Genomic DNA, 405,832 nt, shown 5'->3' on the forward strand with positions numbered 1-405,832 from the left:
TTCAGAGATTTCCAAGTTGCCTATTCTTGGTTTGCCCCTGAAGGAAGACCCTCGTGTGGGGCCATCCAGTTGGGATTTCCTGATTTTGCTGCCCACAGGGATATTCTTGCTGTTGCTGGAGGAACATTTAGAGAAGTGGTGGATCTCATGAAACTTTCCTTTATTTAAGTCTACTGGGAGGAGGCTGATAGCCTCCTCCCACAGTGTTCAACCTTATTTCTCTCGCAGTTGGCAGCAACTTCCTGTCACACATTGGGGGGGGGGGGGGGGGGGAATGCCATCTAGCTTATAGTCTATCAACAGGTGTAGGTTTAAGACATCCTGTGATTATCCTACATGTCTCATTCAGTACTATATTCACCTGCGTCATGTGGCCGATTTACGCCAGATTTATTCCAGATGCATGATTGCAATGGGAACCGGGCAAAACAGCTGCATGGAGAGGACCGGAGAACAAAAAGCTAAGCATCTTATCAGGACCACTTTCCCCTGTAAAAGTGTCCTCTTTCCTTATCAGCGTGCGCTGATAACACAGTGAGATCTGGCCCTCTATTTGTTACACTTTAAAACCAAAATACTGGAAATGCCTTCTCTCTGGCATAGTGTAAGTGTTTCCTGTCTGACTCTTCCATTAAACACGATGTTTGGGGATTGCAAATGCATGTTGATTTTAGATTTTAAATCTTTCTACAAAAATAGAAAACGGTGTTAGTGTGAGACAGGGAGTGAGATAGAGGCTGGACTTTTACAACCTCCCATTTCCTATTTAAAATGTGGGGAATATTCACATTAGAAATAGGAGGCTCGTATGTGTTGCAGTTTCTCTCATATCGGCTCAGACTGTGCCTTATCTGGAATTCTGAAATCTGAAATACTCTCAAATCTGAAAGTGTCCACATAAGCAGCTGAGATAGCAATTCCTTTGCTTTCTGTTGGTTCAATGTAATTTTCATGGGCAAAATCATTACATATATTGTCCATAACATTTGCATGTAAGTTGGAATAGATACTTTTTTAAAGTGTAACTCCAGCCAAAAATAAGTATTTCTTAGCTTTGGATAACACAGGGAAGGGTGAACAGCCCTGTGGATGTTTGTTTTGCTCTCTGTGCCCCATTCAGAAAATTTCACCTAATTTTTTGTCTCTGTAATAATTAGATTTTGAAAAACTGGCTTGTTGTGGAAGCAAGGATTGGTGAGAAAGCTTCCCCATAAGAACTCTGTTGGAGAATATAAAAGTCAGTTGCTGAGTGCGTTAACTCAAAAATGCAAAGCATGAAGTTGATTGGTTGGGATGTGCCCAGGATGCTAGCTGAGCCTGGGAGTTTTGACCACAGTTACATGTTTAGGTTTTCTGTGCAGGTGCTTGTCAAGACAAATTAGTGTGTATTTTCTGCTTCTGAACTGCTGGAAGAAGGTCCCTCACATGGACAGCTAAAGACCATTACAATCTCTCTGAAAGAACATTGTGTGAGTCAATACAACTGTTCACATGACTGCATATATGTTGCTCTGCATAACAAAGAGTAAACACCTTATTCTTTACTGATAATCTATGTGGCATATCTTTTCTCTTGCAAGACAGTGTGTGGATTGGTAAAGATGTGAACTATGCATGATTTTCATTCCACCACAAACTCTTCTGGGAGTGGATTTCCCTTCCTATGAGTAGATTTATCTCGCTTCCTGTTGTCTCACCCCTGTTCTTAATTATGAGTCACTTGTAAGTTGGATGCTTGAAACTCGGAGACTGCCCTTACAGGTATCACAAAATCCAGGAAAAGTGAAATCCAAAATACTTCTGGCGTCGACATTTTGGATAAAAGATACTCAACCTGTATTTGTTAAAGTAAAATAAACCCCTATAAATGGAAATGACATAGGTATGTATCATAAACAGAAACGACATAGGCCTAAGGTTTCCTTCAAAAATGTCATTAATTCCCACTTCTTCTGAAAGTATAGGCTACAGTTCTTCCTTGATTTTATACAACCAGAGTTTGGAAATGTTACTTTTTTGTACTACATTTCTCAGACCTCTCTTGCTCGTACAGTCTCTACTGGAGTTGTAGCACAGAAGAGTAATTTTCCAAGCCCAAATCCTGTGTTATCTCAACAACTGCCTTTTATTATGGCATTCAGTTTTCAGGGGTTAGAGATGCATGATGTGGACTGTCTTCTCTAAGAACCTCCATGTGCATACAAACATACGAGAAAAAGGTTTACAAAAGTGGGACTAAAAGGCCATTGTTAGGGGAGGCACAGAATATAGAAGCAACTCCCAGAACTCCAGACTCTGAAACCACCTCTTTTGTTGACTGATAATCAGATTTACTTTACTGTCTGAAAACATTTATTTTCAAAGAGTTCAGAGTGTGGATTGGCTTTACAGAACATAACTAAATATGGATCAGGTTGGGGTTAATTAAAAAAAAGAAGGACAATGAAAATAAACAGAATGCTTGAGAAGGACAAATGGTATTGCAAATACACAAACAGCAGTTTACACAGAAACTGCAAAGTGGATGAATCAAGGTAATGAGTTGTAGATTTTTCTGGGTGGGGAGTGGGAATGGTCTTCTTTCACAATCAAGATCATTGTTCACTTCCCAGAGTTGTATTGGTGATTCTAGACATCTACTTTGTATCCAAAGCACATTTTAGCAATGTAGAATCAATGAAACCATTTTCATTCCTTCATTAAATTAAGCACACTTGCGCTCTCTTTTAGATCCTTCGTCCCAAAAGCTGTTACAGCTAAAATGAATAATTTTATACATAGTGCTTGGAAAAGTTCCTTAATGTTGTGTGCAATGGTAATATGGATCCTTATCAAATATATCCTTCATTCATATTGGCTTTTGGTACTATCCTGATGCGTAACAACTGATTTTGGTTAAAGAGTTTGAAGCTGCTGTATGCATGACAGAGTGAGGCTTTCCACAGCAAGATTAATGGATTGTGTATTATGGTCATCTGGGAGCCCCTGGTGGTGCAGTGGGTTAAACTGCTGAGCTGCTGAACTTGCTGACCGAAAGGCCAGCAGTTTAAATCAGGAGCGGGGTGAGCTCCTGCTGTCAGCCTCAGCTACTGCCAAGCTAGCAGTTTGAAAATGTGAGTAGCTCAATAGGTACCACTCCGATGGGAAGCTAACGGTGCTCCATGCAGTCATGGTGGTCACATGACCTAGGAGGCGTCTACGGACAACGTCGGCTCTTCAGCTTAGAAACAGAGATAAGCACCACCCCCCAGAGTCTGACATGACTTAATGTCAAATGGAATCCTTTAACTTTACTTATAATGGTCATCTACCTATATTTATCATATTACCCAGTGGTTAATTTTGATCATTGCTGTTGAATCTAATTTTCAGAAAAAACTGAACTATGGGTATCTAATTTAATTTGTATATTTCTTGGTGTATATCTCTTTATTAGTGTTTTACATGTGCTGTGTCCTTTCCCCATATTGAAAATAGTTGTTGAAGCATGAAATTGGTCACCATATCTCAGTCTAAACCTAGTCCTTTCACCACCTTGTGCTCCTATGTTAGCTTCAATATTAAGAGGGCACTAGGTGGGAAGGGGGACTTATCTGTACGTACTGAACACAGAACGGGATGGGATGGAAAATTTGGCAACATTTGTTTTTAATGTTTACAATAGTAGCATGATGTATAATATTAACAATACAGCCCTGAATGAATATGTGTGTGTGTGTGTGTGTATATATGTTTAGTTGCATCTCTCTCACCCATACGTAAGTGTCGGAGAAGCCACTGCCTCCTTTCTCCAGCTCTGAGAAGGCCTACCTCACAATGTCTCCATGGCCCAGTGTCTTTGGGCTGCCCTATTTATGGCTCTTTCCTTCCTTCATCTATTTCCCTCATACATCTTCCTACTCTCTCTTTTCTTTCTTCCCTTCTTTCCTCACTGTCTCTTATACACCTTCACCCCTCTTCTTTTGTTCCTTTCTCATTTCTTCTTTTCCTTTCTTCCCACCCTGACTTTGCTCATTTCTTCAGTTCCTTTTTCTCTTCTTCTTTCTCTTTCTTTCCTTTCCCCCTCCACTTGTACCTTTCCCCCCTTTTCCCTCCCTTCCTTTTCTTCCCCATCACTTCCTTCCTTCCTTCCTTTCTCCATTCCCCTTATGCAAATGTTAACTAGCAGTTGCCCCCCCCCCCCAGGGTTGAGAAGGGCGGGGTGCAAATATCTGAAACAAACAAACAAACAAACAAACAAACAAATAAGCTCACCTCCTTTCTTTTCTAGTGACATCACAGAGGACCACTTCATTTAGCAACAGCCTTCATCTAGCCACTGCCAATCCACTTCTGCCTTTCCTTTTCCCTGATTCTGGTTTGGTTCTTTTAGTTCAAACCGCACAATTATTTCAAGTTGGATAAAGCAGTATGAAAAAAAATAGCGGAAATTGTAACGTAGTACTTGGTGCGCAATCAGTCATACAAGCTGTTTTATTTTTGTAGCAATCCAAACTGAAGATTAGGAAGAACTGAGTACTTTGTTTTTTTAAAAAGAATGTGTGCCAAGTTTGGTCCAGATCCATTGAGCCATGTAACCAACCTACACACTTTGACCTTTATTTACATAAATAGATGCTGTTTTTAGCTGATCATCATAAACTCATAATTATTCTCTATCAAGCCACATTTGCTCAGAGTATTAGACTTGTGACATCATTACTAACTGAACAACTATACCCCCCTCCCGAGGTTTCAGACCATGCTGAGAAAGGGATTCCCCCTTCCCTTAAACTCTACTGTACTTACAAACGTGCCATTGACTCTTGTGTTGCACTAATGGATTCCTTTGTAATCCTCTCTTGAGAGGCAAAGCTAATACACATCAAGAACTCTCCACAAGTCCTAGACAACAGCACAACAATTTATCCAAACATTTAAAATTACCTCTCTGCAGGGGAAAACAGCTTTTATAATGGATACAAACTTTGAATACACATCCAAGAGTGAAAACTGGGAGCAGATACTGTTATCATAATTAATCTACAGCTAATGGGTGTTAATGGCATTAGCTGTAGGCTACTTCTTGGCCTTCCTCTTTGTCTCTCCCTTCTCTCTCTAAACCCCTGGGACTTGTTTATAAATGTAGCAGCCTTTCTACCTTTTTCATTGGAGAACAAGACTGCACAACACTGAGAGGAAGGAGAAGAAAACACCTTGCAGTACCATAAGAAGTAACCAGTTGAGGACAAGGACAGCTGCATCATGTATGTGCTGCTTCTTCAGATCCTGTTGATTTCTTGGCTTGGAACCACGGAGCAAACTGATGAAATGCAAAAGAAAAGGAGGAGGAGAAGTCCACATCTACTGCCTCCTGATACACTAGCAAAATATCTTCTGGACTATGAAGGGACTTTGGAAGAGCCCAGTTTGTTTGTGACGCACTTCTTGGCAGAAATGGAGAGAAAGAAAGAAGATGGACTTCAGATCCCTAAATCTATTTTACCTTATATAGGCAGTCATGCGACACCAGATTTGGGAAGCTGGGCTCCCCCAAGTCCGTTCCCCCATCCACAGAATCCCCCTTCCCACCCTCCAAAGAGGAAATCAGAGTCTCTCTTCAGGAAAGATGCCAAGAAGTTTTGGGATATTTTCATGTTGAAAGCCAAGTCAAGGTCTGAAGAGGCTGTCCTTCCCATCAAGACCAATGAAAAGTACCAGGACATCTGCAGCACTCTGCCTTTTTCTCAGGTAAAATTAAATCTCTAAGTTAGTCAGCGTTTCATGGAGGGGTGTCATACAATATGAGAGTGAAGGATTGCAAACATTTACATTGCACTTTCAATCTGCAAAGCAGGTTGTCCTCACAGCAACTCTTACAAACTATCTAAGGCCCTTTCCACACAGCTGTATAAAATCCACATTGTACTGGATTATATGTCCATGTGAACTCAGATAATCCAGTTCAAAGCAGATATTGTGGTTCATCTGCCCTGATATTCTGGGTTATATGGCTGTGTGGAAGGGCCCTGAGTCACTAACATTACAAGTTTTATAAAGGAAAAGATTGGCAAAATGATTTTTTCGTAATCTTAGTAAAGATTCAGGTTGAAAGTTTTAAAAAAGGATACAAGTGCCAGAATTAGAAAACCTGTTGTTTGTAGCATTTGCTGCAAGATTTGCATTTGGCCTGTTAAAGCCTGCATAGCATAGTGATGTGAGCATTGGGGCATGACTTCGGAGTCATGGGGCCCTCCCACACAGCCCTATATCCCAGAATATCAAGGCAGAAAATCCCACATTATCTGAGTGTGGACTTAGATAACCCAGTTCAAAGCAGATATTGGGGGATTTTCTGCCATGATATTCTGGGATATATGGCTGTGTAGAAGGGCCCCTGGTTTTGAATCTCTAACCAGGGCCCTTCCATGCAGCCACATAACCCAGAATATCAAGGCAGAAAACCCCACAATATCTACTTTGAACTAGGTTATTCTGAGTCCACACTGCCATATATAACAGTTCAAAGCAGAAAATGTGGGATTTTATTCAGTTGTGTAGAAGAGGCCTCAGTCATAGGGCCCTTCCACACAGCTCTATCCAGAATATTAAGGCAGAAAATCCCATGTTATCTGAGTGTGGACTCAGATAACCCAGTTCAAAGCAGATATTGCGGGATTTTCTCCCTTGATATTCTGGGATATAGGGCTGTGTGGAAGTGCTCAAAGCAAACACTCCCCCCTCCCCTAACAGAACCAATTTGGTCAGGGAAGCCCTGTGATGGGGCCTTAAGGTAAACAACAAAGGTAGGTCACAAAACATGACCATATGTAAACCAAAAAGTGATACTTTTAACACTTTAAATGCATGATATTCATTTTACATTGATAAAGATTACATAGATCTAAAGTTTTAGAAACTTGAGGATAGAAATATTTGTATATTAACCTGAAAAAATGGTTGACCTTAGTAGTTGAACTTAAGAATTCTTAAGGCTCACCTTGAACCTTTGGGAAGGTAAGCTTATGGTATCAAGATAAAACCTTGAACTTCAGTATGATTATATATGGTGCTTTCTGTCTGAAGGCTAATATAATCATATATTTTGTATTCATATATTGTGCATCTGTCACATTGTGTAAAGTATTGAAACAGATAAGATATGAGCTCCAAATTCCTAATTCAAATCTCTGCTTTGCCACAAATTTAATGTTAGCCAGAGCATACCATTGGATTTCCTCCTACAATTTTTAGTATTTAAATATAGTCACTCTCATCACTGGAGGTGTGTTTTGAGGATTACTTGAGGCCCCTTCCCACAGCTGAATAAAATCCCACATTTTCTGCTTTGAACTGGAATATATGGCAGTATGGACTCAGATAGCCCAGTTCAAAGCAGATATTGTGGGATTTTCTGCCTTGATATTCTGGGTTATATGGCTGTGTGGAAGGGTCCTGAGATTTATTTGAAGCTTTCAGCATCTTTTAAAAGTGTCTTTATACAGATAATGAGTAGTAGTTTAATGTGAAGATCTAATAATAAAACAACAACAACAATACATTTTATTTCTTACCCATCTTTTCTCATGGCTTAAGACAAGGAACAATATAGTCAAAATACATAATCAAAAATCATTCAGTAAAACACATATATTAAAACATATTTCTGTAAATACACATCTTAAAAGTGCACAGAACAAAGATTAAAATACAGTAGACATAGAATGTGAATTTAAAATTCATAGTTAATAACCAATTGGGTAGGCCTAACATACAACAAAAGTAATTGTATTTTAATTGTTTTGTCATGAAGTGCCGTGGCATGTGCTTTAATATCATTGTGTTTTCTTTTAGACCATTGCACATGAGAACTGTGAGAACCTGGTGATACAAAACAACTTGTGCTTTGGAAAATGCAGTTCTTTCCATGTTCCTGGTCTGGAAGATCGCCTTTACACCTTCTGTTCCCACTGCTTGCCGACCAAGTTTTCCATGAAACGCCTGGAGATGAACTGCACAAGGGCGGTGCCCATAGTCAAGGTGGCTATGATTGTAGAAGAATGCAGATGTGAAGTTCAGAGAACAACAAACCCTGAAATGGGTTTTCGACATTCAGATTTATTGGCGAGCATCCATGGACACAACTGAAGCTTTTGAAACTTTCTGGATCTTTAGCAAAATGTCATCACAGCATTTTGATTCTCTCTTACAACATTTACATACACTGTGTGTGTGTAAAAGAGAGTAAGACTGTCCTACCACAGACATTTCAGAAATGCCTTTGAATAGTCTCTGCTGTTTGAAAGGGACTTTCACACTTTATAATTTTCTGGTGTAAACTTCAGTTTTTAGGATTGATCTGCTATTGTATGCAATGGCAGATCAAGGTCTTGTTTTGTTTTTCTAATGAAAATGAAACAAGGCATTTCTATGGCTCTTAGGACATCATGGTGTCAAATACATAAACTGAGCAACAAAGAAATGACCACAGAGAACAGTAATTTCCTACATGGTACCAATAAACATTGTTTTTCATTACCTTCTGAAGTGAAATCTTGGTATGTATTAGTGAGTAAAGTTGTTACCTACCTAAAGTATTTAAAAAATATTGGCTTCAAGTCTTTAATATCTCTTTTTTATGTGCTCTCAAGTTGACTGTTATATGACAATCCTATCTTTTTGTGCAAGATTAATTTAGAGGTGGCTTGCCATTGCCTTCTTCCAAAGCTGAGAGGGTGTGATTTCCTAGGGTAACCAGTGGGTTTCCATGGTTGATCAGTTTTGATATAAAGCAGGGTGGACAACATAAGACCTCACAACTATACCCAGTGCCTATTTTTGCAACCCAGACCCAATCCTGATCTCCCTGTTGTTGTTGTTGTTGTTGTTGTTGTTGTTGTTGTTGTTATATGACTTCAAGTCAACTCTGACTTATGACAACATTATTATCACAGGCTTTTCCTGGCAAGATTTATTCAGAAGTTTACTACTGCCCTCCTCTTAGGTTGAGAGTGTGATTTACCCAAGCTCATCTAGTAGTGTTCTCAACCTGTGGGTCCCCAGGTGTTTTGGTTTACAATGCCCGGAAATCCCAGGCAGTTTACCAACTGTTAGGATTTATGGGAGTTGAAGGGCAAAACAACTGGGGACCCACAGGTTGAGAACCACTGAAGAGGGCCTCCATAGATAAGTGGGGATTCAAACACATTTTTCCTGTAGTATGGTAGTATAGTATTATATAGTTTCTTATCTTCTATGATTGACTATGAAACTTTGGTCCCAGCAGGTTAAATCTTACCTTTCTTTTAAAAAATCCTTAAACATAACATAAGAAGTGGAGCTATCTAGTCCAATGTTCCCATCACATAGAGGCCCAAGGAAAGTCTGCTTTCTCTATCTTGAAATATGCAGCTATTGGTAAACTGTGTCTATTACCTCTTATACTTGAAGTAGCCATCCTATCAAACAGCCATCAATGAACTTATCCTGCACATATTGATACAGTTTGGAGGGAACCCTATTCACCCAGTGCTATTCTTTGGCATACTTCCAGCCTAAGTATAATCAAAATACTGGGTCCATAATTATGTGGTTCCAGATATCCACAGAAGGACTTGGAATGTATCCTTTATAGATATAGAGGTTATACTGTATTTTTTCATCTTCACACCCTCAATTTCTTAACACTGTATTGTCGAAGGTTTCCATGGCTGGAATCACTGGGTTGTTGTAGGTTTTTTGGGCTATATGGCCACATTCTAGAAGCATTCTCTCCTGACGTTTTGCCTGCATCTATGGCAGGCATCCTCAGAGGTTGTGAGGTCTGTTAGAACTAGGCTGGTGAGCCTGTGGTGTTTTGAAAGTCCTTTTGGCTGCAAGAAATTGTGGGATAGTATCTGTGTCTCTGCAGTGTAGAAGGAAAGTCAGGGAGCACAGTAGATGCAGGCAAAACGTCAGGGAGAGAATGCTTCTAGAACATGGCCATATAGCCCCAAAAAACCTACAACAACCCAGTGATTCCAGCCATGGAAGCCTTCAGTAATACATTGAACATCTCTATGGGGAGAAACTGTTCCAAGACACATGGAAATTGGAAAAACTAAGGACCAGGGAAGTCCATCTACTGTGCTCCCTGACTTTCCTTCTATGCTGCAGAGACACAGATACTGTCCCACAATTTCTTGCAGCCAAAAGGACTTTCAAAACACCACAGGCTCACTGGCCTAGTTCCAACAGACCTCACAACTTCTGAGGATGCCTGCCATAGATGCAGGTGAGATGTCAGGAGAGAATGCTTCTGGAACATGGTCATATAGCCCGAAAAACCTGCAACAACCCAGTTTCTTAACACTGTTTTAATAAAGTGCCATACTAGCAAAGTTTAAAAAGAAGGAAAATAAGTTAAATGTTATTTTTTCACTCCAAATACACACATTCTCTCATCATCCAAAATACAGGGTAAAGTGGCTTGTTCTCCTTCCAATCTCTGAATAAAGCAACTTCCTATTACTGAGTGATGCCATCCGGATCAAAGGGAATTCTCCATCCAGAGAAACTGTGGGATTGGGCCCTAAGTGTGAATCTGAACCATTTAGAAAGGACGTGTAAAGAGAAAACAGCAGCTGTAGTAATTGTTAATTAGATTAGTGCCTTAGCTTTTGAGGGTGAGTGTTTAATTAACCCAGCAATGATCAGCTGCATGTAATTAACACTGTATTCTGTTATATCAAGGATGTGTTAATTGGATCTGATTTTCAGAGTCAACCTCTATATTCGGAGCAAGTTGAGCCCAGGTGCTAGCAGAATATTGCTCCAAAAAGGAAGGGAGAGGAAAAATAGAGCCAGAGGATAGGGCTCTTTGACAGACAGCAGGGTCTGGAAGGAAATGATGGGTGGAGGGGCGACAGTGTAGCTAATAAAATACCTATTTATCTTGATTTGTGATAGGGGTTTATTTTAATGTACAGGATTTTTAAGGTTTCCCTAATGACAGTGGTGGTGGAGGGAAAATTAACAATTTCCAGTCACTGATGTGCTGCATCAGGCACAGAGACAGTTAACTTTCAAAGTACTTTAAACACAATTAATTGCCTGCTCCCAGACTACATGTATCCCCTTGTTTCCGAAAATCAGATTAATCACAACTATATGCACAGCTTTATAATACCAGCACAGTCTTTAACAATGAACAAAGCACTGCATGTTCATAACACTGTTTCTAAGGACAGTGGGTGGCAACCAGCTGTAATAATATCTTTTAAATCTGCTGTTCTTCTTAGGAGTCCAAAACCCTTTGAGTGACATTAACATCTGGATTTCATCAACAGATGCTGAAAGATCCATGGCTCACAACGGGAGCGGGCTACTAATATACTACATGCCCTTCTATATTCCCAAGATGTCCACACCTTCTGGACAATTTTAAGATTGATGTCTCCCAGCTATTACGTTTATGTTGGCTCTTACTACATTTAAGCAACAGATAAAAATGAGCCCATTTGCTGGCTATCTAAAATCTAAAATGATTTTGGGGACTTCACGTATGAATCGGCAAAATCATAAACCTGTATACTTAGTAGTAACACCCAGTGTGCTCACTAGGTTTAATCCTATCCCCATTTCCTTGGGAAGTAATTCTCATTGATCTTAATGAGATTCAAATCAGTAACACATAGGACTGTACTGTTAATTTCAAGTGCATTTCATGTAAATATGTGCCTGTTTCCGGTATCCGGACCTAGTAAAAGGAAGAATTGCATGGTTCAGAGGCCAGCATGATGACTGAATTTGAAAAATCTTGGGCACAGGTAACAATCAAGTCAATACATAAGATACGTTTGCATATGCACAATATTTCATGATTTATGATGAGTTCATGATTAGCTTGTGTCACTTCAGACTTCATGTGGAAAACATGGAGCTCATATGAAGATTTTTTTTTAATGTCAGAAGTGACTTGAGTAACTGCAAGTCACTTCTGGTGTGAGAGAATTGGCCATCTGTAGAGACATTGCCCTGGGGATGCCCAGATGTTTCACCAACCTGTGGTAGGCTTCTCTCATGTCCCCACATGGGAAGCTGGAACTGACAGACGGGAGCTTACCCTGTCTCATGGATTCAAACTGTCGACCTTCAAGGCAGCAGTTCAGCTGGCACAAGGGTTTACCCCATTGCGCAACTGTGGCTCCTATGTGAAGAATGTTCCTCCATAAATACATCTCTCTTGGCACAGAAAACTAGCAGGGAAAAGACTAAGCTAGAATGTTTCTCTCTCTGAATTTCTGTTTATCTCAGTGAGCATTCAGTCATGTACCTTCACACCTGTAATTTAATGTGGCATGACTCAGCCACAGGTTTTCCATTTTGGTAGCTGATACTGGTCAAAAGTTGATATGGATATCTGAAGGACCTTAAGAGACCACATGAGATTATCTAAAAGTTTTAGAAGAATGGTTTTTAACTTTGAATTTGTTTTCATGGTTTTCAACTGAGATTTTTTAAAATACTATTTATATTTAACCTTGTTTTAATGTTTGCATATTTGTATATTTTAAACGGTTATGATGATGCTTTTATGTAAGCTACTTTGAGGCCCTTTTGGGGGAGATTTATTTATTTCATATCAAAAGCATTGCATAAATTAGTATAAAACTGATAAAAATAGAAGGCATGCAGGTGGCTAAATATCTTTTGACCAAAAAGGGGCAACAGCAACGGCATTGTCTGTAGCCTCCAACAATTCCTCCTCTGTACATGAAGCAGGGCACAGTGGACAAGCATACAGATGCGGGGTTGTCTGTTCTGCTCCACAGTCACACAAGGTATGGAATTCTTTGGGGGAGATAAAGTGGGGTATAATAATAATAATAATAATAATAATAATTATTATTATTATTATTATTATCATTATTATTAAAATGGTCGTAACCTGTTGTTGCAATCATTCAACCAGTCCTCGTGAAAACCATTATCTCTCTCCCCATTTCTATGCTGGAATCTTTTATAGGAGATACATATGTAAGCACCATAGTTACAGATATACACAGTGACCTGACCTGATCCATTCCTACTTATCACTGTGAACATTGGAAGTCTGTTCCCATTGATCAGGGAGCACCTGACAGTCCTATCTTTTCTGTGAGCAATCCTTCATGCAACAGATAAAAACAGCAATCGATACAATTTCCCTCTTGTGTCAACGACTCCTCATTTGAGGTGGCACATTGGAACATCAGTCAACATCAGCTTCTTGATTGACAGGGGAGCAGGTCCTCCAATGATCTCAGTACCTGCTGGCCAAGAACTAAGGATTGGGGAACTTTCTCGGTCTCCACATATGTCCTAAACTAGGGGCTAAAGAGGGACTATAAATACATAACAGTTACAAGTGTCTTTGTAGCCACCTTAGAAGACTCAGGCTAATATTTGCAAAATGGAAATAACTCCTATTTTTGTAAAGACAATGTTTAGAATGCTGCACTATAGTGATGGATTTGTAACCTAGAGTTATGGAGTCATAACTGTTCTGTGTTCAGATCTGCTATGTATTCATAATTAGAACAGCGCCCTCCCTCCTCTCATTCAGGAAACAGCTGAAAACTTGGATATGGGACCAGGCTTTCGGAAACTCTGGCAGCTAAAAAGAAGGACCATAATGAAAGGCAAATATTGTAGGAACCTATTTTAACCATTGGACCTATGGAACGCGAACACTGACCATGAGATTGCTTATTGTTGTGCTATGGTGCTATATATTAATGTTTTTAATCTGTTAATTATTAATTACTGTTTTTATATTTTTATATTTGTATGTATTTGTATAAGGGCATCGAATTGTGCCGTCTGTGTAAGCCGCCCTGAGTCCCCCCTCGGGGGTGAGAAGGGCGGGGTATAAGTAACAGAAATAAATAAATAAATAAATAAAATAAATAAATAACTACTCCATCAACTCTTTAGGGGAATTGCCATTACATTCACATACTTAGAAATCTAATGATTTCAAAGCAGGTGGCCAATTTTTAAAAACTGGTGACGATTTTATTTTAGGTGGTGACGATGATAGTAATAACAATGATGATTAAAACAACAACAGAATTTCTGCAGTATGTGGTCATTACTGTATAAAAATGTAAAAAGGGAAATCAAATACCTTCTAACAATCTTGTAAACATATAAATAGATTCCAAGACAAAGTAATTGATTTCATTATCTAGCACTCTGTGTCTGGAAGTAATCCTATTTTGTTCAAAGATCTTATCTAAGCATTATTAGGACCTAGCTCAAGACACTCACCCTTAAAGAAATGCATTTTCCCATCTGTATTATAAGCAGGGATGAGAATCATGTGGCCCTCTGCATTGTTGGACTTCAACTCCCGGAAATATTCATTATTGGCTATGTTGGCTAGGGCTGCTGGGACTTGCAGTCCAACAATATCTGGAGAGGCAGGTCATTCTCATCCCTGGTCTGTCTCTCTCTCTCTCTGTTCGTACTACCATCCTTCCATGGATTCCATCATCCACAGCTTGAAAAATTCTGTCCTTGAAATCCCTAAAACAAACCTTGATGTTGCCATTTTATATAAGGCACACCGTTTTCCTATGCCCTTATATATAATGGAACAGATTTGGGTATCCACAAGGAGATGTTTCTGGAACCAAACCCCAGATGATACAAAGAGCCTAGGATGTATGTGTATATTCAAATACATACACATACAAATAAACACAGAGGAAGGGGAGGATGCTAGTTTTATAGATGACAGCTAAATACACTGAAATGACTGGAACCTGTATTAGCAATGCAAAATCCTCCCATGAAGCAGGAAGCTCATAGACAACACAGGGCCGTCCCTTCTCTTGCAGGCTGCCTCCATAAGAGAGCATCAGCTGCTACTGCACATGGCATAATTTTAGCATGCTGATTTAATATTTACAGAGTGCCAATAAAATTTTGATGATGACAGCTGGTGGTTCCTGTGGCAATTTATAAACAACAACATAACACAGACATCAGGGAGCTCGGAGGAAAGGTTCTGCCTGGCTGTACAATATTTAGGGGGCTCCAATACAAGGTTGTTTCTTTTTCAGACAAGAGAGGGTTTTTGTTGTTGTCGTTCTTATTGTTTTGCTTTGTAGGTTTTCAGGGCTCAGTGCCGAATAGACTGTTGGAAGCTGATCTGTGCACTTCAAACAAAGTCTGTAGATGTCAGGTGCTTTCCCCACTTCCATGTCAATAAGGTTAGTGGAGTGGCAATTGAGTCTTGGCTCCATGTTGAGAATCAATAGGATCCTACAACACAATTGCGGGCAGCAGAACAGGTCAGGTAGTGAAGGACAGGGTTTGTAACAAACAACATTGTTTTCCAAGAGAAAGTCAAGGCCAGGAGTCAGAACTCATATGTTTTAAAAACAACTTGTTTTCCAGCAAAGTCGAGTAGGAGAAAATCTTCCCCCAACAGCCATTGATTTCACAATACATTTTGTGGCAGAACCTGTGCGGCAATTTTACAAGTCACTCCCCAAGTTTTACCATTTTAAAATAAACATTCCACCCTTCTCCCTCATTCTGTATGTGTGTGAATGTGTGCAATCCCTTCTGTCTCTCTCTGTGTGTATTTGTGTCTTCAAATTGCTTCCCAATTTAAGGACAACTCTGTTGATTTCATTGGGTTTCCCTGGGCATAATGAGAGATGGTTTGCTATTACCTCCCTCAGAAATATAGCCGACAGCACCTGCTATTGCTTGGCAATTCCCCATCCAAGTACTAACAAGACCTGACTCTGCTCGACTTCCAAGATCTGGTGCCTTCAGGGTAATATATATCCCATCGTTAAAAGAAAAGCATAATTAATTCTGTAGGAAGGATTCATAAGAATTAGCCATGGTATACATTCAAGAGGTAATAGTCAACAAGGTAAGAAACACCCTGGACATATAGCATCTCTTATTACTATTGCTTTGAAAGTCAAGGAAAGGTGCTGAAGAAGCTTTAAGGGTTACTAACGTTTCGATTTTGTGTTAGTAGTTAAATATATGTATAATCGTTTGCTATAATTACTCATGAACTGTTTTTTAAAAAGTAACTAGAGGCAGTCCCTGAGTTAAAAAAACATCCGACTTACAAACAACTCATAGTTAAGAATGGGGGTGAAACAACAGGAAGTGATAGAAATCTATCCATAGGAAGGGAAATTCATTCCTGAAAGAGTTATCATGGGGAAAAGGTTTCTCCACTGAAGATTTACCACCAATCCTTGTTTCCGCATTCAAAATCCAGTTATCACAAGGACAGAGTGAGGTGAAATCTTCTAAATGGGGTGCAGACAGCAAAGCAAACACTACTGGGGTGTTAACCCTTCCCTTTGCTATCCAAAGCTTACACACATGCATACACACACACTATTTTGGCTGGAGTTACACTTAAAAAATGTATCTGTTCTGACTTGCATACAAATTCAACTTAAGAATAAACCTATACAAACTGGAAAAACATATGGAAAGGGGGAATAAAATTCACTCGCACCATGATTATCACCTCCATGATAATTTTTATAAGATAATGTATCGTTGGTATATGACACCAGAACGGCGAGCTAAAATCCAACCTAAGATATTTGTTGGAAATGTGACACAACGGTTGGCTCCTTTAACATATGTGGTGTCTATGCCCACAAACTAAAAAATATTGGACAAAAATACATAAAATAATTGAAAATATATTAAACATCAACATTATTTTAGAGCCTGAAACCTTTCTATTAGGTTTCATTGAGAAACAAATTTCAAAAGAATGTGAAAGAATTTTTCAAGACATTGTATGAGCAGGCAGGATACTATTTCCAAAATATTGGAAATAACTTACAATGCCAACAATGGAAGAATGAAAACTGAAGCTCAGGGAACTTTCCGAAATGGACAAGCTGTCCAGGCAGCTACAGAATCAAGATGCAAATACTTTGAAAAAACGATTGGGAGCTGTTAACCATATACTTGGTAAATCTAAAAATAACAACAATTGGCTTTTAAAATTGAATAAAGTACATTGAGCTGACAAAGGATTCAAGTGGAACAGCAATTGATGGAAAGAATCTTTCAACATTATTGGAGTTGCCTCTACCCATGAACAACAACTTACCTATATTCTTTTCCATTCCTAATTTTTTGTAAATATAAAAATATACTGAAATAAATTATACATATATATATATATATATATATATATATATATATATAAAATTTATTTCAGTATATTTTTATTAAACGTCAGAAGGACTTTTAATATGACTTTCCTTCTGACGTTTAATCCAAATCTAGCCTCCTTTAACCTCAAATCTATAGTCCTGGTCCTTCCCTTTGGGACAGCAGAGAACAGACCTGCCTCCTCCTCTCTTGAGATATGTGAAGAATACAATCTGGTCACCTATCAAGCTTCTCTTCACCAAGTTGAATATGTCCAACTCATTTAACATGGCCTCATAGGATTGGTTTTCCATACTTCTTTATTATCCAAGTTGTCCTACTCTAAACTCTCTCCAACTTGTTTATATCCTTCATAATACAAGATGCCTAGAAATGGATGCAGTTCTTGCTCAACATAGAAACTATGCTTTTATTAATGAAGTTGAAATTACATTCACGTTATTTGCTGTAGCATTATACTGCTGGGTCATATTCAATTTGTGATCAATAATAATCTCAAGGTACTTTTCACATGTAGTACTGGTGAGCCACGTATCCATCCTATACCTGTGCATTTGATTCTTGTGTCCTAAACATAGAATTTAGCATTTGTCTGTTCTGAATTTAATTTTACGAGTTTCTGCCCAATTTTCTAATGTATGTAGGTGCTTTTGAATTCTGTTCCCATCCTCAATGTGCTAGCTGTCCTTCCCAGTTTGTATCAACTGTAGACATGATAAGGACCCTGTTCCATCATAAATCCTTGATAGACATATTGAAGAGGGATGCCCTGGAATAGAACCCTGAGGCACTCCACTCAAGACCTCATTCCAGTCTGAAGCGCAGCCACTAATGATGACTTTTTTTGAGCATGGTATTCCAGCCAAGTATGGATCCATCTGACAATGTTCCCACCTATCCCACATTTAATCAGTTTGCTAATTAAAGCATTATGGAGGATCTTATGAAATGCTTGTTGCAATCCAGATAAATGGCATCCACACCATTCCCAAGTAAACTAGTGATAGGAAAAGGATATAAGAATAGTCTAATAGGATTTGGCACTTCCTGTTAGCTGTTCCTTTACTTTGCATTTTTTCGACTGTCTTTCCTGACTGCTGTCTTAGGGTACGTTGTAGATTGAGCACCGTATGATACCACTTTAACTGCCATGGCTCTCTGCTATGGAATCTGGGGGTTTGTAGTTTGGTGAGGCACGAGCACTGCTTAATAGAGAAGGCTAAAGACCTTGTAAACTACAACTCCTATGATGCCATAGCATTAAGCCATGAATTAAAAAGGTGTCAAACTGCATCAAACTTACAGTATAGATTCACCTCTCTGCTCAGTTCCTCATATATTTATACACCCCCCTTATACGACTAAGAAAAACAATAACATTACATACTACATATTTATGCTGTGTTATTTTATATTACAGCACTCACAACTTAGTCATTAAGTATATCTTTGGTAAATGCATATGACGGTGCCTGGTGATAATGATAATCTCAAAACGGCCCGCTTCATCTCTTTCAGTTTAGCCTCTGTTTGGGCTTCTGCTGCAGGGCAGGAGTCAGGCTAATTCAGGGTGGGCATCGTGCCACCCTGGCAGATGGAGGGGTGCCTCTTCGGAGCCAAGCGATTGTGGATGTGCATCGGTTCTGGGTGCTCAAGGCACAATTCCCAGCTGGGAGCAGTGAAGCTGCTGTCCATTGTGAGCTGCCGATGGCGGTTAGCCATCACTGATGATGGTCTCCAGCCAAAACTTGCTTCAAAATACCCCTTTTAAAAATAGCTATACAAAGAAAATAAAGAGGACTGGGACAATATGCTGACTATTTCTGCTTTTACATTCTGTTGAAGGGGGAAAAAACTTGGAGAAGGTGGAATGAGTTACAGACTTGTTTCATTATTTTGCAATCAAAAGCCCTTTTATTAATATCCTTGCTAGGTTGTGGGTCCATGAATATTTGTATCCCTTGTTTGTCAATTTATATCAACCCAATGGATTTCATAGGGTTTTCTTAGGCAAGGAATACTCAAGAGGTAGTTCTACCAGTTCCTTCCTCTGATATACAGCCGACAGCATGTGGTAACATACTCAATATTATTTAGTCATACATTTGTTGACAGCTCTTAACCACTCTGTAACTTAGGTGATCCCTCGTTGTCCGAGTATAATGGCCTTCCAAGTGTCAACTTGGAAGATGCCTGTCCGTGATTTTTTTTTAATGTGTGGAGGTTGGTGCACAGCCAATGAAGGTCCCACCCATGGCATGGTTAACATGATGGCGGTGACTTCTCAATCTGTTGCAGCTTTCTTCTGCCTTCACAGCCATTGTAACATGTACCGTGTTGTCTTCCGCCTAATCCGCCGTTGAGGTCTTTGGATTAACCACTCTGAACGAGGAACCAAAAGGCCTTTCCCCTTTTCTTTCAGAGCCTTTTAAGGTGATCGAAGTAGCATTATAATTTGCATTATTTTGGTATTAACAGGTCAGGTATGGTGTTATCTCCTCGCATTGTTTTGACCACAATAGATGCACCCTAAGCATCTTTACTCAGATTGCATCTACACTGTAAAAATAATGCCATTTGATATCACTTTAACTGCCATGGCTCAATGAGATGTGATCCTAGGAGTTGTAGTTTGGTGAATCACCAGCACACTTTGACAGAGGAGGCTAAATATCTTATAAAACTCCCAGGATTCCATAACATTGAGCTATGAATACCGAAGCAGATAATACCAGGTTTTCTGGATGGATTAATCATCCCACCAATGAAGGCAATGTTCACCTAGTGTGTACCCTTCCTTCATTGTGAATGTACCCTTCCTTCATTGTGAGTCAATAGTCAACGCAATAGACCCTTGGTATCTGCTGGGATTTGGTTCAAGGGCCCCCTTGGTTACCAAAAATGTGGATACTCAAGCCCCATTATGTACATAGGTATATTATAATGGTGTCCCTTATATAAAATTGCAAAATGAAGGTATGCTTTTTGCAAATATGTATATATGTATATATGCAAAAAGCATACCTTCATTTTACTATATATATATACAGAGAGAGAGAGAGAGAGAGAGAGACCCCCCGTGGTGCAGTGGGTTAAACCACTGAGCTGCTGAACTTGCTGAGTGAAAGGCTGGCAGGGAGCGGGCTGAGCTCCTGCTGTTAGGCCCAGGGAGTGGGGTGAGCTCCTGCTGTTAGGCCCAGCTTCTGCAAACCTAGCAGTTCGAAAACATGCAAATGTGAGTAGATCAATATGTACCACTTCTGCGGGAAGGTAATGGCGCTCCATGCAGTCATGCTGGCCACATGATCTTGGAGGTGTCTACGGACAACGCTGGCTCTTCAGCTTAGAAATGAGATGAGCACCACCCCCCAGAGTTGGAATCGACTAGACTTAATGTCAAGGGGAAACCTTTACCGTAGCATATATGTATATTATATATGAGACATTTCTATATTGCCTTTCTCCAAGGACTCAAGGTGTTTATAATCATAGTTAAAACATAACAATATCAAATAACCCAGTTCTATAGTTGGTCCATATCAGAGGTAAAATTGGTCCATATCAGAGGTAAAATTAATTAAACTGTCCAAAATACCCAGGGAGATAAATGTGATTATAAAGTGCAGGTCCAAGGCTTCTGTCACCATTAGTTAAAAGCTATTCCACACAGGAAAGTTTTCAAGTTTTTCCTGAAGACTCTTATTGCTTCTGGGAAAGCGTTCCAAAATTTTGGTGCTTCACCCAAAAATGTGCGATCTCTAGCAATGTTAAGTGATGGCTGTCCCTGTGCTGAGTAGAAGAGGTTTGCTTTCAAGCTGTTGATGCCTAAATCTTTGGATACAGAAGGCCGACTGTATGGGCATGTGCCTCTGTACAGCAATATTTTGTATTGCTATATGTCACTGAATGTTTGCCTTTCTATTTGTTGTAAGCCGCCCTGAGTCCCCTCCAGCGAGACAGGGCGAGATAGAAATAGCTTTCATTCATTCATTCAATAAGCAAACATTTGCCCAGATTTATTTATTTATTTAATGCATTTCTACCCCACCCTTTTCCCCCTAAAGGGGGACTCAGGGCGGCTTCACACATGCATCATATGATGCTATCAGCATAAGGTAAAGGTAAAGGTAGTCCCCTGACATTAAGTCCAGTCATGTCTGACTCTGGGGTGTGGTGCTCATCTCCATTTCTAAGCCGAAGAGCCAGCGTTGTCCGTAGACACCTCCAAGGTCATGTGGCCGGCATGACTGCATGGAGCGCCGTTACCTTCCCGTCGGAGCGGTACCTATTGCATGTTTTTGAACTGCTAGGTTGGCAGAAGCTAGGGCTGGCAGTGGAAGCTCACGCCGCTCCCCGGAATCGAACCTGCAACCTTTCGATCAACAAGCTCAGCAGCTCAGTGCTTTAACCCACTGCACCACCGGGGGTTCATGCTATCAGCATATAAACAATAAAAAAAATACATTTGAAAAATTAAAAATCATTAAAAACACATTATACAATTCATTAAACGATAAATTAAACATGCCAATTAAAACCAAATCCAAGTCGAGTAAATCCAAAGCAAATATCTTAGGTTTTCTTTCCAGTTGCCGCTGTCCACTAATCGAACGCTTGATCCCAGAGCCAAGTCTTCAATTGTCTTCTAAAGGAGGGAGGTGACCAACCTGATGTCCTTAAGGAGAGAGTTCCACAGACAGGGGGCCACTGCCGAGAAGGCCCTGTCTCTCATCCCCACCAACCACATTTGTGAAAGTGGTGGGATCGAGAGCAGGGCCTCTCCTGACGATCTTAAGCTTCGTGATGGTTCTTTGGAAAGATGGTTCATAACAGGAGATATAGGTTATTAGTTTTCCCCAATGCACTATGTTGTTGGTTTTTTTGTGTCAGGAGGGACTTGAGAAACTGCAAGTTGCTTCTGTGTGAGAGAATTGGCCGTCTGCAAGGACATTGCCCAAAGGACACCTGGATGTTTTTACCATCTTTGTGGGAGGCTTCTCTCATGTCCCTGCATGGGAAGCTGGAGCTGACAGAGGGAGCTCATCTATGCTCTCCCTGGATTCGAACCTGTGACCTGTCAGTCTTCAGTCCTGCCAGCACAAGGGTTTAACCCACTGCACCACTGGGGGCTCCTGATGCACTATGTAATGGGTTGTGCATCCACACTGTTAAGATTAATGCAGTTTGGCACCTCTGTAACTAAGTGCCAGGCCTCAATGCAATGGCATTCAGGGATAGTTTTCCAATCTACCATCTCTGATAAACTACAGCTCCTATGGTTTCATAGCATTGGGTCCTGGCAGTTCCAAAGGGGTGCCAAACTGCATTAATTCTTCAGTGTAGACGCACCCTCTGCTTAATGCCACTGCAGCAACACAACAGAGCCTCCTCCCTCCCCTCCCTCCCTCCAGGAAGAGAGTGCTTCCTCCTCCTCCTCCCCTGGAGTCCAATCTCGGGTTTGGGTTTCCCCGTGACGCGCCTGCGCAGAAGGACTGCGGAAGCGCGAGCCACGCTGAATGGAAGGAGAGAGGGTCGGCAAGGCCTGCCGCCGGTGAGTGAATGGGAAAAGACGGGAAGGGGCGGGGATTCGCCGAGAGGGGGCGCTGCTGCTCGGGCCCCTCCCTCCCTCCTCGTTGCCATGGTGACGGGGCCCAGTCCCACGTTGGGGCGCCTCTGTGGGGATGAAGCGGAGAGAGAGAGAGGTTAAAGGAATGCTGGCTTGGTTTGCCCTCTGCTGCTGTGCCCCCATGAAAGAGCACTGTTTCCCCATTGGCTAGTTGGCTAACCCTACCTTTAGCCTTCTTGGAGTGCATCTACACTGTGGGATTAATGCAGTAACTACCATGGCTCACTATTATGGGAGTTGGAGTTTACTGAGGCACCTGCCTCCTTTGGCAGAGAAGGCTAAAGCACTTGTAAAACCACAACTCCCAGGATTCCACAGCATGGAGACATAGCAGTTAAAGTGGTGTCACACCGCATTTATTCTACACCAGCATGGGCAAAGTTTGGCCCTCCAAGTGTTCCAATCTCGATAAAATAGCGAACGAAGATCCACATAGTTAAGGCGATGGTATTCCGCACTGTAACCTATGAGTGAGAGAGCTGGACCATAAGAATGGCATAAGAAAGGTCAACTCTGCTGGGCCGGTCACATTGGCCCCCGACCACCGTCTCCCAAAGCAGTTGCTCTACTCCGAATTCAAGAACGTAAAACAGAATGTTGGTGGAAAGGAAATTTAAAGATGGGCTCAATCCCAACCTTCAAAACTGAGAACTGGGAAGCCCTGGCCCATGAGCGCTCCAACTGGAGGTCAGCTGTGACCAGCAGTGCTGTAGAATTTGAAGAGGCACGAATGGAGGGCAAAAGGGAGAAACGTGCCAAGAGGAAGGTGCATCAAGCCAACTCTGACAGGGACTGCCTTCCACCTGGAAACCAATGACCTCACTGCAGGAGAAGATGCAGATCAAGAATAGGGCTCCACAGTCACCTACGGACCCGCCGCCAGTACACCGATCTTGGAAGACAATCCTACTCGGACAACGAGGGATTGCCTAAGTAAGAAAGGCTGAGTGAAGGAAGATATACGCTTCTGAAGTGTGGCGTTGGAGGAAAATTGGACCGCGAGAAGATCAAAACAGTCCAGAGGAGAGAAGGATATTAGAGGCAAAGATGAAGTACTTTGGCCACAAAATGAGAAGACAGGAAAGCTTGCAGAAGATAAGGGTGATGGGGAAAATGGAAGGAAAAAGGAAGCGGGGCCAACCAATGCCAAGATGGATGGATTTTATGCTTGAAGTGACTGGCTTAACCTTGAAGTAGCTGGGGGTGGTGATGGCCAAAAGGGAGCTCTAGCATGGGCTGGTCCATGAAGTCACGAAGAGTTGGAAGTGACTGAACGAATAAACAACAACAAAGGTGTTTTGGACTTCAACTCCCACAATTCCTAACAGCCTACTGTTAGGAATTGAGGGTTGAAGTTTGCTCATGCCTGGTCTACACTATAATTCTTCTACGTAGTTTCATATATTATTTAGTGTTCTTTGCCAATCTTCTAGTGCTGGCCAGAGCTTCCAAGTTCAGAAGGGTCCTATTGCCTTCACAATATGTGCCTAGCCTTTGTTTCCCTGGAAATGTCAATCTTAAGAGTATATCTACATTGTAGAATGAATGCAGTTTGGCAGGATATGGAATCATGAGAATTGTGGTTCTATCAGGTCATTTGTCCTGCAGATGAGACCTCATGGCTCACTAAACTACATTTATCAGGATTCCTCAGTCATCGCAGTTAAATGGGGGTTAAACTGCATTAATTCTACAGTGTAGCTGTACCTATGGAGCTTGAGAAGAGATCCAGCTTAATTGACCACACAACTGCTGGGGCGAGCCTCACCCAGCTCTGTAGTCCAGAGCTTTCAAAACATTTCATGTTGGTGTCACACTTTTGATATATGTATCATTTCACGGCACAGTAATTAAGTTTTACTAGAAAACCTGAGGTTGAAAAAGGAGATACAGACACACATTTCGCAACACAGTAATTGAGTTTTAAACCAACCCCTTATAAGATACATGGACTCAGACATACATTGTGATAATGAAATATATGGAGACACAACACACACACACACATATATATCTCTCTCACACACACATATATATGATTTATTTCTTATTTCACATAGACTCAGAGGTTAGTGTAACACACCTACACACTGGAGTCGACACACTAATGTACTGCAACACACAGTTTAGAAAGCTCTGTTCTAGTCCCAGATTGGAGAGGAAAGCTAGGATTTGTCTTGCCCATGGAAAATAGGAAACAGTCTTCTTCTTCACGGCCAGATACTGGGCCTAGAATGTGTGCCAATGGTTTGCCATTTAGACCATTGTTGAGCCACGCTGGTCCTTGGTGCCTCTGCTGGGCAGCCATGGAAGCCATCTCTCTCCTCCCATCTTCACTTAATAGAAGGAGGGCTTCCGAGGAATTCCAATTTCCTTTTCCTGGGGAGGTGTCTGCTTCTTAAAATAGAGCATTGTGTAACCCTTAGGATTGGCATAGTATGGAAATGACTTGGAGGCACACAACAACAAGCTGTGTGAGAGACTGAGGTTTCATCTACCCTGTAGAATGAATGGAGTTTGACACCACTTGAATTACCACGGCTCAATACTTAAATGTAGTCTTAAACCTTCTCATCCAAGAGTTCTGGTTCCTCTCCAAACTACAGTTCCCACAATTTCATAGCATTGATCCATGTCAGTTAAAGTGGAGTCAAATTGCATTCATCCTAAATTGTAGATAAATGGTTCCCAACCTAAAGGCTGCTCCAGGAAAACAAAATAAATAAATAACTGAATGAAATTTAAGAATAAAGTTGAGAATAAATTGCGATATTATCACAAATATCAAAATTTTTGTAAAATACAATTTAATTGCATGGACATTGCGCAATTGTTTTGATATTTCTTTACATTCTCTTACTATCTATCCCCTCTTCCTCCCCATTAAGTTGTAAGACATAGGGTAGGCTGAAGGGGCTCCGCCATAGAAATTGATACAGAAAAGGGCGAGCCAAAAGGATTGGGAACCACTGATGTGGATGCACTTTTCCTGAACCCACAGGTGTCTTGTGAGCCTGCTCTGTTTGGTTCTGTGAGGCTGAGATCTTGCTAGGGCATTTGCAATGGATTCAAATGAGCCTTGGGCACGGTGCCATAGAGGGCTGCCCTGATGCAAATCTAGGCTCCTAGATGCTGTCAAGAAACATCTTCCTAGTGCTACTGCCAATCACCTCTATGCTCCTCCATATGGTTATTGGAAAGCACTTTTGTATTTCTTAGTCACAGCTCCTTGTATTTCCCAAAATGTAATATCTTTCTGTCTCTTAAAATGCAATGGGTCCCATAGCTTCCTTCCAAACATGCTTTGTTCAGCAGGTGAACAAATCTCTAAGAATGTTGAATTAATGGTGGTGGTGTTTTCAAACTGGGGGGGGGGGGGGGTTGTTGCAGCAGTGAAAGGTGGGTGCCTGATTTCAGAATAACTGGAATTTCTGCACAGCAGCCCAAGGAAACCTATAAAGATTACTTGGCCCGAGAAATTCCTTAATTTTGCTGGTTCTTGATTGTATCTACTCTTTAGAATTAATGCAGTTTTACACCATTTTAACTGCCATGACTCATTGTTATGGAATCATAGACATAGTGTTACAAAGTCTGTAGCCTTCTCTTCTAAAGAATGCAGGTGCTCACCAAACTATAAATTCCAGGATTCTATAGCATTGAACCATGACAGTTAAAGTGGTGTCAAACCACATTTATTCTATGGTGTAGATGCACCCTTAGTGCTTCAAAATTGATACATGCAATTCCTTCTAAATTCCAGATATAATTACATGATTGCCCCACATCATCCTCGGATAATCTTGAGTTAATTTTGTCTTTGAAAAGAGACTTCAGATTTTTTCCCTTGATTCATTTTTCTACTTTTTGCCTTTTTCGCGGTTGTCAAGATCCCAATGTTGAACACCAGTGAACTCATCCTGCTGTTTTCTGAAATTGTTAATGTCCCGTAACAGAGTTCTGATAGACCATCTGTGTTTGGTTGCTCCTTTAAAGTTATTAGCTCATAAAAACAAAGTCTATGTTTGAATATGGGCAGTAGCTATATCTGGATTCCCTTTGTAGGATAGAAAATGGAGAGCACGGCTCTGTGGTTTATAACTTTATTTACTCTTTATGTACTGAGAGATAAGGATGAAGACAGTATTTCTAGATTCTCTTCTAATCATGGTAATCAAGTAACATTGGCATCATCCTGCTGATATATGTAGCCAAGGATCTGGTAGCAAAACAATGGGATGTCCTTTCCCTTCTATTATGACATGGATCATGATATCTGATACTAGCTTCTATATTATTTGTCATTCAACACCAGCTGTGCAGATACCTCATTTTTTGTGCAGTGACTTAGATCATGATCAAGCTATTGATCAGTCATAGCAGGGTGTTCTGGCCTCACACAACCTAAAGGATTAGACCAGATCATTACTGTGCAAATACCTTTAACTTATGCTGGGGAGAGTTGCCAGAAACTGAGGGAGATTTTGGTTGTTTTTCCACTAATGTCTTCTAATTCATTCACGTTTTTTTTTACTGAATCTCGATGAAATGTATTTGTCTATGACTGGTGGTGTCCAATCTTACACAGATGAAGTAGTCCACTCCAGTTGCTTGAGTCTGAACATCACATCCCAAAGTGATTTTCAATACTAGGTTCCTGTGCGTGGTAACATAATTTGGGCCAAAGGGATATGTTCCTTTTTTTGTGGAACATAATGTTATTGAGGCATTACAGGTCTATAGAATACCTCTAACCTCTCCTGTCACCGTTTCTGTCACCATCTAAAGATAGAGGCAGCATCCCAAATAAGAGATCTCCACTGACTACAGAGGTTCTTCATCCAATGTTAAAACTTAGACAACCACAATTTGAAACCATATGGAGGCCTTTATATATGGAAAAAGCTCTCCCATTCAGAGATGTATCCTCTACCGTTAGATGGGTAGAGATGTTGCTATCCCATTTAGTCCTCCTCAGTAGTTTCTGCATTGGTTTTGTTACACATTACAGAATCCTCCCACTCTTATCTCCTGCTCAAATTTGTCATGGTATATACATCTGATTGTAGTCTATGTTGTTGTAGTGTGCCTTCAAATTGTTTTTGACTTATGGTGACACTATGGAATTTTCATAGCTAAAAAGGGTCTTACCTTTATCTGAGACAGAGTTTATCTTCCCAAGGTTACCCAGTGGGTTTCCATGATTTATTGGGATTTCAAACCCTGATCATCAGAGTCATAATCCCAGTGCTGAAACCACTAAACCATGCTAACTCTCTAATCATTTCCCTCCAAAGATGACAGAGGCATAGTCATTTGTGTTTAATTTTACTTTTACATTTTCTTATCTTCGTATTTACTCCCCTTCCTTTCTCTCCTTGTGAGCTTATTAAATAAGGGAGAATTTGAAACTACAAGTGGAAACAACAAAGCAGCAAGTGGAGCATGTTGATTTTCTAACTGTAAAGACCTTAAAAATACAAAACATGCTACAGAAGTCTGAGTGAGGATTGAAATGGAGGAGTTTGCAGATTACAGTTATAGGAAGTTATAAATCAGGCATGGGCAAACTTTGGCCCTCCGGGTAGGCTGTTAGGAATTGTGGGAGATGGAAATCCAAAACACCTGAAGGGCCAAAGTTTGCCCATGCTTACTATAAATGCTGACTGCTGTCTATAGGTTAATAATCTAAAACAGCAGGAAAAACTTAATAAGGAAATAAGATCATGATGATGACTCAAAGTGGCTATAAAATTCTTGGCTTTACCCTGTCTGTTATTAATTTTCTCCCAAAGAAAGCAAAGACTCAAAAATTACTCAGTTCCATACAAACAAGAAATGTGAGGAGGTGGTTGAGAAACAGAAGCTCTTGGATATTAATACTGCCTTTAAAGAATATCTCTGTGATTATAATGAAGATCACAAAGGTCAATTCAGCTGCAAAGAGTCCAGTAAGAGGTGTATTATCTGTAGAAGGCTAGAGCTGACATGACATCCCTTTCCCATTATAAGGTGAATTTAGACATATCACCGAAGTGCTTCCCTAAGTTTTGTTTGGGCAAACAATAGAATAAAGGTGTCTGGGCTTATCTCATATAAGACTTACTAACCTTTAAACTCTTTCAACAGATATTTTTATCTTAAAAAAACAGGTGGAGCAACTGGATCTACAAGTTGGATAATAACTTAGTTTCAGGACTTTGTTTTAATTACATTTAAAAATGCCTTCCATCGGTATCATCATGTTGAAATCAGATCACATAAAACCTAAATATTAACAAACGTCTTTTCAAATCATGCTTACATTTATTTTGGATTACTGATAGAAATGTTCTGATAAATTGAGGATTCTATATTTATTGCACGGGTGAAGTAGAGGATATCTTACATTACTTCCTCCATTGGTAGTTTTGTTGCAGGAAGAGATTACCGGGACAAATTTTTGCCTCCTTATGTGAAACGCTAGTGGCTACTATCAGACTGTGACTCGTGTGCTAGTTATTTGAAAAGGAATTGCTATTTACTGTGCAGGGGATTCGTTAATTTGATTTTTATATGGATGCACATGTACATGTATTCATTTGCTGAATTTTATAAGATTTTATAAAATTGTAATAGCATTTAGTTAAATACAATAAAAGTTTGACTGACTAGTTGTCTCTGTGATTTGTAAACTATGCATATGTCTTTACAAGTCTATGTAATAGGTCAGGTTAGAAGAATTGTTGTTGGTTATGGATTTATGTACTTTAGTTTTGAAACTAGCAGAGCTATGCAATATTTGGTACTAACAGTGTTATAGAAGACAAGACTGCCCACTGTACAGATTGGTATGACTCTGTGTTCATTTCCAAGTTAGATTTGTAGAAGTATGTCTAGATGAAGGGTGCATGTAGTCATTGATTAACAGTAACAGCAACCAGTCGTCAAAAGGAAAAAATAACAGCACTGTGAAGAAATTGATTTGAAATTAAGGGGTTTCCTCTCCCTCACTTCTGCAAAGTTTGACAACATTTGGACTGCATTCCATAATCCATTTCCATAATTTCTATGCTGCTTTATTTCACAACTTGTTTGTATGGTGCTTCTTCATGGGATAATTGGCATACGTAAGCACATAATTTATGGCATATAATTTATAGCATAATGTTTATCAGGTTTATGTTGAGTACAATTGAGTTTTTCCCCATATATGTATATGCCAAGATACATGCATAAATACATACACCCACACACATAGTCACAATATCAACTGGGTATGACAGCCCTATAAAACTGGTAGATTCCATCTAAGTAACTAGTAGATATGCTAAAAGCAACAACAGAAGTAAAATGATAATTGTAAGAAGTAAAACTGATCTGCTCCCAATGATAGCCAGTGTCCTAGATACACTAATAACCCCATTGCCTCTTAGCCAGTGGAAGCAACTGTACCTAGATTTTCAGAACCTCGTTGATAAGAAGAAATGTAAAAGCAGTGGTAGTCTGTGAATTAAGGGGAGGAGGTCAATAATAAGAACCCCTTCTCTTGTTCTATGAGCAGCTTGCTTCTGAATTTATGGGAAAAAGAAAATATTAACAGTTTTCTTGATGAGACAGATATACAACACTAATGCCATTTTAATCTAAATAGCAAATATGACACTCTTTTCTTACTGCACTTCCAGCACTTTTTGGAAATATTAGCAAAGTCTATTTCGAAGTTTCCCCTCTGCTTAATTTCAACACACTTGTGCTTGGTGGAGTTTGCACAAATAAAGAAGTTGTAAGACTATTTAAAGCTTGAAGCTACATAGTCGTTACAATTGCAAAAGCTGTTCACGCAACCCTTAGGACTCAAGAAAAAGGAATTTAGGTGGAGTTCACTTACATGGTAGGTGTAGTCGGAAAAGCAAAGATTAGCATGTAGGAATGTGGAGGAGTGGGCATTGCACTGTGACTTAATTGGTTGTGCATAGTCTTAGAAATTAAGGTAGGGAGGAGTCTTTGGAAAGAAACACTTTTCTGCACACATTGTTTATAGCTGCAGTTATGTCAGAAGTATGCTAATATAGATACAGCTTTAGTAGATTGATCAAAATCACATTCCTCCCAGAGTGGAGCAATTTTCTTTGATGGCATGATGGAAATAACCATGGTCATAATTATACTTCTTGTTAAGGTTGTGGCTTGCAATAGCTCTGCAGAACTGATCAAACCATTAATGTTTCATACTGAAATCTGTTGGAATCTAAGGGACCTCTGAGGATCCTCTCAAGAGTTTCTACTTGGCACAGCAGGTGCTCCTGATAAAGTTCTGGTTTGTGCCCACATTTTCACTCTGCTCTAAATATATGTTAGAAGAAGGATCTTATTGCAAAACTCTGTAGTATGGCAGTTAGAGCCATTTAACTAAACAAGATCAGAAATGTTCCTATATTATACCAGCTTAGTATATGTTCTTGTTTTCACCAAAAACCAGATGAAGTCATACTTTCTTCAATAGGAAGGCCTCTGATTAACCTTGAGAAATTCAGAGGAAATCACAGATACTTTGATAATATTTTTTGATGTTGGTCTGCTAGAAAATAAGAGTCCACAGAAAAGCACAGAAAAGGAGCTTGGTTCCTTTACAGATATTGTTCATGCTTTTCGATTTAGGTACTATAGTACAGTACAGTGAAATATTCATCTCTATATGTTTCTCTCTTTTTTTACATCTGTTTTAGATAAGGCTGATGAACTGCTGAGTCTGTGTTGGAATCAGTAACGGATTAGATGAGAGATGATGAACTGATGAATGACCCTGGCAAGATGGAGTTTCTATAGGTGGGTAATTTGTTTTGAGAAATGAAGCTGTATTCCCTTGAAGGATTCCAGACACTTGAAATGCACTCAAATCCTACTTTATCCTTTGAAGTACAAGTACTTGTGATTGGCAGAAACTTGTCCATAATGTAAGAATATCCATGATTGACTTTGCCAATTCATTATGTGAAACTGATTTTGAAGACAGTTCAGAAATAGTAATTAATGTAAAACACAGCAGCCATGGTACTAGGTGTAACTTGAAATTGGAAACTTATTTCACCATTATGTCAAGAACTTTATTATCTCTTAACCCATGAGCACAATTTGAAGTGCTAATGTTCAGCTTTTAAGTCCCTTGTTTCTTTAGATCTGAGCTTCTGAAGTAACACATGATTCCACAGTAATTTGTATGGAGACATCATCTTCAGACCTCAGTGTATGGACATCATCTACAGAGCACAACATCATTTAATAAATTGGAAAGTGGGCTTTCTTAGTTTTGATTCCTCAGTTTGGGAATTATCTTCCAACTGAGGCTTGCTTTGCAGTGATACTGTTTTCATTTCCATATCAGGCAAAGGCCTTCTCAATTTTCCCCAAAGATTTAAACATCAATTGTCATAGATGCTGTTTAAATTCTTCAACATATTCTTGGCTTTGAAACTAAGTTTTTGTTATTATAATATGCAGTGTGTGATCATTTGCAAACCAACCATTGAGTTGAAATTCACTGGCTGGTTCCAATTTGAATGGCACCATTAAATCAGTGAAATGTACATAAAGATTGACTCACCATATTCCCATTGATTGAATGGGAACTTGTTTAGATGTATGGCTCCTTTAGTGTCAACTCCCTTGTGAAATTTATTTATTTATTTAATATATTTATATCCTGCTCTCAAGAAGATTTTTCTTGATTTAGTATTTTTTCACTTTGCTTCATATATGTTGTTTCTCTCCTGTGCAATATGCGACAAATCGCTGTTCGACTGCTATATAGTTTCAAAACATTCATAATCTTGTTATACCAATTCTCATCTAAATTCTTTTCTTCTTTAGGCCCTTCTTTCCCATTCTGTGGTTGATAGCCTGTATTCAGATTTCATATCATGGGACTACGAATTCACTTTGTAGTAGATCCTCAGGGCTGGCTCTGTATGGGTCTTATTATCTTTGTTTGGCTTTTCAACCTGATCGTCATTCCAAATGTTATCCTGTTTCCACGCCATGAAGAAGAAGATATATCAGTGATTGCAATATTCTGTAAGTCGTGTTTGTCATTATTTTTCTAACTTCATCTAGTACTTATGGAAGAACTGTCTCTTTGAATCTTTAATGATTAATTATCTGTTTATTTTTTAATTAAATATGCAGTTTGTTAGGCAAAAGGACGTGTTCTCACACAGTCCCGTGGTTGGGTCTAAATTTAGAAAAGGCTTCTTCTATCTGGGAAAGATCAGAGCACACAGTCAGCCATACCATTTGGTGGACAGTGGAAATCAGAAAGGTGGTTGTCTCGCCCGTTTTGACCAGGGCAACTCTACTGAGCACAGGTCTGGATCCAATCCAGAGTTCTTTTTTCTCATACTTTATAAAAAGAACTATAGTATCCTGTTGGTGGATTATTTCAACAGGTAAGCCATGGTCTCAAGACAGAAGATATAGCAAACACTATAACAGTGAATATCAAGATTCACTGTTATAGTGTTTGTATGAGAAAAGAGGGAAAAATGAATTTTGATTGCAAGACAAGTGGAGTAAGAGAAAGAAGAACATTATATAACACATTTTTTGTTCCTTGGTTATACATGTCATAGCTCAATTGGTTCTCTCATAAAAACATGGAAAAAAATTATTAATCTGCCAACATTTTTATTTTTGCGAGACATCCTGCAGCACATTTTGCTATAGTTTTTCAATGAATATCTCATAGAGTTTCAACCAATTCAACATGGTTTGTGGCAGTTACAAAAACAAAGTTTCTGGAGTATAACAACTGCTTTCAAAGGTTTTTGTTTTTTTTTTGGTTGTGTCAGGAGCGACCTGAGAAACTGCAAGTCGCTTCTGGTGTGAGAGAATTGGCCGTCTGCAAGGACGTTGCCCAGGGGACGCCCGGATGATTTGATGTTTTTATCATCCTTGTGGGAGGCTTCTCGCATGTCCCCGCACGAGGAGCTGGAGCTGATAGAGGGAGCTCATCCGCCTCTCCCCGGATTCGAACCTGTGACCTGTCTGTCTTCAGTGCTGCTGGCACAGGGGTTTAACCCATTGCGCCACCCGGGGGCTTTCAAAGTAAACACCACAAAATTAAACAGGAAATAACACTTTCAAACCAGGAACGGGACATTTCTCAAATTCTGTTACAGAGTGCAAATAGACCTATGAAACTGAGATCTGTAAAAGTGGATTAAAATCAATGTCTGTATCATAGATTGTGATATCTGAATGGGGAGGGATCAAGAAGAGTATATGTAGACTTTTGCCCACAAGCAGCTTCAAATGTAGTTTTAAGACATTTGGAAGATCCTATAAGATTATTCCATTCTGATCCTGAAGTCTTTCGCCCATATTTTCCAACGCTATTCCAGGCATTTACAAACCCCACTGTTCCTGACTAGCATGGCTATAACTATAGTATCTGTGCCATTTGGGCGGTACGTTGGCCATTCATAGATTATATTTCTGTTTTTTCTATCAAAACTTGCTTTGTGTTATCTTTCCCCCTTTTTATTTGCCTCCAAGCAACAATGTTGACATGATGTGATTTGAACATTTCCCTCAGTAATCCCAGAAAGCTTGTTAATGGTACTTCTCTGAATGGAAGTATATCTATTTTACAGGTTTCTACATACTTGCATTCCTCTGCATCGTTTCGTTATTTAGAGCCTCCATAGCAGATCCAGGGAGACTGCCTGAAAGTCCAAAGATACCAATTACAGGTACAAATATGGGTGGCACTATTCATTACTGGATCCCCCCCCCCCCCTTTTCTTCAGAGTGCAGTTTCAAAAATTCATTTTAATTTCAGTCTGAATGGAATCTTTTTTGTGCCCCAGTGCATTATGTATACAGTCAACCCTCTGTATCCACAGATTCTGCATTTACAGATCCCTCTGTAATAGTGGTTCTCACTGTTCCCAAAATATCCTGTGGGTTCCTGGATATTTTGGCCTTCAACTCCCAGAAATGCAAACAGCTGGTAAACTGGCTGGGATTTCTGAGAGTTGTAGGCCAAAACACTGGGGACCCACAGGTTGAAAACCACTGCTCTATACAATGCTTTAATATATATATATTCCACAAAGCATACTTTGATTTTGTCATTTTATATAACTAACACTATTTTACTACATCATTGTATATAATGGGACTTGAACATCCATGGATTTTGGTATCCACAGAGACTCCTGCAATTAAACCCCGGTGGATGACAAGGGCTAACTATGTAGAAGGAGTAGGCAGTTATCAAGTTGATTCTCTTAAATATCAGTGTTTATTATTATAAACCTTCATATTTTTCTCAATTGTGTGTATGAATCAAGTAAGGGGGGCAGTGAATTGCAGTTTTTTCCCTTCTCTTTCATACATTAAATTACAGGTAGCCATGTTGGCTACATGGTAAATTCCAAAATCCATACTGTGACAATACCAAAAAGACACCAGATGTGTGCAGGCTTTCATGACCATCAGATTTCTTTATCAGACAAGCTTGCAAATAATCAAAACCATGAGTATGAAATCCTTGAATGAGGAGGGCCAACTGTACTCTTCTTAGTTCTTATCCTTGGTTGAAGGTGGATATGTGTGATGCATATGTTGAGAAATGGATGACAAAAAGTTACTGGAAAAGATGAGATACTTGAGTAGCATATTTCAGGTGGGAAACAAGAGTGAAGTGTATCATTGGAATTAAGAAACAGTAAAATACAAAGCAGAAAGATGAGATAGTGTATGCTATACATGTAATAGGAAACAACAAAAATTGGAGAGACTCTGGGGACTGTCTGAAATATTTTCTGAAGCTCATTTATTGCTATTGAAAGAGTGGTTGTTGCAAAAACATTTGATAAAGTCATTGATCTCGCATTATTGCCATTTTTTTCATGTCAGGAGCGATTTGAGAAACTGCAGGTCGCTTATGGTGTGAGAGAATTGGCAGTGTGCAAGGACGTTGCCTAGGCGACGCCCAGACATTTTGATGTTTCGCCATCCTTGTGGGGGGCTTCTCTCATGTCATTGCATGGGGAGCCGGAGCTGACAGAGGGAGCTCATCCGCGCTCTCCCCAGATTCGAACCTGTGGCATGTCTTCAGTACTGCTGGCACAAGGGTTTAACCCATTGCGCACCGGGAGCTCCGTTATTGCCATTATAATTTTTTTTCAAATAATTTAATTTTTTCATGCTGAGAGATGTAAATCTTTCATATTGAGTGTGGAAATAAAAACAGCTCTTAAATTGCTAGTGCTTCCTCTTCTTGATATGCCTATGTATTTATTTCCCCCCAGTTCTTGCTTGAAGTTAAGAGCTTTCCCCATAAAGTGTACTTCAGAATGAAACAAATGGACCTTACATCATGGATGCTGCTTTGTTGCATTGATGTTGATCAAAACTGCATATTATTTTGGAGATGATTTCCATATCTTTGCTTTTATGGTGTGGTCCGATGCATTTGTTGCGTGCCTTAAATTACATTGAAAAACTTGCGTTCTGAGCCTTCTGTTAATGATAACTGTCTTATTAAACTCTCTTATTAAAGAGTAACACCTTTGTGACATTGGCTTTATGGGAACAGATTGAAAAGCAGTTTCCCATCTGGCATTATTACTAGTGTAATGATCTCGAATATTGGGTTTCCATATTGCCAATGTGCAAATAATGTCATTCTTCAACAAGACGAGAAACATGGCAACTCTCTGAAGAGGACTTATATATATACTTATACAAACAAATTCAATTAGAAATTATTTATTACAGTATTTAGTTTTCTGTAAATATTCTATTTAATGGAATATTATATATGCCTTGCATATAAAAAGAGGAATTTGGCCATTTAAATGACATTTTGCCTGGTTACATTTCAGTTTCAATGCAACTCAGTGTTCCTATATCCAATCATTTGATTTAAATAAAATTATATTCTCTCTTCATATAAAACATTGAGAGTTGACCCCAAGAGTTCTCTTCCTTTGCATTAACCTCCCATTTTGTTACTCATTTTTTGAAATATTGATTCAGAAAAAGTATTTTCATACAAGGAAAAAGAATTCAAAGTAGCACATCTAGACAGATTTCAGAAAAAAGTTAGGTGTGCTGGAGCCTCAACAATTCTGGAACAGATTGGCTGTTTAATTTCTTTCTTAAAGTGTTATTATCTTTGACTGTGTAGACATGTGTTGTTTACACCCAAAGTTCTCAGGTTAGTTCTCTGGATTTCTCATTACCATTTTTCTTGCCAAAGTTCATCAAATTTTAACCTTCTTTGTTCTCCATAATGCAGTTTTCCAGTTTTCATTTTTAGGATGATATCTTCAACCTTGCCAGACCTTAATAGGCCCCAGCCAGACCCCAAACATACAATTCATTCAATCCGCTCATCACACCTGCAGTATCCACAGCTTGACAACAGCGGAGAATTCATATTTCCCCAACTCTTTGCTGGAATGTGCATGTGTGCATTGGTGGAGCACTTCAGGTATCTCCACAGTGATTTGCATTCTGTGGAGTTGCCTTTGCTGGCCTTCTGAGGCTCAACAGGTGCTTTTCCCTCTCCTCCCCATAGCTTATCCACAAGTCACATCAAAATCCATAATTGGCCCCCAAAATCTGCCCTTACAACTTACACTTGAGGCAAACGTATACATTAATATATATGGTGTATTGTTAAATATGCCATGATGGACAAATAAAAGATAGTGTTGCTTAGTGGATATAATCTCCAGGTCTGGGACTAATATGGCAATCAATTGAAATACATATAATTTTTTCAGAAAAAATACCTGCAAGTCCAAAAAAAATGTATTGCAAAATGCAATAATCATTCTGAAAATATGTTAATTGGTATTTATCTTCTCCTTTTAGAAAGAGACTTTTGGGAATTATGTAATAAATGTAATATGATGAGACCAAAGCGTTCCCATCACTGCAGCCGATGCGGACACTGTGTTAGGAGAATGGATCATCATTGTCCATGGTAAGATGCGTCCAGTTTATTTCTCATAACATCCTGTAATTTAATCACTGTGACTCATTATGCTTTCCTAGTAGTGATATCATTATAATGTTATCACTGTAAAAATCGAGAACAAAATAAGTATTGCTAGGACATATAAAATGTAATGTTTATTCAGGGTTCAAAGCTAAGCTTTAAAATGTAATATTAACATTGGCCTGTATAATGTATTAGAAAGAATCGCCATATCAAAAGTAAAATTATCTCTAATTCTTACTTACCGAAAGATTAGAATATCACGTGGCTTTGTGTTTCAAAAGCATTTTCAAATAGTTTTATTGTCTTTATTTTTTAACTGTAAGTAAAATTACTGTGTTTATTAAGCTGTTAAATATCTGAAATGAAAAAGAATGAATATTCTGTGTTGGTAAATGTCATCTAAATGTATAATAGGGTTAGAGATCATTACAGGGTGAATTTAATTGTATTACACATTGTTGCAAATTCTGCACTTGTGGGAACCAAAATCATTGAATGTTTTTGTCGTATGCAGGAAAATATTCACCTCTATCCTTATGCTGATTCAGTTCATCTAGATTCAGTGATGTGATCATAAGTACTGTAATTTTTTTTCATGTCAGGAGTGACTTTTCTGTCTGGAACGACTTGGAAAACTGCAAGTCACTTCTGGTGTGAGAGAATTGTTCATCTGCAAGGACATTGCCCAGGGGATGCTCGGATGTTTTATGTTTTACCATCCTTGTGGGGGGCTTCTCTCATGTCCCCGCATGAGGAGCTGGGGCTGACAGAGGGAACTCAACCCGCTCTCCCCAGATTCAAACTGCTGACCTGTCAGTTAGCAGTCCTGCTGACACAAGTGTTTCACTCATTGCACCACTGGAGGCTGTACTGTTATAATATACTTCCTTTATTTTAAGAGAAAACCAGCCAGGATCTTGAAACAGAGTTTGAATTTATGATCCTGGCTAGTCTTGTGTATGGTAGCCAGCGTTTTCCAGAGCAAACGAGATGGAATATTATGGGAATTGGGCACTTATAAATTTAATTGCTGCACACCATGAAAAAAAAAAGAATAGTAGGGGTTGTGTGGCTAGACCAAAGCTTGTACGTACTAACTTGAGATACTGAATTGAAAAATCCAATTTAGTATGTAACCCTCTCACTATCTTACATTTCTAATAAAGATGTTGGATGAAGAGCAGTCGGATGTGACTACTTAATCAGTATGTATGAGACAGTTTGTAAGCTGATAAAAATAATGATGCAAACACTGATTATGTAAATACGGAGGTTGTGTAAGAATGGTCCCTAATGTACCAGTTGCTCCACCAGCTTATAAATTGCTCTCCCGTGCACTTTTGAGTTGGTGATTGGGGAAGTAATTGAGTGCTGTGCAATGAATGATTGAAAGATCTGGAAGTCAATTTTACAATTCAGGGAGTGAGCACTACTAGGCTGGCACTACGATAAAATTTTACAGGATTTTGCCCTAAGAGTCATCTTGTTTCTATCTGTAATAAGTCAGTATAATAGAACTGGATGACTTGAGACTCCCAGCAGAAATAGTTGAAGAAAGTGAAGTGCAAGTAGAACTGCTGGATATAATTCCCTCTATCTTGGTGTCTTTAGATACCAAGAGGCAATTTGTAAGTTACCATATATACTCGAGAATAAGCCGTGTTTTTCTGCCCTTTTTTAGGGCTGAAAATACCTCCATTCGGCTTATACTCGAGTGTGGGTGCTGGTCGGCTTATATTAGGGTCGCCTTATACTCGAGTATATAGGTAATCAGAATTGGACAGTTTTATCTTAAATTACAGTTTTAATATTCAAAATTATAAATATTCAAAAACATTTAACCTACTGATGTCTCATCTATTGTAATTTTATTGGTATATATATATATATTTTCCCACCCTTGTCTTATACTTGAGTCAACATGTTTTCCCAGGTTTTTTTGTGGTAAAATTAGGTGCCTCGGCTGATATTTGGGTTGGCTTATACTCGAGTATATACGATATTTAGATGCATTACAATTGATAAAGCATTGACACTGTGTGTTTTACCTTGTCTTCTGCAGGATTAATAACTGTGTTGGTGAAGACAACCACTGGCTGTTTTTGCAGTTGTGCTTCTACACAGAGCTCCTCAGTTCTTATACACTGCTGCTTGATTTTTGCCACTGTTACTACTTTGAACCACTAAAAAGAATTAATTTGGTAAGGGAATTTTCACCTTGAAAGAAATGGATGATTTTTTTTAACCCCATTACAACTCATTTTATGGAACGGTTTTTTGTGTTATCTATCCCTGAATGCTAATACAGAGATGTGACATTTTTCATATGTGTGACGATCTTTCCAGTGAGTTGATAATTCGATATGTGAAGGGAGAAGGAAACAAAATGCTGGTTCTAAAGTTTCTACAAAATCTGATAGCTAAAGGGGCAACAGTCAAATTTGATGCAATTTGATGATCTATGTGCAGAAATAGATGCACAGTTTAAGGGAAGGCATTGCATAGCAGACAATGTTGATTGAAATGAGATCGGTGCAGTTTTCATATATAAAAATAATTTCATATTATTTTACTTATGCTTTGTAACATCCCTTAACTATGGTATATTTGTGTGCAGCTTTGTGTTCCATTTTTTGGAGAAACACAGTGGATAAATAAATAATGAGGCTGTCCTGAAATGCACCTTCACTGCTCAGGACAGCAGCTGATACAATGCAGGTAGAAGCCGAATCAGCAGGCTTCCCATATGCCACAACGTCTTGCTAAATGAGGGTGAATCAGAAGTAAAATTCTTTTTTGGATATTGATTGTTATTGATGTGCATATAAATAAAATGTGTAGGGAGTAGGAGAGACAACATTTCTTAATATTTATTAGAAAATATGAGGCAATTATTAAACAGGAAGATGCTGAGTTGCAACTAATGGTGACCTTGTCTTAGCCGAAGGCAAAAACTAAGCCATTTTGGAGGGATGATTGAAACACCCAGTTTTTTCTACCAACCCTGTCCATCTGAACTGCTTATGAGGCTTGAGAGATCCACTGAACTATAATGGGATTCAGCATAGAGAGCAGCAGTAGACAAGGAAGGAGTTCTTTCAGCTCTTCAGTTTAAATTGGGTATAGCAACTTAAGAAATCTTGCTCTGATAACAAAGCCACAGTTGGATATGATCCATTATGTAGGACAGTGGTTCTCAACCTTCCTAATGCCATGACTCCTTGATATAGTTCCTCATGTTGTGGTGACCATCAACCATAAAATTATTTTTGTTGCTACTCCATAACTGTAATTTTGCCCCTGTTGTGAATCGAAATGTAAATATCTGATATGCAGGATGTATTTACATTCACTGGACCAAATTTGACACAAATACCCAATACACCCAAATTTGAATACTAGTGGGGTTTGGGAAGGGGGTGTTGATTTTGTCATTTGGGAGTTGTGGTTGCAGGGATTTATAGTTCACTTACAATCAAAGAGCATTCCAAGCCCCACCAGCGATGCAATTGAACTAATCTTGGCACACATAACTCCCATGACCAACAGAAAATACTGGAAGGGATTGGTGGGCATTGACCTTGAATTTGGGAGTTGTAGTTCACCTACATCCAGAGAGCACTGTGGAGTCAAACAATGATGGATCTGGTCTGGACCAAACTTGGCATTTAATATGCCCAAATGTGAACACTGATGGAGTTTGGGGGAAATAGTCTTGACATTTGGAAGTTGTAGTTGCTGGGATTTATAGTTCACTTACAATCAAAAAGCATTCTGAACCCCAGCAACAATAGAATTGGGTCAAACTTCCCACACAGAACCCCCATGACCAACAGAAAATGCTGAGTTTTCTGATGGTTTTGGTTGTCCCCTCTGATACCCACTCGTGACCCCCCAGAGATCCCGACCCCCAGGTTGAGAAACACTGATATAGCAGGTCTTACATATGGAGAACCATAAAAATGTTGCAAGGATAAATTTCCCATATTGTCCGAAGCCACACTATTCCCGTATATTGTAATTTTAGGAATCCGCAAGAAATTTTGCTTTACAAAATTAGTACCTTTTCAAGAACTCATATTGTATAATAAAGGACTTGACAAATATGTATGACAATAGTGACATATTGTGACATACAAAATAGAAATCTTAAAGAAAAGAGTTCCTTTTCTCTCTTCCCCCCCTCTTTGTTTTAGAATTTGAAAAAGAATCCAGACTTTCCCCTACCCCTTTGACTTCATTAAATTTGGAAGAGCTAGATAGAATTCCCTTCTACTTTAGTTCTGGTCTACACAATTGTCATTAGTCATTTCTTTTTTAGTATATTTATACTGCACAACTTTTTCTATTCCCATCTTCCCAAGTTGCAAAGTACAGATCTATAGGGATTGTTATTTCATTTTTGCTTTCACATTTTGGCAAGGATTCCTCTTTATTAAATCATACTGGAGACTAGCACATGGTGGTGAAAGTGATCAATATTATTAATATTATTATTATCCCAGTCAAGCAGGCATAAAAAAATAAAACACAGAAAAATTCTGTTTTATTAAACCATACAAAAGTTAAAATATAACTAAACTGTAAGAATAAATAGCAATTTAAAAATGTTTCATTTGCTAAGATCTAGTAAGATTTTTTAAAATGAATGGCTGTTATCCATAATATAAAAAGTAGATTTCTGTTTATACCAGTAATACCTTACTCCTTGCACCTGTTAAAAAGTCCTGAATAGTTTTCAAAGGAGAAATATTTGCCAGTCTTTTGATCCTTCATGGCATAAGTAAATTAAAAGCAGTCATGAATAAGTTAACAGCAGAGAACTATGATTAATCTGAGATTTCATAATTTAATTGAAGAGGTTGCCAACATTAAAAAAAAGCCTTGTTCATATCATTAAGCTGAAGTATGACTGTCCAAATATTTATTTATTTATTTACAATATTTCTATCTTGCCTTTCTCAAACCCAAAAGTAACGCACGGCGGCTTTCAACCCGGCAGCAATTTGATGCCATAACAATCTACAATATACAATTAAACCATTTAAAACAAAAAAAATTATAAAATCCATACAAAACAATTAAAAACAGATAAAAACCAATGACTTCACTGTTAATCTCATTGTCCAAGAACATCATCTGAGCTGTTCCATATTTCAGTCCTGCATAGTTCCGTGTTTGTCTATTGCACTGTTTTTCCCAAGGTTTGTTCAAAAAGCCAAGTTTTTACTTTTTTCTGGAAGGTCAGAAGGGAGGGGGGCGATCTAATATCTCTAGGGAGGGAGTTCCACAGTCGAGGGGCCACCACTAAGAAGACCCTGCCAGATGTGCCTGTGAAAAAGGCGGGACCAAGAGCAGGGCTTTCTCAGATGATCTTAAGTTCCTAGATGGTTTGTAGGGAGAGATACATTTGGACAGGTAAGTTGGGCTGGAACCATTTAAAACTTTATAGGCTTAAGCCAGCACTTTGAATTGTGCCCGGTAGCAAACTGGCAGCCAGTGGAGTTGGCGCATCAGAGGAGTAGTATGCTCCCTGAGCGCTGCTTCAGTTTTCAACCTGGCTGCCGCCTGCTGGACCATTTGAAGCTTCCGAACAGTCTTCAAAGGTAACCCAACATAGAACGCATTGCAGTAGTCTATACGGGATGTAACCAGAGCGTGGACTACCGTGGCCAAGTCAGACTTCCCAAGTTATGGGCGCAACTGGCGTACAAGTTTTCACTGCGTGAATGCTTCCCTGGCCACCATTGTGACCTTGGGTTCCAGGCGATGAGTCCAGGAGAACTCCCAAGCTGTGAATAAGACATTTTGTCTTATTACTGTGTTGTTGAAGGCTTTTATGGCCAGACTCAGTAGTTTGCTGTGAGTTTTCCAGACTGTATGGCCATGTTGCAGAAGCATTCTCTCCTGACATTTCACCCACATCTATGGCAGGCATCCTCAGAGGTTGTAAGGTCTGTTGGAATCTAGGCAAGTGAGGTTTATATATCTGTGGAATGGGTGGGAGAAAGAACTCTTGTTTGTTTGAGGCAAGTATGAATGTTGCAATTGGCCACCCTGATTAGCATTGAATGGCCTTGCGGTTTCAAAGCCTGGCTGCTTCCTGGCTTGGGGAAGCCTTTGTTGGGAGGTGTTAGCTGTTTACATTTTTTTTATTCTGAACTATTTCAGTTGGTTTTAGTATTAGGGAAATTAATTAAAATATATTTATTTATTTTTGAGAAACTAGCATGAGCCAGCATGTTGTGGTGGTTTGAGTATTGTCACAGAGCTCTGTGAGAAAAGGTTTGAATCCCTGCTCAGCTCTGGAAACCCCTGCTCAGCTGTGGAAACTCACTAGGTGACCTTGGGCAAGTCACACCCTCTCAGCTTCAGAGGAAGGCAGAGACACCCACCCAGTGCTTTGAACCCTTCTTACCAAGAAAATCCCGTGATAGGCTCCATCTTTGGGCTGGCATAAGTTGAATTTGACTTCAAGGCGCACAACAACCCAATAAATATAGTGTTGCTTTTTTAGAAGAAGAAATACTATACAATGTTTAAATGTACATGTAATTTTTGAGAAAATATGTGTTTGATTTGGGATCCTGCCAGAGGAGGTTTTCACATATACATATTTATAGTGTGTCTGTCTCGTGAATATACAAGCAATTATTGCGGAACATTTTTAATATGAATGCATAAATAAGTCATCCAGACCCTGCATTTGAGTGATTATTGAGAGACTGAATCATGTGATGGCTTCGTTTTATTTGTTTAGTAGTTACTAGAGGCCGAAATGACAGATTCTGGTATTTGTATAAGTCACTTGCATAAAAAAATTACAGCTTTGGCATACAGGGCTGTTTACATTTGCAAATGATTTGATTCAGATTATTTGAAAGCTTTTTTAAAAAATGATGTTCAAAACTTGTAGCTGAGTGAAGGAAGAAAATTAAATATAATTTGGGAATGCAGCCAGATTCACAGCTTTAGAAACAACATTAGACTACATTTGACTGATTTCTGCTGTGGAGCTGAGGATTTGATGTCCTCCAGAACGGCGTGCCGCCCAATTACTCACTCTTCCTTTTGGCACCGATGGACAGAAACAGCAAGCAAACTCAGTTTAATCTTTCTCTGAAAGTTATGTGCTGTAGCTCAAAAAAAAAGCATATCTTATGACGGAACTGATTATTTATTTTTTGTTCTCGGGCACCTTATTATTCTCGGACACCAGCCTCTTTCTGTTCACGTAAAAGTGCATAAGTACATCTCTTGGCACTGTAGCCCTTAGGATCTCACTTTTGTAATCAAATAAAATTGAATTCATGACTGGAATCACTGGGTTGCAAGTTTTTCAGGCTGTATAGTCATGTTCCAGGAGCATTCTCTCCTGACGTTTCTCCTGCATTTATGGTAGGCATCCTCAGAAGTTGTGAGGTCTGTTGGAAGCTAGGAAAATGGGGTATATATATCTGTGGAATGTCCAGGCAAAAATAAAATTGATTTGTTTGTATAAAACATTTGATTTATAGCTTATTAAAATGGTATGAGCATCTAATGTGCAAAAAAAGTCATTTTAAAATTCCCATTTAAAAATCAACTTTTAACATTTCTCTTCATAACATGTTCACTTTTTGCCAAGATGTATGACTTTTCAATCAACTGTTCATTCTTGAGATCTCTGTTATTTTAATGGAGTATTAAAGTATATTTAGTTTAATAAACTATATTTTAGTCCGTATTTTAATTTAATACACTATATTTAGTTCAATAAACTATATTTTTGAGGTATTAAACTATATGAAGTTAAATAAAATGGATAATTATTCACATGATTAAACAAGAACCAACAGTTGAAGGATAAAAGCTAGATACTGAAAACTAACCCTTGTTAAATAAAAAATTTGCTTGGGAGGCTGCAGACATTAAAGCTGCTTGTCCAGTAGGAGGAGCAGTATTACTGCGAGAGATGACTACAAAGAGCTATTAGGACATGGTTGGTTTTCAATATTGGATGTTGCCAGAAAGCATTACTTATTTTGTATCTGGTGACTCTCTCTATATATAAACATATATATATATATATATATATATATATATATATATATGTGTGTGTGTGTGTGTGTGTGTGTGTGTGTGTGTGTGTGTGTTTACAAAAAGTAATGTACTTTCTGGGAAGCATAAAAACACTGGATATCCAACATACAGCAAGAGAAGCTAATCATGTCTCAGTCTCAACGTAGTCTATATCATGTTAAATTTCGCTTGAACATTAATCCAATAACAACATACAAGGCTGAGCTGGCACATACAAAGCTGTGCTGGTTTTGATCTACAAAGTCCAAAATGGCTTCAATCCAGCCTGTATCTTCAAGGGCCCATCTTTTCCTTTTTACATCTGATGTGGCTCTTTGTGTCCAGTGCCATAACTGAAAGATCAGATGGGTGAGAAGAAGGCCTCCTCAAGAGTTGCTCCCAGGTTGTAAAACTTGCTTCCAAGGAAATCTGAACAGGCTACCTTCCCCCTGCCCATAGTCAGTTGAACTAGAAATTATATATATATAGCATTGCTATACCACTCTTTTCACCCGCAGGGGGAGGGGTTCAGAGTGGTGTACAACATGTCAAACTGGCAAAAATTCAATGCCGAACATACATACAAAAAATGATACGTAACACACCTAAATCAATAACATATAAATATGGATTAAAACCATTCAAAACTATACAAAGACACATTATAACATTAACCTAAACCATATTAAACATTGCACTAGTCCCATGGTTATCATTTAGCTGCTTCAGTAATACTATCTCTCGCTGAACACCTGCTTGCATAGTTAGGGTTTGAATTTTTTTCCTGAACACCAGGAGGGAGGGGGCCGATCCATTCTTACTGGGGAGGGAGTTCCACAGCTGAGGGGTCACCACTGAGAAGGCTTAGTCTTTCGTCCCCGCCAATCGCATCTGTAAGGTGGTGGGACCAAGAGCACACCTCCCCAGCCCATCTTAGTGATCAAACTGGTTCATAAAAAATGTTTTTGCTGTCACTACATGGTGAGATTTTAAATTTGCAAATGCAAGTTGTGCCCGTAGCTGTACATCTTGGATATCAGAGGAATTGGAGGTGAATTTAATTTGTCATTTCTCTATGTGAGGATGTGATTACACACCATAGCTTATATATTTTGTTATTTTAGAAATGCAGAATCACAATGATTTCTTAATGTTAAGTTAAATGGGAAGGAGTGATCTAATATTTCTGAACCCAGCTCTGACAGTAAATTCTAGTGTTACTTAAAAAAAAATGAACACGCTTTTGTAAAGATTAAGATATGGGAATGGTAGCTCATGTATCCATTTCCCAGAGAAAGTGAGTCAAATATATGTTTTCATGTTCATGTGTTCATGTAAACATCTTGAAATACTAACACATTGTGCTGACTTGATAGAAGACAGGAAATATCTCATGTCAGCATTAAGGGAAGAATTACAATATGTTTTTTAACCTACATTTCAGAGAAAAGATTACATGTTCTTTGATAACTTGTTGGTGTTAATGCAGGGTGGAGAAATGATGTGTGCATAGGTATATGTTTACAAATATATTTCGGAGTACATGCCAATATGAAGAGGCACATGCTGGTGCTCACATTCTTGTGTAATTATGTAGAGTTTAGTGTGTTTGTATGTGTATTTTTTGGACTACGGCTCCCAGAGTCTGCTAGCCACACAGTGCGTACTCATGGAAGCTGAAATCCAAAAACCCTTACAAGCTTTGCAATTATGGTTGAGAAGTGACAGTATCTTGTCTCTATTCATGTATGTGTATTCATTTGTGTGTGTTTGTACTGTTCACATTTCAGTTTTTGTGTTTGTCAGCCCTCTTGTGGTACTGATAAAATATGGATGGTGAGGAATGAAAAATTGTTAATATATTGCATCGTTGGGACCCCTGCTGGTGCAGCGGGTTAAACCGCTGAGCTGGTGAACTTGCTGACCGAAAAGTTGTTGGTTTGAATCCAGGAAGTGGGGTGAGCTCCCACTGTTAGGCCCATCTTCTGCCAGCCTAGCAGTTTGAAAACATGCAAATGTGAGTTGATCAATAGGTACTGCTTCTGCAGGAAGGTAATGGTGCTCCATGCAGTCATACCAGCCACGTGACCTTGGAGGTGTCTACGGACAATGCCGGCTCTTTGGCTTAGAAATGGAGGTGAGCACTATGCCCAGAGTCGGACTCAACTAGACTTAATGGCAGGGGAAACCTTTACCTTTACCTAATGCAGCTTTCCATAATCAAATCAGTCAAAATCTAAGCATGAGAAAAATATTCTAAAATTACTAAATGTGAAGGTGCTTTAAGCACCTACAGAAAGTTTAGAGGATAAGCTGGAAGAACAGTTAATTGGTTGCCCAAAAGGTAGATAATACAACCTTGCCGTCATCTTTTCTGGAGGTAGCATGGGCAAGGGATATATTGTGTTCAAAGAGAGACATCCAGCCTCACCCACACAGGCTCTTCTGAAAGGAAGAAGTTTCCAGTTGTTGGACCACCTACTGGTGACAGGCAGACTTTATCCCCTTTCAGTTTCTCCTTTCTCTCTATCCTTTGCTATGAATAGATGGGTACATTTAATTATTTGTAACAATTACTAGTGAATGACTAGTAAACTCTTTTCACAAACATATAGAATGGTGAATCTTGCAGAGAAGTAGGTGATATATAGGAATAATCTCTTTTTTAGAACATAGCCATGGGTAGCTATATCTCACTTTAAATGGCACTGCTTTCGGTAGAATGAGCATTATGAAACATCTTAGCTACTATCTAGAGAGTAGTTTCATAATTAGAAATTTCTTTATAACGTCCAGAGGAACTATAATAAGGAATATATCTCATGTCTAGGTGACATTCAGTAAAATGTTTTATTTAATACCCTATAGCACAATGGTTCTCAACCTGTGAGTCCCCAAGTGTTTTGGCCTACAACTCCCAGAAATCCCAGCTAGTTTACCAGCTGTTAGGATTTCTGGAAGGACAAAACATCTGGGAAGCCACAGGTTGAGAACCATTGCTATAGCAACTTCCCCCAGTTCATATTTCTCACATTTACAGTTTAGCAGCTAAGCATTGTTCCGTTTTTGTTGAACTGCCTATAAGCTGTATAGATTTAGAAGATTTGATTTGAGGGTAAAATGTTCCCTCCAAAACTAGAAAACTTTCTAGTTGTGCTTGCTATGACTAAATATTCCTTCTTGATATTTTGTAATTCAGAAACTTTCTGCTTTTATCTCTCTCCTTACAGCAAACTAAACTTTTTTATATTTCTTTTTATTTATAGAATCTCTTTGTTGTTAGACATGAACTCGCCATGACACGAATATCTGCCTTCATGGGTTTAATAATGCTGGTTGGAATTAGTGGACTTTTTTATACTCAGTTGATTGGTATATTTAATGTAAGTATATGATTCTTTCTTTGACATTGCAGTTTCCTTGCACATTGTTGTTTAGTTGCTTAAAAGTGCTAACTACTGAATAATGAATGAAACTAGAATATTATGAGGCAGGGAAAGATGTATAGAAGTGTAATTGCAAGCCATTGAACTGATGGAAGGTTAGCAAATCAATACTTATGTAAATCCCATTGTTTCAATGGGTCTGCTCTCTTCAGAGTATCAACTGGATTCAGGCCAGAATATTCAAGACAAGGAAAAAAAAAAACAAGCAAATGTGAGAACATGATGAAAATTCAGCGCAATGCCAGACAATGCCCCCCCCCCCTCAAATGAACCTTTGTGAGCATTAAGATCTGTCGGGAAGATCCTTCTCTCGATCCCAACACCATCTCAAGTGCGGTTGGTAGGGACGAGGGAGAGGGCCTTCTCGATGGTGGCCCCCCAGCTTTGGATCACCCTTCCCAGGACGATTAGGCAGGCCCCCACACTGTCCTCCTTCCGTAGGGATTTAAAGATTTGGATGTTTAAACAAGCCTTTGAGAACATCTATTCCCAATGGTCTGCAATCAATGACACAGCACTGCACGTCATCCCATGTCCTTGCACTATTCCATTCCCTTGTTTTGTTTACAGTCTGGCCATGTCTTATGGTAATTTTCACCATAGGTTAATAGGTGTTGTTCTGAGTTTTAAATTGTCGTTTTTATATGCTATATGTTTTACTTTATTGTATTGCACTCTATGTTTATTTTATGCTCTGTTTTAGGTACTTTGTGGCATAGTTAAGCTGCCTCGAGTCCCTTTGGGGAGATGGAGGCGGGGGTACAAGTCCTTAGTATTATTATTATGATGGCAGGAAACATGTGATGGTTGTCCTTGTACTTTTCAGTGACAAACTGAGCAGGTGGAATGCAGTGGAATGGGCTGGTTTGGACATTACATCATTAGATGATGGGGAAAGTATCAGTTTGGGAAGGATATGTTAGCTAGGAAAATGCTATGAATGAAAATTTACATCCTGCTTCAGTGTGATAAACCTGATTTCAATTTGCAGCTGCATTTGCCATTTATAAAACCAAATAAGTTCAGGAAATTGAACCATATCATCTTGTCTAGTTTCATTGTTTTTAATAATGGAAGTAGAACAAAGCTGACACAATTTTTAATGATAATTTTTGAGTTGTACATGTTTTTAGTTTATAATAAATGAGAAGCTTTCAAAGAAAATACATGGAAAAGCTGCTTTGTAAAAAAAAGTAGAAAAGTAGAAAATAGTCAAGCATGAATGAGAAGGATCTGGGAAAGCATCCAGGTAAAGGGGAGGTATATGGAAAAGACTGGAAAAATAAGTAGAAGAGTTTCTGACAATATGAGTATGAAGTTTTTGAGATGAGAAGAGGAAGGTCTGCAGGAAAAAGTTATCTGGAGCTTTAAAAATAGAGTACGCCAATTAAGAAAACATTTATAATGAGGTAATGAGATCATAGTGACAAGGGAATGATCACATCATGAACAAAAACTAAACAAGAAGAGAAGAGAGAGAGAAAAAAACAAAGAGATTATTAATAATATACATTACAGTTATCATAGTGGAACAATATGAGCATCCGACCCACTCTCAAATTAAGAAGGAAATATATTATAGTTACGTTTATCACAAAAATATTTTGAAATAAAGCTGTGTTGACAAATGTGATGTAAAAACGTTCAGACTATCTAACTATGTTGATTCATTAAGCCAAATTAAAAAAACACACACAAAAAAACCAACCCTGTTGGTTTTTGTTAACTGCTATCGACGTATACCAACTTTATTATCTGGCTAATACCAAGCCTGGTATAAGAAGACCATATCTTAAGAAACACCATCTTTCATATAATAATTTGACTCTTTGATCAACTAACTTTTATTTACATTGTCGTATTCATATCTTACCTTTCTATTCCCCTGCTAGATAGACAAAACAAACAAACAAAGGTTTTAGGCCTGAAAAACCATATTGAATGCAAAGGAACAGAGTCATGATTCAAGTTGTCATGTGGCTGTCTTCTGAATTTTTCTGACTCAGCCTGAGAAGTTGGAGGAGACTTAAGTTGGAGGAAACTTAACTGAATTGCGTCGAGTTCTTTTATCTCTTCAATGGAGATCTTGTCAAGGAGCCAATCCAAAGAGCTGGGAGGAAAGGGAGGAAAAGGCAGCGACCTTAGTAATACCTACTGCAAAGCAAACACACTTAATACCTGATTACTTTCTCTCATCTCTCTTTATCTCACAATAAAAAGGACTGAAAAAGGTATAGCTTTCCTATTAAGACAGAACAACAATAAGTCTGTATTGTCAAAGGCTTTTATGGCTGGAATCACTGGGGTGTTGAATGGCTTCCGGGCTGTATGGCTGTGTTCTAGTAGCATTTTCTCCTGAAGTTTCACCTGCATCCATGGCTGACATCTTCAGGGGTTCTCTGGATATGCAGAGTGCTTCTAAGCCCATGGTTTAGAAATGGGGTTGCCAACTGTGAAAGGCCATGGGGCCACATTAGCCCCCTAGGAAATCTTGGTGAGTTGAATTTCCTCCCACTAAATAAAAAAGGAAATATTAAACATTATTTTTTAAAAATAGGCACAAATATCTCTAGGAAATGTTGGGCATTTTCTCCATATTTTGGGTTTCAAAACTGAGCCGTCAAAATGTGGTGGAAACGATTGCAATGAACCCTAGTGAACCTGTTTGAAGCATTTGGAGGCAAAAATATTTTTGAGAAATTTTACAAAATTTGCCTTTGACACCTGGGGACATGCCCCCCACACCCTCTAGGATACATTTGAAGGCATTCTGGAGCAATCTTCCCCCCAACTGTTTCGACCCCTTGGAGTACCTGTCGGTCACAAAAACAGTTCTGGGGGGGGGGATTCACTTGCAGCTCTTGAGTTGTATATTGCTCACCCCTGTTGTAAAAGGTTCTCTCAGTCTTTTTGCTTGTCATCAGAGTGTTGGAAAGACATTATGCTCTTAAAAATTAAAAATCATTTTAAAAATGCTAATTCATATGTTTACAGAACAAACAAACCAGAATCAGAAGCCAACAAAATAAGCAAAATGTAATCAACACAGTTATGAAAACCAAGGAGGGATTGCTTATTACAATAGCAAGACATTTCTTATACATTTTAATAATGGCTTTCTTGATACTATGTCCTCATATACATCCAATAAAACATATAGTTGTATTACTCTGTTCCAGCATATAAACTCAGTTAAAATCAAAATGATAGTACTCTACCCTTTTTTCTCTTAATTGGTTCATGAACATAACCATGGACATCAGGTCCTATACTTACATTAAGAAATCATGCATTTAAAATTGATGTAGTTTTACAGTAAAACTTGTCATTTCTATATTTTCTGTTAACATTGCTTTTGAAAGATAATACTATTATTGGATTCAGGGTTAATATGCGTCTAAATTAAAATTCAGAAATACTAACTGAATTGGCTCATGTTTTACTGCTTTTCAAAACTTTTCACTCTTTACCATCTAGACGGGAACTCCAGATTTTATTAGAGAAAAAGCACCTTGTTTGCTGCTATAATTACTAATTTCAATCTGATGACAGAATTGCATTTTTTTCAGAAGAACCCTAATTTTCACTATTCAAAAACGCATACTACATGGAAGCAGTGTTTGGGTTTAATGCACCATTTATAAAACAATTTAGCAAATCTTTCAAACCAAGAATACAGTCTCCTGCTCTGAATGTGATTCTGGCGATATTCCAGGAGGACCAGTGACTGCCTGTTTCTTTCCTTTGCTTTTTTTGTTGTCAAAATCCCTTGACCTGCATGTGCCAAATCACATGCTGAGGGTACAAGCTGGAACATCCTCCGACTGTCATCTCAGAGTAGTGAGAAACTTGAAATGGGGTCCAGTTGCTTCTGATTTTAAGCAATGATGACTTAAGGATTGTTAATAAAAATATGTATTTCCTAGTAGGATAACTTTCATGACAATTCTTAGTCTAAGCTCATTGGAATGTATTTCCAGTCACCAGTCTTTTCAGAATTATATTTTGAAAGAATATGTCACTGAGACTCTGTTTACTTTATGCATTCTAGCACCATGAACTATTTATTTATTTTATTTATTTACTCTATTTATACCCTGCCTTTCTCTACTCTGAAGGGGACTCAAAGCAGCTTACATAGAGGCAATTATTCAATGCCTTAAAACACATAGAATTCCAAAAAAATAAAATTAAAATAGATTAAAATTAAAACATATTAAACATTTAAAATCATTCAATTCCATATCCAAAGTACGACATCTATAGTCGTAGTCTATCTGAGTGATATGTGGTGATGTGCATCTAGATTTTTAATTATGTAATCTTTTATATAAATTATACAATATGTTTTCCCGTGTTAAAATGAATAAAGCATGTGATGTGCATTATCGTTTCATTCACTGTGATTTTGAATATTGAAATTGCTTCTTAACAGCCTTTGTATGGCTCTTTATTTGGTTGGCCACTTGTCTGGAGCATTTGACCATTTCTCCCTCAGTACAAATGGAAAATCCAGCTTTCCAGTGGCTGCTGGAAGGTAACAGGATAATCACTTAAGCAGTGATCCTCTGATGTCATTGTGGGAGTCCAGTAAAAGCGGATTATCTGTGACCCAGATAAAATAATTAGAAATTACTTGGACACTTACAAATAACTGATCTACTAATCTCATTTCCAAAGTTAAAAAAGGTCTGTCTCTCAACATAACACTACCAGATGTTTTAGCTGAACTGCATCCTTTGAAGAGACTAATCTGAAGCCTAATTTTAAGGATTACCTTTGATTGTTTTTTATCTAAAAATTTAAACAGGATACATTTTCATTTTTCCATATGTTCTTGCAAATGATTAACAAGTTAAAAGATTTTTCAATTTTGTAATCTCAATTCCCAACATATAATTCAGCGGAAAACACAAACATAAAAACAACATTATGCAACGCGTTTCGCTTTTTGTACTGTTTACAATGTAATTTGTGCTGCTCCATCTGCTGAAATATTTCCTGAAACAGTGTCATCATTTTGCTTAATAGGTGTTCAAATGAGTGCATTGACATTAGTAATTTGATTAATGCTACCGGGGTTCCCTGTTAATTATATTTTAAAGCAGCATGCGAACAGCTGAGTGAGTTGATAATGAAACTTTTTTTTTGTTTTAGACTAATAAACAAGTGAGAATGGGGAAACATCTTTATTTATTTGTTTTATTTATATGCTGCCTTTCTCCCCAGGTGGGACCCAAGGCAGCTCACAAAATTTATAATATATGTAAAGGTAAAGGTTTCCCCTGACATTAAGTCAAGTCGTGTCCGACTCTGGGGGTTGGTGCTCATCTCAATTTCTAAGCCGAAGAGCCATTGCTGTCCTAAGACACCTCCAAGATTATGTGGTTGGCATGACTTCATGGAGTGCCGTTACCTTCCTGCCAATGGATATCAATTGATCTATTTACATTTGCATTTTTTTGAACTGCTAGATTGGCAGAAGCTGGGGCTAACAGCGGGAGCTCCCCTTGCTCCCCAGATTCGAACCACCGACCTTTCAGTTAGCAAGTTCAGCAGCTCAGAGGTTTAACCTGCTCCACCACTGGGAGCTCCTTATTATATATCCTTTATTATATTATAAATAATATTATCACATCTTTTATAATATAGTCAGTAAATATTAGGAGATACATAGTCCCAGTTATATGTCTTCAGAAGGAGGTTGTTGAAATAAGACTTTTTCAAACCCTTCTGTTCCTTCCAAGTCGTTGCGTTGCTGGATAATTTATATATTCGTTCATTATTTTATTCACTTGTGTTACTCCTTTCCCCCAGTACTGAAACAGTATTAACATCATCACATATTAAAAACATCATCAGTTCTTTCTTGTGTTTGATGACCACTTTGTAAAGTTGGAGTGTGAACTTACACTTTCTCTGAGCAGGCTGAGAAATGATTTTGTTGCCTACTTATTTTTTATGATAGTGAAATTGATTAAAATAGATGATTTCCTTATCAACTTCTCAAAATGCAGTTAACTTGATGGAGATAAAAGAATCATTTATTTATTTACTCATTCGTTCATTTATTTATTCTCCCGCCATAGGGACTCAAGGTGGCTATCATGCAGATGATAATCTCTTTTATCAATCTCTTGAAGAAATGGAAGTTAGATTAAATGCCATATTAACTATTCCAGGACATTGGATATTTTTGTTCTGTGTTGCTTACTTTACTCACATGGGTTTAGTGGTAAATGGGGAAGCCTTTGCACACAGGAGCTCATCTCAATGTCCACAGAGCATATCTATACTGCAAGTGATCTACTTACAGAGGTTGAGGAGTTATGTTGACTCCTTGCAGGTCTCTGGAAATATGAATCCTATATCTCTTACACTAGGTTTGTGCAGTAATTACAGAATTCTGCGCAGACTATAATTATAATACAGGGTTAGTCAAAATGCATAGGCCAAACATACATACAATTGTATGTATGTTTGGCCTATGCATTTTGACTAACCCTGTACAATTGCAGCACGAGTGCCTTCAGCTGAATCTGTGAGGGCTAAAAAGTTCTGTGCTCTAAATGAGTCCTTTTTCCAACTTCCAAATTCCCAGATTTCCCATTTGTGAGATCCATCCCCAAAACTAGACTCAAGAATGACTCAAGACTGTCATAAACACAGTGGTTTTGCTTCCTCGCCCTGCAAGACCATATGTAGGTCAAAATAATAATAATAATAATAATAATAATAATAATAATAATAATAATAATCTTTATTTATATCCTGCCACCATCTCCCCAGACTGCAGTCAGGAAGTCAGAAGATATTTACTTCTTGGGAGGAGAGCAATGACCAATCTTGATAAAATAGTGAAGAGTAGAAACATCACACTGGCAACAAAGATCCACATAGTTAAAGCAATGTTATTCCCTGTAGTAACCTATGAATGTGAGAGCTGGACCATAAGGAAGGCTGAGCAAAGGAAGATAGACAGACGCTTTTGAACTGTGGTGTTGGAGGAAAATTTTGAGAGTGCCTTGGACCACAAGAAGATCCAACCAGTCCATACTTCAGGAAATAAAGCCAGACTGCTCACTGTAGGGAAAGATATTAGAGGCAAAGATGAAGTACTTTGGCCACCTAATGAGAAGACAGGAAAGCTTAGAGAAGACAATGATGCTTGGGAAAATAGAAGGAAAAAGGAAGAGGGGCCGACCAAGGGCAAGATGGATGGATGGTATCCTTGAAGTGACTGGCTTAACTTTGAAGGAGCTGGGGGTGGTGACAGCCGACAGGGAACTCGGGCTGGTCCATGAGATCACAAATAGTCAGAAGCAACTGAATGAATAAACAACAAACCATCTCCCCAAAGGGACTCGGGGCAACATACAAAAGCACTCCAAAGTGCAACACACATAAAATACGCAGTATAAAAGCATGGAAAACGATGCCCTAAACCCTTCCAAAATATGGCAAAAATAAACTAGAAATAACATGATGTCACTTTTAGTGTGGCCCTTGGGACTGTGGGAATGAAAATAAACAACCCTGGCCCACCTGTAATTTTCCTATCCTTATACAGAGATTGGCTTTAAAATATTGAAAATGTATTATGCATGGCATGTAAATAATTTTAAGGGTGAAATCTCTGAAGAACAGCACCTTTACTTAAAACAAAATTATTTTAAGCTCCTAAAATCATACAGTGCTGATCCCTTGCTCTGTTAAATATATTATTTTTAAATAACAACAGTTCACAACCTGCTATTATGTAAAATGCTTTTCCTGTCAACAAATAAGTATCTTATTATAATTAAGCAAACTATTTTAATATGATTTAATCAGATAATCTATTAAATACTGTCTTGATTAATTTAATAATTAGGGCTTTACTTGTTTTTTCAAACATATTAGAAATGTAATCAAAGACAGTATTAATCCTGATAATTAAGTTTTAGCAGAGGAACAATCAGGATCAGAGTAAGATGTCAGTGTTTCTTCTAAGACAATCCTTGTCTGCACCTGCATATATTAAAATAGACAATAATCATGCTATGTAAATTTGTGTCTATGAGTCTGATACCAAGTTTGACATTTTTATTCACCATTTAGGAATTAAACTCGCTTTTCCGACCTTTCTTTGAAATTAGCTAGTTTGTTACTTTCCTATTAAAATAACTTTTCTACTGTCAGAAAAAAAGTTTACAGGAAATAAAATGTATAGTAACATTTCTATTTGAATCCTAATCTCTACGTTTTATTGAATTCTTTAATTTCTCACTAGGCTAGTTGAAACTGTTTACAACTTCCAAAGTGGAAGTGTTTCAAAGTCTATATTTAAAATGTGTTCTTGGAGAAATTGAAATGGAGCCTATTTAAGCAATGCACAGCCATTTCACATGTCAAGGAAGTTCAAAAACGTATTTGTATTTATTGTTTCTGTATGACATATGACCAGTGTTGTCAACACAGTCTAGAGTTCCTTGTATATATGGAAACTATGACACACATGTCTCAGGAGAGTAAGGACTTTTAGTGTTAGAATAGCACTAAAATAGTATGTATACTTGTTACTCTCTGCATAGTCTAATTGTAGCTCAATGTTGTTTAAATGTATATGAATAATAATAATAATAATAATAATAATAATAATAATAATAATAGCGCTAGAATAGTGTTGAGTTTTCCACAAAGGCCACTACAATGAAAATTGAGATGGTCTCCATCTTCCAATGCAGACACAAAAGATCTAAATTATGTGAAGTAATAGTTCTACTCTATTCAATTCTGGAAAGACCATATTCACATTATTATTAGTGCAACATCTTAAGAAGGCTAACAGACAGAAGCACACTGAGAAAAAAATGGCTAGCATGGTGTGAAGTCCGGAAATCAGATCCTATGTGGAAATATTGAAAGATGTGTAAGTTTAAGTTGGTGAAAAAGATGAAGGATGGACTTGATAATAACCTTTGAACACATGAATTACAGAGACTGGAGCAAATGACCAATCTTGATAAAATAGTGAAGAGTAGAGACATCACACTGGCAACAAAGATCCACATAGTTAAAGCAATGGTATTCCCTGTAGTAACCTATGAATGTGAGAGCTGGACCATAAGGAAGGCTGAGCGAAGGAAGATAGACAGATGCTTTTAAACTGTGGTGTTTTCAAGCCAAGAGAACACTTTGTAGACATTCATCATTTTGCAACACAGTAATTTAGTTTTACTGCTAACCCGGAAGTTAAACTAACCCCTGATAAGACATACAGACACATGCATAACGTATAATAACAAAATGTATAGGAACACAATATATATTATGAAAGCCTTTCATTTATGTATTTTTAAATGTATGATTTATTGCTTATTTCCCATAGACTCAGAGGTTTATCATTATATTCACGCAACACACCTATGTGCTGCAGCCAACACAAACAAATTGCGACACACAGTTTGGAAAGCTCTTTTTAAAAAAGATGGAAGTAGAATCAGTGAAAGCCAGTTCTTGGCTAAATAATAGAAGGAACCTCTTCATGTTAAGCTGTGTTTAGATTGTTAGGATTCTGATATCTCTTACTAAATATACTTAAGTAGAGACTAGAAGGCCATATTTTAGGATTAATGTACTTATTTTATGCAGTATCAAAGCTCTTACTCCAAGGATCATTCCAACAGTATGGTTCAATGTATGTACGAAATGATTTTCAGAAACAGTACTACTTTTACAAATATCGATTGACACAAATATTTGTATCCCCAAATCAAAAGAATGAAACAATAGTGAAAGAAGAATTTGCAGGCATATACCCAGGAAAATTGGTTTGCAGTACAGTTGAAACAATGATTTTGGTTGTAGTGTGAACAACTGATATTCTAAAAATGATCAAAACCATAGTTGCATTAATAAATATGTGTATTATTGCTTTCTTAATTAATAAGAAACACACATATTTCTTATTAATTCAACTAAGTTTGTTGTAGGTTTTTTCGGGCTGTATGGCCATGGTCTAGAGGCATTCTCTCCTGATGTTTCATCTACACTTTGGCAAGCATCCTCAGATGTAGTGAGGTCTGCTGGAACTAGTTCTAACAGACCTCACTACCTCTGAGGATGCTTGCCAAAGTGCAGGCGAAACGTCAGGAGAGAATGCCTCTAGACCATGGTCATACAGCCCGAAAAAACCTACAACAAACCAGTGATTCCAGCCATGAAAGCCTTTGACAATTCAACTAAGGTTTGAAGGAAATGTTCAACCTGTGTAAATGAAACAAAAATTGTTTAAAGAATGCATTTTGATCAGTTTTGATTCAAACAAAAGTAAAGCTTAAAATTAAAATGTCAATTTTAATTTTAAAAGGTTTTTTCAACTTTGAAATTTGTATTTTTAAATAAAACTGTAACAAAAAGAAATGCGGGGACATGAGAGAAGACTTCCACAAGGATGATAAAGCATCAAAACATCCGGGCGTCCGCTGGACAACGTCCCTGCAGATGGCCAGTTCTCTCACATCTGAAGCGACTTGCAGTTTCTCAAGTCGCTCCTGACACACACACACACACACACACACAAACCAAAAACAAATAACTATTTTTCTGAATAAATGTATCTGCATGCCGTGGATTCATCAAATTTTAATTCTTCTAGGATTTTTCTTGAAAACTATTTTATGCTTCTTGATCTTTACAATTTCCAATTGCTGAAAACATTTCTTGACCTCATTTGTCCATGACTGAATGCAGTTTCTAGATAGAATTTGTATTGTAGTATTACTGCATAGACTTAAATCATAAGTGGGAATTGTGCAGCCTTGAAGTCTTGCTGAACTGGAAAGATCTGAAGCCTTAGCAAGTCTAGCCAACACCGAGGAATGCTGGGGATTTAGGTCCAAAGACCTAAATCCAATAACACTACGTAACAACTTTGAAAAACTAAAATTGTTCCTGGTTTGAAAGTGTTATTTCCTGTTTAATTGTGCGGTACTTACTTTGAAAGTACTGTAGTTGTTATACTCCAGAAGTTGCATTTTTGTGACTGCCAAAAAACGATGCTGAATTGGTTGAGACTCTATGAGATATTCATTGAAAAACTATATCAAAATGTGTTGCAGGATATCCCGCAAAAACAAAGTTTTTGCAGTTTAATAAACCAGTTCCATGATTTTTAAATGATAGAACCAATTAGGAAATGACATTTATAACCCAGGAACCAAAATTGTGTTACATAGTGTAATCAGTCTCAACTAAAATTTAAGGAGAATCAACATTAAAGTAAATTCCATTGATGATGATTATGATGATAAATTTTATTTGTCTTTTGTGCTATCTCCCCGGGGGGACTCAGGGCAGATTCCAACATACAAAAAGGCAAACATTCAATGCCTCAGTAAAACAAACCATACCAACATAATAATCCCAAATAAACCCGCATATGAAAACATTGCTTCAGTGGGTTGCTCTAGTTGGCACTAACAACTGGATTTAGGTCTTAATGTGGAACATTGAGACCTTTTAGTAGCATAACATAAAATGGCATGGGATGTTTTCGTGTATTGTTTTGCTGTGTCATGAAGCTCTATCAGTATTTACATATTATTATCATCCAGTGTGACCCCCTTTTAATCTTCCTTTTTGACATCTAGTTATTCCCGGTCTGTCATTTCAGCCATTATTATTTTTTCTGTTATGAAACCTTTCTTATTCATCCTTGTTTAATTTTGTAGCGCATTTTGTATGTGAAACTTTCTTATTATCCTAGTTCACTTTGACATAGTCTGTCCTGTAAAGTGTTTGCAGTACCACCCATTCTGTCGTGTACATCTTCCAATGTTTTTTCAACTAATTTATTGAAATGATTAATTAAAATAAGTAATAACAATAGGCCAGTACTGTTAACAGATTGGTCTTATCATTCTTGCAGTTTATTTATTACCATTCATAGAGAACAGCTGCCCAGCCAACTGTGTATCCATCCCAGTGTCAAATATTTTGGGGGATCAATCAAAAGAGTTACTAATGCTGCTGTTATCAACTGCACATCACCAGAAGCACAGAGGCAAACTTCCTTAGTAAAGTCTTCCATCCTCAAATATTCCAAGTACAGCTAGACAGGATGGATATTCTTCTTTCATTACTGACTCTGCTATTTTTATTACTTACTGAAGATGCTTTTCAGCCATGCCACCTCAAGCTGTGATCTCCTCAGATGTACTGAGTTAAGCAGGGTCATTCTGGGTCAGTATTTAGATACTTGGCTACTAGAGAAAGCTTATACACTGCAGGAAATATTGATAGTTGAGAAAGCAAAACATTTCTTCTGAGCTGGTTTTGAATCAATCAATACTGTTTTAAGTGCTGCTATTCTGTTGGATAATTGAGATGTGATATATATGTCCAGTATAGATTTCCCCCATCTGTGTGCTTTGACAAGAACAATAGAGCCAAGCATCTAGGGCTAGGCCCTACCATTGATCTCAAGAACTACATTTTCTCTCTATTTACTCTAATTGTGTTAATAAATGTTACTTCTTTATTTACACTAATTGTGTTAATACATTTTCCTTCCTAGCATTAAAGATGTTTATGTCATACTGTTTTTATATACTAGATGATCCTGTTCCTGTCAAATTGCTCTGTTTCCATGTTATCTCCTGTACAAGTTATATTTCTATTCACCTTATCGAACTACTTACCTTTTAAATCACTTCGTATGTTGGCCTCTTTCCCCCCTCCAAAATTTTGGGTTGCTGTTGCTTGATGTTTGTTTATTACTGTTATGCTGTTTTGTGTCTTGCTATTGTTTTGCTTTTAATTGTATGTTGCCGGGCTTGGCCCCATGGAAGCTGCCCCGAGTCCCCTTGGGGAGATGGAGGCAGGGTAAAAAAATAAAGTTCTTCTTCTACTACTACTAGATGGCACACAATGGTAAAATTAATTTCCCAGGGAATCAAACATAATTGGCATGAGCAAACAACACTTTATATGTGGCTTTGAGACTTTCTTAACCTCCATGGTTGCTGCATTCTTTGTCATTCAATCTGATGTCATATACTATATTAACTGATCCTGTTAATTTACTCTGTTTCCATGATATTTCCTATGCCGTTATACATTGTTACCCATCTTACTAAACTACTTATCCTTTAACTAGTTCATGTAGTGGTTTTCCTCCCCCCTTCCAAAATTAGTCTGCTGTTATTGTTGTTGCTAGCTATTATTGTTATGTTGTTTTACGCTGTTTTATGCTGTCTTAATTGTTTTGCTTTGTTTTTAATTGTATTCTGCCTTTGGCTTAGGCCCCATGTAAGCCGCCCCGAGTCCCTTTGGGGAGATGGAGGCAGGGTAGAAAAATAAAGTTGTTGTTGTTGTTGTTGTTGTTGTTATTGTTCTTCTTCTTCTTCTTCTTCTTCTTCTTCTTCTTCTTCTTCTTCTTCTTCTTTTTTATACCATGCTTGTTCTGCAGAATCTTCTAGCTGTCAAAAATAGCTTTTTGAAGTGAAAAGCTAATAGAGTTTTGGACATGTATCTGGTATCTATGTTTGGCAACTTAGGATTCTGGTTTTCTTTCCTATGGTTATTAGGGTTTTGTTAATAATTATTGGAATTTTTTGTCTATCTAGTTATGCGTGTATAGGTTTGTATGAAAAAGATAGAGATCTTGGAAAAGTTACTTTTGTCTACATTGTCTATTGTAGATATTGGATTCTGATTGTTGCAGTCCAAAAGTGTAATTCCATCTAATATGTGCACAAAATATAACTGCATTATATGTGTAGGTGACAACTGTGTGTATGCATATATGTGCGTATACAAATATTCTATTTAGTTCAACTATGAAACTGGTCATTTTTCTGCAATCATGATGTATTTTAGAATCATAGAGTTGGAATAGACCCCGTGAACCATCCAGTCCAACCCTTTTCCAAGAAGCAGGAAAATTCAAAGCACCCCCGACAAATGGCTATCCAGCCTCTGTTTAAAAACCTCCAAAGAAGGAGCCTTTAATATAAAACCTCTCTCTCACACACACATGCACATATATGTGGCACTTGTTTCAAAAAGGTATCAAATCCATCTAACAGGAATAAAAAACAGGCTTAGAATAGACATTCTTTTTCTATAAAATGCAGTTTTTCATGCCCTTTAGCAAAGTCATTTGATAAATTTTGATAGTTTTGATCTGTATGTAATATTCTACTTCTATCCAATAATGTGCTTCCACCTATAACTCATTTTCTTTCTTTTCTTTTCTTTTTGGATTTGGTTCCTTTTGGAAACAAACTCCACCTATATACACACAGTGCACCTTTGGTATTCACTGAAGTTTGGCTCCTGGACCTTTCTGAATAGCAAAATCCATGAATGCTCAAGTCCCATTGTATACAATGGCGTAGCTAATTGGTGTCCCTTATAATGAAATGGAAAAATCAAAGTTTTCTTTTAGGATTAAAAGAAATTGAGAAGCCATGGATGGTAGAATCTGTCGGTACGAGGGACCGACTGTGCATGCATACTTTGTGAATATATATCAAAGCATGCATGGCTGTATAATATTTCAAGACATAACACACACACACCCATCCTCCCCACACACAATGCTGGAAAATGCCTAGATTCAGGGTATTTTCAATTTTGTTGGTTGCCACCATTCTTGAAATACAGAAATATAAAGAAAATATCCTAATGTTTGTCCTGCGAGGAATCAGGCCACAAAATCATGGGAATTGTATGGTTTATGAAAAATTTCAATGAGTCTACTATAGACAGAAATAACAAGAAATGATTCCCCTTATATCAGGGATGCGAAGGATGTAGCCCACTGTTGTTGGTATATAAGGTTGGAGGTATTAGGAACAAAATGTATCCCTTTTACTTTTAAATCCCTTGCTTGACTTTCTGCAGTAGTAGGACAATAATGAGACTGCCACATTTATTTCACCATTATAAGTCTTCTTGCTGAGAAACAGATTTCTCTTAATTTATTTTTCACATTGTAAGGTAAATTAGTTCACTTCCGATTTAAAGTTGATTTCAGATTCTTCCATATGTTTGGCAAGAGAACTTGTGTCTATGAGTCATCTGCCAGCACTTTCCCAGTATTTAGCCTTCAAAGAGCAGTGGTTCCTTTCTTCTCATTCCATTAGTCTAGTATAGGGTTCAATTGAGCTTGTTGCGTTGCTGCATTGAATGTCAAATGGGTGTTTTGTGGCCTCATTTCACATTAAAGTAAAATACAAAGACATTACTAAAATCATGGTTAAGGTTGATAATTCCAAATATTTTAAAATCCCAAGACTCTGAAATAATAGATAGATAATAGTAAATTATGTGTTTAATTTTTAAAAAAATTAAGAGTCTGATTTAACTATGAAAATGAATTGACATTGAAATGAATGGGGAAGTGAGTTACGTTTGACATCATTCCTGATTTCCATGTGGCTATTCTTAAGAATGACTAGGATAATTATAGCCATTATAGTAGAATTATAGCCATTTGACACCACTTTAACTGCCATGGCTGAATGCTGTGGAGTCATAGGAGCCCCCCCCCCCCCCCGTAGCGCAATGGGTTAAACCCTAGTGCTGGCAGGACTGCTGACCGACAGATTGGTGGTTCAAATCCGGAGAGCGGGGCAAGCTCCCGTTTCAGCTCTAGCTTCCCATGCGGGAACATGAGAGAAGCCTCCCACAGAATGGTAAAACATGAAACATCTTTGCACCCACTGGGCAGTGTCCTTGCAGACGACCAATTCTCTCACACCAGAAGTGACTTGCAGTTTTTCAAGTCACTCCTGACACACACACACAAAAATGGAGTTGTGGTTTTATAAGGTCTTTAGCCTTCTCAGCCAGAGAATATTGGTGCCTCATCAACCAAACGAATCCGGGGATTCCATAGTACAGTTAAACTGGTGTCAAACCGGTATAATTCTACAGTGTAGATGGGAGATAGGTCTTGATCCAGCCAGTATAATTTTTTTCAGTTTTGGTCAAAATATTTTTGTTTGTTTGTTGTTGTTTTGCAGTGTTCTGAAATTCTTCATTTTTTCCAGGAAATTATGTTACAGTATTGTTATTTTCTTCATAAACTGAATCTGTATATTCTGCCCTTGAGGTTCAGGGAATGCAATACAATAATTGCTAGGCATAAATGAAAATTGTATATTTGTAAATATTGATACCATTTTACCAAATATGTTGTAGAAGTATATTTTGTTCACAATATAAACAGCCCTGTATACAGATACTTTTTTAAAAATTTGATCAGTTGAGCAGGTAAGCCCTGGTGGAATCGATGAGTGCTTTCCTCTTTTCTGCTGGATAATAGGTTGCAGTAAAATGTTTTAAAACGCCTTTAGGGGAATTACTGTCCTTATAGAATATTCTTCTGTTACAATTGGCTCTATATCATAGTCATGTTTGTTCAATATCTTCAATATAATAAGGGCTTTTACTCATTTGTATCAATTTTATGTAAATTCCTCTTCATACATACTTTCACTGGAAAAATAACTTTGCATCTGCCTCATGGTTGGGAACATTTAGCAATTTCTGTTTTCTTTGTAACAGGACACTACAAGTATAGAAAAACTGGCAAACTGTTGTGAAGAAACGTAAGTATTGTTGTTTGGGTTTACTAATAGCTTTATGGGGAGTTGTGGAGTTAAAGGCTAAAGTATGAGAAAGACACTGAAAGTGTTCATGAAGCTTTGCATGCCTTATTGTACAATGAGCCGACTTCTCTTTCATGCAAAATAATTTCAGATTATTCTTTCCTGTCTAAACCCATCAAGCTAGGTTTTCAAAGGGTAGACAAGAAAGATTTTTTGTCTTGTTTTGTTGGCAAACACTGTGTTGACCGTGAGGCTCGTCTTATTTTTAAGACTTCCTTTGGTGGATACAGATGCAGTTTGTGCTTCTTGCGGTTCAGTCTCAGCTGCAAGCCATGGTGAAAGGAAAGCTATGCTTGTGGTGGCTGGGACGCAATTCATCAGAGTCAAGTAATGGATCCCCAGCCAATCTGTATTGTTCTAGTTGACTGAAGTGCACCATGGGAGTGCTGTCTTTCACTAATAATGCTGTCGTCTGTAGATCGAGACCCCGAAAGCCGTGGCAGCAGACCTTCTCAGAAGTTTTTGGCACTCGCTGGAAGATCCTGTGGTTTATTCCTTTCAGGCAAAGGCGACCACTGCGAGTTCCCTACCACTTTGCCAATCACGTCTAAACAGATGGATGGTGGGCACAGATGGGTCCTCCATGCTGGAAGTGCGTTGCAGGTTTTGTGATAATAGAACTATGACAGTCCTCAAGTCAATTAAAATCTACCCACCAATCTTAAACATCACAATGTGCCCCAGGCTTTATTTTAATAATAATGATCTTGATTCTGTTTTGGGATTAATGCACATTTCTCTGTTTACTTTTAAAGTGTACTTACTTTCACATTAGCTTTCTAGAGGAATTACTTTGATATGTGAGGTTAATAACAAACACAGTGATTGATGTACAAACATTACAGTTTTTTTGTCTTGATACTGGATAATACGATGATATGTTTTGATAGAAACTGTCATTTGCTCAGATCAATGGGCTTGAAAAGTGTCCTGCCTGGCTTGAATTTTTTTATTTATTTTTAAATCAACAGTACTCACTGGATTATGTGGAGAGCCCCCTTTTCTTGCTAATTTGGTGTAAATCCCCATTGCCTTCTTTTTGTCATTTATGATGCATGGTAATGATTGAGCTGCTCATCTAAAGGCAAAAGTGGGATTTTAATGGGTTTTTTTTAAAACAACGGTTTTGTATCTAATGCATCCAGTTATAAAATTGTGTTCTTACTGTCTTTGTAATTAAAACAAAAATGAAAACCCTGCTGTTACTGTAAAAGAAGAAATTGTATTATCAAAAGTTCCTTCTTTCTCCTTGCAAATGCAATAATTAGTACTAGGTGGTAAATGTGTATTAGAAACACATACTGGGGCAAACTTAGGCAATGATCCAGCCAAAGTTAAGCACTTCATTTTACTGATATACTTGGACATCTCTTCAAACATTTCTGAAATGGGAACCATGTTAGTCTGTTATGGAAATAATCTGATGGCACCTTAAACATGATGAAATGTATTACAGTGCAAGCTTTCGTGGATTTAAGCTGGCACATGCTAATTTAGGAACATGCCTAATTGAGTTCAGAGGTACTTCGCTTCTGAATATAGATGTATAGGATTGCTAAATGCTTAATTTTTGCAGCATCATGCCTGTTGGTTTTACTAGTTGCTATAATATATCAGGTATAAACATATAAAATATGCTGTTGTTGCTATAATTATACTTCCTGTTTTGTATAGTCACCACTAGAAATATTTAGAATTTAAATTTGAAGTGTTCATAGATTGGTTAATATATAGGGGAGATATTTTTAAAATGCTATTTAAATATGGGTGGTAAAGAGAAATATTGGTTACTGTGCATAAAGTTCTAATTTAATTTGTATTATTACGTTATAAAAAGTGAAATGAAGCATCTATGCCAATATGGCAGGATTTAAGCTGATCTGCAATGGGTAGTATGATATTTACCAAATGTTGGCAAGTTAACTTTCAAAGTGAAGTTTGCTTTCAAAGCATGATGTGATCTATGGCCTAGTTTTGTAAGTAGTTCACACAATCACAGGGTACTAAAAAGATTTTGGTGCATGGACACTGTGGTGTACTCTTAATTGTATTGTTGGCACTGAAGTAGCTATTTGCATTGCTGTGCTGTGCCTTTTGTCTGCTCAGGCCTTGACATAGCCCAGCCTTTCTGAAACTGCTGTTCTCTAGAGGTTGGTCTACAGTTTTGCCATATGTAACCATCATATTTAACCATATAAGGCATGACTGAGGGTGAGTTGCCGTCCTCAACATCAAGACCACAAGAGTGGGGAAGTCTTCCATAATCTCCCCTTTATATATTGTTTAGCTGTTGAGGAAGTTCAGCCTCTACCTTTGCATTCCATCCTTTGGGCCTATTGAGGTTTTGTGTCCATACACATGGAAAACATGTCCTTGGGCCATGAGCCCAGTAGGCATGGGTGGATATTGATTAGTGAACCAAAGCTAGTTACTGTTTATACTCATGTGTAAGTCTAGAAAATTTTGTCAAAAAAATTAACACCCGCCCCCCCCCCCCCAAAAAAAAACTGTTCAGTGTAAGTCCTATCCCTTAACTCTTATCAAAAAGAGAACCACCCCTTTGCTAAGTAGAGGTGGAAGGCAAAAGCTAACTTTAGCTTAGGAAAACCTAAAAGAAGCACCAATACCCTCTACTCCTTTTGCCTTGGTGGGAAATGGCAAAAGAAGTGGCCTTTTACATTTTCCCTCAAAGAATGTCAAAGAGAGTGGAGGGTTCTTCTGGGATGAACTAAGCTCTTGCCATTCACCACTTGCTCAGAGAACGGGGTTGTTCCTTTTTTGGGTAATACTATGCATCAACTTTTATCAAAAAAGGAACCAGATCCTTTTCTGAATAGAATGCTGAAAAGGCCTTTCTGAATATATATTTTATATTTATCATGTCAGAAGCAAACTGGGGGTACAGTTAAAATGTATTTAAAAAACAAAGTTAAAAACTTGACATTATGCTAAATTTCCTTTGACCAGAAGCTGCCCACTTGGAGTGCCTCTGGTGTCGCTATGAGAAGGTCCTCCATTGTCCATTGTGCATGTGGCAGGGCTCAGGTTGCATTGTAGTAGGTGGTCTGTGGTTTGCTCTCCACTCGCATGTTGTGGACTCCACTTTGTAGCCCAGTCTTTTTCTTCGTGGACTCTGTGAATGCACACATGTGGAGTATCCGTGCCTGTGCAGGCTCCAACAGAAAACGTCCAAAGTTTAAATCCAAAATTTTGGCGGTAACCCCGCCCACTCCCCTCTCCACAGCATAAAAGGCACCCTGGCCACAAGATCTGCAGGGTTTCTCATCCGGCCTCAGCCACTGATTGAGGTTCTGGGTTTTAACCTGCCACTTTTGGATTCTTGCTTGCTTAGGTGTTCCTGCGAGTATCTCTGTCGATCTTAGGAAGCTGTTTCTTGATTTAAGGAGTTGGCATGCTGGCTGATATCTGAACAGAGGATGGGCTGGAGATGTCAATGTCTTGGTCCTTTCATTATTGGCTGCTACTTCCCAATGGATGTCAGGGAGTGCAATACCAGCTGAACAGTGTAGTTTCTCCTTTGAATGCCTAGGCAGAAAAAAAGTGAGGAGCAGCTGTCCCCCTGAGATGACACTATTGTTTGCCCTCTCCCACAGATGACCCTTGATTTATTCAGGAGAAATATCAAAATCCATAATTTTGACCTCAACATTTACCCTCAACTTTTACATAATGTTGACTTATACATGAGTGTATACAATAATTCTGAACGCATTGTGTGTGTTAGGGCTTACTTTAAGGGCATTTTCAACTTGATGCTTCCACAATCAAACTATATTATTTGGTTTTGGTTATAAAAGATGTCATCATTTGTATCCTAGCCACCTAAAGTCTGTGTGTTGCTGTGATGTAAATATGGGATACAGTGGCATACAGTGAGACCCATGACAGACATCAGATGTCAACTAGTTCATCCTTCCATGCTGCTGTACCAAAAAGAACCAGTTACTGCATCCTTAACTATATTTGACAGATATAGTTAATGTGCTTATAAAACCTTTGAATTGTTACTGTTAGGAAATAGTAACCTGGAATTAACATCACACAGTTGCACTGCAAATTAGGTCAGTGCTCTGCTTAGACCGATTACTTATTATCCTTAAAAATTGTTTACCATTCTGATTGTATATTAATATGCTTATTATGATACAGGAGTTATTTCATGTTTTACATTTATTCCTACACTTACTGAGATAGAAAGAGTATTTTTATTTTGAAAAGTTCTTATTACCTCATTGATAGAATTGGATTTTGGGGAAACATTAAATAAACAATAGTATTACATGCAGTTTGATTTTAAAAAAGAAGCGAGTGTTTTAGTCTTCCAGAAAGCTATTGGAGTTTTGGAGCCAATCATAGTATTTGATTGAAAGACCTTGGCTCTTGATTACTTTCCCCTAGCATTGCTTATGATTTAGATCCATTAATTTATTTTAACACATTTTAAAATCATTCCAAATAGCTGGTCTATGGGATAATATTCCCTGCTAATATTTATTTTGAAATTCAAATTGAAGAATCAGAAACTGTACTTGAAACTAAATACATATCAATACCACATTGTTACCCTTTTCTCTTTCATCACCTATTGCATCCTATTGATTACCAAATGGTATTAAAACATGGTTTGGAAGGGGGGGGGGGTCCATTGTATAAAACTATGATAATACTGGATGTATCACCAAAATGAGCTCTGTGTTTCTAAAAGTTTGCAAATGTTCCATGAGCTTGAAAGATCCACTTTTCTCTTGTTGTCAAAGTGCCCTCTCTTGGTTGATTTGTATAATGACACTGGCAATCTGCCTTCAAAGAAAAATGCCTTCTAATTTCAGAAAAGAAAACGGTATTTTTGCACCCGTCTTTTGATAGACATGAATATTGATACTTTAGTCGAAAAAAGTGGTTCAGTAGATGGTATGTGAGCAGCGTAGCAGACTTCTGGAACTGGGAATAAAAATGAGTTCCTTTGTATGTAGAAAAAAGGGAACTTGTTCCTCCATTCAGATATGCTTTATCTGGCGTGACTAGTAATACTCCTGTTTGAAAAAGTAACAAGTATAAGAAAGATAGACATTTGTGCCAGTGATATCTCCTAAACCTGGATGTTTGAAAACCTACATATGTGGATACAAATCTGATAAACCACAATTGTGTTAATTCCCAGAATTTTTTTTATGTAAGGAGTGACTTGAGAAACTGCAAGTCACTTCTGATATGAGAGAATTGCCTGTCTGCAAGGATGTTGCCCAGGGAACACCCGGATGTTCTGATGTTTTACCATCCTTGGGGGATGCTTCTCTCATGTCTCCACATAGGGAGCTGGTGCTGACAGAGGGAGCTCATCCATGTTCCCCCTGGATTCGAATCTCCAACTTGTCCATCTTCAGTCCTGCAAGCACAAGGGTTTAACCCAGGGGCGCTCAAACTTTTTAAACAGAGGGCCAGATCACAGTCCCTCAAACTGTTGGAGAGCCGGATTATAATTTGAAAAAAATAATAATTTGAATCCCTGTGCACACTGCACATATCATATTTGTAGTGCAAAAGAACATTTAAAAACAATACAATAATTAAAATGAAGAACAATTTTAATAAATATAAACTTATTAGTATTTCAATAGGAAGTGTGGGGCCTGATTTTGGTTGATGAGATATATTTGTTGTTGTTGTTGTGTGCTTTCAAGTTGTTTAAGACTTAGGATGACCCTGAGCGAGAGCCGGGTAAATGACCTTGGAGGGCCATATCCGGCCCCCGGGCCTTAGTTTGAAGACCCCTGGTTTACCCTATTGGACTTCTCAGATAATGGCTTGTTATCATTTCTGGATATCTTATCATCAAAGGAAAAGTATCAATCAATTATTGTCTGCTCCTAACAACTTTTGAATACACTCAATCAAAGTGATAAGCATTCAGTAAAATTCTAGGTTTTGAAATACCTGTACTTGTATCATAAAGTGTTCATTCCATATTAGAATTCACCCAGATTGTCAGTTTAAAGATTCAGTGACATTACCTCCTGTTCATACTGGAGAGTCTCTTCATAAACCCTCAAACCCCACTTGTAAATCCTAGGAAATGCTTTTGCTGGTGGATCTGAAAGGCAGGATAATAAATGGAGAGATTAGATGGAACTAAATATGTTTTAATATGGCTCGGACAGCTGCTTAATTTTTCTACCCTATTTTGCATCTGTGCTATTTATTTATAATCTTTTAATTTTCAGATGTCTGAATTGAGGTAGTTTAAATTATCTACTGTAAATTATATTATGTTTTGTAATATCTGGTACATGGCATCTAAATAATTAATATATGTGGGAAGCAGGATTATTTAATTAATTAGGAAAAGGCATTTCAATTTTTATGCTCATCATAATACTTTTAAGGTAATTACTTCTGTTGGTGGCTTTATAATGGTATGTCTTGTGATTTAATTCTTCTACTCCTTAGGTGTGTTTAAGAGCACTCTCTGTGAACAGCAACTGTTTTCTATGTATTTTATGCCAGGAATGGGAATAATGTACCTCACCATAGAATCATAGAGTTGAAAAAGATTACAAGGGCCATCCAGTTCAGCTCCCTGCTGCCATGCAGGAAAGCACAATCAAAGCATCCCTGGCAGATGGCCATCTAGTATCTGCTTAAAAATTTCCACAGAAGGGTAAGTGGAATATGTGGAGCAGCATGTTCCACAGCCAAACAGCTCTTACCACCAGGAATTTGTTTCCTAATGTTCAGGTGCAATCTCTTTTCCTGCAATTTGAATCCATTCCTCTGTGTCCTAGTTTCCAGAGAAGCAGAAAACAAGCTTGTCCCCTCCTCAATGTGGGGGCAAATATTCAAACATGACTGTCCTGTCCCTCTCAGCCTTCTTTTCTCCAAGCTAAACATACCCAGCTCCCTCAGCCGTTCATCATAGGGCTTGCATAATAATAATAATAATAATAATAATAATAATAATAATAATAATTATTATTATTATGGATTTCAATGGGGAATGCTGTAAATAAATACTGCAAAATACTGTAAATAAATAATAAATGCCTGTACCGTAATCAAATGTATAAATGCAAAATTAAGAAATGGATATAACTAAATTTGCAAGATGGTGGCACAGTTAGTACAACAACCTTGTACCCATGCAGAAATGTTTCTGGGTAGCTTTACCTTTTGTGTTGATATTTTTACAGATGATAAGTGCATTTAAATATATTTACAACTAGAAAGAGCATCCTAGTCTTAAAGTTTTGGAAGAGCATGTTTCACCCAATGTTTCTATATGCATTCCCACCACATAACAGACATTTACAACTTGACTTTTGCCAAAGAATCAGTTACTTATTTTTAGCAATGTGGACATATAGCCTTTATTATACTGGATTTCTGCTAAATCAATTCTCAGTTATATACTTCATACATCTTGTTGGATTTCAGAGCATGGTTTTAAAACTCTTGACCCCAGCCAAAGATTTGAGGGTGCAAGGTTGTTGTACTTCCTGTGCCACTGCCATTCCAGATGAGCCAGATTTCCTATGCTCAATTTCTACAAACATATCTTGCCTTTAAAAGGCAGCTTGTGTGGCTTTGCTTAGCCTCCATAGGCTAGGATTCAATTTTAGGATTTGACCTGTCTTCCTCATATTTGTTCAAGGATCCCTGTGTTGAACCTTTTGCTGTTTGAGCTGGGCTGTTCAGATAGTCAGACTTCTACTACAGCAAGTGAGTGTGGACCAATGGATTTCAAAGATACAGTCGTTCCAGTGCAAATTTGAGTGATGGATTATCAAAAAATTGTACAGGAACACACAATCATGCTCTTGAGAGAAGTTCTTACCATCAATCACAATCCATTGCTTCATGTCTTAGCTCTGGAGCAGCAGAAGGCAAGTTGGCTCCATCTCCATTATGACATCCTTTCAAATATTTCAAGATAACTATCATATTACTGTTTATCTTTCTCTTCTCCAGACAAAACATATCCAGCTCCCTAAGCCAATCTTCCATGACTTCCAGACTTTTAACCATTTTGGTCACACTCCTCTGGTTCTTTATTATTACTTTGAAAACTTGCCATAGCCAAATATGCCCAAGAGAACCTACTGATTTAAAAGAGGACCCTATTGGAGGGCACTTTGTTTTGAGCCTTTGTAAATTTGGAGTGGTTTTTTGTGTGTCAGCATGTATAAATCTCCTGCCTTAGCTTTCTATTTTTAAAAAGGAATTCAACATGTAAAATACAATGTCTTATTTGCAAGCAGACAAAGGTAGATTACAATGTGCATGTCATAATACTATATTGTTGAATTTTTTAATATGTGATGAAACAAAGCAAGTGTGTGGTATATAACCCAGAAATATGTTGGTTTTTTGAAAGTGTTTATAAATATGCCTTAGAAAGCTACTGCAACAATAGAATTGTTGATATGGTAAATCAGATAAGCTGTTTTGCATTAGCAATATTAATGTAGATTCTGGGTATGAACAGATTTTTGTTTCATAGAAACTACTTGTGAAAGCACTTCGATATGGGAAACATGTCATGTCTAGGTCCAGAAAATAGAAAGTATTTGATGGAAATAATTAATATTTTTGTTTCTACTGATTTATATTGATTTGCTAAATTGATTAAACAGAATAATTAGAAGTGAAAATTATTAAGAAACTTTCACTTTTTGGAGTTTATCACACAAGGCAGGCAAATTGCAATTACAGCAGGACAACAGTATCTTTGTTGTAGACTTATGACGTTGCTTCTTCCTCACTGCTCTCCCTTTGGAAGATTTTTTTTTAATGAAAAGATGCCATTAATGGATTAGTTGCATTTGTAAAAGTAACTCTTTCCAGGCTGTTCCCCACTGACAGAGCAACAGGAAAGAAGTGGGATCATGTGATAAGTCCGGGGCCTTGTGTGATAAACCCTTTACTCAAGAATGAAGTGTGGCAAATCCAGAGCCAATATGCTAGTAATGTTGAAACATTACATCAGAGGTGGGGATCTAGTGGGCTGAATGAGACACTCCAAGGTATTTTTGCAACTTATGGACTCTCACTTGCTGTTCCCCCTACTGATAAAAATTGTAGAGGACAGAAGTGACACACCACAACTGAAACATCAGTTATTATCTTGCAGAACGTAAAAATGTGAAGGGGTTACAAAACTGGAAGTGAATTTCTAGTCAGTTTGGTTGTTCAGGGCTGGGACAATCCATGGCATGTCGTACAAAGAGCTTGCCCACTCCTGCATATATACCATAATAGCTTTGAAATTATATACATCTAGATTATTCTTTGTTGAAGTCCAGGATTCAAATAGTGAAGAGTGATCTTGAATGATATGTGAATTGACCAGTGCTTATGCACTAGAATATTAATGTCCTCTTCATAACTCCCTAAACCTACTTTGAAGAGGTGGCTGGAGCAGATTCGGAGTTGGGAACGGGATTTGGGGAAATAAACTAGTTGTATGTCATCCTGCGATGCCGTAAATCATTCTAGAAATAATACGTTTCTCGAAAGAAGAAAGTACTGATAGAACTAAACCAAACATTGGACATGAAGTCCTGTTTGAATGAAATCAATCAGTTTACTCATTGCCTTAAATGCCACGTGAACGCTATTATTTTTTTACTCAAAAACAAGTTATTAATTGATTCTATTAGATCACATTGGCCTCAGAGGAATTCACCTCCTGATAAATGTGCAAAGGTCTTCTCAGTAATCATAACAGAAATGTTAGGAAATAATTAAGATGTCAAATTAGATTAGATCATATCAGCTAATCACCTCTCAACAAAGGATCCCCCCAGGTAGGAACAAACCACACCTAAAAACTGTCAGGCCATCAAATGCTAATCAAGGTGGCCAGTTGAAACATTCAAACCTAGCTCCAACAGACAAGAGCTCTTTCTTCCACCCTGGACTTTCCACAGATATATAAACCCAGTTTTCCTAGTTTCCAACAGACCTCACAACCTCTGAGGGTGCCTTCTGTAGATGAAGGTGATATGTCAGGAGAGAATGCTTTTCGAACATGGCCACAGAGTCCAAAAAAACTACAACAAGAGTTCTTTCTCCCACCCTGGACATTCCACAGATATATAAACCTCACTTGCCTAATTTCAACAGACCTCACAACCTCTGAGGATGCCTGCCATAGATGTGGGCAAAACGTCAGGAGAGAATGCTTCTGGAACATGGCCATACAGCCCGAAAAACTCACAGCAACCCAGTGATTCCGGCCATGAAAGTTTTCAACAACACATTGAACATTTCTACGAGGAGAAACTATTCCAAGATACACAGAGATTGGAAAGACTAAGGACCAGGAAAGCACATCTGCTGTGCTCCCTAAATTTCCATCTATGCTGCAGGGACACAGATGCTATCCCACAATTTCTTGCAGCTAAAAGGACTTTCCAAACACCACAGGCTCACAGATTTTTCTGGAACATAGCCATACAGCCTGGAAAACTCACAGCAACCCAATGTAGGATATCTCATTTGGGTAACATTCAGCCTAAATGCCATCATAAAGTATATTCCTGAGTGGAACATACAAAATTCCGCATTTTAAAGCCTGTGTAATTGGAGGGTTATCTTTGTTTTCTTTTTCATGTGCTCTACCTAGACTGCTTCCAGATAACACTCCAAAATTGTTTACATTGGCATTATGAAGATGTCTAGTGCTTCTGTTTATCTGTTAAAAGTTATAGGGAAATGATGGGAGATATAATGGAAGTGGTGAATGTATAGATTACACCAAATTAGGGAACAATTACTCTTCTATTATTGTATATTAATATCCCAAAGTAATATAATGTGTCTACCTTATAAACAGTGTTTTTGTATTTTTGTTGGGTGTTTTTCATGTGATGTTTCTGATTTTTTTTCTTTAAAAATAATTTCTTTTTAGTGAATTTGTTTATTTTTATCAAAAGTATTATGTACTGTATTTTTGAAATTTTATTTTTAAATAAATATACATGAATATAAACTGTTATATGTCTACCTTTTTCTTTAAGTATATACTGCATATTTAAAAAGTAGTATTTCACTAATTTTGGAGTATTGCGATTGTTCTGATTTAGGAATCTCGGTTCAAAATGGTTAAACTCTAATTGTAAATAGTAAATATTGCAATTGCCTCTCCACTTTTGTGGTGGTTAGTGACACATACACACAAAATTGAAATAACGGAATATCTCTGGAGATGTTGGGGGGGGGGTACCTACTGTGGTCCCTGGGGGAAGAGGAGGAGGAGCAGGCCCCACGTACTGTGCCCACATCATTTACTCTATGGACCCAGCTACTTTTCTTTCATCCCAACCCTTTGACCAGACAAAGGAGGGATAGAACATGTGAAAATGACCACATATGATACACAGGATACAGAGGAAACCATGTATATACCCACAACATCAACTTACTCTGCAGATCCCCACTCCTTTTCTTATATGCCTCGTGTTTCTTTTACCCCTGATACCTCACTTCTGTTGTCTAGCTGAAACAGACACATTTGGCACACATGAAGAGGAAACGGAGCCAGGGACTGCAGGTAAGTTACATTGCGGGCACATATGGGGCTGCTCCTCCTCCTCCTTTTCCTGTGTGCCCCGTGTGTCTGTTTTAGCCTGGGCAAGCAAGGGAAGTATCAGATGAAACAGACATATGCAATACGTCAAGCTCCCAAACAGCTCCCCACTCATCTCCTGAGGATGGGGCTGCTGTGTGATGTTGACATGGCAGCACCATCCTGGAGAGCCAGGAATGATACATTCATATGGCAACCTGACCTCAGGAGGAAATTGGGGGAAGGAGTGAATCATCACCTGCCATGCAGTGCCCACCTTCAACCCCCCTCCCCAATCTCTTGAGAATAGTTGTCTTTGGGTGCAAGATCATACATAAAACTGCAAATGTGAAACAAGCAAATTTGGAGAGTTTACTGTATTTTATCTCTCATATATATGTATGTATGTATGTATGTATGTATGTATGTATGTAAAGGTTTCTCCAGACATTAAGGCTAGTCGCGTCCAACTCTGGGAGTGGTGTTCATCTCCATTTTTAAGCTGAAGACCAGGTGTTGTCCATAGATGCCTCCAAGGTCATGTGGCCAGCATGACTGCATGGAGCGCCATTATTTTCCCACAGAAGCGGTACCTATCGATCTACTCACATTTGCATGTTTTTGAACTTCTAGGTTGGCAGAAGCTGGGCCTAACAGCAGGAGCTCACCCTTCTCCCCGGTTTCGAACCGCCAAACTTTCAATCATCAAGTTCAGCAGCTCAGCGGTTTAACCCACTGCGCGCACGCATGCACACACACACACACACACATATCCATCCAAATATAGTTGGAGTTGCATCTAACAAATGCTTCCATTTTACAATAAAAATAATCATGATCATGATAGGTCTCATTCTAATTTTTCTTTGTGATTCCCCTTGTGATCTGGGTGCAATGGTGCTCTTTGGAAAGTTAATGTTGTTCATTACTTTTGTTTCCCAAATGCTAGAGTGAGAGATTTGGGGTGCGATTCATCAAGTGTATGATTTTAGATTCCATATAGAATATACATATTATATGCCATGTTACACATGATGACTCTGCTTCCTATAACAAATGCAACTGTCACACGAAGTGTGTAATACACATCAGTAATTTGAGATCCATTTTGGGAGAAAGGCAGAATATTAATTAGTTAATTAAGAAGTTTTGCACATGGAAATCCAACTATTACGAATGTATCTATTTAGCTCTGAATGTCAAAAGCTTAAACCCTAACTTTCACTCTGAATATGTTCCCTATTCTTGTCTGACTGGCTATAATATAGTTTCTGCAAGTATTCTTTGTGAACTTGCCCCTCTTTTCATCCATTGAACAGTATCTGGAGACTGAAAATTCATTTTGAGAAGCTGCCAGGTAGTACAGATGAGCAAATGCTTGCTAACACTGCTGTAGGCTGACCAATTACCCATATGAGCAGCAATTATGTTAGCGTGCAAGGGCAATTGGAAGGAAAATTGGACCCTCTGGATATCCAGCTGAGTAAACAGGCCTGAGGAAGGATAGAGGATATGTTAGTTTGAACAAAATACAGCTAAGTGAAGCTGTAAAAAAAACAACAGACCTGGCCATCTAAGAGACAGTAAACTCTTTGGATATTCATTTATTTTTTCTTTTTAGCTTCCCCCCACCCCCCAAAAAATCACATGTGCTAAAGTACTGATTTGTGTTCCAATGTGACTCTCATACAGATCTGTATGCATACATTTAGAAATTTTAGAGTGCAGCATAGAAAACTGTAGTCCTCCAATACTGTTGAGCTTCGACTTCATCCTTCACTATTGCCCATGCTGGCTAGGGTTGTTGGAAGCTGAAGTGCAACAAGAAGTTGCCTTTTTCTTTCTAGAGTACCATATATGCATGCATAAGTTGACCCCATGTATAAGCTTACAGTAAGCTTTGGTGCCAAAATTACGGATTTTGATATGATTCAAGGTAAGTCAAGTGTTATTCTGCAGAGGGGAAAAGCCCCAGATATTGTTTGTTTGTGTAATTTCAATGAATGTGACCATGACATACACTATAAAAACCCCGTTTCTCTCAGAATAATTTAATCTGAAATATATATACTGACAGATGCTGCAAATAAATTGTCCTGTCACTCTTCACAGGTGAGTGTGGGTGCATCACTGAGCGCTTGACATAGCATAAATGTGTTTATATTGAGGAGTCCATCCTTTAACTAACATTGCCCAGGACTCTTCCAAAAAATAAAAATGTAAAAGATTAAAAATGTTTAGAATTGTGCTATAGGCAATTTATTATTATCTGACACTTGTTTGTGACTACATTTACATCGGCCCACTCCTATACATATATTTTTTCATGCAATACGTATTTTGATCCAATATAGACACTGGCATGAACATGAAACGTGTTTACTGAACAAGATAAGTGAGACAGTGTTATTCTCATCCTACAAATACTATGTTACCTAAGACCGTGATGGTGAACCTATGACACGAGTGTCAGCATTGACACACATAGACATTTTCGATGACACACAGCTGCATGCGGCCGCATACAGAGAAGTATGGGGCCACATGCCAAGAAGGACGTTTCATCCTCAGTTCCTGCATGGCCAGGTGCAGTAGCCAATGATGAAACATTTGCTGTAGTGTAGTGTAGTGTAGACACTCTGTGCCAGAGGTCTGTAGGCCAAAACAACAGATCTCCGTCTCAGGGCATCTTGTTCTGGGACTTCCGGTTAGGCCGTTAGGGGATCTTTGACCTCATTTCCGGCCGGCGGAGCAGGGAGCAGCGGAATGCCATGGGGGATGCATCTCGGGGGCCCTGTGATCTCCATTACCAGCAACCACATAACCACCGCAACCATCGTCCAATCTATTGTTCTGGGGTGTCGTGGATTTCTAGTTGACCATCATTACTGAGATAAGTGAGGGGAGGCTGGGAGAGGCGAGGGCCTGTGCTATGGGTGTCCTTTCCCACCATTACTACACCATTGCAATGAGAGTGACTGGTCTCGCAAAACCCACTTATAGTGCCAAGGCTTATTAAATACGGTTTTCTGTGGGCGAGCTACTGGGTAGCATATGTTCTGTATCAGAAACTAGAGCTGTTGTGGTCTATCCAATGCAATTTCCTGAATCAGTACCCCAAATAACCAAACTGAATCTAAAATTGACCAAAAACGGATTACTAACCCTTTTGGTACTAGTGTTGGAGAGTGGTCCCTGGTCAATAAAAAGGTTGGGAACCACTGAGTTAGATGGACATACCTCTTGCACTGAACTTTTACATGAAATAACTTATTTACATGAGTTTAACCTTTGTTGGATTCACTTGTGAGTTGGATATTTTGAGTTCCCAAGGGAAAATCTGTTAGAAAGTGAGATTACAAAAGAAGCAACTATGTTGTTCCAAAAGAGGAGGTACGATACGAGAAGTCTTGTCATCATACATTCCTTAGTGATGGCTTTATGTTGCTCTCAATGAATTCACCGAAGAAAGGTATAACCAGCAGTGATTTTTTAAAAAATCAAATCAAATCCTCATAAACAAAATAAATAAATAAATGTCTGAGAAAAAAAAAACAGTCTGCACATGGTTTTTTATGCAGGTAAATCAGAGAGATAAATGACTGAGACAATACTTACTGTTTTTGCCACTGCCATACATGAATAAAAAAGGGATCTAGGTCACACATATTATTTTAATACAGTTTCTAAGAAGAACTAATTTGATAGCCTTTCATTTTGAATGTTTAATGATTTACTATGTCCCAGTCATAGCAACTTTTCTGTATTCAATTAATTAATGAGGAAAGGGTATGTAAATATGAAATGTTGCTGCTTTTAATGTAAAATACGTTTTCTTTTAAATATGCACCTGCAATGAATATATAGGGGCTGTGTTAGCACAGGGGTTTAAACTGCTAGCTGCAGGAAATCTGCTGACTGGAGGGTTAGCAGTTTGAAGCCGTGAATCAGGGTGAGCTCCCGACTGTTAGCCTAGCTTCTGTCAACCTAGCAGCTCAAAACCATGCAATGTGAGTAGATCAATAGGTACCACCTCGGTGGGAAGGCAAAAGGGCACCCCATGCAGACATGCCAGCAAAACACAATTGGGGATGTCTACGGACAACAGGCTCCTCGGCACGGACAAAGGGAACAACAGCACCTCCCCGTAGCCGGAGATGAGCATCACCTCCAGACGCCAGAAATGAAAAGGGGAAGGCCTTTACCTTTGTCAATGTGTTGTATGTCGTTGTACACTGTGTAAAAGGCATTGAATGTTTGCCTTATATTCGGGGAGATAAAGTGTGTATTATTATTATTATTATTATTATTATTATTATTATTATTATTATCTGCTTTGTCTCCTAAAATATGGAAGAATTGGACAATTTTGTAATGTGTCAATGAAAAAATGCCATGCTTCTTGCTCTATCCATCTTCCTGTACAGTTTGAGGGAATCAAAATTTCTGTTGAGGAAGCAATGCCCAGGAAGACATCTACTTCAGTCACTGGGCTCCACCTGTATTTGTAAATAAGCTGAATTATTATAAAACATTTGAAATGCCTCCAGTGCTCAGTTCCCAAAGAAAACCAAACTGTGGTCAATGTTATTCTCCTATAAACTTCTTGGAAAATTAGCAAGAATGTAAAAATCCATCTTGCCCTGAGTATGATTTGGAATACTTCCTGTTTTGATAAATTCACAAGTATTATCTCCATGTGTTAGTGCTTGTCTAAGCAAGGCATATTTTGTCACTCTCATCATAGCTCAAGAGGTACCAAATTCAGGATGTGTATATGAATGGTTTACATTCATTCCTATGGGAAAAAATAAAGCACTGTCCTGCAGATGATGAAATACTGTAACGAAAGTGAATATTTCTTGCTCTAAGTTACAGTCTGTCATCCTAAGGATGCCCCCTTTCACAATTACATCAAACTGATTTCTAATATGTATTAACCTGTTTTTTTGGTGTCACATAAATGTATGACAAAAGTCTCTAGCTTAACATGACTAAGACCCAGTTTCCTTCACTTAGCTTTGAATGAGCACTGCAAAATACATGTCATTTAACCATTAAAAATGCTTCCAACTTTATTGGATTTGCACAATTCAATCCAAAAATGCTCAAAGTGGAAGAAAGGTGAAAGAGGATCCTGAAATCTTTGGGGACACAACTTCAGGAGACACAGGCAAGGAATGGTGAAGAGGATCTCCTTTCCCTTTCAACCAGTGAAGAAGTTCTGGATTAGTGGTTCTCAACCTTCCTAATGCCATGACCCCTTAATACAGTTCCTCATGCTGTGGTGACCCCCAACCATAACATTATTTTCGTTGCTTCTTCAGCACTGTTATGAATCATCATGTAGCTATCTGATATGCAGGATGTGTTTTCATTCACTGGAACAAATTTGGCACAAATACCTGATATGCCCAAATTTGAATACTGGTGGAGTGGGGGGGGGGGGGAAGGATTAACATTGACATTTGGGAGTTGTAGTTGCTGGGATTTATAGTTAACCTACAATCAAAGAGCATTCTGAACTCCATCACTAATGGAATTGAACCAATCTTGGCACACACAACTCCCATGTCCAAGAGAAAATACTGGAAGGGTTTGGTTAGCATTGACCTTGAGTTTTGGAGTGGTAATTCGCCTATATCCAAACAGGATTGTGGACTCAAGCAATGATGGATCTGGACCAAACTTGGCACAAATACTCAATATGCCCAAATGTGAACACTGGTGGAGTTTGGGGGGAAATAGACCTTGACATTTGGGAGTTGTAATTGCTGGGATTTATAGTTCACCTACAATCAAAGAGCATTCTGATTTCCCCACCAATAGAATTGGGCCAACTTCCCACACAGAACTCCCATGACCAACAGAAAGTACTGTTTTCTGATGGTCTTTGGCCACGCCTCTGACACCTCCTCATGACATCCCCCCCCCCCGGGGAGGTTCTGGCCCCCAGGTTGAGAAACATTGCTCTGGATGAAAAGGTTCCAATGTAAAGAGAGACTGCTCTTGTTCAAGGGATGCCCATGCTGATTCTACGCAATAATATTTTTCCTGCTTACCATCTGTGCTATCCTTTTTGACTTTATTGAGATCTTCAAGGATTAAAATTTTGTAGCCACAATGCACTGGGTTTTAAAAAAAATAAATCACGGTTAGTGCAAAATCTCTCTTATTACAGGTTTATTGAAACAATAGCAATGCTATGCACAAATAAACAAGCATTTGCACTTGTCCACACATAGTACATGTTGATTGCAAAGGGAAAAAGGGGAAAAGTGACAAGGGGTAAGATAAATGTAGCTTTGATGAGGCGAAAGGCAAAACTTTTATCTAAAGAAGGGGTATTGTATTGCTCCAAACGTGGAAACAATGAAAGCCTTATGCAGCTCACCCCATCCGCTACTCTAATTCTAAAGGTTCAGTAAAAGGAGTAGAGGGGGGAAGCCTTTGTGCAAGAGAAAAGAAAGAACAATTCATAAGCACAAGGAGCGGGAAGCTTTGCTGGTTGACAGGTATTTGCATTTCATTAAAGGAAAGGCAACCTGTTGGAAAGGGGAACCTTAGGGAGATTAAGGTTTACATTTGATGTGAAGTATCCAGGGATATCATAGGAAACTGCCTATCACTTGAAAGTATCGGACAGGTGTGTCCCCCGTATGCACTCACTAGGAAGCGTCCCTGTGTTTGCACAACAGATCATGTTGCATAGCTTAAGTACGCTATTTGAGAAATGAATGAAGAATACTTAGGTTGCTGGAGGATGAGTAGTTCATATATTGTTTGGAAGCTGAAAACATATTTCCGGGAATGCCCCAATTGCACTGGTTTTCTGATTTACTGATGACTGAAAATGTACTACAACTATTAAACAGGGGGAGAGTATACAAATCAGACTACAGGTGTTAAGATATCATTGCTCCCAATGACTGTTGGGCTGTTACAAGAAAAATAATTTTACAGTATCATGACTTCATCAGTGAGTTAGGTCTTCTTGAGGGAGACATAGTTTTAAAAGGGAATTTTCAGAGATGTTCCCGGTGCCCATATGTCCTGATTTACTGCCCTATTGGCCTGTTTCTGCAGAGGACCTTTGTTTACAGAAAATGCTGATGGTTTAAGAAAACGTTGCTGCAGAGAGGAAGTTACTATTCAAGGATAATAGTACATCTGGACAAACTGGCTAGTTAGTGACTAGTTAGAACTCCCAAGTTTCCCAGTTGCTCTGGAGTTATGTTCGCAACAGAATAACACATCAGATTGGTTCATTGGGACAGTTATGGTCAGAGAACAATAGACTATACTTGTGCTATAGTTGTGCCATTGTTAGGGTCCCACGTGTGCTATCATGTCTGTCAAAATCATAAAGAACCAATAAGCATCTGTACAGCTAGCTTAGAGCAATGAAATGATTTGTCTTTGGAAACCAATGAGAATGTGTATTCAATTTACTGCCAAAATGATAAAAGCCCTGCAGCCCAATTGGGGCTTGCGATAAATCCTTTGATTGCACTCCTGTATGCACATTTGTCGTTATTGTTATGGCCACACAATAAATAGGGGTTGCTTTTTTGCAGTTTGAAGATTCAGCTTTCGTGGTGTCCTTCCCTGTCCTCCCTGTTGGAAAGGGGCTACTTGCCTTCGGATTTGGATTTATGGAGTATTTTGGTCTTTTGCCCCTACATTTTAATAATGGGATCCTGTGTTTTAACAGTTTACCCATCAAATAGGATTCTGAGTTGAAGGCACTACTTTACTTGATTCACTATTTTGCAATCACATATTTGTCACTGAATTTGAAAATCAAGCAATGTTTGTTCTTTGGACAGTCTGCTTTCTGTCTTTTCACTGTTATCAGTGCAGAAATCAATAGACTAAAATAAACAAAAACAAACCCAAAGTCTTTGTGGGTGTTGCTCACTGCCGTTACATCAACTTATCCCCTTCAGCTTATTTTATTTATTTATTTGCAGTATTTACATTCTGCCCTTCTCACCCCGCAGGGGACTCAGGGCAGATTACAATGCACATATACATGGCAAACATTCAATGCCATTTACACATACAACATGTATAGACAGACACAAAGGCAATTTAATATTCTAGCTTTTCTGGCTTCATGAAGGTATGTTCGATTCTGGCTATGGGGGGAACTGCCACTTCACTGTCCACTTGTGACACCAAGTCCTTTTGGTGGAGTACTTCCTCGTTCTTCTGTAAGTTGCTGGAAGGTTTTATGGCATCATACATTAGTTAAATCAGCCTCCCCGTATAAAGCGGTACCGAAATTTCCTACTGGACAGATGCAACTGCATAGGTCAACAGCAAGCTAGAGTATTAATGGCTGGGAGCTTAATCCAACCTGGGCTGGCTTTGAACCCATGACCTCTCAGTCAATAGTGATTTAATGCAGCTGGCTACTAACTAGCTGTGCCACAGCCTGGTCCTTTTGAATTGAGTGCTCACAATGGCGAGTTAGGATTCCATCCATTCCCTTCAGATGCTCCAATCTGGCCTTCGGGCCTTTCACTCAGACTATAGCTCTCAGTCTCTCCAGACAACTTCTTTCGTGTCTGCAGCTATGACAGAGTCCTTATACCTGCATGCAGGTATGTCTCTGGTCGTTTGACCCACAAAGCAGCTGAGGGGGAAAAGGAAGAGGCTTGAGGCCATTAGGAATTGCAGGAGTTGAAGTCCAAAACACCTGGAGGGAGTGCCAAAGTTTGCCCATGCCTGCATTAGACCTTGCTTTGAAGCTCCTTTTTTGTGGGGCAAACTGGCAACATTCTTGGAGGCTATTAGAGCTAGTGAAAACTAACTAAACCGCTCCCCAACCACACATCCTTTAAAAAAAAAAAGAACTTACCTCCATTAGCGTGGTGCCAGATCTCTCCTGGCATGTAGGAATGATGCACCAGGAGAAGGGGGGCAGAAGCATTTTTTTTTGCTCCTGGTGTGTCATTCCTACATGCCAGGAGAGCTCCAGCACCACGCTAATGGAGGCTGGGTAAATTATTTTATTTTTAAAAGGGGATTGGAAGGTTTTGGGGAGGGGGTTGGTGTCCTCACCATTTTCCGGGTTAATTTAGTCCGGAAGAATGTGGGACTACTGTCTGGACTGCTCCCTCAAAAGTCCAGAACTGAGCAGTCTAGACAGTAGAAATAGTGGGTTATAAACCCACTAGCATATTAATTCGTGACAAACCAGGGTTTTCCTGGTTTGTAATGAATGGATTCGTTTTTCTGTGGGATGTCATCTGGATGGCCCACTTTAACGTGTGGGAACTCCCGCTTTAAAGGGGCTGTCTGGATGCACCCTAAGATCAAAAATGTTGTGTCCTAGTTGAACAAACTATTTGAAAAATGATGCTATCCTAATAACATTACGGTTCTAATAAAATAATAATTTCTTCTTTATATGACAGCATGGTTGATCATGCCTGTTTCTGATCATCTCCAAATTCTAGCCTACTTAGAACCTTACTAGAAACTCTACATGCATTTCTATGCTAAGTGTTTCTGTTTTACTTATGGAAGTGACATTTCAGTAAGTAGGATGGCATGGCATTTCCCTTGACCCCATGTTATGATGGCCTGTGTTGCTGTGTTGGCGTAATCTGGGGTGGAGGAAGAGGGAATGCAATGCTCTTGGTAGGCTAGAAAGAAGGTCTTTCTATGTTACTTGAAAGAAATGCTAAAAACTACATAATTATTGTCGTGTTCAGAGTGCTTAAAACAAAAAGTAGAACAAAGCAGCATTGATTAATCTGTTTCCCCCTATATTACACTAAATGGAAAATGACCCCATTAAGGGAAAAAATAATGTTCACTGATAAATATTCATCCTTTGCAGTAGAAGGGTCATAAAATCAGTCTTGCATAATGATCAAATGTCTATGTTGTGACAATTTATATGCACTGGTAAATCACTATGCAAAGTCTTTACTGAAATAAATAGAAATTACTTATAAGATTTTTTTTAAAAAATATGTACACATAAAGGAAAATCTTAAAATGTCACTTTTTACACCCACCAAGTTTCCATGGTGGGAATAAGGGAGATGTCATATATCTGAGTAGGAACACCTCTGACCTTAAACACCACACCAGCTTGGTAAAATCAGCAAGCAGTTTATCGTAGAATATATGTAGGCAAGGGCTGAGGCTTAGAAGGGTTAGCCCAATGAAAGCAGACCACCAAATTGGGTGTATGCAAATCATGAGCATCAATCTAGGAACGTGCCTCAGGTCCATAACAAGTCCAGTCCACCAAATACTGCAACCAACAATGATGTTGTGAGTCCAGAATGTCCTAAACTTCATACTCTTCCTCCCCATCTCTCAGAACTGGAGGAGGCAGTGGCCTCCGCCCTTCATCTGGTTATACCCCATTTGCCAGTTGCAGTAGCAACCAATGAAACACAGGATGCATATGCATTCCATGGGGAAGCTGTAGTTTGAAAGTCACTGGATTCAATTGAACCATCACACGATAAGGTCCCACAAAACAAGCATCCAACTTCCAACAGGGTCTTTGCAGGGGAAGATGTTTAGTAGACAACCAAACTTGGTTGCCCACTTGAATCTCTGGTCCCTCCTGTCTATGTTGGTTGGCCATTCATTTGTAATCCTGTTTGATTTAGTCCAACTACCACAAATTATGCAGTTGAGTTTCCTGCATTTGGGGAAACCATAGGGGTCAGCACACCTGGAGTGCAATGGATGATCCTCACTTTTCGTTAAGTTCTTCTCGTACCTCAGACAGCTCCTGAAGCACAATCAGGCACAATCACAGACTGAACAGGCTGACATGCAACTGGAGATAATCTTCTCAGTGGCTGCTCCCAGACTTTGGAAATTGCTCCCTAAGGAAGCCAGGGCCCATCCTTTCTATCTCTCTCTGTCAGCATGTATATGCTAATGGGTTTTTAGAAACAATGACTTGACAAATGAGTTCAGTTGGGACCCACTCAGCTGCCTTGGAGGCAGCAAGGAGTTCCCACTGCCCAGTTGCACCATTTGGTGCTTCCGGGCAGCCACCCTAGGGATCTCCCTGCCCCTTGTTGCAGTTGCTGCCAGCTGTAGCAGTTCCACCTACTTAGTGTGCTGCTTCCAACTAGGAAAAGAAGGAGGGAAACAATTTCCTCAAATCCAACCTCCTAAGTGAGGCTGCAATTTGGCCAACTGCAGGCAAATCATCCATGAAAAGGTAGGTGGGGGTGTCAAAGCTGTCACCAGACACTACACCCGGGGGGCGGGGGAAGGCTGTCATCTTGCATCCCTGGACCACCTGACTCTGGGGATTACAGAAGAGAAGTCAAGACAGTTGCCAACAGTTACGCTAATCCATTGTGCACGCTAATTTTGGCAAGGTAATTTAGCCAAAAAAGGTGAACATTAGATTCTAATAAACACAGTTGATTGTTAATGCTCTGTGGTGCAGTGGTGTTGTATGTTAATTAATTTTAGTATTTTAAATTTTTAATGTTTTGACTGTAGAAATTGTTTGCTTTTAAAATAAAAATAATATTTTTATATTCATTGAAACTTGCATAGTTTTAATCTGCAGTGTTTTAAAATATTTTATTTTCTGCCTTGAATTTTGTTAGTAAAAAAAAAGGAGATATTAAATGATAAAATAATAAATAGTATTGTTTGAGTTAAAAAGGGTGGGTATTTGGTGGGTCATCCATTGCAGTTGTGTGTTGCACCAACTTCCTGCTTGTGCTACAGAAAGCCCATAGTAAAGTGATGATGTGCAAATTCCAGCTTCCATTTAAGGTGACCTGAATCAGGTGATTTCTTCAGAGCAGGTAGAAAGCATCTACTAAAATAGTACCATGACTAGACCATAAAAAATCTCATTCCAAAATACAGTGCTACATTTAATTGCGTTAGTTCAGACATAGTTTATATGATATGGAAAACTGGGAACACGTTTTGAGCACTCACATTAATTTGTTCCTCTTTTTCCTTTTTTGAGCTGCTCAAATTTAATTATATCCCAAGAAGTTTAGGCAAATAATAATTTTTGCTTCATCTGAATCATCGTTCTGCCTTCAAGCCACAATTGATAACTAGATTCAGAATTGTTTCTCAATCCTGATTTTGAGGGAGGGCATGTGCAGACCATGGTCTGAATGTATAGTAGGACTACATGGTATGCAAGGGTTCCATTCTGGATCCTTTGCATAACATGATTTTGTGTAGAATATGGTACCCTTTGTCTGGGAAGAGATTTTGTGGGTTGGATCTTCCTCAACTACCATACTGTTGAAAGCTGAAAATACTGTATTGCCCGCCTGAGTCTGAGTGAAAGTGGGTCTAGCCTAGCAAACCTTTGGTATCATTACCCCAATACCCCCATGCATATGGGATATATTGAGTATGGTGATCAGATCATGATATGAAGCCCCTCAAGCCCCCCCCCCCCCGGCTACATGCCTGACTTGAGACCTCATCACACATGGAAATCCTTGATATGGGAGACAGCGGGGGGGGGGGGGGGGGATAGGGCTTTGGGGCAAATTGTGGGGCAGCGAGATGAATCTGGTATCTAGCACCCTGCATCAACCACACCACCCGCTTGCCCATCGCACTCTGGAAAGTATACCTTTTTAGTGTGTTCCCATGCTGTTGTAATTTGAACACAGTCTCATGTATTCAGATCCCCCCCTCCCCCCACCACACTTTGCCAGCTAGCAAAGTGTCCTGCCGGAAGTAGATGTGTGTCATGTGATGAGATCCGCTGGGCATGTTTTAGGACAGGTAATTTTTGTAATGTGATGAGGTCCTTGAATTTCTGCCACATCACTCTGCCAAGAAAGGAGTTACTGTTTATTTCTTCTGCAGAGAGAAGCACAGCTGGCTTTGTCACTTCTCTCTGCTGACAAAGTCTCCTTACTTTGCTGAGGCCCCTTCTACACTGCTATATAAAATCCAGATTTGCTTTGAACTGGATTATATGCCAATGTTGACTCATATAATCCTTTTCAAATTAGATAACGTGGATCATCTGATTTGATAATCTGGATTACATGGCAGAAAAATACTAATGATAAGGACACCCTAAGGTATATTTTGCTCCTTTCTACAAGTGTTTAATTAATTTTTTAAAAAAGAAAACCCATATGCAATCGAATGCCCTTATTGTTCTTAGGAAAGTGGTGGTTAGGCCCATATGCTAGAACTGTACTGATTTGAAGGTGACAGCCTTGTTTAATCCTTTGCTGTCCCACATTTTAGCTGCTTTTAAAATGTCCCGGTTTCTCTTGCATCCTGCCTCTTCCCTCCTTTGTTCTCAGCATATTTTGTTTTAGCTAACTGAATTAAATTGCCAAAATAGTTTGCACTTATTTAACTAAGAAGGGAACAAAATTTTGATCTCCCCAGGAAAACTACTGCGGCCTCTCCTTGCACTGTGTGTCCTTCCAGCTTACTAAGTTTTGTTACCTTGATTCCTCGCTAATGTTGCGTATCCACAAGTGTCTTGGTTTTCATCTGTAAATTTATATAGGCTCCCCTTGAAAAACCAAATATATCAGATGTGCCTAGTATTCCATTTTTGAGTAAGGTTTTGAAGTCAGTGGTGATTTTTCAAAGCCCAGTATGTGTGAATCTGTTCACATTTGGTTCAGGGCTGGAAGATTAGGCACATCTAATATCTTTTATAAGGGGTTGTTTTAATCTTTGTGTCGCCAACGTGAAAAGTTTGGAAAGCTTTGGTATAGGGATTGTGAAGAATGTTGGGAATTGCAGTACATATCTGGTTGTGGTTGCTAGTGTGTTTTCAGGGCTAATTCAAAATGATAATATTGACATGCTAAACTTTAGAGGTTTGGGTTTTATGTTTTTTAAGGTCTGATGGGTACTAGAGAGATCTTCTTAGTGGTGGTTCCTTCCTATAGAGCAGTGGTTCCCAAACTGTGGTCTGAGGACCACCAGTGGTCCGCAAGAACTAATATGTTCTGTGGCCTCACCATTACTACACTGTTGCCTCAAAACCACATGGCAACGAGAGTGACTGGTCTCGCAAAACCCTTTTATAGTGCCGAAGCAACGGGGATGTTGAGAAGGAAAAGGCTGACTACTCACAAAAAAATATTACTACCACATCAGATCTAGATTATTAAATATTGTTATCTGCAGGGTAGCAGATGGCAACTTCTGGATAGCACATGTTCTGTATCAGAAACTAGAGCTTATGTGGTCTATCCAATACAATTTTCTGAATCAGCACCTCAAATAACCCAACCAAATCTAAAGTTGACAAAAACCTGATTTGTAACCCTTTAGGTACTAATGTTGGCGAGTGATCCCTGGTCAAGTGATCCTTAGTCAAGTGATCCCTGGTCAAGTGGTCCCTAGTTAAAAAAAAGTTGGAAACCACTGCTATAGAGATACAATGGGCTCTCCAGATCTACATGAGTTCAGTTCTGTGAACCCCTGAAGATGCCAAAACAAAAGGATGATTGTGTGCCATACCATTATATGGGAATGACGGGTGCATGTACCTTTCAGAGCCTCTGAACTCACACTGCCATCATTTTATCATCCTCACAGATCTGCAGATATGGAAACCATGAACTCAGAGGGTTCACTATGTATACAATATGTATGTTGTATGCCTTCTTGTCTGGCTTTCCGTGAAAAAGATTTCATTGTATTTGTGTAACATTTTTGTGCATTGTGCTGGTTTTTATTTTCTGTTTCAAATAGCTTGTTTCAACAAAGTTTAAATTTAAGGTACCTTTATCATTTTTGATACTGATTTTTCCTGTTTCACATTCCAAGCCTTCTTGAAACACAGCTAAGAAATATGGCATTTAGCTAAAATAAATAAAGACACGTGGTTCTTCAAAATCCATCCAACAGATTAACAGTCATTTCTGGGAAATAAATTGCCATTGCATATTGAATTATTACCACATGGTAACATACAAGTGACATTTTATCTGAAGGGAACCCTCCCATGAAGAACTCTTCAGTAGTTTATTTTCAGCCATGCCTAAAATAATTGCATTATAGAGTTGTGAAGAAGGCAGTCATGTAATATTTGGAGAAGGGCTATTTTTAAAAAAAAAAATCATTGGAGATGCTGCTTTTAGGTCTAAAAAGGTACAAATAAATCAAGGTAGTGTTTGGATTTCACTGTTTGTATTCAGTTGATAGAAATTTGATATCTTGCCCATCTTTTTTTCAAATTTGCTCAAGACAGTTAAGTAAGAAAACATAATTTAATTTTGAAAATACTAACTTACTGGGTTGCTTTGAGTTTTTCGGGCGATATGGCCATGTTCCAGCAGCATTCTCTCCTGCCATTTCTCCTGCATCTGTGGCTGGCATCTTTAGATGTTCTGTTGGTAGTGAAGAAAGTGGTGTGTGTGTCTGTATGCACACACATACATATATACGTATACAAATCTATATCTGTGGAATGACCAGGATGGGAGAAAGAATCCTTGTCTGTTTAAAGCTGGTGAGAAGGTTTGCAAGCTTGAATTAGCATTTGGATAGACATAAAGTTTGCAAAGTCCTTACGTCGTTGAAGACTTTCATAGCAGGAATCACTGATTTGCTGTTATTTTTCCAGGCAGTATGACCATGTGGCAGAAGCATTCTCTCCTTGACTTTTTGCCCACATCTATGGCAGGCATCCTCAGAGTCTGAGAAGTCAGAGGCTGAGAAGTCTAGGCAAGTGAGGTTTATATATCTGTGGAATGTCCAAGATGGGAGAAAGAACTCTTGTCTGCTTGAGGCAAGTGTGAATGCTGCAACTGGCCACCTTCATAAGCATTTAATGACCTTGTAACTTCAAAGTCTGGCTGGTTGCTGACTGGGGGATTCTTTTGTTGGGAGGTGTTAGCTGGCCCTGTTTGATTCTTGTCTGGAGTTTCCCTGCTTTTTGAGTGTTGCTCTTTATTTACTGTCCTGATTTTAGAGGGTTTTCTTTAATACTGGTAGGCAGACTTTGTTCATTTTCATGGTTTCTTCCTTTCTGTTGAAATTGTCCATATGCTTGTGGATTTCAATGGCTTCTCTGTGTAGTCTGACATGGTAGTTGTTAGAGTGGTCCAGACTCCGCATTTCTGTGTTCTCAAATGCTGTGTCCAGGTTGGTTCATCAGGTTCCCTGTGACAGCTGACTTTTCTGGTTGAAGTAGTCTGCAGTGCCTTTCATGTTCCTTGATTTGTGGTTGGGCAATGCTGCATTTGGTGGTCCCTATGTAGACTTGTCCACACCTCCGTGGTATACAGTAGACTCCTGCAAAGGTGAGAAGATCCCTCTTGTCCTTTGCTGAATGTAGCATTTGCTGGATTTTCTTAGTGGGCCTGTAGATCATTTGTATATTGTGCTTCTTCATCAGCTTCCCTATGTGGCCAGTGGTTCCCTTGATACCCTTATTTCCATGAATACTGAGGATTCTACTTATAAAGATGTATTATAGGCCTGCAAATGACATTGGAATAAGTTGCATTTAATTTATATAAAATTGCATTGTTAGTTTTTCTATGAAAGAGTGCTCAAGAGCTGAGGAGTTGTATCTCTCTCTCTCTCACACACACACACACACATATATGCAAATTTCTGTTGCAAAGATTATTGAAAGCAGTTGCATAGTTGACTAAGTGACTTACTTTTCAAAATTGGAAATGCAAAAACTAGTCTCATATCTTGTCATTCTTCTTGTTGCAAATTGTAACTTTCCAAAACTGTAGGGGGAAACCCTAACTGTAACATAAATATCATTCAAGAAATTATCACTTCAATCCTGTGTATGTTCACTGGGAGATAAGATCTGTGTTTGATGGAACTTATTGCCTGGAGATTATGCATAAGATTGGCGCCTTATGTCCTTTGGCTAGATTTATTATAAGTAGACCATTTTCAGTAATTAAGAACAACATAAATATTAAATCATACTTATTTGGACTGTTCATTCGGTAGCTCATAGTTTGTAATGGGATTTAAACATGCAAAGTATTTAGACATGTATAAGTAATTGGAATGAAATATATGTTTCTAGGGAGAAATAAATGTTTCAAAACAGAAGATTAGGGACTTTTCTGATGTTTTCTACAACAACATTAATATAAAGATACAAATTACTGAATGTAATCACTGAAGAGGGTGACCGAGATCTTGCAGCAGGCACAGCTCTGTCTCTCAAACTGACTCCCAGGGCCCATCCACACAGCCATATAACCCAGAATATCAAGGCAGAAAATCCTACAGTATCTGCTTTGAACTAGGGCCCTTCCACATAGCCCTATATCCTAGAATATTAAGGCAGAAAATCCCACATTATCTGAATGTAGACTCTGGGTGGATCTAGACAGCCCTTTATCCCAAAAGCATCCGTGTTAAAAAAAACCTGGATATTTTGGGAGGGCTGTCCACACTCACCCCAGAAAGCACGTATTTTCTAGGATGGGTTGTCCACACATCCTCTTGGGACTAGCCCAAGAGAATGTAGGGAGGCCCTCCCCCAAGCCCCTCCGCCAGCTCTCCTGGCGTGCCATTTCTACGTGCCGGGAGAACTCATCGGGATTCTAATCGAGGGATCTAGGGGCTTTTTTGGGGGGGGGGGGTATTCCCACAGTTTACTGGGAATGGTGTCTGGACTGTATTCCAGACACCAGAAATAGGGCATTTGTCCTGCTCCTTCCAAGAAGGCGTGGAATAAATGTACTAACAAATTAATTCACTACAAACCAGGTGGTTTTCCCAATGAATTAATGTGGGACTGCCCAGAACATTGTCTGGACAGCCCCCTTTTTATTGCGGGAGTTTCCGCAATAAAGGGGCTGTCTGGACGGGTAACCCAGCTCAAAGCAAATATTGTGGGATTTCTTTGCCTTGATATTCTGGGATATAGGGCTGTGTGGAAGGGCTCTGGGTTATCTGAGGGCGCATTCAGAAAGCCCTTTAAAAGTGGGAGCATCCAAACAACAGCCACATAGTAACGATTTCATGCGACAAAAAGCAGGAAAACCCTGCTTTGTAGCAAAATAATTTCTTAGTGGGTTTGTTCTTGGAAGGTGTAGGGCAACCCCACTATGACCACTGTCTGGACTGCCCTCTCAGAAGTTCTGGATTCTGAGGGAGCTGTCCAGATAGCAGTCTTGCATTTTTTTTCTGGGCTAAATCAGGCTGGAAAACCACGAGGGCACAAACCTCCTCCCCAAACTCCTTTAAAACCCCTTTAAAATAAGAAAATAACTTACAGGGCTGGCATTTCCCTGCTGCTGGCCTTCTCCTGGTGTTTAGGACTGATGCACCACGAGAAAGGGGGGTGGGCAGGAGTGATTCCTAAGCATCTGGAGAGGGCTGGCAGCAGGGAAATGCTGGTCCCGTAAGTTATTTTCTTTGTAAAGGGGTTTTAAAGTAGTTTGGGGAGGAGGTGGGGGCTGTCTCCCTGTTCTCCCAGTAGGTACCAGGAGAATATGTAGACAATGCCCACGGAAAGCGTGTGCTTTTTTGGGCAATGTGAGGGCTACATCTGTCCCAATCCGGGTTTTTTAAACCTGGGTTGGCATGGACTTTTCTGCTTGCTGGAACCACCTTATGCCCACACTGCCATGTAACACAGTTCAAAGCAGATAATGTGGGATTTTATGCAGCTGTGTGGAAGGGGTCCCAAATCCCACCTTAAAATCCAACTGTCTGCACCAAGTAAGAGGGAGGATGGAAGATAATGCGTTGAAACACCTCATCCCAGCACGTAGCAGCAGTTCTGGTAAAACTCATTGCTGGTGGAAGGGAACTGGAAATATCATCTTTCAATGCTCTGCTCACCACTACCATAGAACACTATCCCTTGTTGTGGGTGGCTGAATTTCGGGGGCATTTATGATCACGACAAATGTGAATAGGACATGGTTAGAAGTTCATAAGTCTAACTTACGACAACATAACTAACGGGTTGCCAGCTGATGTCCTAACGATAAGATATACATATGCAATACAGATCTAATTGCTTCTTTTATATTCTCAAACTCAGAGGATATTATTTAAATTAGGACTTGTCTATGTTGAAGAGAAAAAAGAATGCAAAGAACACAAAAGCTCTGTTCTCTATGTTACATAATATTCTTGATGCTACTCACATTTTTATAATGACTTCATTCTAAACTCAGGTCCTAACCTCAGAGATGGGAAAGAATAGAAAAGAGTAAGTGCACTTAGTTAATTGTTAATAAGCCTTTAAAATCAAATTCAATCTCATATATATTGTATTTCTTCAATTGTAAGACACCCCCCCCCCCACTAATTTCAGTGCCACCAACAGGAAATAAATGTGTGTGTTTGTGTACCTGCAATTCTAAAATGCATCCCATTTTTAGAGATGTTTATGGAGAGGGGGAGTGTATTCTGGAATTTAAAAAATAAAGTATTAGAAGAAACATTTATCTTTATGTTAATGTAAAGTATAGTGCCTGCACTAAGGCCTTACGAGAATTATGATTAAAAATTGTATTTATGATTCTACCCGTTTTGAACTTGGTAGAGAAAGTAGCAGTTGTTTGCATTTTTGAAAATTCTGTTTTTTATCCTTCCCAGTGAAATGTTTCTCTTACTGGCCATAGTTCTTTCCCTTATATTCTCATGTCGTCACCTCTCCCTTTCTTGTGTTTATTGATTTCCATATAGATCTCAGCAAAAGTCCTGAGTTAATACTTTGAAATTTCAGTTTCAGGGGACAGATGAGGAGCCTTTGTTTGAGAACATAGGACAGCCATCTGGTTGTCCCCTTCCAATCTGTCCTTATTACTTTTTCATTTAAAACCTTTTAATGTTAGGATTAATCATGTTTTCATACTCTGCTCTGAACTGAAATGAACACAGATTCCTATAGCCATGCTGCTGTTCAACCACCTGATGGTAAAATGATTAGACACGCATGCATGTAATTTTTCTTAAACAGATCTTTCTAGTTCCCTTTAAATGGTGAAATCAAATCCATAACTAGTTGTTTTGTAGTTTTGGATATCAGGTTTATCACTATTGTATTTTACACATTGCTGAAATTAAAAATATCTTAAGATTTTTGTGCAAATAAATCTCAGTGAATATTTACCTCAGCTATAGAGAAACCTAGAATGTTGTTGCATTTGTAAAGTTGAATTTAGTTACTTGGGATATATGTAAACGTGTCTAAATCAAATTACTAGCCCCAGTTAAAGTGAACCAGTTCAGAATGTGCATCAATGTTGATTTACCACCGTGCAATGGGTTAAATCCTTGTGCCAGCTGAACTGCTGACCTGGAGGTCGATGGTTTGAATCCGCGAGATGGGGTGAGCTCCTATCTGTCAGCTCCAGCTTCCCATGTGGGGACAGCAGAGAAGCCTGCCACAGGATCGTAACACATCTTGGCGTCCCGTGGGCAACGTCCTTGCAGACGACAATTCTCTCACACCAGAAGCGACTTGCATTTTCTCAAGTCTCTCCTGACACACACACACACACACACACACACAAAACTATTGAGCAGTTGATTTCTTGTGTATACTATAGTTGAGACTAGAAAGTCAATTTAGATTTTAAAAAGTGTTTTGAAAAGTAGAGGAGAAAATTGTCTGAAGTTATGTTCTTAATGTGATGGTTTTCTCTTCCTTTTTCTCTTTTTGGTCTTAATTTACAAGGATTTCAAGTGTTTCTACATCTTTATGAAGCTCTCCAGATTTTTTTTTGATATAAAGAAATATATAGTTTCAATAATGTAAAACCTTAATTATTTTCAGAAATAGAGTCGGCAAGTGAAAGGATAAACTGCAAACCAAAAGCCTTTAATGCAATTCATCCCACTAGTCATACCCTTGTGTTAACCGTTTGAATTTTGTGGTTTAAACATTGTCATTCTTTAATTTGAGGGCCTAACATTCAAGAGGACTAGGTTTTAGGTAATGGATCAGTTGGGAAATATAAAATCTGCCCGCTCTTTAACACTGCTTCCTATTTAATGAACTTAATTCTGGAATTAAATTCATGCTGAAATTAAGTAAGTTCCTTTAGTTACAAAGGTAATTTTAACCAAATTGCCTTTTTAGTAAGAAAATGTCCAACTTAATTGACAACACAATTGATTTTTATTACTTCCCATCACTGTCTTATCTATACACTGTTTCCTAATGTTGCATTTTGATGTTATATTGTACTTCTCATGTTCTTTCTTGAGGAGATAAATCACTATGTGGAAAACTGTACCTGAACTTTTGATTGATTTTTGCTTATTGAAATTATTTTTTAAATTTCCCTGTATATTATGAAAATCGAGAATCACCATATTTGGCAAAAGTCTTGTTCGCTTATTTAATCACGTATAAGCCTTGGATACTTGATGCTCAAGCGACAGCATCTGTGTTTGGGATAGGACTTGGGGGAAGAACCACGTCTTCGTTCAGCTTTATCTGTGTTCTCATTAGGCGCGCTGATAAATCTTCACTATAGTTCCTCGGTGATTAAATACTACTGACATATTGACAGGAAGAATTTGGCTTTGCTCATCTCTACCATATTCCTTCATTTAGGAACTGTGGTGTATTCCTAGTTGTGCTGTGGTCTGGAGCAATGAGTTTCAACCGTTTGCTCCCAAATAGCTGTTGCAGGGAAACTCACTTTTCTGTATTAAGCATTTTATTTTCATTTCACTGTAATGTCGAGTAAGATTGTATTCAGAACTACTCTTTGTTTTGCTGATTTTGGAAGCAGAATATTTCTGAACTTGCACTCGGATTAAACTTGTCGGTGTATGTAATATGTGTGTGTGGGGAAAAGGAGATATTTATATAGGTTTCCTTCAGTATATTTTTCATCAAACAGCACCTGCTTAGGATGAAGATAATAGGATTGTTGAGGAGCACTTCAGGAGTGCTTGTGATGAGAATTTTGTGTGGGTCCAAAGCAGCCTGGCGAATCCCAACTTTAATAATAGCCCTACCTCCTACCTGTACATGGATTTATTTCGTTCTTGACTGCTGGTTTCCTGTTAAACTGTAATTATAAAGAATTAAACTGTTTCCATATGTCAAGCTTGTTAATAGGGTTTGTAGCCTTTGGCATCCCCATCTGCAGCTGCTACCTGTGTCTTTCGATCTCCCTCTCTCTTTCTTTTTCTCTCTGTGTGACTGCATGTGTGCATCGAGTGACATTTGAACTGTGCTCTGATTCTGTAAATGAACTGTTATTTCTTTGTTTGGGGGAGATATTACCCCCCCCCTTTTCCCCATTTCTTCTGCTTCAAAAGTGAGCAGCGGAGTACGTCAAACAATATACAACAGAAAAGAATGCAAATAAACTTTAGCCTACAGAGTCCAGCAAAGCATTTGCCGCCCACTTGAAAAATGCTTAACTCTTGTACACATGATCCACCAAGAATGCGAGCTCGTTTCCCCAATCCTTTCAGACACATATGCCCCCTAACACACCAACACAAAACCTGATCCTTGTCTTTATATCTGTGAGGTTGGAGTTCTTGCTAATAAAGGAGCCGTTCCCATGATGCAGTGTGATAAGGATTGGCCTACATGTAGCCCAGCAAGCCACTGCTGATGTTTTCTTGATTAGGTGTCTTATCTTCCATTGAGCTGCATCAGATGAAGGTTGCTGACAGCGTAATGGCAGGGAAAGCGTCGGACAGCTCCATAAAATGGCAGCTATGTTATGACATGTCAGCCAGGACTTGGTGGATGGTAAGTTGGCGCAATAACACTTTTTTTCCCTTCCCAAAAGATTTTTTTCTTTTTGAACTCCTCCTTCATTGGTGCAATGCACGTGTTTATAAAGTTCACAACTGCGCACAAACTTTCCAGTGCAAGTTCAGCGACTGCAGAGCTTCTAACATCATAGCATGTTAGATAAGGTTTCTGTTCTATTCAAATTGGAGCCGCAGGCAGCCTTTTTAGAATGACAGCGGAGGCAGGTTGAAGGATTTTGTCTCCTTTGCTTTGATTTAAACAAACAAACAAACTAAAAAAAAACCTTCACAAAATGTCAATTTTACTTTGTGCCCAGGCTGGCTGGGTGTGAGAATGTAGACCTAAAAGCAGTCATGGAAAAAAAAAGAAAACAGTACTGTCATCATGTTCTTAGCTAATTGTTCTTGAGTTGGTCCTAAAACAGAGCAATCTGCCTATTTATTCTGTTTCCTTCGGAATAATTATTTAGAAAGTGCATTGTATCACGTTGCGAGCAGCCTCCTAATCAGTATGCAATTGTCCCCCACGCTTCCCTTAATTTGGAATCCTCCTCCCTTTCAATGAATACAGTAACTAGAGCAACTCCTGATTAATATGCCGCTTGGCATAATTAAATTTACTTAATGAAGCTATGCATATTAAGTCCAATTCTCCTTTGTCTGTGCAAGGAAGGCTTTTTTTCTTTTGGATTCATATTTATACAGCTGCAACGGATGGAAGAAAACAAAACCAAAAAGGGTTAGAGAGAGAGAGAGAGAGAGAGAACTTTTTATAATGTTACTCAAGAGAACGAGGTTGAAAGTTTCTCTGAACCAAATCCTGGAACCAGGAACAAGTGGTTTGGGAAAGAAAAGCGTGTCTCTTCACCAGTGTTTTGATGAAATTTTATTCATATGCTCATTTTGTTGTCGGGACAATAGCCCCTTGTATGGAGTAACCATACTTTGAATGAAGACTTTCTGCTGGCAAACTTTCCATTATGGATATTAATTCCGTTTCTGGGTTGCTTTGTGCGTTCATGTATTTTTATTCCTTTCATGCCTTCCTTGATTGCCTTTGCTTGTTTGTCTGGATAATTATTATGCTTACTGCATGGGCTGGCTTTTTTTCCACAATTAGTACAGTGCAGGGGACAATAGGCACTTTATTCAGGGCCGGTGGGTATGAGAAGCACCAGTGGACGGCACGTCCCAGTGCCTGGACAGACGGCAGCTCCCTGATTCTTAGGGTTTTTCTAAACCATACCACTTTGCGCTTGTTTATTTATTTCTCTCCTCAAAAGGTAGATGTTGCTATGTGCCTTCTGAGGAGGTCACTTATGAAAGGAGTATTTTTTTCAAAGGATGTTTCTTGCATGTTGTTTTGAATTTTTCACCGATGGAAGGAAACTATTTCTACTTGTTGAGCCCTTGTTATGCTGTGTGATTAAATGAATGTAGATACACCAGGAAAGGGAGCAGGTGATTAAAAATGTGTTTTTTTTATTGAGGCCGTGTTTTTTTAATTTGGCATTGCTACTTGGTGAGAACAGATTGTCGTTTAGCACTTTTAATCAGAATTTGGTGCTTGATGTGTGTGCCTGCGCGCTCGTTATTTAAACAGGCGATTGAAGTAACGCAACATTGTGCAGAGGATGGTATTATAAAATGTATGTTGTGACAGATTTAATTAAATTACTGCGTGCTCACGGATCGTTTTGAAAAAGTAATATGCTTGTGTTTTAAGAAAGGTTTCTTTAAGGACAGCTTTCCAGTAAGCTGGTACTCTTGAAAGAAAATCAATACTTTCACTCATGAGTATTTTATTAGGAAGTATAATCTTTAAAAGGCAAGTAATTAATATGTACAACGAATAGTTTGTTATATAAGGATTTTGTATAGAAACGTTGCTGGTTGCTAAATCATGCACCTCTTTTCCTTCTTACTGATATGTACATTTAAGTGATAAACTTTAGCTGAGTTATTTTAGAGGTTTCTATGTTAATTGAAGAATTAGCAGTAACATTTGTGGGAATAGAGGCATTTTATTGAGTCAGTAGCAATACGTAATGTACAATTTTTTTTGGTATGAATGATTTATATAACGAATTTTCAGGAATGTGAATAAATGACAATATTTTCAATGAAGACTTAAAATCCAGCGTTTTTGTTTTTTAAATGCATGCCACAAGTTATTTGTCCTGTGAGTACAGAACAATTGTAAGTAGGATGAAATTGTAAACATACTTTCTCATTTCTACTGACCTTAGTGACTTACTTTTGAAGCAACTTAGAAGTCTGTAATCGTAATTACATTTACTTGTAATTATGTCCTATTAGAATAGCAACATTTACTTGAAAACAATATAATTAGAATAGCGTGCTGGGAGGAGATCTGCTGTTCACTTGTTCAGATGTAATCTAACTCAATACAATGGAGCTACAATGTAAAGAATTTAAGAAATATGATTTATTGACTTTACTTTGTCTAACTTACATATCTGAATGGTCTATCAGTAGACATTTGGTCTAATGAAAAGGATCATAAACATCAACCAGATTTTTAGATGACTATGTAGGATGTTTATAATATTTGTTCCCACCCCTTTATAAAACATTTCTATTAAATTTCAGTTGCTTCAATGGTAATGATTATATGACTTGTTTTTTTTTAAAAAAAAAGATTAGTGTTATAAAATATAAGCATGTTTTCTTCTTTTCCTCCTCTCCCCATCAATCTTACAATAGTTCAGGTTCCTCCTTATTAGCATTCATGAAAACAGTTTATTATCATGTATTATTGACCACTGTATAACAGTATTATTATCATGGTGTGCTAATGAGAATAGATTTACAAAAATAGCGACAGCTATATACTTTCTTCCCATCTTTCTAAACATTGTAAGCCAAAGGGAAATACAATGAATAAGATTTTAATCGCAGCATAAAAAGAAGGAGATGTGGATAAACTATTTAAACCCAACAAAAAGTCTTTACTTTTAAGTGGGCATTGCGGGAAATTATATGTTGAAATCTAGCTATATCAGATAGTTTTCTAATTCTGTTACACACATCTTATATTTATGATCTGCAATCTGTAACATTTTTTATTTTGTTTTACTTTGGGATGAATTACTTTGAATGGCATATATGTCAAACAATTTGAATATTTATGAGACTTTAAAAAAAGAACGGCTTAAAGATATTTTGGATTTTAAGTTCAGAACTATAATTTGATATGTGTAAAATGGGAGCTAACATGAATAAAAATAGGTTACAATTAAAGTTCAAACTTTAAAACACTGAAGCTGAAAGTAAAGTTTGTTCATTTATTTATGAAGTTGTATACTTTAAAATTGATGACTTTGAAATAAGTCCTCTCAATGTTAATTGAAATCTGTAGTAATAAAATATGACCTGATCACCAGCTGAGTTTTGGGGTATTCGTGTTAACACAACCAGATCCTAGTTAGGTGCTACTTTATATTTTATGAAATGAGTGAGCAGTTGAAAAAAAATTAACTATTGCTACATTTTTTAAAAACATTCATAGAGATATTAACAATACTTCAGAATAATTCCATTGCGTCCTGAGCATGAACTCAGCCATGCAGATTTCCAAGTTTAGTTATTTTATTTTCCAACCTCCAATCAGAGCTCCTAATAATAGTTTACTGTGTAATTGGTTTATAAATACACATACTTTGGTGAACATGTGTATACCACCTTCATGAATCAAAAAGACAGGGTCATCATTTAGGGGACTTGATAGCTATGTTATGATTACAATTGTAAGTTGCTATTAGAGCCCCTCCACTTCAACATACAGTTTTTTTTTGTATCAGATGATTTTGTGATGTGCTTTATCAGATGTACAAATATAATTTTATATTCATTGACAAAAATGAATTTGACTCGAAATTCAGAGTGTGTGGTTTCCAAATATTTTAATTTCAAAAGTTTCACTGCCATCTTTAGAATTTTATATTGTAGGAAATCAGCTGGGAGTTACAATTTTTTGCATATTACCTAGAATCACTAGTTGTCCATAATCCAATGGTGGCTGGGAGCGGGGCACAATGGCACATCTCACATTGCGATGATGAGGTGCATCCACAGATTGGACATACATTGTCAGTGACAAAAGTGTAAGTACTCAGTGGACCTACCTCCAAGTAAACATTCCCTAGGATATTACTCAGATTTATTTTGGACCCATATGCATATCTTAGGTTTGTATGTTGATGTGCATAACAACCCCTATCTTCTGGCACATACTTTAAAAAAATCAGTCTTATACTCTAGAGCACTACTCCTAAAACTGTGAGTATTGACCCCAAATGGGGTCCCCTTGGCTCAATGTTGGGGTCATGAAAAATTTGGCAACAGAAAAAGATTTCTGAATTCTATCCATTTACACATATTTGTTTGCCACAATGTGCAGTGTTTACAGTGGACTCTGTAGAAAATGCTTCAGCTGTACTTCATTAAAAAAGGAAATCTACCTGTTTAACAATATTTGCAAATACTGACTTATTAGCAGTAAATGCTTGGTTTTTATATTTATCTTATATACCTGGATCATGTACAAATTTCTCAGGCAGAAAAAGAGCCATGAGTAAAAAAAGTTTTAGAAATACATGAGCTGCCCAATCTTTACTTTGGTTTTGTTTCTTCTTTGTACAGATCAGTGCACATCCTGAACAAATATCGGCTTGGGTTGTTGTAGATTTTTTGGTCTGTATGGCCAAGTTCTAGAAGCATTCTCTCCTGACACAGATGCAGGTGAAATGTCAGGAGAGAATGCTTCTAGAACATGGCCATACAGCCCGAAAAACCTACAACAACCCAGTGATTCTGGCCATGAAAGCCTTTGACAATACATTAAATACCGCTTTTCTTTCCTTTGGGATGCTTTCATAGCTTGCATCTTCCTTGTTTTGCTTTGGTTTAAAAATACTGTAATAACTGTACTATTAAGAGGAAAACTATTAGAAAACTTTGTTAATAAATGGCAACCAATGATTCAACATCTCGATGTAAAATTAAACTAAAATATATATAGAGGATCCTATAAGACTGTAGACAAGGAGGAAGCGGATATTAAGCTAGAACGTAGGATACCTGTATATGTACTATTTAAATAGAAGATTGTGACTCCTTTAAAAAAAATCTGAGAAATGATTATAGAACACTAATAGCTGGAAAGTATTGCACTGTGTGCAACAAACACTTACAAATGTATGTCTATTTGAATAAATAAATCTTTAAAAATTACTAGAAAACTTTTTAAAGTTGGGCATGTTTTCTTCAACAGCATTAAATACTTGTTTTTACCATCTAATATTGCTGATAACTGATGAAATTCCTTGATGGGATCAATTTTGTCATAGAAACCAGGACTTTGCTAGGGGACAACCTTTTTGTTTATTCCCAAGAGGACCCATGTTTGGGCACTTGAATTGTCCTTTCATCAAATTAATTCATTTCTGTTCTGTTTTGTTGGGTCTGTCTCTCTGTATGTCCTGGCTTCTCGTTACAGCCCTGTTCCCATTCTGACTACCCAAACGTTTGTATATTTTGCCTTGACAAAACATATAATCTGAAATTGTGAGGAGAACAGGAACTAGAACTGATCAGTAGGAGAACCTCAGCAGCGCATAAATCATTCAAGATTGTGTGTTTTTTGTCTATCTTTTCCTGTTATTACAAATGCCAATTTCTGATATTGTGACCTTACATTAGAAACAGCTGTGGTGTGGTTTATTAGTTCAAAGAAATTTATGCAAAAACTGTTGGTTTTTCTTCTCTTCCTGACATTTCTCCCATAAACTCTAGAACCCCAATCTGCTTAGATACAAGCCTTAAGGCCTCCGTGAACTCAATAACTTGATCTTTTCTCTTTCAGCCATGTAGCTGCAGTTTAGCTCTTGTGGTCTTCTAGCTTCATTTTAAGAAGTAATGCAGTTTGACACCACTTTAACTGCCATGGCTCAATGCAATGGAATCATGGGAGTTGTCATTTTACAAAGAGTGCTGGTGTCTCAGGTAAAGGTAAAGGTTTCCCCTGACATTAAGTCTAGTTGTGTCTGACTTTGGGGGGTGATGCTCAGCTCAATGTCTAAGTCAAGAGCCGGCATTGTCCATAGACACCTCCAAGGACATGTGGCCAGCATGACTGCATGGAGCACCGTTATCTTCCTGCAGAAGTGGTACCTATTGATCTACTCACATTCGCATGTTTTTTAACTGCTAGGTTGGCAGAAGCTGGGGCTAACAGCGGGAGCTCACCCCACTTCCCGGACTCAAACTGCCAATCTTTCGGTCAACAAGTTTAACCTGCTGTACCACCAGGGAGCTGGTGTCTTACCAAACTACAAATCCCAGGATTCTATAGCATTGATTCATGGTATCAAAACACATTAATTCTATGGTAAAGATCATGTTATGTGATGAACTGGTTTCCTCATATTAAAGTCTGATGTGTTGATGTGTGTGCCCCAAAGAATAATAACAGTTTAACTAGTGGATTTTAAAGTCGAGATATGTGATTTTAATGCTTTTGTATGTGTATGGTATAATATGTTTCGGCATTGAATGTTTGCCGTTTATACGTTGTGCTCCGGCCTGAGTCCCCTTCGGGGTGAGAAGGGCGGAATATAAATGCTTTAAATAAATAAATTTAAATAAAAATTCCTTTGTGTTATGTGTTAAATAAAATCCCTCTGAGAAGTTCAAATGATATGAATTATTAAACTGCTAAGGTGAATTGCTGTCCAGGTTAAGAGATCCCTTTCGTACACGTAATCCTTCATATGTATCTATGTTTAAAACTATGCTTGTTTGTATTTCCATCTGGAGAACTGTTAATATAATGAGCCTCCCTGTTTCAAATGCCTCCCCCATCCTTCTAGAATAAGTTTTCTGAGTGTGCAAAAGGGTTTAAATGGAAGGAGAGTTAGGAAAAATTGCCTTTTCTCCATTATTCTGGTTAAGAGAATACCTTGGGCAGAACAGTGGAATTACTTGCCAGCAGTGGCAGCGTCAGGATCCAAGTCAATGGTAGCTTTCCTTTGTGGTTAACTAGTATTATATCATGTAATTTGAATATTTATACTAGGTTGTTTTTAATGCTTTGTCTTAATGTTTAAATGTTGTTTATGTCTTATGTTTAATGGTTTTAATAATTTTAATTTGTAGTTCTATTGTTAGTGTTTAGTTACTGTAGAGTCTTGCTTATCCAACATAAATGGGCTGGCAGAACGTTGGATAAGTGAAAATGTTGGATAATAAGGAGGGATTAAGGAAAAGCCTATTAAATATAAAATTGTACTATGATTTTACAAATTAAGCACCAAAACATCATGTTTTACAATAAATCGACAGAAAAAAGCAGTTCAATACATGGTAACATTATGTCGGAATTACTGTATTTAAGAATTTAGCACCAAAACATTGCAATGTATTGAAACAGTAGCGGATCTGGGTGGGAGGCTTAATCCATCCTAGGAGAACCTAAAAGATACTTACCAGCCATTTTTTGTTGTGGCATAAATTCTGTCCTTTTTGAATGTCTAAGTTGAAAAGTTGTGGCAGTGGCTGACTTTCTCCTCTGTGGAATGATCTCAACTTAGCCATGTATTATATCAAAATCCCTAATTTTGGCTCCAAAACCTTGACTTATGCATGAAATTGATGTATACACACACAAATATATACAGTGACAGTTTAAGATCTTCATTTTTTTTAAGTTTGTAAGAAATATTTTGTGTATATGAGCAAATCCTGTGGCTAGCTTTGGTTACCAGCAAAATTTCTGCCACAACAACTACAAGTTTGTTCTCTTCCAAAAGAAATGGAATATAGGGTGCCTGTATGCTGTAGGCTTAATACAGTTTGCGAACACTTTGACTACCATGGATCAATGCTATGGAATCGTGGGATTTGTGATTTGGTGAGTCACCAACACTTTTTGGCAGCAAAGGCATGAGACCTGGTAAAACTACAACTAAATACCCCTGGAGAGCCAATCCTCAGTATAAGACACTGGCTCTCAACCTGTGTGTCCTCATGTGTTTTGGTCTACAACTCCCAGAAATCCCAGCCAGTTTACCAGATGTTAGGATTTCTGGGAGTTGAAGGCCAAAACATCTGGGGACCCACAAGTTGATATATTAGCCATATGTGGACAGTTGGGAAGAGGATGTGGCTGGGGAAAACTGGGGACCCTTCTGCTTGAGGATGAAAGTCTTTTCTGTTCTTGAATGGGACTCTCTGAATCCTGGACACTGCCAAAAACACCACAAAATATATAATATTTTGTAATTTGGTGTAATTTGGGTTGCTGTGAGTTTTCTGGGCTGTATGGCCATGTTCCAGAAACGTTCTCTCCTGACATTTCTCTCCTCCCCACATCTATGGCAGTCATCCTCAGAGGTTGTGAGGTCTGTTGGAAATTAGACAAGTGAGGTTTATAGATCTGTGTAATGTCCAGGGTGGGAGAAAGAACTCTTGTCTAGGTTCTTGTGGGTTTTTTCGGGCTATAGGGACATGTTCTAGAGGCATTTCTCCTGACGTTTCGCCTGCATCTATGGCAAGCATCCTCAGAGGTAGTGAGGTCTGTTGGAATTAGGACAATGGGTTTATATATCTGTGGAATGGCTGGGGTGGGGCAAAGAGCTCTTCCCTGCTGGAAGAGCTCTTTGCCCCACCCCAGCCATTCCACATATAAATAAACCCATTGTCCTAATTCCAACAGACCTCACTACCTCTGAGGATGCTTGCCATAGATGCAGGCGAAACGTCAGGAGAAATGCCTCTAGAACATGGCCCTATAGCCCGAAAAAACCCACAAGAACCTAGTGATTCCAGCCACGAAAGCCTTCGACAATACATTGAACTCTTGTCTGTTTGAGGCAAGTGTGAATGTTGCAATTGATCACTTTGATTAGCATCGAATAGCCTTGTAGCTTCAAAGCTTGGCTGCTTCCTGCTTGGGAGAATCCTTTGTAAATAAACACTCAAAAACAGGGGAATTCCAGACAAGAAACAATCAGGGCCAGTTAATCACCTCCCAACAAAGGATTCCTCCAAGGAGGAATCAGTCAAGCTTTGAAGCTGCAAGACTATTCAGTGCTAATCAAGATGATCAATTACAATATTCACACTTGCCTCAAACAGACAAGAGTTCTTTCTCCCACCCTGGACATTACACAGATTTATAAACCCCACTTGCTTAGAAAAGGCAAAGGTTTTCCCTTTACATTAAGTCTAGTCATGTCTGACTCTGGGGGGTGGTGCTTATCTCCATTTCTAAGCCGAAGAGCTGGCGTTGTCCATAGACACCTCCAAGATCCTGTGGCTGACATGACTGCATGGAGCGCTGTTACCTTCCTACCGGAGCATTACCTATTGATCTACTCGCATTTGCATATTTTTGAACTGCTAGGTTGGCAGAAGCTGGGGCTACCAGCAGGAGTTCACCTTACTCTTCAGATTTGAACCACTGACCTTCTGGTCAGCAAGTTCTGTAGCTCAGCGGTTTAACCTGCTGCGCCACTGCGGGCTCCCACTTGTCTAGTTTCCAACAAACCTCACCACCACTGAGGATGCCTGCCATGGATGTGGGTGAAACGTCAGAAGAGAATGTTTCTGGAACATGGCCATACAGCTCGGAAAAGTCACACAATCCAGTGATTCCAGCCATGAAACCCTTTGACAACACATGGTATAATTTCATCATTCATATTCCAGTAATGCATTTTCAGGTATTTTAATAACAATTGAACAACAGAGGTTTAATTTTATCAGTACACTTTGTCAGACTGCAATAAGACAATGAAACCTGCATTTTTAACATTTATGTTAGACGTCTTTTACAAAGTAAATAAACAGATAATATTGTCCTCTTTGACTTCAGTTACTTCTGCAGCAGCTTAGTGGCCTGAACAGATCTGTCTGACATCTGAAGCTAACAATACAAGGGAGATATACATTGCATACAAGTCGTTCTCCAAACAGTGTGTCCATTATGTCTAAATCTGACCTGCTGTGACCTCTCTCCATGCTGCTCAGCATCCTTAACTTGTCTGTCATTGACAAGGGGGTACTTTGCTTGTTTCCTCTTCTAATAGTTCTAAGCATTTGGTTATATTTTATTGTATTGTCAGTAATTTTTCTTTATATAAAGTATCTTTTAACTATATGAAGATCTGAATCAGACAGGTGCAGCACAACCTCTGCGTGCAGTGCAATAGATTTTGCTCTCTTTATACTTACCTGGGAGTAAGCTGTCCTGAACTTGAATTCTTGTAAACCAAGTATAGAATTACACTGCTCATAACAAATTTGGGTTTCTTTCTCATTCTCTGTCAGCAAAGTGTATAAAAATTGACAGTGTGAATCTGCATAGAAAAAAATTGTGTGTTTGATTTTCTTCTTAGGCGATCTCTCGTAGCCCGAGGATGATACAGTCTTGGCAGTAGGTCTGTAGGTGGCTGTGGAGCCTTATTCTTGTTCCACATGTCCTCCCACAGTGAGGACATTGGTTTCCAGGTGGAAGGTCCAGGTCAGGGTTGGCTTGGTGAGTCTTCCTGTTGGCATGTTTCTCTCTTTCGCCTTCCATTCATGCCTCTTCGAATTTTGCAGCACTGCTGGTCACAGCTGACCTCTAATTAGAGCACTCAAGGGCCAGGACTTCCCAGTTCTCGGTGTCTATGCCACAGTTTTTAAGGTTGGCTTTAAGCCCATCTTTAAACCGCTTTTCCTGTCCACCAACATTACATTTCCCATTCTTGAGTTGGGAGTATAGTTTTGCACATTTAAGGGAACTACAAATTGCAAATATAAGCTCTATGTGTGTCATAAATGAAACCAAAAGAAGTTTGTGATACATTGTAACTTTTTGTAAAAAATTGTAAAAATTTGTGATACATTGTAACTTTTTGTTAAAAAATTGGCTTGTGACAGAAGTCTGGCTCAATCGCAAAAATATGTTCATGTGAAACGTGGATCATTTAATAATACTTATTTAGCATTTCCTTTTATGAATCTAATCTTGAAATACAAATTTCCATCAGGACACTGATTCACATTGTTATGTACACAACTGCATAAAATAAAGCTTATATAAGTTGGGTAGCATAACTTGCTCTTCTTTAAGTCAACATTCGTTTTTTAATGTAGGAATTAAAATGTAGAGACGTTTGTTGTTGTGTACCTGGACATTGTTTGTGCCCTGGGGTGAATCTATCAAGGGGTTTTATTGGCAAGATTTCTTCAGGGGTGGTTTGTCCTTGCCTGAGGCTCAGAGAGTGTGACACTACCCAGTGGGTTTCCTTGCCTAAATGAGGATTTGAACCCTCGTTTCGAGTCATAGTCCAACATTTAAACCACTATTAGTTGTTGTTATATATCCCATTGTTTCCTTTCTCTGGAAGTTTTTAAGTAGAGGCTGGGTGGCCATCTTTCGGGGGTGGTTTGATTGTACTTTTACTGTATGGCAGGGGGTTAAACTGAGTGGCCCTTGGGATCTCTTCCAACTCTATGATCCTATGATTCTATCTAACCCAGGCATGGGCAAACTTTGGCCCTCCAGGTGTTTTGGACTTTTAAACTCCCACAATTCCTAACAGCTGGTAAGATGGCTGGGATTTCTGGAGTTGAAGCCCTAAACACCTGGAGGGCCAAAGTTTGCCCATGCCTGATCCAACCCTATACTGTCACCTCTAATTGGCTGTATCTCTCCAGGTGGCCCTCCTTGGAGACAGTCACCTCTTGTGGTATTTAGCATATCATTAACAATCATGGTGGAAGATTATTTATTGTTCTAAACTTTTTTTAAAAAAAACAGTGTGTGTTTATATACTTACTTATATAGAGCATATTTTTAAAAGCTATAGGTTTACATGTTAATTTTATGCAGTCCATTCATTTATATATGTTAAGGATGTAAACGGGAAGGATGATGGCATGTGTTATTTTTTAATGTCTAGAAGACAAATTGAAGTTTCATTGATCTGAGGAACCCAGAATACAGATGTGAGACACGGGCCTTCTGGATGAAGAGAGCTGTGCATAAGGTGGTCGTTTTCACTCTACTGTCACAAATGAGTTGCCAAGTCTTTTTTCCTCTATACAATCTGAAGAGCTATATATAGTGCTACACAAATTATATGGTTAGATTCATTTTTTGCTACCTTAATAAAAATAGCATTGTTATTTGTGAATGTCCATTCTCTCTCTCTTTCTTCTTCAGTTTCTTTATTATTTTTTATTTTGTAATTCTTGGGGGTACCATTTTGTTTTAGGTCTTTTAAACAAGATAATGCAATGAAAATCGTTTCACGTCATAACTTTTCAATTAGCTGCAAAAAAAAAAAAAGGAAAAAGAACCACTGAACAAAAAACACAGTACTTTTTAAAAAGGGGATGAGAGAAAAAGAGAGAGGGGCTCTTTTATTTTGCATTTCAGTGTAGTTAACCTGACCGTAAGTTGCATATAAGATGGTTAAGCCTCATTTCTCTTTCTGTTGAGTTCAGGAGACAGTTTCCTTGAATTGAATTGAAAGTTTCCAGTGATTTGGGTTTGGTGCATTAGCAAAAACTAGACATGTGAGTCTGAAGAAAGAAGAAAATAAATTGCAAAAGGGTAACTCAAGTCTTCTGGGAGTTTCAGAATGATGTCAGAATATAGCCATGTAGGAATTAGTGTATTACTAAAGCAGTGGTTCTTAACCTGTGGGCCGAGGACCAGGCTACCAGTGGGCTGCAAGGACATAAATCTGGTCTGTGAACCTCCTCCCTTTTTATTTATTTTATTTATTTTATTCCTGCTCCTTTCATGCTACCTGCCATTCCTTCCCTGTCACTGACCATGGGTTCTGTATCAGAAACTAGAGCTGATGTGATCTATTCAATCCAATATTCTGAATCAGCACCCCCAAACCAAATCTAAAGTTGACCAAAAACTGATTTGTTACCCTTCTGGTACTAACTCTGGAGAGTGGTCCCTGGTCAAAGTGATCTCTGGCCAAGTGGTCCCTGGTAAAAAAAAAAAAAAAAGGAAAAAAAAGGTTGGGAACGACTGTATTAAAGGTATTTACAACTGTCATCTTAGTTTTTTTTAATGTTATTATTATTTTTATTAAACAATTATACATAACCATAATTACCATGCATTTTGTCCTTTTTCATTCCCTTCTCCTTCCCCAGGGAGGGGTGGTAGTGGGGAGGGAGAAGAGATCCACTGTCATCTTAGTATATCAATATTTAATACAATTTTAACTGTCATATTCAATACTGGGGTTTAACTTTGTTTTTGACGGCGTTTCTTAATACCTAAATTTATGTTATGTTCCTATTTCGATGTTTGTTCATTTTTTGGTGCTGGTCACAGACCGATATATATAGAGAGAGATAGAGAGAGGAGAGAGAGAGAGAGCGAGAGAGAGAGCACATTGTTGAAGGAACATGGGATTGAAAATGCATATATAAATGCACATATAACTTGGATTAAAATATCTGTGAAACACAGCAAATATCTCATTTTCATTGTCCTGGAAAATTAAATTACAGGTAGATGAATGCATATATAATGTCAGAATTCTATCAGTACATAAGTAACTTTTTGGAGCCCCTAGTGGTGCAATGAGTTAAACCCTTAAGCCAGCAGGACTGCTGACCAACAGGTCAGCGGTTCGAATCCAGGGAGAGTGTTCGAATCCAGCTCCAGCTCCTCATGCAGGGACATGAGAGAAACCTCCCACGAAGATGGTAAGACATCAAACATCCGGGCCTCCCTTGGGCAATATCCTTGCAGACAGCCAGTTCTCTCACACCAGTAGCAACTTGCAGTTTCTCAAGTCGCTCCTGACATGAAAAAACAAATAAACTTTTAAACAGATTTGTGACAGTAATGGGGTTTATTACGTGGCATTCCTAAAGCTGCCATTGAAAAAATCAGAAATTATTTCATTTGATCTAAAATGTGCTTTTGTGTCCTAAATTTTATCTCATGGTTTGCTCAATTCCTCAACAGGTGGAAATCCTTTTGTTATGCGGCACTTTAAATTCATGGTACTTCTTTCATCAGAAAAAATGTAATACATTTCTTTCTAGGAGTTGACACATTAATAAGTGCAGGATTTTCTTTCAGTATCTTGTTCAATGTGTGCTACATGATTTGTCAACCTTTTACTGTTTTGTGCTCTATAGATCTGATTTGCAGTTAACTTTTTACTTAGAATCTAGCTGTACCATGGCAAACATAATGGGGAGAGGGGCTTTCTTTTCCTACCAACGCCCTACATTTTACCAGCAATAATGAGCTGTCACAGTGTGAGTTCTGGAGATGAGATTAAGGCATGGAAGAATGAGTAAACCTGTACACAAGAAGAATAATTAAATCAAGCAGAAAATAGTAAAAGGCATGTTCATGGGCCGTGGGTATGAAACCAGGACAGGACTGAATGTGATGGGAGAAATGCATGTGTGCTTTTTTGAAAATTGTTAAATAAATTGTCAAATTTTCACCAAGATCACCAGAGAGTCTTTATATACAGACTGCGCCTAGTTTAAGAGGTATAGGAGATAACATGTAATCCAGTGCAGCTTTGGGCTCTTCTTAGTAAAAGGCTTTTAAATGTAAGTCAAATGTACCATGTATAATCTTGAACTGTGGCATTTCACCTCTGTCAAATGGGAGGAATTCACAAGGGCACAGGTATACCAGCTAACAGGTATAGCCCTAAGCTATGTAATCTGTTCCTGTGTAATAAAAGGAGAAGAGTGACTGGTTCCTTCCCTAAAATATTCACTATTCACTACTATATCCACAATGCAGTTGAAGGGAGAAATTCAAGATTTAGCAGTGGTCCTCAGCGTGATGATTACTGTGTAATGGAACAAATTCAATTACATGAAATATTAGACTCTTCTCTCACTGTCTTAGCCCTCTTCAATCTATTTAGGGAAGTCAAGGAAAAAAAACGAAGCCTCTTAAACAGATGCCTAGCTGCCTCAGTACGGAGAGAAAAACCATCATTTGTCTGTAATCCCTAATGCAAACAGTTGTTCATTAAGAAACAAAACTAATGTAATCTTGATTATTTGCTTGGATTTCTACTCTATCATGTTGTTTTGTACAGCTGGCAGGCTAATGTAATTTTACTAAGAAACCCAAAGCAATCTGGTACTCAGACAACACCATGCAGATTTAGGTAAATTCAGGACCCAGATTAGCATAATACTAACTAATCACGAATATCATTTGCATTAATTAGAGTATTGGGACAAGATTGTTTTTTAAATGGAAGAAAATTGAAAGAAAGATTAAGGGCAAGAGCTTATGAACCCAGTTTTCTGGATACAAGTATGTAACAGATGATTTCTGCCATAATGCCTAATATTTTAATGTTTAAGTATTAATTAAAGTATTGGGGAAAGATTGTTTCTAATTGGAAGGAAACTGAAAGAGAGATTAAGGGCAAAGCTTATGAACTGCTTTTGCTTAAGGCAAGTGTGTAGCAGATGATTTCTCCTATAATGCCAAAGAGCTTAAAATGTGTAAAAGATAGGGTGAATAATACACTAAGGAGTTTAGAAAATGTAAAGTGTAGGGTTTCTCGAGATAAAATTGCCTCTATGTAATTAAATAGGCTACAAGGATAACTAACTCTAGTCAATCCCTACAATATTTTAAATAACAGTTTTCATGGCCCAAACTCCCACCCTCAAACCAGATAAAAACATTATAACTATACTTCTGAAAAGTAAAAATATAAAAATGGTATAGATGATGTCAAAATTGTATTACTTGTTAACTAATGCCTTCGACAGAGATACAAAGCACACTCAGACATTTTCTTGTATTTAATATTGCAATACCACTGGGAAGATGCTCAACCAGTGGCTTCAAAATTTCTACCCAATGGGGATTTTAAAAAGCACACGTTTGCATGGAGCCCCAGTGGTGCAGTGCATTAAACCGCTGAGCTGCTGAACTTGCTAACTGAAAGGTTGCTGATTCAATTGTGGGGAGTGGGGTGAGCTCCTGCTGTTAGCCCCAGCTTCTGCCAACCTAGCAGTTTGAAAACATGCAAATGTGAATAGATAAGGTAATGCTCTGATGGGAAGGTAACGGTGCTTCATACAATCATGCTGGCCACATGACCTTGGAGGTGTCTACGCACAATGCCGGCTCTTCAGCTTAGAAATAGAGCTGAGCACCAACCCCCAGAGTCAGTCACGACTGGACTTAATGTCAAAGGAAAACCTTTACCTTTACCTTACCTTGCATAAATATGTAGGCATTTGCACAAAAACTCCAAAGATTTTGTCCAGAAACACCCTACTCCCCCCAATATACTATTTTCCATAAAAAGTTGATTTTCTCTGTTGTAAAAACCCAATGTTTCTACAAAAACCGAGGTCTTTTATGCAATCGATTTTTTCTTTCAGGCTTTAGTGAAAAGACATTTGTTACAAGTGCACAAGTTTCTTCTTAGGATATAAGCCATAATGAATCTAAAAGTTTGGGAAAATACTACTTCCAGTGATATCCTTAGTGGTCTGAACAGAATATAGCAGCCATGTGATAAAACTTGTAGCTCAGAGAGTAGTTCCATATAAAAGTAGGTGTTTATCAAGAAAGAGAAAGAACTGCTCTAGAACTCAGTCTACACCGGCCAGAAACTGTGAATATCCACACAATGTTCAGGGATGTCCAGCACATTAGCAGAAGTTGGGAGATGTCCTCAGTACTATAGCCAGAAACAAATTTCGGGGTGGGGGTGGGGGTTGAAACTTTTTTTTAGCAAATCATGAAGAGTAGTTCCATAACACAAAATAATTTAAATAGCATGGTTTATCCTATATTTTTATATAGCCTTAATTAAATCATTTTTTAATTTTAGTTACAAAGTTTCAAGTCTTAAAATAATGGAAAATGACTGTTAATTGGTAATTTATAGTTACAAAATAATACTACAACATCTGTTGGCAACACTTGAAAACTGTGTCAATACATTTTGACAAAAATCAGGCTCCATTGATGAACTTTGGTGGACACTCAAAAGTGCAAGTCCAGACAGTCTTTCTTGCCCCATTGTGTTCTTATGTATGTTTTCAAAAGTTCAAGAGTTGAAAACGGCCTACACACACACACTTTAAATTGGCATATCTAAAAATTAAGATCAGTGACGGTTACATTTTTTGGAAACTACATAAAATACCTTTAATCTGGTACCTAATTATTCAAAAATTCATGAGTAAACCGGTTCTTTTTTTTAACCTGAAAATATTGGGGGGGGGGATTTGAACCCCTAAGTTCCCCCTTGACTACAGCCTTGGGTGTCCTGGAAGTTCTCCAGAACTTTGGAGCAGCCCTGCATTTTGGAGTTGGTGTGGACAGCTGAATCTGCTCCAATTTGAACTGGTCTAGCTGTCCACACAAGCCAGTGTAGCCATCTCCCTTTTCCTGTGCTCCCAGAGTTGTTGTTGTTGTTTTGTTTGTTTTTTTTGCTTTACATATCACACCTTTTTTCAATCCCACTCAAAGTTTTCATTGATAGCTGTTTCTGTAAAATCTCAATTCCACTATCATAACAGTTCTTCTTTGTAGTCTCTGATGATCACATGAGTGGGTTATCCTGTTCCTGCGCAGAGCACCATTTGGAATCTTCTAGATCTCAGTTCCTTTTTGTTCACCTCAGCAGCAGAACCACCTAAGAACCCTTTGGAGCATTTTCTTCACGTTAATCCTTTTAGCATTCTGGAACTTCTATTTATACTGGATTTTCATTTTCATTTTAACTTAGCTTTTACTCAGACTCTCTAATTGAGTAGGCTGTTTGACAGTTCTCTTATGTCTTCATTCGATTTGGTTTTTGATTGCCTTCTCAGTTACTTTTATGATGTGTACTGAGTTTACCAATATATTCCTGGTAAGAGAGTAGCACTGGAAGTACCTTTGAGAAAATGACACAAGGCTTGATCCAGGCACTGCGAGGCCTTCACTTTACATGCTGATCATGATTGTGAGGCCAGGCTAAACACTCTCCTGTAAGAGCATTTTCTTGTGCGGCTATCCAGCAGTGGTAAATTACCCCCTCTTCTTCCCCTTTTCCTTGATTGCCCCATCGCCCTGCAGTGAAAACATGGGATGGCAGTGAAAACAGCCAAGGGCAGTTTTGTCTCACACCCAAAATGGGAGATACTCCGAATTCTGGACCAGAATCCGGCTTATCTCCTGACTTCGGTTAACATGGGTTAATGCTTGTCCATGCTACCCCAGGTCAGCTCTATGTTATGTTTAGCCACTGTGAAGCCAATCCATAGCCTTTCCGCATTAAATGATCAGTGTAGATGTTCCATAGGTTTGCAGTCTGGGATACTTATTATCGGCTTCAGGTGATACACCAGCTGCAGCTCTTCCTAGAATTAGAAGACCTATGGCAGTGCACATGCTAGCAACCTCTGCAATGTGCTGAACATTGGGCTGTATGATCTGTAGTGCTATCATTACATTGAGCCAACTCCCGGTTTCATTGGAGATCACTTGGAGAAAGGGGTTGGAAATGTCATTCTGCTACACCCTGGTTGCTAGCAGACCATAACTCCATCACTTTGATGCCACTGCTGTCTGCTAAGATATGTTTGGGGGGTCAGGTCAGGTCAGGTGAAAATGTATAATAATCACATATTTGTAGTTATGGCTCTAAGGTAGAATCTTGGTGATAATATTTTTCATTTTGTTCAGGCAATGATGAAATAAATAAATTCTATCAGCAAAGGAGGACAGTGCACATTCCGTTCAAATACATGCTGTCTCTGGGACTTCTCAGATTCTTCTTAAACATTGGCTGACATCTTGAATTTGGACATGTATCTCCAGCTTTTAGCTATGTTATGTCTTCCAGTGCAGCCCCACATAAACCCACCTTTTCAGAGTGGCAGCCTCCCTCAAGGTTACAATTTCCATATTAGCAAAGAGAAGGTTCAGCAGCAGCTATGCTTTGAGCTATTTTCTTCTATCTGGACACACTTGAATATATATTTTCCAGCACCTCCCAGGGATCCTCTGTTATCCTTATGTCATTGCTGAGCATTCAACTATACTGGAGATATAGCTGGATGCTTTTCTGCCACTCCCTCCCTCAACATGGAAATTGCCATCTGGCGGATGGACATCCACAATGAAAAAATGTGTGGGTTCTTTTTGTCGTTGTGTGATAAGAACATGAATTTGGCTTCCACTGCATTAAAAAAAGTGGAGTTTGATAGTGTACGCTGGACGTATGACACAGTAATTTACTAACAGGATGCCAGCCCGTGGTTTTAAAGAAACTCTATTTGTAACTTGTCCCCTTTGGCCCATATTTCAGCTCTTAGAAGCACACGAATGATATCAGTTTAAATATAAACTGCTAGTGAAATTGCTCACTACTCCAAATTGGTAACTTTTTAAAGCTGGAGCTATTGATAGACAGCATAATTTTTTGTCATGGCATATGCTATACTGCACATAATACATATGCATATCATCTTCCATGGGGTAAAATAAGTCACATATATAATTTTAATAAAGCTTACAGTTTTAAAAAGCATATAGGTGTTCCCTTGACCTAACATGAAACAAAGCTTCCCAAAAGACACAGAACAATGGAAAAATAGGCAAAATCCAACTCAGCAATAGTCTGTGGGGAAAAAACTGACAAAAACTTTTCAAATTACCGGAGTCACTCTTCAAACTTTAACCTCTGTCAGAATTTTTAAAAGCCATTTCTTATTAATTGTATCTCAAAATTGACACATTGTCCTGAAATTCACTTCTGTAATGGTAAGTTTGCAACAATCCCTTTATCTATTTTTACTGCTCTCCCCATTCTCATTACAATTGCAGAAATCCTTTCTGATTCCCATTCCACCCTTGACACTGGCTTATAAATGTGGCTTTTAAATATGAATGTGGCTAGCATGCTCAAGTTTTATAAGCTTTTCACAATAGAAAAGGTGTTTATTTGGTTCAGGAAAAAAGCTAGTCCCTTGTCGCTTCTGTTGGTACATCACCTCTGCAGGAGCCTACCATATTCCATGCAGCCGTTGACAAGTCTACATAGGGACCATCAAACACAGCAATGCCCAAACATGAATCAAGGAACATGAAAGGCAATGACAGTGAATAAAGAACAACACTCAAAAACAGGGGAATTCCAGACAAGAATCAATCAGGGCCAGCGAATCACCTCCCAACAAAGGATTACCCCAGGCAGTAAGAAGCCAGACCTTGAAACTGCTAGGCCATTAAAGGCTAATCAAGATGGTCAATTGAAACATTCACATCTTCCTCAAACAGACAAGAGTCCTTTCTCTCACCCTAGATATTCCACAGATATATAAACCCAATTTTCCTAGTTTCCAACAGACCTCACAGTCTCTGAGGATGCCTGCTATAGATGTGTGTGAAACAACAGAAGAGAATGCTTCTGAAACATGATCATACAGCCAGGAAAACTCACAACAACTCAATAAAAGAAATGTTCTAGGAGCCTGACTACAGTGGCAACATCTAGCAAAGGAGGCCAGAAGTTGCTCTTGGATGTTTATACAACATCCAGGAAGTTTTGCCCTCTAATGGGGGATAAAACTAGCTAACCCGATTTTACCCCACATTAGCAAAAGTTGGAAGCAGACCTGCACTTTAGTATGTGTGTGAACAGTTGAGCCAGTTCTATTTTGGAATTGGTCCTGCTGTTCACATTACCAGTGTTACCATTCTATTTTCCCCACATGGAGGAAAAGGGATTGCACTTATTTTTGTCACTGTTTGTCACTGTAGTGGTCGCCATGGAGTTCTGAAACACCAAAGGTAAGGATATCAGTCTGGTGTGAGTTTGGCCTGACTGGGCAGTGAGGATTTGCTCCCATAGCTGCCACAGTTCAGGAGCAAAGATATACAAACATCTTGGCAAAGACGGGAGCTGGCACAAAATGGCAATGGCTTGTGTAGACAGGCCTTAGGACAGCAGTTCCAAACTGACTGAATTATTGAATGGTCAGTTTGGTCAATGACCTTAAAAAGATCCTTTCAAGATATTAATTTATTGTAAAATTTTAAAATTCTTTCTGGAGATTAAAGGCTGATTTATTCATTCACTCAAAGCAGCTCAGTGGTGATTTGAATTTGAATTATTAATGTATTAAAGTTGGGAGAAGTACTAAGGCTTGTTTCTTGTTTAACTTGACATGCATCTGAGAGGTGCATCCAACAGTCTTTTGTAATACCTTAAGCAAACTACCAGGGATGTCTTAAAGATGCTCAGGAAGTGGGGAATAGGCTGCAGACTCTCGTGAAACTTTGTCCGTTCACAGTTGTTCCTTTGATTAGCATTAACTATATCATTGATTCCCAACCTTTTTTTGACCAGGGACCACTTGACCAGGGACCACTTGACTAGGACCCACTTCACCAGGGACTACTTTGACCAGGGACCACTCTCAAACATAAATACCAAAAGGGTTACAAATCAGTTTTTGGTCAACTTTAGATTCAGTTTTGGGTGCTGATTAAAAAAAAATGGCATTGGGTCGACCACATCAGCCCTAGTTTCTAATACAGAACATATGCCATGGTCAGCAACAGGGAAGGAGGGACAGGCGGCATGAAAGGAGCAGAAATAAAATTTTAAAAAATAAAAAAGAGGAACGAGGCTTGCGGACCACATTTTCATCCTCGCGGACTACTGGTGCTCTGTGGCCTACAGCTTAAGAACCACTGAATTATAACATAGACTTTTTCCCATATAATTTTATTGCAAAATATATGAGGAATGGGGATGGTACAAAAGTGGATATAGAACAGGGGAATTTTTAATATCTTGCATCTTCTTCTTCTTCCATTGTTATCTAATATAAAAAAGTTTTCTACAATATTAAAAAGGAAAAGGGAAAAAAAGAAGAAAAAAGTTTTCCAATGGAAGAATAGTAAAGTAAGTGTATAGTGCTTTATAACAAAAGAGATAGAAAATTTGGTAAACAGAAAATAGAAAGCCCTGGCTAAAGTTTTCTACCCTGTCTCTGCTGTCTTCTTAATAATAAAAAATCTATTCTTTTTGTCATAAAGCTTATCTCTGATAGATTAACTTTCCAGGATCTCCTGGATATCATTGGCAATCTTGTTATACTTGTCACTAATTTCTCTATTTGTTTTCTTTTTTTCTTGTTGTTCCTACATTCTGCACTAATTTTCCCTTAATGCTATACAAAACCCAATATTTTCATTTTCTTTTCTAATTCAAAAGACTGATATTTGAGACCTAGTGAAGTATCTTTGAATCAGATGTACTAATCACAGGACATCTGGACTGACCACAAATAAGTAACTCTGAAACTCCTTAAACTGTATACTATATTTCACAACATCTTCCTCTCTTTTGTAACACGTTCAAGATTCCATGGATCCAATGAGCACCAAGGAGCACGATTGAAAGCCAGCACATACAAAGACATCAATTTGAGAATAGTTCAACATCAGTATTTGTGACAATACAAGTAAGACGAGTTGCAGTTTTCTTAGGCACTTACTATATTGTAGAGGTAGAAATAGCATGGTCTGTCCCAGATCCTCAGAACCCTTCCCACTGAGACTTCCCCACCCCAGGTCTAGTTTTCCATTTTTCACATGGGCCCATCCTTGGATCTGTGGGGTTAGTGTGACTGGGCTGATATGGCTCCCAGCCTCTCCATGAATGCCCACCCAGTTGGCCACTGTTGGTAAATATGAATACTAAATTTTTGGAAGTGTATATGGAAAAAACAATTTGCGCGATTACTCAGCTGTTCAAATGGGAGATTTTTTCCAGCACAGAGATTGTATTATTGGCCATAGTAAATGGTAGCTATTAATACTGTAAGGAAACTCTTTTTAAAATTGCTTTCAGAATGTTAGATATTCACAGCTGCCAGAAATTTGAAACCCACGAATGGCGTATTACATTGTGGTGTCCAGAAGCTTTTTACTCTTCCACAACTGTTGAAGTTACCTTCATTTCCTGTACAAAGCACTGCTCTTAGTACAAGTCTGGAGAAGTTACTTCTCTAATTAATATGAAACATGAACTAACATCAGGTGAGCGGAGTGATAACCTATGGAGACAATGGTACTTCCTCTCCAATTCCAACTCAAGCACAGGTCAGTAGTATTAATGAAATATAAGGGCTTGTTTTACTCTGGAACATTTTCTTAATGCTCTGAAATGCCTTTTGAACTGTACAAATAACTGTATTTTAAAAGAGGTTGTCTTTTGATGTCGTTTAAAGCAGTTGGACCACTAAAGGCAAACAGAATAACATTGGCATAAGGGGAAGTGAGTGAAACCTTACAAAAGTCTTCTATGGACCTATAAATTGAGAACTTAAAAAACTAAAATGATTGGATAACTTTAGAAGTTAAAAAGTAAAAGTAGCCCTAGTTTATTCCCAGATTTAGGAGGCTGATGCTCTTTCAAGGCACAGTGGCCTAGTTCAGTGAAGAAGGGATGCTTCTGATTCGCTTTTGAAGAGCATGCAGCTGGATGGCATACTACACAGCCACTGTTCACCTGGCAGACATCTTGAGTTGCACCTTCTACATGTAGAAGTGCTTTAGTTTATAATCAGGATTGTCATTTCTCAGAAGAGAAGATTTTTTAAATTTCTTTGCTAGCTTCTTGTTCCATTCTATAATAAGCAGGATTTTCTCTTTAGATCTTTGATAAGGGATTGTGTCTCTTTGGTGTTTACAAATTTGGTATTTACATATTTACATACTATTGAGGGATTGGGTGTGGTGAGCTTGAGGTTACTGTGGCTGAAGCACAAGAGACTGAAGGTAATATGCATGTCTCACCAAATAAAAATATGGTCATCATAGAGCAGGATAATAAACCTGGAGGACTATAAAGAAGATATGGAAGTTTATAAAAGGATCTTACTTACAGTAGTGGTTGAATGCTTTGTTTTTGTGCCATCATCATTTCTGGCTCATGGCAACCCCGTTGTGGGGTTTTCTCAGCAAGGTTTGCTCAGAGTTGCTTGTCTTTGCCTTCCGCTGAGGCTGAGAGAGTGAGCTTTGCCCAAGGTTAAATCAAATTCTTACTTTAGCAGATGTCCACCAGATTATTAAGGATTTCTTTCTCTTTCTTATTTCCTGAAGTATACTGCCTTACCCTCAAAATTCCTTGAAATGATTTTACAGCTCTCTGGAGCAGATTTTTACAGCCATAGAGTGCATTTTGTCTTAGTGATGAAAGGACAACTAGTAGAAGTTTAAATTAATGACAACAGGCACAACTTAAACTCTGGAGTGCATTTCTTAATTATAAAACGCATTCAGCCATGCTAGAAGGTTGCTAGTCACACTGATGCATTGTTAAAACTGCCCAAGGAAAAATGTTCAGAAGCAATCAGTCAATGATTTTTAGTTCAGCAGTTCTCAAATTGTACTCTGTAGAGCCCTCGGGGCCCCGTGAAGCACAGTCAGGGGCACGATGGGGCTGCTTTCCCCCCTTCCTAGAAAGCATGCATCCTGTGGAACCCAGCTGATGGGGCCTATGGGGCCTCCACACCGCCACTGCTGGTGCAGACTATGGGGCCTCCATGCCACTGGTGCAGGTTATTGGTCCTGCACACTGCCATCACTTGTCTACCTGCCTGCTTGGGGCCTGGGGATTGCCTGCCTGCCTCCTTCTCCTCTGCAAATGGCCCAGTTGGGCTCTGTAGCGCCACCTCCACTCTCTCTCCATTGCCATTGTTGCCGCCACATCCCTGCCTAGAGCAGCCCAGCAACGTGGAAGAAGGTTGCCGGCAGCCCTGCCCAGTATGCAGTTGCCCACATGTCCTCCATAGGCCTTTCCCTTAAAGCAAAGGCTGGATGGCTCCTGGGATCTTCCACTGAAATACTGTAAAGTTTATGTTGTTTAAAATTGTTCTTCATTTTAAATATTGTATTGTTTTTTCTCTCTCTATAAAACTTCTACAGCCTGGAAAACTCCACCTATAGAACTATAGGCGGATAGAACTATTGGTTCTATCCACTTTATTGACCAGCCTATCCTTTAACTCATTTTGCATATTGGTCCCCTGCTCCCACCAAATGAGATTGGAAGTATCTATGTTGTTGCTTATGATGCTTGTGTTATTGTTTATGACGGTGTTATTCTTATGTTGTTTTAATATTTTACTGTTTGGTTTTAAATTGTATGTTGCCTCGAGTCCCTTCGGGGAGATGGAGGCGGGGTAGAAAAAGGAAATAATAATTCTTATTCTTATTCTTCTCTCTTTCTTTCTCTCTTTCTTTCTTTCTGACTTTCTTTCTTTGCACTACAAACAGGTTATGTACAATGTGCATAGGAAGTTGTTCTTTTTTCCAGTTAGTTCATACAAACATTCTCCATCCATCTGCCACTGGCCCAGCCCATCTGCAATGCGTCCCTTGTGTCCAAAAGTTTCTTGGAGCTCCATGAGAAACTTTTCCTTCAAAAAGGGCTTTAAAAGTTTGAGAACCCCTGCTTTAGGCTATACTCCTGTTTTAAAGGATTCTTCCAGATGGTTTGTAATAGTTTTCCAATTTTTTTCAAGGTTTTAAGGAGACGTTTGGGTAAGAACACTGCCACTTCATATTTGGATAAGCATGACATGTATAGGAATTCAGAAAATGTAATTATGTAGGTGTAACCTGGAAATTGTCTTCTTTCTCTAAGATATTAAATACTAGGACTTCCTTTAAAACCGGGTAATAAAGCCTATTTACTTATCTGCACCTTTGAAAAGGATTAGCAGCTCTCATTCCTTTGATTACCTCTAAGGGATCAATATGAGGACTATCAACTAACCATATGTATATTTTTCTGAAGGTTATCATTTCATAAAACAAATTATTAGTATAACTTTCTCCCTGTGCATATCCAGTTAGTGGTAAACAACTTTATCCTGCCATAGTTCTAGTTACTTAAATCATTATGCCATAATCAAATTGTTAATTTTAATGCATTACAAGTTTTCTTCTTGATTTTGCACATCTTCTTGTTGAAAGTTATGGAATTTTAAAATGCTTTGCTTTCAGCGAATTTTCTCCCAAGCTTCCTCTTTAGATAAAATAAGATGCAATTGGTGAAGTTGCAAAAATACTGTCAGATTCCAGTGCTCACTAATATCTTCTTATAATGGTGTACAGATTAGGTATATGATAGTGCTATGGTATTATGTCTGGGAAGGGCTGTGAAACACCAGAGACAGGATAATCTATCCAAGACACTATCCTGATCCTTCCATTGGTCTGATCCTCTATGATTATTCTTATGATCTAATTCTTACTTTCCAGTTCAACCTATAGTTTTTACCATGACCCAGTTTAGGTCTTTCAGTTTGTTTGCTTGTTTGTTTCTGACTGTTCTCTTATCTTTACTGAGGGTGATCAGAATCCTCCACCCCTTTGTTATTTTATTATCTGAGGCAAAATACAGTGTTTTGTAAACTACATACATTAGTGAAGTCTCATTTAAATTAACTTTTTTTTTATCCCGAAGCATTCAAATTTGTTTCAATAGAATCGTTTGTCATAATGGAGCTAGGGTAGTTTAAACATGACATCTCAAAATTTTTAATATGCACCTCATTCACTAGCAAGATACGTAGATTTTCAGATTTAAGTGCATATACAAGGAAGTAGCCCTCGTTGCACACCGGGGGTTTAACATAGTATAGGGCCAATTTTGTGGTATTGCCCAATTTTACAGGGCCTTCTCCCAAGAGATATTCTTGGGAGAGAATGCCAAGATTATTGACATTCCCGGGCTAGGTTAAGATCCATCTGTTTTTCCAGATTGACTAGTTGCCAGTGCAATCTGGTTGCTGATTGTTTATTGGATTTTCTAGATGTTTATTGTATTTCATTGCCAGTTGTGTTCAGTGTTGTCATCTGTTCTGGAATTTATGTTATGAAGGGCAGGATACAAATAGAACAGAATGTGTGAAATAAAATTAATATTAAACTAAGGATCAATCTTGGTTATGCAATAGAAACTGCATTTGGCTGTTTTGGTGTGAAGAACTTTATGAAAGGAGCGTGTCTTTGTTGGTTTTTTAAAATTTCTCAGCAGTGATGCCCTTCTTGGTAATTTGATCAATAGTACTTGAGGGCCACATTCTACTGCAGCTCATATTTGACTGAATGTTTCCAAAAGTAGTGTTAGTAAACTGTTGGCCAGCTTCATAGCCATTGGCCTGTGCAGTTCTACAGGGCTCGATGTTATTCCTTGTGCTTTTTAATGTCTATGTACAACAAACTGGTGGAGGAGATAATCTGGCTTTGTTATTAGGATTTATTTATTTATTTATTTGTGACATTTATATGCCGCTCTTCTCATCCTGAAGGGGACTCAGAGCGGTTTATAAGTTATATGTACATACAATATATTATATTATTAGCATAGCACAATACTAGTATTATATATTACTATATTGTACTATACCACTATACCATAATAATATTAGTAATATTACATGTAATATGAAATATAAAATTATTTGTGGTTGATTATTCATTCAGTTGCCTCCAACCCTTTGTGACCTCATGGGCCAGCCCATGCCAGAGCTCCCTGTCGGCTGTCACCACCCCCAGCTCCTTCAGAGTCAAACCAGTCACATCAAAGATACCATCCATCCATCTTGCGCTGGGTCGGTCCCTCTTCCTTTTTCCTTCCATTTTCCCAATAAAATTATTATATTGTATTATTATTATTAGTATTACATTATATTACATAAGATGACAGGTAATTTAAAATCCACATCTCTGCCTGCCATAGATGTGGGGAAATGTCAGGAGAGAATATTTCTGGATCATCGCCATAAAACCTGGAAAACTCACAGCAACCTAGTGATTCCAGCCATGAAAGCCTTTGATAATATATTAAAACCCAATTATTAAATTGATTTATTTAATGAATATGGCTGAATGGAAGCACTCTCTGGTTTCTGGTTTCAATCAGAAAACTAAGTAACAGAAGACTAAGACCTGAGTGTACTTTAAAAAAGGGTAGGGGGCAATTTTACCTTCCAACTTTACTTTCCACACTTGTCCATGCCAGTCACATCTGGTTGAGTGGGTTACATAACTTGGAGGTTATGTAATTGGGAACTGCATGTGCTTGCTTGCTTTATTCTTCCCCAATCCCTTTGCTTTTTAATCATGTCCATTTACTTGCTTATTGTGTGGGTTTGCAGATAGCAATTGCTATATTTTACTTGTGTTATAGTGCTTACAAAATGTAAGACATATTAATTTTGAGAAATATTGTCACTTAACTTGTCACTTATCAGTCAATTAATACTTGTTCATAAATAATAATGTTCCCCAAGCAAGCTAAGCAGAAAAGTATTTGCCTTTAAAAATAAAATTATAGTGTCACCCTGGTTAAAAAAAACCCAACCAAATGTTTTACTTTGGTAAGTAAAAAAGAAATAGATTCCAGAGGCATGTAGGACTGCCACGGTTACCATCTCCCTAGAGAAAATGCTATTCATGTCCAAAGCACAAAAGAAATGGCAAGGAACAAAGGTATGATTCACTCTTGCTGCTGTATCCCATGCTCTTAGTTCAGGTATCAGTTGATTTTGTGAGCAAGCCATTCTGTGATAAAATCAGAAGGATTTCTTCTTCTTATTTGCACTAAGGCTTTCTTATCAACATGCTGGACAGGATGTAATTATCTTGTCCTTTGTTCATAGTACAAGAGCACAAGTGTATAGTCATTGTCTGCATGCGTGTGCATGAAGCACAGTTCTCCCCCAAAATGCTGGTGTGAACTAACCTTTGACCTTTTCTTTTAAGAGAGAACTAGATACACCTAATGTTTATGGATTAATGTCTTTGGCCAGCTAGTCTTTAGTTAGAGTAGAGTAGAACTGTCCTAAAATCTTTTCTGTTTAATCTCTTTTGTGTTAGGAAATTCCAGTGTGATTATGATATGTAACTCTGAGGAAGTTCAGTGCATTGTTTCAATCAATTGGTTACATTATTTGTATTATCCCCCTCTCCCTGGAAGCAGGACCCAAAGTGTCTTATACAACAAAAAGAGATACTGCACATGGAAAACTCTGGGCCTTGTACTTCTTGTGGCAGAATCAAAATCCCGCATAGTTCACGTCTTTACCAATCCACACACTGTCTTGCTAGAGAAAAGATATGCCACACAGATGATCAGTAAAGAATAAGCAGTAGTAGTAATTTTATTGATTAGCCCTTGGGCCATATCACAATAAGAAACAGAACAACAAGGCCTGACAAGACCTGATCACACTCCACGTGGAAAGTTAAAATAAGACACTTATAATAATACAGTAAATACATATGATAAGACATGATAAAACTGATAAACTGATCAAGCTGAGTATATACATCATATTTCATTATCACCCCTACAATTTACCCCAATCAGCCCTACATATGTGGTTCTCAGACGTATTGTTTTGCTTAAGTACAGAGCTGTTTTATATGTTATTTTTGGGTCTTGGCCACACATAAAATATGTTGTTCTGATGTGAGAATCCCAATACATTGTCCGTTTGATATATGGACCCAGGTGGAAGTCTCTCACCTTTTGATACAATTTGCAATCAAACAATATGTGTGCTATATCCTCAATTTCAGGTGCCCCACAGATACAACTCCGTTCATTATAAGGGATGCTGTTAAATCTCCGGTATCTAACCATTGTCTCGAGCTGATCAAATCTGGCTCGAGTGAATACCTCCCTGAGATGTTTTGTTATTTGCATTTTTAGGTAGTTAGCAGTTTGAAAGGTACGCTTATATTGACTTAGCCATTTTAGGTTAGCAGTCTTACTGAGGGTGGCTATATCTTTTTGTGCTTCTATATCCAAAATTCTTTGTATAGCACCCTTTCTTACTTGGTCATTTGAGGCGCAGGAGACAGGAAGCCCACAACTTCTTATATAATTTGTCAGTTGTGTAATCCAGGAGGTCGGTAGTTGGGATTTTATCTGTTCTAGTAGGCACAATTTTGGGAGTCTATCAGGCTCCATTACATTGATTTTACACCAGTAATTGTATGCTCTAAGTTTAGACTGTGCATTGATTGTGTAGATTTCCAGTTCTGCTCTCACTGCAGCAGCAGAGGTCCTTTTATCTACTCCCAGTATACTTCTCAAGTGCTGGGATTGTGCTTGTTCTATTACTGAGATGGAACGTAAACCCCATACTTCTGCTGCATATAAAAGCATAGGTATAACCTTAGCTTTATACACTTTAATTATTGGGATTAGGGTACCTGGGTAGCTATGTGTTTTTAGCTTAAGTATTAGATTCAGGCTAGCCTTTGCCCTGAGGACACTCCTTTGGTGATGAGAAGTCCAAGTAAAGAATAAGCTGTTTACTCTTCATTATGCAGAGCAACATATATACAGTCATGTGAACAGTTGCATTTACTCACACAGTGTCATTTGAGATAGATTCAAATAGTCCTTAGGTGTCCATGTGAAAGATCTTCTTCCAGCAGCCCAGAAGCAGAAGATGTAAACTGTCTTGGTAAACTCCCTGCACAGAAAACCTAAACATGTAACTGTTACCAAAACTCCCAGGCTCAGCTAGTTTCTTGGGTGTAGCCCAACCAATCAGCTTCATGCTTTGCATTTTTCAGTCAACATACTAACCAACTGTTTTTTTTTACATGCTCCTGCATTTTTCATCTAGGCTTATGTTTGTGATGTTTCTCAGAGTTGCTATATGGGGTCCTTGGGCTTTGTGGAAACATAGCATTGGAGCTGACTCTTGAGAAGACAAATTGTGCTTTGAATGCTTGAAATCTAGGCCATATTTCTATGTATATATGTATCGAATAGAGTTTTGATTTGTCTGCTTGGTAAAAAAAAATTGTCCAAACTGGGAGAAAGCACTGGTGTTTCCATGTACCCTTGTCCCTAGAATATGGTCCCAGGGTTGAACGTGGACCTTTGGCTGAATTTTTTTTCTCTGGCATGAATTATGTTGCCCTTCCTCAGTCCAATGACCCTAGACAGATAACTCAATCACAAAGCAAGCTGGGCCTCATGGACCAAAGGTAGATTGGAAAGACAACAGACCAAGTATCTCTCACCATGCACCCACCAAGTATCTCTCACCATGCACCATGCTGCCCACCCAGCTGTATGACTTCAGAGAGTAAGTAGTGAGCTGACTGGTATTGTAGATTGCTCAACCAAGCAGCAGTACTTCCATTTGATTGAAGTACGGCAACAGCTAAGCACTATGTTTCTGTAAAATAGAAAAAAAATCAACTCCTAATGTGGCTGGTGCCTAGTATTTATTCATATTCTTCATCAGATCTTCCCTAGCTTCTAATTCTGCTGTATTGCTCACTACAGCTGCTAGTACCATTCTAGGGCATCAGCCCAGGCTGATTTCATTTCTCTCTTTTCTGACCAAGCTGTCACTAATCTGAGTTTTTAATAAATCTAATGCCCTATTTTGCACATCTATTTAATTTAATCACATCTGCCTTGGAATCCTACTTTCCATATTGTTTAGTGGAGTGAGAATGATCCTGATTACAAATCAGATAGATGTTATAAACCCATAGATTTCTGTGATCTGTGTTTTGTCACCTTAAGGTAACAAGCAACAGTGTGTAGAGCAATGGTTGCTAACCTTTGGGCCTCTAGGTGTTTTGGACTTCAGCTCCCACAATTCCTAATAGCTGGTAAACTGGCTGAGATTTCTGGAAGTTGAAGTCTAAAACACCTGGGGGCCCAAAGGTTGGGAACCACTGGTGTAGAGGTATTCAGTTGATTCCCTGTTTTCTTCTCCTCACTCCATAAATGTGTGCAAAACTAGACAAATGGGAAACAATGTATCAAATGATGTGTACTACAAAAATAAAACAATATAAGAAGCAATTGTAAATCTGTCTGCCTGTTTTAGAGGTTTATATCATGCCTTTTGGTGACTTTACTATACATTAATGGAATCTCATCTGCTAGTGATTAACAAGGGAATTTTTTTTGTGTTTATGGTGAAAAGCTCATAACGAATTGTCAACGTGACTGCAGTAAAAACACAAATTAAATGTAGGAGTTATTAAGAAAAGAAACAAGCATGACCTTCTAGAAAAATATGTGCAGTCAGAATATTGTGTACAGTCTTGTTTAGTAGGTCAAGGTTTTTTCCTGACATTAAGTCCAGTCGTGTCCAACTCTGGAGGGTGGTGCTCATCTCCATTTCTAAGCCAAATGAGCCAGTGTTGTACATAGACACCTCCAAGGTCATGTGGCCGGCATGACTGCATGGAGTGCCGTTACATTCCCACCAGAGCGGTACCTATTGATCTACTCACATTTGCATGTTTTCGAACTGCTAGGTTGGCAGAAGCTGGGGCTAACAGCGGGAGATCACCCTGCTCCCCGGATTCGAACCTGCAACCTTTTGATCAGCAAGTTCAGCAGCACAGCGTCTTAACCCACTGCACTGCCGGGGGCTCCTACAGTCTTGTTTACCTGATTGCAAAAATGGCAGAGCTGTCTCTGCTGTAATGGAGAGTGAGGCAGTAACCTCATTTTTTTTCTTACACTATTTCATTGATCATTACTGTGTTTTCACTATCTAGTGTTCTTGAGTTCTAGTGTGTTGTTTATACCTCCAGAAAGATATTATTTGACATAAGCCTTTCCTTGCCAGAAATAAAGCCATTCCAGAGTTGATATTGCCCAGTCACAGGATTCTTCAAAACTATATGGTACATTTTTGTCACATTCCTTTTGTAGCATAACTGAGAAGTAGACTTTGTGAGAGACTAATGATCACATTTCTTTTTTATACTGAATTGTTTTTGGGGGGATTGTTTTCAATCCTAGACGGTTAACATTCCATCCATTCACCCTTTGCAAATGATCCTAGTGGAACAATGTCCTATTCTTTCAGTAACCTGCTGCCTCTACTGAGTCACTTAGATACACACGTATATTTCCGCTGCTGCTGACAGTGTCTATGCCCTTTTCCCATTCAGTTGCATTTCCAGGCTTGCCTCCCCCCTCGCGCCCCATTTAATACAACAAATTGAATTAAACTTATTTACATTTCACTGGAAATAGTTGCTTAAGGGAGGATGTACTTTCTAGCAATAGTGTTGACAAAAAGTTCAGTGTGGTTAGTGTCTTGGGTGCTGTCCAAGTGAGTACTTGTACAGAATCCCATCGGTTGGAATGGAATTCCACTAGCTTCAGTGCTGTATGCAGTCAGCATTTTTCGGACTACAGGCAAACTTCTGTAGGTTTCTTCCTTCTTTCATTTGTTTCCTCACTGTGCTTTTGTAATTCCCAGCTATTGGATTACTTTAAGCGACTCCAATTTGTATGTAAACATGTCAAGGTTCATTTGTGTGTTAACTTCTTTTCTTTGCTCAGAAATAAGACTATTGTATGTTTTAGAATTCTGGGGCCATGTTCGCCTCCCTTTTCTGTACATGTGTGTAGTTAAAGAAAAGTTTCTTGTTTGCATTTGTGATTGTAGTAACATGAGATTGTAAGATCTAGTGGTGATGAGTGCATAAATCCATGAGTATATGAACAGTTTTGTGCTATTTCTATTGACTTTATGCAGTTCTTTTCAATAGTTCAAGTTCACATTATTACTGTCAGTGATCAGTTTTCAATAGAGTCAATACTATATATTTTTTTCTCAATGGAGTGCATTAATACCTTTGTTGCAATTCTTTGCTTACTGAAGTCCCCCCTTTTGGCATAATAGTAGACTCTTGGTTTTTTGCATAATAATAGACTTTCGGTTAACTGGAACTCAAGCAATTCTCAAGCAACCGGCAAAAATAATCAAAAAGGTAATACTTTACATAAAAAAGCTGTTCTTGTAATACAGTAAAACTGTATTACATTAACTCAAGTTTGTCTTTATTTGCTTTTAATTACTGTATTTCAATATTTATATTGTCAATACATAGTTTATGGTATAATTTGGGGTATAGTATTAGTCCTATTTTGAGTACTCTCAAGCAACCAGAAATGGCATCTATCCAGCACCTAACAATGCTCATAGGTACCAGTTAACTGAGAGTCTACTGCAGTTCCTGCTCAATCATTCAAATTCAGAGAATATGCTTGGAGTATGATGGTAGTCTGCATCCTGATCCATGATCTCCTCAGTAATGTTGGATGGAGATCTCTGTACACACAGAATGCAAGTTTCTTACATATATTTTCATGAACACATGTGATGCATCCAACTTCCTACATATTTACTGAATATACTGTTATGTACATATAATAGACGCTCAGTTAAGTGGAACTCAAGCAATGAGAATTCTCAAGCAATTGGCCAAAAATAATAAAAGAAGTAATACTTTAAATAAAAAAGCTGTTCTTATAATATAGTAAAACTATTACATTAACTTAAGTTTGTCTTTATTTGCTTTTACTGTATTACAATATTTATATTGTCAGTACAGAATTTATGGTATAATTTGGGGTATAATATTGGACCTATTTTGAGTAGCAACTCTTAAGCAACTAGAAATGACATCTACATCCATCACTTAACAATGTTCATGGGTACCAGTTAAACTGTAGTTCCTGCTCAATCTTTCAAATTCAGTTAATGTGTTTGGAGTATGAAGGTAGTCTGCATCCTGATCCATGACCTCTTCAGTAATGTTGGATAGAGATCTCTGTACACAGAGAATGCAAGTTACTAACATATGTTCTCATGAGCACATGTGATGCCTCCAACTTCCCACATATTTACTGAATGTACTGTTATGTACATATAATCTTCTCCAAAGTTCAGTTTCCTTAAAAGGAAGGAAAACTGTCATATTTCTTTAATATAGGTTTATTGCCACACACTCAAGTAGTCTGAGCAGGAGATGAGAGTTCACAACATTAACTCTTCTGATACTATTCTGTTCCTCATGACAATCATATTGGAATTTATGTTGTTCTACAGATTGTTGTTATACGATCAATGTATAGCTCTTTGAGTCCGCTTCAGATCCAGTTTTAGCACCCGTTGATTTCTTGTGCACAGTTGTCCTCTTTCCTTGTCTAGTGACAGAAAGAAAGATGCATCTCTGCTTATCATCCATGCAATCCTGGGGCCCATTGAAATACATTGCCAGAATGTAGCTGGCTGTCAACTCTCCTTTGCCTGCTCTTATAAATATTGCCTCATGTTAACTACACAGATAGTTCTGCCTACAGAAAAATTACAGTCAAGAATTACAGAGCTGGAACAGATCAGAACTGTATCAGTTGGGAACTACTGGGATGCAGGGCCCCTCAGAAATTCCTCTGGTCCAAATCCAAATCTCTAACATTGTTTTTAAAAATTAGAATACGTTAAAAAAAAAAACAGAACAAGTTTATAGACAAAAGATGCTCCCCACACATTCAGGTTCTGTTCTCACCATGGCAAAGCCTTGACCCCCAAATACATGCAGAGCATACATAAACAGTCCAAGGTAAAGCCAATAAGTCCACAGAGATGCCAAGCAATCACAGGATCACAGGAACACACAGGAGAGAAATCCAAATGTCCGTTCCAGGATCAAGAGCCAATTATGAGAAATGTCAAGGGTAGTCTGGGGGCCCTTCCACACAACCCTATATCCCAGAATATCAAGGCAGAAAATCCCACGTTATCTGAGTGTGGACTCAGATAACCCAGCTCAAAGCAGATATTGTGGGATTTTCTGCCTTGATATTCTGGGATATAGGGCTGTGTGAAAGGGCCTCTTATCCCTTCCCTTTTACTAACCCAGTGATTTCCATTAAGATTGTTTTCTACTATTTTTCTTATTCGTCAAGTTACTCGCAAAGGGAAAGCAATCATCTTGGAAAACAAGGAAGGCCATTTTCCCCATTTCCACCCAGTTGATGTAGACAGCAGTGGAAGATTCCCAGGATTTCAGTAGTTCACCTAACCACACTTTAAAAACATATTCCAGGATCCATATAGTGGTAGTCCTGTCTCATAACCTTTGTTTACTTGATGGGTGGTACTTTTCTAAAGATTGTGCAAGGATATTTCTAATATTTCCTTGTGCAAGCAGTGCTCTATTCTCCAGGAAATCTGACAAATCTGGCTAGAAACCAGGTTGCCTAGAAATTGGGTAGCAGGAGATACAGCAACTTTTGTGCAAAGCATCATCTGCCCTTTCACAAGTTTCTGGGAAGCATCGTAAACATCAATATCAGAGTATGATACACCCCCTCCTACAATCTAGCTCAGCATGAAAACTGGAAGCTAGGGATTGACAGCCAATATACTCAAGTAGAGAGACACAGCTAGTGCTTGCAGAGCCTGCATGATGGCAGGAGAAAGAAAAATCCAGACTCATCAGTAGCCCCATTCCAGCTACTGTTGGACACCACTGAGATCCAGTATAGATAAAATGGTGAGGGGTTTCATTCTATCAGAATTATATTGAATCTCATATGCAGCTTGAACAGGGAATCAATTATTTGAGTAGCTCTTGCATTGTTGTGATATGTTGGTTGATGGAAATAGTCTAAGGAGGCATATATAGGTGGATAAGGAGAGGCAGGTAATAAATAAAATTATTAGTATTAGTATTATTCCTACTAATATTACATATAGGATAATATTTTCTGTTTCTTCTATTTAATTGGCACCTGAACTATTACAGCCATAGAAATAACAGCAAGAATTCTGTACTACATATGAATTACTAACAAGAAAGTATGTATAGGATTGCATTCTTCCTTATCAGTGGCATTTTTCAGTGTCAGCTAGAGCTAAAGCCTGCATCTTTAAAGAATTAGTCTTGTGGACCCCTTGAAAGAAGCTTTGTGACTCAAAGGTTAAGCAATTCAGTCTATTTTGAGCTGGGTTATAGATGTCAATCAGTTATGACTGCACCAGTATTCCCCATCTCCTTTCTAGAAAATGGTGGTAGAAAAGTTACATTTCAATGGGTTTTGTGAGGATGGGAATTTTTGGTAAACTAATATTACAGGAGCGGAGTTTATGGATACATGTTATCAATCATTACTGTGATGCATTTTATGTGAAAAAAGAATTTAGTGAAAAATTTTAATGGAGTATGCATGCTGTTATAAACATATCGACATGTATGAGCAAAATGGCAGTGTTTATTCCGTGTCTCCTCTTGCACAGCAAACTATTCAGAGTACATGGCACACCATGATCCCTGTGTCACAAGCTGTCAAAACTATATTTACTCAGTGAAAGTTTAACAAGCAAATATCTCTTCATATGTGCTTATTGACTGGCTTAAATTACCATATCTAATTAAATTAATATAATAATAATAATAATAATAAAATTATTTTTATACCCTACCACCATCTCCCCTAGAGGACTCAGGGCGGCTTACAGAGGGACAGGCCCTCATTAAATTACTTTAGGTTTTATTTTTCGTATCAGAAGTCGCTTCTGATGTGACATAATTGGCTGTCTGCAAGGATGTTGTCCAGGGGACACCCAGATGTTTTACCATCCTTTGGGAGGCTTTTCTCATGCCCCCACATGAGAAGCTGGAGCTGACAGATGGGAACTCACCCACTCCCTGGATCTGAACCGCTGACCTTTCGGTCAGCAGTCCTGCCGGCACAAGAGTTTAACTCATTGTGCCACCGGGGGCTCCTAATGACTTCAGGTTACTTTATTTTATATCATAAATAGATGTGATTATAAAACAGTTTGGAAATAATAGGTTAATTCCTTTTCTTCCATATTTGTCCAACTTAGTTGTTTGATTTTATTATGACCTCATCAGACAGGGTACTTTGCGGTGGAATGCACCAGTTTTTCTATTGTTTTATGACAGAGCCCGTCAGCTCCCATCCCATGAAGTAGAACTACTTCCGGTGGGGCTCGGTTGTAAAACTATAGAGGATCGGCACATGCCGTTGTGGCAGTAATACAGGAAACTTCACATGTTCAGTCAATGGGGAAGGCGGGCGGCAGATGCTTCCATGGCCAGAGGCATTAGCCATCCTTCACATTGTTGATAAACAATTGAGCAAGAAGTTGTACTACTTTAATTAGAGGTGCCTCTTCTTTCTCTTCTTCAATGACATTCATGTGAACTGGCACAAAATTTTCATTCAACATATTCTTCAGGTCTTGTCTTCCATAACATTCCAGGCTCTATTTATCTCTCAATAATAGTTTGTGTGACTGCTCTCTTGACCATCATTCAACCCCAAGACTTCGTTGCGCTAAGCGTATTTCAGTCAAGTCCAATAAAGAAGACACTCAGGCAAGAGGAAAAAGAACAGAAAAACGTTACTCTTATCAGCAGAGTTAAAACATAAACTTGCAATGTTACAAACAGTGCAACAAACTTACATAGTCTTTGTAAGGATTGCAGAATAAGGCTTCTTCAAATGAAAGAGCAGTAGAAATGGCTGAGCAAAATGCCTGAGCAAAGGCTCCTCAGAGCAAAAGCTGAACTGTATTCTAAAACAACACAGTTATACAGTGGTCAGCTGTGAACTCACGGCCCACCCACCTCCCTTCTATTGAGGGGGAACAATACTGAGCATTTGTGATGGTGGTGGTGCGGTTGGCCTGAGCCAAAGAGATCTAGTTCTAGAAGTTTCTGAAGGCCATCTATGTAAGGCGCACAGGATCCCATATATGAGATGATTTGTTATAGGTGCTACTGTGTGTGTGTGTGTGTAATGTCCTTTCCTTCACATAATTTGAAATGCATGTTTGCCTTTGCAAATGCATGTTTTCAGCCTTGCAGTGGAGATGAGGCTGATGAAAGCGCCCTCATCTTATGTCAAAAGATTGGTTTTCTCCATTTGTGTGAAAATCAGAGGACAAAAGAAGCCTTAGGTGCCCTCAAGTGGTGATTTTCTAGTATTGCAAAAAGAGAATATTGAAATCAGTAAAACTTAATTTTAAAGGACACTGACAGAAGCAAGTCACATTTGAATCATTTTCCATAATATAAAAGATATTGCACTCCCATGGTTAGTTTTATTCTTGCTAATACTTTCTTTAGTTGCAATTAATGTGTTGTTGTTGTTGTTTATTCGTTCAGTCGTCTCCGACTCTTCGTGACCTCATGGACCAGCCCACGCCAGAGCTCCCTGTCGGCCGTTACCACCCCCAGCTCCCTCAAGGTCAGTCCGGTCACTTCAAGGATGCCATCCATCCATCTTGCCCTTGGTCGGCCCCTCTTCCTTTTGCCTTCCACTTTCCCCAGCATAATTGTCTTCTCTAGGCTTTCCTGTCTCCTCATGATGTGGCCAAAGTACTTCAACTTTGTCTCTAGTATCTTTCCCTCCAGTGAGCAGTCGGGCTTTATTTCCTGGAGGATGGACTGGTTGGATCTTCTCGCAGTCCAAGGCACTCTCAGAACTTTCCTCCAGCACCACAGCTCAAAAGCATCGATCTTCCTTCGCTCAGCCTTCCCTAAGGTCCAGCTCTCACATCCGTAGGTTACTACAGGGAATACCATGGCTTTGACTAGGCGGATCTTTGTTGCCAGTCTGATGTCTCTACTCTTTACTATTTTATCGAGATTGGACATTGCTCTCCTCCCAAGAAGTAAGCGTCTTCTGATTTCCTGGCCACAGTCTGCATCTGCAGTAATCTTTGCACCTAGAAATACAAAGTCTGTCACGGCCTCCACGGTTTCTCCCTCTATTTTCCAGTTGTCAGTCATTCTTGTTGCCATAATCTTGGTTTTTTTGACGTTTAGCTGCAACCCGGCTTTTGCGCTTTCTTCTTTCACCTTGATTAGAAGGCTCCTCAGCTCCTCCTCGCTTTCGGCCATCAGAGTGGTGTCATCTGCATATCTGAGGTTGTTAATGTTTCTTCCAGCAATTTTCACCCCAGCTTTGCATTCATCCAGCCCCGCACATCGCATGATGTGTTCTGCATACAAGTTAAAGAGGTTGGGTGAGAGGATGCAGCCTTGCCGTACGCCTTTCCCAATCTTGAACCAGTCTGTTGTTCCGTGGTCAGTTCTGACTGTTGCTACTTGGTCCTTGTACAGATTCCTCAGGAGAGAGACAAGGTGGCTTGGGATGCCCATCCCACTAAGAACTTGCCACAGTTTATTATGATCCACACAGTCAAAGGCTTTAGAATAGTCAATGAAGCAGAAGTAGATGTTTTTCTGAAACTCCCTGCCTTTCTCCATTATCCAGCGGATATTGGCAATCTGGTCTCTCGTTCCTCTGCCTTTTCTAAACCCAGCTTGAACATCTGGCAACTCTCGCTCCATGTATTGCTGGAGTCTTCCTTGCAGGATCTTGAGCATTACCTTACTGGCATGAGAAATAAGGGCCACTGTACGGAAGTTTGAGCAGTCTTTCGCATTTCCCTTTTTTGGTATTGGGATATAAGTTGATTTTTTCCAGTCTGATGGCCATTCTTGTGTTTTCCATATTTGCTGGCAAATGGCATGCATCACCTTGACAGCATCATCTTTTAAGATTTTAAACAGTTCAGCTGGGATCCCATCGTCTCCTGCTGCCTTGTTGTTAGCAATGCTTCTTAAGGCCCATTCAACCTCACTCCTCAGGATGTCTGGTTCTAATTCATTCACCACACCGTGAAAACTATCTTCAATATTATTATCCTTCCTATACAGATCTTCTGTATAGTCTCGCCACCTTCTCTTGATCTCTTCAGCTTCTGTTAGGTCCCTGCCATCTTTGTTTCTTATCGTACCAATTTTTGCCTGAAATTTACCTCCAATGTTTCTAATTTTCTGGAAGAGGTCTCTTGTCCTTCCTATTCTGTTGTCTTCTTCCACTTCCATGCATTGCTTATTTAAAAATAGTTCCTTATCTCTTCTGGCTAACCTCTGGAATTGCGCATTTAACTGGGCATATCTCCCCTTATCCCTGTTTCCTTTTGCTTTCCTCCTTTCTTGGGCTACTTCCAGTGTCTCAGCAGACAACCATTTTGCCTTCTTGGTTTTCTTTTTCTTTGGGACGTACTTTGTTGCCGTCTCCTGAACAATGTCGCGGACTTCTGTCCATAGTTCTTCTGGGACTCTGTTTACTAAATCTAGTCCTTCAAATCTGTTCTTCACTTCCACTGTATATTCGCTAGGAATGTTAGTGAGATCATATCTAACTGGTCTGTGTATTTTCCCTGATCTCTTTAGTTTTATTCTAAATTGGGCAATAAGAAGTTCGTGATCTGAGCTACAGTCAGCCCCAGGTCTTGTTTTCACCGACTGGATGGATGTCCGCCACCTTTGGCTGCAAAGGATGTAGTCAATCTGATTTCGGTGCTGACCATCTGGTGAAGTCCATGTATAAAGCCGTCTTTTAGGTTGTTGGAAGAGAGTGTTTGTTATACACAGCGAGTTTTCCTGGCAAAATTCTATCAGCCTGCGTCCCGCTTCATTTTGTTCTCCCAGACCATGCTTGCCTGTGATCCCAGTTATCACTTGACTTCCCACCTTGGCATTCCAGTCTCCTGTAATGAAAATAATGTCTCTTTTTGGTGTATTATCCAGTAGGTCCTGCAGATCCTCATAGAACTGATCTACTTCTGCTTCTTCAGCAGCTGTGGTTGGGGCGTATATTTGGATCACTGTAATGTTGAAAGGCTTTCCTTGCACTCGAATTGAGATCATTCTGTCATTTTTTGGGTTGTATCCAAGCACCGCTTTAGCGAATTTCTTATTAATTATGAAGGCTACTCCATTTCTTCGATGTTCCTCTTGTCCGCAATAGTAGATCTGGTGGTCATCTGATGTGAAGTGGCCCATTCCAGTCCATTTCAGTTCGCTGACCCCCAGAATGTCTATCTTTAGTCTTGACATCTCGCCAATAACAACATCCAATTTGCCCTGGCTCATAGATCTTACATTCCAGGTTCCTATGGTGTGTTGATCTTTAGAGCATCGGATTCGTCGTTCGCCTCCAGTACCGTCGGCCGCTAGCCTTCCTTTCGGCTTTGAGCTAGCTGCGTCATCACATCTGGGGCTAGTTGAACTTATCCTCTGCTCCTCCCCAGTAGCATTTTGGCCATCTTCCGACCTGGGAGTCCCATCTTCCAATGGCATACCGACATATCTCTGGTTGTACTGGTCCATTTAGTTTTCTTGGCAAGGATACTGGAGTGGTTTGCCATTGCCTTCCCCAGGGATCACGCTTGGTCTGACCTCTCTGCCACAACCGTCCCGTCTTGGGTGTCCCTTCACGGTTTCGCTCATGACATCATTGAGGTGCTCAAGCTCCAGCGCCCCGACAAGGCGGCGATCCTTTGCTGGAGAATTAATGTGTTACCCAAACACAATTGAGTGACATGGTCTTTTTGACAGATTGTGATATTTGGACAATCTGTTAAATAACAGTTTTTATTGGGTTTAATGGTATTGTAGTTTCAAAGCCTGGCTGATTGCTGCCTGGGGATCCTTTGTTGGGAGGTGTTAGCTGTCCCTGATTGATTCTTGTCTGGAATTCCCTAGTTTTTTGAATGTTGTTCTTTATTTACTGTCCTGATTTTAGAGTTTTTGTAAATATTGGTAGCCAGATTTTGTTCGTTTTCATAGTTTCCCCCTTCCTGCTGAAATTGACCACATGCTTGTGGATTTCACATGGTAGCAATCAGTCAGGTTTTGAAGCTATAGAGCCATTAAATGCTACAATTGCAGCATTCACACTTGTCTCAAGCAGACAAGAGTTCTTTTCTCCCACCTTTGATATTCACTTGCCTAGTTTCCAACAGACCCCACAATCTCTGAGCAGGCCCTCAAGCCCCCCCCCCCTTTCCGGCTACATGCCTGCCTCTGAGGATGCCTGCCAAAGATGTGTGTGAAACGTCAGGAGAGAATGCTTCTGGAACAGGGCCAGACAGCCCAGAAAACTCACAGCAACCCAGTTATTCTGGCTGTGAAAGCCTTCAACAGCAGTTTTAATTTCTTGAGTTTGAATATGTGAATGCAGATAATGGATTTTGCACATATTGTTCCCTCATTCTATGGCATAATCAGTTAGAATATTCCTTTTTCTACTTTGAACAGGGCATTTCTCTTTTACATAGATTCTATTTGAAAGCCTCTACTTAAAAGGCTGTCCAGACCAAGTTTTTTTAAAAAAAAATAGTGAACACATGGCATGCAAGAATGAAGACAGAGGTGCCTTCAAATTGTTTATCAATACACCCTATAACTTGCCAACTTTAGGCACACATGGGTGCACGCACATTTTCAAATCACCTATGGCCACCTCTTGAATTTCATAGGTTTTTATTAGGATTACAGTTTATTTAAATCTGTTACTTCCAACTAAAAGGGAATAATTGAATCAGTGGGAATTTAGTGATTCCGTAGCTTTTCTCTCGTTCAGTGGTTCCCAACCTTTTTTTGACCAGGGACCACTTGACCAGGGACCGCTCTCCAACATTAGTACCAAAAGGGTTACAAATCAGTTTTTAGTCAACTTTAAATTTGGTTTGGTTATTTGGGGTGCTGTTTCAGAAAATTGCATTGGATAGACCACATCAGCTTTAGTTTTTGATACAGAGCATATGCCATCCAGTAGTCGCCATCTATTCACCCACAGAAAATCACATTTAATAAGCCATGGCACTAAAAGAGGGTTTTGCGAGACCAGTCACTTTCGTTGCAACAGTGTAGTAATGGTGAGGCCACGGCCCATATTTTAGTTCTTGCGGACCACTGGTGGTCCACAGACCACAGGTTAGGAACTGCTACTGTAGTTCGAATAGCAAATAGATTTAGAATTATTGATCATAATAGCCCCACAATAGTAAGATCTATTGCATTCTAGTTAAATTATAGTAATCATTTCATCATTTGCAGCATTATATTCTATAATAGATATATATAATATGGCTCATTTTATATAAATGTATGTTATCTTTTGTCCTCTTTTCTGGTAATGGCATTTCTCCCTCTTTGTAGCCTCGCTGTTCTAAAAATGCAAATTTCTTAGTATTATTTCTTTGCTCATTGAGCCTGACAACAATCTAGCCTCTTTCAGAATAGAAAACCACAATCTAACCTGAAGCACCTTTTTGCTAGAAGTCAGATCAGCTGAATTCAGTAAGTCTAACTTCATAATAGGATTGAGGCCTTTTGTCACCTTTTTCGGGTTCAATCTCTCTGCCTTATGAGCTTGCTAAGATACAACAATATTCAAAAAGTGAAGAAAGCTTAATTGACCTGTAAGAAAAAAAAATCTGTAAGTGAATCATAGGACTCTCCAAAATGGTATGAAGGAGTGAGCATACCTTCCTGTTTTTCAGTCTCCTGGATGAATTCCAGTTTGTTTGATTAAACCGTGTGCAGAGTATTATAGTAGTGTGTTGAAGGATGGAAAAATCTGTGAAATTTTTCTTCCTGTAGTAGAAACTTCTATTGTATTTCAGTTCTTTCCAAGAATTGTTCTTGCTCTAAGTTGAGAACCAGAGCACTCAAGCTTTTGTGTTTTATTCTTTGTTAAAGGCATAAGAACAAAAATGAAAAATGTATACAGTAAACTAGTGTTTAATCTAGTGAGGAAGTGGACTGTAATCTATGTCAGATTGTGTTCAAATAAACCAAATAGTCTTCAAGGTGCCACAAAATTCCTTTTTCTTCCTTACTTTTTGTTCTGAAACAGATTTGCATGATTATTTTGTGGTTATTTAGGAATTGTATGATCTCATGTTCACATTAACATTCAAACACTATCTAAATTGTAATGGCGTGTTTACTTTTAAAATGACTTAGAAACATCATTTTAAAATGTTAATTTTACTACTTTGAGAAACTACAAGTTGCTTCTGTTGTGAAAGAATTGGCCATCTGCAAGGGCATTGCCCAGAATACGCCCAGATATTTGATGTTTTACCATTCTGGTGGGAGGCTTCTCTCATGTCATGTTTTTAATTGTTTTATTTGCTATTTTGTATTTTATGATGCGACATTGAATTATTGCCAATTGGAAGCTGCCCTGATGCCCCCTAGGGGTTGAGAAGGGCAGGGTAAAAATGCTTTAAATAAATAAATAAATAAATAAATAAATAGATGCCCCTGCATGGGGAGCTGGAGCTGACAGAGGGAGCTCAACCCACTCTCCCCAGATTCAAATCACTGACATGTCAGTCAGCAATTCTGCCAGCACAAGGGTTTAACCCATTGTGACCCCAGGGGCTCCTACTACTTTCAATGATAAATAGGAAAACACTGTGTCTACATATGGTCTGCAGGTGGTATTTTTTCCTTTTTATGATTTTCAATGATAAATAGGAAAAATATAACCTGAAGACCATATGCAGACTTCATTTTGTGTCTCCTGGGAATTTCCCAAAGCCCCTAAATCTTTTGGAGGCATATTTGAATTTTTAATTTGATAGTCTTTGTTATTTGTCTTTAAAATGTAACATTTCAACACCCCTTTTCACATGTAAAAAATGCCTCCAATTTGATTAATTTTAGCTAAGCTCTTATGACCGCATCGGACATGGGTAAATTCGGTGACATGCGCCAGTTCACCTTTCCTTTTGCCACGGAGCCCCCCGGCTCCCATTCCATGACGCACAGCTACTTCCGTCAGGGCTCCGTGGTAAAAGGGAAGGCAAACAAGAGGCTTCCCATCTTCAGTTGAGATCAATGGGGGAAGTCTTGCAGTTTGCGCTTCCCCCTGCGGGGTGGGGCAATGGATGAGTCGGGCAATGCAGGGCATGGGGTGATGGGTTCCTATGCACCCTGACAGGCACCACTGGTTTTGCCATGATCCGTGGTAATCTTGGTGGCCTGTATGTTAAGGTTGTTAATGTCCCTGTTTTTCTTTTCTGGGGCATAGACGTCATTAAAGGCATACCAATTGACTAATATAACATAAACATCTTGATTGTCAATACACTGTATTGAATTAATGCATTCAGGATTTATTTGCAAGTAAACCAGGTTGTCTTCTATTTGCAGTGACAGACACTCACATTTTTCAATGGCTGAGAAGCACCTAGTGCATTAGATATATTTGGGTTTCCTAACATTTGAGGAAGTCAAGGAACATCAGTGTGCTTTTGTGTTTACAGTGAGCTAACTGAATCTGAACAATTTTTCTGTTTTAGTTTATTTTTAAAAGTGGCATTTATAGATGAATGCGAGCCATGAATTACAATGGGAATGAAACCAAGAGAATAGAAAAGTCCTCTGGTCTTCCTGCGTGCAATTATTGAACTATTTCCACTTTCTTAAGAAGGTCTTACTCTCAATTATTTGCTAGCAAATAAATGAGTATACTAATAATAATACTGGGGTCTTAGTCCTGCTTCCATAATAGGTGGCTCAGAAGAGATCTTTGGTAATTCAGTCTCAATACCATATGTTCTTGTTGACATTAAAGTGCTTAGTTCCAAATGAGTTGGCTTCATTCAGGCATCTTAATTCAAGAGTGGATGATTAGATCTTAAGCTAAAAACCTATTAGGAGGTAAGCAGTTATGCTAGTAAGGAATTAAAGGAACATCATAGTGTGCAGTTGCAGATAAATCCGTTGTATCTAGTTCTGGTAAGTTAAGAAGTGGTGTTTGATTTTCATACAGTTTTTAAAACAACAATGTGAATGTTTGAAGTTGACTACATTCCAAGAAATTATAATTGGATATAACACAAACAGTTTTTTTACTTCTTTTCACATTAAGAACTAAAGCCTATAAGTTACAGGGAGATGAATGTGATCTGCCAAAGTGTTTCCATAGGAAGGAGCGTAAAACCATGTGGTGTGATATGATCACTTTCTTTTCCCCCAGCTAGCGAAGCAAAGCAAAGTATAGGAAAACATGAATACAAAGATGTGATATCATGCATTTATTTTATTATTCATTTTGTACATTTCTATGTGATCCATAATGGAATACAAAGGCATAAGGTCAGTTCAATGAAGCAAAATTAGATCAATCATAATAAAAGAAGCAGTTCAAGAAACAAACACACAAAGACATGAAAGCACGAGAGAACAAAAAATCAAATCCTGTGAAGTCGCTTTACAACCAAATGGGTCCTGGGATCATTCTGGCATTGCTCTATGGATGATTTGAGTATGTCATTATATTCATTTGTCCAAACTTTGAAAATATTTCCTTTTTGCACAAGCTAGCACCTGATGAGCCTTCCTCAGGAGGAAATTCCATACATGGGATACCGTCACCAGAAAGGTCTTCTCCCTGGTTGCACGTGCCCCACATTAAGGAGAAGTTTATGCTCATGATATAAATTAGAAATGTAATCCCTTCTTTTTGCCAAGCTAAACATACCCAGCTCCCTCTCCTTCTAATGCTTAGCTTCCAGACCTTTAATAATAATAATAATAATAATAATAATAATAATAATAATCTTTATTTAAATCCTGTTTTTCTCCCACAAAGGGACCCAAAGCAGCTTCCAACATGTTAACAATACAACCGTTCAATGCTAAGTCTTCCTGCCAAAATGGAACTGTAGAGGAGAGTCTCCTGAACAAGTCAGTACCGGCTGCATACCAGTACTGCCATCTGTTGAGGAGTTACGAAGGTGGAGGCATTACTTTTCATTCAACCCTCGTAAAACATAATAAGCAATCAGTAAAACATAAATAAGCATTTTAAAATGATATACATATGGGCTATATCTTGGAAATGAAACCCAAGGATGGAGAGCAGGAAATATGGGATATATCTTGGAGATGAGACCCAAGGATGGAGAGCAGGAGATATGGGATGTATCTTGGAGATGAGATCAATTGATCATTTTGTTGGCTCCCCTCTGGTCACATTATAGTTTTTCAGAGTTTTTCCTGAACTAAGTTTCCCAGAGCTGGATACAGTATTCCACGTGGGTTTGACCAACCAACCTGGAATAGAGTAGTACTATCAGTTCCCTCAATCTAGAGACTTTACTTCTATTAATACAGATCGCATTGGCTTTTTTAGCTGTCACGTCACACTGCTGCCTCACGTTCAGCTTGTGGTCTACTAAGATCCTTAGTGCTAGGCCCATATTTATTTTATATATATATTCCTCAGTGTTTTAACCTTTGTTCCCTCCCATGAATGCTGGGATTATTTGTAAAGCTTGGTATGCATATTATGTCAGAATATATTTTGTGTATGTGTGCCTGGTAAAGTTAACCCTGGATTTTGACATGACAAATTGTCCTAACTTAGAATTATAAAATCACAGAATTGGAAAAGACCACAAGGGCCATCCAGTCTAACCCATCATGCAGGAAAACACATTCAAAGCACCCTTGGCAGACGGCTATCCAGGTTCTGTTCAAAACTCTCTATAGAAGGAGACTCCACCATGCTCTGAGGCTTTGTGTGTTATAAGAAAAGAATGGATTGGAAGAAATCATGTTCACCTATGATGTCATTAAGAAAATGTCAATGTCAGTCACAGTTCTCCCTCTGTATTAAAGTAACAAAATGGTATTTTATATGAAGTCCATCATGAATACATCTGATTGTTCTGAGTAGGTGGGTGAGAAAATGTCGTGCTAATATAGGAAGACGGAACACATGATCAATATCAGGTTATTCTTTTTTGTTGCTGTTTTCCTTCTACATTTAGTCTTATTATGAAAACAGAGGCCATCCTGTGCCGAGAGAAGAAGACTCCTATGGTTCCATGCTCTTTGAACACAGATTCTCTTGGTGACATGAACTTTGAAAACACATCTGTCCTATTCTAGTAGGAGTGAAGTGAGGCCAATACTTTTATCACTTTAACGTTGAACAGCATATCAGATGTGCTAGGAGACACTCTCCTTAAGTGCAACTTGATGTAACTTCTACATTATTAATAGCTATTCTATTGAAAAGTGCTGCCAAGGCACACCAGGTCTCATGGTACAGAGGAAGTGTTGAAAGCCTATGACTGCTTTTTTTTCCCCCACTTAGTAACAGACCTGGTTCATTCTTATGACTTACAACTGAGCCATGCCTCCCCAGTCTGTCATGCAGCACTATCCTAAGCATGTTTATTTAGAAATGTCATATTTTGAGTTCAGTGACATTTATTCCCAACTCATTTTAGGTGGGATTTTTTTCCCAGCCTTATAGGCCAACTCCACAGGGTCTTTGTGGGCATTTATGCTTGTCCTTTGCAAGGCTTTAGAATAAGGACAGGCACACTGTTTGTAAAGCAAGAGGATCAGCTGGAAGAGGTCTGAACTTGCTCAGTTCGAGCATAATTCCTTCCTCTTCAGAGTTTTTCATATTTGTGAGAGAACCTGGCTGCAGATGGCAGACATCACTAATATAAATGGCAGTTCCCCAAAGGAGTTTGAAGCTTTTCTTTTTACTTAAAGGTGAAAAATGCATGTCTCTAACGAGAAATGTTTTTGAGAGCTGGGCCCCCTAGAAGCATGAGGGAAAGAGAAAGAATGAATTAGTGTATGCATACCTCATGCAAACTGTGTCATTTATATGTACATAAGTCATGTAAGTTGTGTAATTAGAATTAAACCGGTCTCTTATATGTACATAAGATGTTAATTGTGAAACCAGGATGAAACTGGCTAGAGACCTAATTGTAGCTCATCCTTTTCTATGACAACTAATGTCCACATGGATTTTAAAAAAGTAAACAGTAGGTCCAGAGTCTCAAACCAGATTGCTAGGGGAGATAGTCATGGTGGTAGATGCATCATCCTCTCACCCCTGCATTAGTCTTGATTCAAATTATTAACTTGTAAATCATAGGATCAAAATACTGCAGACCGCACATCAGCTTGCATGCCAGATGTGTATGAGTGTGTGAAGTACTCCATCAAAGGACCTGGTGTCACAAGTGAATGGTGAAGTGGCAGCTCCCCCTGTGGCTGGAATCGAGCATACCCTCACGAAGCTGGAAAAAGCTGGAATGTTAATTTGCCTCTGTGTCTATCTATATTTGTTGTATGTATAAATGGCATTGAATGTTTGCCATGTATATGTGCATTGTAATCCATCCTGAGTCCTCTAAAGGGTGAGAAGGGTGGAATATAAATATTGTAAATAAACAAACAAACAAATATTACATATAGTTGGGTGAACATATCACTAATACAAAATGTGGGACAATATAAGGAATGTTTAGTGTATCTAATGATGTTTGCAACATAGTACAATAAGAGCTACATGTGACTGTGAAGTGAAGTCTGATTTTTGTCAATTTAGAGCTACAGAATGAACTCGTGTATCCAAAACTAGTGCAGAAAAACACAGGATGGTTGTTACAGAGATACAGAAAGAGCTGAGATAAGATAGGGACTCATTCAAATCTAAGCATACATTTTTAATGAACAAGGTGACTTGACAAACCCAAGAGTTTGTAACTGGAGGAAGAAAAGGTAGAGAGGACACTAATGCTATGCAATGCAGTAACTCTTCTAGTGCTCAGTCAACATCTGCAGCTAGCATACTGATGGACAGGTGTGGTTAGACAGCTACGACATAAGAGCAATCAACAGCACGTAAAAATCCCACTGATAAAATTATAAAATTATAAAATTCCTAAAATGCAGTAGAATCTGTGGGTAAGCCGGCTATCTGTCTTAACAATAAAAGTGCGGGCAGTACTATCAATGATTCAACATGTTGACTATGGATTACTCAGAATCAAAGGCCTGTCTGAAGAGCCATGTTTTTTAGACTCACCCAGAAGGCCTGAAGAGATGGGGCTAATATAATTTCTCTAGGGAGGGTATTCCAGAGCCTTGGGCCACCACCGAGAAGGCCCTTTCTCTCGTTCCCACCAACCACTCTTGAGATGGTGGTGGGACTTAGAGAAGGCCTTCCTCTGAATATCTTAATTCCTGCACCAGTTTGTAGAAGAAGATGTGGTCTTGAAGATAGGTTGGACCCAAAGCGTATAGGGCTATTAGGAGCAACACACTATATTTTTAACTAATTCAATAAATCAGGGAAGAAATAACCACATAATAAAAATATTTCATATCCTAATTGCATTCCTTGAGAGTTCATCTACACTGTGAAATTTTAATGGTGGGATCTGTAGTATGGTGAGGCAACAACACTCTTTGACAGAGAAGGCTACAGACCTTGTAGAACTACAGCTTCTAGAATTGCCATCATCAGGTGATGAACAGACACTAAAAAGGATGCATAAAAGGACAAAACTTGATATGGGGATGCAAGCATCTGGGCGTGTGGGGTTCTCCCTTGCCCAGCGCTCCAGAACATGGCAGACTCTGAAGTTGGCAAAGAGGTGTGAAGGCCAGAACTGCCAGGCGACCTCTAATAGTTGCAGTAGCCAGAGCAAACTCCCAGAGCTGTACAGACTACTGCAACACAGCCTCTGTGTCTACAGGCAATCGTGCCTTCTGGGAGGTCCAAAAGACTTCTAGAATCTGCTTACTTTGTCAGTAACAAACCTTAACATTTTAATGTTTGTAATTATGTAATGGAGGAAATAGTAATGAACTCCCTTAACACATTTTGACTTTAGTTGGGGAGTGGGGAGGTTTAACAGACTGAAGAGGAGAGAGGAGGGGAAATTCAACTACTGTTTGCAGTCTGTGCCCCCCCCCCCCCCCCCCCGGTCCGCCTTGATAATGTCTTCAGGAAAAGAACTCCCTCCCTCTGAGAGCCTGACTCAATCTAAAACACATGAGAGAGAATTTGTAATGAACACAGTGAGATTTGCTTCGGGCACTTGATTATTATTAAACATTCTAAACAAATGAATTTTTGTACATGATCAAATATTACTGATAAGATTAAACATTTCAATTTAGAGAACTTTGAGACAAATTTAAAGCAATTTTGATCAAGAAACAGTTTTGTGGTTCTCCTGTTCCGTTCTGCATTTGCCTCTACCTTCCTTCTTAACTATTAGTACAATTTAATCAAAATAACAATTTCACAAAATGTATTTGGAAAGCATATAGGATTTTTTTTCTTCATCTCCTTTTCCTTGACCACAGACTTGCATGGTACATTGCCTGTTTTCCAGTACTGAATCTTAACCCTCATAAACCACTTCTCATCATTGTCTACACATACACATACACATACAGATATATACACTTGCCAATTGTCTCCTCTCTTGTCATATCCATGGCCCGTCAGATGATGTTGGGCTCCCAATATCCCTCACCATTTTTCTGTTGGCCAAGAGTGCTGAGTTTTGGTCTAGCACAGTGGTTCTCAACCTGTGAGTCCCCAGATGTTTTGGCCTACAACTCCCAGAAATCCCAGCCAGTTTACCAACTGTTAAGATTTCTAGGAGTTGAAGGCCAAAACATCTGGGGACCCACCAGTTGAGAATCACTGGTCTAGCATTTGGAGGGCTTTATCATTCTTACACTTCATATATAGTCTTTCAAGTCAGTGTCTTAAGTTCTGGATATCTTTAAAATTGGAATGAAATTATTTTCTACATCATCCTAAAATAATCTGTGTTGAACAGTATAATTTCATTTGTTTTCACCCCTTTGACTCAATCTTTCCTTCAAAGCACAGTATTATACAGGTTACTTTGACGCTGAAGACATAGTATACTTAGTTTTGGAGGTATGACTGTACAACTTCAGAAGTGCAACTACAAATATTTCTATATGTTTTGATGTTTCAGATGAACAAAATTGTCTAATCCTTTCCAGCTTTCTTGATCAATCATGGGCCAACTTTTTCTTTGTTGCCCACAAAATAAATTCCACAATCTTCAGATCATTGTAGATGTTCTTCTGACTTATCACAGTTTGAATGAAACTTTCCTAAATACGGCTGATAATAAAACAAACTTGCACAGTATTTGGATAGATATATCAATACAGTTACAAACTTTTCTATGTTCCTACCACGTTTTTCCATTAAGACTTTTTGTGACAAACATAATTTGGGGGTATATTATTGCACATGGATGCTCAATATTTTGCATCCCAGATTTGTTTCACTTCAGAGTGGTCTTTATGAAAACCCAGAAGTGACCCAAAAGTGAAGTCTCACCAGACCTTACAAACAAGACCTGAAACGTGACAGTGTCTGACCTGAAACGTGACAGAAAGCAAGTTGTTCCCTTCTGAAAGGTCAGGTTTTAGGGTGCAGTGGGGCACAGAGGGGTTTGGGACAAAATGACAATTGAAGAGTGGATCAGCTCAGAGCCCCTGGAAATTGTCTACGTCATATGCTCTGTTATGAACATGGAGCAAGGCCCAACATAACCTGATCATTATTTTCTTCCGTGCATTTCCTTTTAATCCTTCATTTATTTATTTACAACATTTCTTCCCCGCAGGCCCGTAGCCAGGATTTCGATTCGGGGGGGGGGGGGGGGTGTGAGTCTGAGCGAAAGAGGGTCTACCCTAGCAAACCTTTTTGTATCGTTACCCCAATACCCCCATGCATATGGGATATATTGACCAGATCATGATATGAATAAACATAACAGTTTAAATAATGCACTAGTACGGCCTTCTCGCAGACCACCATGAGAATTTAAGCCCCCCCCCCCCCCCGGGGTACATGCCTGCTTCTCCACCATTCTCCAACCCGGAGGTGACTCAAGACAGCTTTACAACCAGGAAACTATTTGATGCCTTCAACAATGTGCAACAAAAACTGCATTTAAAACAGAGTTATAAAATACATGCATTAAAACATTTTTAAAAACGTGTAAAAACAATACTTTCACTGTTAGCCTCATTGTCCAAGTCATAGCGGAACAGTCAGAGTAGAAGAGCAAAATATTCTTCCACTGTCATAGTCTGACCATCATCTGGTCAGTCTAAGACTTGCTGTGATCGCTAACCTCTGTAGGGCTGGAGGACCAATTAAGATGGCCGCTGTGACTGTCTGGATGAGGAGGAACAAGCTGAAGATCAATCCCCACAAGACAGAGGTCCTTCTGGTTGAACGTAATCTGGATCAGGGTATAGGGTGGCAACCTGTGCTGGACGGGGTTGCACTCCCCCTGAAATGTCAGGTCCGCAGTCTGGGTGTCCTCCTGGATTCATCACTTATGTTTGAAGCTCAGGCGTTGGCTGGGAGGGCTTTCGCACAATTAAGACTCGTGCACCAGCTGTGACCGTACTTTGTGAAGTCGGATCTGGCCAGGGTGGTCCATGCCTTAGTCATCTCCAGATTGGATTACTGTAATGCACTCTGTGTGGGGCTGCCCTTGAAAATGGCCCAGAAATTCCAATTGGTACAACAGGCAACAGCCAGATTACTAACTGGTGCTTCTTACAGAGAGTGGTCAATCCTCCTGTTTAAGGAGCTCCACTGGCTGCTGTTCATTTTCTGGTCTCAATTCAAGGTGTGGGTTCTTACCTACAAAGCCCTGAACGGTTTGGGACCCTCCTACCTGCATGACTGCATTTCTGTGTACGAACCCACATGATTTCTTCGATCATCTGGAGAGGCCCTGCTCACGCTCCCACCTCCTTCGCAGGTGCGATTGGTGGGGACGAGGGAGAGGGCCTTCTCCGTGGTGGCCCCCTGACTCTGGAACTCACTTCCCAGGGACATCAGACATGCCCCAACACTGGCAGACTTTAGGAGGAGCCTGAAAACATGGTTGTTCCAGTGTGCCTTCCCAGAATAAGGAAAACTCTCAGCAATATACCCTCAAAATGCACTTTACCACTGATTTAGGATTGACTGTGTTCCCTCATTTCTCTCTGAAAATCCTATCCCAGTTATATCCTACCTTGTTCACGTCACCATTATTTTTAATTTTAACCTATTACATTTGGCCCGGCCATTGCTTTTAAATATTTATATGTCACTGTTGATTGTTTATTGCTTATTTTTTGTTCATGTGATTTATATGATTTGTATTTTATTGATAGTTTTATTGATGTTTTGTTTATTGATGTTTTGTTTATTGATGTATTCTGGGCTTGGCCTCATGTAAGCCACACTGAGTCCCTTGGGGAGATGGTAGCGGAGTACAAATAAAGATGATGATGATGATGATGATGATGATGATTATTATTATTATTATTGTCTGAGCAGCTCCAATATTTAATTGCACATAATTCCGTGTTTATCTGTTGCACTCTATTTCCAAAGGCTTGATCAAAAAGCTATGTTTTCACTTTCTTAAAGAAGGTGAGGAGGGCGGGGCTGATCTAATATCTCTAGGGAGGGAGTTCCACAGCTAAAGAACCACCACTGAGAAGGCCCTGTCTCTCGTCCCCGCCAATCACACCTGCAAAGAAGGTGGGACCAAGAGCATTGCCTCCCCAGACAATCTTAAGCTCCTTTTAAGGAAGTGTAACTGGGTAATTCCTTATTTTATGTATTTTATATCAAATATATCATATCAGTCTTGCACCCATGCTTTAAAATTATTCCAGTTCATACTGGAGAATGGACATTTTGTGATGGAATTCAGCATAACATTAAACTTCCAAATATTGTCCCTGTGATATGTTATGACTGATAACCCTCCTTGCACACTATACTTAACTCTGGACTGTAATTGGCTTGGGTGAAATGTGTCTAACTGCACTGGAAAGTCCAGCTGTGAAATTTATACCTTCAGCCGTGATCTCAAGCTATAGCAGTTATCAAAATAGCCTTAATTGCTGGCGTATTGTTTGATATTTGCACATGATTGATGCTACACTAAGGGAAATTGAAGGGTAGAGTTTGTTTTAATAAAATGGTATGGTTTCATTTCATTATTGTTGGCTAATGAGTGCAAATCCATTTTGTTATACCAAGAATTGTCTCTGTTGGAATCTTTGTGAAGTATTTAGCATGTTTCCTGCTATGATTTGACATCTATTCTGCATAATCTCTTATTTTACAAGGGGCTATTTTCTCCCTTGAAACATACATTGAATTCTCATTAGGAGAAGTGACATATTACTATCAAAAGCTTTATAAGGGAAACAGTGATTGCTATGCCACTGAAATTCCTGAGACTCGTGTCACATAATTAAGGGGTGGACTGTTATCTTTGGATAACAGCAAAGTACTTCTCTTTATTAAACTTATCTCTAGTTTTCGATAATGCAGATTTTTTAAACATGCATCCCAAGGAGAACAAGACAGATTAAAATTTGTGGAAACAGAACATTTTGAGCTAGCTGATGAAAGCGTCCCTGAGGTTCAGAGCTTTTATGCTGGAATCTGATAAAGAATAAATGGTAGAAGTGCTTGTTGCAAAGCCTGTTACTCTATTTGTAAATAAAATCTATGGAATATCAAGAGCAGAAAACTAAAGCGCCTGTGATCAAAAGAGAATACAATTCTGTAATGTTATCTCTGGGACAGCCCACTGCTGGAGGAAATGCGTGTTTGTGATAATGCTTTCTGTTGAGCTTCCAATGAAGTTGTTTCTCAAGGACTATATTGTTATCATATCAGAAAGAAGGGAGGCCTGGAACTAAACTTTCCTAGCTTTATATCCTTCTTAATGTCTTAACTGATTTACTTCTTCTGCACCTTTAACAGGAAGCCATGTTTTGGAATGCAACATAGACTTTTTTTTAGATGGCATTGACTTTTGAAAGAGTTTGTGAAGCTGTTTAGTACCTATACTTTGATCACCATGTGTTAGAGCAGTGGTTCTCAGCCTTCCTATTGCTGTGACCTCTTAATACAGTTCCTCATGTTGTGGTGCTCCCCAACCAAACATTATTTTCATTGCTACTTCATAACTGTAATTCTGCTACTGTTATGAACTGTAATGTAAATATCCGATATGCAGGATGCATTTTCAATTACTGGACCAAATTTGGTACAAATACCCAATAGGCCCAATTTTGAATACTGTTGGGGTTGATTTTGTCATTTGGGATTTGTAGTTGCTGGGATTTATAGTTCGCCTACAATCAAAGAGCATTCTGAACTCCACCAAGAATTGAATTGAACCAAACTTGGCACACAGAACTCCCATAGTTAACAGAAAATACTGGAAGGGTTTGGTGGGCATTGACCTTGAGTTTTGGAGTTGTAGTTCACCAACATTCAAAGAGCACTGTAGACTCAAACAATGATGGATCTGGACCAAACTTGGCACGAATACCCAATATTCCCATATGTGAACACTGGTGGAGTTTGGGGAAAAGAGAGTTGTAGCTGCTGGGATTTATAGTTCGCCTATAATTAAAGAGCTTTCCGAACACCACCAACAATAGAATTGGGCCAAACTTCCCACACAGAACTCCCATGACCAATTGAAAATACTGTAAGGGTTTGGTGGGCATTGACCTTAAGTTTTGGAGTTGTAATTCACCTACATCCAGAGAGCACTGTGGACTCAAACAATGATGGATCTGGACCAAACTTGGCACAAATACCCAATATTCCCATATGTGAACACTGATGGAGAGAGAGTAGTAGTTGCTGGGATTTATAGTTCGCCTACAATCAAAGAACATTCTGAACCCTACCAACGATAGAATTGGGCAAACTTCCCACACAGAACCCCCATGGCCAATAGAAAATACTGTGTTTTCTGATGGTCTTTAGTGTCCCCTCTGACACCCCCTCGCAACCTCCCCCAGGGGTCCCGACCCCCACGTTGAGAAACACTGTGTTAGAGCTATAATCTGTTGCAATATGTTGTATTTGCAATATATTTTACCAAAAATTTCAAATAATGAAGCAGCAAGGAAACAATCTTACTTTGTTTGCAGGGTCGTTATAATATTCATCCATCAACTCATTTTGCCATTTTGCTTCCTTGGAGTATTCATTATGTTAAAGCCACCAGCCTTTGGTGCCGTATTGTTGCTTGTTTGGCTTCCTAACTTAATTAGTGCAGATTTTGTATGTGTTTGTGACATAGACAGTTCTGTTTCTTATACATACAAGGAACAGAACCATGCATTCACTTTTTGATAGAAAGAGGCCTTCCTCCATATTTCTATCTTTTTTACAACACACACAAATAATATCTCAGACAGGTCTTTCCTACAGGAACAATAAAAATGTTTCTTGCGCACTTGGGTATCATTGGTTCATTTGCTGAAGGATACATAAACACATATTCTGAAAATAAGTTTTAATGTGCTTCTGATTGTTGCTGGAATGATAGGCGGAGAACACGTTTCTTTCATGCCATGACAAAGCAAATTTTGTATCTATGTGTTGGCCAGTAGGTGGCACCAATTATATAGGTGTCATCATTTAGTTTAGACTTAAAAAAAAAATTGTCCCCTTTCTCAGTTTCTGAATAGCTTGCCGTGATCGTATAGTGGTTAGTACTCTGCGTTGTGGCCGCAGCAACCTCGGTTCGAATCCGAGTCACGGCAGGAAGGAGCTTGTATATTTTAATGCTTAAATGGAAGCACATAGCAACATATTCATTTCAGAAAGGCTTGCTGTTTTAAAACACCTACTGTAGACTCTCAGTTAACTGATAGCCATGGGGATTTATAGATGCCAAATAAATGTAGTTTCTGGTTGTTTGGGAGTGACTATTAAAAATAGGCCTAACTATACCCCATACAATACCATACCAAAAATTCTGTATTGACTGGGTATTAATATCATAATACAGTAATTACAAACAAATAAAGACAAACAACTTCATGTAACATAGTATTATAAAAACTGATTTTACTTTATTATAAAATCATTTAATTTTAATTTGAAGTATAATTTATTTGAATTTTGTTGGTTGCTTGAGAGTTCTGGTTGCTTGAGTTCTGATTAACTGAGAATCTACTGTATTGAGAACGGGTTTAGCATACCAGCACCAGATAAATGTGACTTGAATAATGCTGAATTCTGTGATTGTATTAATTCATGTATTTTATATTATGATACTAATACTTAAGCGCTTTAAACATTTACTTATGGTATGTTACATTATACACTAATCATGGGAATCAAGCTTCCATTCTATTCTATCTGACCAGATAAATGTTACTTGAATAAAGCTGTATTCTGTGATTGTATTAATCCACGTATTTCCTATTGTTGTGATACTAATACTGCAGTGCTTTAAACATTTACTTATGTTCTGTTACATTATACACTAATCATGGGAATCAAGCCTTATCTATCTGACCAGATAAATCGTACATGAATAATGCTGAATTCTGTGATTGTACTAATTCATGTATTTTATATTGTTATTATACTGTGCTTTAAACGTTTACTTATAGTATGTTACATTAAACACTAATCATGGGAATCAAGATTTTATTCTATTCTATTTGATTGTTTCATATAACCCTCCCTAGTCTCACAAATATTAAAAAAATAAGCAATTTTAATTATTATTGAATTGAAAGGTAGGACAGAATTATTTATTGTTATGTTGTATATGGCATTACATTTTGCAGGAGTTTTAAGCCACCTTGAGTCCCCTCCAAGGTGAGAAAGGCGGGGTAAAAATGAAGCAAATCAATAAATAAATAATATTTATGTAAATAAAATAATGCATGTTTTAATCAAAAAACTTATGGGATGGATGGATGACCGGAGTTATAAAAGGGAAAATAAATTATTCAAAAATTTTCATTCAGAAAAGTTTGAAATCTTGGAGAGGAGTTTTGTGTGTCCCTGAGTCCCATAGTGGGACTCAGCTTACAAAATAACAAAATAATGCAGATAAAAAACACATATAAAATATATCAAACATATTGTTAACATATTATTAAACCATTAGTTCTGTTCTGCTAGTTTAAACCATAAAATTAAAATTAAGACAATATAAATAAATAATTAAAAAGAAAAAGGAAACCCAATAAATCTAAGAAAAGCCTGTTGAAATAGAAAACCTGTCAATTGAAAGACAACCCGATGGGAATCATCCAGGAAAAGAGCTCCAAAGCTTGGGAGCAGCCATCATGAAGGCAAACATGTCAGATAAAGTGGCGAGATCAAGAGAAGATCTGTACTTGGAGAAGATATGCACTTGTGTTGTTGGAAACAGTAAAATATGGTTGTTGAGAAAGCGGGGACCCAGTTTTTGTATGGATTTGTAGACCATAGCCAGCACAAAAATAAATGAGATCGTAAGTCATACCCTCCCTTGTTTGGAATGCAGAACTTGCTCAAAATGCTCATTCTGTGTTATTTCCAAAATACATGACTCCCAGGAACTAGCTGGCATGTAGGCTAAAAGGAAAGTGATTCTCTGTAAAGGGTTTCATTTTTGCTTAAGAGAGAAAGTAAAATTTCTCCAATTCTGCCGTGACTCGGATTCGAACCGAGGTTGCTGCGGCCACAACGCAGAGTACTAACCACTATACGATCACGGCAAGCTAGCAGAGAAGTTGTTCTAATTGACTTGATCTGTATCCTCCCTTAGCGGAGCTGGGAGATGATTGCCACCTAGTGTCAGTAAGTTGCAGTAGCACTTCTACACAATAAAGATCAATGCCCGAGGATTTTTTTTTTTAAATCCAGGCTATACAGGCAGTCCCTGAATCATAAACATCCAACTTACATAGTGAAGAACGAGGCTGAGATGACAGGAAGTGGCAGAAATCTACTCCTTGGAAGGGAAATCAACTCCTGAAAGAGTTATCATGGGGAAAATGTATCTCCATGGAAGCTTTCTCACCAATCCTTGTCTCCACAACAAACCAATTTTTTCAAAATCCAATTATGACAGGGACAGAAAGTGAGGTGAGATCTTCTGAACAGGGGCACAGACAGCAAAACAAACACCAGAGGGGTATTAATCCTTCCCTATGCTATCCAAGGTTAGGTAAGGTAAAGGTAAAGGTTGTCCCCTTACATTAAGTCCAGTCGTGTCCAACTCTGGGGGTTGGTGCTCATCTCCATTTCTAAGCCAAAGAGCCGGCGTTGTCCGTAGACACCTCCAAGGTCATGTGGCCGGCATGACTGCATGGAGTATCATTACCTTTCCACCTGAGTGGTACCTATTCATCTACTCACATTTGCATGTTTTCAAACTGCTAGGTTGGCAGAAGCTGGGGCTGGCAGTGGAAGCTCATGCTGCTTTCTGGATTCGAACCTGCGACCTTTCGGTCAACAAGCTCAGCAGCTCAGCGGTTTCACCCACTGCACCACCGGGGGCTCCTTATGCTATCCGAAGCTTTAATATATTATTTATTATTTATTTATTTAGCTCATTTCTATCCCTCTCTTCTCACCCTGCAGGGGACACAGAGTAGTGTACAACATACATCTAGGCAAAAATTCAATGCCTCATTATACAAACCAAATAAAACATAACATAAAATCACTAGAAACAATGGACATATACCTGTAAATACAATTTAAAACCATTAAAATACTAAACATACCAACCCCATACACAAATAATGCATTGCACCAATCCCTTAATTTTATTTATTTACTGTATCTGTATACCGCCCCTCTCAGCCTTCCGGCGACTTGAGGCGGTTTACAAGGCAAAATTCAATGCTATAGAAACACGAGTACAATATAAAAACGTTAACATAATTGAGCTGCTTTATTTCTAACCGTGTCATGATAGGATGTTAGACTGCATTTCTGTCACTCATTAAACTTGCATAGTGGTGTTTCTCAAGTCTCTTGGTCAAGTAGCAGCATCGCAGTCCATCACTATTATAGCAGCATCACAATACACCCTACTAGGCCCTCCTCCTTCCCGTGTCATGATTTTAAGGTCTTCTTTGGCTCTCTTGGATGGTGCTGTGTGTATGTGGCTGGAGTTATATTTTTAAAATGTACCTGTTCCGACTTACATACAAATTCAACTTAAGAACAAACCTACAGAACCTATTTTGTTCGTAACGTGGGGAATGCCTGTAATTACCCTATATCGCAGGTTTTTTAAAAAATGTTTTTGCTTATTGATTCATCTTGACAGTAACTTTTGCTTCTCAGGTACTAAACTATTGTTCCTTAGCTTTTGATCTTTTCATTAACTGATGAAATAGGGGTTCTAGGTAGATGAAATGTTTTGGTTTTTTTTAAAGCCATAGTGTTAAAGATCTGCAAATGGTCAGCTCTAAAATAAAACAGACTTCTAGACTGAAGAATTAAGTGTAAGGTAAACAGTGAAAGCACATTATCTTGGTGCTCCTTTTATGAGAGTTGGAAACTTTCAGTAAAAACATTGAGAAGTGTTTCAGCTTTCCAAATGTCCCCAGGATTCAGAGTGACTTCAGGAACAAGATTGCACTTTTGCAAGTTAAGTGAGGGCAGAGTTATTGGTAAGTACATGCTTCAATTGCCCATAAAAGCAAATCCAAAAGCAATCTCTGCCTAAGGATCTTAGAACACTGATCACTACAGTACAAAAAAAAAAGAGTGTCGTGGGACCTTAAAGATGATTATGATATTAATTGTGGTAAACAAATACATTGTCAAACATCTGGACTATGGACTCTGAACTGCTTTGGGATGATAGATGAATTGCCGTAGATATTAAGCAAAATTGAAAGTAGAAATTTTGTGAAGAAATCAACAGAATTTAATTATATTCGGTCATTGGGCATCAACAGATTTTTCATATCTCTCTGCATTCAGTCCATGCAGACATAAGAAACATTGTTAAAAAGTCACACTCCATTAATTTATACTAAAACACTTATGTTAATTATGCTAGTACTGAAAAGAAGACAATTATTTTCATTCCATTAATATGAACCTGATGTTGAAATGCATATTACATTGCTGCACTAAAGGCTTGCCAAAATGAAGGTGAAAAGTCCATCTGTAATTTTACTTCTTCCCCACCACTTAGTCTCTGTTGCAAGCACGATAGAGAAGGAATCAGCTACATGGGTGAATTCTGAAAAAGCCATTTGCATGCTCAAGGATGACTACTGTGCATTGAGATGATATTCCATCAGTAATGCAAGATTGGAAGAAAAAATCCACAACTTTTATTGATTACAGCTGTAAATATAAATTGGCTCTACATCAGTTCAGATCCAGGTATTGACCAACCCACTTGCTGATTGTTAGGCATTATACTCTGGCCTGCTGTTAGAAACTTTGAGATGGCAAGAAGGATCCACTGGATTGGATGCCCTCCCCCCCCGCTCCCAATGTTTCCTCTACCACCAGAAGGTGCAGGAAAGGCATCCATTCCCGATCTGGGCCAGACCAATAAATACTCTTACAAAATATCTAGGGAAAGCCATAATAATAATAATAATAATAATAATAATAATAATAATAATTATTATTATTATTATTTTATTATTTAATAATATTATTTTATGATTTAATAATAATAAGGATTTAAAGATCGAACTGCAAAGACTCTCGCACAAGCCAGTAAGATGATCCCAGTGGTAATTGGCACACTGAGTGCAGTGCCTAAAGACTTTGGCCTGCACTTAAACACAATTGGTGCTGACAAAATTACCATCTGCCAGCTGCAAAAGGCCACGCTACTCAGATCTCCACGCATTATTCACCGATATATCACATAGTCCTAGACACTTGGGAAGTGTCCGACATGTGATCCAATGCAACAGCCAGCATAGTTATCTTGTTTGCTGTGTACTAATCTTGTAGTGTTTCTAATAATAATAATAATAATAATAATAATAATAATAATAATAATAATAAACAGCTTTACTTGTATTCCTCCCTATCTCCTCAAGGGGACTCTGGGCGGATTCCAACATAACAATGGCAAACATTGAATGCCTACATAAAACACATAATATTAACATAAAATCCTAGAAAAACTCCACATATACAAGTAACATTAAAACCTAACATAAAATTAAGACCTAACATCAGTTAAATCTGACAACAAAAAATTAAACTACAGACAAAATTCTATAAAAACATAAATCTAAACAAAACATCCACATTAGCTAACAAAAGCCAGCAAGGGTTCACAAAACGGTGTGGGTTGGTTATGTAGTGAAATGAGGTGATTGGGCTTCTTCATACAAAGAAGAAGTCTGGGTTTTGTGCTTTTATTCAGATTTAGTTCCAAAAATGCCCCTTTGCTTCCTGGTTCACATAGATCTGCTTCACCACCCAACCTGCACCTCATGGAAATGAGTCATCTCTATTCATTTCACTCAGAGACTTGCTCAGAGAAGCTCTGGCCAAATCACATTCCTTGTAAAGCTGGGAAGGGAAGACCTTCCAGTAATAGATCTGGGGGTGGCCAAACTGAAGCTGATAAACTGGTTTGACCCACTCTTATTACTCAACCACATCCAGTCCTTCAGAACAAATCCAAATCAAATTCAATATACATGTTAGGTGCATTTGAATTATGGCTTTAAAAGTTTTACAATTAATTTAAAAAGTAAATAAATAAAGATGGTCCTCTTGTATGAGAAAAGAGAAGAATGAAAGAGAGGAATGGTAGAGATGCTGTTCAACAGACATGAGGAAATGAGGCAAAGTAGGCAGTGACTTGAAAAATAGGGAACTAAATGATGAAGAAAAAACAGAGATGTTATAAGGAAAGCTCTCAACATTCAGTGGTCCACTACCAGTACTGCCCATAATCCTTTCCCTAACCCTAAGAACTGTGTAATGGATGTTTATGAGAAAGAGTTCATGTGCATGGAGAGCTTTTCAACTGCTGTTCCATCAGGCCCCTTTCTGAAATATAGGAGGGATGTGGTGACATGCAGTTCCAGAAACAGGCAGGTCCTAATCTTCAGGGTTTCACTGAATGCATTATGCATACATGTTTGTGTCCCCCGTCCCCATCCCTAAAGAGTTGAAATGAATAAAACAACACATGGGGTCTAGAGACTGAAAGCATTATTACATACATTTTGTCTTAGCCAAACAAAAGAAAATTGCAGGCAAGGGAGGAAGCCAGGGAATTAACAGGTTTTAATTTGGGCTAGACCAGGCATAGGCAAACTTTTTTTGCCTTGTGGGCTGCATTGCAGGCCTGGCCAGGAGGGCCAGGATGGGAGGGAGGGTGGCCGTTTGCATGCTGGGCAGGACGGGCCCACAAGAGATAGAGCCCAGGACAGGTGGGGCCAGGAGGGGACAGGCCTGGGTCATCCTCAGGTTGTCCTTCCAGCAAAAGGATGAACTGCTTGTCCCATCCTTATGTCAGGAGGAAGGCAGGTCATGCGGTGACTTCCCCAATCCTCCTCCCCCAATCCTCAGGCTCTCCTCTTGGCATTATGCCAGGAGGAGGGTGACAGGCAGCAGCTGAGAGTTCTCCGGAGGGCTCTCAGCCACCACATGCCTTCCTTGAGCTGTCCACCCGGCATAAGGATGGGGCCACTCGCACTGCTCTAGAGGGCTCTCAGCTGCTTGTTGCTTTCCTTCCCCATCTTTTTGGCATGGTGGGCCATTGTGTCCTTACACTAAGAAGACAGGGAACATGAGGGGAGCCTGAGGTAATCACCCAGAGGGCTGCATCCGGCCCCTGGGCCTTAGTTTGCCAATGCCTGGTCTAGACTCTAGAGGCCAGATCCTGAGAGAGAATCTAGTTTCAACATGATATGTGCATACATACACATATACTGTCATTGGCAGCATGTGATAAGTACTAAAAAAGAATTGTTACTAATGAATTTAATACATTGTTTTGAGCTAATCCAGCACTTTTTTCGCAACAGGAGCTAGTTTTGTTTTCTTTTTTAATAAGAGTTTTCAAAAGGTTATCAGCAGTGGCTGCATTTGTTTGGCTTTGGAGGTCTTGGCTTTTCAATACGAATAAAGTGAGCTTTCAATTTTGATTTAGTGGCATTATAAAAGATGATCTAGCCAAAATTTATAAGTAGAGAACAACTATATAAATAAGCTAGTTCTCTTATTTTATACTGCTGTACATCCACATTAAATTGAGAGTAATAAATTGCATCTTGAGCATATGTAATGGAAATCCAGAAAACCCAGTTTTTGTATCCTGTTCAAAAGGCACTTCTGTTGATGATCATACAAGTTGCCAAAGTTCTTTTTCCCCCATTTTGTGGAGCATGTATTTGGGAACAGGGATTTTCTCTGAATGCCAATTTTCATTGAGCTCATTTTTCTGTACATCGGCCTGTTAGGTTAATAAAAAGCCAAATATAAATCGCATGGTTCGTTCATGACCTAGAAACTGTACCTTATAGTTTTGAAAATTAATCCAACTCAAAGTTGGACTAGAGATGGCACATCCCTCAACGACAGGCATGTAGGATCAAAGCAGACAGTCATTATGCCCTGGCTGGAAATCCTGTACTTTATGCATAGATCTGATTCATATCCATAGTTGGCTACGACCACAGCCATCTGCTTTAAATTAATAACAGCTCAATCATCTTGCATCTGAATCCATCATATCTTGAAACATCGCAGGATAAATGAATCAAACAAGTCTTGGCTTTGTTTGACAGTCCATGCAACAGCATCATATATTTTCCACACAGAATTGAAATCATATTTGAAGCCTCTCCCCACCCCCCACCCCATATCTATTCGAATCCCTCTATTTCTATTGGTCTGTACAAAGGTAGCAAGGGATTGGTGAGAAGTTACTGTAAATGAAGGGTTATTCAATACAATAGCAGATATGGACACCTTGTCTGAACTGGCTACTGTAGTGCCTTCCTTCTCTCTTTTGGAATTCAGACAACTTTGTGATGCATCTCTCATCCTCTTTTTAACTCTAATGTGTAGGACATCTCCATCCATCAAGGTGCATGGCTAGCCTCCTGTATTGCATCTGTGGATTCATTGCCTAGAGTTACAGATATGTAACTGCTAATTATTCAGTATTAATACATATTTATAATAGTGACAGCCCCCTGGTGGTGCAGTGGGTTAAACCGCTGAGCTGCTGAACTTGCTGGCCGAAAGGCTGACGGTTCAAATCCGGGGAGCAGGGTGAGCTCCTGCTGTTAACGGCAACTTCTGCCAACCTAGCATTTCAAAAATATGCAAATGTGAGTAGATCAATAGGTACCACTTCTGCTGGAAGGTAGCGATGCTCCATGCAGTCCTGCCGGCCACATGAACTAGGAGGTGTCAGTGAACAACGGCAGCTCTTTGGCTTAGAAAGGGAGATGAGCACCACCCGCAGAGCTGGACATGAGTAGATTTAATGTCAGGGGAAGCCTTTACTATAATAGTGACACTATGCCCACAATTATAAATGCTCCTCAAACTTACCTCAATAGCCAGAAGATGTACTAGCTAAGCAGTGGAAGTGGGCTCAGCTGGCCCTTGGGGTACAAGTAGATGATCTTTCAACCCCATTTTGCCAGCCAGTAAGACTGCAACAATCAAAAGTAGGTTCACATTCCCTCAGACTTTTGGGAGGTCTGGACTATAGTTTGAAAGAAGACATGTTTGAATTCCTATGCACATTGTACATATTTTAGCCAGCATAAACTTACTAGTATTTCAATAAGAAGTGTGAGGCTGCTTTCGATTGATGAGATAATTAGGATTGCTGTTGTTGTGTGCCTTCAAGTTGTTTCAAACTTAGGGTGGCCTTAAGTCTAAAGTTTAGGGAAGGGGGCTGGGTAAATGACCTTGGAGAGCCACATTTGGCCCACGGGCTGTTGTTTGAAGACCTCTGCTCTAGTCTTCTTCTATCATATTCTTGACTTATTTCTGTCACAATCCTATAAATACATACAAAGGAATAATGCCACTGACTTCAGCAGACTTATTTTCTTGCAAGTAAGATTAGGATTAAAGTTTTAGGGCACATCTACAGTGACCAAGTAATGAGGGACGAAAGGCAGAGATGAAAGAAAGGTGTATGTGCACCTGATCACATACAATGTGCAGGAACTGGGTCGAGTTTGACTCCATCCCAATTCCAGGATCCACAGTATCTGTTGCTTTATGGCCATGGAGGATTTAGTTTTTTATTAATTCCTCCTACACGAATGTGGATGTGCAGAGTGTTGGAGTGCCCATCCCTTAATTAGTTTTGCCATATGATGTAGTTTATAACTGTGAGTGCTGATGCACATTACAGGGCCTATTTCGGAGTATCCTGCAATTTTTTGCTTATCCTGGTTTATTTATTTATTTATTTATTATTTACTACATTTATATCCCGGCCTTCTCACCCCAAAAGGGGGACTCAGAGCAGCCTTACAAAAAGGCAGCAATTTGATGCCATGCACATGCATACATACAGTTAAAAATAGACATATACATTTAAACCGAAAATCAGCAGCAATATTAAAACAATTAATTAAAATCATGTCATCCAGTGTCAAATCCAAGGCCATTCCATTAGTCATATAATAATTCCATATATTCAAAGCTTGGTCCCATAACCAGGTTTTTACTTCCTTCCTGAAGGCCAGGAAGGAGGGGGCTGCTCTGATTTGCTCGGGGGGGGGGGGGGTTAAGGCCCTAAAGCACACTCCTGTGCATGTTCAAGTTGTGTGTCATTTGAACACTGCATTTTTGAGATGTCTTCAGTCTACATTAAGTGGTCAGTGTAGATGTACCCTTATTGTCATATATGGTTATGCTTGTTTTTCCAAGAAGCCGTAGCAGTTCCATTCAAAATATCTGGCAGCCACAATTGAAAGAGTACAGTATTTTATGTCAAACAACTTTCAGATTGTGTTACTTTATTAAATAGATAATAGATAGATAGTTTCTGTTAGTGTTGCCTTTTTGCAGACACTTTCTAAAACATTGAAGACATTTGTGTAGGTAACATTATTTTACATTGTGCTAGCCAAAGTGGTGGTGCCTGGATTGGTGCCAGCCCTTGAGCCATTGGCTACCAGTCCCTGGCAAGTTTCCATGGAAGACAAAAACAACTGTGCCCTGTGGAAACAAGTATCATTCTGGTCCCACATTCAAGGGGAAAAACCAATTCCTAGTGCCTCATACCACAAAGTCTGAGAAGTGAGAAAATCACTGCCTTTTGAAATAATGCCCTATCACATATAATGATTCAGTGCTCTTTTTCCATACAAATATCTAGAAATGGAGTCTGCTTTAAATTGTGCAGTGCAATGATGACTGTTACCACATGCATGTGAACCTTTTCTCTGTGCAGATGAGACATGTTTTCACCATACAGTTGTTCAATGAGAGACTTAATTTGATGACAATCACCGAGTTCAAGCAATGATCAATACCCACATACCATTCACTGTATAGTGTGAGTACCTGTGTAGAATAAGTTAAAGTCGGTTCATAGGTTGCTATGGATGCTTCCAAGGGTTATCCGGAAAACAAGGTTACAAAGCACGTAACTCTCGCGGGGAATTTTCTCAAGGGAAGTTGGTATCACTGCCGTGTATTGAGAAGCCATTGGAAGCCAACGAGCAGTACCAGTCGTCAGTAGCTCATTGACTGGCATTGTTGTGAAAGTTAGAGATGAGCGTCTTCATTCCGTTTCCTTCCAAGTTCAAAATTCGCACTGCAATATGCTCCCTAAATGCTAAGGCCATGAATGCCACTGCGATTCATCATGAAATCATTTCAGTTTTTGGAGAGGACATAATGTCAAGATAGCATGTTACAAAATGGGTATGGAATATATTGTGAGACCATGAAGAAACTTCGTAGAGCCATCCAAAACAAACTGTGTGGGATGCTGATGGCAGGAGTCTGTCTCCTTCATGACATTGCATGTCTGCACACTGCTCATGCAACTCAAAAGTTGTTGACTTCATTTGGTTGGGATGTTTTAAGCCACCCCTCTCACAGCCCCGATCTCACATCCAGTGACTATCATCTGTTCACTAAATGGAAAGAATGTCTTGGTGGAAAACACTTTTCTGCCAACGAGGAGGTGAAAATTGAAGTAATGAACAGGCTGAAAAAGGAGGAGGGAAACATCTATGATACAGGCATCAAAAACCTGCCCCACAGATGACAAAATGTATTGAACTGAATGATGATTATGTGGAAAAAATGTAATATCTATGCTACAATCCATGTAAGTTGAATTAAAATATATTCATTATTTGTATTTTTTTTTAAAAACTTGTAACCTTATTTTCTGGAAAACCTTCATATATATTATCTTAGCAAGCAGTCTCACTACTGGTTGTGAAAGAAGAGGGAGCATGGCTTATTTGTGTTGGATTACCACCCTTCTATAAACACATACATTTATTCATTTTAAAATAAATATTTCATTTTAATGCTTCCATCTATACATGCTTACCCGAGAAGAATGCAATCGAGCCAAATGATACTTATTTCTTAGTAAGAAGGTTTTAGATTACACTGTTACTTCATCATGCAAACCATATAGTTTAGTCTTGCTTGGGGGGAGAATTTCTGAAGATAACATTACCATAATAACATGGTATCTTCTGATTTTACTTGTGCTTATTGTTGTTACACCTTTAATGCTCAGTTACTGTTGTGAGATGCTGTGTAATGAGGCACATGCACAGCTTTTCTCTCTGCTTAGGGACCCTCCAGGATGTGATAGATTGGTCTCCAAAATCTTCTTCTTTTCTGCTTTCTCAGAATGACGCTCTCTCCCAGAATCTTCCGTCTTTGTACTGTCAGGAGCAACATGCTGCCTGCCAGCTGTAGCGCATTATTACTCATATACAGCACAACAAAATTCTGCCTATAAAAACTTGACTCTCAGCCAGCTTTGCAGTGATGCTTCCATTACATGATTAAAAACACAAGAAGCGTGAGGGTCACACGGAGAGGATTCCCACATGCAAAGGAGACTTTGTTTTGCTGCCACAAATATTTATTGTAAAGCAGCATGGCCACCCCACGTACCCATGGTTATCTGCTCCTGGCAACTGTTTTTATAAGAATGTGTGGCTGTTACCACTGTGCTCAGTCACAATGTTTATCTCTTGTTATCAAATTCTGTGTTATGCTGTTGCTGGAAAAATACTATTAATTCCATAAACATCTGGAGACAGAAGAGACAGCAAACAGAGAAGGAGGCTTCTTCATAAGGGGCTTAATCAAAAGCCCAATAAAACCAACTGGAAATCTGCCACTGAATTTAGTGATTCTTAGTACAAAACAAGGAGAGCTGTTTGTAACCTACTGAGTTCAAAAGATATTTACGTGAAGCATATTTATTCACGTTATAAAAAGATGAACAAAGTTTGGGTTTGTAAGTCTTGGAGGTCACAGGGAAAACTTCCTAATCTCAGAAAATTTGTTGAATGGCAGTTTTGATTCTGAGGGAACAAAAAGTATTAGCATTATTTTACTGAGACCTCACTTTTAAACAATTATTATTTGATATTATAAGAAAAAAAGGCTTACAACCCAAATGGTCATAGCCAGTTGCTAGACTTTGAACCCTGCCCCATAATCATTAGGTGAATCTACACTGTATGATTAAAGTAGTTTGATACCACCTTGTTTGCCATAAGTAATCCTGTGAGTTTCGGTTTTACAAGGTCTTTATCCTACTCTGCCAAAGATTGCTGGTGCCTCATCAAACTACAACTCCCATGATTCCATAGCCTTGAGCAATGACAGTTAAAGTGTTGTCAAATTGCATTGATTCTGCAGTACAGATTAACCTATTGTCTCAACTGTGACATCACAGAAAGTACACATATATTTTACTGGGAAAAGGAAATGGGCAATCATTGAACATTTAACATCAGCCTGCCTGCTTTGAGTTTAGAAAAAAAATAACACAGAAGAAAATTTGGGGAGACATAGCAAGAGATGGGAGATGAGGATCTTGGAAATCACAGGATTTGGATGTTTACAATAAATTGACAGGATGTGTTGAATGCTACAGGGATATTTGGGAGTAGAAGGCTTAGAGAGAGTTATGGTATCTGGTGTATTTTATCACTTGTACATATTTTTTTCGAATATTTTGATCCATAGTTTGTGTAGAAATAGTTCAAGGCAGCTTGTAAAATACAAAAACTCAGGTAGCTTCCAGACAGCACCAAATCATGGGTTTTCCATGAGAGGCAAAAAAACAAACAAACAAACAAAACAAAACAAAACAAAAACCCAGGACAAGAGAGCAGGTCAGCATGCAAACCTGTTGGTCCCAGGATTTCTGCCTGCAATTACCAGACTTCCTACTTTGTTACAGGATTTCGAAGCCTACAAAATGGCCAACACAGGACATACACTGGAAATTTCAGCATTTCATTTTTTTAAATAAAAAAACCAAACCTTTAGATGCTCAGATGCAAATATGTGCATTGTTCGTACTGGTTTTGTTTCTGGGTCATACATATCTGTTCCACGTCGCTTTTATCCTCAAAAGATGATGAAAGTTGATTAGAGGGAGAAAACTTTGTCTTGGCAATAGAATTTTTTCCTCCACACATTTAATGAAGTTTGTTACACACAAAGTTTGTGGAGTAGGACCACTACTTTCAAAGTCCAGGTCTACACTATTGAACAGGAACGGATACCTTCAAGCCAGGAACAGAACTTCATTATTATTATTATTATTATTATTATTATTATTATTATTATTCAGAGACAGCATGACCATCTGTCCAGACAGGTTTGGTTGTGTACTTGTGCCTGGGAACAATGGGGTGATGTTTCTGGGTTATACATGTCTGTTCCTTATTGTTTTTATCATAAAACATGAGGAAAATTGATTACACGGCAAAACCTTTGTTTGTGTGTCAAATACCGCAAATATTCGCATTTTCCGGCCACAACTGGGATATTCCTGCAACTGAAAATCACACATTTTAGTGCTTTGTAGCTATTACTCCTGTGTTTACGGGGGACGTCATTTGGCCACCCACCATTTTGAACCGGGAGCTCTTGAGATAAAGGATGGGCACTCAGATACATACTAAAAGTGTAAACACAACACAACTACCAAACCAAAAACAGCAATAAAACCAAACAACAACCCTCAGTATGTTGGTTCAGAAAACATCCCCACTCCCCAAATTCAACCAGTTGCTAATAGGAAACCATGAGGAAGGGGGCAGGATGCACGTCCTTTGGAACCAGCCTGTTAAAACCCAAAGTAAAAAGAAGCGGTTGTGTTTGCGAGGTATATTCCAAAGACAAAGCATGGGATATATGCTGCCCAGCATTGTTCCATCCTCCTAATGATGGATGTTAGTGAGCGTGGAGCTCAGTTGTCAGAATGAGCTAGAATATCGCATATTGTTTGCAGATGTTACTATGATCTTAGAGGTTCAGTGGGAATGAACATTTCTCCTTGTATCTATTAGTGAAAGGGAAATTACAGTACATTGTGACGGAAGATAGTGAATTACTTTGTACTTAAGTTTTAACATGTACTTTCTTAAAGGTCCAGCACCAAAGTGTAACATTTGGATTATTACCATATCTGCACTTACATCAAGGCATTTTCTTACTTACTCTGTGACAACAGCAAGGTTTTTAAACATCTTGGATTTCAAGCAACTGGTTTCAATAATAGAAAATTTCTCACTTTTAGAAATAAGCTCGGCTTCCACCTTCCACCTTTCCACATGAAAGATTTTTTCATTATTTGTATTGGAAAAATATCTGTAGAGAATATGTTATTTCACAAAGCCTCATCACTAGTTGGCAGTTCGATACAGGACAATGAATTGCTATGGGGTCACCACATTATAAATCAATCAAGAGCTTCATGTGAAATCATTCAGGAAACCTCAAAAGTGAAGCATGAACATTTATTAATAACAGCTGATTCCTGAGATTAATCTGGAGTGCATAATGATTAGAATCACAAGGTTGGAGTAACTTTAAGTAAATGATGTCGTTTCTATCTGATGATGCTGAACATGGAGAATGATTGTTTTAATTATTATGGCCAAGGGGGAATGAAGCATTTCTTTTTTAATTTTAAAGGAAATTAGGTACATTTTCCATCAAGCTGCATTTTTAATACTACTGCTTTAGCTTAAGGGATAAAGGTAATGTGGGGGGAAAGCAAATATTCGAAAAGTCTCTGATTTCCTACACCAAAGCCATAAAGTAGAATGATACAGTGGTAAGATTCAGACGTAGGGTGTTTCCACTGCCTGACTGTACACACAAAGCCCATTCGACCCCCATCAGTTTATCTAGGATGGCTACCCTACAGATAAGGGGAACGCTATAACTCTGTCCCTTATCCTTACCCACTCCCACAACCCTGGGATGTCCCTCCCAGGGTAGCTATATGTTATCCCGATTGAAATTGGGATAGCATGAAAGCACCCTGAAGCCCCCTATTTACCCCTAAACCTTAGGGAAAGGGGTCCCTACCCGCCATGGAGCCTCCCCTCACATCCTCGAAGTGCGCAAAAATGATGTCTAAGGAGATGGGAGGGATGAGAAGGAAAATCCCTCTGCACCCCCTCTCCTCATGCATCATTTTTTCGCACAACTAGGATATGAGGAGAGGCTCCATGGCAGGCAGGGACCCTTTTTAGGTGGTAAATTGAGGACTGGGTGGAGGGGTTGGATGCCTCCGGCACTTGGGTTCCAGGAATCCAAAGGTGCAGAATGGCTGTAGAGATTGACCCCTGGGAAACGCGTCCCAGGACTCAGCCCTGAAAGACCCAGCACCACATTAGACGATCTTTCATAAAGATCTTGATCTAATGAAGTGTTTAATTAATACAGAATAAACCAGAGAAATCTTGGTTCACTCCGCATTAATTTGCTTTTTACGGAGGCATCATTTGGACGCCTCCAGTAAAATCAAGACATGTCCCGCATTTTGGGTCAGTCTGGATGGGCCCTAAGCTGATGGACCTCCAGGTAGTCACACACTCTGCAAGCTGAATTCAACACACATCACATTCCTTTTGAGCAGAAAAACAGGCAACCCACGTATTCTTTCATCCCACTTTCAACCTAGTAACAGAAATACAAACACAGGTTAGAACTCCAGATAGCAAGCACACATTATTGTTCTTGTGTGCCTTCAAGTCATTTCTGACTTATGGGAACCCTAAAATGAACTTAACATGGTATTTCCTTGACAACAGTTGCTCAAGGTCACCCAGTGGGTTTCTGTGACTTAGAGGAGATTCAAACCCTAGCTCCCAGTTAGCAAAGCACTGCACATATACACACATATGCACACATCTCCTGTGCTCCAACTACTGCCACAGGTAATTTTATAATAAACTGATGTGATGCTTGTTAAGAAGAGAAGGGAAACAGAGATTGTAAGGGATGGGGATGAAAGTATTTTTTTAGCCAAGATGAAGCTTGTATAGGTTGCAAGAAGTACTGGAGAGAAAGGAAGGGAAGACTAGAGAGAAAGAAAAAGAGTCTGCAAGAACAGCTTGAATTTCAAACAGTGACCTTCTTGTGACATGATTGCAAAGTCAGTTTGGCTCTATGCTTCGAGCTGAAATTTCAAAGGCTCTGGCAGAAATGCTCCTTCCTTGCTTTTAAATTAAAAATAAATAAATAAAGACCTCTCTGTTGGCTTTTTAGGCATGGCTACAGAACAGTTTGCCTCTTTGTTGCTGCTTAATTGTACTGCCGCATCATTAGTTCTCACAGAGAGTCACAGTTTTGTAGAGGACACAAATGACACAGAACGTGTAACCTGTCTCTTATTTTTCTGGATATTTATGCCCGTGGTGCTTTTTTGGCTCACATTTGGTTTATTTTTATTTCAAGATGATGCACCCCATTCTCAGCCAAAATGGTACTCACTTTGTCTAACAAAGGTCATTCACCAAGGTAATCAGAGTTGTCTGTTCCATAGCCAGGCCTGAAATCAGATTGAAATGGATCTAAATAATAGGTTTAATCCAGCAACCCCTGGAATTGGGAGGGTACCACAACTTCCAATACCTTGCTCAAAAAGGCAAGGTTGGACACTGGCTAGCAGTTATTTATTATTATTTGTTTTATTTACTTTATTTATACCCCACCTGTCTCACCCCGAAGCGGACTAAAAGAGGCCTTACAAATTATGGCAAAAATTCAATTGTTGCATCGTGCACATAACACAAACGTAGCATATTAAATTATAAAACAATTAAAATATATAAATAGTTAAAACAAATAAAACAAATTAAAACATAGAAAGTACCAAATAATTATTTCCGAGCTTCAAGTTTCCTATGGTCATTATCTGGACTGCATGGTTAAAATCAAATTCCGTGTTACTCTATTCTCCAAACGCTTGTGCACAAAGCCAGGTCTTTAGTTTTTTCTTGAAGACCAGGAGGGATGGGGCAAATCTAATGTCACTGGGGAGGGAGTTTCATAGCCAAGGGGCCACCACTAAGAAGGCCCTGTCTCTCTTCCCTACCAATTGCACTAGCCAAGGGGGTGGGACCTATAGCAGGGCCTCCCCAACAGATCTTAAAGCTGTAGTTGGCTAATAAAGGGAGATATGTTCAGAAAGATAAGTTGGACCTTAACTGTTTAGGGCTTTATAGGTCAAATGTCATCCATTCTGTAGGGGTTTGGGGATGGCTTTTTAAATATAGGTCTCCCAACTGCCTCCTTTAGGCAAGTTGGAATTCTGCCATGTTCGAAGGAGGCATTGACCACTGCTTTCACCCACACTGCCAATCCCCCTCTGACCTGTTTGATCAGCCTGGTAGGGCAAGGATCTAGGTAGCTCTCACCTCTCCAAGGATCCTGTCCACATCTTCAGGCTGCACAGAAAGGTTTCCATCAACACTGAACAAGCAGGAGCCACAGTTACATCCATTGGAACTGTATCAATAATCACATCCAAGTTAGAATTGATCTGAGCGACTTTATCTGCAAAGTGCTGCACAAATTCTTAACAGTGGGCTGGTGAATGGTCAGTATTTTACCCTTGAGGACCAGTATGTAATAGCCATTTGACTACTCAAAACAGCTCCACTGAGTGGTTCTTTGCAGGTGCAATGCTGGCAGCAACAAATGATTTCTCTGCTGCCTTCATTGCCATGTATGTGTTCATACTTCATGGCAATGTTCTTGGTCATTCTAGCCTGTTCTTGGTCATTTGCTTCACGTCTTCCACCAACATTGCTCTAGTATATATATATGACTTATTTTCTTTCTGCCAACTCCTTGGAAAACCAGGGGTTTGGCTCTGTTTAATTTCACGTGTATTATAAATCTTAGAAGTTGATTACTTTCTCTTCAGCCCATGCCTTTTCTTCACAAGGCTCTCTCTGAGGAGGTAGGTTTAGAACTGCTTTGGCAGAGAGTACAACTACATTGTAGAATTAATGTAGTTTGGCACCACTTTAATTGATATGGCTCAATGCTATGGAATCATGGGAGCTACAGTTTCACAAGATCTTTAGCCTTCTCTGCCTCACCAAACTGCAAACCCCATGATTCCATACCATTGAGCCATGGCAGTTAAAATGGTATCAAACTGCAGTTATTCTACAGTGTAGATGTACCCAGAGACTGGTCTGTGCAGCAGCTTTGGAAGTTTTGGAGTCCTGTAGCTAAAGTTTCTCTCTTTCAGCCCAAGTCTGGGAACTGAGGTCTTCTGGCAGGTAGAAGTGGAAAGATGAGAGAATTTTAAGCAATATCTGCAAAATCAATCTAATGCAGCTAAGTACATTTTACTTATTGTAGTCGAATCATAGGTTCCAAAGTGGATGCCAATTTTATTGCAAGATGATATCCCTGGCCTCTAATTGGATACTAGAAGATCCTGAACGAGTAAGCAACTGTTTACGTTTATTGGAATCCAAGTTTAGGAAAACCTTTGTGAAGAATCATAACTGTCTTGGTCAGTAATGGTGTTCCTCCATTTCTGATGTCAGTGCTTTAGCCAGCAAATCAGAAAATTACATAGTAGTTGGAGGCACTTCCTCTGTAACTTGAAAAGCAAAAGGACTGGCCTGTTGAAACCCAAAATGTGCTCATGTTAGGGAGGTATTGTCCAAAGAATATATCTCTCAAGAATCCTGAAGTATGGGATATATGCTGCTGGAGAATTGTGCTTCCCTACTAGTGATGGATACTGGTGAGCTATATCAGTGTGCAGAGTGTAGTTGTCAGAGTAAAATAGAAACACTATGGAAATAATGGGGGTCTTGTGATCCAAAGATGACCTCCCGGCAAGATACGTACAAGGGTGTGTGCGATTACTTCCTGCAGCTTAGAGGGTATGGCTTGATCTCAGTCATCCATGGCCAAGTGGAGATTTGAGCGCTGGTTTCCAGAGTCTTAGGCCCCATCCACACTGCCACATAATCCAGTTTCGGAATCCAAATTATCGGCTTTGAAGTGGATTATATCGCAGTGTATTTTATTTATTTATTTATTTACCATATTTATACCCCACCCTTCTCACCCCAGAAGGGGCTCAGAGCAGCCTTACAACAGGCAGCAATTCGATGCCATACGCACATATATGAAAATAAACAATTACAATTAAAACCCAAACAGTTAATACATAAATTATTAAACATCAATTATAATTATGTCATCCAAATCATAATCCAGGGCTGTTCTATTTGTCAAAAACATTGATTCATAATCACTTATTGCACTGTAGACTCATAGAATCCCATTCATAGCAGATAATCTGAATTCAGAAACTGGATCATATGGCAATGTGTTGTTGTTGTTCATTTGTTCAGTTGTCTCCGACTCTTCGTGACCTCATGGAACAGTCCATGCCAGAGCTCCCTGTCGGCCGTCACCACTCCCAGCTCCTTCAAGGTCAGTCCAGTCACTTCAAGGATGCCATCCATCCATCTTGCCCTTGGTCGGCCCCTCTTCCTTTTACCTTCCACCTTCCCCAGCATAATTGTCTTCTCCAGGCTTTGCTGTCTCCTCATGATGTGGCCAAAGTACTTCAACTTTGTCTCTAGTATCCTTCCCTCCAATGAGCAGTCGGGCTTTATTTCCTGGAGGATGGACTGGTTGGATCTTCTCGCAGTCCAAGGCACTCTCAGGACTTTCCTCCAACACCACAGTTCAAAAGCATCTATCTTCTTTCGCTCAGCCTTCCTTAAGGTCCAGCTCTCACATCCGTAGGTTACTACAGGGAATACCATGGCTTTGACTAGGCGGATCTTTGTTGCGAGTTTGATGTCTCTACTCTTTACGATTTTATCGAGACTGGACATTGCTCTCCTCCCAAGAAGTAAGCGTCTTCTGATTTCCTGGCCACAGTCTGCATCTGCAGTAATCTTTGCACCTAGAAATACAAAGTCTGTCACGGCCTCCACATTTTCTCCCTCTATGGCAATGTAGACCCAGCCTAAGTCCAGCACTCAGATCCCAACACTACACCAGCTCAACCACACTTCACAGCCCAAAATTATTTCCACAATAAGAGACTGAACACGCAATCTTCCAGAGGTCTGATTTCTGTGCGTGTATAAATATTTGGGCCATTTCCAGATGCAATACAGGAAATCATTTTGTAGAGATGCCCTGTTCTTCCAATGTATATTTGTTATTTATTCATACTTTTTATGGCATCCTTCCAGTAAAAACAAGATGGATTGCAACAATAATTAAAACAGGAAGAATAAATAGCACACTAAAAATAGACAAAAATAGCAGAAAGAAGCAATCAGTATAATAAACAAAATTTCATACAACCAGTTTACATTTAACTTCAAAATTGCTGCATTTTATTGAAGAAGTAAATGGGGAAAAGTCATTTCCTTCTTATATCATTTAGCTGTTTCACTGTTTCACCATTTTCCTGAGGCAAATCTCAGTTGGGCAAGTTTGCCATTACTTATTAGCAATCATATTCAAATTGGAGTGGGGCTTCGGTGGGACTTTTATCCCACCATGGAAGCCTGCTGAAGAGCAAGATTATAAGTCATAGGGAGGAGGGACCAGGCTTGTTTTTTGTTTGTTTGTTTGTTTTTTTGCTGCCCTGGAGACTAGGACACAAAACAATTCAAACTACAGGAAAGGAGATTCCACCAGAACATTAAGTAAAACTCCCTAACTGTGAGAGCTGTTCAGCAGTGGAACTCTCTGCCACAAAGTGTGGTGGAGGCTCCTTTTTGGGGGGATTTTAAACAGAGACTGGATGGCCATCTGTTGGGAGTGATTTGAATGTGATTTTCCTGCTTCTTGGTAGCATGTTGGACTGGATGGCCCATAAGGTCTCTTCCAACTCTCTGATTCTATGATTCTATAACTGCCGAAAATAGTGTTTTAGTACACAAGTACAGGTGTCATTACACTGCTGTGTATTTAAAAGCCCAGTATAGTTGCTTTTTTGTTTTGTTTTAAATGATACTGTGGCAGATCTCAGCTATGGATTTCATGCATCCCTGTATGTCAGTGTTTCTCAGCCTTCCCAATGCCATGACCCCTTAATACAGTTCCTCATGTTATGGTGACCCCCAACCATAAAATCATTTTCGTTGCTACTTCATAACTGTAATTTTGCTACTGTTATGAATCTTCATGTAAACATCTGATATGCGGGGTGTATTTTCATTCACTGGACCAAATTTGGCACAAATACCCAATACACCCACATTTTAATACTGGTAGAGTTGGAGTGGGATTGATTTGGTCATTTGGGAGTTGTAGTTGCTGGGATTTATAGTTATTCTACAATCAAAGAGCATTCTGAACTCCACCAATGATGGAATTGAATCAAACTTGGCACACAGGACTCCCATGATCAACAGGAAATACTGGAAAGGTTTGGTGGGCATTGACCTTGAGTTTTGGAGTTGTACTTCACCTACATCAAGACAGCACTGTGGACTCAAGCAAGGATGGATCTGGACCAAACTTGGCATGAATACTCAAAATGCCCAAATGTGAACACTGGTGGAGTTTGGGGAAAATAGATATTTGGGAGTTGTAGTTGCTGGGATTTAAAGTTCACCAACAATCAAATAGCATTCTGAACCCCACCAATGATAAAATTGGGCCAAACTTGCCACACAGAACCCCCATACCAACAGAAAATACTGTGTTTTCTGATGCTCTTTGGTGACCTCTCTGACACCCCCTTGTGACCCTCCCCAGAGGTCCCAGCCCCCAGGTTGAGAAATTGTAAGTCGCTCGGAGCACCTTGGTGGAAAGCAACTAATTAAGAAATAAAGTGAAGTGAAGTGAAAAAATGCTGCTGTATATGAAGGATGAGGAATCAGAAACAATCAACTCTGATATATACATTATTTTTTATGTTCATGTTATCTAAGTGTAAAATTCAGTGTGAACTTACTAGTTGTAGGTATCATGTTTTTTGTCCCCTCTGTGGGAGATTTTGGGAAGAATATTCACCAGTAGATGTCTCTAGCAACCTCCCAGTTTGCTTTAAAATTGTTCTTTGGAAGTGATAAATCTCAGATTTTTCCCAGACAACTGGACACTATATTTTATTTCAAAAGCTAATACATATTTTGTTTTGAAACCATATTTTTCTTTAATGTTGTCATCTGGACAACAGAATGAGGTTTTTGAAGGGCAAATAGTTCACTTAATCTGAAGACAGCAGGAATACATATAAAATTCCGGAATCCATTATTCCATCCACTATATTTTTTAAATGCTGTTTTGCTTAATTATTGTTCAATACTAAAGGATTTTTTTGCTAATTTTAAGTTTGTTTCAACACCAGCCCTAGCTGTTTGTTTGCTTCTTTTCTACCTAAGAGCAAATGTAAAGTATTGGCATGCAGTTATCACTTATTTCGGAGCAAATGCCTTGCCGTGTCTTTCACCTTATCGTAAACATCTGACTGTAGATTTATGACCCTCTCATGAATTTGTCAGCGAGTTGGTTTTTGTGGAGTGCACATGAGAGTATGCCTGTGTGTTTTCTTATTGAAAAAGTATACATTTAAATGCTCCTCAAACACATTTAACTCCCTTTTCATCATGGCTTACTCAAAAAAGAGATTGTATATTTCCTCAAATATGGCGAACATAATAAATGTGGAGGTCTGGAAGTTATTATGACACATTTAAAAGTTAAAAAGTAGTAATGATATATTGCAGGCATTCTTTCACTGAAGTGTGTATTCATGTGCCTTCAAGTCAGCAGTCGACATGGCAACCCCATGAATTTAATGAAATTGGTTTTGCCAGTTCCTTCCTCTGAAATATAGAAGGATACACATTTTGGAAAGGCATGACTTTTTAGAGATCATAATCTTTTGGAAAACCAGAATCTCCATAACCTTTTGGAGAAAAATGGCATTCACAACCATGTGAAAATTATAACCTTTTGTAAAAGTATGATCTTCCAGAGATTAACTAAAAACTCATTTGAGTGAAATCTTATTTTCAGTGGTATATATCCACATGTACTTATGCAAGGCAATTTGGCTTTTCATTTGTTAGACCGATAACCTAGTTGTCTCTGGTCTGTTGACAACAGAGATTATCTCTGTGTTCTAAAATGGAGTTTGTGCTCTAAGCAGTCCCAGACCTGCTCATGTGGTTTGCAGCCCCTCCACAACCTCAAGAAACATAGAGTAAAGGGAAAGCTGAAGAATTCTGGGGTTTGTAGTTTAGGGAGGAGCCTTTAACAGCCTCACTAAACTACAAACCCCAGAATTCTGCAGGAGGCAGGAATTTTTTCTCTAGTGTAATGAAGTGGTGTATAGGAAAGGGCTTGGAAAAGTGGGGGGATCCAAACAATCCACTGAGATTTAAGTTTTCCAGGCTGTATGGGCCATGTTCTAGAAGCATTCTCTCCTGACGTTTCACCTGCATCTATGGCAGGCATCCTCAGAGATTGTGAGGTCTGTTAGACCATTAAAATGCTAAGCAAGTTGGCCAATTGAAACATTCACACCTGCCTCAAACAGACAAGAGTTCTTTCTCCCACCCTGGACTTTCCACAGATATATAAACCCAATTTTCCTAGTTTTCAACAGACTTCACAACTTTTGAGGTTGCCTACCACAGATGCAGGTGAAATGTCAGGAGAGAATGCTTCTGGAACATGGCCATAGAGCCCGGAAAATTCACAGCACCCCAGTGATTACGGCCATGAAAGCCTTTGACAACACATTCCTCTTAATAGTTAGCTTGATGCCATGGCACTGTACATTATGTGGTCTGTTGCTGCACATTCTGCAGTCGTGAATGTTTGCTTTGAATTGTTAGTAACACAACAAGTATGTTTTCCTGGCATATCTTTGTAACACAAGCAACACGTTTGAAGAAGGGATTCTTAAACAGAGAAACCCTTGCAGAATAATCATATATCGAGTCAGTATCCAGAAATGTTTGCAGGACAGAGGACAGAAGTAAGGGTATTGCATAAGGATATTCAGCACGAAAATAGTGGCATCATAATATTGGCCCTGTTTTTATTCGAAAATTGCTGGAGTGTGTGACACTTTTGTAAGCCTACCATCATGCATCTGATTAATGTAAATGATAAAAAATCCCATATATGTCATGTTCATAGCTAGAGGCAACATTGGAGCGGGTGGGGGTGGGCACAAATACAGCCTTTCCTGCCAAACTGATTGGGTGTGTATTTGTAGAATAAATCTTTTTCAAGTACCCTTTTCTTTGTACTAAAAATGGAGTATTGCATTGTATTACCTCACTGTGCTTTATATCCATGTCAGTATCCAATAACAATAAAATTCACAACAATAAATCTAAATAAAATAATAGTCAGTCCTATAATGCACAATAAATAGATCCCAGCTGCACTTTCAAATTTTCAAGAAGGTTGCTAAAAGTACAACGGCAAAGAGTCGGGGCCTGGACTCAAGGACTGCTGTCCTGAATATTATTTCTCAGCATTTCAGATTGATTCCAACAATCTATGCAAATTTTATGCAAATGTGTGTCCTATACTCTATAAAGTACTTCCATGCTCAGTCTGCTTTCTCCTTCCGGCACTGTTGTTACTTCTTGTTGTTGTTACCATCTTAGCATCTCCCACATAAAGTCTTCCTTCATCTCCTATCTGTTGCAGTTCTTTCCTTTACAAATGAGACTCTAAGCAGAGTTTCTCCTCAACAAGGAATGGTGGGGCTTCTCAGGAGGAATACATATTATGAATATGGAACTCCAATCGTGGGTCTAAGAAGTATCCTTTATCTAATAAGATGTGGATGTATTTCCCTTCTAATCAATGAATATAGTTTTAAGTCTAATTGTGTTGCAACAGATGCTTTATACTTCAGGTATGTAGCCAAACATAAGGTAAAACAGTGTGTCTCTGCTCACACTGGGCCAATATCTACAGTCGGAGAATGATTTTCTCAGCTGAAGTTGCTAAAAGGAGGAAAAATCCAAAGAAGAAATGCTAAATGCATTTTATGGAAGAGATAAGCTCCTAATTCTCTCTTCCCCTTTTTGATTGGGAACTGGTATTTCAAGACACAGTAAAAGCACAAGATGCAGTTCTTAACCACTATGAAGCATGAAGAAAAGAACCAGCAACCTAGAAATGTATCCAGATTGGGTGGATAATTTGAATGCTATGTGATTGGTTCCCATCAACCTATCATCATTACCAGCTAAAAGTTCTCAACTAACTAAGTGACATAGGTACCTAGTGGCCTGTATACACAAGCCTGTCTAAGTGTGGATTTCTCTGGTACTTCATCTTTCTTGGTAGTATATTTGGAGATAGAGAAGAACAACAGGAGAGTCTAAGACCAGGCAGCAATGAGACCTTCTACCATTCGGTTTGTCCTGGTGCTGACTGGGAGGTTTTGTTTCTGCTTTCTACCGAAGTAAATGATAAAATGTGTTTGGGTTCTCCTCACAGTTACTGTTCTACAAATGATCCTCTTAGGTGAAGATGCAAAGAGTCAATGATGAATATGGGCTGGTAATGACAAGTACTGGGTGCTACTTACTTACTTACTTAGGCGATCCCTCGTTGGACGAGTAAGATGGTCTTCCATCATGGGTTTCCTTGTGGGTCCGTAGGTGGCTGTGGAGCCCTATTCTTGCTCTGCATCTTCTTCCGCAGTGAGGGCATTGGTTTCCAGGTGGAAGGCGGTCCCGGTCGGGGTTGGCTTGACGCGCCTTCCTCCTGGCACGTTTCTCTCTTTCACCCTCCATTCGTGCCTCCTCGAATTCTGCAGCACTGCTGGTCACAGCTGACCTCCAGCTGGAGCGCTCAAGGGCCAGGGCCTCCCAGTTCTCAGTGTCTATGCCAGAGTTTTTAAGGTTGGCTTTGAGCCCATCTTTAAATCTCTTTTCCTGCCCACCAACATTCCGTTTTCCGTTCTTGAGTTCAGAGTAGAGCAACTGCTTTGGGAGACGGTGGTCAGGCATCCGGACAACGTGGCCGGTCCAGCGGAGTTGATGTTGGAGGACCATCGCTTCAATGCTGGTGGTCTTTGCTTCCTCCAGCACGCTGATGTTTGTCCGCTTGTCTTCCCAGGAGATTTGCAGGATTTTCCGGAGGCAGCGTTGATGGAATCGTTCCAGGAGCTGCATGTGACGTCTGTAGACAGTCCACGTCTCACAGGCATATAGCAGGGTTGGGAGGACAATAGCTTTATAGACAAGCACCTTAGTATCCCTACGGATGTCCCGGTCCTCAAACACTCTCTGCTTCATTCGGGAAAATGCTGCACTTGCAGAGCTCAGGCGATGTTGCATTTCGGCGTCGATGTTGACTTTGGTGGAGAGGTGGCTGCCAAGGTAGCGGAAATGGTCGACATTTTCTAATGTTACACCATTAAGCTGTATCTCTGGCATTGGAGAGGGGACGGCTGGTGACTGCTGGAACAGCACTTTGGTTTTCTCGATGTTCAGTGACAGGCCAAGCTTTGTGTATGCTTCTGCAAAGGTGTTGAGAGTGGCTTGTAGATCTTCTTCTGTGTGTGCACAGATGACATTGTCATCAGCATACTGGAGTTCTATAACAGATGTTGTTGTGACCTTGGTTTTGGCTTTCAGTCTGCTGAGGTTAAATAGCTTGCCGTCTGTCCGATAGATGATTTCCACTCCGGTGGGAAGCTTCCCATCAACAAGGTGAAGTATCATGGCGATGAAGATGGAGAATAAAGTTGGGGCAATAACACATCCCTGTTTGACACTCGATTCCACCTTAAATGGGTCACTTTGGGAGCCATTGCTGTCCAAGACTGTTGCCATCATGTCATCGTGGAGGAGCCGCAGGATGTTCACGAATTTGCTTGGGCACCCGATTTTGTGGAGGATGGTCCAGAGAGCGCTGCGATTCACTGTGTCGAATGCCGTTGCAAGGTCGATGAATGCCATGTACAGAGGTTGATTTTGTTCTCTGCATTTTTCTTGGAGCTGTCTTGCAGTGAAGATCATGTCCACAGTTCCTCTGGAGGGGCGGAAGCCGTTCTGGGATTCTGGGAGGGTGTCTTCTGAGAGGGGCAGAAGGCGGTTTGCAAGGATTCTTGCGAGGATTTTTCCAGCAGAGGTTAGAAGGGAGATACCTCGATAGTTTCCGCAGTCTGTTCTTTCCCCTTTTTTGAAGAGGGTGATGATAGTGGCATCCTTGAAGTCTGCTGGGATTTTCTTGGTCACCCACACTTTTTCTATGAGCTGGTGGAGTTGGTGTGTCAGCTCAGGTCCTCCCTCTTTAAAGATTTCAGCAGGGATCCCATCCGGTCCGCTGGCTTTGTTGTTCTTTTGTTGGCTGATGGCATTGCTGACTTCTTCCAAACTAGGCAGTGCTGCAAGCTCATCCCTGGTTTGTTGTTGCGGGATTTGTGAGAGGACCTCTTCGGCCACACTGGAGCTGCGGTTTAGGAGGCTTTGGTAGTGTTCTTTCCAACGTAGTGCAATTGACTTTTGGTCCTTCAGGAGTTTGGTTCCATCTGATGAGCGTAGAGGCTGTATGCCATGGTTTCTTGGCCCATAGATGACCTTTGTGGCTTTGAAAAATCCTTGAGCATTATGGGTATCTGCCAGGTGTTGGATTTCTTCAGCCTTCTTTGTCCACCAGATGTTCTTGAGTTCTCTTGTCCTTCTTTGGACCTCAGCTTTTGCACTGGCGTAGATCTTTTTCTTAGCAGCACAGTTGATGTCTCTCTGCCATGCTTGGAAGGCTTTCCTTTTCTTGTCGATTAGCTGTTGGATCTCGATGTCATTTTCGTCAAACCAGTCTTGATGTTTCTTGGCTTGGTATCCAATAGTTTCTTCGCAGGCTAGGATGATGGAGGTCTTCAGTTTGTTCCAATGTTCCTCAACATTTTCGGGGTGTACTGTGGGTAGATGGTCCTTGAGTGCTGTTTGGAGATGGGCTCGCCTGGAGGGCTCCTGAAGGGCTTGGGTGTTCATTTTGCGCCTTGTCTTTCTTCCTTGGAGTCTGCGCTTGGGGGCGATCTTGATAGCCATCGTGGATCGGATTAGCCTGTGGTCGGTCCAGCAGTCATCAGCACCTGTCATGGCTCTTGTGAGGAGCACCTCATGGCGGTCTCTGGCACGTGTGATTACATAGTCTAAGAGGTGCCAATGCTTTGACCGGGGGTGCTTCCATGATGTCTTGAACTTGTTTTTCTGGCGGAAGAGCGTGTTGGTGATGACAAGGTTGTGCTCCGCACATTTGGTGAGAAGCAGGATGCCGTTTGAGTTGCTGTTTCCAACCCCGTCTTTTCCTATGGTGCCTGGCCACAGGTCGAAGTCTCGCCCGACTCTTGCATTCAAGTCCCCCAGGAGAATGATTTTGTCCTCCTTAGGTATCCCTGATAGGACGGTGTCCAGCTGACAGTAGAATTTCTCCTTGATGTCTTCATCAGCATCTAGTGTTGGTGCATAGGCACTTATGATGGTTGCCCGTTGGTTTTTGGCAAGATCAATTCGGAGGGTGGAGAGTCGCTCGTTGATGCCAGTGGGTGCTTCGGGCAGATGTTTCATCAGATCATTTCTTATAGCGAAGCCAACTCCGTGCATTCTTTGGTCTTCTTCGGGCAGTCCCTTTCAGAAGAAGGTGTAGCCTCCTTTTTCTTCCTTCAGCTGTCCCTCTCCTGCTCTCCGGGTCTCCTGAAGGGCTGCTATGTCGATGTTAAAGCGTCCCAGCTCCCTTGCGATGATGGCAGTTCTGCGTTCGGGGCGTTCACTGTCACTGTTGTCCATCAGTGTCCGTACGTTCCACGTACCGAAGTTCATTTTTCTTTTTTGGCCGCAGGATGGTGATCCCACTGGACGCGGCAGTCCAGTCAGGGATGAGAGAGGCAGACTATGTTTAGGGCACCTTTTCTAGCCCCCTCCCCGTGTGGGGTGAGCAGAGTGGGTCCTCAATAGGGCTGCTCAGTCGTGGATACAGCTGCCGAACTACTCAACTGCCTCGGACCTTGAGGTAGAACGACTGAGTCCGTACCCACCGCCCATGTGCCAGTCTGTGACTAGGGGCTTCCAGATTTCACAGTCCTGCCCCCGTCGCCACTCGCTGATCGCCATGGGACTTTGGTTGGTTTGTTTTTATTTTCTTTGGAAGACGCCTGTGCGTGGGGTTTTTTAATGTGTGGAGGTGAGTGCACAACTGAACAACACACAGTCTTCACAGATGAGGTTCCACTGGTGATGTAGTTTAACACAATGACCGTGGCTTCTCAGTCTGTTGCAGCCTTCTTCCGCCTTCGCAGCCGTTGTAACATGTGCCATGTTATCCTCCGCCTGCTCCGCTGTTGAGGTCTTTGGGTCTTCGGACTGTGCTTGGTCTGGGACCTCCCCCGCGGCCACTCCTGGGAGTGCAGGACTCCAGTTGTTGTGCCCACAGGTTCATCGGAACACGCAAGCCCCCTCACCACGACAAGGTGACAGTCCATCGAGGGGGTGGGTGCTACTATAGAGTTTAAACAAAGTGCATGTCTAGTAGAGTCATAATTAAGCCACATGGAATGACTAAGATTGTGAGAAAACAAATAATTTTATCATTGGAGGGAAAGTGCATGATAGTTGTACTTTGGCAACTAGAAGCCTCATCATCCTGATTTGCCTGGCATCTGGGAGAAAAAAGAGGGGCAGCGGGGAAAATCTATCAAGCCCCCCCTCCCCCCCCCCCCGGTGACACTTTCCTCCCCCCGGTAACACTTTCCTCATCACATGGGGAAAATGTCACCCTCCTGGCGAGGTACTGCGCTGGCTCCATTGGGGTATTGGGGTGAAAGCATCCAGTGTTGGGAGCGGAGTCTCTGCCAGAAGTCACACAAAGTCATCTGATGTCCACCATGGTATTCTGTCCATTAGACAAGGTGAAACATCCTAGGACACTAAATTCACCCAGTCTAGTGAAGGTGTTAGTGTATTTCTCAGCCATCTGTATTGACCTGCCATGAGATATACTAATAGGCAGATTATGATTACTCTAGGCATGCTGACTGTGTTGCTATGGGCACCTCTGTCTTGCATCCCCTTTTCCTTGAATCAAATGTTGGTACAAGATTGGAGGGAAGTGAGATTCAACTTCCACAAGGAAAAAATTGGTCCTCTGGCCCTGGTTTTGAAGGCATGTTGGCCTTAGATTCCATCCTCACTTTCTGCATTTCCTCCACTTCTTTTTGAAATACTTTATCTTAACAACCTGAAAACATGCTGACAATTCAACCAGGAAGGCATCAACGGAAAACAGGCTCCTTGGCATGGAAAAATGGAACAACTGCACCTTCCCATGGCCAAATCGAGCACAGCCTCCAAATGCCGGAGATGACAAAGAGGGAAGCTTTGCCTCTTTCTATGTACTGTCTGTCTTTGTTAATTATACAATGGCATTGAATGTTTGCCATATATGTATACCGTAATTTGCTCTGAGTCCCCTTGGGGAGAAAGAGCAGAATATCAATCAAGTATATTATATTATTGATGTTAAGGTGACTTGTAGGTCTCTTATTTTTAGGTTGTCAAAAGTCCATGTGAAAGTCATGGCAGTTAACAACAGCGATGTAGCTGCGTTAGGACACCATTGTTCAGTTATATACTAGAAGCAGAATATGTGAAAATCTCTGTGGAGCATTCAACTGAGAAGTGAGGGGAAACCACATAATACACAAGACATTTAAAAAGAAAAGGCATATAAGGTTTTACAAACTATCTTGGTATCACTGTGTAAAAGTTCAGGACTTGACTGCATATCTTACAGAATATAGTTTTCTTTTTTTCTTCATTGACAATAAAATAGTTGAGAGAGGGCCTCAAATTTGGTGCTGTCTTTTTCGGTATGTAATATGCAACTGGATCTAAATTTTGGGCGAGTGCCCAGTTTCAGATGTCTAAAGTCTGTTGAAAGCAATGGAGACTGCATGCTGCCTAGGTTTTTATGTACGCAAATGCAGATTGATTATCTAATGGCAGTACTATGCTTTGATCATGAGCCTCTAAAGGGAGACATTTCAGTGGAAACCCCCTCCCATTCCTAACCCATAATTCCACTCTGTATGTATGTGTGTGCATGCTTGCTACAGATCTTTCACTACTAATGATACTAATAATAGTGAGAAATGAGACTCCTTCCCTCCTGTACCTCTTGCTTATATTCCAGAAGGGAAAATCAATGCTAGATGCACTGGTTTAGATAAACAAAATGTTAAACATTGAAAGCATTGTCTGTATTTTCTTTCTTAATGGGAATGAGAATGATGATCTCCTTTCTTGTTCTCTGGTGCTTCGTAGTAAATTATAATGGACTTTTGGGGCGGGGGTGCAGAATGATTCAGAACATTCTTAGTGAAGATGAGGCACACACTGACTTAAAGAAATGCATTGTTGAGCAAGCAGACTTCTGCACATTGCTCTCACTTCCTCTTGTTCCCCTGTAGCCCCACAGCTCTATAGGTACATGTTCCAGAGGGTCCTTCCACCTTACAGGGTAGATTTTGAGAGAGTTCATAAGGGACTATTGCCTCTCAAATGTTTGCTAATGGAAGCGGTTCCCTCATTGAGATGACTGAACTACCTATTGCCCTGAGTGCATAAATCTGACTTTGCACAAGCACAGATTATTGTTTTGTTTCTAATCTTCCCTGGAGATGCAGAGCTAATAGAAAATTCAGTTATCATGCTATGAATGACCTTCCTAAAAAGTGCTTATGTTTGAAAAAAGGGGCTCAAAGTTTTCTCTTGCGCTAATGCAGAATGTATCTTGATTGTCTTATATGCATAGAAAGCATGTTCTGAGTGAGGACACTTTGTACGCCAGTTATAATTTCTAATCCATTGATTTTTGCAATTTTACTCATTCTGTTTATATCACACCTTTCTCCCAGAAAGGGATCCAAGGCAAGGTATCCTCATTTTTTAATTACTGTTAAAGCAGCAATAGGAAAACTTTTGACACACTTGTGAGGAATACTTTGGCATGCTAAATACTGCAAATGACTCCAATAAAAAGTGATTCTTACATGAATAACTTGCCATAGTTTAGGTTTAAAGCAGTGGTTCCCAGCCTTTTTTTGACCAGGGACCACTTGACCAGGGATCACTTTCCAACATTAGTACCAAAGGGGTTACGAATCAGTTTTTGGTCAACTTTAGATTCAGTTTGGTTATTTTGGGTACTGATTCAGAAAATTTCATTGGATAGGCCACATCAGCTCTAGTTTCTGATACAGAACATATGCCATCCAGTAATCGCTATCTGCTTGTCCACAGAAATCCATATTTAATAAGCTTCAGAACTATAAGAGGGTTTTATGAGACCAGTTGCTCTCATTGCAACAGTATAGTAATGGTGAAGCGACAGACCATATTTTAGTTCTTGTGGACCATTGGTGGTCCACGGATCACAAATCGGGAACTGATTAAATGATGTTGAATATGCTTGTAGCGGGAGTTACTAATCTTATTTAACATGTATCATATTTTTGAATAAACTTACCATGATATTTATAATTTGTGAGTGTTTGATATTTTGAATGACTGGTGCGATCATAACAAAAAGTGCTGTTTTTCAAGAATTAGAAAGATGACTGCAATTCAACAATGGAAAAATGAGACACATGAGTGTCATGTTGGCAAGAGCTAAGACATCATGTAAGGACTAAAGACAGTAGACTAAAATGTATTGGAAGCCAAGAAAGCTGACAGAACTAAATGCACTCTTTCAGTATTACTCTATCTTTAGCTTATTGTAATGGAACTCACAGATACATCTTTTTGTTTTATATTGATTTGATTAATATTTTGAATGCAATCGATATCACAATGAAATGTTTGGATATTGGTATTGAAAGTCCTAAGGGATCAGCGGAGAAGTATTTTCTTGCAAATATTTCTGGCTTTGCTCCTGAAAACACATGTGTGTTCATGCATGGAGTCCAACACTCTTCTCTCCTTTCCCTTTATTAAACCCACCTTTTCCTCAAGTCATGAACAAAAGCAAACATGCAGGTTGAATCTTCTATTTGTTGTAGCTTTTTTGATGCAATCTTATAGTGCACATAAGTTGACTGAAGCGATAAAAGTCTTGGGTGGAGCAGTAAGCAATTGCTTGGCAGGCCTTAGGAGTTTATGCATATGTATGGCACCAGAGTTATGCCGGCATAATATTTCAACATTGCCAGCATGGGGACTAGAACTGAGCAGGGTGAAGAAGAGGGGAGGATGCCACAAGCAGAATGAGGCAGCTGTCTCAGACAGCAGGACTGAAGTGTCAGGGAAGAGCCTGCAAGAAAAAGTGGATGGGGAATGTGTAATTTGTTGCAGAAAAATAACTTCGGCTGACTTTGTTGGAAGAGGAGTGGGATTTGAATGGGATCCTCTATTCTCTTATCCCTAAGTCTTACTCTGGTGATGGTATAACATGATGACACTTGCTTCTCCAAAATATTTATTTATGTACCATATTTGTAAACCACCTTTCTCAGCCCAGAGGCGAATCAAGGCGATTCACAGTTGGCAACAATTTGACGCCTCAACAATTATAAAACAATTAAAACAATAATAAAATACGGTTAAAACATTTAACATAAATACAAAAAAACGTACAAAGCCATAAAACATTGTCATGAGTGTCTCCTTGTCAAAGTCATTATTCAATTGCAGCATCAAGTCGTATAATTATGCTGCATTAGTGAAGGCCTGCTCAAAAAGCCAGGTTTAAACTTTTCTTTGGAAAGTCAGAAGGGAGGGGGCCAATCTTAAATCCCTAGGCAGAATGTTCCACAGTTGAAGGGCCACCACTGAGAAGGCCCTGTCTCTCGTCCCTGCCAAACGCACCTGCAAAGAAAATGGGACCAAGAGCAGGTCCTCCCCAGAAGATTTTAAGGTCCTGGATGGTTCATAAGGAGAGATGCATTCAGGCAGGTAAGCTGGGACGAAACCACATACTTTTCAGCAGGACTTGAATCCTTCCCTTGGGAGCTTTTCTACACATACACACTTTTCCCTCAAGTAAATCATGAAACTGGCTGGATGTTACATTCAATTGTTTGTTGTTGTTGTTGTTGTTATTATGACACAAAAACACAGTATGACACAGCAAAGGAGATATATATGCTGGATTTTGTATCGCCTCCCAAGCGTTTAGGACTGTGTGATGTATTTTTGAATGATGCGTGCAGATCCAAGTAAGGTGGACTTTTGCACCTGACAGATTGCGATTTTGAAGATGTTTATTGTTTTCAAATGCTGGCTGAGATCTTTTGGCATGGCACCCAGTGTGCTGATGACCACCACTTGTACTGGTTTATGCCAGAGCCTTGTCATGGTGGGGGACTTAACTACTCCAAGGATGCTGAGAGCTGTGCTGGTGGTAGTATAACTACCAGCAGGTCCAACCAAGTTAGAGAGGTCTCAGCTGAGGAGTGGAACTAAGAGCACCTAACCCATTAACACCTTGGAGAAACAAACCAAAGTCTATACTGGCATTGTCATTGCCCAGGATGAAAAGGACTATGGTGGATGCTACTGATTCTGGACATTCATTGACAAGTGGAGTACAGAATCAAAATACAAATGAATAGTCTCAGAAGCGGCAGAAATATACAATGCCAGAAAACCACACATTTATATTTATATTTATATATACTCTACTTTATCTCTCCCAAAGGGGACTCAAAGTGGCTTTCTATTGAGTTATGGTTATTTGCAGACTGTGTGTGGTTGTGAAATAAAAAGATTTGAACCTTCTTAGGTAGGGATCTTTGGATTGATAGACACAAGCATGGTTTCTATAATGTGTTTATGTTGACAATGACTCACTTAGTGGCAGTGGATGGCTTTCCTGCCATTGGGGTAGTGGATTTTTCCTCATTTTTGTTCAGTTTTTAAAGGAGTTATCCAAGGCTCTGAACCCTATTCCTCCAAACATCAATACCTTCATAACTTGTTTAAAGTTTGGAGTAAAACCCAAAGCAGATTCACTGATCCAATGATGGTGTGTGGGTGTGGGTGTGTTATCATGAATGATAATACCATGGTTTGCTAGAACAGCGATTCTTCACTTTACTCTATTATTTATTTATTTATTTATTTATTTATTTAAAACATTTATATTCCACCCTTCTCACTCTGAAGGGGAGTCAGGGCAGAGCACAACATACAGACAGCAAACATTCAATGCTGGGAGGAAAATACAGTATAAATATTACAATCATTTATCTCAACATTGAAATCCACATTTTAAACCGTATTAGATATACTTTAAAGAGATGAATTTGCTTTGTTTCTGGAACTGCACAGGCTTCATATTAGGCTTGTGCATGGATTTGGAGTCGTCGGTTCCCTTTGGCCAGTCTAGCTTATTCGGCATGGCCAGATGGCCGTAATGGTAAAGGCTCAGCCATTTTTTTCATCTGTAATGGGACCATGTGGCAGCCGATCATGGCGCCTCCTCCCTTATTTGACACCATGTGGTGCGGAGAGGCTGCCGTGTGCTGCTCGCATGGGGTTTCCCTATGAGCCCTGCCTGTTGGGCCAATCAGAATAGTAGAATGCTGTGACATGTCTCACACACTGCTTTCTTAACCCCGTTGCTCAAACACAGACTCCCTTGAAAGGAAGGTAGGAAAGGGTCCCAGGAGGAGTGCTTCCTTAACCCCATTCTTTAAATCCAGACTTCTTTGAAAGGAAGAAAGAAAAGGGTCCCAGGAAGGATGCTTCCTTAACCCTGTTGTTCAAACCCAGACTCCCTTGAAAGGAAGATGGCAAAGGGTCCCAGAAGGGGTGCTTCCATAACCCTGTTTGTTGCACCTCAGAGTAGATTCACCTTGCTGAAATCACCAAACTGCACACAGCAAGAAGTATTTATAGTTTATTAAAAATAAATGGTAAAAAGTTCTTAAAGGCAAAGTTTAATGTTCCGAAAGATCAATATAACATAGCACTTGAAGCTTAATCCAAAAAGGCACCAGCAAAGCAAAACCCAAGAGAACATGACAAAGTCCTGAAACTGTGAAAACAAGAAAATAATCCAGACAAAGGCAAGCTTCTTAGTTGAACGAAAAGTTGCTTTGACAAAAGGTTGGTCTCAAACACACTGTTTAATATCCTTTGCAAAACATGAAGGTGTTTCTTTGGCCTTTGGCTCCCTCTTGTTAGCTATTCTCTCACTCCTTCGAACTTGGAATTCCAAACGGTCAGCCTGAAGTAAGGTTCCCATTTCGTCAAGGTCAGTCTGTTCATTAGTATCGGCCTGTTTCCCTGCTTGCTCATTAGCAGGCTGAGAACTGTCCTTCTCTGAGTCAATCTGCACCTGCACCTGGCTATTTTCAGATTCAACACTCTTGTTCCTTGCTGTGGGAAACTTCACTTCTTCACAGGGACATTTTGAACCAGACTCTGAACCTGAGTCCCATCATCCTCATCAGAGACACTCTGTGAATCCAGCTAAGCCACAACACTGTTCTTCAGACCCAGACTCCCTTGAAAGGAAAATAGGAAAGGCCCCATGACCTTGGTGGTGTCTATGGACAAGGCTGGCTCTTTGGTTTGGAAATGGAGATGAGCACCCTGCCCCAAGGTCGGACACAATTAGACTTAATGTCAGGGGAAACCTTTTACCTTTACTTTACCTAACCTTTACTTGAACTTCCTCAGAAAGCTACAGAATCTATATAAATACCTACATGTTTGCATATAGAGAGCTTGGAAAACTTATTTTGGACTACAGCTGTCAGAATCCCTAGAGGATTCTGGTAGTTGTAGTCCAAACAAGTAATCTTGCCAAGTTCTCTGTGTCTACATAATGATATATTGCAAGACTGAGTACTATTTTTAAGTTGGGACTGACAATTACACACAATGTTTGCCTTTCAGGGAAAAGTTTATTTCTGGCTCATTTCAAAGGCAGCATAAAAGAACAGGACAGATATAAATGAACATGTACATTATAAATATATTTATAATTGTTTTGAGAATTAGAAGGCAACTGTTGGGATTCTTTTGTTCCAACATATGATACTGCTGCACAGTCGCTCTTCACCATATGATTGGAAATTCAGAGTCAGTTTCATTGGGAGTAGAGGGCTAAAGATTTATGGCTAGTCCAAGCTACAACATTTCTATGCAAATGCATTGGTTGAACAGATATTACTCACCTTTGAAAGAACATGTAGAAGGCAGGAAGTGCTAGTACTGGTGAAACATCGATCCTCATCAGATTCTCAAATCCATTAAAATCTACATGTTTTAAATAAATAAATAAGGTGGCAACGATAGACAGGGCCTTCTCAGTGGTGGCACCTTGGCTGTGGAATGCTCTTCCTTGGGATATTAGATCAGCCCCCTCCCTCTTAACATTTTGCAAAAAAAGTTAAAACCTGGCTTTTTGCGCAAGCATTTGCAAATGCAGTGTAACAAGCAAAGATAGGCCTACAGAATGACTGGATGATGCGACTGGATAATGATTTTAGTAAAGCGACACTGAGGATTCATGTTTTTTATTGGTTTTGTATGGTTTTATATTCTACATGCTAATGTTTTAATTGTATTTATGTTGTTGGGGGATCGAATTGTGCAGACTGTAAACCACCTTGAGTCGCCTTCGGGCTGAGAAAGGCGGTATATAAATACGGTAAATAAATAAATAAATTATTGGTCTGCCCTTCCACATATTTAGTGGATGCCTATCGAGCAAATTGGATTAACTTCAATGTAGGTGGATGTGACATCCATTGGATATTTTGGACAGTTAACTGCCCTCTGGTGGCCATCGTTGCCCATTCCATGTCTAAACCATGCCGATAGCAGAGACAGAGTCATTTTCCACTTTGCTGAACTCAAGCGCATGACTCATAATTTATGAATCTTGTATATGGCAATAATTACAACCATAACAGTAACATTACTAACAGCTAAGGCATCGGTCCAAAGCCCACATCTGAGGAAGTTTCTCTGAAATCATCATCAGCATAAATACTTTTATGACTAGGATGGCTGGAGGCAAAAGAGGACAACGCTTGCTCACCCTTATTACTTCTACAGAAGAGGGAGCAGAAGCCCTTTTCTTTTCTATTTTTTATTTGTATCTGGCCACCCTGAGATATAATTATTTTTGGATTTTTGTTATTATGCTTTCAAGTAAACTGCTTTCACTGCTGTATGAGAACAGTACACCAAAGAAGCCTGTAACGTGATGGATAAAAACCACCTGGAACCATCTAAAAAGTATGATTTTCCTTTAAAACAGACTTCACATTTTGCATTTCTTTTTCCCTCAAAATTGGAGAAGTTGCTCACCCAAACTGCAGTGTTCCTTTCTATCAAATGCATCAATTTGTTAAGGGGGGAGGGTTCTTACAGGACATGCTTATGGGAAAGGTAGCCCATTACACTTGTGCGCCTTCAGGTCATCTGTCAACCTAGAGTCACTATTAATTTAACGTTGTTTTCTTAGACAAATAATACCCAGAAATGGTTTGTTATCTGAAACAACAGCCTATAGCTCCTGGTATTTCTTAGGGCAGTAGTTCTCAACCTGTGGGTCCCCAGATGTTTTGGCTTTCAACTCCCAGAAATCCTAACAGCTGGAAAACTGGCTGGGATTTCTGGGAGTTGTAGGCCAAAACACCTGAGAACCCACACGTTGAGAACCACTGCTTCTCCATCCAAATACGAATTGGGGCCAATCCTGCTTAGCTTATAAGATTGGGTGTCTTTAGGGTATTTATGTTGGGTTTCATCTGTGTCTTGCCCAAGTCGCTTGTGTCATCAAGCTTCCAGACCTCAATGAGTAGCTAGACTAGAGATAGGACTAAGCTGAGGGATTCTTTCCCCCCACTTTATCATGCATGTTTCCCAAAAGGGCTTTGTCTTTACTCCTCCTGCTAGTCACTGTTGCCTCCCCTTTGGATATGTAGGAATGAAATTATGTGAGTTTTATTGCCCTGGTCAAGTGGGGGTTGTATGTCTGTGAAATGTCCAGAGTGGGAGAAAGAACTCTTGTTTGCTTGAGGCAAGTGTAATTGTTGCCATTGGCTACCTTGATTTGCACTGAATGTCCTTGAAGCTTCGAGGTCTGACTGCTTACTGCCTGGCGGAATCCTTTGTTGGGAGGTGAGAGGATCAGAATCATAGAGTTGGAAGAGACCTCATGGGCCATCCAGTCCAACCCCTTACCAAGAAGCAGGAATATTGCATTCAAATCACCCCTGACAGATGGCCATCCAGCCTCTGTTTAAAAGCTTCCAAAGAAGGAGCCTCCACCACACTCCGGGGCAGAGAGTTCCACTGCTGAATGGCTCTCACAGTCAGGAAGTTCTTCTTCATGTTCAGATGGAATCTCCTTTCGTGTAGTTTGAAGCCATTGTTCTTTTGCATCCTAGTCTCCAGGGCAGCAGAAAACAAGCTTGCTCCCTCCTCCCTATGACTTCCTCTCAGATATTTATACATGGCTATCATGTCTCCTCTCAGCCTTCTCTGCTTCTGGAACATGGCCATACAGCCCAGAAAACTCACAGCAATCCAGTTATTCTGGCCATGAAAGCTGACAATGATACATTAAACTGCAAGTTGCTTCTGGTGTGAGAGAATTGGTCATTAACACAGACATTGCCCAGGGGATGCTTGGGCAGCTGCAGCTGACAGAAGTTCAGTCCTCTTTCCCCAGATTCCAACCGCTGACCTGTTGGTGGGAGAAATAACTGTTTGACGGAAGTGGGAATGTTGCAGTGGGCCACCTTGATGAGCACTGAATGGCCTTGCAGCTTCAAGGTCTGGCTGTTTACTGCACCCCTTGGACATTCCACAGATATATAAACCCCATTTTCCTAGTTTCCAACAGACCTCACAACCCCTGAGGATGCCTGTCATAGATGCTGGCGAAATATCAGGAGAGAATGCTTCTTAGCTTCCCTTCTTAGCTTAAGCGTCTGAGGGGGGAAAGGAAAGGACCTGAGGCTCTTAGGAATGGTGGGAGTTAAAGTCCAAAACATCTGGAGGGCCCAAGTTAGCTCAGGCCTGCTCTAAAGTTCCCAGGCTTGCTTAGAGTGAATCATGTTACATTTCCCACCCAAATTGTTAGGAAACTACAGCTGGATCTACACAGCCCTGTATCCCAGGATTATCTGCTTTGAACTGGATTATGTGAGTCTTCACTGCCAGTTAATCTGGGATAAGGAGGACATCTGGGACCTGATCCTGATCCTACAAAACCCTGTACGGTTCCGGTCCAGTGTATCTGTCCGAACGTCTCTCCCTCTACGTCCCACCTCGGAGTCTGAGATCATCTGGGGAAGCCCTGCTATCGACCCCACCACTGTCACAAGTGAGGCTGGTGGGGACGAGGAGCAGGGCTTTCTCAGTGGTGGCCCCTCACCTGTGGAACTCACTCCCGGGGGAAATCAGGGCATCATCATCCCTCCTCGCCTTTAGAAGAAGGGTGAAGACTTGGCTATGGGACCAGGCCTTTGGGCAATTAAATCAGACAACCAGGCGAGTAAGACCAGCAGGATTGATGAAGTGGAATGTAAAACGAGATCTATGAGTAGTGAACGCTGACCATGTAAGAGGAGAATCTGGGTTTGTATTTGGTTTTATTGATTTTATTGATTTTATGGTTATAATGTATATTTGGTGTTAACTGTGTATTGATGTAATTTTGTGTTGATTGTTTTTATGATGCAGGCATCAAATTGTGCCTTGCTTTTGTAAGCCGCCCTGAGTCCCCTTGGGGGTGAGAAGGGCGGGGTAAAAGAACCCCAAATAAATAAATAAATAAATCCTGGGATACAGGGCAATGTGGAGGAGGCCCCAGTCTCCCTTACCTTTGCTTCTGACTAGTTGAAGGGAGATGTTGACAAGCTGGAATGTGTCCAGAGGAGGGTGACTAAAATGATCAAGGGTCTGGAGAACAAGCCCTATGAGGAGTGGCTTAAGAGCTGGGCATGTTTAGAAGAGAAGATTGGGAGGAGACATGATAGCTATGTATAAATATGTGAGGGGAAGTCATAGGGAGGAGGGAGCAAGCTTGTTTTCTGCTGTCCTGTAGACTAGGACGTGGAAAAAATGGCTCCAAACTACAGGAAAGGAGATTCCACCTGAACATTTGGAAGAATTTCCTGACTGTAAGGAGAGCTGTTCAGCAGTGGAACTCTCTGCCCCAGAGTGTGGTGGAGGCTCCTTCTTTGGAGGCTTTTAAGCATCTGTAGGGGTGCTTTGAATGTGATTTTCCTGCGTCTTGGCAGTTGGTTTGGGCTGGATGGCCCACGAGGTCTCTGCTAATTCTAGTTCTTTCCTGATCCGTTACTTTTGGAAACGGGGAGGGTTTGGCATTGGGGGAGAAGCCCCTGGTCCCATTTACATTAAACACTGAATGCTGGTTCAAACCGGTATTGGAGGAAGTCCTTTCCCTGTGAAGATGATGACATATGAAATGTTGGAACCAGGTCGAGGCCAGGATGGCGACACCACAGGCCACAGGTCACTGATGCGCATTAAGGGCCAATGCTTTCGCTGGCGTTGTTTGGCCAGGCCCCCCGCAGTTGTTTAGTTTCGAACTGCTCAGTGTAGATGGGCGCCAGGGTTTTGGAGGAAGGAAGGAAGGAAGCCCTGGAAGAACCCAAATGAGATTGTCGAAGGCTTTCATGGCCGGAATCTCTGGGCTGTTATAGGTTCTTCGGGCTATATGGCCATGTTCTAGAAACATTCTCTCCTGACGTTTCGCCTGCATTTATGGAAAGCATCCTCGGAGGTTGTGAGGTCTGAGGATGCTTACCACTGATGCAAGCGAAACGTGAGGAGAGAATGCTTCCGTAACTTGGCCATATAGCCCGAATAAACCTACAACAACACAACCAGAATGATGTTGTTTGGAGGGGGGGGGGGGGGGCGGTTAGGGAAGCCCTGCTTGCAAACGAAATGCCAGCGTCATAGGAAAGTAATAATCTCAGAAGGAAAGCAGTCATCTCACAACTCTTGTGCCGGCAGGACTGAAGACCGACAGGTCGCAGGTTCGAATCCGGGGAAAGCGCGGATGAGCTTCCTCTGTCAGCTCCAGCTCCCCATGCGGGGACATGAGAGAAGCCTCCCACAAGGATGATAAAACACCCGGGCGTCCCCTGGGCAACGTCCTTGCAGAAGGCCAATTCTCTCACACCAGAAGCGACTTGCAGTTTCTCAAGTCGCTCCTAACACGAAAAAATCTGCACTGTGGGAAACAAATTAACTACTCTTCTTTCATTTGTTTATTCTTTGCTCTTTCCAGTGTATGATATATATACAACATACTCTCAGGAAAAAAAGAATCCCCAGATTTGGATAAGTTGTATTTTAGACCTCTTTCCCTTCTGAGAATGCCTGCCATAGATGTGGGCGAAACGTCAGGAGAGAATGCTTCTGGAACATGGCCATAACAGCCCGGAAAACACAGAACAACCCAGTGATTCCGGCCATGAAAGCCTTCGACAGTCCCCGTTTATTCCTTCCGCTGGTGGAGAGTTCTTCCTTCGTTCTTCCTTCCTTCCTTCCTTCCGAGGAGACCCGCAAGGCTGCCTTGCTTTCAAGGGCGAGAAGGGGCTGCCTGCCCTCCCACTTCGCCGTGGGTTTCCACGAAGGCAGGCGTCCGCATTCCCCGCCCAGGTGCTAAGGGGAGGGAAGCAGCCTCTGCAGAAAGCGCCTGAGGATGGCGCGTTTCTCCCACGGGCCTTGTGTGGGTTGGGGGTCCCCTTGGGCGACTGTGCTTTCCTTCGACGAACCAGGACAAGACAAGACTTTTTTCTCCCACCCTGGACTTTCCACAGATATATACCCCCAATTTTCCTAGTTTCCAACAGACCTCACAACCTCTGAGGATGCCTGCCACAGATGCAGGCGAAACGTCAGGAGAGAATGCTTCAGGAATACGGCCCTACAGCCCGAAAAACCTACAACAAATCGTTTGCGGCTTGTAAAGAAATCGCTCCCCGCTGGCCTTTCTCTCTCCTTGTTTTCTGAGCCCAAACCAAGGCGGGTGTTGTGTCCTGCGTTATGGGCTCAGTCCAAAACCATCTCCTGCGGTTCCAACTGCTTCCCTTGGAAGTTTACGGTGCTCGGGATCCCGGTTGCTCTTTGAGACTTTTTTCGTTCGTTGCGTCAAGCGGAAAGAAAGGGAACGGCGAGGCGTTATCGTTCCCGGAAAGGCTGGATTGACATTTATTTACTATCACACTAGTGGGAAAAAAATCCACTTAAAATCCGGTTTCTGCCTCCTGCAGAATTCTGGAGTTTGTAGTTTAGGGAGGAGCCTTTAACAGCCTCACTACAAACTCCATAATTCTGCAGGAGGCAGAAACCAGATTTTAAGTGGCCTTTTTTCTCTAGTGTGATGAAGTGGATTTATGTGGGGAAAGGCTTGGAAAAGCGATCCAAATGATCAGCTGAGATGTTGTGAGTTTTCCGGGCTGTATGGGCCATGTTCCCGAAGCATTCTCTCCTGACGTTTCGCCCATATCTATGGCAGGCATCCTCAGATGTTGGGAGGTTTGTTAGACTATTAAATGCTAATCAAGGTGGCCAAATGAAACATTCACACCTGCCCCAAGCAAACCACTCTCACAACTATGTCAGACTACACAGCGAAGCCATTGAAATCCACAAGCACGTGGACAATTTCAACAGAAAGGAAGAAACCATGAAAATCAACAAAATCTGGTTACCAGTATTTAAAAAAAATCAAATCATAACAGTAAAGAAAGACAGAGGAGCTCCAGACAAGAAACGATGAGGAACAGCTAATCACCTCTCAACAACGGATGCCCCCCCCCCCCCAGGCAGTAAGAAGCCACGCCTTGAAAACTGCTAGGCCATTCAATGCTAATCAAGGTGGCCAATTGAAACATTCACACTTCCCTCAAGCAGACAAGATTTTTTTCTTCCACCGTGGACATTCCACAGTTATATAAACTGCATTTTCCTAATTTCCAACAGCTTCAAAGTTTGATTGCTTACTGCCTGGAGGAATCCTTTGTTGGGAGGTGAGAGAATGCTTCTGGAGCATGGTCATACAGCCGGGAAAACTCACAGCAACCCAGTGATTCCGGCCTTCGAGGATACATTAAACTGCAAGTTGCTTTTGGTGTGAGAGAATTGGCAGTCTACATGGACGTTGCCCAGAGGAGCTGCAACTGACAGAGGAAGCTCAATCCTCTTTCCCCAGATTCCAACCGATTTGTTAGTGGGAGAAAGAACTATTTGAGGCAAGTGAGAATGTTGATGAGTACTGAGTGGACTTGCAGCTTCAAGGTCTGGCTGTGTACTGCACCCTGGACGTTCCACAGATATATAAACCCCACTTTCCTAGTTTCCAACAGACCTGACATCCTCTGAGAATGCCTGCTATAGATGTGGGCGAAACGTCAGGGGAGAATGCCTCTGGAGCGTGGGCATGCAGCCCGGAAAACTCACAGCAACCCGGGAAATATTTTATTTTTCTTCGACTGACTAAATCAATAGCAAAGAACACATTTCCTAAAAATGCCCGCCTGCCGATGGGAAAGTGGAATAGAAGGAAACGTAAACACAGCCAGGGAGAGAGGTTGGGGCTTTCCGTGCCTTCCCCCTTCTCTCTTTCCTTTCTCTCCTTCTCCTTCTTCCTTTCTCTCATCATCCCTTTCCTAAACCCCGTCGAGGATGGAGAAACTTTTCATTGCCTTCTCATCCAAAATCCATGTTTCCTGGGAGTCAACTTTGCCCTCAAAATGTTATTATAATTATAATTACTATTTTTACGTAAATCGGCTGTTGGGAATTGTGGGAGTTGAAGTCCAAAACACCAGGAGGGCCGAAGTTTGCCCGTGCCTGATTTAAAGCCTCCTATTCAGAACAGCAGAGCAGTCCACTTCTCCCACGCCGGACAAGTGGGGAGAAGGAAGAGAGCAGCGGAAAGCCCTGCTGGTGTCTTGCCTACGAAAAAAGGCCACGGAGCAGAAGCCACGAAAGGCCCAGATCCGGGACTCGTGGGAGCCGGAAGCCGAGACCCAGGGTTAGCATCCCAACCAAAGCCACGAGATTCAGGCATCCGCGGGGTTCAAATCAAAGTTAGAGACTCAGTTCTTGTGGGTTTTTTCGGGCTATATGGCCATGTTCTAGAGGCATTTCTCCTGACGTTTCGCCTGCATCTATGGCAAGCATCCTCAGAGGTTGTGAGGTCTGCCATAGATGCAGGCGAAACGTCAGGAGAAATGCCTCTAGAACATGGCCATATAGCCCGAAAAAACCCACAAGAACTGAGTGATTCCAGCCATGAAAGCCTTCGACAATACATCAAAGCTAGAGACTCACAAGGAAAAAGGCTGAAGGAGAGCCGTATATCTTGCCAAGGGCTTCCTTCCCAAGGCGTGTCACATTGAATCCAGGGGCGCCTCTCTCTTGAAGGACAGATCTTAGCGGATCAATGTATTGTCGAAGGCTTTCGTGACCCTCCGGAATCACTGGGTTACTGTGAATTTTCCAGGCTGCATAGCCACGCTCCAGAAGCATTCTCTCCTGACGTTTCGCCCACATCTATAACAGGCATCCTCAGAGGTTGTGAGGTCTGTTGGAAACTAGGAAAGTGGGGTTTATATATCTGTGGAATGTCCAGGGTGCGGTAAACAGCCAGACCTTGAAGCTGCAAGGCCACTCAGTGCTCATCAACATTCCACTTGCCTCAAACAGTTCTTTCTTCCACTAACAAATCGGTTGGAATCTGGGGAAAGAGGATTGAGCTTCCTCTGTCAGCTGCAGCTCCCCTGGGTAACGTCCACGTAGACGGCCAATTCTCTCACACCAGAAGCAACTTGCAGTTTAATGTATCATCGAAGGCTTTCATGGCTGGCATCACTGGGTTGCTGTGAGTTTTCCCGGCTGTATGGCCATGCTCCAGAAGCATTCTCTCAGCTCCCAACAAAGGATTCCTCCAGGCAGTAAGCAGTCAAACTTGGAAGCTGTTGGAAACTAAGAAAATGCGGTATATATAAATGTGGAGTGTCCAGGGTGGAAGAAAAGATTCTAGTCTGCTTGAGGCAAGTGTGAATATTTCAATTGACCACCCTGATTAGCTTTGAATGGCCTAGTAGTTTTCAAGGTGTGGCTTCTTACTGCCTGGGGCATCACAGCAACTCGGTGAACCCGGCCACGAAAGCCTTTGACAATACATACAACTTTCCTCGGCAGCACCTTTCCTGATTATTGGGTCACTAGCCGATGATGGTATTATTATAATTGTTGTTGCTGGGTTGTTTTTCGGGCTGTATGGCCATCTTCTAGAAGCATTCTCTCCCGACGTTTCGCCTGCATCCCCAGAGTTTGTGAGGTCTGTTGAAACTAGGAAAACTGGGTTTATATATCTGCGAGAATGTCCAGAGGGCGCAGTGAGCAGCCAGACCTTGAAGCTGCAAGGCCATTCAGTGCTAATCAAGGTGGCCAGTTCAGTACTAATCAAGGTGGCCAGTTGCAACTCTCCCACTTGCCTCAGTTCTTTCTCCCACTAAGGGGTCAGCGGTTGGAATATGGGGAAAGAGGATTGAACTTCCTCTGTCAACTGCAGCTCCCCTGGGTCATCCTCTGAGGATGCCTGCCATAGCTGCAGGCGAAACGTCAGGAGAGAATGCTTCTGCGACATGGCTCTACAGCCCGAAAAACCTACAACAACCCAGTGATTCTGGCCATGAACAACGCATTGCTGCTACTTCTGCGAGACGGAATCGGAGCTGGAAAGCTTGTCAGGAGTGTGTGTGTGTGTGTCTCGCCTTAGGACCGAGGAGCTTGCCCCCCCCTCCCACTTTTGAGCCCCCTCCATTGCTCTGCCTGGCTGAGCGTCGGCAAAGTGCCTGGGCCAAGTTGCCCAAGGAACTTTTTCCCAAAGGTGGAGGAGGGGGGACTGGCCTTCCCCTTCTCCCCCTTCGTCACGTGGCGAAGAGGGGTCTGTCCCCCCCCCCCCCACTTACTTCCCACGGCGGGGTCGGGCGAGGAACGTGCCTGTCTGGCGAGTGTCTGGGCCTGGCGGCAGAGTGCAGTGCGGGGCTCCTCTTCCACTCCCGGCCTCTCTTCTACCCCCCCCCCCTATTCAGGCCCCCGCCGTTTTCTCCTTCTCTCCCTTTCCGTGAGGGTGTTGTCCGCCCTTCAGTCAGTTCTGATTCACAACGACCCCCCCCCCTTTCTTTTTAGTGACTTGAGAAACTGCAAATCGCTTCTGGTGTGAAAGAATTGGCCGTCTGCAAGGACGTTCCTCAGGGAACGCCAGGATGTTTGGATGTTTTACCATCCTTGTGGGAGGCTTCTCTCATGTTCCCGCATGGGGAGCTGGCGCTGACAGCGGGAGCTCATCCGCGCTGTCCCCGGATTCGAAATCCTGTGGGCACAAGGGTTTAACTCACTGCGCCTGGAGATCCCCCTCCGGGCATGGTTTCTCTCTCTCACCCACCCACCCCTCAACTTGGCAGGCAGTGGGAGCCAAGGCAGGCAGCCAACTGAGGGGCGCGACCCTCTCCTCCCTCGCCACCCCTACTTTCCGTCGGGCTCCTTTTCGAGGGAGGCCACGTTTCCAGGCTCTAGATGGGGCGCATCCTTCCGCGGGAGGATGGGGAGAGAGAATGGGGGTGGGACGGCGGGACGAACGAGGGGCCCAAGAGGCTGAGCCCACGGCAGCCTCGCCACTCCGGAGCAAAGACTTGGGCCGGCAGAAGGGAGGGTCAGAGCCAGAGGAAGAGGAGGAGGAGGAAAGGGCCATAAGGCTGAGAGTCCAAGCGGGTCCGGAGGTGGTGGTGGAGGAGGAAGAAGAGAAGGAAGAAGAACAAGAGAAGGCGAAGGAAGAAGAAGAGGAGAAGGAAGAAGAGGAGAAGGAAAAAGAGGAGGAGGAGGAGGAAGAGGAGGAGGAAAAGGAAGAAGAAGAGAAGGAAGAAGAGGAGGAGGACTAGGAGAAAAAGGAAGAAGAAGAGAAGGAAGAGGAGGAGGAGAAGGAAGAAGGAGGAGAAGGAAGAAGAGAAGGAGGAGGAAAAAGAAGAGGAGGAGGAGGAGGAAGAGGGGGAGGAAGAGGAGGAGGAGGAGGAACAAGAAGAAGAAGAAGAGGAGGAGGAAGAGGAGAAGGAAAAAGAGAAGGAGGAGGAGGAGGAGGAAAAAGAAGAGGAGGAGGATGAAGAAGAGGAGAACCGTAACAACGACAAGATCAACAGCACGGGGAGGACCATCCCCGTGGCCCGCTGTTGAAGCCCCGTCCCTCTCCATGGGCTTTTGGGAAGGTGTGTGGCTCTGCTCTCTCTCCTTCGAGGCCCCGTCGCGCTGCACCTCGTCCTCGCCGCCCCCAAAGCCTCTCCGATGGAGCCGGCGCCTCCCTCCAGGGTCCCGGGGCCTTCTCTCCAAGCGGCGGGCTCTCCCGGCCACGGCCTCCTTCCCTTTGGTGCGGGCTGGGGTTCCCTCCCTCCCTCCCTGCCTGAGGACAGGTCAGGGCTGCCCTGCGAGCCTCCCCTTCTCTCGAAGCGCTCGCCCCGCAGCGGGTCCCGACCCACTCTCTTTCTCCCCTCGTGGCTGGGCGAAGAGGCGCCGGCCTGCCTGGCCCGCTCTCCTTTCCCTTCCTCGGCAGTCCCTTCTGGGCGCCGACAGGTTCCTGGCAACTGGGAAAGGCCAGTTCCAAGAGGCTGCTCCAGTAACAAAGGGCCCGCCAGTGGAGCCCTTGCCCGGTATTTGGTGAGGAGGCCCTGGGTTTGAGAAACTCTGTGAGCCCAGGCCCATTTCTCGCATTTAGATCTGAACCAGAGGTCCTCCCATCTCCTTTCCTATTCAGCAGGATTTAGGGAGAGGAGAAACACAATGTGGGATCAGGAAAATTATGGCTCTGCTCTCCCTGCCCCCCCCCCCGAAACTGCAAGTCGCTTCTGGTGTGAGATAATTGGCCGTCTGTAAGGAGGTTGCCCAGGGGACGTTGCTAGTGTGCTTTTGATGTTTTACCATTCCTGTGGGAGGTTTCTCTCATGTACCCACATGGGGAGCTGGAGCTGACAGAGGGAGCTCAACCCCTCTCTCCTCATATTCGAACCTCTGACCTGTCAGTCATCATTCCTGCCAGGCACAAGGGGTTAACCCATGGCACCAGGAGGGCTCCTGTGACCGCATAGCTTTGCCTTCTGTGCAGGCAGGCTTTCTCTGCGAATGACTGAGTGTGTCCTCTGCCAGCACCTTGCAGCATTTTGAAGAGACTGCAGGCATGCAGAGGTTGCCAGTTCTGCAGGCTTGCAAATAGCATGCAGCACAAAGAAGGCCGTCTCCTGCGGCTGGGAGAAAGACGATCTGGGTAATTTGCAGATTAGCCAGGAATTGGCACTCCCAAACAATAGCTGCAGTTTCCCCTACACCCCCCCCCCCATTAAATTATATTGATACCAAAAGGTGACCTAGGGTGGATTTGTAAATACCTCAAGCTCAGAATCCTCTCATTCTTTGTTTTGGTACCAGGCTCTGCTTGAATTTCAGGCTGGGACAAAAGTGTACAACCTGCCCAAGCCTCCTGCCTTGCCACCCTCCTGTGGGGTGTGGAGGGCAGGGGTAGAAGGAGATGGGAAGATTAGGCGAACCCAAACAGCTGAGGCGTGGGCATGGCAACAGAGCCATGGGTGCCAGGAGCCCATTCCTTGCACACTTCTGGAAGAACAAACGCTTTTGTGACCACTTCTCCCTTCACATCTGCATCTGCTCCTAAGATGTTGGCATGTCTGGCAGGCTCAGGCAGCAGGTGGCAGGCGGGAAGAGGGAGAAACTTCCAGAGAGCCAGAAAATCGGCCCACAGCCCTTCCCAAACCTTCCACAGAGTCTGTGCCTCCCTCCAACAGCTAGAGACATTTTGGATTTTCAAAAATCAAAACAGAGGGAGATAGCAGGACTATTCTGGAAGCTGTGAGGTCACTCCCATGTTTAGAGGAAACTATGGCCTCTGGTCACCCACTTAAGGTGTTGCTGCGGTCTGGATCAAGAAACCGACTCCTGTCCTGTTACTACAGCATTTGTGCATCTGGCAAGTTGCTCTTTCCTTTGTGGTCTCTGGCACTTGCCTTTTCCTGGATGGGTGGCCTACCTGGAGCCCATCCTGTCTACATCAATCAGAATTTTGTTACAAGAAGCAATGCCTCCTTAGGCCTCGTTCCAGGGCTTTGATAGTCAAGATGACTGTAGATATATTATTTTGGATTGGGCAGTCCTTTGAACAAGTGGAAATGAATAGGTCTTATGCAGTATGCATAACAGAATGTATCCCTTTTCTACTGGCATGGAATACTTACCTTTGTTTAGTGCTGCATGTTGCTAACTTGCTTGTATCAACTAGGGGCCCTTCCACACAGCCATATAACCCAAAATATCAAGGCAGAAAATCTCACAATATCTGAGTGTGGACTCAGATAACCCAGTTCAAAACAGATATTGTGGGATTTTCTGCCTTAATATTCTGGGATATAGGGCTGTGTGTAAGGGCACTCAGATAACCCAGTTCAAAGCAGATATTGTGGGATTTCCTTCCTTGATATTCTGGGTTATATAGCTGTGTGGAAGGGCCCAGAGTCTCTATAACCAGTAATATCATTGTGATGATCAACATATTTAACTAAAGGGTTGCTGGCCCTTTCCTTGTGTTTTTATAAAATTTAAAAAAGGGCCTGCAGGTGATAATGATGGTGTTAAAGGAGAAAGACTGTTAAATATAAAATTGTTGCAATCAATGACTCATGATGAAGCTTTTAAACAGAGGCTGGATGGCCATCTGTCAGGGGTGATTTGAATGCAATATTCCTGCTTCTTGGCAGGGGGTTGGACTGAATGGCCCGTGAGGTCTCTTCCAATTCTTTGATTCTATGATTCTATGATATAAATTGCATTCGCTTTTCTTGTGGTTCAGGGGAATACTACTTGGAATGCACTAGTTTCACCTTCATTTTTGAAACGTGACTCTTCCTAGTTTTTAAGAAGCGTGGAGCTTTATGAAAAAAATCAAAATATGTTTCACATGGAGACATGGAGAGGTAGTAACAGTGTAGTAATTACTGTGTTGTTAAAGGCTTTCATGGCTGGAATCACTGGATTGCTGTGAGTTTTCCAGGCTGTATGGCCATGTTCCAGAAGCATTCTCTCCTGACATTTTGCCTGCATCTATAGCAGGCATTCTCAAAGGTTGTGAGAATATATATTACACAGCCCCTGCAAATGCCTTCTATAGATGTGGGCAAAATGTCAGGAGAGAATGCTTCTGGATAATGGCCATACAAGCCAGAAAACTCACATCAACCCAGTGTAGTAATTCTTAGCTGAATCCGTAAGCAGATACAAATGTCATTAATGTTGCTTTTGTTTAGCTTCCCAAAATTGAGATGATGATAATCAGCCCCATACAAATTGTATAATGGGGAAAACACATTCTAAAATAATGATATCCACTGAAATACAATCTGTGCCTGCTTTTTTCTATCACAACTCTGACTAGCATAGATTTCCTTAGTTTAGGCGTAGCTGACCTTTGCTTAATGGATCTGACCTCTTCTTCTGAGTGACTTGCATTGTGCAAAGTATTTGGTGCTACCAGAGGAAACACATGGCAGTTTCCAGATGACAGTTACTAAGGTATTAGCCAATCTCTCTGTGTAGCAAATTAAGATTGCATCACCATATTTTCACCTGCTAATTTATTTCTTCAAATGTTGCCTTTGGGGCTGAGTTTTGCATACTTTAGGTTAAATGATGAACTTTCTCCCTTTCTTGGAACTCATCAACAGGCAGGCTGCAGATTGTTGTGCAATGGCAATGTGCAAAGTGGATTTGATTTTTCAGATTATTTTAAGTCACATGGTTCCAGAAGCTTATGCCAGCAACTGAAGCAACATTTTTTTATGTAAGAGGGTGCCACAGGATTAGCAGCATGTAGAATCCAGAAAAGTCTCTCCCAAACACAGTGATGCACTGAGTTGTTATCCAGTACTGTCATCAGGTCAGTGTTTTCGATCAAACAATCTGATGGAGGCACTATCTCTCTCTGTGGCAGGAGGAGGACAGAGCAATGCAAATATTAACGGAGATTTCAGGACTTGCAATTATATATGAAGGGGGAAAAGAAGACAATAATATTTTAAATGATTTATCAGGTTTCACTGCCTCTTTCGTTGTTTCATTGGGGCCCTTGGTGGTGCAATGGGTTATAATTCTTGTGCCTGCAGGACTGCTGACCGAAATGCCAGCAGTTTGAATCCAGGGAGCGGAGTGAGCTCCCATCTGTCAGCTCCAGTTTCTCGTGCAGGGCCATGAGAGAAGCCTCCCACAGGATGGCAAAACATCCAGGCATCCCCTGGGCAACGTCCTTGCAGACGGCCAAGTTCTCACACTAGAAGCGAATTGCAGTTTCTCAAGTCTCTCCTGATACATAAAAAATGTTTCATTTTGTAAAACCTTGATATTTTTTAATTCCTTTCTTTCTATCATGCCCCATTATGTGATATTTCTGACCAAATAGCTTATTCAGTTTGATCTATTTCCTCAAATGTGTGATGTCAGCATAGTTGCACTAACAGTAGGTATGTTGCTGGGAGATCCTCTCTACCCACGACAGTATTTATAGTAAATGGTGGTGTAACACATACATAAAATATTTGAAGTTTAAAAAACCATTCCCTAACCTTAAATTCTTTACTACAACATATATTGCATTTTAAAATGAAGTGCCTCCCCCAAACCTAAATCATATTCACAAAAAGAAATCTGGTCATATTCAGGAAGGAAATACCTTTATAGGCTTGTTTATTGGGATTTAACCCCTGTGGGTTTAGCTTGTTACAGGTATATTATCAATTTTATATAAATTGTTTCCTGTGCAAGCTTTTAAGTCATTCATTTAGAATGAGGCCTTGTGATAGTTAGGAAGGAATACTGTAGCTCATTGTAGTTAGTATTAAGATGGGGAAAAGGAGGAAGAAAGAGAGCTAATGTAGCCAGGTATTATGTGGGATTTTAGACATCAAATTAAATATATTGAATGTAACATTAAAATCTGTTGATGTGTTTTATGAAACACTGTTTTCCTTAGTGGTAAAAGATAGGTGTCCTGCTATGCTAAAATTCCCATTCATTATTAACAAGTCAAGTTGTATAGAGACAATATATTAGTAGCATTACTTTCTAAAATATTATTTTGTTTAATGTATTGTCGAAGGCTTGAATGGCTAGAATCACAGGGTTGTTGTGAGTTTTCCGGGCTGTATGGCCATGTTCCAAAAGCATTCTCTCCTGATGTTTCGCCTGCATCTATAGCAGGCATTCTCAGAGGTTGTGAAGATATATATTACACAACATCTGCAGATGCCTGCTATAGATGTGGGCAAAATGTTTGTTTGCTTTTCTTTTTTAGATACTATTACAGAAGCATTATCTTCTGACGTTTCACCTGCATGTATAGATGCAGGTGAAATGTCAGGAGAGAATGCTTCTGGAACATGGCCGCACCATTATTTTGTTTGTTTTTCTCTTTTAGATAATGTTCCAGAAGCATTCTGTCCTGAAGTTTCACCTGTATATATAGATACAGGCAAAATGTCAGGAGAGAATGCTTCTGGAACATGGTCGTACAGCCTGGAAAACTCATAACAACCCATTATTTTGTTTGTTTTCCTCTTTTAGATATTTTTTCAAGTTTTGTAAACAACAATATTTCTACATGTAAAACAGCAAATAAATGATTAAATATCTCTGTCAACTAAGAAAGCACTATTTGTGCCTGTCGGTATTAGTGAATGAATATTACAGTTAAATTAAAAATGGGGAGAATCATTTAATTAACCTACGTACATGGACCAAAGACAGGGGAGGGATTTTAATTTAAGACCATGCATTTTGTGAACAGTGGGTGGGAAAAAACACACACACATTTGGGTTTACCTTTCTTAATGAAAGGGGTTCCTTCTAAACATCTCTGATAACTTTTGCCCCCTTTTCCAATAAAGATCTTCTCTTTATAATAGCCGTAATTGCATAATGAAAGCTCTGACTCTGAGAATGTAATCTACCTATTTTGGTCGAATGCTTCTTGCAGGAAGTGTTCCCCTTATTGAATTGGGGGGAGAGGAGGGATTAAATCTGTTGAAGTGAAAAGAAGTTGTGTGGAAGCATAGCTTAGTGGATTTTAGTGAAATTTAAAGTTTACAAGCGGGGCCTCAATCTTTAGATCAAAGCGGGGGAACGGGGACTAAGCTTTTTGAAGATTTCACAGTATATATCAATAACTTCACTATTGTCCATTATACACATTAGAAGCGGTTCGAGAAGCAGATGTTCTTCGCTTACATCGAACCTCATTTTTTTCATGATGACAACTTGAGGAAAATGTACTGGTCATATTATTTATTGCAGTTTTTGCTTTCTTTGTGTCTTCTCTGGTTTGACTTCAACCAGCTCCACAGTTTTGAAGCTTCTGACACAAAAATGCTATGTGAGCTGTATACATGGTTATTAGAATTAGGGTCATCACACTACTGTAAACAAACAAAACTGTAAAATGATGCACAGAATATGTAAATGAGCTTTCATAGTGATTATGGACTTCCAGTTGAAATGTCTGTTTCAGTGGATACTGTTGAGCTAGTTATCTTGTTGTGGTGAATAAGTAGTAGTTTTAATGCCTGTTGCATTAGCATAGGCTCACTACATATCCTGCTCACTGCTATTTCTCCTGTCTGCTTAAGGACCTCATACGACTATGAGGTTTTCATCTTTTGTCTATTTTTAAAAATAAAAACACCGTTATGCAATAATAATAATAATAATAATAATAATAATAATAATTCCTTATTTGTTTTGTTGTTGTTCATTCATTCAGTCGTTTCCGACTCTTTGTGACCTCATGGACCAGCCCATACCAGAGCCCCTGTTGGCCGTCACCGCCCCCAGCTCCTTATTTGTGCCCCAACATTATCTCCCCAAAGGAACTCAGGGTGGCTCACAGAAGCACTCCAAGTGCCACATGCAGACAACAATACATAAGTATAAATGCAATGACATAAGTATAATTAACAGTGTATAAAAATCTAACTGATACAATTATAAAATATGAAAATTATAAAATTTCTAAAATGCAGTGTATTGGGGATCTGAAAACCTGGATTTTCCAACAAGCATTTGAGAATGACTAGTCCCTGCTTATAAATGCCCAGCTTGCCAGATAGTACTCTGTTCTCTGCACTTCTTCCAATCCCCTGGCTCTATACTACGCTGTTTTGGACTTTCTCACGTCCTGTCCTCTTTATACCCTGATCATGCCCATCTTAGTATTCTGCTTATTGGTTTTTGTTGTGTATTGTTTGAGTGAGTTTTAATGCTGCTGTTTTATGCCGTTATGATTTCTTTAATTGTGTTTTATTTTATTGTTATGCTTTGCTATGTTTTAATTTAATCATTTTTTGTTTTTGTTTTGATTGTTTTGTTTTGATGTTCTCTGAACATTTCTTCCCATGTGTAAGCTGCCCCGAGTCTCCTTGGGGCAGCTTATAAATTGTTGTTGTTGTTGTTGTTGTTATTATTATTATTATTATTATTATTATTTGGGGAGATGGAGTTGGGGTATAAAAATAAAGTTGCTACTACTACTTCTGCTATTATTATTCGGGGAGATGGATGCAGGGTATAAAAATAAAGTTATTATTATTATTATTATTATTATTATTATTATTATTATTTAATGTGTAACAGCCATGGTCTGCAGCTTTTAAACTTTGATTCAGCCACAACAACCATGGATCTCCTCCCATCCCCGTCTGGGGAATCTATAGTTTGCAAAGCCCATAGAACAGACTGCCCTAACAGTCTCTAAACAAAGAACAGCAAGCGTTGCATGGTTCAGATTCATTTTCTACTGCAGTTATTGTTTGTTTATAGAATGAGGGACTTGAAAAATTAGACCCAAACAGTGTTCTCAGAATTTTAAGCTGGCCTTCCCCTTATTTTTAATGGTTTATTGTTCATCTGAATACTAACCAATTTTTAAATATTTAAATATTTGAGCACTATTTTTTAAAAAAAATTTAAACCCCTTTGGGGATTTTTTTTGTTATTAACTGAAATGAAATATTTAAAAATGAAATATCACTTCAGTTAACAGTTATGCTAATAATGTGTTTCCATTGTAGAGATTATTTTTAGCATTAAGAATAATGTTTTATTCAAGGTACTCAGCCAAATATTGGGTGTTTAGTGTATTGAGTGAACCCGAATGAGCAAATACCCGAGAATCGAGGTATTTTAGATTCTTCCTTACACTATAATTCTGCACTTTAAAAGGATGCTAGTCTATTTCACCATTATACAATGGAGCAGATTTGGGCTCAGATGCTTTTAAAGCTGAGATCACATTTTAAAGCTGAGATCACTCCTTGTATTGATAGCTTTACATAGTTGCAGTTTGAGCAGCACACGTGTATTTTTTACCATTATTTTTGAAAGATTTCTCTAAAAGTATAACAAAGGATACTGTAGAATGACCCTAGCGAGGGATTCATTGCCTTTTTCTTTTTAACTCTTTCTTGACTTGCTGCTTTTCTCCTTCTCTTGGATTGACTTTTCCAGGGCTGAATCTGTTTATATCAGTGGCTCCAAACTTTTTATTGACCAGGGACCACTTTGACCAGGGACCACTTTCCAACATTAGTACCAAAAGGGTTATGAATCAGTTTTTGGTCAACTTTAGATTCGGTTTGGTTATTTGGGGTGCTGATTCAGAAAATGGCATTGGATAGACCACATCAGCTCTAGTTTCTGATACAGAACATATACCATCCAGTAGTCTCCATTTACTTGCCCACAGAAAACCATATTTAATAAACCTTGGCACTATATGAGGGTTTTTTGAGACCAGTCGCTCTCGTTGCAATGATGTCGTAATGGTGTAGCCACAGACCATATTTTAGTTCTTGCGGACCACTGGTGGTCCACAGACCACAGGCTGGGAACCACTGGTTTATATAATTCAACTCAAGAAAAAAAAGTTGAGCACCAAGATGTTGGAAAAGCTGTTAAGAATATATGTGATTACTAGAAAGTAGGAAGTATAAAATAACATTATTGGTGTGCTTTTAAAAAGTGGATGCTCCCAAAGTCTTGTCAGAAACAAGACTTTGAAACTTAAGTAACTACATAAATGAAGTGGTAGTGCTCCACAGCTCCAGTTGTTCAGCAGCCTTCATGGCTGCAATTTGTGTACTTCCACCTAATCCTGTATTCCTGGCACATCTGGCATCCTCATTGACTTAACAGGAGGCAACAAGGATGCAGGCTTTCATGGACCGGTCCCGGTGTAACTAATGATGACTTGGTGGCATTTATGTATCAGTTCTTCAATAAATCAGACATGGCATATTGATACACGCATTTGGGTTTTTGTTCCTCTCTTTTAATTCCCTTTTGCTATTTACTCATTTCTGAATAGATATTTATAGGATTGGGCTGCAACTGGAGTTTATATCACAGTGTTATTATGATTATTTCTTCTTCCTCTTCCCAGAACAATATTGGGGAGCCATACATCCCAAACCTTGCATTTCCCCCTTCCTTAGCTCACATTTCTGAGTAGATGTTTATAGTATTGGGCTGTGGCTGAGCTTTCAATCAGTACACCATCATTCGCCTTCCTTTTCCTCCTCCTTTTCCCAAAACTATATGGGTATGCCATTGTGTTTTATGCCTTCCAAACCTTGCATTCTCCCCTCCCTTCCAGCTCATTTTTGAGTAGATATTTATAGGACATAATAACAATAATAATAAACAATGCTGGGGTTCCATTTTATTTTATACATCCAAAAATCTTACTTTTCCCCTCTCCCTTCCTCATCACTAACTTAGCAATTAGATATTTAAAGGACTGGACTGTGACTGAGGTTTCAGACAACTTATTATTATTATTATTACTATTATTAATATAATAATAATAACATCTTTATTAATACCCTACCCTATCTCCTCTAGGGGACTCAGGGTGCTCAGGGTGGTTTAAAATATCTATATTTTATTATTAATATAATTTTATATTTAATAACAAAATATGAGTATGGTATTATATACTCCAAACCTTGCCTCCCCCCCCCCTTCCTTCAAGACTATTTTCTTAGTAGTTATTATAGGGTTGGGGTGCCACTGGGGTTTCAGTCAGTGTATTATTATTATTATTATCATTATTATTTGATACACAACAAGCTTAGTACATAGCAAACAAGTTCACTATACTGGCTTTTGTATTGGATCACACATCAGACACTTCCCAAGTGTCTAGGACTGTGTGATGTATTGGCGAATAATGCGTGCAGATCATCATTACAATTATTATTGTTATCACAAGCCAGTAAATGTGGTTCTAGTGGTGATCGGCACACTGGGTACAGTGCCTAAAGACCTTGGCCTGCACTTAAAATATTATTATTATTATTATTATTATTATTATTATTATCACAAGCCAGTAAAGAGTGATCTTGTTTGCTATGGACTCATCTTGCTGTGTATATAATAATAATAATAATAATAATAATAATAATAATAATAAGGGATTTAAAGATTGAACTGCAAAAACTCTGGCTCAAGCCAGTCAAGGTGGTCCCAGTGGTGATTGGCACACTGGGTGCGGTGCCTAAAGACCTTGGCCTGCACTTAAACACAATCAGCACAGACAAAATTACCATCTGTCAGATCCTACTCGGATCTGCAGACATTATTTGTTGATATATCACACAGTCCTAGACACTTGGGAGATGTCCCACAGTGTGATCCAATACAAAAGCCAGCACAGTGAGCTTGGTTGCTGTGTACTAATCTTGTTGTGTTTCAAATAATAATAATAATAATAATAATAATAGCATAGAGATCTCGTTTGCTGTGACATACTGTGGTTTTGTGTCAGTAAAATAATAATAATAATAATAATAATAATAATAATAATAAACAGCCAGCAGAGTGATCTTGTTTGTGTGGACCCATCTTGTTGTGTTTCAAATAAATAATAATAAAGAAATATAACAATAATCACAGTAATAATAATAATAGTTGTGATTATTGTTATATTTATTCCTTTTCCCAAAACGAGACTGGGGTTCCATGTCATACCCCCAAAGCCTTGCATCCCCTTTTCTTTCTTTCTTCCTCTCCTCCCTCCTTCTCTCCCTCCCTCCCTCCCTGCCTGCCTGCCTCCCACACACTCACTTTTGTCTCACTCCACAGACTACTTTGACATGCGCTGATTTCAGGGTCTTTGACCTGTCTGGAACGGCATACTTTATTGCGGCTGCCCCCTCTGGCTCCCCCGCCGCTCATTGGCTGCTGGGATATGAATATGCAAATCGCTCCCCTTTCTTTCCCCCCCTCCCTTGTGTTCTTTTCGCCTGGTGTTTCATGCAGCCGCCAGGCGGAAGCGAAGAGCCGCGCTTCCCACGGGTTCTTTTCTTTTTTTTTCCGGGGGGGGGGGGAGGGTTGAGGGGGGGGAGGCGAAGGCGGGGCGTGTGATTGGTGGTCGAGGGCAGCCGCCGCCGCCGCCGCTGGCCAATCAGCGCGAGGTGGAAAGAGGCCAAGTCCGCCGCTCGCGCTCGCCCCTCGCCAGCTCATTCTGCAGAGCCAGACGCGCGAGGGAAGGAGGGGGGGAGAGGGAGGGAAAAGGAGGGAAAAGGAGGAGGAGGGACTTTTCCACACACACACTCACTCACTCACTCACTCTTTTTTTTTTACACATACACACACACAGCAGCCCCGGCCGCCCCCCAAAAAAGGGCTCAGCCTCTCCTGGACCACGTTCAAGTCCGCCACCACAACCTACTCTTCAGCCTTGCGACTCAAAGAGGAAGGAAGATTGAAAAAAGAGGGAAAGGAGGAGGAGGAGGAGGAGAAGGCGGGGGCCACCCCTCACTGCCTGTAGACTTCTTTTTGTGTGTGCCTTTGCTGCTTTCCTTCTTCCCTCTTAAGCCAAGATACATGTTTTGTTTTTTCCTCTTTTCTGATTGCCTTAAAAAAACTGAACAAAACAAAAACAACAAAAACAAAAACTGAACAAAATATACTTCTCTTTCCTGCCTTTATTTCTCCACGTAAATAAAGACGAGAGGTTGGGAATCCAAACCAAACCACCAGCCACCCCGCGCGCCCTTGAGAAACATTTTTTTTCCTCTCCTGTGTGTGTTGTGTCCACTGAGAAATGTGAAGCCAACGGTACCCGTGTTGTGTTACAGAATTCAGGATCTCCCATACGTTTAATGCAATACAGTACAATGGTATGTGGCATTGGAAACGATCCAGTTTCTTTTCTTTTTTTTCTTTTCCTCTTTGTTGATTTCCTTATGGGCTGTCCTCTCTCTCCCTCTCTCCCTTCTCCTTTCCTAGATAGAGATTGTGCTTATTTTGACTCTTATCCTTAGGCCCCCCTCCCTCTCCCTCCCTCCCTTTGGGCAATGGGTATCCTATTTTAATTTGCTGGATGAACTATAAGGACGGGTTGTTTATATTTCGCGGCTTCCCTCCTCTTTTTTGGCAGCTTTTGAATGTGGGTCATCCTATTTTTTTTCCTGCCAGGAAACAGTGGATAGGAGTGCGTGTCCAAAAGTGGTGAACTTGGTGCATTTCCTGCTTCCAACTTTCTCCCCTCCCCTTTGGCTGGCAACTATCTGTTAAAGCATTGGAGGAGGTTTCATATGAAGTGTTGGTTAATTTTCAGCTTCTTGTGGCTTCTATTGAGTGCCTTTTCCTTGTTTTTTCCCTCCCTAGAGTCCTAAAATATTTTCGAGTGCATGTAAATATATACTGTTTATTGCCAAGTTTTGAGGAAATGCATGTCTGCATTGATAGCTAATATGTCTCAGGATATAGGTATGGGTTATTTATGTTGTACGTCTGATGTTTCTCAATCTGCACATGGACGGGGGGGGGGGGGGGTTGCTTATTGTTTCTCTCTCCCTGGGCCTTTCCACACAGCCCTATATCTCTGAATATTAAGGCAGAAAACCCCACAATATCTGCTTTGAAATGGGTTATCTGAGAGTCTTCCACATAGCCCTATATCCCAGAATATCAAGGTCGAAAATCCCATATTATCTGAGAGTGTAACCCAGTTCAAAGCAGATATTGTGGGATTTTCTGCCTTGATATTCTGGGATATAGGGCTGTGCGGAAAGGCCCCAAGTCCACACTCAGATAATGTGGGATTTTTTTCTCCTTAATATTCTTGGATATAGGGTTGTGTGGAAGGGCCCCAAGTCCACACTCAGATAATGTGGGATTTTTTCTCCTTAATATTCTGGGATATAGGGTTGTGTGGAAGGGCCCCAAGTCCACACTCAGATAATGTGGGATTTTCTGCCTTGATATTCTGGGATATAGGGCTGTGTGGAAGGGTCCTCTGTCAGCTTGGCAGTGCTTCCCATTTTGTGGGGGAAATTGCATATTTTCTCCCCTCTGTCCCATGTTATGTGTCTCCTCTCCTGGCTTCTCCTCCCTTCGCCTGTGTCTGGGCCACATTTTAATGCACAATATCCCATCCATTAAGTTGTGGTTGAATGCAGAGTGTGTGAAGACTTGGCAGCTCTTGGGTTGGAGGGGGCGGGGAAGCCAGTTCGACTTTGACACAAGATGCCGATGTGGCGTGATCTGAATTATTATTAGAGCTGTGAACATGGCCATCTTTTCCTGCTGTTCCTGGTGCCATTGAACTTGAGAAGGGACAGACAAGATCTCCAAGTCTGGGCCCCCCTCCCCTTGCTCTCAGTACAGTAGCTGGCAGAGAAAAGGCGCCAAAATACACAAGATTAAGTCTAACTTTCTTTGAAGTGATCCTGAGTCTCTGCCCATGTGTAATTTTAACTATGAATCACATGGACCAAAATAATGCTTTGATTTTAAACTTTTTTAAAAAACCAAAAAAATGTTATAAGCTGTCAGCAAAATGCGTCCTGTAGTAACCCGGGAATGATTCTTTAACTAGTTTGAGATTAATACATAAAAGTTTGGCGGGAGGTATGCGGGTGAAAGTGAAGGCTGAGTGAATCTGACCTTTATGCAGCAAGGCTAGAAACTTCTATGTTGTGTAACATAAAACGTTGTGGTTTACAGTTTTATATTGAGGCCTCATGTTTGCATTTTTTGGTCGGAGAAATGGAGAAAGCTTGGTTATTAGAGACACCATCAAACCATATGTGGACAGAGGTCAAGCATACAAATCGGAGAAAGATATGTACATGCACACCACATAGATTTTAGTAGTTTCATGAAGAAAAGTTTGCATTGATTATATGCATACACGTCTTCATTCTCTGACTAGAAAAAGGTTGGTTGGGCAAAGACAAATTTTATTCATAATGACAGTATTATCAACAGAAAAGCAGTTTTAAAATAAATGGGCTTAGCGGGTACATTGAAAGATAAACAGTTGCTGACAGTTCTTTTTTTGAAAAAAATATGGCACTGCTCTCTTAAAAAAGTTTTTCATGAACTTCTTTTTGCTGAGCTTGCAAAAACAAGCATATACGCACACACACATGCGGAGGGAAAGTTCAGACAAAGAAAGTGAGTGTATTGCTTGATTCATTATTTTATTGTTGGGAAGGATTTTCCAGGGATAATTAGCTGCAATATTATTTTAAAATGCATTATCCATTTCTGTTTTGGCATAAATTAAAGCTAGTATTAGTAAATATATTTAGCGTTACTTACTTTCAGAAGCTATTTTTTCACACTGAAAGCTTTTAAAACAATAGCAAAAAGTTTCGAAAGAGATCCTAATTTAAATAAACATTCTAATTTGGAAATAATGTTTTGGCATAATAATATTTGTAAAAGTGGAAAGTAAAAATGTAATATGTTTTAAACCAAAGAGAAGAAAAAAAGTTTTTATAAAAATGGGCTTGCTGGGATTATGGATTAATTTTAGACATAGCCTCTCGGTTTAAGAGTGTTTGTATAACTAGAGTAGACTCGTCTCACACAGTGGATGGTACTTATAATCCTACATTGTCACTCATCTAGACGGCAGTCATTCCCTTTCCGCTTCCAGAACCTTCTCAGAAATACAGTTGCCAAAGCACTTTGGAATGTGTGTGCAAACTTTTTCAGTATCTTACATTAAGGCAGAAAGAATAAGAACTTTTGTTTCTGAGTCCAATAGACTGAAACACTGGACTGTTGTCTATGGAGAATCCTGGAGGGGAGGGTGGCTGGACGAGAGGGGAGAGCTGGCCCGACCTTTTTTGAGTTTCTGGTTTTTGATGAAGCGTACAGTTGAGCTGACTAACCTCCTAAGTTGCACTGATATCAGTGCAGCACTCTCGGTGAGTTTGAGACTGTATATACAAAGGAAATATAGACAGATAGGTATGCGATGCTTTTAACAACTCGGTGCACATGTATGCTGGTAGTAACATATGTCAGAACATAGTTTCTTAACTTACTATTACCCTCTGCAGAAGAAATATATATATGAAGATATGTCTTTACAATATTGAGAATGGGAGTAAATAACCAAAGTGATGTTTTTTTGTTTCTTTATAAACCGACATAAATTTAGTTGTCTGTACAATACCGAGCAGTGTTTTCTTTTATTTGGGATATTCAAATTAATGAGCTTCTTTTACAGTATGTATAAATGACTAATTCTCATGGACAAGTAGAGCAATTCCATTGTGGTTTGTCAATACAAGGCTTTTATTGAATGGTGTCAATTGTCGTATTCATATTATTTTCTATGTTATTTAAGTTAATATAATGTATATGTCAGGTATCTTACTGTTTGTATCCTATCCACAGTAATCAAAATTAAGGATTGTGAGCAGAATGGATAAATGGAAAAATGGAAAGTTTATGGAGAGTTTTGTGTTTGTGTGTGTTTCTGTGGACCAAAATGCAAAAATTACTTGGCTTTGAACCCACCCACCCAATTATAGCACCAGGAAATTTGTGACACCAACATATATGCATTCAAAAATAGACATGTGCTTAAAGATAAGGAACTGTACCCGAACTTGTTGTAATAGTTTTAACTCAAGAGATAAAAGGATATGCCTTAATTAAAAGAGGAATATGAGCATTTTGTATTTTACTCAAGGAGAGTTATTTAATTCCTGTCCTGCCTTTCCTTACTGAAATGTACACATTAAGATGTAATTTGCTCATACACTTTGCCTTCTGTAGAACAATGTTTTCTGACTCAAACTGTATCAAGAGACAATCTACAGTAAGATACCTTCCAGGAGAACATTTGAGCTTGGCGTGTGCATTTTATCTGTTTATCCTTCTGTATACTCTTAAGTAATTCCTGTATTTCATGTCCTCAGGAGAAATCTTCTGGTGGATGTTGTTAGTGTGTGGTTCTTATCCTTGGATTATTAAAGATGGGCATTTATTTAGATGAGTCATGAAACAATTTCCATTCCTCTTTGAAGGGCGCCTTTATGGAATGGGCTTGGTTATTCCTGGCTTTCTGTCTTGTTCCTAGAAAATCTTGCAGTTACAGTAATGGTTGTGAAGCTAGTAGTAGTGTTGGTTTGTTGTGTGTCAGTAAGTGAAAGGCCAAGCCAGGCCAGGCTGGGCTTTGTGTCTCTGGGGCACCTGAGGACACACTGAGAAGCACAATAATGCTGTACTGTAGTGCATAGAATATTTCCCATCACATTTCCAGGCATCATTCAGGCGCAAAGCTGTCTTCTTTGTTTCCCCTTACCGGAAACAAAACTGGTTGCGTATTTTCTCAGCTACCTTTCACTGTGAATAGCTCTGTGATGTGCATATATGTACAAAGAAAAGTTCTTTAAACAACCATGCCTTTTTGCGGATACTAAAACCAACAAAGCCCAACCAGGGTGAGCACCTCAGAGACCAAAAGTGCTCGTGTAGCGCTTATGATAAGCCAGTGCTACCATGTGTGTGTATGTTTATGACCAGTTTATCTATGATGAACACCATTGCTTTTGATCGTGACCATTGATGCTATATCAGATAGTTATAACTTACCTAATTCACCCTAAATGGCTCCTTTTGAAATGGGATTTATTTATTTATTTATTTATTTATTTAACAATGTTCTCTTGATGGTTCATGGTGGGGTGGAGTTAAAAATGCAGTAAGAATAGAATAATGGAATAGACTGGAATATTAAAACAATTCACTCCAGTAAAAGAAAAAAAATGATAAAAAGTCCCAAATGTTGAGGTTTCAGGATGACCTAAAAGAATTGGGAGAATAGCATGTTTTTTGAGCAATGATGAAAAGATACTGGAGTCAGTGCTAGGCAGTTCTCTTTAGGAAAGTTATTCTTTAACTAGAGTGCTGCTTCTGAGAAGGGCCATATACTTGGTACCCCACTTAATAGCAGCACTTTGTGTGGCACCCCCAATGGAAAGGATCAATTAAGTGTGCATAGCAAGAGGCAATTCCATAGGTGCAAAGTCCCAAGCGATGAAAAATCAACATTAGAATGTCAGATTGGGTCTGGACATTGAAGGGGAGCTTATGAAAATGAACAAGTACAGTGCAGCATGGTGTATTATTGTTTATGTTACTCCTGGAAGCCACCACTATGTTGCCTCTCTTGACAGCCTATCTATGTTGTCTTCATGTCATCTTGCTCTGTACTTTCACCCTAGAGTAGACTATTAATAACATGAAGCAGGGGCTTGGAAATTCACAATGTAACATGCATGTGATTCCCTAAACGTTTCAAGATGATAGGCTCAGGTGCCAGTGGATGCCCACTTCCATATTTGAGCCCTTAAACAACAGTGAACTCAATCCAATGTCTTTAGGTCAGAGGTTCTTAAAGTGTGCTCCATTGAGCCCTTAGGGCTCTGTGAAGCATACTGAGGGGCTCTGTGGTTTCCGCTTCCCCCCTCCCCCTGCCTGATTCCTTCCTCTTTCCTGCTTCTCCCCCTTTTCCTGCCTCCCTCACCACTACCCTCCCCCCCCCCCGCTCCCTTGCTCCCTATTTTCCTCCTACCTAATTCCCTCCCACCACCTCCATATTTCCCTCCCCCCACTCAGGGAGTGCTTTGGTTATGCTTTTCCTACATAGCAAAAGGGGTTGGACTGGATGGATCCTGGGGTTGCTTGCATTAGTATTATTATAATTACAAAGGTTGGATGGCCATCTGTTAGGGGTAGTTTGTGCTTTTCCTGCATGGCAAAAGAGGGTTGGACTGGAATACTGTTAAGTTTATGTAGCTTAAAATTGTTCTTTATTTTAAATATTGTATTGCTCTTTCTTTCTTTCTTTCTTTCTTTCTTTCTTTGCACTACAAACAAGATATGTGCAGTGTGCATAGGTATTTGTTCATTTTTTCAATTAGCCCACACAAACACTATCCATCTGACTCTGGCCTGGCCTGTCTGTCAAATTTTAAAACAGAATGCCTCAAAAAGTTTGCCCATGCCTGATATATATATACATATATACACACACATACATTATATGTACTGTAGTATAACAAAATATATTTATTTATTTCCTACTAGCCATTTCCTGCCATGTGTTGCTGTGGCCCAGTCTGTGTATATGTGTTTTGTGTGTATATATGTGTATATGTGTGTGTGTGTGTATATGTGTGCGCATGCGTTGTAATGGATTTTTTTGGCTCTTCTGCTGTGCTTTTCAGTGTTTTTGTGAGTGATTGTCACTCGTTGGCCTGATAGGTGTATTGTGTCCAAATTTGGTGTTAATCCATCCAGTGGTTTTTGAGTTATGTTAATCCCACTAACGAACATTGCATTTTTATTTATATAGATATTTATACCCTGCTTTTCTCACCCCAAAGGGGATTCAGAGTAGCTCACAGTTGGCCACATTAGTGCCGCATTACAAATAAAAAGTATATAAAATACAACCCACAATATATATACATTTATTGGAGCTCCACGAGAAACTTTTACTTCAAAAAGGGCTCTGCAGCTGAAAAAGTTTGAGAACTCCTGCTTTAGATACACCCCCTCCCCATAGTTCCCTAAATCAGGGTCTCCTAAACTTTTCCATTTTGGTCCAAGAAATGCTTATGCGACCCAGGATATATAGTTATGTGAAATAAATATAAAACTCAGTGATTTATCATTTAAGGATAAAAAATAAGTATTTGAAAGACTTCTTAAACAGGCTGGAAGATTTTCCTTTTTATGAAGCAAAGCTGAAGCATCTTCTGCAGAGTCCATTGTAAACACTGCGTATTTGTGTAAATGTCTAAGACAGCCACTAGGTGAAGCTCAGAAAACAGTTGCCAAAACAGTTGCCAGATTTATGGTGATCTCAATATTTAGCTAGGAGACCCCATTTGGAGTCGGGACCCACAGTTTAAGAAACAGTGCCCTAAATCACTTGAAAAATTAGTTTTGGAGAATTTCCCATCCTTCCAGGGCCAGGTGTGTGCGTATATGTGTAAGATTGGAGTAGAAAGAGGGGTTACCCTTTTTCTTGCTCCATTGGAATCCACTGCTCTGCCAGTCCACTATTCGACCCTGCCAAATATATATACCTCAATACTAGGAATTGGTGACACTAATAAAGAACCAATGAAGTGAGCATAACTGTGACAGAACTATTCCAATGTTATTTGAACATTTATTGGTAAAACCAAATGATATTTTGGATTTAATTTATGCTCATAGTGTTCTCACTGCAGCCCCTGGTGGTGGCGCAGCAGGTTAAACCACTGAGCTGCTGAACTTGCTGACCAAAAGGTTGGTGGTTCAAAGCCAGGCAACAGTGTGAGCTCCTGCTGTTAGCCCCAGCTTCTGCCAACCTAGCAGTTCGAAAACATGCAAATGTGAATAGATCAATAGATACCGCTCCAGTGGGAAGGTGACGGCGCTCCATTCAGTCATGTCAACCACATAACCTTGGAGGCATTTACGGACAACACTGGCTCTTTGGCTTAGAAATAGAGATGTTGTAGGTTTTTCGGGCTATATGGCCATGTTCTAGAAGCATTCTCTCCTGATGTTTCACCTGCATCTATGGTAAGCATCCACAGAGGTTGTGAGATGAGCACCACCCCCAGACTCAGACATGACTAGACTTAATGCCGAGGGGGACCCTTAATCTTTTAGTGTTCTCCCATTTCCCTTCAGACTCAACATAATACAATGTTATTGGTATCCACATTAAGAAGATAATTCTAAAGATTTAAAACTATGTTGATAGAGTGTGAACTCAATGTAGGGAGTGTAAAATACATGCATTGCAGGGAGATAAAAACATGCACAACAGATATGTAACATGTTAAAATAGATTTCCGTTCTCAAAGTATCTGCAGTGGTCCTTGAGGCTAGCAGTAAATGACTGTGACATAAAGGGGCAATGTATGCATTTATAACCATTATCACTTCTGTGAAATAATAATATGAATGTGTTCATAAACTAAAGAGGTCACATTTTGTGTCTTATGGCATGTGACTATTATGACTCCTAATGTCCTTGTATCGGGATACACATCTGCATAGATGAAGGTAGTTTCCAATGAACCCTTGTCTTTTAAAAGTTTTATGTGTAAATGTCAACACATAACATGTAGAATTGGGGGGCCGAAGTTATATGATCTTGGTGGTATAAGCAGGGTCTGCAGCAGAGCCTTGTTGGCATTTGATCATATTGAGGCCCTTTCACGAGGGAGGCAAATGAAGAAAGGTTTAGTATCAGTATTTATATAGCACTTCAGGTGTCTTCACATACATTGTCTCAGTTATACTTATAACTTTGTTGTTACTGTTGAGTGCCCTCAAGTCAGTTCTGATTTATGGCAACCCTAAGATGAACCTATCAGATTTGTTAGTTCATATAACTATCCTGTCAAAAATGGGGAAGGAGGTAAAGACTGAGATACTGTAGCTTTCCTAAGAAGAACAGATGTTACTGAGGGACTTCTACAGTCACAGTGTAACAGTACAAGGATTTGATTAAATGCTGCATCAGATATGAAACAATTCTGATTGCTTTGCAGCAGTTATTAAAACTGCATTTGCCTTGCATGCAAGGTAACTGTGCTTTCTTTTGTCATTGCAGTTTGCACCCTGGTTCTGTTAGGTCTTTCTCACTTTCTGCCCATGGCATCTACTGTACAAACAGAACAAATAGTGAAAACGGGCATCTTACACGATAATTTTGCCAAAGTAGGAGGAACCACTTTGAAATCTGAGCACATCAGCATACTCAAACTCTTACCTCACACCCATGAAAATAAAGAACCTAGGTTTTACTGCGCACTCCTATGTATATCTACTTAAAATAAAGTCTTCATTGAGTTCACTTGGATTTAATTGCAGATAAATGTGCAGAGGATTGCACCTTTATAACTGTTTATAAGGGTCTAGATCCAGGGAAGTCTGCTTTGGTCAGACTACACCTGGAATACTGTGCCCAGTTCTGAGCACCACAATTGAAGGAAGATGCTGTCAAGCTGGAATGGGTCCAGAGGAGGGTGACAAAAATGATCAAGGGTCTGGAGAACAAGCCCTATGACGAGGGGCTTAAAGAGCTGGGCATGTTTTGCCTGAAGAAGAGAAGGCTGAGAGGAGACATGATGGCCATGTATAAATATGTGAGGAGGGAGCAAGTTTGTTTTCTGCTGCCCTGGAGACTAGGACATGAAATAATGGCTTCAAATTACAAGAAAGGATATTCCACCTGAACATTAGGAAGAACTTCCTGACTGTGAGAGCTGTTCAGCAGTGGAACTCTCTGCCCCAGGGTGTGGTGGAGGCTCCTTCTTTGGAGGATTTTAAACAGGCTGGATCTGTCGGGGGAACTTTGAATGCAATTTTCCTGCTTCTTGGTTGGACTGGATGGCCCACGAGGTCTCTTCCAACTCTATAATTCTTGTTGTTATTGTATGCCTTCAAACCACTTCTGAATCAGAGAGTATGACTTGCAACATCACTTTCCACATATGAGGGGGGATTCAAACCCTGGTTTCCAGAGTCAAAGTCCACTGTTTAAACCACTGCACCATGTTATCTGTTAAAACAGTTAAGAAGTTTGCACATAGTTAACTTTGGTACAACTCTACCACACAATGCATCAGTTTTGTTATTCTTGCTACTTCATCACACTAGAGAAAAAATCCACTTAAAATCCGGTTTGTGCCTCCTGCAAAATTCCGGGATTTGTAGTTTAGTGAGGCTCCTCCCTTGTGGTTGGCCTTTCTTAATAGGCTGAAAGCAGGTTGTGTGTATGACCCCATCTACACTGACGGTTTAATGCAGTTTCAAACTGCTATTGAAGGAAGTGTTTTTGCTGTGCAGATGATCACATAGGAAATCCTGGAGCTAGTCAGAGGCCCGGGGGGTGATTACACAAACCACAGAGAGCACTGGTGGGGCTTTCCTTCTTACACTTTTTGTGTAAATTTGCCATAGTTTGAAGCCAGCTTCAAACTGCATTATATGGTCAATGCAGATGGGGCCCATATGGTGAAGCTAGGTTGGTGTGTCCTCTTCCTTGCCCTGGGCTGCCTGGGAAGGGTTAATGCGTGGTCGGCCTTGGCTCTGCCTTTGACATTACCTGCTTTGTGGGAGCCGCCCCCCTCCCTTCCCTTCCTCTTCCCCTCCCTCCCTCCTGCTTGTAAATTTATGGGAATTGCAGCTGGTCGACTTGGCAAGCTCCCCTCATTAAGAGCCCCCTTTGAGAGCGGGCTGTGTTTGAGTATTTCCCTAATGAGGACAGGACGGGGTTAAAAAGTGACCATTTCATGGTTGACTTGAACCTGCCTGCTTCTCTTGATGTGTCGCTGTGAAACGCCTGGCGCGGAGATATACCCCCCCCCCCTTGTTGGAAAAAATTAAAAAAGAGGAAAAAGGCCGCCGGTCCCTTCAGGACAGTTTGGAGGGAAGAGGGGGGAGATCCAGGGGACGGTTTACCTGGAGGCCTCCCTCCCGGGTCAAAGTCTTCCCGCCCGCTTTGAGGCATCTGCGGCGCTTGGGAAAGAACGTGCCATGACCTTATTCTGCAGCAAGGCGTTTGGAAATCAACAGCCGGCTGGCAAACTTCAAACTTCGGACTCGTCCCGTTCATCCCCCAAGGGGGGAGCCTTGGTATCCTTGAAGGAGGGCCCCGTTTTGTTGGAGTCCTGCCCACAGTCTGTGTAAAGCAGGCATGGGCCAACCTCTGCCTTCCAGGTGTTTTGGACTTCAACTCCCACCATTCCTGGCCTCAGGCCCCTTCCTTTCCACCCCTCAGCCGCTTAAGCGGCTGAGGGGTGGAAAGGAGGGGGCCTGAGGCCAGGAATGGTGGGAGTTGAAGCCCAAAACACCTGGAAAGGGACGAAGCCCAAAACACCTGGAAGGCAGAGGTTAGCCCTTGCCTGGCGTAAAGACACCCTCCCCTTACACACATTGTTATTTAGTGGCCAAGTTTCATCCTCCTCCTCTTCTGCGACCACTTTAGGGGTGACTTTTCCCCCTTGTGTGGGAATGTTGCGCCCCCCCCCCAATAAAGAAAGAAGCCTTCCCTGCCCACTTCCTTCCAGTCCCCCCTTCTTTCTTTCTTTCTCCCGCCTCGCTACTGTCTTGAACTTGGGCGACGAAAGGACTTGAATGAGAAGGAGGGGGGTGAGGGTTTAAGGGAGTGAAGGCGAGATGGCAATGCTTGCAATATGTGCCGCTTGCTCCAGGACGGGAGTGGGGGGGGGGGGATAATAAAGAGGCAGGACGAGAAGGGAAAGGAGGGGGGGGGGCACTCCGAGAGAGTGTTTGTGTTGAAGAGGGAGGGGGAGACTGGAAGAGAGAGAGAGAGAGAGAGAAGGAATGCGTTTGCAGCAGAGGAGAGGAGAGGAGAGGAGAGGAGGGAGAGGACTGCGCGCGCCGATGGTGTAATTAAATAATAAACTGCAAGTCGGATTTGGAGGGAGGGGGGAGAAAGGGGGGGCGATCAAGGAAAGTGAAACAACTCCCCTCCTTCTCCTCATCCTCACTCTCGCTCACTCTTTTTTTTCCTGAAAGGGAAGGGAATGAAGGAAAAGGGGAGGGAGGAAGAAGAAGGAGATTGATCGTTTTGAATTTGCAAGAGATCATTTTTTTTATTACAGGGGGAGGGGGGCGTTTAAGCGAGAGGGGCTCTGAACATTATCCATAGAGGAAGGGGGTGGATAGGGAGAGGGAGAGGGAGAGAGAGAGAGAGAGAGAGAAACACACACACAGAGACAGAAAGAAACAGAGAGAGAGGAGAAACACACACACACAGAGAAACAGAGAGAGGGAGAGGAGAAACACAGGGAGGGAGGGAAGGAGAGAGAGAGAGAGAGAGAGGCATAGGCTTCTGCTGCTGTGAGGAGAGCCCTTCGGCGGCAGCAGAGAAGAAGTCGAAGTGTTTTTGCCGCCCTGGGGAGGCGCGCGCGCGCTCCCGCTGCCTTCCCTCGCGCACAGCCGCACACTCCCTCTCCCTCCTCCCCCCCTCTCTCTCCCTCCTTTTCCTTTCCTTTCCTTGCAAAAGTTTCGCCTGCCCTCCTCCTCCTCCTCCTCCTCCTCCTCCTCCTCCTCCCTGCCAGGATCCTCCTGCTCTTGCTCTGCTCCGCTCCGCCGCCGCTCCAACCTTGAACTTTTTTTTGGCAACGTGGTTTGACACAGGACCGTGGTGCAGCAGAAGCAGCAACAACCCGCAAGCAGCGGCAATAGCTTCTCCAAATAGAGAGAGAGAAACAGGAGGGGGATTAAAAAAAAAGGCATAGCGAGGAGGGAGGAGGGAAAAAAGAGTCCTGCCGCCCCCTTCTTTTAACTCCCCCCCCCCCATATTCATTCCGAGAGAGAGCGGGAGAGAGCGCGCGCGCCAAAGCGGAGCGCGAGAGGCTTCGGAGTGGGTTTCCCGCGGGAAGAAGCCCTCTCCTTCCTCCTCTCTGGAAGTGCGGGACTGGCTTGAGTGCGCGGGGTTCGGGCTCCAAAATGCCTCGGTAAAGCAGGCAGCGGCCACGACCCGCTTCTTGAGCCTCTTCCCCGCCTCGAAGTGCGCGCCTTCCGAAGCAGCAGCAGCAGCAGCCGCAGAAGAAGGCGTCATGATGTATTCGCCCATCTGCCTCACTCAGGTACTTGGGGGAAGTTGGCTGGTTGGTTGGGCGGGAAGAGTGCGGGACGCTCGCTCCTTGAAGAGGGGAACTTGAGACACACACAGAGAGGCCAAGAACGAGAGCTTGGGATAGCCACCAGAGAGTGGCGAGCCCAATGGCTTTGGGAAACGGGTCCCGCCGTCCTGACGGATCTCTTCCTTTGGCAGTACTGATATGATTTTGGTTTGCTCTACCTTTAGTTTGTGGATCGGTGGGTGCTTTTGTTCTGTGTTGAACTTGCTCCTCCAAAGAGCCTTTATGTTTCCCTCGCTTCCTTCAAGGCTCGCAACTTTCTTGCAACCAACCCCAAGGTCAAAAGCGAAATCTAGTCCTTTCGGCGGCATGTCGGCCTGCGGGCATGCAATTGTAGGAAAAGTCTAGTTTAGATACCTTGCGTGAGAGGCAAACTCGACTTTCCCTACGATTGCATGCCCGCAGAGCAAGTGTGGAGTCCTCTGGGGAAGATTGGCGGAGAGAAAGTTTGAGAAAGGGAAAAAGGAGGAGGAGGAATGTCGTGCTCGGGTGTAGACAATCGAGCAGAGAAGGTGCTTAGCTTTCCATGCCAGGTTATCACAATAGCTTGGGCACGAAGCAGAGATTCATTTGGGGCGATTCTGGTTCAGTCCTTTGCAGCTACATGCTGACTCTCAGGCTTCCCGTTTCACTGCATAGGATTCCAGCTTTCCATCTACATTACTGTGACTAATGTGGAAGAAGGAGAGCTTGGAGTTAATTCATATTTGCGAGATGACCGAAAGTCTTACAATTTCGGAACTCTCCTGCTTCCAAAGGAGCATGGCATTCACAGAATTATGAATGAAGATCTCAAGCACGATAAGACTTCTTCAATGACTGGATACAGTCCTGTCGCTTTTTTGGCTGACACATTTGTATTGTTTATATTTTGTTTGGCATCACAGGGTGATTAACTTAGGGATCTTTTCAGCAAGTAAATAGGAACTTCCCTGGGACAAAACAGGTGGAAAAAAGTATTATCGGATAGTTGAGCCATGGCAACAACCAGTATATCTCTTCATATAGTATTGTGGGCACGGATATGCCATACCTAAAGGTGTTTGACTTTTATTTCTTGCTTGGGTGTTCTGCTCCAAGTGGGATAGGTTGGGTTAGGCTCACCAAAATACTGAAGCTATTTGCTTCCTAGATCTTGCCAATTTAGGCACAGTTTATTTCTCAAAGCGGAATGGTAAATGCAGATTCTTTCTCTCTCTCTACATATATATGAGAGTGTGTATGAAGTTTGAAACATAAACATAAAAAGCTTGCATTCATACCATGGTTCATTACAATTTTTTGGCCTTATACCTTTTGGAATACTAGTTTAAGCACAATTTAATTCTAAAACTATAATTTATACATTCAGATTCTCTCTCTATATATGTATGAAAGTGTACACGAAGTTTGAGACATAAAGATAAAAAGCATACATTCATATCATGGTTCATTACCATTTTTTGGCTTGAATATTTTTGCATATGCTCTTGACATTCCTTAGAAAGTCACTTTTGGTTAAAGCAAAATGATACATATTGTTTAGATGTCATTTATGTAGAGTCCAGTTTCTTGGTGTGTGTGTGTGTGTGTAGAAATACATCCACATCATGGCATTGCTAAGAAACAACTTTTTAATTTTTAAGTGAAGTCCATGGAATGTTTTCCTAAATTACATTTGTGATACGAATTGGCGCAGCATTTGCTCCTTAAGGCTGAGTGGTATATCATTTTTTGCTTGATATGCTGTAATGAAAAACGTAACCAAAAATCATTTTGAAATTCTGCCCTTCTTTCCACATTTACACAGTGGTTGAGATTGACTGTAGTTACAATGATCATGCTATATAAAATATTTGTACTAAGAAGTCTTAGAAAACAAATGATTGAATAAAATCATGCATTCATAAGTATTGAAATATATGATTTTTCCCTTTAAGAAATCCATATGAAAGTAATTTCTAGGCATTGGAATAGTTACTGTATTGTTAAATTGGGATCCCAAGTACACTAATTTGAGGCCACGTTAAGCTATAATAGCAACTGAGTTGTAATTAGTCATTTTCCAGCTATGAAATTGATTTAAATATAATAGGCAATCCACAATAGAATAATGTCCATTCCCATTTCACATGATTCATACAATCCTCGCAGAGCTATTTTGTGTGTTCGTTACAGAGGTTTTTTCATAATCTGCTGTGCAAGTAACAAACTTGAAGGAGTTTCTGCGTTAATTTTGTGTAAAACGAAAAAATGCAATATTGTAACATGTCTCTTTGACTATCATTATGAAGTTAGCTGCTACGTTGATGGAAGTGTCTTCCTAAATTTATTACAAATGAATTGATGGCAAATTGGAAATACTTTCCCATTTCGTTATTCTGGAGATAATTTTTGGCATATTAATACTGAAATTGTATCATTCATGCACATACTCCCCCAATTCAAATTTATAAGTGGTTTCTATGTACTTTCTCTGCAAATTGTTCGTACATATGGCTCCAGCTGTGGCATGTGTTAGAACAGTCAAATACCTTTTAGCTTCATAACATTTTTTGCTGGTCAATGATGCTGGTCATTGACCGTAATAAATGTTTATTTATTTATAACATTTTTTGTGTGCAAAATTCTGTTATGTTTCCCGCCACATGCAAATGCCACATACAACTTTATTTTGCATCTATCAGTACTCGATGCAAAAATTCAGGTTTCCTGAAAGGTCTTTAGAAAGTGTTTTGAGGTGAATTTATTTCATGTTGCATCTCCACTAGAAGAAAGTTTGAGACATTTTGTGTCAAATTATTTTTTTAGCATAAGTTTTAGCAGAGTGAATATAACAGTATCCGGTAATACAACTTTATGATTGAGTTTGGCTTTTCTGATTTATTGTATCTTTACTTTAAAGTATATGTCCCATATTAAAAGTGCGATGACACCACCTTGATGATGACAGGCATGATTTCAAAAACTGTACATGTGGCATATTCTCCTAATTAGTAACCCATTATATAGTTAAATATACCAAATAAGTTGCTTTGCTCGTTCAATAATAGCAAGCACTCTTACCATGGAGTAAGTCCCATTGAATTCAACAGGGTTTATTTCCTGTGGAGTCACTAAAATTGTGCTGGGTGTTATTACTTAAATAATTTAAAGTGGTGTCTTTATGATTTTCATAGTAAAATGCAATATACCGAAGTCTGAAACTTAGTAATACAATAGTACACTTACATGGTTTATATACATCTTGCGCAGTCATTTTTAGGTAGCCCTGGGCAGCGTTCTTGCACCCATGTCCTCCTTTCTTTCAAACTGTTTGGTTTGCCACCCTCTTGCTATATGCATGATCAAAATCAGTTTTTAATGACGATTTTACACAGATTAGGTTCTAAAGGAAAGATTCAAACTGTAGCAGTCAAAAAAAGTTGGCACCAGAGTGTGTTGAGATAGGGAAGTCTTATCCAGGGCTGTGGTTGCTCTGAGCTGTGCTGACTTCCCACACAAAGAGCAGATTGTGGTTTAACTCTTTCCATGGTCTAGACTTTACTTTCTGTCAACTGTGCATAGTGGCAGAAATCTTCAAAAGTCTAGGAGTTTTTGGTTTCTTTAAATTATGATTATTTGTCACTTTGCTCTGTTTCATATTATAGTCATTTTAAATCATGCACTGTCAATCTGCTTGGGTTCATACCCCCCCCCCCCCCGCCCCCCAAGATCTGTCCCATGGAAAGGTATCATTTTGTTTTGATTTCTACCCCGATGGGAAACTATAGCATATACAAAATTTTAATGTTTCTATAGAAGCTTAGAACATTAATTTTCCTTACCTGAATAAGTGCATGCCATCTTATTCACATCTTATTCACAATTGTTCAGTAAACAATATTGGCGCTTGTATAGCTTGCTCTTTATACCAGTTCCTTGGGCTTAATAATCAGCAATGTACACCAGCAACTTAATAATTATACTACCGTTGAAGATATACTAAATGTTTTTTATTTAATTTGCACCTCCACCATAAATATAATTAGTAGGAAAAAAATCTTTGAAATCAGTAAGGCTTACCTTCCAGTTAAATTTGTTTAAATATCAATATCACCATGTTAATTACAAGGCAGTTATACAATATAATAATTTTACTGTCAATATAACATGAGGTTGCACTTTACATTGAATGCATAGTATTAAGGGAAAGATAGAACAAGATCTAGAATAACTAAGATCTAGAATAACTCATAGAAACAGATGGGGGTTGAGAGAGAAACACCATTAATTTGCCAGAGTTTTCTATTAATATATTCTTGCAGTTACTATACTTGTTTAAATTGGTTTACTTACATAGTAGCTGCACATAAAACATAAGTCCCAACAAATGTAATTTTTTTCTATCATATCCATTAACTGGAATAAATACTAAAATGAGGCAGATCTATATAAATCTGGTTAAACTATGTGATTGGAAACTATAAATAGGCTACATGCATTTCAGAAAAGCAGGATTTATCCAGTGATGCAGCATTAATATCACCCTGTACAAAGAATCCAAAGTTTGTGCCAAGTTCTCCTTTTTCACTGTACGCTTCATGATTTGTTATTTACAATAAGTACTATAGAGATTTTGAACACCACAATGGATTCGAGTACAACTGCTGAGAAACAATCATGTTATGTCCATCGTTAAATTCATAACTTTTTAATGTTACAGCGTTAGGAAGAAAAATGCAGTTTGGGAGGAAATTATGCGGCACAAAAAATGCAGAAAGCTTGATTGGAAGCTTCAATCCCTACTGTTTCTTCCTTCTCTTTTAGTTTTAGGTGTCTTATTGCATACTATACTGTAATACATTAAAAACTAATAGATGTTTTATAGTCTACTATATTATGATATAATATAAACTACTATATAGTTTCTCTTAGTGTGTAGTAGGCAAATAGTATCGATTCTGCAGAAATGGCAGTATTTCATTATAGGAATGTTGGGTGATGGATAAGAGAGTGGATCATATTTATTAGCGCGTGTTCTTTTTGTTGCCATCCATCTCTTGCTGAGAGCATACTCCAAAAGCGGGAACTGTGTAGCATTATCTTGTGTTCCTGTATCATAGAGAAAAGAAATGAGTTGTACGAATTAGTTGTAGTCCACTTTTTCCAACATTTCCACTTTAATGTCACAGTGCTGTCCTTTGTAAAAATGGTACTTGGTGCAATTGTTCATAATCACTTCCTGCTTGTAAATGTTAGAAACCTCCAGACACTTTATTTTCTTTTCAACTGATATATTTCTATGGCCATTTGTAGGTTGATGCTATACATATCTCTTCAAAGTGAAATAAAAGAATTGCCTTTGAGGGACGGCTCCTTTTCCTGGGCCTTTTTTGATTGCCAGAACAGAAATAACAGGACCCAGCAATACTAAAAAATTAAACCTACATTTCATTCACCTTTTTTAAAGCGAGAAAAATATGTTACTGTTTCCTTGCGATGGAAGTAATTTTCAGTTTTTGTATTCTTTTCCTTTTTGCTTCTTCCAACAGGATGAGTTTCACCCATTCATTGAGGCACTTCTTCCACATGTCCGTGCAATCGCCTACACTTGGTTCAACCTTCAGGCTCGAAAACGCAAGTACTTTAAAAAGCATGAAAAGCGAATGTCAAAGGATGAGGAAAGAGCAGTCAAGGATGAGCTACTTAGTGAAAAGCCTGAAATTAAACAGAAGTGGGCATCTAGGCTTCTCGCCAAACTGCGCAAAGATATCCGCCAAGAGTATCGGGAGGATTTTGTGCTCACTGTTACTGGGAAGAAGCACCCATGCTGTGTATTGTCCAATCCTGACCAGAAGGGTAAGATTAGGAGAATCGACTGCCTGCGACAGGCAGACAAAGTCTGGCGCCTGGATCTAGTCATGGTGATCCTCTTCAAAGGTATCCCCTTGGAAAGTACGGATGGAGAACGGCTCATGAAATCCCCCCACTGCACAAATCCAGCACTTTGCGTTCAGCCACATCACATAACAGTATCAGTCAAGGAGCTTGATTTGTTTCTGGCATACTATGTGCAGGATCAAGGTAGGTCATTTTTCTATGTGAATATGTCAAACTCTTCAGTTTCTTTTGTTTTAGTCAGTGTGTGTGTGTGCCTTGTGTGTGTGTAGTGTGCGAACGCACACACAAACACATTATGGATATATTGTTGCATAAATATATACAGGCACGTGCTTATATTTGTAATTTATACCTGAGTGACATGCACATCTCAGAATGATTGCTAATATCCCTTATAGAGAAAGTTCAACATATTAAGAAAGTTTCATCAATCAAAAGTGTTAAATATTGATCTGTCTGTTTCTAGCATCACTGATAGAGGCAAATGCATAAAAAACCATATCCACACCATTCAATATAGTTACATGTACTTAATTGAAATGATTGCTACTTATGTCTGTTATCTACACATTTTAATTAGATAGCATTCTGAACACTATAGAATGCTGGCCCTGGATCAAAGTATCTAGATGTTAATATGAAGCAAGTGTGAACATGTCATGTGTGAATACCTCATGCTAGTCACTGGCCTTGTCACAGTTCACCATGTGCTGTTTCTCTAAATATTGCTAGCAAATTGTAACTTAAATTTTATTACACATACTTTGTTTTGAAAAACATGGCTAAATATGAAGGATACAAAGTTATTGAAAATTTAGCAAATCCATCTATAGTTATAGTCAGAATTCTGTGTGCGCTTAGACAATTGTTTTTCCAGTTGGATATTTTGGGTAATGCATATAAATAGATGCATGGGTTGTTTCTGTGTGTGCATTTTCAGATAGATGCTTCTAACCAACATCTAAAAACCACTGCAAAATAGGCATGTCTATGCTAGGAGGAAACTGAAATCATATTACGTTTGGAGATGACGGCTTTTTGCATACATTGGCCTGTTGTTGAAAAGAGGCCCAAAGCAAAGCAGATGGGTGGTGCTATTTCTTGTTCTAAGATAAAATAAAGGGCCTCTTGTATGAAAATTAACTGAATAATATATGAAATTAAAGCTAAAGTAGCTGTCATTCATCTTGTAATTTGCAGAAATGGCTCAAAACATTTTTGTATTCATACTACTTGTTATATGTGATGCTGTCTCATTTAGTAACAAACATGCTAATTTCTAACCTTCTATGAAAAACAAAGAATGGTAAGTTTAAATTACAGCATTAGTGTGTATGTGTATAATGAAAATATTTCCCTTATCTCCTTTTTAGCAGTGGCAAGTATTTACCAAGTCTAGTGAGGGCCCCAATTCACAGTATGTCTTTTAAATCTCACTAAAAGAAAAGAACTCAAGTTTGAAATTTAATTGGAAATTAAACACCTATTTAACTATGCTGAAATATTTTCATCATGGTGCAACTTTTGCTCGGATATTCTCATAAATTGTGATCCTACCAATGCCCAGTAGTGAGTTGGGCTTTCAACAGGTACCTACTTTGTTGGTAGTGAGTCCAATGCACTAAATACTGTGTAACTCCAGTCTGAATTTCTGAACAGACATGTTCTATAGGTTCCATTGAACTTCTGAGTAAACACTCACAATATTGGGCTGTAACCGTATATCTCCTTTCTGGATAATGAGTTCCATTAAGCGCTGTGAAACCTCTTAGTATATAAATCTGCTGCAAATCACATAAGATTATGCTTCAAGAAGAAAGAGAATTTGCTATGAAGTTTTCCAAATAACTATCTCAAATATACATTTTGTTCATCTCTACGTGTATTTGAAAAGGCTAAAACCAGTTGGTTTTATTGAACTGACATACTTCAGCTACTGAATCAATTATTGTCCATCAGAAATCATCAACAGTTGAAAATAACCTAGTTAAAGCAAATCTTGTAGTTGTTTACATAGAGTTCTTCAGATGGTGTGCTTTCAAGCTGATGGATCAATAGCTTGAATTGATGTGAGGGCTGGGGTAGATGGTTGACTGATGATACCATGTAAGTATGTTATGTGTTGATGGCATGTGCTTGTATAATAAGATTTTTTTAACACTTGAATTACCTAAATTGTTTCCTAATATTGCTCCAACTTTTCAATATTTTTCCAGTTACTGACCAAAACAAAACAAAAGAATGAAAACACGAACCAGCTCTTAGATGCTACATCTGTTTGCATCAGGCTACTTGTGGGAGACCATTATTTTTATTTTACAAACTGTGCATCTAGCTTGTTAGCTGTTTTTTTAAGGAAGCTGTTAAACAAGGAGTAGCTTCTGTATTTGAAATACGTTTGCAGTCATTTTCCTTTATTGAAAAAATGACACTTTCTAATAGTTGTCAGAATAGTCTGCTCTCAATTTTCTCATTTTGGCAGGCAACCCATCAAAGGTTGCTAGGATTGCAAAAGATATAAACACAGAGTCAGTTAAAGTAGCGGCCATTTCATAGTTGGTGGGTTTTGTATTTTGGAATCGGAAAATTTATTTTAAAATATCTCATCAACAAAGCACAGCAATTAATAAGGGGTACATGGGTAGGGGTCCATGAAATTAGGATAAATATCTACAATGAATGAAAGGATCAAATAGGGTTTGTGCTTAAACGTTGGCGGAAAGCATGAGGAAGAATAGTTTGAGTGCCAGTAATGGTTGCCAGTGGCACCAGGATTGGCATCGGACCTTCTTTGTTTAGCCTAGGATGCCTGTGATTTGTTGGTTGGCATCCGCATTGCAGAGCAGAGCAATGTTACAATATATCGAGAATTTCCTGATCTAGAAATGTCAGTCCTTTTTGTGATTTGACAAAAAGGATTCCTCTGTTTGCTTCCACATCTGTAGTGGACGAAGAAATACAAGCACGTCTTCCAAGTTTTGTCATTGATTAGCTTTATCTGCTTTTTTCCTCTTAATTTTCTAAAAATCCTGCCCGTCTTTCCTTTGCCGCTTTACTCTTTTGCTTTGTTATGCGTTTTGACTTGGAATTTCAAGACAGATGAGAAATTAAAAGTTACTGGATGTGGTTATGTGTTCTCGTCACTTGTTTGGGGCAGAAAAAAAGGGCCAAAATGATTTATGGTCTACAGGTGTTTAAAACATGTAGCACTTAATTAAATCATTTTAAAAATTGATTTCCTTCTTGTTCTAGAGTGTTTTGTATTCATCTTAAAATTAAATGTCATCACCACTCTGTTTTGCTTCACAGGGTTAGGAATTATTTGTTTGTCTTATTTGGTATAAGCTGTTTCTTAGTCCATAAAGTCATTTGGTGTATTTGATTCAATCAGTGCAGCTCTTGTGCTCTGTTCCGTTTCTACAAGAACCGCCATTTTGTTTGTCAAGTGCCAGCCGAGTGGGGGAGGAAAAGCAGACAATGTGCTTGATGCCAATAATGGTTGCCAGTGGCACCGAGGTTGGCATCAAACCCTCTTTGTCTAGTTGCTGAATGCCTTTGATTCGTTGGTTGGCATCTGCATTGCAGTGGGCACATTGGAAAGTTTTTGACAATCGCTGAATGAAAGCTGCTGTATTTGTTTGCTGCAGTAGAACTTTGGATAATAGAAATCCTTCCTCTAATAGATAACTTTTTCATTTTACAGTAGCAGATTTCTAGAGTTGCGCTGCTTTTTTAAAAAACAAAACACACATATTTTTGTGTGTTAAAGTCTTTTCTTCAGTGTTTAATCCGCGTGTTATCTGCTATTCTTGTGCATTTTAAATGTATTAAATGCAGTATAAACATACTATGAAAGTCATCATAGATACATAAAGACATACTACTACTACTACTACTAAAAATAATCAGAAGTATATGAGGCATTTGTAAGTCTTAGTATGTCTCATGTAAATTCCGCATTTTTCATAACGTGGTTATTATATACTACTGTTTTTCTGTTTTAGTATGACGTTTAAAGGTAAAGTATTGGGGGCCGTGTTTTGTTGCTTCCATTTATAAACCAAGATTTGCATTCAGCAGATATGCATTAACAGCAGATAGGTGTAGTTCTGTCAATTCTGTTGCTGTTATGATACATTTGAATTTCCGTGTTTTAAAAAGCCAAAATACAATTGTGTGTTAACTTCACAGATTGGTTACCAGAGACCAATGAAAAGTCTAAACCATTTCTGCTGATGTTTCCTGAACTTAGCAATAATATTGCTTTCCGGCAAACTACCATTATCTTGTTAATTAATAAGATGGATTAGCAGGTCTACCCAAAGGGTTGCACTGAAGGAAGTCTGGCCTGTGTGAGCCCCCTGAATCGCCAGACTGTGTCTTGTCTGGGTTTCTGAAAAAAGAAAAGAAAACAGAGATGGGAGGAGGGGGATGGGTGAAGGGGTGTGTGTGAGGAGCTGATCTTTCACTGGAATAGGAGAAACTATATTTGAAAAAATAGAGCTATCACAATAAGTTAAAAATTACAGATTTTGTTTTCTTTCTAAGGGCAGTACACATAAGCTTCATGACCAGTATTCTATAGTTTAATAAATACTTACAGAGATGTATTTTGTATTGGTAGACTGGCAATACTTTATATTATGAAAATCATTTTCCGAGGCTTACTAAGATCATTCCATTCTGCTTTGCATGGCAATTCTGCATTAACTTGCACTTGACCCTAGTATTAGGCTAACTAAACTGGCAGCATTACTTTCCCCTTCTTTCCCTGATATAAGATACACAAATCCTAGGGCCTAGAATCTTTAAGAAGATGGTCACATATTTTGGCTCTGCACCATGAGATGCAGAGCCAACCTTAAGAAATGGGGCCACAAAGTGGAGTCCACGACATGCAAGTGTGAAGAAGAGAAAACCACAAACCGCCTATTACAATGCAGCCTGAGCCCCGCCACATGCACAATGGAGGACCTTCTTATAGCAACACCAGAGGCACTCCAAGTGGCCAGCTACTGGTCAAAGGACATTTAATACAATGCCAAGTTTCTTTTTACATACATTACAACTGTACCCTTGGTTTGCTCCAGATATGATAAATAAATATTTTGCAATTAAATTCAATATTTTGCTCTTTTGGCTTCTGCTGATGTGTGTGTGTGTATAAATATGGCTTATTGTTATAGACAACCTTTAAATGTACTCTTTTGCATTTTAGTATGCTCAATAAGGATCCCCCCCTAAGTATGTTTAAAAATATGCTAGACATTAGGTAACCATGAAGAGTGTTAAAATACAGTATTCTGGTTTTCTGTTAGCTCTTTGCTGATGTATTGGTATTAGTGTTATGTAGTAGTACTTTGCTCATTACTGCTTATTAAATATTGTACTTTATTGTTGCTTAAACCACCTTTTAGTATTTTACTTCTTATGTGGGCTAGGTTAGTAGCATAAAAATTGAAATAGTAAAATAAAGATCTTTAGATAACTACCCGGTCTTCATTAAAATAGCAATAATGAATTGAGCACATCTGAAAACTGTTTTCATGGAAACAATTGAACAGGAATTGAATACGCCAATATAATATGTTTGAATCAGCATTATGTTTTGTTGGATCCCTAGGAAATTGAATTTATGTGCTTCAGATGAGCTTTGTTGCTCATTGATGGGTTTCTAAGGACCACTTCACACAGTATGGTGTAACAGTTGTTTGTAGCAGTTTGTGCAGGGAACACTGTAATGTGAAGAGGCTTATCAGAGAGGCATGCCTGTAGTGTATAACATGTATTCAGTGTTCACCAAAAGTATGATAGTGGACACATGGCAGTCATCTCTTTTGTTGTTGCTGCTTTGCTCTTTGAAGTATCTCTAAGTGCTGCACAGCTATGACTTTCATGAGAAAGTGTAGGATATATTGTAAGGTGAAATAACCATCCATGCACCACTTGAAAATATCACTATGTGTTGAAAATGGCTCTTCAATAAGTAATGTTTAATGCCTTTAATTCTACTCATTTCAAAATAACTTTATAAGAATATGATTATGTATGCTTTCTTGTCAATCTTGAAAGCTTAAATTTACATTTATTGTGATGCTAGGCCACATCACAGGAATCCCTTTCCTCCCCCTTTTCCCTGAAGCTCTAGCAGCCACCTGAAAACCAGTTCCTGGGAGTTTCCTGGCACTTTGAAGAATCTACTCCCACTGGATCCCACTGTTCCGTCATTGGAAGTCCAGTGCTGATATAATCCTTAGTATTGGGATTGAGTGGGAGAAGAATCCTAGATAAACTGGAGGTGCATTTATGATCTTAAAAAAACCTACACTGCTTAAAATGTATCATATGCCAATTGTAGCTAGATTCTATCAACAGTAACAACTACTTAAAGAAAATACTGATTTGAAAGTTGGGTGCATAGACGGAACATTTATTTTACTGTGCTTCTAAAATAAGAGGACATGTAGAATCTTCTATGTGTCAAAACTATCATGCTTTATGTCATTTTGTTTTGAAACAAATGTGATTGATTTGGTTAAGAATATGGCACAAAATATTTTGACCAGAGGCTTTGAAAAAGATACCCCAGGCATATCAAACTTTTATGCATAAACAAAAAAGAAAATGTATGTACTGGGTTTATGTCTTGAGAAGAATAAACAGAATTGTGGTTACATAGTGAGGCTTTCCTGGCTATTTCTTCCTGCTGGAGCTTCTTATTCCTTCCATAAAGTTACTCTCAAAGACTGAGGGATCCTCTCATGTACCAAAATGTACCAAAAGGGACATCATGTACCAAAATGGGGAATCAGAAAGAATGCAGTGTGCAAGCAAGAAGGACACTTTTGAATCTAAGTGATATTACCATTTCACTTTAGATTTCTATGCAAACACTTACATAGATTTTGAAATACTTACCAGTAATTAAGTATGCAATCTTAGTGATATGGTGATGATTTTTTGGTGGTTTAAATAAAAGGTAGGATGAGAAAGGGAGCAGCAGATGATCTTAAATGCTGGAACATAAATGCAATTTGTGTCTACAAGACTTGCATCTAAAATAAAATTTATTTTCTACTTTACTGTTTAGTGAAGTTCGGAGTCTTCTGACACCTTTGAGAGCAACTGAGAGAAAGCAGTTGATAGAATAAACTTCTGTAGACTTAACTGTACTTCACCAGATACATGAAAAATGGAGGATTCTTGGGGTTCACCCTCTTGTGAATGCAAAGCTATATAAGTGAATTGAAGAGCAGAGTTAGAAGTTATGATATCATGATTCTCTAATATGCTGTCATGATTCTCAAAAGCAGTGGCTCTCAACCTATGGGTCCCCAGATGTTTTGGTCTGCAATTCCCAGAAATCCCAGCCAGTTTACCAGCTGTTAGGATTTCTGGGAGCTGAAAGCCAAAACATCTGGGGACCCATAGGTTGAGAGCCACTGTTCTAAAGGTCTAATTGAAGCCATTTACATATTCAGTAGTTCTTGTTACAGTCCTGTATTCATCAGAAGAGTTGGGTGAAGTATTTAAATTCTCGTGGAAGAGATGAGACAGTTCTCATAGTTGCCTTTAAAATTGCCATATGGGAAAATATGCATAATGTAGTTGTGTTTTGAAAGAGAAAATGTTGCTTATCTTTATGTGTGACATATTTGAAGATGGTAAGCTTGAAAATGGAGAGCAGAAGAATACATGCTTACCTGGTAACAAGTCTGTTTCTTCTGAACATATTGTTGACTTTAAGTCTGAAATACCTCCTTGTAGGTAGGCGCCACAAAGTGGGTTTCCATTGTAAGAAGCATTCTAAGTAGATGTTACAAACTGGCATTCTTGTTTTTCTTTTGGTTAGGTGTTTTTTACCCCCCACTCCCAATTTTTATTCAAATACAATAAATGTGAGTCAATACTTATGTAGCCTAAATGTAATTACCTGCCTCCTATGTGGATATACTTCTTGTCAATGCATTCAAGAGTGAGGAGGGATAACCCTGGCTCAGTATTCTGAGACTGAAATGTGTGAAAACGATTCTTGGTGAGGGCAACTTGTATTTTATCATGCTGACATCTGCAGTTTCTGGATGGATTACCTTAAATTTGTTATGCCATGTTAAAAGCCTTGTTTTACGAGGCCAGCCTCAGCTCCTGGCCTCAGTGTCAGGAACCCTGCTATGTGATGCAACATGTCTTGTTAGGTTTAATTGACCAAAGCTGATTTGTTAAAACAATTCATTTGAACCAGTAACTTATGCCCTGGCCAAGCTGCTACCTGAATCCTTTGACCTTGACTTGTCTGGGTCATGCAAAGGCTATGAACTCCTTGACCTTTCTGTTGTATAGAAGTGTCACCATTTCTTCTGGTTCTTTTATAGTAATAGCTGACAAGAAGGCTTCAGTTCTGACTTTACACCCCAGTGGGCTTCTAGGCGGCCTCTGGAATTGCTGTGTCTTCTGTTTGATGTGGTCTGGCTGTAGTCTTGGTTTCCTTTTGTCTGCTGACAATGATGGGGACAAATTGGCAGATCGTGTTTATATAGGAGGGACAGCAAAAGGAATTCTTGCTCCTAGACTCTGAAGGGATGTAGTGTTAGCCCCCCCCCCCCCCCCCTTCTCCTTCTGACTCTATTTTAGAATATGCATTTAACAAGGGAAGTGGGTATCCTCAGTTCTCTTTGTGGGCATCATGTTAACAATGATTTTATATACACAGTTGTCTTCAAAAAGAGTAGTTGCTTCAAGAGCCTTCACCTTTAGGTATTTTTTTTATCATTTCAGTTTTATCTAGGTTAGGACATCTGGGGTGATATTATGCAGTAATTAACAGCACAAAAATACTTAAGGCATTACACTGTTTAGCATACATAGTTTACAATTTTAAGTAAACACATAGGTCTAAATCCTGTAGGTAGTTCCAACTAAAGTAAAAGCCACATAATTAACTTAATTAAATCAGCAGTTAAATTAGTGGATTTGCTGTAGCTGGTACTGCCAATGGAATCGATACAATTTTTCACTGGATTTCACATTAGTGAGCCCATTTAATATATTGTGAGCTGTCTTGGGTCAACAGTAGAATACAGTATGTAAACTAAACTAAAATGATTTCTTTACGAAGATTCTAATCTTTGGCAAGCAGGAGAAACAGATTAGCCTTGTATTATATAGCTATTGCATATTGATTCTCAGTTTGCGATGGCAGCGACTAACTTGGCTCTGTGAAGCATCACGAAGGGCTAGCTGCTCACTGCACCCTGAGCATGCTGTCTGGGTAGCTTGGTTTCTAGCACTACTTCTGAATTCACAGAGGGAGACAATCTGAGCCACATGGACTGACTGAATGCTCTTTTGTTAGACAGACATCTCTTTACTGTGTATTTGTAGACATCACTTATTGTTTCCTTCTTTGCTTTAATGGTTCTTTCAAGTTAGAAGAGAGAGGTACATCACACACACATGTGTATATATATATATATATATATATATATATATATATATATATATATTTGCCCCACTCTTCAACTGAAAATGGTCTCAAAGCTGCTTACTTACAGTTGGTGAAACAAGGCAATGTCATTGACTGGCTTACAGTGTCAAAACAAGACACAAAATGGAAAAAAAATGGGAAGAAAAGAGGGAAAAAAGACTCAAACACAGTTCTTGATGATAAATTGTCATTGTAATAGCAAGACACAACTGAACCATTTCCCAGGGAATGGAACCACCCAGTGAAGCTGGGTTTTCAATGGAAGTGAAGGAATGACTCTTCTTCCCAGCATCTGTTGCAGCTCTTTTGATTCCCCAACCACCTAATGTGAGATAAAAAGTAGCTGAGTGATAGAGGTGTTTTGTATGCCTAGTAGGAATTATTGCTTGTAATCTTCCTAAAAGAGTTCTGTGCATAGATGGTTGGACAACTTGATGCCTGAGGGAGGAGATCTGGATTATCTGACTTCTCTTCCCCCATAATGTGTTGCTTTTTAATGATACTCAAAAGGTATTGCCTAAGGTGGGCTGCCTCGCCCTGTATGATAGCAGGGTTGTCTTTGCACCTGTGAGATAAAATAAAAATACTACAGTACAAACTTATCTCATAGCTTGTAAGAATATATGCAAGCTGTGCAACTTCTTTAAACAGATTTCCCACAATGTTTTGGTTTCATTGTATGTGTTTTCCAATGTTACATACTGAATGGTTTTGTTGCACCTGAAATGAAAAACCACTCCATATTGCATCATGGTTTTTAGCTAGAATTCACAGGTAAAGGATATTGCATCATGGTTTTTAGCTAGAATTCACAGGTAAAGGATATACCAATGGTATATTTAACAATTTGTATATAATAACACATATGAAATGTTTTGTTACAGCCTTAAGAAGTTACATATTTAAGCTAACAAGGGAAATGCACAGCAGACAATTGGTATCCTCTGGAGTTTGGTTCCCACTGGTCCTGCCATGGATATCTAATGGATGATTAAGTCCCAATTTATACAGTGGAATATTAAAATACTGTCCCAAATATAAACGGGCAAAATGAAGACTGGGTTGTTGTGTGTTTTCCAGGCTGTATGGCCATATTCCAGAGTTCTCTCCTGACATTTCACCTGCATCTATGGCAGGCTTCCTCAGAGGTTGTGCGGTCTCAAACATCAGGAGCAGGCCCGTAGCCAGGATTTTGATTCGGTGGGGTGGGGGGCTGAGTTTGATTCGGGGGGTGGGCTGAGTCTGAGTGAAAGAGGGTCTACCCTAGCAAACCTTTTGTATTGTTACCCCAAAACCCTCATGCATATGAGATATATTGAGCATGGTGATCAGATCATGATATGAATAAACATAACAGTTTAAATAATGTACCAGTAAGGCCTTTTCGCAGACCACCATGAGAATTTCGTGGTGCTGGGGGGGGGGGGGGGGTGAAGCCCCCCAAGCCCCCCCCCCCCCCCCCCGGCTACATGCCTGGTCAGGAGAGAATGGTTCTGTAACATGGCCATATAGCCCAGAAAACACACAGCAACCCAGTGATTCTGGCCATGAAAGCTTTTGACAATAAAATGTAGACTTTTTGGATTTTTAAAAATTAAGCTGTTGCTGATTAAATCTATGGGTATGGAAGGCTGATTATATTTCTTTTCATGCTATGAAACTATCATGGACATCTATTTTTGTTCACATTGATGCAGCTAAAGAGTTAATGTTAATAATCATGTGATTCTTTTCTTGCTGGTTAAAGTATAACTGGATTGTGTTATAAAGCAGAATTGTAAATGATTTTGACTATTGTGTTGTAGCCACAACCTTTAAGATACATGTGACTTCCCATAATAACATTAGAAGCAATTTTTCAGCCAGTAATTGATTTGCTTGTGTGAACATGCACACACACACACACACACACGTTTGCCTACACATGCTTATTTAAATTTAAATGTGGGCAGGCCTGCAGCTGAAATGTCAAGAAAGGACACAGTTAAGTTTTTCACCTATCTCAAGTGGGTATAAGTTCATATCAGGAAATGCAGGAAATTATTAGAGGAATGTACAGAAATGTAGTCTTAGAGGAATATAATGTATTCTACAGATTTATAAGCATTGTGTATTAGCTTTTGAAGCATTGTATAACCTGAATGTTTTTGACATGATCTATAGCTATTTCTCAACAATTTCTGCTCTATTTATAGATATCACATAAGGAGTAAAGCTGCTTTTAGTAATATGAGGATCACTGGTCTCTAAGTAATTAAATAGACTTGTTATACAGCATTAATCCTTTTTTGGAACATTTGGAATGACTTCTTAGCACTAACAGCACAGCATTTGGTCCTTCAATTAATCTCCTTTTTTTCTCTTTTACATTTGTCTAATATGAAACAGACATACAGAAACCACATTCAGGGATAAAATCAATCTCTGCAGAGAGTGCAGTGGCCACATGGAGCTTTTAAATGTGACTAAATTATAGGTGTAGTAGAATATACAGACAGATGTTCAAGTTATAGACTAAAGGGCTTCTATTTGTGGACAGTGTGAGGATCTTACCTATTTAGTTATGGTATGAAAATAAGTCATAGCAATAATGTTGGAGTGACATCAGTTCCTTAGTCTTATGTACCATCAGCAGATAAAAACATCTACTGCAAGGCACTTACTTGAAAGAACAAAGATCTGAAGATGATTTCCAGACTACATGACTTTGAAAGAGCACTATATCTTTTTTATGTTTCTGACTACCAGTTATTGTTTAGCTGTATATTTACAGTGTATATATGTTGCCTTAAAATGGAGTTGAAACACAAAAAATGATTAAAATGTCATTTAGCATAATAGTTTAGAGTACCAGAAAAGCACTTGATGAGGACATAGAACTCAGTTGATGATACCTTGGTGATGCATTCTGTATGTCCTGCCATCTGAGTATCAGCTTATAACTGGGCGTTAAATATTTATTTATTTACCATATTTATGCCCCGCCCTTCTCAACCCCAAAGGGGACTCAAGGCAGCTTACACATAGACAACTATTCGATGCCTTAGACAACATACAATCAAAATACGGTAGGCTGAGTGTTGTGATTACCTACAGAGTCTGGGAAGATCTTATTCTTTGTCTCCATAATTGGGAGGGAGGGTAAGGAAATGGAGGGCAGTGTGCTTGGAATTCTCAATGAGTGCAATGTGGAAATTGTAGTTCATAGTTCATCAGCATAGTTTTACACACAAGGATTGTGAGCCAGGTCTAATAGAATGTATGATTCAGAATAGATCTCTTGCTTGCTTGACATGTTCCTTGACAATGTGAGTCATTCTAGCCTTTTTTTTTGCTGGCAACACTATTTCAGCAATGGAGATTTACTACTGTATTTCTTCAATTCTAAGACACACCTTTTTCCTATATAAACATCTCAAAAAATAAGATGCACCTTAGAATTACAGGCAGATCTCATGTATTTTTGTTGTTATTATTGTTGGTACTGAAATTAGGGTTTGTCTTAATCGATGACATCCTACAATTGAAGAAATACAGGTAATTTAACATCATATCTCTGTATCTTTGATGTTACAGCAATATTACAACATAAGATGACCTTTAAAAATCCTAAAAGGTTCTTTCTGGTGTATCTGGATCACAGCATCTGACTATCAGAATATATTCTCAATCTGTTTTTGGAATGTGGGAGCTAAGAGGAATGGGAGAATACTGCAGCTTTTCTGTTAGGCTCACTCAAAAAATGTCATCAATATTGTGACAGTAGTCTTAATAGACTTCATCTCATAGCAGATGCCCATACAGTGAAAGCAGACTTAGATGAGGAAGTAGTAATGTGAAGCACTGTAAGGTTTCAGCCCTACCGCTTGATGAAACTCTAAGATTGTGATGATATTTTTCCAATGTTGGAATGGGGATCATTGTGCCATGTTATACTTGTAGGCTGAGGAATTCCACAAGGGAAAATTGAAATTCATTTTCATCACACTGAGAGGTTTAACATTGCCGGTACCCACATATCGTAGCCATGGAAATCTACAGAGAAGTGAAAAACTCTGGGTAATTCTAGCTTCAGCATGCCTTTTGCCTAATTTTGTTTCCCCCTCTCACAAATTGTCTTGAGAAGCGTTGCAAGTATTGTACTCCAATCACCTCTAATACCAGTATTTGAATCCTGAGATTTGTGCATACAACTAAAGGTTTCATTCATGTTTTATGAGAATTCTGCTTAGCGAACTGTTAATGAAACCAGAGAAAGTTTAAAAGAATGTTTTTTGTTGTGGCCTATCCAATTTTAACAGTTTCACTTTCCCTGCTGCTTTCCTCATAATATGAAACTTACTGGACTACAGTCAACATAAAGGTCTATACAGCCCATATAACTGCTGTTAGCAGCTGAAAAATAGTAAATACCACAAATATGTCTCTGTGATATCAAGCGTGAATAACCTTTGCAAAAGGTAGCCCACAATTTGCATCTTCTGATTGTCCAGTCGTATGAGGTGGGATAGGTGGGTATTCTCAGTGCCCATATTCTTAGTGGGGAAAGCCTCACCATCCCCATGTGAAAATGTATGTGGCTGACATAACCTCTGTTTCAGAAAGGGAAAATATTGAATAGATTTGCTGGCCTTGAAGTAGGCCTGCTTGAGCTATTCAAGGCATGGAATTACTGCATGTGTTGAGGTGGTGAGGCTTCCAAGAAAGCAGCAAGCAAAGGACTGCTTTCTCTTCTTGCCTCTTCTTTCCCTGGAATCTTCTGCTTTCATTGCCATTTGCACTCACAAAATAAAGCAGAAGACAACTCAGTGTGAGTAAAATCATTGTGTGCAATAACAGTACAAGAAGTCTACTTCTGAGAAAGTATGCCAGATTGGAAGGCTCCAGCAAGTTACTTAAAAAATTATGTTATAGTGCTTCCCTCTTAGATGATACATTGTAAGGAAACAAAGGTGTCTTTTCTTAGTGATAAGGATTCTGATTTATCAATCCATGTTGTAAGTTTTCCCCATCTGGTGCCATAGTCATGAGTAATGACCCCAGCCTGCTACTTGTAATGGAGCCCTTTCTAGCCAGATGGTGTTACATATGATGAAGAGCTTCATTTCATGCCTCGGAGTAGAATCCTCCCTTCCAGTAGGTCTATTTTGGGTGTTCTATCATGAGTAGATCTTTAGGCAGATGAAGAACCACCATAAATGAAGAACTCAGTTCTGAAACTGGACCATAATCTTGTGGTTACAGTATCTTTTGTTCTGGAACATATGGATCCTATAAATAGCCCCTCTATTTGCCTGATGATCAACCTAGATATTACATTAATTGGCGAATAACCATGTCAGATGTTTTCCTTTCAAAGTTAAATACTAGGTATGTTTATGTGTTTTTTTATCTTAACAAATTAGGTACTGTCCTGTGAAGTAATTAATATTGCATACCACTGACTGTGTTAGTGGGAACTTTGGTTTGAATCCTAATCTCCACTTTGGGGGTACACTGTTCCTGAAGAAAGAAGGGTTAACCTTTCCTCCCTTGCAGTTTGATCTGGAATACCTCACTTCTTAGACACAATAAGAAAAGCAGGGTTGTTGCGGATAGGGAAACTTGGAGGCAGTTAACAATAGCAGCAACAACAGCTACATACTTAGACCATTAAAATAACATATCACTTGTATCTGCATCCCATTACATTGGACATGCTAGTATGGATATTAGTTAATTGTACAATCTGAAAGTGAGCATTATGTACATAGTTGCAGGGTTTAATGATGTTGTTGACCTAATGAAAGAAACTGTAGGTTAATCAAGTGTGTTAACATGTTTATATTTAAAAGCCTGTTCTTTCTCCATATCTACACTATTCTAATTCATGTTGATGCATACCCATAAAGAAAACTAATTCATGACCTGTCATTGTTTTGCATCACATTATAGGGAATGACTATGAGTTTCTTTCCCATAATCTGTTGTAATGTTGTCCTGTTTTGGATTATTTAATAAAGCACTATTTTAGCCCATGTACCTGGTACCAACTAGTATAGCCAGAGGGGATGCTCTGAGGGAATTGTGTTGGATCATGCAAATGAGACTACTGAATAGTTGTAGTTATGGGCAATATTTTGGAAAACACCAATTTACTGGCAGTTTTATTGCAGCAAATGTATGTATGAAGTCCCTGGTTTCATTGTAAAGTGCTGAAAACAGATGTGAAAGTGTCCCAAACTGAATTTAATAGTTAATTTACATATATTGCATGGGAGCCACAAACAAACCATTTAGAATTTTGTTGTTTAATCCTTTTAGAGGATCTGAAAAAACACCCTGTAAAGTAAAATGGTTTTATACTCCTCTTGGTTTTTTTAAAAAAGAGAATAAGATAAGATATTCATGATAAATTGTGTTCTCAATACAGATTGTGCAGCACTTTTTCATTTACTATTTTAAGGAAGTCAAGCTTCAGGGCTGAGTAAAGCATCATTTTGTGTATGTAATACTTGCTTTTTAGGCTTTCAGAAGAATGTATGACAGAAATAGTTCAGGGAAGCTTATGTTTAGGCTCTTGTGCTATCTTGGGACGGGGATTGTATTTGATCATTCAGTGGGTGTCTCACTTTTCTATAAAACAATTGTTGACTTGTAAAAATAAAAGGAACTTTTGATTTGTTTTCATCAGACTGACTTTGTTTTGATCCCATGTTTTGTTCATTATATTGTAAAAATCTCCCTCAGCGACCAAAAAGACTAGTAATTAACTTTTTTTGTGGTGAGAGACAGGAAAGCTGGTGTTGCAGCAATTTCTCTGGATGAGGGAAGCTCTTTGCCTGTGGATCATCTGTACTACTTTGTCATCTGTATTACGGATTCTGTGGGATTATCAGGAATGATCCAGAACAACCCCCTCCAGTTTCTAGAAGAAACAAATGTAGTATTGTTATGCCTTAGAAATCTTGTTTTGGCTTATTGGTCAGACAGTGGCCTAATACAACTGGAATTAGTCTGATTGAATACTACATTCAGGGTAGAAAGCAGGGACTTTCCTGCTTCTTGCTTTTGGGGTGACAGTACCTTATATTTACAAAGATGTATCTACAGAAACAAACACCCAGAGGACTATTCAGAGTTGGTTTTGCCAGTTCGTCTTCTATTATGTAGACACTCTCACTTCTCATTCTAAAAGACTTAGTTAAGATGGTTTACTATACTCTGGGACACTGTCAGTGTTGACTAGCAATAAAACCCCTGTGTTGTATAAAATGTTTGTAGCCTAGTATTTGTGATAGCTATTGGCAGTGATTTAGGCAAAAATATTCACACATTGTCCATCTGGAAAAAGAACATGGGGATTTTTGCATGGGAAACGTGTATTCGGTTTTGAAGCTAGGGGCCCTTTTTTGCTTTGTTACATTGATTGTGTATCAGCAGCCAGTAACACCACTATAATTAGAGATCTATTATAGAAAGTTAGTTTATATTCTGGAAGGTATTTTTATGATAATTTCATACACGAGTATTTGTGTTTCTGCTTCTATGTCTTGATAGAAATTATCAGGCACAAATATAAGAGATACTTGTTATGCTTCTCAAATTTAGTCAATAGTAATATTGAAAAGATTATAGAAAGCAATAACAAAGTTACCTTTCTAGTAAATGCGGAACCATGTTTTAATTATTTCCTTTTCTGAGTTTTGCTCCTTGGACAGGTTGATGCCACTTTGCTTGTTTGTGGTAGAATCCTTTCTTATTTGTTCTATAGGCTGCAAATATTAAAATTCTGGAAAATACATATATTAGGGTTGTCTTCTTGGTCCAATCAATACCATGTATGTGAGAAAAGTCAGAAGTAGTCTTTGCATAGGAAAGAAGCAGGAGTATATCCCAAATCTGTTAGACTGCGGATCCTTCCAGGCCGGCCCAAAACAATGACACCTCAGGTAAAACCGAATTGATCTGGAAAAAAAAAACAGGAATTCCCAGTTTGCTCCAGATTAATGAAGCATCTGGAAAGATCTGGACCTTAAGCTAAGGTCTGGATCTTTTCAGGTGTGGACCCTGTGGGGACTGTCTCCTGGAACTGCTTCTGCAATCCCAGGGGTCTATCCCCATAGCCATCCCGTTTCTTCGAGCTGTTGGAGCCTGAAAGAGCGGGAGGGCATCTTCTCCTCCCAGCTCTGCCATTTCCCTCTCCAAAACCTACCCGGGCAGTCTTCTTCCCCCACCTCCTTAAACCTCATTTTCATGTGTCATGAGTACTCTGCAGAGGGGCCTGTTCTGCTGGCAGGCCCATAAGTTCTGGAGAGGGAAATGGAGGGCTGGAGCAGGGCTGGCTGCCATCCCAGGTTAACTTTTGGTTGATCCGGATGACATCTAGTCACTCCCTGAGGGAAAGCCAAGGGTTGTGGGAGGGTGTGGGGATACAAACTCAGAAGGAACTGGGTTAAAAAGCCCAGTTTCTCTTAGGTTTTGGGCCTGTCTGGAAGAGCCCTGCTATAGTAACGTGCAGCTCAGGACCTTTCCAGACAGCCTCATAATCTGGGACAAAGAAGTGGAGCAAAAAATGGAGGTACATGAAAGCAAGTCAAAACATGGAGCTGTCAGTCCCATCAAACAGTCCTCTTGTATCCTGAAACGTTTGTATTTAGCAAATTTTAAAAACCTGCAAAATGGATGCTGGACATTTGCTGGATTTTTTCTTTTAATTTCTTTTAATCTCTGAGGTTTGCTGGACCTCATAAGCGCTGATGCGAAAATCCGAATGTGCATACAAGCAGATTTTTTTTATCATTATCTCTCCTTACCCTCCTGCTACCTTTATGTTTGCCCTCTTAAGCCCTGCTTTTCTTTGGGGTCATGTACCTGCTATGCTGGTGCCCACTGTGTAAATTCAAGTTCTCTTTAATTTCATAAATATGAGGACAAAGGAATGGTTGCAGAAGTTCTCATGGGAATTGCTTTGTGCTTCCATTTAGCCACCTGTGTGTTCATGGCTCCATCTGTTTACAGCCCTCTTCAGCTGTTTCAGGATTTTAAAATGTACACATGCACTGGAGCAGTCCATACCAGTGTATTGCAGTGAAGTCCTGTATTTTTTTGTGAATGAAGGGATATGTAGTGATGTGAATATATGCGTTTTTCATATTATTTCTGTACTAGTAAAGGAGTGGATTGGGTTCAGGGTATTCAATGCTGTTTTCCTTGGGGTGCATTGCAAAGAAATTTCTCCCCAAGTATTGCTATATTCCTTCCCCCTCCCTTCCTTGTTTTTATGCTGCAAGAGATAGCATGGCTGCTTGTTTTGAAAAAAAAGAAGCCTAAACTATGATTTGATGCTAAAGAGTGAAGCAGGGTGACATAGTAGTTTGAGTGTTCGATTAGGACTTTGGAACAAAGTATTTGATTTCCTACTCAGCCATAGGAATCCATTAGGTGACTCACCTAGTGGTACACTCTCAGTCCCAGAAAACCTGTGATAGTTTTGTCTTAGGGTCACCTTAAATCAGAAACAACTTAAAGGCCCACAACAAAACAATGCTGGAATTACATTATTTTCTGAGTAATTTAGTTGATGCTGCTTTGAGAAACGAGAAGCGGTTTTATCAATGACGATAGGAAAAACCCCCAGTAAAATTGTCTTTTTTAAAAAAGACTACCACTCTAACCCCTATAATTGCATATCTATTTTAAAGTCTTACTTTCAAGTACGTGAGCCTAAATGGCTATAATGTTGGCTTAGTTTAGCATATTATATGTCTGTAAAGGGCAGAAAATTGAATTTTGATTAGCTTTGGTTTGGTTACAATTGTCTTTGTATGTCTATAGCATTTCATTATATATTTATAGTTGACTTTTCATTTTTTAATGTTTGTTGTATCTTTTACTTATAATGTCAAAATACAATTATTGGGAGTGGATATGCTTACTAATAGCAGTTTATCTTTGCTCGCTTAGCAGACAGTTATAAACCAACAACTATAATTATATCCATGTTTTTAAATGGAGTAAAAAGCTGAGAAAGAGAAGTTTTCATAAGCAGTGGATACAGCGTATTCAATCTGATTAAAGGGCACAATGGTTCCAATGCGTTCTTTTGGTTTTACAATAATTGTAACTTAAATTTGGCTTGGGGGATTTTACTACTGCCTGTTGTGTTTACGTGACCACATAAAGACCAGTTAAATCCTGTAATTCTGGACTGTTTTCTCTTTTTATGTTTGCATATGTATCTGTCTTTGTATATGTACCATTGCAAATTAACTTTCTGTGAGCCCAGCAAGGATGTGAACTTCATATAAAGACCTTGGTTTATGTTTTAGTGAGAGAACAAAATATTAAATGTGATTGGTGTTAATTGTCATCAAGTTGGCTTTGACTTGTGCTGACCCTATAAGTGAGAGACTTTCAAAGACATTGTATCTTCAATAACCATGTTCAGATCCTGTAATATTTACCTTTCATGATTGAGGTTACCCATCTGTAATGTGATCTTTTCTTACTGCCTCATATATTACCAAGCATTATGGTTTTTCCTAATAAGTCATGCTATCTCATGATATGATCAAAGTATGATAGCCCCAGTTTTGTAATACTGGCTTCTAGAGAAGTTTGCGCTTAATTTATTCTAAACCCCATTTATTGGTTATTTTGCAGACTTCTATCTGTAGAGCTCTTCTCCAGCACTACGTTTCAAATGTGTGGTGATTCTTTTATTGTTAGCTTTCTTCACTTTTCATATTTCACAACCATACATAGAAACTGGAAATATGATGGCATGAATAGTCCTAACTTTATTATTCAGTTATAGTTCTTTACGCTTCAGGATTTCGGCTACTTCCTTTATAGCTCCCCTTCCAAGTCCCGGTCTTTTTCTGATTTTTAATTATGACAGAGGCCCCATATAATGTAGTTTCATAATGCATTTTAACTGCATCAAACTGCATTATATGGCAGTATAGAGTTATATAATGCAGTTCAGTGCATTTAAACTGCATTATAAAACTGCATTAAATGGCAGTGTAGATGGGGCTCAAGTCAAGTACACAAAGTCTTTGACAATTTTGATGTCTTAATCATCCACTTTTTAATTTTCTGAATGTTTAATTCAGCTTTTGCACTTTCCCTCCTTGTGCCTCAGTAGCACTTCCAAGTCTTGGCTGCTCTTGCTAGCTATATGGCATCATTTGAATATCTCAAATTGTTGATGTACTTCTTCCAATTTTCATACTTCCTTCCTCCAGGTTCAATCTAGCGTTTTGTATGCCATAGATGTCAAACATGTGACTCTCCAGGTGTGCAACCTGTAGCTTCCAGAAACCCTAACCAGCTTGTCCAATAGTCAGGAATTCTGGAAGCTGAAATCCAAAACAGCTGGAGGGCCAGAAATTTGACACACTGTTGTATAGTATGTTCTGTGTATAAATTAAAGAGGGAAGATGATAAAATGCAGCTTTTCCTGACTTCGCCAATTGCCATTCTGTTTCATTATGTACAGTTCTTAACTGGCCTCTTGACCTGGGTAAAGGCTATGCATTAGGACAGTCAAATGTTGTGACTCGCCTATTTCTTTTTGAGTGAATCATTATGTGATCTACACAACCAAAGACTTTGCTATATAATCTATATGTTTGATTTCCTTTTGAAACTCCAGTTATTGTTGCTGTGGTTGATATTGTGTGCCTTCAAGTAGTTTCCAGTTCATCTTGACTCTAACATGAACCTATCAGAAGCTTTTCTTAGAAGGATTTGTTTAGATAGGGTTTGCCCATACTATCCTCTGAGATTGAAAGTGTGATTTGCCTAAGATCACCTAGTGGTTTCTATGGCCAAGGGGTGATTTTAATCCTGGTTTCTGGAGTCCTAATCCAACCTCTATAGTTCCACATATTTAGATAATAGTGAGAAATGTAAATAGCTGTAATTAATTTGATTTTGTTTACTATGTGTGGTCAGATACACTGTTACTAACTTCATACATTTTCTGTCATTCAGATGGTATTACCATTGTAATGAAAGTGTGAAACAGGTACAAAATAGAGTTTTACATTTTTTTTTACAGCTCTAAGAATTCATTATGAACACTGCAAGGAACAAGTTAAACATTTTGTAAAGATTTGCATACCAATATAAAAATGTAATCAGAAAGAATGCATCCTTTTGTTATAGGATTCTTGATGTTTCTGGGCAGAGGAGCCTGAGTTGTGAACAAAAGTGTCTGATTTGCTGTCAGATCCTTCTGTAACAGTGTGTTGTATTATTCTTGAGACTTTACAAAGACACTGTTTGTCGATCAAAGGTTTTTTAAGTGCAAGCAAGCAAAGTTTATTGATTAGTCCATTGACCGTATCAACATTAAAAACAAAAACAGAAACGTGCACAAATAGACAATAATCACTATCCTATCCTAATGAACTAACATACATTCAAACTAAGGTTTTTAAGTGGATGTAAGTCTTGGTACATCTTCCTTTTACACTTGTGTATACTTTCATTTGCTCCCCCCCCCCCCCCCCGTATTGGTGACCATTGGTTTTCATCTGCAATCATAATAAATTAGTCTCTGTGCTCATTCCTTGCTCATTCTTCATGGTCCCAAACATACTGTTAAGATCAGTACACATGGAACTACAAACATAACTAAATTGATGTCAGTTCCAGCTCCCCTATTCCACCTTTTCAAATTCCAACACCAAAGAGGTGGAAGCCTGTGTTGCAATCCAGAGCAGGGAACAAGGCCCTAAGATAACTATCCACCACACTTGGCTGTGAAAAACAATCCTTTTTTATTGAAGAGAAATGGTTACAAAATAAAGGAAAAATGCAAGTCAAAAGCCACAGCAAAATCAGCAAACATGAATTTAAATGGACAAAGCAAAACCAAAAGCCTCACTGTGAAATACTGGAACCTGTTAGCAATCCACTAACCATACTTAATATCCTAGAAATCTTCCCAAACTATGGCCAGGGAACTGGGAGAACTGCCAAGGTCTTCATCAATTCTGAAACGATGCCTGAACTGAGACAGTCAGCCCGGCGTAAGGCAATTAAAACTCAAGAATTGGTTCCGTGAACCGCCCTTCTTTTTTGAAGCCAATGTTTTTAATTCTTGAATTCGGGAGGATCGACGCAAACTGAGTGATTTACTTCTGTCTTCCCAAATTTGGCCCCTTCTGTTGTCATTACAGTTAACAGGTGCAGAAGGGAGGGAAAGTTCAAGGTGTCTCTCTGAAACATTCTCATGAACACTGGTACTTTCATTTTCCAAATCTACAGAAGTTCCTTCCTCACTAATTTCAGGAACATTGGCATTTTCCAAACCTACAGCAGTTTCTTCCTCACTAATTTCAGGAGCATTGGCATCAAAAGGTACATTTCCATTAGCATCAGTAAATATACTTTCATTAGCATCAGGAGGAACAAACAGAGAATCAGGTTCAAGTTCAAACTCAGGCTGAACCCCAACAGCCTGGAATTCTCATAGTAGTTGATACATGGGATGCAAACTTTCTTCATACATATTTAGAGGGCCATACATCATGGTCTTTTCACAAGTTTCCTTCTTGGAGAAGTAGGTATAGTGCTTATGTACCCATCATTCTTCCCTTTCACACTGATGAAGAGAAACATTTGGCTTTAAAACCTATTTCCTTAGAACAAGCCAGGATCTGAAGCCACAGTTTGATTCTGCCCCATTACATGTACTTTGCACTGTTGTAAACTTTGTTCCTGTTTAGGATTCTCCTTGTAGGAAAGTATTAGGTCTTTATTGTAGTAATACAGTATCTCATTGCTAGAATAGTTGGCAAACTCAAAGTACATTTTAATTGAAGTTAATACCATACTCAGCAATGGAGTGGTAATTCTGATGGTTAACAGCAAAATCCATCGATACATGTAGTCTTGTTGTAAGGAAGAATTTGTCTAATAATGGAGTTTAATACTGAAAATTCATAATTTGTAATAATTCTGCATTTGAAAGTATGATGCACAGGAAAAACCCAGTTTACTCTGCATTAATTCACTTTTACCTGAGGCATCATTTGGATGCCTTAGGTAAAAAGCAAGACAGGCCTCATGTTTTGGGCCTGTCTGGAAGGACCCCCAATTTCAGAATGCAGATTTACTTCATTGAACTGGGATTATGTGGCAATGTAGACTCATAATCCAGTTCAATGTAGTTAATCTTGTTAAAAGGAATGTCATGGTCACACATTTGGTGGAATAGTAATAATGACGATTAAGGAGTAATATTGCAACTCCAATGAAGGCAGTGGCAGTGTTAAAAGGAAAATACTACCAAAAATTGAATTTATTTTCAAACAACCTTGAATCTCAATTTTGGAAGAAATGCGGGATCACTACCACCAGTAGCATCAAAATTTAATCAAAGAAATATCATAAGGCATGAATTGATCCAAAGAAGGCTATGAGGACTGTTAACATCTTGTTTACTTCATCTACCTTAAGATTAAAAACTGCAGTCACATTTGGTGTGTAAACTACAAATACTTGATCTCATATCCCCTCTGTTCTCTGCCATGATTTTGTGTCAGTTTTCTTTTGGACCATAAATGTTGCAAATATTGTGGGCTGAATGTTGCAGTTGGTGAAGTGCTGGGGGTTCAGTTGATTTTTGATGTATTCTGAATATAGCATTTCCACATTTGCATGGAGAATTGAAGACTAGGTTTGTAGGATGCCATAAATTTGCCATTTTAACCGCTTTAAGTCCCCCCAGGGGTGAGAAAAGTGGTATAGAAATGCAGTTAACAAATAAATAAACAAATAATACACAAGTAACATGGGTTTTTGATGTAGTTTTGAGGGGACTTGACAGTGATGGAGGGATTTATTTATGAATCCATATCCTTTGTTTTAGTACTCAGTTAATGTGGCAGCACAAAATCTCAGGCGTGACGTCCACACCCAAACTGTTACAATTTTGACATAGTTTTGGAGGGAATGGGAGATTGTGGGGGAACATAGCTCATCCAACTTTTGACTGTGAACACAATTATGAGTGCAATGTCAGTTTGAGAGCTTCCTCATATTTAGTAGGACCTACAGTCAAGTAACTTTGCATAGAACTTACAGTAGAGTCTCGCTTATCCAACCTTCACTCATCCAACGTTCTGTATTATCCAATGCAGTCTGCCTCCCATCCGGATCCATAGCTGTTTCAATATATTGTGATGTTATGGTGCTACATTCGTAAATACAGTAGTTACTACATAATGTTGCCATGTATTGAACTGCTTTTTCTGTTGATTTGTTATAAAACAGGTTTTGGTGCTTAATTTGTAAAATCATAATGTAATTTGTCATATAATAGGCTTTTCCTTATTATCCAACATTTTCACTTATCCAACGTTGTGCTGGCCCGTTTATGTTGGATAAGCAAGACTCTACTGTATTTGTTTTTGTTCTGTGCCTCTCCTGCTTCTTGGCAGGGAGTTGGACTAGGTGGCCCATGAGGTCTCTTCCAGCTCTATGATTCTATGATTCTAAGTCATTTCCTAGTTATGATGACCCTATCACTAAGTTTTCTAGGCAATATTTATTTCAGCTATAGTTTCTCTTAAGATTTTTTTGGTGAAAGTGGGAGGTGCAGTCTTGGTTCAGCCTTTCCAGATCATTTTAGGGAGGGTGGGACTCACTTCGTCTTTGTCTATTCTGAAGAGCTAAGGCTTTAACAATCATTGTTCCCGTTCCAGGGCCTATGCTCATATGTGCCTTTCTCAATTAATATTTTTAATCCCTAGAATATATGTGGGTCATATACTTGTTTATTTCCAAAAATTAAAGAAGCACCCATAAAAAATTCTGTAGAGCAGTGGCTCCCAACCTTTGTGAGGTGTGACTCCCTTAAAAATAATGAAAGGTGTATACAATGCAAAAAGTATCAAAGTTATACTGCCTTCATTTAGTAATTACCTGTGGAAAATACTATGGCTTTTAATACGTGACAAATGATAAAGTATGGATTAAGAAAGGTATATCAAATAAGTTTCTCTTAATGCTTTCAACTAGCAAGTCTCATGAAAAGATTAAATAACTAAATTCAGACTAGACCGTTGTCACTACTTGCCAAATTCTACATGCTTGTGCATCTGTCTAATCCATATTTGAATGCCAAAAACAGAAGCACATAATTTGGCACATAACCAAAAACATGCCTCGGCACACTTCTGGAAATTCTTGCAAATGTTTGCATGTGTGTGTGCGCGTGTGCATGCACGTGCATGTGTGCTTAAACACATACGGAGATCTGGAGCTGTTAAAATACTCTGCCAGATAATTATGCACATTGACACACATTTGAACTTGAGACTTGATCACTTTGCATTAAGTTCCTGATTCGCAAGAGTTTGATGTGTTAATTTTATTGTGATAGCTTTCTGTCTTGTATTCAAAGATGTAAAACATGTTACCATAAAGTGCCAACCCCCCCCCCAAATGAAAATACTAATTTTGAATGGCAAACAGATGACTATTAGTCTGCATTATTTTTAATCCAATGCAAAATACATAATGCATGTTTCACTAAGCAGTAGTCAGAGCAATAGTTCTTCATCTTAATTACAGCCATTATTTCTTAGTCCTATCAATTTTGGTGTATTCACATGTAAAGCCATGATTTCTAGAGTTCTTGAATAAACTATACACAGCAAACTTGCAATGATTTTTTTCTTTCTAATGTGACTTCCATTCTAAAAGTACACAGCTTCCTGGATTGTCTTTCTACCAAGGAACACTGAAACAAATGCTAAAGATGGGCAAATGGCCGCCTCCAGCAGACTTGAAAATATTTTAGTAGTTCTAATGTGACTACAATTTAGCCAATTGATGTAGGTAGATAGTTGTGGAAAACGTATTTATTATAAACAGGCATTCCGTTATAAGGGAAAACCTCTAATGCTTTTAAATTAGGTAACTTATATGGATACATCAGATATCGCACAAGCAAAATTAAGGTTTACATTTCAGAGTGGGTATAGGAAGTGAGAAAAGGCGCCACTATGCCTAGACCCTGAAGCAGATGAAGGTCTTCCTTTCTACCCCAACTGCCACTGACCTGGCCTCAGAAGGAGAGAAGAAGAAACTTCAGGCACAGCTTCATAATGCCTAAACCCAGAAGCTGATGGAGGCCCTCCTCTCCATCCTAACTGGCACTGGCCTTAGAGGGAGAGGAGACATGCATAACTCCATCATGCCTAGACCCAGCTGTAGGTGGAAGGCCCATCTTCTATCCTAACTGTCATTATTCTGACTTTAGAGGAAGAGAAGAAGAGGCTGTATCTGTTGGACCTAATCCCTTCCCATAGCACCATCATCACCTTTTCTTTTTGTGTCATGTCTTGATTAGATTGTAAGCCTTAGGGCAGGGAATTAGATTTTTTTTTGGCCTTTTACTTGTAAAGCACCATATACAGTGATGGTACTATATCGATAAATTATAATAATAAAGTCATCTTGGCTGAGAACAAGCGACTGCAAGTTTTTTTTCTCCCTGTTACAGAGTGTCTACAAAAAAGAAATTCACAATTTCTCTTTCCAAACTACAGTTGCTTTTCTCCCATGGGAAATCAAGTGTGTTGGGTTTACACATTGGGTCCGAACTGTTGAATTTGAATTATCGAAGCAGATCAAAATGTAAGGCAATAAAACTATAGGTCAGTTCATCATGGATTTATGTGAATTGAACACTACACAGCAAACAAAGCACATTGAATTTCTATGCTTTAAACATCAAAGCATAGGGCACTCCTTGTTGGGATATTTTGTTACTTTTTCAGGAATATTTTCACATTGGAAATTGAGCATGGATGTCTAAAAGAAAAACCGATTCAGCAAACAAACATGAAATTCATAGATTCTTGTAGTATAGTTTGTTGTTTTAGAAAGCTCAGAAGCTTTATTGTTGGCTATGGAATTTTTTAGGCTTCTCTAAAAATGTAAATGTAAACAAAGTTTTTTGTGTTAAAACAAAAACCTGAAAAGCATGGAGTACAGTGGTATGGATTTCTAATGTTTTGTTTGTTTATTTCTAAAATAATTTAAAACACACCATCCAGCAATTGAAAAGGCCCTAGTGTGGTTTAAAATGGGGGCATCATAATAGAAATAGAGCATTGAAAAGCAGTTATTTAAAACAATTCTTCAGCCAATAATTGTAGCGTTGTTAAACAGGGTTGCTGGGCAGGGGAGTAGATGGTAGTAAGACACCAGTCATGTGTATCAGTAGGCTGCATTCCAATCAGTGGACCTTATCCCTGAAAACAGTTATAAAGAATTTATCATTGTTCACCACTGGTGTGTCAAACTTGATACCGTATACTCTCAGAACATTACTAAATCCATTGGACTACAACCCTCAGTTGTTGAACTGCAACTTACAAAAAACACTGACATGACGAAGGGTTAGAGCTTTTAGGACATATAGTCTAACAGTATCTGAAAAGCTCAGTAGTACATCCCATAAAGACTGATATTAAAAATGTCAAAGATATCTGAAGTGTGACATAGCTTGGTCAACTTCCAGACTTTTGAGATCCTGGGTATTTTGTTTGAGTTGCATATATCTAGAGATGCAATGTGATACTTACTGAGTTGGCTGTGGTCTGGTTATTCAACTTACCGTATTATTGCTCAATTATTTAGGAGTGGGTCAACAGGCCAGTAGGCCATGATGCCTTGTATTCATATATGGTTTTACTGTATGTGTATGTTTTGCATGTTTTGATATGGTCAAAATTGACTAATCAATAAAGAATTGTTGTTGTTGTTGTATTATTATAGTTTTAATTCAAATATTCAACTGACTCTTTTTTTGGTTTATCCATTCTTAATGAACACTGGCTACTATCACATTTTGCATGAGAGACATAATTTCCTTCTAATGGACATTTTTGCTTACTTCCTTGATCTTGTACCTTCACCTGAAAAGTAGTAATATAGAACAAACAGCTTAATACGCAGGGGAAAAATACACACGCAAATAGATAAACTGTTGGTATTTTTCAAACATTCATTCATTGATGTATATCAAATGTAAGCTTTAATATTATTTACTGTACTCCTTTCATTAAAATGCATGGCACTCCTTTACGGGGTTTTCTGAAATGTTTTTAAATAATATTCTGTTACCTATAAGCCTTCCTATACATTTTAATGTACTCTTTGTGTGCATGATTTGTTCCAAACTACAGTCATTTATTTTCTTGGTTAACATTTGTGCCATGAGTAGTTTCTTAACTAAATCAAAGTTGGCTTGATACTCAATTCTCTTTCAGCACAAAACATGTACATTCATTTGGTTTCAGAACTCTTTGTTTGTAGATAACATCTGGAATCCATAGTGTTATCTGTTAAATATCATCAAAGAGGGGGGAGGCTGTTTCCCTTGTGGTTAATTGTGGTGAAGTGCCACATTATATTTTACTACAGTTAACAGCTACAGGGCGCCAAGAGCATGTAGCTATAGCCCTTGGGAATGGGACTTTTCCTCTTTAGCTTAGCTCCAGGAAACTTGAACATTTGTGTTTTCAAGGCTGCATACCATTGGGAAGGAAGTAGGGGTGGAGATGTGTACTGAGATTAAGTGGATATGAGAATCAGTTTGCTGTGTGTGATCTAGGATCTGCAGAACTTTATGAAACACTCACACTCTTTCTGGCATGCACTTTCATTTCTTAAAAAGTATGCAGACAATAGTGCCAAAGCAATTCATCTTGAAAAGGGGAGGGGGCAATCTATCAAAATATGTCTCTAGCATTCCCACACATGCATAGCTTTGCTTGCATATACTCAAAATAGAAAGCAGAGAATAAAGACTTGGTTCTAAGATATCTATTACTGAACTAACTAATCATGTTTTAGCTTAAAGGTTTCAAGCTTTACATAGTTTCTCTAAAGTAAAAGTTGGGTAATAACCACATGTCCCACATCCACCACAATGAGTCAGTATTCTCCTGTTTTAGGAATGGAGTTTAGAGAGGTAGACTGCATAATAAAATGATACTCCTTTCCTTTTATAAATACATGGACAGAATGGCACGCAAAACATGATTGATGTCAGCAGCAGGGTAGATTCTGGCAAGGAGTGGGCAATAGATAGGTGAGGAGTGCTTTTTTATGCTCACTGCTTTTGCTCCCCTCCCACTTCAGATAAACTTGGAAAAATATGAAGTTGCTCTCCAGATGCAAAAATCTCCTTTCTACAATGATCTGTATTATCAGCTCACGAAACGCCAAAAACACAAGAATATGGGTATGCTGTAAAATACTCTGCTTGTTTTCTGTGGAGTCCATGGTTGTTATAAACTACGGCAAAAAAATTCCATAATTTGTGGGAACCAATCATTAAAATAACTTTTAAAGTATTTTGAGCAATGTAGCATTAATTCCCTCCACATCCCCTGCTGTGTTTACAAGTGGGAGACCTTTTTTAAATAGCTGCAGCACATGAATTCTGTGCACATGGTTATTTTAATGAATACTTTTAAGAAGAATGTACACTTATTAGCTGATGCTGGTGACCTGTTACCATTATGAATATTATGGAATTATGAAAATGAGGGAGAAATTATGCCCTGAAATGGATTCCAGATTGATTGGACAGGTTGGAATAGGATCTGAATTTTGGATGCTTCAAACATATTCGGGATTGCTTCTGAGATAAATTTAGGATTGCTGTTCCAGATAACAATCTGACCTATGGTTTGTTCATGCTAGCAGTTCCAGTGTGCACTTAGTGATGTGTATTTGCAAGTTTCTCAGGTTACAGATCTCTGCTTTTAATGCCACATAGTTTGAAAAGACTAGGGTTATCACCTGCCCAGCTTCCTCATGTTTTTGTCTTAGTTGATACATACGTACACGGCATCACCAGTTGCCTCTTGTTATGGACCTATGGCATTTGAACATTTTCTAAAGTGGAGAAAAATTACATCATTGCTCCTTTTGCCATTAAATGTTTAAGATAAATTGTGTGTACCATTTCCAGATTCGTTGATACGTGAGAATTGAGTTTCAAACAATTATCTTATTTGGTTAACTACCTCAAAAACATTTTCCATATCGGTATCTTTAATGCACTGATGTATGTATAATATCTGAAGAATCTGGCATTCGTGGGTCATTAGGTACTTTCCATGTCATCATTTCCTCTACATTGGACCTTCTAATGCCATGATGATGAAGTATCTTGAAGTCAACAATCCATGAGATAAACATAAACTGGAAGGCATCTATTGCTAGCCTAGTGCAATAAAATTTGAATGTTTTATCTTCCCTGCTGTCCCGTGGCCAGTACAATTGGGTTTTTGGCTGTACAGGGGGTTACTGTAAGAAGAGAATGCTTTTGTGGGAGACTTCTTTCAGTTTGTGCTAACTTTAGATAAATGCAACTTCATTCTTTTAATGTAGATATGATGTGATTTTAATGTTATATACAGTTAGCTGTTATCCACAGTTTCAGGTAACCACAGAGGATCTTTGAATGTATCCTCAATGGACATAATAGTTGAGTGATTTGATTGGTAGTGATAGGAGATAATGCATGCATACAAGTTCTGTAAATAATTCTTTTCATGTATATATTTTGGGTGTTGTAAAACAGCAAAAAATAAGGATTTTGAAATGATCTCTGAATAGTCGAGGGTCATTGAATGGAGAGAAGAGAGCACCAGTGTTACTTCAGGCAGCCAGTTGCCCTTGGCCACCATTGCCATTTCCTGCCCAGGCATTCAGAAAGGCCAGAAGTAGCGTAATGGTGGAAATCATTGAAGGAATTGGTGATTCTTTTAGCTTAATCCTGGAATGGAGTAAGATCTGGTCTTTCTTTACTCAGAGAAGGGGATAGTTCCTTTCTTTTGAGAAGAGTTTAGGTACAGTATTCATATTGACCCATGGATAAGTCAACGCAGGTTTTTTGGGTTGATTATTTTTACTAAAATTGCTAGACTTATATATGAGTGCTTAAGGTATTCTAAAACAGAGAACATTGTGTAAGTAATGGGTATAATCCAGTACAACTCATTGATAACTAGTAACCTTGTTATATGTCTTATCATCTTACCTTCACTCTTATTCGAAAAGAAAAATTCAGGATTCAGAAATATAGAGCTGACATAAAATTGTGTCCAAATGATTGTTATAAAATATTGCAAATGCATACCTTAACTGCAAATAACTGTAGTGCACATTCATAAGTAGAACAACCCAACATGATATTAAATGTTGCATTTTATCTGAATCGTGTTTCTTGAAACTGGCATTGTTTCATGTCTGCTAGAGTTATGGAATGCAGTATGTCTGATAACTACTGTAGTACCGAAAATGTAGGTACTTACTATGACAACATTTCTTCCTTAACATAATTTTAAAAACAAACAAACCCAGAGCTTTATATTAATGGTAGTTCTGCCTGATACGTTTTGCCGAAAATCTGTATGGTTTTTCAGAGATCTTAAAATAAACACTTACATATATTTTAAAAGACCTGTGTATATTTATATTAACTCTAGCTGTACCGGCCTCGCGTTGCTGTGGCCAACCTTCCCTCCCTTATGTCTTTCTCTCCTTCCTTCCTTCCTTCCTTCCTTCCTTCCTTTTTTCTTTCCTTCTTCCTTCCTTCTCTTCCTCTTTCCTTCCTCCCCCTCCCCAGATTTCCTTTCCTTTCCTCTTTCTCCCCTTTTTTCCTTCTTGGACTTCAACTCCCAGCAGTCCTCCTGATCTATCTATCTATCTATCTATCTACCTACCTACCTACCTACCTACCTCTCTAATCTCTCTATCTGGAGGATTGCTGGGAGTTGCAGTCTAGGAATAGGAAATTGGAAATATGCAGGGACTGGGATGCTCTCAAAGAAATCCAAGGAGAGGAAAGCTTGCAGCTTGGAAGCAGTGCATTTGGATCATCCTCCTCTCCTAAAGGGACTGGTCTAGAGGATGCTGGGAACTGTAGTCCAGAAGAGAGTGTGGATATGCTATTGTGTGTTCTGTTTGCTGGGGGATGCGTTTTTGCTCATGCTCTGTAGCATCTCTTTGCTTTTTTTGGCTTTTTAAGTCTCTTCTGCTGTGTTTGTCAGTGTTTTTATGAGTGATGGTCACTCGTTGGCCTGATAGGTGTATTGTGTCCAAATTTGGTGTCAGTTCGTCCAGTGGTTTTTGAGTTATGTTAATCCCACAAACGAATATTACATTTTTATTTATATAGACGACTTTTGGGTTTAGAACACCTAGGTGATAGATACAAAGATCATTATGGTTTTTGAATTAGGTTTCTCAAAGTGCCTGTTTATATTTCCAGCACCAGAGTTAATAAAATTGTTACCATTTTTCTTTCCTTGTTACAGAGTTTTAGCCTCCATCGTTGCGTGTATCATTTTGTACTGAAATATAATTTGAAAAGAAATAAATGATCAATTTTTAAAAAACTTTTAAAAAAAGATAGGGAAGGTCATTGTCCTCTGCTGGCTTTAATTTCTTCTTTGTTTCTAACATACAATGTATTTGTTTCTGCTTGTGACAATTCTGTAGTTGTATGTTCTTTCTGAGCTATAATGACTCAGATGTCATAATTAATTTGATGAGCAGGTGGGGGTTATTAGCCTTGTGCTTCACTTGCTAATAGCTGCACAGCTTTTCTAAAGTACTCTTTCAACTAAAGAGGCATTTCTTCACACAGAATAAACAGTGCAGCACAAAAGCCTCAGTTAGATAACTATCCATGGGTTTGAAAAGCTGCCAAGCAGATGTTGTTATTGGAGCTGTCCCAGACGAGATTGGGCAAGGCAGATGCTAGGTGGGGGAAGAGGTTACATATAAACCATGGTGCTTTCTCTGCTGTGGTTGGAGAGTTTTGTGGAAGTGGGATGTGTCTTCCCACAAACCAAATCCATCGTTAGTTGGCCCTGGGCTCACTCTGAAAAGACCCACCCTTCAACTGTAAATAAATGAGGAGTGAAAAGAAAGCCCCCTCCTCTTAATATCCACATGGGAACGAGTCTGAATGTTCATCCAGCAGCCAGAGACTTCTGGTTTGCATTAAATCGGCTGTGTGCAATTTTTGAAAGGCCTACAGAGACTTCGGTTCATACCTATCAACATATGTAATGAGTGCTGCTGCTCTGACATTTACCAGAACTCCTAGGTTCTGTTGTATTACTATAAATTAGGCTGTGCAAATTCAAGACAAAATGGTGTTTTGTTTCCTGTCACCTCCTGATTTAATTTTTTTTTCTGTCGAGGCTTTTCTTCCTTATTAAGATATGACAAATATCAAGTGTTAGACTAATTTGTTATGATTGGAGGTGGGGGATGGAGAAGAGTGGAATTACGTGCAAGAGAGACTAGTAGACTCAGCTGAAAACCAAGCTGATATGCATTTTACTCTCTGAGTGTTTCCCCTTCTGTGAACTCAGGCTTTCAGGGAAAAAATGCACCCCCCTCTTCTGTTTCGATTTCCTTCATATCATTTGTCTTTGTGTGTTTTCAAGTGTTTTAAATTCAGGGTTTTTATAAAAAGGGCTATAATTTTTAAGAGAAAAATGTGTATGCAGAAAATGACTTTACTTAGGTTGGGAAATAATTTTAAAAATGATATGTTCTGTAGTATAGCTAATACTTCTTGCTGTTTATCCTGAGCATCACAAGAAATCCTAACACATGCTGAAAGGGACAGCATCTTCAAAACATGATCCTGATGATGATTTATTGATGATTAGTAGATGGATTTATAATTGTTTTACTATTTCATATATTACTTCAAATGTTTAAACATTTTGTATGTTTTGGTACATTTGTAGAATATTTCCCAACCTAAATAAAGTCATTTTCTGCTGGTATCCAATTATTTATAAATTACATTGTAAAAAAATCACATAATTTACAGATAATAAAGCAATATTATAAATATATAAAACAGTTTGAGACATTTAGAGTGAGGAACCAATGTTCCTTGTTGAGTTCAGCAGTGATGACAGTGTAATGAAATAGTATTTTTTTTTGCATTTTTCCAAAAAGAAGCCAAAGAACACTATAAAAGGAAAACCTTTCTCAATTTGAGAACAATTGCAAAGAGGTCCTGCTCCTGCAGGATTTTACTATATTTGTGTGTGTGTTAAAGTTAGGTCTAGGAGCACAAGCTGTTTTTAAACTCTTAAAGTTTAGGAAAGTTTAGGAAAGCTCACAGAGGGAAAACTATTCCTACATAATCCTGAAATAGCTTATTGAAATAGGGATCGGCTACATGGAAATATAGAGGCGAAATGCAGCATGTTGAATTGGCTCTAGAAGTAAACTGGTAACTGATATGAGCACTATAGAGTAGTTGGTAATTCAAATGTGATGTGCGACAAGATGTTGTAGTGCAGAGGTGACAAACATATAGCCCTCCAGATGTTTCAGACGCCAACTCCCAGAAGCCGTCACCAGCTTGTCCAATGGCCAAGAATTCTGGGAGCTGAGGTGCAAAACACCTAGAGGGCCACAGGCTTGACACCACTCTTGCAGTGGATCCTGTTGGGTGTTTAGAAATCTTTTGATTCATCTCTTCCTTCAATGGCCTCTCTATTAGTGACTTCTCTATTGCCATCAAGGGCAACAACTTCATTTTTTTGCTGGCAGAATGGAACTGGAGAAAGATGTAATATAAAAGTGTTGTTAACAAAGGCAAGGAATGGGAAATTAGGGTGATTCTGTGGTCTGTAGTTAGCTTGAAGTAGTAAGATCAGCATGGGGATTGGAATCCTTTATATTTGTGGCATTAAAAAGTGCATTTTATCAGCAATACATATAACTGATGCAGTTACTTCTGTGTAGTTAGGAAATGTACATGAGCACTTTCCCATTTTCCTCTGCCTATCTTATTCTGATGACCTTGATGTTACCTTAGCATGCTTGATAATATGTGGGAGTCCTGTTTTGCTTCTAAGTGGTTGGTCAAGGTTCATCATTGAAAGAAATACTTGGTACCAGTAGCAAAATATTTTAGTTTATCCTCACTTTCTAATAGAATGATTCTATGATTCTAAGTGTTTCTATTCCACGTGTCAGCCTTCCTCCAAGGTTCTTACTCCATTCTGTTCTCTGCTTCCATTTCTCTTTTTCGATGAGCACCCAACATTCTATGACTATTAAAGATGCCCGTTTCTTAGGAGGCATTTTCACCATATTGTCAGCTCTTTTATCTCCAAGTCTCATACCTCTTCCTTGTCAGTGGTGTGTTCTGGCTTAATTTGTGTTGGCCTTCACTAGCTGTTAGAGAGAATAATGATGTTCACACAGGCCTCAAGTGGACACTTATATTGTGAAAACCAGTTCCATTTGGGATGCATTATAAAATGTCAAATCTAAAGGTCACCAGGATATGAACAAACTTTCATCTGGTAGGGAGCAGAGTTGGTAAATCTAAGTAATAGTTTCACCTCTAACCATTGCCTGAAAAGCCAGTAGGAATAAGGGGTTCACATTTACCCAACAGTAGACCCAACCAGACAGACCAAAAACATGGGACCTGTCTGGATTTTTACCGGGGACGTCCAAGTGAAGTCCCTGGTAAATACGAATTAATTTGGAATAACCTCATTTATACCAAATTAAATAAATACCCCCTTAGATCTGAGCCTTCCTGAAAGGCTCAGGTCTAATGGGGTATTGGGCCTGTGGGGACTTACTTCCAATTGATATTGGGATGGCATGTAGCCACTCCTCCTCCCCTGGGAAAGTTGGGTTTTTGGTGTGCAGTGGGGACAGAAATGCATGCCTGTCTGGAAGTATATATATAGCTGTTTCTTAGGAGGGGTTCTTAAACTATCCTCCACAAGTGATAGTGAAAGGCTCCGTGGCACCATGCTGCTTCTCTTCTCTTTCCTCCTCCTCCTGAGAAATGCAAGGAAATTAAAGTTTGGAGCTGTCAAAACAGCTGCAGCAGCATCCTCCCAGGGCACAGACTCTTTCCCACCTGGCTCCCTCTTTTTCTTGCTGCCCAGACCCCCCACTTCTTTGCTTCCAAAACCCTGTTTCCCTCCCACCGCTCGGGGGGAGGGTGCTTTGATCAAACTGGATGGCCCCTGGGGTTTCTGTTGTTATTGTTGTTGTTATTATTATTTTTACAATGGCTAGGTGGCCATCTGTTGGAGTGCTTTGATTGTGCTTTTACTGCATAGCAGAAGGGGAGTTAGACTGAATGGCCCCTGGGGTTCTCCACTGAAACTCCACTTAAGTTTAAGTTGGTTAAATTTTTCTTCATTTTAAATATTGTGTTGTTCTTTCATTCTTTTTTGCACTACAAATGAGGTATGTGCAGCATTCATAGGATTTTTCTCATGTTTTTCTTCAATTAGTTCACACAAACACTCTCCATCCCTTTGTCACTGGCCGGCCCCATCCGTCAAATTTTAAAATGCAATGCGGCCCTTGTGTCCAAAAGTTTGACCATGCCTGATATGTGTGTGTGTGTATAAAAACATTTATTGGGGCTCCATAAGAAACTTTTGCTCCACGACTGAAAAAAAATTGAGAAACCTTGGATTAGAGTGTCCTCTAAGGTATAGGTGGGTTGATTTCTACCTATTGGTAGATCTCTAGATCACTACTAGTAGTATTGCAATGCTTTCTGACTCCCAACATTTTTATTTGGTGTTTTTATTATATGCCTAGAATCATAGAATCATAGAGTTGGAAGAGACCATATTGGCCATCTAGTCCAACCCCCTGCCATGAAGGAAAAGCACAATCAAAATACCCCTGACAGATGGTCATCCAACCTCTGCTTAAAGGTTTCCAAGGAAGGAGCTTCCACCACACGAGGCAGAGAGTTCCACTGCTGAATATCTCTTACAGTCAGGAAGTTCTTACTAATGTTCAGATGGAATCTCCTTTCCTGTAATTTGAACCCATTGCTCCGAGTCCTAGTTTCCAGGGCAGAAAAAAGGAAGCCTACTCCTTCCTTATGGCATTGTTTCACATATTTATACATGCCTATCATGTCTCCTCTCAATCTTCTCTTCTGCAGGCTAAACATACCCAGTTCTTTAAGATGCTCCTCCTAGGGCATGGTCTCCAGACCTTTGATCGTTTAAGTTGTTCTCCTATGGACACCTTCCAGCTTGTCAATATCTCTTTTGAACTGTGGTGCCCAGTATTGGACAGAATATTCCAGGTGAGGTCTAACCAAAGCAGAATAGAGAGGAACCATGGTGTAATAGGGACTAGCGTCTGTTCCGCAGTTGGCAGGGGGAAAAACCTTTCTATCCCACCGCTGCCACCAATGTAATAGGGACTAACGACCTTTCCGCAGTTGGCAGGGGGGAAAACCTTTCTATCCCACCGCTGCCACCAATGTAAACAGGATTAAGGAATGAGGTGTCCCTTAGCGCATGTATGACAAAAATTTTAGTGAGGTAATAACTAAAGATGTTAGAGACCAATGATTCTGGTAGATTTTTGCACCACCACCTCAATTTTATTGTTTGAGGAAACAAAGGTGTGAATGTGTTAGAGGTAATATGCACCCTGGCTTCTATTCTTCTTTATGAGCTCCTTTACTTGTTGACTGGACTGTAAAGAGGTTTTTAGGCTGACTTGATTTCACTGAATACGACAGACTGAGGCAGACACCAGTTAAAGATGAACTAATAACAGGTTTATTGAACTTCAAGAATATGGCAACTCATAAAATGAGTGGTACACATGCGTATTTCTGTTACTGAGGCTTAGGCTTATTAGATATAAGACTTCCACAAAAGGTGTAGCTTTTACTTGAAGTGAGTTCCCTTCCCCACACTATTCAACTCTTTGAAACAGTGTGTTCCTAAGATCAGTCCCCCTGACTGTCTCACAGAGTAACTAGACTTTCTCCAGTCTACTCCCCAGGGTAATAAGCTCCCTTGTACTATCTCTATTAATACAAGTTGACAAGTCTTCCTCACTGACCCTCCAAGTACAGTAATACTGAAGCCCTTGTCCCTTTCTTATTCCCTAACAGCTTGACTCACTCTAAAGCTTCCTTCTCCCTGTCTAAATCCTTCTCTGCTAAAATCCTACTTCTCTCTCTGTTCGTTAGAACCTTCTTCCTGTTCTTTCAGAACCCTTCTCTCCTCCTGTCAGAACCCTTCTTCCTGTTCTTTCAGAACCCTTCTCTCCTCCTGTCAGAAGTGACAGCCTTTTTCACTCACACCCAACTCCTCCCCTTGGTGCTTAAACCAATCAGGAGTCGGCTGACTCCTCCCCTCTCCCAAGATGTCAGCTCTTCTAAGCTTCCCTATCAAGATGGAGACTCAGCCCACTGACTCTTAGGCTTCGGCCTAGCCGGCAAAGGTTAGATCTATTACACATGGCTTCCCTCGATCTAGACACTATACTCCTTTTGATGCAACCCCAAATCCCATTGACATTTTTAGCTGCTGCATCACACTGTTAGCTCATGTTCAACTTGTTGTCCATGAAGACTCCAAGACCTGTTTCACATTAACTGCTTTCAAGCCAGGTATCACCCATCCTGTATCTTTGCATTTCATTTTTTCTGCCTAAGTGTAGTATCTTTGTCTTGTTGAAATTCATTTTGTTAGTTTTGGCCCAGCTCTCTAATCTGTTAAGGTCATTTGAATTCTGATCCTATGCTCTGGAGTATTAGCTATCAATCCTAATTTCATGTCATCTGCAAATTTGATCAGCATGCCCTCTAAACCTTCATCCAAGTCATTAATAAAGATATTGGACAGTGCTGGGTCCAGGACTGAATCATGCAGCACTCCACTTTCCAGGATGTAGTGGAACCATTGGTGAATACCCTTTTTAGTCCTTGTTCCCTTAATTCTTCTCCAGATGCTCTCAAACTAGTTTTCAGAATTGAAGTCTTGCATCTCTTCACATATGTAAATATTTTGACATATAATGCTAGTCCACTGTTTGGTCTATTTCCCTGAAAAAGATTATATCCCTCTATTGCTACATTCCAATTATAGAATTTGTTTCATCAGGTTTTGGTTATGCCTATTGCATCATAACTGTTTTGTACTGCTAAGAGTTCCAGCTCATCTTGTTTATTACCCATGCTTTGGTCACTAGTGTAAAGACATCTAAACCCATAGGACATTCCCTTTAGCTGTTTGATATTATTGTCCCCTCACTGCTTGGTACTTGTGTTTGTCCAACCTTCTCTTTAGCCTTTTGTCTGTTTACTTTGGACCTTGATAAACTACTGTTCCCAAGAATAATGTCACTCTCCAACACACAACCTAGTTTAAAGTCCGCCAGATCAGGTTTACCAGTCTATATTCATTGTATACCAAATCTAGTCCTGACAGAAAGCTAGTATATTAAATTAGTAACTAAATATATTTTAGGGACCCCAGTAAACAGTTAACGAAGACTCAAAACAAAGAATAATGTTTGCCTTCCCATCAAATTAATTTTCTAAGAAAGGGAACTTGAGATGAAATGTGAAATTATTTGGGCTTGTGCTCTGGTACAGATCACTGTTTCTTGATTTTAGTGGGTGTTCAGAGATTCCCTTCATTTTCTGCATCTCTGTCAGAACTGTATACCTTGATAGAGCTTGGGAAATACAAAATAACAGAGTAGATCTTGCACTTTTAAATCTGCCCATACATGATCTAATGTTGCTGCATGGAATACAGGAAAATCTGTTTAAGAGGTATGCAGAAGAGAGCTTTTAGGGAGGCGTAGATTGAATGAAGTGGAAGTTACATGTTTCCCCACAACTATTAAAAAGGCAGAATTTTGTTTTCTTTTTTATTAGGTATCCTACTACAAGCCAACCTTCAGGAATACCCGAATTGCCCAGTCCTTTGCATGCTCCAGATTCATATCCCCTTATCAGAGGTTCAGAGTAGTTTGAATACAATTTATTATTTACCCTACACAAATATATGGTCCAAGAGCACATCAAGCCTGACCTCTTCTGGGAAAAACATTACTTAACTGAGGCTGTCATGTTTTGGACAACATGAGATGACATGACTAATTAGAAATGACACTTTGTTCATTGCAGCCATGCAACAACTGAAAATGTGAACTGGAATAATTATGATGCCATAGGTTAGGCTTACGACATTGTAATTACTAAATAGAATGCTAGCCGAAGTCTTCAGGGATCAGTATTTTGAGTAGGTGTAAAATAAAGTGCCAGTGTAAAATGAAAGTCAGTGTAAGGTCTGACTAAGAATCACCCTTTCCACAAGCTGCTGGGAGAGTTTTCATATTTTTCATTGGCGCTGTTATTATTTTATTTTTAAGTTTTCCCAGACTAGATGCCCATATAGGCTGCCAGTTGTTTTTTATTCACTGAGATCATGACTATTTGTTACTCATACTATTCACCTTCACAATGTAGTGACCATTATGAGATGCTTAACCTGAGCTGGAACAGAATCAGTTCTTTATTTGTGTCCATGCACAACCACTCATTTACCTGATGGCTGCTGCTCTCTCCTTCTGTGTTCAAAGTGCTTGGGATGGGAGTGGGGAAAGATGGGGATCATAAACAGCAAAAAGGAAAAAATGGAAGGGGTGGACAAAGGGAAAAAGTTGATCCCTGTTTCTAGTGGACTGTCAACAGCATTGGCTACTGCTGTGGGAAGAGGTTTAGGAATTTGCACAAGATTGTGGAAATGATTTGACTCCTCAGGCCATGGCAGAAAACTAACTGCACACACTTGGAGTTGGAAATAACTCTGATGTTTCTAAGGTTTTTGGAATAAATGTAGTTATCTGAACCCATTAAGGACCTGGATCCTGGATATTAGCCCATCAGTAATCTTGACCACTAAGGAGATACTGAAGAGATGTGACCTGTAGTTTCACATTTGTGAAACACAAATTTTCCTTGTATATTACAAGAAATAATTTCTTTTTGGAGGATAACATTCCAGATGTTTTAGCTATATGGTTGTATTTGGTTATGTATACTCCCGAAAGACCTTGGGGGGAAAAGATTGAGACTGGACCCCCAGTGTTTAAGCAGCATGAGACCCTTGATCTACAAGCAGTTTTAACAGATGTTTAGTTGAGAAGATTTTTAGTTGTAGCAATTCTTTTTCCTCTTGGAAATGAAGAGCTTTAATGTCATATCTGCAGCAAGTTAAACACCCTTTCCACGCTTCAGTTGGGAAAGCCATCATTGGTTTAATGAGATATGGTGGGGAGTTTCCCTATCACTTCTTTAATTTAGCAAATCAGGGCATATAAAATGCCCTGATTTGACAAGTCCAGCTTTTTAGAATGGCCAACAGAGAGCAGAGGGGAAAAAAGCAAGTATTTCTAACTTAGGTGATTCTGACTCCAAGGGACTTTGAATTTACCTATTAGTTGTGCTACTCAGAGCTCCAGCACCTTCAAAACCAAGCCTCCCTCCCCTCAGCTTTGATCCTGGCAACTGAAGTTCATTCCATAACTCAGGTCAGACAGAAATGATGCATTGCATCACAGCTGCTTTTATGAAAGTGTTTATTTCATATCTGAAATGTTTTTAATATACATTTGCTTTGCTATGACTTGCAGGAGGAGAAAGAAAGCAGTTTTACTGGAGGCAAAACAGCCACCTGTGAAAACTAATTGCAGAGGTTGCATTGTGTTCATATCTGTGGGAACAATCCAGCAGGAAGAAAGTAAATGTTCTTAATCTGGAAACAGATTACCTGCCTGACAAAATGTCCTCTTTTACTAAGACAGTAATTTGAAATGGCCCCTTACGGTGGGGGTGGGGTGGTGTTTATACAGAAGTTGATTCTTCTAAACTTCATTGCAAACTTCAGGCAGACACTAACTTATATCATTAAAGATTATCAGCAGTGACCTTAGATTGTGCAAACCCTGATCTCATTTCTGAGTTTCCTTCTATTATTGCCTAATAGTTTTAATATTAATTCCACACAATGTGCCATAATGGGAAGCTGATGTATTAATTAATTAATTAATTTCCAATATTTCTATCCCACCCTTCTCAACCACCGAGGAGGGGCTCAGGGTGGCTTACAGACTGGCCACAATTCGAAGCCTCAATATAATACAAATATAAACACAAATATCAACAGTTTAAAACAATAAATAAAACATTAAGTTAAAAACACATTAAAAACATTGTCATCAACCATATAGCCAATTTCAGTCCGGTTCAACATCCAAGATGCTGTCATGCTTGCTGTCCAAAGGCCTGGTCCCAGAGCCATGATTTAACTTTCTTCCTTAAAGAGGAGGGAAGAAGCCGACCTGATCCCGCTGGGAAGCGAGTTCCACAGGTGTGGCGCCAGGGGAGCCAAGCCATTCTAAGACAATCTGGAAGTCATACTGCTGGAATATCTTTAGAATCCAGACTCATTGGAGGCCATTGCTCTATCATTTGCCTTTGTTTTTGTTAACTGTATGAATGACTGTATTGCTAGGATCTTTGTGGATGTGTGCCATATGTGCTATATCAGACATGAGCTAACTTTTTTGCCTTGGGGCAACAATTGGGCCCAACCAAGAGGGCCAGGCCAGGAGGTAGGGTGGCCAGGCACTTGCTGGGAGGGACAGGACCTGTGAAAGGGTGGGCTGGGAGGGGGCAGGGCAAGGCTTGTGTCATCCTCGGGTTTTCCTCCTGGGATAAGGATGGAGCTGTTTGCCCCATCCTTATGCCGGGAGGAAAACAAAACATGCAGCGACTGCCCCGATCCTCCTCCCCTGATCTTTGGGCTGACTTCTCAGCATTATGCTGGGAGGAGGGCGAGATAGGCGATGGCCGAGAGCACCCCAGAGGGCTCTCAGTCACTGTGTGTCTTCCCTAGACCATCCTCTCAACATAAGGACAGGGCTGCTCACATGGTCTTTATGCTGGAAGGAGGGCGAGACATGCAGTGGCTGAGAGTGCCCCAGAGGGCTCTCAGCTGCTGCGTGCCTTCCTCCTCCGTTCTTTCTGCACAAGGATGCGGTGGGCCTCAGATAATCCCTCAGGGGGTGGCATTCGGCCCCTGGGCCTTAGTTTGTCCATGCCTGTGCTATAGCATGGAAGTATAATTTGTTAAGAATCTGTGCGATCCAGTATACAGATGTGTCACACTGCCATAAAAGCAGGAAAGTGCTGGTGTGATTGTGAATTTCATAGTACTGTTTCATCATCTCCATATACCCCATCTTGGACAACATGTGGAAAAAAATAAGGAAGTATTGCCTAAGCTTGTATTTATAAATTGGGTCTTAGTATTTTGGGTATAGTGCTTTTTCTAAGATAACTTGATTTAATGTCAGTGCATTTTCCACTTTGCAATGCATTGTTACAACTCTCAGCTCCCCCCCCCCCCCCCCGCAGTTCAGCTAACCAGCTGGTTATCTTCAGGCTTGCATTTATGCATTTGCTTTCCCTTTCTTAAGCATAATTCTTTACATATGTCTTTCATTTTATCATTTCATCCTTCCCCCGCTTTCCTTCCCTTTCCCTGTCTTGTTTTGTTTTACTGTTGAATCAGTGTTGTTGGGACAGTTTGCAAAGACTTTAATAACAGATGTTTTGCCACATATTCTATCTTGATAGTTGTGACAAATAAGTGACAGGTGGCCATGTTACAGGCTGTCAGTTCCCAGGGGCACTTTATCCATTGCCTAAGCACAGTGTTGGGCAGACCCTCTCTGGAATTTGTGGGTGGTATTGTTATGTAAAAGCTAAATAGTCAAAAGTCTTGTGCTATATTAGAATAAACTACCAAGCAAGAGAACAAATGTTATCCCTTGATCCAGCCTTCTCATTATTCCGAGGTCACTTACCTTTTTCCCCCTTTGATTTGCTGTGCCTGAGGGAGTGGCCAATCTTAGATTTCATCCCATTGTCTTTGACTAATTGAAAAATTACAGTTTTGTGGTTTCTGAACAGACTTGGGGAGATGCTATATAATGTGCACACTGTGTTTTCTTTTGTCCATTCCAAGAACCCACTTAAAACACACAGGGAGAAATTGCAATCATAATGAGATCAACCTGTAATAATGCGGCATTTGACTAATTGTTTCTTCTAAAGTTGTGGTCACTTTGTGTTAGGGATACCATAATATCTTTAGGAAAAAGAATCTATTTAACATTTAAAAAAAGTAAATACAGTAACAGCTCTTACATTGTTATAACATAATGGCTGTCTCCCTTAGGCAAATTATATCACAGTATGTCTTTTTATTGTTCAAGAGTTATAATCACAGGTAAGTAGAAAATGTTTTCTAAGATCTAGCAATTAACCCTTAGTATTGTGCCAGTATTTACGGTATATACTAATGTATAAGCTGAAGGCATGTTTTGGAAGATGAATTACAGATTTCAGTATGAGCTGTGGATAAGTTGAGTCATTCCAGGGAGAGGGGAAATTGCTACCATCTCTCAGGGGGTCTGTTGCCCCTGCTGCCACTACCACCATTTTGCCACCCAGGCACTCAAAATGGCTAGAAGCAGTACCATGTCAGAGAGAGTAGCAGGGATTGGTGATGGACTAAGCTCTTGCCTTTGTCACTCTCCTAAGAGAACAGAGAACTCCAAGAGAACTAGAGTTGTGCATACTAAAGACCACTCATCTGACACAATCACATAGGAGAGCAGCAAGTTGTTTGAGATGAAAAGTCCAGTATATTTTACAGTTTTCAGCCATCTTCTGGCTGTTTCAGTAACAGATATGCATGACAGCACTAGAATGGCATTAATAATGCAATTAATAAATTCTTTAAAATATAGTTTAGGTTATTTTACTAATTTATTTTTTTAGTATTAATATGAACATTTTTCAAACAATCACATCAAGATTTCGAATTAGGAAAAAAAAAACTTGTTCACATTATGAAGTTTACATTCCACTAAAATTAAAAAGTATGCAATGCTTTTGGCTGGCAGAACTTTTAGCTTGCTTTAAAGCAGTGGTTCCCAATCTTTTTCTTGACCAGGGACCACTCTCCAACATTAGTACCAAAAGGGTTATGAATCAGTTTTTGGTCAACTTTAGATTCGGTTTGGTTATTTAGGGTGCTGATTCAGAAAATTGCATTGGATAGTTTCTGATACAGAACATATGCCATTCAGTAGTTGCCTTCTGCTCGCCCACAGAAAATCATATTTAATAAGCCTTGGCATTCTAAATGGGTTTCATGAGACCAGTTGCTCTCTTTGCAACGGTGTAGTAATGGCAAGGCCATGGACCATATTTTAGTTCTTGTGGAGCACTGGTGGTCCACGGAGCACAGGTTGCGAACCACTGTTTTATAAGCTCCGACCTAATCCTCTGTCCTACTAGAGCAGTGGTTCTCAACCTGTGGATCTCCAGGTGTTTTGGTCTACAACTCCCAGAAATCTTTAAAACATTGTAAACAATTTAAACAATAATGAGCAATCTAAATAAGTGAATAGAACAAAATTGTAAAACTAATACATTGGGAACAAAGCCATGATATTATAGGGCCAGACACCTGGTTGATAACTGTGTTGTAACTTAAGGGTAGTTTCAATGTTAATTGAGTTTTTAAGGAGAAGACTTAAACCCTCTCCTGCGTTTTTCTGTGTTGTACTCCTCCCAGTCAACACACCAGCACCAGAAATATACTGGTAGCATCTAGAATTCATTTTAAGCAATTATCATGGTTTCTATGGTTTCTGTGAGTTACTTAGCTAGCACATGGTGGCATATCTACAGCCTTTGTGTGGTCTTCAAGAACAGCTGAATGAAGAAAATATTTATAGGATTGTTATAATTTGACATGTAAGAGATTTCATCCCTGGCATTGAAATGGAGGACAAAAATGCAACTCACTTCTGTTTGGCATGTATTGCTGTTTATAAGGCATGTGCCATTGACTTCATATGTTTATCTTGTCGGTTCTTCAGTTCTCTCAGATCCCATAATCATTTACGTTGCAAACCTAAAAAATCCTGGGAGATTTGTTCTTCAGAACCAGATTTATTCACAGTTCTTTCAATCTTAGCCTAAACCTGGTGAGTACTGATAAAGCTTCAAGAGACTTCCTTCCCCAAACACAGGATGAAAAAAAAGAAGTATGCAGCACCTTTTGTGTGTGTAACCTCTCAGAGTTAAGTGCAAAGCTTGTTGAACTGATAGTTTGTTTGCATATCATTTGCTGCAACCTGAATGACTGGTTATTCTGGTCAGGAGAAAATAGCACTGACATCATGTGATTCTGGCAGAAGAAAAACCACATTGGAACTTGGCCTTTGAATACCCAAGGGTCTGGCAGCAGTCTCAGGGGTTGGCTGGGAGCCCCATTGAGTTCCCTAGTATAATCAGTTAACTGCTGAGCTGGACAAGCTGCCCTTTAAAAAAAGCAAGCTCTGTCTAAAAGAATGATGGGCAGTGAGCCACTAGTCTTCTTCCTCGAGCAGTTGCTGAAGATTAACTATTTAGCTACTTCTGACTTAACTATAGGGCATTTGAAACAAGGGGGTCACAATGAAGAGAAAACTTTTCCTCTTTTGAGTTACTGAATAGCTTTATCTTGAAAAATATAATGAATAAATAACATTGGAATTTGCAGATTTCTTTGAAGATATGTTACATCCAGGTATTTATTAAAATAATCCATAGTTAAGTCTTGTAAACTGGTATTTATGCAAGCTGCTAAATTTTATTTGGTTAAAATAAATGGAGAAGAATATTCAGAAAAAAGTGTCAGTCTCGAAAAGTCACAAATTATTCTTTTTTTAAACTTAACTTTTAATTTATTTATTTTATTTATGAAAATGTTTGGTCCCATCTTTAGAACCAGAGGCTCTTTAGGGCAAGTAACATAACCAAGTATGTAATGAAGCTTCAGGTAAGACATATTGTTGCAGAAAGAATTAATTAGAAGAACGGAGTAGCAGCAAAGACAAAGGTGGAGCAGTGCAGTAGGGGAGGAGAGCTATTCTCACTCAGAGAGGGCCTCAAATACTACCTGGAACAGTTGATTGGCATATGGTAGGGAGGAACAATAAGAGTACAAAATGCACTACTTGGGTGTGGGGTAGGATTCAAAGCACTGGTGGCTCTGTTAAGTAAAAATGCACCCTCTGTCCTATTTCAGAGAGAGGGGTTTTTTTTGGGGGGGGGGGTATGTGTGTGCCTTCAAGTCTCCAGCCAACTTTTGGCAACCTCACGTATTTCATAATTTTCTTAGGCAAGGAAAATTCAAGAATGGTTTTGCCAGTTTCTTCTTCTGAATATAGCCCACAGCACCTGGTCTTCATTTTCTCTCTCTCATCCAAGTGCTAATCAGGAGTGATCCTGCTTAGCTTTTAATAAAAGTGCCTATGAATGAAGCAAATAAGTTAAGGTCTGCGCCTTTTGCACTGCAGAATTGTAGCACTGTTTTCTCTTTCAACTGCTGTGATAACATCATATGGACTTTTGAAACTTATAGTTCAGTTAGGCACGGCACCATTCTAGTAGAGACTACTAAATATTTCTCCCTAATCTGCAGATCCTAGAGTTCCACAGGATTCAATCATAGCAGTTAAAGTGGAATCAGAGTATTACAAATATGTAGTGTAATAAGACCCATAATTTATCTGTAGTGTAATAAGACTCCACATCCCGAAAAACTTATAGCAACCCATAATTTATCTGCATTAGGGTTGGATTCAGTGCCGTCATTCAGGTGAGGTCCGCCCCCCCCCCCAGCCACACACACACACAGAAATCTATTACCTTTCATTTCTTAACTGTTTACCTCACAAAAAATATTTGACAGGAATGCATCAAAAGAAACAAATCATACTTGCAGCAAAAACTGTGCTAGAATTGAATATAGCTGGGCTTGTTTCAGAAGCTGGGCTTCTTGACATGTGTGTGCATGCACACACGTGCGTGTGAGTCATTATTTACTGCACAGAAAGAGTTTGTCTTTCTATTTGCATGCAAATTACTTTTGGAGATTGTTTGGGGATGAAAGCAGCGGAAATTCTTGGATATCTTGCAGCAAATCCTTTTGGCAGACTCTGGATCTTTTCCACCTGCAAAACCAGCTAATAAACAGTTTGCCTCCTGGTGTGTTGATTGAAGCCCTCCTGCTTGGCTACCCTTTGGCAGATCCTGGGATACTTAGCCTACTTACTGGGCTCTGTTGTTGACTCTCCATTCTGTGATGCCACATATTGTCACGTTGTGTTCTAGAAATGAATGGAAGTTAGAAAAGAGGTAGAAGACAGTAAGGGCAGAGGTGGCAATATTTCATCTTGGCACCCCTAAATGCAATGAACTGAAATGTTCTGTGAGTAAAGTTGTACTAATAGTGAAAAGTTAGATTGCAAAATATAATAGGCCTTCCTGTTGAAATTAATGTGACTAAGATTCAATGCCTACTTTTATTTCTGATGCTTTTTGAAAACCTGTGATATATGTATGCATGCATGTGTTACATTCTACATGAATAGGAGATGGTTGAAAAATTTGTTTAAATCAGATGTGAGATGACAATAGACCCATTTCTGTGTCTGAGACAAGCTGGCATAGTTAAAAGAATGGCAATACCATTTTTTATTCAGTGTTATTGTGTTATATTCTGAGAAATGCCCCTTCATTTTGAGTTGAGAATTGGAAGTACCATATGTTCAGTTAATACTTTGTCTCAAATTCTTAGTTATTCGTATCCTGCCCAAAATTCAATTGGAGAAATGATTGGATCAGTGGATTTATATAAGTGTTGATTTATCATTCGGCAGTTGATTCAATGGGCCTACTCTATTTGGGATTAGAATTTGGATTGAAGCTCTATTTTTTATTTTTGGTGGGAAGGCAAGATAACTTTAATCTCATTTTAAAACATTAGAAATAAATGCATCACTGATGTATCTTGCTTGTGCTTTTGGATGGGAAGTTACGAAGTAATTTTCTCGTGCTTTTCCTTCATCATTAGGAGATAATTATGTCTTATTACTGAAGACAGTTTGTCCCTTATGCTAGCCTATCTCCTCAATTTTATTGTTTGAAAATTTAAGTTGGCGTTTCATAAAAGATCTTGGCAAAAATGACAGATGTTTAATATTGTTTAGCTTTAACTGAATGTTCCTTCCAACCATTTTATTCCAAACATTTTTTAAAGAAAGGTTATGATACATTTTTCTCCCTGATTTGAAATAGCGGTGGAGACATCTGGGCCTCCAGATGATGTTGAATTGCAACCACTCTCATCATCCCTCGCCATTAACCATGATGGCTGGGACTCCTGGGAGAAGGAGTCCAACAACACCTGGGCAGCCACAGGTTCCCTATCTCCGCTTGTTTTCTTTCTTTCTTTCTTTTTTTGTTTTCCTCGTTACTAAAGTAATAATTTGTCCAGATTTTATAGCATTTTAAATTTTGTTCTTAGGCATTTTAGAAGAAAATCTCAATTCCTGAGACATTATTTGAGTTATTACTATTTATTATGTAAATATTTAATCTTTACTATAATGATCTCAAGATAGTTTTATCCTTACTGCACCTCTGTGATGTGGGTTAGGCTGAAAGATTATGTCTGGTCCCCTTTTAAGAAGTAATTTAAAGCCTACCTCCTCCACCAGTCTTCTTTTAATAATTATACAACACTACTGAAGACTACAGCGTATCCAACAGAATATATATGGGAATGATACAGTGTTTTTCAGCATATGTGGAATGCTTTTGCCTCACCTATTGCTGCCCATTTTTATCAGGAACACTTATGTTCCTAAGTGGAAGGTGTGACCTCTAAGAAATCACCATCAACTCCCCTGGACTGGCCATGCTGTCCAAATGCCAGATCACCGTCTCCCAAAGCAGTTACTATTCTCCCAAGTCAAGAATGGAAAATGTGATGTTGGTGGACAGGAAAAGAGATTTAAAGATGGACTTAAAGCCAACCAAGCACTGGGAAGCCCTGGTCCTTGAGCGCTCTAACTGGTGGCCAGCTGTGACCAGCAGGGCTGCAGAATTTGAAGAGGCACGAATGGAAGGTGAAAGGGAGAAATGTGCCAACCCTGACTGGGACCACCTTCCACCTGGAAACCAGTCCTCACTGCGGGAGAACATGCGGATCAAGAATAGGGCTCCACAGCCACCTATGAACCTACACTGTACTTGGAGGACCATCATCCTCGGGCTACGAGGGATTGCCTAAGTAAGCCCATTTTTATCAGACGCTGATATTCCAAAGTGGAGGGTGTGACCTCTAAAAATCTTGGGGTATGACCTTCCTGCATTCACAAAATGAATTGCTGGTCTTATAACATAAATTTCAAGCACTTTTTTTTCTGTGCAGTTACACAGGGCACTGCTTTCAAAGAATACTTTGTTTTCTTAAATCTTCTGTATGATTTTTGTGCATTTATGTCTCAACAGTTTATGCGAAACAAATTTTCATGGAAACTGTAAGCTGTACAGTGAATGACTAACAGTGAACAAATGCTTTGTTGATTGTATACTACTGGATGATAAAGCTATACATAGCTAGAAATTGGGTACAGAAATATAAATAATACTTATCTTTAAACCAGCATCTGTCATCTGCTTTAGCAAACATATTTCTTTCATTTCTGCAAAAAAAAAAAAAAAAAAAAAGCCAAAAGATTTATCAAGTAGCTTTGTTTTATGCTCTGCGTGGCTTAATCGGTTTTTATTAAATTCTAAATTAAAATTTGCCTTTCATATTTTCTGCCTCATCCCTCTAGTTTTTTCACTGAAATATAGAATGGAAAGAAAGATCATGGCAACTTCAAAAGTATAAGCAATATGTGGTAGGGTGCTGCTGAATTTTATTTGAGATACTTCTGTTAAGTTATATTTGTGGAGCCCCTTTGAAATGTTTGTTTATTTGATGACATGCAAAAGAACAGTTGAAATAATGATAGTAAGCTTTCTTCCTGAGAACTTCCTTGTAAGCTTTGTTAATCAAAGTAATCATGATCCTGAAAGGACTTTGTATTTTATGCACATTTATAATGTATAGGAGTTCTAATAAGAGTTTCATGGTAAGTATGAATTAATATGAATTTATCCGCACATCATCCTTGGGAGTTTTGCACATTCTGTTATTTCAAAGTCAGGGAACCTGTCTTGGTAGTTTACCTGAGGATGCATAACTAATATGTGATGAACCTGTTAGAAACATATTAGAATCTTACTTGGTTCCCATCAAACCAAAATAAAGACTGTATTAAGGGTTTTTTTTAAAAAAAAGAGTTTCATTCTTTTCATCTACAAGGAATTGTGTATGTTTGAATCTAAAGACAAGGCTCATATTTTTCCTCAGTGCAAGGAGCAAAATAATGAATGTGTGTAAGTAGGGACATGCCCAAGCCCCTGAATCCAATTAATCACCCAGACTCAGTCTTCCAGAAAATCACCATCCCTGTACACTTCTGTTTAAGTCTAGAAATTTTAATTAAAACTCAACCCCAAAATCCTGGGTTGATTTATTTGTGGGATAGTGTGAGTACTATGCCTTAGCTCTTGTAAGAGGAGTCATTCCCTTCTCCGAGTAGAGTGATGAAAGACAAGAGTGTAGCCATTCCCAGAAGAATCTAAAAGAAGCATTGACTCCATCTACTCTTTCCAGTGTTATGCCATTTCTGGCTTTTTTTGAATGTCTGGGAAAATAAATTGTAATGGTATCCAGTGGCGACATTAGTCTTTCCTGTCTCCATAAAATGACTCTTGACTTATCCACAAGTCCTATTAAAATCCATAATTTTACCCCCAAAACCTGCCCTTGACACAGTACTTTTGCTTGAAAGAAGGTATGCATAAGTTAGGTTGAAATGTAGAAGTTGAGGTTTCTTTACTATGAAATAATGGAAATAGAAAAATTCTGTTAGTCAGGAATGGATGAAATGTATAAACTCAGTAGAGCCTCTACAGAGGGTGAGGCCTTCTGTATTTCAGACAAATGGGTGCAATTTTTTGGTGAAAAATAAAACTTCAATTTGGAGAGCATCTTTAATATCCCCATGACTGTTGTTATGCAAATGATAAAAGATAGCAGAGGAGTAGCCATTAGTAACACACCAGAAGTGGGTTGTGCAGCTGCTTCTCCTCAAAGCATATCTATTGGAGTATGCCTTGTAAAACAAGTTCAAGCATTAGAAGGTGAACCTGTTGGTAACTCACTTTTACCCCTTCATTATCCAACTGTCTTGTGTGTTCATTCTGACTGCTTTTGCATTGTATTTAGTCTAATAGGTTCTTTGGATCCTTCCAGGTTCTTGTTTAGGGTTAGGGTTATCCAACTGTCTTGTGTGTTCATTCTGACTGCTTTTGCATTGTATTAAGTCTAAAAGATGCTTTGGATCCATCCAGGTTCTGGTTTACTCATTTTAGGATGCAGTGAACAAACAAGCCTATTTTTACAGCCCTCAATACTTCCAGATTTCCTGGAAAATAATCTAGTAAGAAGAAAGATGAATTGCCTTCAGGAGAAACACTACACCTGTTAAATAAGTTGCAGGGCTACCTTGGAGTTTTAACATCAAAATTATCATTTTTTAAAAAAACTGAACCAAACCAGAAGTTGACTTTTGGGTATTTCTGGATTTTTATTTGTTTGTTTTGGCAGACCATGCAGTTCCCAGAAGCCCTAGAGCAGTAAAATGGGCCTACAAACATAGTAGTTTCCCATCACTGCTTTATGCAGAAGCCAGCTTACATTGTGATGTGCTCAGACTAGTCCAGATTCCATAGTAGCTTGCTTATATTCAGGTTTTGGATTTTTGCTGAATTCTGCACACATCTTTAATAGTACTGCCCTCAATGAAATGAACAAGGAAGCTTTTATAAATTGGTTTAGTGTCTGCAGGTATAAAAATTACTAGTTTCAGAACAAATACAAGAGAAGCAATGTAAGCAGCTATCAGTACACAACAAATGCAAATGTTTGTTTATTCACTGAATTATTAAATAGTGCATCATCTTATCTTAAGCCAGTCTCATTATCGGACCATGCTTTACATTTGAGGCTCAATCTACATAAAACACTCATACTGTTCAGGGTTCTGGACAGCCACATGTACATCATTTCAGGAAACCCCCATATCATTCATTTCAGTCCTGCTTTCATATCGTGCCCTTTGATAGTCAGATCCTCATGAATATTTCACTAGAAGATAAGTCATACTTTAGCAGGCAACTGTTTGTTGTGTGCACATACTCGCTTTCTCATATCTAAAAAAAGTGTGTGTGTGTTGATACTTAATGCTTTGTTCAAGGTTTACTCGTCCTTTCATTACAAATGGAGTGGTGTCTTATATGGTTTTTGAATAGGTACTTGAGAAACTATCCTGCAGAGGCTGGATTGTAGATTTTTTAAAAAGGTAATATAATCCCCTCCCTCCAGTTCCTTTTTAACTTTGTGGTCTTATGTAATACACCATTATTCATTTGGGCATTGATTAATATTCCTCTTGTGAACAGTGTCATCACACTGTAGCTCTAGTAAAGTTGGGCTCACTATAGTATAGCGATGTTTGAACATTTGGGTCCATTGCCAAAAAGGGTGATAATGGTTAAACATTCTTAAAATTGGAAGGTTTGTGCATATGTGTGTGCATGTTTTTGGCAAGCAGGCAGTACATACTATATCAGTCTTTGACAATAGTGCTTTAGACAAACTGCCAAGTAGTTGTAACAAGATAGTGCTGTTACTGTATTTGGTTTTCAGCTTTTGTTTTACATACCCTACATTTCTTCTCATTCTATAAACAATGCATTGCATGCTTTTTATACTTTAGTAAACAGTCTGGACTTGTAACTTGAGATACGTCTGAAAATCTCCATGAGTTACTTCTACGAGTATACTATTTTAATTCAAAGTAATATTCACAGGAGTAAAACTGCAGCATAGATTCACTATCTACAAATGTACAAATGTCTCTTTAAAGAACTACACCACTTTCCAGCACAAGCAATTGCAGTGCTGATAGATTTGTATATGATGTCAACATCAAGCAATCTAAGTCTCCACATGTTATTTAGAAGTTAACATTAATTATCGCAAGGGTCAGTTAAGAAGAAATGAAAGTGCTAGAATTCAGCCTACAGGATAGAACCATGACTGACATCCTGTCAGCCCTCTGATGCATTCTCCAAGCAGCTCACAAGCTTTCAACAACTAAGACCTAATATTAAAAGATTTCTAATTTCCATGAATTTCTTTGGTCCTGTGATGTCTCCATAACCTCTGTCTTGATGCCGGATATCCTGGAGATCCTAGTTACCTTGTTGGCCAGAAATCTCGCTTTGTCTTCCATCAAGGCTTACCTTGCAGCAATCTTGTGGTCCCTGCAAAATCAAGGTCATCCATCCCTCTTCACCAACCACCTGGCTACAACAACCTCCACCCTCTAGTTCAACCCCCCACACCTGGCTGAAACCTCGAGCTCATACTCCACACCTTTGTGGGACCCCATATAAAGTTATTATAATGTTGCATCTTTCTTCTGGCACTATGTCCTGACTACTGAATATGCAATAAATGTGTGAATTGTTTTACTTGCTTAGTGCCAGTTTGACATGTGTCCCATCTATCTAAACCATAGCTTGCTAGTCTCCACAAGTGTGCATTCACAAAGGATTCAAAGAAGAAAGACAGGTTGCCTACCTATAACTATGTTTCTTTGCGTGGTCTTCTGTGAATTCACACAATCCCATCCATTCCCACCCCCCCCCCCCCCACATGCAAACCTTCCCCTTTCTGAATGCTACTGCTGCTCATGAACTGGGGAGCGTGGAGCCAGGATGCCTTATATGCCCGGAGAGGAGTGGATGGGGTTACTCCCAACATTTGAAAGAATACAGCTTAGAACAGTGGTTCTCAACCTGGGGTCCCCAGATGTTTTTGGCCTACAGCTCCCAGAAATCCCAGTCAGTTTACCAGCTGTTAGGATTTCTGGGAGTTGAAGGCCAAAAACATCTGGGGACCCCAGGTTGAGAACCACTGGCTTAGAAGCTTCCGTTAGAGCCTGCGCTGGTGGAGTATACTCCACAAGTGTGAATTCACAGAGAACCATCCAAAGAAACACAGTTACAGGTTGGCAACCTGTCCTTCCCAGAATTGTGCAGGAGAAAGCCACTTGATAGGTAAACGAAAGTGCCCACTTTATAACACTAATATGACATTGCCCCTGGAATAGGCTATCATAAGCAATAGAACATTGACAGCAAAATCTTGTGTTTCTGTGTATGAGAAAAAGAACAGAAAGTCTGTTGTGATATTCTGTCATGTTTCTATACATACCTAGACCCAGCTCCCTAAATCGGCTGCACTGTTCCTGGTTCAGTTGGAGTCAGTTTTAAGTTTGGGGTAGTAACTCTACAGCCAGTACTGCGGCATTGGATGATTTTCTTTCTTTCTTTCTTTCTTTCTTCCTTCCTTCCTTCCTTCCTTCCTTCCTTCCTTCCTTCCTTCCTTCCTTCCTTCCTTCTCTCTCTTTCTCCCTCTCCCTCTCTCTCTTATTCTTTTTCAGAGGCTGGAGCCTATAATAGATTTCCCCCTCCTTCTGTCCTTTAGGCCTCCCTTCATAGGACTGGTTAGGTTTGAACTGAACCTTCTACATGCTGAATAAATGACAATCCTGGGCAGTGGCCTGTGTTCAGGTCTGACCTAGGCTCTGAACTGAGGACTTTCTATCCCCTTAAAGCAGGTGTCCTCAAACTTTTTAAACAGAGGGCCAGGTCACAGTCCCTCAAACTGTTGGAGGGCCAGATTATAATTTGAAAAAAAAAAAAAACCATGAATGAATTCCTATGCACACTGCACATATTTTATTTGTAGTGCAAAAAACATTTAAAAACAACACAATAATTAAAATTAAGAACAATTTTAAGAAATATAAACTTATTAGTATTTCAAAGGAAAGTGTGCGCCTCCTTTTAGCTGATGAGATAGGATTGTTGTTGTTATTGTGTGCTTTCAAGTAGTTTCAGACTTAGGTTGACCCTGAGCGAGGGCAGGGGAAAAGACCTTGGAGGGCCGCATCTGGCCCCCGGGCCTTAGTTTGAGGACCCCTGCCTTAAAGCATGTTTCCTAGTCTCACTGTGTGAGTTCATTTCACTGCAGCAGTGAGAAATTGGGATTGAAATCTCTTTGGTGCTAAGGCTTTATCTCAGTAGTTAGTGTGTTTATCAGCACATTTTTTTGGTTTGAGTGGAGAATAGAGATTGGAGTTCCAAAGCACTGACTCATGTGGTTACAGTGAAGTGCTAGGATACAGCCATTTCCTACTTTTGTTTGAAAATGAACTAACTGGGCCTGGCGGATGCAAGTCCTCAGCTGCAGAGCTTTGTGAAAGGAAATGCTTTTGGTCTGTATTGATTACTGAATACTATTTACTGACTGTTTTGTATTTGCAAGTGGTAAACAATACACCATGTAGCTGAGTGTACATGCCTCGATACTGGAGTAATTTCTAATGGTGATTAGTAAAGAGAAATTACTAGTACTAGCAAGGGCATATTAGGCTGTTCTCAAAGTGGAGATGTAAATCCAACAGTGATATCAGTCCTTGATTCTCTTGCTCTTTTTTCCTTTCTGTGGTGTCCAGAATTAGCTCAGGAGTCCTTTTGATCATTGACTAAGTAGTGAGCAAGGTGACTGTGTGTCCAAAGTCAGCATGTCCCAAGTATCACTTTGAGGTATAGAGTACAAGTTTGTAACACAGGCAGTCTTTCCAACTCAAATCATAATTTTGTCCCAAAGATATAATCTCTTGAGTTATGAGATGTATGTGACTACACATACAGTGTCAAGAAAACAGCTTCAATTTAAGTCTAAGGTTAAATTTTCAGCATTTAAAAAATTATTTCAAGCTCCATACTGGGTGTTTTCTACCATCTTCATCCCTGCTGGCTTTGTGTACCATAACATTCTCTTTCAAGAATAGTCCAACAAAATTTCCTGATTGTCTGAGGGCTCTTCCAAACAGCCATATGACCTAGAATATCAAGGCAGAAAATCCCACAATATCTACTTTGAACTGGGTTATTTGAGTCCGCACTTCCATATATTCCAGTTCAAAGCAGAAAATGTGGGATTTTTTTCAGCTGTGTGGAAGGGGCCTTAAACAGCAGAAGAGTTATGTCTGTTTTGAAGAATGGGAGAATCAATTGGTATCCTTTTTCTTCATTTTGTTTAACCACCTTATATTTCTGGGTGCCTGAAGTGTGAGACCAGAAATGCATTGAGGCAGGGAGAGAATGAAAAAGGGAAGCAGAGAACAAGACATTTAGTCATATATATTTTAAATCTGTAATGTAGCAATGCTTTCCTTTGTCCATGGGATTACCCAAAAGTAGTCTATTGAGTCCAGTAACACTTAACTTTCTGTTAGGTGTATAGGTACTTTGATTTTTGTATTTTTAAAAGTATCAGACTAATGAAATTATAATCAACCTAAATAATACATTTTTAAAATGCCAAGATTTGAAGAAAAACATGATCACCCTGGCTTTTGTTTGATAAGATAATTATATTAAAATATTTAGTTGCATATTTTATAGGTTGAAACTTGCAGAAAGATTTATTTAATTTGTGAGGCTGGGGAGGGGGGAGCAAAAACAAAATGGAGAAAAAGCATAGATGTGGAATCTTTCCAGTTAAAGGTTAGGAAGCTACTGAGGAGCAAAAACTCTTGTTCTGAATTATAATGCCAAATTGTCTTTCTCCACCCACTTCTTTTGCTTTTTGTCTGCCTTCCCCTTCTAAGCCAAAATTAAACACAGTAGAGTTTACTGTTTGCTAATCGCCATGTGTTTACTTTCTCTTCCAAAACTGAAGTTGCCAACCAATACATTTCCTACCCAGTGCTATGAATCTGTCCAAATAAACATGGGAAGTAGTAAAACAATGACACCATAAGAAAATACATCCTCATTCATGAAACACTCTCCTAATGTTTTTATGGAATGTAGTTGTGAAAACAGACTCTCATTTAGACTCACAGGAGTATGAAGAAAGAAAGAAAGAAAGAAAGAAAGAAAGAAAGAAAGAAAGAAAGTTCTTTTAAAATGAATTACTTTCCTTATAGTCGTGAACACTGATTTTCTGGGAGGGTGAACAGTTAACCTCTTTTGTTCCAATGAAGTAATGCAGTTCAGTTGTGAAGAGTATTTTATAAGTTCAGGTTATTCACATTACAAAACTTTTCTCATAGAATTTATAATAATGTATCGTTCAAGTATGGTGTTACACAATGCCAGAGGGATGGAATCACATTGTTCCTTTGGCTCCTGAAGTTCAGATATGTGTGTGGTGTTCTGTAGTCAAACTGTACCATTGGACAAGTTTGACTCCATGGTTTGTGGCAGTGCAAAAAAAAAAAAAAAAAAAAAAAAGGGGTGGTAAATGATGACGACCCCCCCCCCCCAAACAAGTATAAACTGAGTGTGGTGGCTTTTAAGTGCTGCCTCTTTGTCGGAAGCAGGTAATTTGGATGAGATGGGAAGCTATGGAATACCTTTGGGTGTGGTTGACTTACTGGAACAGTTACCATGCCTATTCTCTTTTACACTAATATTCCTTGTTTATTTCTAAAACATACTGTGATCCTTTTAACTGCAGGGCTATACTATCAGACTATTTAGCAAACACTGTCTTTTAGAAGGTGGCAATGCACAGTATGGTAGGTAGCTCTCTCATCAAACTCATTGACTATTAATAAGAAACATTAATCTTACGCAAAATAGGAATTACTCTTTTAGATTTCAACTTGTAAAAAAAAATATCCATCCAATTTACCAAATGACAACTTGGTCTTGCAAGTTAATTAATACCACTTTAGTCAAAACACTAATTTCCTTTCAGAGTCTGTCATCCATCTTCTTGCCCCTCCAGCCAAAGCCAGTCTTCTAAGGTTTTTGAAGAGTGTATAAACCCATATGCCTAGCATACAGGCTATCATATTAATACACTCATTTTTAGATTAGCTACCTGTTAGATGTTCATTTTTGTGATATTGCAGAGAAACAACAGTGACTATGTGGCATGTTGGCCACCTTACTATATTTCACCGTATAATAGTTGCACCCCCCCCAGGTGGTGGTGGTAGGGACGATTGTTATGTGGTAAAAAGCCCCCTTTGAGGAGGGCTTTTCTCACCGCATAATAATCCCTTTGAAGGTGTATCTGTGTGTGTGGGTATCTGCCTGTATGACTGCACCCTCAAAGCTCAGAAGGGAAAAACTGGCAGGTGATTGAATTTGCTAGCTAACTTCTTCCTTCCGAGCTACAGGCTGAAAAGGAATCGTGTAACTTGGCCCATGCAGAATATTCATAATATATTTGAGATCCTGCAGTGATTCTATGGTATAACATGTTCAAAATTCCGAAGCTTTTATTTCAGTAACTATGCTAAATGCCTCTTTGGTGTTAGTTAGAATCAAGACGCATGTTATAAATTTCCATTGAAGCTGCACATGATTTCCGAGTGTTCCTTTTTTAAAGGAAGAAATGCTAAATTGGTGACATTTGAACAAGGTGTCATCAATTAAAGATAGCTAAACCACCTTGTGTCCATTTTTGATCAGACTTTCTGTTTTCATTCTTTATTACAGGCATTGTTGCACATTTCTTAGACTTGTGTATCATCATAGTTCTTTTTGTTTAATCCTGGTTGTCAGTTGCTCCACTCTCTACTTCTCATGTTAAGAAGTGAACTAGTTACTTGGCTACGGTGGTACACGCTCTGGTCACATCCCGCCTTGACTACTGCAACGCTCTCTACGTGGGGCTGCCCTTGAAGACGGCCCGGAAGCTTCAGCTAGTCCAGCGCGCGGCAGCCATGTTATTAACAGGAGCAGGACGCAGGGAGCATACAACGCCCTTGTTGTTCCAGCTCCATTGGCTGCCGATCTGCTACCGGGCCCAATTTAAGGTGCTGGTGTTATCCTACAAAGCCCTAAACGGTTCCGGCCCAAAATACCTTTCGGACCGCATCTCGGCCTATGAGCCCACGAGGACCTTGAGATCGTCTGGGGAGGCCCTTCTCTCGATCCCGCCTGCTTCACAGGCACGTCTGGCGGGGACAAGGGATAGGGCCTTCTCGGTGGTGGCCCCCCGGCTGTGGAACACCCTCCCCGTTGACATCAGACAGGCGCCCTCCCTTATGTCCTTCCGAAAAAGCCTGAAGACATGGCTGTTCGAGAAGGCATTTAACTGAATGCTACAGTAACTGGAAATGACAACTGGAACGGAATATGGACTACGAGCTTGATTATGATTCTATGATAAGACGGAGCGGATTATTTTAGTGTAATTAGATGATTGTAGATTAGTGATATGTTGTTTCTTTTTGTTGTTGTAGCTTACTGTAAAATGTGGTTTTATATGTTGTACACCGCCGCGAGTCGCTCTAGGGCTGAGAGCGGCGGTTAATAAATGCAGCAAATAAATAAATAAATAAAATAAATAAACTAAAATTATATGTCTGTATCTGTTCATCTATGAAGGATATATATGATATATAACTTCTTGTACTCTGACTAAACCTTCAACAAAAATCATTGTATGTGATGTAATTGGTTTGTAAGGGGTGCATTCCCATATTAATTCCTTTTATAAGCCAGCAAGACTTATCTTTGTAAAGACATGTAGAGAAGTGTGCTACAAATCTAAATATATTTGCATATGAGTAAAATAGTTTTGAAATGCGCTGCATACATCCTCGTGTTAGAACTTGCACTGTCTTTAGGGAGTCATTTATGTGTAAGAAAAAGGGAAATGCTTCTGCTAAAATTATGGTCAGTGCTGGCAATTCCTGTAAATACTGAAAGACACATATAAACATAGAGATAGCTGTAGATATAGACACAGATGTATTGTCTGATTGATTGTTTATGGCTTTTTTGTAACAAATTAATGAATTAATTGACTAAATATTTTGATTTGTGTACTGTTTCTCAAAATATTTGTTATGAATCACAATTTGTACAGACAGATTTTGTTATCTAATCCAATTAAAGTTAGTGATCTTAACGCTTTTCAACTTTTTTGCACACATACACAATTTCAACCAATTTTATTTGTAAATGTCATTTTACAGACCCAGAAACAATACGTTTCATTTTAGCTCCTCTCACCCCTGCCCCCCCTCCCCCAGTCAGTGCCATTGAGAAAACAAACCTGGCAGTGAAGTACATGCTGTCTGCAAAGCAGCAAACACAGAGTTAAACAGGAAATTGGTTTATGTTGTACTGACCATTCAGAGTTGCAGGATTTCTAATCCCTAAACAGATGCTTTACTACGGCCTCATTATAGTTCAGAAGTGGCCCTTGTATGAGAGAATTCAGCCAAGCAGAAGTAGCCCAAACACTGCTGACTTGCCTACAACTGGTTGGAAAAGGGACCTATTGTTCATTAGCTTCAAAGCCATAGTGTGCCTGCCTGTGTGTGCCTTCCTTTCTTAGGCTACTTTAATTTTATGTTCTTATTTTTCCTTATGTTTGAGATGATGGTGCCTTGCTGGAATGTCTGTTATGACCATAGTTCACAATTAGCTGCCTAATTATGTTTTGACAAAGCTCTGAAAACAAAATATTTTTTTTTAAAGAGACACAGCTTTTATCGTCATCATGGTATTTTAAAAGGTCCCTGCATTCTTATAATACTATATTTAGTGAGCAAGAAAAGGCAAAGGATTGTAGTCCTTTGCTTTCGTTAGCTCCGTGTTTTGTTCTCAATTGAAATAGAATAGAGTTTTGTTAACAAGAACTGAAGATCTGCCACTTTCCAAAGTATGGCTTGTTAATGTGAAAGAGATTAAGTTGTCAGTTTATGTACCTTGCTTTTATGTATATAGCATTGTTATATGCACCTTCACACATCTTGTCATAAAGCATATAATTAGCTGTATTTCACCACCAGCAGTCATTCTTTAGTTAAAAATCTGTTGTAAAGCTCTTACTAATTAAACATGCACACAGACCAAATTGTATAAGGAAGGTGGAAAACACACCTTGGGGATACAAAAGTGTTTGAATCCATTTTTGCATTTGCATAGTAGAGTACTATGAGAAATAATATTTCTCATTAGATTTTTCTTTGATGTTATATTTATATTTATTTCTCAGTGTTTGAAATCTTTATCCACTTTTCTCCTCCAAATAGCACCATTCAAAATGTTTACACTCAGGTGGCTTAAATGACTCAGTCACAAAAACATATTTACAGCACAGCAAGTACAGAAGTATAGAAAATACCCAAACTAATAATTAAATTAAGCATCAACATAATCAAATGAGATGAGAAATGTTGTCAGTTTCTGGTAGAATCCAAACAAAGATGAAGATGGACTAGTTACTTGAAGTCGTACACTTAAGGCTTTTGTGAGAGAGTTGCAGCAGCTTACTCTTGGAGCTGTTAACATGATGTGTTAACCATATCTCAAGCCTTTTAAGGGTTTCAAGGTAACCAGCTTCTCAAGTTGTGTTTGGAAACAAACTGGTTGCTGGTGCAACTGATAAAAGAAAGGTTCACACAATTTTGCTCTAGTCAACATAGTTCAATTTTCCATGTTCACAGTTCAGCATTTAGAGGTCTAAATCCTCTTGTTACTCCTGACCAGAATAGACCTACTGAATAAGCAGTATTTATTTTCATGTTGACTCACCATTAAACAATTGTTGGAATTGAACTGACCAACCGATACCAGACAGAGTGTGTTATAGAGCAGGGGTCCTCAAACTAAGGCCCGGGGGCCGGATGCGGCCCTCCAAGGTCATTTACCTGGCCCTCGCTCAGGGTCAACCTAAGTCTGTAATAACTCAAAAGCATACAACAACAACAATCTATCTCATCAGCCAAAAGCAGGCCCACACATCCCATTGAAATACTTATAAATTTATATTTGTTAAAATTGTTCTTCATTTTAATGTTTGTATTGTTTTGAGTGGTTTCTGCACTACAAATAAGATATGCGCAGTGTGCATAGGGATTCATTCATGCTTTTTTTTCAAATTATAATCTGGCCCTCCAACAGTTTGAGGGACTATGGTGTGGCCCTCTGTTTAAAAAGTTTGAGGACCCCTGTTATAGAGTATGTTACATGAGAAGCAAGTAATGCAGGTGAGACCATGGCCAATTCTAACTCTACTAGGAAGTAATATAGCTAGTACACCAATTGAAAGTGGTTGGACTTATGGTCACATCCAGCACCAAGCAGCTAACGTACTGAATCCAGGGTCAGGCAATGAACCAGACCTTTTAAAGGGATTGTCATTTTCTTTGGATCTGACTGATGCTCTATTATATAGCCCTGACAGACTTGACTGCCCCACTGTGACTCAACACCATTTTCAGAGCTCCACAATCTCCCCAAAGTGGATGCAAAGGTTACTAAGATTAGTATCCTGATGAAAATCCTTTTCACATCTCCAGAAGATACATGTTCTGTAAACCATCCGGGTGGTGAATAGTTAATTACAGTTACTTGAAGAATTGTCCGCCCAGCTAGTTTTAGATTGGAGTAAAAATTTAATAGACAAATAAATTGAACAATGTCTCCTTCCTTTTCTTCTCTTCCTTCCTCCTCCTCCCATTCAATAAAATCTAACAGAATAGGTACAAGCCTATTCAAAATTCTTCTAGAAATAGGAAGGCTTGTTAGTGTTGTGTGGGAAAGAGAGTTTTTGGTTTTATTCTCCCATCCCAAGGAGGGCTATTATATTCAAGACCTCATTACATTATCATGAGTCAGTGAAGAAAATCAAAATTGCAATAGGCATTATGACCCTGATTCTTCAGTAGGTTTTTTATCCAATCAGATTTAATTGAGTTCCAGAGCCTGTCTCTGTCTTAGCAAGGGTCATTTTGCTATTACCTGAATTAAATTTCAGTTTATAACCCCTGATTCAGACTATTTCTGCATTTGAGCTCTGTTACAGAATACATTAGCTCACACTCTAGATCTGGCCTGGACAAATTGTGCACTGCAACTCTTATCAGCAAGCTTGACCACAAATTGCTCAACATATTGGAAGGATCAAAAATTGCCCCTAGTCACCAGAGTCCATGGTTAAAGCAGTGTCATTCATCCCTTTGCACTCAATGTTTCCAAAAAGTAGAAATTAATTTTGTTACGTCCACTCTTTTAAGCCTGTTTAGTTTGATAGACTTCTATGGATTGATAGGGTAAACCGGCTGCAGTGATTTGAACACTACCCTAGCTTAGGGCCTGAATAAAAATTAAGCAATTGATCAATGAACAGCATTTAGCCAATGTTCTGATTGTGAAAGATATTAATTAGAAAATGAATGTTTTTTCCTCAGGTTTTATTCATAAACCCTTGGAATTTCATTTTTCTCTTAAAAATAAAATAATAGGATGCTCTAGCTTGTATAAATGCAGCACTGTCCATTCTCAATTTCTTAACCAAAATGGTAAATCATATTTTCCTAGAGGCTAAGTTGCCTGTTGAGCTAAGATGTGAACAAAACTGATTTATCTTGAACTTTACTGTATATTCTTGTTGAAAGATTCAAGATAAATTAGTGCTTGCAGAAGTTATGTTCTCATATGTGGATTGAGCCAAAACCACAAGCCTTTATAACATCTGTATCTTAAGACATAAGCTTCAGCTGGAATGTTGCCCAAAACTAGTGTTTTTAAAAACAATGCACGCATACATGTGCATGCACATTTTCTAGTCATGTAGATGTGTGTGTAATTTTAACTCACTGGAATAGCAATTCAGTAGGAATGTGAACTCACATTGGGGACTTCTACTTAATTAAAATCTTGTGGTATATTATTCCAAGGAATTCTAGATTTTAGATCCCTAAAATAAAGGAGATAATGTTATTTCTGGCAGTCTTGATCTCATCTCCGTTTGAATGTCACTATGAGGAAATGACATGCTAGGAAGGGAGGAAATCTGATAAATACTGAATCACATTTGTTGGGGTGTCCAAGTGGTTTGGTATTAAGCTCCTGGCTACTGAAAAGAGCTTTTCATGCATGTGTGTGTATCTTATATAGGTATTTGCATTTTGGAAATATTCTAGCACATTTTCGTTGGGCTCCTGCTCAATGTGTGTGTATGTGTGCTCCACTCACACAAACTGCTTCTGCATAAGGATCGTATTTGTGTAAATCTACATGTAGTTATTTAAATTTGTAAATGCAAAAATAAATACAATTACTATTATTTAAATCAGTGATGAGGAAAATATGGCTTATAAACGGTATATTGTCCCAAGTCCCTCAGCATACTCCCCATTTTATGTCCTAGAGAGCAATTATGACATATTTTTGATGTTTGGTCATGTGTCACATTTTATATTCTATGTTTTATAGACTATCTAATCTAAGTGCAAGTTAAATACAAATGCATTTATTTACTTAAATATTTGCATACCACTCTATATCCCAACAACTCAGGGCATCATAAACAAATCATAGCAGAGGCCTTGAAATTGTCTAAAAATAGCTGCAACCTTGATAGCAAACTGAACAGGCAGGCAGGTCACTTCGTCATTTTCTCCCCCACAATGGTGAGATATATTGAATTTATATGTAACTAATGACTATTTTTGTATTGATTATGCTATTTTGTAAGTCTCAGAATAAAACTTAAAACCATAGGTACACAATAAAACAAGGTTAAAACCCTTTCACGAGTTCAGTGTACAACGGATGCTAGAAAGGACACCATGCAGATGTTAAGGGAACTTTCTTGTGAGGACATTCCACGACTGAGATGCCACCACAGTGAAAGCTCTCTTGAATCACCTTGAACCACCTCCCCTCCCTTGCTAGGCATTCTGGGAGGAGGACCTGAGTGTAAGAGAGTTGATCTCTTCAGCATTTCAGGAATGAAATTTGGGACACAATCAGTCAACTTTATTAAGATCATACATCCGTTATAAAAGGATACATGTGGCCAAGAACAGTAAGTGTAGTCAATATGATAAAGGTTAATAATGAGAAAGATCACAGCAAGCTAGAATAGGCTCCATCAGTTACGTTTTTGCCTAAATCACCTACTTTTACACTTTGAACTCAGTGATCAGCTCACAAGGCACTAGAATAATAATGTAGTAGAGCGCCATTCCATCTTTAAAAATGCACGCTTACATGGGACCAGCTGAAGTATCTGCACTATTTCAACCCCATGATACAGTGCACTAATTCAGATGATAGATTTGATCTCGTTGTTTCAGTTAGTACTCAATACATGCAGATTTTTACATTTGTAAATTTGGCTACATTTGTGTTCAGGCTGTCAAAGGAGAATAACATAATGTGCCAGTTGTCAAGCTCATCCACTGCATTTACAAAATATAATGTTATGAACACTATTGTTTCTCTTCTAAGTTTTGTTGATTTATTAAGTTATATTATCTACTTTCTTTTTGCCTATTGAGAAAAATGTATTCGTTTAAAAATTATTTAATCCTTTCCCCCCAGATCTTAAATAGTACATTTTTAGCCCCTATTATGTTTTGAAGAGAGAGCTGTACCTTAGGGGAAATGTTTTAATTCCTTATTCCATTCTTTGCCCCTCTTGTTGGATCTTCGTATGCCTCTTTATATGTATATTTCCATTCACGTTTGCTTTTTCATTTAAAGGATGCAAAATATTAAATCCCTTTACCAAAGGGAAATGTTTGTAATGTCATGGAAAAAAATAGAAGAGGGAGAACAGATGGTATTATAAAGCTTAGGGGGAAAGTATAGCACTTTAATTCAAATTGTTAGGCAAATGTAAAGACAGCCACTTAGTTACCAATTGTTGAAATTATTTATGTCTTCATATAATAGAACAATCACAGGAAGGTAGGATTTCCTTTTTTTAATAAAGAAAAATTGTGTTGCATTTAAAACAGGCTTAGTAGCTTAAGCAGTTGTAGCAAAACAGTTTATAATCGTTGAAAATGCATTGTATAATTTCTGGTTTTCACAGTGGGCAAGTTAACCCAGATGCAGTGTGACAGCCTATTAGCAAAATAAACAGGTCTTCATTACTTGGAATCTTTTGCCATTTTCCTTCCACTTTTAACTAAATTAGTTTTGCAAAGCATCAGGGTTTAGGTTGTGATTCAGTGCATTAACTTATCCCCATACTGCTTTGATTGAGCAGCAAAGCATCCATTACCAATGTCCTATCCAAAGTGACGTTTCCATACAGACTGCCTGCTGTTTCATTCATAACCACAAAGAAGCCTGAAATGACTTTACTTCTTTTTACAACTTGCAAGGAGTTAATGGACTGTGCTGGCCCCCTGCCAAAGCTTTTAAGAAACTTTATTAATGTATTATGAGCCTGGGACACCATAGTGTGGGATTTAATTTGATTATTCATTTTAATGAATAAAAATACGTGCCTACAATTCAAGTCATATTCCCAAGCAGTCGTCATCTAATAAATGTTTGGTCTTGGCCATTGACATTTCATTTGCAAGTCAGTTTTTGTCTTTCCCCCTTAAAAAAAAATCATTACTTTGCCTTCTCATATAGTGCGAAAGACAACCAACTTCATGTATTTGGGATTTATATTTTCGGTACTTACAGTGAACACCTCTCATTAATGAAGGAAACAGGCATGATACAGTTCATGTGGGGTGACCAGATGTAAGATGAACTTTTGTCGATTTCGGTTTTTTCACCCCTGCAGTTCAATGGCGAAACGAGTGAAATGTGCTATATATCCCTCATCTACAAAACTATTACAAGTACAGCAGGAATCTTCCATTACGTCTGGTACATAGGATGTCCTCATGATACTCAGCATTAACTCCATAAACTACTGATATTTGTGGGTCTCTTCTTTTTTTGTGCTCAGAACTTGGATAGAAAAATGGAGACAAATTCAAAATGCATTCTCTTCTTTTCAGCACAATGTTTAATTTGTATTTAGTTTTCTTCATCAAATCATTTAACCTTGTGGAAACTTTAAACTTTAAACAAACAAAGCTGCTTTGCTGCAGGACTGAGTGTCACTGTTTTCTAGCCATAGACTAGTTGTAGAATCGAGGTGAGAACTTGAGTTCTTTCTTCTTCAGAGATAGCCACTAGTATTTGGAAGACTTTGACGATTCTCCGTATTTACCATATAGCAATGACAACAGTCTTTCAGTTGTGGACAGGCCAGTAGCCAGGATTTCGATTCGGGAGGGGGGGGGGGAGGGGCTGAGTCTGGGTTTTTTTTTGGGGGGGGGCTAAGTGAAAGAGGGTCTACCCTAGCAAACCTTTTGTATTGTTACCCCAATGCCCCCATGCATATGGGATATATTGAGTATGGTAATCAGATCATGATATGAATAAACACAACAGTTTAAATAATGCACCAGTAAGGCCTTTTCACGAACCACCATGAGAATTTGGGGGGGGGGGGGCTGAAGCCCCTCAAGCCCCCCCCACCCCCCGGCTACATGCCTGGTTGTGGACTTGTGTTTTTTCTCAATATTCAATCTTTATTTAATAGCACAAAAGAAGATTTAAAGTTACAAGCAATTACCTGGGTCCCAAGAACAGAAAATGGATTTTGTGGAAGTGGATGAAATTCTAAAACTCTATTTATTAAGTGGTGATTTTTAGTTATTGTGATGATTTTAATGATTTCATGGTTTAATTTGATTTTAGTTCTGTTATCTGCCTTGAGCACTATTTGTAAGTAAAAGGCCATGATAAGAATGTAACAAAAATCATAAAAAAATAATCTGGAGATAATTTGCTAGGAGAAAAAAAATTGGATTTATCACATATGACTGTGATCACTTACTCATACTTTCTCTTTGCCTTTATAAATAAGCAAATAGAGAAAGGAGCTTGTTTCAAACATAAAGGGGAAGGATGAAGAAGCTTTTGAAAGCCTCACCAAGAATCTCTTAACTGAGTATTCTGGTTCCTTTCACGTCATGAATCTGTTTATCTATCTATTCATCCATTGATGGCTGGATCTACACTGCCATATAATGCAGCGTTGACCCCTATAATTAAATCTGAACTGCATTGAACTGCATCATATGGGTCTACACTCACCATATAACACAGTTCAAGCTGCATAATATGGCAATGTTGATTGAACTTTTCTATCTGTCTATTGGATTTATCTCCCACTTTTCTCCTGGCATAGGATCCAAGGTTGCTATAATCAGTGTGGGTAGAATGGGACAATAATGAGAAGACATGTAATGGCATTAAGTCAGTATCTTTTGATATTACCAAGCCAACTGTTTTATATCATGGGTTTTGGCCTCAACCAATCCAGAATGTGTTGGAGTAGGTTGAAATATTTATAGAAACCAGAATGGTAAAAAAATCCCCCTAAACAAATGAACTATGGTTTACCTGAATAGAATCCACACCAAACTTTACAGGAAATATATAAGTTTTTAAAATAAACTAAACAAGAATTTGATTCTGTAACATGATATTAAAGAATGTAGGATCAATTCTTATATAACTAAAGAATATAGTTGGTTAGTATATTCTGGGATGGGGCATAGTACAACCCAGGGCATTTTACCTTCCTGTATTCTCAATAAGAGGTTTTTTTTCTGGACAGCTGATTACTGTCTATTCAAAAATATTCAATTGTTGTGACCTCCATGTTGATGGAAGAGTGTTAGCAACTTATACTCTACAGCCAGAGGTCATGTTGTGGGGTTCAGGAACTTTTGAGACTACAGTGCTCTTGCTCCTGTATTATAATTTTTAGAAGGATGTGAGGGACCGATAGCTGTCTGTTACACTGGAGACTTGATAAAGTCCTTATTAAAGCTTGTTTGGACAGGAACACCTTTCAGTCATAAATAACAGTAATCACTTTGTTTCTGTCACAGACCAGAAAACCAAAGATGTGTAGACTAAGATGGTATTTACAACATACTCACAGCATGTCTAAAACATGAGGTATTCAAATGAAAACATAATTAAAACTATGCACTAAAACATGCTATTTATTACTTTCTATCATTAATTTTACCAACATTTTAAATATTATAATTGATAGTAAAATTCCGGCTGTGTAATAGCCCATGAAATTGCTATTCTGTTTTTCTTTTCTTTTGGTAATAGTCAATTGATCAATAAACATTTTGTACCATAGAGGGACAAACAATTTTGAAGAGCTCTTGGTGTCACATATGAAAATATTTTAAACTGAAATAGCTGCAGGATTTCACAAGTACAGTTACCGCATAGATGAAGGTTGATTACAAATTTGCAAAGCGTTTTACTGCAGACAGTGATAAAGTTACTCAGCATATCTAACTGATAAAGATTCTGTGAAGGCACACATGTGATTGGCTGTATTTTAGGGGTGGGGAAGAGGTGGGGAAAGAGTGCTTATTAAAGATTAATGGTAGAAGAGTAGAAGGAATTTAGGAACAACCAAGTACTGTGTTCTGTGGAACTTTAACTCCAGGTCACTAGTCATTTGATTTACAAGGACACTGAAGTTTGAACCTGATTGCTAACTAAACAGAGGGTTAAAGTCCTTTTGTACACAGAATTGTCTTGAATGGACCAGCACTGTACAAGGAAAACTTTATACTGAAATGCTTTCTCATAGTGTTGTATTTCATTGTTTGTTTAAGTACCATAGAAAGGAAGCAGGTTTGTGCTGCAGGAGCACAGAGAATCTGAGTTCCTGATGGAAAAATAACCTGCTGAATGGAAAACACAACCTATCCGTTTGCTATAACTTCAGTTAAATGTGAAATAGAGATATGTATATGTGTAAATATAGTTCAGAGGTTCCTAAGCCATGGCTCATAGATAATTGCATCTCCAGTGATTCTTCTCAAATTATATGTTCTTTCTCTATACCAGAGCCCGTTGGGGAAGGAGAGTACTGATAACGTGCAATCTCCATGCTATTCAAAAGAACACATTGGTATCTGTTTCTTTATATTACACACCCTGAGTTATTTGTCATGTGACAATGTTTCCTACTCAAATTCATGTACCTATGGCGCTTTTTACCTTAGCTGTTCCAAAAACTAGGTTGCCCACATCTGTGGGTTCAGTTGGATTTCATTCTCCCTAAAGGATTTTTGCTGTATGATGAAATAAAAATATACTGTAGAACTATAGTTAAGAATAAAGGGCATTGAAGTTTATTTATTGCCCTTAGTTTAAGTTGTACAAAGTGAATGGGTGTATGTGAATGTGAAGAACACTTAACACTGACAAAGTATTTTTCCTTATGCTATGTGCCCTTATATTCTGTAGTCTGCAGTGTCAGAAAAGCTGTACGATACGCATTTTCAAACATTGATTGCTTCTAAAAAATTTTGCTTTGAGATTCTGTTTGTGTTTTTAAAGTTCTGATGTGTTAATTTCATATGGCTCACATAATTGCTTTATTCTAATGTTCAGAGAAACTGGATCCTAAGGAAAAGAGCAGCGGTTTTTCATTGACATTAATAATTATTGTAAATGTTAAGTGTCTTGTTCTTATGGTTTACTTTAGTTCTTGGATGATTTTGAGGAGAAATTTTATACTTGGAAGAGTTAAAGAGACAGCTTGTATCAAAATGTTCAAATATTGATAGCCTTTCTTATTTTTAACACTGTCTAAAATAGCAGATTCCAGTATTTTGCTATGGAAATTTGAAAGAAAATGTTAGAATAGTTCGGTTTGTAAGAGTACAGTTAAGTTTCTCTCTAGGAAATCTTAGTCTTTTATTACTCAGTATAACTTTTCAATGTATTTTCCTTAGAACGAAGGTGTAGTCCTCCTACTTTCTGTAGAAACGGAATTTTCTGATTTAATTCAAAACAATCACACAGCTTTAGACATCAGCTTTGACTTTTGCCCTTCACCCAGGACAACACACCAGGTTGACGACATTTCAGGATAACTGTTTGGCAGCCATTTTAGATACAGCCTGCGCTGAGAGCATTCTGGCTGCCAAAAATTGCAGACATTCTGTGCCAAAATACTCTTGGCAGTAGAGATAAACTTTGTAGAGATACACAGTCCAGAAATATCTTATAATTACAAAGCACAGGGGGCAGAATGTTTTTACAATACAGCTGTGCTAATGTAAACATTTAATTTGGCAGCCTTCTCCACCCACTTTTCAATTAACCGGGTTTATGCAGATACTTTAGGTCTGTAATAAACTTTATTGCTACTTCTCTTGGAGTACAGTTTATGAAACACAGATTTGAGGAGATGGGAGGTGGGGGCTCTCTATCCATTTTGCAAAGCAGGTTGAACACGTTATGCTGCCATAAAGAGGAAGCATCTATTCCTGTTTCAAAATGCCATAAGGCTTGGCATTTCTAAAAAGCTTTGCGTTAAAAAAAAAGTTAGTGGGGATTGTATCCATTCGGTGTCTCTCAAAGAAAATAAAAGGATATTATTAGAAAGAGGTGAAATCACTCGGAACTACAAAAGAATGCCCGTATTCTGGATTGTTAAAAGACAAAAGTTCTCAGCGTTGCATAATGGTATTACAGTGTAACGTTCTTAATAACAGTACTTCCCTAGTTATAATTACAATAATTCTCTGATAGCTGTGATAATTTACATAAAGAGTAAAAGAAACATTGCTTTTGCATAAAGCTGGGTTTTGAATTGGACCTAACGTTGTGCTCAAGAGATATTCTTGTGCAAATTTGTACATATGAAAACTTGCAAAAATTTAAAAAATACCTTAACAAACCCTTTAAATGACTGCTTAGTATTGCATGTTGTTTTACACATGTTGTGTCTTTTGAATAGGTTTGGTAGGATAGAAGTCATTAATACAAGATTGGATTGCAGAGGTTTCACATCAAATTGAACTTGTGAGATTATTATTAACATGGTTACACATGTAAATATATCCTATTTACAACATGAGTGTGAGTTTTGAAAAAATCAACATAGAAAATCCTTTGAAATGTCAGTAGTTTAAATGAAAATGGAATAGTGCTTCTTCCTTCTGTATATATATCCCTATCCCTTCCAGGATAGGGAATGGATACTGATTGCAAGGCTTAGATTTTTGTTCTGACTGAGCATGTGCATATGCACACAGACAAAACAGCACTGATCAATTGGTCAGAAGAGAGTGTGGCAGGGACTGAATCCCCCCCCCCCCCCCCTTACTTCCCATAAACTTCTTCAACATTGCCTTCTCTACACACCCAAAACTGCCTCCTTCTGGTCCAATATTTTGACTATATTTAGCTCTCTTTGTTTCTGAGAATCGAGGGACAAACCAAGAGGAAACAGACTAGAAGTGAGAAGAAACCATAAGTCAGGACACAAAGAACAGAAAAAGTTAAAATCAGACCATTTGTAGGGTTAAGGGCACAGGGCACAGGACACCTATGAATGTGGAAAACCTGCCATCATAATGAATGCCACTATATACACAAACATACATTCTACAGGATTCTTTCTCACCAACAGCCTTATCCATGATTCCAGATTTAAAACCAAATTCCTTCTGTTCTGCTTCTTTGCCCCACTCCATCTGCTGCCCTTCAACCTCTTTGTCTATATTCTGCCAACAACATGAGTTCTTCATTAACCATCTTCCCATCCAGATTTTAACCTTCCTTCAGTTCTCCATTCCTCATCTGTCCACCACAAAGCAACAAAGGGGTTTAAAATCTAGTGAGATTTGGTGGTGGCAAGGTGTGTAAAACAAAGGAAGGGGTGTAAATATCTGGTGCAACTTCATGGTGGAAAGGAGGGGAAATGATTGAGGCAAGATAGTGGCGGAGAGATAAAGGGGTAGCAGAAGGAGTGTGGTGGGAAGGTTGACCACGTTAAGCAGCAGCACAAACTCAAATCCATGAAAGAGAAACCTAAAAATGTGCAGGTCAACTGTAAATTTCTGAAAATGTTTACCGGTTTTGAGAGGGCGTGTCTCTGATGTGGATAAAAGCTAGAAAGGAACCATTCTTCCTGTAGTTTGTTGACTTTAATTTTTGCAAATTGCTTATTTATGTCAAATACCAAATGTTAGTTTGAGATTTCTTTAAGACGAAAATGCCCAAGCATGTTTTATGCTTGCACAGCAACAATGGGGTCTTTATAATTTGTGCAGTCTATAGATCAGAACAGAATCCTTGAAGGAGTGAGAGTTGCCACATGTACACTAGAACCCTGCCTTTCTTGGCTCATTAAAAGTAGCAGAGGGGCACTAGCCAAGTGGGTGAAAGGAGTAGCTAGTCAACATCTTATAACAAGGCATGGTTCCAGCATGCCTAAAAGGAAGCTGTTGCTGGCCTCCTCTTGAAAAGCCTTCTATGAAACTGTCTATAATAAATATAATTAGTTATTATCCAACAGGTCAACATGTCATTGATGGTTGTTCAACACGTGCTGACCTCCCAGGTTTAGAGGCTCCCAAATGATCCATTTCAATTTGGCCTGGTTGGGGAATGAAGATGGCTTTGGATTCCTTGGTGAATGATCTTTGCTGGCAACTAGACAGAGGGAGTATGTGTTTTTGTTTTAATTTGTAAGCTGCTTTGAATTCTAGTATTTGCAGAAATGAAGGGGTTAAATAAAAGTGATTGTAATAATAACAAAAATGCCGAAGAAGCCACCAATAGTTCTTGATCGGTTTAGACATTGCTACTGGCAGCACTAGCCAAGTGGGAGCAGTTGACAAGCATAAATAAGCATGGTTCCCCATTTCCAACAATCAAGGATTCTGGCTTATTGTTCTGTAAGTCAGCCCTATAAGTGGCTGGTGGTATGGTGAAGTTGAAGGCATAAATTTGACATTTACATGTCCTAATTGTGAAACGACTGTTTAATTGTTGTCAGAGAAATGAATAGAGTTTTTATATGTTGTTGTTCATACTGAATTAATGTGAGTGCTGGTGCATTTTAAAGTTTATTGGGGAGCAGAAGATGGGTTTAGTTCCTTAGTTTAGGCCTAAGTAGCTTCTAAAAGTAAAAGCGTGACTCATGTTATCTGAGTGAAGTTCAACTAGTGTAGCATCTCCCTGTGAACAACTTTTCATCATTGCTAATAGCAAATACTAAAAATGCTGTTGTGTTCTTCCTTTTCAAAGCACATTAATAAGGATGAATTAAGTTCTCTGCAGTGCTGTAGTATATGGTTTAAAGAGATTAGGGTTTGGCATAGCATTCAGGTTTATCAGGCATTTTGAATTTAGGATGTACAATTCATCAGTCTTTTTCTTGGCAAATTATGTGGGCTTCCCCCACAGTTTTTGGTTTGGCAGCGAGAGAGCTGGTTTACCCTGTTACAGAACTGTTTGCCAAGGAGACGTGGCCAGCTTTCGACTTCCTGTCTTCCTCTTTATCCTGGCCTCGCCTTTGCTAAAACTGCCAAGTCATAAATGCCAAAAGCTTCTTCCAGAAAGGTCACACTACTAGTTTGGAATCACCTGTGCCAATTTTGAAGTTCTTTTTTTATCTTTCTCTGTTTAGTGTTATGAAAAAAAAAAAGCACAACCAATTGCCAGAAGAGAGTCTAGGACTTTTTGGATGGTGTTTATATGCTGCACCATTGCCAGCTTTTTAGGGTTAGTCAGCATAAAGACTTTTGAAGTGGAGTTCTATTTAAAACTGTGCCACACTTAGGGAAAAGTTAAAATATCCCTAATGTACACTGTGCTTTCCTTTGATATCAGTCATGTGTATTTTTCATTGACTCCATTCTGCAGCATAGTAGAGAGGTTTGTTTAGATAAGAAAAGAGGAAAGAATGCTTTCCTCCCACATAGTTTATTGTAATATGTTGTGTATGCTGATCTGTTTTGACAATTAGTATTAACATTATTGGGGAGCAGAATATGTGTGACTGTTACAGGCTTGAAAAAGATATCAAATTTTGCATTGACAAAGACTGAAAATGTGTAATGTTTCTTTTCTAGAATTATGAACAAGAAATATTTTGTTGCAGAGTTATTTTTGTTTTGTTGCAGAGGTGGCCCTACCATGACTTAAGAATCATTGTTTTTGTTGGCAAATTACTTAGTCACCTTAAGCTACTTTGGCTTTATTTAAGTATTAGCTAGCATAGGCAAGTGATTGACTTGAGACATGAGTAAAACGTAATTTAGCAAGATAGGAATGAAGTTTGGGTTCATGTATTTCCTTCTCTTTTGAAGTGGCCACATGAAAAAGAGGCCAGATCTTCTGTTATTGTAATTGCTGTATAAAAGATGGGATTTCAGTTTACCCTACTGAAATTATCATTTTAATGCATTTATCAAAAGTACAGAATCAAAGTTTTGCAATCATAGAATCATAGAGTTGAAAGAGATCTCGTGGGTTATCCAGTCCAAGAAGCAGGAAAATAACATTCAAAGCAGATTAGGAACTTTTGTTAATTTAAAATGTAATTGTCGAAACAAGCCAAGTTCAGACATCATAATTGGATTCCAATTGTTTTCAGTGAATTTTATCTTACATTTCAATTCCCTACAGCAGCAGCAGCAGCAGCAACAACAACAACAACAACAACAACAACAACAACTTTATTTGTATCCCGTCTTATCTCCCCAATGGAGACTCAGGGCGGTTAACACCATACAGTGGCAAATATTCAATGCTCCTAGAGTGCAACCCACAAATAAATAAAACTACCATAAATTAAATAATAACACAATAAACATCAAAATCATATAATAATAAATCATTGCAACAAATTAGACAGCACACAGCTAAAAATTACATTTTAACTAAACTATTAACTGGATTTGAGAAATTAAGATTAATCAATTTTTTTAAAAAAAAAGATTTTAAAAGATTTAAAAACCAGAGTAACGGCCATTTCCATGTTCCAATCCATTTAGCTTATGCTGAGTATTTCATATGCCCTCCTCTCTATATGCTTGTGAGCATAAAAAGGTTTTAAATTGTATTTTAAAAGAGAGCAAGGAGGGGGCCATTTTAATTTCCTTAGGGAGGGAGTCCCAGAGGTGGGGGGGGGGGGGGTGACCACAAAGAAGGCCCTTTCTCTCGTTCCCACCAGGCATGCTTGGGATGGGGGTGGGATTGAGAGCAGGGCCTCATCCACTGATCCCAGGCAGGCTTGTATACGGAGATGCGATCAGCCGAATAGTTTGGGCCTGAACCATTTAGGTTTTTAAAGGTAATAACAAGCACTTTGTATTTCACTTGGAAACAGATTGGTAGCCAATGGAGCTGCCATAACATGGAAGTGGTTCTCTCCCTGTACGGAGCCCCAGTTAGTAATCTGGCCACTGAGTTTTGGACCAGCTGAAGTTTCTGAACGGTCTTCAAAGGCAGCCCTATGTAGAGCACATTGTAGAAATCTAAATGGGATGTAACTAAGGCATGGAGTGCAGTATGCCTAGCAGTGAAAATAGATTTGTTGACTTGTTTGGTACTTTTTGAGGTCCAAACAGGAACTTAAAGCAGGTTTAGTGGCCCACTGGTGTGGAGACTGCCAGTTGCTATGTTATTTTCTAGAACAGTAGATCCTAACCTTTGGTCTTCCAGGTGTTTTGAACTTCAACTCAGAGAAATCCCAACCATCTTACTAGCTGTTAGAAATTGTGGGAGCTGAAGACCAAAACATCTGGAGAACCAAAAGTTGGAAGCCACTGTTCTAGAGCAGATTTTTAATTTTTGGAAGCATCTATTATTTCCACTAAGTCAATGGTTCTCAACCTGAGGGTGCCCAGATAGTTTGGTCTTTAACTCCCAGGAATCCTAACAACTAGTAAACTGGCTGGGATTTCTGGCCAAAAACATCTGGGCACCCACAGGCTGAGAACCACTGCATTAAAGACTTTCATCTCCTTTATAGATTGATTGATTCTTCTTCAGAAGCCTGAATTGGAAGAAACATTGCCTGATTCAGAGAGACAGTGCTCTTATGTCAGTAGAAAAAGGAAAAACAAGGAGGCGATAGGACCTCTTCGAGGAGAAGATGGGGCAATGCTGACAGGGGATAGGGAAAAGGCAGAACTACTTAATGCCTTCTTTGCCTCGGTCTTCTCACAAAAAGAGAGTCTTCAACCTCAGCAAGATGGAGTGGATGAGGGATTGGAGGACATCCAACCCCAAATTGGGAAAGAAGTCGTCCAGGAATACCTGGCCGCTCTTAATGAGTTCAAGTCCCCAGGGCCAGATCAACTACATCCCCGAGTATTGAAGGAACTAGCGGAAGTCATTTCGGAACCATTGGCAACCATCTTTGAGAGTTCTTGGAGAACGGGAGAAGTTCCAGCAGATTGGAGGAGGGCCAATGTGGTCCCAATCTTCAAGAAGGGAAAAAAGGATGACCCAAACAACTACCGTCCGGTCAGCCTCACGTCGATACCGGGCAAGATTCTGGAAAAGATTGTTAAGGAAGCGGTCTGCAAACACTTAGAAACAAATGCAGTCATCGCTAATAGTCAACATGGATTTATCAAAAACAAGTCATGCCAGACTAATCTGATCTCTTTCTTCGATAGAGCTACAAGCTGGGTAGATGCGGGGAATGCCGTGGATATAGCGTACCTGGATTTCAGTAAGGCCTTCGACAAGGTCCCCCATGACCTTCTGGCAAGGAAACTAGTCCAATGTGGGCTAGGCAAAACTACGGTGAGGTGGATCTGTAATTGGTTAAGTGGACGAACACAGAGAGTGCTCACTAATGCTTCCTCTTCATCTTGGAAAAAAGTGACAAGTGGAGTGCCGCAGGGTTCCGTCCTGGGCCCGGTCCTGTTCAACATCTTTATTAATGACTTAGATGAAGGGCTAGAAGGCATGATCATCAAGTTTGCAGACGACACCAAATTGGGAGGGATAGCCAATAGTCCAGAGGACAGGAGCAGAATTCAAAACGATCTTGACAGATTAGAGAGATGGGCCAAAACTAACAAAATGAAGTTCAACAGTGACAAATGTAAGATACTCCACTTTGGCAGAAAAAAATGAAATGCAAAGATACAGAATGGGTGACGCCTGGCTTGAGAGCAGTACGTGTGAAAAAGATCTTGGAGTCCTCGTGGACAACAAGTTAAACATGAGCCAACAATGTGATGTGGCGGCAAAAAGGCCAATGGGATTTTGGCCTGCATCAATAGGAGCATAGTGTCTAGATCTAAGGAAGTAATGCTACCCCTCTATTCCGCTTTGGTTAGACCACATCTGGAATATTGTGTCCAATTCTGGGCACCACAATTCAAGAGAGATATTGACAAGCTGGAATGTGTCCAGAGGAGGGCGACTAAAATGATCAAGGGTCTGGAGAACAAGCCCTATGAGGAGCGGCTTAGGGAACTGGACATGTTTAGCCTGAAGAAGAGAAGGCTGAGAGGAGATATGATAGCCATGTATAAATATGTGAGAGGAAGCCACAGGGAGGAGGGAGCAAGCTTGTTTTCTGCTTCCTTGGAGACTAGGACACGGAACAATGGCTTCAAACTACAAGAGAGGAGATTCCATCTGAACATTAGGAAGAACTTCCTGACTGTGAGAGCCGTTCAGCAGTGGAACTCTCTGCCTCAGAGTGTGGTGGAGGCTCCTTCTTTGGAAGCTTTTAAACAGAGGCTGGATGGCCATTTGTCAGGGGTGATTTGAATGCAATATTCCTGCTTCTTGGCAGGGGGTTGGACTGGATGGCCCATGAGGTCTCTTCCAACTCTTTGATTCTATGATTCTATGATTCTATGGTCTCTTTGTTCTGCTGTGTTGATACTGTCCTAGTGTTGTTGTTGTTCATTCATTCAGTCGTCTCCGACTCTTCAAGACCTCATGGATCAGCCCACGCCAGAGCTCCCTGTCAGCCGTCACCACCCCCAGCTCCTTCAAGGTCAGTCCAGTCACTTCAAGGATGCCATCCATCCATCTTGCCCTTGGTTGGCCCCTCTTCCTTTTACCTTCCACTTTCCCCAGCATAATTGTCTTCTCTAAGCTTTGCTGTCTCCTCATGATGTGGCCAAAGTACTTCAACTTTGTCTCTAGTATCCTTCCCTCCAATGAGCAGCCGGGCTTTATTTCCTGGAGGATGGACTGGTTGGATCTTCTTGCAGTCCAAGGCACTCTCAGAACTTTCCTCCAACACCACAGTTCAAAAGCATCTATCTTCCTTCGCTCAGCCTTCCCTAAGGTCCAGCTCTCACATCCGTAGGTTACTACAGGGAATACCATGGCTTTGACTATGTGGATCTTTGTTGTCAGTGTGATGTCTCTACTCTTTACTATTTTATCGAGATTGGACATTGCTCTCCTCCTAAGAAGTAAGCGTCTTCTGATTTCCTGCCCACAGTCTGCATCTGCAGTAATCTTTGCACCTAGAAATACAAAGTCTGTCACGGCCTCCACATTTTCTCCCTCTATTTCCCAGTTGTCAATCATTCTTGTTGCCATAATCTTGGGGTTTTTTTATGTTTAGCTACTAGACTGTCCTAGTAGTCTGTATCAAAATAGCTACCATAGTAAACACTGTAAACCGAAGGTTGCATTGAAACAAAGTGTGAATATGCAGCTACTAAGATGATTCAGCCACTTTTTATCTTCTATTGGTCCCGCCCTGCATACATACACAGATGTAATTGTGCTCACAAATTGACTCCTAAGAATGGTTAGCCTATATATTAACCAAGTGTGAAAGAATTCATACATTGCAATTGTGCTTATTTCTGTTGGTATCTGAATGAACCAGGACACTTACTGTAATCTTCCCTGATAAAAAATGTTCCTCTTCCTATAGTACATTCAACAATATTTTTCTACAGAAAGAGTAAGCAAATTGAATAAGCATAACTGTGCTCCAAGTGATAAAATATATCTGTGGGACATATTGGAACTGGGCAATAAACTTAGCCTATGTAGTTTCTTTCTATCCACTAAGTTCACACACTGTTTGCTGCTGAATAGGTTGTTCAAGTGAAGTGTTTTGTGTCTATTATTTGATTGATTATGTCCTCAGTATTCATTCTTCATTTCTGTCATGAATATGATAGCATATATTGTGAGTGGGAAAAGTGGCATAACAGATTTTTTATAGCATTATGTGTACCATTTGGAGTGAGTGATATGAAAAAAAAATCCTTTCTACATTTTCATCCCAGAAATATTATATGTTGAACAAAGAAATTGCAAGCTTCCAGTAGATTCAAATTTAGGTGCTAGACAGACATATGATACATTGAAATGAGATTCATAAGATAGTAATTCACCTTATTCTTTGATAGATCTCAGCAGCTGACCTAACTCAGCTGGGAATAAAACATAACTATTTTTTTCTTTTTAACAAAGGACTGGATTTGAAGACCTAATTTCGGGAAGAGATGATTTTGCTACAAAATTTCCAATGTGTCCTCATTGTTCTCTATCTTGATGCATTATTGCCTTAGAAATATTTTCTACACATCTTTTTCTTCTGACCAAGCTACTCTGAAGTAGCATAAAAAACATTGCAGTGCAAATCCTAGCAACATGTTAACAACACCAATTGCATACATAGGGGATAGTTCAAATATTAGCCAGTCCTGTGCAGATTCTTTCAAGTTAGAAAAACCATGCACTCTATTTAATTAGTAATGTTAAGTTGGATATAGATTGGGGTTGATTCTGGGACCCTGGACACCACATGGCTACAAAAAAATGTGGATGATCATTCCCCATATTATTAAAGGAAGGCAATGTGAACATGCATGTCTGCATTCATATTACCATGAATAATATGGGGTATGGCAAACTGTGGTCAGTTGAAATTGTGGCCCAAGAGCCCATGGATCTGGTTCTGAAAGCTTGTTATTCCCCCTCCCCTCTGTGCATCATTTGTAACACCTATATCTTAGATCAGGGGTCCTCAAACTAAGGCCCGAGGGCCAGATATGGCCTTCCAAGGTCATTTACCTAGCACTTGGCTCAGAGTCAATCTAAGTCTGAAACGACATGAAGGCACACAACAACAACAATCCTATCTCATCAGCCAAAAGCAGGCCCCGGCTTCCCATTGAAATACTAATAAGTTTATATTTGTTAAAATTGCTCTTCATTTTAATTATTGTATTGTTTTAAAGTGTTTTTTGCACTACAAATAAGATACGTGCGGTATGCATAGGAATTCATTCATTCTTTTTTTCAAATCATAATCTGGCCCTCCAACAGTTTGAGGGACTGTGACCTGGCCCTCTGTTTAAAAGGTTTGAGGACCCCGTCTTAGATTATATGCATTCGGTTGTTTTGCAATATACATTCAACATATACACTCAACATAAACAATAACAGTAATAATAGAATGATATGAGTGGAAGATTGAAATTAACTTTTAAAGTCATATGTTGTGCTTCGAAGACTGGGTGCTGAGGAATCTTAAAATAATAATATATGTTTTATAAATAAGTACAGATGTGAAGGCCCAAGGGAGAAGATGACAAAACAAACAAATCATGGGTTCATCCCTCATCTGTCACCCAGTATTATTTTTCTGGAAAAATTGAGAGCAGGGGGAGAATAAATTATGGCAAACATCCTCAAACTGTGTCCCTCCAGCTGTTTGGGCCTACAACTTTCAGAATTCCTGACCATTGAACTAGCTGGCTATAGGGGTTCTGGGAGTTTGAGGCCCATACAGTTGGAGGGCCAGAGTTTGAGGATGGCTGAATTGTGGAATATATTCTATTCTGATGATGAATAATTGTTTTAATGATAAAATGTTCATATGTTTGTTCTATTGTGTTATTTCTGTGTAGCAGCTAAAATATTTTGTAAGGATGTATACAAAAATACCAGTCAAAGTGGTGGTCTGTAGGCAAAAACCAGCACACAGCCATCAGCTACCAGTTCTCAGTGGTTTTCCAGGCAATAAAGAGTGGTAGTGAATGGGTACAAATGCAGTACTTGTCCCTGGCATATTAGGAAAAAAATATTTCCTCCACACAAGCATTGATGGGCAGTATCAGATAATTATAATTCCTCGTTCTAGTTTCTATTTCATATTTTTGGAGGTGGGATGACTACTTTACATCTACTTCTTACTGTGAATGACTCGAGGGAATGAAATGCTTTATTTGCTAATGTTATTATTTCTGTTCTTTTCCTACTGGGCTTTTCCTTATAATTCGGGGTGTTATAACTACAATTGTAAGAAAACCAAATTAAAATTCATTACACAATTATTTTCTGAATAAACTATACTTATCATATACCAGACATGATGATTTTATGCAAAATGTGGTTATACACAATGTGTTTTTTTTTGTGTGTTCCTGAAATAGCAAAGTTACTTTAAGCTTGTCAAGAGTGGGGGGTGAACTTGTGACTTCACAGACTGTAGATATATCAGTTGGTGAGATTGTTTAGAAATATATTTTAAATGGATATAATTCATAAATTTGACAGACTAAACAGGAAAATAATGTAATTAAAAGACTAAAAGAGAACTCTTGTGTCATTGGTGAAGGATGATGGAAGCTGTAGTCCTGCAACATCTGATGTGCCACTTTAACTGCTTTAAATGGAAAATATCAGTGCAAACACTTGCACAACACTAGCATGAGTTTAGTGGTGTTGAAAAGACTAACCTGCAGGATATTGAAAAGTCGTCAGCATTCAATCACATCATTTCAGTTCCTGAAAGTGTGGTGTTGAAAGGCACAATAAATGCCTCTTATCTTTTAGAAAAGGACCCCATAAATGCATTGCTTGGGCTCTGAGAAAGGGCTTCACTTTTTCAAGCTTTGTCCCACTCGCTTTCCTATATCCTTACACCACAGACTTCCCAAATCTTTCAGTGATTATAGCTGCATATAATGGGATTGTGCCCTGTGTGGGAAATGCAGGCTGCGCAGGACAGATTTTCTGCAGCCTTGGCACAGGACCAGCATTGTTTACAGTATGAAGCCAGGCCTCCACCCGCCCTTGTTCACTGCTCAATAATGGCAGCCAATAAATCTCTGTCTTAATGGCCTTGAAATGTAGTGTGCACCCTAACATGAGCTCTAGATGAGATGTTTGCTGAGTGTTTCTTTCTTTCCCCTCCAAAGCAGAGCTTTTGTTGCTGAAATTAGTAAGGGGAGATTGCCTTGTAGCAGGTGGGAGCAGCATATGATGTGGAGAACGAAGTTTCTTTTTCTGCCCCCAGGGTTCTTAAATCTGGAGTGTTTTGTTTCTTCCAGCTGTGGGGTGTGTCTGTAAGGACCTGCATTGTATGTTACGCCCATTAAACTGAGAAATGCAAAAATGCCCAGAGCTATCTACCTATCACAGTGTTTTCCCATCTGCTCCTTTTGAATTTAGTTTCAAAATTATTTCTTTCATCTTTTTTTAGGATTTGCAGCTCCTCATGCAAAAATAAAATAAAATCAACATTGCTCTCTATCTTCCTTGTGAAAGTAATGGAATAAAATTTAGAACCGAATTGTAAACACTTTGCTCCATTGTAATCACCGAATCATCAACACTATATCACAATTTGATCACACGTGAATGCTTTATTTTAATGGCAAGAAGCATTCAAATTTTCCTACAACTTTTTTACTGTATGAATTTAGAAAAATTGGATCCAAAATTTAGGTCCATCCATTCTGTGAACTCACAAAGGATTGCATACTTTATAGTTCATTGTAAAACAAATTCTGGTGGATGATAATTCCCCTGTATATCTCTTTAGTCTATGTTTGTACTGCTTTGGGAGACTCTTGGCAGGCTAAAATCCAGAACCTCAATCCATGGCTGATACTGAATGAGAGACTCCCTCCTGGGTGCACAGAAGACTGGATGACTTGGAAGGTACTGAACAGACTGTGCTCTGGCACCACGAGATGCAGAGCAAACATTAAGAAATGGGGTCACAAAGTGGAGTCCACCATGTGAAAGTGTGGAGAAGAGCAAACCACAGTCCGCCTACTACAATGCAGTCTGAGCCCTGCCACATGCACAATGGAGATCCTTCTTATAGTAATACCAGAGTCACTCCAAGTGGCCAGCTACTGGTCAAAGGACATTTAGTATGACACCAAGTTTTTAACTTTGTTTGTGTTTTTAAATACATTACAGCTGTACCCTCAATTCACTTCTGACATAATAAATAAATAAATCTTCATGATCTCTGTGGCTTACAAACATGGGTCATTCTGCATTATAGTGGAAATCTCCAGAAGGTTCTAGAACTATGTTTTGGCAGTAACCCTGTCCTCCTCAACCACACAATTATAAGCAGTGTGTTCCCACTGAAACCCCATTTTTTCATCCGCCATCATTATGGTATCATTAGAAAGTCTCTGTATTTTAGCATTTCCATCAGTCTATCAGTTTGTCTTCACAATCTTAGGACCGATGGCCATGAAGATTTTCATCAAGAAGTGTCTAGTCTATGAGGTAAAGATCTCAGATTCTGATTGGTCACAAAGATGGTTTTATCTCCCAGTGTTGAATCATGTAGTTGGCTCAATCCTATGTTACCAGAATTTTATCCAGAAACCAAGGTGTAATAGAGCTTTCCGTCTTAAAGGCAAGTAGACTTTTTGCATCTGGATAATGAAGATACAATAAGAAGAGGTACTGTCAAAGAAGGCAAATGTGGGAAATAGATGTAAATCAGATGGTTAAAATTGGAATATATGTGGGAAGGGATTTAAACACCTCAGCTGAAGCTACATCATCAGATATGAGCTCTCTCTCACTGAAAGGGGTCAGTATAATAACAGTAGATAAGTCCACTTACTTTTATGAATTGATTTATCTGACGTTTTGACCTTTAATGTCATTGAAAAATGATAACCCAGAACTGCAAAGTCAGCACTGCACTCATGCTGCTCAAGTGGAATATCTCTGATCAGAATGTGTGGACATACATATGTGTACATAATTAGTTCCAGTTGATATAATAAACATATGGCAAGTTACAACATGATTCTACAATTGGAGAAACATTGACACATTCTGAAGATAAGTATGTGCAACTTGAAGGGGTGTGTATGTGATTGAAGAATTCTGGCTTGTTGATCATTGCCTCAGATGCATGGGTTTCTTATTATTTATTCTGATGACCTCAGGGCAACTAGGATCTGGATCAGCCCTATAATTTGGTAGTGAGACAGGTGGTTTCAGGTAGTAGATTTGGGGCTCCATTAGAGGGCATATTAATTAAAGGTTCAGAGCACCTTATATATGCCAGCTAAGGATAATATTTTATGTATCTGATTAAGCTTATCTGGTCATTCATCTGCTAGTCTTTAAATTCCCTTAGAATCCTCTAATGTTTAAAGGTTTTTAATGACACCAAGGCATACAAGATTTTTTTTAATGTGAAAGTCTTTTTTCCTAAAAGGTAGTCAATGTATGGTATTAAAATATCCAGGATGAAGGGGTTTGCTTTGTTAAAAACTTGTCACTCATCATGTTTATTGGGTAAGGAACATTTCAAATATCAGAATATTTGGCCATCCCTTGAAAGGGATGTGTGCAACAACCACAGTTCTGGTGCAAAACAATTATTTGTAGCATGCAGACCTGTTTTGTCATCCCAGTATAATAGGTCAACATTACTTAGTTTGTAGATACCAGCAAATTGAGGAAGAAAAGTGATATGATTGCAAATCATCGAAGCATTAATTCATGACTGAAACTAGTGTGATAAAAATCAATGGGTGTTGTCCAAAGTCATGAATACATTCTTCTTCAATGTTACTAGACAGAATGCTCTTTCTAAGTAAGGGTGGGGTAGGGAAACTTTGTGTTCTTGCAATCTACATTGTGAAACTTTACCACAACTTACTTAGGTTAATCTCTGCAGTTAAGAAAAAAGTAAAATCATTATTTTTTATTTATTTACAGTATTTATATACTGCCTTTCTCACCCCTGGGGGGACTCATTTTTTTTTTTTTGAAAAATGGTAGATTTTAGCTCTGCATACTAATTGGAATCGCTGTTTCAAGACCAGTATTCTTTTCTGAATGTCAGGATATGAAAAAGTTGCCTTCTTGCCTTCCTTGTGACCATCCCAGGATCACTGTTAGGAATGGAATGGCTTGATCTAGTGGACAATTTCTCCATTTGTTTATTGAAAACTTTGGGGTTGGTTGTTGGTTTCTACTATTGTAACGTTGTATTGTGGGAGTGATGGAATAGTTTACTAGGAATCAATTGGTGAAATAAAAAAAGAGAATCTGTTTTGAAACCTTAACACAATCTTCACCCCACCCACCCCACCAAGATAAATAAAAACAAAATATGTTGAGGTGTTTGGTCTTTTATAGGACAGCATAGAGTAATCTTCTTCCCAAAGCATCAGTATCACATCCTTTTCTCATGATGTTTTCTGAACTGTGGGAGGATTATGTTTAGAATGAGGTTTTATTTGCTCAATTGATATGCCATAAAATTTAGATCTTGGTGTATGTTTGCCTCTATGTGTCAGTGGTCAACCAGTTTCCCTTGAAAGACATCCTTTTCAGAGTCTGTCTCTTTGTGTCAATAATTTGCACAACTACAGTCGGATCATTATGTTTAAGAATTCAGCAGCGGATAGCCATGTGCATTCCAGATGTATAATAGTATAATGACATGGAAAGTTGGTTTGTGTTATCCTACAAGAATAGGAAAATATGTAGGAGCTTTATCTTGCTCTTCAGCACTCTGTTTAAAGAACTAAAAAAATCTACTTCTGCCTTTTTACCCCCCCCCCCCATCTTTAATAAAAACTTAAAATGAAATTACCATGACCTTTAACATAGAATTCAAAAGATCATAGAAAATAAGGTGGAATTTGCAGAAATTTTAGGGAGAACATTTGGAACAGTTGTTTGTAGAATGTAAACTGCCCTCTTCCATGTTGGCTGGGGATAATAGAAGTTATAGTCAACTTACAATGAAGTATGCTAATTTGAGGATGACTGATGTAGACGATAGACTTCTGGTGCCTCTTGAACTGCTAGAACCAGAGTTTGATTCTGTGTAGATTATTTACGATTGTCACATCTTCATGAAACAGAGTATTTCACTGTAAGGAGTTCACACTATTTTCAGTTGTATTTATGCCCCGATGAAAAAATTAACGTGTGTTTGTGCTTCTTGATGGTCATATATTTTATCCTGAAAAAACTCTAAATATGTATTCTATTCAATATGTTTCAGTATGCACATTGAACTGAATGGCCTTCTTTGGGTTACATTAGAAGAGAACAACACATATTTAAAGTTACATTAGTGCAAAATACTCCTCCAATCTTCCATTCTTTATATGAGAAAGGTGTTCAACTATGCATTTGGGGAGGGGGGTTCTTGATACTTTTTTTGCATTTGCGCTGAATAGTATATATAATAATGCTGCAATAAAGATCAAAGTATACAGGGTAGGCAGCATAACTTCCTTTATTAAAATGCGTGCCATTCAGTCGGTTGAAGACATAGCGGAGCGCTAGTGGTCTTGTTCGAGAAGTGAGAGTATAAAATTTTGTCCTGACACAGTTCAGTCGCCATCATGCGTTGGAACAGTGAGAAGTATGCTTTTGCCATTGAGGCCTACTTTTCGAGCGGATTTGGAGTGGCTAGCCCACTCTCCAGATTTGTCCCCTTGTGATTTTTTTCTATGAGGTTTTTTGAAATCCCATGTTTATGTGAACCGTCCAAGGACCCTACAAGATTTGAAGATCAACATCCAGGAAAAAAGATTGCCAACATAACGCTTGCTATGCTGGCAAGAGTTATGACAAACGCCAGAAATCGGTTTACTCAGTGTATGGGGAATGGAGAATGGGGGACGTTACCTACCTAATTTGATCTTCAAAACTACGTAAAACAAAACTTTAGGTATGTGCCAATATTATAAAAAAATAATTCTGATTCAGACAATGGGTTTTATTAAGTTTTGAAAAAAGGAAGTTATGCTGCCTCACCTGGTATATCTGCATTTGTGTTTCACTACCATTTCGTCATCATCATCATCATCATCATCATCTTTATTTTTGTACCCCACTTTCATCTCCCTGAAGGGACTTGGGGGTGGGGGTTACTTGGGGATGAGCCTGATCAACATGGTTAAAATATAGCACATTAAAATATATAAACAAAAACATAAAACAGAATAAAACAACATTATAAGAAATTATAAAAACAAAACACATTGTGTTTGTGGAAATATAGAAGTACTTTTGACAGTGTTTGTCTTTAAATATTCATCAACTCTGGCAATTACTTTTCATTTGGCACTGTAATCCTCAAGACAGGACATACTGTGGAAGACCACTCTTAATTAAATATTGAGATGATCAGCCAATAGCTGCTGGTGTCCATTGTGAGTATGTGAGAGAACATACATTAAGAATCACTATTTCTTTCTTTGTATGGGGAATACCTGTTTATTACATTTTAAATTAAATTCAGTTAATAATCATTCAGGTTTAAACATAAGAATTGCAGTGAACAATCATTTTCATTCCTGTTTCTTTTCTGCAGTTTCCTGAATTCTTCTATCTAGTGTTTCCTCCCCTCAGTTACATTTGAGGTTGAAAAAATCATTTTTAGATTACAACTTCAAGAATTTGAGAGACTGTTCAATTTGCTGTAGTTCAAGGCCAGAAAGCAATGTTTCCAAACTCTAGTTGATTTTTTACAAAAGACCCTGGACTACTCATTCAGTACTTTTCTAGAGACCTTACACAGGATATAGTAGGAAATTATAATCTAAAAGTTAAATAGCTAGTACTGTTCACTGCTTCTTGCATTTTCTATCGTCTTTCTTATTTATTAGAATGCTGTGTGAACAAAGATTCTGTTCTAGATGCTAATGTTCCAGAACTTGATGTCATCTTCTTCCTCATCTTTTGATTTATTGTCATAAGCCTTTTCCTTTTGATTTCTAAGCTACTATTTAATATCTTCTTTGGGCAGTTGTAACAACTAGCTCTCTCTTTATGTGGTCTTCCTGCTCCATGCAGTGACTTCACAGTGTACAGAAGGAAAGGCAGGTGATAACAGCCTAGGAAATCATGACTACTGCAGAAGGTAGATGCGTGAAGCTGCATCCTGGAAATCCATTCCCAACCTGGTGCTCTCCAAATGTATTGGATTTTGAGACTGCACCCTCAGGCACCATTTCATTTGAATTCCAGTGTGCTTGGAAACTCTTATATGCCATAAGTGTTGCTGTTGGACCATTGTGGGGTTGCTACTGAACTTCAATAGGAACTGCTGTACATGTTCCCATGGAAATTGTGTCCCTCTTATGTAAGTCTTTTAAAGACAACCGATAATCTACCGTCAATTTAAAGGATATTTATTATTTTTACAACATTTTTACCCCGAGGGGGACTCAAAGCAGCTAACAAAGGCAGCAATTCGATGCCACAATCAATAACACAGTATAAAACCATAAATACATATAGAGTTAAAACAATAGCAGTTAATTATAACCAAATTATCATAAGTCATTAAAACATGGTGGGATACGCTTTTGTAGATTTAAGGATCTATCACAACATTGTTAAACACATGCTTACTGGCTTGACTGGAAAAAGATAATGGGTGAATTCTTGACACGAAATGTTTTGTATAGGGAAGGGGGATATAATCTACCACTTTCCTTATTTCATCTTGCCCTCCTTCTTCTTGCCTCTAGAAATGATCTGGGCTAAGGAAATCATCTTCAAGGTGGTACTGTTTTGCCCCCTGTTGCTCTGTGTTCTTTTGGTGTGACGGGTTCACCACTACCCCATACATGGTTTTCATATTCAAACACATTTGGTAGCTTGGCCCTAAAATATGTTAAGATCCCCAAAATATTGCTTTGATTTCAACAAACTAACACTAGTGTGGATAAAGTGAAAAGCATTTGTGGGTGGTCCTCAAGCAGAGGTTATATTGTGCATATTGAGAACTGTATTTCTCATTTATAGATTTTGATTGATGGAATAATTGTTTAGAAGCAGTGATTTGGCATCAGAAGTTGCACAAGTGGAAATCCAGTGCAGGGCAGGTAAAATTATTTTACTCTCTAATGCAAACTTTTGTGTACCTTGGAATGTCCTTGTTAGGGGTTCAGAGGATTCCTCAGAAAAGTTTGGGGTGCAGTGTAGGGACTCCTAGGTAATTTGAAGTTCAGTTATACTGTTAATTAGATCGGTTGCACAAATGTATGAAAGAACTGTGGGAAAAAGTTACAAGGTTATGTTGGTTTGTTCTTAAGTTGAATTTATTTATAAGTTGGAACAGGTACAATTTTAAGTGTAACTCCAGCTTGCATGCATGCAAGCTTTGGATATCATAGGGAAGGAGTGTGTTTTGCTGTTTGTGTCCCCGTTCAGAAGATCTCACCGTACTTTCTGTCCCTGTGACAATTGGATTTTTGAAAAAAAAAAATGGCTTGTTGTGGAAACAAAGCTTCAGTTGATACCCCCCCCCCCCATGATAACTCTTTCAGTGAATTCCCCTTCTGAGGGGTAGCTTTCTCTCACTTCCTGTTATCTCACCACCGTTCCTAACTATGTGTCGTTTGTATGTCGGATGTTTGTGACTTGGGGACTGCCTGCAGTTCTGTCTGGTTATTTGTGTTTTAATTATTGAAGGAAAGTTTACAAAATGCTGCATTCTCTTTTTTTCACAAGAGGCTGCATATACTTTTTTGCAAGTTCATTTTCGAGCAGCATATTTTTTCTGCACTTGGTTTTGATTTTCTCGTGCAAAGTGATAAGGAAAAAGATAGAAAAATAGTTATTCCATGAGGTAAGAGACTTTCTAGATAGGAAAGTACATACAGTTGTACCTAGTTTTGTGTTCCTACTTTAAAATAAATTCTAGTCATCTTTTAGCCGTATCTTCTACAATGAACCTGAATAATTGATGTTCTCATTAATCCTTGTGTTTCAAGGCATTTGTGTCTTTCCTCCTGATTAAGTCTTTCAGCATGATAGCATTCCAGCTCTGTTTTTTTAATTACAAATTTCTTCTATGTGCTGTATCCCTGAATAAAAAATACTGTCTCGCTTCTAAGAACCCATATATTACAGTGTAGTTGAAGTATACAATATTTCCCAGATGGATAAGATTAAACATCAATCTCTCTTTTTTTCCTATGGAGTCCAGTAAGTTTTGGAAAGAAACTTCAGTCTTTCATCTCCATCCACATGTGGCAGGAGACCTGTGTAAATCTCTTCTTAAACGCATGTCAAAGAGAAATTTACCCAGTATTATAAGAGATGGGGAGCTTATTTCAGATCCTTGAAAGACATATAAATCTCTTCCAACCTAAAAACAAAACTCTGCTTAGTAAAAATGTATCTCATTAAAACTAGCTGGGAAAAGTTGTTCATTTTCCAGGAATATAACATGTGGTTGTTATCAGTGGCATAGAAAATATTTGAATTAATAAACAAGAATTAAAAATTTAAAAACCCATGCATAGAATACAAAACTGAAAAGTTGATATATTCTAAAAGCTTTTTAAAGTCCGCTAATTACTTTAATTTATACCAAAACTGAATTTACTTTTAGTGCTCTGCTTCATAAGTAGGGCAGTTAAAAAATAAACAAGGGCTGAGTCAGTTAATTAATTTAGATGAGATTACAAATCCAAAACACATTACATAATGTTAATTTAATTACCACTTTTATATACTTAATGAAAATCATTCTACAGAAATGTCAACAATATGGCAGTGGGTAACTTGGTGCTGATATAAACATATTATTGAATCCGGAGAAGATAGAATGACCTAAAGGTTTCTTGGTGATCAATATTAAAATATAAAAACATGCTCCCCTTGATGTACACAGTATACTTTGTCATCTTACAACAGTTTTGTTGCTCATTTGGAATTTTGAGCAGCCTCTTAACTTTTATCCAAAAAGGAACCACTCCCTTCCCTGAGTAGAGTAGCTCAGTCTGTCCTGAGAGAACATAAACATAACCATAGATCCCTTCTACTCTCGCCACTGTTTCACCATGTCTGGCCTTTCTGAATGCCAGGGCAGGGAAATAGTGCTGATGGCCAGGGGTGTCTGCTCCCCTCAGGTGACCAACTTTCCCCTCTCCACAGACGGATCCTTAACTTATCGATGGGTCAGATCACAATCCATAATTTTGGCCTCCATACCTGCCCGCAACCTATACATGATGTCAATTTATACAAGAAGTATATACAAGAACCAGGCCTGCCAGTGCAGCTTTCGCACAAAAGCATATATTTAAAGTACAAATTTTGATACATTTTCAATGGAACCCCAATAGAATATAATTAAATCATAGATTATATCTTTGAACACAAAAATGACCTACAATTTTATTGTAGTTTGCAAGCAGAACTTCTTAATAATATTCATGAGGGTCTACACACCAGCAGCCTTGTCATGCCCTGGAGTTTTTGTTTTTATTTTGTTGTGTATCAGTCTAAACATATTATTTAATACGATAGTAGTCTGGAGAACATTCTATGTAAAAAAAGATAACTAAAATAGTAAAGATGGATAGGAAAAAGAGCCAGACAGCTTTACTATTTTAAAACTTTGGCAGAGAATAAATATGAGAATGAAATTGCTAGGTTCCAGAAGCACTCTCTTCTGATGTTTCACCCACATCCATGGCAGTCATCCTCAGAGGTTGTGAGGATGCCTGCCATAGATGTGGGTGAAACGCCAGGAGAGAATGCTTCCGGAACATGGTCATACAGCCTGGAAAACTCACAGCAACCTAGTTATTCCAGCCATGAAACCATCGACAACACAGTGAGAAAGATACTTAAAACTGGAGAGGTTAGGCAACGGAAGGGGTAACAGTAGAAAGTATTGCCTTGGTCTAGTGAAACATGTTGATTCTCAAAGATTATTTCTTTTCCATGCAAACTTACTTTTAATGTTGTCTACATAGAATTTCTTTGTCCATTCATCTCCTCCCCCCTCCTTCTGTAGTGCAGCCTGAGAAGTTGGAATCCCTCTTTTCTTGGCCACTCCTTGTCCAGCTTTGACACAAATAAAAGATACTGATTTACCCAATGGATGGTCCTTCCCTTTTGTTTTTAAGGATACAGATTTTGGTCAGGCTTTGCTGAAGGAACTAACTTACCAGCTAGCCAGGGAATAGATAGGATGGTCTTTGTGTTGTATTTCACTCCAGGATAAATGCAAAAGGTTAGAGGGATCTTACACAGAGAGAGTCTTATTAAGGGATTTAAAGCAGCACCCCTCTATCACTATGTACCACACTACACTTTTTTTCTAGCCTTCAGATTCTTCAAAGCTGGAAATCAGCCTTTTCCCCGGTTTTCTCCTTCATCCCTGGTTGCCAAGAACCACCTTTGGGAAATCATGCCATTGCTGCTTTGCCCCACATGCTAGCTTACCCACCCCTTGACTCCACTCCTCGAGCTCACTGTTCCTCCTTCGCCAGCACACTGTGAACAGAGAACGGTCATACTGTGAAGGATTGAGTCTGTGGTTCTTTTGTAACTGCCTATATCCTGTAGGTAAGGGGATGTGTGGATGAAACCCGATAAGTGTTCTAAATCACTTGTGGATTTAGGCTATTGCATTCCTTGCAACTATACTTTAGAAAAAAGTGCAGGCTATTATGCAAGCTTTTACTACAGTCTCCAAGGAAGCTTAGTGGCACCAACAAACACTGCCACGGAGAAAGCAGAATTAGGTAATGTTGGAGTTACACTTTTTGTGGTTGCAATCATCATAATGAAGTGACACAGGAATAATTAGATATTTGTTATTGATTACATCATAGATTTACAGCAGATTTATTCTCAACACAATAGGGGAAAGATAGCAATTAATCAGGTACTAGCAATGAAGTTCGCACAAAGTCTGTGGAAATGAAGTTCATATTAAATATGGCAGCAGGCAGCAACATACCTGTTCCTGCCTTGCTAAGGAACCCCACCACATCAGAGGCAGAAACAGCTGGAAAGTCCCCCCCCCCCCGAAGAATTCAAAGTATGCCATTGTTTACATTTGCATCTGCTGTAGGTTGAATCTGGATTGTGATCCCATGGATATGGTGAGCCCATTGTAGATCTAATTTAAATCCATCTTGAATTGTTATATGAAATAATAGTAATAATAAAACTTTTTCTATATTCTGCCCAATCTCCCCTGGGAGACCCAGGGCGGATTTCAACAAACAAAAAGGCAAACATTCAGTGACTCAATGACAATAAGTACAAAATTATAACCCAGAATAACCCCACATAAAAGATATCTTAAGCATAACAACTATAACTTAAATAAAATGTTATCTATCAAAAATTATAACATGAAATGTGGACATAAAACATCCAAATTAATTTACAAAAGCACCATGAAGGTTCATAAATGTGTGCATTGACTGTATGACCAATGATATTAAATGAGCTAATATGGTCTAACAAGGTCCGAATGCATTTATACTTTCTAATCAGCAGTCTGGTAATAGTCTCTTTTCATCTAATCCTCCTCCTCTTCATATATATGCTTGTGAGCAAAGATAGGTTTGCAGCTGTTTTTTTGAAGGAAAAAAAAAAGGGGGGGGGCAATTTTATTTCATTAGGGGGGAGTTCCAGAGGAAGGGACAATCACAGAGAAGGCCCTCTCTCTCGTTCCCACCAGCTGTACTTGAGATGGGGGTGGGACAAAGAGCAAGGCCTCTTCCGATGACCGCAGTGCCCGAGTTGGTTTGTAGGTGGAGATGCGGTTAGTCAAATTGCCTGGACCCAAGTCATTTAGGGCTTTAAAATTAATGACCAGCACGTTGTATTTAGAGTGGAAGCAGATTGGCAGCCAGTGGAGCTGCCATAGCATGGGAGTAGATCTCTCCCTGTATGGGGCTCTAGTTAGTAATCTGGCCGCCAATCCACAAACCAGTTGAAGATTCTGAACTATCTTCAAAGGCAGCCCCACATAGAGAGCAATGCAGTAGTCTAGGCAGGATGTGACTAAGGCATGGACTACCATGGCCAAGTCTGGTGTCTCAAGGTATGGGTGCAGCTGGTGCACAAGTTTTAATTGTTCAAAGGCACTCTTGGCTACTGCTGACATCTGGGGTTCCAGAATCAAAGATGAGTCTAGGATCACCCCCAGACTGTGAACCTTTGTCATCAGGGGAAGTGTGACCCCATCCAACACAGATTGTAATCCCAACCCGGGTCCATCTTGACCAGGAGTGCCTCTGTCTTGTCTGGATTTAATTTCAATTTATAAGCCCTCATCTAGTCCATTGCTGACAGGCACTGGTTTATGAGCAGGATGACATTCTTGGTATTTGGTAGAAAGGAGTAATACAGTTGGGTGTCGTCCACATAGATTTGAACAATTTGGAGAGGCTTTGGGAATGTGAACCACTGTAATTCTTTCATGGTAAGACACACTTTCTCTCATATAAACATCTATAAAAGCTTCTTAGCATGATGTGTGTTTTATATATGTAACTTTTTTTTTCTGTTGGTGGTACTGAAATGAGTATGTGCCTTAAAATAAATAAAATACAGAAATTGTTCAGTTAAATGTTAGGGAGCAACATTTTCAAGACAAAAATGAAGAAAAAAAATCATGTGGCCTCTTTTTAATATTTGGCATGTTCTTTGAAATTGGCTCTAAAATGAAGGAATGTTTCCAGTGTACTTGAGTATGATGACGACGAATATCCAAGACCACAGTTATATTTAAATACCTAAAATGAAAAGTTCACAATTATAAAATTCCATTTAGGATAAATGATTAAAAATTCTAAACTGACTAAAATTCTAAACTCTGTAAAATGTTATTTTTTTCTCTCTCCAAGAACATTATAATTTAATTTTTAAAAAATGATGTACGTAGCTGTTCTGCAATATTATAACAAAATATGACAGTATAATTGAAAATCATAAGAATTCGTTTTTCAAAATGAATATTTTGTAGAATATTTAAATTCAAAGGACTATTAACCATTGTGTGTACTAAAAGGAAATCATATTGGTAATATGCTTCTCCATTATTATTATTTTTTGTAGATTCTGGACAATCAGGAAGTCCAAGCCACAATGATCCTGCCAAGAATCCACCAGGTAAAAATGAACTTTAGATTATTTAGCTATTAAACATCATTTAGGAACAAATGTTGTTTTGTTAATTGAGCACTTAAATTGGTCAACATCATATTTTGTTTTGGCAAATAAGTTTGTGATTTGTGGATGCAGCATTTTTTTTTGTGAAGTAACATTAATGTTTCATTAATGCCAGCAAAAATATCTTAGCATCCAGCAAGAGCGAGACAAGCTAATGTGTGGAAGTTGATCCCAAATTAAATTACTTTGAGAAGTGTCTAAAATTCTGCCATTTGAAGAATAAAACATAACTCTTACCAAATTTATCACCTACCATTTTATTTTTATTTGCTAATCAAATGAATGTAAGTTTTCACAAACATTTTCAATTGAGAACCATGCAAATCTCCAGTGCTAGTGAAATCTTCAGCCATTTTCTAGGGATGGAATTCTTCAGTAAGTTTCTTTTGATTTCAGCAGTTTTTTTTTCTACTGGGAGAAGTTTTTGAAAACTGTGCAGTTTTTGATGCCTTTTTGCAGTTCTGGACTTATTCTGTGAACAAATCCCATATGGTTTTGTTGTTGTTGTTGTTGTTTTTACAAAAACCAGCATTTTGTATACCAGAAAATCCTTTCTGCATATAACATTAATTCCAGAAAATTGCACTGCTTTGTTTATATTTTTCCAATTATGCTTATTCTTCTCTCATTATTTTTGTAATTTCTAAATCTTTAGTTGATCCAGGAGCTTTCAGATCAGTGTGCCATCTAAAAACATTATATAATAATACATTCTTGAAAAGCAATGGTCATCATCATCATTATAGGCTATCACTGGTGGCCTTGAATGATTGTATTAACATTATCTCAGTAAAACCAAATTAGTCATTGGTATTATCCTGTTCTGGAAGGTGTTGAACTTCTCCTGAAAAGTTAGATTGATACCTTCTTGGTATTGCCTAATCCGACACTTGAGCTGCCCTGAGTCTTAAGATTTTTTGATAAAGGCAGGATATAAATTAATATCAATCTCATCATCATATAGAAATACATTATTCATGAGTTTATCATTAGATAGCAATAATGTCAATGAGTTAATGTAGCGCTTAACGTCCAGTGAAACTATCTTTCAGTCTGTTTGATTCAGCAGCATTTATCCATGTCTCTGTTACATGATGTTTAGACTGTTGCCATGTACCCAACATGAATATATCCTTCTGGAAGTGTCAGTTTGTGCAGAATGTAGCACCAAGGCTGCTGACTGGTGCATACCATGGCCAAATCACTCCAGCAAGATCTGAACTGTTTGCGAATAGTTTTTGTGGGCTTTAAACCAAGGTAACAAGTTTAATTTTTAAAACTCTTAAGTAGCTTAGTGCCTGACTATCTAAGGGAACTACTTCTCTGAGCATGAACAAAAACTCTTTGAAAGACATCTCTGGTTTCTGAGGCCCCTCTGTTAGGAATGGAGAAAAGTACTTTATGACTTCCTCTCATTCTGCAAAGCAATTATTCTGGATTGGTCCCACTTCAACTCATGTTCAGGAAGAAGCCCCAAACATACCTTGTAAACTCAATGTTTTAAGCTATTTTGACACTGGATGTCTTTTTTAGTGTTGTATATATTCTTTGGTGTGATTTTCTTTCTTTAATACACTGCCTTTGGTGAGCATCAGAAAGATGGCATGGGTAGTTGGATAGATGGATGGATAGATAGATAAAACCGTAGATGGCAGCTCCAGAAGAGCAATATCATTTTGGGCCAGATTATACTTGTATGCAGTCATTTCTTCTTTAACAGTGATGGGAAACATTGGATGATACAATCTGCAACATACAGCTGTAGAACTGTTCTTTTAATAGTGGCAGGTGGTCTTTGTTTTTACAGCCCTTCTAAATGTGTAATCATTAGTTTTTCTTTAGTTGTATGTGATTCTGAGCACAGATGGTTGCATCATTTTACCGTATCACAATATAGCCTCAAGTGGGTAGGAAACCATAACCCACACTGCAGGAGTGGGAAAGTTCATTCAGCCTAACAGTCCCATAAGTTACTCATGGTTAAAGATTTCAGTGTCTGAAATTATATAATTCCTGGAATTAGAAGTATTACTGGAAATATCATATGGATCAGAGCCTATATGAGTCTTTATTTTAAAGTGTTTAGATTTAGCTTTATAATGTGCCCTTTTGAAGTACACAAAATGAAAGATTTTGAAAGTGATCATGCTCCCATCAAATCTGTCATTACTTTGGGACAGAATGTATCATTCTTATATAGTTGGATATGGTGTGAATAGAGCCATCACAACCAGTTGTTTACAAGAAATCTTAAATTTTGTTTACAAGAAACCTATGGCATTTTGCATTTCTTTTGTGGCTCATGCTATCTCAGGGGGCCAATCGCCCCTTTACTGCTGCTGATTCCATTTTCCCACTGGGCATTAAAAAGGCCGGAAGTGGCACCATAGCAGAGAGTGTAGAGCAGGGTTGGTGCTTCTTGTGCATACTCTTGGGATGGAATAAGCACTTGCCTTTTGTTACTCTGCTGAAAGAAGGAGATAGCTCCCTCTTTGATGAGAGTCAGAGGTTGTGAGGATGCCTGCCATAGATGCAGGTGAAACACCAGGAGAGAATGCTTCTGGAACATGACTATACAACCCAAAAAACAGCCACCCAATATCTCTTTCTATCAAAATGGGATTCAGGATGGCTATTTGAATCTCATTTCTGCCAACCCATATCATCCTAGGCATCTTGGGCTAAGAAAACTCATAAATGAACATTAGGGAGAAACTATTTCTTACAACTCTGAAAATACCTGTTCCTGTAATTTTGTGTTTATTGTCTGTCTAATGGTCTAATGGTGTAGGGGGAAAGCTTAAAGCTTAAACAGCACTCTCTGAAATTTTATGTTCAGGTGCCTCCAAGATTAAACAGTCATAATGAATGAACCATGTTACCCAATAATTGTTTGCAAAAGATCACATGCAACAAGCACTGATTTAATTATCTGTATGGCACCACACAAAAACTGCATGACCACACCAGCCATGGATTATAAACAGATTGTTTATATCCCACAAGCCTATGTTAAATTCCTAAAACAGATTTTGGTACTGAAGATATTTCCTGTGTCAACAGATTAATATATGGAGTGGACCTGCACTTTCAGAAGGAAGCAAGGGGAGAAATTTATTTCTTGAAGCCATTACTAGAACTCAGAATGACAAGCTTTCACTTTCTCTTGATATATGTTTGGCTGCCATAATTAAATCTTTATTCAAAGGTACTACATATTCATAATTATTTAGTTAGCCTTAATGAGAACTGAGAACTGATTGTATATAAAAATATAGTCTGATTAGGGAATCCAGTTTCACTACACAACTATATGACTTGATTCTATTGCCTTTGCAATTGAACATGAAAGAACAAAAGATACCTGCCAGTATTACATCATAAGTTGTGTGGCAACAGTATATAAAGGGCTATATAGTTGCTCAATGCAAATGCTCGGTCTAGATTAGATATGGGCAGGCCGGATACGGATTTTTGAGGGTCTCACGTCAGGTCCCTGCTTGCTCAACCCTCCTCTCAACATGCAGGTGCAGCGGCCCACATCCCCAGGCTGAGAGGAGGGCTGAGGTTGATCTCCGGAGCTCTCACCGGCCGCATGTCTCCTCCTCCTATTCTCCATCTGGGAAAGCGACGGGTCTCCATTTCCCCAGGTGGAGAAAAGTGCAGAGGGGAAGGCAGGCCACTGCCAGGGAGATCTCCGGCAATGGCCACTCTCCTCCTCCTCTTCTCCATCTGGGAAAGTTGTGGACTGCCGTCTCCCCAGACAGAGAAGAGTGCTCAGGGGAAGGCAGGGAAGAGTGCTGAGGGGGAGATTTACAGCAACGGCCTGTCTCCTCTTTCTCCTTTTCAGTCTGGAAATGTGGCAGGTCGCTGTCTCCTCCAGGCTGGAAGGAGAAAGGGGAAGGATTTCATGGGGGCCTGTCTCCTCCCCTTTCTTACAGAAGGGAGAGAACAGCCCGAGCCAGGAGAGCAGGCAGTATCTGAAAGAACTCAGTAGCCCTTTCAGATGCAGCCTTCCCCTTCTCTTGGCAGAAGGAGGGGGCAAGCTCCTTCCTTCTGCTGAGAGAACAGCCCGAGCCATAAGGGCAGGAAGCATTTGAAAGGGCTGCAGAGCTCTTTCAGATGCAGCCTGTCTCACTCTTGGTATAAGCCTGTGGTGAGTATGCTGGGAGTTCAGCCAGGTAATGACCAGCCCTGCCCCTACTTGGCATCAGCCCCACCCCTTCCAGCTCCTACTACGCATAGAAATAAGCATAAACGTCACACCACAATGTATCTAATAAAATTATAAAACTGGCAACAACACAATAAATAGATAACATGACACAGTTTAAACGTTCAATAAGTCAAAAAATCTCATCTGAGGTCCATTCCTAGGCCGTAGTCAAGTCCATTGTAGGAGGTTCATTAAATTGTATATATTGCACAGATGGATCTGGTATTTGTAATACCAGTATTCTCCTTCAGGGAAGGTGAGCTTCCATAGGAAGGTTTTAACTTGGTTCGTAAATGAAAGCAAGGAGGGAGCTGTTCTAATCTCTTTAGGAAGGGAGTTCCAAAGTTGTGAGGTACCACTGAAAAGGCTTTCTCTTTTGATCCCACCAATCACACTTGAGATGGTGGCAGGACCAAGAACAGGGCATCTCCTGAGGATCTCGGGGCTTGTGTGGGTTCATAGGAGGCGATGCAGTCTAATCTGGGCCTGAACCCTTTGTGACAACTATAATGGCCAACTCTAGAAATTATGTAAAGTAGACTCTAAGAATACTTCTTTCTTTAATTCCTTACCAATACTTGTGATTTTTATAGTATCAAAGTGTCATCCACTAAGTTATATATAAGGCTCCCTAATAATTAATAAGGTTATACATGCACATAGTTGTATTCATTCAATTATAATTAGACTGATCATTCACCAAATACTAGAGCATGACAACAAGTATTTTCCTTGAGAGCTTAGTTCTTTACATACAAGTTATTGCAATGATTAAGTAGTCTGACAAACGTGGGTCCCTGAAGCATGAAATATTTTATATCATAAGCGTCTAACTGTTTCAGTTGGTAATTTTGTGCTTGTTGAGATAGAGGAAAATCCATTTTAACTACTAGCTTAAATTTTGTGGAAGTCAACATAATCTTCAGGTACTCCTTTTATACAGCCTATGTTATGACAACTTGCACCAAAGCTGTCTCTTAGACATTGCTGCACACAGCAATTGGGTCTTTGCCCAGTATTCACAATGACACCAGTCTCATAATTGTAGTATTAAAGTAGGGGTTTTCACACCTACTTTAAAAAGATTGCAATTAACCTATCCCAGCTCTTTGCTCTATAGATATAGAAGCATCTCATTTGATTGACCCTTTGATTATAACATATTATATTGTTCAGAATTTTGTAGGAAGTTTCTGTTCCCCCACCAGATTTTTAAAGTTAGCAGTGGTAATAATTAGCTAATTATTTTCTTCCACGTGACAGTCTTTTTTGAAGAAAGCAAGACCTCAGTAAATGACACTTTATATTAGGTTTAAATATTGAAGGATATGGCCATCGCCCTAGACTAATTTACAAATAAATGCTGAGAAATTTCATCTCAAAGTCTTTTATGAGTTAATGTCAAGATAACTTGCCCTAAAACCTTCTTTATTGTTGTTCTTGTCTGCCTTTAAGTCATTTCCGACTTGTGGCAACCCTATCAGGAAGTTGACTTGGCAAGTTTGTTCAGAGGGGATGTTTCTTTAACTTGCTGCTCAAAATAATGTGATATAAATTTGAAGTACTGTTATCAGTACAAGTCAGCATCCTGTGGTTGAGAGTATAATCACATATACCTACCAAGTAAGTGCTTTTTGTGTTCGATTTGAGTTAACTTTCAACTGCTTATCCATTACTTTCTTCCCCATTAAAATTACAAAACATAAACTGTTTTCTATCACACAGCTTGAACTCACATTTGTAGTGGATTTACTAACGACATATAAAGTATGGCCCTTCTCGCCATGGTAGATAGGTCCCAAGATACCCCATGGATACTTGAAACTTTGGATAATAGCAAAGTATTTTGACTATAATTGGGCTGGAAGTGTCAGATGGAATTTCACTGGAGCTTCTAGATAAACTCACAAACACTTCTGGGGGGGGGGGTGTATTATTTTTTTTTGGAGAATAAATAAGTGAGACCATGGATATCGAATCTGTAGGTAAAGGCATTGTACTGTGTGGCACCTTGAGTGCTTTTGTGAGCTGCCCCAAGTCCCTTTGGGGAGATGGTGCGGGGTATAAATAACATTTTATTTATTACTAGCTTGGGGACCCGGCGTTGCCCGGGTTATTTGAGAAAGGAATTGTGTGTCAAGGTTGGTCTTTATCAGTTATTTATATGACTCACAGTGGTCTCAGGAAGTTAGTGAAGGTACTGTGAGTCCCATTATCTGTGGTCCATCCTCCTCCAAACTGCTCCAGGATGGATAGTGGGTCATGGGGGTTTTGTGTGCCAAGTTTGGTCTTGATCGGTCATTAGATGAGTATTGCAGAGGTCTTGGGAAGTGAGTGGAGGTACTTGAAGTCCCATCATCCATAGTCTGTACTCCCCCAAACCTCACCAGAATATTGAGTTGGCCATGGGGGCTCTCTGTGCCAAGTTTGGTCTTTATTGGTTTTTGGATGAGTGTTGCTATGGTTTCAGGAAGTGAGTGAAGGTACTGCAAGTCCCATCATCCATTATCCATCATTCAAACAGCACTGGGATGTAGGGTGGGTTATGGGGGCTCTGTGTGCCAAGTTTGGTCTTGATCAGTCATTCGATGAGGGTTGCAGCAATCCTGGGAAGGGAGTGGAGGTACTTGAAGTCCCATCATCCATGGTCTGTCTTCCTCCATACTGCACCAGGATGTAGAGTGGGTCATGGGGACTCTGTGTGCCAAGTTTAGTCTTGATTAGTCATTGGCGAGGGTCTCAGTGGTCTCAGAAAGTGAGTGAGATTACTGCGAGTCCCATCATCCATCTCCAATTTGTTCCAAACGACACCAGGACGTAAAGTGGGTCATGAGAGGTCTATGTGCCACATTTGGTCTTGATCAGTCATTGGATGAGGTTTGCAGAGGTCTCAGAATGTGAGTGAAAGTTCTGGAAGTCACATCATCCATGGTCAACCCTCCTCCAAAACTGCAGCAGGATGTAGAGTGGGTCATGGGGACTCTGTGTGCTAAGTTTGGTCTTGATTGGTCATTAGATGAGTTTTGCAGCAGCCTTGGGGAGTGGAGGTATGTGAAGTCCCATCATCCATGGTCTGTCCTCCTCGAAAGTGCACCAGGATGTAGAGTGCGTCATGGAGACTCAGTGTGCCAAGTTTGGTCTGTATCGGTAATTGGATGAGGGTTGCAGTGGTCTCAAGAATTGAGCAAAGGTACTGCAAGTCCCATAATCCATGGTCCATCCCCGGCCAAACCACACCAGGACGTAAAGTGGGTCATGAGAGGTCTATGTGCCAAGTTTGGTCCTGATTAGTCATCGGATGAGGTTAATAGCGGTCTCAGAATGTGAGTGATGGTACTGCAAGTCCCATCATCCGTGGTTCATCCTCCACCAAACTGCAGTAGAATGTAGAGTGGGTCATGGGGGCTCTGTGTGCCAAGTTTGGTCTGTATTGGTAATTTTCTGACAGAGCCCCTGGCCTTTTCCTTTCCTCTCTTTGTCATCTCAGAATCTTGGAATTGAGGCTGGCCAATCAGAGACCATATGCAAATTTCCTTCTCATGTCCCCATTTCTGTCATGAACTCTTTTCTCCACCAGGGGCTCCTATTGAAGCTGGCCAATCAGAGACCATATGCAAATAGCACCCCAGCGGCAGCCAATCAGAACGCTGGCACATACTCCTCCCGTCGCACCGCCACACTTTTGTCCTCCGCATACAAACTTTGACTTTTATTATATGTATAGATAGATTTTATTATTAGCATTCTGTCAACTGTACCTGCCCTTTAAAGTCATGTTCTGACTGAAGGTTTCAACTCATAAATTTAATATTTTAAAAGGGAGACATAATAGCTCTGTTGTATTTTCCCAAGGCAATTTTGTTTTCATTGTTGCTTTAGAAGACACAGTTACAGCAGAATCAGACCCATGGAAGATTAAGGAACTTCTGAGTAGACATTCCCATGACTATTCTCTAAGATTGCTTTCTTGTTCCCCAAGTCCCAAACAATGCATAGGACCTGTATAAAAGATAGTGTGTAAAAAAGTGTTCATGGAAAAATGCCTAGAATTTATATTTTATTTTTCATTGCTAAAATGAACCACACTGCAACTTATTCCACACTGGGGAAAATACTCTTCTGCTTTGGTTTTCGGATTGCATGTGGTAGAAGGTTCGGATTGCATGTGGAATCAAGCAGTTTTTCTCTTTTCTCTGTCCTTCTTGAATACATCCACTACTTAAAATATAGGTCTTTTTTCTCTCTGACCATTCCTAAAGTACAGGAAGTGATTGTTAAAGAAAAGCTTGTAATTTCCTTGTTCTTTCATATTCACTGCCTGTCCTAGTCTATGCTGCCGTCACCTCTCTATAAATCAGCAACTAAATTGTATAAGAAGAAAAGAGGAAATAGAAGAGAATGTGACATATTGTTCTAACTTGTTCTGCATTGTGATCTTCCAGATTGTTCTAAAGCTGCATGACACCTTGCAGTGAAGCTCCTTTGTCCTCTCCTTCTCCACTCCTTCCATTACTTTTAGCAGCTCTTTGTAGTAATTTATTGGTTCTACAGTAGGGCTCTTAGGGAGGTCTTATGCATTAAATGGCCAAATGTCTGTCTGTCTGTAATGCTCTAATGAAAAAGTGTAATTTCATTGATTCACCGCTGCTTTATAACATGAGATTAAGACAGAGATAAGGGAACAAAAATTAGTTCCAATATATCTTGGAATGAAAAAGAAGCTTGCTTGAAATTAGGAATAAAATCTTGTCAAAAATAGTCCAAGACAACTAAAATATCATTTGAATATTTAGAAAATGCCAGAAAACTACAGCAACAAATAAGACAATCTCCCAATATCTATGTCTCATCTGAAGAAGTCCATTCTCTCTATATTTGTGCCACACTACTCCATTATTAGCACAGTTATATAACTATTGTTGCTTTAGTGAGACAAGTAATGAATCATAATGTATTAATTGCAAACTGAATCAGTCCAAATGAGGAGGCAGTTGGAACATTCCATTTCATACATTCCATGAAATGAGATATCAATCAGCAATCTTTCTTAATATTCCATTCCCCAACTTTTTGAATGAACATGTCTGTCATTAAGTTTACAACATTGAAAAAATAATAATTTTAAAAAACATGCACTATTTATATGCAGTTATAGGATGTGTCATAATAATGGACACATTTTGACAGAAAATTTTGATTGAATCTTAGTGTGCATCTATAAATATATTTTGCGGATTTTTTTTTACATTTTCTTGCTCCTTCAGATGTATTAATTGCATACTTGTTGTTTTTTCTTCCAGTGTATCTTGAAGATAGTTTTGTAAAATCTGGAGTCTTCAACGTATCAGAACTGGTGCGAGTGTCTAGAAGTAAGCATTTTCAAAATGAAAACGTATTGTTATTTTAATAATTTTTGAGAGGGTTAAGAATCTTAAAAGGTTCTTAAAGCAAGAAATAAACATAAATCAAGAAGGAAAAGGAAATCTGAAATACATTTATGGGACACTCCTTCTCCACAGCAAACTGTATTTTAAGGAACAATATTCCATGCATCCAATTGAAAGTATCATATTTGATTTAATGAAAGCTCAGGCAATGTTATTCAAACAATTCTCCTTTCAGAGTTAATAAATCAAGGTTAATTTATAGGGTATAAACTTAGGTTATCATGAACATCTTAATAGTGGATGGAAGTTTACTAAACAATAAACAAGCTGCCTCATGTCAGTAAAAAAGGAAAGGAATTTAGAACAGAATAATTAAGAAATACACAGAGTGTTTCTTAGTTTTCAGTGAAATCATATCTACAGTGAATGTGACATTGTACAGCTGTTTAGAACTTGCTTATACAGCTGTACTTGGCCAGACTTGCTAATTTTGTGTCCCCGTGCACTCAACCAGGGACAGTATTTTTGTACTGTGAATCTGAACAACCTCAGTCAGCACAGTCTGTAGTGAGCAATACTAAATGATGCAGTCCAACTTCTGGAGGGCATAATCATCGTGTTTTCCCCATTTGTGTTTCTTTTAGTGAATTTTGATAGTTGATACATTTGGTTGTATAACAGGCAATGGCAAATATTATTGCAATCTTTTTTTCTCATCAGAACAATTTTTCATAGTTTGGTGACTTATCTGAAAAATTACAGTCATTTTTTTTTTACAGTCATATATTAGACATCATATTGTATGTGATAGATGACTATGTCATTTTGTCACTGACTAGCAATTCAGTGTCTTGTGACCCAAAGGAAAAAATGGAACTTCCTTTGGCCATTCTCGGTTTCTCGCTGTCAGTTGGTCGAAGTTTTTATTTTTTGAGCTGTGCTGTTGCTACCATGCCAGCTTCCAATTGTCTAAAACTCTTATATCTACTTTTATGGAGTGGGGAAATTGACTCAGAGCTTATATCTGGGAGTTGTATGTTTAGCTAAATGATATGAATTAAAATTGCTAACACTTATACAATAAAATTAATATTGTTTGTTTAAAATAAAATCTATATTCTTTGGGGGGGGGGCTTATTCTATAGTAATTGTAAGATTGCTCTGTACATTCAGAAATACTCAACAGTGAAAAGTTTCTATTGGCTTTGGCTTTGTGCTTTGACATGCAGTAATTAAGATTAAAACACCTGTCTCTTTTGAAGTAGCACATACATTATATTTGAATTATCATGAGAATATAAATGTAGCACAATATGCCAATACTTAAAATAAGTCATAAAAACAACACATATATTTATTGCATGCGTATGGAGTAATGAAGATAAAAGCAATGCATGCAGCAATTATGTCAGAGAAGAGTATTTTGTTTTCATATTTACACGTTTATATTATATTTAAAGATTATTACATTATTTTGTTTTCTGCACAATAAATGAGCAGATATGGAAACCTGTTACAAGTACTATCTTACAACATATACATGATGCTTGTTAAAAAAAAATTCTATAAGATTTTTTGTCAAACTGTACAATTATTGAAATTAATAAATAACAAAAACAATAATGTTCTCTACATTCTTGTTTTTAATTTCAAAAATATGTGATGAATTTAATGTGTTTGTTATAACATGCAAATGTTATTTAGAGGATAGATGTGACTACTTTTATGCTGTGTTCCTTTAGCGCCGATAACCCAGGGAACTGGAGTAAACTTCCCTATTGGAGAGCTTCCAAGTCAACCATACTATCATGATATGAACTCGGGTGTAAACTTACAAAGATCACTATCCTCTCCACCAACCAGGTGAGTTTATTACAAGAAGACCTAGTTGTTGATGTTTGATTACAGTCTTTCTCACTAAAGGTGATAGTACGGCAATATTGTGAGTATAATATTACTTTACTCTGTAGGCTTTAGCACATTATGTATATTATAGTGCTACTTCTTAATTAGTTAAATCTGTATAAATTAATATTACTGTACATACTTGTTCTTGGTAAATTAAAAATAAGGTATCATGACACTTTCTGTGAGATCCAACATCTGTTAATGAAATAGAGTTTTCAAATGTGAAGCCTTGTTATCAAAATGATGTGTATACCCTTGTTTAGCTCACATTTGGCTAAATTACAGGTAGTAATTTGGTATTGGAAAAAAGTTAAAAATCTTCACTCCTCCAAGAAACTGGATAATCTATACTTTCTTATTTGTCACATGTATATATCACCATTCTTCCAAGAAGCTAAAAGCTATGTATATGACTCCTTTGCATATTTATCACCACAACAATCTGTGAGGTTGTAAGATAGGAACTGGCCCAAAATCACACAAGATGCATCATGGCTGAATGTGTTTTAAAGTTTCATGACATGCTATACTGTGAGTGGGCAGTAGATTGGAATGATTTACTATGGATTGCTAAGGGTTTATGACCATAAATACTGTCTCTTGTATATTCACAGTAAGAGACCGAAAACTATATCCATAGATGAGAATATGGAACCAAGCCCAACAGGGGACTTTTATCCTTCCCCAAATTCACCAGCTGCTGGGAGTAGGCCATGGCATGAAAGAGATCAAGGTGAGTAAATCCAAGCTATTGAAAACTTCTTAACAGTGTATTCCAGTATGTATCTGCTCATAAGTAAGCACATTGATCCAACTGGATTTTATTACCAGGGAAGTTGTAAGATTGCAACCTTGTATTTTGATTTCTGTAAATTTCCTTTAAAACCTGATTATATTGGTGACTTGCAGTTTGAAAAAGAGAAGTAAAATTGAATAATTTTCCAAGAGGTTTCAGACTTTAAAAGTGATAGTCTTAATCCAATGTTAGCCATATTAAAAAAAGACTATTTGAAATCAATGAGTTTTAGCAACAATCTCTATTGTTGATTGAGCTCACTTTTCTCTTTACCAAAGTGTTTTTCACTGGAAATAAAACTCATCCCATAAGAAGTCACATGTATATATCACCTTTATTTCACCATTGGATTCATGGACTAACAGTAGCTAGACTCATAGATCACATAATTGTTTAGTTTATAAAAATGTATGTAAGGTTTCTTCCCACCAATTCTTGTGCCATTAATAGCAGTCTGGAATGAAAATATTAGTAAGGTACAGCTGGTTTGGTTAAGCAATACATGTTTTATTTCTTTATGGTGATTTTTGAAGTAAAGATTCAGAAGAAAATCCAGAAAAAAGAAGCCTAATTTATATTTTATGTCCCTTCACTTCTTGAACTTAGCAATTTGTATAGTCCTCAAATGATGTACTTCTCTGTCTATTTATAAACCAATGAAGATTCACTTTATCCATTGTCTGCTTAATAACTTCGAACCCTTACATGAAGTTCTTCATAATTTTGCTACTCATTATTCTGGCATTTTTACAGATATAAATAGAACATACCTTCTGCTTAGTTGCAAACATATATGATGATTGAGTCTGTCAACTGCTTCATATACTCTTTTTATGGAATATTTGAAATATGGTGTATTGGAGAATTTGAATAAATTCCATACTGATAGAAAGGTTTGCCCTGACCCTCATTCATAGCTAAGTGACAGTAGTAATTATAACTAAAATGTTGTGATGATATTGAAATCAATGGGCATGATTCAACTCTTTAAATAACATTTTCATGGACAAATTAAGCATATAAAATTAGAGGAAATAAAAATACTGTAGTGTTAACAGGATCATGTCCTACTATTTTATCTTATTTTAGCTGTACCCATGGAATTATATGTCCTTGTCTGCCATTTTAAGAATCTCTGTTAAGTTAAATGAAAGTACTTAGATTAATATAAGGTGCTTTTTGTTATACATGGCCTTTCTTTTTCTTAATCTTGATAGAAGTACCCATTCTCAGAAGTACCTATTTTCATTTCATAGATTGAACTCGTAATAGCTTGTCCAGTTCCTCATTAATGTTATAATTAAGACAGTTTCTAGTTCATTTATCAACATGAAAAGCCCATGTTATGTAACAAGATTTGTTTTGGATTTATAATAGTCATGAATGTTGGTATAATTTCTAAAGGAACTTTAAAAAAACTACATATGACTTCTACAATTCTTTAAAGAGAGCATTACAATATATGGTGCCAATGATAAAGGTCTATTAGCTTTTGTTTGCTTTTTTATATTTCAGTCCCTTGGATCATAGTCACTTTCCTCCTTTCTCTCCCTCCTTTTCAGACTGTTGAACCGAGCTTTATTTGGTTTCATTTCCACATCCTTTCCATTTGCCCTAAAATAATCAGTTATGATGCGGTTTTTACATTCTGTGATGAACTGTAAAGTTTGAAACTTTCCTTTAGTTATGTATAAATGTGTGAACACCGCCCCATTTCCATACACACACACACACACACACACACACACACACACTGCTGCTAAAGGAGCATTTGTGCATTGGTGATCTTATTATGAGTATTTTCTCAGACCTTACAAATAATATTCCAATAATATCCACTTGTTTTCATCAAGTGTAACAGTGGCTGAGTGTGATCTAACTTTGCCATTCTGGCGAAAGAGATGCTTTGTCTTTGGCCCTTCCAGACAGACCCTATATCTCAGGATCTGTTCCCAGGTTTTCTGCTTTAAACTGGATTATATGAGTCTGCATTGCCAGATAATCTAAGATAAACAGAAAACCAGGGATCAGATACTGGGATAAAGGGCGCATCTGGAAGGGCCATTGGAGACTTCCCCCATGGAGCTCCCTGGGGTCTTTCACGTTTTGCTCAGGAGGATAGGGAAACCCCCTGGCACACGTGACTGCGTGGTGTGGAGAGCTCTAGTGAGGAGGGAGGAGAAGTCTAAGTGTGTTACCAAAACTGCAGTGCAAGATTTAATAATGGCTTATATCAAAATCTCTCCATTATCCTAGACATTAGCACAGTTTCAGAAATTTATTGCTGAACCCAAGATTCTAGGAAATTTCACATTCATCTTTATCCAATCGCTACTCCATGTGCCAAGGAAAACAGGAAGAATTGGTACCAAATTTCATCAAAACCACCTCATTCTTAAATGTGGATGCTCATAAAGAACAATCTTAAGGTCCTTATCATGGTGGTCTCTGCATAGTTCTAGTTGTGGAGTGCAGAGTTCTGTGGTGCTTAAGCTTTGGTAACCTTCAGAACAAGAAAAAATGTGTCTGAATGTATTCATGAATATAACAGAGCAGGACTTTTAGGGGCTAGGGTTTATTAAAGTGTTTTGCTATCTCTATTTTTCTTCTTTCATGTTCTTTTTTTTTTTTGCTTCTCTATAGTTTAGTCTTTGTCTCTGATAATTAGTATTATAGTAATGCAAGTGTTTGTGCTGTTGCATAATTACTTGGAATTCTATTAGTTTTGCATTGCTATGCACTGGGCATGATTACTGAACTTGATTTCTTTGCTGCGTCTTTATTTAATTTTCAGTTATGTTTCTCACATCACTTTGCCTTTCTTAGAGCTAATGCATAGTTTTCCACTGGTGTGCTTCAGAAATGAGTACATCCTTCATTGTTGATTAGACTGTAGGATAGTACATCCTGAATTTGAAAGCACATGGATTTTAGACTATGTTAGAACAAAGGGTATTTGGATTAGATATTATGATTTACTTTTCAGGGGAAATGTGTATTATCAAAATAGGCTTTTCTGGGTCTCCAGAAATTAAGAGGCAGATGTCTGTGTTGCCATGATCAGACACATTTAAGGTCTGATTTTGTGTCAACCATAGTATCAACAAATATGGCTTTGATGTTCTGAGTTGGTAAGTACCAAGGGAGCTGACACAATTTGTTCCCAAGGATCATCATATCTCCAAGTTATCTTCTTACTAGTTACACATCTTTCAGTTTCAAGCTCTTCTCAGGTTCAGAGTTACTGAAATTTGTGGAGGCTTTGGTTCTGCTTTCCTCTAACTTCAGACATAAGGGTAGGAAGAAGCTCCACTTGCGAAGGGTTTCCATACAAGAGAACTTGATACCATCACAAAGGAGAAAGAAGAAATACAGTTGAACAAATATTGCTGCTTTCATAAGATTCTGAGACTAGTAGCAGAAGATGAGGTTGGTTTCAACCTCAGTTCGCATCCTCCAGTGCCATAAGAGTATGATCATGCAATAATGGCAGGCACAGCTTTTCTAGAAGGTTCCTGAAGCTCAAGAGCACCCGAGATCTTTGCTCCACAAGTATGAATATGCAGAACCACACTTATTGGTAAGTAATTTATTTTTAATTTTTATCACAATTTGAGAAGAGAGGGCTTTTAATGAATTTAAGAAATGTTTATCAGGGAGCTCATATATCCTAATAACAATCTCAGTTCCATGTGCTTAAACATCCCAAAATGCCTCCATATACATTTGGAGTGGGAGGTCAGCAGGCTCAGGGGATCATAAGATTTGAAGAAGTAGAAGAAACATTTAAAAGACATTCTAGTGCAGGAATTGCTAAAAAAACCGAAAGCAGTATAGAGTGAGTATGTTGACTGACTACTAAATGCTTACTGACTATTGTGAGAGAAAAAACAGAAAGGATAGAAAATGGCATTGCATTTCTCTCCCTCTCCCTCTCCCTCTCATTTTCACACACACCAATGTGTAACAGTTAAGTCAAAGCCTTTGGTTAACATGTTGGCACCTCTCTTAAGCATGATACCTCCTTCAGGAACACCTGTTAGCAGAGGGCAGCCGATATTATGTCTGTTAATTATTTCAGCATAATTTTCCTCTACTTGCTAATTTAGCTAATTGGCAACCTGGTTTGAAATAGTGTAGGTAAGACGTTATGGAAAAAATAGGGAACCCAGTATATGCATTCTTAATGAACTGGGGGGAAATAGAAGCTGTGCAAATCCATCAGAAATAGTTGGTAAGACAACCTCCAGAGCATAAGAATGTCACAGTAGTAGGCTATGAACCTCAGACTTAAGAGTAGGGTTTTCTTTTTGCCTTTTCTTTTCATGCAGCAAGGATTTATGCAGTTTTATCCAATTGTGTCTCTTTGAGACAAAAGTTCAACTAATACAGCTTGTCAAAGCATGATACACATTTTGGCCACCATCCCAGAAACTGTTTGGGGGAGGACTGAGGTTTCTGAAGTCCTTTATAAGGTGCCTGGAGTTTCAGATTAGGAATTCTGGCCTCCAGAGCCAGGCATGTTGTTCTCTGCCCCACCATGGTGATTTGCCAGAAAGGGGGAGCTGCATACTTGATATTTCTGCCATTGAGACACTACCCGCTTATACTTCATCTTCTAGTTCAGCAGTTACCAGGTGAAAGCATTGGAGCAATAAAATTCCCTGCCATTCTTTAAAGCCACAATGCTTGTGCTTGTTAGTTTGTCAGTGTAATTGTGAGTGCATCTACACTGTAGAATCAATGCATTTGATACTATTTTAACTAACTTCCATGGCTGAGTACTATGGATTCTTGGGATTTATAGTTGTGTGAGGCCCCATTACTGTTGGCAGAGAATATATTGTAATACTACAACTCCCACAATTCCCTATCATTGAGCCATAGCAGTTAAAGTGGTGCCAAACTGCATTTGTCTTACAGTGCAGATTTATCCTTACTCACACGAGTAAAAACCAAGCTGCTCTTCTATTTATTATCCATCTCTATTTGTTCACAGCTTGCTTTACTCCTGGACAGTTAGTCCCTACAACTGCAGGCAATCTCCAAGAAAGTCTCAAGCCATACAAGAAAGTGAAGTCACCACCAACATAGGCTGGGCCAGAAAGCTATACATAGTGAACAAATGACAAAGGCTTAGTGCATGCATAAAAGAGTTCCTTATACCTGAGAAGTTATTTGTATCTTAGTTGGACATGAATGTAATCCCCAAAGCTATGAAGTGCTAATGAAAAAGAATGGTCAGTCATGTTTAGTAATAGTCCTCATTGCAGCATTTCCTTTCCATTCTTATCCAGCTTCATGTAACTATGAAATGCTAATTGATGTCACTTGTGTGATTATAAGGCTTAATTTGTGTTATTTAAAGACAACAGTTGTCTCAGTGGAAAGAGGATATTGCTAAGAAATGGGGATAAGTTAAAACTATAATAAGATCCAGACATTGTTATTATTTGCGGGTTCTAAAAGTAGAAGTGACTTTCTTGTGAAAAGAATCCCTTTATTTTTAAATAAGAAGTAAAAAGCAAACATTTGTTTCTACAAGATGGCAATCATTTGTATTCTAGATTTCATCAACAATTTAAACTTGCTACCACAGGTAGAATAGAATATTTGCCCAAGAATAAAATAGCACCACATTTTTGGCTGAGTAGCAGCAAAACTTGATGTTGCGTATTCTAAAAAATTTAAAGCAAATAACATTTTATTTGTAATTTTGTATTAGTGTGTACAATTAAATACATTTTAATTTTACAGTTTCCTCGACATGTTCTGTTCCCCATGGTTCATCTGCATTCAACATCAACAAACAATTTGAACCACAGTTTACAATTAAAACAGAAGCTCTTGGATCTCCTTCACCTGTTCTTCATATCCCCCCTGGTGGACCTCCTTGCGATGAGGAACAAGTATTCCCTCCTGGATATCCTTCTTCTGGACCTTTGCCACCTTTTGCTATTTCTCCATCTTCTGGACTTGCTTTTTCTGGAATTCCTTTAATTACTGGTCCATCTCCTGATGGATCCTACCTACATAGACCTTCTTCTCACGGCTTCTCTAAAATGGATATCTTAATTTCTGAACTAAGAGAATTAAAAGAGGAGGTAGGTAGTGCCGTTCAGGAGCTGAGAACCATAACTGGTCAGTTGGGTCATTTGCTTGCCTACACAGGACAGAACTCGAAAGTAATTACTAAGTGACTTGTTGAAAATTGTATTATATTTATTATGAAGCAGCAGCATTTATCTATCAAATACATTTATTCTGCAAGAGTTAATCACAATGAATACCATTCAGCTGTACTATGGTACATTCACTTCTGTCAAAAGCATGACCACTTATTTTAAAAGAGTTAAATGTCTATATTATGCTCTCAACTTGTACTGCTGTAAATACTGTATTTAATATTTCACATTATATGCTAATAAATGTATACCTGCCCTATAAACGCTCTTTTATTGTGTTTATTTGAACTCTATTCAGAACTTTGCCTATCAAAAATACATTTATCTTCTTTTGTTCCATCAATATACTTAAAGTAACTGATAGTTGACATTGAAATACATTTCAGAGAAAATCTAGTGCTTGCAGTTTGTCTGTCTGATGCTCTTAGAAGTCGTATTTGTCAAAGACTGGTACTGTAGTATCAAGAGCATCTTAATAAGAATTTCCACATAAAACCCAATCTTTCTTTCATTGTTATTACTAGCAGAGTTCATGGTTGTTCCAGAGTATTAGAATTTAACCCTAAGGCCATTTTTATTGACTTAACATTCAAAGCTTTGGTGGTTGTCACTTTTAAATAGCTTTATTAAAATCTCAGATTCCCACATTTAACTTATCCAAAATTAATGACATTAGACTTGGTTGTGGAAATAATTGAGTAGGAGCTCATTTTAAAAAGTAATACATGCAGAATATATATGTAGGTAGTTTGTGCTCATGATTCAGATATAGGCACAATTACTGCTAAATTTCCTCTGGAAGGAATCAGAAAATATGCATTTATTTGGGAGAATAGGGGAAATCTAAACTGGGTTGAAGAGATTTTAAAAGAAAACATAAAAAGACCCTTTAATAAAAAATGCTTCGAGTCTTTGTAATCAGGAGCAGTTATTTTGTAATAACCCTGGGCTGGTTCGTGACCGCATCTCCCTCCATGAACCAGCCCAGGCCCTCTGATATTCTGGGGAGACGCTCCTTTTGCCCCTGCCAGTTTCACAAGCTCATCTTGTGGGCACAACAGACAGAAGTTTCTTCTCTGTCGCCCCCTGTCTCTAGAATTCATTACCTGGAGAGATTAAGAAAGCCCCTACCCTACAAACTTTTAAAAAGAACTTTAAAACCTGGCTCTTCAGCTGCGCCTTTGGTGAGTGGGTAGACAACCTCACACTATTGCTCAGCCTCAGCGTTTTTATCATTGGAGTACACGTCCCTCCCCTCATGGGAAAGCTTGGCTCCACAATCCCTGTTTTAATGAGCTCCCCTCCGTAAATAACCTGCTCCTCCTTTTATCGCACTTGAGTTTTTTAATCAAGTTTTTTAATCATTTTATTCTGCACATGTGACCCGTCCATTGTCACTGTGACTGTGTTTATTGTAATCTCATATTGTTAATATATTCATATGTTGTATGTAATTATGATGTTGTTGTTTGTTGCTTGTGCTTTTGGTTTTATTTTGTTGTAATTTGTTGTTTTGGCCTGGCCTCATTTAAGCCACCTCGAGTCCCCGTTGTGGGAGATGGTGGTTGGATATAAATAAAGATTATTATTATTATTATTATTATTATTATTATTATTATGAAACAAATCCTGATTTCACTCTCAGTTTATTGATGTGGGCTGAAATTATTAATTCACCCAGGACTATGTATACAAAAAGGGGGGGGGGGATATTCCATGTATCTCGTAGAAGCAGGAGTACAAGAAGTAAACATGGAAAACAGCTGTACTTATTTAGCCACATTTCGTGTTTATAATAAACACTGGTTAATCTGCCTGCCCATTATTTTAATGTTATTTTCTGTTTCTTACTTAAAACATATCGATGAAAAGAAGAGAAAACATGCTGGGAGGGTTGACAACATGTCTCGCCAAAAATAAAGACATGTGAAAATACATACATAGAGAAAAACCCGAGAAGGGAATAGTTTGAGTTCACAATCTGGGAGAGGTCATGTCCATACCATATAAAAACCAAGCATTAAGAGTTTGTGTCTTTAATCCTGACCATGTATCTCTCTATTGTATATGCCACAAACTCAAAAATGAAAATTGTTGTTGGAATTTCTTGTACAGTGTTCCTTCATTTATTGCAGGGGTTCCGTTCCAGGACCACCCACAATAAGTGAAAATCCATGAAGTAGGGACGCCATATTAGTTTTAATATTTATACATTATTTTATATATTATTTTGTTACTCACGCTTCTTTACCTGCCTCCCGGCCCATCCTAAGGGCATCTGCCTGCCTCCCTGGTCTTTGCAGACCCCTGCAGAGCCTCCGGAGCCATGCAGGCTGCAGCAGGCCAGGGAGACAGGCCTTCCCCTCCGCACCTCAGGCTGCTGCATTTCCGGGGTCTGTGGAGGCCAGGGAGGCAGGCCTTCCCTGATGCGCCTCAGGCCACTGCACTTCCGGGGCCCCTGGCCTCCACTGGAAATAAATAATTTATATTTTTTATTAATGTTTTCGAAAACCTGCAAAACAGCGGGTCCGCTAAAAGTGAACTGCAAAGTAGCAAGGGAACACTGTATATAAAGTTAAGACATATCTAGTTCTGAAGAGCAAGTCTTTTAGATATAGACCATCTAAGAAGTCATGTGTGGCTAGAAATCATGTGAATAATATATTCATATCAGGAAGAGTCAAGGAAACTTCATTGACTAGTTTAGTCCGGATGCAAGCATGAGCCCAAAGATAGTCAGGGCAGATATTATGCACTCTGTTTCTGCTTTGTTTTTAAAGCAGCATGCATTTCTCAGCTTGTAGTGTTGTCACTGTGAAGCTTGAGGAACAGAATATAATTTTTCTGTGTCTCTTGCTTCATTGGATTCAGTTGGGAGGTATCATTAATTATTATCATAAGTTCTGTCTTACACTCTTTGTGCCAAAGTTGCTGTTTTTTAAAAATCAAATTGTTTGTATTAAAATAAAACTATTTTATGCCTATCCTTTTCTTAATAGTTCTCGTGCTTATGTTGATTACTAGTGAAATAGGTAAGGCTTCCCAGGTACTGGTGGACTGAAATTGTTCCAAAATTTTCAGTTCATAAATATGTCAGAAACTCTCAGCTGAATGTTAGGAATTTGTGAGTGACTTTTAGTATTATTATCATATTTATTTACAACCCACTTTCTCTATCTACAAAAGAGACTCAAAAGTGGCTCTTTCAGTCCCATGGAGTATATCTTCATGAACATAGGTTGTGGTAGAGAGGGGAGACACCACCTGTTTAACTTTAAACTGATGTAATATTCATAACCAGATTTTACTGTGGGGATAATCATGTTGGTGAAAACAACATCAAATCCTGGTTTTGTGCACTAAACAAGCTGCCTAATACTATATCAAATCCTTGATCTATCCATCTAGTTTTATGTTATCTACTCCGACTGGCAATGGATTTCCATGTTCTCAGACAGAGAGATTTTCCAACTTTGCTACACAAGGGTGTAATCGCATATGGCAAGGAAGAACTGGGACCTGCTGGACCTTAAGGATAGGGGGTTACAGACTTTTCCTCATTTCCCTCTTTGGTAGGTAGGTAGATAGGTATGTAAATATACGTAGGCAGATTGATAGACAATTCAGGCAACAGCTGTTTTCTGGTAAGGGAAGCTGACAGTATGTGAGTTAAATGTCAGAAGAGGAAGAAGATAAATGTCACTCCATCACCCACATTTCCTTGATCTTTAGAAGAGCTGCAGGAGACTTCTAATTTATGGGGAATAGACAATCACCGCCCCTGAAAACATAATGCTTAAGAATCTCTCAGGTTATGACTAATATGGCCTTGAGATCCTGTAGCTGCATGTTCTGGAGAGTTGGATCTAGGCTTCCTGCATTCTCTCCCTTTTCTATATCCCTATCCAGTACAAATTCCTCAATCATTCTATTTCTATTACCCAGTTTTTAAAAAACATAAATGTGTCCTAAAGCATGCTATTTCTGAAACGTGGAATCTAGCAGAATAATCCATAAAAGGGACATTCCTGATTATTCATGACAGTCAACCTTACAGTACAACCCCCTTATCTACAAATCTGATATCCACAGTTTCCCATACCCACAGTCCAAAAATTCTCCCTGGAAGTGTTCTGGGCCTCTGTAAGTCTTCCAGTGTGACTCTATGGCATGTGTCTGGGCCATGAATAGTCATGTCTGCAGGTTCTGTCTATGGGAGGTCTTGAAATGTATCTCGTGCAGACACAAGGGTTGTACTGTAGATTCATTATTTATTAACAAGAAACATTCACTCTGGTTCTTAAAAAGATTTTATGCCATATGATTTTGCCAGACCAGAATCAAGACATTTGAGACAGTCAAATAGTATCATTGTCCTCAGTAGTGTAGGTAGGTATGCTTGTCTTAAAATCTGTATTCTTTTAATTTCTATATTGTTTTGATACTTCTGCAATTATCTTGAACTACAACTCTTGGAAATAACTGTCAGTATAATTTTTTTGTACAAGTAATGTTTCATATATTTTCTTACCTAAGTCCATATATGCAAAACATTTTTTTACAAATATTAAAGGAATATTAAAGGTCATTACTAAACAAGACATAGCCATAGAATGAAAGAGAAGTAGGTCTCCTTTTTTCAGTATACATGTGTTATTCATTGTATTGAGTTTCATCTTGTATGTGATTTAAAATGTATATCTAAACAACGTGAAGCTTTCAATGCATTTTAATATGTAATGATAGACATCTAAACATATAAATAACACCCATTGAAATGTGAATGATTGCTCTGAGACACATTTTACTGTCTTTCTGTCATGTGTACTCAAACCACATACAGATATAGATGTATCACATAATAGCCTTACTTTATTGATTTTGTGATGAAGAGTAACATTTCTTAGATATATGCTACTAACAAATAAAGTGCTGTACTTGGCCGTTTTTCTTCTTTTTACCTTACAGGCATTATGAATGTCTATGATAGCCTTAATGGACAAATAATGTATTATCCAATACCAAGTGCAATGTGTTTGGTCTTTACAATTAAATTTCCTCAGAATCAACATGGTTTTGTTTTTTGTTTTTAAAGTTTTGCCTGTTGGTTTCAAAATGATTACATTAATTGACCCAGATGATGTAATCTACCACGTATGCTAAAGTTTATAAACCTAATTGGCCTTCATTATCATTGGTAAAATGTTGTGATCAGATGCAATTACATTGTAGATTGTTGTTGCTAGTCCAGTTGATTTATATATTTGGAGACTTACAGCTTAGTAAAGTGTGCTGAGCCTGCTTATTCTATTCACTCATTCACCAAGCAGCATTAGGATGGGTCTCTAGCACACATGACAAAGGACCCCATGAAACAGTGATGCTGTAAGGTTGTGAGAACTGTGAAACTATGAAATCTGTTTCTCCTTAGGAGTGGCTGGGAAGAAATATATCTGCATCTACTAGTAGAACTTTGGATAATTTACAGTAGTCCACCATGATTCTGTTTGTTTTATAATAGCATGAAAGAAATAATTCCCTTTACTATATCACTGTTCAAATGGGGAAATTCTTGTTGAAATAATAAGGAATTGATTTTAATGTGGAAGCACTGTAATTTAGTATTCAGAGCAACTCAGGGCCCTTCCACACAGCCCTATATCCCAGAATATCAAGGCAGAAAATCCCACAACATCTGCTTTGAACTGGGCTATCAGAGTCCACACTCAGATAATATAGGATTTTCTGCCTTGATATTTTGGGATATAGGGATGCACGGAAGGTTTCTCGGGCCCCTTGTACACTGCCATATAAAATCCAGATTATCTGCTTTGAACAAGATTATATTTCAGTGTAGACTCATATAATCCAGTTGAAAGCAGATAATGTGGATTAACTTCTTTGATCATCTGCATTACATGGTAATGTAGATGGGGCCTCAGATTTATTTAATTCTGTATTCTTTGCATCAGGTTCGGTTTGGTACAATTTGGTGTTCTATCTTTTTTTTAAAGTAAGTGATCAAAATTTGCCCATTTCCCTAACAAACTGTTAAAAGGTTTTTTTTTTACTTTTCCAAGCGTTAGATAGTAGCTTTTGTCTCCACCATAATGTTATGTCCAAATGCTACATAATATAATAAAATTGAGAGTATTTAATCTCAATTTGTAGTCCACTCTTGAGAACGTGCAACTTCTCCAATTAATAAGCACTGTTTTCACAGTAATTAAGGTCTATAGCAGAAAAACATAAAATGTATTGTGTTATTGCTCATAGGTTTGAAAAGTCGTTTCCTGGTCACCCACCAATGTCTAACGATTATTCTGAAAATGTTATAATTCAGTCCTATTTGAAATGGCTTAAGTTCATAAGTTTTAAGCAAGCAGAGGCAGGGGCTATTTTTTCAACTACAATAATTTAAATTTTAAAGTGGATTATATTTGTAGCATGTAGATGACATCTGCATATGTGCAGGTACATTAAAAGGTTTGATCACTTCCTGATTATTTGGGAAAGAGGGAAAAGGGAATTAGGGAAAGGGAATTAAAATTGGGTGGTATCTTACAAAACATTCCCAGCTTGGTTCCACATGTATAATGTATTTTCTGGTCACAAAAGGACTTTTGATGCTGCCAAGTAGAGCTTTGTAGGAGAAAAAGAAACTAAATCCAGATATGAGAGCCTCCTTTCATAAAAGCATGCCCAACCTTCTTATGCAAGTGAAAATTAGAGAATGGCTATCGTATTAAAGCACTTTGAAGTCTTGCACAGGTATTTGCATAACTACAGTAGTTACTGTTCTTGTTCTCCATGTGGGTCTTTGAATCCAACTCTATGTTTGTTGCAAAGAACAAAATTCTCAAAAGTTAGCAGTATATGAATCTATGGTTAAATGGATATATGATTGATATTTATGCTGGCTGGATAAAATAAAAGCAAGCAATATTATGCTTCCCTGTCCCTATCCCTTTGTGGCCCTCCTGGAGCTTCATAGGAAAGTGAACATGTTGCATTACAGTCTGTGAAAGCTGAGCAGATGTCCAAGGTAGGCAGGTGGATCCTTGAACTCTGCCTCATTCGTAAGTTGACTCCAGTAAAGTTCCATTAACAGGTGGCTTACTGATTGGTGTGCCATGTGACATCTATCGAGGGATCTGCTCGGTTAGCAGGCTGCTTCATACAGAGGCAGAGGGTCTTTGCTTTTGATGAGGAAATTGCTGAAACTCATGTCTCATTAGTGTTTCCTAAGGTTCTTTGGAAGCAAACAACAGTTTAATTAAAGTCTGACGTAAACACATTTCTGCACATTTTCCCTGCAGCATTTTATCACATTAGAATTGATCAAAATAGTTGCCTTGGGCTGACTTGAACAGATATACATCTGGAGCACCATTTGTGCAAGCTGCCGTTGAGCAGGCTACATACGCTATGCTTCACAGCAACTCTCTCTTTTTGCTTTCCTTTGTAGATGGAATTACCTTGTTGGAAGATGCATTGATCTAACTTTTTTTCAATTTACATAAGCCTTTATCTCTTTGATGTGCTAGTACTTTAAAATTTATAACATAACACAGGCCTGACATGCATATTCCTTACCTTTATAACATTATGCAAGAATAGCTTTTCATCTAGCCAAACCTCTGTTCAATTCCCCCCTGCCATTTTATATAAATATATGTTTGGATATTATCTGTTATTTCTAGCATGTTCACCTATAACTGTTTGATATCAGCTGGAGATTTCGACACTTCATATTCTTCTAAGGGCGTTAAATATTTATTCTAAAAACAGCAAATTAGAAACAGACCTGATTGATAACTCTGCTTTGATTTTATGTTTGTGCAACTATATATTTTTATTCTGTTTCATTTATTCGTCGTTATCATGGTTGATCATATCTGTAAAACTGTAATGACTATATTACATTTTAAGTGACAAAAGGTTATTAGCAATTTTTAATATGTTGATAACCATAATTTAAGGGAGATTTAGCATAATGTGGTCTGCTACAGAATATATATTACTGAAAGATCACACTTGTTTTAAGTAGTTTACAGTCAAATAAGGCAAATCGTGAAGCTTTGTTCTACACCTTCATTTGTTTTACTGTGTCTTACATATTTGTCAAGGAACCAGTACATTCCTTTCCAAAATGTATACAAACAGTTTTTGTTCTAGTTCTGCTGTACACTGTGCCTCTTATTCCACTGTGAGTAGAATATAAATACTCCATTATGATGTCAGTGCATGCTAGGGACACCAGAGAAATCATTTGAATTAGTTCACAATACTAAGGTCATTGGAACCTTCTGTGAGTGTTTCAGCCATTTGATCTTTGTGGCTACGAGTTCTACATGTAGTGTTGATCCAGTGAATTCCATATTTTATTCTTGTATATTGGGCATACTGCATTTCTTCCTTAACATTCCTTTGTATATACGTGAGTGATATATGATGTGCTATAGCAGGGAAATTGGTTTACAGTAATCTCTTGCCATTGCTATATCCATTTTACAGAAATACAGCATTGTAACTATATTTTTGTGTTGTAACTTTAGCTTGAAAGTTGGAATTTACATCACACCTTTTAAATGCAAAGAGACAATAAGACTTCCACATATAAAAAACAGAAATATAGCTGTAATAGCAGTAGCAGAAGAAGCAATTTGGTCTTGGAGCATTACTTTTTTTGAATGGAGTGTTTCATAAGATTTTCCTCCCTTTAATTCTGCAAATAATCTATAAATCTGTGTGCTTTTATTTTATTTCTCATTAGGGTTAATATTAACTTGGTTATATTCTGTCTTTCTTGCAGTTATATTCCTCATGTGTGTGGAATATAACTGCATAGCCTACATAGCCAATGACACTTTTTCTACAAGGAGATGCTTATGATCAAGTGAAAGTATGTCCGTACTTAAGTACTTTTGCATAACGGAGCCAAGATCAAAAGAGAAGTGGGTGTTCTTGCTCCTAAGTTCTACCGGTAGGCTTCTCAGAAACACTTGAGCAGATATATTTGGAAAAAGAATGTAGGACTAGATGACAAGAAGTGGCTTGCCCCAAGCCACAAGCCGAGTACAAGGCAGAGGTGGGGCCTGAATCCTGCAGTTCCCAAGCTACTCTTTTGCTTGCACATTTGCTGCTCTAACATGGTGTTATCTGATGGAAGGAAAACTTATTGAGGTTGAGAAACAGGCGACCTAACAAAAGTCACCGAGTACAAATCTGAGTCAGGGATGAGATATAAAAATCAAATGCTCCAGATTACTTGCTCTTCAGTTATTTTTTCTTTATATCTGCTTCATTCCTTCAATAACAAAACCCAGTTGCTTAAAAAATAGACAGCTCTTAGTCCCCCAAACTAGCACAACTTCTCATTGTAACCTGTTGTAACTTGGCTCTTTTGCTTCCAGTGTAAAGAAAAACACCACTCAACTACATGGGCAATTGCTTTTTGATTCCACAGTTCAACAGTAGTGACCAAATAGCCACCTATACCATCTCATTTCCATTCCTAAAAATATTTTTTTTGAATCAAGAAGGTACAAGGCCTAGAAGTTTTTCTTGTATTAATAGCCTCCAACCATGGATGGATGGGGGAGTACATGTTTGTTTTTTGCCCCAATATGACAGTTTGGTGTCCCATGCCCTGTTAAAAGAGACAGCTTGTTTTTCTTCCTAGACAAGAGTACTAGAATGTTTTTTTCTTGATGCTGAGAACATAAAGTCAAGAAAGAGTACCAAAACAAATATTTATTTTAATTTGTCAAATGGCATTTCATCATAGCTTTTGTGTTGGAGCAAAGAATGTGTTGTACCCTAACAAACTGAAGGTTCAAAAGGAAGTAAGAAAACCAGGGCTGTTTGCGACTATTATAGAAGTAGGTTCAGGTTATTACATACAGAGTTTAGTAATATATCACAATTTAGTTTTTATCATGTTTTTCTTTCTCATCCTGCTTACCTCTTAGAACTGCATACCTCTTATAGCTGCTGCAGATACAGTATGAAATTTTAAGCTTATTATCCTCACAAAAGCTTTAGCAGGTAGATGCTCTTGATTGAAAATAACTTATCCAAGGTGTATACTAGACTCTTCAATCTTAGTACTCTAACCACAAAGACCTTGAACATTATTTCCTAGGACCCAAAGGAAATCAATAATTGTTATGATAACGGCTATTGTAGAGATGTTTTACAGTGCATTGTCAAAGGTTTTCACGGCCGGAATCACTAGGGTATTGTGTTGCTTCCGGTCTATGTGGCTGTGTTCTAGCAGCATTTTCTCCTGATGTTTCATCAACACCTGTGGCTTATCACTGACCACTTCGTTTACTTTCGTATTTTAACTAGTGAAATCCCTCAGGTGACATTTTTCAAAACTTTAATTTTGTACAGCTTTACAAACTTAGAAAGATCCTGTCCCTTAATGAGCTCCCCATTAATCCTTCACTGTTGCTAGTCATCCTCTATTGCCAGTCTCCTTGCCACTCCAAGAGTTACACATTTTACATAGTAAATTGTTAGACAAATCATTTTCCCCAATAAAGCTGCTTAGAATTCCTGAATCTTGGGAGTTTAAGAAAACAATCCTTATCCTTGCCTTGCATTTAAATAATTCTTAACAGCTTGTTTATTTTAACTTATGTTGTACTGTATGTTTATGTGTTTGTCAAATGTTTTTGATATGGTCAATGGGCTAATCAATAAAATGTACTCTTATCTTTAAGCAGTATCATTCTGACTACGGACTGTTGATGGATATATCATTTAGTATCATGATAAATAACATGTGAAGCTAACATGTACTATATTGCATTGTTATTGCAGATATGTCTTCTCCTACAATGAAGAAACCTGAAAAGCCTTTGTTTAGCACTACATCTCCCCAGGATTCTTCTCCAAGACTGACCACTTTCCAGCATCACCATCCAGGGATCCCAGGAGTTGCACACAGTGGTGAGGATACAAGAATTACAGAAAAAATCCTCAGTATCTAGTTGGCCTCCCTGCCCCAATGCAGCCATATAGGAACATTTCTTTGATAGAAGAGCAATGCATAGCCTTCCAGATGTTGTCAGACCATGATTCCCTTCATCTCACACTATGTACTTTGCTGTCTAGGCAACATAGGTCTGACCTACAGTTCCTTAATATGCTCCACCAACTATTACATGACCCCTTTACTTGTGGGACTGGTATTCATAGGTCCATTAAATTTGTCTTCTCTAGGCCTTTCTAAATACTTTAACATGACTCTCATGAAGGAAGAGGTTTTCAAAACTTCTTTGCACTTCCAGTAGAATTAATTTCTTGAAAGCAGCAAAAATTATTCATTTTCTTGCATTATACATATATTTATCAATCCAGCTGTGTTTTGTGCACTTACATTCCAAGTGCATGACATGTACACCCTCTCCCCCTTTTTTCTGTACAACAATCTTGACTGAAAGATAATCTCAACATTGACAGAAAACACAATCCTCTCAAATCTTCTGTGTCTGTCTGTCTGTTGTTCTCTCCATAGTAGAGTAGAGTTGAACTGAGAATTCTGATATATTCAGAGTTTTGAACTCTGGCATAATATTACAAACTCCGAAATACATCTAGAACACATAGCAATGGGATTGTTCTGTTATGAATTAGAGACGATTATGTAGATTGAGAACTTCCTGAATTCCTTTGGTTCAACTTCTATGTGAGCCACAGATATGCATAAGCAAAATATAGTAAGCTAATACTACACTGTACTGCAATGCATATTTACTTGGAAGCCTGTTTTGGAGTGTACAAAACTGCTCACTCTGGTGAAAGCATTTTAAATACAAGCTTAACTTGAAGTGCAGATGTTTTCAAAAGGTGATCTCAAGAAAGTTTTTTCCCCTTTCAGTATTTTTTAGATCACATTTCTGCAGTTAATAGAAAAAATAGCTTTTGGGGTTTTTTTTCTTTGCCACATTCTAAACACAAAAGAGCTTTTAAAAAAATGAAAAATATTTTGCTTTCAAAGCTATCTCTTAGCATTTGATTTTTAACTTCTCTGCTGTTTTCTGTGTTAAACAACACAAAATCTACAAGAATAACCCCCCCCCCCGGCCCAATTTGCCCCTGCATACCCGGAACAGCTGCATTGGAAAAAGAATGAACAGAGGTTTATAGGAAAGAATTTGGTGCGATTAGCATAAGTAAAAGAAAGAAAGAAGAAAGACTCTTGTAGAAAGCTGATGAGAAGGAACCGTATAGGAAATCTAATAGCAGGGTGCCTGAAGTTGTGGTAGCTGGAGGAAGGGAAATGTACCAGGGGATGGGGTGAGAAAAAGTAACTTGGGAAGTAGAGACTGGAGTAAAAAACAGAAAAAAAATTAAATGCTAAAGCAAACAAGGGGTTATTGAAATGGCAGTTAAGTAAAAAATCTTGTAAGTCTAGGTGAAACACAAAGGAAGGTGATCAAGGAATGCAGTACAAAGCAGGATGGTTTAAATGAGTTCAAAACATGTGGGCTCAGACGTTTGAGAGATGGATCCAAAATATAGCTAGTCCTTCATCTCTGCCATGGTTTAGTATGGTAAATGAATTATGGTAAATTAACATTCAGACTACACGATAACCTTCAGCCTCGAGTTTATGTTTTAAAACCCCATCTGTAAAAGTATCTCTGTACTTTTGCCTTTGTACATAAATAACACCCCAGTATAATAACTAATAATAATAATAACTTTATTTTTATACCCTGCCTCCATCTCCCCGAAGGGACGCGAGGCGGTTTACAAAGGGACACACCTAACAAAACAGGTTAAAATAATGATAGAAAAACATGCAGTATCAAACATCAATAAATATAAAATCAGACAACATTATAAAAATGATTAAAAGCTACCATGGCTGAGCAAATAAAGTACTGGGTTCGGTTCATCATTACTAAATGCAATGAATCCTAAGAATAGCCAGGGAAAGTGCGACAATTGGAGGGCTGGGCTAGGAGACAAATATCCTTAGGCTATTGAAGTGTTAGAAGTGCCAGAAAGGGACCATGTTAAAGTGCAGGAGACGAATAGGTTGGGAAATTCTGTGGTGAACTTCCTAATCAAAGGCACAACAGAACAGCCAAGTTTAATTCCTTGTGGAAACTTGAGAGAGTGGGAGCCGATGGGCCACCACAGGGAAGGTCCTTTCCCTCCTCCCCACCAACCGAGCTTGTGAGGCGGTGGAAGCGAGAGAAGAGTATATTTGTTGGGCAGTTCTGAGATCAAATCATTTCTGTTCTTGAAAACAGTATGTCCTATAATGGTAACTAGAAGACGACTCTGGCTCTTCCCAGTAACTGAGATTTGATTTCTTCTCTCATGCAAACATTAAACTGAGATAACTCATATATTTGGGCAGTACTTGTATCTGAAGGAACTTAGTTTGGACCAAGAGTACAATGGGATGGAGACCTTTGGACTACAGACCACCTTATAAATGCTGGTCACTACTCCAAATTTAGATCTAACTAGGTTTGTGTGGTCTGTAATAAAGACTTCAGGAGTGGATCTGAGGTTACATCTCAAAGTACACAAATTATATTGTATCATTTCCCTTTTTCAAGCTTTGGGTATGGACACTATCAAAAACTGCTAAAAGTACAAATAGCTTAGGCCATATGTAGTTCACTGATTTTGACCTATCAACCCATTTGGGCTGCATTTTGCATCAGGGTTAGCATGATTCTCAGTTCACCTAATACGTTTCATGGGATTTTTGTATTAGGTAGTTGGATCCTAGCTGACACATAACCAAAAGACATAGCTAATGAGGGCAATTTTTTTAATGTGTGGTGTTTATTGAACCATGAGAAGTACATTGATGAAATACAACTGAGGTAACTTTAGTGGTTGGCATATGATATAACAAAAAGAGATTGCTTTTTTGTATAAGATCTTTTAATAAATTGTTGAAAAAAAGAAGCACTAAGACACCATACAGCTGTGTTAACAGTATAATCTTCTCCTATAGTACATTATTTTTTCTTTTCCATTTCCTGCTTAAAATGTTGTTTTCTTCACACACAAATGCCCCTTATATAAGTGGAATGTGATTGTTATGTATTATAATTTCCACGCCTGGTATAATAACTCCACAGTAACAGGACATTCTGTACATTCCTTTCATTGCTAAGGCCATTAGACTGTTTTTAGACATTACGCACAATCTCTTGATAGGGAAATCTGTAGAAAAGAGAGTGCAAGAAAAAATATGTATAGAATATGATACTCTTTTTGTTCACTAGAGATATTGCCATTGGGCGAGATATTTTCCCAGGCCCTGAAGTTGAATGTTCATTAGCATTTTCACAATGGACAGCTAATTATTCATGGTGTTATTGCTTAGTAATTATTCCCTACCCCCTTCTACACATTAGCCAGAGCATACCACAAAGGATTGTGAAATCATTTGCTGATTCCTAGGACTTCCCTCTTGCCCCCTCCTTTCCAAATTATTCTGGAGTTTTAAAATGATTTGGCTTTTTAATTGCCTACCCATATTTTATCTTATACTTGATTAAAACTAAATCAAGTTTTCTACAGGGCAATCAATTACATATTTAGAATTTTTAAAAAATACGTGTGCATAGTACAATAAATGGTCTTCATAGCCTAGAGAATAGCAATAGTCTTTATCCTATGGGAAGTTGAGGGAAAGTAAGTCTGATGATTAAATATGTTGTCAACTAAACCTAAAAGGAAGTCTAAGAAGTTAATCCAAGACTGATTTGAGTTTTGCCCTTTGTTTTGCCGTATGTGTTTAAAGTTTTGTCGTGAATGAACAATCTTAAATAAAGTCCTATTTTTTGTCTCCTCCAGTCATCTCAACTAGAGCTCCACCTTCACCTTCACCATTGCCATTTCCACCACAAGCTATTCTCCCTCCTACCCCAACTAGCTACTTCTCTCATCCAACAATCCGATACCCTCCTCACCTGAATCCTCAGGATACTCTGAAGAATTATTCTTATGACCCGTCCAGTCCACAAACCAGCCAGGTACTGTAACAACAAATAATCTGTGAGTAATCTTAGGAAGAATGTGTCCAATGAAAGCTTTGAGATCTGATGATTGCACTTTTTATGAACAAGTTTGATCTTGTAGTATAAGAACATGTCTGTAGCATGTCTGTAGTTTTCATTTACAATAATGTGCCTGAACATAAGTGGGGTGGCCACTTATATTCATCCTTGCTTTGTCAGTTGTAAATATGTTGTGCTTGACTGATGAATGGACAAGAGCATAGTTGATTTTGGACAGCTCTTACTCAGGTTCTAAGTTTAGAAGGGTACGAAAGATGTAGCCCATTGGAAGTATTCCTCATATCTTTACTCATATTTGTGTATCTCTCTGTGGGTCTTCTATAACTGATACTACAAACTGGTTGCACTTGTAATTTTCTCAACTGAAGCCTCTGGCTGATAGATTTTTCTCATTTGGTGTTTAGGTTACAGTCATTTACGGCAATCATTGTGGACATAATACAGGGATGGGGTGGGTTCTTTTTGTAGGAGAGAAGCAAGAAATAGGCTACTGTATGTACACACACATGCATATAGGCCTATTTATAAACCAGCTATTTAGATCAATTTTCTTGAGTTGTGTGCTGCTTTGTAGTATTTTGCATATATTTGCATATATGTTTATGAGCATTGCACAATAAATGTAGATGTAGATTTCAGTTTAGTCAAGAACAGGTGTTCATAAATGTGTGACAGATCACTTGTTTTCAAAATGGTAATCAGTACTGTTGTTAGCAGATAATTGTTTTGTAAAGCATCCATGTACAATTGCATTTTCAACATAGCATACACTAGCTTCATATGTGATCTCCTTTATATTTGGAATTCAAGTCTAATTACAATGTGTGGTTTCTACTTTTGCTGTCTTCTATTTGGTGCTCATGTCAATATCCATACTTCATTTTGTAGTAGTTCTGGGAAATTTCAAGCAGATTTTCTCTCTTTGCTAATAAAACACATTGAAATATATTTAATATTTTCCATCCTTCTATAGATTACTAGTCTCTTTACTGTATCACTTCAGTTTATGAATTGCTTTTCAGTTATTATAGACATGTAGAAGAAAATAACAGCAATAAAAACATAACAATTAAATAGGTTTAAATTAATAGGAGACAATATAAAACAAGGTTCACTAAGGAGATACACTGGGTAACCTTAAGCAAATAACACATTCTCAGAAAGGCAAAGGCAAACCCCCTCTAAACAAATCTTGCCAAGAAGCTGCATGATAGGATTGCCCTCTAACAGAGGTCCCCAAACTAAGGCTTGAGATCCGGATTCAGCCCTCCGCGGTCATTTACTTGGCTCCTGCCCTAAACTTTAGATTTAGGGTCACCCTAAGTCTGAAATGACTTGAATTTACACAACAACGACAACAATCCTAATTGACTTGACTATCACATCAGACAAAAGTAGGCTCACACTTCTCATTGAAATACTTGTAAGTTTATGTTGGGTAAAATAGTTCATCATTGTATTGTTTTTTCATGGTTTTTTGCACTACAAATAAGATATGTGCAGTGTGCGTAGGAATTCATTTTTTTCAAACTATAGTCTGCCCCCCCCCCCTCATCATTCTGAGGGCCAGTGAACTGGCTCTCTGCTTAAAAGGACCTCTGCCCTAGAGTCACCAGAAATTGAAAATGTCTTGAAGGCATACAACAACCTTACTATTGTTCATACTGACTGTGAGTACTGAGAGATGAAGTTTAAGTCATCTGGAGGGCCAAGACATTTGAAATGCCAATAGCTTTAAAGATTAAAATAACACTTTGAATCTAGATATTTATTTATTTATTTATTTATTTATTTAAAATATTTATATTCCACCCTTCTCATGCCGAAGGGGACTCAGGGCGGAGCACAACATATACATGGCAAGCATTCCATGCCAGAACATAAAATAACTAAAAATATACACAAACACTAAAATATTATATCTACTTTTAAAATCAATGGTTTAAAACCATCTCGAAACACCATGTCATGAATCACTCACAAATCCTATAATATGCTTTATATGTGTAACCTAGAAGAGCACTAGTCTAGATCAAAGCACTTTCCAAGCTTTTTAAAGGGACAATTCTACATTCAGTGCCATAGATACTTGATAAGTGAGCAATATACAAACAGCAAGTTTCTTGTTCAGGTAGGATTCACCACGTGGTCATTAACAACCTCAGCCCTACCATTAGACAGAACGACAGTCTACCCTAAAGAGGTGCAGTGTAGATACTTTACCTCATAATATTGACAAATTTTTATTTGGTGGAGACACAAAAGAGCTTGTGGGGTGCGAAATGGAACTCTTCCTGAGATGAACAGTAATCTCCCAGAATGCTACTGGAACCTACATATGATTTAAAGAGCCAGACTTTCACTGTTTTGATAAGAAATTATTTCATGCAATATGTGAGTCATACACCAGGGCAATAGAATCTGTAAATACTTTTAATTTTATATACTTAATAACAAGTTTGCTTCCTCCAGAGGCATTTCTGGAAGCCACCGTGTTTATTATAGTTTAGTCATGGAATCTTTTCCTCTGGCAGGAAATGTGTGCTCCTTACTTTCAAAATAGGTTTAACAATCTGATTTTGATCATGTCAATTTGGAAATCAGACTTACTGCCTGATGAATATGATTTGCACCATAGCCTAAATAAGCATGAGGCTTCCTCCTTGCCCCCAGAATATTAATCCCAATTAAAAACTGAATGTCAGATTTTAAATTACAAATTGCTGTCAGTATCTGGATTAAAATTTATACAGGTTTTTGTTTGGTTTTTGCTGAGACTCAGCTGGTAACAAGGTGCATAGAAACTGATTTTAATTTGTGTAAAATTTCCATGAATAATAAGGTCTAATTGCGACATCTATTACAAGTCCTTAATGTTAATTCAGTGTGGAAAGCTAAGAGTTTTATTGTTTTTTTAAAGTGATGTCTCAATTAGGTAATACTATGTGAAAATATGCAAATTAAAATCAACCTTGTAGTGCTGTGCATCTTGCTAGTGGTGGCTGTGCTCACACAATCTGTTTTTAGAGTTTATCTTTACTTATTTTGTAATGATGCTTATATTAAGATTTTTACAAAAAATTGCAACCTGATTATGACTATTATATTTTTTCTTATTGCATTGAATATACTTTTAATCCTGGGAACATATACAATAAAATTGTAAGAGGACAACTCTCAATTGCCATTGTGCCTTGAGAAAAAGCATTTACAGTCAAAGGAATGTTGTGTTAATAACTTTTTAAAATGAAATATATTTTAGATATCAGTAGATTCTGCACTTTGTGGCATTTTTCCGGCTACACAAATCTTTAAAGTTACAGGTTTTAACGTGTTAAATAAAACCTGTCTTTATTATAAACACACATTGGATTCGACCAAATTCATGTTCAGAGCAAATGTTCTATTCTTTGAATAGAAGGACTTCAGTTCACAGAGGTAATCTCTGAGTAGGAACCATTCTGTTCATGTCACAGAATTTTTGGATCTTGCCCAATAGTTTGGCTTGGCTTGGTTTGACTTTGAAGGAGCTGGGGGTGGCCACGGCCGACAGGGAACTCTGGCGTGGGCTGGTCCATGAGGTCATGAAGAGCTGGAAGCGACTGAATGAATAAACCTCAACAACCAATGGTTTTTACCCAGTAGGTAACTGTTTTTGTCTATGGAGAACATTAATGAATCTCAATCTGCTGACCAACATATTTATATTTTAATGATACTATTATTTATCTTATTTATATGCCTCCTTTCTCTAGAAATGGGACTGAAGGGAGCTCACAAAAGAAACAGCTGAAACCTGAGCAATATAATTCAAACAATGTAATTTTAGTATGTTTGCAAATGCTTGGATGTAGAAATGTTTGCTTGTTCATTTGAATTGTGATGACATTGGAGGGTGAGTGAATTGTTTATGAGCTCTGGTTTTGTCTTAGAATAACTATGGGATTAGATTTTGAAAGACTGGCATCAGTGTATTTCATATTACTTCAGTGCATAGTAAAATCAGTACTTTGTTAAGCAGGTATGGAATGATGTGAATACTTACTTTTTCCTTTCAAAAAAGAAGGAAAACTGACATAAGATGTTTGAGCAACCAAGGGTGCCTATTCTATAAGACCTTGTGGGTTGGGGCAATTTCTTCTTTAAATAAAAAATGTTTTTGACTAAATAAAATTGATTGTCACAATTTGCAAAATTGCATCTGTCTGAATGCCATGTCAGTTAGTCCTTTTCCTTCTCAAACCATACCCATTCACTAGGTTTTTCTGAAAGTGTTAAATCTCTTGCACCCAAAGAAGTGATAGCCTGATACAATTTACCTAAAATGAACTTTTCCTCTTCAACATCTTTTAATATCACTCCAATTTAGATAAAGACAACCAAAGGTCCACTACATTCTCCATAGCAATTTTTAATCTAATTGCTTTAGTGCTTTCAGTGCTTATAGTAAGTTACTGTATACATTTGAATATTTTAAGCAACACCACAGAGCTAGTGGTAATTTCTACAAGGGAAACAACTCTGCAGTTTTTTAAATCTAATATTAAATGGATCTAATTACATGAAACTGAATGATCAGAGAATTCTAAGAGTTGTAGTCAAATCTGTAATAAAAACTGAAATGTACAAAATGATCTTGGTGATAAAGTGCTCTTCCAGATTGGTCTAATGAAACATGAATTCTTGTGAAGTAGTTCCTTGGTTTTTGCCAGGTTTTGCGGTGTCACCTCTGTGTTCACACATTTCTTTTCTGGGGGGGGGGGGGGGGGCTGTTTGTAGTAAATTGCTAAATTTGTATTAAAACTCTTCCAAATGCTCTTTTTCAAAAACTGGGGCTTGATTTGCTAAGGTGGTCAATGGTTTATTGTTTTTGTGTTATGAGTCACAGAGTTATAGTGCAAAATAAAGTTTTACTGAGAAGGAGAAGAGAAGGGGCTGTATTACTCCGATATATCTCATAGTTAAAAAGAGCCCCACTTAAAGGTGGGAATAGAATATTGAAGATGGACCTGGGAACTCCATCTTCAGGGGCTTTGTTAGATGTGCTACTAAAATTGCTCTGAATTGCTGTGTCACACTCTATTCTGTTGTGGCTTTCCCCGCCTCATCACATGGGGGAAACTTTTTTGTTTTGGCGGTTCTACCCATTTTTCCCTATGGAAAGAGGGGCTGCCATTGTCCACTGTTGCCGTTTTTTCCATGGCGGTTGTAGTTATCCGGGTTGTGATGGGAGCCATCAGGCTCTGTGGCTGAAGACTCAAAATACCATTGTACCGAAGGGAAAAAACAGGATGTGTGAAGAGGCCCCAGGACAACAGAAGTGTAGTTTACCATATTATATTATAATAGAGAATGCTGGAGAGCTACAGCACTAAATACTGCAAATTCAGACACGTTTGCCCAAAAAGGCGTTTTGTTTTAGGATGAATGTTACTTATGTAAGTGTTTAGGCAAGATATGTGGGTAAGTATTGTTATATTAAGGTACTGCACATCTTTATGACTACCTTGATAAGAAAAACACTATTATCTCCATGGTACAGACAAGGACTGTGGTGTCTGAATACCTGATCTGAGATTTGAACTATGGATATTTTGCACTATGCTACAGCAGGACTCTCTTATCTAAGAACTGTTTATTATTGCACAGTCCATTATGCAGGTATGCCACAGGCACATTGTGCCAAAATGGTAGACATAGAAACATTTGTAGAGATAGTGGATTTTTCATTTGTTTTGTTTGCTGAAGTTTCCCATTTTGTTGGAAATTGCCAGTCAATCAGAGCTGCTGATGGCCTTGCCTTTCCTGCCTTTGGCAACTCCAGTGCTATTGCCTGGAGCAGATCATGTCACTGATGCCGAGAAACCCACCTGGGAGAGCTATCTCTGTTTCTGCAAACAGGGTGATAGTCCTGGCTATTTTATTCAAGTTCACTCTCACTGTTGGGAAACAGGACCTGTTTAATTCTAATGCTATGATCCAGTATCACTGCCTGAGATTTACAGTTGAAGGTGTTTAAAATCTCAGCCAGAGGGCTCTAATGCCCCACCACACTACAAATCCCAAGATTTCTTAGGATGCTGAATCTCCCCTAACTGAAATGCTTGTGATCAGAATTTTTTTTAGTTTTATTTTGTAATACCTGTATTTGAATGAGCGATTTGATAATCAAATGTCTAATGCCCACTGAGAAGAAAGAGAAGGGGGGATGACTACTCCACTTGCACAAGACCCTGTAAGAAGTAGATGTCTCAGATGCTTGCCCAGTTATCTTTTCAGTCCCTTTGTAAAGCAGCCAGAAAAGGAGGAGAAAATCCTAGCCCTCTATCCTCTTAATCTGGGCTGGATACATATGGTAGCCAATAAGGTGTACTATGCTTGTCATTGCAATGCTTTCCAGGGTGCCTCCCCCCTCCCCATTGACGAGGTGGAAGGTAAGCATGGACGGATCTGGGATGTTTGCTTTTTATAGGGATCTTGCATATGTGGAGTCCTTCTCCCATTCCCTTACTTCTCTTTCTCTCACGATGGATGCTTGATGAAAAACAAAGAAGGCACTGGACTAGCCCCCTTTCTCCAGAGGCAGAAGTAGGTAGCTGGCAACAAATAGTTTAGGTTTTTGGCCTGTAAATGCATGATAAGAATGGTTCCCAGAAGTCAAATATAGGTGGAACCTGTGTTTAGTGCATAATTCTAGCTTATTAAGAATTCAGCTGCTGAATGACAGAACCAGTGCCACTAGCTCAGTGTTTTTGGGAAGATTGTAAACCAAGTAGAAATTCAATATTCTATCTGCTGGGTGGCATTTTATCAATTCGCTTCTTTTAATATATCTAGTTGAAGCTATAATAAAAGATATCTGCCCTGATTTCCATTACGGTATTTACTTCTGGGTAGCATAGGGAAGGGTTTACACCCCTTTGGTGTTCATTTTTCTGTCAGTGCCCTTGTTCAGAAGATTTCACCTCACTTTCTGTCCCTGTGAGAATTGGATTTTGAAACAAATGGCTTGTGATGGAAGCAAGGATTGGCAATAAAGCTTCAGTGGAGTGCAGATACCTTTTCCCCATGATACCTCTTCCAGGAGTGATTTTCCCTTTGTAGAGGTAGATTTCTCTCACTTCCTGTTCTCTCACCCACTGTTCTTAATTATGAGTTGTTTGTACGTCAGATGTTTGCAAGTCAAACATCCAACTTTTTTTATAGGAGTCCTGGTTCTTTTTTTTTACTTTTTTTTGGTAAGAGTTCTGGTTCTTTGCTGAGTTAAGAGTTATGGAAAAATTAAGAGTTGAGTACCAATAGTCACATGACCCATGTACATTGACTCAGATTTTGGACTGTTGATAGTTTTGACTGAACTTTCTAGACATATATATGACCATAAAGGAGTATTTTCAACTTGAGTTGTTTGAGGCCTTTTCCATACTGTCCCTATATCCCAGGATCTGATCCAAGATTATCTTCTTTAAACTTGATTATATGAGTCCCCACTGCCAGATAATCTGGGATAAGCAGATAATTGGGGATCAGATCCTGGGATATAGAGATAGTGTGGATGGGGTCTGAGTTATGTTTAACTGAGTCGACTGTATTTAATAATAAATATAGTGTAATAATTGGTATGCAGTACTTGGTTTTTTAAGCAATACGGTAATGCCATAGCTTGCAAGTTCAAAAGTTGGCTGACTCATAAAATAGATTATTTTCATCATTCCACATTATTCTATCATGTGATATCTGGATTCATCCAATGGAAGGAAATAAAGTGGAAACAGTTCCATATTTCTTACAACTCTGAAGGATGTTGCAATTGTCATCATAGCTATATGTTCAATGCAGGACCATAGGCATTGTTTTTTCTAGTGAGCAATTGTGAAATAAAATAAGACTTGTTGGGTTGCATACTTCTTTTTCAAAGTTTGATTAAGAAAGTGATACTGGATGTTTTTAACTCAGATAATATTTTGTGTTGTTCTTATTTTTGTGAGGCTTATAAAGATTGCAAAATGTTCATGTATCACTAGCAAGGTTTTGTATCCAAAACCAAGAAGACACCTTAATTTTGTGTGTCCTATATGTTTTTATGACATACACATGCCATAGTTAACAGCAGAAATGTGTTCGTTTTCTACAGTTACTCCTGCCCGTCTAAAGATTGTGTTGTTTCCTTGTGTTTACTTTATGCATCATATCTATTTGTGATATTCATTCACAGATCTTGAGCTTTACAAGATCTTCATCGTTTTTCATCGTTTTACACTAACCAATAAGTAATAAAATGTAGTAAAATATAGAATTTTAGCCTTTATCAAGGATAAGCCTTTAAGTAAATATCTGAAACAACCAATATAACGTTAACATATTGATTCCTCCACCTTCTTTTACCTTACTGCTAATCAAACCCATTTGGGAGGATATATAAAACTATCCCTTCTCAATTAACCAGTATTGAATGGTGGTATGGCTAATCTTTACTTTGATTAGTGCTGTTGCAGAATTTAGAGCAATTTCTAATATGTACATATTAGAATAAAAAGTACTAATGAGATTATTAAGCACTCTGTATAACCTTATTTCAAATGTACAGCTGTAGAAGCATTCTTATAAATGTCCTAGGCTGATTCCGAGGGGTCCCTATTGTCTATTTCTTTTAATCCCTTTGACTTACTCAGCAATTATATAAGTAAATAGTAGTATTATTGGTACTTTTGTAAAAAAAATAGAAAGAAGGCATCCAACAGAACTATTTATTTCATTAGATAATCCTTTATGTGAAAATAGGAACTTAGAAAAAAATACCTTCATGAAGTTAAAAAAAAACCCACAGACCACTAAAACGCCCACATTTACATTGTAGCTCAAAAATCCTCTGCAGAGAGATTTGCATATTGAAATGGTACCCAACAGCTACAGGGTCCTATAAGCCCCAAGGTAGAGGAATAGCTCTCTTGAGCACAATGTGTATATTTCACAAGGCGTTCTTCTGGTTTTGTTTTGTAGCCTAACAGCAGTGGTCAAGTAGTAGGGAAAATGCCTGGCCATTTTACTCCAGTTTTGGCACCCTCTCCCCATCACAGTGCGGTGCGACCTGTGACCCTCACCATGACAGACACTAAGCCCATCACAACATCCACTGAAGGTGAGGCATCTTCACCTACACCAATCAGTAAGTATTTCTCTAGGAAACAAAAAAGTGTCCATCAAAAGACCAACATAATTTCAAATTAAGGCCAGTAAAAGTTCCCTTTCCTGCTATCTGACCAGTCAAGTGCTCAACATTAATAGTAAAATCTATTGATAAAAACATTTATTCTTCAGTTAACTTATTATAACTGAAGTTATGTATGACCCTTTTGACATGGAAACCACAATCTCAAGAGGTAAAGGAAAATTAATTTGAGTTATCAACAACCAAGAAAGAAAGAAAGCTTGATCCTTTCTTTTTAACATGGACATTCTAATAACACTGAGAAACATTTTCAAATTCCCCTGAGCTGGAATGCAGTGAGGGAGAGAGCAAGAGAGAGAGCTGATTGCTCCTAAGTGAACTTCCATGCAGAAAGCATGTATCATCCCAAAATTTACTGAGTTATACCTGTGATCTTCAATCAGTTGATATTGCACAATATATGTGAAATAAAGCATCACCAGTTCCTACATTCAGTGTTATAGTCTTACCTTATAGTCTTCAATGGAATTGTGGATATAGAAATGTACACATCAGTTGTCACAACTTGTAGCTGCTATGCAGAGCAATAATAGTTGAAATTTTAAAAATCCTTTAATATCCTACATATATGAACACTCTTTGGATGTCATTCCTGTTTATTAAGACAGTGCAGGATAAAGGGGAATAGCTGTTTCCAGGCTTCCATGAGCTTGGACTGGCCAGGTTCAGTGGTTGGGTGAGTTACTTCAAAGTATCTCATTTTTAAAAAACTGCAGGGAAACTACTTATGCCAACTTGGGACTGCAATGATCAACAAACTCAGTCCTGAGAATGCTCTACACCAGGTCCACCAACAGCACAGGATTTACACTTGTGGAGCTTTCCTCACATTCCTCACTCTGGAGTGCTTGTGTCTCTCCTGCTGGTGGGGCGCTATCTATGCCCTTACTAAAATAAACACCATGCTCTAGTAATGAATCAGTTAACAGTGGCATGTTTAATCATTTCTCTTTTAGTTTCCCATATCTAAAGAAGAGGTGTTTCTCAAAAGCAATAAAGAAGCTTTTAAAGCTCTTAAGTAGTCTGTCCTTTAGAATGGAAAGCACTAAGGCTTTCATCATATCTCACGTATGGTCCTCTCAAGCAATATGACAATAGCTAACTATTAATCAAGTATTAATATTTCAGATAGCATTTAAAGAATCCTTAACACTGGAACTTTATTCATGGATCCCTTTGCAAGATTTTGAAAAGGGATTTAATGTCTACCCAGTAAATATATTAACATTTTTTTTTCTTTTTAAATGGACAAAACTAAGTATATAAAGAATCTCTGTGCATACATTCTAATATTAAATATTTAGATCATTACGTATCCACAAAGTGCCACTTGCAGTAAATTGGCAATTCTTTGTCTTAAAATAGAATTACAAATTAATGACATATTATATAATTTCTCTCTGAAGCGATTTAAAACCTCTTAAATTAACATTGTGCTTAATGAGATATTTTCACCTATGCATTCAGTTGATCTATAATGTGTTTAAAATATTTGCTTTCAGATCTAGTTCCAATTAATTTGATTTTCTGGAAAGATCAGTGCCTTCAAAGATATTAATTGTAATAATTAAGAATAGTTTCTGTGTTCTAACCTTTTTAATCATTGTATAGTTTCAATTTAATTACTGTACACCAAATTTGATTTACCTGAATCTTTTTACAAAAATAAAAAAATCACAAGTAAAATGACATTTCCTATAGTGATGAGAAAGCTACACATTTCTACAGTTCCCTTCATTTTACATAAAAAGTTCTAATCAGTTATTATGGAAGATTCTCTGCAGAATTTTTATGCATATTTACCCAGAAGCCAGTATCAGTGACTTACATCCAATGGTAGTATTGGCTAAATTGAGTCTGCTGAGATTCGTGACAACTAACAAATCTTGTTTAGTTCAAAAATCTCTTCTAACTGGGATTATTTTTTATTTATCCCCTTAAGTTAAATGAAGTTTACTCCTAGGTAAGTGTGTGTAAGATTCCATGCCTGTAGGGTATTAATATATTACCTTAAAAACAAAGCAAGTTCCATCTTTTGCGCTATTACTTATTCATTCTTTCAAAACTTGGCTGTATCAGTCAAGATAGTGGACAGTCAAGCTGATATTGCAATAAATTGATCTGTGTAATGTGGATGTAGGGTAGGATCATCTTCCTATGTCACAGACCACCATGAACAATGACAATTCTCAATTCAAAACACAACCTTCAGATGAAATGCTGCATATCTCATTAAGCACACATTATTCAATGGGGAAAACATTTCAAGAGCTTCTATATTACAGATTAGACACCTTGATCTTACAGCAGTGTTCCACAATTTTCTGATGTGCAGAAAAACAACATTTAAATAATACGCCTATGATAATTATATTCTTATTCTATTGTTATAAACAATCTTGCTCCCTAACTCATATGTAAAAGAAAAAAAATGCCCTGTTTATCTTGTTTAGGTCCAACTTTTTCAATTTGTATCTGATTACTGCTGAGAAATGGTGGCCCTTATTTTAATACTACGTCAAATCACTAGGCCTTGAATTTTTCTCTTCTTTGTGTTTAATTTACAGTGTTGTTAGACAGATGAGAATCAGGTTGAACTTCCCTAAAATGACTACCATCCTCTAGATATTTTGCTACTTCTCTGAAGGCAATTCTATCTTCATGCACATTCCATTGAAGTCAATAGGTGCTATAGAATAATACCTCATAGGCAAATTAATGCATCATAATTCTAAATCTCTCATACTTGAATTATGCAAGCTAGACCATTGATAGGTTTCTATCTTTATCAATATGTTTTGTTCTTCCTTAATCAGCCTACACAGCCTCAGGCACATCCCAAGCCAATCGATATGTGGGACTAAGTCCAAGAGACCCTTCCTTCCTACACCAACAACAGGTGGGCAAGTTTCACATAGGTATTAACACAAGTATTTGTGATGAGTTCCTTCATACATGCTACCATTGACATCTTAGACCACAACAGGATCCTAGTGTCTATCCCTGCTACATACATAGCTGTGTGATGTTTCTTTAGAGTGAGAATGTACTTTCAGTTGTATTGTTTAGTTCAGAGAGAACTGGGAGAATAGAATCGATACTTTGTTATGAATGCCTCTGTAAGTCGAAATTGGATTCTTTAGCCATTCAGTATTTTAGTTGTTTCTTGAAAGTAAAAATAGTTTAGAAACATATACAAAGGAGTTCTGTTTTAGAAGGCCATCTTTGTAGATTAACATGCGTAAAGTGCTATCTTACAAATTTACTAACTTGGGAGTTAGACTTACTGAACTGTACAAGATTTTAGTAGAAATACATAGGATCATGTATTAATTAAAGTGATTGATTGATTTCTTCTCTAGTGGAAACATCCTTTTTATTCCAGGCTATACATATATTTATATTTCAAGAACGTTTTAAAATTTGTATTTCATCATGATGCAAATTTAATTAATAAAGAAATTATTTCTTCAAACTAGAAATAGACTGATGAGATTAGCCATTGCTAATTAATTCATAGTCAATAACAGAGACATTCACCAATCCCATATTGTATAGACAGAAACCAAATTCTGATTTATCAGAATTAAAATATGCTTCATGAGTATTCATAAGACTGCTTCTATGACTTGCAGCACTGTGGTTTTACAATCATAAGCTGACATGACCACCTATCACCTATGCCTATTCTGTGTATGTGGTGATACAGTTGGAGAGTACTGCAAGAAAAAATCCTCCTGACTTCCAAGGCCAAAATGTTAATATTTGCCTGCCTTACAGAGTTCAGTAATAAACACCAATGGTAATTTATTTTAAAAAATAGTTGTAGTAGTATGTTGAGAAAGGGTTTTAATATTTTTTCAACCTGTGAAACTGTACTGGAAAAATCTGTAAGAAGATCAGAAAATTTCAAAAAATAATATAGAACATTAGATGTTAAAATAGATGTTATGTTTATAAAACACAGTATGCACTCAGTATTTTTACATATAATTATGCTATCTAGCTGTTATTGTTTTTGAACTAAAATAACAGCAAACTGCTTATGCGGGATATCTGAAGTCAAGTGACTATGAAACTACCTTTTAAAAACTGTGTAATATAATTACTTAGAAAAACTACTGCAATAATTTCACTTAGCATAGGGATATTAACAACCAATCATTGAACACTTAAGTGTTACAAAACCAGTAACACATATTTGCTGATTTTTTTCTTTATGACAAATAATCAATATGTTAGATATATTACTGTCTAGCTTGTGAGGTAAATACTCCCAAAAGGAAAAGAAGGAGGCACAGCTGAAGAGTTTCATATCACTTTAGAGTTGTAGTTTGGGGAAGTTAGGGTTTGTTTTTGTTCTTTGGTTTGGTTGCTTATGGATAATGGTTTAAAGTTGAAAACATTTTAAGCACCATAGACAAATAGTGATTTTTTTTTGCATGATACTATTTTCTTCACCATCCACATACAATTTTAACATATGGCATTTCATGGGGAATATCTTAATCATAATGGTCTGATTTTCATAGTCTTGCCTTCCATTTTTAAGGGGAAAATTATTGTACAAACCAGAATTTTATATGTGAAGCTGTTTACATTGCAAGTTACTTCAGGGTCATGCAAGACATGGAAATGGATCACCATCATATAGAAATTCATTCTTGTTCAAGTATTCTGCATGGCTATCCAAATGTGGCTGTAGCCTCATGATGAGGAGAGATCGTTTTGTATTTTTTCATATTGGAATCAATATTTTATTTATGTGCACATGCAATTATTATTATTATTATTATTATTATTATTATTATTATTTCTTACTTGCCTCTCCTCAAGGCAAGGCATAACACAGTTAAAAATACATCATTATGAAATATTATGTAAAAGACATATTAAAACGTGTTTCTATGAAATCCATATACTGAAATACAATGAACACTGACCGCATAGGGAAGCTGATGAGGAAACACAACATACAAACTATCTACAGACCCACCAAGAAAATCCAACAAATGCTATGTTCAGCAAAAGGACAAGAGGGATCGTCTCACTTCTGCAGGAGTCTACGGTATACCATGCAGCTGTGGACAAGTCTACATAGGGACCACCAAACGCAGCGCCCAAACACGAATCAAGGAACATGAAAGGCACTGCAGACTACTTCAACCAGAGAAGTCATCCATAGCAGAGCACCTGATGAACCAACCTGGACACAGAATATTATTTGAGAATACAAATGCTGGACCACTCTAACAACCACCATGTCAGACTGCACAGAGAAGCCATTGAGATCCACAAGCATGTGGACAATTTCAACAGAAAGGAGAAAACCATGAAAATGAACAAAATCTGGCTACCAGTATTAAAAAATCTCTTAAAATTACAACAGCAAAACAACAAAGAGGAAACAATCAAGGACATCTAATCACCTCTCAACAAAAGATTGCCCCAGGCACCAACAAGCCACACCAAACAACTGCCAGGCCATCAAATGCTAATCAAGGTGGTCAGTTGAAACATTCACACCTAGCTCCAACAGACAAGAGTTCTTTGTCCCACCCTGGTCATTCCACAGATATATAAACCCATTTTCCTAGTTCCAACAGACCTCACAACCTCTGAGGATGCTTGCCATGGATGCAGGTGAAACGTCAGGAGAGAATGCCTCTAGAACATGGCCATATGGCTATGGCTATATAGCCTGAAAAAACCTACAACAACACAATGAACAAAGATTAAAATGCAGTGAATACAAGACATTTACGTGTATATTTATATGTACATTTAGTATATGTACATCTTCTTCCCTCAGGATGTGGCAGTAGTCATATCAAAAAGCATGAAATGTATATATGGAAAAGTATAGGCCTAGTATACCTGCAGATTATATGAACTATTCATGTTTAGTGACACTATTTCACTGAGCACCAAATGTTAAAGGCATCACTGTCATACCTTGGGAGTGAGCTTTCAGGAAGAGCATTCCTGGAAACATAACTGAAGAATAAAAGGACCAGGTCTACAATTTCATAATAGCTATATGATTGGGGCATAGATGGTACTATTGAAGCAATAGTATAATAATAAACTTGTGAAACACGTTAAAATGAAGATCATACACCCCGCGGACCATGGAGAAATAATATTAAATGCATACCAGATTTCCAACAACTTTTTTGATCTATCAATCTGATATCTAAAAATGTTTGAAGAATGTCTGTGCCAGACAATTTCATTGTCTAGGGAGAAAATCATAGAAATTGACTAAATTACTTGGGTAGAATAAAGGTTATACTTTCGTAAGGCAGAAATAAGATTGATTTATTATGTCTTTTCATTACTTTATAACAATTTAAAGGAGACCACTCTTCTTGTGGCAGGTCCTAAATGCATTTGGTTTAAAGTAGGCTATGATGAATGAAAAGAAAAATCAAGGAGTACATGAAATAAAGGCAATCAATCATTTTATATTAGCTGAGAGAAATTCTAAATTAGAAAACCAATGGTTTTAGTTGCAGAGGTGTTTTAAACATTCACCATTCCTTTTAATATACTTTGACCCCATAGGAATAAATATTGTCACAGGTACATTCTCCACTTCACAAGAGTGGGCTTTGTACAGATTTATTCTCTTTGGTTATGAGAGGTATTGACATTTATTCTTGAGTGCCTTTTTGTTAAAAGAGCCATAACATAGACTATATAAATTGTAATAACGATCATAAATTTAAGTTGTTTTAAAAAAGTTGGTGATTCTTCTTATAAATAGTCTCTCCACAAAATAACGGTTTAGTAGAATTTTCAATAAAACAATTTATTACTGAAGCTTGGTGGAATGTTTGCGTTTATGGAAGCATTATAAATATATTTTTGAAAGATCGCATGCAACAAGAACCAACATGAGCAACAGATTTTAATTTACAAGTGAGGATGCCATGAAAAGCATGTTATTAAACATGTAACTTAATATTCCGATAGTTACAAAGTCAAGGTTATTATTAGGAATCATAAATCTAAGCATTCCCATTTCTATGACGGCCATTCATTTTGAGCCTAACTGCCCCGATTTGCTGAATATTTCCACACTGAAGCAACAGTAGTGTTATAAATCTTCCTTTTTAAAATGTTTTTAAACAGTCAGTTGAAAAGATAAGTTCTAAGATAATCAGTGTTCAGTGCCACAAACCCCTGATACATTATTGATTGTATAAAGTACTTCTTTGTATGAAGTACTTCTTTGATTCATTAACTGTCAAGGCAAATTCCATATTGCTAATAATGCAGTGATTGTTCTCTATTTGTTGTCACAAATTTGTGGAGTAAAACTAACTAAAGAGAGTTCCTCTTTAGGTATCATCAAAATATTATCTTAGTATTAATTCTTTGTTTTTCGGTTTGGTACAATATCATGAGCCTGTGAATAGTAGACTATTGCAACAGTGATAGTCTGATTCCACCGAATCTTCTAAAAACTCCATCATGGGAATATTGAGACTTGTTTTTAATCTCTCACCAAAGTATGGATTACCAATCTTTCTCTATAAATCATATCTGGAAGATCTTCAAAGGTACAGTTTCAGTTGTCTGGCAAGTATTAAGTTCTGGCAGTTTTGTTGGCAACTGATGTAACTAGGGATATACCCTGGAATCTATCTTTCCAAAGAATAAAATATACACAAGAGGCAGAATTTTGGGAGTTGGGGGCTTTCTGAGAGTTGAAAAAGGAGTGTACAGTAATATGAATACAATAAGCAATATACAAATACAATATCCATAATCACCGTGACAATGAGCGGGCCGCATGTACAAGATAAAATTTAAGTTGTTTTAAAAATTGCTTATTGTATTCATATGTTTTATGTATTTTAGTGTGTTGTTGCTTGTGTTTTGGTTTTTATTCTATTGTAATTTGCTCTTTGGGCTTGGCCTCATGTAAGCCGCCCCGAGTCCCCATTGGGGGAGGTGGTGGCAGGGTATAAAGAAAGATTATTATTATTATTATTATTATTATTATTATTATTATTATTACAGTAATGGATTTAATAGCTCATATTTCTATTTTTTTAAAAAAAAAATTGCATTTAAACTGGACATATTGATAACCTTGTTCCATGCATTTGGTTGATGTGATTGAAATATTTCAGATCTTGATTCATTTATGAAGGAACAGGATTTACATACATTCCTGATTTTCCCTAATCAACCATACTATTTATCTTATAACCTGAGCTTTGAAATGTTTTCTAATATATTGTTAAACTGAAATAAAATACATGGTGCTTTCTTTTTCCTTAAATACTTATATTCAGTATTATTTTAATAGATCATATGATTTTACTAAACAAAATACATATAAAGAAAACATGAATCCAAAAGAAGAAGGTACCCATTGTATTGGAATTATTATTCTTCCACGTGCTGGCATTGGTCCGGTAATTAAGCAGTTGTTAATATCCTCACATTACTTGGCATTGTGATATAAATATTATGAGTTCTGAAGGTGTAGTTATGGGTATTGATAACATTACTTTCCTATAGATTTAACCTGCAGCTCTATATCCACTTTCTCAGGAACAAGTCCCATTGAACCCACTAGCTACTTTGGGTCCTAGGATGAAAGAAAGTTGGGATATAAAATCAATCAATCAATAGTCTTTACTTCTAAATAGGTATATTACTACTTATTGAGCTTTTATTTTCATTTTCTTTCATATGAGATATATTTTGAAACTAGAACCTGTTCTTAAATCATATCACATTTAATTCCTGTACACTAAGAACTCACATATTTATCACAACAGCAATTCCAATAATAAATTGTTTTATTAGTGAATCTATTTAACAATGACTATTTTACTTGATTAATTTATATTGCTTAAAGATGTAACTAATCTTTAATGACATATACATTTGATGGTCTTAAAATTGTCAGGATAGTGAATGTTTTTGTTTTAGGAAAAAACTGAAAGGACATTATACAAGGATCTCAAACAAATTTAATAGACTCCGGAAACAGGTTATCGACGCTTAGGCTATCTGTATTGTGTTTCTTATCATAATTGACACTTTGACGTAAAACCTAGTCACATGACAGTTAGAGAGAGGCAAGTAAATGGATAAGAGGTCACCTTTCACATACTCCTGTTGGAAAGGAAACACATTTAAAGGAAGTTTCAGTCAAAACAATGAGAATATGCAAATGTTATTATGCTTCCCTCGATCAACAAAAACCCTAGCAAAGTCTCATATCACTTGCTGTCTTTTCCATATGTATATTTACTTAAATACTATTGAAGGAAGGAAGATTAACCTTAACAACTCTATTAGCATCATTACATTATACATGTTTCTATTGTGTGCCTAATATTGTGAGCACTGTTAAAAACAAAAACCCGAACTTTCTCCCATGCCATAAATCCTAATGTGAACTTTGGGAAAAATCAAAGACAAAATTGCAAATACTCTGCAATACTTCTTTGTGGCTTTGTCATAATCATTATCTGTTTGACTATACGAATATTGAAATCTTTTCATAATTTTTTTTCATTGTTATGGTTGAGTTAGGCCATCAGTCTCTAAACTAGATTAACAAATAGTGAATTACTGGATTTGCCTTTATGAGTTTCATGGCGTTTGCTGAGTGAATCAGAGGATAACATAGGAATTTGTAAGCAAAATGCAATCAAAATTGTGCTTGTTTAGATATAGGAAGAATAAGGTAATTTGCCATTATTATTTTTGGGGTGCAGAATGAGTGACTGTTGAGTGATATAGATGGCAGTGTATATGGAATTTAAAACACACTCAGTTGAATTCAGCTGCAGAAGAGGGTAAGGCAGCAGTGATTTTCCTATTCATCCTCTCCCTGTTCACCCTTGCAAATGCCCAGTAAACAAGGTAGCATGAAACTTTTATCTGCCAGTAATTTGTTGTAAATATTTATCAGAAAACAGGTTTCAATTGTTGGTCATTAAAGAATGCACTATGCTTTATCTCCAAAAAGTATTACACTTTATAGCCTTAAGGACATCTTCCAAGAGTGAGGAAGCTTTCCTTTACATCTTTCAAAATTTAATCTACTTATACCAGTTGATTCAAATTACAGGACACATAGGTAGGAAAATCAAAATTTAATAAAGTAGTAGTAGGAGCATTATTTTCAGCAAGTTCTGTAAAAGGCTGCCATCTTTAAAAGTATTAAATGGCCTCTTGCAACAGTATTGAATAGAATGTTGGAACACATGAAAACTAGTATATCAGGATATGATAATCTTTGAAGATTTTTTTCAGAAAAGATCTGCAAGTAAAAACACTAGATTTCTACCAGAAATATCGCAGTTGTAGTTTTTGCACTTTGTTGCTGTAGTGCATCCACTCTTGTGTGTTATGATAAGAGGAAATTGATTGTAGGCAAGAACAAGACACCTGAAATAGAGGATGGACTGGATCATCCTGCAGCTTTTCATTGCTGAAATAAAGCAAGTATAGTATAGTGGGTGATTTTTAAAATTAAAAATTCCAAGAACTGTGGTACCATTTCCATCCTAATATTCAGGACCGAGAATGCTTTAATTCTAAATGTATATCTTATTTCCCGCCTCTAGTTTGTATATCTTAGAGCTAATGAAGAAAAAGTACATTTCAAAAATCTAATCTCATGAATGAAGATAGCGAAAACCAAAACCTATATAAGTTGATCTAGGCCCCAGTTCAAAGAAGAGTGTGTGCTATACAGAATGCCAGCCTATACCTTAGCTGTCTGCCAATTTGCCCACCCATAGCCTAGGTTACCATTTAGGCTCACTAAAACTCAAGGACTCAAAGTCTTCTAAGTCTGGCAAGAGTTATTGAAAAGTGAAAATGGGTTGGGGGTGTTAGATTAGTACATGTGCACTAGCCACATCTCTTTTAGGTCAAGTTTAGTTTCACCCACACTTTCCAGAACATGATTTGTTGTACTGTAGCTGCCTTTGAGGACTATTTCGTGCTGGAACATTCCTTTCCTAGTTAACTTTGTATATGTTTTTTAAAAGGGCTCACAGAGTTACTCAGGTAATAAATAACAAAACGGTCAGGGAAGGTCTGTTTGCATTTCTGAAGACTCAATAGCAGGAAGCATAAGAGTGTAGCAGTCAAACAGGGTCAAGACAGGGATATTGCCTTGTCTTCGACATACATGTTTTTCAGGAAAAGACTGTAATAAACTGGGCTGCTGTGAAAGGCATTGTTTTAGTTATTAATATGGATTTTTTAGAGCTACTTAGAGTTTTCCATGGGAGGGGGGAAATTGCTTTTATACACAATTAATCTTACTCATCATATTGCCTTCCTTAATTCAGAGTGCTGTTAGACACATGATGGTCACGTATTAGCATGATAGTGTAGAGATTAAAATCATACTTTTCCTACATTTCCTTCACAAAGGTAGATGAAGCTTATTTTCTCAAAACACAAAAATGATCATGGTATCTTGGCAGGAAATCTGCTAGCACTCTAGGAAAGCTGCTAGACAAATGGCTATATAGAGTTACATGAATAATTTTGTGAAGAGCAGTCCTGATGATTTAGAGATCTGGGAAGAATTTGTTTCAACTTACATGTAATGCATTCCTCGTTGCATTTTAAGTCTTTTAAATGCTATTATTTTGAGTCTAGAAGTAGATTAGATTATTTTATCGCTGCATGTTAAGTGATGCCATATTCAGTAACACTAAATTAATCAACCTCTATTACAAATTCCCCTACCCTTCTTGAACAGCAAGATAAGGTCATTATGTAATTTTGGATCCTCTTTACTGTAAATTGCATGTCATCTGTGTATCACCAAATGCATGCTTTCAAGATAATGATTTCTTTTTGTTGTTCTTTTTCTACTACATTGAATAATTTTGAGGTTTTATTTTCTTTCTTTTTAAAGAATTCACTTTTGAACATTAACATTTCTTTTTTCCAGCTCAGTTTATAATATAATTAATTGCTAAATGCCAGTTGCTCTTTTATGCTTTTATTAATGAAAAAGCACAGTTAAAGTTAAGTAGCGTTTTTTTGTGATGTGAGAAAAACTAGGATTTTGTTTTGCACAATAAACGTTCAGATTTTATTTTAAAATTGTTTTTCTTTTTATACTTCTCCTTGGGGATGTAAGGTTTGTGCCATGTTAAGTGCTAGTTTGCATGCATTCATTTAAATACTAAACACTGTAGTACTGCTCGATCCATATCTGACTGCTAGGTTTCAATTGACAGCTGAGGATTTGTGACTGGACCATGAATCAAAACGGCAGGCATTTATACCCCAGTGCCAATGAGGATACATTGGGAATTACTTGGCAAAGGTAAAATTTTAATTATTTCCAAACCTAAACTATCTTGGGTTCTTCATTTTCTGTTTTAGTTGGCCTCCAGGAGTATATTTGTTTAAATCTAACTACGAAATAACTGTAATGGCTTTTGAAGCACACATTTTAGATGAGCTGTAGCTAAAATTTTCCATTAAGGACTTGGATGCCAAATGTTTGCTGTAAAATATACAGGTTGTAGCACTTTGACAAAGAAACAAAGCACTAAAAAGGGGGTATCTTGAGCCTATATATATATATATATATATATATATATATATAAAATGTGGAATTGCGATGAAAGGAAAGAAAAAGGTTAATTAAAGTGTCTCATTTGGAGTAATATATATGGATAATACTCAGAGAAACAGTTTGATGGGAATATATTGTTTGAATTTATAATATTTTTATTGAACAAAAGCATATATCTTAAAACATAATTAACGAGTATTTCCTGTCATATAAAGTATTTTCTTTGCAGGTAAGAAGACACTATTACATATATAGATAGATATAGGTATGGTTACAAATAGAGATAAAATGTGTAACCATTTTAGTTGAAACACAGACCTTATTAATGATGTTATGTTGGAAAATACTTTGCTAGCAATATTGCTTTGGATGTGAGTTGATAATGAATCTGGAAAGTTTCACTTCCCATTTCTTTGCTTCTTTCTCCCATGAAGCAATACTCCAAAAGGATTTATGTCCCTCAAGATGGGAATGGAGAGTGGGTGGTGTTGAAGAAGAGTAAGAAAGGCCTGTTGGCAAGTGGGATTCTGCTAATGCTTCTCTGGATCCAGTCCAAGACTTTGGATGACATGCACTGATAATCTATTGATCAGTAAAGAGTCTCGTTTTAACACCTGCTTTTGTGATATTTATAACTGGAAAGCCTCATGAAACAGAAGTCAAAAATTGTAAATGTTATCAATGTCATGATTTTTCAACACATCTAGTGTGGGCCAATAAAATAATATCTTGATAGCAAATAATAATTTGGTTATTTCATTAGTCACATGTAGTCACTAAGAACTGTAAAGTCTATTTGGAGAAACGCATGAATGACATTCTCCATATTGAAACATCAAATGGAGCAATATAGTTCACTTAAATTCCCTTAACCAAGCAGATGATATTGAGAGACTGTATAGTCAAACAGCATTTATTCTGTAAATGAGCTAATTTCATTTAATCACCATTAAAAATAATATAGAACTGTCATTCATGAGCTATATAGGTTTAATACAATCAAAGATTGCTTCAAATAATTTCTCAGTTATACGAGCCAAATTGTACATGTACAAATAGCTGTTTCTAATTTCCCCAGGATTTTTTCAACAAAAGCATTAGAAGGTTGCAGTTTTCAGCATGAATGTGAGAGGTGAACCTCATTATGGACTGTTCACAGAGGAGTGAGAATTGGTCAAAATCATATATGAAAGAAATACAAATGTACATTTCCACAAAATGGCTTTTTGTCCTTGAAGGAAAACATAATAGGTAGAAGTAGCTTGAAGAGTGTGGTTCTGAACAGGAAAAAAAAGAGAGTGGGGAGGAATGGATACAATCTCACCACCCACTCTTCCTTTGCTCCCAGTTGCAGCCTCCTGCATGCCTGCTCTCCATTGAGGAAAAATGCTAGAGGAAATTTATACAATATGTTAATAATGTAAAGTTTCATCTAAATGAAAAGCAGAACTCAGTCTTTTACAAGTATACCTTTTTGTAATAGACAATTCCTTTCATATATTGCATTTAGATAGTGGTGTATGAATGGATGGACAGATAGAGCAATAGATAGATTGATAGATTTTCCTCTTACAGTGATACTGATACCTTTTCTTCCTCCAAATATGGAACGATCATTAGAATTGAACGGATGTGTGGATGAAATCTACATGAGTTGTCATTATGATAATTACAATTGTTCTTTAGAATTAGGAATGTTATGAAAGTTTGTGAAGATTCTTGGTTAGAGAGAATGGTGACATTTTGATTTTATCTTTTTTATTATGGCCTGGGAGCTGTTGGGGTCTTGGATATAGACTTTGGGTGGCATGTGACCCATTGATTGGGCTTGTCCATTTATCATATTATTTCCTCCATGTATGGAAAATAAGCTTTGGAAGTGTGAACTGCTTTAAACAAAGCCTCTCCTGTCTCCTTGTGCTCTTCTGTGTTTGATTACGGCATCTGAGAAGAGTGCTTAGTATTTCCAATCCAATCCAATCCAATCAGCATTTATTGGCATATACATAGCAAAGAGGTATAAAATACAGTACAAATCATAGAAAAGGGAACTTCACATTTGCTACACATTCAGTTTGCAGACATCATTCAGGAATCTTGCCACTGAAAGGCAGCAGTTAAAACCTTGACAATTTAAAAACATAATTACTTTGTCTGAGTTGCTGTGGTTTTTCAAGGAATCTATAACATGTGGTAGGAAGCTAAATCTCAAATCCTGGTAAAGTGGGCAGTGCGGAAGAATATGCAGGATGGAATCCAGCTGTCCTGTGCTACAGGGACAAAGCCTCTTATTGCTTGGTAGACCGTTGAGTCTTCCTTTATGGAGCGGAGATGGCATGATTGTTTAGTAGTGGCTTGAGAGAACCCAAAGAAAACTTCAGTAAAGAATCAGAGAAGTCCACATTACGTTTTGTTGTCACTATATGGCTGAGTCATTGACCTTGGTTCACATCTTACTTCTGCCATGAACTGATTGTATGACCCTAGATAAAAACACAAAGTTCTTTTCTGTACTAGACGAGGGTTTCAGATTTCCTTTCTCTTTCCCTTTTGGCTGGGGAGTGGGGCTGCCAGCACAAGGATCATTCCATTCTGATTGTGAGTCTATAGATGGAACTTATTAACTAGATGAATTTGCAGTCATATGTGTCTCCTCAAAATGACTTCAGATGAAATATGGAGGAGGGTCTGCATTCTTATGAACTTATGTGAAATTGTATGATTATTTTGTGGAAAATGCCATTAAATATATTCTATGTCTGCCACCACTGAGAACATATTCCATCCTGGGGTGAAACCCATGAGCTCCTAGTTGAAAACAGAGAAGCTAAGCAATCTTTGTAAAGTGCTCTCAGCTAAAGAATAGCAAATACTGTCCAAATTGCCTCAGAAGTATATTTTGCATGGGAAGGAAGAAAAATAAGTTAAGCTCATATCCACTCAGAATGAATACATGTCCAATGTTAAAAATGTAGCCCTTTTTCCTTTTCAAAAAAAGTGAATGCATAGCTGATTGGAACTGTTCTTCACAAGATATTCAAAATGTGTGCCAAATCCTGGTATATCTATTCACTATGGGATCAGAAGTTGCCGCCTCTTATTTGAGATAGTTCATCAACCAGAGTTTTAGAAATGTTCATGAGATGCATGATTTGGCTACCACTAAGACTCGTATAGTTCTGGATCACAGACAGACATCTCTTGGGGCTTTCAAAGGCCAGACTCCCAAACAGAAATCCTTCAGATTCCTTCCAATACTAAGTTCACAATGTTTGTGTCCCTGAGGGCCTCCATAGACACAAAGACAAGAGGACATTTGTTTGAGCAGTGTAAGCAGAGAAAGGACTTTCATATATATACAGCGAAGAGCAAAATGCACATGATAAGGCAATCTTCATTTCTTTTGGAGCATTGCACAGAACTGGTTTCATTTAAGAACAGATGTCTCCATCTGGGAGAAGTCAGAGGAATTGCTGTAATAATACAAATTGCCAAATGTTTTTGTGACTGACAAGCCAAGTTCCCAACAGATCAAAATAAACACCAAAACTGAACCACAAGTCCAGTAAGGCTCAGATAATCGGAGCCATGCAGGTAATAGCTTCAACACAAAGCTCCAAGAATGACCAGCACCTGTGAAGTTTGATTTTTAAGCAGCTATGGAGCTATTAGTGTAGCATCCAACTAAGCTGAGCAGTGAAAGCCTTGGCTCATTATTATGAAATTTGGAGGATTTTCTGCCAAGTCTTTCAAAAATTATAACATGTGTTAAGACATTCATTGTTAGGTGTTGTAATTTATATTATAAAAAGCCATGATTTTCAATGCTATTTTGAAGGGTTAACTGCCAATTTAACATTACTATCATTAGACTAGCATTTCCTGCTCTCGCTTAGTTGTCTTGATACAGAAGTACAGTACAACAGCTGGTTTGTTCTGAGAGCTCCTGAGGAGTGCTTTATTCTCCAAGTGCTGAATTTTCTTTTCAGCTTTAGCCATAGGGGTGTTCAAAATGCTCAACTTTTAAGAGTAGCATTCTTTGCCCCCAGCTCCATTCAAGGGCTTGCGATGATAATGTTGATAAGGCAGTAAAATGGAATAAGTTTTGATTTGTGGGGGAAGGAAGGTGGAGAACCGCTTCTTAATGTCAGAGCAGCCCTGTAAATTTTAGAGTCGAACACGCATAGAAACTCTTAAAGATCCACATTAGTATCAAGTAACATCAAAACTGCGTTTCTTTGACCTTCCTTGATTTTGTTGTTTTTATGGTTTGGATAATGCACTTCGGACAATAAATAGTAACTAGAAGAATTTTGTTTATTTACTTTATATTTGTTTGAGATAAAAATACAGACTTGTGAAAGTAAGAACAATGACATGAAAACATCATTGGGGAAGTTGGAAAGATTTGTGGTTTTTAAGAATTTGTCGCTGTCTCCATTACAGTTTTCACCCAATTCTCTTGCAGGGAAAAATGTGCGGAGAATTGTTTTTGCTTTCCATCTAAGCAAACAACTTCTGAACACTTCCTAAGAAATTAATTGTATTCCAGCCAGACTTGCATGCTGCCATCCCACAGGAAATGGGTCAGCAATCCATTAAGATGCCATTAGATAATCTAATTTGGAACTTAATCTCTAAATTAACCATGCTCCATACTTGAAGCATACTTGAGAGGGAGAAAAAAGTTTGTTTGAATCGATAGGGGAGCTGAAGCGTGAAGAAGGCTGTTTGTTTTTTCTGTAACTGTGGTCACGTCTCAAGCCGTCTGGTAACCAGGAGAAACCAGACATGATGTAATTCCAGATTGAACTTGAACTTCAGGGACTTAGAATGGGGAAACAATGGACCATAGGAATCAATAATGTCCATTTTCCACATGATTATGTTTGGAGCTTTACATTAACCTTTATGGAAGCAGCGGCAAAAACTGCAATGGAACCAAAATTGGGGGATCTGCAGACAAAATTATAGCATAAAAATTCTTTCAGTTGTTTGAGAGTTGTACTTCAGGTTTCAAGAGGATTAGAAAAGTTCCCAATACTCAGTAAACTAGTTGCTCATTCTGAGCTAAGCATTCTCTTATTCACCTAGATAATATAAATTATTTTTTGTTCTCTGTCAGAGGATTTTGGCACTGTTCTTATGGAAGGAGGAGCAAAAAGAAAAAAACACCCTGCTGAAAAGAGTGCCATTTACCTTTCAGAATATCACCTCTTAAATTTTATTTTACGTTCTATTTTTGTCTATTAAAATAGTATTTCTTATATGTGAACAACCTTTTCATTGAAAATTTCAGTGCATTTCTTGGTCAAGATCAGCACATCATTAATTATTATTTCTATAATTGTTTATCCTGCAGTTTGCAACAAAACATTACAGAAAGTAGGAGTGAGAGAAATAGCAAGTACTTTTGTGACTCTTAATTCTTTAAATATTATTTTGAGAGGATGGAGAAAAAGCAATTTGAAGACCCATGAAAGGACAATCATTTTTATCGAAACATTATGAAATAGTTTTTCCTTTTTTCTGCTTAGGGTATATTCTGAGCTCAAGCACAGGAGGAGGAGGAAAGGCAATTCTGAATATCTTGAGTTGGAATCAAAGATTGTTGCTGTGGGTAGAAGAGAGATAGAAATTAAATTATAGCTCTTAAAAATGTTTATGTAAACACATTCTCTTTTATTTTGGGGGGCATCCATATCTTGTGGGATTTGGTATAGAAGTGTTAACAGGGCAAGTAACATTTCAGAGTAACCTAGGGTTTGGGTCTTGAGCTAGCAGAGAAGATAATAATTTTACAAGAGACTAAAGGATTCATACTTTGTATGTGTGAAAATTATGACTCCCTGTGCACAAACATGTGGAGTCCATGTATATGACAGCAAGAGGGAGGGATAAGCACCATCACAAAGAATGTTCGCAGGGATTGTAGGAGCCAGTGGTATTGATAGGATTTCCAGGCTTCAAAGATATGTAGGTAAGTAAATAAGGTTTCTGATCCCCAATATGCATAGAACAATGAGCACCAAATTTCAGGGACAGGGAGCGGTGTCTAATATAATTTTTCACCCTTGTCTAATTTATATTATATATGTGTGTGTGTACTTACCGGAACTACAGTGGCACCCAGAAACTTCCTAAAGAGCTTCCTTAAAAAACCTCCTAAAGAAGTTAAATGACCCTTATCAAATCACTTTTTTTTTTCAAACTAGGGTTGGTGGGTGGCAGAAATTTTTGTTGGTGTTAATTACAATTAAATACCAGCAGTGGTTGTCACATGACAACTGGTCCATCTACATGTATGGGGTAGTCTTACAATGTTTCATTAATATCCCAATACATGAAACATCTAAAAACCCCTCATGGTCTTCAGAAGGGTTACTGCCTAAGCTCTCTTTTTCTCTTTACAATAAAAATGCACAGCTGATTAATGAAGTTGCATTTGCCATCTATATTAGAATCACAGTTACAATAAAGAATAGAAAACTACCACTATAAAAAGGCACAGCTTTAATGCTGATATTGTGTATTAGAAGCATTTGGAGAGAAGAGACACAACTGAAATTGTATGAAGTGGTATACATATATCTTCCATATTCTTTCCATTACTTTCTTCATTCTTGAATATAGCTCCAGGACTGATAGTTGTCATTTTGTTAGTGTTAGAAGATGACATGAGACATTAAGTAGGATACTATCAGCAATTTGTTATTCATTATTTATTCAGAATCTTTCAGGGACAAGGATGCTGACAATTTCCTCATTTGTCCTGTATTTTGACATGGAATATTTATTAATCTTGTTTAGAAATATATGCCTGGGACTATAATCTCAAGTAATAACTTCACTGGGTATCTTACTAGTCACTCAAACTGCAACTATCCTAGAAGTCAAGGACAGGCGAAATGCATGGTGAAATGCATGCTAATATCTAGTATAACTACTTAGGATCCTTATTGGTCCCAGAAAATAACACATTTTCCAAGCAGAAAACTCTGCATTTTTGGAAACTGGGATAGATGCTCCATTTTAGCTTATTTCTTAAAAATGCCCCAAATACATGTTTTTCTAAATCAAACAGCAGCAGAGGGAATTTATTTATTTATTTATTTATTTACTGTATTTATACCCTGCTCTTCTCAACCCTGAAAGGGACTCAGAGCGGCTTACAGATTATGGCAACATTCAATGCCGCATCATACAACAATTAATAAATATAACACATCAAATTATAAAACAAAACATATAAATGCAATAAGTGCAACAACAAATAGTAAATATAACATATCAAATTATAAAACATATAAATGCAATAAAACATATTTAAAATAGTTTTAACAGAGCAGATGTTCCATCAGGGGGAAAATGAGATGCCAAACCGGGGTGGCAGTGTTCACTCAAGAGAGGGCTCAGGTGAATCAGGGCCATGGCTGGAAGAAACAAATGTTGGTCTCTCTGTGCTGACCCAAGGATGTTGAAATGGAGGCCAGTCAAGATAGAGTCCAGCAGCAGCTGAGTGAAACTGAGCCAGAGGCAACAGGAGAAACAAACGCTGCCCCTTCCCTCAAAGCCCTGGTGATAGTACCTTCACTTCTTGCTTAGGCCTCTACATTGAATTGGCCAATTCCATCTTCTCCCAGATGCTGTGGGGTGTGGTGAGCCTTTTGGAGATATTCCAGGATGCAAAATAAAAGTGGCCATGGGTGTTCAGGGGAGTGGAAAATAGCCCTTGATCCATTAGAACCTGCCGATCCTGCTACAAGTAGTTTTGCAAGCATCCAGAAATATTTCAGATGTGAAGGCAATTTAGGGCCAGTTAACATGTTTAACATGCCATGAGATACTAAGCTAAAAGTTTCCATGTTGTAAAGGCAATGTGCTGTCTGTATGTTTTTGAACTGCTTTATATTTGTTATTTTGGATTAATTTTACAAATCATAGTTTGGAAAATCCAACATGATTCCTGTATCTGTACGTTCTTATATGAGTATGGCTTTTATACATATGTTCTCATCCTAACCACACAACTTAATGCTGTACTTTTTGGAACACCCTGGCTTTTATCCGAATTTGAAAGCAAATCCTGGTTTCACAAACGGATGCAACAGTAAACTCTGTTTTGATCAGATCAGGCATTAATGCATCATTATTAAGCCATATGTATGAAGAAAGGAGGAACACATAAGGATAGGGCTTTCTTCTAATCTTCCAAGCTCTGGCTTGGTGGTTTGTCTGAACTCAGCCATTATGTTACAATCATACTCCCTTCTTGTAGTGTTTGTGAAGTTCTACTTGAACTCTGCACTTACAAAGAGTAAAACAAGCAACCACTTGAAGACACATGCAAGCGACTTACCTTTAGGCTATATATATTCCTACCTGCACTTCCTACATCAGTAAGGTCATAGAAGGTTGTAATGATAGCAAGTATACATGGTATATTATTCTAAACATGGAAGTGGAGGCACTCACCAGAAAGAGCCATCTTTGGGTGATGTCTCCATTGAAAGTGTAACTATGTATATACCCTATTTTAGCAGCAACAACAGGTAACTTGTCTATCAATTCATTAGCTACAGAATTCTAACATGAGGTACAGGACTTATTGGTATATTGTCTAGTAAAAACATTTGTATATCTCAGCTAATGCTATTTTTAGATTTGGGTTTTTTTTAGTCCAATCCTGTTTCCATACAACCTGTACACATTCAAACTTAATGTAAACAGAAAGCCAATGTTGTGTAACTCTCAGCTTAACCAACTTCCTGCTGGTAAGAGGCTTATAAAATTCTTGTGAGATCTGCTTAGTGTTAGGATACAAGATTTACATATCCCTGAGGAGTCATAAATAATATTGATAAACATGTTGCATGGTGCATTTTCAACACAGTCATAAGATGGGAGGTTTGAGAGGCTTGGATAAGTATCTAAACCCAATTTTGTTTGCTATGCTATAACAACAATCCTTATCTTCATTTAGCATTACTTCCTCCCCAAAACTTATATGCACAAATGAATATATTACTTTTAATACTAGTTTATTCTTTATTCATAATATTTGTATTTGTCCAGTATAATAATTAGAATGTTACTGCCCTTAATTTTTTTTAAATCAGATGAAATTTGAGCTTGATTCCTAAAAGCTCGAGTCCTAAAAAGTAAACAATTGAAAAAAAGTTAGATAATCTGTTTTTCCATGCATACTTGGGTTGGTATCTTCTCATAGGCCCTTTCTATACAGCTGTATAAAATTCAGATTGTCTCCTTTGAACTGGATTATATGGCAGTGTAGACTCAGATAACCCAGTTCAAAGCAGATAATTATCTGCCTTGATATTCAGAATTATATAGCAGTGTAGAAGGGCCATTAGTTTTCAATATAACAAGTAAATAACTGGTACTAATACTTGTGTCTGTTATATTAGTATAATCTTCTACACATCAGGAATCAATCATTTGGTGAGATTACTCTGGTTTGGTAATTAATATGTGCTCCATCTAAACCCTTACTGGTTTAGGTTTAATTCTCATCTATTAGAATTATTCAGTCTTCTCAAATTGTATGTATGTTTACATTGGTTTGTGAAATGTGGTATGGGAATGATATGGTATGAGGTTGGGTTGGATTGTTATTCAAATGTTCATTTTTGTTTAAGTTGCTGCTGCTGCTGCAACGTCATAACTTTTTATTCTGTTCTCTCTTTCTCTCTCTCTGTTTTCTTTTCGTTCAACAGTCCTGGTACCTGGGCTAGCTTGGTTCCTTTTCAAGTATCAAACAGGACACCAATCCTGCCCACAAATGTCCAGAATTATGGTTTGAACCTAATTGGAGAGCCTTTCCTTCAAGCAGAAACAAGCAACTGAGGGAGATCAAAACTGAACAAAATACTATAAAAAAGAAAGGAAGACGGGACAAAAAAAAAAACGCAGAAGAAAAAGAACCTGAAGAAAGAAGAAACATAGACCAGCAATTGCAGCACTTACAATCACTAATTCCCTTAAGGTTGAAACTGTAACGATGTGTTGTTTTTTTTAAAAAAAAGGGTCGACAATATTTCACTGATGAGTAGAAAGATGTTCCTCCTACGTAGCCTTTGTTCTATGAAATCCACTGGGAAATAGATGTTTTGTCTCTGACAATATATTTTAACTGACTTTCTAGATGCCTTAATATTTGCATGATAAGCTAGTTTATTGGTTTAGTATTCTTGTTGTTTACGCATGGGATCACTATTCCTAGTTAGCTCTCAAAACAAAGGCTAGGAGGCATCCATAGAGCTGCAGGAGAATGAGGGCCATGAATGAGCCAACCTTTCTCAGTGCTCTGATTTCTAAAAGTTTTTTTTAAAAGGAAAAAAAACAGAAACCATTTAGCCTTTAGTTATCAACTCAAATTTATTTGACTTTGGCCCTTAACCCAGATGTTTCCTAATGCATAACCTGTTTGAAAATGTTCAGGAAGACATTTAAATAAACAGGCATTTTATAGAATTAATGCCTCACTTTAGGTTTTAAAAAAGTGTTATTGTCTCATATGACAGTAAAAACAAAAAGAGAAAGACACTAAAAATAATTTCCCCCACAAAGGAAAACATTTAGAGGCAAGTGCAATTTTAAAATTATATCTAAAGGGGATCATTGTTATAAGTCCTTTAGCCCTTGGACTCTAAATTGAGGGGATTAAAAAAAACAAGAAGACTTTCAAAAGTATTTCAAGCAAATTTATTTTTTCCCTCAGTTTTGAAAGGGGGGCATGAAAAGGCATTAATTAATTCAAGACAAATCATGTACTTGAGAGAAAGAAATTAATTGAAACACAGCACTTATGTTGATTTAGCTTCTGCCTCCTTTGAGGTATCTTATTTATTTAAAGTTACTGGTTGAATCGAGAACCCACGGAGAATAGGAAAGGTTCTATAAAATCTTCATCACAGAGACGGAGAGAGGTAAATCCATGTCACTGGGGCAAAGCTTACAGTTTACAAATGGAAATGCCAGGTTGTTTGGGGGGGGGGGGGGAGGGGGTCAAATATATTTTTTAAAAAATGCACTCTTTGAAAAAGCCTAATGACAGGGTGCTGAAAACTTGCATGGTGCTCTCAGAAATTAGCCTTGTTGACAGATAATTCTCATACTGACAGTAATGTGCATGGGCAGATACATTTTGCCTCTATGTCTCTATAAAAAATTAATTAAACCTACTCTATCCAGTAATCCTAATTTGCACGAAGTTATAATGTCCACGTAACGTGCCTTGCCTTGAAATCTAAAAAGTGACATCACTACACTTGTTTTGCTGCATTTATTATCATTTTAAATCTTTACCATTTTTATGACAAAAATATTTTGTACTCCAGATGGGAAAACGAAAAAAAAGTGACATCATGGATTTTTTAAGCAGTTATAACTTTATCTCACATTTATAAAGCATATCATGGCTGTGTATAGTTGCCGCTTAAAAATTGTAATCGACCAGCAATATTTTCAGTATTTTGGTGTTTTTTCTATTAATCTTTCATGTTTTTCATCTTCCAGTTAATATTGGGGGGAGGGGATTCAAATTTATACGAATTATGCAATACCAAGTTTTGCCTATGTAGGTAGTGCTTTTAGCTGTATTGGTTATTATAGGTAAGTACACAGATTTAAAAGACAAAAGATTGATGTATGCTTTTTCGTTTGTTCATTTGTTTGTTTTAATTGACCAAAGTGGGTACTGCTATTTTTGCAGTGTGATGAGGTCCTTTTGTGTACTAAGAGATGGACAGGGGATTTTTTTTATACATACATATATCTATATATTCTGGGGCGGGTGGGGAGGATTTTTAACACTTGACAGTGTAGCTGTGAAGCAGTGCACCATTGGCTAGGTGAGGGCTGCAAAGCGACTCTTCTGCCTACTGTGATAAAAATCTCAAAAAAGGTGACTTCTTTTTAACTTTCCACCTGGGGTGCAAGCTGAACGCATTTCTGGTTTAAAAATAATAGTAGTAATAATGATTACGATGGTAAATAAATAAATAAATAATAGATTCTGTTGAAGGCAGACTTGAGTTGAGGGAAAAAAATATAATCTTTTTTTTCCAATTTGAGACATTGAGACCCACAGAGAGCAAAAGGCCTTTTAAAAGATGCATCATCCCTTCATCATGGCATTAAACAAAACATAAATTGAAGTTAATGATTGCATACCCAATATACACTGATAAAAACTTTTCCTCCAAAGGCATCACATTATATTTTGTATTTCAGCTGAAATGCCCAGGAACAAAGAAAAACAAGTAGATTGTGATTATCAAGTGCTCTTTTCTTTCACAGCCTGACTATAGATTGCAATCATTGGCACATGAACATCAGTCACTACTCCTTCTTTGAGAATAGTAGAGTTAAAGGGGACCTTTGAGTCCAACTTTTGGCTAAGTGTATGGTGCAGCAACAGTAACCCTGCCAGCAAGTTGTCCAAGCTCTGCTTCAATAACTTCTGGAAAAGTGATCCCACCATCATGAAGGGCTGTCCCCATATCCCACCTCTGCCCACAGCAAGGCTGAAACATATACGCTGTGGACAGGATCTACTGCTTTTAGTCTGTTACATGCAGCTCTCTCTTCCCCATTATGTTCCTAACACTGGCAGGAATAAAAGGAGTGAGCAATCGCTTTGGTCTATTCCAGACTTCTCTGTCTGTAGAAGCAGTTGTGGGAACACTTCAGAGTTCAAGTGATTGAGGCATAGCTGTCCCATTTCCATATGACTAGCTGCAGCATTTAGCCATACTCTTACATTTTATATAAAGGGTGCTAAGGAAGAGATTGAGTCTTAATGCTCTAATTCAAAAGACTGGATCACAACATCTAAAAGAAGTTTATACTTCTTTGAGCACTTCAGCCGATAAACACTTAAATGGAGTTTTATACAATATTATCAAGTTATGAAGAAATACTCTATTCAAATAATTCCTCTTTTAAAGAAAATGATTTGAGAGAAAATTATCCAGAAAATATAAAACTCTTGAAGCCAGGAATGAACAAAGTTCATCCCCATCCCAGTATGCTTTGGTGCCCTTTCAACTTCCTCAGCTGCTCCCTTTCCCACCACCAAAGGGTGAATTGTGTCTCCTGGAAGTGTGCAAGGAGAAGAAATCTGCCTTCTATTTAAATAGGTAGCAAAGCTCCTCTCCAATGTTACCAGGAGCATTAAAAAAAACAAAACAGAAGTAGATTTCCAGCCACTTCTGTTCTGTATTTGGTTTAGTTTTGCTTTTTTGGCAATCCATGTAGCCCCTGCAAGGTTCCAGGGAATGAAATTAACTTCTGGACTTGCTGCGCTTTCCCAGCCCACCTTAGATGCATTGTGTTTTTAAGTGAACATGGCTATGAATCATGACTGTTTGCTTTTTTGTCTTTTTCTTCACAGCAGCATCCTAGTGCTGAATCACAAACAGCTACTAAAAAGGCCTTCTGTTTGAAAAGCCACTTAGTAAGCAGTGGCCACGGCTTTTATTTTAAAAAATCAGTTCTAATAATAAGAGTGGTTCTGAAATCTCACTTTATTAGTGGAGTTGAATTCCTAGATTTCAGACTACATTTCTCTTGAGTTTCCACTTGTATCACCACTAATGGTGAATGCTATTTTAATTGTTGTTTTCTCCTTCTTGAATCCTTTTTAAAGTAGTGATAGCCATGGGAAGACCATCTGATGGAACATTGTCTTTCTCTGGAGTTTATTTTTTACCGACTTCCAATGTTGTGTCTAAAACAATAGCATTTTTGTGGTCACATCAGTAAAACTCTCTAAGACAGTTGCATCTGCAAGGCTTCCTGGAAGTTTCAGAGATGCAGGGATATATATATATATATATATATATATATATATATATATATATATATAACATTTGGAAGATTTAGTTTTAGCTGAATTAGGAATTCAACCAGTTATATGTTGGCTCTCTTTTTCTGAGCCCAATTGTAAGTGAATTAATTCACTAACTGTATGGCTGCTGGAAATAACTGAAATGCTCAAGCAGATCTTTCTGGGACTCCCTTAGCAGATATCATACCATCTTCTCTCAGGAAATCACTTAATAATCAGATAGGGATGATGTAGTTGTATGGAGGATTTCAATTGTGCAGGTATTCAGTAGGATGCTATTTAAACTTGGACAGTAAAACAGGATGAAATAAAGATGAGTTCAGACTTTAAAGTGCAATAGTTTAAAAATACTGATCCCTGTATAGTGGACAGTCTAAACTGAACTTTTTCAAATAATCCTGATCTATTGTATACAAGCAATGGATTTATACACACAGGGGGAGATGCTATTTTAAAAGGACAAACTTGCTCCATGAAATCTTATTTTCCCCTCCTTTTAATTATTTGATGATCCAGGCCATTGACCTGACAGCATCAAATGCATTAAGTGCTCTGAGGAGGGTGATCTCTGTGGGGTTTTCTGCCTCTGTTGCTAATATAAAGGCTCATTGGAACTGCACCTTTTTATTCTTAACTTTTCTTAAAAGCTGAGAATTCAGATGTTTAATGACATGTTGCAAACTCAAACCTAGTCTGAGCCTCCTCCTTCACCAGGAAGTATCTTCTGACTAAACCAAGCCACCCCGTTCTATGTGCACTGTTCCACCTTTATTCAGTTGCTTTGCAGTCCTGGCCTCTTGGCAGTGCCACTGAAGTGTGTTTTCCCCTAGAATGACATGAACATGTGAGGCTTGACTAAGGAAAAAAGGCAGTGAAGGAGACTGTACATAAAGACATGGCAAAATATTAAATATAGCAATATAGTTGTGCGTTCAGGTGGGCAGCTCCATTTAAAATATGTGAATGAACCTGTGAAGCTGCAAGTAGAGAAGAACGGAGAATCTTCTTAAGGAACCACCTACCTTGTAGACAGTAATTTGTACACTGTATAGTTTTGTTAAGATTTTTTTTAAAGCACCCTCGTTTGT

The 405,832-nt window shown here is 38.7% G+C and overlaps 3 protein-coding genes and 2 non-coding genes across 17 annotated transcripts; 4 read left to right on the forward strand and 1 right to left on the reverse strand.

Annotated features, from left to right (window-relative positions):
• Nucleotides 1–5,226: 5,226 nt before the first annotated feature.
• On the forward strand, nucleotides 5,227–8,246 carry CER1 (cerberus 1, DAN family BMP antagonist). Its single transcript, XM_060760833.2, has 2 exons — nucleotides 5,227–5,730; nucleotides 7,834–8,246. The coding sequence occupies exons 1-2, from the start codon at nucleotides 5,245–5,247 to the stop codon at nucleotides 8,125–8,127; spliced, it is 780 nt and encodes a 259-aa protein (XP_060616816.1). The 5' UTR covers nucleotides 5,227–5,244; the 3' UTR covers nucleotides 8,128–8,246.
• Nucleotides 8,247–22,648: 14,402 nt separating this feature from the next.
• On the forward strand, nucleotides 22,649–68,468 carry ZDHHC21 (zinc finger DHHC-type palmitoyltransferase 21). Its single transcript, XM_060762395.2, has 9 exons — nucleotides 22,649–22,732; nucleotides 31,516–31,615; nucleotides 32,657–32,860; nucleotides 34,438–34,536; nucleotides 37,676–37,787; nucleotides 39,868–40,006; nucleotides 49,133–49,249; nucleotides 65,873–65,916; nucleotides 66,395–68,468. Exons 3-9 carry the CDS (start codon nucleotides 32,707–32,709, stop codon nucleotides 66,525–66,527), a joined length of 798 nt encoding a protein of 265 aa, XP_060618378.2. The 5' UTR covers nucleotides 22,649–22,732; nucleotides 31,516–31,615; nucleotides 32,657–32,706; the 3' UTR covers nucleotides 66,528–68,468.
• Nucleotides 68,469–100,099: 31,631 nt separating this feature from the next.
• Nucleotides 100,100–400,853, forward strand: NFIB (nuclear factor I B). Of its 13 annotated transcripts, none has more exons than XM_060762384.2 (12): nucleotides 100,100–100,256; nucleotides 237,784–238,315; nucleotides 335,377–335,430; nucleotides 345,007–345,075; nucleotides 346,836–346,956; nucleotides 347,616–347,734; nucleotides 364,816–364,944; nucleotides 368,830–369,008; nucleotides 378,054–378,219; nucleotides 381,099–381,181; nucleotides 390,528–390,616; nucleotides 400,609–400,853. In XM_060762384.2, the coding sequence occupies exons 1-12, from the start codon at nucleotides 100,161–100,163 to the stop codon at nucleotides 400,736–400,738; spliced, it is 1,767 nt and encodes a 588-aa protein (XP_060618367.1). In that variant the 5' UTR covers nucleotides 100,100–100,160; the 3' UTR covers nucleotides 400,739–400,853. The 13 variants fall into 13 exon arrangements, with proteins under 13 accessions (XP_060618367.1, XP_060618368.1, XP_060618375.1 ...); XM_060762385.2 differs by having other exon boundaries at nucleotides 378,054–378,192; XM_060762388.2 differs by lacking the exon at nucleotides 100,100–100,256 and adding an exon at nucleotides 218,893–219,454.
• TRNAH-GUG (transfer RNA histidin (anticodon GUG)) lies at nucleotides 158,397–158,468 on the forward strand. The gene has a single exon. It is a non-coding gene; the product is annotated as a tRNA-His (tRNA).
• On the reverse strand, nucleotides 160,356–160,427 carry TRNAH-GUG (transfer RNA histidin (anticodon GUG)). Its single transcript has one exon. It is a non-coding gene; the product is annotated as a tRNA-His (tRNA).
• Nucleotides 400,854–405,832: the final 4,979 nt, after the last annotated feature.

Source organism: Anolis sagrei, chromosome 2, assembly GCF_037176765.1.
Source record: "Anolis sagrei isolate rAnoSag1 chromosome 2, rAnoSag1.mat, whole genome shotgun sequence".
NCBI lineage: Eukaryota > Metazoa > Chordata > Lepidosauria > Squamata > Dactyloidae > Anolis > Anolis sagrei.

What these genes read in the sequence shown, in the direction of transcription:
- CER1 (XM_060760833.2), top strand. Translation starts at nt 5,245, where the DNA reads ATGTATGTGCTGCTTCTTCAGATCCTGTTGATTTCTTGGCTTGGAACC. An exon ending in GCACTCTGCCTTTTTCTCAG is followed by an intron (nt 5,731 to 7,833) that starts GTAAAATTAAAT and finishes GTTTTCTTTTAG; the next exon opens with ACCATTGCACATGAGAACTG.
- ZDHHC21 (XM_060762395.2), top strand. Translation starts at nt 32,707, where the DNA reads ATGGGACTACGAATTCACTTTGTAGTAGATCCTCAGGGCTGGCTCTGT. An exon ending in CACTAAAAAGAATTAATTTG is followed by an intron (nt 40,007 to 49,132) that starts GTAAGGGAATTT and finishes TTTTATTTATAG; the next exon opens with AATCTCTTTGTTGTTAGACA. An exon ending in AGTTGATTGGTATATTTAAT is followed by an intron (nt 49,250 to 65,872) that starts GTAAGTATATGA and finishes TCTTTGTAACAG; the next exon opens with GACACTACAAGTATAGAAAA.
- NFIB (XM_060762384.2), top strand. Translation starts at nt 100,161, where the DNA reads ATGAAGGTTGCTGACAGCGTAATGGCAGGGAAAGCGTCGGACAGCTCC. An exon ending in CTATCCTCTCCACCAACCAG is followed by an intron (nt 346,957 to 347,615) that starts GTGAGTTTATTA and finishes GTATATTCACAG; the next exon opens with TAAGAGACCGAAAACTATAT. An exon ending in ATGGCATGAAAGAGATCAAG is followed by an intron (nt 347,735 to 364,815) that starts GTGAGTAAATCC and finishes TTGTTATTGCAG; the next exon opens with ATATGTCTTCTCCTACAATG.